At 45.1% G+C, this 576,716-nt stretch overlaps 1 protein-coding gene across 1 annotated transcript; it reads right to left on the bottom strand.

The window, feature by feature from the left end:
- Nucleotides 1-39,411: 39,411 nt before the first annotated feature.
- PRKAR2B (protein kinase cAMP-dependent type II regulatory subunit beta) lies at nucleotides 39,412-465,143 on the bottom strand. The gene is made up of 11 exons (XM_078657005.1): nucleotides 463,870-465,143; nucleotides 284,414-284,449; nucleotides 181,882-181,934; nucleotides 180,485-180,568; nucleotides 135,990-136,096; nucleotides 118,709-118,862; nucleotides 100,130-100,231; nucleotides 97,894-97,968; nucleotides 75,183-75,248; nucleotides 49,813-49,951; nucleotides 39,412-40,484 (listed from the first exon to the last, which is right to left on the bottom strand). Exons 1-11 carry the CDS (start codon nucleotides 464,132-464,134, stop codon nucleotides 40,351-40,353), a joined length of 1,215 nt encoding a protein of 404 aa, XP_078513131.1. The 5' UTR covers nucleotides 464,135-465,143; the 3' UTR covers nucleotides 39,412-40,350.
- Between the last annotated feature and the right edge of the window lie 111,573 nt (nucleotides 465,144-576,716).

The following is a 576,716-nucleotide window of genomic DNA, read 5'->3' on the forward strand; positions in this document are numbered from 1 at the left end:
GGTGGCTAAAAGGGACCTGGCCCGAGCGTGGAAGAATGTGAGCCCCCCCCCCCTGACTGCATGGAAGGCTGGTATGGACTTCTGTATGGGCCTGGAGAGACCTATATTTGAGGCGCGAGGATGCCCCCGCAAACACTTTAAGATTTGGAAGAGGTGGGCAGACTATAGAGATCTGACACTGGACCCTCCAGTGGAGCCAGAAGAGGACCTTTAGCCCCGTACTGGCTGGCAGGGCCCATGTCCACGCACATTACCCACGTCATAATCTTACATCGTTACGGTTAGTACACACATGCATGGGGTTCGGGTGGGTTCCAGGGTGGGATCGGGGAGTTGGGTAGGTAGGTAGCAGTATAAGGTGAAGGTGGGGTAACTGTTTTCTGATATCCTTAATTGCATCATCTTCTTGCTTGGACACTTGGTTAAGTGCTGTGATTGTATCATAATGTTTGGTGGTGTAGTCCTGATTGTGGGCTGCCACTATATTCCATATGCTCGTCTTCATCAATAAACTGGTTGTGAAAAAAAAAAAAGAGATCCCATTAGTGGCCTACTGATTTTGCTCGATTCCTTTTGTTTTTTTACACGATTTTTCGCTATCTGCAAAGACTAAACAGAGTATTGCGACTCTGTGCTTGTTTGTAAATAGAGAATGAACCAAAGAGAACAATCAATCAAATGGAGAGAGAAGCAGGCACGACGGATTACAAAGGGGCAAAGGGCTGCGTTAACTACCCTTCACTATCTGCAAAGAGAGAGTACTCCTAATAGAAATGAGGGGTGGGGGGCAGCATTCAAAGCAGATCAGTGTGCATAAACACGAAAATGTTTTTACTTACCACGTACTTGACATTCGACAGCTTATGATATTTGCTATTAAAAAACCATTGAAATTCACTGAAAAAAACATAGGTTATAGACCATATATAGTTAGGAATTAGCATTTACAAAACCTTGAAAATTCACTGAAAAAACCATAGGTTATACACCATATATAGTTAGGAATTAGCATTTAAAAAACCTTATTTTACTCACACAAAACCATTGAAATTCCATATATAGTTAGTTGCACTAACTATATATCGCGCACCCGCAATCCACTGCTGATCATGTCACATATTACATCATTCATGACATGGTCAGTGACATCACTGATGACATCTCAAATGACATCACTGATGAGATCACTGATGACATCTCATTTGACATCAATGACCACATCACTGATGATATCATTCATGTGACAATACAATGCATCTCCTCACGTTTTAATATAACCTCTGTTTCACCCAGTGTTAAATACAGAGTATAATTTTTGAAACCATTGACACACCAATACTAGTTACTACATACGTACTCACTGATTCCTACGTCTACACACACATTCACTCATTCACCCATACAATCATTCATACATACAATCACTCATCTTTACAACACTATCATATGCACTCATACACCTATACAGACACTTACACTCTGCCACTCATCCATGGAGTTACTCACACACCTAGTCAGTCCTGTAAAGAATCAATCACACTTCCATTTTCTTGTCTATACAGTTAAACATAGAGCACCTTACATTTTCAAACATATACTAACACATACTTACTTTCTTATACAATCATTGATACAAGTACACATTGATCTGCACAGAGTCACACACCTCCCAGCCAGCCACACACACACTCAGTCTCCTATACAAATACTTGGAGAATCAATCAATAACCCATATAGTTAATCATATAGCTACTGATCAACACATGCAGCAGTTTACAGAACAACAGACATAATGATGCACAAATTAAGACAGTTTAGTCACTAACCCATGCACTCAGTGAGACACATTTAATCACTCACTCATACATTCAGTCATGCACCTACTAAATCCTTCGTCCAGACACTTATACATCTACTCATTCTTCAATATGTAAAACATATTTAAACTTTACAGAAACACACAGTCACTGGATGATGTCATCAGTGATCTCATCAGTGATGTCATTTGAGATGTCATCAGTGATGTCACTGACCATGTCATGAATGATGTAATATGTGACATGATCAGCAGTGGATTGCGGGTGCGCGATATATAGTTAGTGCAACTAACTATATATGGAATTTCAATGGTTTTGTGTGAGTAAAATAAGGTTTTTTAAATGCTAATTCCTAACTATATATGGTGTATAACCTATGGTTTTTTCAGTGAATTTTCAAGGTTTTGTAAATGCTAATTCCTAACTATATATGGTCTATAACCTATGGTTTTTTCAGTGAATATATATATATATATATATATATATACATATACATATACATATATATATATATATATATATATATTTTGAAGCAAAAAACCGTGCGCCGCACTCAGGAGCTGTAATTAATCCGGTTATTTAGCAAACTCCACAGCAAATCAGTCTGTCACACCGACGCGTTTCGGGCACACGCCCTTTGCTTGTGCCCAGGTAGCTATTGACCAACATATATTTCAGGGATCTTGACTTTCTATATGTGACCATAGGGGTTTTGCTGACTTTAGTACCTATTACTGGATCACATTTAACAATGTGGCAGTGTTTTTTCAAGGTATCTTGAACCCTGTCGGACTCAACGTTGTATTCTGTTATCATCCTTATTTCTTTTCCTCCACTCTTAGGCCCTGGTATTTTCACCAAGAGGGATGCCCTGTCCCGTGTTTCTGCTCTCTTGCTGGCTCGCTGGCTGCACTTAGAATTTTGTCAGGGTAGCCTCTCTTCCTGAATCTATGAATCATGGTCTATCTCTCTCTCTCATAACTAGGGGTGGTATTACAATATTGTTTCGCTCTTATTAGCACTCCATAAGGGATGCTCCATTTCAGTTTGGGGAGATGGTGACTGTTGGCATGCAGGAGACTATTACCTGCAGTTCCTTTCCTGTGTAGAGAGGTAGATAATCTCCCTTCCTCCAACCGCACACACACATCCAGAAAATCCATCTCTCTTTTGTCACTCTTGTGCGTAAAGCATAGATTCACATCATTAGCACCCAGTCCCGTCAGGAACTGATCCAATTCCAGTTTGTTGCTTCCCCAAAGTGGAGGGCTTTCAACGCAAGCAGTAAGGCTTGGGAAAAAGGGTCTATTAAATCAACCCCCGGCATAACAATATTAAAAACAATACTAAAACTGTAATTTTAAGCGGCTTGGAAAACGTGAACGGGGTGAATAGGCTGAATAGACTGACAGGGGAGCAGCTAAACACCAGAGTTAACGCATTGAGGGTGCCTCTGCAAGTCGTTTTTTCGGAGAAGATACACTTTATATCTGGAACTTTACTATCACCCAATCTATTAAATACTGTGTAACAGGCGCCAGGGCTACACTGTAACACTTTAGTCTTGTTTGGGAAGGTCAGCGTTGGTATTTACAGGGCCGGGCTGAGCTCCGCTCGTTTTACGGGCCGGGCATTGCTCCGCCTCTCCCCTCGGCCGGGCTTGGCTCCGCCGAGCCCCCTCCCTACCTGTCTACATTCCCCGGCAGCCCTACCAGCGGCGAGGACGCTGACATCACCATCTGTGCGTGGTGTGGCGCCAGGAGGCGCTTATAGGTCAGGTCGGAACCTCGTCCCGCGGGACGGCGCCGGGAGAAGCCCGCGACAAGGGCGGGCCACCTGTGGCCGTCAGGGGCTGAAGGAGGCTGGGCTGGGCCAGCCCCCTAACGCCCTGGCATTGACATCTTCTTCCTTACTATCGGTATTGTGTTGTTTGTGTTAGGTTGGTGTATGGTAAACTATGTCACTATATTGCTATGTTTTGAACCCATGCTAGATTGGTATATCCTACACTGTTATTGTTGTGTTGATTGTGTATTACATACCGGGACCCCCCAAGATGTCCTCAGGTGCTCTTAATCCTCTGCCCTCTTCTGTGGGGGTTACAATACTTGGCCCTCTGGATAAATATTTTGCCAGGGCAAGGAATGACATTGATAAAGATCTGTTGTTGGCTGAAAAACGTGCGGAGCGCCGTTATTTGATTGACCTGTTAAAAAAGAAACCCCTAGTTTCCCCCCCGAAGGTACCCCCTTTACAACAACTAAACAAAAGTCTTCTGGATACTGATGCTGAGTTATTCAGTACTGACAATATTCCACTAATTTTCCAATATCGTACTTCATCTCCCACTTCTTTTGATATTGTTAATAGCTGTATCCCCAATGAGTTGTCGGAGACTACCAACTGTCTAATAGACTTAAACTCCCCTGTTGTTTTGGATTCATACACGCTTCCCCAAATCATGAATACATCATCGATGTATCAGGTCCAAAACACAATGTTTCTAGTTAGGCGTTCATTCATATCACACCAGACCACCTGCTCCTCCCACCATCCCATTAGCATACAGGCATAGCTCTGCGCAAAGCAACTTCCCATTGTGGTACCCACAACTTGTTTGTACCACTTGTCCTTAAAAAGGAAAAAGTTATTGTTAAGGCATATGGTCAACATTTCAATGAGCATGTTCGTTTGTTCATACACAAAAACAGACCTGTCTCTAAAGAAGTGTTTAAAAGCAATGATGCCATCCTCATGTTTTATACATGTGTACAGTGACACCACATCTACTATCACAAGCCAAAAACTCTCCTGCCATGTAATTCCCTCTATTTTGTTAATAAAGTCCGTGCTGTCTCTGCAGTACGAGGGGAGGCTCAGGACATATGGAACAAGCATTTGCAATGCAATAGGTCTTGCATTGCAAAAGTTTGAACTATTGGCATTGTAAATGACAAACCTTTTATCTATGTGTTGGTTTTGAAAACAGATAAATAAATGGCATTGTCATTTACAATGCCAATAGCTTAAACTCTCACATTGTAAATGACAATGACTTTTTAAAATTTTTACTAAAAAAACATAAATAAAATGCAGTCATTTATGATACCAATAGCTGAAACTCGTGTAAATGCGAGACCTATTGCATTGCAAATGCGTTTTATTTTTACTTTGCTTATGTGATGGCAATAAATATCCAGCATAGTGAAAAACTAACTTAAACGTTGACCCTTCTTCCAAAGACCAGTTCCTGCAGAGTCTCCCAAATAATTAGTGGCTCTTATTTGCATTGGATATTTCTCGTTCACTTTACACCCTTTTGTGGGAAACTCGGAGTCAGAGGCGCAACTAGAGACAAATTTGGGCTGGGAGGGCTCCAAATTTTAATACCTCTTTATTTTTTGCTTGGACTTTTGTTAACCAACAAAAACCAGCTTGCGCCTCACCAGTGGGCCGCGACTCACAGTTTGGGAAACAATGGCATAAATGGTACACAACTGCACAAATACAGCACCTGCACTTGTGTGTACAAGTCATGAAGATGTTAGGGTTGTTACTATTACTTTTAAGATGAGGCTGGCACAACAGTTCTTTTAGGCATCAAACACCACCAACAGAACACATTAAACAGAACACTGAATACATATCAAACTCAGATGCAATATACCATATAGCCAGGTATCACTGTCCATGGCGCCTCCTTCTCTCCCTCTCAGCTGCTTAACATCATTTAACTTTGGCCTGGGTAAAATGGGCCCCGGCACATGCAAACTGGTCCACTTGCCGCAAGTATTTCCAGAACTACTGGCAAAATGTTTAGTTTGCCACTTGGGCGCTCACTCTTCCAAAGACGCAGGGCAATTTTTAAACTTCTTCATTGCAGTTTGGCGCTCTGCATTTGCTCTTTGAAGTGGTACCCTGAGGCAGCTGGACACTGATGGGGGTAGCAGCGCTGCTGAAACACGATCCGATATTACAGCCTCCCTCAGATCCGAAAAAACTCAGACACCCAAGAACAAGGAGCAAGCAGGATGTCCCTCATGTACATATTAACCACCTTCTTTGATAGACACAGGCAAATCCCTCTCACATTACAAAGAGCAGGCAGAGCACCCCAACAGTATTACATACAGCGAATAAGCCCCATGTTCTCACACATACAGTACCACTTTTCCACAATTGAGAGCAGTTATAACCGAGCAGACACCATTAAGTTATTTATTTATTTTATTTATTTATTTATTTAGAAGTTTTCTATAGCGCTAACAAGACCCGAAGGTATCAGAGCGCTTCACAGTAGTGGGCATGAAAAAGAGAACAACATGAAACAAACCCAATAAAAGCAATCGGCGACAGACAATTTGGAAAGAAGAAAAGTTCGGACAGCAGGGCTTCTCAGTACTGGATTCAACAATACCGCATGGATTCTGAGACGTTTGCAGCTCCAAGTTATCCATAACCAAGGGAGCGGATCAGGCACAAGGATTTAAGTTGGCTCTTGAATTCTGCATAGGACGGTAGAGTTCTGATGTGCGGGGGGATGGCGTTCCATATTTTGGGGGCATTTCCTGAGAAAGAGCAGTCCGCAGTTCTCTTCCTTCTGGTTTTTGGTAGGATGAGCAGCAGGGAATTAGAGCTTCTCAAATTTCTGGCTTGGCCTGCTTTTTTGAGCTTGTTAGCCAGGTATTCCGGTTTGCCGGTGTGGAGGGCCTTGTGGGTTAGGCAGGCCGTTCTGAAGGTACTTCGCATTTCCACAGGGAGCCATTCGAGTTCTTTGAGAGCCGGGGAGATGTGATCATATTTTTTGCAGCCTGTGATCATTCTTGCTGCCGCGTGAAGTGTTGTTTTTAGTGGAGCCAGGTGGGATTTGGGGATGCCTGTTAGGATTGAGTTCCCATAGTCCAGTCTTGATAGAACTAGAGATTGCGTGGCTAGTTTGAGGTCCTTGTTGGGAATGTAAGGTTTAATTTTGTTCAAAAGTCTGAGGTTGAAGAATGCGCTTTTCGCCGAGTTCTTAATGTGATTTGTCAGGGTTAGTTTAGGGTCTAAGGTGAAGCCCAGGGATTTAACGGAGTCGGCTAGCGTGAGGTTACCCTTGAGAGCATCGATCGACTTTAGCCACTCGGTGATTTGAGGGTTATCTTCTTTGTTTGAGATGAGGAGTGTTTCTGTCTTATCGGGGTTGAGTTTCAGGTGATTCTTTGTCAGCCAGTCTTGAACTTCATTTAGGACATCGTTGAGTCTCTGGATGTCTTTAAGAGAGGAGATTTCCAGGTAAATCTGCGTGTCGTCCGCGTAGAGGTGGAAGTTGATGTTGGCGTTCCTGAGTAACTTAGCGAGTGGTTCCATGTAGATGTTGAAGAACTGGGGGGAGAGCACCGATCCTTGAGGGACACCCTTGTTGACTTGCTGGGTATCGGAGGTGAAGTTCTTGATTTTTATTAGTTGCGAACGGTTGTGTAAAAAGGAGGAAAACCACTTGAGAACTACCTCGCCAAGGCCGGCTCTTTCTTAAAGAGTCATGATGAGGAGCTTGTGGTCCACCGTGTCGAACGCTGCTGAGAGATCAAGGAGTATAAGTAGGCAGCACTTGTCAGCGTCAAGAGATCCATGGATGTCGTCTATGATGTTCAACATCGGGGTTTCAGTGCTGCGGCCTTGTCTGAAGCCAGATTGGAGGGGGTCCAGGAGATTGATGTTGTCCAGGTGTTGCGTCAGTTGCAGGAGTACACAGCGTTCAAGTGTTTTCGAGAGTAAAGGGAGGTTAGATATTGGTCTGAAATTGTTCAAGTCAGTTGAGTCGAGACCGGGTTTTTTCAGGAGGGGAGTGACTTGTCCCATTTTTAGACAATCGGGGACCACACCGCTTTGTAAGGAGCTGTTTATGATTCTTCCCCAGATGGGCGCTAAGGTAAGCTTCATTTGTTTGATTAAAGATGGGGGGATGGGGTCTGAGATGTGTGCTGAAGGTTTGGAGGTCGATGACACGCCTCCACTGCCCCCACCAAAGTTAGAGAGAAAGACAACAAATAAACAGTTTGCTGCGACACCCAATCAGCTTGACCCTCCACCACAACATACAAAGGCCCAAGGGTGTTTGTGAGTCCTGCTCCACAGCCCCTGGCAAGAGTGGTTTGTAGGCAGCGATAAGTTTGGAAAAAATATTATTTTCGGACACACTCCAATATGGGAAAGCCAAGTAAAGGGGGCGGTGAGGGGGGGAGGAGAGAGCAAGGACCTGGGCAGAGCAGGGGAACGGGGTACTGGGAGTAGGGAATGGACAGTAGGCACGAGAGGGCATCGAAAAGGAAGGTGGGGGGGGAAGCTGATTTTGGCTTTTGCTGCCGGTGTTAGGGCAAACACAAATCAGTAAAATGGAAAGCTACTGTTAATTTGAAAGCCTAAAGGTATGGGCTAGAATGGAATAAATCCCTCAATGAAACAATATAAAAAAAGACAGGCAGCTTTAAAGACAACGTCCTTTCCAGACCCACCCAGAAAACAAATTAACATCATGATTTATTTCGATTTTTTGAGACTTTGGGTATTTTGTGGAATTATTTAGAATTTTTCAAAATTGCCCTTTTCATAGCCCAGAGTACTATGGCGCGTAATGCAACATAACTCAGCATATAAAAGAACATAACCCTATACAAACTAACATAATATCACGCATTGACTCTGGAACCATGACAGCTATGGTGGATTACCTAAACTATATACAATTGTCTGTTTAGCAGTTTTGTATAGCGCTAACTTGAGGGTTTGGGGCGCTTTACATGAGCACCAGTTACATTACACAAGGACTCATTCATACACATTCTGGAAATCATTACATTCACTTGGAAATGTTAAAAATTATTTCGTCCCCAATATTTTCCAAGCAGTCATACACTTGTGCGGCTGACGGAAGTTACTTACCGGACCCAGGACATTGTTGTCACTCCTTAAGTCTCGGAGGCCGCATCTGCGGTTCTTGCCCTTTCACCGAGGGACTGAACCGCTTTAAGCCGCAGCTGGTATGTTCCTCTACCGTTTCCAACTGGGACTAACTGGGACCTCTTGAGCCGTGAAGCGCGCACACCGTTAAGTGATGTGAAGGCACATACATTGAAATGTTAGTGTGGTGAGATCAAACGCTATGCAAACACAGTCTACAGAATCAAAATGTTACAGGAATGTAACATTTTAAAAAGAAAAATGCAGCTTTCTTTCACTCTTGAACATTGTGTAAATCGATTGGTATCTCCCTTGTTCCCTGAACTGTCAGGTTAAAGGATGCACAGAGTGTTCCTTTCAGTCTCGTCAACAGCTTTTATGGCTGGTCAGACAGTACAAGGTGAAAGCTGCACGGAAAGCTTGGGAGACATTTCTGTGTGGGCACAAAGGAGCTGGACACTCTCACACTTGAGGTTTCACCTGAGTCTCGACCCCTGAATGCTAGGGCTCTTATGCTGAAAACAGTGCTTTAAATGGGCAGATACTGTCCGATGCGGAGTACCTGCACTTCAAGGTGTGAAAGAGAGTACCTGCACTTGTCAACAAAGCTGCAATATATTTAATGGGAGAGTACCAGCACTTTCTATTTTCATTTAAAGCACTCCCAGGCAGCGCACAGTAAGAGTGCAGTGAAAGGAGCTCTGGGGCCTTAAGAATACTTCTAAACTGACGCACCAAAGCGCTTCGTTAGCAGACAGACTCTGTCCCATATATCGTGACTCACTGTACACCTATGGGGGTGTTGTGAATTGGATATATTTGGTGTGTAGCGGAATTGCAGGCTCCTCCAGCGATGCAGTTACACGACCAGCAGCGGTGCGTCCATTGGGGTGTAGGGGCGTAGCCCCACAAGCCCCATGGACGCGCTGCTGCAATAATAAACTGGTGTCACACAGCCTGTCACTGTTTCTTTAAAAAGTTTGACCGAGCGCCGCCGGGAATCACCCGAGTTAATCAGGAGTGGGGAGTGCAGGGGGGCTGCTCTGGACTGCTGCGCAGCTTGAGTGACAGTCCACGACCACGTGACGCACTCAGCTGCAGCAGCAGACAGCCAGCCAAGGTATATAGCGCGCAAGTGACTTGCAGGGCAGAAACTTGCCTGCGCAGGCGCATCAGTGTTTCCCCATAAGAGGGTGTTTGTTTTAGCTGGTCGCAGCCCCCGGCTTCTCAAAGGCGACACAGGGCGAGCATACATGAGCCCCCCTAGGCGCCAGGATTGGCCGGTCACCGCAGGGCAATCCATTATTGGATGCCGCGTGTGACGTCAGATCCTGATCCAGCCTCTCTAGTCTCTACCCGCCATTAACGAATGCGAGTATCCTGGCTGAAGGAATTGGGACTGGCCGAGGGTGGACGGAGCCGAGATGTCGGGGACGGCGGGCGGACTGGGGCAGCTCCTGGGAGCGCTCAGCGTTTGTCTGCTGGTGCTCGGGAGCTTCTGCTCTGCGGCGGCCCCCGGGGCCAGGGGCGGGCTTGGCGAGGGGCAGCAGCAGCAGGACGGCCTCTCCTTTGAGTATCACCGGTACCCAGAGCTGCGAGAGGCGCTGGTGGCCGTCTGGCTGCAGTGCTTGTCCATCAGCAGAATATACACGGTGGGGCGCAGCTCCGAGGGCCGGGAGCTGCTGGTCATCGAGATCTCCGACAACCCCGGCGAGCACGAGCCAGGTAAAGTGCAACATGTACACCAGCGTTCATGGACAATGTATGACCAGTAGTTTCCATTCCAAATGTCGCAGATCTATAACGACCGAGGTGCATGCCACCGAGCAACTTGAACCCGCAAACAGAATTCTAGAGTCGGGTTCATCCGCAGAGTGCCCAGAAATATGAAACCTTACCCAAACGCTGAGCACCGCCCTCGTGTATATTCAGCGTTCCAAAATTCACAATCAGCCACTCCGATCTATCATAATCCATGCACGTCACCCGGGTCCCCGGCGCTGTCAGTGCATGGCAGTACCCGTTGGCACCTGCCCGTTCATATTATGTTTTATTATTGTCTGCTAGACCCACCATTAGCCCCGCATGCCTCCCCAGAACCATTATTACCCATTAGCGACAGACCCTTCATTACTCACCTGCGCCTACCCAGACGTATAATTTCCCATTCATTACCAGCAGACCAGCCTCTGCTGATTGACGTGTGCGTCTCTAGACCCATTCATTCACGGTGGATAGCAGCCTAGCCCAGCCCTCAGCCATACATGGCATCTTTACACCTCTACAGGCCCGGCCGTGTCACGGCTCTTCATCGAATCTCTGCTTTTGCTTTGGCACCACTTATCCGACGTGACAAGCTAGTAGACTACCTTACACTGTATTTCAGAACATCACCAGACCAGCACAGTATGAACAAGCAGTTCAGTTGTGCCTTGAAAGATGGCACCGTCAGTGTTCTGGTCAGTGCGATAGTCCAGCCAAGAGGCAACCTTGGAGCTTAAGAAAGAACCTCGTACATATCAAATCCATCACGTGACCCCCCCGGAAAATAGTACCCCTGCTTAGTTTCTGAATATGGAATAAACCTGGCATACTTCAGCACCCATTGAGTTGCCACTACAGCAAAAAAAAAAAGCAGTACTGATGATGGATGTGTTGTAAGTACTCTTCAAAGACGGAAAACCATGGGGTGTATAACGGAGCTTGGGGAGGGAGAGGAGAGGTGAGTGTATTCTCTATATTTCAATATTTATCGCCATTAAACGAATGCGAGTATCATTTGCCCCCCTCTAGCAACATTTGCCCGTCCCTCTCTGCGTGTGCCAAATTTTGCTATTTCTCGGAACAAAGGGCTAACTCCTGTAATGAACTATCAAGAAAACATATTTAGCCAGGGTATTATAAAGGCATGAGGTGGATTTAGAACAGGCAGCCTCGGTATGTGCCCCTGCCAACATTTAATTGCACCAGCCACCGGCTTCAGAAGCGAGATTCAAGCACCGGCACTCTTTCGTTCACAGACCAAGCACTGAATAGTGCGTGGAACCGCCCTAAGCTGCCAAAAAGTGCCTTTTGACTGGGCAGAGCAGGGCAATGCCAGGCGTCCACTGCGTGCCGGAAGAAGAGCCCCAGGCCTGGAGAGAGCTCTCACTGCCACCCTGTGCTGCAAACAAGGTCTGTCTTTGTTCAGATCTCTCGTACATGAGAGTCACCTTTGAATTCTGTCTGCCGCAAGCACTTATGCTCTATTTATTCCCCTATACTGTGCCCAGCAAAGAACTTTCTGGCTAACACCGAGCCTTTCAGACCGCCGGCAGCTAGCTGTGTGGGTCACAGTGATCCAGCGAAGGCCGCGGGTGAATCATTTCTTCCACGTGGCCCCTGCACTTCTGTGCTTCAGACAGCACCGGGTTCGATTGCCAAGAATGGTGACGAGGCCTTACACGAAGCTAGTCAAGTCACTTCACGTATCTTGTAGCCAGCAAACATTTACAATTTCACCATGAATTATACCCTCCAGCTTTTTCTTTTGGATAGCCTAGGTTAACACTGTTGAATACTTCTACTCTAAGTGGTAAATAAACTTTAAACATCACCACTTGACACAGAGACCTCTCCTAGCCTCCCCCTCATCCTTTTACCAAATGGCTCCAACCCACCCATTAGGCACATGTAAAAGTAATAAGGTAGATACTCTCAGCATTCCTAATGCTGAAAAACCGCTTGGGATAATGTCATTATCCGGATAAAAGTGTTTGCAAACAGCTATGTCATATTTTAATACCGGCTCTAAGGCTATTACAACAAAATGGCCTATTTATACAATTATATCTGAATTCATTATGCAAATAATGTATGTAAAATGCAACAGTTTAGTTCCGTGAACATTCCAGTTTGCTCCTCTTTTATCATGAATAAAACCTTAGAAGTTTAAAGACTCTTTCAGCACTTAAACTCTATCAGTTGCTGATAAGTAGCGCAAATGAAAAGCAGACGGGCATTTTTCCAAAGAACCGTCGCTCCTAAAGCTGCCTTTGATTTTCTGACGCAGCTCGTTAAGCCGAATTATATTTTCAGTTTAGTTTCAAAGAAAAATGATATTCTATGGTGTTCCTCCGTAAAATAATCCCCACAGACCAGCAAACGGTTATATGTAATGAAAGACAGTACGCAACCTTTCCTGTGTAGCTTGGCAAAGTTCCATTTTCGGTATCAAGCAAAAGTCACTCTTTTTGCAGTTATACTTTGTCGTGGTGGCGTTGCAGAATGCATGCACCGTGATCGGCTAATCTCAGAGATGCGATTAAAAGTATTGATGTTTTTAAAGAAATATGCGTTGACAGTAGTAAGTAAACCGTGCTAGCGCACCAATTTCCTTGTATTTATTTTTACCCAGGAATTCACAAAAACCCCCCTGTCTTTTTAGCTACCATGTGCAAATTAACAGCCCTAACATCCATGTAGTTTTTACTAGAGCTAACCCATTCCATATAAAAAGTTTACAACTTTATATAGCAAATGTTTTAAAAGAATCTGTAGGAAAAAGATGCATTACTTAATTTTTTACTGTACACATTTCACTTTTGAAAGCACGTACTTTTGCCACTTGATGACCGTGTTCCAAAGGTAATACTCTTCCATGAACTTAATAAACCTTTTTATTCCCCATGTCCAATTGGCGATGTAATATGGTTATTAATAGGATCGGATCGGCTGCATAAAGTAAATTCAGGTGTTTGAATAGAAACCGGTAAAATTAAATTAGCCTCCCCTATAGTATATATGGTTTTCATGGTGGCTGGGTTTAAAAGTTATGGTTCACATAACTGGTAAATTTCATGTGTGCGCAGTTTTTTCATGATCTTTACAGCACGGTGTCTGTTTCTGAATGCAATTTCAGATTTTTTTTAAAGCAAATTTAAATTTACTTCTGCTGTTCCTTTCTGTTTATATATAGATAAATATAACCTAGTGGGTTTTCTATTGCAGTGCAGCTGTTTCATTGCATTATACTATATTGTAGCAGACGATGTCCAGCTAATCTATGTACATGCATGCAAGGATTTGTGTGCAAATCAAAACTAATTAGTTCGTTCAATCTGTCTGGGCGTAATGGTACCTCACTTGCGCCACTTTTGTGAAGATTATGTTCAGTGTATTTTATTGTGACCAAAATCCAAGAACAGAAGTGAAATATTAACATCTTTTGGTGACATTTGTAATATAGCTTGAAACATTGAGAGAACATATTTGAACCAGTTGTTGTTGAATGGTTGCACAGATTGATGCTGTGGTGGTACTTGAGTCTTGGTTACCTGGTAGCGTCTTAATTTGCAGCTCTGCAGCATTACCCAGACCAGGAGTAAACGCCCCAGCAACCAAGCCAGGAGTAAACGCCCCAGCTCATCTGCTGCATTTTTGGCAGACTTGTCAGACCGCATTCAATTTATGTGTAAATAATTAAGGGAGAGGTGCTTTGGGGGAGCCCCTTCACTCGTTTTTTGGTCCAGTCTACAATTACAATACATAAATACAGATTTCTAAGTATGCTTTCACCAAATTAGCTTGTTGTTTTCACAAGGTTTAAAACACATGAGCCCTGTAAATGGTTTGAAATAAAGGAGATGAAAGAAGTCAATTTGTTTGTTGTTTTTTGCTCGGCCCATCACTAAATATGTTTTCCATGCGCTCTGCTCCCTTAATTATCACACTGAATGAGTTGCTATTTTTATCATGTGGCTGAACCTGTAATCTGTGCAAAGGGGTGCTATGCTGTTGGAAACCTTGCTGAAGCTGATAAGCTGGAGGGTACTTTTAATGCCAATATCGGAGTCTGTAATAGGACGGAATGTATGAAGCTCTGTGGTTATACCGAATAAGCAGCTACCTATGTTATGCCATCTATTAATGTAATAACTGCACTTTCACAATTGCTTTATTAACCTTCCTGCTTTCTCAAATGTGCTTGAAAATGTACGATTTTTCTTCTTTTTTTCCAAAATTTTCTTGGGGGGTAATCCCCCCAAACCGCCCTTTTGGGGTTCGGGCTCGCTCGCTACGCTCGCTCGCTACGGTGCTGTACGCAAATCACTTTGCGCCCCACCACTTTATAATGTCAACCACCGCACCTGCGCAAAAGGTCTGCACACTAACCCCCGGGACACGTTTGATGTTCACCCAGGCAGGAGGTGCTGCAGAATGCAGTGTATGCCGCCCTCAACTATTCCCTTCGTGACAAATGATTTTAGTCTATTTTATGCAATAATGCTTTGCCATGTTAAGGGATTTTTTTAATGAATACTTTTAAAAAAAAAACTTTTGGGACTATTATGCTCGAGTAGGTGGAAATTTCCGATACGTGGCTTGAAGAAATTGAGATAGGAACAAACAGTACAATAGGATAAGATCTTTAGTCGACTTACCTAGCACTTCACCCCTCGTGCTTTTGAAATAAAAAAAAGTGCACAAATCCCAGAATCCCTGCTCATCAGGTGACAAGCAAGCCGGGTCCACGTGACTGGCACCTCATTATGTGCAATTTTACTGGATCTCTCATAGTTACCTGAGAGAGTGAGTTGTCTCATTGCCTCCTTTCTTCTACAGTTTAAAATCCCACAGGACCACATTCCCACACTTGCCTGATGGCTTGATAATGAGGTTGGGGTCACTGTGAAGTGTTCCTAGCGCTACTCTTTGATCAGGTGTTAAGTTATGTGCATGTTTGTTAGAGGTTTTATACCAGATTCTCATGAGGTCTTTTGTGACTACCTCATGTAAAGTATCTAGATTGTCGTGTGGTAAGTTAGGGTTAAAGGTGGACCTAGGCCTGAAGTTGGTATGTACCGTTCCCCTAGTCCAGACGTCTTCAAACTGTGGGGCGCGCCCCCCTGGGGGGGCGTGGATGTGTTGCCAGGGGAGCGCAAATAGGTCTGCAATTAAATGTAAATGAAGATAGCCTGGAAGCACGAAAGGCGCCTTTCAAGGCTGTCTTCATTTACATGCAGCAGTTAAATGCCACAAAAAAGAGAAACAACTGTACTACTAAGTGGCACTGGGGAGGCTAGCGAGTGTGAAGTTGGGGTCAAAGAGCAGGCTAAAGAGAAGAAAAAGATTGCATTCCATTGTTTTCTGTTCACCTTGGAATAACTGCATATAAAAAAAAACGCACACCATTCCAGGACAAATCATCAATTAACTCTCCATTAGGCGTAGAGGTCAGCAGGCAACAACGTAAATCTGACAGGGAATGGAAAGTCTGCAATGAAACTAAAACTCAATCCTGTTTAAACTGTGGAAGTGTTTAGCAACTCGGTAAAGGTGAGGTGGGTTATATAAACAGTGAGTTTCCATCCAAACTACCAGTGGTCATTGAAAGACTGTTTTCTTTATGGTGAATAACAAGACCTTACCGTTCATGTCTGTCACAATGTCAGAAGTGTATTGGGATGAAGATGGCTTCTTATACATGACCCATGCATCACAGGAGATGTTTGGCTGCAATCTGACCAATAAGTAGCAGAAACAGGCAGACTGCTACGCACTAATACAGACTGCTTAACATTAAAGCAGGTTTTATCCAGAGAAAATGCTTTTTTTAGCCATTGTACACCTTTGAGAATTGTGAACAGTTGCTACCAAACTAAAATGCATGTATGCTTTTGAAGCTGTTACTGCGAAGGACTTTCAATAAAGTCTTTAAGAACGACTTGTTGGGAGGCTAAACAAACAAGGATTTTTATTTTTTGTGAAAAATAAACTTTGCACGAGTACAACCTCACAGGACATACTGCTGCATTTTTGTATTTTGGAGCTGGTGAGGATAAAGTGCGTTCAATGTTTCATATTTTGTTTTCAAGTGGGGAGATTGCAGGCAGGAGAAGGGTAAATGGATGGCATTTGTCATCTAGCATGCCTGTTGGGGCACTGACAGACATGATGGTCACTTGTCCTGCACACAATTACTGCACCACAGTGACCATTCTAAAAGGACTTTGAGATTATACAGTTAGAGACATCTGGTTTGTCATAGAAACTACGACTTACTATCTGCGAGACGAAGTTACATTTTTGTAAAATGCAATATCTCATTTATGTTCTATTTTTGAAGATGTAATTATATTTCTAATAAAGACACACTCACACCTCAGATGAAAAATGAATGCAAATTATACTAACCAAAAGGAAATATACTCTTTTACCTTATGAAACCTCAGTTAGCGAATGTGATCATAGCAGATGTCTTTGTGTGTGACGACTGAGTCACAAAATTAAATCCTGATCGGTGCAATGAGGAATAGTGGCTTGTTTATAGTGTTACAAGATCCCAGTCTGTGACAGAAAGCATTTTGACTGTCATTGTTTTTAAAACTGTATTACACTGTATAAAACAGACTGCAGCAAAATACTGTTTAAGATAAAAACAAGTGCTTTACAAATATAAATTTTAGTGATAAGAATCCAGACTATATCTAATGTAAATATTTTATATATGCCCATTAAAAGGGCGCACTCCTTTTAATGGACACATATATTTCCCCTCAGAAAGAATAAGTATTTGTCTTTATTAATTAAAGCCTACATTAGCTCCAACCATTCCACACATTTGCATTTCTTTCAGGTAGTGGGTACCTTGGTGAGAAGGCATGTTCCTTTAGTTCTCTATCTGTTTTGCAGCACGTGAGCCTTCCCCCTCCACACACACTGTGAGTGGGGACTAGCTCTCAGTTATGGCAGTCTTTCTGTGAAAAAGAACATGGGATGGATTTTCCTTGCTAGCATTAGGGCCCAGGACACCATTGTTATGCAAGGAACAGGGCTCAAGCAGCGGATGGAAGGGGGGCTAAATTTGCGATCTGTGTGGTTATTTTTTGCAGAAAGCCTGCTTTGGGCATCTGACCTATAAGTAATTGCCCAGCTGAGTGGGCAGAGTAGACAGCCTGCTTTGCAGAGCTGTAGGCATCTTTGATGTTGCAGCTGCTTAAGAGGTCTGGGGCACACTTCCTGTGCCACTGTTTCTTTGAGCCTTGGAGCAATGATCCAAGGGAGGGGGGAAATTAAACAGAGGCAACACCTTGATTTAGGCATCAGAGAGACGAGAGGATGAGGAGGGATGGGAGGGAGAGGGTTGGTGTGGGATGGGATCCCATGTTGTTAAAGGGCAGAGGCAACAGCAAGGCAGCAGCTAATATTAATGAAGCAAGTACAGTGAAACTTTTGTCAAGGGGCCTACTGCATCACAATTATGAATGTTTTACAATAGAATTTGGGCATGAGGGCTCAATTTCCTTGCTAGCATTAGGGCAGATGGTGCCATTGGTGCAAAACAACTGGGGAAGCATGCAGTAGCTGATTTTCGTTAAGACAGACTGGACCTGTTTTGAGATTGAAGTGATGGTCAGACATGGAACAGAAGAAATTAAAGAAGAGGAAATAGCTTGTTTCTCAGGGCTACATCCATCAGTAGTGCAGCAGGTGGAGTGCATTGGGGCCCACAGCACCCCAATTATGGGCAGTAGTGTTTGTGGTCAATTGTGTTCTTGTTTGATGCTACATTTAGTGTGGATTACAGGCTACGGAAAATCACCCCTGAAATAGTGTCATGATCCCTGACCCCTGTGATCATCCCTCCCAACTCCCCAAATCCTTGCCCTAGAGGTTTGGCGGGGGCCCAGCTTCCCAAAATTTTGCTAAAGGGGGGCTCAGACCAAAATAGTTTGAAGACCTCTGCCCTAGTCTCTAGGCCCATCTGTTATATGATGTCACGTTCATCTTCCCACTCCCTTATTTCACCTCCCAGTTCTGCCAGACATGCCAGGGCTTCAACATCTCTAAGGCATATGTGCTCAGATAGTGTAACATCTCTACCATCTCTAGCAGCTGCTACACCTGTGTTCCGCTTCTCTTTGTTTAAAAACATTTTCATCAATTTGAGTTTACGTACATATAAAAACATGTCAATTCTGGTCTTACTATAGTCAAAGTTTGCTGTCAGACAGAAGGTAAGGCCCAGTTCAAGTAATGTTTTTCCTTGACCATCCGGTGCCTCCTCTAGGTCCGAATATATTTCTGATCCGGATTCTTATGTGGCTGCTTCCTGTTGCCTCTTGGCGCCCATTTGCTTAAACTTCTTGATTGCTCCATCATATCTTCTCTCAAAAGTCAGGATCTGCCCACTGACATAATCCTATTTGTCTCGCAGAAATGTACTTTTCTTCTTCTGTTTAATTTCCGCCTCATATTTGTCCAATCTGAGTTCTATCTGTAGTATGGCCGCTTTGATTTCCTCTTGTCCTGGATGTTTATCAAGTTCTTCCTTGAATTTGTCGATTTCTTTTATTATTGTCTCCAATTCTATGGCAGCATATTTTGACAGTAGACCCAGCATACTGCATACTGCATACTGCTACACGTTCCTGCCATCAAGCTAGACCAGTCTTCAAGTAATTTGGGTTCTGGTAAGTAGGTGTAATCAGAATCCTGAGCCCCCTCGGGACCCTCCCTACTTCGATATAGTTGTTAAGGGAGGAAACCTCCCACCACCTGTTTATTTCCCTTTATGCAGTTTTTAGGTCTCGCCTACGACGAACGCGCTGAAAGCGTGTTCTCGCAAGCGAGAACTATAGTCGTCGTCTCAGCAGTCTGAGACCGACGAAGTGAGACAAGACCTGGCCGCGCGCAACGTTTCTCCATAGGATAACGTTGTGCGCGCGGCCAGGTCTTGTCTCCACGGCATGCGAATGCAGACCGGATCGCGTCGCGCGCCTCTCTGGAATGCAGGGGGAGTCTGCAGAGAGGCGCGCGGCGCTGATAAACAGGCAAGAGGCGCGTGTGGAATCCGAGTCTGCCAGGCTTCACGCGCTTTGCTGCCCGGCATTTACTTTCGCTGTTCTTGTTTCCTGAGTAGTTGCTTGTTTTACTTTCTGCAACCTCTCGTCGTGTTTTCATTTGAATATTTAATTCTTGCATAATTAACTGTGGTAAATGCCATCCACGGCCCTGCACTCCAGATTTCAGCACTCATTACTTTACTTTCATTTCCTCAGCAAAATGCCATGTTCCATTTCCATGCACCTTTGATCAGCACGGTAGCAGTGAGCACGGCACAGATTAATCGGTTTGTCAGTGGAAATACACGTACAGCGCTCCGATACCTTTGAGTTGATTTGGCACTAAAAGAAACATTTCTGTGTTGGGTAAATCACAGCTTGTGATGCTAGGCAATTCTTGATCGCGCTCATGCCAGGAGTCTTCCACAACACTCTTGCACATGACTTTGAGCCGAGGCTGCGGCATAGATTTACCAACGGAATAGTTTAAATTGACTAACAGGGCCAAAGTATTTTCACCACGCAGAAGTCAGCGACTGATATGCAAATTACCTTGTAACATGAGGCACGTAGGTTGTAGACGATGTATATGACCATTTGTCATGTACCAAGTGCTCTATGAAAGTGCTATAAGACTTGCCATTTAATAATAATAATGCCATTTATTTATCAGTTTTCAAAACCAACACCTAAATAAAAAAATTGTCATTTACAATGCCAATAGCTCTAACTTTTGCTAAGGCGAGACCGTTGCATTGTAAATGCTTGTTCATATTGGAATAGCATTTGTTTCAGAGTTTTGTTTCCCCCTTCAGTTGATGTGCTTCTTTCATGTCTGCCCTCGACCACTTCTTCTTCTGTCTCACAGAAGAGGGAACAAGCTTCATCCGCTCTCCCCTCTCTTTTGTTCCTCACATCCGTGTTTTCAGCTGGAGGTGCCATCACAGCACCCGCCTGCCTCCCTCTATTCATATCCTTGTGTCGTAAATAGTTACAGTTCCCAAAAACCTGTGCCGCGACCTTTTACTCAGTTTTCCAACAAAGGCGCGAAACCCCTGCCAGGACACGTTCTTGCCACTTTAGAAACCGGGGGTTACTGCCTAACACCACAGGGCACCGCGATAAGCATGCCTGCATCCTCCGACACACGCACACTCAGCTCGTACTCACCCGTGGTGTTCAGCAGATTTACACACCTCCGTCCTTGGTGTAGTTCAAACGTCCGACGGCGGGAGCCAGTTCAAAGAAGAATGCGGAAGGAAAGGTCTCCGACACGAGACCGGCTCCGCGCCCTCTCGGGGTCGGTGCGAGTACCGGGTGCCGGATCCCAGCGGTATATGAAAGAAATTATCCATCACCGGTTGCTCCTAACTACCTACTGGCTATATATATATATATACATATGTATGTATATGTATGTATATATATATATATATATATATATATATATAAGAAATTATCCATCTCCGGTTGTTCCTTGACGAAAAGAAGACTCGCACTCCACGATGTCTGTAAATGCAGATTTAATTCACTGGCGGACGCGTTTTGAGCAAAAGCTCTTCTTCACAAGCCAACGTTTCACCAACGATGCTCACCATTATACAGTGTATTTACCAAACAGAGCACGGACCATTCCACAATGCAAGTAATAGAAACAATACTTTCGTCACTTTGGCTGAAGAAAGACTCACTGTCTTCTAATCCAGTACATTTGACAGGGTGTAGGCAGCTACTTAAATGCAACAAATTAAAATCAATTTAAACTTTCATATATTTGCAATGTGCACATACCAAACAAAGTGAAAAGGGAAATTAATCGTGGCCATGTGGCCAAAAATTAAACCCCAAGTAATAATTGCCTTTATAAAAGGAGGGATGGTCCAATTTTATGTACAATAAAAAAGAAAATAAAAGGAACACTCCCTGTTAAACCAAAAGGACTTGTAAGTGTCCAAAAATGTATACCATTGTCCCAAAAACTGAGCGTGCTCTCACATACCAATGAGGGTATCCCAGTGGGGTGTGGGGCAGGGAAGGGAGGGGAAGGGAGTGATGACAGCATGTGCCCGTCGTGTGGGGTGGGTGGAGGTGAAAAGACAGATTACGAAGAAGAAAAATGAAAAAGAGGGGGATCTAAAAATACGCAAGCTAAGCGGAGTTTAGTGTTATATATATATACATTACCTACTGGTGGTTGCCAGTAGGTAGTTATAGTTAGGACCTATTTTTTATAGGAAATCTGCAACATTCTATTTGGAATAACTTTGGCGCCGGTTGGCGAATCTTCGCGAAATCCTATCCTAAAAGTCTCGGGGTGATTCTTTAAGCGGGGGCCGAGAAAAAAGGGGGGTTCCAAAATGTGTTTTCCCCATGCAATTTCCCATAGGAACCTTTAGTCGCAGCTACAGCCCGAACTGCTGAATGGAATTGCACCAAATTTGGCAAAGAGGTAGACCTTGGTTCGGAGTCGTGCCTTTTGCTTAAATTGTGTAAATCCGTTCAGTAGTTCCTGAGAAAATCAAAATTAAAATCGCATATATTTCTATGGCCGCGCAGGATCCGCGCACCCTGCCGAGCGAGAGCTGTATGCCAATGGCTGTCAACATTCTGAACCAGGAAGTGTTGGCAGCCATCTTGTGCCTCGGTAGAACCAAGGTACAAGAAACCTAAGAATTTTTTTTTTAAAACACGAAAAGGGGGCAGGGTAGAAACACCCTGACCCCCTAGGCCTGCTCAGGGGGTCCCACAAGGACTCCCAGGCCCCCCCCCAATTTATTTTTTTTAAATCGGCAAAATCCACGCAGGGTGCGCAGATCTTCGATTCTAATTAGCCCCCGGGGGGCCAAAACCCGTGGGCATGTTAAAAATAAAGTGTGGGGGGAGCCCAATCCCCCCCACAATGCCCCGGGGACCGCCACCCCCTGGGGCACAAGCATGTATAATTGCGGGGGGCACAAGGCCCCCCGCAGCCCCGGGAACCGCCACCCCCTGGGGCTTCTGTTTTCATTAAAAAACCCTGTGTGGGGGGGCTTAAACCCCGCACACGCCCCGGGGACCGCCACCTCCCCGGGGCTCTAAATATTAAAATGTGGGGGTCCATGACGGACCCCCAAGCCCTGGGGACCACCACCTCCCCGTGGCTTTGAAGATATTGGGAGGGGGCCGCGCTCCTGGAGCCCCCCAGGGCCGGCTCCTGCAGTGTCCCGGGGTGCCCACCCCCAGGACACTGCTCTATGCAATGACAGAGCGGGAGCAGGACAGGGTGGGAGCCTCGCGGCTCCCACCCTGTCATTGCAAACTGTTTGCTTCATTGAAGCTAGAGAAGGGAAACCTGGTCTCGCTTCAGTGAAGCAAAGCATATTGCTTTTCCACATGGGGAGCAGCATGTTAGCTGCTCCCCATGTGGAAAAGCAATTCCGGCTCCAGCAGGAGGCGGGGAGCCAGCTGGGACCGTGGGGGGATTGAGGACCCCCCCACGGTCCCCAACGAAGAGGGCCAGCCCCAGGGGATGGGCTCCCCGGGGCTACAAGTGGGCCGGGAGGGGAGGCCACGCGGCCCCCCTCCCAAATAACATTATAAAAAAGAGGCAGGCCGGCCCCGGGGGATGGGGTCCCCGGTGCCATAATAGGCCTAAGTAGGGGGCTAAGTGGCACCCCTCCAAAAATAAAACAATAAAAAACAATGGCCAGGTCCTGGGGGATGGGGTCGCCGAGGCCAGAAGTGGCCCGGGAGGGGGGACACGCCCCCCCTCCCAAATTATAAATAATTTTTACTTTTTTTTAAAAGAGAAAGGCCGGCCCGGGGGATGGGTCCCTGGGCCATAAATGGCCAAAGGAGGGGGGCCACGCAGCCCCCCTCCAAAATGTTTTCAAAAAGTGCCCATGCCCCGGGCGATTATGGCCTCGGGAGGGGGGCCACGTGGCCCCCTTCCAGAATTTCAGATTTAAACAAATTAATTATGGGGCAGGCCCTGGGGGATGGGGTCTCCAGGGCCAAAAAATGAGAAAAATAAGAGGGGCTACATAGCCCTCCTTCTTAAAAAAAAAAGAAAAGACCGGCATCGCACCAGGATTAATTCTCCTTGAATACTGGGGGTCCCAGGGGGAAAACTAGCCCACCAGGAACATCCAGGATGCGCCAGGGGGCTGCGTTGCAGAGAGGTACTCTGAGGCCACATCTCTTTTTACACCTCTCTGCAACGCAGCTCTGTGGCGCTTACTGGAGGTAGCTGGTGGGCTAGTTGCGGCCCAGGGACCCTCCGTATTCAACGGGAGTTAATCCCCCAACCTAAAACGCGCCACGGGGCGCGTTTGCACAGTGGTGAAGGGAGCGGGCGGGGCCTGAGTTCACATGTGTGCAAACACACCCTGTGGCGCGGTTTAAGTTGGGAAATTAATTCCTTGTCAATCCTGAGGGTCCCTGGGGGCCAACTAGCCCACCAGGAACCTCCAGTAGGTGCCATGGTGCTGCGTTGCAGAGTGTTGTAAAAAGGGGCGTGGCCTCTGAAAACCTCTGTAACACAGCCCCCTGGCACATACTGGAGGTACCTGGTGGGCTAGTTGGCCCCCAGGGACCCACAGGATTGAGGAGGAAGTAATTCTCTAACTTAAAACGCGCCACAGGGCGTGTTTGCAGACATGTCACCTCAGGCCACGCCCCCTTCCTTCACCACTGTGCAAACACGCCCTGTGGCACATTTTAAGTTGGGGAATTAATTCTCTTTTAATACTGAGGGTCCCTGAGGGCCAAATTGCCCAACAGGTATCTTCAGTATGCGCCAGGGAGCTGCGTTGCAGACAGGTGATCAGAGGCCACGCCCCTTTTTACACCTCTCTGCAACGCAGCCCTGTGGTGCTTATTAGAGGTACCTAGTGGGCTAGTTTGACGCAAAAATCAGCCGAACTACGAATTCCGATTTACTCACCTGTTACCAGGAGAGACCTCAGTGCTGCATCTTTGATCACAGTACTGATCCCGAAAAGTAATTCTAACCATACTTACCAGTAACTTGAATTTCCTTCCGTAGGCTAACATTGACTGGTTTCACTTGGAAATTCTTCTAAGTGTGGAGTTTTGGAACTTACAAGTATTCCTCTAAAATCAGCCGAACTACGAATTCCGATTTACTCACCTGTTATCAGGGGAGAACCCAGTGCTGCATCTTTTAGCCCAGCACTGACCCTGAAAAGTAATTCTAACCGTACTTACCAGTAACTTGTATTTCCTTCCATAGGAATCCATTGTCTAGTTTTCACCAGAAAAGTTTCTAAGTGTCGATTTTCACAAACTACAAATATTCCTTAAAAATCACCTGTATGTCTTAAACGCATTCTTTCAACTGTTTACAGGAGATACACCAGTGCTGGATCCAGGATCCACCACTGAGTAAGAAAAAGTAACGATAACACTACTTACCTGCTAAGTGAAGTTCCTCCCGTAGGATAACATTGGTGATTCTATGTGAAAAAGTTTGTGTCAACTTTTAAAATACAATAATATTCCTTAAAAATCACTACTGTAACCAAAACGCTTTTACTCAACTGTTTACAGGCGATGTTCCAGGACTGAATCTAGGATCCAGTCCTGTGGTTAGAAAAGTAATCCATAAAGTAACTAATTGCATTTAACTAGAAATTCCCATTAAGCTCAATGTTGCATTGTTTTGCCCATTGCAACAACAGTAACTACTGTACTTAAAAGTCTATTGCCTATTTGCAAAGTATTTAAACTAAAGTAATTCATTCTGAGAAAGTATATTTTGTAATGTAATGTATAATGTAATTATAATGTAATTTTAAAAATAAAATATCTAAAAATAAATAGTTAAAAAAATGAAGTAAATCAGTATCAAAAAAATAAATATAACAATTAATACATCTAAAAATTGTCATTTACAAAACCTTTGAAATTCACTGAAAAAAACATAGGTTTCAGACATGTTATAGTTAGGAATTAGCATTTAATAAACCTTTGAAATTCATTGGAAAAAAAAATAGATTTCAGACATGTTATAGTTAGGAATTAGCATTTAAAAACCCTCAGAAATTCACTGAAAAAACCATAGGTTTTAGGGGTGTTATAGTTAGCTGGACATTTCACTAGTACAAAACTATTGAAATTTCTCCATTATAGTTAGTTGTACTAACTATAACTGGCGCGCCCGCAGTCCACTGCTGATGATGTCACATATTACATCATTCATGACATAGTCAGTGACATCACTGATGACATCTCAAATGACATCACTGATGACATCATCCACGTGACAATCTGATACATCTCATCATACACTATTATAACCTTTCAAAACTCATTATAAAATATGGAGTACCATATTTCAAACCACTGACACACCAATACAAGTTTCTAAAAACCCACTCCGTGATTCCTACATCTACACACACATCTAAACACTTACCTAAAGATTCACTCATACATGCTAACGAAGATCAATAGAACACTATTAAATATACTTATACACCTACATCGACATTACACACCAGCACACATCCTATTCACTTATGCAGTTGTCCTACTCACTTATGCAAACAATTGATCATACTTACATTTACTATGCTACACACTTATACAAACACCACTTTATTTATTCATACTTAGTGTGTTATAAAATCACTATTACAAGTATACAGTTTTCGATACAGTCAGTCATACAATCACTAAGTCTTATGTATACTTATTTATATACGACAACTGTCACATACACTGCCTTTTATAATTCTACTTTGTTGGATATGTATCATTGAGAAATATATTTACTCATCACCACACCCATAAAGAGATTCACTCACCCAAGAAACTGTTTCCACATATAGTCTTAACATCATATACCTACTAAATCAACTATTTACACATCTTTGGACAGTCAAACACCTCCCACCCAACCACACACACATCCACTATCCCATACAAATACTCACTTAACTAATTAATAACTAATATAGACTTTCACAAAGCTAGTAACCAACTTATGTAGTAGTTTACACAACAAGAGATAGAGTGATACAGATATTCACACAGTTTAATCACTATCCCATATATTTAGTGAGACACTTTAAATTAGTCACTTAGACAGTCAATGACAGTGCTACTACATCCTCCATCCAGACACTTATACATCCACTCAGTCTTCAATGCAGATTGCTATATATATATAATACTTATTTAAATATCGAACCAAACCACATTCACTGGATGATGTTCTCTGTACTGCATTAAGATTAGGGATCCCGGGTTTATGGTATTTATTATTTGGCCATTTCCATCTGTATTTATCCATATTTATTTTTGGGCCATTTTATCTGTATTTATCCACAATTATTTTGTGTTTTGCGTATAAATTAAGTTGTAAAACTGTACATTTCCACATCTATTTAATTGATAGACGGGCACTCATACTTTGATGTCTGTCGTGTTTTAGCTATTTAAGCTGCCAAATATTACATACCAATACATTCACTGGTAAAAACTAGCACTATACCATGAATGTATGTTGATGCATGCCTTTATTTAACACATTAAGTGCTGCCGTCGGCCGTTGAACGTTCGGAGCACTACCTGGCTGTTGCTGCGCACGTTCGCGAAAAAAGGCCGCGGTTAACGGGTTAAAGAAATTCCATCCTGTTTTTTAATTTCCAATGCTGTCCATCTGCTAAACTGCTGGCCTATAATTCATGAAAGATAGCACGTAGAGTCACTTAAAAGAAGCAACATTTTCTGTATTTATCCACTTTAAAAAATAAATGCAGACAGAAAACACATTGTCTGTATTTATCTGTAAAAATCCGTAAAAACTGAAAACAGGGAGCCTTAATTAAGATTACTAGTGAGGTTAGCCTACGGATGACGTATTTATTTATTTATTTTATTTATTTTGAAAGTTTTATAGAGCGCGAACAAGATCCTTACGGATATCAGAGCGCTTTACAGACAGAGTGTGACTAAACATGCAGATGACAAATGGTTACAATATAAATAAAAACAATGTATGGAGGATAAAGATGCAGGGGGTCAATAAACATACAAAATACAATATAAAATAGTCTCATGAAGGAACTATTGAGTTACCAGATTACATGCAAAAATACAATCAAAATATGATGCTCTTAAGCTTTCAGCATCATGTTCGCAAATACAATGTTTTGCCTTTTGGATGCACTTTAGTCTATGGTTTTAATGAGCATCATAATTTCAATATGCACTTATGATGCCAGGGTTAAGATAAAATTGAATTGTAGTCTGGTTAGTTTTAATGAGTATAATTACTGTTTAAGAAAATACTTTACATTTGTATTTCTTAGTTGTGTACATATTGTAAAGATTTTAATTAATCAGGCAATAAACAAACTTTAAACTTCTCCTAAACATTCTTCACTCCACAAACCCTGCACCCCTTGAGGAAGTACTTCAAAAACCTTTAAACCACACCCCTTTTGTGGGGTCAAAGTCCCTGGGCATTAACCTCTATATCGCACAACACTATTATCCTGTGTCTTCTGCAGGTCCTTGGACCGCCGTACTCGTAATAAGGCCCTTAGTATTCTTAACTGTGTCCCTTTGTGAAGATTTTTGAGATGCTGACTCTATGATAGCAACATTGTGACTCTGTCATCCACCTTCGATCCAACAGTCTCCTGCTAACTCGCAGCATCAGATGAGGTGTCCATCTCTTCCTGCAGGGATTTACAACATTCCCTAGCACACGTAGGATTTATAACAAAATGAATATAACAACAGTAGCAAAGTAAGTCAATCAGAATATATAGTCACGACGGTTTTTAATTGTCACAGCGAACTGGGGATATCCCACATTGCAGATGTGATTAAAATGCAGCCCATGTTACTTTGGCACAGAGTCTGGACGTCGCCACATTTGGCATTAAATAGAGAAAATTTAACAGACTCCTTGGGATTAGAACAGTCTGGAAAAATTCCCTGGTTGAATTATATAAGAAAGCTGTCTAATGATCTAGGGAGATCAGATTTTTATACTAATCCGGTTATAATGTGCACAATATCCAGAAAAGAGCCTAAGGGTTTTTGCTTAAACCACTTTGAGTCTCTAAGAATTGGGCTGGAAATTAATAAAAGCACAGTGCTCAGACATCAATTGACTATGGCCTGTGACTCTATACAACCGTACTTAGTATTGTGCCTAGGTGGTTATGATAGATATGTCCTGACCAGGTTCAGGTTTGACAGTTTTCATCGTCTAGTATCTTTCACATCCACAAACGACTGGTCTAGGCAGCTTTGCCCATGTCCGTGTGATAATCTATCTTCTAAAACTACAATGCATGTGACTCTTTTTTGTAAATTTTATGCTAACACGACAGTGCAAGATGGATTATCCCTTTTTTAAAGCAAGGAGCATGGAGGCAATGTGGTCCGGCCTTTTACTCTTACAAATACTGGAAAATTTGTATGTTATTGGAATCATGACCGTTTTTTTTAAATGTATATTAAGAAAAAGGAGAAGCATACATTTTTTAATATTCTAATAATCGTAATAATCTGTGATGAGGGCAGTTGTTTTTTGTAATTTATTTTAAAAAAATGATAAAATGTATATATGAATTGTCTATGGTATTTGTTGCTTTTATGGTTTTATATATTATTTAAAATCGAATAAAGCATTTTCTGATTCTGATAGTCACGACGCAAAACAAATAATTGGAATCATCAGTTTTTATTCTTTTCTTGATCCTTCTTTAATGTGAGTTACTGTGACTGGTCGAAAGCCCAAAGCCACCACGTGTTTCATCGGCTCTGTTTAATGTACATGCGACTTTTTCAAGGTCAATTGGCTTTTCTTAGTACTTATTAACGTCCGGTGATGTTTCCGACCCACACCATCCTGCGGCGTGGGTAATTGTCTCTATTGGGGTATTCAATATCGACGCTCCTTATCCAATATCTTGCAGCCAAACGTCTAGTTTGATAGTTCTCTCATCTGCAGTTCCCTCACGCCGGCGTCCTAGAGTACATGTTGGCTTTGGGCTTTCGACCAGTTACAGTAACTCACAGTAAAGAAGGATCAAGAAAATAAAAGACTGAAGATTCCAATTATTTGTTTTGTGTCGTGACTATATATTCTGATTGACTTACTTTACTATTGTGGTTACATTAATTTTGTTATAAATCCTACGTGTGCAAGGGTAAATATTTACGTTGCAGCTTAGGCCACAGAAATTAGGAGAGATGGGTGGTTCTCTCCTCCTTGTAGCATTGTCAAATTACTATAAAAAAAAGACTAATTAGTGAATATTTCCAGTGGCGCCTTCCCTATGTTGAATACCACCATCTTCTTGTGTTTATCTTCCTGCAGGGTTTGCAGCTTCTTTGTAGATTTTTTGCTGTTTCTCCACCGCTATTACTCTGTTGGTCAGACCCTTCACCTTACTTTCTGCAGCCTTTACAGCTTTGTCAATGTTTATTGTCTTTTTCAAGATTTTAGTGTGTATGATGTTAATGGTGTGCAGTAGTGTTATCATTCCTTGAGTTCTGGCTTCCCACTGGACTCCACAGTTGAAATGTTTTTGCCTCTGCCTCGCTTGAAAACAATATTCAGCGAGCATTTGTTTGTCTGACATATTAATTTGGTAGCATGCAGGCGGGACTCACCTCCAACATATGACACCTAGCTTGATGCATTCCAATACCTAGGATCAGCAACTCACCAAAGTTTCTTCTGAAGGCCTTACAAGACACGTCAGTGTCACAGGGTCTATGTTATCCACCTTTAGCTGCTCCTGGGGAATAATGGCCAAGATCCCATTGGACACTTTGGGGTTCACTATGTATCTCACCTGGCAAGGAAGGCCTTTCCTCCGCCCTCCTCCTGGGTTTGTCTGCCTAATGCCACAGTCCTAGTTAAGCCATGGTCCTCAGGCAAACTCCTTGGGCCCCACTCGCACTCTCACACAGAGACAAACCTTTCCGGGCTATTGCCGGCAGCCATCATGCCCCGTCTTTGCTGGCAGCCCCCCTTTCCTGCAGCCAGGCCATGAGTGCACAATGAGGAGAGATCATCTATTGCTGATGATATCAGTAGTCGTTTTTCTCCATCCATATGGAGCTCCTGCACCCACGCCCCTGTTGTGTGTGCTTCAACATTAAAGGCCCCTGGAGAGAATAAGCACAGGCAGAGCCAGGCCCTGCAGATAAGCTCTGTCTGCACACCGCCATCCTGACCCCTCATTCAGTGGCAGAAAGTAAAATGACAAGGCCACAAGCCGAATGTGAAGAGAGCTCCCTGAGTTTCCCATATCTCATGCAAATTGATTGGTCCCCTGTGAAGTGTTCGGGGGTTGCTGAGGTGTTCGGCCCCCCTGCGTCCCGCAGGGTTTGCAAATACCTGCGTTACGCCCCTGCCCTCATCAGCCCCGCCCGTAAGTAAACATTTTAACAAGGAAATGGATAGTAAGTGATGAAAAATCCACATGAGGAATGCAAATGCCATATTCAGGTTAAGACTAGATTAGAAAATTCTGTGAGTAAGAAACAGACTCAGTTCTATTGGAAAAGTAATGTTTATTATAAGTAAAATGAAATAGAACCAACAATACTGAAAATATTGTGACCGGTTTTCGCTGTGTTAATTCGAATTAATAAAATCATACCCATTTTTATTTGCAGATGCCGGAAGATTCGATGTTTAACTAGTGCAATCAAATAAAGTTCTTTTAATTACTAAGCAAGATCGGCTGTTGGATGTTCATCACATCTCTTGTGTGTAACAGTCAATGCAAGCACCTGGTACAAAATCATAGCAATGCAAACATATGGCAGCCATCTTAGATGTATTTGATAGCAGAATCACGGCTGCAAGTTAGGACTCTGAGGAAAATATGAGTCTATCAGTTTACATCAGGCCGTGACCTTTGACAGTGTACTTCTTTAATTTAAATTCATCCGCACACTAAAACATATAGCTTAGAATTCAAGAGAAGTGGCATGAGAATTTAAAATTCACAGGTATTCTAAAAATGCACAGAGTAGAAGTTATGAAAACTGAACCACCAGAAGCAGTAAATCTGCAAAAAGTGTGTAACTTTGTTTTCTGTTCTTTCAAATCTTGCTTCTCTGTTGCTGAGTGTTAGTGTGCGAGTTGTGGAAAACCAGCCTGGGGACCTGGGGAGACACAGGATAAAGTGGTAGGGTGGTGGGATGAATGTCGGACGTAATTATTGAAGGGGGGGGTTACACAGGGGAGAGAGTTTAATCAATGACAATTAGCAACATTGAAATTTACTGAAACTACAAAAATCATTGTCTTGCTTTGAATATTTTGAAATTTCAATGCTGATCATTTCAAGGTTTTTACATAGAATTGTTATATACATATTACCGATCTATTGAACAGGACTTGGTCTTCAAAACATTCAATCCCATTCATTACCCTGAACTTGGTCGCTGAGCCATGTTTGTTTACATATAATATTCTAGGACCATATAGTGAACACTGAACGTTTCATTGTTTCAAAAGTACCATGTTTGTTTGTATTATTTATAATGTGTTGTGACTGTGCAAACTGCCCCGAATTAACATTTTTAACACAGGTACATAATGAAATCAATATATACAAATACACTGTATTTGAAAATTAATTTCTAAATAACATCACAGTGGCGTTTGCCCATTCTGTATTATGTAGGTAACGCCAAAGTTTCGAAATAGTTCCCATTTGGTTCAATATATGATATGTACCAGTCATCACTACATACAGCTGTTTTAACATTTTGAATACACTAATCTTGACAAAATGGACACTAAAATTGTTTACATTGCAATGCAAGCTAATTGGTGAATTCAATTCATATGAATCGGATAGTTGTTATTAAATTCTTGACTGATATCCTGAACCTAAAAGTGTCATCCTGGTTATCGACTTTTCCAAGGTAGGTGCAGTTTGTCCCCGCACTTCCATTTTGGCATTCCTTGAATATATTTCAAGGCCAGTCATTTTTCTTCCAAAGTCTGCTTGTGAAACAGTATAAAATATGAGATATCGGTTCATTATCTTTGTTTTGTAGTGTAGAGGCCTCCACTTGCTGCAGTTCTGGTTGCAATCTTGTCCAGCGTGCCCATATCATTGTGTCTCCAAATACGTTGTTGGTTGCGGGTAACGTTCAGAATATAAATCTGGTATGTGAAACCGATCCGTGTTCTCTGTCAACAGAGAGCCATAATTCACATTGTCTCAAATATGTTAAATAAAACAGACCTGAAAAAACACAGCTCTAAGGGTAGTTAACAAGATCATAACATAAAATGAATACAATAGTTGTGCACTTGAAAAAATAAACAGAATGCAGAGACAAAAAATTACGGACCCGATTCACAAAAGTAATCCGAGACAAAATCCTAACTTTACAACTTTCGGTATTCACAAAATGCATTTAGGAGTACTTAAGTTAGGATTCCTAATTTTAGTATTCCAAAATGCATTTTGTGAATACCGCAAGTCGTAAAGTTAGGATTTTGTCTCAGATTACTTTTATGAATCCAGCCCAAGATTCTTTAAGGTAAAGTGTGGAGGACTGTGTTTTGGTGAAAAAAAATCATGGACAAAGTAATGAAGCTCCTTTTTTCGGGTGAATTCAGCGTGAGGATATAGAACACCAACATTGATCAATGTGAAGAAAAAAGAGGGCGGAAGTGCCGTTTCAGTATCATAGATCAATACAATATGATTTCTTCATAAAGCAAGAGCACAGAAAGCCTGACCCCATGCTCTCAGGGTGTACAGTAGGTTTCCCAGAAGAATGGGAGCGAAAAGAACATCTTCACCTTGAAAGAGAGATGCCCTAGAGAGGAAGGAAACAAAACAAGTTGGGTAATGAAAAGGTTGTGGGTGAGAGATAAGAATATGTTGCTTCCCAAGGAGGAGAGAAAGATTCTGACATTGTAGAATCATATAGTGTTAGAAAAGCAAATGGACACTGATGCCTCGCTAAGGTTTACTTATACAGACATATAGTCTGAGACTGTTCATTCTGGTTCTCTGTGAGTATTGTGAAATGCATGTGTATGCCCTCATATATATATTTTTTGGTGTACAGTACTTCTGGGTGTTAAGAGTTTGCCCAATTGGAACATTCCATGACTAGGCAATTGTAATGATCTGGTCTGTTGTCAATAATAGATCCCCTTTGACCTTTAATATATGATTATCCCCGCAGGGGTGACCTTCCGGTGAAAGAATGTTGTCCAGGGGCCCCCTGAGATTCATGGTCTGCAGCAGAGGGGGAGTATTTGCGTGTACATATCATTGAGTGGTGACTGGTACTGAGGATCTCAGTACCTCGCCTCAGGTATTCTTAGGCCCAATTTGCACGAGAGCATCTATGACTAAACAGGTCAGAAGTAAGATGAAGAAATCCTCATTGAATTGCGGATGGCGAGGATGTTTAGTGATTCTGAGGAAGTCAATCTGGATAACTTAAAAAGAACATGAGTGCCTGTTCCTATGGGAAATGACAAACCAGCGGTCATCGTTAATATCACTTGCTGGGTGGCGGAAGAATATATACCTTGCTCCTAGCACCACAGAAGGAATTTGGCGTTGTCATCATTTCTACAAATAGGTTGGAACACAATAAGCTGTGCCTCAGTGGCCTATTTAAATATTTTCCTATAATACCTCTCTGTAACTCCCTCCTGTTAGCATATGCCCTCCGCCTTCTATGCTTCCTCTCAACTGAACCTTGAGAACCAGCTTCTATTGCTCTACTCTGCTCTTGTTTGCACCAGTCTCCTCCATACACTTTTAGAGTTCTTCACATCAACCCATCTTATAACGGCTAATCCACGCTAGGTGTTCACTGTTGAAAGTTTACTAAATGCATTAGAATCCCGAAACATACTTAACAGGAATTAGCTACATTTTTAACCAGTATCTTTGTGTAGAAGTCACATGGTGATGGACCAAAGATTAGTGCTGTAGGAAGACATTGCATGGCAGTGAGCCTGTCCAGTATGGCAAAAGGCTCCAAATGTATTCACAAATCTGAATTGGTCAGGAATCTGTGTTGCCGACATAGGAATGACATGAAGATTTTAGAGATGATCCTAGGCAAATACGGGTTTGGCTGGTTGTTGGCTTTTAACAGATCACAGTATGATCTGATTATAATACCACCCTTTGATGGAATATTTAGCACAATCAAGTAAGGTAGTGTATGTGTACTGGCCGGATGGAGGAATGTAAACTGTGACTGTATGATTGGCTCTCAAGCTTCTCATGTGAGCCAATGATAACTAATGGGTTTGGGGAAATGAAGCCACTATTATTAAAGGTTTCTGAGCATTGGATTTTTCACTTTATTTCCAGTAGGGAAGGAGATAATGAGAAATCACTTCACTGTTAAAGGCTTTTTTTTAAAAAAAGGCTCCAGATGAAGCAGAGGTGCACTTCAAGTGACGAGGCTAAATGAGAAGGCATTAAGAAGCCAGAACTAGTACTAAGCTTCTTCTCTCCTGCAAGGCCTGTGGTATGGAAAAGATGGCTACCTCAACAAGACAATGCAGTGTGAGCAGCAAGAGGGTAGAGATTGCAGGATCTCAACAAGCACTATAAGTTCTTCTTAGTATTGAAAAGTTATTGAAGCAGGAGAGCAATGTCAGACATACTAGAGATGCAATGACTGTCTACAGAAGGCACTTTATAGTGAATGACCCCCCGGGGTGTTAGGATGGAACCAGCAGTTGAAAGCAGTGGAAAAGGCAATTCTTTTGAAGGTGGGCATGCAAAGTAAAAAGACCTTGCCAGAAATCAGTATCACATTTACGCTTGGAAAACAAACAAAGGCCTTGGCATTACACTCTTGGTCCATATTGATTCCACGGGACAGATTTTGGAAGAGGACATTGGGGGTCCTACATGGACTATGATGCAGAATTATCAGAGGACAGCATGGTCAGCAGTCCACAATCCGATTTAGTTTAGATTTGTTCTTTGATGATTTATTTTCTGGAATTAAATGAAGCTCTCAAATAACAGTCTGAATATCATGTAGCAGAGGTTCACCCTTCAGGTGGCATTAGTGGCAGCACTAGAAGTGAGGCCTAAGCTTGGTTGCTGTTCTGCGTTCCACCAAAAGTTAATACATCTGCCCCCTCATCTGTGTTGTGTGTATCAAACGGTTCTTCAGTAACCAAATTCTAGTTCGTTACTGTAAAAGAATGCATGCTCTTACTATCTGAGCTGACTCTGCAGAGGTCAGATTTGTTAGGAATATTGTAGGTAGGTTGATTTACATAAAATGTCTGTAACCTGGGGCTAATACAAGCAATTTTACTGCACTGTGAATCAGGCCAGTTTTGATGGATTCTGAAATGTGGTCACAGAGTGGATAGTTTCTCTTACCTATTGTCACGAATATATTTATGTCACAAACCAGTTGGTTTTTCAATGTGTTTTTGATACAACTTGATTTTTTTCTATTTGGGTTCATCGTCTTTGACTCACCTGTATTGGAGTTATATAGTAAATGCAACGCAGCCAAATGTAACGGTATCAGGATACACTACGTAAAAGCACGTAGACAATTGACTGCAATAACCAGAATTCACTTCCCTGCCTTAGCAAGCAGGTACACGTTTCCTGCCAAGAGGTGTTCTTACACAGCTTGGTAATTGGGATGTCTTTTGCGTTTGCTGAGAGTGCTGGAAAATGGTTGGGAAGCCTTGAATTGTGGTGCCCATTGTAAAACACTTCAGCCGTTACTAATTGAGAGTTGAGAGTGATACTTCCGGTTGTTGTGAACTACTGGCTGCATACAATCTCCAGGAAGCAGTGCGGAGTTGCCTCCTATTGTACAACAATTGACAACGTAAAGGCAAAATCGAATAACACTGTGAAGAGCCTTTGTGAAAGTAATGAATAATGTAGAATTGAAACAACTACCATGGATGCAAAATGGTGAATCTCAGTAGAAAGGAGTGGGTGCCTGTATATACCATATGCAATTTCCTCTCTTTGCACACATTGTATTAGGCAAGTATGTAAGCAGACAAATATTTTGCTTGTGATATGGGTACAGTGTAGGAGAGAAGAGCATCCATTTTGCAAAAGGTTTATGGTGATAGAACCTGTCTGCTGGGATTGTTTGCCAGTAATGGTTACTGCCTGGTTTAATACGATGTAGAGTGATTTCACTATTGTATTACGGGGGTTGCTGAGGCGCCTCTTCACAACCCCTGCTGTTTGACAGGGATGGCCAAGGGAACTTCAATTGAGTGACTTCCCCTTGACAAGTGATGATACTCATTTCAATAAAGTATCCGCTATGAGTAGCTGTTACGAGGTCAAGTTTGCAGCAATCGGCCATAATTGCAACTATTGGGGCTAACGTTCAATAGAGTAAATCTATGGCACAAATAGGCTGCATGGCTTATTCAAGGCCTCTATAATTAATGCCCAGCTCATTCAATATGGACATGTACATCATACATAAAAGGTATACTGCAACATGTTTCTACTTTACATTTAATGCAGTACACTGTCCAATTAGCTCAGCCTTACATTAGGCATTATTTTAATTTAATTTAATTATTTAGAATTGATAGGGCATGCTCAAGGCTCCCGGTAGAAACTTGGAATGCCCGCCTGGAGGACACTCAGCCTGAGAAGGGCTGTGATCCGGTGACTGCAGATGCTATAGTGAGGAACTGGCTGACCAATGCACTGGACCATGTGCTTCCCCTCAAGAAGATGCTTATTAGGGACAAGAGAATGGGGTCTGCCCCTTGGTATACCCCAGAGCTCAGAACCCTGAGACAGAACTGCAAACGCGCGGAGAGATTATGGAGAAGGTGCCCGGAGATAGATAGCAGGGAAAAATATCGCATGGAACTTAGAACATACAAACGTGCTATACGTACTGCTAAGGCCTCCTTCTATGGGGAGAGAGTAAATCACGCTGCGTCCTCATCCAGGGAAGCCTTCCTAGTGATGAAGGAGATTCTTAAACCACCTGAGCCTACTCCTGTCTATGATAGACCACAGGAAAAATGTCTGGAATTAGCCACCTACTTCAAAAACAAAATTGACATTATTATTAGTTCTCTCCCCTCGGTCTTGGGAACATCGCCCCCTTCTGAGGACTTCAGCATGTCGGAGAATCAACTGACGGCATTTGGCCCTGTATCTACAGGTGAAGTACTGAAGGTCCTCGGGAGCATGAAAAGCGGCTCACCTCGGGACCCAGTCCCGATGCGGTACCTAAAGCAGGCCGCCCTGGCGATAGGAGAGCCCTTGACCGATCTGTTCAATCTCTTGTTCACTCAGGGGACAGTGCCACCTGACTGGAAAGGTGCGGTCGTCAAAGCGCTTCTGAAGAAGCCGGGCTTGGACCCGCAGAACTTGGCCAATTTCAGGCCCATCTCCTTATTACCAGGAGTTAGTAAGATGGCCGAGAGGCTGGCGAACCAGCGGTTATCAAACTTTCTTGAGGAGAATGGCCGGTTGAGGGACTCCCAGACGGGATTTCGACCAGGCCATGGAACGGACACGGCTCTGCTAGCAGTGGTAGAGGAGGCCAGAAGCACTTTGGATGCAGGGGGATCAGTGGCAGTGATCCTCCTGGACCTCAGTGCGGCCTTCGATACCGTCAACCATGGGGTCCTGATACAACGTCTAGCGGAGTCGGGTGTCACAGGAGTGGCCCTGGAATGGTTGGCCTCCTTTTTGGAGGGGCGTACCTTCGAGGTTTGGGAAGGAAATGCTAAATCCCCTCCCCTCCCACTCCACTGCGGGGTGCCATAGGGCTCATCCCTTAGCCCCACGTTATTTAACGTGTATATGGCACCCCTGGAGGGTGTGGTGTCTCCCTTTGGCTTTAAGACCATAAGCTATGCGGATGACACCCAGCTAGTGGTGAGTCTTACACAGCTGGAGAAACAGCCTGAGACACTCCATGCATGCTTGAGAGATGTGTTTGATTGGATGTCCAGGTCATCGCTCAAACTGAACGGGTCAAAAACTGAGCTGATGATCTTGGGCCAGTCAAGTTTTGCCCTCTCGCCAAGCAGCTGGCCCAACTGCATGGGGACCCCGCCCGACCCAAAAAAGGAGATTAAGAGCCTGGGGGTCTGGCTGGAGCCGGACTTGTCCTTTAGGACACACGCCAAGAAGATCGCGGGCGTTTGTTATGGAATGCTCCGGTCGGCCCGTAAGGTTCTCCCCCTGTTACCAGAACTCTCCCGGAAGCTGTTAGTCCAAGGCTTAATCATCTCACGCCTGGACTACAGTAACGCGCTCTTTCTTGGAGCGCCAGAGTCAACGTTTAAGATCCTGCAACAAGTGCAGAACGCAGCAGCAAGGCTGCTGCGGAATGTTCCGGCCAGGCAGTCAGCCAGGCCGGCTTTAAAAGCACTCCATTGGCTCCCTGTCAAAGAGAGAGTTACCTTCAAGGCCCTGTGCATCGCCCACAAGAGCATACAGGGGAAAGGACCAGCTATTCTGAAGGACATGATTTGCCCCTATAAGCCCACAAGAGCCTTACGCTCTGACAATAAACATTTCCTTCAGACTAAGAGAATCAGGAGAGCCCGCTCAGGGGGCAGGAGTTTTTCTATCCATACAGCGCTCGCCTGGAACTCCCTCCCATTCTCGCTGCGGTCCGAACCAAACCTTCTCAGATTCCGGAAACATCTGAAAACGTATCTTTTCCCAGAATAACTGCAGCTCCTCTGTTTCCTATTAGTAAGCCTGCTCTTGGTTTCTTTAAGCGCTGGGATGCCCTAGGGTAACCGTGCGCGGTACAAAATTCAATAATAATAATAATAATAATAATAATAATTTTTGAAACAACAAACTATTTCAGAAATTCAGAAATCAAAATGGTTTGGGTGAATGAAGAAATGGAGTGTCTTATTGAACAAGTACCAGGATTCCATCTTAGGTATTTTGCTTACCACATTATACATTAGAGTAGATGTACTGTGTTAAAGATGGCATCTAAATCAAAGTGAATACTTAGAATCACAAATAGCAGAACTGATCCACACTTGTAAGACCAAGGGAAATGTCAAGGCATAGAGCCATTTTAGCATTCTAATCTCTACTAATACTCAAAGGTAGCAAGGCAGTTGAGGATTCCTTCAGGTACTCTTTCTGAAATTGCATACATTGATTGTCTCTTCCTCATTTGTCAAGGAGACTGACCTCTGTTGCTAACATGAGCACAGTTATAACCAGAGGCAGGGACTGCCAGAGTGTCTTTAATGGCAGTGTATGATGAAAGTAATACACAATGTAATGGCTGAAGCCATAAGACCTAGAACGATGGGCACCGAGGACACAACCTCAAAGGTTTCTCTGTATGAAGGCTTGACATATCGATACCGTGACAAACCGATGCAGATGTGAGCAAGCTGAACTCAACGTAGACTATTTTTGGGGAAAACAAGTTGGGAGCTGTTTGTATATATAACATTATTGGGGACCATATTTCATTAACTCGGCCAGCAAACCTGAAACCATTTCTTAGTGCGGAATGAATTCTATATCTTCATGGGCAATGGCTTCCTAAAATGACACATAAGAAAAGTTGTAGCTCAAGGTTTCCTCTATTAAATCACTATTTAGCTAGCGGATACATTTCGTTATAATATGTAAAAAAGGTGGTAAACTAAATCACAGAAAATGCTTGGCATCTACACAAAGATAGACACATTCCCAGTGGACTAACCACTACTGTGCTATTTCCTTGCAACAGGCCTTGTTGCGCTGTCTATTTGTCAATCATGCACTGGAATCAGCAATGTCCATGTTTGTTCCAAATAGGGCAACTAGCTGTTCTTCATAGTTTGCGATATTCCTTTTCATGATTTCCATACATGGTCCCAAAAGTCTTTCAAATGCTTGGACATCCATAACTAGATTAAAAAAGAAAGTGAAAAGCATAAACGTTAAACGTAGCTCTTGCAGGTTTACTTTCACGTATATTTGAATGCAGGCAAAACCACAGACCCCCCCAAATCTTAAAATCAAAATTATAGACTACCAAAATATAAACTCTGCATAAATATCGCCCTACGAAATTTAGAATTATTTTTAATTCTCAAATTCACTAGTCACAAACTAGGGCATGCTCATTTAATATGTTTGCTCAAGCTCCTAAATAGTTGAGCAAGAGTTTGTTAGTGGGTTTAGATGCAGGTCATATTTTTAAAAGGGAGATATTTGTGTATGGTACGTACTTTGGTAATCTCTATTTTTCAATGTGTTAACTTGTTAACGTATCTATTAGACTGAATCTATGTTGGGCATATGAGTCATAGTGTAAGAAGCAGAATTAAGATAATGTAGATAGTTGGTAAAATTTTTGCTTAGAGTTTTCTTAAAATGCGTCAAAATAAATAAACCTGCACAACACAATAAATAGCAATCCAAATTTTAATGAGCCCTGAGCAAATGTCTTTTTTCTTAAAAATTGCCAATGTGGCAATTTTCCTATCGAATTTGGTCAAAAGCATTGAGTGTCATTTTCAGTCGTTATCCATTAAGTTTATGAAGTGTTTGGAGCGCACTTTTTTTTAACTAATATTGATCATTCCATTGTTCTTCAAATTATAACCTATCAAAGGGTTCTGGACTGCTTATGAATTTGTGCCGCTAGAACTCTTGATATTTAATTTGGGTCTAACGCATATTTGAGCAGTAAACAGCAGGTGGCATGGGATAAAGTGACATGATAGAGCTTGCATCAGCAATGAACATTAAGCTCCTCCCAGCCCCTACCCCATTAGAAGATAACTCCTTTCTCATTGTACAAAATCCCGAATTGTTTGATTTCCTTTGCAATGTACATCGCTCAGTTATTTAATAGTGAGGTTTGTGCCATCTAAATTCCAATAAACGCACACAGGGTCTGTTTATAAATGAATCGAAATGATGCAACACATAGGGCTCTGATTACGAGTCTGGCGGTCCGAGGACTGCCTGACTCATGGTGGCCCGGAGGTGGCATTCTTGCGACTGCCTCATTACGACACTAGTGGTCGTGCTACCCTGGGACTGCGACTACACCAGGGAACTGCCATTACCCTGGTGGTGGCACAGTGGTCCAGAGGCATCTATATGCTTGGCGGGACCGCCACAGTCCTGCCAAGCATATTACGACTTTCATCACCACCACTGATTTCATGGAGGTCGTTCCTCCATGAAAGTAGTGGTGTGCGGAAAGAAAGGCGACCCTGCTGGGCCCCTTGTACCTCACGCCTTGTGGATGCACACAGGGGGGGCACAACATGTGCCCCTCCTGTGTGCATGCACAGAAGTTCCAAGAAGGCATGGAGTTTTCAGTCCCTGCCATGCTGAAACGTCCTTTGAAGTTCCCATTGTGGTGCTTATTTTATAGGCACTGCAGTGGGAACGGTAAAGAAAATGTCCTTCAATGACAAAAAAAAGTCATTATAGAGCAGGCGGTCCTCACATGGGTTTGGTGGTGCGGTGGCGGGCTGGTCCCACGCTGCACAGTCAAACTCGTAATCGGGCCCATAGTATTGAACAGTTAGGCCCCTATATGACTTTATGACTTCTGAGCCGAAGGTCGATGCTGCCCGCCCGCCAGATTACGACTTTTAAGTAGTCTGGCAGGCTTTTTAAGGGCTGTGGTGTTTTAAGGGCTGTGGTGCCTTTCAAAAAGGCACCACAATGGGGCCGCACTGCAAGGTTCCTGCACAGCATGGACTCAAAATTCATGCCATGCAGGAACCTTTGTGCATACAAACAGGGGGGCAGATGTTATGACCCCCTGTGTGCATCCATGTGCAGTTGAGGCATAGGGGGGCCCTGTAGGGCCACCTTTGTTTAAACTCCTCAAGGTTTACGTGGAGGAAGAACCTCCATGTAAACCTTGGAGTAGAGATAACTAGTAATACACTTGGCGGGACTGTGAGGGTCCCGCCAAGCATACTGCGGCCTTTGACAGTCGCTCCAGCGTTTACCAGGCGGAGTTCGTGATCCCAGGGCGGTCCAACCGCCCCACTCATAATGGGGCGGTTCGGAATGCCGGTGTGGTGGTGGCTGGATCTGCCACCACCGCGCCACCATAAGTCTGGCGGTCCTCGGACCTCCAGACTCATAATCGAGCCCTAAATGTTTCACTGCAGAATGTGAAACATTAATTGATACTATCTGCTCATGCTGGTGGGCCACCCAAGGAACTCAATGGCAGAGACCATGAATTTGTATTACAAGGAAGATGGTCAGAAGCTATTTCTTTGCTTTTTACTTCGTAAACGTAACCAGCATTTTTCTATTTAGAGTTAGTTACTTCAATTTCTTTTTTAAAGTTTAGATTGAAGATACAGTCTACACTTGCATGTGTTAGGTTTCAAATATGACACAAGTTTGAGGTTTCCCAGATGTATAGTGAGAGCTTATTAAGGGATAATCTCTTGCTCTCAATAGACATATATGATGAATTACCAGAAATATGGAAATAATATGGCATTCTCTATGTTGATCAACAATCCAATGTGATCACTTGGCATTCTTTGAAAAGGCTCCACATTACTTTTACCTCCAAGACAATCAGGTGTTTGAATTCCTCAAGATGATCACATGCCCTAGGGGCACTTTTAAGGTAACAGACTTGGGAGCCTAAACCACATAACCAGGCAAGAACAGAAAAAAATATGCTATTTCAAAGAGGTATGCGACAATACACATAATGACTTATTACATTGTCAACGAAATGAAATGGAAATGCTGAGGTAGGTTGTATGAGTTTCAGCTCTAAGTTTCAGTGTCTAGATGCTTATATATGTGTCGCGGGTAGCCTAGTCTATTGACTATGTGGAAGGGTAATAGGATGTGCAGCATATTCTAGAGGATTGCGTGAAAGGTACCCTCATTTCACACAAAAGCATGAGTAATGAGCATAAAGACGTCAGGAAATAAAGTATTGTAGTGTATAGGTGTTTAGAGTATATTGAGGTAGTATTCTGGGTTGGAATTTCTGTGATCAAAGGTAGGAAGAAGCGCATGTGGTTGGGAGATGAACCTAGAGGGGAGAGCTGTGCACAGACTGAACACTGAGCAGATGGCTATGCAGAGAATGGGGTTCTGTTTATTTATTTATTTATTTATTTTGAACGTTTTATATAGCGCGGACAAGATCCTGGCGGATATCAGAGCGCTGTACAGTCCGTAGAAGTTACTTATACAACACATCAGTGTAAAACAAGGCACATATACAAAACATTTTGTAGAGAGCAAAAATAGTTCGGTACAACACCAAATCTATCTCGTACGGTGCGACAGGAGACAGATAACATGTAGGTGGAGAAGCGTGGCTCAGTGGTTAGAGGCGGCAGACCCGGAAGCTGAGATCAGCCGTGGACCAGGGTTCGATTCCCCGCCTCGGCGGGTCTCGGGCTCAAAGATTCCACGGACTCGACAATTCTCGCTCCGGTGCCTACTCGACTCATGGGGTCACACTCTGCGACTCTGGGCAATAGCTTGCTTAATCTCCACTACGGCCCCTCGCAGCGGGATGCCTGGCTTTCACCTTGTGAATACCCTGCCGGGGTATCTCACAGGGGAATACCAGGACGGGTTCCCTAAGCAAGCGCCTTGAGACCCCTGGGTGATTCGTGCGCTATATAAATCGAAATACATTTACATTTACATTTACATAGGTTATTTAGATGGTTCTTTATCATAATCATGTGTGCGGTTGGTCTCGAAATTTCAATAGACCTTCTTTCTGGTGAATTTGGCCATGAATATAGATTTTACTTCTTTTTTGAAAGAATCAGTGGAGGGGTTAAGTCTGGTTTCTGGAGGTAAGGCATTTTATATCCTGGGTGCCATCCCAGAGAAGGTTCGGTTATATGTTTTCTTCTTGTTGAATTTTTGTGGTTTCAGAAGTAGGTTATCTGCGCTTCTTGAGGATCTGATCCCACCAGAAATTGTGAGTTTCTGTGCCAGATAGCTAGGTGCATTATGATGCATGGCTTTGTGTGTCATACATGCCATTTTCAGATGAATTCTGGCTTCCAGAGGTAGCCAATTCAAGGATTGTAGGTCCGTGGAGATGTGTGCGCTTTTTTTAGAACCAGTGATGAGTCTCGCTGCTGCATTGATTGATTCTCTCAACGGTGCCGTTGATGCTTTGGGTAGGCCGCAAAGAGCGACACACCCGTATCCCACTCTCGGTATAACTAGAGCTTGTACTGCCTGCTTGAAGTCATTCTGTGGTAGGAAGGGTTTCATTTTCCTCAATGTGTTTATCTGGTTTGCTCCCTTTGTGGCATTGCTGATGTGTTTTTGCATACTGAGGTTACTGTCCAGAGTTATTGCTAGTGATTTTGCTGAGTCCACGATGGTGGGTTGAGCGTTGAATGCTGTAAAATGTTCTTGCATTTTGGGGACTTGGGCGGATGGAGCTATTAGCAGGAATTCGATTTTTAGGGCATTCGGTTTGTGATGATTTTCTGCCAGCCAGGTTTGGGTATTCCTAAGCGTTGCATTAAGCAGTTTGATGTCGTCTAAGGTGTGAATCTAAAGGTATAGTTGTGAATCGTCGGGGTACATGTGATATTGCACGTTAGATGCGTGTAGAATTTCAGTGAGTGGTTCCATGAACAGATTAAACAATGTCGGGGATAGTGAGGACCCTTGCGGGACTCCCAAGGTTACTGGGACGGGCTTGGACAAGGAGTTGTTGACTTTGAATTGTTGTGTCCGATTTTGAAGAAATGAGGTAAACCAGTTTAGTACAGCCCCTGATAATCCCATTCTGTGTTCCAAGAGGTCTATCAAGTTTTCATGTTTGACCGTATCAAAAGCTGATGAGAGGTCTAGCAGGATGCGTAAGCAGGATCTATTTTGATCCAGTATTTGCAGCGCGTCGTCAATTATGTGGGTCATGGCTGATTCAGTGCTATGACCAGCACGGAAGCCTGATTGATGTTTGTTAAGAAGGTCAAAGTGGTCAATATGCTTCGTTAGTTGAAGGTGAACACTTTTTTCCAAAAGCTTGGCCAATGTCGGAATATTGGAAATAGGTCGATAGTTGTTTAGGTCTGTGGAGTCGGCTGTGGGCTTCTTTAGAATGGGTGTTACCTGACCAACTTTGAGGGTGTCTGGGATGCAACCTTGTTGCAGTGAACAATTTATGATCTTGGACCAGAGGGGTAGAAGGAGTGGAGTTAGGTTTTTGACAGCATTTGCGGGGAGAGGATCGGTGAAGTGATTAGAAGGGTTCAGGGCACTGAGTATTTTACCTATGGTTTCTTCAGAGTAGGTGGTGAAGGAAGACCAGGCTGCGTCATTTGTAAGGTTAGGCTTAGATGGTGCAATTGGGGAGGGTGCAATTAGAGATGCGGTGGTGGACTTTGTGTGTGGTCTCGAATGTAAGGTAAGATCATTTAAGAGGTCCTTCTTGATGGTGTCAGTCTTCAGATTGAAGAAGGCGGAAAATTCTTCACAGTTTGGTTGTGGGCAAGATCTGTCTTGTGGACGTTGAGGTGCCTCCTTAGATTGGGTTTTGATAAGTTCAAAACGTTTTTTGGGGCGGTTTCTTGCTTGGTCTAGTTGTAAGCTGAAGAAGTCGGCGTGTGCTGTAATCCTTAATGAGACACTGCAAGTATCACTTGTGAAATTGTTGCAATTCAAATGGGTCAACCTGCAGTAATTTAGCCCTAAAGTATTTACATAAAATATGTCCTGCTAATATATTGAAAGATGTGGCTACCCAGAGTTAATTTTCGTACATCTCATTTCATCTTCCATCTTGCACAGATGCAGGTCAAGAAAATATTTTTGCAGCTATTGTTCACAATTTGGATAAGCAAACACCAGCTAGTCCAATTGTTTGCCATTCCAGAATAACAAATATGATACACGAGAGTCTCCGAAGATTTGTTGGGCCAGTTGTAAGGGAAGATTCGTTAAAGCTTGGCTTAAGTATCCACTATCGACCAGGCCTGCCTCAGTAGTCCAGCTTTTAATAATATAACCGTGGGCACTTCTTGTGGAACTGAAGAGATATTAATTCGACTCCTCAGATTGGCATGAGAAACCGGAAAGCATGCACACTAGGTCTATTTGAATTGTTAAGGCCCCAAAAAACGGAACTAATTACATTGTACTTAATGTGACTGAAATTTGATATTTATAAGTAGCTACTACAAGAAAACATGTTCAAACGAACTGCTAGGGCTCACATCTGTCTTCTGGATTAATTAATTCTTTAAAATGAACTCCATATCTTTTCTTACAAAACGCACAAGTGTGAACTTTATGTTTCTAACAAAATGAAAGAGTAACATCTTTTTTAACAGATGAAAGAAAATACACCTAACTTGGGCGAAATGCTTGCATTGCGTTAAAACAAAAAAATTGACATGAAGATACTGTATCTGTATCGAGCTACAAACGTACTCATCTTCCCTGCCCCTCCCAGCGAATATATCAATTGGCCTCGTCTCCATTTCGTCATGGACTGTTCTCCCATATCATAGTATTGGATTTTGATATAATTAATAGGAAAATGTTTTATTTTTATGCACTTCACTAACGAAGCTGGAGGCATAAATCTAGCTGTTGAATAGTCACATTGTAGTTTCTTGTGTGTCCAGTCGTGATGGTTTTAGCCAAGGTTTGATTCTTTAATCTCTGGAAGTATATATTTCTAGTCTAAGTTTGGGTTTGTTGAGTGTTGCTCAATAACTCAAACAAAGGTAATCTGGTACTTACCTCATTCTAATAAGTGCCCAGCTCTTATTACAGCTGAATGCACACATCTCAGTACACACCAGTCAGGCATGATTTCAAACTCAACGTAGACACCATTGCACCATGGTGCAAGAGCCTGCTTTGCATGCAGGACTGTTTTTATGCATGAAGGGGAATCTTCCCGCTCAAAAACAATCCTGAGAGGCTTTCTATGCACTCATAGAAAGAGGAAGTAACAATGAGAAATCAAGATATTTCGCCTTGTAACGCCTCTCGCGGGAAGGCGTATTTTTGTGACGCATTCCAAGGTTTACCAGTCCTGGCAAATCTGGGAATGCTTCAGAAACCATGGGAGCACCCACGCAATGCCTTCCCAGGGCAGAGTAAGGCAGTGCAGCGATTTGAGCAGTGTTGCCTTACTCCAGATTTGTGGAGCCACTCCGGGCCATTCAAAGTGGTCTTGCATGGCTTCATAAATCACATGCACGGTTTGCGTCGCTCTTGCATCACTTGCATGGCGCAAGAGTGATGCAAACCGACTCATAAAAAGGCCCCTGAATAGTTAAAGCTGAATAGAAGATTGAATTACTATAGCGCGACACCCAGGACATATTGTTTGGGATCAAGGGAAACAGGTTTTCATGTGTATTTTGTCCTCGGTACAAGTAGGCCCAACACCCTACAGCACAAAACCTTTGGCTGCGAGTTTATACCACAATATGGATCAGGGAAGGGCTTTGTCTGCAGTTAGGGTAATATTTCTGACCATGCGTTAATGTTGTTCAAATTTGTGTTTATGGTTCATTAATTGAAAGCCTTTATTATTAGGGTGAGTGCTCTAAGTAAAAGTTGTAAGTTCTGACTGCACCACTGACAGTGGCTCCAGTATAAAAATATGTATATGCGTTTTCAAAGTTTGGCAATATGAGGCTATGTATCATGTTCTCAGAATGCTCTCCAATTAGATGCAAAAATTTGCAGAAGCTTGATGATTCTTTGCTTTCAAAATAAAATGTTCACAGAAAATGAAAGTAGGAAAAAAAACATTTAGCTTAACTACTGTAACATTTTAGGTACCATTTCCTTGCAGCATCATTTAGTAAAATATGTTGATGTATGGTAGTATTTCCCAAAAATATTCATAATAGAAAATCAGTGTAATCCGTTTCAATAAGATTATGGAAAACCTAAAAATAAATAAGCATTGGCAAAGCCAGTAGGTCTGAAATTGGTGGTCAGCTTTTTAGTTTTGGCAATGCTTTTTGTGAAACCTTATTGGTCTGGGAACTGCTGGGCCCTCACCATTATAACAAACATTGGCAAAAGCAAAACTTGTTTTTGATCTAAAAAAAGCACACATTGACACAGTAGTTCCTGGCACAGAACAAAACTACTTTGTGTGCCGATATGCTCCTTGTGACAAAAGCAGAATGTCGTCACTCACAGTGAAGCCAGCAGATAGACAGAGAGAGAGAGAGAGACAGAGACAGACAGAATTTTGAAATAAACACAAAAGGTCATGGGTAACGCCAGACCTAATTAGGGGCCCAATTTTTAAAGAAAGTCTCCAAAAAGCACCCTCTGTATATGCCCTTGCATTAAGTACAGATATACAGCTTTCATGAAATCAGAGGAATTTATAGAAGTTCGGGCAAGAAATAGTACTTCCAGAAAATATTTCCTAACTGAATTTTAGCCTGAGAAAATATGCATGTGTAGAGTTGCTCATGCGACAATCTGAGTGTTTGCAAATTATTTCCCCCAACCACTTTTTTTCCCAACTCTGGAAGAAGTTTTATGTCTGCTATTGTTAGGAGTAAATCTCCAACATTTCTCAGTATGGGAAAAGATTTGAGAAGAGTTAATTAAAACATGCAAGTTAGTAGTTTGCACAGACTCAAATGGGCATTCCGAGCCTGGAACTATTGCTTACTAGTACCTTCAGACCCAGTAAGTAGATCTGTGGAAATGTGGCAACATAAGGAAATTGCTAGTATTCAAACACTACTATGGTATGAACCCTGGCATAATCAGAGAGGCTATATCGGAGATATTATATAATGAGATTGCTGCCATAATTTGTCTCTGCACTACATGGCATGAAAGGGGCAAGCGGATTTTGTTACAGGACAAGTAGATTTATGAAGCAACCTGCCCCATGGAAAATTAGATATTTCATTAAATTCCACACCCCTGCATACTTTAAGAAATATCTAGTAGACGTTCAGATCGAGGACAGACCTCACCAAGTAAGACCCACAGACAGAAAAGCAAAACAGGGAAAATGGTATTAACTTCCTCCTAATGTCACATGCCATCCTGACATCACAGCAATTGTATAGGACACTTCACCCGTTACATGACAAACAATAAACAGTAATGATAAGATCTTCCAAGTAATGTTAGACCATGCTTTTTAATGGTATTCTACTATGCGGACGACAGAACTAAACAACGCCACCTAATGTGCAAACAGAATTCATTTGGCATTAAAAAGCGAAACACATTAAGTACCTAAACACTTGACATTCCCAACAGCATATGCAGAAGCTGCCCGAGGTTTGTTTGTTACCAAGGCAAGCTCTCCAAAATATTGTCCTCTGGAATATCGAGCAATTTCCACTGCTCCATTGTCCTCCATATCCGATTTACTCTGATGAGGAAAAGATGGAAAAAGTTACTTTATTAAAGGTTAGGTAGTTAATTTAAAAATAACACATTTTATATATCTTCTTTCTACTTGAATTGGTTATTAGCTTCACTAAACATCACATATGGTATTAATGACTGCAAAAGACTGGTTACATTGATAGATTTTATATGTGCATGTTGGGCATCTATTCTTTATCCCTCAACCTTTCCAACAGTGTACAGCACACATCCAAGCCCGGACTTACTAAGATTTCACCCAATACAATTTGCTGTGCCATATTCTGTGAAAGGGAGAAAGCAGAATTGCGCCATATTTACAGAGATATGGCACAGTTATGCTCTCTCCTAGAGCTGGTGCATTTGTGACAGCCTAGTGCTGAAGCAGGCACCCTTGCTTCATGTTGCAAGGGAGCCAGTGTTGTGGTCAGGATAGTTTTTATGCAGGCAGTGGAAGGTTCCTGCACAACGACTACCTTTCGAGGCTATTTCCTCTTTGTTTGTGTGCTGCAAAATGTAGCAAACATGCAAAGAAGTAAAACGAGGAGAAATAAAGATATTCCTCCCTTTTATACCAGCTTTGGGTAAGCGTAAGCGCAACATTTTTGTGCAAACCCATGTTTACAAGTCTCTGTAAATAAGGGTTTGCAGCAAAATACATGGATCGAACCCTGAAACGCCGGTGCTCTACTCATGTAACACTACCTGATGCAAAGTACTTCCAGGTAGTAAGAACTATGCGCTGCATTGCATTCCTTTTGCTATACAAACCACGCGAACTGTGCTTTGAATGGCTTTGTAAATCCCAAAATAGCTTTTGCATCGGGTAGGCTCAAATAAAGTGTCACAAACCCAAAACAAAATCTCAGTAAATCTGGCCCCTAATGTGTGAAATATTTTTAAGTTGTCGAGGAATATGATTTGTGCTGGAAGGATACCCTCCCATCACAAAACCTATGTTAGACACAGTGCCAGATCCTCCGCTTAGGCAGAAGATCGTCGCCCCACTGAGGAATTAGAAACAGAAAAATAAAATGATAATAACGTTAATATAATTTTATTTAAGCGTACTGGCTTAGTTGGGTGGCGGCGGTGCTGAGCTGTTTAGAGGCTGGGGGAGAAGTGGTAGGCGCTTCCTAAGTGCGCATGACATTTTGGCCGGCTGTCTCGGGTCAGCCAAAATGTCATGTACACTTTCCATGTTCTCCACCCAGGCTGCATTACAGCCTGGGTGGAGAACATGCCCAGTCTCCCAGCCCCTGTCTGAGCATCGTAGTTCGGTGTTCAGACCAATTAAAACACTGCTGTAAGGCAGTGTTGTGATTGGTCAGGGGAGTCTGGGAGGCTGCGTGCCTCCTGCTGCCCCAGAAGAAGAGAAGAGGATGGAGGAAGTGCGACTGCCGCATCCAGGTAAGTGTTTTTTTATAAATTCCCTCTGCTCCCCCTCACCACGACCGTCTCGTAGCAGTCGCTACTGATTAGACATCATGCATATATCTTTGCACTATGGTGCAAAAGTGTATGTGGGGTTAGGCAGCCTGTGTGTGCACCAGCACAGGGGAAGACAGCAGCAGTGGGCCCAGATGTAATATTTTTTCATGCATCTCTGTGTAGCAACCTAATTTGTTGTGCTATGCTGCGTTGCACAAGGGGTAAAGCACAGGGCAGAGCTATTAAGATTGGTTTGCTGCTGCTGTCTTCCCCTGTACAAGCTTTCTTAGCACAGCCTCGTAGAGGCCAGGGTGAGCTGTCTTGCTTAAGATATATACTGGAAGCATACTCTTCCAGTACAAACTCCTATGTCTAGACATACATAGAAGAAGCTCACACGCTGGATGTGTGTTGTGCACATCCACTCGTATGCAATGTGTGGGTTTTTTGAGAAATGATGGATTAAACCCAGATCAGTTGACTGGGGGTGAGTGTTTGTATTGTCAATGCTCCGTCCATCACCACCTTTGGTTTTTCTTTGTTCGCCCTAAGTTGGCAGGGTATGCTCCGACGTGAGTCCCTTGCTCACTTTGCCACTGGAGTCAAGCAAGCCCGGCTGAAGACGGCTGTAATGCCAGAAACCGGTCCTGGGAATCTTGATTCCGGTCCAGGGAAGACATGGCTTGGCAGTTCGGGCTGGACTGTTCCCATGAGGCACAGGGTCAGACTGATTTGCATATGGCCATGTCTGAGCTGGGGTGGCGGAGTGAGCTAAAGAACGGTGAGGGATTAAACCCGGATCAGTTGACTGGAGGTGAGTGTTTGTATTGTCAATGCTCCGTCCATCACCACCTTTGGTTTTTCTTTGTTCGCCCTAAGCTGGCAGGGTATGCTCCGACGTGAGTCCCTTGCTCACTTTGCCACTGGAGTCAAGCAAGCCCGGCTGAAGACGGCTGTAATGCCAGAAACCGGACCTGGGAAGCTTGATTCCGGTCCAGGGAAGACATGGCTTGGCAGTTCGGGCTGGACTGTTCCCATGAGGCACAGGGTCAGACTGATTTGCATATGGCCATGTCTGAGCTGGGGTGGCGGAGTGAACTAAAGAACGGTGAGGGATTAAACCCAGATCAGTTGACTGGGGGTGAGTGTTTGTATTGTCAATGCTCCGTCCATCACCACCTTTGGCTTTTCTTTGTTCGCCCTAAGCTGGCAGGGTATGCTCCGACGTGAGTCCCTTGCTCACTTTGCCACTGGAGTCAAGCAAGCCCGGCTGAAGACGGCTGTAATGCCAGAAACCGGTCCTGGGAAGCTTGATTCCGGTCCAGGGAATGTCAATGCTCCGTCCATCACCACCTTTGGTTTTTCTTTGCATATGTCTCCTAGTTAATGTCTGCTTTAAGGAGGTATTCATTTTTGACACAAACCCAGTGTGGCTGTGTTAGTAGATTGGGCTTTGTGTCAAACCCTATGGGTGTTTGTGCTGATCCGCACAAGTAACACCCCATAAAACCCTGTTGATGCAAAGCAGCGCAAAGTGGTTTCTGCACTGAAAAAAAGGGCTCTTCGCGCTGGAAAGTAATTTTAATATGCATCACTATGCATCGCTTTGCACTGGTGCAGGGCCTTCGAAAATGTGGGCCATAGTATCTAAATAGGAATAGGAACTGGCAAACACAGGTCTGTGTGTCTTATAAGCACCCATTAGTAGAAGTTGTTGCCTTAGCTAGCCGCAACAATCGTAACCACAGAAGCATGTATCATCCACATAGAATAGATGAGGATCAGAGAAAAGAAATGATAGGCATTTCTCCCTTAACTCCCTAAGTCTTGGGTATGTTAATATGAATATTAATGTTAATATTCTGAGAACTTTAGAAGATCCCAAACGCTGGCAAATTAATGTAATGTATTGTTGACCACGCAAACCTTCAAATTCGGTGAGAAAATACTGAAATTATAGAGGCTTATATTTTTAAGTTAGCCGGACATGGCTAAGAACATTGCATGCCCTTTGAGAGAGCACAGTACACTGATGCGCTCGCTCCCATGTTTGTATTATTAATAGTACATCATTATTATTTGAATACTGTTGTAAGAATGAGGGGGTGCTGCAACTGTAATATGGCGTTAACTAAAATGGTTAGAAGGGGAAATCTACTAGCAAATACCATGTGCTACATACGACTGTTTCTAAAATCTGCAAATAATGGTTAATGTATTAAAATGAAGCTACAGCCACTGACCGAAACACCAATCACACGCCTGTGTTATCTTTGAGCTTAACACTTCACTACCCAAACTAAGAAAATTCACAAGCCAATTACCTTTAAACTGAGAACCTGAAAGGCACACTAAAGAAGCAAACACAATGCACCCACTGCCAATAATAAACACTTTCTTCTCAATAACTGGCATCCTGGTGGCTGTAAAATGGTGGGCTCTAGGCCCACATACTTAGTAATAACTGAGACGGACACAGTTGTGATACTTACTTACCAGGCCACGAGCATGTGCCCTCTGGCCTTTTATTAACAGGCCCACGTCACTCGTGACGCCTGTGGTGGATTGGGGTGGGGTGGATGCATGGACAGCCCTCTAAGGAGTGGCAGATGCACAAGTACCTACTGAGACACTAGAACCTGTCCAGCAGGACACTACAATGGCAAAAACCAACCAGAACCCTCTGGAGCGCTGTCTTCCTCCCTTCCCATGCCTGCCCACATACACCCCCCCCCCCCGCAACGCTTAGCTATAAAGCAATATAGTCCACTCTAGGGTCAGAGTAAACCGGGCAATGCTCCAGAAACTATGGGTGTTCTTTGAAACCATCAACTACCTCACCGAGCACAGAGTAGAGAAAGATCACTCAGTGGGTCAAATGTTGTTTCAGTCTCCATTTACGATGACCTTTGAAACAGGTTGGCATAGAAAGCTTAACAGTACCCCTGCTACCCCTGCACCTGCTCCGTTTAGAAGCTTTCAAGACCATGAATCACCATGCCCTAATAAACTGCCTGGACCACCAGAGAATCTAAAATTCAGCCCCTGACTGAACACTTCCTTTCCTCTCAGAGAATAGCATACGGATTCCCTAGCCACCTTTGGCTCTGAAGTGCTTCTGCTTGCCTGCAAAGAGGCTCAGGGCTCTATACTGACTCGTCTCCTGTTCAATATCTGTCACAGTCTATTGGCAACCCTCATCCGGTCCTGTGGACACACGTGTCACAACACTGCTGGTGACACACAAACAATCCTCAAAATCAAGAGAAACACAGTCCTTGACACCGCTTGTAAGAACAGATGTCTGCTAAAACTGGTGCATCCAAAGGCCTGTAACCAACCCAAGCACAGCCCAGGCAAGAAAAGGATGCTTCTCTACAGCAACATAAAAAGGGTGGTGCCTGTACTATCTTGATCCCCTCTCTTTGCTCCACATGAGTCTTTTAAAACATATACCTTAATGACATTCTGCTGTCAAAGCATCCTTCCTGCATCACTAAATTGTGTGGTGAATAATGATATTCTTGTCCTCCCTCTCAATAATTGTAACCATAAAAGCCCATCTATACTATGTGAACAGCCTTTAATTAGCCACCCAACATACCTCGAGCAGACTGCAACATGTCAGGAACTCAGAGGCCAGGATCCTTCTCACATTCGAAGGAAAGACAACATTAACCCTGGCTTATATGCCTGACGTGAGTAACATGTAACATGACACATAAGGTCCAAGACACATTGTATCACACAGCAGCACAGAGCAGGACTACACAAGTTTAACAGACCCACCTGCCCACTTTACCAGGAACCTAGTTCTTCAGACATAAAACGCTCCTCAGACATATTCACAGCACCTCCATACTCCTGACTTTTCATAAAGTACTCTATATCTGAATGTTCTCCATGCATCATTCTGAATGTTTTCTATACAAAGCCAAACAATATATCTTCCTTGCATATGGATAGACAATCAATGTGTTCATGAAAACAACAACTGCAGACAGAACTACGGATTAAATGACATTCTAACACACAAAATCAAACAGCTAGCACTCTCATTCTCCAGAGCAATGAATTCCGAGCTACTCTACTGTGGAATCAATTAATAACAGTTTATGAAGTCTTCCACAAGGAACTACATGTAGTATAACAAACAGAGCAATACATCAGATACTCTGTACTTGTAAAAGTTAGTAGCCAAATGCGCACACCCTAATGCTTCCTACATCAACAACTGCAAGAACATAAGAAACCACAGCTGTAATGGCGGCAGGCAACATAGCTATCACCAGTGCATGGACCACAGTGGTAACCACAACAGGCGCCACAACATCAACCAGAGCTGCTACCACAGCAGCAACAAGAGCAACAACAAGCAGCAGCAACAAGAGTTATCATAGCCACCGCTGAAGTTAGCAACAGCAGCTGATAAAATAGTTGCAAGCACAGCAGGGCCTACATGTGTGACAGCAGTTTCCACCACAGCACAAGACCAAAGCTGCCAACTGAGAAAGACAAAGAGTAGCAACAACAGCTCTCAACTCTGCAGGGATTATGAATGAATGAATGAATGAATTTGCGATTTGTAAGAGCGCAACTTAACCCGGAGACATCAAGGCGCAGAAGGTGGAAAAAACAGCTGAGTGGTCGGAGGCATCAGAAGGCAGCAGCACTTACGGATATGATTCAGTAAATAGCCAGGTTTTGAGATTTTTCCGGAAAAGGGCAAGTGATAGCTGAGTTTTAAGGTTGGTTGGAAGCGTGTTCCATAGTTTGGGGGCGAGGAAGAAAAAAGCCCTCCCGCCCCATCTGGCCTTAGTGATCCGGGGGGTCGGCAGAAGATTTTTGTGAGCAGATCTCAGGGCTCTGCCCAGGGTATAGAAGGACACGAGGGACCCAATATCCTCTGCACCCAAGCTATAAAGGGCCTGATAGGTAAAAACCAGGACCTTGAAGTTGATCCTTGCCTGGACAGGAAGCCAGTGGAGGTTTTCCTGATTTCTGTAACAGAAACACGTCTTGGGGCATTCACTACAAACCTGGCTGCAGCGTTCTGGATAGTCTGTAGGCGATGGATGAGTTTTTTGCAGATACCAAGATAGAGGGCATTGCAATAGTCCAGGCGGGGTGAGATAAGAGCAGTAACCACCTGTTTCCGGGCATCGGGGGAGAGATAGTGCACTAGCTTCCTGAGGATCCTCAGGACCCCACAACAAGTTGACACAGTTTTGCTAACTTGTTTATCAAATGCCAGTGTGGTGTCAAAGGTGACCCCCAGGTTTCTGGCAACTAAGGACGGCAGAGGGCAGGTTCCGAGGGAGGGTGGCCACCAGTCCATGGACCAGAGATCTTGTTTGCCACCAAAGATGAGGATCTCGGTTTTTTCACCGTTTAGCTTAAGGAAGTTCGTGGACATCCAACCTGCCACGGCTTCCATGCAGTTCTTAAAGTTGAGGGCCGTGGACTCCACAGAATGGGATAGGGAGACCATTATCTGGGTGTCGCCCGCATACGATAAGACTTCCAGTCCGAAAGATCTAACAAGCTTTGCAAGAGGAGCCACGTATTATAGCGAACAATGACTGCCAGGACAGCAGGGGTCACAGCTATGAGAACAACTTCAACAATTGCATGGACCACAGCAACCGTCATAGCTATAATAGCACCAATAGCTGCAATTGCATTTGCTACAGTATAAAACCAATTGCAGCAACAACAGCTGGCACAACCTCAATAAGCACATCTGCTGCAACAGCAGCGACTATTGCAGCGATCACAGCACTTCCACCATGGCAGGGACATGAACAGCGATAACTGCTAGCACAGCAGGGACTACCGCACTGACCTCAACTGTAACCACAGGGACAGCAGCAACAACAACACCTGCCACAATAGCAGAAACCACAGCAGTGATAATAGCTGCTACCACAGCAAGGGCAACAACCACAACAATAGCTACCAGCAAAGTGGTCACCACAGCTGTACCAACTGGGAATAACTAAAACATTGAGCAGTACAATATCTTCCATTGATCATTATTCTAGGTTGCATTGCAGTCCATCTACAGACAAGGAAGTCCATCTACAGACAAGGACACAGCATACACAAATCCTCCTTGGTGCTCTTCAAGTCCAGACTGCATGCCAAGTGCAAAGCCAGTAGGTCTATCTTTAATGGGCCAGCAGATGTAAACACAGGCATGGAGAAATGTGCAAGACTAATAATGCTCATCTTGATGCAACCTGCCTCTTTCCGTGCCTTTGATGCATGTGCCCATATTTTATTCCCCAAGCTTGTGGTGGCATGAGTCAGTTTGCACAGTGACATGGTACATATAGCATTTGCACATTTGAGAATGTCTGTATTTGCATGTGTTAGTACATTAATACTAAACCAACAAGCTTTGCTAATGCTTGTTAGGAGTGTTGCATCTAGGTGTGTCGTTGAATGGGTAAAGAGGGAATAAATTACTGAAAGGTGACAGTGTAAATAGACCAACATGTCCTGCACTGAGCTGAGAATACACCACGTACTAACACTACACTCTCAAATGCTTATAACTTTCACCAACATGAAGAATCTGTGAGAAGGAACAAAGAGTAAATAATGGATAACACTGGCTGAGAAAACAATGGAGACTCATTGCATTGAGGACCTTTAATGGCAGGACATAACATTTGCGACTCATCAAAATAACAACTAGTGACACACACTTCCTCAGATTTACACCCCTGTGTCTAGTATAAAAGACCCAACATGTGTGTGATACACTTGGAGATATTAACCTGCAGCCTTACATGCATGTGTCCATGTTGAACAGTAAAGGTGAATCCCCAGATAAGTTCCTGTTTTGCACAAGGAGGAACCTCACGCAAACATGGCTTCTCCGGTAACAGCTAGAAACTGCAGCGAAATGTCAAGTTCAGCAAAAGTCAGACCGTTAAATTATCTTATGTGAAGCAATACACTTGTCTGACATGACATATTGTTCTTGATGAGGCCAATCACAGATCACTCTCACTGAACGCCATAGCTGTCTCTGTCATGTGCTAAGCGCTGAGGTTACTTAGTCCTTTGGAGGTTATGAAGGGCTCATTTTTGGCCCACCAGGCATCCCGATGACAATAATTCTTATCTCATTATTTATTATCTACATCCTTAAGTAATCATTGTGGAATTGTAACCTCAGTGAAATAATTCCCATCAACAAAATGTGCTCAGCTTTGCGCATGCCTAAAATTTGGTGTCCTCCATGGATATTGATGAGGTCATGTGCATGTGGCAGACCATATGCTAACTGTTGCACCGGAACCACACTTGCTGCTGTTGTTATCTTCCAAAGTTATTGATCGCTGACCATAGGCAGCAAAGAAGTCCTCTGCCAGCCAACAGATGCTAAACTGAACTTGAAGCCTCTGCCAACTAAGGAACCCTGGAACCCCTGATATAGAAAGGTTTCTTAAAGTAACTTTGTACAAATACATGCTATGTAGAACATACCTCCTTCCTTTAAAAAACCCAAAAACAAACAACACTTGAAATATATAGGGAAGTCCCACTCTGAAAACTAAAGAAAGAAAGACAACAAGACTGCAGTAATACTATCAATGTAACAGTAACAACAATAAAAATCCATGACTAAGGAAAGAAATTCTCAAAATGTCTAAATCTTTAACTGGTCCTCACCAAAGGGCATGATTACGATGTTGGTTGGACCGCCCGACCGACCGCGGATTGATTCCGACCACTGAGGCAGGGAAAGCTCTGGCCACTGTATTACGATGCAACCGCTGCTACCATGGAGGTTCCCCACTGCTTTCCGGGATCCATTATTGATTTCGCACCAATTTCTACCACTAACTATAGGGAGGTTGAAAGCACAAAAAATAGAACAAATAGGCAATGTCCCAGTAAAATGCCAAAACTGTGTAGAAAATGTTGGTTTTCCTACAAACGTCTGCCTGTTCCTGAAAGCTGGGAAGATGGTGCTTTTAGCACCACAAACCATTCATCTATACCATTTGCAGGGGGGAAAAAAGACGCTTTCTTCTGCAGCACTTTGTTCCCATTTTTCCCCCCAAAAAACAAATATAGCTGTATTTTGCTTTCTCTGACCCCTCCAGGGCTCCACAAATCCTGGGTACTTTATGAATCATCAGGATGTTGGAAGAAAAGGATGCACATTTGGCGAGGATACCTTATATGGACAAAAAGGTATGTGGTCCTAAGAGCAAACTACCCCAAATAGCCAAAAAAGGGTGTGGCACGGGGGAAAAGGCCTGGCAGGGAAGGGGTTAACTCTGAATCTTTCTTCTAAATCTGTAATTGTTTTCTTAGATTTGTTTGAACACAAATCAAATAATAAAGTTACTTACATATTGTCCCTCTCCTTTTTTAGGTCTCGTGACCTATCAATGCGCATGCGCATTGAGAGAAGCGAGACTATAGGGCTTTAAACAAAGTTTACCTAACTGTGGCGATTTGGTGCTGTGCCCGTGGCTTTTAGGTCAATGCGCAAGCGCATTGACCTAAAATGCGCGTGCACATCACCAAATCGCCGTCTGTTCCCTCAGCCGCACTCCTCCCACACCTTTGAAGTGAAGCTTAGCTTCACTTCAAAGGCCCCGGCTGCTTCACACCCTCATGCCGCTCTCCCCGCTCCACCCCCTCCCCTGCCCGCCGTGTGCATTTCTCCTCCCCCCCCCTCCCCACAGCAATGCCCTCCGTCTTGTTTCCTTTCTTGTTTTTCTTTCAGGTGAGATATCTTTTCCATCATTTGCGATAATACAGTTCTCATATGCATTTTTTAATTATTAGCAGCATATACACAGGCGCCCCTTCGGCGCTTTTGCTCTCAACCCTACTATCCTGTCAGTCGCATCTCTATAAGTTACTCGAAGCATGGCCTGACATGTGCACAGCTTATTCCGGCACCACCATCCTGCCAGACGTTTCTGCTTTGTTCGCCCACCGCATGGCCCTATTTGTGCACATTTTACTTTCGTGCATACCCTTACCCGCAGCCTCTCCTTCCCCACTTCTGCCTTTTCGGGTCTCGCGCTCACCGCAGACCCCTTCACATGGCTCACACCCACCTTTTTTTCAGGTTACCATGCCATTCCCCACCTATCCCCCAGTCATTTCCGGGTAGGACGCGTGCACCCAGTGGACTCTCGGCCTTGGCCCGCTTATTCTGCCAGCCGCTTCTGCTTTGGTCGCCCACCGCATGGCCCCATTTGTGCACATTCACTTTCGTGCACACCCTTACCCGCAGCCTCTCCTTCCCGACTTCTGCCTTTTCGGGTCTCACACTCACCGCAGACCCCTTCACATGGCTCACACCCACATTTTTTTCAGGTTACCATGCCAGGTTACCTCACTCACCCTCAACCCCTCACCCTCACTCACCCTCAACCCCTCACCCTCACCCTCACTCACCCTCAACCCCTCACCCTCAACCCCTCACCCTCACTCACCCTCACCCTCACTCACCCTCAACCCCTCACCCTCACTCACCCTCAACCCCTCACCCTCACTCACCCTCACTCACCCTCACTCACCCTCAACCCCTCACCCTCACTCACCCTCACCCTCACTCACCCTCACCCACCCTCACTCACCCTCACTCACCCTCACCCTCACTCACCCTCACCCTCACTCACCCTCACCCTCACCCTCACTCACCCTCACTCACCCTCACCCTCACTCACCCTCACTCACCCTCACTCACCCTCACTCACCCTCAACCCCTCACCCTCACTCACCCTCAACCCCTCACCCCTCACCCACCCTCAACCCCTCACCCTCAACCCCTCACTCACCCTCACTCTCACTCACTCACCCTCACCCTCACTCACCCTCAACCCCTCACCCTCACCCTCCTCAACCCCTCACCCTCACTCACCCTCACTCACCCTCACCCTCACCCTCACTCACCCTCACCCTCACCCTCACTCACCCTCACCCTCACTCACCCTCACCCTCCCTCACTCACCCTCACCCTCACTCACCCTCACCCTCACCCTCACCCTCACTCACCCTCACCCCCTCACCCTCACTCACCCTCAACCCCTCACCCTCACTCACCCTCAACCCCTCACTCACCCTCAACCCCTCACCCTCACCCTCACTCACCCTCACCCTCACTCACCCTCAACCCCTCACCCTCACTCACCCTCACCCTCACTCAACCTCAACCCCTCACCCTCACTCACCCTCAACCCCTCACCCTCACTCACCCTCAACCCCTCACCCTCACTCACCCTCAACCCCTCACCCTCAACCCCTCACCCTCACTCACCCTCACCCTCACTCACCCTCACTCACCCTCACTCACCCTCACCCACCCTCACCCTCACTCACCCTTGCCCTCACTCACCCTCACCCTCACTCACCCTCGCCCTCACTCACCCTCACCCACCCTCACCCTCACCCTCACTCACCCTCAACCCCTCACCCTCACTCACCCTCAACCCCTCACTCACCCTCACCCACCCTCACCCTCACTCACCCTCAACCCCTCACCCTCACTCACCCTCAACCCCTCACCCTCACTCAACCCCTCACCCTCAACCCCTCACTCACCCTCACTCTCACTCACCCTCACTCACCCTCACTCACCCTCAACCCTCACCCTCACTCACCCTCACCCTCACCCTCACTCACCCTCAACCCCTCACCCTCACTCACCCTCAACCCCTCACCCTCAACCCCTCACCCTCAACCCCTCACCCTCACTCACCCTCAACCCCTCACCCTCACTCACCCTCACCCTCACTCACCCTCAACCCCTCACCCTCACTCACCCTCACTCACCCTCACCCTCACTCACCCTCACTCACCCTCACCCTCACTCACCCTCACCCTCACTCACCCTCACTCACCCCCACTCACCCTCACCCTCACTCACCCTCACTCACCCTCACTCACCCTCACTCACCCTCACCCTCACTCACCCTCACTCACCCTCAACCCCTCACCCTCACTCACCCTCACTCACCCTCACTCACCCTCACCCTCACTCACCCCCTCACCCTCACTCACCCTCAACCCCTCACCCTCACCCTCACTCACCCTCAACCCCTCACCCTCAACCCCTCACTCACCCTCACTCTCACTCACCCTCAACCCCTCACCCTCACCCTCACTCACCCTCACCCTCACTCACCCTCAACCCCTCACCCTCACTCACCCTCACCCTCACTCACCCTCAACCCCTCACCCTCACTCACCCTCAACCCCTCACCCTCCCTCACCCTCACCCTCCCTCACCCTCACTCACCCTCACTCACCCTCACTCACCCTCACCCTCACTCACCCTCACTCACCCTCAACCCCTCACCCTCACTCACCCTCACCCACCCTCACCCTCACTCGCCCTCAACCCCTCACCCTCACTCACCCTCAACCCCTCACCCTCACTCACCCTTAACCCCTCACCCTCAACCCCTCACTCACCCTCACTCTCACTCACCCTCACTCACCCTCAACCCCTCACCCTCACTCACCCTCACTCACCCTCAACCCCTCACCCTCACTCACCCTCACCCTCACCCTCACTCACCCTCAACCCCTCACCCTCACTCACCCTCACCCTCACTCACCCTCAACCCCTCACCCTCACCCTCACTCACCCTCACCCTCACTCACCCTCAACCCCTCACCCTCAACCCCTCACTCACCCTCACCCTCACCCCACTCACCCCACTCACCCTCACTCACCCTCAACCCCTCACCCTCACTCACCCTCACCCTCACTCACCCTCACCCTCACTCACCCTCAACCCCTCACTCACCCTCACTCACCCTCACTCACCCTCACTCACCCTCACCCCCTCACCCTCACTCACCCTCAACCCCTCACCCTCAACCCCTCACCCTCACCCTCACTCACCCTCAACCCCTCACCCTCAACCCCTCACTCACCCTCACTCTCACTCACCCTCACTCACCCTCAACCCCTCACCCTCACTCACCCTCAACCCCTCACCCTCGCTCACCCTCAACCCCTCACCCTCACCCTCACTCACCCTCAACCCCTCACCCTCACTCACCCTCACCCTCACTCACCCTCAACCCCTCACCCTCACTCACCCTCAACCCCTCACCCTCACCCTCACTCACCCTTACCCTCACTCACCCTCACCCTCACTCACCCTCAACCCCTCACCCTCAACCCCTCACCCTCACTCACCCTCACTCACCCTCACTCACCCTCACCCTCAACCCCTCACTCACCCTCACTCACCCTCACCCTCACCCACCCTCACCCACTCTCACCCTCACTCACCCTCACCCTCACTCACCCTCACTCACCCTCACCCTCACTCACCCTCAACCCCTCACCCTCACCCTCACTCACCCTCACTCACCCTCAACCCCTCACCCTCAACCCCTCACCCCTCCACCCTCACTCACCCTCAACCCCTCACCCTCAACCCCTCACCCTCAACCCCTCACTCACCCTCACTCTCACTCACCCTCAACCCCTCACCCTCACTCACCCACACCCTCACTCACCCTCACCCTCACTCACCCTCAACCCCTCACCCTCAACCCCTCACCCTCACTCACCCTCACCCTCACTCACCCTCACCCTCACTCACCCTCACTCACCCTCACCCTCACCCTCACTCACCCTCAACCCCTCACCCTCACTCACCCTCACCCTCAACCCCTCACCCTCACTCACCCTCAACCCCTCACCCTCACCCTCACTCACCCTCACCCTCACTCACCCTCAACCCCTCACCCTCAACCCCTCACCCTCACTCACCCTCACTCACCCTCAACCCCTCACCCTCACTCACCCTCAACCTCTCACCCTCATCCTCACTCACCCTCACAACACATATTGTGTTACAATAGGTGTCACATTTGCGAAAGATAAAACTATTGGCATTGTAAATAACAAAGCTATTAATTTCGCTATTTTCAAAACAAGCACATACATAAATAATGTGTCCTTTACAATACCAATAGCTCAAACTTTCCTAATGCGAGACCTATTGCATTAAATACTTTTAAAAAACACCTGCCTCATGTTGATAAAAGCTAGGTGGTTCGCAAAAGTTTGTCATTTTAAACATTGGGTTGGGGTTCTAAAAAGTTTCAGAAGCACGGCTCTATGCCGTAGAAGGCTTTGGTGTTATAGGACATGCCAACATTTCTGATGTTGCATTTAAATTTTTTTAACAGTAGGTGGCAGTGAGATCTTTAGCATTCTCATTGATATCACTGAATTAGTCATAAGGCATTCTGGCATTAAGCCTGGGATTTTGTGGCAGGCTTGACATTCTGTTGTTTAAATGAGATATCAAAGCAAACGTATCCTTTGCTTGGTTGGAAACCACCACCTTTTTCTGACTCCATTTAGTACGATGGATTGAATGTAATATATTGGCATGGTACGCGATAGACAGAAATCCATCATGATGGATAAGGGTCGTGGACGAAAAACAGCAATTACATCTGCTAGCATCAAAGGAAACATTTACTTTGCGTAATAGTGAAAGAACATTACAAAAAAAAATAAACTGATGGAAGGAATAAAAAATAATGACAAGGTAAAAACAACCCTACTCTCCATCGCCCATCAACCTTGTCTGAAAGGTGGAAAAAGAAGATTAAAAATATGGTGAGCGGCTCAGGTTTTTTATGGCCTCTGATGCTACAGTGATATTTGGGTCTCAAGGAAAATGATGGAGGCAAGCTAAAAAACATTTGTTTTAAAACCGCATGCCTAAGAATTTTCCATAAATCAAATGTATCTATCAAAATATATTTAAAAATAGGGAGAGTCCAGATTCCTAAGTCTCTCCTGGGACTTGTGGGCTTATCTAGAGTAGGGAAGATGTAAGACATCTTCCAAAAAGTGGCAGATGTCCTGTGCACCGTATTAAGAAGGCATTGATATAGATGGCACTATAAATATGACTGACAGGCCATCTTTCACTTTTTGGCAGATACCTCCTCCACCAAACTCCAAATAAAACCCAGTATGTGTAGTTCAAAATCTGAAATAGCCAACAGTGGCGTCACGAGGGGGGTGCGGGAGGTGCGGGCCGCACCAGGTGTCACCAGCAGAGGGGTGACACCAAAATGAACTCGCTATTTATTTACTGTTCATGTAACACCGTCCGTACTTATTAAACAAGCCAAGACGTTGTGCACTGCGGAACATTATAGGAACAGTAAATAAATAGCGAGTTCATTTTGGTGTCACCCCTCTGATGGTGTCACCTGGAAATGGAATAGGTCCATGGTAATGGCGTAATGTGGCGATTATAAGTGGGGCCATCGGATTATCTCATGCATGAACCGGGTGATGCAAAACCAGAAATCAAAAACCTTCTTTTCTATCTTTTTCCCAAACGTTGCGAAAATACTTTCCTGAAAGTAAAAGAAAGGTGACCTTCCGTGAAAAATGATCTGTCACAAATTAATGGACAAAGCCCTTTTTTGCTGAAAAAGAAAACTGCTAATCTGTGCGTTTTTTTTTTTTTTACAAACAGGCGTGTTATTATTTACAGGACTTTAAATCAATGTAAATTGTGTTTTCAGGTATCTGCTTTCTACACTTTGTAGTTCACATACTGGTCGTGAGAAGTAATTCCCGAGACAAAAGATAGTGATATCTTTTTTTTTTTTTTTTTTTTTTTTTGTAAAATTTTTTTATTTTGCAAAACACAGAGATAAAACAGTAAACAAAAGTTACCGCATCGGGTGCATAGATGGTCCCACACAGTGGGAAAGCAATAAAGCAAGACGAGGCAATAATGCAGTGCAAGAGAAGCGAGTAGAAGCTAGGCTCCAGCATCCGCAGAAAAGATGAAGTCTCGAATGTAACCCCAGGCGGGGAATACTTCTAGTCCAGCCGGTAGAAGTTCAGAGTCACAAAGCCATTAAACTAAGCCTCGTCCCAGCGGCACATATGCCCCAATAGCGGAACTCAAACTTAACTTCCCCCATCCCAACCCCCCCCCCTCCCGTGACGGCGCCTCAACCATTCCACACTCATCCATCACACACACTTAGAACTGGAACAGATGTAGGGTCCTCAGCGATGCCGGGCAAACTGCCGAGGGTAAACCAGTAGAGAGAAAGGACACCAGGGGACCCCATGTGTGCTTAAAGTTTTTGTAGTTGCCTAGGAAGATGTCCGCCATTCTCTCAAGACTCAGAAGCCTCCACAGCCTAGCGTGCCAAAGTGAGATCGCCGGTGCCTCCTTCCGTTTCCATGCGGCCGCCAGCGTGAGCTTGGCAGCGCCGAGGCAGAGCCATAGGATCTTCTTGTCCGCGCGCGTCTGGTGCTCAAGGCCAGGATCCCGCAGGCCCAGGACCACGGATGCCAAAGAGTTATCAATGGGATACTGCAAAATATCTTTAATATGGGATAGGATTTCGTCCCAGAAGGGTTTGATGACCGGGCAATCCCACCAGATGTGGCGGAAGTCCCCCAGTAGGCCACAGCCCCTCCAACATCTATCCGAAACAACCGGGTAAATACGGTGAAGTCGGGCGGGGACCATGTACCATTGTGTGAGAGTCTTCAAGTGAGCCTCCCTCAATAGAATTGAGTGGTTAAATTGCGTCATGTCCCTCCACAACGCCGACCATTCTCCATCGGCGATGTCCCTCCCCACCATCTCCTCCCATTGTTCCATGTAGCGCGGTCTAGGAGAAAGGGCAGAACGAAGCAACAATTGGTATAGAAAGGAGATGGCCCCCTTCATGGCAGATGTTTTCAGCAGAAAGGCCTCAAATTCGGAGAGAGGCCTCGTGGCAGCCTCCCGAACTCCTGGTGACGTGGCCCAGTGGAGCAGTTGCATATGCCTGTATTTTTCAGTTGGCTGCACTTGGTAATCCCGCATGCAATTCTCAAAAGTCAGGGGATCAGAGCCATGGAACAGATGGAGCAATGCGCGGCATCCTCCCTCCCTCCAAGTATCAAAGGGACCCTCGGCGAGTGCCGGCCGGAACGCCGGATTGAAATGCAATGGAGTGAATGGAGACGGGAAGGTCGTCCATCGCTCATCCCCCGCCAGGGTGTCCCACACTTTCAGTGTAGTCCCTGTGGGAGTACTAATGTACGCGTTCAGCGGTCGATCACGCTTGGGCTTCCAGGCCAAATCCCAGATGGACCGGCCAGTCACACTCCGGTCCATATGCAACCAGTGTTTGTCGGAAAATTGCTGTGACCATTCCACCATGACTCGTAGTTGGGCAGCTTTATAATAGAGGTGTAGGTCCGGAAGGCCGACCCCTCCGTCAGCCCGCAACCGTCGCAAGAGTGCAAACGAAAGCCGAGCCCGACCTCCCTGCCAGACAAATTTTAAGATCAATGTTCTGAGCTGTCCAAAAAATGAAGTGCTCAGTGGAATCGGTAGGGCCTGAAAGAGATACAAGTATTTAGGGAGAAGGACCATTTTAATGGCATGCACCCTGCCTAACCATGACAGGAATTTGGGTTTCCACTTCTCCAGTTCGGCCCGCGTCTTCGCCACCAAGGGTGGGAAGTTGGCTGCAAATAAGCCACCCACCGTGGGAGTGAGGTGGACTCCTAAGTAAAGTATCGAGCCCGAAGCCCAGGGTAGCGGCGTAGAAGTGCTTACCTGAGCAACGTCGGCTTGTGATAAGGTTAAATTCAGGACATAAGACTTGCCGTAGTTTACCTTGAAGCCAGCCACTCCTTCGAATTCCAGCAAAATATCCCGCACGCATGGGAGAGAGTTAGCGGGGTCAGCCACTGATAGCAGAACATCATCCGCAAAGAGAGAGATTTTGTGCTGCTCCCCTGTGAATGGAACGCCCTTCACCCCCTCATGCTCCCGGACCGCCATCGCCAAGGGTTCAATGCTAAGCGCAAACAATAAGGGAGAGAGGGGGCATCCTTGTCTGGTACCTCGCGAGTGCTGGAAGAAGGCCGATAGGTGGCCGTTCACCGCCACCCTCGAGCGCGGGCTACAGAAATTAGCCCTCACCATGGTGATGAACCTGTCGGAGAACCCAAACGCCTGCAACGTGTGAAATAGAAAGCTCCAGTCCACGCGGTCGAAGGCCTTCTCCGCATCGAGGCCCACCAATACCGCCGGAATGTGGAACCTGTTCGCCTTCTCAATGAGATGAATCACCCTGCGCGTATTGTCGTGCGTCTGGCGGCCTTTGATAAAGCCGGATTGATCCGGATGAACAATCGCCGGTAACAAGTCCTGGAGGCGGCTCGCTAGTATCGCCGAATACAGCTTCGCGTCAATATTAAGCAAGGCTATGGGGCGGAAGGAGGGACAGAGCTCAGGATCCTTCCCTGGCTTCGGCAGGACCGTAATCACCGCTTCCGCCAGAGTCCCGGTATTCACTCCGGACGTAGCCATGTCATTAAAGAGGGCAACTAGAAAATCGCACACCTCAGTTGCGTAGGTTTTATAGAAGACAGCAGTGTACCCATCCGGGCCGGGGGCTTTATGTAATTTCAAGTTTTTAATGGCGGAGAGGACTTCCTCCCTCGAGATCGGAGCCTCTAACAGATCGTTCCACGCCTTGGAGACCTGTGGGAGCGGCAAGCGCCGCAGGAACTCCCGCTGCGCTGTCGCGTCCAACTCCTCGCCCGTATACAAATCGGCATAAAAGCGGCCAAATATGTCCGCCTTCGCCCCGTCCCGATGATGGAGAACTCCTGCGGGGTCTCTGATCCCCCCTATGTATTCTCGTTCCCTCTTGTCCCGCAATTGCCGGGCCAAGTGTCTGCCAATCTTATTGCCACTAGAGTATGAATGTCGCCCCAATCGCAAGAGAGTAAGCTCGGCTCTATTTGCATAGTGTGCCTTCAATTTGCCCCTAACCGCCGTAAGCGGACGCAGGGTCACCCTCGAGGGATTGAGCTTATGAGCCCTCTCGAGTTCAAGCACCTCGGCTTCCAGTGCGTCCCGCTCCTTTCTACGCAGGGTGTTAAGTTGCGAGTTGAGGCCCAAGCACGTCCCTCTGATCGTCGCCTTAAAGGCGTCCCACGTAGTCGTCAGAGAAGTATCCGACGGTGGATTGCAATCGAAAAATTCACGGATGGCCAGGCGTAAGGCTTGATTGGAAACCTCATCTCTGACCACTGATGCCGGGAAGTACCACTTCCGGCTCGCGGTGTCGGGTGGCGTCCAACGGAGAGTGAGCACCAAGAGACTGTGGTCCGATACCGAAATCGGAAGAATGGCGGCATCTAAAATGTTCCCCCTGAGGGACTGGCTAAGAAAAATGTGATCCAGGCGAGAGTAGGAGTGGTGCACATGTGAAAAGAATGTGTAGTCTTTCATGGCAGGGTGAAAAAATCGCCATCCGTCTACTAGACCCAACTCCCCCACCCCTTGCTGCGCGGAATCCGAAAAGACCCCTGTCTCCGCCCTACGCCCCCCCGAGCTATCCAAGTCCCTGTCCCACACCAAGTTAAAATCTCCCAACAGGAACAAGAGCCCCTCCGCAAAGTCCCCAATCTTCTCCAGCAATTCTTGCAAATACTTGTTCTGACCTGCATTGGGCAGATATACCACCACAAACGTACACAACTTGCCGTGAATATGCCCCTTAACCATCAGCCATCGACCCTCCCTGTCATGTCGGACCTCCACCGGTTGAAAATGCAACGTAGCCCTGAACAGAAGCGCCACCCCCCGATGCTTCGTAACAGCAGAGGACCTGTAAACAACGGGGTATGCCCTATGGCGGAGCCTCGCCTCATCCATCCGTGCCAAGTGGGTTTCTTGCAATCCAACTACATCAAGTTGATGATCCATCACATACTTCAGTACTCTCTGCCGTTTCTGTGGCGAATTCAAGCCCTTAACATTCCACGTCCCTACACTAAGCGGCATAGCGGAAAGAAAACCCAGAAATCGCTCTCAGCATGCCAAGTGCCACCCACCCCGCATTCAGCCCCGCCCTCAGGCAGCAGACAACCAGTAGCTTCCAAAACGTGCGTGGCACGAAGGTGCCAACAGTAGAGTACGTACTCAGCAGCAGACACACAACAAACATCCCCTTCGGCCTTCCGTCACGGGTCCCTCCCCACCGTCCCCAACAACCCCCATCCCAACCCCACCCCAGCAGAGAAGTAATCCAAGCATAGCACAAGTCATGGAGCCCCCCCAGCCCCGAACCCCCAAACTCCCCAACACCCAACCCTACCCGTAGAGAAGGGAACAACAAACAAAAGAAGTGGAAATCATAAAGGATAAAGAGAATACTCATCAAGTCCAGTAGTCCAAAGTTCGTGAGGGGCCTTCCTAACCGGAAGTGGAGCAGGGGTGCCAGTTGGTCAACCCCCGTGGCCATGGTCTGGGGTGTCTTCCCAAAAAGTACATCCATACCCAGACCGAGGCAACGAAGCCCCTCCAGCGCCGATCCTGGTCAAATCAAATCCGTGGTGGTCATGCCGCTCCAGAGCTTTCTTGCGTATCCGCCAGAGTGGCTGAGGCCACCGAAGCCACTGCGTCGGCCCTTTCCTGCAAACCAGAGGCACGATCCGGCCGCCGCCGGTCTGGGGAAGCCCCAACCCTATGCCAGGAGGACGAGCGGTGACGTCTCCTAGCCGGCGAAGCATTCGCCTCCTGTGAAGAAGGGACATCCTGTAGACCCAAGAGGTCCTTTGCTGCTTGGAGTGAATTAATCTGTGCCAGCCGATTCTGCCATCGGAAGATGATCCTGAAGGGGTGGCCCCATGAGTAGGAGATGTTACGTTCTCTCAAGAAGGTAGTCACCGGGCGAAACTCCCTCCTCTTCCGTAGCGTGGAGGCTGCCAAGTCCTGGTACAGCTGAGGGGCATGGCCCCTGAATTGCAGTGACGTGATGGCCCTGGCCTTGCGGAGAATGCGTTCTTTGAGTTGGAAATCATGAACACAGACGAGGATGTCAGGAGGGGGACCCCCTCCTCGCCTAGGCAGACCCACTCTGTGTACCCTATCCATCTCGATGTCCCTCACCTCCTCCTCGTCCAAGATCTGTAAAAACAAATCCCGGACGTAACCACGCAGGTCTCCCGCCTCGCCATCCCACGGCACCGCCCGAATGCGGACGTTGTTCCTCCTGGAACGATTTTCCAGGTCCTCCGTGTGCAACTGTAGGTCCAGATTCTGTTCGGTGAGGCGGATAATATCTTGTTGCAGCAAGTGCACATCGTTAGCCATGCTCAAATCATGGTCTTCCAGGGTCGCCACCCTCTCTCCAATGCCGTCCATGTCTCTGCGCACTTCCCTCAGGTCAGAGGCCAATTGAGTCCTGAGCTCAGAAATATCCTCCTTAATGGATGCAAATAGTTCAGACATGAAGGCCTTAGTAGCAGGCGCCTCGTCGTCCGACACCTTCTGCGAGCCACTGGCCCCCGGGGACGCCGGCTGCTGAGAGGACTTGGAAGCTCCATCCTTACCCTGTCGACCCCCCTTGCGTGACACGTTGGACATCTTGGCTGGTGACACGCAGACCGGGGGAACAGACCCCCCCAGTCAGACAGGTAACAGGCGCTATGGGAGCTCGTGGAGCCCGAGGATCGCAACGCTTCTTTCCAGGCAGCTCAAATGGAACCCCCTCACTATCCAGGGATCACCGGAAGGCAGATCCGAAGCAGGCGAGCCATATGCTGGGGGCCAGGGGACCCTACCACCAACTATGTGCGATCAGGAGGCAGGGCTCGTCAGGGCAAGGTAGTCACAGTCCACTCCATGGGCAGCGCTATCCACGCCGTGGCCTCCGGGAAGTAGCTAAACTGGAACTGCGTCAGACTCAGATGAGATGCGGACCCAGGGGCAAGGGTGCAGCAGTCCGGCCCCAGCAATCCGGTCCCCAACGGGTTCTGTGATCCAAACGGTTCTGCACTGCTCACTCGAGGCCGCGGATCACGACGCAGGTCGCCCTGGCACCACGTGGCAACTGCAATCGTCCAGCCAGCACCCGCCTATAGGCCAAAGCAGTGTTGCAGCAGTTGTAGAGAGCTCCAGGACCCGCTGCCCCAGGTATCACGGCTGCTCACGCCCCCTCCTGGGGAGGCACTCACCCTGCCGACAGTCCTCGCCTGGATCGGCACCGCAGCCGGGCCCTTACTGCGACCCTGCACCGCCTGTCCCACTATCAGCACCGGGCCCCGCGTGATCCCACTCTCCTCCAGCGGCCCTGGTCTGCGCAGCCCGCCGGTAATCTGCCGGTTTTAGACGCTCCGTGGCGTGCTTACCGCACCTCCTCTGTCCGGCCGCCGGAGTACCTTCACTTTCCGGCTGTCCCCGCCGTCCTCCGCAACAGGGCTCTGAAGTCCAGGCTCGTTTCCCTGCCGGCAGGACCTCTGCCTCCACCTCCGGCAGGCATGCAAAACCAGAAATCAAAAACCTTCTTTTCTATCTTTTTCCCAAACGTTGCGAAAATACTTTCCTGAAAGTAAAAGAAAGGTGACCTTCCGTGAAAAATGATCTGTCACAAATTAATGGACAAAGCCCTTTTTTGCTGAAAAAGAAAACTGCTAATCTGTGCGTTTTTTTTTTTTTACAAACAGGCGTGTTATTATTTACAGGACTTTAAATCAATGTAAATTGTGTTTTCAGGTATCTGCTTTCTACACTTTGTAGTTCACATACTGGTCGTGAGAAGTAATTCCCGAGACAAAAGATAGTGATATCTTTTGAGATGTGAATGAGAAGTGCCTGGCTGACATGTTGAAGGAGGAGGCCATCCAGTCCTTTCAGGATTTACAGGACAAATTTGGTCCGATCCTGGTCGTTTGCTGATGGGCCACCCTGAGGCACAAGTCTGTATCAGGGGAGGCACCCTCCCATGAGAGCCTGGGTGAAGCTCCGACTCTCCCCGGTGCCTGGCATGTCGGCGGATGGTCCTGGCTGTCAGTCAGTCAGTCCTCGGGCCACAGAGTGAGTTGCTGCTGCTATTTTAAAGGGGAGTGGAGAAGTAAGTGCAAGGTTGTGCTGCTGGGATCTTGGGGAATGGGACCCAGTGGCGTCACTAGGGGGTTGCGGGCCGCACCGGATGACACCAAACTTTTCCACTCAATTTCAAAGCGCATTTCATGAGTTTATTTCAGTCACTTTGAGAAGAGCCAAAAACTGTGGGAGAAACCATGGGGGGGGGGGGGGGGGGGGGGGAAAGGCGACGAGGAAAGGGCTAAAAGAGCAGCAGGCGGGGGAGGGGGGATGGTGCAGGCAGAGAGGGAGATAGTGCAGGGAGGGAGATGGTGCAGGCAGAGAGGGAGATGGTGCAGGCTGAGAGGGAGATAGTGCAGGGGGTGAGACGGTGCAGGCGGAGGGGAAACGGTGCAGGCGGAGGGGAGATGTTGCAGGCGGAGGGGAGATGTTGCAGGCGGAGGGGAGATGTTGCAGTCGGAGGGGAGATGGTGCAGTTGTAGGGGAGATGGTGCAGGCAGAGGGAGAGATGGTGCAGGTAGAGGGAGAGATGGTGCAGGCAGAGGGTGAGATGGTGCAGGAAGGGGGGGAGATAGTACAGGCAGGGGGGATGGTGCAGGCGGAGGGGAGATGGTGCAGGCAGGGGGGGAGATGGTGCAGGCAGGGGGGTATTTTGGTGCAGGCAGAGGGAGAGATGGTGCAGGCAGAGGGAGAGATGGTGCAGGCAAGGGGGAGATGGTGCAGGCAGGGGGGAGATGGTGCAGACAGAGGGAGAGATGGTGCAGGCGGAGGGAAAATGGTGCAGGTGGAGGGGAAATGGTCCAGGCAGAGGTAGAGATGGTGCAGGCAGAGGGAGAGACGGTGCAGGCGGAGGGGAGATGGTGCAGGCGGAGGGGAGATGGTGTGGACAGAGGGAGAGATGGTGCAGACAGAGGGAGAGATGGTGCGGGCAGAGGGGAAATAGTGCAGGCAGAGGGGAAATGGTGCAGGCAGAGGGAGAGATGGTGCAGGCGGAGGGGAAGAGGGGAAATGGTGCAGGCGGAGGGGAAATGGTGCAGGCGGAGGGGAGATGGTGCGGACAGAGGGAGATATGGTGCAGGCAGAGGGGAAATGGTGCAGGCAGAGGGGAAATTGTGCAGGCAGAGGGAGAGATGGTGCAAGCAGAGGGAGAGCTGGTGCAAGCAGAGGGAGAGCTGGTGCAGGCGGAGGGAGAGCTGGTGCAGGTGGAGGGAGAGCTGGTGCAGGCGGAGGGAGAGCTGGTGCAGGCGGAGGGAGAGCTGGTGCAGGCGGAGGGAGAGCTGGTGCAGGCAGAGGGAGATATGGTGCAGGCAGAGGGAGAGATGGTGCGGACAGAGGGAGAGATGGTGCGGACAGAGGGAGAGATGGTGCGGACAGAGGGAGAGATGGTGCAGCAGATGGTGAGATGGTCCATGCGGTAAGTCGTGAGGGGGTGACACCATGAGTTACCCGCACCGGGTGACACCAACCCTAGTGACGCCACTGATAGCCAATAATTTAAAGTAAAATCATTGAGCTCGCTTTACTCTAATTCTATGTTTAGAATCCCTGCCTTAAAAAACAGACTGCAGTTTCTTTAGTCACAGTTTGAGGAGACACTTTTGGTAACATATCAAGTCAAATGTCAGAAAGAACCCTTAAAAGGGCTTTTACTTTTCATACGTTCAATGAAAATTGGGCACATTGATATATGCTGATAAAGCTTTTTACAGTGTTCCATCCAATATTATCATTTTAAGAATGGCAATGCTCCAAGAACATATGTGGTGGATACTCTGCTGTCAACCTGCCAATCTACACAAAGGTTATAATCTGACTAGAGAGATGTTTTGTGGTTTGACAAATTAAGGCACCTTTTAAAATAGCCATCATTCTCCAAAATTCTTAAAGTAATTAGTTATTTTTTACCTTCCTTGTCATGACTATTCTCACTTCTCCAGATTCTACAATAAAAAAACTTTCAGCCTCATCACCCTGTAAAGAAAAAAAACAGCCAAGTCAGTGTAATATTACGTCTTTTATTTGCCCTTTTTGCAAGCACTGTCCAAGAGTCCCATGTGTTAATGTGCACAAGTTGAATTGCTCCACCATTTCTCCAAGAGCCCAGCATATGCCCTGATGCGCAAAACCTATTCCACTCCCAGATTATGCTTCGTTGGGCAAAATATGTAGCAGATTCAGAGTCAAGATCAGAATCTTTGGATTTCTATGGACACAGGGCATTACAACTGACACAGATCCACCAGCTGGGGAATTTCACACATTGTATGTACAAGAAAGACATAGGGAATGTTTTTCCCCCAGGGGGTGGGTTAGGTGTGGGAGGGAGATACTCATTTGGAATGTTGGCACAAGTCAGAACTTTGTGGATATTCACATTCATGGTATTTGCTACATTACATTCACAAATGGGAGCCAGGATCTTGTAGGAATGCCCATGAGGTCAATAAACATTCCACGTGCTGTTCCATATTCCTCCCAACCGTAAAGAGGTGGAATGTCGACCGCATGAACAACATTACAGGAAACAAGACTATGCAGTGAAATCTAAAAACATGAGAAAATCTACAAAAACCATAATGAAAAGCCTTACGAATTATAAGTGCATTCATGTTTTGTAAATCAGCTCTAAGAAACCACTTGCTAGGGCCTATAATGCTTACAACATAATTCTATGCCAACTTAATTTTCACTGTTAGCTATGACGTTGTCAAATCATAGCCAATCTTCATGAAGTGCCCTATGACAGACTGTGTGAGTGCATATGTCAAGTCAAGAGACTGCCAGCCCAAGTTAGATAACAATGAAGATCACCAAACATGTACTACCTTTCATATAAATCATTTTGTTGCAAGTATTTCCCAGTAAGCACAAGTGCTATGATGTAGGACCGGACCCAGATTTACTAATTGTCACACAAGGTGCAGCAAGGCAGCACAAGCCCTTAATTCAGATTTATTAAACCACGCAAAGCCACCTTGCATTGCCCGGCAAGGCTTAGTAAACCTAGAGTAACGAAAGGCAGTGCAAGTCACAGTGGTGTAACAAAACTTGCGGGGCCCCCCTGCAAAGTACATGTTGGGGCCGCCCATTCTCCACGCCAGTAAAGAGCTCTGAGGCCAGCATCCTGCCATACTGCAGGAGCTCACCCAGCCATAAAAAAAGGATTCTGGTTCCTCCATTGGTTACATCCGCCCTCTCATCGGGCAATTTACATACATCAGTAAATACTGCTGCTGCGCCCTCCAGCAAAGTTACATAACACTTCCTCCAGCCAGCCCACCAAACACCTCCTTCTACTTGATGACCCACCTCCAAGTGAAGCCCACTCAGTTAACCACCTCCAAACACAGACACTGCTACTAACACATCCATTACACTCTACTCTCACCCCTACAAAACCCGCAGTTATGCTTTTCCGCCCGCCGTTGAAACTACCCCTCAGATGTCACTGCGAACCAGTGAATGCAGCCTACTGCTCCTCTGACCACCACCGACAGAAAGACTGATGGCCGGTCCCTATCTGACCACTGCCAACCTGTAAAGACAGAGCCTTTTTAGCTGCTGCCCTCCCCAATGCCACTGTGGTAGTTTAAAACATGTTAAACAATCTCTTCAACTGACCACCCCAAAACAGTTCTTCCTGCTAGCCTCTACAGCAAAGCCGTTACTGCTACTTTTCATCCTCTGCATGATGCACACAATAATATTAAATGTACAAAGGGTCTGATTGTTGTTTCCTCACGCCAACATTAATTTATACTATGTACCCCACTAAACCATACCTCCTGTCAAAGGCAAACCTGATCCCATATGTAGCACCAGTCAGCAAGTACCACAAGGACAAACACCATAGAGAATGCCCGATTCATGTAATTAAACCAACAGTGACAACGTAGCATTTGCCCACCCACTGTCAGCCCAGTGAAGTCTGCAACCGCACAGTAGCCATCAATACCAGCAACGTCTAAAGCGCATTTCCACTTCCTTTCATTGGCAGCTCCTGATACATATACCTATGCCTTCTGGGCGGCATCTACCACAGACCACAGCATTGTGTGTCTCCCTAAGACTAACCGAATGCTGTCGGTGAACGCTTCTCTTCCCCTTTCCCCACTAATAACTAATGGAGGATAACGAAAAAAATATATAGCATTTTCTTATGCAAATAGCGTATCAAGCACTTGCTGCCAGCAGTCCTCACCAGATCCACACATATCGATAGTCTGCTATCGCACCATCCTGTCAACCCTATTATTATCTGGAGATGTTTTTTATCCCTTCCATGAACTGGGGAAAGCAATACCTTGCACGAAAACAACCCTTTAAAACCTTTGCTACTTATACAGGCTGGCAAAGCACTTAGGTGTTTTAATAACTGTTGTTGTAAAGCAAACAGGTAACTCGTTCTAGGATTGGAATTACTGCTTAGAAGTGTGGAAGTTAATACTGAAACGTACGATGATTTTTTGCATGTCTGCAAGACACTCGTTCTTCCCTGCATGCGCACACAATGAAACAATACAATTTAGCTCAACAAATTGTTCAGAAATGTACCGGAATGTAAAGAAACAGCCCATATTATTTTTACAAAGAAAATAATCAACCGTCAACTTTATACCCCATGACATAAAACCTTAGCATGCACAGCTTTTTCAAACTCACGCACCTAATTCTACCACACACAGCACATTTTCACATCTCATAATTCCATGCCACACAATTCAACTATAAATAATGTAACCCTACAACATTCCATACCACATCAATAGAATCCTAAAAATTTGAAGACACATATTTCTGCTTCACTCCATACCACATAATTCCACATCACATAATAACATTCCACACAACTTAATACCACTCCAAACCACATAATTACACTCCACAAAATTCAACTACATATAATTCCACTTCAACCTATATAATTATACTTCACACAACATATTTACACTCAACTCCAATCAACATAATTACCCTCCACAAAATACAACATGCTGCATAATTCCACTCTGTACAATTATACACTCCACCATGCCACATAATTCCACACATCACACAATTCCACAGTTCATTCCCACACAATTCATCACACAACATAATTACACTCCACATAATACCACTCAACACCACATAATTAACCTCCACAGAATTATGCTCTACTCCATATAGCATAAATATACTCCACATAAATCCAGTCTATGCCACGTAGCAACATTCCACATAACTACACTTCACACCATGCCTCATAATACCACTCAACATAATGTTCACTCAACAGCACACACTTCCACATCACACAATTGAACTCTACAAATTTCCATTCAACACCACATAATTAAACAACAAACTACATAATTCAAACCAACAACACAATTACACAACACACCACATATATTCAATCTACACCACAAAATTCCACATCATTTACAATATTTAACAGCACACCACATAAGTAAACTCCACTTAATGCCACTCCACAGCACAAAATACCATTCCAGATAATCTCACTCCAAGACACACAATCCCACTTCATGACACACAATCCCACTCCACATTATTCCAGTACACTCAATACGACATAATTACTATCCACATAATTACACTGCACACCATGCCACATTATTTCACAGCACACATCCGATTCTGTTGGTCTGTGTGTGGGGAGAGAGTCCTGGTTCACAAGTCAGAGTCCCCCTATTGATACCTCAGACTGCTTAGTGCCCAGCGACTTGTCAGCTGTGTGGCCCGGATCCAGGGACTTTACTGGCAGTCTGGAATCTTGACAGCAAATATCTGGAACTAGGAACAGTTTATACCCACAGGCTGAAGTGTACCTTAGAATCCCAGGTATAGAACAAGCTGTTGATTGAAGTCACTCATTTCGACCATACACTCCTGTTTGGCCCTCTGTAGGTCTAGTTAGGTCTCCCTTTGTGGCGATACACTGCAGGTATTCTGCGATTGTGGGTTTAGTGCTGTCTATAGAAATATGTTTTCGCCATAGGTCATCCTAACCTTTCATCCTTTTGCTGCCGATAAGAGGGCTGCTATTGAGTTGAGTAATGATCTCTCGTCTTATTTAAAAACCCCAAGGCGCTTGTTCTGAGTACCACAGGAATCAAATTGCTGTGACGTATTCCTCATGTCATGCACCTTACTGAGGCATGGCTATCAGTAGGACAGCAGGTGCAGTGGCGCCGGGACCCAAAGCCGGGGAGAGGGGCCTGAATTATGATTCTCGCTGTAATTTACTATCCAACCCGTGATCAGTGGTTTTCTTTTCCTCACATGCATTAGGCTAGGTCCTAGGGCATATAGCACACTTGCTGTGCCACTGCTGTCCTATATGGCCGCTTCTTGATACGACGTCATGGACTCACAATACGCGGAAAGGGCGCATTCTGAAACAAGCCCCATCTTGCGGGGTGGAGCTCCCTTTCTTTGCCAAGTACGGTTTGCATCTGCTTCTGTAATTTTCAACACTAATTATTTATAGGTTCCGGAGTAGCGTGCTACTCGCCAAAAAAGCACTTCAACACCTAATCAGGGGTAACACGTGCTATATAAATGCAAACCTTTTTCCCTCTTCTATCCCTCCCCTTCCCATCTCAATCCAAATAACTGACTAACATATCCACCACTCAAATGACTTTCATATTTCACTATACTAATTCAACACTAATCCTTTGTGGGTTCCGCAGTAGCATGCTATTCGCCAAAAAAGTGCTTCAACACCCCATCTGGGGTAACAAGCGCTGTATGAATACAAACCTTTTTTCCCTCTTCTTTCCTTCCGCTATCCTTCTCAATCCAAATAACTGACTAACCTATCCACCACTCAAATTACTTCCATATTTCACTATACTAATTCAACACTAATCCCTATGGGTTCCGGGGTAGCGTGCTACTCGCAGAAAAAGCGCTTCGACTTCTCGTCAGGGGTAGGTAGCGCTATGTAAATGCAATTACAATACAATACAATCCACACAACACAATTATACAACTAAGAATTCCAATCCAAACCACATATGACCACTTGACACCACACACATTCACTCCACTCCAAACAAAAAACGCATAGGTAAAATATATTGTCCTTTACAACGTCAATAGCTCTAACTCTCACAAATGAGAGACCAATTGCATTGCAAATGCTTGTTTACCTTCCAATGCGTCATAGCAGATCATGTCCCTGGAGCTGGAAACATTCTGCTGTCCGAGTCAGAATTGTGCTTCCTTGTCCCTTCTCAGAGGAGCAGTGCCCTGTGGAGAATGCTCTCTCTGAGGCGCCTCCAACTCCATCCTTTTTCAGGGCCTGGCTCTGACTGAAGAGAAACAATGTAACTTGTTACTTTGTTTCGCTTCAATCCTGGCTCAACCAGAGGAGCTCAGAGCAGGCTGCACACTGCAGCTGCTTTAGAGCAAGATACACACAGCTCTCTACAAATGAGCTGAGGGGGCCCCCTTAAGGTACTGAAGACTGGGGCCCCCGCACCGCGGGGGCTGCGGGGGTGTTTGTTATGCCCCTGATTCTTTAGTATTAAAAGCAGTCATGTTTACACGGAACCAGGTCTGTCTTTCATGAAACATGCATTATTATTGTATGAAAACCCTGCCACACACAACAATGAGGATTCCCCAGAGTAAGGGCCTGATTTAGATCTTGGCGGAAGCGTTACTCCGTCACAACGGTGATGGATATCCCATCTGCCGAAATAAGAATCCCATTGACTGAATAACCCTACCACCAAGATCTAAACCAGGCCAGGCCCTATGTGTCCTCCACACACTCTAAAGATGTATTTGTGACTGTTCATTGCAACTGTGCCTAGTGATAGGCACACCCTTGTGTGAAGTTGAAAGTGTGCACCACCATCACAAGGTAGAGACTCATGATAGAAGGACATGGGTAGGCTTGGACTGATTTTCCAGCTACTGACTCAAATGCTCTGTGAAATTGGTCTCCACAGACCTAATGTAGAGATTGACATTGGAGACCACTCGCATGAGGATTCCCTTAGTCCAAGACACTTCTGGACCTAAGCAACCATCACACTGTAGTACTTAAGAAAGTGCTCCAGCATTTGGCTGGTTGGCATTAGCCTTTTAGGAGAAAGAAAGCTTTATCCAGGCTTGTGTTCAGAACTGAATTTTACAAGAAAAGGAACATGTCAAAGTCCATCCTCAATTTGTCTTTCCAAAATTCAAAGAATAATACTGTTCATTCCTTAATAATTAAGGAATGAACAGTATTATTCTTGAAATTTTGGAAAGACAAATCAAGGATGGACTTTGACATGCTCCTTTTCTTCTAAAATTGGATTTTGCATGAACGTGATCCTGGGGCAGTGTGACCACTTAAAGTTGAGTGTGAGAGTTTGCTAATAGAATTGTCCTGATATTACACCAGTGCGCCCTTGTTCTTAGCCCACACTGCCAGTTGCAGAATTTTGGATTGAGTTCAGAATTGCCCTTTTGGGATCTGCGCAGGAGGATTTAGAGTAGTTCCCAGAAACCAAACATTAAACTGGTTTCTGAGGTTTAGGACTAGATTAGAATCTGCTGGCTACTTCGTCGCTGATGGGGTAGCAATCCTTCTACAGCATCAAAAAAGCAGCAAATAGTCATCCAATACTACAGAACGCGTTTCACTGTTGCGACAGTGCATCTTTTTACTTACTTGATTCTACAATTCATTACCAACCTTTGTGTTCGCCTAAATTACTGTGAAATTATAAATACTTCATTACTTCCTTTATTGTAGTTAAGATCTCCCTATATTCTTCAAGTTAACTATGGCCCTGGTTAATTATGTTCCATGGCCTATATTGCTGGGTCATCTCCCTCTCATCGTGCACTCTATTACCTTTAATGTCTCACTATGTTCTATGACCTCTCTAATAAATAGGGATTTGTTCATTCCTATTCATACACTGATGAACAAGTTGGACTAGAGATGGATTTTGCTGAATAAACCATCTTTGGATCCCGCTCTCCCTGAAAATCTGAGACCGACTCTCTGCTCCCCTATGTAGCAAAAATTGCAGAGAAACATCTTAATGGACAACTGCCTATGTTTCTGGAAGAAATGGGTTCTTCACGATACCCAGTCTGGCTTTAGGCGAATCCATAGCACAAAGTCGGCCCTTCTCATGGCAGCAGAATTGCTGCAGATGAAGGAAGGACCATTGCTATGATCCTTCTGGACCTGAGTGCTGCATACGACACGGTGTCCCACAGCCTCCTGCTTGAGAGTCTGTGGGAGGCCGGGGTCGATGGCGGCACATGGGAATGGATGAAAAACTTCTTGCAGAACAGATCCTTCCAGGTTCTGAAACATCCATTCAATTCCAGAGTCTGTCCTCTGTCGCAGGGGGTGCCGCAGGGTTCGGCTCTTAGCCCCACCCTGTTTAATATGTATATGCGCCCTCTGGCAGATATTGTATTGAGGCATGGGATAAAGCTGGTGTCATATGCTGATGACACTCAGCTGGTTGTGACCCTGGAGAAAAAGGAGTCTGGAATGGCATCTGATTTTAAGGTCTTCTTGGGGGAGCTTGCGTACGGGATGAGATACAGCTGCCTCCAGCTGAATGCAGGGAAGACAGAGGTGATGGTTGTTGGAAAACAGCCCTCTCTCTGGTCACAGCATTGGTGGCCTGAGGAACTAGGGCCTACTCTGGCACCAAAAGCAAAGGTGAAGAATCTGGGAGTATGGTTCAATGAAAATCTGTCCTTGTCTGAGCAAATAAACGCTGTGGCCGGAGCCTGCTTTGGCATTCTTAAAATGCTACGCAAAATCTTTGACCTCCCCCCCTTGACGTTAAAAGAACTATTGTACAGGCTCTTGTTACATCTCACCTTGATTACTGTAACATATATTACCTAGGGGTGACTGCTAAATTGGAACATCTTGGAGAAGGTCCAAAATGCTGCAGCTCGCCTGATCTTGAACATCCCTAGGCGGGTCTCGTTGGGGGAAGCTTTGAAGAAACTTCATTGGCTCCCAATTCAGGCCAGAGTTACTTTTAAGGCCTTATGCTTTGGTCATAGGATCCTTAGTCAGAAGGGGTCACGATTCCAGGTCCCCCTTCTTACAGCTTATCGGCCAGCACAGGATCTGAGATCGCTTGGCTCTGCTAGGGTGATTGTGCCCAGAGTGAGGAAGGTTCAAGCTGGAGGGAGATCTTTTGGCTTCCTGGCAGCTAAGGCATGAAATGACCTGCCTGCGGATGTTAGGACCTGCGTGTCGGAGTCTCTGTCCCTGAAAATTTTAAAAACTTGCCTCTTCCGAAACCCGTCTGGTGGATGGAAGTAATATTCCTGCCTTCTATTGTTTTGTCAGTCCTATGCGCAGGAAGGTCGCTAGGTCATAACTGTTGCTGGGTTTTCATTTGATGTTCAAGCGCGGGGACACTCCATTGGAGTAACAGGACCTTTACAAGCTAGCTAATAATAATAATAATAATAATAATAATAATAATAATAAGGGTCATATCATGGAATGTTGCCGCCTTAAATGCCAAATTAGGTTGCACAGATTGGGGCCTTTTCCTTGTTCAGTTCGATGTCTGTCTCTTTCAAGAAAGCTGGCTAACTACAAAAGCGCAGTAAACAGGTTATGTTTCGCTTAGTACAGAGGCATCAACCAAGTGCTGGGGCAGACCATCTGGAGACCTAATGACATGGGTTAGAACTCACCTTGGTTGCACTGTGGAATAGGTTGAGGCAATATCAAGTGGCATTTTGTGTGTGCCCCTTTTATTCCCACCTGACTTAACAGTCTGTATTTACAACACTTACTCCAGACCTATGAGCAACAGAGAGGAATCACAGACAGTTGATCTACTTGCATCCCACCTGGCAAGCCTACCAGTGGGAATACATAAATAGTGGTGACCTGAAAGCTAGTTTGAACCTTTGGTTGTAAGCAGTAGTGAGTTTATGCAGGAGGAGGACAGAGTCTGGTCCATTCCGGAACTAACTCTGTGCCACATAAACAAATGGTCACCGCTGGCTCTCCAATTAAATGCCCTGACTTAGAATCATTGTGTACGTGCATGCAATGGGAGATTTCGATCTCACAAGCAAGGGAGGCACACCTTTAACAGACTACAAAGCACTAGCTTAAAAGATTACATATTGGTTGATGTCAGATTATGGTCATTCATTACTGATATGACAGTCACAACAAGGCATGACAGCAACCACAACGTGCTAGTGATATGTTCCTCCCACTCAGTAGGGTCACAGCCACACGATTGGAACACCTCGATGGTAGGCTTCATCTAGCTACAAACAGGCGTAGGATTAATTGGAGTGCATTGGTACGTTCACAGGACTCAGTGAAGTCTATTTATAAGCTGGTGACGAAGAGTCTACGAGATTTTTGTAATATAGACTCTTATATGGACTAGGTAAACTCCATAGCAAAGTATGGAGAAGTCCATAGCCAATTACGTGAAGCCCCCAAAAACACTTTTATATAGAAGTAAGACATGTGAGGCTTAAGAGGAACCCAGCTTTGTGGTTTATCATTGTAGATCTTCTAAGCTCGCACTAATTACCTCGATCATGTCCCAGGACAGAGAAGTGAGACTCAAGCCAAGAGAACGGCCTATAAAAAAGCTGTTAACAATGCCAAGAGGGAATGCGAGCTGGGGAGATGGGAGGCATTACTCGCTGCTACTAAAGACAAAGACCAAACTACATTTTGGAACCTAGTAGCCACTGGGAACTCTGAGGGCATTGTCGCCATTGAAAGCAATATTGCTGCAGATGTTTGGAACAAACACTTTACAAACCTCTACTCACCAATCCTGGGAGCTAATGCTTCACTAGTGCTGGCAAAGAGCCCCCTCTCCCCCCCCAAAATCAATAGAGGGAGTTTCCACTAGCAATAAGAACCCCATTATCACATGTAAGGAAATAGCCCTGGCCATATTGCTCCCCGCAAAGCACCCGGTATTGACAAACTCCTGATTCTCTCAACCCAAAGGGTAGGGTGGGTGGGCCCCAGTAAAAAGGAAATAAGTGGGGACTGTGTAATCATAAACTACAAAACCACCGAATGGGCCAGAGATTCCATCTTGACCGCGCCAATCCCATCAGATAATGATTACAACACCACCCTGTTCCCACTAGACTACTTTTACAGAAATCAGGCGGGATCTAAAATTCCCGTGCTGAATTTCAAACACCCTAGGGCAATAAATATGCCTCATCCACCTGTACAGCAGGCACCAGCGCAATCAATCAGGCACCCTTTGATTCCTTATGACCCATATAACCAACATACACCACAGCAACCATTGAACTTATTCAGAACATCAAATCCCAACTACTTCAATAACCTTAATTTCCCTGGGCCGGAAACGAGCATCTATGGTCAATATGCAGTCCCAACATCCAATAGATTCCAGATATTTAATTCCTTAGATGAAAATGATTGACTCGGGGATACTCTTGCTGACGAGTCATCTATAACTGAGGAACTTAGGTTGATGGCCGCTAAAACAGTTGAGGAATCACCAACAGACACCATTGTAGCAAAATCTAACGATCCAACTTTGATAGATGCTACCATATGCACTGGTGAAAATCACCCGGAGAACCAGATAACATCACCAGCCACAACAGTTATCGATCCACCCCAAGTAGCTGTAGAAGAGAACCTGAGGGCTATTACGTGGAATATAGCTGGGATAGCCTCTAAGGTAAACACCCCCATATGGGCCGATTTTATTAAACAGGGTTATGACATAATCTGCCTGCAAGAAACTTGGGACAGGGAAGAAGTACATGTTGAGGGTTATACTTCTTTTAGTGTACAGGCTGTGGCATCCCAGGCTGGTAGAGCCAAGGGCGGACTTGTGACCCTGATATCCACCGCACTGACTGAGTTTCGTGTTAGTGATCATGTTGTCCTAGGAGAACACGCCTCCGTTCTGCGCATGGCCCACAGCAGAAATAGAGATTTAATAGTAGTGAACTTTTATAACAACATTGCGGGGCACAAACGGGGAATGTTTATTTCTGACATAGAGCGGGCCATTGATGTGATCTTATCAAGTACATCCAAACCAGCTGTTATCCTATGGGTAGGAGACTTCAACATCAAAACATGTATTTATGCCCTCAAGGGGGCATGTGGCCACAGGGAGGAGTACTCAGGAAGGGAAACAAGTGTATATAATCATTTCCCGCACAATAACTATGGCAGTGCTTTAAATAACCTACTTGCTAAATATGACCTGGACCTCCTAGAATGCAACAAGAATTCGAACAATGTCAAGTGTCCGACATTTCATGGGAGAAACTGTCAATCATTCATTGATCACATTATGATATCTTGCTCCGTAGCTTATATCAACGTCTGGGTGATTGAACAATCGGTCAGTGATCATAACAGTGTAACCGTTGAACTACTGGGCTGGGGAACCAAAAAGAACATCTATGGTCAACCAATCCAGGACATTGCAGCAGAAAGACCAAATGGGATGAGGGTGAAATGGATTAAAGTTGACCCCACTCAATTTGTTGCCAACGTGATCACAAACTGTTGTAGAGAAGTTGAGTATTGCCTGACCTCGAAACCATGCCCACGAACCTTGTTATTCAACTTCCTAACTATAACAAAAACTATTGAGAAATCCCTGACGCATAAAGCCCGGAAATCAAGGAAGGTTATGGCGGTGTGGTTTGATGACTATTGTGCCCAGTCATTAAAAAGGCTGAAAACATCACTTGATGCCACTCCAAGAGACGCGAGTAAGATCAGGGAAGAGCGCCATAACTACAAAACTGCCCTCTCCACAAGGAAGAAGGAATTGCAGGATGAGGATTGGGCGAAATTAGATCTGGCCGCAGATACTAAAGATCATAAACTTTTCTGGGACACTGTAAATAGCCCGTTCTTGAAGAACGACAATATTCCTGAATTAACTTCGCATGTCAGTTGTCAGGCTTGGATAGCACACTTCACAGGGATTTTTAACTCTGATTTTATCTCTGGTTTTATTTCTGTTTCTAATTCAAATGTTTTAACTGCCACACCAACCTGTTTTAAATGGGAGAAATTACTGTTTTCTGTGACATTAAGCGAGGTGATTGACGCAATCGAGAAGAGTAAGGGGGGGAAAGCCCCGGGACCGGATGGGGTCCCTGTGGACTTTTATAAATTCGAGATTACCCTATGGGCCCCCATTTTGACCCGTTACTTTAATGCTGCTATTGAAGATAAGTTACCAACTTCATGAGGTCAATCTATCATAGTGCCGCTTTTTAAAAAGGGCTCTAGGGCAGAAGCACGAAATTATCGCCCAATTTCACTTTTGGACTCATCATTAAAGATCTTAAGTCGTGTACTCCTGGTGAGACTAGAGTCCTGGGCAGAAGATAACAATATTCTTTCGCCCATCCAGTACGGGTTCTGTAGGGTTTTAGGAACTATGGAGCAGTGCGTGAACCTGGAACTTATTATCGGCAAGTACACAAAAGCTAAGGAAGGGAACCTGTTCATGTGCTTTGCCGATCTAAGTTCGGCATTTGATTTGGTGGAACACGCACTACTCTGGCCAACACTACTTGCCATGGGTGCACCACCTGAAATCATTCACCTCCTGGCCAGAATGTACAGTAGTCTTTCTAGTAAGGTTAGATTTGGAACAGACGGTGAATGTACCCCCTTTTTTAAAATCGGCAGAGGGATCCGACAAGGGTGCGTGCTTGCCCCCCTTTTATTCTCCCTTTTTATAAATCAGGTTGACCAATTTTTACAAGAATCTTATGCTGATGCCCCCATCATCAATGGAAAGCAAATACCCGTCCTTTATACGCGGACGACGCGGTCCTGATTTCCAGGACCGCGAATGGGCTGCAAAAGTTAATTAATAAGTTCCATACTTTTATCCAGGGTAGAAAGCTCAAAATCAACAAGGGCAAGACAATGACTATGACCTGTGGAAAGAAAACGAAGAAAAACAAGTCATTCTTTCTAGATGGGGATAAACTCGAGGCTGTCCAACATTTCTGCTACTTAGGCATTATTTTTTCAGGAGATGGGAGATGGGTAAACAAGCAATCCTGTGTTGGTCTGAAGATGACCAGAAATGTAAATTGCATCTTCAGATTTGCCTCTAAATTGGGGGGCCGTAGAATCCGAGAGATGATCTCCATCTACAATTCAAGATGTATGTCCTCTGCCCTGTATGGAGCAGGGATATGGGGATATAATCCTCAGATTGCCCTGTCCATCCAGCGGGAGGAAAACAAGTATTTGAAACGACTACTATGCCTCCCTGTTTCTGCCTCAAATGAGATTACTCACAGAGAGTTAGGCATAAATCATGTTACAGATTTGATTGCATTGCGTCCCCTGTCCCTATGGCGGTCCATATGGGCCAAAGAAGAAACCAGGTTTACCCAGGAAGTAATTATGGACTGTATTAAACTCGACCAACACTCGAAAATCCCCTGGCTAAAACACATTCATTCCTGGTATAAGACCCTCTTTGGTCAGGACATTTTTAAAGATATATTAACTGAATCAGTTTTAACAAAGCGTGATCTCAAATCTTTTTACTTGGACCATGCAAAAGGGACCAGAATGAAGGAGTATGCAATGCAAAGTACGTTTAAATTATATATGGAGTACAATCTTAGCACAGGTCTCCCCTCCTATCTTACATTTGTTAGCATTAATTCCCATCGCTTTTTCCTAGCTCGCCTGAGGCTGGGAATAGTCCACCATTTGGTGGCCTTCCCTACTGTAAAAAAACCCGGGACATGTCTGTGTCCATGTGATGGGAAATCTAAGCAGAGCATCTGCCACTTTTTACTTTTTTGTAATTTTTATATCGGTTTTAGAAAGTTTTATCTGAAGCAATTATTTTTAGAACATAATATGTGCAATACAAGAGCTGCAATGCAATTGTTGTTTGATCTGGCTTCCCCGGATGTGTGTTATCGTGTGGCCACCTATATCCTAAAATGTATCTGGCATAGGAAATCAATCATTATATGACTTTTCCCTCCCCCGTTTACCCTTGTTTATCCCCTGGCTGCTACATTTTATGTTACGAATGTGTCTTATTTTATCCATGACTTATCATTTGAGTTACACTGTTTGTATGTGTATTTATTCATATGCACATTTATATTTATTCTGCATATTTACATCTACCGAAAGCACCTATGGTAATGATTGCCTTTCGGTTTTGCATTTTCGCACTGGCGTTTTGCACAAACCTTTATTGCAAACAAATTGCTGCTAAAATGTTAAAGTGACCTAACAGACGTTGCACTTTACCTCTAATTTTGCATATTTGCACATGCCAATAGCACTTTATGCATATAATAGGTCTTTTAGATTTTGCACTTTACATTGGCGACCTGACTTTTGTACTCAAGTGAAACATCTTATTGACTTAAATAAGATTGGCATGGATATTGATGTAATTTTAATTGTTTCATTTTCAAACTTACATAAATATGATTTGAAACTGTACTTATGTATGTTGCTATATGGTTGTACCTGTACAAACCGAATAAAGCATTTTGAAATGAAATGAATGACAAACTCCTGGGTGATCTGTTTTGGCTGAGACCAATGTTTGGGGTCTCTATTTTACATTTTTATTAAGGACATTATGGGAGGGTTACCAATTCTTCCATCTCTATTTATAACAAGCATTTGCAATGCAAACGGTCTCGCCTTTGGGACCATATAAGTATTTATCCATGCAGCACATTATGCTGGGTGCTGCAACCACTAGCTCAAATTAAACACTGCAGTAAGTGATATGAAATCATTGTTATATCTGACTAGAGTGGCCTGTGACACACCATATACACCTTCTGAGGCCTTAACTGCACATCCTGGTCTTCATAACTGAAAATCATAGCATTGCTTATGGCTCGTCCTCAGAGTTTAGAGTTTGTTACTTCACGAGTACCACTCGACGGACATAAATAAGTGATTAAAATATTGCTAGGTAAAAATCAGTATTTAAGTAAATTCAACAAAATTCTAATCACTACAACGCAGCCCAAATTCATTTTGATTTCCTGGGCTACTCAATATAGATTGATTTTCAAAAACTCATCCTTTTGTCAACTATTAACTACTAGGTTTGATTGTTGTCACATTTCTCAAAAATAGCACACTCTTGAAGATATAGCAGGTCTGCCAGCTGTGTTCCATGGCTAGTACTTATTTTCTAGACTTGCTACATCTGCAGAGTTATGAGTAGGGTAACCTACATATCGGTGCATTATGGGGGTTGTAGTCTTGGTTCATTTTATTTGAGCCAATTGTATGACAACATCTAATAACAAAGGTATGTAAAAGAAAAGACCAGGAATGGAAAAAGTGCTGGCCAGTGGGTACATGGAGCCATCTGGTCACCTTAGTCATAAAGGAGCTACATGTGCTCTGCAAGCCCTGTTTACTTCCAGTAGTTTCCACCTTGTTCCCTGCCCTACGCCCTTCAGTGCCAACAACAACGCTACTGAGAGGCTAAGGACGGAGCTCAGCCCTGAGATATCATCGGGCTTGAAATGCTGCACAATGTCACTTCTACTGTCTCTAGCAATGTGAAGCAGCTGCCTGTTTAATTGTGGAACTAAATTGATTTTTTCCAATCGAGCCGTGTGCATAGATATACTTTACTCTGCATTATATCACTTTAATGTTATGTGACGGAAAAGGAACAACAGCCTCATAAAAAATTGCATGCAGCCCTAAAGTGATCACAAAGCAGTCTCAGAAAATAGAAACAGCCCCTTGTTGATAAACTAAATTCAGAGCAGTCAGCAGCTACAGAGAGGAAGAAGGCAGACTGAAAGACCAAGTTCATATTGAATATACCAGGGATTTGTGAAACGACATCTGCACAGCATTTCTCCATAATGACTTTCACGATTTGTGTTCGGGAGTTTTCGCCAATGCCTGCCCTTTCTCTTAAAATAAAACTATATACAAGAACACAAGTAGCTGACTCCATATCTCATCAAACCAAGTGGAGTCTGGGGAGATTGTATTACTTTAGCCTGCTCTTCCTCCACGGCGACAATGAAGTCCGTATAATAAACATGGGTCATAAAAAGGCGATGTTATTTACAGTTTTCCGTCTTAAAATAAGCTTTTGACTCTTCAGCGTTCTATCTAGTGCAGGTCACCTTCACTCACCTATCAGTTACACGAGTGTGAGCTATTGGCATTATAAATGACAATGCCTTTTATTTATGTTTTGGTTTTTAAAACATAAATAAAAGGCATTGTCATTTACATTGCTAATTAGGACACTGACCCGATGGTCCTAACCCCAGTCCATTTTGATTCCAAGCATCCAATTACCACCTGCCATCAAAGATTTTGTAATATAATTATGAACACATTAGTATGCTTGGTAATATTTATATTGCGAACGATGTTTGTTCAGAGAAAAGAAGAGGCCCATTCTCTGTGGTAGAGTCCACCCAGATGTCCCCCTGCCAATAACATGCTTGTGGTTTGTGTTGAATGCGGCAGGTCCAATAAAGGCATCAGCAGGCAGCTTGTGCACAATGAGTCCTAGTCGTTTATTACCACTTGTCAGCAGGACATTGATCAGGTGCGCAGCTCCAATAGTTTTGACTGATTCTATTGGTGAAAGCTATTGTCAAAAGGGTTCTGATGTGCACTGCAGTCCATGGGTTATAAGAAAGGCTAGTTAAAAGAATAAGGGCCATATGTATCAAGCTAATTAGCATTCGCAAAGGCCGCAATTCTGCGAATTTCGGCCTTTGCGAATGCTAATTTGATAAATGGTATGTATCAAACATGTTTGATGCAAAATAAGGAATAGCAAAATTTGCTATTCCTTATTTTGCGATTGCACTTAAGGAATCTCAAATTTTGCGATTTTGCGATTCCTTAAATGCAATGTATCAAACAAAAAATATTCAAAAAATGCCATTAAGGGCCATATGTATCATAGTTCCGTTTTGCGAATTCCAAATAGCGAATTTTAAGGAATCGCTATTTGGAATTCGCAAAACGGTATGTATGTACAAAATCGCTTTTTAATAGCGATTCCTTACCATCCCTAATTTGCGATTATCAAATTGCTAATCGCAAATTACCCATTCATTTCTATGGGTTAGGAGGCCCATAGGAATGAAGGGGCAATTTGCGATTAGCAATTTGCTAATCGCAAATTAGGAATTGTTTCAAGGGTGCAGGGGTGTCTCAAGAACACCCTGCTGCATCCATGAAAAAGACATTTGGGGGCATATGGCATGTATGGGCGTCATATGGCACCTTTGGTTTTTTGGAAAAAAGCTTTTTGAAAAGAATTCGCAAGTTACCACCAACTAGAAGTTGGTGGTAATTTGCGAATCCTTAATGGCATTTTTTGAATATTTTTTGTTTGATACATTGCATTTAAGGAATCGCAAAATTTCCGATTCCTTAAGTGCAATCGCAAAATAAGGAATAGCAAATTTTGCTATTCCTTATTTTGCATCAAACATGTTTGATACGTACCATTTAGCTAATCGCAAATTGCCCCTTCATTCCTATGGGCCTCCTGGCCCATAGAAATGAATGGGTAATTTGCGATTAGCAAATTGCTAATCGCAAATTAGGAATGGTAAGGAATCGCTATTAAAAACCGATTTTGTACATACATACCGTTTTGCGAATTCCAAATAGCGATTCCTTAAAATTCGCTATTTGGAATTCGCAAAACGGAAGTATGATACATATGGCCCTAAGTTATAAAAAAAATGAAACTTCCAAAAAAAAGCTATTGAGGGCTGTCTAATTCTTTTCAAAGTGTCACACATAACAATATCGCACAATCTGCATGGTGGGGCTGAGATCATCTTCTGAGCAGCTGCTGTGCTTGCCTGCCCTCTTTTGCTGAGCACTGCAGCCAAGCAGTCTATCTCTCGTTAGTGTCTATCCATTTCTGGTGCTTTGCAGTTTTAAGATATCCTTAGAGTTTTTTTGTTGCTCAGAGGGGAGTAATTCTTAATATGTGTATGCTTTGCTCGTCTTCATTGTTTGATTTTGCTCGTGTGAAAGTGTCATAATTACACTGGAACTATGAAAATGTCACACATAGCAATCTGAAACATTGGCAGCTATGGAGTTCAGCTCCTGGCGTGCTGGAAATGGAGGGCAAACCGGAGCCATAAAGCAGGACATGCGGTTTCTGCTGCTGGGCGAAGGTAACAGGACGTGCTCTAAGGCAGGATCACCTCTCCAAAATCTTACGATTTCCGCCTGTAAGAGGCAACTGGTTGCGCCTCATTACCTGTGTCAGAAAACCACAGTGTCAGTTGGTTCATAGTGCATTGTAGTACGCTGCTTCCATAGCAGGGCATTAGAAGTTAAATAGCACAGCGCTCATATATTGCGAATAACACATTTAGTCCATCTGTTGTGGCCAGCGTACTGGAAACCGTTGCTTGGCAGCAATGTATATGTGCTCCATCAACCCCCCATCTTATCCATTGCCCACTCTTCCTATACAGTTTTTTATACTTCATTTTTTTTCCTTTTACTATCAAAAGGGCTCAGGAGTTGCAACTTGTTGCTAATCCTCTATCTATAAATGGGCTTTTGCACACTGTCCCCAATAAAAAAAAAATGAACGGCTCCATCATTACTACTCCATGTCATTTTCCTCCTTTCTCTAGCATCCTTTCTGTTTACATATCCTTTCCTCTTTCATTCCTTTAGTAGGTTAAACACTGTCATTTACAACACCAATACCTTTAAATCTCACAAATGCGAGACCAATTTGCATTGCAAATGCTTATTTTTCTTACAGTTGGAAGTATTTATGTGGCCTCTGACCTCATAACCCGTGCAATGGAACGCTATACAGAGACCTTCACTTTTACCACACATGCTTCATATTTTTAATAAAAACTCATAATTAAATATCAACCCCTCAAGCTGTGCTAGAATTCGGAATCACTTCCACGGAAACCTGCGGAACACGTTTTCCGAGCACAACACACATGGTGTGTATCCAAGAGAGGCAGGGCTGCCAACATGTGAGCAAATTAAACGGTAATAAAGATATACTTGGGAGAGTCTTATTAATGCATAGGAAATGTTGATTGCCAAATGAGGGTAGGTTAACTTGCACAGGAAGAGCACGTGAAGTAAGAGTGTGTATGTGCTTGCTGATTTCTTTCTCATTCTTCGTGGAGCACCCACGTGTGTCTTCTTTTCCTCGTGGAACGTGACTGGAAGGGCTGCGAAACTCAGCCCAGTAGAGGCTGCAGCTCTCCGTTCAGTGCATCCCTCCCCTTGCACAAGCTCTGGTTTCCGAACACGCTCGCCATTGTTTTACTTAATTTCCCCCCCACCCACATATAGGTGCATTTTATATTTCGAAGGCACAGAGATCTGCCACCAACACTCAGTTGAGTTGTGCCTCGAGGTGAACAAAGCTGTGTAGCCGCTGCACACGCACCTCTGTTGCTTGTGCACGAACACTTCCATTGCTTGTTTACGTTTACTTTGGAAGGTCTCTGACCTCACAATCCGTGCAATGGAGCGCTATACAGAGACCTTGAACAGTAAAATGCAGCTCTATGCGTAGTAAATAAAATTAGAATAAAACAGTGCTGAAGCTCCCCCTTTGTGTAAAGAAGTACTCCCACTCTATCCCCTGAAGAGTGCGCTCATCATCATGAGAAAACAGGTACTGGTACTCCTATAAACATAAGTGTCCGGCCCAGTTACCCTTTAGAAGTGCTGGCCTGGGAGTAATGAGACAAGGGGAACATTTATGTAAACAGTGGTAAACACCACGAGTGAGCCCCGTCAGAGTCACTAGAGGTATGCATGAGGTGGTATGGGTGCAACGCGAGGCAGTGGATCGGGGTACTCCCCACCCTCTACTAAGCATGGGCGTAAAATCCGTTCCGCTCGCGCGGATTTGCGAATTTTCGCCAAATTCGCGAGAGTTCGCGGATTGCGAATTTGCCGAAAATTCGCAAATCCGCGCGAAGCGGATTTTTTGCTTGGTCGCACTTGCCAAATAGAATACTATACAATTTTGCGGCACGCAGCGTTCACTTACCGTCATTCAGTGTTTGAAGAGTTGTTTTTCTCCATGTTTGCGTGTACTGCGCCATTTTGGATCTTGCTGCGGGATCCCGCGGGAGTTTGTCGACCGCTATTACGTCATCGCGGCTTGCCACCTTGCACAGCGAGAGTTTGGCAACGCGAGTACGTTATAAAGGCCCGTGATCACGCATCGCGGGAGTAAACACTTGCGAACAAGTAGATGCGGCGGGCAGTGACAATCTCGCAATTGCGAAATTGCAAAATTTGCACTTTCGCACAAGAAATCCACCAGCAGTCAGCATAAACCTTCTGAAAATGATTTTTTATCAGAATAACTCCTCAGGTTGACATTTGCCTGCACTTTTTTTTTGCAAGGAGTCCATTTTGGGGGGGTGGGAGGAAGGAAGTGCCCCACTGTCTCCAACTTCCTGTTCCTGTCCAGCAGACTCCTCCCAGTGCTTTGTTCATGTCCTGGTCACTTTGATTTGGATCTTGACCTGGAAGGATTACTTTTTGTGGATGCTGCTGGATATTTGGATTTCAGGCCGCCTTTTTGACTTTCTTTGGATCACTTTTGGATTAGAAATTTCACAAGTAAGTTTGTTTGAGGCATTACAGTTGCTGCAACTACAATTTTGGAACTTTTTCAGAACATTAAATAAAATATATTGTGCAGAAAAACGATTTTTGCAAAACTGAAAGCACTCAGCAGGTGCAAAAGTTCAATCTTATCATTAGTAACCATTCCCTGTAGTGCTTCCTGAGGGGCCCCTCCAGAGTTCAGTTGCCTACTTGCAACTATTCTATGACCCTGCTCTGACCCTCACAGCAGGCTAAGAGAATAGCTACAAGTATGCCACAAAGGTCCTGTTAAAAAAAATTACACTGCAACAGAAAGCAATTGCAGATAAGGAAGCAGGTGCCAGACTGGAAGTTCAAATTCAGTGACACATTAATCAGCCCCAAATTAATTCATGTCAGTTGAGGCAGGGCAGGTGTGCTTTTCCACCAATAATCTACAGTGATGAACCAGAGGGTGGCATGGGTGAGCCAGAGGGTGGCATGGGTGAGCCAGAGGGTGGCAGTGGTGAAACAGAGGGTGGCAGTGGTGAAACAGAGGGTGCTGTGATGAACCAGACGTAGAAACAACATGGTCGCGACCATTGCTACCCAACAAGTAAGTTCGCGTTTGCGAACTGGTAAAAAACCCTTGCAAAATGGCAGAAACACTTGCGAACACAAAAAAAAAAGAATCCGCAAAATTGGCGAGAGTTCACGGATTTTACGGATTGCGAATCCGTAAATACGCAATTTCGCAGATTGCCAATTCGCAAAATCCGCTCATGCTTACCCTCTACCACCTGTCCACTCCCTGTTATAACGGCCCCCACTCGCCTCACAAACATACAGCACAGCACACCTGTGCGGGCTGGAAAATCCCTGCATTAACCACCCCTGCTCACAGCACGTTCTGAGTCACACAAAACTTGAAGGCGGCGAATATGCGCCAGCACCCTGCGTCACAATACAGCGCCTCCTTAATTGTAGTTCTTTATTTTTCTTAATGCCACGAGGACTGCCCAGAAACGTACCGCCCTATAATTCCGCCGGTCATAGCCTTTCGCAGAGTTGTTGCAGACACAGAACAGTTTTCTTCCGCTTCTGACTGTTTCCGGCAGAAGAGTGCTCCTTTCCGGTTCCGGGCCACTGCTTGGCGTTCTTGAGGTGTGCACACTGCTCCTGTTACGATGGGAGAAGTGGAAAAGGTTGTCCCAGAGGGTCCGCTTTTGTCGCTGGAACCGGGGCGCCAGAAGGAGTTCCGGTGTGCGAAGCAGCGGAGCGAGGTGAGAACACGGAGCATATGATGCAGCTCTGAAGAACGGGGGGCTGCAGAGATCTGGAATCGTGAGCTCTCGGAGCAGGGTATATATACGTCGAGGGCAGTAGGGAAAGCGTGGATGTCCTGCGTTCGAGAAAGAGTTGAGAGTAGCCCTGGAAACAAGCCGAAAAGCATTTTGAAGAACTGACCATAGAGACCGCTTCTGAAGTACAAGCAAGATACAAGCTCAGTGCGAAAGGGTGTTGGTAGAGAATATATATATAGCTGCGGTGTGTGTGTGTGTGTGTATGTGTGTGCGCGCGTGTGAGGGGGGCGGCGGCGGCGTGTGTGTCTGTGTGCGCGCGACTGACAGAGGCATGGCTGACTTCCTGGCAATCTGGAGATGTGCACGCCTCCGGGAGGCTGGGCATGCGCGTCCACAATGTGAAATCGACGCGCGTGCCCAGGTCTGTCTCCCTTGAGAGCCGACTCCACAGCAATAGGTCTCGAGCGAGACCTAAAAAGGAGTCCCCCTTCGTGCCATCAATTACAAACACTTTACATTTCCAACATGTACAGGATCCAAACAAAGAGTAATTAAAGGTACAGAAATGCAAAAGACATTTTCTAAATTGTGGTACATTTGTGGGTTTAACTAAGTTGTCAAAATGCTTTCCATGTTATTTCTAAATAAATCAATAATAAATGTCATCCAACATCACCTGAGCAATAATTTGTTCTCCATCCGTAAACGATCTAGATCCTATTACATCCACCACTTTCATACGTTCCGACAACTAATGAAAAAACAGCACAAACAGTTATATTTTATTATTTTAACAGTGATCACAGAATAATAGCAAAGTGGAGATTCATTTGTTCATAGTAAAACCTAATTGAAAAAATGGTAAAACAAAATACTTAAGGGCAAAGCGATCGCTCACATAAACTTCTAGTAAAATATTTTTTAATTAGACAGTTTTTTGTGTGAAAATGAGACAAACAGGTTAGGACAGGGAGACCCCAACACTGCTAAGTTGAAACATGTGTACTTAAGTAGGAAAAAGAGACATGATGATACAGAGACATGGACAATGGGATAGAGTGACAGAGACTTAAGGAGAGAAAGACACAAAATTAATCATTGACAGAGTCACGCACAAAGCGCCTCATTTCGATAGCGAGTAGTCGGATCGCTGCCCGCTATCATGTCGTCCAGGAGACCGACCGGCCAGCAGGTGACCTTCCGACAGCCCAATTACGATGCAACTGCCTGGGTGGCGGTCAGGAAGTGCTCAATTACACTGCGGCTTGTGCTGTGGCCCAGGAAATAAGGCGCAGCACAAGCTGTATTGTAAATGACCCCTTTTTGCACCTCCATGCACTGTGTGCAATGCACCATGTGGTGCATGACATGTAACCAATATCTCAGAATCCAGCCACATGCAAATACAGTTGTGAACTAAAGATAGTATGTGAGTAAAAATATAGAGGGGATCAGACACAAGATAATGGGGTAAAGTGGGGGAGGGGAAGAAATCAGTCTAGGATTATTAAATGACTGTGAAGATGAGGGATTTGAGATATGTCTTGAATTACACCTGAGACAGAGCAAGACTCTGGTACAAATAGAGCTTGTTCTCCAGTCTTAGGACCTTATATCGAGTTTGGCAGTACGTGGACCACTGCCTGGCGGTATCGGCCTGACGGCAGTGAGCCGTCTGCTGTATTATGAGTTGAGCAGATTGGCTTGGGTAGACCACGGCTGGACTGCCGGCAAAGCCAGCACACTGCTGTCTGCCTGGGTTGCGGTCATGGGAATGCAGCCTCCATTGGGCGGGAAGAGGCGCACCCCCGCCGTCTGTATTACAGTTGACTTCCCGACGAGCCGACCCCGGCATCAGGCCGCCACCTAAAGTTCGTCGGAAACTAAGGACTTGAGAAGCATACCCCTTTTCTGTTCTTCCCAGCATTTTACCCCACAACACAGGCACATCTTCACTGCGAGGAATACAACCCCGTCTTTGGCGAAATACAGGTAAGCGCTTTGGTACCACGTACGCATTATACAAGGACTGCTCACATATGGGTTGGACTCCAGCAATGGGTAGGTGGTATTTTTCTACTTATATCATGCATATGTGTGCATTCGACACATATGCAGTCGGAATGAACACACATGCATCAATATATATGGAAATACATTATTCACCGCCGCAAGACCGCTGCAACCACACCGTCGGCCCCTTGGGAAACTCTTAATTCATCGGCCGGAAGACCACAGGCGTAGTGGTCTCCTAGCAGTTGTGGACATGGTCCTTTTGCGGTCGGACTGCCAAACTCGTAATAAGGCCCTTAATCTCAGATGCATGTGTTCTTTGTCAGTATTTTGGATTTCCACCCTGGCCAGGGAGGTTCTACTGTTAGTGTGCCTCTGAACCTAATGAGGCTTATTAAACAAACTACATTTAGTAGTTAGTAAAGTAGTACTATAGGAATACAATTCACACACTACGAAATGCTGTTAACTAAAGTATAGCCAATTATTTCTACCTCGACTATATTTTCTCTGCAGAGATTGCTGCCACGGTGGTGGAGATTTCCACACACATAGGTATACATTTTAGCAATAAATGTGGGAGGGACAAGGGGAGTGGCAACATCCTGCCATCTGGAGTTAAGAATATTGGAAAAAGAAACAAGAAAAAGTAAAGTGACTGTATAATAGAGTAACTGTTCTTAAACAACATTTAGATTTTTACAGTTACAGAAAGTACTAGAGACAATGTCCTCATACAATTCAATAATTTCAGGTGCCCAATCAATAATTTTGTTCAGCATCTTTCGTCAACACTTTCCAAAATCAATTCAAGTGTCAATTTTAATGTACACCTGGCATATCTATAAGGAATACTACTCCAGCAGCATCAGCTAGTAAATATAACAAAGAAAACTTACCTCTAATGATTTAAGGAACGGCAATGATTCTATAAATGTTTCATACATTCTTCTTTTTTTGGCATTGTTCTTTACAATAATTCTCCGAAAGGTTACCCTATCCTGTTGAGCAAAATTAAAATAAGACACATTTTCAGTGCACAGCAGCTTATGTTTTGGGCTATAGAGATAGTTTAGTTAGCACACACCTACTACCAAACTTCCCATATGACATAAGGAAAACAAGCCTTTGACGATACTTCATAAATTACATACTTGTTAATTCTGGACCCTTTTTGAAAGGGTACAGCTAAACAGCAGATACATATACGTTATTTTCACCTCCAGATAATCAGTAGCTGCATGAATCTTAAAATATTTTGACTTTTTACAGCTAGCCTCTTACCAGCCCTAGACAGGCTAACATTTCCAACGTTGGGTCAAAGAGCAGTAATTCATTTCTGACCTTCACTTAAAGTGTAGTCTGGCAACTATGTAATTAACGTGGGCAGGTTTAGCCTTGCCAAGATGCCCCTACAGAAAGCACAGCTTAAACAAATTCTACCTATTTACTATGGGTGGCTGGGAGGAGCTCAAGCACGCCATGGTCTGTGTAGTTCTTAAAGTGCCCACAGAAGCGGGTAGGGAGGATCTCAAATTGGGGGGGGGGGAGGGGGGCAGTTTCCAATGTTGATTCCCATAGAGATTTTAGACATGACTACAGCCTGAACTGCTGTACATTGAATCACACCAAATTTGGCAAAAAGCAAGCTCTTGGTCCATAAGCCGTTGCACCCAGTCACAGACCGACTCAGACACTCACACACCCACTCACAGACTCACTTAGACCGTTACACATCCACTCACAGACCCATCCAGATACTCATGCACCCACTCACAGACCCACTGACACACTCTCATACCCACTTACAGACCCACTGAGATACAGATGCACCGTCACAGACCCACTCAGATACTCACACACCTACTGAGACATTTTCATAACCACTCAAAGACACACTGACACAGATGCACCCAGTCACAGACTCACTCAGAGACTCACACATCCACTCACAGACCCACTCAGACACTGATGCACCCACTCTCAAGTCCACTCAGACACTCTCACACCCACTGACAGACCCACACAGACACTCTCATACCCACTCACAGTCCTACTCAGACACTCACAAACCCACTCACATTTACTCAGACACGAATGGATCTACTCAGAGACCCACTCAGACACTCTCACACCCACTAACAGACCCACTAATGCACTCATTCACAGACCCACTCAGACACTCTTACATCTACTCACAGACATACTCAGACACTCACACACCCAGTCACAGATCCATACAGTCACTCACACACCCAAATATGGACCATACAGCCACTCACACACCCACAAAACCACTCACGCACCCATACAGCCACTCATACACCTACTCGCCTACCTATATAGCCACTCACATACCCACTCTCAAGCTTACAGGTTACTGTTACAAAATAAAATTGAAAAAACTTTTGAAATTCACTGAACAAACCAGAGGTTACAGGGATGTTATAGTTAGGAAATAGAATTTAAAAAAAACCTTAGAAATTCATTGAAAAAAACAAAGTTTACAGGGACGTTATAGTTAGGAAACAGAATTAAAAAGTCATTGGAAATTCACTGGAAAAAAACAAAGGTTACAGGGACGTTGTAGCTAGGCTCAGATTGTACATGCACAAAACCATAGAAATTCAGCAGTTATTGTTACTTGAGCTAACTATCAGTAACCCTCCTGCAATGCACTGCTTATGGCCTCACATATTACATCACTCATGTCATGGCCAGTGACATCACTGATGATGTTTCAAATGACATCACTGATGACATCATCTACAGAGCCACTCATATTTTCACACAACCACTCATACAATCACTCAAACCCCCACTCACTCATGCATAGAGCCACTCATTAAAAAAAATAAATCTGTTTATTGATTTTCAAACACAAACAACGAACTCAGTAGTCAATTACATTCAAACAGGCTCTTCAATATTATCGCACCAGATGATAAAAGCGGATGGCGTATAATAGTATAGTCAGCGGAAAGGGCAGGATAAATATTAAACAACTGTCAATTAGCATTTACATAACCGCCACCCCCTGAAAATAATAGCAAGAAATCCATCTGTTACACAGGTATACATGTGCTGTAGAGCTATATAGTATGAAATCAACTACTTACCCTCCCGTTCCCTCCCACACTGGCGTGTCGCTTATCACAGCGTAACTAATCTATACAACAAATTGGAGCAATATAACTGTACACGGTACCATATACCTAGCACTATATATGAGCATGATCACGTTGGGAAAGGGGGGCGCATTCATCCATTCCATCTCCCATAGTGGCGCAACCATCCGCTAAGTCCCACCTCCCGATTGCACACTCAGGTCTGCTCCAGAGTCTGCATCATAGCCTTCAATTCAATAACTAGGGTCTCCCACGCCCGGGCTGCATCTAGTGCCTTCTCATTACGGGACCGTTGGGCTTGTTGCAGGCGAATTACACTTTCACTCCCTGCCCATGTAAGCAACGCCGCTTTCCATCTAGCAAAGGTCGGCCCTCCTGCATCTTTCCAGTGAAGTGTGATTTCCCTTTTAGCTAATACCAGTCCCAGTTCTAAAAATGTACTCGTTATTTTAGTCTTGCTAGTGTGGGGGAACCAATGTAATAAACAGGTACCCTTATCCAGAGCAAGCTGCCGTTCTGTAATATCACATAATAACGCCATTACGTCAGCCCAATAAGCCCCCAATTGCGGGCAGTCCCATAACATATGTAAAAGGCCCACGTCCACAAGTCTGCAGCGGGGGCACTGCGCTGTGTCTAAATGAAAATATTGCTTGATCTTCGCTGGGGTGAGGTAAGCCCTATGCAGAATAAAAAATTGGATCAGTTGAAATCTGGCATTTCTGGTGCTCTTCCACGCTCTTTTGACTATTTGCGACCAGGCCAAGTCCGGTATGTCCCTATCAATGTCTAATGTTCATTGGTCATGTAATTTCTGCAGTGGCAGTGAGCCCTCCCCAAGCATACATTTGTATAAGCAGGTGACAGCTTTGTAAGTGCCTGCCGCCATTACTATATATTGGCATACTGAGCTCACCGTCGGTTCCGACAGTCCCCTGCCCCAGTACTTTTGTATGGCAGGTATCAAGGTAGTATGAATTAAATATTGCCCACGCGGAAGCCCAAATCTCTCCTGCAACTCCCCATATGGTAGCAAAGTTCCATCTTCATATAGGTCACCCACTACCTGCAATCCAAGAGACTCCCATTCTGCGAGAGCCAGCCAGTCCCCGTAATGCGGTAGTGCGGTGCACATACCTAAAGGTATCTCCGGGGCATAAGGGCACTGCATTCTAATTCTATTATGATAACGTTTCCAGCAAAGTCTTAAGGTGCGTTCCTCAATGGACAGCGAGTTCATATACAATTTCTGTTGAAGTATGATAAATGCCAGTACATGTCTAGGTATATCTGGTTCACAGTCTCTTTCAGGGCCCCTAAATTCCAGTGCTACTGCCTGAGTAAGCCCCTGAAATTGTGTGGCTAGATAATATAGCTCGAAATCAGGGACCGCCAGGCCTCCCACCGCCCTCGAACGTATTAACGTATCAAGTGCCACTCTCCGTCTCTCGTTTCCCCAGATAAAACCACCTACCATAGACCGGAGCTGGCGGAATAAGGAAGCAGGTATCCACACCGGCAGCGTTCGGAAAAAATATAGTAGTCGGGAAGTGCCACCATCTTCAATAGTGCTACACGCCCCGCCACAGATAAGGGTAATGTCCCCCAAAACTGCATGCTAGCTTTAAGGCTTCGCAGCGCCCGGCCAATGTTACCGTCTAGTAGGTCCTCCTGAGTATGATAAATATGTGTCCCCAGATAGGGGAGGCAGTGGGGTTCCCATGTGATGTCTCGCGCAGTCGTCGGCGGAGTGCACGTCTGGCCAACTGGGAAAACACAGGTCTTCGCCCAAGTCCGGAGATCTCCCCAAATCTGCGGAGTAGTGCCCGGGCTCCCTCCAATCCATCTCCGCATCTTTTAGGAACAACAAGAGATCATCCGCATACAGCGAAATATAATGCGTGCGACTTCGAAGCTGTAAACCTTGGAAGTCCCTCCCTAGTCTAGCTCTGATAGCTAATGGCTCTCTATGGGCAGAGCAAACAGCAGCGGGGATAACGGACACCCCTGCCGCATGCCACGTCTCACTGGGTAGGGGGAGGAGATGACCGTTCCTACCTTCACTCTGGCGCACGCCGATGCATATAGTATTTCAGTCCAACGGACGTAGCCGTCCCCCAGTCCGAAGGCTCTCATAACAGAAAACAAGTAGGGCCATTCTAGACTATCGAATGCTTTCGCAATATCCACAGAGAGGATTGCTGCCATTGGATCCCCAGCCTGGTCCCCACCTAGCATGTGCACCAAACGGCGTATGCTGCCCACAGTGTGCGGGTAGGAATAAAGCCGGCTTGGTCCGGGTGAACCAAGTGTACCATGTGCGGGAGGAGTCGAGTGGCTAAAACCTGACTCAAAATCTTATAATCAGAAGTGAACATAGATAGGGGACGATATGCAGAGGGGTCAGTGGGGTCCTTGCCAGGTTTAAGTAGAGGGATGATGACAGCTTCTCTAGCAGCAGTCGGTAATAGACCTAGTTCCTTGGCTTCCTTAAAGACTAGTAATAATCTAGGGGCTAGAGCATCTATGTAAGTCGCATAAAACTCTATGGGTAGGCCATCAATCCCTGGAGTTTTGTTTCGCGCCATGTGCTTGATAGCGCTTCTAATCTCAGACAATGTAATGTCCTGTCCAAGGGGGTCCGCCTGCTCTGCATCTAGGACAGGAAGTTCCAAGTCTTCCAGTAAAGCTCGGATGTCAGCCTCGTCGGCATGTAGTTGGCTATCATATAAATCTGTATAATAAGCGCGGAAAAGGGCATTGATCTGTTGTTGAGAGTATTCAGTCTGTCCCGCTGGGGAAGTCAGAGCTAGAACAGGAGCACTCCGGGGGAGTGGGTCAGCCAACCATGCCAGTAGTGTGCCCACCTTATCCCTCTCAGCATGCGCCTGAGCCAAATAAGCCCTATGGTCAAAGCTCCTCAAGCGGTCCACGACCACCGCCACAGCCTCCCTTGATCTCAACACCAGGTCCCGCGCGTCAGGGTCAGTCTGATGTTTACGCTCAGTCTCCCTAAGCGTATTTTCTGTGGAATCAATTTCCCGTAATAGCGTCTTCTGTACCCCTACCCACTTAGTAATACACAAGCCCCGGGTCACCACCTTAAAGGCGTCCCATTCCAGGGCTGTTGTCGTAGCTGTACCCTTGTTTTCAATAAAGTACCACTCTATTCCCGTTTCCAGCTCAGCACGGAAAACTGAGTCCTCCAGCATCTCGGGACGCAACCGCCAGGACGGCACAGCCGGGCGCTCCAGGACCCAGCAGAAACCCACCAACAGCGGGTTGTGATCAGAGATAGTGCGCGACAAGTATTCGCTATTAACCACCTAGCAGCCAGAGCAGTGCTACACAAAACTGTGTCAAGCCGCACATGCAGCTCGGGCATGGCCGAGAAGTAGGAGTAATCGCGCTCATCGGGGTGCTGTATCCGCCATACATCAACAAGCCCCCAGTTTTCCTGCCATTGCGATCTGATCTTTGACAATTTATGAATTGGGGCATCAGGTAACGGGGGGTGGGACCTATCCATGTCTACATCGACTATGGAGTTAAAATCTCCTCCCATCATTACAGGATTCGTGAAGTAGGCAGCCAGTGATTCAGACATGCGAGCAAAGAAAGTCGCTTGCTCTATGTTAGGGGCGTGAACACTGCAGAGGGTCACATCCCGCCCATTAAGGCGTCCCACAACCACCACATACCGGCCCTCAGGATCTATCACCTGTTCAGTCATCTGGAAAGGGACCCCGGCCCTGATCCAAATCAGCCCTCCTCTCGCAAAGGCTGAATAAGTAGTATAATAAAGCTGCCCTCGCCATCTACGCTGCAGTGCTAATCCTTCGGTTTTAGTCAGGTGTGTCTCTTGTAGGAATACTATCTGCGCACCTTTGCGTACTAAATAGGAGTGGATTTTGTGCCGTCGCTGCATATAGTGTAACCCCCGCACATTCCAAGTCACACATTTCACATCAGGTAACGGTCCCATAAACAATATGACAAAGCACAATAAGTTGCTGCTCTCTCCAAGACACGACTGTGAGTACTAACCCAAAACTGAATCTCCCCCCTACCCCAACTACTCCAGATCCCTCCCAAGTACTTCCCTCCCTCCTCAGAACAGGCACTAAACTAGTGAATCCAAACTGAACCCAACAAACGCACTCACAAGACGTCAAGGCGTACTAACTGTAAACCATCCGGCGGGGGTGGGTTAGAGCCTAGCAAACAACAACAGTCAGCCAATGTCCCCGGCACCAACCCCTCAGCAATATCCAAGCCCCCAGTGGTGAAGGCGGCAGCGCTCCCTCATCAATAGCTCAAAGATCCACTGGTGACCCGGCACCCCCCCAGCCCTCCAGAGCCCCAAGCACCCCAGGCCCCAGCCGCCCGCCACCCAGGGGTTCAGGAAGTAGTCATCGGCAGCAGCCACAATAGAGATCCCCCAGTCCTCCTTGGCGTTACGGAGCATCCACCATGTCATCTGCTGTGTCCGGCGTCACCTCGGGAAGAAACTGTCTGCCAGCCTCCGATAGTTCAGTCTCAGTGTCATCAGCTTCCTTTTCAGATCCCATGGTCGGCACTGGAGTAGATGCCTCCGTCCCAACGATAATCGCCACGGCTTGCAATGCCGCTAATCGCTCCGCCTCGGTCTGGGACTGTGACGGCCCCCCAGGCACTGAGTGCCGTCTTCGGACACGGCGGGTTTGGCGAAGTCATTGTTCCAGTGCCGGACGTCGCAACGGTAGTCCAGCATCCCCCTGCCAGCTTTATATTCCTCCAGCCATGTCCAGACTTCCTCAGGACTGTTGCAGAAGTGTGTTTTGCCATCTATGGCAATCCGCAGCCGAGCTGGAAACATCAAAGAGTATTGCAAGCTTTCATCGCGTAGCGCCCGCTTGACTGCTAAAAAGGAGGCCCTGGCCCGCTGCACCTCGAGTGTGAAGACCGGAAATAGCGTGACTTTGCTATTGTCCACGGTGTAGGGGCCGGTTGTCCTGGCCTGATGGAGGAGTAGATCTCTGTCTCTGTAATGGAGGAGACGTGCCACCACTGGCCGAGGCGGGCGACCAGGATCCGGCAGGCGCGCTGGCACCCTGTGAGCCCTCTCCAGTGTGTAGAACTACGACATGGCTTCCGGTGCGACCACCTCCCGGAACCAGCGCTCTAAGTAGGTCACTATATCAGTCCCCTCAATCCGTTTCGGTAAACCCACCACGCGGATATTATTCCTCCTATTACGGCCTTCTGCATCGTCAGCTCTCTTTTCCAAGGTCTGCAGTCGGGCCATAACATCCACCATCTGGGCGTCCAGCTTATGCTGCGCCGGCCCCACGTCTTCCAGCGTAAGCTTCGTCTGTCGCACCCTGTCGGACAAATTAGCATGGTCAGCCTTCAGGAGTCCCAAACCCGTCACCACCTTCGCGATATCTTGCTGAAGGGCCGTTCTAGTGTCCGTTATAGCCTGTAGGATCTGATCTACTTGGTGTTGTGGAAGTGAACCAGGAGGGATAGGGTCCGGGTCTCGCGGTCCCCGCTCCACATCTGGCTCCGCATTGTTCCGCGGGGTTTCCCCATGTTCAAAGTCCGCAGGTTCAGCCCAATTCAGGAGACAGGTTCCCTCCTCATGCCCTGAATTAGTTGTCCAATGGTGCTGCCCCTACGGGGGACAGAGATCTGCTAAAGTCAGCAGGTATGAATTAGAGCCCTGCAGTAGTGAGTCCCAAGGTCAGGCAGGGCCAGGCCCGGCAATGCCACAGCGGCGAGTCGAGGCCCTCGCTAGGAAGTCCAGGAGCTGCAGGCTTAGCAAGGGGGTCCGGCAGGTGGGGCGTAACTATCTGCGGCAGCTCTTCGAGGATCCCTCTCTCGCTTGGCCCTCGTTATAAGCAATCCACGTCGCCTCTGTATGGCATTAGCCAATCATGCATTGCGTGCTTCTCACCAACCCCAAGCACAGGAAAACAAGGGGCGTCCGGCTGGTGAGGCAATTATCATTACAAGATAGGGAAGAGAAATATGCCCTCCGGCGCAGGTTCCCTCTCAAGGAGTGTGCCCCACGTCGTCGCAGGTCGGGCACCAGGCACTCACAGCAGCCGGGTTTGCCAGTAGTCCCAACCCCGCAACGCTGTAGTCATCACCAACGTACCCTCACAGGGAATGTGCACCAGTGTCGAGGGGGGGGGGGAAGGAAAGGAGGGGCTCCCCGTAGCGTAGGGGGTCCCAATCACCCACACTCTTCAGCCGCAGCTCATTCCAGGGAAATCAACCAGGCTCCCAGCTAAAGTTCCATGTAGGGCAGGGGTTTGCTCCGCACCAGTCTCCACAGTAAAGTTTCACCAAAGGGGGCAGCAGGGCAGATCCTCCACTGTCTGTCCCCAGCGCGTGATTGTCCCCAGGTGAGCCGCTCACAACTCGGTCAGGCCGCACCACTTCCTGTAGCGTCTGGCAGGCTCGCCAGTGGGGGGGAAGAGGACAGGAGCCAAAGGGAGGGGCGCACACAACACATCGCGTCCCTCTCACACAGCCCCCTCCTGCTGCTCACCGCCAGTAATCCAGCCATCACCGTTACCCAGCTAGGGTAAGTCTCATGGGGCGGCGCCAGGTCCCACTCGTGCCTCCTGACCAGAAATGCTGCCGGCCGGCCGCAGGCCGATTCCACCCTCCGGAGCGCCCGTCACATAGGCAGTCCCGGGCCCCCACCGCTCTGCAGATCACGCAGGTCGGTTCGCCGGGGTGCCGCCTCCACATCCCCCCCTCCCGAGCCTCCGCAGCAGGTAGAACGCACCGCCGGCTCGGCAGGCCACACGGGCAAGCCCTCATGGAGCTCCGGCGCCTCCTTCAAGTCACGGGCGCCGCCATCTTGCGCAACGGCCTCGCACCAAGCAGAGAAGCGCAGCAGTGTCCCCAGAGCGCCCAGAGGGTCACGCAGTCCGCCAACTCACTGGGGGAGTTACCGCTGCCTTCCCCCAGCACCAGGGGCCAATTTAGGGGGGCACAGCAGCTCCCAAGTCAGGATAAACGGTGGGGCTAGCGCAGAGCTGCAGGCTCACGCTCCCTCCGCCATCGGCTTCCAAGCCACGCCGCCATAGAGCCACTCATACCAACTCACTCACCTATATAGTCACTCACTCAACCATACGGCTAATCAAACACCCACTTATTCACCCATACAGCTACAAAACACACCTACTCACTCACCCATACAGCTTCTCAACAGAGCCACTCACTCACCCATATAGTCACTCACACAGCCACTCACTCACCTATAAAGCTAATCAAACAACCACTTATTCACCCAGACAGCCACTCACACACCTACTCACTCACCCATACAGCTTCTCAACAGAGCCACTCACTCACCCATACCATCACTCACACTCACTCACACACCCACACAACCACTTAAATACCCATTCACACATCCATAAAAGGACTCCCACGTCCACTCACTCACCCATACAGACACTCACACAGACACTCACTCTCCAGTACAGCCACTCACACACCTGTTCAGTTAACCAAACACCCACTCACTCACCCAAACAGCCTCTTACACACTCAGTCACTTACCCATACATCTCCTCACACAGCCACTCAGTCACCCATACAGCCACTCACACCCACTAATAAAGCCACTCACTCACCCATGCAGCCACACACACACAGCGAGTCAATCACCCATACAGCTACTCACACACCTACCAACACACCAATACACAGCCGCACAGCCACTCACATAATATTATAGATATTAGAAATAGTATCACTCATTAGTAATATTCAAAGTAAACTGATTTAAATTTTGTGTTACCTTAGTATATATGTTTAACACTTATAAACTTTTAGAAAACTCTCACAATCACTATATGATGTCATCACTGATGTCACTGACCATGTCATGAGTGACATAATATTGGAGCTCATAAGCAGTGCATTGATGGGGCATGAGTTATAGTTGGCTCATGTAACTATAACAGCTGTATTTCTATGGTTTTGTGTGAGTACAATCTGATCCTAGCTATAACATCCCTTTAACCTTTGTTCTTTTACACACACATACACACACACACACACATATATACACTTTAAAATAATTAGACAATTTTAAAATATATTACTAATAAATTAAAATAAACATTAACTAACAAATATATAAGCAGATCATTTATAACCTAATTTATAAATACAAAACATATTCAAATACATTAAAATATTAACAATATCCCACTCCAACGTAAGTAACAGTCGGAAAGTATTGAACTTTGGTGGGGTTAAATTTACTATTCACCTCCAATGTAACAAGCAGTAAAGAAAATACTGGGTGTTGGAGAGGTTAGATTTACAATTCCCACTGTAATATATGCAAAAGCTGTGAAAGTGTTGGACTTTGGAGTAAGATATACTATTCCCGCTCCAATGTAAGTAAAAAGCAGGGAAAGTGTTGGACTTCATAGGGGCTAGATTTACTATATCCCACTCCAATGTAAGCAACAATATGAAAGTTCTGGACTTTGTAGAGGTTAAATGTATTTGTCCTACTCCAATCTAAAAACAGCAGGGAAAGTGTTGGACATAGGAGGGGTCATATTTACTATTTCCACTCCAGCTTAAGCAAAACATGGGAAGTGTTGTACTTAGGAAGGTTTATATATAGCATTCCAAATCCTAATCATTTTTACACAAGCATGTAATACCTAAACCCGTAACATTCTTAAAACATATTCAAAACAACAAGTAGATAGTATGTAAATAAATACAATTAAATAAAAAAATATTAGTAGAACCAAATATATATTTTTTAAATAATGCACTTCCCTCCCAACTACCCAAGAAAAACCACAATACCCCAAAACAAATTATAATTACTTATAAATAAAACAGTATTAACAATAAAATATTAATTAAATAAAACAAATAAAATTCAAAACAATTATATGATATACACTTGGCAAGTTATATTATTAAATACACTAATTAAACAATAAATAATTAATTTGAAAATACATGTCAAATAGTTAAATAAAACCATAACATAATGAATTAACAAATTAAGTATTGAATTAAAATACATTCATTAAACAATTATAAATCAAATAACTTCTCATCCTATTCACCTAAAAACCAACAATCTGCTACTAAAATGTAAATTACTAATGTAAGTATAAAGAAATAAAATATATGTTAAAAATCCCAAAATAACTTACAACATTAAAATAATAATCACAATTATTATAATCTATCAACAATTAAATATTATTTAAGATCAATAAAACATATAAAAACAATAGTTTATCATTTTAATAAGTATCCACCCTAGTCCCTACAAACCCAACAACCTGCCACTAAATTATAAATTACTAAGCCAATGTAAAAAGTGCGAATACACCCAAAATTATAAATTATACTTACAAAAATGTAATATTAGTACATTAATACTATAAACAACTAAAGTTAATATAATAAGTAATATATTAAATTAATTCAAAACAACATTTAATACACTATATTAAAGTACACAATAATATATACAATATTGTTAAAAACAATATTGTATACATAAAAACACTATTTTTACTGCCTATACTCAATGTTTTTGTAGGAACAATATTTTTGACAGCCTATTCATGTCACGTGATATTTTTTGATACAATGTTTGTCATTTGCTATCCCCACTAGTCTTTGTGCCTAAGATAGTGGCTGCTGAGTACAGATCGATATGTTGCTTGTTGTGGCTTGAGGTACAGTCAGTAAGCAACTTTATTTCAGACAAGAATGGCTCTCTGTATATTGCGACTGTAGATGATGCAATCAAGCGGTTAGGGAAGTGTGTCTGTGTCGCTAAGTTGGCCAAGTGTGGCAGAAAGTAGAGTTCCAGTCTTCTGGTGCAATATAGTGCTTTTTAGCTGTTGCTTTTACAGTTTGGAGGTACAATTTTTGTAGACAACGTTTTATCTATGAGATTACCCAGATTGTGTGTGCATAGTAAAAAACACTTAGGCCCTGATAATGATGTCGGGCGGACCACTCGACATTGTTGCAGTCTGGAAACCGCCCAATCTTAGATCAGCAGTTCCAACCTCAGTATTACAATGCAACTGCACATAGGGCGGTGGAATACATGCATTTTTCAATGGAAGCTTGTGTGGAGGGCAGAAAATTCCCACATTACAAGCTTCCATTGTAAAATGCATGTTTGGAAACATCCCTGCACCGTGTGGCTGGCACCATGAGGTGCCTGCCACACGATGCAGGGATGTTTAGGGCCCCCCTAGCCCATTGTGGAGTGCAAGGGGGGAGAGGGGACCGATGGGGGCCCCCAAAAACACTTTCCAACAGCCTTTCAATGTCGTAAAGGCCAACATGAAAGGGCTGTCAGAAACTGTCATCATAATCCAGACAACAGAGCCGAGCCTGGCTCCGCCGTCATTAAGGGATTATGGTGTGTTCTGACGTACCAATAGGCTCTTTAAGCACATCGGAGGGGCTGTGGACAGTCCCTCCGCCCGATGCCTCCGCCCACCACATCATAATGCGGCGGGTAGACCGAAATGTCAGATGTCGGGTGGACCGCAACCGATGGTCGGTTGGTTGGTTGTGGTCCGCCTGACACCGTAATTGGGCCCTAAGCACCTTTTTTTCAAAGGGCTTTGCAGTAGAAACTGGCAATAGTCAGGGACACATTATTTGGATAATCTTTTTATTTGAAGTGTAGAAGGAGATGACTGAGTTGGCGCTCGATTAATTAAAAATTTGAATGAATAATTTCCTAGGCCCTTTGGTCCCTGAAAAGACATACAGTCCAAAGACAGTGTTGACCTTTTTGGGAATGAAGCTGGACACTTTAAGATATATGACACATTAACAATCAAAATAGCAGAAGAGATTCTGATGCTTTTGGTAGAGTTAGTAGAAAATCGAGCTCAGGAATGTTCAGATTCTGCTGGGGCATTTATTTGGTTGTATAGTAGTCGGAGCAGAGAGAATGTTTTGCAGGTGGTTGGGGGTTTGTGATGTCCAGATATTTACTCCCTCATCACAGGGTAAGCTGTTTAGCTGGTTTGAATGCAGACCTCACAGTTTGAAAGTCGAAAGTTCTTTTTGACCAATTCTAATGGAATGATGTGAGCATTAGATCATGAACTAATGTTGTAGGTGCACATACATTCTGACGCAGCAGGAGACTCTGCGGTATTCCTGGACAGAATGTCATTTGCAGAAAGTTGGTCAAAAACTTTGGATAAGTGAAGGAAGAGGTATTGCCTTTGTGGAATTCTGTGCTTTGTTGATAGCTCTGCGTTTGTTGGGTACGTACTTGGCTGATCCGAAGGTGATGTTTAATGTGGGCACTCAGATTGTAGTTGATTTGCTTAATGGGCAGAAGGCAAGAGCTTTTAGAGCATTAAGATTGATGAAGGTTTTCAAGTTGGGCTGTTTGCACTTCTATCTTATACTTAGAGCCAGACAAAGACAGATGCTTTGTTTTGTTTAGTGTCCGAGATGCCGTGGCCTGGTGCCGGGAGCAGATGCAGAGAAAACATGAATGTCATGGGAAATATAGTATTTAAGGAAGTGAGGGTGCTGAGCTGGTGGAAAAGTCTTTAGCAGCATTCATAAAGAGGAATGACATTGGATATCTGATGGTAGGTTTTGGCTCGTGGCGTGTGGCAGCGAGCAAATTTGACAGAATTGGCATAAAGGAGGGATGGAGTGCATCTTATTCTAAGGTTGATAGAGTTACATTTTTCAGTCAGGTAAATTGGCAGGTGTTGCTTTTCTTGGGTAGGAGGATGATGGTGAGTTTGGCAAAGGAAAGACGTTTGGTTAGGGATCTGAAGTGACCAATTACAGGTGAAATACGCACAAATGTTTTAGGGGTTGTAGATGAGTGCTGCCACTCAAATTCTGAGGTTTCTTTATTTCGTTTTGTGTATGGCTAGGTTGCTTTTGAGGCATTTTGGGTCACATATGACAGAATTCTCGATAAAAGAGGCAAAGTGGAATTATGCTTTATATATTTGATGCAGTCTAAAACAGACTAGTAGCGCAAGGGTTATTTGTGAAGGTTTACAAGAATTGTAGATGAACGTTTATGCCCATTGAAAGATTGGCATGATATCTTAAGGGTTAACGTTTTTCCCAAGAGTTCATTTTTATGGCAAGAGGATAGGAGTGGACTATTCGCATTTCAGCTTTTCAATGTGTTCAGGAAGTTGGCTTTGCCAGCTCTGGACTTTGCAACACATTCTTTCGGAACAGGGGCTGCAACTGAGGTGGACAGGCTAGGCTTTTTTTTTTTTTAAAAAAGGACATAAAGGTCAGCAATAAATACGGCCTGAATCTATGTATTAGCTGGCATGATAAATATGTTTCTTTCCTGTTATGCTAATGTGGTTGCACGTTGTGTTCCTGGTATTTTACTCCACCTAAAAAAACAGCATGGATCGTTGGACATTTGTTGCTCAGAGGCTCTGCCAAGCAAGCAGCCACCATAATTATTGGTTGATTGCTGGGACTGGACGGCAGCCTCATATCTGTGCAGTGGTAGGACAGGAGAGGAATGAGGTGGATGAGTGTGGGCTCCCCTTGAGGGAGCAGAATGAGAATCTGCTCCCGCAGGGTCGGAGCATATTTGTTGACAGATTCCGCCAGCACCGAGAATGGGTGCTGGCCGGAGACTTGGCAGGGGCTATGGGAGCCATGCCCACCCCCCAGTGGCCCTCACCTTATTTTCAAAATGTGGGTGCTCTGGGTGGCCTGCTCCTGCCAGCAGCCGGCTTGGGAGCTGACCAGGGAGATGGCAGGGCCAAAGGCCATGCACAGGGAGGGGTTGGGTGCTTGCATGCCGCCAGCACTGTGAAACACTGGGCAGCTTCGAAGCAACTGCTGTGTATTTCACTTAATGCACTTAATGTGGGCAACACACTCCCTGTTTGCGTCGGCACACCTACTTTAAAGGCTGCGGTACGAACAAGGACAGTGCGACCCTTACATAATATGGCCTCTAAACTCTTGAATTTTAACTTATCTGCTTGTCTTACTCTATACATTTTTAATAGATAACTAGAGTCAAAAACTAATGGTGTTTAGAAAAGAAGCACAAAATAAACACAAAAGTAATAGTGATCAATTCGGCATTTAACTGCTGAAACACCACTTTTTCATACAAATGGTTAAAGGAATATGTTTTCTGGACTGTCTTGTGGCAGGAATGAGAAACAAAGCCAACTGATGCAAGTCATAGACTCTGACTAGGCCCAGGATGCCTATTTAGTGAGGTCTTACTTTCTTAAGAGCTGCTGTCTATCTGCCTCCTTATTCTCTTTAAAGAACAAATAGGGAGTTCCACAATTCTGTCTGTTACCACATCTACATGGAACAACAAGCCTTTGTTACCTCCTTCACATTCACTCAGCACAGGGCTAGGTCCTCATTGTTCTATTACATTTTCTAATGTGCATCTCTATGTAGCTTCTGCTACTTCCGCTCCCCTTTATGAGGTTAAGGCTACTGAGCAGGGTCTTGTTTCCTGTAGCCAATAGGGATGGGCCCAGATTGGGCTATACTACAGCGATAAACTGGAACTGGCTAGCCATCCTAACTATGGTTGAAGGAAACAGAAGCTATAATGAGCAATTTCTCCTATGTCAACATGTTTCTAAGCCCTCTCCTGCCTTCTTCATCAGGACAAAAGGTTCTCTTCTACACTCAACTCGAAGAATAAGTAAATAGAAAAAAGTGTATATACATGTAGATACTACTAAGTGGTAGACATGTCATAAATAAACATGCACTGTACACAGTACCTCAATAAGTATGCTACATAATGTATAATTGGTCTTAAGAAGAATGCTGCCCATGAGCCTCAGAAACGGGGTGGGAAAGAGTGTCTATAGTCAAACAAATGTCGAAATCACTGCCTCACCAGTATACTACCACCCCACGGCTCCGTGTAAATACACTTTTTTCTATTTACTTATTTTTCGAGTTGAGTGTAGAAGAGATCCTTTGGTCCTGATGAAGAAGTCAGGGGAGGGCTTTCAAAACATGTCGACATAGGAGAAATAGCTCATTATAGCTTCTGTTTCTCCACCTCTTTCCCCACTTTTACCAATACCAGCTCAACGGAATATTAAAGTCTTTTTTCCATAGAGCTAGGTATTGTTTAATATATTCACTCCTCCACTCACTCCTGACCCTTCCACTCACATACCTACACTACACATAGTCTTGTTTAACAACTAGTGCTCCAGCGTAGTCGTAGGTTGTAGCACACCCCATCCAACAGCGGGCGGGAAGACCCCTATGATGAAGCATGACACCAAGGGCCCTTTTGGTGTGTGAGGGGTATTTAAACAAAGCTGTGTGCTTTCCACCATAGTGGAGGACACACCTAGTCTGGGAGAACACGGTTACATATCCTTCCCTTTTGTTTCTCAGACATTGACCAGAGGAGGAATTATCCACCTCTTTTGTTTTCCAAGCATAACCTCTTCACTCCCTATTTTGATTAATTACAGGTCTTCCCTGAGCTACAAAACAAGTAACCCAAAAGCAGTTTTGCCCTGACTGGATCATCATCAGTAAGATGTAGCTTGGTTCTAGTGGCTCAGTCAGGACTACACTAAACCCACACATAGGCATATCCTTTGCACTTAGGGTATCACACTGCAGTATGACCCATGTCTGAATTAGATAAACTACCTAATCTTGTACAAAGAGGCTTTGTTTTGAGTTTCTCTTTGATTGTATTTGAACTTTTGCAGTACAACTTACACTTTTAAAACATATTATGACTGATCACATTATCTTACAGGAACACTGTAGGTAATGAGGTGAATAAGTCACATTAAGCAATTGTCTTGAGTATAGAGAGGGATCATGGTCAATTTGTAGTAGACTCGTACGAAATGTATTTACAAATAATAATCCTGTGTTCAGTCTAGGGAATCTTCGGCCAGCATTCGGGCAACTTATAACCATGTCAACAATCTCCCAATGAAGATAGCACATCCTTCGCATGCATGGATGTGCAAAAAAGCCTTGGAGGATTATAGGGTAATCTCAGAAAAAAACTGATGCGGAGCAGATAATTGTTTCCAAGGCAGTTCAAATGATGGAAAACTACATTGGGTAACAATAGAGAGCCAGGAAATAACGTGACAGCATTGACATTTAGAAGACAACATTGAGATGCAACATTGGGTAGCAAGTCTTGGCCAGCACTGACTATCTAAAATAACGGTCCACACCCTGGTTGTCTCCAGGGTTGATTTCAGGAAGATAATCTTTTTCCAAAACAATTGTATTGAGTTTTAAATCTATAACACATATATATCTAAAAATGCACAATCATTATAAGGTTATTTGCCCATCAAGAAAGCAATATGTAACCTGGAAGTATTCAGTGAATCAGGAAAGTAATGCTTAAGAAACACAATAGGTTGCCTCACCTTGGACACATCTGCAAAAATTAAGGTTGTAACAAGAATTGGGAGGGCATCCACATTCATCAATCAGATGTATCAATCAACAAGGTCAAAGTATCTAACCAACTGACTCTAAACCTTGTGAAATTGCTATAGGAAGCTACGACTTGCATATGCTGAACTCTCTGTTGCAATTCAACAACCCATGTTTGAGCACCAGGATTCAACCCCACGTACTTGAACCACCCCAATCAACTGCCAAGGTCTCTACACACTACTATAACCCCAATATTACAGACAAGTCTGTGGTGTATGTGGGGGGACTGTTCATCCCTTAGATGATACATTAACATGAGTTTACCTCTATACTCCAAAGTGATCCCCAAGATCAGGGTGAACCGAACCATAAACTTTTACAGAACCATTGAACCATCGGGAAGCTCCACAATATATGGATTAATATTTCTTTCTGGCCACTTTCTTTCATCAATTGCCCTAGCTAGCGAATGTAAATGTTTGTATGCATGAGGAAGAGATACGTGAAGGCAGTTTTTAACTGGACCAGACTCAACTCTGAGTATATGGTCACCTCCCTGGGGTAGGGCCAATGTTCCTCCCACTCCATATCACTCAAGGGGGCCCCAGTTCAACCTTCCATTTCAATTCAAAGTGGTGTAACTTATTTAGGGTGTGCTACTCTACTCAAACATGTCTTGGTCTTACCTGATTCAAACTTTGTTACAAGAAAGTAATCGCTGACTTTTCTGTACGTATCACAATCAGAATATGTAATACAGGCATGAAAATTCTGTTCATTATCTCAGAGTAGTCTCAGTCAAAAAATGTTTTTTTATTATAATATACATTAATACAGTGTTTTTGAAAGAATGTGAAACAAATTATGCTTAGGAAAGGAATTCATACTTACCAACCCCCATATTGAACCTACAGATGTTGCAATAATTGTAGCTGCTCTAGGTGTATTGTACATTAACGCCAATTCGCCAAAGCTTCCTTTGTTGTCGTAATTGCCAACGCACCTCCCAACACCATCAGATTTTACACATATATCATAAGTTCCCCTGTTGAAAAAAATTTGATTAATTATTTTTAAAGCCAAAGATAATGCAAACTAAAATATGAAATGAACATGCTGTCCACCACAATAAACAAAATACACCATGATGCACACTCCTTCAAAGAGGTTTACCGTTCCTAGACAATCTTGAAACTATCGAGCAGTTCGACAGTGCTGAATGACAATCAGCTGCTTTGTAGTGCAGAACTTTTTCGGGTGCTAAGAAAGGCTTAGGGATAGAGAGTAAATCTGCAAAAGAGAAAGCTATTTACCTGTAACTTTGGCTACCTAAGAGTTGTGGCACATGCATTTATCACTTGTTGACTCTTTTACTCCACTTGAGGGTCGACTCCCCACATCAAGCAAGTTACATTTGTTTTGTCTACCTTTTTATAACGATATAGCCAAGTATCACTCCTCTTATAAGCAACACTCCATAGACCACATCATGTTTTGGGCAGGAGTACCACTCATCATCTCTGGCTAGGTGTGTGGTGTCTTCCATGGGGAATGGAATCCCACCGGGGGAGCACACCACTGCAGTCCCATTGCTGTGGATGCTCATTTATATGAGGGTATGGCATGTTCAATTGAAGCTTGCCCCGCTGGCTATGTTAGCAAAGTAGTCTCGCTCAGGACTGCAGAACCAGGCTTAGTAGGGCTCACAATGTCACAAGCAGAATTAGCTTTTAAAGCAGTGTAGGAGGAAGAAAGCAGTTCTTTTGGACACAAGTGGTGTTTAGGGGGCGCATGGGTGGCCCGTCTCAGCTAACCACCTCTTCCCTATCACTCAAACAACGACCCCCACCTTGCCCCATCACCCACAGGAAAGACGCTACACTGCCTCTGCTCCACTGAATCCCACCGCGTCTTCAGTTGACTACTGACAACAATCACACCTCCTTTTACAAAATGGGCCACCGGGAGAAAGTGATTTCTTTTTGTGAATCCTGTCTTCCTGAGATTCACATCCAGGTAGGGAAATAATCTTGTGTGATGAGGGTGAAGATATTTCTTCCTCAGTTTTCATCCTCCATAACCATTAGTAGAAGCTTTTTTTCAGCTAAGAGATGGAAAATTGATAACTGCAATGAAAGAAAGCTTCGTGAATTAACTGTCACAGATAAGTAATTTGTTCATTCCCTTCACCAAGTAGTGAATTTATATGCATACGCTGTGTATCAGTTCTTATGCAAAGTGAAACCCGTGAGGAGGTAACTTGGGAATGTTAGGCAGGAATTGATTGGATTCTAAAATACCACAGCTAGACGTTCTCCATGGAGTTATGGGGGTCTCTCTCAATTGAATTGTACATAAATGGACCCAAAAAAAAGAATTTAATAATAACTTTTTTCCAAATATACTTGCCACAAAGCCGTAGAGCTTCAATGGTGAAACTATTAACTATGTAAGGCAGAATTACACATTTAAATAGCCTGACTTTCTGAGAGTAAAAGAGCTTTTAAAATTGGGAACGTTTAGAGAGTGCAGAGCAGAAAGGATCTCCTACCAAAACTGGTGGGGGTATGAAAAAAAGGGTCTCTCCACAGGGGATATGATTTTTCTTGAAGAACTAAAAATACACAAGACTTAGCAGGTGCATTTGCGCTTGCTTCAAGTTTTTCAAATGTGAGAATGTATGTGTGTGTATTTTCAGCTGCAAAGGGAATTCACAAAAAGGTTCTCTGATTATTCTTGGGAAGCTGTGAGTTAAGCACGTTTCCAGGTATAACCTGGAAGAATGTTGCCAATTCCTGAAATGAGTAAAACGGTGAAAAATCTCATGGTGTGAATTTACTCATTTTAGAAGAAGGCCCACAGTGTTTATATGCAGCTCTGAAGACCAACTCACTGAACTCTCCAATACTTCGAGGTCGGAAGCGATGGTTACAGACATTGATTTTCAGTATCTGCTCCTAAATAAACAGCTCCTTTCAGCTACCTTGGATTGGAAGTGTTGAGGATCCAACAGTCCATCAGCCATAAGGCAGCCAGCCAGCCCACTGTCCATCGGCACACTGGAATTTTCCTCTTCTCCTGTCCTGATTCTGAATATGGGGATTTACAAGCCTCTCTTCCATACTGTAAGGGGGAAGTCTATGAATTCGAAAACTACTGCTTGTTGAATGATAAATCATTCTATAGAGGATGAATGAGTTTGATATTTCGCAGATATTTTGTTTCTATTCTGAAGGCAAATCACTAAAAAACATTTTGTGTTTCTGGCAAACTATAGCCATGATAAAATAAGAACAGCATGTGTTAAGACTTGTATAATAACGAAGAACACATTGGGGTTTGATTACTATTATTACTAGAACATCTTATAGAGCGCCCTGCATACTGTAAAGGACGCTGGAGCCAGATAATCTGATTCTCCTCGAACTCTTAATTCACTCTGCATAAAGCAAGGTCTGTAAAGATACACGGGAAGGCTGTAACTCATCTATCTTTCTCAAGGCAACTGATAGCAAGTTGCAAATGAGGGCAGCCTTTAACGAAAAGGACCTGCCACCTAACTTTACATAGTGGCACCTCTGTACTAGGACCAGAGAAGCGTCAGAAGAATGCAATTGTCTAGAAGAAGGAATATAGAAGCAGACTGTGTTTTGAGGATAGCGAGGGACTCTTCCATGAACAAACAACTCTATAAGTTCAGCAAAGAGATTTAAAATGAACTCTTCAAAATTGGTAGCCAATAGAGATTGTTTAATGCAGTTGAGGCCGAAGACATCCCATGACAGACACTGCAGGTGCAATCTTCCTCATACATTTTGTTTCCTCTGTAGATGCTTACTCAATCCAGCAGGAGGGATCAGGAAGAGAGAGTTACAATTGTCCTGTCGACTACGAATTAGTGTGTGGAGTCCTGCATTTTGTTTCCTCTGTAGATGCTTACTCAATCTAGCAGGAGGAATCAAGAAGAGAGAGGGGACTAAGAATTACTGCGTGAACCTCCAAAAGTCGAATATTAGCTAGCAGAAGATGAGTAATTTTATACAGAAAGTGGATTAAGGTAAAACAAAATGTAGATAGATGATTTACCCGTGTCCACCAAAGATAACATATTGTCTAAATGAATACCCAGATTATGCGCTGACATTGGTAGACATGGAGCTGATCCTGAGGATGTAAGCCAAATATTGGAGAAAAAGTCACCAGTGACTCCACACGCCAGGAAAAACAGAACTTCTGTTTTGTCAGCATTGAATTTTAATGAGTCATCTGATAGACAAGTTGGCAGAGCATTCATAGAGTTCTGATCTCAAACTGAACACTCAAATCTGAACCGCACCTAGGCTTGTTGAATGTAATTAATAGTTGAACATCGTCGGCATAGTTCACAAATTGAACCCAAGGGAGCAAATCAACTGGACCATCAACTGCAAAGAGATATTAAAAAGTGTAGAACTGAGCAAGGAGCCCCGAGGGATTCCCTGTGATAGAGTATGGAGGCATATGGTTTCGCTGTGCTCTAGATTCGAGGTAAGATTGTATCCACTGTAGAGTCCCGTTTTAAATGCACACCTCTGAAAGTCTAAGTGGTAGCCTCTCATTGGCGACTGTGTAGCATGCTGATAGAAAACTACAAATGTAAGTTTGGCAACCTGGGGTAGACTGACATAATTTCCAAAATTCAGGGCTTAACTCTCAAACTAATGCCGTTTTTTTGGAATATATATGTACGCAATAGTTACCAGGCCCAACATTAAGCAAACACCCTATATGTCTCTAGTAACTTGGTAAAAGAGGACCAGTTAGTTAACTGCTCTCCCATAGCCTTATAAGCCTAGTTGACAGTGAGGCAAATTTGATTGCATTGGTTACTATAGACAGCTGCATAATCGGCAAGAAGAAACATCACAACCATATACTTTTATGTATTTTATGTTGATGAATGACACTGTCAGAAAACGATGCTGTGTGCATTGTGCTTTTAATACTTCTCTGAGGCCCTCAAAACGATGGATTACATAAGACTCTTGGGCAAAATAGAGAACTTAAACATGGAGGCACAACTGTGGTTTTTCACTGAACAGTTGCATTCCAACTCCGCAGCCCAAGTAAAAGACAACCAAGGCAAAGGGAGCGGCCCATTCCATACCAATGGGGCCTCAAAACAGGCCTCTTTATTTGTCCCCATTCTCTTTGTTATATACACCAATTAGTCTTGTCAGTTATTGACTCATGTAATGCCAAAATAAATTCAGTCAGTGACTGTAAATTACATAACCATACTACTCACAACAGACAGGGGAAATTCTAGAGAAAGAAGTCAGTGCAGGGATTCCAATATTCTTAAACGCCTACAACTATCTTCATAGCGCAGATATCCCACACAAGGCACACACACACTAAGCACATGCATGCAAAGGAAAAGTCTACAAATGAATAACTGAGACCACTCCTGTTTTGTTTGGAGAAAGATATGCTGCAGGTTTATTTGATAAAGTAATGGATTAAATTACGGATGATCTAAGGGCAGCGAGTGACGATATGACCTAAGCTGGAGGCCAGCCTGATTAGCCAATAAAGACCAGGAATATGCAACTTCTGGTGCTGTATTATTGGAGGTTCACCCTACATCTGGAGCCCATAGTCCAGGAAAAGAACTCACACACAGAGGTGCAGCAATACCAGGCAAGCTCCCAGTTGCTCAGGTTTACCACTGCCCGTGGGAATAACGGGCACCATCGTTTTCATCCCGGGCCATACCAAAAGGTCTCCCGGGGTAATGGCATAAAGCCCCTACGGGATCATTCTTATTGTTACTTTTCGCACCAAAGTCCTTTGGACTGCCCAGTCACTCCGCCTACAAAGCAGAAAAGGGCAGTCAGTCACGATATGACCTATGCTGGTTGTCTGCCTGACAATGAGGACAGGAATACACAACATCTGGTGATGTACTTTCGGTGGTTGACCCCACCTCTGGATCCCATAGTTCAGCACACAAACTCACCCACAGAGGGAGAGTGATTCCAGGCAAGCCCTAGTTGGTCAGGCTTACAACTGCCTGTGGTAATAATGGGGTGCCGTTACTTTCATCCTGGGGCCCTGCCATAAAGACTCCCAGGGTATTGGCATGAAGCCATTATGGACTCTCTCTTGTGGTTGCTTTTCCCACCAAAGCCCTATGAGTCTCCCAGTAACTCCGCCAAGCCTGATGGGAGGAAACTGCTTAGGCAATGAGGAGCTTATTGAATTCCTGCAAATCAACTCAACGCATGTGTATAGTTGAAATGTCTCACATGACAGAGAAGCTATATATGTTAAACTATTACGATGTTGCCCTTTCACGCCCTTAACTTAGGTTGTAGAGGCTACCTGCGTTCACAAATTACCCTTTTTAAGGTATTGCCCCTACATGTCCCGAACTTCTAAAGAAATCATAACGCAATCATCTCTAAATGTTTTAGTTGTCAGTTGAATTGACCCCAGACACAGTCGGTCGAATTGACACCAGATATAATCGTGGGTCACAAGTGTACCTGCTGTACACCACAACCATCATTCATACTTAAATGTATATTTCTTGATGTCGCTAGGAAGGTGTCTCTACAATAAACAGGTCTGCCTTCACACATCAGGTATGTACATTTATTATACACCCAACAGGTGAAAATGTCTTAAGGTTTCATCCAATACCGCTGTGGACATCATCGTGCAAATTGTATCGGAGGAACTGACGGTTCTCAATGACAGAGGAACCACAAATGAATTCCCGCATTGGTACCTGATGCCGAAATGAATTTCGCCAGTGGAAATGATGTATAAAACTTGAAATATTAAATTGAAGAGCCTGATAATATGAATCTTTACCTGCCCGTGATGATGATATTCGCCAAAGTAACCTCACAGTAGTTTTATAAAACTGAGGACAACAGCGGAACTTAATATATTTCTTTTTGGATGACTTTATTGATACAAATCAACAATTTAAGTCCACACTTGGACTTACTAGAATCCTCTTTTTTAGTGTATGCCCTGGTTCATATGAAAGAGGAGTGTATATCTGTTTAGGTCCTGAGGAAGGTGGCAACAACCCACCGAACCGCACGTCGACCTGGCGTGGAACCCTACAAAATACTCTGTGGTTCTTATCTAGGCAGATTTTCTCTCTGCTGTATAGTATACCGTGTCATATACAGATATGATTGGAAGTGATTGGTGTGAAAGTGTATGATTTTGTGAGAGAGCAGTATGTTTGTGTGATTAGTGATGTGAAACCAGGACATTAATCTTTTTTCCTTTCTTTGGTTGTTTCAAAAAAGATAATACCATTTGTATTATATAAAGAGTGGTGTACTGTATGAAATGGTGATAATTTATGTATTTAAATAATGTATTTTTTTATATGTGACATTTGCTAAAAAATTATTAAAAGAATAAGAATGAGTTTAAAAAGTGAAAGATGAAAAGTACTTACAAAAAAGAAATAAATAATTAAAATAAAAAGAAAGAAATTGTTTTCGCTATGTTTTGAAGGTCTTAGATAATGAAATGAACTATGTTTCAATTTATAAAGTATGTAGGCCATGAGGGAATTTATTAGTGTTGTGTTTAAACTTTCCCCTCCTTTCCCTGGCTTCACGTATCTTGGGAGGCGGTCCCCTTGTTCAAGTTATTTCATCCAATACCATTATCTTTACTCTCTTATTACCCGTTTATGCAATTTCTAAAAGGTCCCCCTTAGGGGCCGGTGTGGAACTACTGTTCCCAGAGTGCTGTGTGACATACTCTATCAAGCACTGTGTACCAATTCATTGTTCTATATGTAGGGTCTGGCTATGCTACCTCAGTGTGCCCCTCATAGACAAAGACAACATTTCTGGGTTGAACCTGCTAACCATGTCAACACCAGCAGTTAAATAGGAACACACTGGATCGGGTCAATGGGAGCGAACAGTGGGCAGCAGCTGTAAAGCAGCCCAACACGCATATCAAAGCAGGCACTTGAGTGGCAGGTAAGTTGCATTAAGTGATACAAGAGTACTACACTACACGAAACCAGGCTGGGATTGGTGGGGCTCAAGATTAAATATACATCACAGGGTACTAAGTTGAAAACTCCCATCGCACCGTAGTGGGGGCGCCACTGACCGTTCTGTAGTCATGCCACATGAGACCCAGTGCTGAGAGTGATGCTTCCCTTGCCAGATGACAAATAATCTTTAGTGCTAGATAGTATCAGTGCACTGCTCTAGTAGGGATAAGAGGCATCAGCCTCTCAAAACGTAGGCAATTTAAATGCAGGCCTGATATCCAATTAAAGCTGCGTAATGTTTCGCCGTGGCTAACTGTGGGGCCTCTACTCACCCGAACCTAGTCCTGGGTGGAGCTAAAAAAGGAGCCTTGCCCAGGGTCCCCATAAAGGTACCTCTAGTATTCTGCTTCATTTCCTGTCCATATCAACTGTAAACCCATCACTCAGCCTAAAACCATGAACTATTGAGGTTGTGTTGCAGTGATGATGCCCTACACTCAATCATGTGTAGCCAGGTACAACATTCCAATCTGGGTACTGCCAAAATGTAGACAACTGGGGAAGCTTTATGAAAGTTGGAACCTGGAATAAAGTGTGTGTCGCAAATGTTCATATGAGTTCTAACATTTCTGGATATGCAGAATGTTTCCTAATAAGTTGCATCAGAATTTGTCCTCTGAGCAATAAGTGCTACCGAAGCAGTACCTCCCTGACCCTAAAGGTGTATCTGGCCAATTGCTGGAATTCAGGTGTTTACCAGGAGCAAGATGGGAACCATTGCCACAGCACGTGTACCCTATTTTTCATGAAGGTGAGGTATGGCACCCCAATTAATAAAAGAAGATTGTGGCATCTGACATGAATCTTAAGCCAGTGGATATGAGAAAATAGTTTGCCATTGTGCGACCTGTACCTCCCTAACCACGCCATATTCCACCTGCTGCTTGTGCCAAGAATTCCTTTTCATTATTTCTTTAAAATCATACTACTGATTTCCTCCTATTGACATATCCTTTGTTCAGTACTGAAGAGTGACTTGAATATTAACAGCACTACCTGAAACATGATTAATGGGCTGTTGTTAAGTGTGTCATTGTGTTCTGGATTTCCAAACCCTAACTTCACAACCTGGTTAACACTTGTTTAGAATTCAATGTTGAAAGTGCTCCTGGTTAGGAATTTTGGGTGGTGTTATGCCTTATGGGTTTCTATTGAAACCACCTCCCCAATTGCCGTTAAGGATTGAGTGGTGAATCCCTGTTCCAAGTGTACACAACTCTTTTCTATCCGATTACCATGTTCCAGTCCGATGGTGTGGCACAAGGAGCTTCCCTTATGCACTACCTTGCCTTGAGGCCACCATCCCATTCAAACTGGCATGCTGTAAAGAAGTGCTTGGGTATAAGCTGGGCCCATGAACTAATGCAGCAGGAGAAGACCAAATTATATGGCAGGGTTGACTAAATTATGTGGCCAGAATCATCAAATTATGCGCCGAAATGCAGTACATATTTTTTAAGTATTATGTACTTATTTTGGAATTTGTATCCATGATAACACTGTCTTTGCAAAGGTTTCACCACAATAGGAGGGTTTTAACACTCAATTAAAAGCAATGCACTCCCGAATGGTGATCAGTCAACCTTACGAAAGGACCTTCCAATGAGCGGCAATGCGTCGCCCTATTTTTCATAACTTTGATCAGTTTGATGTAGAAACCTTTTTTTTTTTTTTCTTTTTTTATATTAAATCTGCAAATAATGCAGCACATAATTGGCAGTGTGGTTAATGCAGCAAGACCATAATTATGCGAAAAATGCAGCTGCATTGCATCATGCCAGTGGTCCTGATTACAAGAGTAGATAGTCATGCTGTGATCCGGCTGCATAGGTGGACAGTGCTGGACGTTAACATCTGGGTAGTAATTATTTAAGCATATATGTAATATGTAAACAATGAAATGACAAAAGGAACATCGGATGTGTTGTCATGCATGCCCTCATCTCTTCAATGATTGCAGCTGCATATGACATTTGTACCCTGATAGTTCCTCTGCTGTGTGTGGATTGCGGCTTTATATGTGATTGCTTATATCCAGGGTCACTGGAATGATGTAGCAGGGGAGAGCCACATTTTGCTGCAAGGCTGACTGACCTGCCGCAGGAAAAGCAAAATATGCAGCACATTTTGTGATAGTATTACTTCATTATTTTCTCCTTTTCACACTTGTTGACACTGGGCATAGGGTGTACTTCAACAGAACCAGTTTACTACACATATATAGCAATAACCAACATAAGTTGGCCAGTCAACCTTTCCAAAGGGCCTTTCATTGCACTGGAACCCTTCCTGTTGCTGGGTTTTTGCATCTTTTGAACCGTTTGAGCTAGAAACTTTTTTTTTACATCTGCAGATTATGCAGCATATGGTGGATTATGTGGCAAAGGTGACAAATCCATAGCTATTTGACCCCCCGCCCCCACCCACTCACCCAAAAAACGTTATACCTTATACGTTAAACCTTATAGATTAACAATAACTTATGTCTGTCCAACCAAAGGTGCAGACTAATAAGTCACCTGGTGCAAAGGTGGAGAGCCTGTCAGCTGAAATGGCTGCTTATCGCGCTACAGCAAGTGCTCCATTTGTTTAGTTAAAGATACACCGTGAAAATATTTTCTGCCTTTCAATAAATAACGAAGAATGCTTGGTGTTGCTAAAAAGCAGGGGCCATCCATCATGCCTAGGCCTCTAACCTTTGGCAAGTGGAGAGAACTCTAATGGAGGAAATTCGCTGTGGCGATTTGCCCAAAGAGGACGACAACTTGTGTTGTGCGGTATATAAAGCGGGTCCGCCACAAGGAGGTGACTTCACTGAAGGGGTTTGACGAAAGAGAAGCGCGATGATGGAAAGCAGTTTTGCCAGATTGGACTATTTCCCGCACAATTGGGCGACATTTTTCCCAATTGTGCGGGAAAAACCCATACCGGGCGGGTGGCTACGTTTTGGGCTGAATTAAGGCCTGTGTGCGCAAAATACTGGCTTGGGCGGTGCCGACCGTGGCGTGCGCCTATCACATTGGCACGTCTATGCTGGTGGTCCATGGCTGGCGAATGAGTGTGCAGCTCACGCTAAAATGATTGGAGGAGGACCCCCTGACTGGCCTGTGCGCTCTGACAAGACCCTCACCCTACCCGTGAGGAATGAGCAACAACGACACACACACGAGTTGTCCCGCCCCCCCCAAACACACGCTGCACAACACGTAATTGTCATCAGCACCACCTAGCTTGGTGGTAGAGTGTGAGTCCCCAGGGCTGTCAATATTGTAGCGCGCGAAAGCGCTACCACTGATCGACAGTCCTGCACGGCACTGACTGATCCTGAATGGAGAAGGCAGGTTAAAGCGGAGAGCTTCAAGGGGCATCGGGTGTTAGATCTAAGGAATGAAACTTGAGGGGTCTCTAAAAGGTAATTACTTACATTCAAAGTGTCATCGTTCGAATACCACTTATGGATTTTCACTCCTTTCTGGGGACAAACAGACGCCCAGCTTGTCAATGTCTCGTCATCATGGGAAAGACTGAGACAAAGTGAGAAACTAAGTGTGCCCACCAACGCTGCAATGGACTTCAAGAGTCCCACTCCAGACCGGGGCCAGCCTGTGACTTCACTCCGAGTCCTCATTGCTGCCATACGCGGCCTGTCATGAATTGCCATGCTCGCCAGCTTTGAATTCCGGGACTCACCACGCAACCGTGATTCTCACAGTGAGAGCAGGTGGCACAGGTTGAGGCTGCAGTGCAGCACGGCTGGCTGTCTGACTCTCTTAAGAAGAGACAGGCTTTCCGTAACCTTACCCACAGCCTGTCCCATAACTCAGCAGACCATGAGAGACCTATATCCGCTTCCCATGCTTCCTCCACTTTAGACTTTATACGTGGTGATGCTGGTGCGTGTAGCAGAGAGTAAATCTTGGATGCTCTAGTCCCTTTAATAAGTAAAGTGCGCAATTGAGATATGATATGGGACTCCTGAGGTGACGTGGAAAGCGGCGTGACGTGCAATTCATATGCTGATTGAAGTGCTTGTGCTAATTTGAGATACTTAGCACGAAAAGAGGAAGGGAGATGAAAAGATGCCGCAGCATCTGAAAAGGAAATAATACGAGAATGATGGTAAAATTGATGTACCCATATGAGACCACGACTTCTCCAAGACTTCCAAAAAAATGGTTTATTGTTTATTAAAATCGATGAGTTATGCCAAATAGGTTGTTCAAAAAAAGATGAAATTAAAGGAGATGGCAGAAGTTTAGAAGTGTATTTGAGAATCGGAGTGAAAATGGACTGTGGTAGACGAGAAAAAGAGAGGTATTCCAGAAAAGAATAGGGTGAAATATATGCCAATTCTAGAGACGTCCATAATGGAAGGAATGTGGAAGAATCTACAAACCATTTAGATGCTTGGTTTAATAGAAAGGATTTGTTTTTCATTTATAATCGACTTTTACTTTTCCCCCTTACTCTTAGTAAAAGACACCCTGACCTGTCACATACTTGTTGGACGTGCTCTACCCCTCATGCTGATTTGTTACACTTGCTTTTTAAACATACTCCGGTTCACACGTTTTGGGTTAAGGTGTGGTCTCAAATTAACAATATCTTTTCCACTACACACCCTTTTCATATTACTCATATTTTTCTAGGTAGTATATCCCCCATTTGGGATCACTGCACTTTCAGTATAAAAATAATTGATCTGCTTATTGCAGTAGCTTTTCAACAGATTACTAAGGCTTGGAAGGATCTCACTAAACTCTCGTATCAAGCTTGGTGGTACGCTGTCTGTTACAATCATAGGCTAGACACAAAGTTTGTTTATCCACTCGCTTTGGCCCCAAAACGAAAACAGTTATGGAATCCAGTCACCTCATTTTTTGATACATGTGCTCTTCGTTCTCTGCCTAAATCCCCCTTTCAACAGGAAGTTGCTAAACCTCCATGAGTTCCCTTCGTTGCTTTATCTACTTTCTACTAACAAGCATTCTACCATCCTTTAGTTTATCATAAATCAAAAAGTGCTGATTATTTCATTCTTGCTGGTTATATCTGCAGTTTATTTCCTTTGGAATGTTTCTTTTATTTATTTTACTGTATATTTTTTCTTTGCATTGAAATCTTTACTTTGTATAAATGAATTATATGAATGTTAATAAACCATATCTGAACTTAAAGAAGAGACAGGCTAACGATCTAAAGTGTGACACGCAGGCAGCTCCTCTCAGTGAGTGGATCATTCTGACTATCAAGAGACCACACCAGGGAAGTCACATATTAATTTAATAATTAGCTGATGAAACTCAAAATGTTTACTAAGAGAATGGGGAGGTGGCCTCCAGCACAGCAATGCACTTTGTAAATGGGTACACTGAAGTTGTCAGTTTGTGCTGTAAATGCAGGCCATCTCAGGGTTTTGACTGCACTATTAAATCATCAAAACTGCTAGTTTAGTTAAAGGGTTTAAAATCCTTACTTGACAGTTGTACTACAAGCAGCAGCCTTTATTTTCCCAGCACTGTGAGACTTGCTTAGTCAGAGTTAAGGCAGATGATTAATATCCCCGCTAGAGAGCAGTCAGAGTTTTGTCTCATGGCTGTTTTCACTAACTATTAAGAAGAGCAGCGAGTTTATATGCATACTGCAAAGAAAGTCTAACAGCATATTGTATTATAATGAACTGTATTATATGTAGATAGCTCGGTGGGTTGCTGCTTTTGTCACAGAGAACCCTTTGATTGTTGTGGTTCAGCCACACCTGAAGTTGAGATTGGGGTGGAGGGTGCTGATTATTTAAAAAAAAAATTGCTTTAAAAGCACCTGCTACTGAGTTCGACTTTCTTATTGCTGAAATCAGTGTGATTTCTGAAATGTGTCTGTTTTCATGGAGTTCACTGCAAGAGTTCGCCACAATAAGTGTAGCTCTAGCTGTCATGCATTTACTTGTTAAATGTATTTTGTAAATCCACCCAATCTATGAAAATGTCACACATAAGTAATCTGAAACATTAGCAGCTATGCTCAAATACATTTAATTTCTGTCATTTATATGATTCCCTCGTCTTTTACTGCTTGATTTTGCTAGCGAGAAAGTGTCACTCATAGTAGTTGAAATATCACTCATAATTACACTGAAATTATGAAAATGTCACTCATGGCAATCTGAAACCGTGGCAGCTATGCATTGTGTCACTTTTCTCTCGGGTCTCCGACTGTCTGACCGGCCTGGTGGTGCAGCCCTGTGCTGCTGTGGCCGTCGACTTGTGTGGCCTGGCCGCAGCATGTAGAAGCAAGCACAAATTGAAATAAGTTCATTTGTAGTAAGAGTAGGAATGAGTGCTATATGATAAGTAAAGCACTCTGAATTAGATGTTCTGTATAGACTTGTTATCTTTCATGTGAACATTTGCTGTTGTAAAGTGTTCTGATAACTTTGGATCTAGCTATTGCTATATAATGATCTCAAATAAATAAGTGAAGGTTGCTGTGCTACTGTCTGTGTGTTACCTGTTCTGTGTGAGGGAAGCACACACTGCTGCTGCCTCCAACACATGGCTGTGGCCGTAACGCCACATCCTCTCCCATAGTTGGTACGATTATTCAATTTAGGCAGATGACTGCACATTTTGGAAGCTAAAAAGTGTACTATTTTACGTAATTACCTCTTAAAGTAGCCCCCAAACAAAATTGAATCTCCCTCTTATTTGTTTCCAAATGTTGACAAATATGCTGTGAATGAAATAGAAGTGGAGGTTGTCAGACTCCATTCTGGAAGGAAGGAGGGGGCTTGAGGGCTATGGGGTAAACGGGGGCTACTAGGCATTACCTTTGGGAGTTGCTTAAAATACAAATTAGAGGGAGCAGTAATTAGCACATAATACAATTATTTCTGCCTTTCTCAATCTCTGTGTTTTATACTATTGTAGCTTTAGCAGTGCCTGTTACAAGTTGCAATGTCACAGTGGTGACGGTTCATGAAAATGAGTAGCATTAACACAGGTGCCCAGTTCACCCCCTTCCACTATCTGTATATTGAAAAGAATTTAGATTCATCCTTTAAGTGGTTTCTGATGACTATTTCTGCATAATTTGAGAGTTGCGCGTTTGGGCTGGTTTTTGGGCTGAAACTGGTCTGATTGGGCTTATCTTGGGCTTATATTTGAGCAGCTTTGGGCTTGGGACGGGTCTAAAAATCTGGAAACACTGGTGGAAAGGTGTACAGCCCGGCAGGGGGATGCTGCGCTAAGCTGTTGCCTACCAAATTGTCCCCTGCGTGCGACTCAGGAAGCCACGGAGCGTGTACTCTAAAAATGCCATACAAACCAAGGTACATAAATAAGACTAACTGAGCTAAAATGAATCATAAACAGGCAAACAACAAATACCACAAACTATCCCAGCGTAAAAAAACAAACAAACATAGAATGAGAGATGAGACTCTGGCACGATGCGAATAATTTTGCAATTTCTACATAATAATGACAGACAATTGCAATGATATCCCACACAGATATTCAATCATGAAGTGCTATGCCCTTGGTTCTCCAGCAACCTGTTAGAAAGTTATCATAAAAATTAAAGCACTGTCTTGTCTGGCCAGCTCCCACAGTAAAAACCCTCTTAAAATCACTCTCCCGTCCCTTCTCTTCTCTTTTTCCCTTTTTTGCCAGTCTTTTCTTCTTTTTTTTTATAGTAAACTTAGGTTAGTCTCATGTTACCCATATAGGCGTAATAACCTCACTTTATGATTGTATATTTACAACTTTGCCTTAGATATCTTATGGTAACCCTGTTACAGGCTTTTTGCCTGCTCTTGTGAAAATCAATAAAGAATTTTGTGCTAATGGAAACTGTCTGACAACAATCCTAATATAATGGTGGTGAAAAGGCCCATCCACCCTAGACAAGGCAGGCCTATGTCAAAATTCAAAAGTAAAACGAAGATCGCTCTCACTAACAGGGGCATAGCGCGGGCTGCCAGCACCCGGGGCAAGGCAAGGATTGCACCCTCACCCCGTGGACCCTCAGCACTTCCTGGTGCAAAACTTTAAAAGAAAAAACATTGTAGTACAATTTTCTTTTAAACTTTTGCGCCCCCCCCTAAGAATTTTGTGCCCGGGGCAACCGCCCCTGTTGCCCCGCCCACACTATGCCACTGCTCACTAAACAGCAATTCGTTCCTATTTCTGCAGACACCTAGATGACAGGAAAATGCCACTCTCGGACAGGTTTTTAACATCACTGATCCGTAGCGGATTGTTAAATATTTTTCAATCGTCTCTGCGCCATTCCCGTTCAACCATGAGACCATTGGAAAAGCACACATGCTATTTTGAAGCACTTAGCATGAGGCAGATGGCGGATATTACTGGCGGCAACATGTAGCTTGCTTATCCAACCTTAATCCAGTAGGCTGGTCGGAGCAAAACCTGTAACCAAAGCAATCAATACCATTTCTTTACAGGGGATTGGGCTGAAGGCTTCCGCACTATTTGATGATTTTTAATAAAAGAAATATTTAAAAACACAAAGTATAATCTGGGTTTGGCCACTTCTCTGTAGCACAGCAGACCTCTGTGGATTAATATGTACTATATCCTCAAATCATAAGCGGCCTAGCTATCCCTCACCCAGCTCCAACAAGTATTTTTTCATTTAAAAGGCAGTAGAACTGTCAAGCACGAATCTACAATTCCTTTCTCAGTCGAAGCAGATGTGGTTTGAACAGGACAACTTTGACGGTGACGCCAGTTCCATGCCGCAAGACAAGGCTGCTTGGCCTCAATGGAGCATTTATAAATGCCAGTGTTTTACCTTTAACAAATAGTGGTTGTGGAGTGAGATATGCTGCACATGAAAGTGAAGGACTTAAAGAGACATTACTCAGCAGCGTGGCTCTCAGTGCTGTCATATCCTGGACGCAATGTCCTTCTTCTGTGCCTTCCAGAGAGACCTGACTGAGCTTGTCTCAAGCAAGCGCTGTCTCTTCCCTGATGAGCGGTGTCTGACTGTCTTGGAGCTCAATGACAATGCGCACATCCCCATTGAAAGACGCACGCTCAGTAGAGCATGGCGCCCCTAGGGCACTGAGGCCTTTCTGGTACCAAGGGGTGCTGGTGGAAGATGGGGAAAGTACTGCATAGGCAGTGTCCTTGGATACGAAGCTTCTGTGGCCCACAGACTAAGTGCACCGGTGTCACTTTTAGGTGAATGCATCCCCTTCGTGGCTCTCACGTCAGTTCCACTGACGATGAAGCAGAAAGGGAGATAAGTGCTTCCTATTTGAAAACGAAGAACTATCAATTCACATAAAAGTGGTCACTGCACCATGCTTACACTAAAGTACACGCCTGCATGATGCACACAACAGAAACACTCCTTTGCAAACAACAAGAAGTGAGGCAAGGGTAAGAGATGCAGTTCATCACTTCCTTCACCTGCAGTCAATGTTGTGAAATACTAGTGCAATACATTATTAGGCCGAGTGGCAGGAAGGGCCTCTACAACATCACTGAAAAGCACAGTTTACTCCTGAATGAAGTGTTAAGTATGCAGGGGGAACTAAGGAGCACGCAACCAGGCAGTCTACCAATGTCTTTTGCATGAAGGCTACATAAACGTATGAATGATTCATGTTAACATATGTGGGGTTCTAGCTTTTCTTACCTACAGACTAAATATTACATGGACTTACTCATTGTCATTCCCTAGCCAAGCTTTGATAAGTTGTTCTTTTTATGTATGAGTGCATGTGTCTGTAATCCTTAATGAGAGAGAGAGCGAGAGAGAGAGAGAGAGTGTGTGTGTGTGTGTGTGTGTGTGTAGGCCTGTGCTCTTGCTGAATGTCTGAGCAACTATTGACTGCACTCTTGACGTGAAGCATCATGTAATCTTGTAAACAATGCTACCTGTTTCCACCTTCAATTGCAGTATTTATTGAATCCCACTTCAACATTTCGTATTTGCATTTTTTTCTATAAAAAACCTGTCAAAAGGATTTATGAGAAGAAATGTTAGTCTTATGCTTATTTTACCAAAATAGCATTTTATATTTGTGAACTGTAGAATGATTGCTAGATTGCTTACCAGTCAATTACATAAAAGTTGTCCCCATCATCACCCTGGTCGATGACATGTTCTCCACATTTGACCGCTTTTTCAAACATGGCATCTAGTACCTGAGACATCTGTTCCTGAAAGAGAACAAAACACTGTTACATACGTATGTGCTCGAAAGGGTTCTATCCTTTTTAACCTATGGAGCCTTCACACCCTAGGTAGAGCATACCAGTGTCCGGATAAAATGTATTTACAAGACATGCAAGTTGTCACTAAACTGATTTGATTAAAATTTATAACGCGCAGAACAATAACCCGCAGGTATCAAGGTGCCTAAAAATACAGTCAGAAAGTTGATCAAAGGATCAAACTGATCCTTGAGCTTTGGGAAGGAAAGCCTCAGCCTGGTATTATGCTGAAAATATAGGTCAAGATAATCCTATGGTCTCTATACCTCTTGGCATCTCTCTTATGGCATCTCTCTTATGGCATAATACTAAAAGTGAAGCATGGGATGACTCTGGAGTGGCTGGAATTGGAGCCCAATCTGTTGTAAAAAACAATGTTGTTACGCTCTGCGTGTATGGAACTCTATATGGAGCACGCCATAGACGAGTCATCAAAATCAGTGATTCCTTGTTAAACCGCTCTAGTACAGAGCTCTATACGCACAGGGCATAACAAAATAGGTTTTTTAACCACAGATTGGGCTCCAATCCCAGCCACTCCAGAGTCATCCCATGTGCCAGTGTCACTCTGAAACAACCCATGCATCATTAGCGCTCAGACAAGAACTCTGCATTCATCCTATACATTGGGCAGGTCAGTGGCCCTCCCATGAGCACCATGCTTAAATGTAAAACTGTGTTCTTGTAAAAAGTCCCACTGACACAGGTCTTTTCCTCCTTAGGTGTTTCTCAAACCTGCATCCTGATGATGATCCTGTCTACATTGTATGTTTAGGGGCTAAACACTGACTTGACATAATTAAAGTGTACTGTTTCTATTAGGATTCTGGAGCATTTCACACTTTGTCAGAGTGTGTAACAACTATTTCTGCATCCTGGACCAGCCACTATTTTATGTACATAGCTTCTATAGCACCAACACACTTTACATTCAATTAATTTCACTTGTACTGCATCGTTGTGCCGCTTGGGATCACCTCTTTACTTAAGAATTGACTGAAGTATAAAACTGCAATGATTTTTTCGATTTGTTAAAAATTAAAATGACACTGTCCAAACTGAGAAATAGAACCAATCTCTTGATGGTCTAAATTACTCTCTCCAAGGAAGTAGAGGTTCACACCTCTTTTTAAAATTAGGAACTGTGCAACATGCTGGGTGATCCCATGAAAAATCCAAGGTTACATGGCCAGTCTGTTTAAGAATCTCTGTGAGAACCAAACTGGATATGCCAAGAATACTCACTTACCAGGGATTTTGGATAAAAAGGCAGAACAAGTTAACTACCTCTTGACCTCAGAAAGGAGCAAAACAGGCTCCAACGAGGTCCGTGGCGGTTTCGTGACTGGTTTATGCCGTCTCCACAAAACATTAGTGCGAACAAATGCATGAAACAGAACAGGAGCTTTGCAAGAGAATGTTATACAGAGGCTCATCCTGCCGAGTGAAAACACCTGTCCCCTTGACGCACAGCAGGCAGCAACAGCGAGAATTACTTGTGAAAATTCACTTTCTTGAAAAACCACAGACACCTTGTTTTGAACTTGTTTACTTTAATTCAATTTTAGAACCAAGCAAAACATTACACAGATGTCCAAGGCAGTAGAATGTTGTTACACTGTTCTATACTGAAACCAGGGCTTTAAGTGGGATGAAAAAACTAGGGGGTCTCTCAAAGAGGCGTGGTCAGTGTAATTAGGGGCGTGGCTTTAACAAACTTACGCAAAAAATCTGTGTTTAGCATAGTGTGCCGCCCGACTTGTATTTTGCTGTTTCTGTCATTGCATCCAGATATGCGAGACAACAAGTAACATCATACCTACAACAAGTTAGGACTATTGGCTTTGTCAATGGTTATTAGTTGCATAAGATAAATAAGCAGCAACTATGCCTTGTTATATATAATATTGAAAAAGCGGCCAATTAAAGCCCTTGTGACCCTACCGCAATGTTGCTGCTCTTGCATTTCAGAAAGACAAGGGAAATCCAGAAATAAAATAACTTTTTAAAGGATTTCCCTTCGCCCACAACGCACACCTGGCATGACGTCATGCTGTAACTTCTCCACTTGTTAGAAGTCAGCAGTGTGAGCAGCGCACATCTATGTGCCTGATGTCTCAAAATGGGTCTCCATCGGGCTGTTTTGCGCCCTGGCACTTTTATCCAGACTGCAGTGACAGCAAACTGCAGTCACTGCAGTCCGGAAAAAAACGGACCGCCTGTGCCTGGGCTCAAAACAGAGCCCGATAGAGACCCGTTTCGAGGCCCCCTTTAAAAAACTGCCGGTGCTCAGACCCCTTGAGACCCGGCCCACTTAAAGCCCTGACTGAAACGTTCCCCAAAGGTCCTCATTACGCCTGGCCAGTAAATCCCAAAGTGGTAACAACTCCAGTCACCAGCTGCATCGGGAATTACTAGTGTCGAGGTCTTCAGCTGGATATTTCAGCAGTTTGAAGCAGGACAAATGTATAGCTGAAAAAATCCAAGCAAATTAGGGATAACAAGTGTAGAAACTGATCTCAGTATGTTGTTCCCCATGTCCATGTGGCTATTCTTTAAGGGCCTGATAAACCCACAATGCAGTTGTACTGATACCAGCATCATCAGAGCTTCACAGGCCCTCATTACGAGTTGGGTAATTTCACCCAGAGCCTTAACTTCTGGTAGGTTACTGCAATTCACAATTTAAAATGGCTCTGGGTTTGGTTTTATTGGGTCCACAAACTCTGGACATGATGATTCTGGGCCTGGAGACACCAGAGCCTTTCATATGCTGCAGGGCTATGGACAGCCCTATCACCAGGCCCCAATCAGACCATGCGGCAGTCCAAGGTGAGCAGACAATGCTCTTCTGCATCCCGTGAACAGGCCCAAACCTGTCCTACACCCCTGCTCCCCACCACCTCCCACCCCTCACCAAACCACCCACTTACATTTCCCAACCTGCTCAGAGTGGGTGGAAAAAGTTAGCGATTTCCCCCGTAACAGTCAGAAAACATAGGCTAAAAGACCAAATTCTCCTGTGCTGTCGGAAAATCGCAGATTCTCATCCCCCGGTATCCCAGCACCAAATCTGTTGAGCTCATAATAAGACAAGCATTTACAATGCAATAGGTCTCGGGTTAATTAAGTTTGAGCTATTGGCATTGCTTAATATTGCAACACCAATTGCACCAAAAGTCTATAAATTGTAGGCCAAAAAAATGTGTATTTATTTTTGTAGCAGTGGTGGCATGCTGCGCTTTAGATGAATATGTTTCAAAGTAAAGTGCGCCATACTGCGATTGTTACAATAGTTATTTGTGGATGCGTTAACAGTTGATGTGTGCACTGATGGCTGGTGGTGTGTGTGCCTGTAGAAATTGTGCACTGATGGCTGGTGGTGTGTGTGCCTGGTGGAAGTGTGCACTACCGGCTGGTGGTGTGTGTGCCTGGTAGAAGCGTGTACTGACGGTTGGTGGTGTGTGTACCTGGTTAAAGTGTGCACTGACGGCTGGTGGTGTGTGTCTGATGAAAGCGTGCACTGACAGCTGGTGGTGTTTGGGCCCGGTAAAAGCGTGCACCGACGGCTGGTGGTGTTTGTGCCCAGTGAAAGCGTGCACTGATGACTGATGGTGCCTGGGCCTGGTGAAAGTGTGCACTGACAGTGTGGTTGTGTGTGTGGTTGTGTGTGTGTGTGTGTGGTGGTGTGTGTGTGGTGGTGTGTGTGTGGTGGTGTGTGTGTGGTTGTCTGTGTGTGTGGTGGTGTGTGTGGTGGTGTGTGTGTGTGGTTGTCTGTGTGTGTGGTTGTCTGTGTGCTTGTGTTGATAAGAGAGTGAGGAGGCCAGAAAACAAACTCACAGGGCCAGGGTTACCGCTAGAGGCCCCAGGTGTGTCAGTCTTTGTTGGTGCTCCAAAATTACCTCCTTCTCTGTGGGCTCTCTTATTACAACCCCCTATGGTGGCCCTCATCCCTTCAAATCCCCCTTTCATATATTTGTATGGCATTGACCATCTCAGTTTAGGGTGTTAGATTGCTTTACATCACAGACACAAATTATATTGAGACAAAACATGTATCGGAAATGAGAGCTACTAGGTGTAGGAGTCACATATCACTATACAGTCAGGCAGTGAATGTTATATGTGCTTGGTCTGGAGAAGCACAGAGACAGAATTTAACAAGGAACAAATGCACCCTCAACCCTGACTCACCTAATAACCCCGACGGACAAAGCGGCACAACGACCCCCGGCGAAAGAGGACAACGCGCCCAGCACCTACTTCCGGTTTGGCCGGCAATGCTTCCGGGTCGCCGCAGGCAGCGCGGCGGCCCACCCTGCACGGGGAAGGGAGGCAGCTTTCAGAGGAGGACAGCACCTGGCCGCGAGCGCGTTCTCGTGCGCGTGACCTTACCAAATCGCCGCGCGCGGCCAGTGCTGTCCTCCTGGAACGCTGACACGCTCGCTATAGGTCTTTGGCGAGAGCGAGCTTCGCTCGCTTCACCGAGACCTAAAAATGGATTTAACCCATGTCTGTCTTTTGCTTTCTCGACCTATGTGTGCCGGGTATGCCCATATTTGGGCCCTGGACTCACTGTGCCACTGGAATCAAGCTAGCCTGGCTGATGAGGGGTGATGCCCCGAAACCGGTCCCAGGCAGCATGCAGTCCAGGGAGGAACTGATCTGGCAGTTCGGTCTTGACTGTCCCCATGAGGCACAGGGTCAAGGCTGTTTTGCATATAGCTGGGTCTGAACTGAGGTTGTGAAGTGAGCTAAAAAATGATGGATTTAACCCAGATCTCTTGACTGGGGGTGAATATTGGATTGGCTCTGCATTCCGTGTATCATTAGTGTGTCTTTTCCATTTAAGAACAGGGCACCATTTGTAGATGGTGTGCAGGGAGGAAGGACCACTTCAGCTGAAGGATGAGCTTCTTCGCACTCACAATGCAAATCCGCCTACTATCAAGCCCTTACACGCACCCTCCTCTGCCAGAGAAAGCACAAAACGGCACTGAGGCCACTGTGAGAAACTTCACGCCTGAGCATTATCTTGAAATTCACGAACTTAATTTCGCGTTCCAAAGACTCAACTCCTGCATGATGTTGAAAAGCCACAACCACTCCTGATAGTTACTGAAGTTTAACACTGGCAAATGAATTGCACAACTGCTTGATTATTTCAATAATACCACTGCAAGGAGTTTGGCCTCTGATCTTACAGCTGTATCTAGATTATCAAACACCAACATTGCCTCCAAAACTTCGGCCTTAGAGGCTCAATTTTTACTTGCGGCCGTCTACACTGCGCCCACAGTCCACACATGCCGCATGCAGCAACTCCGACCTCTACTCCACTTCACCTGAGGGGGGAATACACCAAAAAATGACGGCTGTGAGAAACGACGTCCTCTTAGCTGCTGTTATCCCCGGAGACAAACGGTACATAGGTAACACTGTAATTAGCAACACAACATACTACAAAAAAGCCTAAGGCATTTCTATAGGTGCTTTCTCCCTCAAAGGTATCCTGTGCGTGAAGGCCAACTTGCTGTATGGACACACCTTCTTCATTCCCGCCCCCTCAAGGGCTCACAGGGAAGGACTAATATTGGTGTTATTACCCAGCACGTGCCTCTTGTTGCCCAGAATTAAGAGCTCGTCTACAAAAGCAACAGGTGCCTCCGTTCCCTCCACTACTGCCAACAAAGCCCTTTCCTGACAAACTCTCACCCAACCACCCCGAATATAGGGTATTTCCTTGAACCGTAGGAGGCTAGAAACGGGCTGAATGTACGTGTCCATGTAGTGGTATTTTTAAATTGCGAACCAACCTAGATAGGAAGATACGTGGCTTGAATCAAGCCGACGCTATACAGATCTCCACAACATAAGATAACAAAACATTACATAACCTAGCATAACTTTAGATACATTTAAATAACGTTGTCACAAGGCAACTGTGAAATCCATTAAATAGACCTATCAACTGAACATTGGCTGAATAGAAAAGCGACTGCGAACGGATGGTGTGCGGAAGTACCACATCTGCATACCAACATCTGGAAACAAGCCACGCCCTCTAGAAAACTCCCTAAGGCAAAGCAATGCAAATTAAACAGATGCTCGAGTGTAAATTTGGCAGATTCTACATATTTTCCTTACATTCATGTGGCCGTATACCGCAGTTTAGTTTTCTACTGTGCTACAGGGGAACAAGAGATAAAGCAAGTCCCTGTCCTGTTTGTGTCGCCAACACCAGTGAAAGAAACTGTTAGCCATGGTTGAACTTCACGTGCAGAGGGACAAAAACCACTGTTGCGCCCAGTAGAAACAAACAGACTTTACGTAATCAAAAGCGCGCTGCAGTGCCACGTGTGTGGGAAGCAGATTACTCTGGAAAATGTGTTCTTTATGCATTGGAAATATCTAAGCCTGGACTAGAACGTAAATCATAAACAACTTTTCCTAAAGCACTTTTCAGAGCAGATGCTTACGTCAAGATTCGCACTGCGGGTGGGCGTTTAAGGAAGGCTGGCTTGTATTTCCGGACTGCTTTCCGCAGGCTTTTTGCAGGCAGATTAAGATCTCGTATTCTTCAGTACTCGTGGACTGATCAAGAAGCAACGTCAGCACAGTAGAAACTTAAACTAGTTATAAGCGACTGCGAGGGGCCGCTAACAGAGCGGAAGATATTAAAAAGCACGGCGCATGCGTAAAGCCGAAACCTTCCATGGGGCACGGCGCATGCGCAAGCAGCGGGAGGTATTGCTAGCGTCTCAGCTTCCGAGGAGGACAGCGCGTTCACGCGTGCGTGGCCGGCGCAAATCGCCTTGCGCGCGGCCAGGACTGTCCTCCTGGGAAGCTGAGCCGTTAACAATAAGGTCTCTGGCGAGAGCGAGCTTTGCTCGCTTCTAGCCGAGACCTAAAAAACACACAAGATGATGGACGTAATGTTGCACAATGGCAAAACATTCACCCCGGTCACAGATCTGGGTTTAACCATCGTTATTTTGCTCACCAAGCCACCCCAGTTCAGACATGGCCATATGCAAATCAGTCTTGACCCTGTGCCTGAGCTCATAATAAGGGCACCACTTACAATGGGGGTCTTAGATGGTCTCTTGTTCAGGGTTCATGTGTCATTAACATTAAAACAGTGCAGAACATTTTAATGTGCGAAAAATACTGAGAAAATATAGGTATCAATTTGTTCTGTTTTATTCTGGTTTTAAGTGAACATGGCAAAAAAGCACTGTGCAAGGGGACATGAGCCTGCTGAAGACCTGCCTCCCTAATAACAAGTAGTGCAAGAATACATGAGAGCCACACATTGAGTGCAGGCATCCAGGAGTAATGGAAAGGTGGTGTGAGGTGGGACGCTAGGTTGCACCAGGCGGATCTCTGTGAGCACATGCTCCTGGCCTGCGAGCCAGCGCACCTGTCCGCAAGATAATTGAACCACGAGCCAAGAAGGTGTCTGAGGTACAAGCAGTGAGCATGCACCCCGGCCCCACTCAAATGCCCCACAAGTGGAAGAACAGTATAGCTGGTCACAGCAAAATACAAGATATTTTCAAAAAATGTGTATACGACCCAACCAGGTGGTGAAGGCCCTGCCTTTGGCCCTATGTAGGAACATAAATATATCAGCAGAAGCTACACAATGCAGGTCAGATTCGATATGATGGTCAATATAACAAACTCTCACTTTAAGCAGCACCATCCAGCGGGATGACATAGAACATCAGAGGCTGAAAAACGGATCCAAGATGCAGAGGATCAATTAGAAATGCATCCTTCGGGTGTCAAAGAACACCAAGAAAAGTACCATTACATCAGAGCTCACTTCCCTGCAAGATAGATTGCTCTGCAGTAATGTTCACCTTATGGGTCTATGAGAGGGCTCCTAATTGGACCTGATGAAAGTCTACATTAGGGGATATTAGAATACATTAACCCTGTCTGTGCAATGAGCATGGGTTTAATACCAGTAGTCAACAACTTAAAGATAGTCATTTTGCCTAGTAAAATGTTTGTTACAGCCTTATATCATTTGTTCATGCAAGTAATAACTTTTGATCCGTTTAAGCCAGAAGCAATTTCTTGGTTGAAATATGAACATTATGCAAAAGAGGGTGGAATATGTGGCAAGTGTGTCAAATCCATAATTAAGTGGGAAACACTGTGGTTACACAATCAAGTTTTTATTCGTCAATCTCATACACAAATTATTCCTAAGACTGACATATTGGTATATGTGTTTGTGAACACTGGGCATATAACACTGTGGAAGGTCTGGAAACAAAAATCAGCCCTAGCAAATATGTTTGAACCAGCCCGTGCCGCAGGAGGCTGTGACTAGAATGGGGTCATAGAGGCATAGTTGGATGATGGCAAACCATCCAGCTATTGAAGCTGCCCCCAAGTCTGTAGCCCACTCGAAAATGCCAGAATGTTAAAATGGCAAGTAGTGTTGCACCGATGGCAGAGGCCCCCAAGTCCCAGGAGAGAGGCATGGGCAATAATGAGACACATGATGTGTTTTTCTAATACGATTAGACTACTGACTGTGGCAGGAAACAACGAAGATGTTTGACACAAGAGCAATAGTACACTTAGTTAAAAAGGATTATGAATAAGTCAAAGATAAGCTATGTGCCAAGGGTATGATGGCCACTTGTCGACTGTGCAAACTGAAGGGTGGTTTTAAAACCTGCCACGGTGTAAATATTCGGGGACTCTCTGCACTTTAAGAAATATGGCCCTGTACTTCATTGTTAATGTACATCGGTCATCCAGGGTGTGAGACTGGGATACCGCAGTAAGAACCCTCTTATATTATGAAGAATGCTTATGTTTGGGCTAACACACTGCATCAATCATGTCACTTGATATAAGTGGCAGGTGATGACTGGTATTATACATCAGAGACAGGCTGGCTGATAGGTCTATGAGAGGTTGTGAATGGCATTGCATTGGCTAGTAGCCAGTTACATTTACTATGGCTATGTTGATCACTCAGGTGTGTTAATCTATGGGAGCTTGGTATTTATTACTGAGCTGAGCCAAGGAACCGGGGAGGGTAAATGGAAGGATATGCCATGCAGAGATCATATTGCAACTCAGAAAAAAACTACCTGGGGCTCTGGAAGAGTCTTCTTTGGATATTCAGGGAAGATGGCCTTTCGCACTTTTGTCGCCAACTTAATATCAAATCATGGCTGTTATAAATTCTGTTACAAGACAGTCCATAGTTAAATATTAAGAGAATACTGATACAAATACACTTTCAGCAAGAAACACAGCTCTCTATGAGTGAACACCTTAACCTGCATATGAGGAGGAGTGGCCCAGGATACTTATCCTCTTGCTCACCAAAAGCCAGAGCCATAGATATCCTCAAAGGGAAAACAGACCTGTGAAATTGTTACATTAATATTCAAAGGTAGATGGTGCTAGACTGCATCATTGGCACCCATCCCGCTGTTGCCCCTACAGCACCCAACCAACTGAAGATAAACTTACACCGGTGTAATTGGCCCTCAACCAAATTTTGTTCTAGGAAGCCAGGTTTAATTGCCCCATTGACACTATGGCAGATTGTTCCTCCACTAAAACAAGATGCAATTCTAAGCGAACCGATTAACTTATGGACCTGTGCCTACTTTCAGATATTGGAGTTTGGCAACACATTCTGGGTCAATTTCAGAAACTACTCGCACAACTAACATATAGACCTACTTTTCAACAGTAATGCCGACTTAGATGTATTTTATCTGCTCTGTCTGGTATCTCTCCATTCCATAACATTGGGGTTTTCAACCAGTGCTTTAGTTGACTCTAGGTTCACACACTGCAAGCAAATGTAGGTTCCGTAGATTGGTTGTTCCCTATGAAGGAGGCCTTTAAACGGTATCGCATCGAGGTGAGTACCTTGAATGAAACTAGCCTCATGAAGCCTCTTATCGGAATTCTCAAACAGCTGCATGTGAATATAAAGGTATTAAAACACAGGTAGCTCGTTAATATTGATATTCGTATTGCTAGTGATTTGGAAGAGAAAGCATACACTACCCTAGAGACACACTAAGAAATACTATGATAAAGAGTGCGAGTCTAGAATCTATTTTGATGGGGAAAAGCTGGGCATACAAGGGCATGGCTTGCAAACAGACAGGGGAGCCTTTGCCGCACACGCGATTGTAAGTAAATGGGAAGGGTGGTGTTAGACCTGGCATCCTTGGTGTGGTTCCCCCTAACGTTTTGTCTTCAGACTTCCTGTTTTCCCGGACTTTGTTTTTGGTGGCCTTAGGACTCTGCACACTTTGCTTGTGCTCTTTCGCTAAAAACATGGTAACATACCCAAATGGCATATTCAATTTACTTATTAGTCTCTAGTTAAGTGTACTCCATGTGCCCAGTGCCTGTAAATTAAATGCTACTAGTTGACCTGCAGCACTGACTGTGCCACTCACTTAAGTAGCTCTCTAAACATGTCTCAGGCCTGCCATTGCAGAGCCTGTTTGTACAGTTTATCCTACCATGTCATTGTGGTAAAATAACCCTTTTGCCAGGCACAGACCTTCTTTTTTCATACATGTAAGTCACACCCAAAGTAGCCACCAGACAGCCCCAAGGGCAATGTGAGGTATATTTAAAAAGTTGGACATGTACTTTTAAGTTTGACATGTCCTGGTAGTGAAAAACTTCTAAACTCGTTTTTCACTACTGCAAGGCTTAACTCTCTCATAGGACAACATTGGTCTTACCATATTACAATGTATAGGAATAATTTCCAAATGGGAAGAGACAACTCCTTAAAGTCTAGTGTCTCTGCAATCACAATTTAAAATCCTAATTTATGGTGAAGTTGGATTTTAAATTGCAATACTGAAAATGACAAATGTAGAAAGTTGTGAAGATAAGGTGTGGAAAAATCTGTGCCTGTCACTCAGCGCACTATTGTGAAGTTACCAAGTTGTATGACGGTATAGGCAATGAAAAAGTTGTTTTCATTTGAACAGAAACAAAGTAATTTAATTATGCAATTCATTTAGTGAATTATACAAAAAAAAAAATTTCTTTATGTTAATATCTACATGCAAAATCAAACTGAATGCAGTACATGTGTAAATCATATACAATGCATATACTCAATGTCAATTATTCAAAATTATAACATGATTTAGTAAAAGCCCAATGCATTTCGAGTGCAACCCTTCGTCAGGGGCTTAACTTTACAGCAATTGTTTATAATCCTTGTAGCCACCGTCTGGAACACAAAAAAAGGGGAAAGGGATGTAAATGAAATGCAACTCAATATTTGTGCTTGCTACCACTATCATACGTGCAGAATGAAAGACCTTGAAGCCCAGACGAACTCTAAGTGCGAATGAGAAATTTAAAAGTGAAAAACATGCAGCATTATAAAATCCGTGGAACCCAGAGTGTTTAAAAGTGCAAGACGAAGAGAAAAGGGTAAAGGACGTGCTCGTAGTGGGGGCATCCTGCCCCCCTCTTCACGGTTTCTAAAATCAAGTGCTGAATCTCGAGTGGAAGTGTGGAGAAAAATGTCTATCAATTGACCAAACAGCAGTTATTTCAGGGTTGGTGCGCCGCGTGACCATTATTCAATAACATGTGTTTACCCCATACCATGGGGTGCTAAAACGAAGTGTCTTAGCGTGACCGTATTTTGAATCCTACCTCTTGCTATTGTGCTGGAATAACACAAAGAAACCATGTTCCCCTCAGGGCGTTTTTAGACCTATCTGAATACAGACAGTAACAGCTCTTGTAAGAATCTAGTCAAGACTCATGCTAAAAAGATTAACCAGTCTGAGGAGGTGAACAAAAATTACCTGTACCCCTGTTGCTGTTGTGATTCTAGCTGAAGACGACTGAGATAACAAACGTGATCTGTAACAGGAAATACCAGCAGTCAAAGAACGAAACATAATAAAGAGTGAAAGAAACCTTAGTCTGCGACGTGGTTCGAAGCTCTCGCTTACCAAAGATGAAAGAGATTCTGGCGTCGAGTGTGTCTCAAGCGTACTTGACTGTCGCGCTTAATCTAAAAGTGAGAGACATAAAGTACGCGACCCGTAACTGAAGATAACCAACATCTGCAACTTAAACTGTGTCTCTCGCTTACCAGTATCGAATAAAACTCCAATCCTAGGCAGTGGTCTCCCGTATGTCCGTGCTCCTCAACCACAAAAACGCCGATATTTGAGTGCACGCGTTCTGTCTTCACACGTCTCATGTTTATGATCCATACCCAATTAGCTTGAGGACACCCCCGTCAAAGTTGCTTGGTTTGAAAAACTTTATTAGCAACCGTTCACTATGCGCTCGTGATAGTCCTCAGGTCTGTGTACTCACACTCTTCACTGGTGTGGCCGTCAGCCTAGTTGAAGTTAAATTATTTAGTTTCTCACACATGCTTACTAATCACATGCTAATAAAAGATGACAAAAGGTCTAAAACTCTTATTCACAGGTGCAATTATCAATGCAGTGGTGCATCTCGATGCGAGATTTAAAGGGAAACGGGCAGGAAAACAAAAAGTAACCAGGTGTGTAGAGCAAGAGAAAGATGATAGTGAGGGCAAGTACAAATTTACAAAGTGAATACCAACGTAACACGCTGAGATACCAAAAAGATGACAGCATTAATAGTACAAATTGGGAATACCAATGTAATCATCATTGTTTTGCAAAATGCAGAGCATCTCATAATGATCATTTAAATCTTTAGAAATAATGGTGTCCAGAAATTTTATCCAAAAAGCTTCTCTTTGAGCTAATCTAGTGTTTGTGTCAATGCTACCTTTATGTGTGTTATTCTCCAAGATAGTGAATCTTAGTTGTGGTATGGTATGTCTCATGTCTATCCAATGTGCTGCCAGGCATGAGTGTCTGTTTTGATTGTGTATCATACTTTTGTGCTCAATGATATGAGTTTTAAATTTCCACAAAGTTCTCCCCACATAGATAAGTCCACATGGACAGCGTATGGCGTATATGACTTCTTCCATGTTACAGTCTGAAGTGTGTTTTAGTTTGATGAATTTCCCCGTATGTGGATGTTGGAAGATGTTTACAAGAATAACATTGCCACACTGTCCGCAGTTGAAACATTTTCTCATGCCCTTGAATACTGAAGTCAACTGTGTTGGTTTAGGTTTCAGGAGCTCTCTGAAACTTTTGGAGCGAGGGTGTATGAAAAGGGGTTTATCCTTGAATACGTCTTGGAAATCTGCTTCTTGTTCCACAATTTCCTATCTCTTTCAGATGATTTTCATGAGTTTGATGGCTTCCACAGAATGTTTCAACACGAATACTTCACGTATGTTTCCGGCTTTTGATGTGTTAATGAGAAGATCTTAATTTTTTTTTCTTTGTACAATAGACTTGACTTTTCCCAAAATTTCAGATGGATACCCCAGTTGGCGATATCTATCTGCTTGATCTTCAATTAATGCATCATATTCATCAGCATTGAAGGAAATTCTTTTAATTCTGATAAACTGAGAAACCGAAAGGTGTCTCTTCAAGGAAATAGGATGGAAACTGGAAAAATGTAGAGCATTGTTTTTGTCTGTGGGTTTCCGATATACCGAAGTTTCCAGGCCTGTCGCTGTATTCCTGATTTCAATATCTAGAAATTGGATCTTGTGCGCATGAATATTATGTGTAAATTGTATGTGTGGATTGCATTGATTGAGTTGTAGTATATTGTTTTCCAGTGATGCTCGATTCCCTTGACAAATAATCAAAATGTCGTGAATGTATCTCATATACATAACTAGGTGTTTCTTCCATTGCTCGTTATTCAAAATATGTTTATTTTCAAAGGATGCCATATAGGTGTTTGCGTATGATGGGGCCCTGGGAAAGCCCATTGAAGTGCCAGTTTGTTTTAAGAAAAATGTGTCATTCCAGGAAAAATAACTATGAAATACTGAAAATTCCAGTAGTTCTAACAGAATAATGCCGTTGGCTTGATCCAGCTAGCTGTTAAGTATTCACCATTCCACTGCTTCTATTCCCTCTCCGTGAGGGATTGAGGTGTACAGTGACACCACATCGATTGTACAAAGCAATGTGTCCTCATTGAATTTGTGTTTTATGCTCTGCAATTTGACCAAACAATCCGTGGTGTCTTTTACATAAGAACACCATGTTTGGACCTATGGTTGTAAATGGAAGTCAATGTATTGGCCAATGGATTCATGTATTGAACGACATCCCGCAACAATGGGGCGGAATGGAGGGTTAGCTGCATTTTTAGGCATCTTAGGCAGCATGTACAAATGGGGTATTTGTGGATTTGAAGGTAGTAAAAATCGCTTGGTGGTATCAGTAATCCAACCCATCTCTTGTGCGTGATTAAGAATGTGTTCTAAGATCATCCCAAATTCCTTCGTCGGATCAGATGGTAACTGAATGTAAGTGACGGTGTTAAGTACATGATCATTGACTTTCAAGTCATAGAATTCCTTGTCCATTACAACTACGGCTCCTCCCTTGTCTGCCGGTTGGAACATGAGACTGGTATCTGAGCTCAACAATCTTAATATTTTCTGTTCCTGCGGTGTTAAATTCTTGTGTTTGAGCTGTTTATAGTGTCTGCTCTGGATTTCTTTTTTGACAAGAAATTCAAAGGTGTCTAAAATTTTATGCGAAATAGGCGCCATAACATTGCTTTTCTGCCGAAATATGTCCTGTACCTGGATTGATGTTTGTATGGTAGAACATGAGTGAAAGAACCACCTTAATTGTAGTTTCCGCATAAACTTAAATAACGCGATCTCGGTTTCCAAAGCATTTGAAGTGTATGAAAGAATGAAGGACATGCCTTTACTCAATACCACTATTTCTTCTTGTTTCAAATCTCTGTGTGAAATATTCATCACTAGGTTACCTTCTTATTCAGGTTGTGCTTACACCTGCATAGGCTGTGTCCTGTCTTGACACAAATGGCTGCATACCTCCCGTAGGTAGTCTGGAGCCATGGGTGAGAAAGCAGGGCATCTGTGCACTTCAAAGGCATGCCCTCTAGAAGCTTCTCACCACTTAAAAGGTGCAACTGTGCATAAAAGATGGACCTAAGACACCACCACTTCAGTACACTTTTGGACCTGTGGATACTCTGCCAGGAAAAAGGACTGCTGTGCTGCTGAAGGACTGCCACTCAGCTGGACAGCACTCTGCTTGACTCCTGCTTTGCTGTCCTGACTACTGTCTGCTGCCCTACTGCCATGGTAAGAAGGACTGGACCTGCATCTATTGAACCCAGAAGTCAGAGTGGCTCCAAGGGCTAGAAGGCTGGCCTCCTGATCTGAAGCCTCAGGGACAAACAGGTTTCCAACAACCATGCATCGGCACCTGGACTCTGCAATCTGCGAGTCTACCCTGCCAAGTGGTAACACCCTAGTTCTGGATCCTTGGAAGTGGGGCTACGTTGCTTGACAGCAGAACCAACACATTATCTCTGCAGAGTGGCGCACCCTCGAGTAGAACCAACCCATCACCGCTGCTGCTTGGATTGGACCTGGTGCAAAGACCAGCCTCTGCCCAATAGTCTTTGGCTCGGCGCATCACCCGACGGCGCAGCGCACATTCACAGGCCAGGTCCTCGCATCTCTTGCGGACAGCAGCCTTCACTATGACACCGTACTCTGCATCACAGCCTCGCAGCTCTTTGGAACCAACGCATTGCCAGCTGCGCACTGAATACCTGACATCGGACTTCGCATCGCAAGCCCAGGCAACGGATCCTCAACTACAACGCAACACGAACTCGCATCGCCACTGGCTTCATCTCAAAACCGATGCATTGGTTTGGCTGTGTGGTGCATCTTCAATGTGGATCCACGCAAAGCTCCACAACCATGATTTAAGGCACTTAGTTCTGCGGGCCTAACTGAGTCCCTGTAGCTGGCCCGGGCACCATCGTGGTAGGCCTGAACATAAGTCTTTGTACCGATCTGGCATGACCAGATACCCACAGTTGACACTTAGTGCTTCCTGGCGCTATTTTAAAGTCAAACTTTAAAACTGAATATCGCTGTTCTACTAATTGGATTTTTGGTATTTTGATCTTGTTTTATTTATTTAATTATGCCCTACAGAGTTCATCTGGTGTGGGATCTTTTTTATGTTGTGTTTACACTGTTTTACTGTTTGAAGTGATACACAAATACTTTACACATTGACTCTAAGTTAAGCCTGACTGCTATGTGTCAAGCTACCAGGGGGTTGAGCACAGGTAAATTTGGGGTTTGCTTGGCCCTTACCCTGACTAGGAATATTATTGGGTAGGGAGTTTCCAGATTTCATCAAACACTGTTTGAAAAGAATGCTTAAGAGAAGGAACCCTTGTTGTGTGTGTTACTAGGATAATTTAGCATGATTCATAGTACTAAATGAACCAGTGGTGAAAACTGCAAACAACGCTATGACATGTGGTAAGGTCCCCTAATACCAGACGTTCGCCTGATGACTAGTTACAAATCAAGCAACTTTGGTTATTGAAGCTATGGAGATGGCTTCACCCTGAAATGATGATGCGAAAAAATCTGGTTAAGGTAGGACCGATGCCAGTTCTTCTCTTAAAAAACACAGTCATTGCTAAAAGGTGACAAACACACATCTTGGCTAAAGTAATAATTAATAGGTTTGGAACTGATACTTTGTTAATACATAGAGATCGGACTGGGCTTGTGGTTAGAAGCAACACCGCAGTCAACCTCGGGTTGCTACACTTGGTGATGGACAGGATCGAAAGGCTTAGGGCGATAGTGCTATTTCACAACACATACTGTGAAAGTGTTTGACTCACCGAGTTGGGTTTGGCTATATACATTTACGGAGAATATGGTTTAGGGACAAAGTCAGATTAAGTGGGTGCATGTGTTATATAACAACATGGTGATTGTAGTCTGCGCAAATAGAACATCTGGGTACTTCAACTGGAGGTAGGGGACCAGAAAGAGCTGTGCTCTATCCTCTAGATTGCTTGCTGTGGGTAACAAGACTTGCTGTTATGGTGAGGCATACATGTTGGCACATAAATAGGAAATAAGCATAGTATTTTTTGTTGTTGTCTATCTTTGTTATGTCATACAGACTGTGACAGACCTGATACCCTCAATCCAGTAAATTTGATGCATTAACAAACTATTTTGGATTACAGCTAGATTACTGATTATTCATTCATTACTGATTTCCAAAATCAATATATGAAGGAGTACCTTTCAACCCACTGCTCATCCAGTCATACCATTGCATGTTGATTAGAACAAGAGAACCAGGGGAGCCTTAAAACTTAGGGCATCATTAGGATGGCGGGCGGACTTTGTCCGCAAGCCATCCTCACGGTAAAAGGAACCGCCCGCCAAAAGGGTGGGGGTCCCGTGGGGGCAATTAGGATGCTCCCGGCACAGTGGCGGGCGCATCCTGCATTCCTGGCATTGTGGCGGGTGGTGCACTCCGCACCGCCCGCCACAATGCCAGAAAGGCATGTTGTGCACTTCCATGCACAACATGGCAGGCACCATGCGGTGCCTGTCATGTTGTGCATGGACCTGCTGGGTGGTACCATAGGTACCACCATGTGCACCCCCCACCCCCCAGAGTACCAGGGGGCCCGCCTCGGGCCCCGTGGTCAATTCCCGCATGCCTTTCCTTGGCGGCAATGCTGCCATGCGGGCGGTGGCGATCCGCCCGTGATCCTAATGGGCCCCTCAGTGTTTAACCCATTTTCTTAAAAACATCTTTCTCTTAATTTAACACAATTGCATCTTTTCATCAAATTTCTTAGCACGCTAATCCTAAAGGTATTTTGCAACAGCATTCTCAACAGATGCTGATATAATAATTAGAAAAATATTATTTTCCATTGAAAATGATTACTCCACCTCACTTTCCCGGTAACACAAAAGCTGTCAGATCCGCTTGCAGCAGGACTTTCTCCAGGCATTTCTACAGAGAGTAACAATAAATCCAATCAATCAAGCCCTAAATATATATGCCCTCACCCTTCCAGCAAACAACATATTTTGATCAAACAACTCGATCATTGTGACCTAATGCCTTATTTACAGTTTGGCAGATGTAGGGTATCCGCTAAAAAAGGGCATATTTTCCGTCCACCCTATATAAAGTGTACTGGGCGTCTGTGCACTCTAAATAGTGTAGGTGCGACATAGGCCATTTTTGGCCAGATGCCCTCCATCCGCCAAACTCTAAATAAGGTCCTTAGTAACCACACTTACTCTTATGCAGAGTAAAAGAGAACTATCAGAATAGGCAATTAAATAATTGAAAAAGACCAGACTTAGACGTGGACTTCCTCACCAGCAGCCGGACTAGGTCCTGAAACACCTGCTATCTGAAATGGGGCGATAAAACCCAGCAATATTTGAATCTTTTTGTGATCAATACATTTGTTCCAGAGGTATCGTTACAACGCATTGCTCAAACTGCTCCTTAAGAGAGTCCACCAGCACGTTTCAGCAGACTGCTGCAGGTAAAGATAACAATAAAGTTGACATATCACATCACACGTCTTGCTATCATCACCTTATACAGAGACATTAGGGTGTTTTACATTAGGTGTAGGCTTTTATATTTGATCTGGATTTTGTTTTTTTTAAAACATTTTTTGTTTTTTAACAAGGTAGAACTGCATGAAGATTCTGAGTTTCTTACCCAGAGAAGCGGTTAATTGAATTTTAAGCAAGAAGGGAGTCATTATTTTCTACTCTTTTGCCATTTAAATAAAAAAAATTGCTGAGCAGCAGCTGAAAGAAATGGCTTAGGAATTAAACCCTCTAATTGAGAGACTTAATGACAAAGGAAAGCAACATTTTGTGGGAAGTTTATTCCTGTAACATGGTTTTATTTTTCTGCAGCATTTGTTTCGTAGTAGAATCCAAATGTGCCACACTACATATTATTTAAATTAATTCAATTCGTTTCTTAATTCATTACATTTTAGGAGTGAATATTCTGTTTGTAGAGTATTTGCAAACGGCAATAAAATTGGGCGAAAATGGCCAATTGTTTTATACAAGGAACTGCTCCGCCCTTTAAGTGAAGGGTTAGTTTCAGGATACTGGTGCCTGGCTGCACTATAAAAATGTAAATCAAATCAGATTTAAATCTTGCCTGTCTTCTTGCCACCATCTGGTTAACATCTTAATAAAGCTGTCGTCATATTACCCTGGGACTGAGATTGACACTGGTGTGTTTACAATTTGATAGTCACAGTCGAATAGTTCAGCTTGGTATTAAGTCATATCATGTGAGGAAGCACCGGCTAGTGCAGAAACCAGTCTGACCTGGAATGATAGTTGAGTTTTGTTTAGTGACATCTTTCTCCTCAAGTATCAAACACAGAAATGCATGGTCCACTACTCTTCAACTTGTATACATGCCCACTGGACCACTAATTTTAAACACACCTCTTGCATTCCTATTTCTATGCTCATGGTAACTAGATCCACCACCACCCCAAAAATTAAGCTGGTAACCTAGCAAATACTACAGAAATAAGGAAAATTGTTTATTCGTTGGTGAGTTAAGGTTTTTGTGCCTCTACAAACCACTATCAAAAACATACTTCTCTATGTAACAAACAGGAAATGTTATCCTCGTGGCATCTAGCACCAGGAATATGCCCAACCCCAGCTTAAAACATCTAGCACCTAATAGAAGTTTCATCAAGGTCCTAGCTCTCTTTCAAACAACATACTTATTATAGCTTACCAGATAATTGGTCATCGCTTAGTTTGAATATCTGAATGGAATGGAATGGGCCTACATACGAAGCTCACTGTCAGGTTACAATGCATACAAGATCAAACAGCAAGGTTGGCGTACAAAAGTAAGTAATAGGCCACATGAAACCAAACCTAAATTAATTTCCCTACATCCTGGTGGATGCCAGAATCAAGTTTGAAGTTCTTTTGGTGTACCTGGACATGGAAGTACCCATACATCAAGAATTAGCACTCCCTGGAAACAAAAAAAAAACATCCCTTTCCCTGTTTGCCACTCAGAAATGTGAATAGCAGAGGAAATCCTTGGCTTGCATCCGTACTGATCCCCACATATTCTGCATCATTTCTGAGTCTACTTTCTCTGGCACATTTTGCCTTTTTTTAGCTGGCAAAATACCATGAAAAAACCCAGTTATTTCTATTTTTGAATGTTCAAAGGGCTGAAGTAAGATGACCATTTAAGTGTGAAGGACTTTAAACTGTGAGACACCCTACCTCGACTCCAAATATCTATTTTTGATAATACTACAGTATTTTAGGCTTTCTGTTATTATATTTGCTTCATTTCCTGACTTCCCAAGCGTTCATTTGACTCTAAGACACACAGAAAGACCAATGAGTAACATCAGAGAGGTGGACTTGAACTGTGTTTAGTTGTTAGTTGACACAAGTAGGGCCCGCATACTAGCAGAAGTTTCTCCTCTATCTTTACTAAAACCGACCTTCTATTCAAAACTTTGGCACAGCCCAAATTGGCAAGTATGCTGAGGGTCTAATGCAAACAAGTAGCTGATCCCAAAAATATATTTATCATTGTGTCTTTCTCACTCATCTATGTGCTGCCCAAAATGGCATTGTAGAAAAAAAACAATATTCATAAACATGTTATGAGCGAAGAGGAAATATCATCCAATTATTATTAATATTATTTTTAATACATCAAGTGCCTTTTTGCTGACATGTCAATGACTATTATTTACTAATACACCAAATAATGATTTAATAATGTTAATATTTATTTAGCTACTTTGTAAACAGTAGTGAAAATATTATGGGAACTGAATGTACATCAAACTATCTGTGAACTCTATATTTGGCTGATAGGTCATATACAAGTCCTACAAGTCTCATCCACTTTTTTTTAGAAATTGCTAAATCTGTCAAATGTAGAGTATGAGCAAGTCAGAATTTGATGTGGCTCCTTTCCCCAAGGTCTTTCAAAAAATGCTTGTACACAGCAGCGTCACTAGGGGGGTGCGGACCGCACCCGGTGACACTATCACATGGGGTGACACCAATCTGGTTACACTGTGTAACACAGCTCTGCAGCCTCGCCTCTGCTCTGCTGTGCAACCGACCGGCCCTGGTGCTCGGCGTGCCTTTGTCATTGGCCCTGAGCTGTCTGCAAGGGTGCCTGGGGGGAGTGAGCACTTGGTTAGAGGAGAGAGCTGGGAGAAAGAGGGGTGTCCACAGCTGGGAAGGGTGTTGGAGGGAGCACAGTTACGGAGCGTAGCTGGGAAGGTGCTTGTCTTGTCTGTAGTAAAGAATAGACGATTATCACGAACGCCAATAGTTTATGTAATTAATTATGAGGAATAAAGAAGCATCGTTCATTTCAGGAGAGTTGGTATGTCCGAGATGCTTGGTTGCCTCTCACAGGGAGAGTTTTACTAGCAGGTATAACTTTGCAGTAGGTGCATTAACCGACAGAGCTATCCCACAACGGTAGAATGTTCTCGCATTGGGCACATCTGGGAGCCCAGCATCCCAGCCAGACAGTTAGCAGCAATCTCAAACAGGTTCTTTAACCCACTGAACTATCCTACCGCAATATAGTTTACTCACCTCTCCTGCCCCAGGATCTCTAGAGAACTCTGCAGCCGGTGCACTAACCCCTGAGCTATCATTCATCATTGGAATGTCTTAATCATTGGGTAACCATGGGTGCGGAACTTCCATGTCCCCAGAACCACTGCAGTTTACTTGCACTTGGCAGCAGCTGCACTTACCAACTGAACTGTGCTCGTCAGTGGCCAGTATACAGACCCGGTACCCCAGGCATCAATGCATTCCACAGGCATTTGCTGTATGTACATTAACCCACTAATCTATCAACGCCAAGGATAACTCCTAGACCTAGCTTTCACACCAAGCATTAAGTTTCGCAAGCCCCCGTGTTGTTCAGCAGCTCTCTGAGCATCATGCCCCTGCCATACTGCAGTACTGAGCAGTAGGTGCACGAACCCCGTGAGCTGCCATGTTCCCTGGCCATGAGTTACCCGCACCAGGTGACACCAACCCTAGTGACGCCACTGCTTGTACACTTTCTGTATTGTTTGTTATCTTCTTAATTTTCTCTCTAATTTCAAATATTAGGGAGCATCAGGATTTAGGTTATGATCTTCACTTGTTCAGACTGTGCTTTTACACTAAGGGGTATATTTACAAGTACGTGTGCTAAACATCTCCAAAAAATGTTAACACAACTTTACACATCGCAGCCTATCGTGGGAAAATAACCCTGTGTCAACGTGGAATTAACAACACGGCGGTACTATGCAATAGTCCGCCGAAAATGCGGCCAATGTCCGCGATACAACCACCATGACGGAGATAAAAACACAAACCCCAAAGCCTAAAAAGACGCAATGTGCCCAAACGCGATAAGAAAACAGTGACAACCAGCAAAAGGAAAACAATTCCCACGCGTAATGCGGGAAAAAGCACAAGAACAGCATAAGGAAAATGCCACTAAAAAACAACATCAACTGCGGAGTACCACGGATGCACCCTGACCGACTGCAGAGGACAACATGAACCGCACAATCCCCACAAAGGAACATGTAGGAATACCGTGCCCATGGAAGGCCAATGAGAAGAGGATGAGGAAGACGGGATACAGTAGCCAGGAAAACCCGATTATCACCACGGATGAGCCAGAACACCACCACCAACTGTACGTCACCTCCAACGTGTCATTGGCAACAAAGAGGCAAAGATGGCACACCACCTCAGACCATGTGAATGCCGTCGCATGGCAGAGGAGGACAATGGAAGAGCACAAGAGGCCCTGGACTGATGGGAACGGCAAAACCAAGCAGAAACTCACTGCCAACATGAAAGCAGCAACACACCCCGGAGGAGGGGAGCCAGCAGAACTCCAGGAGCTGAATGACATGGAGAAGATGGTGACAGGAGTCGGGGATCCGGACACTGTCCAACATGACCCGACACCACATCAACAGGGTGCGCACCGGCCAGGGAGTGGGTGGACGGGGGGGAGATGGGCACAATGGCACACATGCACAATTAAGCAGAGCACACTGCACATCCATAATGACTCAGGATCATGTCCCTGATCCCACGGGAACACTTCAGCACACACACAAAGAACCAAGTAGTCCCACATACCCCATGTGTCCAAAGGGGCATCCACACAACACGTCAACAAGACTACAACCAACACATGCACACCTGTGAAACACAGTAAACATGCATATACGTCAGCCACACTGACAATGCAAGAGACACCACATGACGATTAGCATGGCTGCAGTACAATCACCATGACAATGTACAACACTGTGGTGGCTGAGTGCGGACCACAACCGGAAAGGAGCAGGTCACACTCGGACACAACCACCTGCACAAATAACCCCTGACATCAACGACACATCTGTGGACGAACCATGCCCAAGAGTCACAACTCCACAAAGAGCACAAGTTACCCAAGACTGCAACGTCTCAGCACAGTGGAAGCATGGAACTGAAAGGCACACCGCATGAAAGGGATCAATGGCAGACAAATCAGAGCCGCAGGAGCGAATCACCCACCATGCAGAATACGCACATAAGTATAAGTGCACCTCAACAGTGACAACATCCCGGTACAAACAGCAACACCTCCACAACAGGACACAGAACATAACTAGTGCGGCAAATGTGCCCAACATGGCAAATCAAATCTGGCACAGCAGAAAACTGTGACATGACAATGTACAAGTACAACCTGTAACCTGCAAATATGTTTTATTCACACATGCTGTGCTTTTGGGACATTTTGTACTGTCCCATAATTGCCAGAGATGGCCACAAAGTCACGTGCTCATGAGAAGTAATTGTCAATGATGGTGTTCCTGTAGGCCATTCCTGCTGCAGATGCAGTGGGATGTGGGTCACCTGCCCCATCGTCCCCATTATTGTCTGCTACTTCTGGAACTGGAAACCATGGGGCACTGGTGCATACACAGGTGTTGTGCAACACACAACATGCGATGATCATCTTGCACACGATGTCCGGGCTGTACAGGAGCTTTCCACCTGTGCCTGCCAGGCACCTGAAACGTGACTTCAACACGCCAAATGTGCGTTCAACAATGCCCCTGGTGTGTATTTGGGCTGCATTGTACTGCCTCTGGGCAGGTGTGTTCGGGTCTTGGAGGGGTGTCATCATTCAAGGGCAGAGTGCATATCCTTGATCACCTGTGACAGTGCAAGAGTCAATACTTGGTTTGGCAGGATGTGATGGCAGGCCCACTAATTCAGTGACGCCTGTGCTGGCTGTGTGTGGGCTGAGTGTAAGCCAGCCTTCAGGGAGTAGCTGGTGCTGGCAACAACTCCAACAGTCATCAGACACTCAGAAATGCAAGGTCAGAACAACAAGGGGGGATGACTTGAGTCACACAGAGTTAGTGGCCCTGGGTGCGCAGGGTCTGACACGGGCCTACCGCCATGGGACTCTGACCTGCGGGAGACTGGGGTAGGGTCATGAGGGCAGAGCAGGGTATCATAGGTGCCTTCTGTGGAGTGTCTCTGGGGAGAATGGGAGGTCTACCGCCAGGACATGATGCAGAGGGCACATGCCAGCTTTGTCTGGCAACAAGGCAGACATGAATGTCACAGACTCATGCCAGACACCAAGTCCGTAACTGCCCGTTGCTGATGACAACCCCCAGGCTCAGACACCAACGATGTTCCGCCGGAGGCTGACAGTCACTCACGGCGCACAGGGATAGCGGCACCACGTGTCTCAGGCTTGCAATGAACAGGGTTAGTGGCACCACGTGTCGTAGGCTTGCGTTGAACAGGGTTAGTGGCACCACGTGTCGCAGGCTTGCATTGAACAAGGTTAGTGGCACCACGTGTCACAGGCCCACGACATGGAATTATGCCTCACTGATTGAAGGGAGTTTGGTGCTGTAGCCGCTGCCACGGACTTGGGGTCACTGCCATTCAGGACTCCGGATACAGTTCCACATGTGGGATCTACTGGGATGAAGAGGACCCCGGTGGAGTATGTCAATGAGAAAGGAGTAATGTGGACCAGCATCATGGGGGCAAGCAGAGGTTTGCTGAGGCTGCAGAGGTCGCGAGACTGTGGCTGGGAGCTTGCACCGGCACGTGGTGGGACCTCTATGACACACGAGGGTGTCGGCAGGTGAGCAGTGCGGCTTTGGGACGCTGGGTCTGGGTATCAGCATCCTGGGGTGCAGCAGGCGCACAGGGTCGCAGGCCCCACTGCTCACGGCGTTGGCCTCGTGGCGGACTGTGAAGCACCGCCCTGTCAGTGACATTGGCCTTACTGGGAGAGAACCACACTCTGCGCCACAGGGTTTTTGTCCACAACCCTGCGCAGCCCTGGCATACTGAGGGCCAACCCACTACGCTCAAGCACACAGGGGGGATGCAGCGAGCAACATTACTGCTATCTGAGCCACGCTACCTGAGCCACGCTACCTGTGGGGTGACATGGTTGCGTCCACTGTTCACTACTCTCCAGTCACCAGCAGTTGTGGCCTGCATAGACAAATTTGTGGTTTGCATACCCATGTCTGTCCTGCACATCCACGCCTCACTTGTCGTTGTGCACATTCCCATTCATGGGTCACTTGCATCCTTCGCACATGGCTGCATTCCGCATCTACACATGTTCAGCTGTTGTGTGGCTGTGGTGCCATGATATAGCTGTATTGTGTGCAGGGGTAGCCCAGGATCACCATAGAGTAGTGTTGTCGTGTCTGGTAGGTGGGCATGTTGATTGACATGTATGTGGTTTGGTCACGTGTGCATTCCCACAGTTGTGCGTTGTGTGATGGTGGCTTTGAGGTGTGTGGTGTGTTGATTTGGCACTTAACAACGAGCAGTCCAGTTCCATATGTGCCATCCTGGAAGCACTGGTTGATAATGGACTCTCGGAAGATGTAGGAATCGTGCACACTGCCGGGGTAGTTTTCGACGACATTGGTGAACATTCCCCGGTGGTCCACTATTGCCTGGACATTGATGGAATGCATGTGCTTTCTGTTGCAGTAGTGGTGTGCAGTATCTGCAGGGGGCACAAGTGGGACATGCGTGCAGTCTATTGCCCTCAACACGGACAGGAATCCAGCTATGGCGTAGAAGCCTTGCTTGGTCTCCTGCTGTTCCTGCGCAGTGTGGGGGAAGTGGAGGTACTGGGGTATGAAGCTGAGGATGGCATCCAGGACAGGTTTGATGAACTTTGATAGGGCTGGCTGTGAGACCCCCTCCTACTCTGGCAGTTGTTGGTTGGAAGGTACCAGAGGCCAATAGATGCAGCACAGCCAGCAGCTTTGTTTGCGGAGGGATGTTGGTTCTCCGCTGTGTTGGGACCGTCAACCTGTGGGCAATGTGGGTCATGATGCGGATGATGGTTGTCCTTTTGAGCCTGTAGTGGCCAATGACTTCCTATGGCGTTAGGTCTGTGAGACTGGTGCGTTTTCGGTAGGTCAACTGGCTTACTCTGCGCTGCCTCTGTGGTGGTCCGGGTCCTGGGGGTGGTGGAGGTGGGTGTTGTGGCCCTGTTTGGGCTCGGAGCGGCATGATGAGTAGCTCCATGGTGTTGTTTGTTCTTCGGGTGTGGCTGTGTGCAGGGCAACGTTGCCTACTGCAGGTAGTCGTATGGCTTTACACCTGCAGGAGGCAGGTGTTAAATACCTGCTGCTACCGCGGCTTATTGAGTGGTTTTGACTCGCATCGCGGATCTGGTAGTTCATTGTGAAAGTCGTGTTGTGGTTTTTTTCATGTGTTATTTGCATGGGAATGCCTACTCTGCATCTCATTAGGGTTAGTTGGTGGTGTCCACCATGGAGATAAATTTTGGGGCAGTTATCGCGGGAATACTGGCAATGTCTGCAGTTTGCGCTAGCTTGCGAATGGGGTGTTAAATCTATCTCCACCTTTGATGCGTTAAGGTGGGGATAAATCGGAGATAAGTCCTTGTGAATATCCCCATAAGTGTTCTGCTGACTATTTCAGTATTTAACCGGCTGCATCAAGTCTCTTCATTGACAAAAATAAATGTATATCATTTGAACTGTGGATTCTCCTTTTATTGTGTTTCTAAAATGTAAACGGTGAAAGGTTGCTATTAGTGTGTGAATCTTTCCACCAAGCTATTTACCACTTACGTAACATGATGAGGTGTGAAATGTCTGCCTCAGGCAATGATGTCAAGAGTCGCCTTTAGGTGAGTCCCGCCAGCTGCTGCCACTGTTCAGAACTGTTGGTATATTTTAATTTTTTAAAAACAAGTCTTTAATTTTTTACTGTCTCTTGACCCAGTTTATTTATTTTGTAATTTGCATTTATTTGTTTAAATACCCTGCCCAATTTCTTCTAGAAAATTTCTTAATCAAAGGTTTTTACAATGCAATTCAGTTTTCAATGTCATGAAAAGGCAGACGATGTTATGTAGAAATTAATTGGTTTCAAAAGAAACAGATGGACCCATATTTTCATGTAAATAATTTCATCATAAAACTATATAAAATAAAGGCGTTAACAAAACAGGTGTGCTAACGGTAATTAAAATAGCAAAGGCAAGGTCACGCAGCGTGAAGGGATTAAAAATTTGCTGCAATAAAAAACAAGCATTGGCATAGCCAATAGGTCTCGCCTTTGGAACCTTATAAGTGTTTAGCCATGCAACAGTTGATGTTGTTGCACCAAGGATATGGTGCTGGATAACTAAACACGTATAAGGTCCCAAAGGCAAGACCTATTGGCTATGCCAATGCTTGTTTATACAGTGACAGCACAATGGCTATAGGTATATATGCTAACGTGTCCACTACGGTACCTTATAAAATTATTATATGTCACTGAGGAACTTCATTACCACGATCCAGCTGCAGATGACTTGTGTGCGAGAGAGGATGTGAGGCCAAGGGATGGTGTGAGTCAGACGGTGTGAGACAGTGTATATTAAGGCGTGTTTGAGAGTGGTAAAGTGTGTGATTACACATCCTATCAGTCCAACAACCTGGCCGGGACGCATGCAAATAACAGGATTCCATTGGTATGAAGAGGTTGGCATAGAAGAACCATTATTAACCTTTCGCCAAAACAAGCACAAGACAGTGCAAAGTATATGGGCATAACAATAAGCAAAGCTCCTCATCTTTAGTGGGCATCCATGAGGACGCTGAGTGACTAGTATATAAACTCCTAGTGATGCAAGAGGGGAAAAAAGGCAACTATTATTTGTAGAGAGGGGGTAATCTTAATCTGAAATATAGTCTCATCCTCGCTAAAATATGTGAAAATTACAGATACAGCGGCCACAAAACAATTTCCCCTAATCAGTGTCAATGACATGGCAAGGAACCCCTCCCCTCTTCTCACTGGCATCAATCCAATCCAATCCAATCTATGCGGTTATCATCTTCAAGGCATGTGCGGCTCTCTCTAAACAAAGCTGGGGAAGTAATCCTGCATGGGACAACATCACTGACTGCTTCTGGCTTTGAAACAGGAGTCACAGGCTTGCTTGAAAAACAACAAATTCATCCGAGACTCTACCTTGGGAAGTGCGATTTTTATTTCTAAATGATGGCCTTTTAAGCAAACCGACCGAATCGCAGGCCTCTGTCTTCTCTACCAAACTCTGCTATTTAATAGGGCAATGACCCTGAAATACGCTGCCTGCAATTTTCGCACCTGCTTTGCTTTGCTACATGTTGTTCAGCCCAAAGACGGAGTTCTCCAGGCTTGTTTGTTAAGTGCTTGAATTCTGCTTCTGTGAGTCAACCGTGGCAGAAGGAGGGAGACTGGAAATACTGAAGCCGCAAGATTAAAGTAACTGGAAAGCGCATTTAAACCAGAAGGAAAAAGGGAATTAGTAACCAAGCCCAGGACTAGAGAAACACCAACTTCAAAAGATAATTTAAAAAAACTTGTTAACTGTACAGTAGTAACCGTGTGATCGCTTATAACTTCACTCCAAGACACCAATCCATCTCCATATGGCCTGCAATAAAATATGAGAAGTTAACAAACGTTAACACAAAAGTTTTAACAACCTGGCTGATTCTGAAAACGTTTAAAAAGAATGCGTGTGTGAAAACGCGCTGAAAGTTAAAAAACAAGGAATGCGCGTGAGAGAGAGGGGGAGCGGGAGGTGAGCCCGGGAGTGGTGCGTGCGTGTGCGCGCAGTCTACTGTGGGTCCTGAAGTGACCAGGACTGCACCTCCGACCTGGGTGCCACTCACACAAAACGAGAAGAGGGAATGCTTCATTTTCATGAGGGTGAAAAACACAAACCTGCACAAGACTTGCTTCAGTTCTTAATGATAAAACGCCAAATTGGAAGGTTAAAAGTATACTTTATCGGAAAGTGCACGATATTTTAAAAAGAACATGTCAGGGGAGTCCAATAGGAGGTTTAGAACAATATCAACACAACCATCTGTCAGTTAAAAAAATCAACGTGCTCAAACTGTCTCCTAACGGAAATGCCCAAAAATAAGGTACTGAAATGGCGAAATTGTAAAAGCAAGAAACCCTCCCACTTCTCGCCCGCACTACTACCTGCTCCATTGCATCTGAGGACATTTCTGTTCCTCTGTAATATCAAAATACTGAAAACACTTTTGGTTTATAACATCTCCTTCACTAACAACAAAATGCTAATTATTATAAAAGAAAAAGAGCTTAAACTTTTAGCTGACTGGATCCATTCTCTCTGCACTCAAAATATTCGTAAAAAATGCAATTATTTGAATTGCTAAGTGTTCTTTTAAAACTGAATGAATTGTGCAATCATATAACGTTGTGAAACACTAGGAGGCGCTAAGACATAGCAATTATGCAAAAACAAAAGCTGAAGAGGATAACTACCGGAATATTTTTAAGGGCGACCTATCGTGGAAGACTAATAGGTATCCGGCGATCACCCAGTGATTTCATCTAGGTTTCTGTAGTTACGTTGCAGTTTAATAATAAAAATGTTTTTAAAACACGGTGGAAGGTATGAACAACTCTCTTGAAAACCTGATTGTCTAAGCAGATTTTTAACGGCAAATAGGAAGCAGTTAAAAAATTAACCAGACTAACTTCATGCTAAGCAGCTTAGAACATATTTTCATGTATACATTAATTTAAGGATACTTAAAATTCGGAGAAGAGCGAACGACGTTAAATTTTAGGCACGTGGATCCCTTATCTATTAGTAAATATTTCAACTAGACAATCTATTTGAAATTATTCACATTTACGGCAACTAATTCGTAAAATAGTTTACAAATAACAAATTAATACAAGTCAATACCACACTTAGTAGTAAGACGCAGACTGGCCGTTTAATTATTCACTCTGCTGGTCCTGGTGAGGCATAGGCTCATTGAAATCACCGCCAAAGAGAAGTGAGACGGTATGTTCATCTCCGGCTCTCAGACTCCATCTGACAGGGCTGTTTTTGGATACCAAGGCTTGAGCCTCATTACCCAATACTCACTTTGAATTTTTTTAAGTTATCATTTTGTCTTCTTGGTGATCTCTGACACATTGTCACAGGTGTAGTGGTTCACAGGGTCAGTGCTGTGAATACCAGTGGATAGCAGTCAAAAGGGTTTGCAGAAAAGTCAAGAAGTAAATTGAGCAGTGGGTTTTTCTTTTGATCAAGTGCTTTGTAGAACTTCTCGCGGAGTTTGTGGAGGTGGTCATCCAGCACCTCAACGCCTAAATCTCTGTGGAGGTTTGCTGTTCTTGTGAAGCGAGGACAACTGTTGCTATCAGAAGGGCCTTGTTCTGTAGTTCTTGCAGAGATTTCTGGTACTTTTCCTGGCAATCGCTCCAAACCGATGAAGCAAATGTACTCTTGGGACAAATAATTGCATTGACTGTGTGCACCTTGCTATGGATAGTCATTGACTTAGTCCCCTGAAGCGGATACAATGCAGCCAGTTTGTTGATGTTTTCTAGTAAGTTTTCCTAATGTGATGTCTCCAGCTGAGTTTGTATTCTAGTGTCACCTCCAGGTAGGAGCTGCTGTTTTCCCCCTTTATTTCTTTTCCAATGAGCTGGATCTGTGGATGCTCTTCGATCCTCTTTCTGGGGCATAATGTTGCTGTTCTTTTACTCATGTTGAGGATCATCTGCCAGTCCATATACCTTCCAAAGATCCTACTAAGGGATGTTTCAAAGTTCTTTGACATTTCCTTTTTTCTAAAAGACTGGGAGATGGCAGCAACATCATCAGTGTAAAGCACAAGGTATGTTTTCTTTAAGTTTGTGGGAACATCCTTTGTAAATAGACTGAAGAGAAATGGACCAAGAATTGATCCCTGAAGTACTCCAGCAAGAATAGGGTGTACTGCTGAACACTCTTCTCATACTGTAAAATGGAAGGTGCATTCTGCCAGGTAGCGAGTCAGCAGGTTTACTATGAACCTTAGAAACCTCAAGCTTGCAGATCAGTTCTGTGTGCCATACTCGGTCAAATGCTTGGCTACTTCCATTAAGACTACTCCTGTTAGATTAGATTTAAAAAATCTGTTTATTTAGACCTTAGTCTATAAACGTTACCATAAATACATCCATAATTACATCCTAAAATCAATAATAATATAAGGGTACTTAAAAGGCACATCACATCTCAATGTACATACAGAATTTAAAAGGTGCCCAGTTAATAATGAATCTCATAACACCCCCATAGCCTCTTGCCGTTTATCCAGCAGCTCTTTTAAGGACTCCCATATAACATTGGAGAGGAGTTGACCTAACGGCTAGGGCGGTCAACCTCGAATCTGGGGAACCGGGTTCAAGTCTCAGCAATGACGCTGAACATCCTGTGATTCTGGGCAAATCACTTAATCTCCCCGTGCTTAACAAAAATGAACGTGTGCTCATGTAACGCAACTGGTGCTATGTAAAGCACTCTGATACCCGATACCTTCGGTTCAAGTTCGCGCTATATAGAACTCCGTAAAAAAAATGAAAAAAAATTAAAATCACCCTATTGCACATTCACATTAAGAAATCTCATATTTATCAACAGACTGAGTGATTGGTCTCGATTATTTTTATTTATTTATTTAAAACCATTACACATTCATTCTTTAAGTTTCAAAAACATGAACAAGTACTTTACTTTCTATCTAAAACATTGTCCTCGATTGGTCTCGATTAATAATCTTATACGTGATAAAAACAGGTTTAGGAAACTTTTCCCACTCCTCTAAAAAAACACAGGCAATCCAATAAAATATGTAGCCCACTACATTTTACTTTTAGTCCACAAGTACACAAACCTTGCACATCTCTCATTGCTGTTTTTATCTTCATATCTTAATGACATGGATTTAACCTGACCGTAAATTTTAGCACAGCATTCTTAATCTTAGGGCTTGGCAGGGCCCCAATATGAGGGAACCTATCATCATTGCTCCAGCTTTTAACCAAAAACTGGGTAGACTACAGTTGATTTACTGATGTTAAATCCATGGCTTATTATGTCCATTGCTCTGAAAAGTTGATCATTTGTTGAATATTCTTTCTATAACCCAAACTGTTCTTTTGAGAGATTGTTTTTGCTAGATGCAAAGTCAACGAGACATACAAGAATACCTTTTCAAAGAGCTTTGATATGCCATCTATCAGACTTATAGGAATGTAGTTTGTTGGAGCTCCTAGTGATTTGCCAAACTTTGCAAATACAATTTAATGCTTCTTTCCAGGCTTTAGAGAAGCACTGGTACTGGATTCTTGCATTGAAAATCTCAGCAAGACGATCCATTGCTGTATTTAGGATCATCTAGTTAGTCTACCTCTTCCTTATGACTAGCCGTTTTTCAGTTTTTTTTACAAAACTGAGCAGTTCATCCCTTGAGCATTCCTCATGTTTGCAGCTTCTTTTTCCGGTAAGTGTTCCAAGTGATGCTAGGTGACTTCTTCTACTTCTGTTGTCAATTTGCTGTCCTGGTTAGGTTTGTAGTATTCCACTAGTGTGTCAGCAAGGACCTCAGTCTTTTCTCTGTTGCTGAATGCCAGGTGAATCTTGCATTGTATTGGTGGGTTTGGTTCCTTTTGTTTCAGTTAAACAACGGGACATTCTCCAGAGAGAGTTGTCAGAATCTTTCAGCTTAGCTGTAGCAGCTTAACATTTTTCACCTCTGTACTGCCTTATTGGTGTTTTCAGCAGTTTTGTGAGCATGTTGAATTTCTTCAACAGGTCAGGGATGTGATACATCTGCCACTGCCACTGTCTTTGTTATTTGTTTTTTCAGCTATTTGCTGCTGGAGGCCTGTAGGAGGTTGTGGATGGAACGTCATTGAGGTTTCTGTTGAGGAACATTGCATTCAATAGCATAGCCTTATGGGCTGTGAAGTGGTTTACAATTAGTTCAATGTCTAAGATGGACCAAGAACCAGTGTTTCACCCAGGTTTCTCTTGTAGAGACTCCAATCGGCATTCTTGAAATTGTACCTGAGACCCTGTTGGTGATTTCGTATTTCATCTCCAATAGTGATCAATACAGGCTTGTCTCCAGCTCCGTAGAATGGCAAAGGTTTTTCATCATGAGGATGTCCAAGACATCTGGTTTCGGACTTGCTGTGCCGTGACAGTGTGTTGGATGAGCAGGACCACCCACCACAAAGACCATCTTTCTTGAATGCACGAGAATAGCATGTCCTTTACTGGTTGCAGTCTGAGAGTTTCAGCACTGGTGATGGGTATTAAGGTCACCTCCAAATATGGTTGGAATGCTAGCGTCCAGGCGAGCATCTATGTCACTTGCACATAGCTTTGTTGGGGAGAGTAGGCAGCAATCAAACAAAGTGCGTCTGCAAATGTCTGGACCTGTATACCAGCTGCTTTAATGCTGCCCTGTTACTGGTAGTGCAATCTGAAACTGCTTTACTTTTTGTGTTGATGATCACAGCTGTTCCTTTGCTCTCGGATACAGCTGAGCCATCTGTGCACCACACTTTGCAAGGTCCAGCATCTGGGCCTAATGGGAGATGGGTCTCAGATATAAGCACTGCACTCACATTCTTAGTTTCCATCAGACACCTGAACTTATTAGTTTTCTTTTGAATGCTGTTGACATTCCACATCAGGAAGACAGAGTTCCACTTAGTCTTGGCTGCCATGAAAGTTAACTTCCTCACCATGAAAAAGCCTGGCGACGAGGCTCGCCACTGTTGTCACTACTGAGTGGATATTCATCTCCTCAACTACCATTGAGATCTTTACAATGAGTTAGCACTGCTCATTTCACAATATGCGACTGGGGTGCTTGATGACGGAGGATTGCCTTGCTTGGGTCTTGCAAAATCTGCATAAATCCTTCTTTCCATGCATGAATTACTATGGCCGCTTGTTGGGCAATGACTAGAGATATGACTTGGATCCTGTGTACTGTGCAAAAATTCTGGTTGTCTATCTTCCACTGTCCATGGTTGGTTCCTCAATAGCTTGCAGGGTGATTTCCTGCGCAGTTTGCACATGTCGCTGACTCTGTATCTCTGTTTCTGGTGCATTGATTGGAAGTGGTTCCTTTCCACAGCATACACAAAGTGGTTTCTGGTGGCATTCAAGAGGTTGGGTAGGTGCTGCAGTTTGTGCCTTTCGACATAACCATCATGACAGAGTGCACGCTCTTGTTTGACTCATGGGGATATATTTTTATATCCCATGGATTGGACCACCTTCAGGGTCCCACTGGTGGCACCACTTCATTTGATGAGGCCATCTCTAATACGCATACACTGTATCTTACCTTTTCTTTGGAACTCAAGAAGCGCTAGGTGTAGAGAGATTCAATGTCAATCGTTACCAGCTATTGAGTGGTAGGATCATACTCAATAGTCTCCAGGATGTTTAGAATGTCAGTGGTATCCTGTACTTAGGAAGGTGCCCAACATTCATCTTAAGAGACTGCCACCCATTTCTACCGCTGGCGCTTGCCCCTTCCACTGGTGGTGCCCGCTGATCACATGGAACCTTCCCACAGCCAGATTGCAGTGACCCAACAAAGTGAGTGAGTATGCTTTCCTCAATGGGGCTTTTTTGTGGGTTCTCCAACCCCAACACCATTTGGGGAAAATTAGGTATTATGATTCACAGGAGATCTGAACTAGCCTTCTTAAAGGTCAAGAAATACTACACCAGAAGGAAAGAACTAGCAGATGTCTTTCTATCTTTATGTACAAGTTACTCCAGAAAACAAAAACTCAGTAAGCAACCTAAACAATACTGTTTTATACTTTAGCATCTTTCTGACACACACACACACTCGGCCCAATGCAGAAATGTTGAATAGATAAATATATTAGTTCTCTTACATTATTCACACAGCGGCGTAGCTTTCAAGAGCCCTAATGCAAGCACAGAATATGGGCTGCTGCCCACTCCAGGTCAGCATTAAAACACAGGCATAATTGGGGTGCAGTGGTCCCCTCACACCAGTGGAGCACAGTGTCGCCGCACTTGCTGCAGTAATGATTCCTGCACCCCTGCTTACAGGTCTCCAAGTTCCTCATTCTATATGTTTTTTCTCCTCTCATCTCCTCTCTTTTCTATCTCCATTCCTCTCTCCTCTCATCTTCCTACCTTTCACTCTTCCTCTGGCCCATTCCTTTGCCCCGCTCGTCTCTCTTTTCTTGCATACATTAATATGTGTGCATATGTTTTATCTTTCCCTTTCCCTAATCATTATCACATGCTCCCATTCTGTTATTTTTCCTCTTCTCCCTGTCCTTCGCCTGTTTGTTTTCTTTTAGCACTCCCACCCATCTTCTCAATTTCTCCCTTTTTCTCTACTTCATCTTCCCTGAAAAGTAAACAGAGAGCTAGTCCACAGAAAAGCTCTGTGCTTACAAATTTGGCAGCAGCGGCACCTATAATACCTGCAGCCAGTGTACGGAAGGCTGAGGCCCCCTCTGAACTCTGGGCCCCGGTGCCCTGGCACCAGCTGCACCGTTGACAGCTATTTATTTATTTATTTAGTGTCTCTTCTATAGCGCACAGCTACCCCAACGGGGTGTCCCGGCGCTCTAGCGGGTGAAGTAATTCTAGCTCCAGAGGAATTTAGCAAAAAAGGTGGGTTTTCAAAGCCCTACGAAAGGGGGGTTCCTCCTGAATTGAGCGAATCGACTGTGGGAGTTTATTCCAATGAGATGCAGCGCTAAGCTCCTGAATTCACAGCCTGTGACACAGATCTATGCACTTCACTTCAAACAAAATTTATTTTCTTCAAGTTCAGAAGCCTCTTCTAGCCTAATAAGTGTGCCCTGTGTTTCAGGTCTTCTTGTAACAAATACAGAAACAGAGAAACAGTTTACATATCTTGATTAAGCCCGCAATGGCGGCAAAAAGTCTTAAATGCTCCATATTTATATCCCTTGTCTGTGGCCGGTAAACAAACAAGAAACATGTGCATCAAACCAATCAATCAAGAATATGACCTCCAGCTGAATACAGAGTGGTCAATTACAGAACCAGTCATAATGAAACCACTTTCTGCACTGTACCTACTTGGGGCACCACGTGGCCGACACTAACCATGTTCCATAACAGATCACACCTTGCGCAAACCTGCGGGATTGGACCACAACAAGGATAATACAACCCCCCCCCACACACACACACACACTCCCCCAGGACCAGTCCAGCACCCAGCTCAGACACTTATGAAAAAGGCTGAAAAATCAAGGTCATAGAAATATTTATTTTTGCCATGATTAATGCTAAGCACATGACTGTTAAAACAGAGGTGTTTTGGGTGGGTGGGTATTTGCTTCACAGGTACGGTCCGCCGACGTTCAGAGGAAGACTGCAAAGACAGCTACCCAGGTGCAACATGGGTTTTTAACCTATAACCCTTTCCTCCAAGTGCCAGGACTTTGGGCCAAAAGTGACCACACATGGAGCATCTAGCAAACACAGAAATGCAGTTGGTGGTCCTCCATGGCCGAAGCGCAATAATGGCACCCCTCCAGGACTTGCAGGGGGCACCTGCCATTGTTCATTACAACTATGGCAGAAAGACTGTGCTGCTATATAATGCTTACAATCTATTTGGACATATTCTGATATTACAAACTTCTGGGATTGGGGAACATGCTCTGCAGCCATGTAAAAGCAGAAGAAGTCAGGGACTGGTGGGATCACAGGTAGCCTAAATGACCAAGGATGACACACACAGACCAGTGTATTACAAAGAGATCTGAATTCAAAAATTATTGATGAAACCAAGGTCAGGTGACCCGAATTTGAAAATAAATTATGAGAACTGCCGGTAGGATAGGAAGTAATGAAACAATGTTATCCATCCTAAGATTAGACAATATTTTAAACATCACTGCCAAGTTTCTTCTCCCGTCCCTTCTGCATTCACACTGCCCCCTCTGCTCCCTGTAATGTTTGGTCGCTAGTATTTCCTTGTGGAACTTTGAAAGTTGGAGGAGACGTTCACTGGCCCGGATTTCCAGTGAGTGAAGTGAGGAAGCCAAACTTCACTGAGTTTTTCCCCTCTATGTCCCGAGAAAATTGTGAAAAAATTGATGTAAATCGTGAATTTAAAGCACAATTTGTACTGCATTTCCTAAATGCTTTAGGTTCTGAAATGCCACTCATGATATATTCTGTTAACTTCATGATGTGCCTAGTAAGCCCAACACTCCCAACTGGCAGACCCTATACCTTTCAAAATGTCATCCCATAAGTCAGAAATTAATCTCCACTACACATGGGCAAGATTTTTGTCATTGGTGTCCCCCCGTATGTCAAAAATTCTTTCCAGCATGGGGAGGAGGAGCTTCGCGTGCAACCAAGATGGCCGCGTAAGCTTAGGGCTCCCGAGACCCTCGCAACCTCCCGCATCTATCCTGTCTTATATCCTGTTCTCCATCGACGTTCTCGTGAAGACGAACCACGTGTGAGGCGAAATCTGCATTCTGATATTTAATCGGACCCCGGGAGCCAGAGTTACGGTGCCTTGAAAATTGTGGCCTATGCCTCCGTGATGCCCGGCTGTGTGGTGGCCCTGCTGCCCGAACTGTAGTTGAACAACAGCGACCTAATTGGATTGGTACGACCGGTATTGGTTTCACTTTCGGTCTTGACTCAAAGTGCACTGTGACTGGGAATGAGCCTACCCCCGTGCCCAAAGACGACTACCTGGTCACCCGCGAAGGTGATTCTGACTGTTTTGGCCAGATTTGGGGAACTTTCGACTTGTGCCCTCTGGCCGGGGCTGTTTTCGCCCGTGGAGGCCGGAGGTCGCCATTTTCCTGTCTGGCTTCATCGAATCACGCTGGCCCATCTCCCCTAATGGCGGGGAAATCGGAGGGTGACAGGCTGAAACCTAAGAACACTCGGCGAGGTTGCTCTACTCAATCCAACAGTATGGATCGCTATACCCAGCCTAAGTGTTCTCCCGGTGGAGCTGGTACGAGGGAGCCACCTACTTCAGTGATCGAGCCGACTTTGCAAGATGTCATGGCCGCAATTGATGGAATCAAATCCTCATTAGGACACCAAATTGAGGCTCTTGCACATAAACTTGACACTGTGGCGATTGATGTTAATCTGATCCGTGCAGATCTGGGCAAAACTAATGAGAAAGTTACATCTTTGGACATTAAGACATCCAGTCTGACGGGTGATGTCACTGATCTACAAACAGATGTCCGTCGCTTGAAGACCAACAGCGATCTCATTATACGTCGTCTTGAGGATTATGAAGGGAGGGCTCGCCGGAATGTCCGTATCATAGGGGTCCCGGAAAAAGCAGAGGATCAGGCAGCAGACCTCTTTGTTGAGGACTTAATTGTTCTCCATCTTGCACCTAAGGGACTGAGTAAGTTCTTTACGATCGAACATGCTCACAGAGTTCCGGGTGGTCAACCGAAGTTGGGAGCCCCGCCGCGGCCTATAATAGCCAGGATCCTCAATTTTCGAGACAGGGACGCTATCCTGCAGGCCTCACGGACGAGTGGCCCTACAAAGTTTGAAAACACCACTGTCAGCTTCTACCCGGACTTCACCCAATCGGTCCAGAGGCAAAGACTTGGCTTCATGGGTGTGAAGAGAAGATTGCGAGACATGGGCCTCAAATATGCCATGCTTTTTCCGGCCAAGTTACAAATTGAACATGCAGAGCGGACTTATTTTTTCGATCGTCCGGAGGTGGTGGCTGACTGGCTTGACACTCTATCGAATCAGCCTCCTTCGGAGAAACAGTCTGGTGGAGCGGAGGGAGGACCGACAGAACAGGAATAGGTGCCGGCAGATGGTATCCTGGGGTCTCTTGCTGGCCTCGAACAGTGGTTCGATAATCCTGACAATTGACTTGAAATACATTTTGGGGGTTGCGGGGTCAGTAGCGGGTCTTTTTCCTCCTCTGTGTTTCTTCTTGTAGCTTAGTTAGATGGGGGGGCGACAGGCACACTGCAAGTTTGGGTGGTTTTCTAATATCACGCAGGGGTGCAGGGTGGGGGGTGTTGTAACGGGATGTTGCTGGGGGATTGGGGGTTTTTGTTGGGGAATGTGTGTGTTTCTTTGCAAGGCAATGTATCCATGTCTAATTTGAACGAGGTGCTGTATTCTTCCCGGGGTTGAATCCTCTTTCTTTTTCGGGATGGGGGGTAGAGGGCTGTAATTGATGAGTTGGAATGTAAATGGTCTGGGGGATCGGATAAAACGTAGTGTCGTGCTGCAACTGTTGAAGCGTCTTTCCCCGGATGTGGTCCTCCTTCAGGAGACGCACTTGATTGGTAATACTTGTCGTGCTATGAATAGGAAGGGGTACCAATTGGCTGCTCATGCAGGGTTCTCCTCTGGCTCCAGAGGGGTGGGTATCCTGATCAAGTCTTCTCTCCCACTTGAAATTGACTCCACTGTCCTCGACGATAGAGGGCGCTATGTTGCTCTTACGGGTAGGTGGGAGGGCCGGACTATTTCCCTGGTTTCTGTATATGTTCCCCCTGGCTTGCAGTCGACTACTTTTGCTGACTTGGGGCAGGTTCTCCTAGATCTCCCCGAGGGTTCACTACTAATGGGTGGTGACTTTAATGCGGTGGTTTCCGGTATGATGGATCGGCACCCGCCCAGGGACCTGAGAAGCGCCCAAAACTGGCTATCTGAGTTCCTTGAGAACCTGGGTCTGGTTGATTGTTGGAGAATGTTGCACCCGGTACAGCAGCAATATACTTTCCATTCTGGTGCGCACGGTAGCCTTTCCAGAATCGACTATGTATTGGTACCGGCGGCGCAGACCCTCTCCGTCACCGAGGTTAAACATCTGGCCCGAGGTATTTCCGACCACTCTCCTTTGTGGTTGTGGATGGAGCCGGGCTCTGAGACTGTGGGCCGGATGGCCCCGATCAACCCTTGGTACCTCCGAAACCTCAAAACTCGGACGGCCTTGGTAAAATCCCTTGACCAGTATTTCTCGGAAAACGAGGGCTCGGTTTCCTCGGCCGTATCTCTTTGGGAGGCTTTCAAGACCATCCTTAGGGGTCAGGCCCTGTCATTGATAGCAAGTGTTAAGAAGCAGAAGGAAGCGGAAGAGGTCGGGATTGAAGCGGAGATAGCGGACTTGGAGCTAGATCTGGAAAGGGGGGGTGACCCGCGCTGCGATGCATGTGTTACGACTGAAACAACTTGAATACAGGGCTTTGGTCACCGACGCAGCTAAGGCCATGAGCAGAGAGCAGCAGGGACGCCTTTATGATGTGGGGGATAAGGCTGGTAAATTAATTGCGTGGTTGGATAAGAAGGATAGAGCTAGTCGGGTAGTGCCTGTGATTAAGACGGCTAGTGGTGATCGGGTTTCTGATCCTAAAGAGATCGTTCAGCAGTTCGGGGATCACTTCCGGACGATATACTCCTCTGTCTCGGACAGACAGGAAGAGGACTCACATCTCTTGTTACGGGATATATCCTTGCCGCGACTCTCTAATAATGATAGGGAACAAATGGACGCTGCAATAACAGCAGATGAAGTGGCCTTAGCGATTCGCTCCTTGCGTTCTGGTAAAGCGATGGGTCCTAACGGCCTACCTATTGAACTTTGCAAACGGAAACCTTGTAAAATTGCTCCCTATCTGCGAGACATGTTTTTGGAGTCTCGGGACTGTGGCTCTCTCCCCCGTGATCAGCGGTTGGCGACCATTGTCGTGATTCACAAGGAGGGGAAGCCCAGAGACAGGTGTGCGTCGTATCGTCCCATTTCCCTATTAAACGCTGAACCTAAGATTCTGGCAAAGGTCCTGGCTAATAGATTGATCACTATCATTGGTGAGCTGATACTCCCGGATCAATCTGGTTTCATCTCGCATAGGAACACCGCCCTGAATCTCTGGCGCCTACATGGTGTTCTCGCGAGAGCATCGACGTTGAGTGAGCCGGCCATCTTGGCGTCATTGGATGCCACGATGGCGTTTGATACTGTGGAATGGACATACTTATGGGCCGCGTTGGCTAAGTTTGGGTTCCGACCAGGTTTTATTGGTTGGGTTAGGTTGCTCTACGAGGACCCCCTCGCGCAAATTGTTGTTAATGGCCGTGTCTCTGCTCCGTTTGGTCTCGAGAGGGGAACTCGTCAGGGTTGTCCTTTGTCTCCGCTCCTGTTCGCCCTGGCCCTCGAGCCTCTTGCCGTGTGGATCCGGTGGGAGCCCTCGATGAAGGGTATTCGGTGGTCCTCTGAATTTGAAGATCGTATTTCGCTTAATGCGGATGATATTTTACTGTATCTGACTATGCCACGAAAATCCTTGATAGTATTGTGCGATGTCTTGACCTCATTTGGTAGAAACTCGGGCCTCATCATTAATTGGATGAAATCCTATTTATACGTCCTTTCAGGTGACGTCCCTCTTCTTCCGCGCAACTGTCCCATCCGGATTGCGCAAACGGGGTTTAAATACCTCGATATTTATATTTCATTGGACCCCACAGTTCGGTACGAACGTAATCTCCTTCCGCCCTTGTCTAGATTGAAGCAAGATGTTGCGGGTTGTCGTAGGCTTCCACTTTCTCCACTTGGTCGGGCTGCCCTTTTCAAAATGATGTCTCTACCTCGGTTTCGCTACGCTCTTCAGAATACTTTCGATATTGTTCCCACCAGTTACTTTCGGGCGATTGAGGATCTTCAAAGGAAATTGATATGGGATGGTAGACCTCGTATTTCGTTCACTAAGCTGACGCTCCCGTGGTACGATGGGGTATTGCTCTCCCGGATATAAAGCGATACTATTGGGCGTCCCAATTGGGAGCGAATAATCACGGCATGTATGGTCCTGACTTGAACCCCGCCTTCGCCATGGATAGGTGGCTTCTGCCTGGTGGCAACTATTATAGGGCACTATACTCTAAATCGGTGGTCAAGGCTTTGTCGGGACCTACAAGGATAGCAGTACGCCTGTGGCAGGACGCAACTAGCGCGACAGGATGGACGGATCGTTTGACTTCGGCAACCCCGCTATTTGGTTCTGATAAACTTGGCAAACTGTGGAATACCAAGGGGTTCGATAAATGGGACCTCATTGGTATTAGTAAGGTGGGGGACCTCTGGGTCAAGGGTCAGGTGAAATCGTTTGAGTCATTGCAGGAGGAGCTTGACTTAAGTAACTCGGAATACTTCCGTTATGTCCAGGTTCGCCAGGCGTTGAGGTTGGTTTTTCCGGTCGGGGCGGTAATTCCGGAGTCGTCTCCGCTCGAAGATAGATTGTTGGATGGCTATGTGCCTGATAGCACCATCTCCCTAGTCTATAAAAAACTAATTAATGATAGATCAGACCTCCTATTGCATCTTCGAGACTTGTGGACACGTGACGGTCTTGAACTGGATGACGAGGACTGGTAATCTGTGATCTCCTCTCCAAAGGAGGTCGCAATCCCAGCTCGACTCTGGTTAGTTCAACTGAAGATTCTGCAAAGGATATATGTCACGGGCCCTCGTCTGGTCCACATGGGTTTTTCTGAGGATGGTCTGTGTAAGCGAGGATGTGGGCATGTGGGGACATTCCTCCATATTATCTGGGAATGTCGTGAGATCGCGACCTTCTGGAGCGAGGTACATGAAGTAATGAATGAGGTGACGGGGATTGCCCTCTTGCCAGAGGCTAGACGCTGTTTATTGAATGTTTGGGAGCCTACGGACTGCAATGTAGCGCAAACTCAGTGGGTGACCCTGGGGGCCATGATTGCTAAGAGAGATATTGCTCAGTTTTGGGGGTCCCCGAGGCCGCCTACTGTCGCGGCATGGAAGGAAAACATGGACTGGTGCATGTTTAGGGAAAAGACTGTGTACTTGGCCCGGGGTCGATCCCGGAAATGGTGTAGAATATGGGGACCCTGGAATGGCTATCGTGGAGATATATGTACGCCACCTGTTGTAGATGTCCCTGATGTCCTACTTTCCCCCTAACCCCGCATTCCACTCGCTGTTTTATATATGCTTTAACTTTGCCTTGCCCTCCCCCCCTTCCTATATTGATTGCTGATTTCTTTGTATTGCTTTTCCTTCCCTGTCTTGGAATTGGTACTGTATATAATGTGTTTTTCTGCCTTGCTGTCTATATAAAACTTTTTAATAAAAAGAAATATAAAAAAAAAATTCTTTCCAGCATATGACACAGCTTCCCCCATTATGTCAAGAATTAAATACAATATGCCAGCGCAAGTATTTTGCCTTAGATGCTTCCCATATACCATGAATGTTGATATATCTCATGGTCCAGTGCTCCTCTATTCACTGTGTGCTGGATTCTGCCACCCACTGTAAGGAAGCTGGTGAAAGGCTTACGCTGGGACAGAGGCTTGAGGTGCAACTTCCACCTGCCGGAGCAGAGAAGGAACGCACTCTTGATAAAGATATCACCTCTTGCCACCAACCTCAAAACGAGGGCCATTGTTTCTTAAACAGGGAAGAGGATATATTACTCGCAGCCACTCGTCCCTGACGTTGAGTGAGGCTGGCTTTTGTTAGCTATCTACTTGTCTGTACACACAAAACTTGAACCCTTCTCTATAGACGGGTTCCATATTCCACCCCAATGCAGTCACCCCCTGCTTCACAGGACCAAGATATCAAGAGAATCAGAAAACCCATGTTTTTCACCGTAAACACATTTCAAGGGAGTACAATTGAGAAATTGTGAATATTTTTCCATACAATAGGACCATATTATTTATTTCAGTGCACGTTGTAATAAAATATCACCATCTCTCAATGTGAAACATGCAGACGCACAAGATGTGGTTCAGTGAGCATTCTCCAAGCATGAGAAGTTAGGCACTATCTTACCGGATCAAGGCTCTTGAATAACAGGATGTCTTTGCACGCCTCTTGCAACCGGTTTCTCTGGTCATCTGTTTTTGGATAAATGATCTGCAGAACACCAAGAACAGACACACGTAAATATGTGCCTGCCTATGTTGGTTAACAGCATTACATTGCTATGGTGAAATCCTAAAGACCAAACAATCCGACAGATTTATGTAAGTGATTTGAATTTCCCCATATGACTTTGAAATCCACAAAGACCATCTGTAAGAATGCCAGACTCAGTTTTAACCTAGTGTCTAATTTTAGTGAAAGCCTGCTTCAGTGTACTGTATGACTCACAGGGATCGTTCAAACGTGAGATTTTTAGATCCGGCACTGACCAAAATCTTTTCATTTTACTAAACTTCTGTGCATAATATACTTACTAATAGGGATTTTCAGCTAGCCCTCTTCATTGGTCGGAAACTGTTGGTCTGTTATGTGTCATTTACACTTTTCTTGCACCCACTACAGCATACCGCATGGGGCAACGGGTCAGCCAACTCCAACCATTGGCTAACTTCACTGGCAGTGACAGCATTCTTCCCTTTACACAAGGAGCACATCCACATGCAAAGTAGGTTCTTTAACTTCCTGGGTCTACAATGATAATGTGGGCTTTGGTGCCCCCAGCTCCCCCCCCCCCCCCCCCCAAAGTGACTTCTAGAGATGCTACTGACCCTAGGGTTCAATATTTCTAGGTAAAGATCAAGGAATTGATCCATCTCGTACTGAACAAACATGAAAAGACGGACAATTTTCTAGCAATCTCGGGAACACTTTGTTAGCTGAAGGTCTCTGAGGAAACAACTGTGAAAAACAAATGTTGTAAGTAGTGTCTCATATGAAATCCTCACACGTGATTTCACTCATCCGTTGAGACGGGGTAGACCATTTGACACACTCCGCTGAGCTCTGAGATGGCTAGGAGGAACTTCTTTGTATCTTCCCCACATTACACACAATATGGATGAATGGAAATAGGCTGGGCGTGCTAAAATATGTGTTCCTTCCCTTGTAATGATGCCTTGTGAGATTGCCAATAAAAATATATCACAAAATCATAGGCTGACCTAGCAGAGACATTCTGTATTTTGGGGAAAACGTTGGGCGACTATTATACACAGAAGATGACTGCGTGTGAATAATTGGCACCCTTACTGTCTCCCTCTATTTTTGGAATACTTGGCACAGTGTAATCACCTTCTAAAGGCCTGTCATCTATGTTCGTATTACAAGTGCGGTATGGCACACGTGCTCAGCATCGGGCAATCAGGACTCCGATCTGACCCTTTCCCACCCTGGAAATGGTTGGAGAGTTTCTCCAGCCATTGGCTGCAAGTGAAGTAATGGAATGCGACCCGCATGGTACTGACCCTCGATTCCGTGTCATCCTCTTCTTCGTCGGGGTTGTAGGCTTCAGCGCACACTGCAAAGAATGAATGCACCAGTCAGGACGTGTGAAATATCAAATTAAACAGCATCACTACTCAGACTTCTTACATACACCCTTAGCTGTCAATATGAAAATATCTATGCGACTTCAAGAGCGAAATGTTTGTAAACACTTTAATGACTTTCATCTGCATTTAATCTATAATATCACAGTGCAGCTAATAAACACTTATTTGAATGCAGTGTTACCACGATCCGCATCTCTTAGTGATTCTCAAAATGAGACTCAAAAATACCCAAAGGGCTCACATCATATGCATGTAAATAAAATCTCTCCGGCCCTCGTGAGCACAACTCTACACCTCCTCGACTGAGATCGCCTTAATACCACTCAGTTGGCGCAGCAGGCCGAGTGCTGAGAGAGGAAAGAGGCTGACTTTCAACACCAAGCACCGGTAAAGCCAATAGGTCTGGGAATAATGTGCTAATGCAAGCACATTGAAACCAGATAATAAAATGAAAGATGGCCTGTATTGAAGGTTCTCTTGCCTTAGATAAGTGCTGTTTTTGTTTCTTTGTTTAATGCATATTTTCTAAGTCAAATACTGGTCAAACAGCAATGCGCCTTTATTTCAGTTCTTCTATAGATTCTATGACACAGAAAGAAAGGAAGGACTGTGTTGAAGGGTCTTGTGCTCTTGTGCACCCGACGTTCATATCACGTAGAATCAAAAGACAACTGTACTGAAAATAAGGAAGACTTCAATATAGAGAGTCCTACGTTAGGTCAAACCTAGAGCCAGCGTGCATGCGCTGCTCTGCGAGACTTGTTGTGGTGGAGTAGAGAATAGAAGCCCAACACACACTCTGACCATATTTGCCATTGTCTTGTGTCACTGTATGACCTAAATCCTGGCTTCTGATTCGTAAATAGGCTTGTTAGTCCCTCCTTAGTACCGCCTCCTCTTCATTAGTCACCTCCCATGGCGACTGGCCCCTTTACTTCGGTTGTTACACGGTAAGTGGTATTTTAGAGTGTGAGCATCATTTTTTTAAATGAGGTTCTCCTCCTCAGGCATGACATTCTTTATCCCACCCCGCCCTCCCAACTCTTGTCCGTGTCTTCTCCCCCACCCCTTCGTCCTCCCTCCTGTTGTCCGTGACTTCAAAATCCACCCGTCCTTTCTCCCTCCCATTGTCCGTGATGCCAACCATTTACAATGTAATAGGTCTCACGTAAATTCGAGATCTATTGCATTGTAAATGCTTGTTTTCAAGTCTGTCAGCAATGGGAAGCTGCCGGCAGGAACGAGTGAACTGGGAAAGAAGGAGGTCAATTTGGGGGGATGAGGAGCACACAGGGAAATATGAAAGAGTGGGGAGGGGAGGAGGTGGAACGAGAGGAGGAGTGAGGAAACGAGAAGTACACGGGAGAAAAGAAGAAAGGAGCAAGAGGGTTTGGTGGGTGGAGAAACAAGAAGCACAACGAAGAAAAAGGTACATTCAGGGAGAGGAACAATGAGCTGCACACAAGGGAAGGAGCCAGTAGAAGTGGCGAGAGAAGACAGTAGTTGTGAAGTAGTTCCTAATGCAGTTCAATAAAAACACTATAACACCCAATAACTTTTAATGAACACCACTAGCATCAGGTGAGAGACAATTACTCCTCTGGGCTGAGCCAAGATGTGATTGACAACATTTCAAGCAAATGGATGAATGAAGATGATTAGAAAAAGCCAAGGGTTGAAGGGGATGGACCCAAAGCCCACGTTAAGTATATGGTAAATAAAAGACCTGTAGAAGACTGAGAGATCCAAGTTTTATTTTGGAGCTCCCTACTGGTGTTGTTGGATTATTTTGCTCTTCCTCTATCTTTCTCCCGTTTACACTTCTTTCTCTCTTGCTTTTGGTCAAAGCCTGATGATGAAAAATAGTCCTGGTTCCCAAAAATGAGTGCGGGTGCCCACCTCCTGCAACCACCAGCAAACATAAAGGACTGCCTTTGTGTGCATCATAGGATTGTGACAAAGATCCACAGCCCCTTCGTGGAAGGTCCAATTCCACACAGTCCCAGCAGTTGTCATGAGAGTCCCTGCTTATAAGCTGGGTGGACCAGCACATGCAAGTTACAAAACGGCATGTTATAGCAGCCTGTGAAGGACCCATGAAGTAGAAAAACCTCTGGAAGAGTGTGGAACACAGGGAGGTCACTTTGGATTGCCGAAAAAAAGGTGAGATTTACATGGCAGTCAGTCGTCTTTCCCAGTAAACTAGGTACAGGGGTATAACATCTCGTCAATGCCTCAATAGCGATAAAACACCATTAACAAAAGACAAATTCAAGCACACACAGATAATTGTAGGGATGTAAGAAGAAGGGGCTGTCAACACCACAAACTGAAAGCTTTGAGATTGACATTTTATTAAAAGTGGCAGCTATTTAGCCGGCTGGCAGGTAAATAGTGTATTTTCTCTGCAATTTACCTGGTCGTTGGCTAAATCGGAGAGATTATTTACTGTTTGACCGGAGGCACCGCAGATGACAGAGAATCTTCATTATTTACCCAGCCATTGGCCAATTAATAGAGATTATGCATTGTTTTCTATCGGCCTGGCAAATAGCAAGCAAACTGAAGTATTTGTATGACTGCTGGCTACATAACAGAATATGTATTTTCTGGCTGGCAGCCATGCAAACAGCAAAGAAACGTTACTATGTACCTGGCCTGTGGCTAATTTACAGACATTATGTACTGTTTGGACGGGGGTCAAGAAAGCAGCAAAGGAACTTCGCTATTAACCCGGCCAAAGGCTACATAGCAGCGGTGGCTCCTCCGTTAGGGCAGAGAAGCTTCACCCCATTACTGAGAGCCAGCAGATGCAAACATGAAAAATAAAATGATAATCAAACAATTTCATTATAATTTTATTTTTCCTCACAAAGCCGAGTCATGGTGCGGGCCATCCTTATGACAGCAGCGAGGATGGAGTAGTGGTGGGCACGGCAAGTGCGCATGTCGATTTAGCCGGCTGTCTTAGGACAGCCAAACTGACATGCGCACTTAGATTTTTCCAACCATAGCTGTTTTGCACAGCTGGGTGGAGAACAGCAGACACAGGCTCCCAGCCCCAGTGGGAGGGCAAAACCAGCCCACAGAGGCCAATCCCGGATCTTCTCTCATGTTGGGTAATAGTATTACCAGCATGAGAGCTGCATCTGGATTGGTGCAGGAGAGTCTGGGAGCCTGTGCACAAGCAGTAAAGAAGCAGAAGAGCACGGAAGCGGTGAGGCGGCAGTTAAGTTACCTTTTATTTTTTTGTTACTATCCCCAGAGCAGCCTCACCACTTTTCACTGACTGCAGCCGCCACTGCTAAATAGCAAACATGCACTAATAATCCTCCTTATTTGCAAAGTAGCATGAAACTTCACTGTTTACCTGGCTATTGGCAAAATAGAACACATTATGTACAGTTTGTATAGTTGCCAAGCAAATAAGTAAATACACATCAATATTTACCAGGCTCCGGGTTAAATACTAGAAATGTGGTATTGTTCTGTGGGTGGCTGTGCAAATAGAAAATAAACTTCAAAATGTAACTGGACAATGTCCAAATAGCTGTCATTGTGTACTGTTTGCCCAGCAGTCTTGCAAATAGCAAAGAACCTTTCTTATTTACCCAGCCTCTGACTAAAAAAAATAATGATGTATTCTTTGACTTGTAGTCATGTAAATAGCAAAGAAGCTTCACTATTCACTCAGCTACTGCATCTGGGTCACTGTGACAAGTGTCAAAGCAGATGCTGTCCAATGAGAATCATACCTAGTAAAGTCAGCACCAGGGTAAGATGTAAAAGGTAGACCGTAAGGTTACAGTTGAACCCAAGAACAAACACTGCCACTGGCTTTGGAAAATCAGTAGAGAACTGGGCTGTGCGGCCAACTTCTGCAGGTGCCATGGCAGTGTCATAAGGATAGAGACAGAGTTTACCCACATTCTGATCTTGGTGACATAGTAGACAGTGGTACACTTCAAGTAAACAAGTAAAGTGCCACTCCCAGAGCCCTCAGTCAGTGACAGTAGGACCGCAGAAGAGATTGGGAGTGCCAGATTTTAAGGGCTATGAGCAGCTCGTACTGTCATTCGCCCAATCAGACTCATGGGTATGTTTCAGCCATTCTGTCTAGCTGGAGCTCCACCAACAGGGAACAAGAACCTTTGGCCCTCCCCAACCCTCTTTGAACTCCGCACTATATAAAGGAGAGAGATGACAGATTGGGAAACTACACACCAGAGATGACCTCTGCCTCTTCTTTCTTTTAGTGAGTAATCACTGTTGGAATAAAAATTAGTTACTAGGGGTGTTGGGGAAGAATATTCAGGCTACAAACCGAAGAAGACCACTACATCTTCTTTCATTCTGGACAGGGAAGAATTTCTTGAGGAAGGCTAAGGATGGAAGAATTTGGAGGTATCAACTAATCTCCACTATAAGGTCAATTCATGGATAGTGTTTAGCAAAGGAATGGGACTATAATTAATAGAAACGAATGTCATTGGAATACGAATTCTTTTCCAGATAAATCATAGAAAAGTGTATACGCATTGAAGATAAAGAACAAAAGAGACCGAGAGATATTTTACTCATTGATTTTATTACAAATATTGTGGAAAATAAGACACTGAATAAACAGAGACTTTTTGCTACCTCCATTCTTGTGTCCTTCGGACCGATCATTTTACAGTCCCATTTTTATGCTCATGTTCCAAACAGGAGATGTGGGCCAAGTGCCTAAGGTTGCAGAGCCGGTTTGGGGTGTTTTTCTTTCACATGTCATTTTTCTGGTTGTAGCTCACACACTTTATGCAAAGGTGAGGGCTCTCGCAGCAGGTAGCAACGATGCTGGCTTCCAGTATGAGTATCCAAAAAGCAGTTGAAGACCTGACTATTTGAATCCATGCTGGTCTTGCTTTGTTCTGGTATGCTAGCACTGGGAAGTCCTGTGGGGCAGCGATGCACTTTGTAAAGTGCTACAACATAGCATAACAAAACATAACAGTATGCTGCCACCACCATTTCATGTGATAAACCTAGTAGCTGTTCAGTTGTCCCACAGTGGATCCGAGGCATGCTTGGTGTGCCCCTCCAGGTCACAGAACAGGTTCTGCACCTTGCATTTATATGGCCAGGCTTAGGTCTCTGCACATACTCTACGTAGTGTGGTTGCAGGATCAATAAAAAGTCAGAGTACTGGTTTAATATGCATTCAGGCACACAGGGTCGGGATGCAGATCTGTATAGCTTGCAGGAGACAGTTCATCGCCAACATTGTCTAAATTCCTTTAGAAAACATCCAACTCAGTGGCTGTGCAAAGCCCAGTCCAGACACACTGCACCCCGTCAAACTACCCTCATTCACACCCATCCCATTTTCATAACTCTATCACAACCTCTTCAATGACTCCTTCAATGGATTCCCTTCCAAGCCACCTTTTTCTAGGGCCATCAGAATCTATATGCCAAACATTCTGATCCCCATGACACTGTCTGCTGGTGCTTCAATTTCTCCTTCTGGACTTCAGACCATTCTGTCAACTCTAGCTTGGGTCAGCCCTCTGAGCACCTCTGCCAATCTCAGAGTCCTCAGACAATTACCTTGTCACACTTTAGTCCCTTCCCACTACCACTAAGAGACTTTTACCTGCTGTGATGGCCATGAGTGCCCAAAACACCTGTCCTCTGGAGCTCACAAATCCTCTATCAACACTCAGTACTCAGTACCAGCACCATTTCTGTGACCACTTACTTAGAAGCTGTAGTTTAGTGCCACTGGGTCTTGGAATCCTCTAGCTGGTCCACAGCTCCATACATCTCAGAATCCCCTTACCAGTCCACACTAGCCCCCAGGATCCTCCATACCCTTCCCTTTGCCAGCTCATGCTACTAGAATTTACAGCCCTCTAATGGCCCACATAAATTGTCAGATTTTTCTGAAGTCCAGTCCAGCCGTTCTCATCGACATGAAACCATATGCTACACTGTTTTGGGTGGCCCTCAGACCTTCAGGCACCTTCTTTTTGTTAGCATCTATAGCAGTGCTCAGATCACCATTTCCATCGTTACATTTCAGTACCACCTCTTCTGGCCCGCTGAGTCCCTCAGCTGACTCTCTGAAACCATCTTCTTGGACCATCTGTACCTGGCCCTCATGGCCACTTGCCTAGCTCTTGATCCACTTTCCTCATCTTGGCATTCAGCCCTCCATCCAGCAACTTATCAGCCTTCACAACGCCTTTCTGGTACTCAAGTATTCACTTATACTAGCTTTCACTCCCAGCTGTCTGCCGTGACCCCAATCTTTTTGTACCACAAAAGTCTGTTCACCCCTTTCCCAGACTTCAAAGACTACTGAACCCATCTGCTGCCCCTCAGTGATCACAGAAACTGTATTATGGCTCTTATAGCCGCTCACTATTGTCATCAGAATACCTTGTTTGGCTTTTCAATTTTTCTATTTTTCCATAAACCGGACCACTACTGCCTGATCTTTGCTACCCAAACAACCATAACAACCCTTTATTCAGCCTAAAAGCTCCACCACTTTTACAATCAAATTCCTCTGATAGCAAGGAGTTGTGCAGACTAATCTACCAGTCTTGACAGAGCCTCTTTTTTTGACCTTCCAAATACTTCAGCTGCATACTCACCTCCATTACCCTTCTATTTGTCCTCAGACTTTTGTAGACCACTTCTCTCATGCTGAAGCTAAAACTACTGGCCTCAGTTCTTTGTGCTTACAACGCTAGCAACCAGAGCCCCTCTGTAGGCAATCTGAGCCAGTCTACCTGCAGCTTCCCTGACTCTATCTTAGACTTCATCATTTCACCCAGTGCCGAATGTTCATTTTCGGGGGTCCTTGTATACCGCCCCTCAGGCTATGTAAGAGAGTTTATCAACTCAATCCCCCTTGATCATAAAATCATTCATTACACAAACTTTACTATTTTGGGTGATTTTAATGCCCAACTTGACAATCCAAAGAACCCTATGGCGGGCAAACTAACTGAGGTAATGACTGATGCAGATCTCACAACCACCTACTCAGGACCCACACACAAAGCTGGCCATACCATTGATACCATCTTTACAAACTCCTCTTTTGTCCTAGTGAGTCCAAAAGAGGTCACATGGTCCGACCACTTTCTACTGGGTCCCGGCAAACCAGTCAGGGAGAATATGTCTAATCATGCCTGGAATAAGATCAATATTCCTCTTCGAAAGGAAACTCTTGTTGGCACCAGAACTACCCTAATAGGTGATACTACGGCTGACTTATGCAGGGTCAATAAATGGCTATCTGAGGCTTTCTCCATTGTTGCACCCTCAGCTACCAATAGGACACCAAATAGCTAATCCATCTACCCCATGGCCCTGGCTCACTAGGGAACTTGCAGTGGAGAGCAAATCCTCTAAGAAACTCAAACGTGCCTGGTGAAAAAAATATAGTGCCTCCAGTAAAGGACAGTACAAACTAGCCCTCAGCGCCTGCCACATGAATCTTAAAATGGCTTGTACCAACTTTTACACTAACAAAATTAATATAGCTAATAACAGTGTGAAATAATTTTTTTTAAATTGTATCTACCTTCAATGACCGCAAATGCACTGCTCCCCACATTGAACCCATGGCCACCCTATGTTCCAATCTAAGCACTTTTTTCTAAGCTAAAATACAGAAAATTCAGGACAAACTGCTAGTAGCACAAGCCAGTGAACTAGTTAGGGCCATTAACCCCCCCACATCGCATGTCCAGGCCAAACTTAAACAATTTGTTCCACCTTCAATTGAGGACACAGGAAAACGAATCACCAGTGGTGTAAATCTGGCTCGCCCTATGACCCAAATTCCCTCTCAAGTCGTGCGCTTCTTAGGAGACTAAGCAAAAATATTTTTTTTTCCCTCGAATTCACTCAATGTCTCAATCACGTTCATTCATCCACACCTCACTCTGTTGTCATTAGTGATGCCATACCAAAAAAGAGTACAATGGCTATCAACACAAACACCCCTAAATCATAGAAAACCTGAAAAGCCTATTAACACAACGGACGGACGAAAACGGACGCCACGCAGCACATATCTCGACCGGTTTTCAGGGTCCTACGTAATTGGGGACCAAAAACTTGATAAGGAGGAATCACTTTATGGAGTGGCTCTGACATTGTAAAGAATCGCGAAATAGAATTGCGAAAAGAACGTGTATTATCGGAGGGTGCATCTGGAAATTAAGTTCAGTTTTTATAGATTGAAGACTTGAATATCCTGACAGGAAGATAATAGACAGGAAGTCTTCAGTTTATGCCACGTACATCACATAAGCGCACCTGCAGAGGGCCAGTCTTTGATAGTTTTATACAGACGGTGGCTGTGGTGTAAGAAAATATTTGAAAACCTTTTTGCGTAATGACCAAACTTCGGCACCATTAAAGTTTTATGATCAATATAAATCAAAATATTGGTTGAGAAAGAGTCATAGAGCAATCGCAGTCTTGACAAAGGTGGTGCACATAGAGCAATACACCGAAACGCGTTGACGCCTTTTTTCCAGTTAAATTCAAGGAATGACTTGTCAGGACGGGTCTATGTGATTCTGACCTAGTTGTAAAGATTCCTATGAATTAACAATCCGATGTGTTGAGTCCAACATTACGGGCTTTCAGTCTCTCTCCCTTTTGTATACTGTGTATAGTTTTTAATAACATTATTATTGCAGATAATATGTGTTAATGTGTAAATTGGATTGATATGAAGAACTTTTAAATGTTGTTTTTATGTTTTTAATTGATATATGATCTAATAATAAATGTATACGTTGTGTTAATAGACTTTTCAGGTTTTCTATGATTTAGGGGTGTTTGTATTGATAACCATTGTACTCTTTTTTGGTATGGCATCACTAATGACAACAGAGTGAGGTGTGGATGAATGAACGTGATTGAGACATTGAGTGAATTCAAGGGAAAACATTTTTTGCTTAGCAATTGTTGGTACCCTGTCCCTTGGATAGTCGGGCCATTCCCCCCCCCCCCTTTTAGGTCTTGTGGCGTTAACCGCGCGAAGCGCGGTCTCGCCAGAGACCTATAGTGAGCGACTCAGCTTTCCAAGAGACAGTACCTGGCCGCGCGCATCTCCTCTCCAAGAAAGCGATTTGAACGGGCCACACGCATGAGAACGCGCGCTCCATTGAGCAGGCCACAATTCCCTTGCAATGCGGGCTTACAGACACAGTGAACTTTGAATGTCACTGCCTCAGCTTTCGAGGAGACAAAACCTGGCCACGCGCATCTGCCAGGATCGGATCGGAGCGGGTGGCGCGCACAACCACGCGCTCCGATTCCGGCAGGCTGGTCACAGACACACCCACACAGAGACACGCGCACACACACACAGGCACACACGCAGAGGCATACACGTACGCACACACACACTAGCGCACACATACAGAGCCCCCCCGCCGCACACACACAAGAGCGCGTGCGCACACACACACACCAGCGCACACACACACACCAGCGCACCACACCAGAAGCCCCGCAGCACACTGTCGCCGTCCTCAGTGCGCAGATGCCTCAGCACATGCACCTCTGACCCAGCTTGCAGATTTCAGGGTTGGCCACAATGGTATTAATGCCCACTCCCGACCCCGTGCCCGAGCACTGCCGTTCGGCTCTCACCAGCTGAATGTGCGCCTTCCTTCAGATCTTCCCGCGACGGGTCCGCTAACTCCGGGGCGACGCTGACCCTTTGTGTTGCAGCAGAACTACAGCTCCCAGCATGCACTCGGCGCTTCCGCGTGTCCTGCCTGCTCATTGGCGAGCTCAGCTGGCAGGAGCCAGAGGGAATGATTTGGAGAGTGGCGAAGAAACTCCACCTCCCCCCTGACGCCCTCCCGCCCCCTCATGCTCTTGCCAGCACAGGCATCCCTGCCCACCCCGGGCCTGCAGACTACAAACCGGTCTCCCAGGACAACAGCACTCTGTCCTCCGTGAATGCGATCCCCGGGAGGGCTGGGGGTCCGACCAGCAGGGTGCGGGGCAGGGGGGGAGCCGGGGGTCAGTGGCAGCGGGAGGCCTGAGAGAGGCCAGTGACAGCAAGAAGGACAGGGACGGCAGACTAGACTGGAGGGCAGTGCCAGTACACAGGACAGGGAGGGGTGCCAGTGACAGCCTGCAGGACAGTGGTAGTGACATCAGACAAGACTGTAACAAAAGGCAGGGCTAGGAGGGGCGCAGATAGGACAGGACGGGACAGTGACGGCCTGCAGGACAGTGGTAGTGACATCAGACAAGACTGTAACAAAAGGCAGGGCTGGGAGGGGCGCAGATAGGACAGGACGGGAATACAGACAGGAGGGAGGACGGGGGCCAGTGACAGTGGGCATGACTGAGGGGGCAGCGACAGGACCAAAGGCGCCAAGTCGGCGCTTTAAAACCCCCAACAATTACCCACTCATTCATTTATGCCCCGAAGCCGGATGTCTGTCCACCCCTCTGCATTTCTCCTCCATCCGACAGGGCCATCACTCAGCCTGGGTTACAGACCCATGGGACACCCACTCTCCCCCTCCCCCGTTAATGGTCACACATGTTATTGCTTCCAAGAGCGCCCCCCCTCACCGCCCCCATGTCTTCACTTCTGCACTACTTGCCGGAGTTGTGGGTATACCCACTTCTGCCACAGGAGCTGGCAGGGCAGTAACCACTCTCCACATACTCTCCACATACACAGAATATCACCGACATGTACATTTGCCTGGCGTGCACACGGGCATGATGGCTTGCTCGAGCACCCCCGCCCTCCTCGGCGCTGCAGGCATGAGTGTTCTCTGCCTGTTGTGTGTACTGCACAGAAAGATGGGGTGCGGGTAGCGTTGGCAACGGACTACTCTCACAGTATATTTGGGGGCTCCATCCCCGTTCTCCCTCTCCTGCTTGTAGCGAGACCCCCTTAATTTAAGCCTTCCCGGTCTGTTCGATGTTCTAAATATTTTGTCTACTTGGCTACCATCAAACACACAATCGTCATGCTAATCAGGACTAAATTGTTACTCAGGATTATTATTGTTAAATTGTATGTCTCGCCCCATCTACCCCAAACCTTTTGGTATTTATATGCCTAACCCATTATTTTATATCGTTTTGTGTTCCACCCCGATATTTTTATATTTTTTATTGCCTGCTAGGGGTTTCAGTATGGGATCATAGTGGGCAGCCCCATTCCTAGAAGGAGATGGTGAATGGTCTTTTCTTTTTGCACGTTATTTATGGTCTGGTGGACGTGGTACAGGTAGTGTTTTTTTTAATTTATTTATTAGTTTTCACTTTAATATGGCGCAAACTTTACCCACAGGTATCAGAGTGCTTTAAATCAGCATGCTTATAACAAGCAAGACTAGCACTCTATAATACTGCCAACTTTGCTTAGCATAAGCAACAGCTAACCATTCACAAACAATGTTTATATACCAATTGCAAATTAAAATAAGAAATTTATGCAACGCATTGTCATTTACAATACCAGTAACTCAAACTTTAATGCTGCGAGACCTATTGCATTGCAAATGCTTGTTTTTATCTTCTTAGGAGACTGCCTGGGGTCTACATTCCATGAACTATTTAACACCTCCCTACACTCTGGAACAGAGCCCTCAGCTTGGAAAATAGCAAACGCGATCTCACTATTAAAAAAACATAATGCACACCCTGACAATCTAACTAACTTCCGACCCATCTCTCTGCTCCCCTGGGCTGCCAAAGCCATTGAAAAAGTGGTGAATTCCCAATTAACACATTTCCCTGACAGTAACTCTCTTCTACACCCATCTCAATCTGGCTTTAGAGCCCGTTATAGTACAGAGTCAGCTCTAATGGAAATCACCAATGCCAGCAAATTCACTCTGGACGATGGTCAAAATGCTGCGCTAATTCTATTAAACCTCTTGGCAGCATTTGACACGATTTCTCATGAGATCTTGATTCTTTATCTCTCTTAAACTGAAGTAGAGGAGAAGGTGTGGTATTGGTTGAGGTCCTTTCTGGAAGATAGTGGGCAGGCAGTTTGGTTTCAGCCCTATATTTCTGATGCCAAAAACTTAAATATGGAGTGCTTCAAGGCTCTGTCCTGAGCCCCATGTTTTTCAATGTCTATATTACACCATTGGCACATCTTATATATTCATTTGGTATTTGTGTCATCTCATATGTGGATGACACACAACTCCTACTGACCTACAATAATAATGAGCCTGGAAAAACCACTAACTTTGCTGCCTGCGTATCGGCTGTGATATGATGGCTGACGGCTAATGCCCTAAAGCGCAACCCTGACAAAACAGAGGTTCTACTATTTGGAACAATCCCCTGTTAGGCTGGTCCACTGCCTGGCCCGCCAACTGTACTTCCCTTCCCCGTCGTATTGAGATGGCCAGGAACCTGGGAGTTCTTATAGACACTAAACTATCCCTCAAGCCCTAGATCTCGGTGGTAATTAAACACTCTTGCTTGATTCTCGGGATGTTAAAGACATTTTTAAAATTTCTGCCCTGGGTTGCCCAGAAACTCGTGGTCCAAGATCTGAGTCTGTCGAGACTTGACTATGCTAATGAATTGTACTTTGGTCTACCGGATTACCTGTTACAAAATCTTCAAAAGGTACAGAACAGGGCCATACGCCTTTTGTTTAACCTGCCTAAATGTACCTCGTTATCTCACTACACAGCCAGCTATACTGGCTGCCAGTGAAGAAAAGGGTTATATTTAAATGACTGACAATAGCACATGCAGCTTTCTACAGGACTAGCCCTAAATATATTCAGGACAGACTGATCTCCTAATGTCCCAATAGATGTTTGAGATCTCAACCATTCCTTCTGCTGTGTATTCCTCCCACCAGATGGAAAAAATGGGGCGGTTCCGCCTGTACAGTACTAGCTGCCAGACATTGGACGGCTCTCCCTGTTTCCCTGTGAAGCATCCAGGATATTAAAAATGTTCACAAACATCTCAAAACCCACCTGTTCAAAGATTAAGTTGGTCCGCCTGCTTTTGGTTCTAGCGATGTGACACTCTAGCAGTAGCTGCGTGCTTTATAAGTCCCTAAATTCATTCATTCATTCATTCTATGTTCTTCTCGTCAGGGTCTTTTTCTGTACGAAGATCCCCTTTATTGACTGCCCCAGTCTTTTGACTCCCGTTTGTTAGCCACTGACCATTTTGCTGAAGTCATCCCTTTCAGTTTTTAAAACTCCTTCATGTACCACAACCCTTTTTTCACCTTTAGACCCACTGCCAAGTTTCTGTCCCTCTGGCCCCCTCATTCACCCGCAGACCACTGTGCTAGCATGTGACAACATCTGCCGTCACTCAGAGCTTTGCAGGCTGTGATGTTTGAGCCCTTACTTATCATTACCATTTTAAGTGGGCTGAAAAAAGTGAGGGTCTCTAGGTCTGGACAGCATAAGAAGCTTGACTAAGAACATTTTACAAGGGGGATATTCTAGTGTAAATGGTATTGATTTCCTAGACCTGGTGCTTCTCGTTCTAGTCCTTCCTAGCCCTGGTTTTCCCGGCCTGTTCCTTCCTACCACTTCCTTGTATTGGTCCTTCCTAGTCCTGATGATCTGCTTGGTTTTGCTCCATGGGGCCCTTCTTGTCCTGGTCCTTTTGGAACTGCCACTCTAGTTCTCGCTGTTTGCTCATCCTGATCCTCCTGCCCCTGGTCTCTATGTTCATGGTCCACCAGTTACTGATTTTACTGGTCCTGGGTCCTATTGTATTATTTTCTTGGGACTGGTCATCTTGGTTCTGGTCCAGTTCCTTTGACCCTCCTGGATATGGTTGACCTGGTCCCTCCTCATTCTCCTCACCTCTCCTTGATACCCCAAATCTTAGTTCTGCTGCTCCACTTGATACTCAGGCCCATGCCCCCTTAGTTCTCATTAACCAGCCCTCCAATCCCTGCCCCCCCCCACTTATCCTGATTCATCTACTCCAACGAATCCTCTTCCCTCTGAGCCCTGGTCCAAATGCCTCTAGTCTACCTGCTTTTGTTCTGCCTGGTCCTCCCCTTCTTCGTTCATCTGGTCATGACACTCACTGCCCTGGTCCTTCAAGTCCTCCTGCCCTCGTCATCCAGGTTCTTTGCTAACTCTTCCTCTTAGTCCTCATCCTCCATGTTCTGGTCATCCTGTTCCTTCTTGAGGCTATCCTGATCCTAGCCACCTGCCTTGGTCCTCCTCTCTATAGTCATCCTGATATTGGTGCCCTTATCCTGGTCCTCCCTTTCCTATTCACCCTGGTTCCTCTTGTTCTGGAATGCCAGGTCTTCAGGGTCTTAATCCTCCTGGGCCTCAGTGCCTTGATCTTTCTGGTCACCATGGTTGTGATCCTGCTAGTCCTCTTTGCACTGGTTCTCTGAGCTCCTGTCCTGTTAGTTCTGCTTGCCTGGACCTCTCCTCCTGATCCTCGAGGTCCTGTTCATCCAGTCTTCTTCGCTTTGGTTCTGGTCTTCCTAGTCTTGGTCCTCCAAATCCTGATCCTCACAAGCATTGTTCTACTCCTGATTTTGTGTCCACTGAACTTAATCTTCTTGCTCCTGGTCCTCCTCCTTCAGGTGTTAGTATAACTAGTTCTCTTGCTTGTGGCCCTCCTAGCCATCCTGTCCTTCCTGGCCCCATTACTGCCCTTTTGACCATGGTCTCCTTGCCCTCAAATTTCTGATCCTCCTCAACCTGTTCATACATTTCCTGGAACCCCATCTCCTGGCCCTGCTGGTCTCCTTCGCCCACCTGGGCTCTTGTGTACTGATTCTCTTAAGCCTGGCCCTCTTAGTAATTGTCCTGGTTCTGCTGGTCCTTTTCTTTGTCCTTACGCTACTTCAGATACTACCCCCAGTGGTCCTGGCCTTTTGGGTCCTCCTGAGCCTGGTCATTTTGGTTCCGGTCCTCCTCCAGGCCTTCCAAGTCGAGTCCCCATAGTCATTCTGGCTCTTGCTGTCCTGGTTCTGCTGATTGCTGATTCTCCTCAGACTGTTCCTGCTACCACAGGACCTGGTCTGTTTAAACCAAGCGGTATTCTGAGCCACCTATTGGTCCTCCTCTTTCCATCCCCAGGCCATCTCCACAATGACTTAAGTCGGGTACAGACTCCACGACTGTCACTCTTTTTATTTGGCTTCTAGATTTCTTGTGCTGAGACAAGCGTGTCACAAACATAAATGAGGGCCTAGTAGAGACAGGATCCATCCCACATAAAACACTATTGATTATGTGAAAACAAAACTACAATTCCTAAGATACACTGGGTGGGAAATGGCTGCTCATTACATGGGTCCACCAAGCATCTAAGCCTGAAACCAACTCTAGTAGGTGAATAGTGTGAAAAGCAGTGTTTCGGCAGCTGAGTGAATAGACACTGACCCTAGTGAAACTCCTTTCACTAGGGTCAGTGTCTATTCACTCTCTGCTCTGACAGTGGGGAATAAGAACAGACCTTTTGATGACTGATGTCAGTTGAAGGGGGCACCAGGTCTCCACGCAAACAAGGGGACCAACTTTGGATGAGGCTTACATGGCCACTCAAATGATGAACATTTCTGTGTGGCTCCCTTGTGGTGCAATTGTGAGGGTAGGGGGAAAAGATGCTATCTATGAAAACACTCCCTGGTGAAATATACTGCTGACCTCGAGGTCACAGGTGCAAATCACAGCAGGGCAAAATAAGTTCTTTATCCGTCCAAAGTCAAAACATTTAGCATTATTAGGTGCTATGCGATGGCAAATATTAGGTACCAAGAGCAATATTTGAGAAAGCACAAGCGCATATTAAAGTGAAAGAAGACACACTAAAAATGTCCAGCACGTGAAGCACAAGTGAGACCCCTTAAATGATCAGATAAATGGTGTGTACCTGAAGCCACATGAAATGTTTACCCTAAAACTGCTCCTGTTTTTATGTTTCAGTAGAAAATTGTAGCTAGAGGGCACAAAGATGAATCATCATTTTAACGGCCATGGTGACTCAGATTGTAAGCAGACATTAGATTTGACTTCCACCCTATCACAACAACATTATTATTAATAACATGATAAGCATATTATCTGTGGAGCACATACTGCACACTGTAGACTAGTACAAATATGACGTGATACTATCGTATTTCTATATTACTTAAAGACATTGTGCCCGCTTTTCTAAAATAAGTTATTATATATATATATATATATATATATATATATATATATATATATATATATATATATATATATATATATATATATATATATATATATATATATATATATATATATATATATTATACACACACACAAAGGTGAGGGTTTTATTGGTGCGATTAACGGTGAGCCACATTATTTTTCTGTAAGTAGTTTTTCTGCACTCTGCAGCTAGAATGAATACACGAGATTAATTTTGTAGAATAAAAGCTCAGCACAAACTTCAAATTTTATGAGGTTTCAACTGCATGACTTCCTTTTTCCCAAAACACACCAGAACATGTTCTCTTCCGAGGACAGTGTCTGCTTTCGATCACCGATGCAGTGAGCTTGGCTCTTTGACCTTCACAGTCTCCCAGGATTGGGGGGTCTGGGATGGAGAGATGTAATGGAACAGGTTTACTCATTTATATCCTGCATCACTTAATGCTTTGTTAAGCAAAATGCACCAACTCTGAGAGTCAGCTGCTCGAGTGAACTTTCAAAAATAGTATTTTATATATATAACTCGACCATGTCAAAAACACAAAGGTACATACTTGTTACAGGATTTAGATATTACACATATTCATTTAGGGATAAACTACAGAAACCCGGCACTGAAGCAAAACAGGTCAAATTATTTTGGACAAATGTCTACTGAGGTGTGAGTCTGACTTGGAAGGGGGCTAACAGTGTTTATTCCAGTTCCGGTTTCAAAAGATTTTTGCCAAAATGGATTGTCCAACCATTGGTGATTTATTACTTCAAAATAAATCATTTTATTGAATCATAAACATTTCAGGAAAGAACTGCTGATCTATAAACAATAATATAAAAAAATATTGTACGCCACTTTTGCTGCTCATGTAACAAAACGTCCTACAAACTCCTTCTGCATCAAATAGAGTTTCATCTTTCAAATTTAAGCAGCGGAGTAAAATTATTTTCAGATTTTTTTATTATACATGCAAAGCATACATAGTGTTGCATCAGTTTGTGTCATGCTGTCCCTGTTGCAGACAGTGTTTACTCTATTGCGTACTATACAAGAAGAACAAATTGTTCAATGCATTTCCTCTGTCTTTTTAGCTCCAGAGCAAAGTTTCTGCAGAAGAATAAATACAGGTAGAGGTGAAGCATCAAGCAATGGTCAGCTGGGATTCAAATGTCACCTACATAAAATCTAGCCTAGGTACAATAAAACCTGTAAACACAATCTATTTTCTCATAAGAGAGGTCATTTGTGATATTTGTGAAAAGTGTAACTGGCATACAAAAATATAACAAATGACCACGTCTAGGGCATGAAACCCAGGCTACTCTAAAGATCCAGCACAGCACTGGGAATTATAACGCAGAGATACCTGCACAAATTTACAGTGGTTGAAGGATTCGGTGGAGGAATAGACTCATCATGCTATGGTGTGTATTCAGTCCTGCCAAGTAGTACGCATCGGGCGTTAGATTAACGCATTTCAGTGTGGTGCTCCGCATCAGTGAACTGAAATGCATTGTCATGCAATATTGGCATAGCACTTCAGTTCTCAAGCTGTTAGCGCTGCCTTTAACTAAAGTTAAGGTGGCTGGCAGCACGCCGTGGCGTGCACGTGCTGCTCCCGCAGGCTTGGGGGTAGTCTGGCTGAGCTAGTAGCAACTGGCTGCTACAATGTACCAATATGTATCAATATTGAGGGAGATTGTGGCAGGCAGGGCTTTGACTAAAGTCACGTGGTGTGGTAGTGCCCAATGCCTACAACATCATCAGCCTTCTCAGTAGGTTCATGGTACAGAGTGAGAGACTTTAGGCGCCGCGCGGCACTGCTGCAATGTCAAGATCTGCTAGTACTGCGCGAGACAGCAGCTGTAGTTTGTGAGAGGTTGCAATAAATTTAAAATCCTGATCAAGATTTTCATCACCCCACTGAGATTCGGCGAATTGCAGAGTGAGTGACATTGCAGGCCAGCAATGGACTGGACTCTGAGGAGGCGGGCGGCCGGGCCGGCCAGCCCGTTACGCGGTAATTAACCAATTAACCCATCGCTGCGGCCTCGCAAGCTGAAGTATATCTAGTCAGAAAAACATTAAACTAGAGTTGTAATTTCTTCGAGGCTTCCAAAGGCTAGCTTATCAGAAAGCTAAGCCTTTGACACAAATTAATCATAATGCCGGAAGTAGGAATAACTAGTGGAGCATGAGAGAGCATGGTGCTCCTTACAGAACATACACAAAAAGACATTGAATCCAGTCTAAGTTCCACTAAAAGACGTTCTATAGCCTCCGTAACAACTTAATGAATAGTGCTTATGGTAATATTGCTCTATATTTTAGCCACATAATAAGAAAGGCCTTTGGTGCCTCGGTGGGCTTTGAAATGTCAGGCATAAGAAATATGAAAAATTAGCAGTATTGCCTCAGGTACATGCGCTCATGATTTCAAGTGCTTGTTGGCGAATGCAGCAGACTTTCTGATGGCCGCGCTTAGCTGATATCTTGGGGGTAATTTAAAACCGATGGGTCTCTTCTGACAGTCATACTAGCTGTCTGCTATGCCGTGAGATTACTGCACGGCTCCACACTCACCTTGAGGATAATGTAAAATGGTGCCTGTCCGTGTGTAACTGTTCATATTGGGGCTGCCTCGCATCCTGTTGGGCTGGGTCCAATAGTGACAGAGAGAGGCCCTGGAGTCCTGATGCCATCCTCTCCTGATTGATTGTATGAGGTGGTTCTACGTTGCCTGAGCTGCGCCCTGTTTATTGTGGTGCAGTTTCTATGCCCCGCAGGTGTGCGACTACAAAGGATGGCGGAGCTTGGAAATGGTCCGTTGTCCTATGTGGAAGGCAGGGACAAGCACAACAGATGACCATCCATACAATGAGAGGCCTTATTGTGCCATGACATGACTGAGTGCCCTTCCATTTCTGGTGCTCTGCAGCTTTGCACCCTTTCTGGTATTTTAAGATCTTAGAGTTTCTTGTTGCTCAAATGGGTGTTATTCCTAATATTTATATGTTTTGATCGTCTTTATTGCTTGATTTTGCTCGCAAGAAAGTGTCACTCATAGTCATTGAAATGTCACTCATAATTACACTGAAATTATGAAAATGTCACACATGGCAATCTGAAACCTTGGCAGCTACGTGTATTTTAGTGCCAGAGCCGTGTCCTAAATGCAGGGTTTTTGTATGCCCGCATTTATATCATGAATCATGATCAGCTTCACTTTTCGAGAACTAAAACTCAACACAAATTCTATGGATCCTTCTAGAACAGTGCTTCCCATACTCTGGGTCGAAACCCATCCGTTTTTAGGGTGAGTCGCCAAAGTCAAGGCAATTAATAAAGATGCCTTTACATTCTGTATTTACCATGTCTTCAAAAACAGAGGACAGAGGCCAAATGCCAGGCTGTGCTCTGCTGTTTATTTTTTAACACAAAGACTGGTGTTTCCAAACTCTCACTTTGGATTGAGAGAAAGAGAAATATAGTGAATTATGTAACAACCTTGCTGGGGTACATGAAGTGTGAAAGGAAAGCTAGAGGATGTCATGTTTTCCTAACACAACAAAATGTAAATACCTGTTAATGAACTGTGCACATTCAGCAGTTAGGAAAGCAAAATGAAGCCCTTTTTTTTTCGCAATTCTGAAGGGTAATGGATACAAAGTTTTTAATAGGATAAGAACAATTGAAAACACTTGGGGATGCAGAAATAAATATTCACTGTAACCCGATTTCCACACATTATCATTTGTGTGAATATATGTTTTATCTATAAAGCGGTATGCAAATATAGCGCCCATTTCAATGGAAAGTGTGCTGTCTGCAAATAACAATGCGCTACCGCACGAAGCATTATTGCATTAAAAAATTGCCTGCCTCGAGTCCATTAAAGCTAGGTGGGTCGCAAAAGATTATCATACTAAAAAGTGGGTTGTGGTTTTAAAAAGTATGGAAAGCACTATTCTAGAAAATAGTTGTGATGACAGTGTAAATCTGTCAATAGACTTTGACGCGTGACTCTCCTTTCTTCTCCTATACTCTGTGACAATTATTCTGTTTCCAACACTACCTCCTGATTTACTACCCCTTTGCTCATTTACTTTACCTAAATTGCCCTCTTTCCCATTAAAATTCAGTTTTTTTCTGCAGCACGTGATAATTCGCTCATCTTGTTAGGGCTGGCATAAGCCAAGACTTTTGGATTTTACTAAGTTATATGTATAACATACTTAGTTATAGGGGCTTTCATCAGCCCTCCTCATCCATTGGTTTATTATTGTGTCATTCATATTTTCCTTCCACCCACTACAGCATATAGCATGGTGCAATCGGCGAGCCCAGTTTAGCAATTGGCTGACTTCATTGTGAGCAACAGCATTCTGCCGTTTCACACGAAATACATTCACACACAAAATAATTCCTTTCAGTGCCACTGACTACTATAGCAATGTGTGCTCTTTCAGACAAAAAACAATTTTGACTTTAAATAAAAAAGATTTTTAGATTGATGTGAGTCTAGCAGCATTTCCAACAATAAAGTTTTGTAAAAACCATGACAAAACTTAATTTCTCAGCATTTACTCAATGTGATGTACTCAATGGGATGAAGTCAGAAATTGTGTTTTAAAAAACCTGATGGGGAAGCAGCCAAGGAGCGTGCTGTATGGCTGCACTTGCTTGGGCTCCAGAACTGACCTACCTTTTTGCCAGACTGGGGCCTTCTTTCTGGCTTGGAGGGACATGGAGATAGACAAAAGATCAAGATCAAAAGTGGTGAGGCAGCAGGCCTCGACTAAAGCTGCCACATATCCATGGAAAGTAAACAGCATTTTAATAAGGCCCTTCCCGTACCACAGCAAAACTCAAGATGGCGAGTGTGATGCCGAGGTGGCCTCTGGAGTCATGGCACTGCCTGTCAGAAAAGCAAACTGGGATGTACTAGTGGCCAATAGGGCAGTGCCAAATTCCTGCAGTTGAAGTGACTGCCTTGGAATAGTGCTGCTACATGAAAGCACCAAGGTAAGTGTCCTGTACTATGGCAGAGAAACAATCTAAATGAGACAAACATGGCGTTATACTCAACATCTGAGGGGGGAAGGGGAGAGAGATCAACAAGACCAGGGAAGTGTCCAGGAGTGAGCTCTTTAAGGGACAGAAAGAAATTATGGTAGCATTGGAACCCATCATGAAGAAGCTGCAGCAGGTTGAGCAATGTATATTGATAATGAAGTCTAGGATAGAAAGAGTGGAAGGCCAGATGTCAGGAAGAGAGAATTATGTGGTTTATCTGGAGAAGCATAACTCTCACTTGCTGTTCTGCTCTGTTTAGAGGGAGACCCCTGTTGCACTGTGAAAAACTATTTGTATTGCTGTGTACCTTCTTAAGGCAGCCTTTAGGTAGCATTTTAGAAAAATATTTCTAAAGTTCAATGCACTGGTGAACTTTCTGTAATCCTCCACCAGTCATAGCTCCTGGGCAGGAACAACCCAGTTGGCACTCAGAGCTGTGGTCTTTCAATATTCAGTTCTAGCTCAGGTCGCTAAACCTGATGGCTCTTAACCGCATGCGTGCGGGCGGAATTCCGCTCGTACGCGGAGATTTCCGAAACCGCATGTTACGTGACGAGCTGGGCTTGTCATCAGCGTAGCAGGAGGCTACCTCATGACGAGCCCAGCTCGTCATCAGCGTGGAAGGGGTTAATGCCCATCCACACTACCACCATGCTCCATTGTCACCATGCCAGCAAGTCAGTACACGATCACCACAGCTTCGGTACGCTTCGGTGCAGCTATGATCGAGATAGCCCATACCTTCCACAATCAGATACAAAACCTTTCCACCCTTCCAAGGCTACTCATTCCAGGATCCCACAGCAGACCCAAAAGCTATATTGGATTCCTGCATGTACTGTAGAAGAAAATTCTCCGCTGTCCAGGTTTTTGGGCTTAGCGAGTCACTTAGGAATTCACCTTCAGGGCAAAGCAAGTTCAAGAACTGCATGGCAATGCCAGTTGAAGAGAGGGATATTCTCTTCTGTTTCACAAGTCTCAGAATTTTAAGCTGAAAATTAGAGAAAACCTTGGCAATCTTGGACTCATGAGAGGTTACGTGGTTCCTGGTGAGATAGGAGAGTTGCGTTGTCTAGCAACTCCTGGCAACCAATTAGGCGATTGTAGAATACGAGTTATATGAGAATAAGCCTTCTAGCAAAGGATGCAACAGTCGAATAAGCACAGACATCTGCAGGGGAGTTGAAGAAAGAGAACAATCATGTTTTCCTCCACAGCCCCAGAATCCAGAGAATGCATTGCGACTTGTTTCTCAAGACTAAGCTTGTGACTTTAGCTCAGGATACGCTCACCTGATTCTCCTATCTGCTTTAGTATGTGGGAGATGGGAGATGGAGCAGGCTATAGGCAGTGGGAATAGAATAGGGTCAGTCCGATGGTAATAGGACCATCTGTAGAAGAATTTTATTTCCCACAGATTGAAATTCCATCTCCCTCGTAAGATATTTTTTGCAGTTAGTTCCAGTGAAAGAAGCGGGACAGGCTGTCAATACCGAACTTCCAGTTGAAGTGGCAGAGGCTGACTTACCTGGTATCTTGATCCATTGGTATCTTACTGATGGAAGGACAGGAGCAGCATTGGTGATGCAACTTGTTTTAGGAGCCTTGGGAATATGCTGTGTAAGTGTCTTTGTTTCTATTTGAGGACTTCAAGTACCTAAAACCCTCATTCCAAGTGGCCCAGTAATCCTCCAGATAATTTACCCCCATTCCACAGTTACTGATACCTGAGATCCAGGTAGCCCTGGGGGTGCAGTTATCAGGGGATTACAAATTGTGCCCTGATGGTCTCCTCAGAAATGAGGATTTACAGGAGGAAACAGTAATTCTGGGTCATATTCCCCAATATATTCTCATTTCCCCCCAGACTTTAAGCCAGAGATTTTGGCAGCTGGTCTCCTGGAGAAAGTAAACAGATCCACAGTGTTTCCAACAATCTTATTATTCTAGTGGTGAAGGTATCTGCTGTTACCAGACCAATCAGAATAAAGTGGCCATTTGGAATGAGGGACTAAATGTAGTCATAGTGGAGGATACTGACTTGCCTGTGCTTTTGGATGTAAAGAAGCGACATGTGCAGCTCCTTCTAGACATTCAGTTTGAGAGTATATTGGCTTCTATCCTGGTGTGAAATGCTCCAGTGGTGACTGAACTACTACAGAAGACAAGGGAGTGTGATAATTTTTTTAAAGGTTTTATATAGCCCTTGCTAGACCAGGGGGTATCAGAGCGCTTTACATGAGCATCAGATCAGTTACAGGTTACATCGTTACAAAGGATACACAGTTATTAGAACATGGCAACATAGTTACTTGTAAGGTCAAGATAAACAATAAGCACATATACGTAAGGGGAAAAGCAGGCAAGGGGAAAGATTCAGGGGAGGGGGGAAGGAGCTAATATTTTCACCATCGAAGAAAAAAAACCAATTACCCATCTTTTCTGTTTTTTAGCTAGAAATGCAGGCAAAGTGAAATGCTACAAATCAAGGAAGAGAGAAGAGAAGAGCTTCGTAGTCAGAATTACCTTTCTGGATGAGTGTTTAGAAACAACTAGACAACATATTGCTTTCTGAATTAGTTTTTGGGAACAACTAGACAACGTATTGAAAAGGCCTCTGATGCCTATAATTATGCTCTTCTCTTCTGGGAAAAGTCATGTCCCACCTTGTATACCTTTCCCTTGCTGGGGAAGTATGCTTAGCCTTCCTCTTGTTATCTTAATAAGCGGATTAGCCAAGGGCAGGACTTTCTGAACTGTGAATGGTCCAACATCCCCTCGTGGAGCTTCTTCTTGCCTTGCCACATGGGTGTTTTTTTGCAGAGTAAACTTGCCTTAATTTTTTTTCTGCAACTCACAGGTACCACATTTTGTCTCTTTGTTGCAAGGACGCTAAATTAGTGCCCCCCTGCCCTGCACTTATTAAAGCTTGGAACTCTGGCTACATATGCAGTCCAAGAGTGAAGGCTCTGTGATGCTTTGCTTGTAAGTATGCCAGGCCTTGTTGTGTCGGTAGTAGTCCAGCATCACTAAAATAATCACCAGTATAACTGTCTTTCAACAGGCAACATTTAGGAGTGGGCAGATTATAGTGAGTTGCCTCAAGTTATAAAAAACAGGAAGGTAAAGACTCTATGTGTGTCTTAAATGAGAGTGAATTGTCCACAATAAGTCTTTAGATTTTTAGCCATTCTGACCGGAGAGGGAGGTGTTCTAAGCTGTGTGGGCCACTAATTCATGGGCGACCTGTCACAGGATCCACCCAAAATGAGGATCTTTTTTTATGTGAATTTACCTTCAAAGCCTTGTCAGCCACCACTAGTTCTGAAATTCTCCTTTTTGGATACCCTTTGTTTCTTCTAGGAGACAAACTAACTGGGTGTCATCCGTATATGTCATAAAGGTGAAACCAAATGACCCGATGAGCTGAATCAGTGTAGATCTTAGGGAAGATCCCCGTACCACACCTTGTCTCACCAACCTGAACACAGTCTGTAAGGAGGGCATTTTGACTGCTTGATTTCTCTCATCTAGGTTGGATTCAATCCATGTCAGTTCATTGCCCCTGATACATGCTTCCATCAAAGTCCGGGTGTCATGTGAAATTGTATAGCGGGCTACAGAAATGTCTAAGAAAATCAGAGCCACTCTGCCGCAATTGGTATGCATCCAGTGAAAATCATCAATCATGGAAAAAAGCACAGTTTCTGTACTGTGCAGTTGTCTAACACCTAACTGAGCTAAGTCAAGAAGTTCAGATTTACTGATGAACGCTCACACAATCTGGTTAAAATGCTTTCAATGACTTCAAAAGTGGCCAGGGGCAACAATTACTCAAAACCTTACCGGCAGCTGAAGGTTTCTTTAATAAAGGAGTAATCAGTTTGCTTCCAAGCCATGGGAATGGGAGAGGTCCCTAAAGATCTACACAATCAAAAGGTCACAATGGATGGCCCTTCTGCTTGTCTTTCTGCTACTCCTTATTCATTTTGAAACATTCTACGTTATGATGAAAATACATGCCCATGGCGAGTCACCTTCACTGCAACCCACTGTCGATGCTAAACACTTATGCCTTACCCCCTCTATCAACATCCTTTATATAAATCATCACAAGACTCGTAGGTGAACTCCAGATGGGGCTCTTGATATTGGGAGGAGATTGGAATAATATGGTAGATGATGAGATAGATAGACTTCGGACCCACCGGGGAGCGGGTGGCAGCTGCTTCTTCTGCAGCTATTCTTGGAGGCATTGGGCCTCTCAGAGGCTTGGAGTCTGTTTCACCAACGAGAGAGAGGATACACCTTTTATTCTGGGGCACATAATATGTCATCTCGCCTCAACAGCTTATTTGTCCCAATTACAGAAATGCATAAAGAGTTCACACGCAAATTCCTCCTCGGAGCCTCTCAGATCACTTAACCGATGAATTGGTCCGCGCAGGGCCTCTCTCAGATTGCGACTGCGAGCTCACCTCAGGAGACACGATAGATCAATACTTCACACACAACTTCAGCACAGTGGAGTTCTTGGGTACACTGTGTTAAGCCTTATTGGCGACCCTCAGGGCAAGAAAACTAGTTACTTGACTGTAAAAAAGTGCAGTAAGAAGCCGGCAATATGTGAGTTGGAAACGCAAATTCAATTACTAAAACAACTGTATGTAGATGACCCTCACCAAAGGCTGCACTGCAACATTGATCTAGCCCAAGTGCAGCTGCACAGCACTCTACTTGATGAGGCCAAACTGGTCTGGGTAGGATCACAATCACGTATCTAGCAATGGGGAGGCAAGGCAGCAAACTGTTACACTATTTATGTTCTAATATCACACATCATGGCCCCATCCTGTATCTTAATACTACGACTGGTCATGAAATCACTGAAGACGCAGCCATTGCCCACCATTTCGCACAACACTATAAGGTAATATACGCATGGAGAGACATTTTAACCGCAACACTAACTCATAGCTTCCTAACCAATTTATCCTTTCAGACACCCTCGGACTCGGAAATGCAATCACTAGAAGATGACCTGAGAGGCAGAGATGTTGCTGGGACATTGAGCCAACTTCAATCCGGTAAAACGCCTAGTCGCAAAGGATTCCCAAGTGAATTTGTAAGTCATTCATACATAAATTGAATGAACCTTTGCCAGATGTCATAAATGACGTGACCAAACACAGCAAACTTTCCCCGAATGTCCGTAGTGATGAGATGGTGGTGATTCCCAAAGCAGGAATATGCTCCTCCTCCCACCCCTTAACAGAAGTTAAGATCATAGCTGAGGCACTGACAGATGCCTTGATCTTTTTGGTATACACCCGTTACAACGCATCTTTTACTCCGCACTACCATTACAACGCGACTTTTACTCCGCATACCATTACAACGCATTGCGCTGGGGGGCGCTCTAGGATAGGGAATAAGTATAATTTACTATCCAACACCTTCCCTAGGGTCCACGGGGACTGGAGTTAGAATAGTAAATTATACTTACCACTATCCAGCACCCCAAAGCGCTATGCGTTGTAATGGTATGCGTTGTAAAAGTCACGTTGTAACGGTATGCGGAGTAAAAGTATGCGGAGTAACATGGTACATCCGATCTTTTTATCAGACCCTGAGAATTCGGGACTCTGGGTACTCCAGATCTTCCAGATATTTGGAGTAACATCTGGGCTGCATACCAGCCTGAGCAAATCTACTACCTTCACGCTCTTTCCACACACAAAAGACTTACGATGGGCGTCCGGCATACCAATAGTTTCCCAAGGTTTTAAATACATAGGAGTATATAATCACACCTGACACCACTCTCCCCGGACAAAAAATATTCAGAACCCACATATCAGGGATGAAGGACAATATCCCATGGCACCAGTTCTACTAACCTGGCTCAAGAATAAGTCCTGCTATCCTTGTAAAAACCAGAGGGACAAAACTGATATCTAAATAATCATTCAATGCTTAGTATGTATCTTTCTTACATTTGTCAGCTTTGCATTATACAAGTGTTATATCACCATGCTAGTGCTCTTATCTGCACAGGACCGTATATCGCTCCTTATTTCCTAGTCAAGATCTACGTAAATTTGTCTGTGCTAAAGTCAGCATATGCACTGCCCAACCTCAATATAAGTTGCAATAAAATCCGTAAGAAAATCTATCAATTTTACACCATAGTTCAGGGCAACTATATTTTTTCCTGGAAATATATTCATTTACTAATTAGACCTGAATAATATGCTGGTAATCCTCTATGAGTATTCTGATGGCGAACTGTAGGTAACCATACGACCTTTAATTAATACTACTCGTAGGCGAGATTCTAATCGCAAATATGTATACATCTTGCCCTTTAAGAACCACCATCTTCCAGGTATTTTTGTATTCTACTGTGAACCCCTCATCTATTTCTACACCAGACGTTATAGACGAGGAAGAATGGCGACCCCCCTAACCAGGGGCAGAGTCAGCACTAGGAGCGAATGTTCTCCTGCACGTGGGTAAGAATGGCGTTTTCAATCCTTTAAACTGCCGTCTAGATTCCCCGTTCGTCTAGGCTTAATGGGGTGTTTACAGCAAATATAATGTTTGTTTTAATTATCCTAGCACGGACTACTTTAAAGGCGACTCTTAGCACCCTGACGTGGAAAAATTGACTTCAAACGAAGGTATTTACACCGCATATATGCTTACTGTTTGTTTTAGATAACTCTTTACTGCCTAGCATACATGCAGTTCAGGATGCACAGTGAAAATTCGTTAAGTAGACTACATGTATTCCTAACACTGTATATACTCGTTAACGTAGATATATTACTTTGACTGGCTTTTGCGCGATAATTGTAGGACACTGCACTCTGCGCATTTAGCGTTTGTTGATGTGATATAACGTGAACAACGGATGATTTGTATGGTCACAGATGAGCCACACTGGCATATGTAATATTGAAACTTACGCTAAAGATACACACAGCGAGCAATGCATGTTCTGTTAATTGATTATTGTCCCTTTGATTATAAGGCACTCTTTGTATTTTGCCCAATTGTGACTGACAGTGTACAGACTTAGACCTATTTACCCTTCTCTTCTAAGCTCCATTTTTGCTCCAGTGCTCACAGTGTTTAGCACGCCAAAAATAAGTGTTCGCGAATTACAATGATCGTTTGTTTTTTCGCGAATTACAAAGATTGTTTGTATGTGTGCTATATGCAATTGTAACTTTCCCATTGATAAGTATAATGTTGATTCTGTTCCCATAATGCAGGAACTTAAGTATGAGAGTCTCATACAATAATTGAAAACTACACAAGTTGTGTGAGTATCATCCCCTTCTTTTTTTGTATTGTCCTGACGATAGCTCCACAGACCCTGCTGGGCCCAGGAGAGCTGAAACATGTCGACCTACCTATAGAGACATATGGTAATCCAGTAACTCGATTATCCTATATACCGCAGCATCTTTTAACCACCAGTGCCCACCTCTTTAAAATAAATTTTGGTTTTGGTGTGACACTGTTTTTTAATAATCCTCTTGACTGCTCTACGCATCATTACTCTGTTGCTGTCCCTGTAATGTCTGGAAACTTCTACATTTACCAGAGGTTGCCTCGGGTGAGGCAGGCATTTAGCACGTCATTTGATTACCCGCTGACTATGCCATGACGCTAGATAAGGGGTGGACAATAAGATATACCGCATCGTCAAAATCACAGCGTCTATGAGGGTTTTCAAATATAACCAATGGTTATAGTAGACACTAGTGTCCATTCCCATTTTTGATTGCCATAGATTCTATTTAGGGGAACTGAATGGACTTCAACTCCTCTTCCCTCCTTCTTGATGAATGACTATAAGCAGCGTGCAGCTGCAGGAATAGAACACCCATGCTAAAAAATCTTGTTAGCATCAGGGTGTGTTTTTTTGGAACATTGAGCATTGAATGATGGAGAGTAATAATGGTCTGAGCTTCACTGGAAGTGACATTGACGAAATCCTAGCGGCACAGCCCCTACTACAAAATGCGGATTTAGCACAAGCTATCTCGCAGACCGATGAATGGGACACTCTAACCAACAAAAGAAGAGAACAGATCCGAACTGCTATTCATGGTATCATCATGACCGAATACCTGAGATCCAAAACGGCACCTAGAGGCCTTTGGGTATCGAATGCACCTAGAATTTTCCTTCACGATCTAGCGTTTCGCCGGGATTGGTCTTCTATATCTTGGAAGTGCACCTTAGACTATCTAGTCCTTATAGTAAAAACAGCCAAAAGACTATCAGAGGCTCTTTTAGTAGAGATACAAACCTGTGAAAATGAACTGAAAAAAAGCATTAACCCTCTGGTCTATAAAAAACGTCTAGAGGAGATTGTGAAAGAAATGGACGAAACACAGGAGTTCTTAATGCAAAACAAACTACAGAAATTGGCAAAAGACCTTAAAAAATTTAGCCAAGAACGGATGCACCCCTATTCGAAGGAGGATTACACAGGAACAGATAATGCCTCAGATGCCGAATCGACGGTGTGGTCCTCCGATGGCTCCGAAGGTAACTCAGAACAATCAATGCCGAGAAGGGGACGGAATAATTCCAGGTTTCGAGGCTCACGCAGAGGAAATAGAGGAAATAGATGGCAAAGACCACCCTTCTTTCCCGGGAACTCAATGCCCTTTTTTCAACCGTTTATGCCTCCTTTAGGTGGATGGATGAATCCCTACAATCCAGGCATAGAACAACAGCCACAAATGGGAAACCAACTGATGCCGATCCCTAACAACTCACACCAACCACAACAACCTTTTTTAGGAAGAGGCCAAAATCAATCCCGAGGCAGAAAGAAAAACTTAACATGGCAGGATCATCTACCCAATGTTCAAACACGCAGCATGTCATCAGCTCAGACGGACCTGAACAAGAAGAGTCACTAATTGTGAACCTTACAGATATTATCCTGACCAACGAACAAACGACCATCCTAAATAAAGGTCTCGGATTTGTACCTACCCCCCCCCCTCTAGATCCTTTTAAACTCAAATGTGAGCTGTCTGAATTTTGCAGAACCTTGAAGCTGAAAGCCTTTTGTGACGGATCTCCAATTCAACCCAATGAAGGAGATACAACATTGAGAAGAAAATCAAAATTCTCACCACCAAACAATGCTGTTCCGATAGAAATACTAACATTCGAACAGGCAATTCTAAAAGGGATTGACAATCTGGACAATAAGAAAAAAACTTAACAAAACCTCAACAACAAGTAACGACGAGCCCTTGAAGAACTAAGAGACAATGACAATATAGTCATAAAACCAGCAGACAAGGGGGGTGGGGTGGTTATTCTAACAAAAGAAGGATATAACCAACAATGCCTTGCGTTACTGTCTGATGAGAATTTTTACAAGAGACTAGACTCTGACCCTACAAAAAGACTTGTAAATACCATCGCAATAATGACACATGAGGCTGAGGTCAATGGATGGATTTCCAAGAAGGAAGCTGATTTTCTGACACCCAGAGGACCGAAAGTCCCGTTCTTTTACTCATTACCAAAAACTCATAAGAACAAGTCCCCTCCACCGGGACGCCCGATAGTTTCGGGGATTGGTTCGCTGCTGGAGCCCCTCTCCAAGTTTGCAGATGAGTATCTGAAACCCCTAGTTCAGAAAACCCCGACCTATTCAAAGGACACCCGTGACCTCCTGATACAGATAGCTGACAGAGATTTCGACACTAATACGATGAACCTAGTGGGATTAGATGTCGAGTCGCTGTATACGAGTCTGCCACAAGATGACACGATGCAAATGCTTGAAGACCTACTCTTTCTGGAAGATTGGCCACACCAGACCCCCCCGCCACTTCATTCTGGAATGCTGCCGTTTGGCCTTAAAAGAGAATTATTTTGAATACAACGGCCAACTCTTCTTACAGTGCCATGGAACCTCCATGGGCAGCGCCTTCACTCCGTCGGTAGCTGGACTGTACGTTCGTCAATTTGAGCAAAAATTTGTTTTAAATAATGATAACCCATACGTTTCCAGTATATTATACTGGAAACGGTATATCGACGATATTTTGCTTATTTGGGACATCAACAAAAATCTGACTACGTTCATGGAGTGGTTAAACGGCAGAGATCGCTGGCTAAAGTTCACTTTTACTGCAAGCAATCAAAGAATTGACTTTTTAGACTTAACAATCTTTTCTGAAAATGGGAAATTAGAGACCAAGACCTACACAAAACCAACAGCTAAGAACAGTCTCTTGTCGTATCTGAGTTATCACCCTCGACCTCTCAGAGACAATCTCCCCTACAGTCAGTTCCTACGACACAAACACAACTGCAGCAAAGAAAGTGACTACAAACAACAAGCAATAGTTCTAAGCCACAAACTACGAGCCAGAGACTACACACCGTTGGTAATCTCCAAATGTAAGAAACGAGCCAAAAATCAGCCTCCTGAATGCCTTCTACAGAGCAATCATAAGGAACCGATTAAAGATCTTGTAACCTGCGTTACCACCTTCTGTCCGGCAACCTATGATGTTTGAAAACTGATAAGGAAGAATTGGCAGATCATTACATCGGGCACTTTTAACTGGCCTAAGCCAAGATTCGCAAATAGGAGGACCAAGAATCTCAGAGATGTGTCAGTCCACACACACCCCAAAAAAAGACTTATGAAAACCACCATCAGAGATGTCAATATGGCCCCTGTAATTGCCCATTATCCTTGCGGAACGTGTGGAGTTTGTAAATTTACCAACACAACTAAAACATTACAACTCACCGAGGAGTTGGTCTGGACACAAAGACAACATACGAATTGCAATTCCACTCATGTGGTGTACTTAGTGACTTGCCCCTGCCAACAGCAATACGTAGGTATGACCTGTAGAAAGGTTAAAATACGTATAGGAGAACATAGGAGAAACGTTAGACTAAAGAAAAATACAACAAAGCTCTGCACTCATTTTGTGGAAGCAGGACATACATGCGATGATCTCAGACGGACCATTTTGGAAATGCTCCATGACAAAAATAACAACGCTGAACAGATATTGTTCGAAAAGGAACAAAGGTGGGTGAACCGTCTCAGAACCCACATATCAGGGATGAATGACAATATCCCATGGCACCAGTTCTACTAACCTGGCTCAAGAATAAGTCCTGCTATCCTTGTAAAAACCAGAGGGACAAAACTGACATCTAAATAATCATTCAATGCTTAGTATGTATCTTTCTTACATTTGTCAGCTTTGCATTATACAAGTGTTATATCACCATGCTAGTGCTCTTATCTGCACAGGACCGTATATCGCTCCTTATTTCCTAGTCAAGATCTACGTAAATTTGTCTGTGCTAAAGTCAGCATATGCACTGCCCAACCTCAATATAAGTTGCAATAAGATCCGTAAGAAAATCTATCGATTTTACACCATAGTTCAGGGCAACTATATTTTTTCCTGGAAATATATTCATTTACTTATTAGACCTGAATAATATGCTGGTAATCCTCTATGAGTATTCTGATGGCGAACTGTAGGTAACCATACGACCTTTAATTAATACTACTCGTAGGCGAGATTCTAATCGCAAATATGTATACATCTTGCCCTTTAAGAACCACCATCTTCCAGGTATTTTTGTATTCTACTGTGAACCCCTCATCTATTTCTACACCAGACGTTATAGACGAGGAAGAATGGCCACCCCCTAACCAGGGGCAGAGTCAGCACTAGGAGCGAATGTTCTCCTGCACGTGGGTAAGAATGGTGTTTTCAATCCTTTAAACTGCCGTCTAGATTCCCCGTTCGCCTAGGCTTAATGGGGTGTTTACAGCAAATATAATGTTTGTTTTAATTATCCTAGCACGGACTACTTTAAAGGCGACTCGTAGCACCCTGACGTGGAAAAATTGACTTCAAACGAAGGTATTTACACCGCATATATGCTTACTGTTTGTTTTAGATAACTCTTTACTGCCTAGCATACATGCAGTTCAGGATGCACGGCGAAAATTCGTTAAGTAGACTAAATGTATTCCTAACACTGTATATACTCGTTAACGTATATATATTACTTTGACTGGCTTTTGCGCGATAATTGTAGGACACTGCACTCTGCGCATTTAGCGTTTGTTGATGTGATATAACGTGAACAACGGATGATTTGTATAGTCACAGATGAGCCACACTGGCATATGTAATATTGAAACTTACGCTAAAGATACACACAGCGAGCAATGCATGTTCTGTTAATTGATTATTGTCCCTGTGATTATAAGGCACTCTTTGTATTTTGCCCAATTGTGACTGACAGTGTACAGACTTAGACCTATTTACCCTTCTCTTCTAAGCTCCATTTTTGCTCCAGTGCTCACAGTGTTTAGCACGCCAAAAATAAGTGTTCGCGAATTACAATGATCGTTTGTTTTTTTGCGAATTACAAAGATTGTTTGTATGTGTGCTATATGCAATTGTAACTTTCCCATTGATAAGTATAATGTTGATTCTGTTCCCATAATGCAGGAACTTAAGTATGAGAGTCTCATACAATAATTGAAAACTACACAAGTTGTGTGAGTATCATCCCCTTCTTTTTTAGGTCTCGGCAACGAGAACTATTGTCGCCGAGTAAGCTCGCAAGGGAGTACAGAGCGGTGCACGAGCCGACCAGGGTCTGTGGACGCGCACACACAAAGGCAGGCAGGCAGGCACACACCAGACACACACAGACAGACACACGCACACACACACACACACCCTCCCTCTCTGCCCACTCCCTCTCTGCCGCCCCCCCCCCTACCCCCACTCACCGGGCTCTTTCCCTCCGCAGCGGGTCAGTCATGGCAGCAGGCAGACTCGGTGTCTTCTCCGGCGATCTTCAGCTGATGTGCACGCTCACGCTGCGTCTCCTGCGCGCCCACCACGCTGTTTCGCGCCCGTTGATCCTCAGCTTGTGATTACTACTCCTTCTAACCCGGATTCTAAATGACTATTTCTTGGTTCTCTAACTCCACTCTGTTGATTCATAACAAACTGATATTCAGCACATTTCACAGTCTCGCTTTTGCTTCTCATAAATACAATAAGATTATTTTAAGCAATGTCTACCCTTCTTTTGGTTCTGTGCCTATTATGCTTCGGACTATAGAGTTTTAGAAAGTGTGGTGGAAGATTCCATGATATCAGTGGTGTGCACAGTGCAGAGTAGTGAGTGCAGAGTAGTGAGTGCAGAGTAGTGAGTGCGCAGAGTAGTGAGTGCGCAGAGTAGTGAGTGCGCAGAGTAGTGAGTGCGCAGAGTAGTGAGTGCGCAGAGTAGTGAGTGCGCAGAGTAGTGAGTGCAGAGTAGTGAGTGCAGAGTAGTGAGTAGTGAGTGCAGAGTAGTGAGTAGTGAGTGCAGAGTAGTGAGTGCAGAGTGCAGAGTAGTGAGTGCAGAGTAGTGAGTGCAGAGTAGTGAGTGCAGAGTAGTGAGTGCAGAGTAGTGAGTGCAGAGTGCAGTGCAGTGCAGGTGAGTGCAGTGCAGGTGAGTGCAGTGCAGTGCAGGTGAGTGCAGTGCAGGTGAGTGCAGTGCAGGTGAGTGCAGTCAGGTGAGTGCAGTGCAGGTGAGTGCAGTGGAGTGCAGGTGAGTGCAGTGGAGTGCATGCGAGTGCAGTGCAGGTGAGTGCAGTGCAGGTGAGTGCAGTGCAGTGCAGGTGAGTGCAGTGCAGGTGAGTGCAGTGCAGTGCAGGTGAGTGCAGTGCAGTGCAGGTGAGTGCAGTGCAGTGCAGGTGAGTGCAGTGCAGTGCAGGTGAGTGCAGTGCAGTGCAGGTGAGTGCAGTGCAGGTGAGTGCAGTGCAGGTGAGTGCAGTGCAGTGCAGGTGAGTGCAGTGCAGGTGAGTGCAGTGCAGTGCAGGTGAGTGCAGTGCAGTGCAGGTGAGTGCAGTGCAGTGCAGGTGAGTGCAGTGCAGTGCAGGTGAGTGCAGTGCAGGTGAGTGCAGTGCAGGTGAGTGCAGTGCAGGTGAGTGCAGGGCAGTGCAGTGCAGGGCAGTGCAGGTGAGTGCAGTGCAGGTGAGTGCAGTGCAGTGCAGGTGAGTGCAGTGCAGTGCAGGTGAGTGCAGTGCAGGTGAGTGCAGTGCAGGTGAGTGCAGTGCAGGTGTGTGCAGTGCAGGTGTGTGCAGTGCAGGTGAGTGCAGTGCAGGTGAGTGCAGTGCAGTGCAGGTGAGTGTAGTGCAGTGCAGGTGAGTGCAGTACAGGTGAGTACAGTGCAGTGCAGGTGAGTGCAGTGCAGGTGAGTGCAGTGCAGGTGAGTGCAGTGCGTGCAGTGCAGGTGAGTGCAGTGCAGGTGAGTGCAGTGCAGGTGAGTGCAGTGTGTGCAGTGCAGGTGAGTGCAGTGCAGTGCAGGTGAGTGCAGTGCAGTGCAGGTGAGTGCAGTGCAGGTGAGTGCAGTGCAGGTGAGTGCAGTGCAGTGCAGGTGAGTGCAGTGCAGGTGAGTGCAGTAAAGTGCAGGTGAGTGTAGTGCATTGCAGGTGAGTGCAGTGCAGTGCAGGTGAGTGCAGTGCAGTGCAGGTGAGTGCAGTGCAGTGCAGGTGAGTGCAGTGCAGGTGAGTGCAGTGCAGGTGAGTGCAGTGAGTGCAGTGCAGGTGAGTGCAGTGTGTGCAGTGCAGGTGAGTGCAGTGCAGTGCAGGTGAGTGCAGTGCAGGTGAGTGCAGTGCAGGTGAGTGCAGTGCAGGTGAGTGCAGTGCAGTGCAGGTGAGTGCAGTGCAGGCGAGTGCAGTGCAGGCGAGTGCAGGTGAGTGCAGTGCAGGTGAGTGCAGTGCAGGTGAGTGCAGTGCAGGTGAGTGCAGTGCAGTGCAGGTGAGTGCAGTGCAGGTGAGTGCAGTGCAGGTGAGTGCAGTGCAGTGCAGGTGAGTGCAGTGCAGTGCAGGTGAGTGCAGTGCAGGTGAGTGCAGTGCAGTGCAGGTGAGTGCAGTGCAGTGCAGGTGAGTGCAGTGCAGTGCAGGTGAGTGCAGTGCAGGTGAGTGCAGTGCAGGTGAGTGCAGGTGAGTGCAGTGCAGTGCAGGTGAGTGCAGTGCAGGTGAGTGCAGTGCAGTGCAGGTGAGTGCAATGCAGGTGAGTGCAGTGCAGGTGAGTGCAGTGCAGGTGAGTGCTGTGCAGTGCATGTGAGTGCAGTGCAGGTGAGTGCAGTGCAGGTGAGTGCAGTGCAGGTGAGTGCAGTGCAGGTGAGTGCAGTGCAGTGCAGGTGAGTGCAGTGCAGTGCAGGTGAGTGCAGTTGAGTGCAGTGCAGGTGAGTGCAGTTGAGTGCAGTGCAGGTGAGTGCAGGTGAGTGCAGTGCAGGTGAGTGCAGTGCAGGTGAGTGCAGTTGAGTGCAGTGCAGGTGAGTGCAGGTGAGTGCAGTGCAGTGCAGGTGAGTGCAGTTGAGTGCAGAGTGGTGTGTATTGAGAATGTAAATGACAATGCCATTTATTTATGATTTAAAGAAAAAAAATGTCATGAGCAATGCCAATAGCTCTACCTTTAATGATGCCGAGACCATTGCATTGTAAATGCTTGTTTGTATTGTCCTGACAAAAGCTCCACAGACCCTGCTGGGCCCAGGAGAGCTGAAACATGTCGACCTACCTATAGAGACATATGGTAATCCAGTAACTCGATTATCCTATATACCGCAGCATCTTTTAACCACCAGTGCCCACCTCTTTAAAATAAATTTTGGTTTTGGTGTGACACTGTTTTTTAATAATCCTCTTGACTGCTCTACGTATCATTCCTCTGTTGCTGTCCCTGTAATTTCTGGACACTTCTACATTTACCAGAGGTTGCCTCGGGTGAGGCAGGCATATAGCACGTCATTTGATTACCCGCTGACTATGCCATGACGCTAGATAAGGGGCGGACAATAAGATACACCGCATCGTCAAAATCACAGCGTCTATGAGGGTTTTCAAATATAACCAATGGTTATAGTAGACACCAGTGTCCATTCCCATTTTTGATTGCCATAAAAATATTCAACCTCTACTAGACAGACTAGCAGCAGATATTAAAGTCCACACTCCTGTCAGCTTTCATGGGGAGATCAGCCATTTTTCAAAATGGTGTCTCTCCCCCACTTTCTGTATCAGTTGCAGAACTATGCTCACACGCTGCCTAAATCCTTCTTTATGAAAGTTCACTCTGTGCCAGTAGCTTCTTCTGGAATCAGGGCACACCCCGCATAGCCCTCGTTAAATGTTTTAGGTCCACGTACCAGGGAGGCACAGCAGCTGCAGATGTAGAGACATACTACAGAGCCTCTCAGCTGGTATTTGTTAGCCAATAGTGGAACAAGGCACATAGATGCAGCACTTACTTTAAGGAGGGAAAGTTACACTGATGAGCCCGCCTGTAACAGTGACAGTTCTCCAAACCTGAAGAGCCTCTCAAAAAACAATGGGCTGGGATAAAAGACTCAAGGGCCAGAATCCACTGTGGGAGGGAACTGCACAACCTCAAGTGGCAACTTTAGACGGCTTTCATAAATGGGACATTATTGGGATCTCCGCTTTGGGGGACCTGATAGACGGCATAACACTCAAATCATATCAAACTTTACAAGATGAAAACGCACAACATCGCATCCACTTCTTCAGTTACTTGCAGTTGAGACATACCCTCACGCCATACATTGCAGAGTTAAAGGATCCCACCGAATTCAACTCCTTAGAGGCCAAGCTGTTCCTGGGGAAACTAAGCGACCATATGATATGCCAAATGTACTGCTCCCTGATATACAACACAACTGACAATTTTGCAGCACTGTGTGCTGCATAGGAACGAGACTAAAGCACCCTGGATTATGAAGATTGGTTAGAAGCTAGGGCTTCTGTGTGCCACAAAGCAATAGAAACATGGCTTCGTCTTATCAAGTTAACATACCCACATAGGACATACCTCACATGGCATCAGCTCAAACAGATGGGTGTGATCGAATCCCCCCACTCCCTCCGATATAAAATACAAGTGGGGGGCAGGGCCGGACTGGCCGATGCAGGCAACAGACATTTCCCCGGTAGGCCGCCAGGCTTGGAGGCGATTGTGTTACAGGGCCTTTTTGCAGCATAGCCGCTGTAACTAAATCGGCAAGAAACCAGCCGTGGCAAATCACCCCCCCCCCCCTTCCGGGGGGCTGGCTGAGCACTTTAACAGGGCGGAATTTGGTTTCCAGTCCGGACTTCCTGCAAACTAAATGGGGATGTACAAAACTGCGTCAATTCGGGGAGTGAGTTTTATCCTGCTTAGGCCATGCACTGGGTCAACCGACACTGTGCGACCTCAAACTGACCTTTCTCCATATAACCTGTGATCTTGACATGAATCGTTACAGACTAGCACTGCTCTGGATGGGCCTCACGGTGGTAAAACGAGGCATCGCACGTCACTGGAAGCGGAGGCCCCACCTTCTTTCACAGACTGGAAAAGCGGCATGGACTGGTGCATGATCAGACAAAAGCCAGGTCCACGAGGCCAGAGGGTGCCCTCAGAAACACACATAAATATTGGGTGCGTGGGCAGAATACAGAGGCATCAACATTGCAAATAGACTGCCTAACTTCACAGGCTTGAACGCTAAAATCCGGTCATACACGGGACTGGGTCAGCAATCTAGACAAGATGCATGTACCTGTACGTGATAAATAACAGGGGGAGGGGGAGTTGTGGAAGGGCAGAGGGTATAGTGCTTAAAATGTTTTGTTCACATGTTGTACACTTTCTATCTTATGTAAAACTCAATGAAATGTGTTATTAAAAAAAAAAAACATTCCACCCTAAGAAGGTGGAATTTTCTGATAGCATTATTGCCCTTCTCCTGAGGGTTATTTAAGTTGTTAAAGGCTCTCTTCCTTGTTTTCTTTTTTTAATCAATTTTTATTGACTTTGTTTCTTAACAAAACATAAAGTGCAGGCAAGGTGTGCGGAAAGTGTACATTTCAGAAGTACTGACTGTGTAGTAGCAATCAATTAAACATCTAGACTGTTTTCTGAGTGGCGGTAACCCTATAAGACCTAAACCCATGAGAGTGAGTATTTTATTTTGTTTCCTGTGACACACTCTCTTCCTATAAACTGCCTCTTTGAGGTGACTCCCATGATCCAGGTCCTGGGCTGTAACCTCGCTGCCTGACATTGATTATTCCATATAGCTTTGGATTGTTATTTTTGTTGTGTTGTTCATCTGTATGTTTATATATGTTATATGAATTTGTTATTCATATTTTATTATAGTATGTGCTATTTCTCTATGTGGTCTTTGGCAACGGTCTGTACTAATAAATACACATAGAAAGTCATACAAATGCAAAAGAAAAATCTGCACTTATGGGTCACCAGTAACATATGATACAAAAATATGATCCCGACTCTCTTAGCCATGTAGGTGTCATTATTTTCCACCAGGCATCAATGGCTTCAAATTTTCAGCTGGATCATCTAGCCAAATCTTCTGTTGTAGGTTCAATGGTACCCCATTCAGCTCTTTGCCCTCTTGTTCCTTCATATCCCTTTATCTTTTTCACAAAAAATGAGTCTTACGAAAATGTTTTAACCTAGTGAACTTTTAAAGTAAATCTTGAAATTAAATCCAGTGTTTGTAAAGCTTGAACAAGTACCAGAGAGTGTCAAGGTGCTGGGTGCCGTCGGGAACATTAAGCGAGCTATTGCCCAGAGTCACATGGTACTGGGCATACCTGCCGCCAGCACCGGGGATCGAACTGTGAGGCCCTGTGGTCCAGAGTCAGGTGCATTGGCCGATACGCCACACCTCTTTTTCCGATATTTACTGTTGCAGAAATAGGGACAACACAGTCACATTATCCTCTATTTCTGGAATCGGTGAACCCCACCCCCTCCCGGTCTGTAAACCTAGAAGGCCCTGTGCAATTATCCACATTAATTCTAAGGTTGTGTGGCTCTCCAAAGCAACCTTTTGTTCCTAAGATTCTGATTCGGACTGTACACAATTGTGATCTAGTTTGGAGACTTTCTATGAGATTTTTTTTAAAAAGAATTCAGCTCCTATTGGCAGCCTTCCTAAAAAGTAGTTTTACTATTAAACACCACCAACAGCTGCGGTGTATAACCTAATAAACATATGAGGGTGCGAAGATGTTAAGTTGGAACATTGCGGGGCTGAAAAATAAGTCGGACGATGTTAGCTGGAGGGATTTTTTAAGTGAGTCTGACATCATTGGGCTTCAGGAAACCTGGGATACTAACAATCTTTTTTGCTTGGACGGCTATACCACTTACTCGTTACCAGCGACAGCCTCTGCAATGGGGAGGGCAAAGGGTGGGTTATTGACCCTGATTTCTTGGAATTTCGCAGGCACCCACACTAAATTGGAAACAGGCTCACCTAATTGTTTGGCTGTACAGATTGTCCTCACTAATGCACGAACCCTCCTCATTGTTAATTTTTATATTTACTTTGATAGGGCTTTTACAAACGAACACCTGGTTAGTTTGTATCATTTTCTTGAATCATATAACGTGAAACAAATTACTTCTTATTCGGTTATTGTTTTAGGTGATTTTAATGTACATTGTTGTAATCAAAACTGTTATGTTTGGGATAGCCTTGGCCCAGCAGATAAAGCAGAGACACACTTTGAACACTCAACGCAGGAAGTTTTTTTGGAAGAACTGGTGGTAGACAATGGCCTAAGTTATCCCAATAAATTTAATGATGGCATAGTTGTTCCAACTTTTAGGGGTAAGGGTATGCACTCAATTATTGACTATATTTTTATTAGTGCAGCCCTGATTACTAGGGTTAGTGGCTACACCGCTATCTGGTTCACGTTTAGTGACCACAATCCGGCTATTTTGACTTTGGCGGATGGACTTAAGAAACCCAGCTAAACCAATAGAACTGGCGTTTTTTTAGATATACGGCCTACAGACCAGGCCCGTAGAATCTAATGGTGCTCGGTTGTGCCGCAGGATTTCCAGGTCAATTTATTGGTTGAGGTAGGATGTGAGATGCATACCTGTTTAAATGAAAGCTTAGGGGATGTTGATGTCCTTACGGCCTATACCAAAATTTGTACCCAGATAGCCTCTGATCCTATGCGGCCCTATAAGGAGCAGCCAACAAAAGGGGAGAGATGGTTTGATCGAAACTGTTCAGTAGCTCATTGTAAGCGGCTGGCAGCCCTGAAAGCAAATCCATCAGATAAATCCGCCATAGCAGCACTAAGGAAAATCTACAAAGTGGCTCTAACAAACCGGAAAAAGGAGATTAAAAATGAGGCTTGGAACGAGTTATTATCTATTGACGTTATCAAAAATAGTGCCACATTTTGGAAAGGTGTCAATAAACCCTTTTTTCAAGACTCCATTAATAACCCCCTTGATTGTAATATTCAGGAGCAGGCTTGGTACAATCATTTTAAATCTGTGTATGATGATGAGGAAACCCAAGGTCGCCCTGGCACCACATTCGAGATTGAGGCCTATACCCTGACCTTCACAGAGCCAGATGTAGTAGAGGCCATAAGCCAGATGACGAGCAATAAGGCCCCTGGACCGGATGGTGTCCCAGCTGATATTTTTAAATCCAACATAAAGACATGGTCCACATTACTGGTTAATGTTTTTAATAAGGCTTGTAAATCAGGTCCACCTAATTTGTGGTCTGAGTCAGTAATAGTGCCTATTTTCAAAAAGGGTAACAGAGGGGACCCCAGTTGTTACCGACCTATTTCGCTTATTGATTTCACCGTAAAGGTGCTTGGTAGGGTGGTACTCAGTAAACTCACAGGTTGGCTATCTGAAACTAAAACCCTATCAGATTTGCAATATGGATTCAGGAAAGGCAGAGGCACAACTGATCAATGCCTCAATTTACACCTTTCAATTGGGAAGTATACAGTTGCCAAGAAGGGTACACTCTATCTGGCATTTATGGACCTTTCCTCTGCCTTTGACCGAGTGAATAGGTCCAAACTATAAGTTATGCTCCTCAAACTAGGTGTAGACAGAAATATTGTGCATTTCCTCGCCGATCTGCATAGGAATTTAACTGCCACTGTGAGATATGATCAAAGGGGCAATTGCACCGGGGGAAGACGTATTGCCAATGGTGTTAGGCAGGGGTGCATCTTGGCCCCTTTACTCTTCACCCTCTATATTAATAACCTGGACCAAGTTTTAGGTGAAGTATGCAAAGATATTCCTCATGTAGGGGAACGCCTGATTCCGGCACTCCTCTATGCGGACGATGACGCCCTCCTAGCACGAACGGCGGTAGGGTTACAACTTCTTTTAAATTCCTTCACTGCTTTCATGAAATCCTTGGACCTAAGTGTCAATTTTTCTAAATCCCATATTATGATAACTGGTCGCAAACCGAAAAGGGTTAAAACTTTCCACTGCGAGGGCAATGTGCTTACCAGGGTCCCTACCTTTCCTTATCTATGAATTATTTTTGACGATCAAGGTACATGGACCCCGCAAATACATGCCAAAAGGAATGTTCTGGCCAGATCCACATCAGCTGTCCTGGGCTTTGCCCGTAGACTAGGTGCCAGACCAATGCAAGCCCTTTAAAAAATATATGTAGCGAAATGCATCTCCCTCGCGATGTATGGCGCAGATATCTGGTTCATTAGGAACGCAAAGGAAATTCAAGTTGTCGAGAACAAGTGTTTCAAAGCCTTTTATCTGTCTCACAATTCACGCCTGGCTACATTGTCCATCAGGAGTTTGGAGCTGTTTTTCTGGAGGATTTAATTGCTATTGCACCTCTCCTGAAGTCGATCTCTACTTGGTTAAACCCTGAACTAGAGTTGAACCGTGAAGTATTAAGACTGCCTGGCTCTTGAGCAAGCAAATCGTATCCCCTGGCTGAGTTATGTCCATAGGCTGACAGGGAAATTGGGACGACCAGAGATATTTAACTCGCCTGATAAGTTGGTGAAAGGGGATATGAAATGGGCGAAGGATTCATATTTGTTAATGGCTGCCATGGATAGAGAAGAAAGAGAGTTGGTTAAACCAACCGTAAGAGCTCACCAATTGTTAATAACATCTTGGGCAATTGAACCATACCTGAATACTGTTACAAACCCTACCACCATTTTCTTCTGGTTAAATTCAGGTTGAATCAACTTCATTTCCTCCTCATTGACCCTCCGGGATGGAAAAGGGTGGAGGATTTGGGGGTATGTTCCTGTGACGATTTTTCTATCCAGGACACAATGCACTTTATCTTTTTTTGTGAGCATTTGTTGCACATTAGGAAGCGTTTTATTCTCCCAATTTTAAAAGATTAAGGTTTCTTGCAAGTCAAGCCAGCACTTCTCTATTTGCAGCTGCTATCTAATGTGCGGGAGACTTTTAGTATAGCTAGCTTTCTTATTGCAGCAGTTAGATTGAGGAGGAAAATCAAGAAAAAGGTAACTGAATCTCATCTAGTTTGAATTAATTAAATGTAATCATGTTTTTAATTGGACCAGTGGTTTTTAAGGAAAAATCCAAAAAAGAATTAACTAACTGTTTGATATGCATCTAATGTCTGAATTTTTTTATTGTGATTCATTGTTTTATAACTTAATTTTATGTATTGTATAGTATGCTTTTATGGCTTTAAACTAACCGAATAAAGTACTTTTGACTGACTGACTATTAAGAGTCCTGACTCACAAACTGCACTGTGTAATACGTTTTGTAGTTCACGTTTTGTAGTACAGCAAACATACTACAAAGTGCTATTTATAAACTATGTGAGGAGTTTATACCTCTGCATTACCAATACTTATATGTGCGGAGTTCTCCACCAGATTCCAGATTCTGAGCACAAGTATTCGTTTTAGTAGTAAATGTGGGTTGGGACAGGGGAGTGGGTGGATAAAGGGGTAGACTTACTACAAAAGGGAAAAAAAAGGGTTTAGGGAGGGCCAGGGAGATGTTTAGAGAGAGATGTCACCCATCCCATGCAAAAGTAAGCCAACTGCTTAACACAGGCAGCTTACACGTTTGTAGTAAATTTACACGAAAATAGTACTGAAAATTTGCAAACTCACTCCAAAGTGTAAATTACTCAAAATGAAAGTACCTTTGTGAATTAGGCCCTATATCTACTTTTGTAGCCCACACATAGCATGCAGATATTCGAGCAGGAAGGATTCCCCCTGGGGTTCCCCAGCCAAGGTTTTCACTACCACCTCCTCTTCTATTACTTGCCAAGAGCACCTGCCTCTTGCTATCTCAGCAATGTATGGAGTCTCCTAGAGGAACAAAAATGATTATATTGTCTTCCTGTGAGACATGCTAAGGACTACGGTGCTGACTAATGAGGAAAACCATGATCCCCTCATTTAATAGCATTCGTAAAACTGACAGGCATAAGCTTGTCACTCCAAAGTCTGAAACGGCGTATTGTCCGAAGAGAGCAAATAAGACAGATGTATGATTAGTGCAAATGCACCATTTTCTTATCTTTGTTTTTCTACAAGGACCTTTCTCCAAGTGGAGAGATCGCTTTCCAATTTTCCTGTAAAAATAAGGGTCCTCCTTGCCCTTGTTCACCTGCAATGCATCACTTTGCGCCCATATACGTTTAGGGTGGGAAAACCATTGCATATGAAAATGAATACACAGAAAGTAAGAATTTGTGGGAGCTCCCAACATTGGCAATGGGTGCTTCCTCGTGGAAACGTCAATGTCACCTGGACTCACACCTACAAGATTGAAAGATTACACTCTTGTGGTGGACAGTCAGCAATTGTAAGTGTCATCTGCACTAGTAACGATGAGAGAGGATGTGGCAAAATTACATGAGGTGCCACCTTTGGAACCCGGAGAACCAAGTTTGAGTCTCGGCATCCTGTGATTCTTGGCAAATCACTTAATCTCCTTGTGACCTTGTGTAATGTTACTGGTCCTCATTTATAGGAGTCCAATACCTTCTGGTCGAGTTTGCACTACATAAAAACTGGAAAGAATTCCCATAAAATTGGAAAGAATAAGAATCTTAGATTTACAGGTTACTTTGATACCTGGTGTTGCTTAGGTGCCCACAAAGTGTTAGAAATCGGGTCCAGTGTGGGGATTTAGACCAAAAGCCTTAAAATAACTGCCCTTGCTTATTCCTCCCATTGCTATTCTCACCTCCTCCTGCTTACAGATCTAAGACTACCTCCCAATTTACATTCTAAAGCTCATCACAAGCTTGCTGCCTGACAGACAGCGGCGCCTCTTAGCTTGCTCACAGGGCCCCCAAGGCCAGTGAACCTAAGGAGGAAGTGCAGGCTGCAAATCTCCTGGCCTCGCTTTCATTTCCCCGGATCAGAATACTGGGGCTGCTTGGCGCACTGCTGATAGTAAGATTTGTTTTCTGCTGCCCAGCAGCGGCACAAAGGCACAGCCAGAGGTTAATTGCTCAAGTACCCGCTGCTAGCATTTAAAGGCATTTATAATTCAGAAGTCTGGCTCACCGTGAACCAAAATACCCTGCAAAAATTGCTATAGATTTTTCCGTGAGATCAGGTGAAGTACACAAGCAAAATGTCAATAATTATTATTCAAGGCGATATTTATGCCAGGAGCGTTTAGCGTTCAGGGATGTACTTTGCACAACATCCTGCAAAAAGAGCCAGCACTTGCTGATATCTTGGATGGGGCTCTGTCTGCAGTGCTAGCTGAAATATGTATTCTGCTGTTAGAAAGACCAAACAACACCCTAAAGTGTCAGAAATTGAAGACACATACACCGTGCAGAAATCTTCTGCGAGCTAAGAGAGTGCAGTAAAGCATCCCCTACATATTAAAAACCAGGGACCCGTGTTCCCTACCGTATTACTAGAGATACATTTAAGACCTTGTACTTTTTATAGGGGTTATAGAACACCCCTCGATAAAAGAGTGGGGCTAAAACCCATAGAAAAAAAAAAAGTGGCCGCAGAAGTGTGCCCAAGGAAGCGCATGAACAACTTAGACCCTGGTCATGGCGAGAGAGGAAACTGCTGATGAAGCATGCCACTTGCAGAGGGTGAGGATTATTGCCTTTTTTTCATCCAGTTTGGTTGAGGTTATAAACCAAAAATAGGCAGTTGTTTGCGCCGCTATGCCAAACCAGGTTGAACCTGGGTGGTATCTACCCCTTTTTTCTGGCCTTTGTGTGCTGTTAGAGTTGTGCATAAAGAATGAATACCATTCGTCCGACGGAATCCTTAGAGATGACATGCGCATGCAGGCCGTACTACATAAAGCAAGCATGTGATTGCACCCTTTAGAGAAGAGGCTTACTTTAAATCATGGCGGACGGCCTGTGGGTCCACCAGGGCAATGGAACAAATTACTCCGTTGCCCTGGTGGAAGGACTGCCTGCCAGATTAATAAATGACCACCAGGCAGGCGGTCATTTATAAAAGCATTGCCAGGCACTGCTGTGACGTCGGTTCCTTTCAATGCATTTTGCTCTAAGCTATGGGGCTGCATCAGGAGGACGTAGCCCTGTAGTACAGAGTATTTCATTTTTCTTTTCAAAAAGAAAATCCCGAAACAGGAGTCTAGGACTTGGCCTTTTTGGCTAAAGTTCCCTAAACGTGTTGCTTTCCCCCTAGACCGTTTTCCTGACATAGAATAGCCTATTTAGATGCTTTGGGTCAAAGTACAAGGGTTCCCGGTTTAAAATGTAATGGTGATTGGTTGTCAATGATTGGTATGTTTGCTTTACTAGTAAAGTTCCTAGTGATGTGCACTGTGTGTGCCAGGGCTAGTAATGCAAGGGGTGCAGAGAAGGGAACTCAGGCCTGCAGTGTAGGGCCTGCACGCAGAAGGCTAAATTAGCATGTAGTCCTGACAAGTGCAACCACTTGTCAGGCCTGACTTTCCCTTTTACATACATGTTGAGTACCCCTGTGGTAGATCCCAGGTATTCCCTGGGCAGCGTGCAGTGTAGGTAAAAGGCAGAACATATACTGAGCTGTGTGCTGTGTTCTGACAGTGCAAAACTCTCCATTTCATTTTTCCCTGCTAAAAGGCCACCCTGCCCATAGTTAGGGTGACCAGAATTTTAAAGTAAAAAACAGGGACATTTCACAAAAATAGAGGAAGGACCACAATTTTACTTCAAGCGATGAGAGCGCTCCTCTGCAGAGAATTACAGAACAGGCAATAAGAGCATACATAAAATGCCATTTTTAAGCCCAGTAGCTTGCCTGTTAATTAAATTGCTTTCTTGAAACAAAGTGCTAACTATCCCTGCTTTGTAAAACATAAAAAAACACCTCACACCGTTTTCAGTCGACCCTCTCCAAAAACGGGGACATGAGCTAAATTTCTTGAAATTTGCTGGGACAGCAGGTTAAAAACAAGGACCGTCATGGCAAAACGGGGACGCCTGGTCACCCTCCCATAGTACAGAATGGGGGAGGCTGGGTGTTGTGTTTGTTAGCCTAGTTTCCTGTCAGTTTATTAACGGAGAGGTGAAGTTTAGTATGTATGAACTCACAGCTTTATAACACATCTTTTTCTGTGAAGGTGGTTTTGTCACTGTGTGTTTATAAACTACTCTTTTAGAAAGTGGCTGAGTTTTGTGCCCTGAGCATTTCTGTGTGTCTCTGAAATGTGGATTGTCTGTCTGGAACTGAAAGGTGAGAGGAGCTAGGAGAGGTCTTGACCCAGGGAGAAGTAGGGATGGCACCAGGCTGCCCTGCATCTGGAGTGTAGGGGGAGGAGAAGCCAGGGAGGTGAAAGACTTTGGCTGGTGCTATAAACCAATTGACCCATCTCCTGTTGAGTAATTAAGGATCCAGACCCCCAGTATCTAAAGGGAGAGAGGTGACAATGGAGGGAGACACCCAGAACTGATTTAAGGAGGGGTCAGGGACCACTGAGCACATACGAACTTCAAAGACATTAAGGGGTATAACTAGGAGAGTTGAAACCCCTGAAAGGGGGAATGAAACAAATATGGATTGAGACTGGAAAGGTTTGGACCCATTCTGTGGTCAAGAGGAACCTCTGCTAAAGAAGGAGCAACTGAAGAGACTTGCGGGTGAAAGACCAATCCTTGATTTGTGATCTGTGGCTCGTCTGCAGTTTGCTGTTCTAACTAAGGGAGAGGCTGTTGGAACTGTGCTTGGAGGCGCTGGGTCCCGCTGCTTGAAGAAGACTGTGCTTTGTGCTGTGTCTTGTAACCCCCAAGGGCCCGAGGTGAGCTGGCACCCTGTTTGGAATTACAGGATCATAAAAGTTTCCGGAGAAGTCCCAAGCAACGCGGAGTGCGCGTGCTTTTGCAGCTTGAGACCCTCAGAAGTTGTGCCGTGTGATTGTGGGCACGCAGGAGTAAGCTAAATCTCGGACGCGCTGGGTGCGTGTTGTGGTGCAGCCCAGGTGTTGGTTAGGAGTGCCTGGGCCTCGTAGGCACCAACAAAATAAGTGAGTTTTGGACGCTCTGGGCGCGTGTCGTGGTGCAGCCATGGCATTGGTGAGGATTGCCTGGACATTGTGTGCACCGGGAGAAGAGGTAAGACTCGGGCTCGCAGAGTGTGTGTCGTGGTGCAGCCAGGGAGTTGGTGAAGAGCACCTGGACATTGTGTGCACCGGGAGAAAAGGAGAGACTCAAACGCGCAGGGTGCGTGTTGAGGTGCAAACGGAGCGTTGGTGAAGAGCGCTGGATCATCGTGAGCACCAGAGAAGAGGTGAGTCTCAGACACACGGTGTACGTGTCAAAGTGCAGCCTGAGGCGCTGGTGAGGAGTGCCTGAGTAGGGGTGCACCAAATTGGAAGTAAAGTCTTCACTGTGCTAAGGGCGGATCTCAGTGTGGACTGAGACCGCCAGAAGGAGGTCCAAGTCATTGGGCCCTCGGAGTCACTCACAGCGACCCGGACCGGCAGCCATGGAAGAGCTGAGATGCCGGCCCGAGCACGCTGCACCCCGTGACGGAGTGCTGGATCAAGGCCCAAGTCTCTGACGTCCAGGAGGAGAGTAGGGTCGCACCCCCCCAGGTAACGTGGATAAAACCTGGGGTGGGGTGCAGGCCCGAGGGACACTCTCTTGGCCTCCCGTTTCAGTCAGCTGCACGAGCCGTTGCTTTGGCTTGGACCCCAGCCCGTGTTGACCCAAGGAGGGGCAGTGCTGGGGCCGGAGTGGGAAGCAGTACTTTTGTGTCATCATTTGATCCATAACGGGGGCACTGTTAACGTAGCACGTGAAACTTTCTTTTTACACTTTGCATTATTGCTGCTAACGAACTATCAAACATCGTATGATGCCTGACCTCATTTGGGCCTGACGAACTACATGCTTGGTGCGCTACGCACTGCGTTATTTTTCCCTTGCATATCACCTGATTGTAATGTGCCACATTGCATTATTTCTTCAGTGCACAGTATCTGAGTATAACGTGGTGCAGTGTATTATTTCTTCATTGCACTGTACAGGATTGTAGTGTGACGCATTGCTTTGTTTCTTCCTGATACAGGGCATGCTGGTGGTGATATGCATTGCATTATTTCTTCAATTGCAAAGTACATGACTGTGGTGCTACGTATGGCATTGTTTCTCTGTTGTATAAGAGAATATTGTTACGCATTGCAGTATTTGTTTCCTTTTGCAACATGTGTGCTTCTAGCAATACGACTGGCCTAACCTTTTGGAAACAGTTAGAAGTGAGCTTAACTGTTGGTTAGGAGCGGTGGTGGGGATTAGAACCTACCAACCCACCGGAAAGAATGCTACCCATTCTTTTATGTTGATTTTGTATTGTGTGTCGTATCGTATAATTGCTTTTATCAAGATTATACTCATGTTATCAAAACTCGTGTGGAGTCTATTTGTGGTGAAATCATGGGGTTACTGTGAACGTGGTTGCACATATTGAACACTCGTGCCTTGGAGATAAGCCTGGCTGCTCGTGTAAAGGTACTAAGGGGGTGAGCAGGGGGATCTCAGGCAGTGTCCTTACTTAGCCTAACATTGAAGAGAGGGGTCTGGGACTCCCGCCTTCGGCATTTGGTGGCGGCGGGAATCGATAAGGACCCCCACTTCACAAGGAGTTTTACCTGATGGTAAAGAACAGTAAAAAATTACTACATCCAATCCAAATTGGGTGGGTGGACATATAGCAATTTCTCCGATGGCCCTTGCTTCCCAGGCCATTGGAAGGGATTAATCATGGCAGACAGAGTAGTCTCCGCTGTGATTAACCCTAAGGTCCACCTGCATGTATATGCAGTGCGCAGACCACTATATTGGAGAGAGAGAGCTCCGTCACTGTTGCGATGGAGTACCCTCTCAGCCAATATATACATTTGGCCCTTAGTCTCTGCCATACCTTTGGGCTGACTGGTGTTTTACGTAGCTGAAGAGTGGGAGTAGCACTATTTTATCAACTTATACCACTGGTAGATGGTTGCTTGCCACAGGAATTTTAAAGTAATGTGGAGCTTTTGGCTGGGAATGTAGCAGCACTTGTCGACATTTCTAAAGCAAACAACAGAACAAAACATAATAACATACACAAAACAACATAACACATTTAAAACATAACACAGCATATCACAAGAAAACAGTAAAACAGAACACAACACAACTACTGCAGTACAATACAACAAAAACTTATTGCAATAATGCAGCACAAAAACATACAAACATAAAAGAGAACATATCACCACCACAAGATACCACACAAACCTTCATGCCACACATTACAACCTGCAGATCCTATTTTCGTAATACGGCGCTAAAGGTGTTTGGAGCAAGCACTGCCTTAACTTACCACAAAGAATATGAACTAGCATTAGACGAAAATGTTTTATGAGTGGGCCACCAAAATTATGGAAACTTGAATTGTCTTCGTGAAAACACATACTCAGGCTTAGCCACGTAATACAAAATCGTCTAATTAACTGGAGCGCCAGCCCTTTTGCATCTTTGTGGCACTGGATTCAAGATCTTGAGTCCCACTGAAGACACTCAAAATTGCTGTTCATTTGGCTTATCTTCTTATAGCCCTCCCCCAAAAAGGAATTTGCGAGAATCCCTAAAAGTAGCTCAACTTGTGAGAATCCAGAACATATATTCTACCCTATTTGAAAACTTCCAGCCCATTTCAAACTTTCTTGAGGCTTGAGACAGTGGTTGTCTGGTTTCACCCTCTCTACTGGAGGTACTGGAACACATAAAAAGCTCATTGAACCAGGGAAGTAAGGTGCAGCTGATACAATATGATGCTGTGCTGCTCACTCTGCTTCTTTAACGCCTTCAGGCCATAGGTCTAGTGGGACTGATGTTGGATTGGATTAAATAATTTCTGGAGAACAGAGGTCAAGCAGTCTGGCTAGCCCCTTTTCCTTCAGGCTCTAAGATTTCTTCGGTGAGTGTGCCGCAGGAATCTGTGCTGAGACCCACTCTTTTCAATGAATATCTGGTACCTCTGGGGAAGCTGGTGGAGTTCTTTGGCGCTCAGGTAATTTCCTAAGTGGATATCAAGCAGCTTCTAGTCATCTTCAATAAGAGAGAATATATAGATTCTGGTCTTCTCAAGTCTTGTCTCTTGGCTGTTTTTGAATGGATGCTTCAGAATCACTTGATGTGAAATATGAACAAAACAGAGATCCCTCTATTCGGGCCATTTTCTCCTGACAAGCAAACTGACTGCTGGCCCGATAGAGCCCCTTCTCCCCCTTGCCAGTCGAAAGTGGTTAAAAATCTGGGGGTCAAATTTGAGAACCAGCTTTTTTTCAGCCAAAAGTGGTGGGAACTTGCATCGGTCTGCTTTGGGCAGTAAAGAAATTCCTGCACTTTTTTTTCTATCTGCTAGAAAGTCAGTTGTCAATGCTTTAATTACCTCTAGGCTGGTCTATGTCAATGTTCTTTATTTGGGCATCCTGGACTATTTGCTTAAGAGACTCCATATTATGCACAATGCGGTAGCCTGGCTTATTCTTAACCTCCCTTTTAGAACATCAATGTCTCCCTATTTGAGCTCTCTTCAATGGCTCCCAGCAAAGAAGCACATTATTTATAAATATCTAATCTTGATACACAGAGCTTTTTTCCACTCCGGTCTCAATATCTGGATACTGGAATTTATCTCTACGGTCCCGTTATGGATCTGCATTCATCTCATGAGGCTTTGGCTAAGGTTTTAAAGGTAAGGTTTTCAGAAGGGGTGGCTTCTCCTTTTCTTTGTAGGCAGCTTTAGCCTGGTTAAGCTTCCTTAAGAGCTTTGCGCTGTAGCCTTGAAACCATTGTTTAGGAAAAAGCTCAAAACTTGCCTCTTTGTCAGGCATAATTCTTTCCACCTACTCATTAGTCTTTAGTCCCTGGATAATCTTTGAAGCAGCTGTTGTACTTTATAAGACCTTGTTCATTCATTTAATAACATCTAGCCTGTCAGTGTGAGTTCATATCAGGTCACAGTATACAGCTAGACAAAATTAAGTAATGGGATGAAACTCTTGTCAATTTGTAATGAGTACATTTCAGCATTATGTTCTTGCTTAGACTCATGGTGGTCTATGGCACAGTGGATATTTTAATTCTCCTAGAACAAATTGAAACTCTAGCAGCGACTACTTGGATGGAGCTTGTTTAATTGTCTGGAGTCCTACCTTTATTCTGCTGGAGAACTTCACCCGTAGAGTGATCAAAAGGTTTCTTCCCACAGAACAGCAAGTCAAAAACATAACCCTAAGCCTCCTCCTTTATATCCAAAGACTTTGTCCAAAATCTTTTGTCTTACAGAGATGCCTTTATTCAATGACACTTCAGCACAGCAGTGTTACTAAGGTCTCAGGACGGCATCACTGTCCTTGCCACTCCTATTTTGGAGCCACAAATGAATTTACACACCTCATTGACTTGTCTAAGCAATACGGAGTCTTCTGGGGAAATGAAGAATCACATTTGAGCAGTTTGTGTAGCAAAAATGCTTTATGGAGCCAAAAACAAAATGGCACTTCACCACAGCCAATCAGGAAACTACATTTGGACAGCCTACAACAAGTTCACTAAAAAGCACTTACATTAAAAAACACTGCAGCACGTCCCTGGAAGTTCAGGGCACCCGATCTGGAATACCCCGACCTGTGACCACCAAATCACAATGAGCATTATCTGCTTACCAAGATGTAGCTTCCTGCCACGTTTGGTGTAATTCCGTTAAGCAGTTTTTGCTGTAGTCCTTCTTAAAGAAGTCTATAGAACATGCATAGGAATTTTGTGTTTAGGAACCCCCCTTTTTTCTCAGCCCCCACTTGACAGATCACTCTGAAACTTTCCATGCACAAACTAGTCAAAAAGTAGCACCTTCCTGGAAAGTTTTGTGTTGAGTCGGCAAAAGATGTCAAGGTTATTAACATCACAAAAAAGCTCTTACTAGAAAATAGTTGACCTAACCATAACCCAGGGGCGACTGCCACTGGGTATTATAAATGAATATGATATACATATATGTGTGTGTGTGTACACACACACATGTGATTGGAGACAGTGAGCAGTGCAGGGCAGGGGTTGGTTGCCTGCAGATGGATTGGGCACAGGGTCTGCGGAAGGGTTAGCTTCCAAAGGGGTTATGTACTGGGCCAAGCCAGAGGCCCAGTCCTGCTGCCAAAACCCCGCTGCCCACAGCCAAAGGGGGGGCTGACCACCTGCAGCAAAATGTACCACAGGGCCTGGCAGGACATATTCAAGGTAAGGAATTAAGAACAGAAAATCTATACTCAGCAATATTTACTTATCGTCTTGATATTTTGGTTGTTGATATTTTTAATATAGTAGCATGTTAGCACAATATTAAAAACTCAGTATTCAGACATGCAATCTTCTTACTTATATTTTATAAGGCATTCTGAAGTGCGCAAGCCCGGGTATGAAGGAAAGATTTTTTTAATTCAAAGCTGAATTGTAGCTAGTCTGGTACTTAACCACACCATCAAGACTGAGTTTTTGTCTTTTTCCTTGTAGCCTAGTTGCCCACTGATTAAAACTAGGTTATCTTCTTTCTCTTGTACTGCAGTATCTCCCTATGTTTCTTCTTCTGTGCAATATCAGGATTAACATAAGACTCTTCTATTACTTTTCACTTGCCCTACTAAAGAGATTTCAGACTTTCATTCAGCTGCCAATTTCTGGATTGCAGTTGAGTCCTTAGTCTCCAAGATTGATATGGTAACGTGAGACTGTTTGCTTTACCAGCTTTTCTGTCTCCCACTCTTAAGACCATTCTGCACACTACAGTCAACCAACTCTTCAAAATATGACTATATTAGCTCCAGGCTTTTGGTGCTGCATTGGTTGCCCTTGCCGCTTCATATTTATATTAAGCTGTGCTGCATTACCTTCATGTTACTTGCCATAGCTCAAAACAAACACCTAGCTGATAAGTTTAAGGTTTTTGGGGACTAAGGAGTCAGTGGTTTGAGAAGTGAAGAAATTATTGAACTAGAAATCCCAAAATGCCATAAAACCTAGGACCATATGTACTATCCATGTTTAGTCGCAAACACTCCAAATCTGAATTTGCATCTGCAAAAATAGATTTTCGAATGTACCAATCCCATTTTACCAGTCCGAAAATATGATTGTGATTGAATACTGCTTTGGTATTTGGAATGGGAGTGTTGTAGGTATACATTTCAAATCGAATAGGTATGCAATATTTTATTTTTGTAAAGCATGTTTATTGGCATTTAAGAGTATTACATTTATCACATCTTTCATTGCCGATGGTGTTGGCGCACCTGTGACTACGCACGGGGACATAATATTATGACATGGGAACATAAGGATTTTAAGGTAGCTGAGCCTTTTCGCTCAGTCCATTAATCGGCGATGACCCTCAGGGGTCTGTGTCCATCTGCAAGAGACCTTCCTGCATGTCATTCACCTCGCCGCGCTGGGGCTGTGATGTGCAGTGTCTCCCCGGACATGGGCTTGTAGGGGTTTTGTAATAGCAGTCACATTCTAACCTTGAACTAACTTGGGGTAGAAAAATGGGATGCACTGTGTCATGATTCCAAGTATGTAAACACCTGAGAGCTGCACTATTGTGGGACATCGTGATGCAGTTGTACCGAAGCGGATTGGAGGAGGGGGAGGGACAGCGCTAAGAGCTGTCTGCGTGGGGGGAGTAGTGATGGGTCGGTAGCAGCCATTAGGTCTGGCCCGTCGGGTGCCTGGGCACATTGCGCATCCTACCGAGCATCCTCAGGGTCTGGAAAAGCCATTGGGGAACCATCCCCCCGAGTTTCCACCTCTGTCGCCATTTCTTGTGTGAAGGAGTGAAGTAGCATGGCCCAAGGCATGGATATCAGATGTTTTCGGAGTCCCTGGACGTCCTCTCCGTGTAGTATTCCCTCTTCTGCTGCGCCCCATTTCTTGACCGCATCCACCCAGGCCACCAGAGGAGGGCCTTCTGGTGCCTTCCAGTGCATAGATATACACCGTTTGGCCAGGAGGAGCACAAGGGAAGCAAAGCGCATTTCTACTTTCATGTGCTTGTGACGCTTACAGATACCTAGGACGCTAGCCTCCCATGTGTTAAGGTCCCGAAGACCCGTGGTCGTTCTAAGGGTAGTATGGACAGTATGCCAGTAGCTTTGAATGGACGGACAGACCCATTGCATTTGGGAAAATTAGGCAGTGGGCATCTGACATCTAGGGCAGGTGAAGGAGCCATCGTGGAAATACTTCTGGAGTTTTTCAGGGGTGAGATATGCCCTATGCAGGATATGCAATTGTATGTTTTTGAAGCGGTAGTTGCGGGATACCTTCTTAGTGTATGCTAGTGCTTTGACCCTTTCCCCATCATGTAGAGGCCTGCGAAAGTCGGTTTCCCATTGTTCTCTGAGGGATGCTAGTGTGGGATGCTTAAGGGATCGTATGGCTTTATAGATCCAGGTAACTAGGTGTCGCCCGGGGCCCATCTGTAGGATTACGTGGAGGACTGCCTGTGTAGGGGGTTTCTTCGTCAATTGCGTGTCAATGTTGACGGCATTCATTTAAGATCTGCCTGTGCAGCAAGAACTGTCCCCTAGGGAGCTCAAAGTCACTCAGAAGTGCCTCAAATGTTTGCAATTGTCCGTCAAAATAAAACGCTCCAACATCCGTCAGAGCGTGTTCCGTCCATATGTGCAACATTCTCTCTGTGTAGTGTGTGCGACCTTTGGGAAGCCCTACTAGCGGCAGGAGAGGGGAGTATGGAGGTGCTGCACGATGCATTCTGTGGATGCGTGCGAGACAGGCCGCGCCGTCATCAGCTGGAGTGGCTTGGTCGGGTGCGGTGCAGCCCTTGGTAGTACCAAACGGTGGACGGCTGGAGTTTACAGTTGTCCATCCATGGTGATCAGTTCTCTTTGCGCCCTACCCCATTGTCCAACGGGACACCCACTGTAGTTGGACAGCCAGGAAGTAGGCCTCGAAGGATGGTGCAGCTAGTCCTCCTTGGTCGAGAGGCAGCTGCAATTTTGCCAGGGCGATACGCCTGCTGCCAGATCCCCAGATAAGAGTCCTAAGCAGGGTATCTAATTCACTGAAAAACGAGTGGGGGGAACCACTGGGAGGTTGGAGAAGAGATATTGGAGTCTTGGGACTAGGATCATGTTGGCAATCGCTATCTTACCCGTGACTGCTAGTGGGAGATCTTTCTAGAAGTGTATGGATGATCTGATACCCGCCATCAGCTTTCGATAGTTACCTTCATAGATGTCCTGCGGGGGATGATACATTTGCACTCTCAGGTACTGCACTGCCTGGGGGCTCCATGAGAGGTCAATGTTACCTAGCCTCATCTGGCACTGTGGCATTGCCTGTACTAAGGAGTAGACGGTGGATTTGGACCAGTTGACTCTGAGTCCAGCCACTTCCTCAAAGTCTTGCAAAATTCGCAGTATAGGAGTGAGGTCCGCTGAATTGTCCCGGACATATACGAGGACATCATCGCCTTATAGTGACACCGCATGGGTGGAATTGGCAATAGGGATTCCCCACTCCTCACCCGCGGCACGGAGGCAGACTGCCAAGGGCTCCATTGCCATGGCAAAAAGTAGGGGGGAGAGCGGGCAGCCCTGTCGAGTACCGCGGCGGACCGAAAAGGAGGCGGAGATGACCGGGCTATTCTCACTCTAGAGGTGGGCGTGGAGTATATGAGCTTGGTATATGCCTGGAGCGAGGTCCTATTCCCATATGTTGCAAGACCCGAAATAAGTATGCCCATGAGAGAGTATCAAAGGCTTTTTCCAGATCCAGGACCAGACACGCCGCACATGAGAAACGGTCTCGGATCTGGTCATGAAGGTGGAACAACCGCTGGATATTGTAGGAAGTGTTCCTGCCCGGCACAAACTCATTTTGATCCGTATGGATCAACTGCGGAAGGACAGTGGCGTATCTGTCCGCCAGTATTTTCCGGTAAATGTTATAGTCTGCAGGCAATAGGGCTATGGGCCGGTAAGAGTACAGTTGATGGGCATCCCTGTCTGAGAAGGGACACTATAACCAATTCGCACATAGATTGGGGTAAGGTGCCCTCATCAAGTGCCGCTCGGAATCGCCTCTCTAGTTGGGGGACTAATTGGGAGGCGAACGTGCGGTAAAATTCTAGTGGAAGACCGTCTAATCCGGGGGCCTTGTGAGTAGCTAACGCTTTCATGGCATGTCTGATTTCCATCACTCGGATGGGGTCATCAAGGTCTCGGCGGGTGTCGCGGTTTATCTGGGGCAGCTGATGGCGAGCCACGAATTGGGAGAGGGCCTCCTCAGACATCTGTGCAGGACTAGTGTACAAGGATGTGTAATGTTCTCAAAGGGCGTGCAGGATTGCGTCTTGGTAATGTAATAGGATACCTTGAGCATTGCGAATGGCCGTGATTGGCGGGAGGGTCAAGTCTGTCTTGCCCAGCCACGCTCGTAACGTGCCCGCTCTGTCACCTTCTTTGTGAATACGTGCTGCGTGTGCCGCAAAGTTATACCTACGTAAGCTGACTAAAGCTTCTTCGTACGCTGTTTTTGCAGTAGCAATTTGGGCAGGGGTGGCTTTGTCTTGGTCAGTCTCTTTTGTAATATCGGCCAGTGCTTGCTCTGTGCGTTTTATGTCACGCTCCAAGACGCGATGGAGTCCTGCGATGTGTCGGATGCATGCGCCCCGTATAACTACTTTGAAGGCGTCCCATTCTGTCGCACGTGTGGTGGCAGTGTCAGTGTTCTCTTGGAAGTACTGGCTAATATGGTCCGCCTGAGTTTGTTAAAAAAACGGGTCTTCGAGACATTCTCTGGGGAGACTCCATGTAGGGACATGGGGGTGCGGCGGGCGCCATTGCATCGTGAGTGTAGGTGTGTCATGGTCTGATATGGTTCTGCCCAGGTAGTCTTTACCTGAAATGAGAGGTATAATTGCAGAGGAGCAAAGGAAACTGTCCAAGCGCACTCTGAGGTCATGTGGCACTGAGTGGAACAAGTAAAGTCTAGTGGTGGGGTTCCTAGCGGCCAGGCATCCGTGAGGGACCAATGCTGCGTCCATGTCGCGAATCGTTTTGCCTGCGCCGCTATGACAGACGACGGGTGGGGGGGTGGGATCTGTCCAGTGTTATGTTTTGTAGTTTGCAGTTGTAGTCCCCTCCCAAAATCCAGGAGACTTGTGTGTATGTGCTCAGTGGGGTGGAAACTGCGTCCCAGAATTTACTTTGGTCAAAATTGGGCCCATATATACTCCCCAATAGTACTGCCTGGCTGTCCAGTAGTCCCTGTAAGAAAGCATATCGGCCTTCTGGATCAATGGTGTGGGACTGTTCCTGGAATGGAACACCGGGGCGTACCCATATAAGGGTGCCTCGAGCAAAGGCGAATACGTAGAAGCACATAAAATTAATCTCCAACGCTTACGCAGCTTTGTCACCTCCCCCGCCTTAAGGTGCGTTTCTTGCAGGACCACAATCTGCGTGTGATGTCGCTTAATGTAAGCGTAGACTGAATACTGTTTACGCACAGTGTGCCTTCCACGCACGTTCAGAGTAAGGATGGTGACGGTGACGGTTTGTGCCATCGGTGTATGTGTATGTTACTTAGGGTATTGGAGGTCCCTGGACACTCTTGAAGGTCTCGAAGTCTAATCTGTCCCTCCAGTGTCCGCTGTGCGATAGGGTCCATGCAGCTACTCATCGGAATAGTGGTGGGGACACAGTGCAGAGTAGGCGTGCTCACTGGGGGGGGGGAGAAACTTGGGTGGTGCAAAACGTAGGACCCATTGACAAAGGCGATACGTCCAAACTAGCTCTCAGTTGGCATGAGAGCATCAACACATTGCAGGGGTGGCGGCCTGTGTCTGTGAGGTATCTCAACTTGTGGGCTACGTGCGCAAGTTAATAGCTGCTCGCTGGTCTGCTGGAGCGGATAAAGGGCTAACCTGGCCTAAGGCGGCATGTGGGCGCGCGTGCAATGAGATCGCTCGTGCCGGTGTCTAGAAGGCATCTTCTCCATCCCGATATTTTCTGCAAGGGGCGGATATCCATTTATATCAAGTCATCAGCTGATCGCGCGGTGACCGAGGGCAAGGCCACTGGGTCCACTCCTGATTGTGTTGTTTCGCTATCTCCTTCTTCTTCTGACGTGAATATGTGGGGGGGCCCGTTCAATGTCCGTTGCAGGGGAGGAGGGTGGAGGCTCGCCACCGTCTCTCTTGGACTATTTGCTCCAGGTCTGGGGACCCCAGAAGTGGGATTGAGTTGGAGGTGCCCTGTCGGTTGTGACGCCGTGAACGTTGCCTTCTGGGTCCTGGTGTTCCAGTGGGTTGTTCTTGGGTACGCCCTGTACGAGTTCCTGTAGCATCGTGCTGGTCCATCCAATCATGTACCTCTTCCGGGGTCGCGAAAAAACTAGTGGTACCCTCATTTATGACTTTAAGGCGGGCGGGGAATAGCAGAGTGTATTGCATCTTCAACGCTCGTAGACGCCGCTTCACCTCCAGGAAAGACGATCTTTGACGCTGGACCGCTCGGGAATAGTCAGGAAAGATCATGATGGTTCTGTTCTCCACCCGAATCGGCCCAGCCTGCCAGGCCACCCTTAACACTGCATCTCGGTCCCTGAAGTGTAGGAATTTTGCCAGCATTGGGCACGGCGGGCCCCCGGCCGGGGGCGACACGCTGGAACACGATGGGCCCGCTCGATGGAAAAGAACGCTGACTGCTCTACGTGTGGTGTAAATGACTTGGTCCAGGACTCAATGTACTCCACTGCATCCGCCTTTTCAATTCCTTCTGGCAGGCCAAGAACGCGTATGTTGCAGCGTCTCGAGCGCCCTTCAAAGTCGTCGATTCGTTCCTCCATGGTGGACACCCGGCCTATCAGCATTTGTATTGAGTCCTAATGCGTCTGTACCATTGGCTGGATGGAAGTGACTGCTTTTTCGTTATCCGAGACCTTATCGGATAATTTACAGTGGTCATCATGGTGGAGGCTGATGTCCATTGTCGGGGTGCCCAGTTGTTGCTCCATAGAGAGCCTGGATTGTTCTATTGCCAATAGGACTCTGTCCAGCTTGGCCAAGAGGGAGACATCCGTTGTTGTGGCATCATCCTTGAGGGGCCCCTTGGAGTGATTGTGGGTAGTGTCTGAGGTAGCCCCTTGGGCAGTTGTCGTCACTCTCGGTTTGCCCATTCCTTCAGCTGTGACCACGCCTGAGCAAAACGTTGGCTTGACCAGTCGTGCGTCTCCCAACGCCCGGAGTGGGCTCTTGACAGGTGGCTGGGGTGGACCTCTGTGGTCAGCTGTAGCGTACGGTCGAGCTCAGCTCGACCAATTCTGTTTGGCGCCTGTTGAGGGTTTATCATCGCCCTGAGTGTGGAGAAACTCTCATGCGCCCCTTCGCCTGATCAGCAACTTGGTAGTTGTTCATTGGTTCAGATGCTCCGTCCATCACCACCCTCTTTTGTACCTCTTTGGTTGCCAGTCCATAAGCAGATAATGTATGCTCCAGTTTGCACTTAATATGTTTGAATGCCTTTAATGAGGGAATTTCTACTATGGCGCATTTAGAATAAGCACCTGTGAGTACTAGCAGTTGTCCATCTGGCAAGTGGCAAAAATCTGCATTCACCCTCAACAAGAGGGCGATACATACTTCCTATGTAGTGACTAGAGCAGGTCGAATCTCCATCTTTGATTGCCAGTGCCGACATCCTCTCAACATTTCATCCACCTGAGTGTCCACTAGAGAGAACCATTATTTCTCTCTGAAGCATACTTTAGTTTCACCACGCCTTCGTGGCCTTGAGCTGCACTAGCTGGTCTTGAAGTTTCCTTAGAGTAACGATTTTGTTAGTTCTCCTGATATATTGAATTCATTGCACACCATCCACAGTTCCATAAGCGCATGCACCACAGTGCCATCTTTGTTTCGATGTCTATTAAAGAATGTCCATCATGAGCTGGATTTCATGCAGCTATTTCCAATTGTAGGCAGGTGCCTTCTGCTGACTCTTCAGCAATTTCTGTTGGGGTCATGTCTTTTGGGCATGTGCTTCAGGTGACCAAGAGTACATGCTCTTCAGTGTCCACAAACCGTCCGTTGTCTCATTTGCTACAATCAACGGTCTGTATGTGACTGAGAAGTTATATTTCTCAATCAGGAGAGCCCACTTTTCAATTCTTGGAGGCAGATGTTGAGCAATTCCCTGAAAGGTGGAAGGAGACACTTGTGATCCATTAAATTCACAACTATACAAATATAAGTGAAAAGAAGAGCTGGCCCTCTTTACGGCCGGTGCTTCCCTCTCTCTCGTTGGATAATGGTTTTCTTCATTAGTAGTGCTCTGCTTACAAAAGCAACAGGATTCTCTTACAATGTTCTTGTAGCAGAACTACATCCAAACCCAATCTGGGGCTGCCTGTTTCAATCTTCGCAGTAATGGAGGCCACAACTGATTCCACTACAGCTGCCCTGGCATTGGATAGTTTCTGGGATATTCCCAGTGTGAGGATATCTTTCAAAGCCTTTCGAGTTCACAGAGGATAAGGTACCTAAGAAGCAACAATTTAGATCCTTGAATCAGTTGTGCATGGACTTCTTCGAACGCATCTTCATCTGTGCCGGGGCTTGCAAGTTTCGATAACCTGACATAGAATTATCAGTGGATTTACCATTTCACTGATGCACCTGGCAGCGGATTCATCTCTTGTAGCGCCAACTGTGTTGAGGATTAAAATCTGCCTTTAATGTGTCAACCACTGTATAATAGCCGGTTTCATTACCCGTGTTAGGTAAGTTCTGGAACAATTTGAAAATGTATGTGCCTGCCAAGTGGAGGACGATAAACCACTTAACACTTGGATTCATTTTTCTGGTGGCTATAAAGTGTTTATTCCGGTGAAGCAAAAGGTACGTTTTAAGGCCTTATGTACAGCTTTTAAGGTTCTTAACGGTACAGGCCCTGACCACCTGAAAAATAAGTTCAAGTGGTATGTTCCTGGTAGGACCCTTTGGTCTACTGGAGCAAAAAAGGTCCAAGCCCCCACTTTTAAAAAGACCAGCTGGGGAGGTAGAAGCTTTATTACATGTATATCTAAGGCTTGGAATGATCTGCCATTCCATCTGAGGAATGCCACGGATTTCCTTTTTTTTAAGGAAGGGACTGAAGACCTGGTTGTTTACTCAATGACCCTCTCTCCATTACGGTTAGGCAGTACATAGCACCAGGACACCCCAGGGTAACAGCTGCACTCAACAAATCGAATTAACATAATATAACATAACATATTGAGGCAGCCCATAGTCAATGCAGACAGTTCACTCAAAGTTGGCATGGGACATGTGATTGGTGGAGGATTTGCAACCACCTACATGGGGGCAGAGCAGCACCACCCTTTTCAAAACCATCCATCTTCTCTCTTGGTAGGTTCTGAGATTGGTCTAAGCTACTCTTCTCTTTTGTTGTGTGTTTTAGTAGTTCTTCAAATGACAGGCAGAAGAATGTCACTTTCTTCCTTACATTGAGATAGCATTTATGTTGTAATTCTTTATTAACATTTCTTTGGGGTTGAGAGAGAAAAAGTAGCGACAGTCACACATATGCAATAACCCAAGGAGAAAGATACAATGAGAACTAAAGTGGCATGTGCGTGTCGTGAACAGAAGGGAATATGCAAAGGGTTGGGAGTGGAGGGGGAATAATCCGGAAGTGTAGGCGAAACAGCAGGGGCCCTGAGGGCTATAGTAGCGATTGAGGAGTCTGGAGCTGAGGTGTCCCTCGAACATGGGGGGATGCATGTGTGAGATTTATACCAATGCCTACATATGGAGAGAGGGCGTGGCCGTAGGGGGAAGGTGTTTCAGGTCCCTGTGTGTCAGTCGATAGCACTGGGGGGTTATGCGAAATTCCGGAGTGGTGTGGGCTTCAGAGGAGGGAGGGCAGAGGTGCGGATGGGGGCAAGGGGAGGAGCACGGTGTTGTATGATATCTTCTATGGGCTCTCTTGCTGGTACTTAAGTGAGACTCAGGGTCGTCATCAAGAGGCCAATAGGACTGGGTGCCTGTCGGGCTGCGGTGTCAGAGGGGGGTGTGTGGGGGAGAGAGGGTGTTTGAGGGATGGGGAGAAGGAGGAGTAAGGGGGCCTGGAGGGGAGCGGAGGTTATAGGAGAGATTTCATCGCAGGGGAAGCGCAGGGGAAGGGGGCAGGAGAGTGGAGAGGGAATGGGGGAAGGGGAAAGGGGGGGATGCAAAGATAGTGGGGGAAGGAGGGGGCTAGAGCAATAGCAGTGCAGTAGAGGGGACAGAGTAGATGAAGGTGGGGAGCGGGTGGGGCTAGGTATGGTTTATGGCATAGTCTGTTCTGGATGCCCTTAGGAGAGGTAGGGGAGGCAGGAGTGTGGTGGCGTGTATCGTAATAAGCGCACTGGGGAAGGGTAGTAGCCCCAGTGCGTGGGGGTGACCTCAAGCGTCGTAGATTACATGTCGACGTCGGGACCGGATTCTCTATTGTGGTTATCCCTTCGTCACTGCTCTCAGTGCGCAGAAAGGGTGCTCATATCTGTAGGAACAGGTCTGATTGGTCCTGGAGATTGTAAATCACATGTTCATGGGAGGCAGTGTGAATTATAGCCACTAGCCAGGCCTCCTGTGATGAGGGGTGTCGGTGACCTCCATTCAGTGGCGTAACAAAAGTTTAAGAGGCCCCCCAGAAATTTATAGAGAGGGGCCCCTGCTCTAGATTTTATACAGAGCGCTCAGACCTGAGTACTGTGCTGATGGGGCCCCCTGCAGGGGTGGGCACCTGCACTGCGGGGTATGCGGGTGCCTGTGTGACGCCCCTTCCTCAATTGCTGCAGGACACCGTTTTTAGCTGTGGCCAGTGCTTTGTGAAAGATACAGCGTTGTGGCTTAGAGAGCTCTGGAAAGTGCTGCAGGTCATGCAAGAGCATGGCAGTGGGGGTGAGTGGTAGGTCTAGGGGCATAGTGGGGCTCAGGGCTCGGCCTATGTAGGACCAGAAGGGTTGTACCGATGGACATTCGCATAAAATATGGGTTGTGTCGCAACTTGTGGTTGTGCATATCCAGCACTTTGCGTGTGGTAGCAGGCCTGCTCTGTGTAGATTTAGTGATGTCCAGTGCCAATCGTGCAGGGTCTTAAAGAGACAAGATTTCAATCTTGCCTCCCTGGGCATCTATCCAGGGCTTCCAGGAGATTTGCCCATTCGTCTTCCTCATAAGAAATCGACAGTCGGGTTTGCCATCTAGTGCAGAGAGCTCGCGACATGGGTTGTGAGAAAAGATGGGATGTGAGCACCCTACAGAGTCCGATGTCACCCCTTTGTGTTTCTCCCATGTGTGAAGGTATGATATCACCTGTGAGGCCGTCAGGGACCAGGGGCATGGACCTAGGCATCCCCACAAGCAGTGTTGTATTTGGATGAAATCCCAAGACTGTGATGCAGGAAGGCCATATTTCTCCCAAGCTGCGCTAACGTTTTAAGGTCACCATCATGAATGAGCTGATCTAGGGTGTTTATGCCCGCTGCTTTCCAAATCCTTAAATGAGATAGCATTTGATACAGTGAATATATAATATCAGAGGAAAGGTGCAGGTACCGCACACTCACTCTCGAGTACTTAACCGTGAAAATAAACCCTACTTTCCATGGCATTATCCCTTTGCTTTTGTAGGAGTGTGTGGCGTTCCTGTGGGTTGTTGCTCCAGGAGTGCACAACTCTCTATAGGTTGTGCCTCATTGACAATATGTATGTCGTCATGGTGCATGTGTGTCTAGGCTAAACCAGCTGAGATGCTACAAAGACTAAAGTCAGTATCAGCGAAGAGAGAGATGAAATTAAGAGCTGGGGAGGAAATTGCAAACAAAATTAAAGAGTCACAGCTCTAAAAGTAAAACAGCGCAAGCCAGTAAGTAGAATGAGCGAGAGAGATAGGATGGAATAGGCCTGCGCATCCTTGCTAGCTATGAGTTGAGATTTCTCTGCTGGGTGACAGTAATTCAGCAACGCATTTACATTGCCACAGGACAATTACATACTGTGCCACTAACTTGAAGCATGTACCTACATGGCCATACGAAGATATAATGTTACGGAACGAATAGTATATATGAGAATCAAAATAATACACTGCGAATTAATGTGAAAATACAGCTAAAGACTAACCCCAGATTCATCAAGAACACATTTTGCTATTCCTTAATAGCGAAAAATACCGATTCGCTATTACGGAATAGCAAAATGCTATGCATCAAGAAATCACTAAAAAAATAGCGATTTCTAATAATTCCTTAATTGCGACTCACAAATTGCAAGTCACAATTAAGGAATATCTCCCCATTCATTCCTATGGGCCTGGAGGCCCATAGGAATGAATGAGAAGACAATCTCAATTTGCTAATCGCAATTATCGATTCGCAAATTGAGATTGCGATTTCAAGGGTGCAGGGGTGTCCAAAGGACACCCTGTTGCACCCCTGAAATTGATGTGTGCACATATGTTGCGCACACACATGGCCTTAGGGCATGTGTGTGCGCAACATGAAACTTCGAAAAATGCACTTTAGTGCATTTTTCAAAGTTTTTGCAAATTACCACGAAGTTGTACTTCATGGTAATTTGCGTGCCCTAATAGCGAATTCGCTATTTTTTTCACTTTCATGCATTGCATTTAAGGAATCTCAATTTGAGATTCCTTAAATGCAAAGAATCGCAATTTAGCGAATTCTTTATTTGCGAGCGGATTTAAGCTTGATCAATCTAGCTGTAAGAACATTAAAATTAAGGACACACAGGAAAGTAATTTCCTCAAGAAATATTTCATAAATCTCCACTGCGCTCTGAGATAACAAAAATCCTACCGACGAGCTGCGATGTCGTTTAAGAAGCTCTTTATTGGAGCCGTGTACAAAGCCCTCAGTTTGAATGTTCCCCTTACCCATCTGATGTCATTAAATGTGACCGCATGTAAAAAAAAATAATAAGCGGATAATTAGTAGCAGAAAAGTATATTGCTCAGCTGAGCCAGGATTATACAAAATAATAGGCTTGCGTGCGATCCCGGATTTGTGGTTCAGCGACACTGACGCACCAGAACGCCAATAGTACTTCGTGGCGGATTACGTGCTCATCCTTATGGCTGCGTCTGTTCACAGACTTCAGCACTGCCTGGTAAACTTCCACGCCAAGTTTAACAGAAAATTCACGAAAATATGCATAATTTCTGCATCCTTTGTGATCCGCACCCCCTGCCTTCACAGACACGCGGTACAATCGATAAATACGATCATAATTTAAAAATTAAGGTAAAGACATTTTATTAAGGTCGTACCATATTCTAATGTCAGTTTCCGCTTTTAGGGCAAATTGGAAATATCTGTAGCCATGATAGGCGCCAGGATTGCAGCTCATTATCCCTAGATTAATCCTGGGATTTGGAGTCCTTCTGAAAAGACAGCACAGTGCCCTGGGCTGCACTTCGACCCTTCCATGCCTAAATGACAACCGAAGCACAAACAGAGGTTTACATAACGAGTTTATGTTTGGCAACTACTCGGGTTTGTATTTCTCTCCGATTCAAGGGTGGGTTTAGGGGGTGAGGGGAGTATTCTGCTGTTATAAGTATATATTGTTTTCCCTACATTGAATTGGGCCATAGGTAAGTATTTAAGGGCGATATAGAACACTGGCTCCTGAAATCTGCCTTTAAATTATGCTGGCTCGGTCCACCAAGTAGTAAACCAACATGAATGGCCAACAAGTATGCACAACATCTTTTGTGAACTTCATTGCACTCAAGTTTGCTTCCTTGTGTGTATCTGGCAAACCTGAGTAGATTGTGTAGCATGTGATGGGCTGATGAGTCCAGCTGCACTCTGAATGGCAATTATAACATCTACATTTACGTTCTATTTTGTGAGCAATCAGAAGGAGGTTTTCCGAGAGTAGCATAGTACATGACCCAGCAATCAAGAAAAACTGATGTTACCTTTGGTTATGCTGAGGATCAATCCTCATTACTTGTAAATGGTTGCGCTGCTGCTGCCACCACTTATTATGGGAAGCATCCACACTCCCTTACATACTGTCTCGGCAAACTTAAATAATGATGAAAAATGATGCTCCAAAAATGTTGTAGTGCCTAAATAAAAATAAAAAAATAGTTCCTTCAGATTTTGTAAGAAGCTCTAAGGATTCCGTATTAGTTAATAATTGATTTAAATGTGCTACAATAAGGTCCTGCGACAGCTGAAGCAACTGATGCGGATATCTGCAGTGAGCCTTAATCAACATGGTTACATTATTTTCAAAGCAATGAGGAAGTACCTTGGTAAATTTTGGTTTACAACAAAAATGTTTTTGAAGAACCAGGTGTTCAAATATCGAAATAAGCGATCACTGAGTTCTGCTGCAATTAAGTACAACCCCAAACTACACATTTATTATCAATTATATCATTTTTTCCCCTTAATAAGTTAAAATCCTACTGCAATATTTTTCCTGCTCAATATTTTAAAATATGTGTCCTTGCTGTATTAAGCATTTTGTCCATGACTCCAATCAACCAACCAAGTAATTACTTGTATAGTCACATATTTAATGTGGCGTCTGGGCCAGAGCGGCCGTCTTTCGACTTTGGGAACCAGGTTTGAGTCTCAGTTCAAGATACTGTGATTCTGGGTAAATCACTTAGGGGCTCATTACGATGTTGGGCAAAAAACCTCTGCCTGACAGTCGGAATCTTCACAACCGCGTCGGAGCCCTTTTGATCGACTTGGTTGGTTTACAGTCCGATCGCCCGATTATGATGTTCGCGGTCGGAATGTAAACCGGCCAGTCATTCCGACTTGGTTCCAACCGACTCACAGAGTATTCCTGTCAGTCTGAACTGCACCATAACCCCCTATGGACGGCGTTGCCACAGTTGGGATTACGATGTGGCTTCCCAACAGCCTTTCCGCGTCGGCCTGTCCAACACGGAAAGGATGTTGGAAAGTGACTATTGGGAGCTCCTGCGGCCTACAGTTGGTAACTCCTTGTAAAACCCTGCACTGTGTGGCAGGCACCATGGGGTGCCTTCGACAGGGAGAGGGTTATACACATACACCCCATTTCCCCATAGGAGCCTGTGTTACGGCCAGTTCTCAGGCACAACACGAGCTCCCATAGGAAACAATGGGAATCCGACTGAACAGTGTTCGGTCGCATCGTAATCCGGCAGTCGCAAGTCGGTTGGTCCTGAATCCGAGACGTTCGCTCGACATCGTAATGAGCCCTAAATCTCCCAATAACTAAAACATGAATATTACCTTGAGTGTTGGAACTGGTGCAAATATATAGTGTTCCAGTACCCACAGGGTGAGATCGTGCCATGTAAGACGGCAAAAAAAAAATCCAAACTCATCTTAATATAGAAAGACTTGAGGTATTTGCAAGCAGCGTGTGTGTATGTTTATTAAGCAATTTACCTCACATGTCTTGTAATAGGACACGTCTGTCTTTGGAAAAATACAAAACTGCTTTGAAACAATACAACAAATTAAGCAGGCACAGAAGGTAAACACTAAACTATTATGACTGCTACTGCCCTATAATCCTTAGCGTGGCCACCTCTGCATGTTAGCCTTCGTGGATCGGTATAAAATCAACACATTTTGAGGCAAAAAAATATTATGTTGAAGTATACTAAAGTTACTTTGAGTCAGAAAGGAATATCCGAATTGCAGTTGGGAACGGGGAAGAAAGGAGCTTGAACCTCCCATTTACAATACAGAATGCAATGTATCAATGGTCGAAGACTGAATTTGTATTGGCAAACCATTTCTCAGTTCTGATGTCTGACTGAGGGGTGAGGACTGATGTGCAAAGCGATTTGGAGAGGGTAAGCTGTTCAAGTAAATCAGCTTCTCTTTTGGGAATTGTGATGGGCAACTTCAGAGTCAGCAGACAGTGCCATGCCCCCCACCGCCATGTTTCCCTTGATGTCAAAAAATTTTTTGAAGCTGCATATTTCCCTTTAAGGAATACAGGCTGCTTTAAAAAAAAAAAAGTTGACATCTAAGGAATGTATAACACAAGAATGGAGTTCTGTTGTCTCTTGCAGGCCTCAGCCCCTTCCTTCTCAGCCATTCCTAGGGAGTCGTAAAATTCCTCCAGCCTCATGAGGCTGGCGGGTTTGTGACCTCCTGTGATTTTGAGATGTGGCGGATTAATAAACCAGTTACATCAACCAATTGAGAGCAGATTGTAACCAGTATATGAGCAAAAAACCAATGGCTTTGCGACCTTCTCCATGGACATCAGGGTCCATGTTTGGAATCCGGAATTTTCTTTTCACAGGTTACTGATGTTGGGAAGTTAGAGACCCGGTTCGCTTCAAATGGCCCACTACAACTAACACCCATGGTCAAAATGATTTGTAACAGAACACCCTCAGACTGGAAACATAGCTTGCTGAAGCTATTTTTCCAAAGTAGGGTGATCTTTGGCTCAGAAAACATCTGAGTCTCATCACAAAGATTTAGAAAAGCAATAGCAATAGGCGAAGCTAGTTAGATGTGGGCATGGTGAACTGACTTACACTATTTGACATACCATCTCCAGAAGTTGCGGAAAATGGCAGTTGAGGACTTGCAGGTGGAGGGGATGGGAAGTGAGAGAGACCTCCGACATCGAGCAAACATTCACATCACTTCTAAATGTTTCAGGCATATAACTGTATAATATAACCTGGAATGCACGGGGTCTGGGAAATTCCATACAAGGTTATAGTGCACATACGACCTTTAAACGCTGGAATGCGCACACAGTATGTTTACAGGAAACCCACATAAATAAACCAGAACTAGATGAGCCAGGCAGGCGACGGAGGGGACAGATATTCAGTACCACTTATTCTGCTTTTTCTAGAAGCACACTTTATGGATAGCCCAAGGTGTGCCATTCGAAATCAAGAATAGATGTCTTGAGGAAGGGAGGAAGACATGCTATGTTGGATGGATTACTAGAAGGGGAAGAAGTGATAGTGGGTATTATATATGCTCCTAATGTGCATCAAATGCCCAACCTTGATCCTAATAGAATAACTTGCAGCTGTGGGTGGAGATTTCAATGCAGCCATGGACTGTGAAAGAGACATATCCATTCCCCTGCCACAGAGATATCAGTATAGTAAATTATCACACAGGTTCAAAGAATGGGTTACGAATTAGCAGCTGGATGATATATGGAGGATGCCTAATCCTGAAGCATTAAAGTACTCGTATTACTCGGCAGTATATCAACTCCACACTAGACTGACCATGTTCCTTGGAGCAGAGAAAATGTAAAGCAGGGTTGACTGGACTGCAAATCGGGCCTGTATGGAGTCTGATAATAATCCTCTTAGAATGGTGGTGGCAAAGGGGAAGAGCGGCAGTTGTGGTGTCGACATGGCGACTGAGAGAGGAGGCATTACATAATGGTACCTTTAGGACATTAATCAGAGACAGACTTGTTGGTCACTACTTTACTGAGAACGTTGAAAAAGTCAGCCGCTGGTTGTGGAGTGCATTTAAAATAGTGATGAGAGGGATATGCATAAAAACAGCATACTGAGTAAAGCTAACATTGAATAGAGAATTTGGGGAAATGAATAGAGAGATTGAAGAAGTGGAGCAAACAATAAAGAAACGTGAATCCCTAGTTGTTATTGTTATTGTTATTGTTAAGAGATTTCTTGAGCGCATGGCTGCCCGTGAGCATCCCCGTGCTGAATAAGTACAGATGTGATGCACGCTGAGCATGTGTGACCACTGACAGAGGCCAAAAAAGATACAGGTGGGAGGGAAAACACCAGGGGGTGAACTAGAAGTACTATGTTGCTGAACAGCATGAGGAGCGGGACCGAGCAGGGAGGTTGCTGGCATGGTTTGTGAAGGGGACCACCCCAGGTGACCCATTTGTGCCATTTGCCATGAAGGTAGGCCTCTTACTAACGTACACACTGAAATTAATAGTGCTTTCACTAAGTAGTAAACAACTCCCTATACCACTTTGGTGCTCCCTGAAACGGCTAATCCCCCCTACTTGGAGGGTATTCCAATGCCACAATTGGCGCCAGAAGAGATTAGTCACCCACACTGCCTTAATAAGGGCTGCTGCACTCACCTGGAGAAAGGAGGATGAGGTATTAGACAGATCTGAGATGCTACCTATGATCTTAACCTATGTTGATGCCCCAACAGTAGAGGACGTGAATAATGCTGTAGATAAATTGGAGACTTGTAAAATTCCAGTATTAGATTGACTACCACCTGAGTTTTACAACACCAATAAAAAGTGCTTTGTACACAGACTTTTATTGGTCTATGTAGATGCCCTGGGGCTGGAGGTGTGTGAGAGAAGCCCTGATGGCACTCATGCCAAGACCCCCACGTAATGTTAAGTCCGACAGGCAACTTTCTTTTTTAAAACAATGGATACAAACTACTGGTGAAAATCTTGAAGATAGACTGCTGTTGATGATTAAGAACTTGAGCTAACCTGATCAGAATGAATTTAGCCCTGGCTGACTGCAGCACACACAACTATTTGTGACACTTGTTCTCGGTATTGTTGGAGGCTCACCCAGCCCACCAACAAGCAGCAGCTGCCTCAATTGATATTGAGAAGGCGTTTGACACACTGCTTTGGCCATATATATCCGAAGTTTGAAAGAAATGGGCCATGAAACAGAGATCAGAACTGGAATGCTCTACTATACTCTCAACCACAGGCAAGGGTGTGAACAGGAAGGACAATCTCAACACAGGGGGACAAGAATGGGTGTCCGCTCTTGCCAATGCTCTTTGCCATGGTAATGGAGGCTCTGACGTGTGCTATGAGGATGCGTGGTGGGATCTGTGGTATACATTTACTGGACAGACTCCACGCTGTACCAATATATGAAGATGACATGCTTTTGTTTCTAAGGAACCCTGTCATTAGCTTTCCTATGGGTAGGACAGAACTGTCCGAGTCTGAAGATATTTCTGATCTCCAAGTAAAAAGACACAAATCAGGACATGCTTGAACAATTAAAATGGAAACCAGAAACCTTCAACTATTTGGGGGTACAAATATATCATACAGAGGAGAAATTGATGGTGGGAAACCTGGAAGCATGGCTATGGCAATTTGACAGTCAGTCCAGTTTATTGTCAGTTTACTCCTTGGATTTGGTTGCAATCACAAAAATATTGGTGGTGCCACAACTACTTTATTGTTTTCTGGCATTACCGCTTGTACTCAGAAGAATATTACTCAAGGAAGTCAACATGCTACTGTCAGAGTTGATTGGGCGTGGGGTGCATAGATGTGTTTTGATAGCGAATGGCATTAGACCCTTCAATGGGTGTTCCACACTGTGAAATATACTATGCTGCTGCTCATCTCAAGTGAACGATGAAGTAGCTGGGTGACTAGGACGGCTGCTAAGTGGCGCTCAATATATGTCAAGCTAAGTATTTGGACATAACATCTGAAATACAAATATTACAGTATAAAATATTGTGTCAAAAATATTGAGGAAAAAATATAGTGAAGGCAAGTTTACTATATATAACTCCACATATATGTACCTTGACGATATAAATATCTTCAAGGTAAGTAGATGTGGAGTTAAAAATAGTAAACCTATACTTACCTATTTGCACTTACCTTCTCGATATTTTGGTGTCCGATACTTTAGACAAGATATTCTGACCAAACGATATCTGTGTTTCCGATATTCTGTCAGTGATCCACTTTAAGCAGTTAGAGGCAAATATGGTTCATGCACTAGAGATCCCATGTGCTGCCTGCCCACATTTTGGGGAGTTGCATGTGCACACAATAGGCGACCATGGCAGGAGGCAGGCATGCTCAATGTTGGCAACCTGTATGAGAGTCGATAATTTTGTGCATATGAGATGCTAAGAGAAGAATATGGACGGGGGCCTGGGGAGTTTATCACCCACACTGCCTTAATAAGGGCTGCGGCACTCACCTGGGGAAAGGAGGATGCGGTATCAGACAGATCTAGGATGCTATCTATGATCTTAACCTATGTTGATGTCAAACATGCAGTCACCGTGTTATACAGGGGGTTAGCTCCTGTCTATCACCTGGATGTCAGTGCCATGAAACTGAAGTGGCATAGGAAAACTAGTAGCTGATTTTTAGGTTTCGACCAGGCGAGGGCACTGCTTGCAGTGCCCCGCCCAGGGCGAAATCCTTTGAGTTACAGAATGGATGTTCAGTCCCGCCTCTGTTTCCCATTGGCTAGCTCCATAAATGGACGCTAGCCATTGGCAAACAGAGGCGTCCGTCATCCTGCGAGGCGACACGTGGGCGTTCCTGGGATGTTTTTCTCATCCAGCCCCTTTGGACACGTCAGTGCGGCAGTGGGAGGGGTTTATTTTTTTTCTTTCCTTGTTGTTTTCGTCTTTTCAGGAGTGCCTTCAGCCGGATTGGTGTTGTTTATATTTGCGTTCAGGTAAGATGCATATTGTTTACATTTTTGTAATTGTTTGTTTCTCCACTTTGTGTGTCTCGTTGCTGCCCAGTGTTCTGAATGTTTCGCTTTGCACGGTATGCACCCCCTCTCATGTTGTCTCCGTGATTGTTTAACGTTTTTTCTGTGTCTCGTTGCTGCACCGTGAAGTACATCTTTCGCTTTGCTTGTTTAATATAGTGTGGGAATCATGTCACAGTAAAGTAACAGCAAAGTTGGGTACTTTGAAATTGATCATTGAGACGTCAGTACAAAAAAGAAGCTAGGAGTAGAAAGTGATGCTCAATAGCACGGTTCATGTCACTCCACTCCCTGTCCTCTCAAAACTTGAGACAATCACCACAGGCGAGGCAGGAGGCTGCTTGGGGCACTTGAACTATGCTCACCACAGGCGAGGCAGGAGGCTGCTTGGGGCACTTGAACTATGCTCACCACAGGCGAGACACAGGAGACTGCTTGGGGCACTTGCACTATGCTCACCACAGGCGAGGCAGGAGGCTGCTTGGGGCACTTGAACTATGCTCACCACAGGCGAGGCAGGAGACTGCTTGGGGCACTTGCACTATGCTCACCACAGGCGAGGCTGGAGGCTGCTTGGGGCACTTGAACTATGCTCACCACAGGCGAGGCAGGAGACTGCTTGGGGCACTTGCACTATGCTCACCACAGGCGAGGCAGGAGACTGCTTGGGGCACTTGCACTGTGCTCACCACAGGCGAGGCAGGAGACTGCTTGGGGCACTTGAACTATGCTCACCACAGGCGAGGCAGGAGGCTGCTTGGGGCACTTGCGCTATGCTCACCACAGGCGAGGCAGGAGACTACTTGGGGCACTTGCACTATGCTCACCACAGGCGAGGCAGGAGGCTGCTTGGGGCACTTGCCCTATGCTCACCACAGGCGAGGCAGGAGACTGCTTGGGGCACTTGAACTATGCTCACCACAGGTGAGGCAGGAGGTTGGGTGCGGGGTGCATGGGACTCTGAGTTGGTCATGCCTCTATGACACAAGGGCTCAGCAAGCTGCTCCTTTGCCAGAGCGAGTGCTCCAGAGTGTGGTGCTTCAGTGAGGCAGGTTAGAGACAGCAAGTTGCAAGGCCGCAGAGCCCGTGCCTTGCTACCTATCTTATTGCTCCTTTAGTGGGATTCATGTAGCAACACTTGTGGCGAAGCAGTGGAACTTGAGCTTCAAGCCGCAGGAATCTTTCCAGGCTTACCAAGGCACCATATGCCCTCCCTATTGGTAGATTCACAAGTGCGAAATGGATATCTGCTAGTTCAATATCTGGATCCAAAAACCTGACTGCTTGTACTTGAATGAAAATATGGATAAGAGCTATGAATACAGACCACAATGCCTGAAACAATATAGTTGTAGAACTGGAGGGTCTGAGAATATTGTCTAGTAGTTTATAACATATTTAATAATGTATGTGTTTTAAAATGTTTTTTCTGCAATGTGTCGTCATTTTTCAATTTTTGGATACATTTATTGCCAAGAACAATGGATACGTGAGCCTGAAATTAACGTAATAAGGCTGAGTATAATGGGTGGGCAGATGGGCTTTTAGAAGCTTTGAAAAAGTGGAGTGGGGCTCAGACTTCTTTAGAGAAACAGGTAGATTATTCTACAGAGCGGCACCAAGGTATGTAAGGAAGACCACCAACTTGAGTCGATATGATCACAGGAAGCAGTGACAGATGAAATCCTTCCTAACAGAGGGCACAGCCTGGGTTATACTTGATGAAGCTGTGTTGCAGAAATACAGGTTCCTGGGTCAAGATGGTTCATCGAACCACGTAAGTGATTACAACACAAGACACTAGCTGGAGTTCCCACTAAAGCAGAAAAGCAACATGATTCAGATGGTTAATAAAATAGGAGTAGCAGCCAATTTCACCCTTTGGTTTAGTCAGAGTATTTAGCTAATCTTAAAAGGATACAATAGGCAAAGCCAGTGGACATGAACAATGCATGAACTGCAGACACATATTGGTTCCAATACTTTAAAATCTGTCTCACTGATCAGATGGCATTCTTGGATTTATGAATAATAGTGAGAAAAACACACACATATATATATGTACAAGACTATGTCATGAGTGATGTAATATGTGATGTCATAAGCAGTGCATTGCGGGAGTAAAAGTTCTAGTTAGCTAAGGTAACTTTGACAGCTGAATTTCTATGGTTTTGTACGAGTGAAATCTGAGCCTAACTATAACGACCATGTAACCTCTGGTTTTTCAGTGAATTTCTAAGATTTTTAAATTCTATTTCCTAACTACAACATCCCTGTAACCTTTGTTTTTTCAGTGTATTTCAATGTTTTTTTTATGTTACTTCCTAACTATAATGTCCCTGTAAGTTTCGGTTTTTTTAATTGAATTTTTTTCTCTAATTGTTATGGTACATATATATATATATATATATATATATATATATATATATATATATATATATATATATATATATATATATATATATATATATATATATATATATATATATATATATATATATATATATATATATATATATATATATATATCAGTTATAGTTATCTCAAGTAACTATAACTCAAGCCCCCTTTGCCAGTTTTATCATCAATAATTTCATTGCAAATGTTGCAGTGATATGATCAATGATGCCTTAGAAAATGTTAAATTTAATTAGTGATGTAATATGTGAGGTAATTAGAAGTGCATGGAGAGGGCGTAAGATATAGTTACCTTAGGGCACAAGTTACAGTTACTTGAGATGATTATAACTTCTGAATTTGTATGGTTTTGTGTGTGTAAAATCTGAACCTAACTATAATGTCCCTGTAACCTTTGTCTTTCTTAGTGAATTTCTAAAGTTTTTTAAACTTTATTTCCTAACTATAACATCCCTGTAATCTTTGATTTGTAAGTGGATTTCTATGTTCTTAATGCTATTTCCTAACTGTAACATCCCTGTAACCTGGGTGTGTGAGGGTGTGTGTGAGTGAGTGTGTGAGTGGTTTTGTGGGTGTGTAAGTGGGTGTGAGGTGGGTGTGTGAGTGGCTATGTGGGTGAATGAGTTTTTCTGTGGGTCTATGATTGGGTGTATGAGTGGCTGTGTGTGGGTTTGTGTGGGGTCTAAGCAGGTGTGTGAGCAGGTGTGTGAAAGCTATATTAGTCTGAGTGTGGGTGTGTGAGTGGTTTTGAGGTTCTGTGAGTGGGCATGTGAGTGGCAGTATGGGTATGTGAGAGGCTGTGTGAGTGGTTATGTGGTTGGGTGAGTGTGAGAGTAGGTGTGTGGGTCTATGAGGGAGTGATGTTTTGATTTAATTGTGGTCTGGATCAACGGAAACACCCACACCCACCCAAATCTGTGAGAACATGTTCTATGACACAATTTATGACCTCAGCTATAATACCAACAGCGCTCTCTATAGTTATGGTTAGGCCTCACTGCTGTGCACAAAACCTTCCATTAAAAAGTTAATCTGAGCGAGGAGAAACAAAATGGAGGGGTGGTATAAAGAAAGTGACATTTTTAATTTTCATTTAAATAGGATTCTTTGCTCTCTGATAGAAAAACAGCAGAACAGAATTACACAGAAATTGGCATGAAAGTACAACTTTCCACAAGGAAGTGCCTTTACATAAAATCAGTTCAGTAGAAATGAGCAGCAGAAAAGTGTTTTTGTAGGCTTCAAATTCACAGATGGTTTGTAAACCGGTGTTCATAGTCTATCTGTAGACCAAACCTTTAAAAATACTCAAGCCCATGAGGACAAAGGAGCTATTTCTGTTGTTGTCCATTTCGGACCCACGATCCCAAAACGTGTCTGTGGACCTGAATTTCTCTGACGGCCTTGCTGCAACTTGATAAAGATGGTGAGGCCCTCATTAAAGGATCTTCATTCCCTCGAGAAAATAAATGAAAAAGCTATAAAGGGAGGCAGGTGTAGAATCCTGAACCCTGACTTAGTTGTGGGGGGAGGAGGGTGGGGTAAAGCCCTTCCCAGTTTTCAAGTAAACAAAATTTTTAAAAAATTGCCTTGTATTACTTGTCCCTGAGGACCCTCAGGCTGGTTCTTGGGTCCCCAGTGTGTCTCCTGAGCTCTGCAAATCCAGACCAAATGCCTGAAAACCACGGCAAGGACATTTGGACCCTTTTTGGACTTGCACAGGGATCGGTCATGCCCAGGACCTGCAGCCAACCCCCATTACACATGGTCGAAAAGTGATGCAGCAAAGGTTGGACACCCACAGCAGGTTGCAAGTTGTGTATAGCTAGGGGACATTTTTTGAGTTAATATACACGCTGTAGATGGGGAAAACATACAGACCCCTTTTGTGTTGTTGTAACGCAGAGAACGAGATAAAGATACAGCTCAAGGTATTGCTATCTCCATACAAAAGCTTTCCACAATCTAATTACCGATTTCGCTCTATAAAATGTTTTTCAATGTAATATAAAGGGAAACCAACTCCGTTCCAACAAACACTATCTAACTAACTAATGCACTATGTCAGCTATCTATGTTAGATTCCGAACAGGGCAGATATCCTTGAGGTATCATGAGTGGCCTTTGTTTTTGATTAAATCCAAAGTGCTCTGAGATTAAAAGAAGCTCGTTTGGGCTGACCCATATTTTCTGGATATCCTTTTCTTTTGAACCTCCTTTTATTTAAGTTTCCAAGGGATACTGTGGTCAGTTTGTGGTTCTGCATTTGGTGCCTCAATGTTGGAACTGATTGGGGGATTCCTAATTTGGTGAGTAATTAATTGTTAGCATCAAATACAGTTTTCGTTTTCCAAAGTCTGTTTTGTTGAACCTCTTCGGCGCGGCGCTGAAAAAAAAATGACGGGTGCGCGGTTCGGACGGCCCTCGGCCGTCCTCCATATACACCCACTGTGACGTCGGACGGCTGGGGCCCGTACGACGCATCGAAGAGGTTAAATTACCACATGTATAAACAGCACTATAAGAAAACATCAAAGCACACGTGTCATTTCTTCTAACAGATGCAGTTTACTGAATTTGTGAATTTATTAAAAGTCAACTAAACAAAAACCTACTTAGACACTACAGTTGCCCAACCCTTATGGACTCAAACTGTGGCTTGTGAAATCAGAGATGGACAGGAAAAGAAATCAATGTCAAACATAGTTAAAGAGAGTCAAAATAATATTTATAATATCTCCCTTTATCAAAACAACTTTTCCACACCATACTTCTGTATAGGTATAGTGAGGAATCACAATTGTATATTGAAATCAAGAATCTCAGTAAGCACACATAGATCAGTCTGCTTTCACTGCTCCGACTCCTCCTATCTGATGTCCATCCTCTTCATTGTTTCAACGCCTATCACACTGGGCCTTTCCCCTCCTAAAACGCTCAGCATCCTGCTGCCAAAGGCTCCATCTCCCAACACCCATCATTGTCCTCTTAGCACTCATCTGTCAGGCCTCAGACACGACCTGTTCTGCCCCCCTCAGAGGACCCGGTCTGTTCATTCAAGTATTGTAGCTGGGACTATAAATAGCCATGGTCCAAAATTTACAACTTAGCCACTCAGCGACGGCCCAATGCAACATCATCGACAGCATGTTCAATATATTAAATAGTGTATCCCGCAATGGCATAAATGTCTAAATCTGCTACTTTTATAACAGTCTGTCTTTAAAAGCTTGAAATAGGCAGACAGATGAAAGATACCAAATATATTATCTTCTCTGGTACCAAAATATACACAAGTACGACAAGAAGAATCAACTGCTGTAATTGTATTTATTTCATTACATTCCAAATGTTTGCTGGTATGCTGGTACAGGTGGACCAGAAGGTTATAACATCTATATTTAGTTCATGACTCAGCTTTTAGAGTATGGATTTCAACAGAGAAAACCAATAATGATGACTATTATTACCGGCCTTTTCCACAGCATAAGCAGAAATCTCACTCAAGGACTAACTTAAAAGAGCTCTTCATGGAAGGTCACCATTTCACGTCATCATACTCAGAAAATGAAAACAGGGCTTGTCTTGGATGTTACCAAAGCATATATTTTCAAGAGAAAATAAATAAATGAAAATCAATGAAAGTAGTATTTCATTAAATCACCAAATACTCTTTTGCTCCTGTTTTCAATGTGTGCTAAAATGTGACAGATTGTATATTGCAGTTCAACGTGTGTGCGCATAATATAATATATAGTGATGCCATTAACTGAATCCACACCGATTTATCCTGCAATATAGATGGAAGATGTCAGCTTGGTTTAACAAAACAAATGGAGAGTTAAAAGCTATGACCTCGTGCCCAGTAAAAAGTGCAAAGTAGCCTTGTGCTGAGGATCCGGGAGACTGCACCATCGTCTCCACAAAGGCAGAGGTTGCGTGAGCGAACAAGTAATCCTCATTTCCAAATATTTCTTAGATTTTGAGCTACAAAGCCTTGGATGGGCTCAGTGTGGCCCTGTCCCTCCACCACGCCCATGTGTGCTAGACTTTGGTAACTAGGGTGGCCCGGGGATGTCCTCTCTAATGTGGAGGTAAGGTGTTCACACACATATCTTGGCCATGTATAGCTGGAGGATGTAGAAGCTAGAAAAAGAGGAAAGGCGTCAGGCCTTTTCAGAAGAGGGATCTGGATCCACCTCAGCATTCCGTAGCAAAGCAAGGTACAGACAAGGGGGCTGGCATTGAGAGTGGTGCCAATTGTGGCTGTGGGAGAGGAGAGTTGAGTCATGGGTACATGTGTCAATAGCACTGACGGCCTGAAAGTGCTCAAAAGAATTATTGGTCTTTTGTCGAGTCTGTACCTCCCGACTATACCTGAACTTGTGTTTCTCCTGCTGTCGGACTTTGGCCTAAGGGTGACATCTGACTGAGTAAGGGTATCGATTGGCGAAAAACAACTAACACATGATAGCACTCTGAGACCCCTGACTGCGTCAGGAGCAAGGAATTATCAAATGGTGAGCTATATGAACATAGCATAACACAGTATAACCAAGCAACCAAATAGGCAAATGTTAAGCTCTGAGGAAGAGCACATATGGCCGAAACCTTTCTTTTGTTACAGCACAGTAGAATTCTGCAGTGCGACTAGCTAGGAGAAAGTTCCAGCTACCAGCTTAGTGAAGTCACAATATCTGAAAATAACTGTTTGTATAAAAATGTAGTATAGTGGTAGCTTCGTGGTGTCCTGGCATAACTGGGCAGGCTGGTAACAGGAAATGAAGAAAAAAGGTGCCTTTAAATACTGCTCATGTATACAAATGTTATGCACCCGATCTGGTTGCTTTCTCAGCCTCTGGTCCCAGCTGTCCCTTTGCAACACCAATGTCCTGCCTGACACTGCTAGTATTAGCCTCATATACTGGAGACACAGCTCACAGGACACCCTGAAAGAGCTGTGAATTGGCACTCTGCAGGTTAATGAGTGACTGAGATCACTTTTACCGAATCCATTCTTAGTACATCTGCCCCTTCTTTAGTTCGTTACTTATTAGCCACAAATATTTCAAAGAAATATGTTCTGCACCAACACAAAATTTGGGACACAGAATAATAAACTGAAGGGCCTCCTAACGTAGATAAACGAGCATTAATTGTGGTATATATCTCTAGTCCGTGATGTCCAAACTACCTCGACCCCATAGCAAATACTAAGAACAGATGAATCATGTATTGTAGACTTTGGGGAAAAAAAAGAATCCAGGCTCTTTTCAGTCCAAACTTTATACTGCTCTACACATGGATTCTCCGATGACTGCCCTTCAATTCCAGCTAGCTCTATGATGCCTTTAACATAATGGTCCATGTCAAAGCCTCACATAACCAGCAACCCTGTCTTAAAGCCAGATGGTTCTACGCTGATGTAAAGCTATACAAATGTGAAACTAAAATCCAGGAAAGACAGTGGAGAAAAGGAACCGTGAAAGCACACAATACAGATTATACAAATCAACCATCAATAAACCCAAGAAATCTCACTGCTCACAAACAGCGTCACTTAGGCAACATTCTGAATCAAAAACCATCGATGAATTTCATAATCTAAGACCAAATTCATAAAACCTTGGCATCTTCCCTAAATAAAACTGAAAATATTTCTCTTTAAACAACATTTTAACGGGCAGACCATTCTTCGTCAGGCAGGCATTATAAGGCTTTTCCATTTCCCTTTCACTCCTCAGCGTATAGCTGCTCCCACTTTGGGAACTCATGAACTCTTTCATTCTCACACGTGACAACTATGCTGACTATACAAAGATCATTTCAAAGGCGGAAAAACCCTCAGGTGTGGATACCTCAGCGCTTTATTAATGCATTCAAGCAGCATACCATTAGATCATATAGAATAGCTTGAGACCCAACTAGTCAGAAGTGGAAATCCTAACTTGTGATACAATACTCTACCACCACATTTCCTCAGGACATTGTGAGGACTCCAACCACCCAATAAAGTGAAGATTTTGAATATGATTTTGGATTTTAAACTTTCTCTTTAAACAAAGATAACCATAAAATAAAAAGTAATGTGCACCACCAAGATACTATTGCAACATTTAGTTCTGCATGTGGGATCCCCCCACAGAGTTTAGGCTTTGATACCATTAATGCTGAAATATCTTGACTTTGTGAATGAACTCTGGTAATCTAATCCTCAGACCACAGCAAATCCAGAAAACTGTGGTCAGACCAAATCTAAACCCATTCAGAAACCACAACATCACCGTCCATGCCTTTCACTGGTTATCATTTGCAAGACGTACCTCTTTCAGGGCACTTTGTATAGTGTGCCAGGATACTCATGGAACAGGGAAAGCCCACATTTAATCCAAATCCAAAATCTACCATCAAAAGAGGAATCTCAGATCTTTATAGGCCCACTCTGGGTCATGTTTCTGTGTTCACAGAGGCAAGTTCTGAACCACCTTCTCTGCACCAGCAAGAATACTTAGCAACCATCTAGATTAGAATTCTAAAAAGTAATAAAGACTTGGTTGTTCCATAAAACAAGATAAGTCAGGGACCGCGCAAAAGAAAGATGGTATCTATACACTTAACTGTGAACCTTTCCTTCGCTCTCGGCTTTAGGGTGGGCCTCCTTAGAGGCACTGAAAAGCACTTCTGCAAGCCTGTCTGCGCCCGTCAAAGCCCGTAAGAGGAGGGCTAGGCCACATCCCTTTATTTAGAAACAAACTTGAGCGAGAAACAAATAATATGAATGTGCAGGCATACAATAATTAGACTGAAGTGATAAACAATGTAACAACAAATAATTGAGAAAACTTCTAGTATTTTTATCACAAAATCATTTAACATTTTTAAATTGTTTTATATACAATATTTAAAATGTGGAATTGTAGACATCATAATACATACTTAACATACACAGAGTTCTAAACAGTGATCAATGAATTTTGGAAGGAGGGGCCCCTAAATTCAGAATATACTTGCTTAGCGTAGGGAAATTAGCACTGGGGGGGTGGGGGCAGGGGAAAAACTTAAGCAAATGTACACAATATGAATTGAATATCTGGGCAATACAACAATTACAGTATACAAAACAATGTGCACTAATTACAAATATTAATCACTTTGATTTTCGTCCGCCTCTGTCTTACTGGTCGATGGCCATCGACCGGTAAGACAGAGGCAGACGGAAATCAAAGGCGCCAATCCGGAACATTAACCAGGGCGAGAATTAAATAATACGATGGTTAACTGTTGCTAGTCCCATACTTAATATTGCTGATGACGAATTGCGCTGCACTGAATCATCACAGCCACTTGTGATTACCAATGTAATCGGTGTCCTACATCCAGAAAAACTTTACTTGGACTCTAAAGAATACGGCTCCCATAAGTGTTTTGATATCATTGCACAGCTATTGAATACGGTACGTTTTATGAAGACCATCGTAACACAAAATAAAGTAAGCTTTGAGAGAGTGTGAGAGTGGCCACACTCTTTGTAGCCACTTATGACACAGTGATAGTGAATGTTGTGCTAGTCCCCTGATGAAGGTACCTCAGCCGAAATGTGCATAGTGTGTTTCAACCTACCGCCAGCCTTCTCACTCTTTACGACTACATTGGATCTCGCCATTTGTTTATACTGTGTAATGTATAAGGTCGTAAGAACACCTATAAATGTTACATGAATTGGCTTTCATGGACACATAACTGTGATACAATGTTTCTTGTTGCATTAATGGTCTTAATAATATAAATTATTCATCACAATATAATAATTTTGATAAAAGCAATAAAAAAATTAAAAAAGTTTTCCTATCAAACAAATTACCATTGTCATGTTTGATATTTGTAATTAGTGCACACTATTTTGGATACTGTAATTATTGTATTGCCCGGATATATTTTTCATATTGTGTAAACTTGCTTAAGTTCTTTTCCCCCCTTAGTGCTAAACAGTGATCAATTCATGAGATAGATAATACATATATTTAATGGACTAGTTATTTGTATAAGCGGTCCATAGATTCCATTTAGTCTAAAAATAATGGATACATAGGACTGAAAACCAAAAGCATTGATTCATTGAAACATGATTAAATATTGATTTGGTTCATAATGTGAATGGCTTAGATTTTATATAACTGACGGTGGAATAACACAAAAAAGCAATAAAGGCTTGGCTGTTCCATGAAAACAAGATAAGTCAGGGACCGAGAAAAAGAAAGACTGGTATCTATACACAAAACTGTGAACCTTTCTTTTGCTCTCGGCTTTAGAGGGGTGGAGCCTGTCTGTGCCCGTCAAAATCCGGAAGAGGCTGTGCTAGGCCACATCTCTTTCATCCTGCATAAGACAGGTACTCTGACCCCTGCATTTTCTATTCTCGCTGTTTGTCCACCGGTTTTGGCCTAATGAGGAATCACAAGCTTCTGGAGGTTGTCCCAAATCCACCCATGCTGTCACCTTTGAGGGATTTTATCAGAGAGCCGTCAGTGTAATTGACAAAGATATTGAACTGGTGGAGCATTATCTGTCACTCCACTCACCCCTCCACCACTGTCTTCTCTGCTTTGTGCTTCGCCCTGCTTGCCTCTGGACTTAACTTCATTGCCCCCTATTGTTAATAATACTTCTGTGCCAGGTATCGTCTGAGCGTGACACTACTTTTTAACATAGGGCCGACAGGGGAGGCTGGTAGCCCCCAGCTACTGCTGTAGCCCAGCAGCAAGCCTAGTAGCGAGACAGCTAGGGGCCCCACAGTAAAAAGACAGAGGACTGAGCCTCCCACTAGGTTTAAGAAGCACAGTGCTGTAGACCCTCCCGAAGGCCCAGGGGGGGATCTTGGATGCTGGGCTTAGGGATTCACTTGTGGAGTCCATTAGGGATCTGTGCAATAGCCTTATTGAAGCTGTGGTGAGTAAGTTGGAGCCTATCTACAATCGCCTGGCGTCCATTCATTCAGAGTTGTGCAAGATCAACGCCCCACCCCCTATACAGAATCTTGAGTTGCCAAACTCGGCCTCTGGTCTAACACTTTTCTCCCCAAAGATTCTGCCAATGCCTTCAAGACCAGAGTTGGAGCCGGTCCCCTCTGCACTCACTACCAACATGGGCCCAGCTAATACTATTGACACTCGGGGCCAGCCTGTATTCCCACAGTTTGACTCTGACTGCAGCACTAGGATGAAGGGTTCCGCATATGGGGGCGGACCTCTGCATTTACATCTTCCCCCAGAATGCACACCCTTTTTCATCCTTCTGGAAGGTGTTCCCCCAGTAGATGCAGGTGTCTAAGAGGTTTGGGATAGTTTAAGGTTTAAGGTAGACCACTGTTGCAGGAAGAACTCAAATTGGTCAACCGACCTAGTGGACAGCATCATAATGGCCCGCAGAGTGGAATGACTAGGTCCTTCCCCCAAAACCACACAAGGAGACTACATTAAGGTCAACTTCAGAGACCCAGGTTTGGTGAGATCTCTTTTGCAGCGGATGTACCCAGTATTACATAACAGGAATAGGATACAGCACTCCCATTTGAGTTTTTCTAATGACCACAAAATCCTCTGGTGGCAAACTCATCTAGCCATGGGGTTGACCCTCTCTCTCCACTGCTTCTTCTAACCCCACTGTCCACTTGCAACTGTTCCCCCCCCCGCACCTCTCTGGCTTGGCGGGTAATGGCAGACTGTTTTCAGATGGTAATAAGCCAGGAAGCCTGGAGATACTAATGATTGAATGAGACTCCTAATTTTATTTGTACTGAAGTGATACCTACTGAGCAACTGACTGAAGGCCACACACCACATCAGATTCTCGATCAGAAGAAGGGTCTCTCCATGATCTCTTGGAACTTAGCTGGGATCACTCCCAAACGTATTGATTCTAAATGAACCTTCTTTACAGGGAAGCATGATGTATGAAATCTATGTGGGTGGTTGGGGCGCTGCTGGTTTTGGTAACAAATATTATTGCATGCTCACACACAGCATTGGCAATAGATTCTACAGACCTGTTGGAGTTTCTGCTTAAATTTCCCTTCATACTGGTTATGGCACTATTAAATGTTTATGTCAGTACCTGTTTGTAACAAACCGCCTGTTCTGGCTATGCTGGATGAATACATTAAAAGGTATCAATCATAAGCAAACATAGTAATTATGTGTGGTTTTAATGTATCCTTCGAGCCTTCGTCATCTATTAATGCGTTATTTGAGCAAGAAGACGAGCAAATGGAAATACCCAGCCTATCTGGTTAACCCCAACATCACTTTTCCAATGAATCCCCTCAACTTGCATCCATAATGGTGGAACGGGGACTTGAAGCATTAAATGGGCAAAGTCGCTCTGACAAGGAAAGATCATTCACATACAAAAGACGTTACTGCTTAAGTGTTATTGATTATGTTTTTCTTGATATGAGGCTTTGGTCATTGCTTAAAGATATGATGGTTGCAACTCGTCTTGACAGTGATCATAAAGCGTTCGTAACCTCTTTAACAAGGGACGCCCTCAAAAGATCCTCCTGGACTCGAGTGACGTCAAACCACAAGTTGCAAGCAGAGATCTACTAGTGATTTGTGTCTTTCCTGTCTGATTATGAGGTAACTTCTGTCTCCGCAGTCCCAATTTTAGACATTTTTGAACACCTCTTTAATAAACTGCAGTGCATTTTCTATAAAACAAAACATCCACACACAGACAAACCATATGAGGGACTCCAAATGGTTTAATGCAGAGTGCAAATCGATCAAAGCAACGCCGAAAGAAGCTGTCAAAGGACGCAGATAAGCAGATATTCGTGAAGCATGACTTAAGTATAAGACAACACTTGCTAAAGCCAAGCTTGCCTGGGAGGAAAGGAATTGGCAGGATCTGCTGCAGGCTATTAAAATAAACAACAGCAGATCCTGTTGGCACATAATCTCACATGGGGCCCTAGATAGCATTAATACCCATTGCTATCATATTGAGCCCGTCAAGTGGGTAGACCACTTTCCGCACTATTTGCCCATTAAAATCAAAATACCCAACCCCGCGCCGCTAGGAACCCGGAGGCCTTACTGAAGTTGCAATAAATCTAGCTCATTGGAAGGCTACTGAGCCATTATTCTTCAGTCTAGAATACCCCCTCTCTGCTATTAATAAGCTCATGTCAGCAAAAGCCCCTGGGCCAGACTGAATATCGGGGGTCTGGTACAAATCTGAACGACAGATATGGGCTAGTATATTAATTTTTTGTCTAATGTAATAGCTGCTGGGGAGAAATACCAGACACTTGGAGGGGGTAGAAATATTTCCAGTTTTTAAGGTGATGCTTGCAGACAGTTCAATTACAGGTCTATAAGCCTAATAGTCAACTTGCAGAAAGTTTTCTCAAGGCAGATCATTGATAAACTGCAACGCTGGATAGATAACGAACGGGTCCTATCCCGACTTCAAGCAGGCTTCCGAGCCAAAACAAGCACTTCTGATCAAGTGTTTAGATTTGTTCTTATACTGTGAAAATACTCATTACTTAGCAACCAAAGATTTGATTGTGGCCTTTATTGACTTTCGTGCTGCATTGGATCTTTTCCCCCTTCAGAGTCTCATGAGGGTGCTCGCAGAAATGGGCGGCCCTGATAGCTTGGTCAGTCTCATTGCTAGATTACATGATAAGAACTATGCCCAGGTCCGTTGGGGTAGCAGAGGCGAACTGACTACTCGCATTCCTGTTCTCCACAGGGTTGTTAAGGGGTGTGTTCACGCCCCTGCCCTGTTTACCCTATATGTCAATGATGTAGTTAAGGCACTGATGGCATGCAAAAATGATTCTCCAAGTTTTAAATGGAGACAAAAATATCATACTCCTTTGTGCAGATGATTCGCTTCTTACCTCAAAAACTCCAGAACCTAATTGATAAGTTTCTTGCATTCAGCATGGAAAGGAGTCTCAAATTAAATGCGTCAAAAATTAAATACATGGTTTTAGGTAAAGGCACAGCAGTAAATTAGTATTGTAAAGGTTGCAAACAAATCAGTTGAAAGGGTTTTCTGTTTTGGCTACTTAGGAGTCAAATTGTCTGATAAGCTCAAATGGGAACCCAAATTAATAAAAGCTCACTCCTAGCAGCCCATAGAGCTAGCGCCACACTTCGACCACACAAGAGGACTTATTCCTGCTCAATTTCACCAGCCCTTGAGGCATATCGTGTCAAAGCTCAAAGCGCCACTCTCTTTGGAGCCAAAGTCTGGGGTTACACCGACACCCAGAAGCTGGCTATTGCTGAGAATAACTTTGCAAGATCATTAATCCTGGTTCCGACCAGCACTCGTCTTATCCCACTTTTCCTTGATCTAGGTATAAAGCGCATTTCGGATGCAGCACAGCTGAAACCATTAACATACAGGATTTGCATCCGATCAGCCCCAGAGATATTAGAATTCAGCGACTCCTAAGGGAATTTGATGTAAATGGGCAGGGTTTTGAAGGTTCCCTGGCTGTGCCTTGTTTTTAGCTGGTTCAAGAAGCTAGGCCTACTCAAATTGTAGGAGGACTCGGGGAAAATCTGCAAGTCTGAGACTGCCCTTTTAAAATCAACATACTGGGCTTACGTGTATGACAGGCAAGCCACGAGGGGGACACATGTGCAGTTAACTAAACAGTTTCTGGATTTTAAAATAAGTCTGTATTTTTAAATATTCATGGACACCATTACACCACCCCTTGTCAAACGTTTATATCATGGGTACTCACAAACTTTCTCTCGGGGGCCAAATTTACAGTGTGGTTTTTGTCCGAGGGCCGCACCGGTGGGGGCGGGGTCAGTGGGGAAGGGGCGGGGCTAGAGCAACAAAAAAAACTGACCATGAGGTTGATCATAGGTCCCTGCAGCGGACGCCTTCGTCCACTGAGCCACCAGACCCAGCATAGACACACATCTCTCTCCCTCTCCCCCTCTCCCTCTCACTCCCTCCCTCCCTCCCTCTCTCCCTCTCCCTCTCTGACTCTCTGTCTACCTCTGGCTCTCTGTCTCCCTCTGACTCTCTGTCTCCCTCTGACTCTCTGTCTCCCTCTGACTCTCTGTCTCCCTCTGACTCTCTCACTCCCTCTGACTCCCTCTGTCTCCATCTCTCCCTCTGTCTCCATCTCTCCATCTCTCCCTCTGTCTCACTCACTCTTACTCTCTCACTCCCTCTCTTCCTGTCTCACTCACTCTGACTCTCTCCCTCTCTCCCTCCCTCCCTCTGTCTACCTCCCTCCCTCCCTCCCTCTGTCTCCCTCCCTCTGTCTCCCTCCCTCTCTCTGTCTCCCTCCCTCCCCCTCCGTCTCCCTCCCTTTCCTTCCCTCCCTTTCCCTCTCGCTCTCTTTCCCTCCCTCTGTCTCCCTCTCCCCCCCTTTCCTCCCTCTGTCTCCCTCCCTCTGTCTGCCTTCCTTTCCCTCCCTCCCTCGCTCTCCTTCCCTCCCTCGCTCTCCTTCCCTCCCTCCCTCGCTCTCCCTCCCTCCCTCGCTCTCCCTTCCTCCCTCCCTCGTAATGGAATTCATTTTTCATATGGTTTTGTCTGTGTTTAATCCTTAAAACACAAGCAATCACTGGCAGTGGCGCAAGGCTAATAGCTTGTTTTTAAACTTGTTGTAAGATGCGGAAGATGCGTTCCTTCTCTCACCCTCACCTCTCCCCCCAAAACACACAAGCTGCTCTCTGGGGACCCGATCTCCCATGTCAGTGCTTTAGTGGATGGAAAAGGTGGTGGTGTCTCCAAAAGGGGTATTTAGGTGTAACTAGGAAATCTTGGAAAAATTATGGGTTGGGCCCAAACGGGACCTAAACTCTGCATGCCACCTGACAAGTATTCAAGGCACCTTTATGTGTGACGTCGGGTAGTGCTTATAAAACCATCATACTTCAGGTAACACAAACACCTAAAACATGCCCGATCCATTACCTGTACCAATGCTTGTTAGCACAGATTTTTGTTCTATGTCACATGAAGGAGTAACTCACTTTCTTCCTGTCACATCACTTCCTGCTGCAGGCCCCCTCTCTCTGTCATTCACGTACAACCTGTGCTCCACTCATCTTTTTGAAGTCTCTCCATCCACATATTTCACGCCATCTGCACCACTGCCTTTCACTCTCTCCTACACATCCTTCCTTATAACTCCTCCCCCTCTACTTCGCCTCTCACACGCCCCACATTTTCTTTTCCATTGGCACTGTCCTTATTTTGACAGCTGCATACCACCATACACTTTCCCATAGAATCGCCGTTACAATTGGCACACATGTGGCCATCGTTCTGGGCGCCCAGCAGAGAGGCCAAGGATTGGATGAGCATTTAGTTAGAACACCTTTATGCGAGGCTCTGTCTCAAACCACATGTGGCCATCGTTCTGGGCGGCCAGCAGAGAGGCCAAGGATTGGATGAGCATTTAGTAAGAACACCGTTATGCGAGTCTCTGTCAGAAAGTCGAACTGCCTTCAGCCTCAGCTGCAGTTCTCAATCATGCCCAGTCATGAACAGTCACCCACACCCTGAACTCACACAGACACCTTGAGGTGACCGGGCTTGCAGTGCGGTTATACAAGATTCGTGCATTGCATGACAAACAACATTACTGAAACCCATCTGAGATATGAACATATTCTAAGGAAATAGAGGCGCACACATAGTTCACCATTAAATAAAGCGAACGAACTTTAACAGGGACTAAGTCGCTGACTTGGATCTCCTGAAAGGTTCTTGCACACACTGGCAGAAATTGGTGTTTTCCTTGTAAAGTTAATGGCATGAATGATGGGTGGGGGGCGGGGGGGATCGGGGAATGCCGTTTCATTTACTGGGAGTGCGGAGCACTGGCAGGACCCGCCCAACTTAAAGCCATGCCATGCTCTGCTTCTTCCTACTTATTTTCGGTTACCGGGCCCCTGGGTTGGTTCCAGCAACAGCAGGAGACAGGTGTGGGTGTGCCCTACGGCTCTCACTCAGAGAATGCAGCGGTGGGTACACTCTTTGCACCAACTGGGAGCATCTGGAAGGCTGAGGACTGCTACAGCTTCACGAAGCTAGCCACGTGGTCCCTAGGCTCTGAAGTGAGGCGGGTGTAAACTCGGGACCCCCCTCCAGCACCTGCTATCACCCCATACTCTCTCACCCTGGAGTTATCGTATCCTGGCATCTCTTGAGTGACTCTCCCATGCCAGTTTACACGTGCTTGTGTTGTTAGCGGAGGGCTCGCTGTACTGCACCGTGTCTCCTAGCAGAGCCAGCCTGGGCTTGGGGCATAATTAGTCGTGTGCTCTGCGCCAAACCCCAAAAGGGATATCTGTGCCAGTTTACAGTTGTCGCCTGTAGGGGATATGATAGAAGTTCATTAGTGGGAAGGCGCACCTGCTCGCTGGACTTGCCCACACCGCCATCTCGTGGTGACTTCTTTGCCCACTTTAGAATGAAGTACCCCAGGGCACGAGTGGCACGTATGACCTTTTAAAGTGCCCCATGGAGCACGCAGTGCATACGAAGAGTGGGAGCTGGTTCACTGCCCTGTTGAAATGACCGTTGGCACTGCCAACTTTGTACCAGGGCACACAAATGCAAGGGTATCTCCACACAGATTCGAGTGAGAACTGGGTAGGAAAGGTGGCCAGCAGGACTTCATTTCCTGATATACAAGCCCCTTGGCACTGCCAGGATCCCCCGGCACAAGAATCACAGACGTGCCAGCTGATCAGTTATTACTTTGAAGTGTCAGAAAGGCTGTAGGGAGGGGCTCCGTCCGTGATGCCCCTTGCCCATCACTATACGCCTCTGCCAGCTAGAGACGTGCCCCCCTTCATGGAGCTGGCGCCTGGGCTGCCGTGGTGACCCCACGCCCAGCCTCATGGTTCCCGAAGACTGTGGTCGCAGGCTTGTTCCAGCCACGGAGCTGGTGGGCACTTGTACAGGTCCTCCTCGGCGGGCTTGGCATCCGCTGGGCCCTGGTAGACGTCACCGCTACATTCTCAAGTGCCGCGAAGCAGCTCCCGGCTGCACGTGGCACTATACCGAAGGAATTATATAAACGGGCGCAGTAAGGAGAGGGCTGAAATGGTGATCTGGTGGGGCCAGAGATGCCCCGTGACATTGTGTCTGTGCGTGTGGCAGTGCCGAGGGCACCCTTTCCAGGAGGTGGGTATCAGCGGAGAGGGCAGAGGCATCTGCGCCAGGGTTACGGGGAGCTCGGGAGAAGGGAACCTGAACTCCCCACTGACATCTTCCGTTTTTACGACTTTTCTTACTTTTTGGCCTCGCTGTTTCTTTTTAGGGGCTCCGAGACCCCCGTGTGCCATGTAACGCTATGTACAATTAAATGTAGTTATTAACCTGTTGCTAATGCCTGTGCCTCATTCAGTACCTCCACCTTTTCTCTGACTGCCTCCTTCTCGTGACCCTGCCTGTGTGCCCCCCCACCCTGTGACAGCTTCCAGGCGTGCGCACACAGCCGCACCCAAGCATTTCACAGGTCTTTAAAAGACCATTAGCATGTTAATGAGGCTATTTTCACCTCTCAGCGCCCCTGCAGCCCCACTCTGACTACGGCGGAAATCGCCCGGCCCCCACAGGCAGCAGAGTCTATGAGTCGAGCTCTGGTTGCAGACAGCCTTTAATAAAAAAAAAAACTCGGGTACGATATCTGCAAGGTCCGCGGGCCGCCAGGGAAGGCTTGCCGGGCCGCCAGCGGCCCGCGGGCCGTACTATGAGTACCCCTGGTTTATATGATGCGAGGTTCCGCCTAGGCAGCTTACCCATGAAGGCATTCAGTAGAAAGTGCAAAAGAGACCAGGCCTCCGCTAGGTACCCATCCTGTAACTTGGCCTTTGAAACAGAGGAACATATTTTGTTCGTCTGCTCAGGATATCGCAGCTTGTGCAGAAGTTCAGTTGCTCAGCGAATTTTAAAAACTGACATTTCTGGTACAATTGTATTTTCGGTCACCCTCTTCCTATTAAATGTCTGGTTCAAATGAGCGGATTCCTGACCTAACCAGTTTTGTATCTGTGGTACTTAAATAACATGCTACCCTATCGGACCCTGGATCTCTTAGTGATAGTTGTTGACAGTAGCCAGCTTCATACCCACGTTGTTGTGTTGTTAGACCTCTTGACTCAGCCGAACCACTTAAAGACTCAGTATGTACTGGCTGTTGTGATCCCTTGAAATTAAGAAAAATCAAGTTTTAAACAAATTTATGCAGGTGCCTGTTTTTATCAATTTCAGTACCATGCAGTACATTGTCCATCTTGTTTGAACTCTTGGGTCATGCTGTTTCTTTGATACTTCTGCACTTCATGAATTTTGCAGTTTTTTGGACCTGCCACGTTATATTATTAAATAGTCGATCTAATCTGATCTTAAATTCTACAAGGATCACTCTATACATACGCAGTGGATGTAGTAGTTACTTTCTTGTTTTATGCTTCTCTGTGACTATGAGCTGTGAAGTTCCAGAAGATGATTAATGTAATGAGAATTGGAGTTTACGATTGTATGCTTTTATAGTAATTGATTTTCATATTTTATTGTGATATTTTACTGTACACGTTGATGGTTATGGCAACCGAATAAAGTTTTTTGATGATAAAACACTGGTGTCCATACACAAAACTCTGAACCTTTCCTTCAATCTCTTTCACTTTCACATATTCATGCATAATGGATCACGTAAACACAGGTAAATATAGACTAAAGGGGTATGGAGGCACCAAGCAAAGCAAGAAAAAGGTGACTTCTTGGTTACTTTGCACACAACACTGAAAGAATTGAGCAGCAGCTACACATCGGGCAACCTTCATGAAAATAAGAAAGTCCAGGGGTGCCAGTCTGCCAAGCTACGCCATCTAGTCCTAGGAAAGTCAGTCATTTTCATGAAGTCATGCTGATGGTTACGGGGATCTCATGAACCTTTACACATCGTTTTCCAAAATGTTTGCGTATATCCCCCGATTCAGTAAATTGTTTTCTCTTGTATTGTGTAGTGGTCCAATGGCATCAGCTATGGGAATTTATCTGTAGCTGATAAATACTTCAATTTTTCAGTTACGTAATTTCCTACCTTCATGAGCTGTAGTGACATAAGAGTTTTGACATGCTTCAGGAACTCTAGGTCTCCTAATAGGGCCTTCCAGCTTCAGAGATTTGCTCTAGCCCAGGATTTCTGACAGCGCTCATTCAACCTACCGCCAGAAAGCATGGATCACAATGGGCCTGAAGTAAGGCTGGGGATGCCTTCACTCTCTGCCCCACCTCAAACATTTGCCTTTCTCCACAAGGCCTCACCTGTGGGTGGCTCTTACCTTGTGCATACATTTATATTATATGACAGCTCGTGGAGGTCTTGTCCATCAAACAGGTCGCACACAGAGACAGCAGTGCTTACCCCAAAGAAGCTTTATTTTAGGTATGAACAATCACACAGTCCGGTAAAATTCCCAAGTGGCTGCTGCCTACGTGTTTCAAGATTCACTCTCTTCATCAGGGACAGTGCAGCCAAAAGCGCATGCTCCGTTCAACCTCCTTTTATATGCAAAATCGTTCGCCATATTAAGCGCTGTCAATCAATTAACGTAGCATTCTGGGGGTTGAAGTTTGCCATTCACCATGCGCTTCGTAATTACTTGCACCATTCAGCTCTGCATGAGCCCCAGGCTGTAGGGCTGTTCTCATCCTCTCGCTGTAACCCACATGAGGAGCATCATACTTGTGATGCCCCGTGGCCCCCTTCGCTTCGGGTGGTGCAGACCTAGCGGTAGGACGGCCGCTTTACATGCCAGCTCGTGGGAGTCTTGTCCATTAAACAGGTCGCACACAGAGACAGCGGTATTATATATATATGTTAGCAAAAGAGGTAGGCAGCAACATGAACTAAAATCAACCTGTTCGCCAGAGTAATGGGATGCCTGGCATGCAATGAGACACATGTGTAATCTAAACTGTTTTGTGGAAACAACGCATGAGCAATTGGTTACCATTTTGGACTCGTAAACATGCATTCCATGATCCCATTTTTAAAAGCTTCAAATAACTTAAGACGTTTCCCCGTAATTTTAAGGCAAATGTAGGATAACATAAGTTCTCCATCCCTCCACCTTGCGGAGATCTCACCAACCCAACTAACAAGGTTGGATAGGTTTCCTTACATCACAACAGTTTTCCAGATCATTTCTTACTGAGTGTCCCACTGTAGTTCCATTTCCATCTTGCTTTTCCATCAAACACATCAATACCTCTTAAAATGTTGTCCTGGATGAAGGCTTTCAGCCCACTTTAGTCATCTGACTCTCCACCACTAGGTTCATCCTAAAATCATACATCCTTTGCAAATACCTGGGATTATCTTTCTGCAGCTTAATCTCTAGGCAAGACAGTGACCACTATAGAATCTTCTACCTCTCTCTCACTTCTCTTACAAACCAACTGCAGTTGTGAATAGTCATTAACATCAGGTCATTGTATTCCAAAAGGGATCCAGTCTTAAACACTCCCTTTAAAAGTGCTAACAACGACTGGATGTAGTTGCGTTATGAACCCAGCAACCAGAAATAATTGGGTACACCTTAAACAATATTTCAGGGTGCAAGTATTGATAGAGACCATCTTGATTATCTCACAGAAGCACATCCAATGTCTAGCTGCTAATTTCTATAGCCTATTCTAAATGTCTCTTCTGTCTGCTACTATCCTCTTTGATGACACACATCTCCTGGCGTTTTATCCCATCTCTCTTGAAAATCAAATAATGCACCGTTGCGCGCCCATTCTTAAATGCAGATGCTGTTATGATAATTCAAGCAAGGTCTCTCTATGTGACTCAGAGTGCTTTTAATGGTAATGTGTGGAATGTTTGACATTCTAATTCTTCACTCTAAGTATCATAGAAGTTCTTACACCATAGAGCTACGCAATGTGGTTTGGCAGCCTATACACTGAACTACACACTGGGCTCCGCAAGGAGACCTCCATGAACTTTTACGGTCATTCCCTCCTAACACTTCTAATGGCAGTACATACTCAGCACATTGTGAACTTTGTCCAGATTCCAGAATGCATCAGCACTACTTAAATGAGGTATGTTCACAGAGTCTTTTACCAGCATATGAAGCAATGTCATAGTAAACAATGTGGCAAATAACAGTTAATAATAAATTAGTCGTATTCTCACATCTTATTTGTTGTTTGATTTTTCCTGCATTTTGTTCGGGAATTCCTTATCAGGTTAGAAATAACACAGCTGACCTGTTTTATCCCTTTATAAAATGGGACTTTTTCATCGTTAAGGTCTTGTACACAAATGAGTCCTTCTGGTGAGAACTCAGTAGATAGCCGTAACAGAAAACATGCAGTGATCCTCGTTCAAGACTTGAAGTTTAGGAACGCAACCCACCCTATTAAGGATCACACACATTTAATTTGACTGAGGAATCCATCTTGAAAGTTCCTTCTTGGTAATTTACTCTTGAAAGGTGGCTCCTTCTAAAGTAACATGCATCACCAGGGAGGTGACTCCATATTGCACTCAGCTAAGACTCACAGACAAGCCAAATAGTTTCGACTTTGAACATGCAACGTTAAAGCCAACTATGCATTTAATTGGCTGAATTGTGGTAGATAAAGATCTGGGGAGGTATCTAGCAACACATCACCAATAGATAGTGCTGTGAGACAGATTTAGTTCCATCGTTCCATTCCAAATTCTGTGTGTTGCTAACGGCTCCAGCACACCACATAAGGATAGTAAGTGTATATTTAATGTTCAATGCTTACCCAGCATACTAATTACACATTGGCAACTATACCAGGTACTCTGCAGCAGGCTGAAAATTAAAGAGACTGTAACACCATTGGGTATAGCTTTAAATAGATTGACATATAACAACTCAATAATACTTGTCAGGCCCAGTCTTAAATGTTTCAGTGTCATAATTCTACCAAGTCAATCACAGCTAAAAGTGTCAAAGGCTTTTTCAACGTGAATGTGCTAAATAGTTTATCACCTTGACACATCTTCCCATGAATTTGACAATTAACCCCTTCGGTGCTGATGACGGCTCCCGGTCGTCATCAGTTACGGTGGGCGTGTGCTGATGACGGCCGGGAGCCGTCATGACCACGCCCGCAATCGGAATGTGCCGTGCAGGCGCAGAATTCTGGCCGCAGCCAGGGAGTTAACAACATTTAAATGTCTTAGGTTTCACAATGTATTTCCACGTGGAACAAATGCAGCCTCATTCCGATATATGAATGTCAGAACAATCCTTTTCAATCTGATGCCAATTTCCTCTGCTAATATTTGGCTGCCAACGTTTATAGATGAAAGTTGATGATGTGCTCAGCAATTGGTAAAATGTTCACCTGGGCTGGGTAGGACACTTACCACTACCCTATACAAAGTATCTGTGAGAAAACCATTACCAATATCCTCATTCTCCACTGTGGCCAAATGTGGGGTTAGCATGCATAAAAACATCTGATAAAAAGCAACTTTTTTCCCATCAGTCACAAGGACCTTTGTCCTTACCAAATATATAAACCTTAATCTCCTGTTCGGATACAGATCTCCATGTTCCCAGGCAGCCATGCGATAAACTATTTTTAAATCATTCCCTGAAAACCTACAGATAAGACATCTTCACTCTCCTTGATGTATATCATACATTTTCTGATATTTTAAAAATTCTTTGCTCATCTCTGACTGTGACTTCAACATACTTCCCAATTAATTTATCCTTTCATGCATAGCTGTGAGTCCCCTGTTTTTGAAAGGTAACTAGTCTGGAGCACAACCTAATTTGTATTCTTTCAAATATATTCTAGTGTGTGTATGCAGTATTTCTATAGCACAAACCTACTAAAAATGGGAGCGGAGCACTGTACAGGGTAAAGAAAAAGTATAAAGTCTACAAGTAATAGAAGGAGCTGGGTTGGGGATGGTTAGTGCATTGTGAGGTACTGTTCTTTCATGAGATGAGTCTTCAACTCTTTCCTAAATTTAAACAACATTCGAGCAGTCCTGATGGATACAAGAATGTTGTTCCAGAGCCTGGGTGCATAGATGGAAATGGCCAGCTGCCTTGTTTTATAGTTTATGCACTTCTTAGACTGCAGTCTGATGGTGTCCTGGTGACACGTATGGCAAGAAGTAACAGAGATGGTGGGCTTGTCTGCAAGATAAGGGGTGCTGGTTGCAACAACTCTGTAAATGATGCAGCTGGTTTTGAAGGTAATGCAGGCTTGCAAGGGTAACCTTTTGAGTTGAATGAGACATGTTGAGGCGTGTAGGATGCTTTTAAGGGGTGCCAGTGTGGAGTCTTGGGGCCATGGAGAAGGGCATTACCACCATTCAGATGTGAGAGAATCATGGTTCGACAGAAGTTCTGAAGTCACTTTCTGGAAGAAACTGTTTCACTTTCTTTAGAAGAAAGAGTAAGCACCAGGCCATCATTGTTTTTTGGCAATGCGTTCCTTGAGGGTGAGTTTGGTGCCTAGGGGAATCTAAGTGACTTGGCATTTGGCAAAAATTGGGGTTCGACGTCATCAAGGTTCATGTCATTGAGACAGGATTGTACTGTTTCTTGTTTGTTGTTCTTACTAAATAACAAGAATTCTGACTTGGTCAGGTTGTTTCATCTTCATCTGTGATTAGGAGGGCATTGTCTATGAAGCGTATGATAGTGGTCTCTATGCTTCAATGTGATCTGAAAACTGAAGTCAGAATGATACTCGTGCAGGAGATGGTTAGCATTAATGTGATTTTGGAGTTAAACATAACTGCTGTTTCAATGAGCTTGCCAATGAATGGTAGGTGAGTGATGGACCACCAGTTGGCAAGGTCACAAGGACCTAGTGTAGCTGGGGATCTAGCCTGTCTTGAGGGCATCTGGGAAGATGCCTTGCATGAACGAGGTATTGTCAATGGTAAATAGGTGTGAAACAGCATCCCCTAGGAGAGCTTTGATGAAGGACAAGTGTAAGACATCATCTTTGTACTGGTTTTACAGTGCAAGGAGAGATATTTCTCTGGTGTACCTATGGGATCCAAGTATTGGTCTTGAGATCGGGTAATTACCCAGTCTCAACTTTGTTCAATTGTAAAAGTTACTTATTCTCCAGTAAAGCATTCTACTCATTGAACAAGTTATCGCAAACTCACTGGCCCTTCCAAATCCAAGACATACAAGGTCAAGGCCTCCAAGAATAAGATTTCTCACTTGACTATTTCCCTCTTTTTTCCCGTATGGCAACTGAACCCCGGTCATCCACTGTTAACAACTGTTGCCACTGCTCAGTGCATGATGATTTCTATGAATAATTAAGAAAAACTGTTTAAAAAACTGTTTCTCATAACATAACAGAAAATAAGGCACCACTCACAGAAGTACAATTTATCTTGTCACTTATTATACTGCAAAGAAAGCTGAGTACAATAATAGAATTGCCTGGGTTTTCAGTGGCGTCACGAGGGGGGTGCGGGAGGTGCGGGCCGCACCAGGTGTCACCAGCAGAGGGGTGACACCAAAATGAACTGGCTATTTATTTACTGTTCATGTAACACCGTCCGTACTTATTAAACAAGCCAAGATGTTGTGCACTGCGGAACATTATAGGAACAGTAAATAAATAGCGAGTTCATTTTGGTGTCACCCCTCTGATGGTGTCACCTGGAAATGGAATAGGTCCATGGTAATGGCGTAATGTGGCGATTATAAGTGGGGCCATCGGATTATCTCATGCATGAACCGGGTGATGCAAAACCAGAAATCAAAAACCTTCTTTTCTATCTTTTTCCCAAACGTTGCGAAAATACTTTCCTGAAAGTAAAAGAAAGGTGACCTTCCGTGAAAAATGATCTGTCACAAATTAATGGACAAAGCCCTTTTTTGCTGAAAAAGAAAACTGCTAATCTGTGCGTTTTTTTTTTTTTACAAACAGGCGTGTCATTATTTACAGGACTTTAAATCAATGTAAATTGTGTTTTCAGGTATCTGCTTTCTACACTTTGTAGTTCACATACTGGTCATGAGAAGTAATTCCCGAGACAAAAGATAGTGATATCTTTTGAGATGTGAATGAGAAGTGCCTGGCTGACATGTTGAAGGAGGAGGACATCCAGTCCTTTCAGGATTTCCAGGACAAATTTGGTCCGATCCTGGTCGTTTGCTGATAGGCCACCCTGAGGCACAAGTCTGTATCAGGGGAGGCACCCTCCCATGAGAGCCTGGGTGAAGCTCCGACTCTCCCCGGTGCCTGGCATGTCGGCGGATGGTCCTGGCTGTCAGTCAGTCAGTCCTCGGGCCACAGAGTGAGTTGCTGCTGCTATTTTAAAGGGGAGTGGAGAAGTAAGTGCAAGGTTGTGCTGCTGGGATCTTGGGGAATGGGACCCAGTGGCGTCCCTAGGGGGTTGCGGGCCGCACCGGATGACACCAAACTTTTCCACTCAATTTCAAAGCGCATTTCATGAGTTTATTTCAGTCACTTTGAGAAGAGCCAAAAACTGTGGGAGAAACCATGGGGGGGGGGGGGGGAAGGCGACGAGGAAAGGGTTAAAAGAGCAGCAGGCGGGGGAGGGGGGGATGGTGCAGGCAGAGAGGGAGATAGTGCAGGGAGGGAGATGGTGCAGGCAAGGAGGGAGATGGTGCAGGCTGAGAGGGAGATAGTGCAGGGGGTGAGACGGTGCAGGCGGAGGGGAAACGGTGCAGGCGGAGGGGAGATGTTGCAGGCGGAGGGGAGATGTTGCAGGCGGAGGGGAGATGTTGCAGTCGGAGGGGAGATGGTGCAGTTGTAGGGGAGATGGTGCAGGCAGAGGGAGAGATGGTGCAGGTAGAGGGAGAGATGGTGCAGGCAGAGGGTGAGATGGTGCAGGAAGGGGGGGAGATAGTGCAGGCAGGGGGGATGGTGCAGGCGGAGGGGAGATGGTGCAGGCAGGGGGGGAGATGGTGCAGGCAGGGGGGTATTTTGGTGCAGGCAGAGGGAGAGATGGTGCAGGCAGAGGGAGAGACGGTGCAGGCGGAGGGGAGATGGTGCAGGCGGAGGGGAGATGGTGTGGACAGAGGGAGAGATGGTGCAGACAGAGGGAGAGATGGTGCGGGCAGAGGGGAAATAGTGCAGGCAGAGGGGAAATGGTGCAGGCAGAGGGAGAGATGGTGCAGGCGGAGGGGAAGAGGGGAAATGGTGCAGGCGGAGGGGAAATGGTGCAGGCGGAGGGGAGATGGTGCGGACAGAGGGAGAGATGGTGCAGGCAGAGGGGAAATGGTGCAGGCAGAGGGGAAATTGTGCAGGCAGAGGGAGAGATGGTGCAAGCAGAGGGAGAGCTGGTGCAAGCAGAGGGAGAGCTGGTGCAGGCGGAGGGAGAGCTGGTGCAGGCGGAGGGAGAGCTGGTGCAGGCGGAGGGAGAGCTGGTGCAGGCGGAGGGAGAGCTGGTGCAGGCGGAGGGAGAGCTGGTGCAGGTGGAGGGAGAGCTGGTGCAGGCAGAGGGAGATATGGTGCGGACAGAGGGAGAGATGGTGCAGCAGATGGTGAGATGGTCCATGCGGTAAGTCGTGAGGGGGTGACACCATGAGTTACCCGCACCGGGTGACACCAACCCTAGTGACGCCACTGTGGGTTTTCATGAACACTGTGAGACAGTCCATTTACTACTTCTAGAAGGTTGTAAACAAATACAATACAAAGTGGACATTGAATTTGCTTACCTGATGCACGACGAGTAAACCTGTTTATTACTGGAGCTGTAACAAAAATAGAAAATGGTGTAAGTTAATACTTTTGTTTTATTCAATTGTTTACATTTCCACAAAGACTCACAGAGCAGATTTGCATGCTGAATTGATGTTATATACCAAATTATAGATCTTGGGAACATATTGATCATTTGTGACAACAAGCATCGTTTGATTGTGAATTTGTGGAAGAAAAAGAGGTGGGCTTTAAAATTATGGTGAAGGGAAAACAGTGGAAGCAAAATCAAAAGGTTTCCATCCTTATTACAGGGTTATCGGTGGGTCTAAATCTGAGTTGCTTCCAAATGTGTTCTAATACTAGGTACCTTAAGTGCCACTATCGCAATACTATAAATATTAGCATAAAACTGCCTGGCAAGCAAACCTTAGTTTCTAGTAGTGTCTCCATGTTGTAAATTAGTACCAGGCCCATAGTGGCTGTGGTATCCAAAGCCAAGAGCGCTGCGAATCGCAGCTGGCAACAGTGCCAAGATTACAAATGCCTACAAGTGGCAGTGGGACTTAGGTAGTAATTGAGGCAAATGTACTCGGCTTCCAGTAATTGCCTATGGGGACATAGTATAGAAGAGACCCAGAGCAGAACTGCCCCAGGGTCTTCAGAGCCCAACTAGCTAGGGCCAACATTCCTAATGTACATATGTTCGGTCCTTAGCTAACAATATTCTCAGAAACACTAGCCCCGAGTTTCTGGCTGTCCACTGCACACAAAGGTGTAGGCTAGTCAGTATCCAAAAGTGTCAGGTGACCAGTGAGTCACTAGTCCTCATTACAAGCAGACTTTCCAGGTCCAGAAATGTGCATAAGACTTACCAAAGAGGTGCAGAGTATTTGGATGAGGCCTACCTTTTTAAGTGTATGTGCTGTGTAATATGGATCAGTGTATTGCCGGATAGTTGATGGTGTGTTGGAGGTGTGGAGGTTTGCATGGTTTTCTCCGTGTACAAAATGTGCATTGTCATTATTATGAGTTAGAGTATGCGGTTTGGAAGTGATGATAAAGGGGTGAAACAGTATTATGGAGGGGCTGGAAAACATACCACTTCAATACTAGGTTAGATACTGACATTCTGCTCTCGATAGCTGCACTTTATGCCATGTATTGCTGTACTATGGGCAGATACCTCAACAAGAAGCCTGGTATTGCTATTATATGCCCAAATGCCCCAATAATACATGCCATAAATTGTCATCAAATTCCATACCCCGGCACCATATGCCTCTCGTCCCTAGTAATATCTCATATTGAAGGCATATTCCATTATACCCACACATCCGCTCTCAAACAATTGCTACTACAATACACTGTCGTCATGCGTGACAGGCATGTGCGGACACTGGTACACTGCTGTACCCGAAACATCTATGAAGAAAGAGTGGTGATAAATTGTTACTGTGAACCTTCCATCTCTCATGGGTAAAAATCTTTCAGCTCCCCCTGATGCACTTCACAAGCAGGTGGAGTGACTCATAAAGAGGCAGGTAAATATATACAGGCGCACTCAGTTGCTGAGTCCCATAACCATACACTGAAACATAAATACATGTACACTGGAACACATACATCAAATATACATTCATGTCGATATAAATAAACACACACGCACACAAGCTCACAGTTTTGATGACTGTAAACAGGTGGTGACATTGACTGATGATAAACTTGAAATTTTTCTGGCATACACTATGCCTGGTTAGGGTTCATTATGTAGGGGATAATATGTCTTTCTGTGTGAAGGGTATACATATACTACATTATCAGATTTCAACAAACAAAAAAAGCCAGAATGCAATTGGCCAATGGCAATGCAATCAATGCATGCTTGTGAGCAGCAGAATCCTTTGTGTGTGTCTGTAGATGTATTTGATATTAAAAATATATAATGCTCTCTATTGCTTGACCTGTAAAAGACAAGGCAGCAATAGTCTAGGTATGAGAGAGCAGCAACCTTAATGACCCTCCCTTACTTTGACTTCACAAAGAAAAACATTGTATAAACCCATTTTCGGTGCGGGTGATTTATGGTGTGGGCGTGGTTCGGACGGCCCCCGGCCGTCCTCCGCACACGCCCACCGTGACGTTGGACGGCCGGCGGCCGGCCGACGCACGCAAGGGGTTAAACCATACAAAACAAGTTTGTGATGCTTAATGGATCGGGGAAAAAAATATTTCAAATGTTTTCGCCTCTACAAGAAAGTGGAGAAAGTTTTAATACCTTCTATTCAGCATTAAAAATAACTATTTTGTTGATCTTCACAATTTACATACATCTAATATAAAAATACAACAGAGGCACCTATTAACCGTGTAGCCACTGGTTTGGAGAAAAGGTAGTCTGTTTTCATGACCATAGCTGTATCTATACGTCATCATATCCCATAGAGGGAGACCGGACCTGACACCTTCCAGAGCTACCTTACTCTGGGCATATCCAAAATGTATGCAAAAGACCCCCACCCTGAGCGCATCCCATAAGACGAATAGGTACAGGTTTGCCCCACCAAATCAGAACAACTGGGTCCCAATACCCTGTGCTCCAACATGTAGCCCATCTGGATCTGTGGCCTGTGTGGAATGTAGGCAGTCAAACCATGCCTCAACTGTAAACACCTATAGGCGGGCAAGCTCATATTCCGCCAATAGATGATTGTATGTTTTTAGTCCTGCTTGATGCCATACATCACCTAAGGTTGATATCCCTATAATGTGACACTGTGTAAAATCCACCTGGCATTTACATCTCCCAGTAACCTGATTTGGCCAGAAATGTCCCTGGCAGATGTCAATATGATAAAATCTTAGCAGCAATAGGAAATGCAGCAGAAATTCTCATTTAAAAAATATGAAAATGCTCTTCGTCTTGTACTATAGGTATTAACGTCTCACTGTAGCGTTCCTCGTCGTCACCACATTCAGTGAACTAAATTAGATAAAGTTTCCATCGAAGTTCAATTAATTTTGATCTGAACATTTGTAATCCGAGATTACATCAAAAAAGAGCTTCTGCCATTTCCTTTGTGTTCAAGAGAAGGAGAGGTGACAATAAATATTTAATTGCCTCAAGGTAGTAATTTTCACATTGGCAATTGAAGCTCCAATAGTAGTTACCTGCTGTGGCAGCAAATAGTAGAATTACCGGTGTAAATTTGACATTGACAGCATCCACACCAGTGTGGGAGGATAATTCGAAATATGATGTAAAATGTAAAAAATGTCTTTACATCTCGGACAACGCTGTGGTTTCCTTCATATCTGGTTACCTCAGATGGAACAGTAATCCGCAGTGCTTAATTTGAGCCAGTGGTTTACCTCTGATGACGTATGGGTGAGGGTGGGCGATGGGAACAGGTGGCATACAAATGCTCCACAGGACCTCACAATCAAGGTACTATTCCCACCTGCAGAACTCATGTGCATGAAGCATGCTTGATGCACATAAGGATCATTCTCTCCCACCCTCTTTGATGTGATCCTTCTTAGGACTAGAGAGACATCAGGTGCAGGACTAACACCAGTCATGATAGGACTATCTAGGCGGTAAATGTTGGAGGAACCGCTGGAATTCGTCAAGACCCAAGGAAGCCTTGTGCCTAATGTGGTGGCGTGTTGGCCGCTTTCTGCTACCATTAAGGGAATGAGTGATCCAGAGGGCAGAGAGATACAGAGGCGAAGGTAAGGCTATTTTGTACTTTGATCCCAGAGAATAACAGAACCTCTCACTCAGTAATCAAGGACTGGGTTCATCAATAGTTGGCCAGCCTTCGCTGTATCCCAAAGTGGAGTCTGCAGGCTGAATAAAAAAAAAAAAGAATGAGAATAAACAAAACTTACCTTGCCGCCATCGCTGATGGGTCCCGCATCTTCTTTCCTGCTCTCCTGCCTCGACCCCAGGTCGGAACAGGAAGCAGGCAGCCAGGCTCCCAGCCCAAAGCCAATCACAACGCTCCAATGGAGCATTGCGATTGAATTGTATTGAATTGAATGGGTTACTTGTAAAGCACAACTGTCGCTCTGGAAAGAGCCTCTGGGCGATGAACGGATAGAGGCAAGCCCAGACTCTGAATGCGAGGCCTAGGAACCTAGATAAGGGAGTGACAAAGTTCATCTGAGGCTCCAAAGATCCAGGTTTTTAGGGCCTTCCTAAACTGCATTTCTGTCTCTAGGAATCTCAATTTGCTTGGCATGAGATTCCAAGCTCTTGCTCCTAACACTGCTGCGGATTTCCCTCCCCGCATTTTAAGTCGGAAACCAGGCAATTTGAGGGGTTTGCTGATGAGGATCTATGTGTCCTTGTTGTAGAACATGGTGTAAATCTTGCGGATATACTGGACCCAGTCGGCGAGCTGCTCTAAGGTGGTGACAAGAAGCTTAAATAAAATTCTCTTATGTAGCGGAAGCCACTGAAGAGATTTCAAAGCAGCGGAGGCGAAGGCCCTACGAGGAAGTTTCAGTACCAGGCAGGCTGCTACGTGCTGAACTACCTGTAGCCTCTTCAGGGTAGATTTGTTAGCACCCACCAGTAGGCTATTACATTAGTCCAGATGTGAGAGTATCAATGCCACAGTAACTGTTTTCCTGGCCGAAAGGGGGATAAGATCGAAGAATTTTTTTAGAGCTTTAATTAAACCAAAGCAGGTCCCAGCTGCTTTGAGTACATGCGGCTTAAAAGAAAGGGCGGTATCAAATAAAACTCCCATATTTTTGCCACTTCCACAGTGGAGGGGCGGAGGCTGCTGCCTCCTCTGGCCACCAGGCCTTTGGTTGGAAGGGATTGTCTTTTCCTATCAGCAGGATCTCTGTCTTATCTGTGTTGCAACGTAGGTGGTTGTTTTTCATCCATAGGATGACCTCGTTAAAATAAAATCGTTACTACTCAATGTTAGATTACTTTTATTATTGGCAATAGAGAGGTACAGACATTCAGTTGTACTGTTGGGCTTTCCAGCTGAAAAATAACAGGAAGCTTCTTCTTCGCCCGGATGAGTCACTGTTGGGAGGCACGTATAGCACGTGCTGTTAGCTGACTTATCCGAGGTATTTTACACATAAAACAAGGGTAAACCCAAGGAGACAGAGTGACCAAGGGTACATGTTATTTTAAAGGAACTACGGTCCCTACAGAGAACAATCAGTATTAGATTAAATCAATAAGTTATATTATGACTCATTGTCTTAATATGAAATTAAAAACAGATTTATTAACAATCAGAAGTAGTGGGTAACCTCAAATGAAGAAAATAATAGAATACTCAGGCAATCCTATTTAAATATAAGGATCATCATCAGGTTATTTAAAAGCAGATGAGTGAGAATCAACTGAGAAAATCAGTTAACAAAGGTAATTAAAAATAAAAGACAAAGGAAGGAAGAAAAAAAAGAAGGTTAGTTGCCATCAAATGAGAGCAGAAACCAATACTGCATTAGGGTGCAATACATTCCAATGAGTTGAGGTAATACCTCTCAAATGCATTAAGAGCTATGCATCCAGACACAAAAGTCAGGGACATGAGGCTTCAACAATAAAAGCATTTATTTTAGGCAAGAATATTATATCCGCTAAACGTCTGAAGCCAACAACTTAGTAGGATCTAAGGATTTGGATTTTGGCCCTAAGGGACCCCTTTCCCGGGAACCGGCTGGATTTTGAAGGGGGAGGGTGGCACATGAGTGCCCTCCCCTCGCCGATTTCAGCCTTGGGGGATCGAATCCCCCAAGGCCTGGCTGCATTTTAAAGGGGGAGGTGGGTCATGTGGCCCCCCTTCCCCAGGCCTGGAATTTTTTTTAAAGAAGAAGTGGGGCAAACGGCGCCCCTCCCTGGGCCGATTTCAGCCTGGGGCCCGGCACTATATTCAGTGGGGAGGTCGGCACACAGATCCCCTCCCTGGACCGATTTTGGCTCTGGGAATCCATCCCTTGGGGCTGGGCACTATAGTAGAGGGGGAGGGGGCACATGGCCCTGGGGACCCCATTCCCTAGGGCCTGGCACAATATTCAGAGGTGGGAGGGGGCACTTGGACCCACTCCCTGGGTCAATTTTCGCCCTTGAGACCCCATCCCCCCGTCCCAGCCCTATAGGAAATGGGCAGGGGAGCATATGTGGAGCATGCGGCCTCCCTCCCTGGGCTGATTTCAGCCCGGGCCCCCAACCCCTGAGGCCCAGCTCAACAGGGTACGTGCCCTGGTGTCCACACAGGGCACCCACCATATCCTGGTTGGGGGCTTCGGAGAGAGCCCCAAGGCCCCCGAAGCCCCTGCCGGCTCCCAGCATCCAGCAGGATCCGGCATTGCTCCCACCTGCAGGGAGCAGATAATAATGCTAATAGTATTTAGATCTGTTTTCGTGCCCACATCACTACGGGAAGGGAATATTGCAATAAAATATTATTTTACACATAAAAAACTTACAAAGTCACTAAAAATAACAAAAGTTAAAGTAACGTTATAGTTAGCTGTCATAAAAAGATGTTTTTGTTTTTTAAAAACAAGAAATACACTGAAAAAAACAAAGGTTAAAGTGACGTTAAAGTTAGGCAAACTGTTAATTAACAATGTACCGTTTTAAAGTAAAAAACATAGAAGTTGAACCTTTACATATATATATATATATATATATATATAGTACTGAATAGAAATGATATCACAGTACTCCTGAGCGTTTAGAATTGCACAATATCAATGAGGCTAGAGTACACTGATTGTGTCTCACAGACCAGGATTTACTATTTTTCCCTATGATCATCAATAAGACCTTCCATAGCAATAGCAGAAATCTTACAACTTCACATTAACTGAGGAAGCTGCAGAGTTAACAGTAGAGAACTCGGTTTGTCAGTCTGGACTTGTTCTACGACAGAGGACAGTTCTTCATATAGACACCGCGAAGATCCTGGTCTCACCGTGTGGGAGAGGTGTGGCGCCGCGGCCAGGGCGACTGACGCTGGAATCTGGGGACCACGGTTCGATCCCCGGCTCCGGCAGCAGATTAGCCCAGCACCATGTGACTCTGGGCAATAGCTCGCTTAATCTTCCCGACGGCCCCCCCAGCGCCTAGAGACCCTTACGGGTGATTGTGCGCTTTACAAATGTGGGCTTTACCGTCAGATGAATGGCCCTGCTGCCTGAATCTTCTGAAAAGTTCATCTAAGTTCCCAGCTTGTGCTTTGCTCAATGCATTAGATAAGAGGCTTGCTTCACATATGAATATTTAGCCAGCAATTAGTGACGTTATTAGCATTATTTTTTTTGCAACACGAGGTGTAAAGGTTTCAAAATGGCAAGAAGTAAGGGTGAATTTTGAATCATCATATTCTGCAGCAGTACAAAGACTTGCAAAACTGAAATTGGCCAACACTCTAGAGTTACTCACTGTGTAATAGAATCAGAGGACGTTGTTTGCCAGCCAAACAACCTACATGCTTATTTTTTCTTTGTTTATTTTCCTCTTTAGTCCCCGCTATGGCCATCTGGTTAGTAGCCTTTTCATGTCTCAACTAATCCTGCCCATTTATGCTTCTGAATCTGCAGATGTCGTCGTTTAAGGGAAAGTGAATTGATCCAAAAATGTCTGCCAGAGCGCAAGCCATCTGGGATTCGGCACGCTCCTCTCCAGCAAAGTGAATAAAGACTATTCTCTGCCAATAGCAGTCTCAGTCCACCGTGCCACTAGCATGCCACTACAATACGCATCCGACATTTTGAAGTATTGTTGAGAAGGCAAAAGCGATCGATGAATTCATCTACAAAAGCTAATAACACACTTGCTTCCACAATAATAAGAGAGAAAAATGGAAGCCATGATTCAGAAAATTCTAAATGCGGCAAAACAAGATGGGCACAAACCTGCGCATAAGTGTGCTTATTGGATTGCATGACGGAACAACGCAGGGAAATACTCTGCATGCCATTACCACGCATTTTGTACCCCACGTGTTTTACCCCGCATTTTTTTAGATCACATAGCTTTTACAACGTATGCCTTTACCACGCATTGTTTATATATATGTTTATGTATATAAACATTGTATTTGTGGGGGGGAGGCCTCCCACGGCCCCGAACTTACCTTAAATGTGCAGTACAGGCATACATTGTAAAAGCATATGCGTTTTAAAAACATTGTGGTATAACATGCGTGGTAAAGGTACAACGTGGTAAAAACCTCGTTGTAAAGGATGTTTCCCGCTTATTGTACAGTAAGATTAAAATATGTACAAAGAGCAAAAATGCACTCACATTCGTTATTGTGTGAACAAAAGGCACATTTTATCATTTGTTAAATACATTATGAGTGGGGTAAGCACCTGTGACTTTTTCATAACAATGTAAATCACCATAATACACAGGTGAAATGCATTAAGTAAAAAAATTACATTACAGCATTTTTCATTATTATTATCAAACTGTGCCATTGTAACTGTTGATAATTTATTTGACTATAATTATTTTTTTTCTATTCTTTTTCTCAATTTGATTTGTAATAACCACTGTACATTTTCGATGCATCAGCAGACAAAAGCATGAATAGTAGCAGAAAACCGAAAGGAAATGAATACAGAACCATAAGAAATATGATAAAGGGATAACTGTAATAAAGCTCGTTCTAGTCATTTTTCAATGCTGCTTAACCTTTGTTCCTCTTTTCTTCGTTCAACCTTCCTCCTTTCTTTCAATATATTACTGCTTGTACCATGACCTCCATCACAGTTCTAACAGCTATTTTTTTGTACAGTGGGATTTTCATGGGCCTATAAAGTATAGTATAGTAGTATAGTATAGTATCAGCAACGGTATAAAAAATGAGACAGATAAGCAGGGATTTTTCATACAGAAATGTAATCCTCTCAATTGTGGCCTCTATTGTTGGTTCATTTACTACTGGTACATTAGCTTGAAAAGATGACTTCAGCAGTAGCGTGGCAATCTACTGAGAGCAGCTAGCACAAACCTCAGGGTTACTTGAAATCTCAAGTACAAAACGGGCATTGCAGCTTGCAGTCCTTACTATTGTGTGTATAAATGAAAGCAATAGGACAACATATTTTGTGTTAAATAGTGGCCAGGTAGAACGTTGTAAAAATGTATTTTAAATGAGCTCCAACTAAACTTTAATTTTTCAAATATTATTTTCAGTTGTTAATTAATTTGAGATCGCCATCATTTTGTATTAATTCTATGCGATATTATATAGATGGAATAGCTGGTATTGTATTTTTCATTTTATGGAGCATTCCTTGCACTTTTGGAAGCCTCTATTCCTGGAGGCAAATATTGCTTAATCAACTTCTAAACTTCTAAAACGAAAAGTCCCCCCTACTGGAGATACAAGATCTTCACATTTAAAATATTTATTAAGCGCAACGTTCACCATGCGGTTTCTTGGCGCTGTGGAGGCAAATATAGCAGTAAGACAGAAGACTAATAGGAAAAAAGGAAAAAAAAAGGGCAAATTACATTGGGAAGGCTTGAGTAAAAAGAAGGGTCTTAAGATCTTTACGAAAAGAGGAGTAGTGTGTGGCCAAACGCAAGTGATCGGGGAGGGAGTTCCAAAAGGAGGGTGCCAAGACAGAAAAATTGGCTCCGCCCCATTTCTTGCGTCTATACCGAGGAACCTGGAGGAGTGATTGAGTAGATGACCGCAGCTCACGGGCAGGGATATACTCTTTTAATAGGGAAGAGATGACGGCAGGGGCAGTCCCTTGGCGTGCCTGGAAGACCATACATCCAGTCTTAAAGAGAGATCGCTCCTTGACAGGTAGCCAATGTAGTGCTTTCAGTAAGGGGGTAGAGTGGTGAGAGCGGGGGAGGCCATAAATCAGTCTAGCCGCCTGGTTTTGGACCAGCTGGAGCTTCCGCAGACTATACGCCGGGATGCCGTTGTAGAGGGCATTAGCGTAGTCCAGCCGGGAGACAACCAGAGCGGACATGATTAACTTAAGTGCAGAAGGAGAAAAGAAACGAGAAACAGAGCGGATAGTTCGGAGTACAAAAAAACAGGAAGAGACCACAGAACTAATTTGTGAATGGAGGTTGAGATGATTGTTAAGTTTAATGCCCAGAGTTTTAACTGAGGAAGAAGGTGTGGGAGGGGATCCCAAGGAAGAAGGCCAAAAAAGAGAGGTCCAGGGACTGGAGGAACCACCTGTAAGGACCAGTTCTGTTTTATCAGGGTTCAACTTCAGATGGTTGTGGTTCATCCAGTCCCTGATGAAGATCATGATAGACTGGAAATTAGACATAGAATGAGGGGAGGAGGACAGGTTAAAAATAAGCTTCCCCCCCCCCCCCCGGCGCACTGACTGGCGCTTACGCTTTCCCTCTCTTTTTCTAATGCTATCCTTCCACTGTTCTGGTTCGTATATTTGTTCACCCACTGGTCACGTTCCCAGACCAGGCCTTCTATTGCTATAGACAAGGACATTACACACGCTGTAATTGCACCTCTAGATACTACGACCCTGCTGACACTACACAATACCGCTGTAGTGACATGACGCGACCCCCAACACACACGATCTGCGGGACAAGACTAAGACAGGTACCCTTTCGGAACTAGACGACCGAACCGGGGCGAAGTAGCTTGCCATTAACACCTATACCTACACTGCCATCACTGGAGGGCTCCATACACGGCAGATCGCCAGACACATTGACCTTGAAGACGGCGGTCTCTGCTCGACGCCGCCGGCCTCATGTGACTACTCTCTTACCATAGTGAGCTATACCATTATATGCCTGTAACCATCATAATGACGTCTCAGATGAACAATTTACAGTCCCCCTAACACCGGTCCACGCAGTAACTGACAGAGGTAGCTATTAACTGGCTCATACGATGGACATGGACTACTACCCATATAGCGCAGATACCGGAGACGCACTGAAACACCTACAGCGACACAAACAGATAAAAAGAATAAAATCCACAGGCCTGCTTACTAGACGTACTGTGTATTACAAGATGTCTGCATGCACATATTATATTACGCCGTCGGACCCCAGGGTTGCCGGCCGGAAGGCTGTGTAATCTCACTGGCATTTCAACTGCTCACCACTCTATGCTGCCGGCCCTCGAGGGTTGTAGGCTACAAAAGCTGTGTAACTGAAGTCTTGTGCAATAAAGGTCTTTAAATATAAAAAAAAAAAAAGAATCAAGCTAAGTGGAGAAGGAGTGAGGGCTCAGTACACTAACGCATCAATTGTACGGATCTGTGTGTAACCTCATGATCTTCCCAAAAGATTAACCCAGCCTACCGTCTTTCAGAAGTTGAAAACTTTCGTACAATTAGGCCGAGGATCAATACTCTTAAGAATCTTTTTGAGGAAATGCACCCTCTACAAATGAGCTGGTTACAAATTAATAGGTTTGCTTAATTTTCAACTTGATAGGCCATGCCATTGGGGTGTATTCAGTCAGATGTATGAGGGTACATGGGATATAACTGACTCTCCCTAACTCTAGCACCCTTTTTGATGCAAGACTGATATATCACTGATTCTGCCCCTTCAGAGCTGGCCTTTCAGTGGTGATCCTGACACGTGTCTTCCAGTGCCCTGCTCTGTTATTCTTTCAGTGACATGTGACTATATCAAAGCTATCCCTACCAGCCTTTTAGAAGCATGTCTATCACGTGACTGCCCCTTATCCATGCCACCTGGCCTTCTACAGGTTATCCGGCGTGCACCGGCTGTTCATCAGACCTCTCAGCCTGCCAAAGGTAATGCTGACATATTCCAAATCTGCTGAACTTTCAGCGATTACCCTAAAAGGACTGGGTTCCTATGTCACGTGTGAAGAACCTCAGCCAATATTCTGTATTGTAGCTAAGAACAGGATATCTTGCATCGGGGCTGTCTTAATGAAGTGACCTTAACCTACGAAAACACGTTCCTTAGTAGACACCATATCATGGGGGCCACAAGTAGATATGAGTAATCGCTGAACTTTAACAATGTGCCTCATCCATGGAGAACACTGGATGGGTCTCAACGGTCTTTTCTTACATGGTTCTAAAAATGTCAACCATCTTAGACAACATGTACACAATGCACCAGTACTAGGGGCTATGCTGGTGGGCAAAACGGCCTGAAAATGCTTCACTATTCTCTGCACGGCTGAATGTTTGTATGAAAGTAGTCTTTTTGCTTCTGTGCAATCTAGAAAAGGAAGGTATTACAAAAAGTGCTATCTAGCCAAAGTGTTTTTGTCTGTAGATCTGTTCTAATCTGTGCAGCCCACCAGCGTTAAGACTGTCTTTCAAAACAGCTGAAGGAGGGGCGGGGCTTGCTGGACTCTATGTTGCCAGCTTCTGTGTGGAGCTCTGGCACTACCTAGCCCCCCAGGTCACAATGTGCAGCACGTCCAGAAACTGGGCTCAGATGGGTCCAGCTGCGAGAAGGTATGGGGCAACTATTGGCCGCATGTGTGGGGACTGCAGTTGCCGTTCTGTGCCAGAAGAAGACGAACAAGTGAGCCCCTCCTCGTGACATGCAAGACAAGTCCTTCAAAAGGGCACCGACCATGCCCTAGTGACTCTCGGGGAAATGGAGTTTGGTGAGCGGGCCTCTGTTAATTCCGAGGATGATCGTGTGGTGTCACCAATGTACTAGAGTTGGCGACCTGCAGGGTGACTGATCTGCTGCTATGGTGCGTCACAGAAAATAACTGTGTGGGATGCAGGCAGGATGAGGGCTGCCATCCAGTGCTTAATTTGAGCAGGTAGGTTCAGGTGCTTGGTACCGGCACTTCATTGACAACACCAGCACTTATGACAATCTGCACGTGGTGGCGCTAGTTGTCTAATTTAGAAATGAACACAACAATACTAGTGTATTAATTCAGCATACATTAACAATGACTAATGCCTGCTCACCAAGCCATTCTTATAGCGGCGGGGGCAAGGAATAGCTTGAACTGTCAAACTTGTAGGTGAGTGACGACTAGCTTTTGTGTTGGTACTGTCCTTGGCAGAGCTGGCAGGGGCAATGCAAGCTGCAGTGGCCTCCTGACGAGGGCTATGGCACTTATTTTACAAATTAAGCACTGCTGCAATCTGCTGACTGCTGGCAAACCCTCTCCTCTTTTACTCTTACAGTGCAGTGATCACAGGCACGCCGAGACACATACACCTGGGGACAGCATAGCCAAGGCAGCACCCAGTGCGCCCCAGGTGGGTAAACTATGTATAAAGTTTAAGAGCTGTGCTCTGAGTAGTAGGAGTTACCAATGCCTCAAAAGAACATCAGTCCATGTCAAGAAGGGAAAAAGGGACTTTTTCCTGCCCGATCCCTTGATTCAGGTAAAGAGCCAGGGGCTGACAGAGGCCTTTTTTTGCACACGTTTGGCTAGCCTTAGCCAAGGAAAGTCTGTTTTCTTTGATATACTACAGCCACAGGACCTTTAACAAACAACTCAAGACTATGTGGGGAAAGTCTGCACTGCAGGGGAAACAAGGGTTCAGATGTATGCCTTAGCTTGAATAATGTGCATGAGGTGTGTGAACGGAATGCGATCCCTACCTCGAGTGACCCGTCGCTTCCCTCGAGGTCCCGAGCCTCGCGGACCGATCCGATGGCGTCCCTGGCAACAGGGACTCCATTTTTTTCTCCCTCATTGCAGGACCCGACCCGGAAGGACGAGAAACCGGAAGGACTCCCGCGTGACCCCGGAAGTCCCACCCCCTACCCGACAACGGAAGAAGAAAAAGCAGGAAACGAAGACGGCGGATTGTGCGGAGAGCCAGGCTCGTGGCAGAAGACGGACGGCAGCACCCCTGGAAAGCAGAACGGAGAAGAGGGAGAAGACGACAAAGTCTTGACGGAGGACTGGTGGAGTCCGGTGGAGGACGCTGGAGAGCGGCCGTAACTCAAGGGAGAGTTACGGCGGGGCATGTGAGTACCCTGTCTCCTGGCTCCCAGGCGGACCTGTATATTTTTGTAAATAGAGTACCCCCTCACCGTTTAGCACCCCTAAGAGCATTGTATATACATAAACCACGGCCCGAGTCACGTAGAGCAAGGAACCCCACACCGGAACCCTCACTTAGTCCACCTTCTTCCTTCCCGCTCGGATACCCTCCCATCTTCCTCCCTACCGCCCCCTTCCTCACTCTCGCTTTGACCACCACACAACCCTGGTGCTTGGTGACAGTACTCTGATAGTCCTGTGCTTGAGGACTAACCCCCCTGTTCTCTCTCCCCTTCACTCCGAGGACCACCGGACCGGCAAGGAGAAGAAGGACCAACCCTAACCCCAGAGGCGTCGCGCAAGACCCTTCCAGAACCATCCCTCACCCGAAGACGACAACCCGGAACACCACCTTCATCCCAACCCTCTGCATCTTTACCTTCCACGACCATAACTTTGTGTACTGTAATAAAGACTGCTAAGTCATAGCACACTATATACGGCCTCTACGCCTGTTATTCCGGCCCGCACACACCCCACGACTACAGTTGGTGTCAGAAGTGGGATTGCCCGGAAGCATGGAGGCCGCGGTAAAGAAACTCGCCGAGACCCAGGAACAGCTCGGGAAGATGATGGAGCAGTTCCTCAAAACCGCCGAGGACGACCGAGGCCAGTTGCATGACGTGTTGAAGGGGCAGGGGGCGGCCCAGGACCAAGCTATGGGAAAACTCACAGACGTACTAGGCCACCAAAGACCGGTCACCTCCCTCCCCTCAGTGGTTCTCCAAAAGTACGTCCCGGGAGAAGACCCGGACTTCTTTTTTACTAATTTCGAACGGCTGGCACAAGCCGCGGCCTGGCCCCCTGAACGCTGGGGACACTATCTAGGTCCGCTACTTACCGGCGAATTACAAGCTGCGTAACAACAGGCCAATGTACAGGGCCAAACACCTTACGCTGATATCAAATCCTGCATCCTAGAACGTCTAGGCATAGACAATGAAACCTACAGGGTGAAGCTGCGTCAAGCAAAAGAAGGACCCCAAGAAACACCAAGAGCACTGTCCTTCCGCATCCGGGATCTGGCCGATCGCTGGTTGCGATCTGCCTCCACCACGAAAGAAGATATCCTCTCCAAAATATATTTGGAACAGTTCCTGGCTTCCCTACATCCTTCTACCCAAAAATGGGTTCGCCAACACGCCCGTCTCACCTTGGAGAGTGCGGTAGAGATCGCCAGCGCCTACAGCCGCGCCCAAGACTTTCAGAGGCCAAAGGAGGAACATTCACACCGTCCCCAAACTCATAACCTGACCCGAACACCGAGACCTCCCCTACCCAAGAAACCGGAGCCACTCCCTTTGTTCCCGTACCCTGTTATGCCGCGGGCACCCCTACCCGGTCCTCAGTGCTATCACTGTGGGGGATACGGGCACATCGCCCGAGTGTGTTCCCAGAAAGACGAACCAATGGAGGTGGGCCTCGCCCGGAACTTTGTATGCATTGCTGCAGAAACGAACCCTCCTAGATTCCACTGTCCGGTACGGATCGACGGACACCCTGTTCTAGCCCTTGCGGATACAGGCTGCAGCCAAAGTGTACTCCGTCCACAGGAGCTGCCAAACCCTGTGGGACCTGTGACCGGTACGGTAGCCATCCAGTGTGTTCACGGCGACACGAAACTATACCCCACCGCCCGGGTTCGGGTTCAACACCCCACGGATCAGGGTACCACCCTAACCGTTGGCCTTATTCCAAACCTCCCGGAGCAGATAATACTGGGCAGCGACTACTCTGGCCTACCCCGTCTTCTACATGAGACCACCGACTCCCTAGAAAAGTGGTGGTTAGAAGCCCCGTTTCCACATGACCAACCCGGTCAAGAAGCCGCAGACAAACCCTACAAATCGAAAACCCAAAAGAAGAAAGAGAAGAGGAACCATGCCACTGTCTTTCCTGTCCGAGCGGAAGAACACCCCTGGGAAACCGACAGGGAATTCCGCGCTGCCCAACAGGAGGATCCCGTCCTCCAAGATGCCTGGGGATGGGCCCTGGACAATGAAGACCCCTTACAAGTAGGTCCCTATTTCTTTAAAAAGAATGGCCTTTTATACAGGAAGGGAGGGGCACAACAAACACCACAGCTGATAATCCCGAGACCCTTCGGAGACAAGGTGTTGTTTCTCGCCCATAGTCACCTGCTGGAAGGCCACTTTAGCGACGAGAAGACAGGACAGGCCATCTTGGACAAATTCTATTGGCCAGGTGTATACCAACAAATAAAACTGTACTGCCGTGCATGTCCGGTCTGCCAAAAGAATAGCAGGTACCGACCCCCCAGAGTACCCCTACCCCTCATCGATATACCCTTCAGTAGAGTAGGGATGGACATTATAGGCCCCCTATTGCCCTCCAGAAGCGGTTGTCGATACGCTCTAGTACTGGTCGATTACGCCACCCGCTTTCCAGAAGCCGTACCCCTAAGACAACCCACAACCCAGAACATAGCCAAAGCCTTGATCTTGATTTTCTCTAGGGTAGGCTTCCCTAGGGAAATCCTAAAAGACCAGGGGACTCCCTTCGTGTCCACCCTTATGAGACAGGTGTGTTCCAGACTAGGTATTAAACAGATAAGGACCTCAGCTTACCACCCCCAGATGGATGGGCTGGTTGAGCGTTACAACGCCACCTAAAGACTACACTGAAAAAGCTGTTGGCCTTGGAGAGCAGGAGGTGGGAGGAGATGCTACCCCTAGCACTGTTTGCAATCCGCTGCAAGGTTCAGAGCAGCACAGGATACTCGCCCTATGAGCTCTTATATGGGCGACCCCCACGGACCTTGTTGGATATGGCCAAAGAGGCCTGGGAGGCCGAACCAGACCGAACCCGGTCTCTCCCCGAGTATGTAGAAAACCTAAAGACACATTTAGGGCAAATACGAGACATTGTAAGGCAGAACATGGTAACCGCACAAGCCAATCAAAAGCACCAGTACGATAAGGGCACCAAACCACGGTCTTTTGCCCCAGGGGACCTGGTTCTTCTCCTGATCCCATCCTCGGATCATAAATTACTAGGACAATGGCAGGGCCCATTTCCTATCCTTCGACAAGTAACGCCAGTCACCTATGAGGTGGAAACAGACCCTAACAGACATATCTCCCAGATCTACCACATAAACCTACTGAAACCCTGGGTCGGCCCTCTACCCGTACTGGTTGGTACAGAACCCGAATCGGTTGTGTCCTATGAGGTGTGCATGGATCCGGATCTGTCCGAAAACCAAAGACAATATCTGCGAACGTCCTTGAGTTCACTACAAAATATCTTCTCCTCCTACCCGGGTCGCACCTCTGTAATCGAACATGCCATCACAACCGAGCCCGGAAAAACGGTGCGCCAACGACCCTATCGGGTCCCTGAAGCCCGTAGAGCCGTCATTCAAGAAGAGATAGTACAGATGATGCGCCTGGGGGTCATAGAGCCGTCCGTCAGTAGTTGGAATTCACCCATTGTACTAGTCCCCAAGCCGGACGGTTCTATCAGGTTTTGCATTGACTTCCGAGAGGTGAATAAAATCTCCTCCTTTGATACGTACCCCCTCCCTCGTGTTGACGAGATGATCGAACGGATAGGGAAGGCGAAATACATCAGCACGCTGGACCTCTGTAAAGGGTACTGGCAGATCCCATTGAGAGAGGAGGATAAGAAGAAGACAGCCTTTTCTACCCCGATGGACTATATCAGTTTACCATGATGCCCTTTGGCCTTCACGGTGCTCCCGCTACTTTCCAAAGAGCCATGAACCACGTCCTACAACCGCATTCCCAGTATGCAGGAGCCTATTTGGATGATATAATCATCTACAGCGATGACTGGGGGCAACACCTACATCACCTACATGATGTCATCTCCTCCCTGGGTTCTTATGGGTTCAGCATTAACCCCGCAAAAACCACCCTTGCTGCCCAAACGGTTAAGTACCTGGGTTATCTGTTAGGTGAGGGAGTAATCCGTCCCCAGAACAATAAAATCACAGCCATCCAGTCAATCCCCTTTCCTCAAACACGAAAAGAACTACGTGCATTTCTTGGTCTCTTGGGTTATTACAGGAGGTTTATCCCTGGCTTCTCACAGACTGCGGCCCCATTGACTGATCTCTTGAAAAAGGCAACGAAGACCGAAGACGTACTGAAGCGCCCGGACTCTCGTATGTTACAAGCTTTCCATCTGTTCAAACAGCCCTTGTTGTCCGGTCCTGTGCTTATCAGCCCGGACTATACGCTACCCTTTATCCTTCAAACCGATGCTTCTGATCAGGGTCTGGGGGCTGTTCTGTCCCAAAGGGACCACAACGGCGACGAACAGCCCATCCTTTTTCTAAGCCGAAAGTTGTTTCCAAGGGAGATGAACTACGCGGTGGTAGTGAAAGAGGCGCTGGCCATCAAATGGGCAGTAGAAAGCCTCCGCTACTATCTGGATGGCCGTGAATTCGTCCTGTATACAGATCACGCTCCGTTGGAATGGATGGCCCGCAACAAAGGACATAACAACCGTGTGTTACGGTGGTTCTTGTCCCTCCAACCCTATAGGTTCAAGACTTTGCACCGAAAAGGCGTTGAACAGGGTAACGCCGACTACCTGTCCCGATACCCTCCCCCTGCACCCCGTACAAGAAGGACAGCTAGGGGAAGGGGATGTGAACGGAATGCGATCCCTACCTCGAGTGACCCGTCGCTTCCCTCGAGGTCCCGAGCCTCGCGGACCGATCCGACGGCGTCCCTGGCAACCCGGACTCCATTTTTTTCTCCCTCATTGTAGGACCTGACCCGGAAGGACGAGAAACCGGAAGGACTCCCGCGTGACCCCGGAAGTCCCACCCCCTACCCGACAACGGAAGAAGAAAAAGCAGGAAACGAAGACGGCGGATTGTGCGGAGAGCCCGGCTCGTGGCAGAAGACGGACGGCAGCACCCCTGGAAAGCAGAACGGAGAAGAGGGAGAAGACGACGAAGTCTGGACGGAGGACTGGTGGAGTCCGGTGGAGGACGCTGGAGAGCGGCCGTAACTCAAGGGAGAGTTACGGCGGGGCATGTGAGTACCCTGTCTCCTGGCTCCCAGGCGGACCTTTATATTTTTGTAAATAGAGTACCCCCTCACCGTTTAGCACCCCTAAGAGCACTGTATATACATAAACCACGGCCCGAGTCACGTAGAGCAAGGAACCCCACACCGGAACCCTCACTTAGTCCACCTTCTTCCTTCCCGCTCGGATACCCTCCCATCTTCCTCCCTACCGCCCCCTTCCTCACTCTCGCTTTGACCTCCACACAACTCTGGTGCTTGGTGACAGTACTCTGATAGTCCTGTGCTTGAGGACTAACCGCCCTGTTCTCTCTCCCCTTCACTCCGAGGACCACCGGACCGGCAAGGAGAAGAAGGACCAACCCTAACCCCAGAGGCGTCGCGCAAGACCCTTCCAGAACCATCCCTCACCCGAAGACGACAACCCGGAACACCACCTTCATCCCAACCCTCTGCATCTTTACCTTCCATGACCATAACTTTGTGTACTGTAATAAAGACTGCTAAGTCATAGCACACTATATACGGCCTCCACGCCTGTTATTCCGGCCCGCACACACCCCACGACTACAAGGTGTAAAGAGCATGCTGCTCTAATGCAAGATCCTAAGCTCCAAAACAAAACAGCATTCTGCGACTGCGCTGTTCTAAGGAAGGATGGAGAGAAGGGTGGAGGAGCTAGAGAATGCCATGAGAGCAGCTATAGTGTAGGGTTCTAGGGCATTTCCCCAATCAAAAAGCATCAAGGCACTGCTACGGGTTCTCAAGCACAAGGACATTCAGGAGAGCTTCTCCCTTATCAAGGGAGCAGATTCCCACCCAAGGTATAAGCGGGATTTGGAGGAATGGTTACCATGCTGCTACATCCACTGCAGGAGACTTTAGAAAGGTCATAGTACTGAGCTCATGGTCCTGTTAGTGCCGGAAGACTTATACCTCAAAACTGACATGGGCGAATCGTTGGCATTAGTTCTGCTGACCTGTCGTCCACCTTTAGTACTATGGACCATAATATTCTCCTTACTCAACTAGACGCCATTGGATGTCGGTTCCTGCCATGGTTTTGCTCTTTTCTGACTGATCAGGTCCAGGCAGTAGTAGCCATTTTACCTTTCATCTCTAATCCCAAGGGCTTGGTTTCTGGGGTCCTGCAGGGGGTTTGTTTAATCCCAGCTTCCACATCAACTACATGGCCCCTCTAGCTGACCTATGGGAGAACAACATGTATGTAGAGATACTCAGCTAATCTTCAATCTATCTGAGCCAACAGGGACAACATAAGCATCTCATCCATGCCTCATTCAGACTGCCTTCATTATTCAACACTGGATGGCTCAAAACATTCTATAAAGGAGCCCTCCTAACTTAGAAGTTATGATACTGGGTAAAGCTCTGGCGAGTCCACTTCTCGAATCAAGGCTGCCCATTATGCAGTCAGCCCGACTCCAGATGACAATGCTAAACATATAGTATCCTACAGAAAAGGGGGTGAGGGGGTCCGAATAACCCAGTGTGAACTTGGACATCAATCTCATTATCTCGAGAGGGGCTTCATACAGGGATTTATCAGCAGTGGCTGTTTGGACTCAGCAATAGAAATTGATTCACCACTGGAGTGCGCACATTATTTCTATACATCATGCAAAAGCAACTCAATTTAATTAGTTGTAAGGTTGGCACACTATTAACATGATAGTCAACATTAAACAAAAAAATACAAGCAACAGATACAAAAATCAAATCATCACATGAGTTATTCAAGTCCTCATATATACCACTTCATACCGAACCAACTCACAGGAGGACGCTAGTTGTGCACTACCAACACCAGAAGGCCAAGGGGTTGGCCACGCCCACTGGGGCAGGACTTTGGGATAAATGTGTGCAGGAAATGTGGTTTGGCTTGAAGGGAATCTATGTCATTGAAGAAGGGAACGTTGTTCCCGAAACGCGTCTGGCCGATAATTTTACTGCTGGAACCGTCAGTTGTCTTTGCCTGCAATTTGCTGCCAGCAATAAATATCGATTATTTTACACACCTGTTGGCGTCTCTCACTGGGGCTAACCTTGTTTGACTGGATATGAGCGGTTAAGCCCAGCCGCAAAAGAGAGAGGCCCACCGCGAGGGACGCGGGCCCGTGATGGAGCCAGCACGGTTTAATTTCTACAACAGGAGGTGCGCTCGAGCAGGCGCTGGTATAGAAGACAGCCAAGTTGAAGTTGAAGTTAGTGGAATTTATAGAGCACTCGTTCACCAAAAAGGTTTCATGGCGCTAGCATGGTGTTTGTCATTGACCCACTGGGGTTATTATTCTGTTACAGACTTCATACCGAACCATCTTGAGGTACTGGGTTTTTCAGAACCGGTACCGAACCGGTAACCCAGCGGTGTCAGGGTACACCCAAAGACCTCGGGTACCTTCCTGATTCAGACCACAGAAACTCAGAGTCTTCTAGGTGAAGTCAAAGATCGATTTTATTGGCTGCAACCAAGTAACAGGTCCTAGAAGTACAACACACGGGATGTATATTCTCAGGAGACTGCTCAAATTTACAAAGTCAGGCTTCTCTTTTTATACGAAATATTGTGCTTTAGGCAAACATTCTTTGAATTTTAGTATACCATAGACATATTTTCACCACAAAGAAAAAGCAGAGTCATGATGACAGCCCACATTTCTGTTTGTCCAGCCCATAACAAATTACCCGGCAAGGCCCAGCATTTCCATCAGATACCGGTGGACCCCCAATAAAAACGGGCACCTCCCCATCATAAAACAAGTGAGAGAGAAAAGAGCAGGGACAGGTGTGAGCAAGATTCGGCAGGGTGTGTGCGCGATGCAAGGGGTTTATGGCCTGTTGAGCCTTGATGCTATCTCATTCGGCCACTGGGGGAGGAACTGACCAAACAGGTTCGGCCTGGAGCAATGGTTTCAGCTTGCCCAGCTTGCCCAGGTCAGAGAAAAGTCAATTAAGGTGTACGTGTCCTTTGGAATCGAATTTAGCTGTATTATAAGCCTATGTAAAGGGCAAGTCACAAAGTGGCTGCCGTATACAAAATGGAAGCCAAGGGTTCAGAATGAAAATGACGATTTCGAGGTGAAATCGTCACTCGAATATGACGAAAATGCTTGTACATAGTGTACTAGCCATTCTCGGTCTTTTGATATAAAAATCGTCATGCTATGATGAAGTTTAATTCTCGAGTCCAGGATTTTCAGAAGCACAAACACTCCTTTTGCCCTTACATAGGCAATTTAACCTAATCTCATGCTAATCTGAGTCCAGGTCTATATTCCTAAAGTCATTGAGATGTTGCTGTAACATCATCCTAGTACTTAGCTCGTCCCTTGATACAGGTTTCCTTACACATGATGTAGCACAGAGGCCACATATTGCAGGAGCACACTGCACGCACAGACAGAACAGGAAAAGAATGGCTAAGACCATCCCAATGACCATCAGAATTTTCCATCCCCAGGCGGATATCAGTTCCCAGAACCATACCATTAATGACCAATCTCCTTTATCCACATGAATAGATTCGGAAATCTTATGCAGTTTAGAGATGGCCTGGTACACTGTTGGAGCGTTATCAGGAATGAAAACACAGCAACTCGATTGGATCAATCTACATACCCCACCTCGGTCTGCGAGTATGACATCTAATGCGACCCTGTTCTGAAGGGTCATAAGACAATCCGACTGGAGCTCAGCAGTCAAGTTACTAAGGGCACCAGCAGTTTCAACCACGGTGGATTCAACTACCCTTGTCAATTGCCTTATGTTCCTGCTGTTAGCCATTGGTCCCCAGAACGGCAGAAAACCCTTTACGAAGTCCCCAAATTCTTGTCCTGCAGTGTCTTCTTCGCTGAAGACACCTCTCACTATCCTTGTCTTGTGGTAATCTGCCGCCGCTGTGTAGGTGGGTGGCAGCAGGAACGAAACAAAACATGTGCCCGAAAAGTCAGGGGGCAACCATGTATAGGCTCTATCATGGCAGATGAAATAGGTACCCTTAGCTGCTAAAAACGAAGGGGAAGTCTGGGCTGCAAAAACGTATGTTTTAGTGCAGATACTCTTCCCTAACTGAGCTCTGGGATTCTTGCCATTACCTTGCAAACACAGGTGACCCTGATGGGGTACAATCCAAATCGGGGAAGATCTCTTAGCTTGCTGTTTCTCACTCAGAGTAGCTCCATATCCGGTTACGTTCCATCCTATGTATACTAGTGTCTCATCTCTCGGGATAGTCTCATAAGAAATGTCTTCCTTTATCATATCTACTATACCCTTAACTAGAGCACTATTCTTAGGATTGTCTGTTACAGAACGTAGGGGGTAGACTTCATGTGCATATATGAACATGGTTCTGTATGCCCACACAGAACCATTGTGGCTGAAAGGCAGGACCAGATAAGGGATACCTTTATCCGTTGTGTGAGGCATAAGACCACACACCCAACAGTTAGTTGTGTTCATTACTAGTTGGTGTTGGTGCAAAAGCTGGACAAAGGAGTTATTAATAAACTCTAATCTCCTAGCGGATTCGTGTTCAGGAAGGGGTTGAAAAGAGTGTGGGGAAACAGTAGAAGGAGGAGGTATAGGCGATGTAGTGGGTGCAAATGTTACTCGGAAAGAGAACAAAACATAACTTATTAAAAATATCATCACACTGAATAACATAAAAATGCACAATATCAAAAAGCTTTTCTTTGTCATTATTTTACAGATCCTGGTTTTAAAGTTCACTCTTTTGGCAGGTCTCTCCATCTCGGAAAACTCCATCCTCTCTAAAGTGCTGCCCGCGATGGGAGGTTGATTCTGCTAAGGAATGCTTCTGTCAGTCCAGGGCAACTCCCTTAGACCCACCAGAACTGCCGACCTAACGTCGTCAGCTGCACCCCAAAGACTTTGGGCAATCGCGGCCCTAGCAGCGGAACCCGGATGGCGGTTCGAAAAAACAAAAATAAGCAAGTTTCTCAGATGGGAGAGCTGCACTTTTCAAAAATAGTACTTGGAGGGAAAAAAAACTTTTATTAGTTCGTATTTCTCGGCCTCAGATTATACCGTTGCTTCCCTGGTATTGTATTATCCTGGAAAAGGAGTTCAGGTTCTGTAGTGTCCAATGGAATTGATGGTGATACAGCTGGTTGCAAAAGTTTATCGCTCTCTTGTTCAGTAAGTGTTCCTTTTACTCGTGCATCACTGAAGGGCAGAAAACGTGGCACAGTTTCAGTTTCCGAGTCGGCGACACCCTTCTGGACCCACTGGTCATACGGCAGAGGGATCCGTTTGCAATGGATCCCGTGGATCCAGTTTGTCTTCCCCTCCACTCGAACAGCTGATCTTGTGGAGAGAAGGACGAGGTGCGGTCCGGTCCACCTGGGCTGGTCGTTCTTGGTTCGCTGGAAGTTCTTGACCAGCACCCAGGATCCAGGGTCGATCTGATGTCCTGGAGTTTCAGAGACCGGAGGCAGGGTGTCATGAACCTGTTGATGCAAAACACGCAATTTAGCCGTCAATTCGTACAGGTAATCAAGCAAAACAGGGTGTTCGATCTCACTGACCTTGGTGGGTCTTGGCACTCCCCATATGTTGGCCGGGCGGCCAAAAACAATCTCATAGGGACTAAGTTTCACTCGTGAATGCACAGTCATTCTTGTTGATAGGAGTGCTATGGGTAGAGCGTCAGGCCATTTAAGACCTGTGCTCGCTTGAATTTTGGCCAGTTTTAACTTAAGCGTGCCATTATAACATTCTACTAATCCAGCTGATTGGGGGTGATTTGCAGCGTGGTATTTTTGCTGAATGCCTAGCCCTTCACACACTCTCTTCATCACTCGACCCACAAATTCACTCCCATTATCACTCCAGACCATTCTAGGCATTCCAAACCTGGGGAAGAACTCTTTCACAAGGGCTTTAGCTGTGGATAAGGCAGTGTTGTCTTTTAGGGGATAGGCTTCCACCCATCTTGAGAAGGCACAAACAACAACGAGTACGTATTTTAAATTGTTGCACCTCTCCATGTGAATGAAATCTAGCTGCAAAACCTCGAACGGATACGTAGGAGGTGCAAAATGACCAGCTGGAGTTGGGGTTCCCCTACCAGGATTGTGTTTCAGACACACCATGCAATTCTTGACGACATTCTCTGCACACTTGGGAATCCCTGAATTCTGCCATACTGGAGCCAACAACTTGCAAATCCCTTTCACGCTGATATGGGCCATTCCATGAGCCATTGTAACCACTGCAAGCACATATGCATCGGGTAACAACCATCTCTGATGCTCTGACAATTCAACCCAACAACCATTTGCATCCATTCTACCCGTACTTTCTCTCCACATGCTCAATTCTTTCTCTGTAGCCTCAGCTTGAATAGATTTCACACTCTCTATCGTGTCTTCACACATTCCAACATCACCAACCCATCTTGCAGGGCCTGCAACATACATTCGGCTCATCACATTCCTTGCAGTATCTTTCGCGATTTCGTCAGCAAATGCATTTCCACGACCAACATCATCAGTCACCTTCTTGTGAGCACTACATTTCACAATCGCCATTTGCAGAGGCAAGGTCAGTGACTCAAGAAGCTCATTCACCAACTGACCATGCTGAATCTTAGTTCCATGCGAAGTCAGGAACCCACGTTCTTTCCACAATCGTCCAAAACTGTGAGCCACACCAAATGCATACTGACTGTCGGTATAGACAGTCACTTTCATTCCTTTTGACAACACACATGCTCTTGTAAGTGCAATCAATTCTGCTGCTTGAGCTGAATTATGTGGAATACGTGCAGCTTCAACAATTGTATGCAAAGTTGTGACAGCATATGCTGCAGTCGTGTCACCATTCGGGAGATTGAAGCATGAACCATCCACCCACAGTGTACCATCACATTCAGCAAGAGGAGTGTCCCTAAGATCTATTCTCCCTTTCGTTTCTTCTTCTGTTCTAAGAAAACAATCATGCTGTTCTGAATCATCTAACTCCTCTACAATTGGTAACAACGTAGCTGGGTTTAGTGTGCTACATCTTTTTATGTGCACATGACTCGCTAACAATGTCAATTCGTAACCTGACAATCGAGCACTAGTTAAGTGCTGTGTCCTGGTTCTGTTTAACAACAAGTCTACTGCATATGGGACCATTACGACTAGCATGTTATTCATCACTAGACCAGCAGACTATCGAATAGAAACAGCTGCTGCTGCTGTAGCTCTTAAACAACTTGGTAATGCTTTAGCTACCGGATCCAAAGTCGACGAAAAATATGCACATGGACGCTGCTTGCCTCCAAACAACTAAGTCAACACTGACAATGCACAGCCTTGTTTCTCATGGACATACAATGTGAAGGGTTTACTGTAGTTGGGGGTACCTAACACAGGAGCCGAACATAATGCTGTGCGCAATTCAGAAAAACTTTTCTGACTCTCTTCAGACCAAGGAACGGGATTGGGTGTATCTTTACACGTTAATGCCACCAAAGGTTTGGCTAATAACGAAAAATTTGGAATCCACTGTCTACAGTACGATGTAATGCCCAAGAAAGCACGCACTTCTCTCTGTGTTCTTGGCACACTCAATTTCGCTACTGCCTGAATTCTTTCTGGGGTCAGTTTCCTTCCCTCCTTCGATAAGAGATGACCTAAGTAGGTCACTTCTTGTCGACAATATTGCAATTTGGAAAGTGACACCTTGTGATGCAAATCACACAGATGGCGCAACAAGGACAACGTGGCTTTCTTACATATTTCCTCAGTATCTGCAGCAACGAGCAAATCATCAACGTACTGTACAAGAGTAGCACCTTCAGGTAAAACAATCGTATCAAGCTGTGTTTTTAGAGCTTGACTATATATTGATGGACTTTCACAGTAGCCCTGGGGGGCGCGTTTAAAGCGGAAGCTACGTCCTCCTAAACTGAAGGCAAAAATATCCCTGCTCTCCTCAGCAATCGGGATGCTGAAGAAAGCATTCTTCAAGTCGATCACAGAAAACCAGGTGGCAGAAGCTGGAATCATAGTCAGTAGTGTAGTAATGTCGGGGACAACTGGAAATTGTGGCACAACTATTTTATTCACCTCTCTGAGATCAATCACAAATCTGTACAGAGGTGGCTGAGAGGGATCAATTTGTTTTAAAACAGGCAGAACAGGACTATTGCAAACGTTGCCTCTTGTCTCTTCAATCACATCTTTTTCAATTAGATCGTAAACGATCGCTAGCAAAGCTTTTTCACCTTCACTGGAGATTTTGTATTGGGGAATTCGTGGCATTTTAACGTTGGCTTTCAATGTTACAACATATGGTGGTATTTCTAAAAGACCCACATCATTAGGACCAGTAGCCCAAAGAATATGTGGAAGAAACAACAATTCTGTTGGAAGTTTATCCCTTGACAAATACATTGGAGAAACCACTTTCTTACCTAAAGTAAGTTGTACTCCTGAAGGAGAACAGTACAAAGTCGCATACAATCTTTTTAACAAATCTAATCCTAGCAAGTTTTCACCACAACCTGTTGTCAGAATAAGGGGTGCTTCGAATTCACAAGGACCAACAGAAAGAGACAAAGGGTCAGAAATCTGGTTCCTAACCGGGGCGCCAGAAAAACCTACAGAAACATTCATTTCGCCAGACAAAGGTGCGCCAGGGAGCTTGGAGTGCATAATAGAACTCTTTGTAGCACCAGTATCCAACAGAAAAGGTTCTGACACACCTGATGTAATCACCTCAACGTATGGTCCATTCTGATCTACTGGAACTGAAACAACTCCCTCTCTTTGTCTATGGCTGTCCTAGCAATCATTACCTTCCCAATGCTCATCTTCTGTATAGTAATCATCCGCATAATACTGAGCTGTCCTACCAGATGCGTTATTCTGCTGATCGAACCTATTCATAGAATTTTGAGGTGGAAGGGGACGTGCGTTCTGGGGGACGTTTCCACGTCCTCTACCTCTAGGCGCTTGCTGAACACCACGACCTCTTACACCAGAAGCACCATTTGCACGCTGTAACAAAATAGGACAACTATACTTGAAATGACCCTCTTCCTTGCAATACGAACACTGATTGGGGCCTACAGGGACACGTGGCTGAGTATACTCGACTTTTTGCGAGTTCCTCTGATACTGTTGAGGCTGCTGATAATTACTCTGATAGTTATTCTGACCACCATTATTCTGACCACCACCACCACGTGGCGGATATGCTTGCTGTAACAAAACATTCGTTTTCAGCTCCTTAGTTTTCTTTTCTGCTCTATCTTTCTCGTCTTTGTCTCTATTTTCGTAATATTGTGCAGTAGCCAATATCTGTGCTGAAGAGGAAACTGCCCAAGAACTTTCTGAATCTTTTAACTTCTTACACAACTCTGGAAGCAGATTGTGTACAAATTTATCGACGAATAGTCGCTGACCACCTTCTGTGCTCATATCTTGACCACTGTGGTCGACAAACGTTTCTTCAAACCTGGTGAAGAAATCTGACACCGTCTCATCTTTCTTCTGCTTACACGCAGACAATTTATCCCAATTTACTCGCATGGCAGGCATTATAGTTTTCATGTAATTAATAATCCTGAGAGGGAGGTCTGCTACTAAAGGCTCAGGTTTAGCACCACCAATTTGTAGGGCATCTGCAGCAGCAATATTAGCCCATGAGTCACCTAACTCCTGATCATGATCTGTAAGACGAATCTTTCCCCATAAAGGCTGTGGAACAACATTCCCAAACAACATATCGATATCGGCTAAATTCATGATACATGACCCAGCAGTCTGTGACAACTCTTTGTAATACCCCGCGGGATTTTTATGGGGATCAGGCAATGTCTGTTTAAGGGCCAAAACTTCAGCTCGCTTCCATGGCACATGTACCCACACACGCTGAAAGTGTGGCAGAATAGGTGGGTTAGCATTTGCGTCACCCTCTCTCCATTGTGGGGGAACTTCTCTCATGGGGTATTGTCGTGCCTTTTTCCTACCGGATGCGTCACGCTCAAATAGCGATCGAGACGTGCCCCCTTTACTCCGATACGACAACAATGTCTCAACCGCTCTTTCAACATCGGGACCTACGATCATGCCCTCTGCGAACTCGAACCGCACACGACACAACTTGGGCGGGTTGTATTCCAGATCATTATCTTCCAAATCTTCACAGAGAAAAACACACATTTGTTCAAAAACATATCTCTGCTTCGGTGCTTCCCATTGACGGAAGACTTCCATGACAGACTCTACATCATACCTTACAGCGTCGATAACCCATTTATGTGCTAAACGATTCAGTAAATCTCTCTCTCGATAGTCAGGCAGTTGACTCCGCAACTGTCTTCGTTCCGTGTTAGGGGTCGTAGTAGGCGACCGGAGGAAGGGTGAGAGAAGGTTAGTAACAGTGTTGGCCATTCTCTGTCGAACGGAAGGAGAAACTGACGGAAGAACGGGCAGAAAAACAGGGTGAGATAAGGCAGAAGCAGAGGCAATAGCAGAGGGAGCATCAGGAGAAGTAGAAGGTGCACTAGGCAAAATCATAGAGGGAGCATCAGGAGAAGTAGAAGGTGCACTAGGCAAAATCGTAGAAAGCACAGGTGAAGCAGATGTGATCGGTGGGCCTTGAGGAGGCTGCACCGAAGGAACAGGAGCCAGCTGAAGAATAGCTGGTGGGTGCTGTGGAGGAGCAGGAGGCAATGCAATCACAGGTTGCGCAACTAAAGGTTGAGGAGGTGCCGTGGCATTTTGCGCATAGGAGGGTGGCGAACTTAATAAATGCGTCATTAACGGATCTTTTCCAAGGTCTTTTGCTGCATCTTGCTGAAGAGGCGGCAAAACTGGATAGCATTTATCTATTACCATTTTACGTTGCCTGTGCAACTGCTCACTCATCTGTTCCTCTTCATTGTCTTTAAACTGCATAGCAGCTTGAATTACCGAAATACCCCTTTCTCTCTTATTTTTCTTCTCTAATTTAATTTCCTTCTGTTTGGCCTCCTTACGCCATAGGCGGAAAGAGTCAAACATCGCCGGCCGGGCTTTCTTTTTGAAAAGTTTAACTTCGAGGTTATCTAAGATTTCGGTATCAAAGCTACTATATTGGGGCCATTTTAAAACACCATCTTTTCTGGTGTATTTGATCCACACTTCATTATATGTGATGGGGCCTACGCCATGTTTTACATATAATTCATAAGTTGGAGTTCCAATCGGAGGAACCGGACACGAGTCCTCCAATCGGGAGTCCCTATTATTACAACCAAGACAAAACAAATTTCCAAGTCTAAGACCAGGCATCTTCGCTCTCTAGTCTAGCTCCAAAGTTCAAAGGATTATCGATTACGATATTGCTCGTGAATACACGAGTCCTTTGGCTTTGGCACTTGCAAGTTCCAAATTAAAACCAACTAAGGACTGGGAGACGCTCCACTTATACTTAACTGAAATATCGATGACGTCACCAGAAGACTCGTCTTATCGTTTCGCTCTACCAAACTTCAAGGGTCCAAATCAGGGCGATAGCCAGGGCAGCAGTCCTTTGTAGCCGTCGGGAAGCGGGGAACCTCGCAGCAAAGACTTTCGGACCACGTTGACATGCAGGGGTCGATGAAGTGGCAGGCCTTCCTCCAGAATTTTCACACGAAGCTCCTCACGAACCTCTGGCTGGACCAGTACCGCTGGTATCGCCCCGCGTTGGGCGCCAACTGAGGTACTGGGTTTTTCAGAACCGGTACCGAACCGGTAACCCAGCGGTGTCAGGGTACACCCAAAGACCTCGGGTACCTTCCTGATTCAGACCACAGAAACTCAGAGTCTTCTAGGTGAAGTCAAAGATCGATTTTATTGGCTGCAACCAAGTAACAGGTCCTAGAAGTACAACACACGGGATGTATATTCTCAGGAGACTGCTCAAATTTACAAAGTCAGGCTTCTCTTTTTATACGAAATATTGTGCTTTAGGCAAACATTCTTTGAATTTTAGTATACCATAGACATATTTTCACCACAAAGAAAAAGCAGAGTCATGATGACAGCCCACATTTCTGTTTGCCCAGCCCATAACAAATTACCCGGCAAGGCCCAGCATTTCCATCAGATACCGGTGGACCCCCAATAAAAACGGGCACCTCCCCATCATAAAACAAGTGAGAGAGAAAAGAGCAGGGACAGGTGTGAGCAAGATTCGGCAGGGTGTGTGCGCGATGCAAGGGGTTTATGGCCTGTTGAGCCTTGATGCTATCTCATTCGGCCACTGGGGGAGGAACTGACCAAACAGGTTCGGCCTGGGGCAATGGTTTCAGCTTGCCCAGCTTGCCCAGGTCAGAGAAAAGTCAATTAAGGTGTATGTGTCCTATGGAATCGAATTTAGCTGTATTATAAGCCTATGTAAAGGGCAACTCACAAAATGGCTGCCGTATACAAAATGGAAGCCAAGGGTTCAGAATGAAAATGACGATTTCGAGGTGAAATCGTCACTCGAATATGACGAAAATGCTTGTACATAGTGTACTAGCCATTCTCGGTCTTTTGATATAAAAATCGTCATGCTATGATGAAGTTTAATTCTCGAGTCCAGGATTTTCAGAACCACAATCTCACAGGAGGACACTTGCTGTGCACTACCAAGACCAGAAGGCCAAGGGGTTGGCCACGCCCACTGGGGCAGGACTTTGGGATAAATGTGTCAGGAAATGTGGTTTGGCTTGAAGGGAATCTATGTCATTGAAGAAGGGAACGCTGTTCCTGAAACGCGTCTGGCCGATACTTTTACTGATGGAACCGCCAGTTGTCTTTGCCTGCAATTTGCTGCCAGCAATAAATATGGATTATTTTACGCACCTGTTGGCGTCTCTCACTGGGGCTAACCTTGTTTGACTGGATATAAAATAATATATATACACGTGTGGGGTTTTGGACAGCCTACTTGGTCCATTTAAAAATCATTTAAAAAATAAATTCTGCCAATCGTAGAATGGAGCTGTCCATTACAGCCGTCGGGTAAGTCTTCACAGTGAGTGATGGCCATTTGTTTTTTGCACATGCCTAAAAAGAAGTCTTTTTGAATTACATTTTTAATGTTCCATTCTTTACCTTTTCTTTTTTAAACATATGCATGCCACCTCAACACTGAGGAATTTTGTTTTTTATTAACTTTAAAATTATAATGCCTATCACTTTATTTTTAAAAAAAATGTGCATATGTCTGCTGGCTTCACAAGGCAAGACTCATTGGCTTCGGTCGTGCTTGTTTTTAATATGACTCTTCCAAATAAACTAGATTTAAAATTAAAATAGATGTATGTAGCCTTTTTCAGATTTGTAGCGGTATGATTCGTTTACGATTAGCACATATTTGAATAGTGTTTTTAACAGTAACTGTGTATGTTTCAGTATCGTACAAAGAGAAAGAATGGTCTGTCTTTTTCTTTGCTTACAAACTAGGAAAATTATTTTGGTTTCTACAGAAGATCGATTTTAATTGCTCAATGCAAAATCTGTTTGGTCTGTAACACAACCATGCAGCAAAAAGTACCCGGTTTGATCAAGTATTACTTATTGTCAAATAAGGTCATATAACTTTGAATGTCGTCATTATTGAAGCATACATACACACATTTCTGGATAGACAGTGCATGTATGTTTAATCTCGCAATATCAATTTACGTATATATTTCCCACAATATATATATATGTTTTTAAAGCAAAGGTACTTTCATGACCGAAGTTGCATAAAAGTAAAGAAATGGAAAGTGAACAGTAAAATGCTAAAAGAAATTGAAGTACCTCTAAGATCAAAGTAAATTGCACAATCAGTCCAAATCCATCAATTTGGGAACAGGTCTTGTAATCTCATGCTCTGGAGCTATCTGCAAAAAGCTTCCCGCTCCTCTAAAAATTATACTTCAATGAATTACACTGAAAGGATGACAAGCTACGTTTTAAAAATAAGTATCTTGTCAGATATTCAAATCTGGGAAGTACGAAGCAACAGAGAAAGGATTATTTTAGCTAACTGACGTGAAAGGGTGTGTAAAATAAAGGTAGGGACCTTTTCTATTCGCTATTTTTAGCCATTTAAAAACCATATAATATCATAAATGCGGGACTAAAACAAAAACATGTGCTCCTTCTCACATATTCCAAGTAGCAGGTTTCACGTTCCTTAATAAAAAACACTCTAATTAAATCTAGTATTTTGATAATTTCTTGCAAGCTGCTTTATAAGTAAAACTATAAATTGCACAGATCCACTTACAGTAACATGACATCCAGAGGAAACTCAATTCTGTTGATTCTAGTTCTCCATTAGAAACTTGTGTGAAGATACAGAAGAACACTTTGAAATCAAATGACAAAAAAGCTTTTGTGGCAAGTATGTTGTCCATTATCCATATTATTTACATTTTGCCTAAAATCTGTTATCGCGTTTTGTACCTCTTTGTTTATACAGACCCTTGAAATTGATATCCTCTCAAATGAAATTCAACAGACACTTTGGGCCTGATTACGAGTACGGCGCTCTTGGGACTGCCGTACCGTCCTTAGGGGTGCGACAGCCGCCTCCTCGGAGGTCCCACTGCCCCATGCGATCAGTGCAATTAGACCGCTGCACTGTTGCAATGCATCATGTCATGCATGGCATACAGTGCGCGCACGATAATGCAAAGATAGAGGGGCACAATATGTGCTCCCAGCCACAATCCCTAAGGGCTTAGTCGCCATGGGACCCTGTTTGTGGCCCTTTACCTGCCTTTCTGCCGACCTTTCATGGTGGTGTTCCCACCAACGAAAGCTCGGCAGAGAAAGGCAGGTAATAATCACAGCGGCATTGCCCGCCACTTTCCCTGCCGCTGTCGCCATTGGACCCTTGAGCCTGTCGTTGGCAGCAGTCTTGCGGCAGTCTGACAGCAGTCTCACTGCCTGCATCGTGATCTGGCGGTTGGGCCATGAGGTATGCGAGTGGTCAGACTGCCAGAATGCGACGGCGGTCCAGGACTGCCAAAGTGGTAATGAGGCCCTTTATTTTGTTCCATGAAACGAAACAGTGGTGCATGGTTACTAATACAAAGTAGAATTGTTATCCTTCATATTACTGCCGTGAAAAGATACACCTTTTAAAATTATTGAGCAATATCATATTACCTTAGGGAGACAACACTCCCAGGTAGATACTGACCAGGGTATACTAGGTGTCTCTGCTTCAATTCAGACTGTCAGGCTATACGCTGGTTAAAAATACACAGAGTGCCTATATAATTTGAATTGTTAATTAATTTCTCAGCTCAGGATGATCCATCGAGCAGTTTTCCATCACAGAACATTGCAGACACAATAGGTACAGGAAATTAAACAGCCAAAACATTAAAGAAAGACCAATAGGCCAGATGTACTATTTACTAGGTGCAAAATATTGGTCGTAATTTGCGACCATAAACAATTTCAAGAACCAAGCTTTGTAAAAATAAGTTGGTTCTTAGAATTCTGAATTGTAGTGGCTCAGAATCCAACCTACTTCCAGAACATTTAGGAGGTAGGTCAGAAACTGCGAATGACTACCATTGTTGGCCATTACAGGGATGGTGGCCTGCTGGAGTAAGCAAAAGACCACATCTGTGATTGCTTATTGAAGCAAACTTTTTTTGAGGTTTCGCCCTGCATGGGCTGCGCACATGCGCAGTCTCGCTGGCGAGATTTTATGTTTTTTAGGAACTTTTAGTAACAGGCTTTGAGCCCCGCCCCTCTTTCCCATTGGCTGGCATCACCGTTTATGGTAAACGGTGGCCAGCCATTGGGAAAGAGGTTTGTCTGACGTAGACTTTTCTCTTCGTCAGACAGTCCACTTGGATGGGATTGCTTGCATTACGGCTGTCGTAAGTGATTTCTTATCTTTATGGGGCCATGTTTTTCAAACACATGGCCCCATAAAAACAAGAAATCGGCGGACTGTGCTTGTTTTTCTTTACTTTTGGTATAATCGCGGCACCAGCGCTTTACTTTTAATGTTATAAGTAAGGCGCAGGTGCCGCAATTATACCAAAAGTAAAGAAATAGAAAAAAACATCTATTTCTTTAGTTTTGCTATAATTGCGGCACCCGCGCTTTACTTTTAACATTAAAAGTAAAGCGCGGGTGCCGCGATTACAGCAAAAGTAAAGAAAAAGATGTTTTTTTCTATTTCTTTACACCCACGCTTTACTTTTAATGTTATAAGTAAAGCGCGGGTGCCACGATTATACCAAAAGTAAAGAAATAGAAATAAACATCTATTTCTCTACTTTTGCTATAATCGTGGCATCTACACTTTAATTTTAACATTAAATGTAAAGCGCGGGTGCCGCTATTATAGCAAAAGTAAAGAAATAGATGTTTTTGTCTATTTCTTTACTTTTGGTATAATCGCGGCACCCGTGCTTTATTTTTAATGTTAGAAGTAAACGGGTGCCGCGATTATACCAAAAGTAAAGAAATAGAGTTGTGGTTCATTTTTCACAATACAAAAACTATGCATCAATAACTTTCCTTGAGACTGTGCTAAATTGTCCTACTAGCGTGGCTCATTACCGCTTCATACATACGCTACACGCCTTGCCTTCAACTCCCAGAATGCTTTCTCTTGTCAATCACAGTCTCAATCGCGCACAATTAGTTCCAGGAGGAGCCTTCTGATACGCGGGCCTCGGGATTGACTGCGGTGAGTAATGGGTATTTCCTGAGTTTGAGCCCACATATGGATCGAGTAAGTCAGTGGCACTGGGACTACTGTTTCCCTTCACCACGACTTCTATATTTTTTTTCTCAGTCTAAGCCATTTCATGTTATTGCTGGCAGTTGTGTAAAAATTCCGAACAGACTTTTTGGCTCAGTGTGCTGATCTTTGGTGCCAAAGCAATTCTCTGAAACATCGCCCGTCAACATTCTATTCCTTACGTAATTACCATTGATGGAAATGCATTTCTGTACTTGCAGCCCTCTTCTTGATCTCTGAACACGGATCCTACTCCCTGGTATGTTTGCCATGCATGCTCGTTAGAAAGGGTTTTGTGGACGTGTAGCATGTGCTTGGTGTTGACCTCTCGTACTACGTCCATCCTGCCAAGTGCCGCGCATCTTGGGTCAGACTTATGAATTTAAATTCACCAAAGTGCCATGGGTAGCGGAAATTAGACCACACACCCTTTGACTTTCAATTTCATTCACACACGTGCTTACACATTTACGCTCACACACACTTTCTATCACATAAACACACACTCACCTGCAAAAACACATACAACATATATTTAAAGGCATTTCATTTTACTTACCTCAGCTCAGGGGTGGCTGCCACAAACAAAGGGTGGTGAGGCGGCTGGATGCAACACGGGAGGGGGATGCGGGAGAGGGTGGTCATGTGGAATGGGTGTTAGTAATATATATATATATATAAAACAAGCATTAAAAATGCAATAGGTCTCGCTTTTCATTAAGTTAAAGCCATTTGCTTTGCTATACAATACCATTAGCAAAGCAAATGGCTTTAACTTAATCAAAGGCGAGACCTATTGCATTTTCAATATTTGGTTTTAAAGCAGAGTTTTCCATGCAGAAAACTACACTGTGCTTAAAAAGAAAAGTTACTTTTTTTTAAGAGTTGGCAGTGGACCCCTTCAACTTTACATAAACAAAAGATATGGGGTCTCAATGGAACCCCTCCTCTTTTGTATATGCATTACTACCTCCTTTTGAATGTTCTTAAAATAGCAATGTTTTGTAATCTGATTTCATTTGCAAAACATAGGATCTCATGTACTAAGAACTGATTTGCAAAAAGTGGTTCCCAATTAGGCACTGACTTTTTGCGAACCAATTCTGCTATTGCAAACTGACCTATGTATAAATAGGTCAATTCACAAAATACCCAATTTCAGGGGGTCGCAGAATGACCTTCCTAATGCACATTTATTAGGCAGATCGCAATCTACAATCCCCTTCAATTGGCCAGTCATAAGGATGGTGGCTTGCAAGGGTCAACAGATCATCGTGTCTGTGACTTTTTTTTAATGCAGCCAGTTTTTCTTAAAGAAAAGGGGAATGTGTTTAAAAAAATATTTTTTTTAAACAGTTTTTCTGATGGGGCCAATTCACCGCGGTAAATATACACATGTAGCTTAACACAAGTACATTTTATCTTACACTTTTGACTAACTTTTTACTTTTGGCTCTTCACTATTTATGAGTGAAAAGTTACTCAAACGTGTTGAGTTGCATATCCACACCCCTGAAATAGGGGATGGCATCAGTAAAAACGTCAAGTATGTCTGAAAGGTTATTAGTAGTGACTTTATGACCATATTTAATGTTCCACACACTTCGTGGAGAACTTTCAATTGAGGTGGAGATCTCCCTAAGGAAAAGTATGAGCAAAGGTTTAAAGGTTTACAAAAATATTAGAAAATCAAAAAAAATATTTACATTAAATATTTATGCTAATTAATTTCAAATATGTCGTTTAAATTCAGAACAATATTTTTAAAATGACAACATTAATTTCATTTATATTAAACATTTTAATTATTTTGGACATATTAAAATAAAAAATATTTTTCCGATGTATAAATATAAATACAATTTTAAAAATCACACCTAAAATAAATAATATATATTTTATTTATTATTGATATAAATATACGTGATGTATGAAATTAATTAAAAGTGGTTTATATCAAATAAATGTATATTTTTGAGTAGTTTTATTTATTTTATTATTAGTTCCTCAAGGATTTTATTTTAACCCCTTTAGAGCTTGTAAACAAACCTCCCCAGTGCTGCGCTGTCCATTATCCAGTGCTGAACTGGACGTCCAACGGTCGTGCGCAGCACTGGGGAGGTAGTGGCCGTGACGACCGTTGGCCGACGGCAGCAATTAAGGGGTTAAGTCACTATTGTCAATATTTCCTATGGAGTGTGCTGCAGTACCAATGGTTGGCCGCATGCGGTGCTGGTGGTGGAGGACATTTACGTCTACTTTGGGTCCTTTTTGGCAGTAGTTACTATAGAAGGGCAGTTTGTGACTAGTAATATTGTGGGTGGATGCATGTCTCTCCCCAAACACCGTCATAGCCTTCCCTTACTCCTACCTCAACCCCCCAGTTAGTAGTAAGTTTTCCCCATTTTTCGGCCTCTCACCCTGTCCCTTCCACATTGACTACAAAAATGTATACTTACATATGTGGAGAAGATAGGAGAGGCAGAAGTCTTCATATGTAGGTATGTGAATAGTATTTTGTAGTAAGTTAGTAGTACTTTTGCAGTACTACTAACGTACTACAAAAGGCAGCTGGTGACTCCGATACAACCCCCCTTGAGGGATTGATATCTGATCAGTAGTTTGCAACAGCCACTGCAGTCAGAAACACTGATACATTCCTTTGTGTTCTAGTAAATAGGAGTGGCACGCCTTTATCACTCCCCCTCTTATTTGCTATTCGGACAGCGTTGCAAAAGCTGTTTTACAACTCATAAAGGGTATTTGTACATAAAGAAAAGCCTTTTTACGGTTGCAAAACCTTGTGATTTTGCGAATTGGATTGTGTGGGATCACAAAAGGGCTTTTGTATATGAGGCCATGAGGCCTACTGATAAATAAGATTCAATATTTGGAAGGGGCGCATACAACACACTCCTTCCAGATACCGAGTCGGAAACATGTTTCTGACTCCTAAAATGGGAATAGTGTATCACTCAATTCACTCAACATGCTGAACTAAAGCATCTGAGACTGTTAAAATGTTTAATACACCTGGCCCATAGTGTAGGCCTAAAAATATACCCACGGAAATAAACAAAACAGCGATATGTGGAATGCTTGCTTTAAATCTTAGTCAGTTGTCATTACTCGAGGCCACATCCCAGGCCATTATTATTTTGCTCCTCATGCCACCTCAGATTAGATCCCACTATAAGCAAATAAACCTTGGTCGTGCCTAGTAATAGTTGTCAGGCCCTCACTGAACGGAAACACAAGCAACCCAAGACCAGTTTCTCCATGATTGAGGCTACTCAATCTAGTGCAGTTTGGTTCTAGAGCTACAGTGAGTTACACCTGACCCAAACATGTTTTTGTATGGCTGAAGTGGGCCTGACCCTCGGGCTATGATGTATGACGTAGCGGGCGGAGGACCTAAAAAAAGGCGCTTGGCTCTGTTCTGAGCCAGCACAGCTTGTCACAATATGGCCCCTGAAGAGCAAAACTGCATGAGGCTCGAAAGCAATATCACCGATTAAATGCAGTCATTTAAATTATATTGTAAATTTAGAAGAATACAAAGTAACGGTAGCTTCTATAATCCATAATTCTAAACAAATCCTAACTGCTATGCTAAAATGTCCTGCAGTTTACACCACATCCTGAAATATTTTACAAAGTCTCCTTTTACTATCTTACAAAAGCAGCGCTGAATACAATCCAACACTTTAAGTAGCAAAAAATAAAACAACATTTCAAGATTCCCTGGCTTACTTTCTTTTGGAGCATCGCCTGTGTGAGAATCAAACACTGTCAGCGTCTGGCTCCGCTCCAGTAAACAGTGAGCCCAGCACCCGGAAGGAGTGTGTATATGCTCTCGACATTATGTTCACATCTTGAAACTCAGAGTGTTATGTGTTTATGTGTGACCTTTTATACAAAAGATAGAATAACATCCCCGCTCACAGGTTACGCCAGGACCTCTAAATGTTGAGCATGATGGGAACTGGATGTCTTCTGCACATGTTTTGATTCATGTATGTATCCGGATTTTGTAAAGCCCCACAGACCAGTCTACGGCAGCGTCATATCACAGTTATACAACGAAAGAGGCGGTGCTGTTAAAAGGCAGTGCATAATGTGATTTGGAAGAACGGGAGTGTATATTCATGAGCAACAGGACACCGGTTTCTGAGTCTATCGAACATCTCTGAAAAGACCATCAAAGGATGGGCATCTGGGCCGAAGTCCAATGGAAAAACACGAAGTCGAAATGCAAACTGGATTATTCTGGCAGGTTAAAAGCCAGAAAACAAGCATTAGATGTATATGGACAGTTCCGCTGCGGCCCACTGGCGTAAATGTGTCACAAACATAAACACATAAGATTTTGTGGCTCGCCAAATATAAACTGGCGTTTCAACGAGCGTCTGCAAGCATGCTGTAGCCAGCAAGAGCAAAACCCGAGTTCTTGTTCACACACTCGCAAACCCAAGAGGGGAAATCCTGCAGTGGATTGCAAAAGCATACGCGATTTGTATGCTTCATATGAGTCTTCCTCGTCTCCCGAATTCCTCCATTCTGAACTACCTCTAAGTACCAAAAGCGGAGGAGGTACGAAGGGGTACCTTACAAAAAACAAAATGCACCCACTGTCTTCCACCATATGTCCCACCTACTTTGTGCCCTTGTAAAATACTACTGCAAAAGAAACAATTGATGGATGGAATGCTGGACAATGCACACATTCACCACCAGTCACAAGGATCTGGGTTTAATCCATTATTCTTTTGCTCACCACACCACCCCAGTTTGGACCCAGCCATATGCAAATCAGTCTTGACCCTGTGCCCCATGAGAACAGTCCAGCCCGAACTGCCAAGCCAGGTCCTCCCTGGACCGGAAACAAGCATCCTGTTGTTTTGCATTAGTCATATATGTCGGCAAACCTGATAATGTGACTGCCACACATACATTGCCAAAGATAGTATCTGATAGAAACCTATCCTGCATCTCCATAGTGCCTACTACCTGTGCAGTTGTCTGCATTCTGTACACTATCATACAATCCCTGAAAGTATTTAACTAGGGCCTGAAGGTATATGCAATGTAAGACACATATTTAGAGGTTTCTGCCAGTCTCTATGCCTTCCTTCAGGTGAGCTGCTGCCATAACCTATGCATAAATATTTATACAGAAAAGCACACTGTAAAACACAACATCATTCTTGAGCTCTGAGTGCAATAAAATGCCAAAAATGGCGAGAAAGACAGAATGAGAAAAACAAGGTACTTGTGGTCCAGTGTGGTCCAGAGAGAGATACTTTTGAAAGGCTGTCTGGAAAAGAAGCATTTTAACACTATGAAGTGATGGCTGGCTCTTAAATGGCAATTACTTCAACTACCCAGAGGATTCAGCATCATTCCAGGATGAAAAGTAATCACTGAAGCCCTATTAGCAAGAGCAAACTGCTTATGAATCTAAACGTTTACCTACAGAAAGAAGAAACTCGTTTTCAGGAGTTGGAACTGACCTGCTGCCAATTTATGAGCACCGATCCAAAAGACTCACGCATCATTGTAAAACCTTTCGGCACGGATCTCACCAATACTGGCCCTCAAGGGCCATTTATGGAGAGCAGTAAACAGAGCAAAGTATATTTAAAGTGCTGGTGTAATAGTGCGGATATGCCCTAGTCGGTACCTGAGGAGGGAGGAAACAAACGGAGGAGAGATGCATGCAAATCAAAGGCTACTTTAAGGGTATGTTGGGGCTGAGTCGATCAGTGGCCAAGATGGAAGCAATTATTTGAGGCTCTGAGATCAGACCCTAATGTCTCATGGTTCAAAACGTTTTCAGCAGCGGCCATTAACTGCTAAAGGAGCAGAAGAGAAGCTAGAAACAGAGAAGACTCAAGAGAACAGAGGACTAGCTTCTCCAGCGGCCATAACAGTGAGGCATTGTGGCAACCTGGTCCTGTCCTGAAAAGGGTGAGGCTCCCACCAGTAACAAAAAATATCCTCAAGAACCCGACTCGCGGGCTGGGAGATCGAGCAGCCTCAGAACACTGATAGAAGCTGAGGTACTGGGAGTGGAGAATATGTGGAATTCTACACTCTGAGCAGTGGTAAAGCTGGGTGGTGGGGGTGGTGTTGAGGAGCATTTGGGATGAGGAAAAGAGAGGAATCAGAGGGCCTAATCGAGATCCTGGGACTGAAAATTCCCATTGGCCTGAGGTAAAGGTATGAGGTGCCCCCCAGATTGTGCCCGGATGAGAACAAATGCGGGGAGTTGGTGACCCCCTGGCTGCGTATGAGGAGACAGCAGCAGAGTTATACTCCCACAACGGCCTGTTCCCCTCCAGGACTACATCTATCTGTGAGAATGTTGGATAAAAGAGGCAACACAGCTGACTTTTTTCAACTTAATGGGAGATTCAGGCAATCTCCAGTGGAGACAGATGCAAAAGTGAAGCTTTCTCCATGTGAGAGAACACTTCAAAAAACACTCATTTCAATGCGTTTTGAAATGGCGGAGAAAACTAAAATGTAGAAAAAGCAGTGAAGGTGGTAAAGGATAAAATGGAGGAACTTACCAATGGACTCAAGGGAGTAGAGAGAGCAAGACTTAATGGTGAAGAACATGTAGTCCACAGAAAGACAGATAGGTCACAGAAAACCACAGCAGTACGAGATCTCGTAGGCTTCACGCTGTGTGTTATTGAAGATATGTCACTCCTTGAGGCATGATTTTCGCACCTAAATAACTTACGACAGGGTCCCCAGATGAGAGTGCTTGGAGTCTATGTGCAGACTCAAGAGGTAAACTAGATCTCTGAAATGTGTAAGATATTGTCTTAACTACTTGTGATAAACTACAAAACTCTGCAAGCAAAAGGTAAGGAGTTTACAGACTGCTTAAGAAGCCTGGAGGCCGTAACAAATAGATAGGGGGTATGGTGATGATCACTTTGATAGATGTGGAGATGCGAGTCACAGTGATAAGCGCTGCAATTAAATAAGACAGAGTGATGCTGGGTGCTGACGGCTTCTTTAGTCCCATGACCTCCGCCTTGAGATGCTCACACGAAAGAAAGCCCTTCTAGAATTGAGGAATGAGCTGATGATGAGCAGCGTTACAGCCTCAGTTGGTTAACCAACTAAACTGAGAGTGGACTTTGGGGGGCGGGGTATACGTTTATGCAGGTACACTTGGCTAAGGACTTTTAAAGAAAATTGCCAGCACAGGAAACTGACAGATGAGATCTTCAGGCGGAAAGTGGACTAAGTGTCTGCCGCCTGGCTTTGACAGGGACGTCGGGAAGTGGCTCTGGACTTTTCCTGAGATGGGAGGCTTCGTTTTTATCTTCTCCTCACTTGTAAATTTAAAGCAGTGTAATGCTCCATAGTTTGCTCCCTTCGCCCAAGACACCCTCTTATAGAATGCATTCAACTTTTCACTTGGAAAGAAGGTCCATTGTTTAAATGTAAATTGATACAATAGAGTTGCCATGGGGGATGTCCTTTGCGGAATGACTTGTGTTTTGAATGATGTTCATTGGTTAAATTTTCTTCAGCCTTAATAATGAAAAGATAGAGACCTAAAAGGGTAATTTTTAGGAGAGCTTTTCCTTTTTTTTTTGCTCTTCTCATATTTATTATCTGTCCGTAGATAGTGACTGTCATAGCTTATGCCCAAGATGGCCCAAGATGACTAGACCGCTGATTTCCCTTCAGGCTAGTTCAACTTTTGATTCAGAGGTATACTGCTTCATAAAAAACAGTAAAATTCTGTTGGTAAAATAGGTTAGAACCACTCCATTGAGATTTCCTTGTGCAATCGATTGATACATTTGTGGCAAGGCTCAATCAAAGCTTCACATGCAGCCCAATTCAGGTTTTCTGGTTATTCAACATAATGGTGTACTTTTGAATTCAATGATTCTACTTCTAAGTACATCTCTCTCATGGTATCTACTTTGGATTTCATAAACACATGACCTGCTTGTGACCCTCACAGACCTGAGACAGATAACTCCGACAAGTGTAGGGGCATAGTCAGGGCAAGGTGGGACCGTGAATCAACAAATTTACCAGGTTATTAAAATACAGATAATTTAACATCACTAATGTAACCATTTCTCTCTTGTACCAATCCTTGGATATTTCAAGTGTGTCCATAAAGGAACAAACAAGAAGCAGCCACAGAAAAGTAAGGAGAGAGTTTCAGTACAGGAGAAAGAAAAAGAGATAAGGCAATACCAATCCTGACGAATTCATGACGGTTGACGTCAAGTATAGAAGCAAACTACAAGTCCGTTGCTTAATCAACACTTTTATCAACAAGAAGATATCAGTTGAACTAACAGTAAAACAGACCCAGCAGACACTAAGATCAAAAGAATCTAATGTACTGCACAGATTTCAGAATGCCCTCTGGAGAGAAGTTTCTCTAACAGTCTGTGAAGACACTGCTTAAGGGCTGTAGAAAAGACAAAATAAATTCAAAATACAGCCCAGGACCCCTTTTAAAGAAGCTGCATGGCCAGCAACGCTCAAATCAAATTGCCTCTTATTCCAAAAATAGCAGGAAGTGGAAAGGGTGTGGAAGTGGAAACAGCTATTTATTTACTTGGTACTATAGTTAAACAACATAAAATCAGCTCTGGCCTGCATAAGGTTTTCTTCTCCCTCTGTTCTGTCATTTCAAGTTGTTTCCACTGCCTGGGATGTGGTATGTAGCATGGTCATTTAACTTTATCTAACCGTCAAGCTATAAAGGGCAAGAGGTCACCTAACTGAGTAGCCTATATCAGCATGTTAATTTCATCTACTGCTCAGTGCTCTGAAAGATATCTATCTATCTATCTATCTATCTATCTGTCTGTCTGTCTGTCTGTCTGTCTGTATGTATGTATATATATATAGATATATATATTAATTACCCTATGGGAGTGGGCCAGACTTTCCGAGGGAAGAGTGTTTTTTTGCTAATAACTGTGGCGACGTTTGACGAATCTGTACAAACCTTTCTATAAAAAAAAGAATCATCCGCCTCAGATCCTACCATGAAAGTTTTGGAATGATCCATCAAGAAGGGCCTGTGAAAAATGGGGGGTCCCAAAATTGATTTTCCCCATGCAATTTTCCATAGGACCATTACACACAGCTACAGCCCAAACGGTTTTACAGAATTAAAATTAATTTGGCAGAAAATAAGGCAAGGAATGTATAGATATATGGACGGTTGGGTATGCAGAACTCCCTTGTGTGTCCCATAGGCATGCAACTTCAAACAATGGTCCAGAAGGACTTTTTTTCGCATTGGCCGTTTGTATCTGTGGGAGAAAGAGAATCCCACAAGACCAGTAGGAGCTCATGCTCTGATTGGCTCGCAACAACATGACGAGAAATGTTGCAGTCGCCATTACATACAACACACAGGGAGAGACACCACCAGGCAGCCATTGTCACACCGACAACAAAAAACCGAAAGAACAACAACCATTGGCAGAGCTACAGCCACTGATGCTGGAACCATTTTCCGCCTGGTGGTGCTGCCATCAACATGACACGACTCGAGACATAGGGATCGTACAAAATCCAAGCATCGCAGGAAGACCACAGCCCCTGCACCCCAGCAAGACTGGCACATGTTTCACTTTACAAACTCCTCTGGACTGGCAGTCAGAGAAAGAAAGTAAACACCAAGCTCCATGTTAAAGGATTGAGCAGCAATTTGTCAGAAAACAGAGCCTGACATTTGACCTCTGTGACAATATTAAATCAAAATGTAAAGGCATTAGTATTGCTCTTTCACCTTCTGACCTCCAGTTCGGGTATTTTGGGGGTGCTGCAGCACCCCCACCCCTACTTCCAGTTACTATGGCCAAACCTAAATATGGACTGGCTAAGGGTACAAAAGTCACACAGTAAAAACAGAAAGCAAAAGAGAACCACACTGCCTTGTCATAATAAAAAATAGGGACAAAGAAACAGCAGAACATCAACAGACCCACACTGAAACATAAAGCAAATGACTTCAAGGCACATTGGACAAAATTATGGTGATACATCTTCAGAATGACAGAACAAAGAAGACATGCCAGACTGTGACAGAAGAACAATCAACGATTGAGGTCTGCATCGAAAAGTCGACAAGAGCATGAATTATTAAGAGAGACATCAAGAGTTCAATAGTACAACACCCAAAGATGGAGCGCGGCATCATAACATCAAACCCCTCATATTGCTAAATCCAGAAGAGGTGGTCATTCCTTTGCCTACCTGAAAGCTAGACTGTGGAATGCCTTACCCCCTAGAAGTTGTCCATCTGAAACGGTTTTCAGGAAAAAGCTTAAAACACCTCTATTTGACTCTGCATTAATCTTTTCCTAAGCCAGTTTCTGCCTTTGAACTAAGTGGATACTCTTTTCGCTAGCGCCGGAACACCTTCTTAGGTAGCTGTGCGCTTTACAAATGTATTGTATTATACAAATGTGTTGTACTACAGGATACAGGGACTCAGTATCCGTGGCCTGAAAATGAAAAGAAATGAAAGTTTAAGGGGACAGGGTAGGGGTACTCTGACCTCCTGGACCTTGTGGGGGTCCCAGCCCCACCACCCTGGGGCCAAGTGGACTTCAATCCGGTCGGACTCTTGCGGTAGCCAGCACAACCTCGCTTACTCCTGCGAGACTCCAGGAGGGGTACAGGGGCCTGTGCTGGCTCCCACGACAATGCCACAGGATCAGAAAACCATTTTGAAAAAAAGAGAGAGGTATGAGTGTCTGTGGTGGGTTGGACACATACGAATGGTTGGCTCTTCGGCTAACCCATGCCGCGCATGGTCAAAAGCCATGCGGTGGCATGGGGGGGGGTGACTGCAGAGGATCTGGCCCACCGCCTGGCCTGTACGGTAAGGGGTTGGATGCAGGTACTGCGGCCAACCCCATTCCATGCATGGCTGAAGGCTTTGCACTGCTTGGGACTGGCTGCATGCCAGGGTGGACACCCGCAGGGAGCATGCACGGCCTATGGCATGGGCTGGTATAATTATGTATGGTGATAAAATATTACTTAGTGTGAAAAAAAAATACTGAAAAAAGAGGGTTTTTTTTACATTTAACTGACATTACAGTTAGGTGAAAATGGCAGTATTAAAGGGACAGTTTTAACTAAAAAACAGAAATTCTCCTGTTACATCTAACTTAAGTAACTATAACTTGTGCCCTCACCATGCAATGCTTATGACCTCACATATTACATGACGTATTCTATGACAGAATTGAAAATATTAATATGACATCTGGTATTACATAATTGACGACAACTCAGTGTATGGCAAGAGAACAAGTTATAGTTACTTCAGTTAACTATAATTAGTGAATTTCTGTTTTTTTAACGTTAAAATGTTACGCTAAAACCAACATTTTTATCTAACGATAACTTCTTTCCAGTGACTATATATGTGTATATAAATATATATATATTTACACACACACACACATATATATATTATATATGTATATATATATCCAAACGAACATCCTACTCCAGCAAAGAAGAGGCACGTACTCAAGGTGAGCAAGGATAAGACTTATTTATTTTTCAGGTCTCCCTCGACCCCGCAGTAGGAGAGATACACGTTTCTGCATAGGTTTCAGTGGTGTTATAGTTAGCTGGACATTTGACTCGTACAAAACCATAGAAATTCCTCCGCTATAGTTAGTTCTGCTAACTATAACTTGCGCGCCGGCAATGCACTGCTGATGATGTCACATATTAAATCATTCATGACATGGTCAGTGACATCACTGATGACACCACTGATGACATCTCAAAAGACATCACTAATGATATCATCCAGTGAATGTGGTTTAGTTTGAAATTTAATTATGTATTATATATATACCAATCTGTATCGAGGATTGAGTAGATATATAATGGTCTGGATGGAGGAATTAGTAGCTGTCTGACTGTCTGTTTAAGTGCGTAATTGAAAGCGGCTCACTTAATGCATGGATTAGTAACTAAACTATGTGAATGTATGCATCACTGTCCCCGTTGTTGTATAACATGCTGCATCAGTTGGTCACTAACTACATGAGTGTGTATATTAGTTATTGATTAGTTGGGTGAGTATGTGTATGGGACAATGAGTTTGTGTGTGGTTGGATGGGGTGTGGGTAACTATGCATAGATGTGTGAATGGTTGCTTGACTATGTGTATAGGTTTAAGAGTTCATGTGGTAACAGTTGTTTGGGTGACTGAGTGTATTTTTTTGTGTGTTGGTGAGCGAATATATGTTTTAGTTGCACATCTTCAACGAGGTAAAAAAATAAAATGCATTGTATGTGAGAGTTGGTGTATATAAATAAGTATATGTAAGAGTCAGTGATTGTGAGAGTAACTATATGAATGAGTGTATAATTTTAACGGTGATTTTTTAACATATTAACTATGAGTTACTATGTGTTTGAATAAATGAGGTGTTGTGTTTATAATTGTGTAAGTGAGTAAGTTCAAAAAGTACTTTATTCGGTTAAAAGACAATAACCATAAAAGCAACAACATGAAATTTACAATTTTACATAGGGAAATTTAAAAAGTATCAAGTCTATTACATTTCATTTCATTTAAACATCACCAATTGTTTTCCGTAATTTAAAAACAAGTCGTAAGTGAGTAAATATAAGTGTGATTTTTTTTTTTCATGAGTGAGTAGGATGACTGCATAACTGACTAAGATGACTGCTGATGTGGCAATGTCTATATATGTGTATACGTGCATTTGATAGTGTTCTTTTAATTAGTGACTACATGTATAAGTGATTCTGTTGTTAAATGGGTAGTTGTGTGTTTAGACGTAGGAATCAGTGAGTGAGTATGTAGTAACTGGTATTGGTGTGTCAATGGTTTCATAAATGGTACTCTGTATTTTACAGTGAGTGATGAAAGGTTATACTAGTGTATGATGAGGTGTATCAGATTGCCACGTGGATGATGTCATCTGTGATGTCATTTGAGATGTCATCAGTGATGTCACTGACCATGTCATGAATGATGTAATATGTGACATCATCAGCAGTGCATTCCGGGCGCGTGAGTTATAGTTAGCAGAACTAACTATAAAGGAGGAATTTCTGTGGTTTTGTACAAGTGAAGTGTCCAGCTAACTATAACAACCCTGAAACTTATGTTTTTTTCTGTGAATTTCTAAGGTTTTTTAAATGCTGATTTCTAACTATAACGTCTCTGAAACCTATGGTTTTTTCAGTGAATTTAAAAGCTTTTTTAAATTCTAATTTCTAACTATAACGTCTCTGAAACCTATGGTTTTTCCGTGAATTTCAAAGGTTTTTTAAATGCAAATTTTTAAGTGTAATAGTAGTTATACCTATTTTTTGGGACTGATTTTCTACAGTTTTTTAACTGTTTATTTATAAATATTTTATTCATTAAATAACATTATATATTTTTCTGAAAATTGCAACAACAAAAAAATTTAAAAAATCAAACTGAAACATTGTTTATTTTTTTTCTTTGAATATATTAATATTTTATGCTTTTAAAATTTTATTTTTCCAATTTTTTTTCTGAGTCGCGCACCCAAAGCGAACACATCAAGGTGGGTGCGCGGATTCTAGCTGCCATTTTAGAAAAGTCGTGAAGGATCTGTGTACGGTGTGCGACGGCTGCATGTTTTTTAATTACATCATATACATTTAATATTACGTGATGTGCGCGATTGGTATGCGACCAGTCCGCGACTCCTGCTCCCGCACATTCACGACACATGCACATTACGGTACGCGACGCTTGACTCCAGCGGCATGGAGAGCACGGGACCCACGTCTGGGAGACTTATTTGTTATGAAGTTTCCTCATTTCTTCATTTACTACAGTCTCCTCAGTAGGAAATACTTTCAGTTTTTTTACTTTGGTTCCATAAAGAAGGCATTCAGATGTGTCACACATTTGCCATGACTTCTGAATGTTAGCGCTCTAGTTGCTCATTAGATCACTGTAGTAATGCTACTGCTCACCAGGGAAGTCTGCTGTGGGTATTCAAAGTGCATGTTTCAGTCTGCATGTCAGAATTGTTTTTAATGAAATAGAAGAGGATTTGAGAAGTCACTCAAAATGTGCCCTAATTTTTCTTTCTGCAGCACTAATCAAAATTTCTATGGCAAAATGAACCCCCTCATTTTGTTCCTTAGCAAATTAAATGTTTTAAGTGTTACCACCTTATTCCAATCAAGATGGCTTCAGGTGTGCCATACCTTTGTTATAAGTAAGACTGTTAGCGCTCTAGTTGTTCTTTAGAACACTCTGGGACATTCTGTCATTGGGCTATACTTGGGCTACATCTGGGTGATATTTGTGTTACATTTGGGTTCTTTTGTCTCTGGTGGCCCTCTTGGGAGAATTATTTGTTCTGAAGTTTCCGAATTTCCTCATTTACTGCAGTCTCATCAGAAGGATATACTTTCAGTTTTTTACTTTGATTCCATCAAGAAAGCATTTAAATGTGTCACACATTTGCCATAAATTCAGAATGTTAGCACTCTAGTAGCTCATTAGATCACTGTAGTAAAGCTACTGCTCACTAGGGAAGTCTGCTGCGGGTATTCAAAGTGCAGGGTTCAGTCTGCATGTCAGAATTCTTTTTAATGAAATAGAAGAGGATTTGAGAAGTCACTCAAAATGTGCCCTAATTTTTCTTTCTGCAGCACTAATCATAATTTCTATGGCAAACTGAACCCCCTCATTTTGTTCCTCAGCAAATTAAATGTTTTAAGTGTTACCACTTTATTCCAATAAAGATGGCTTCAGGTGTGCCATACTTTAGTCATAAATAAGACTGTTAGCGCTCTAGTTGTTCTTTAGAACTCTCTGGGACATTCTGTCATTGGGCTATACTTGGGCTACATCTGGGTGATATTTGTGCTACATTTGGGCTCTTTTGTCTCTGGTGGCCATCTTGGGAGACTTATTTGTTATGAAGTTTCCTAATTTCCTCATTTACTACAGTCTTCTCAGTAGGAAATACTTTTAGTTTTTTACTTTGGTTCCATCAAGAAGGCATTCAGATGTGTCACACATTTGCCATAAATTCAGAATATTAGCACTCTAGTTGCTCATTAGATCACGGTAGTAAAGCTACTGCTCACCAGGGATGTCTGCTGCTGGTATTCAAAGTGCATGTTTCAGTCTGCATGTTAGAATTTTGTTAATGAAATAGAAGAGGATTTGAGAAGTCAAAATGTGCCCTATTTTTTCTTTCTGCAGCACTAATCATAATTTCTATGGCAAAATGAAGCCCCTCATTTTGTTCCATTGTAAATTACATGGTTTAAGTGTTACCACTTTATTCCAATCAAGATGGCTTCAGGTGTTCCATGCTTTTGTCATAAGTAAGAATGTTAGCCCTCAAGTTGTTCTTTAGAACACTTTGGGACATTCTGTCATTGGGATATACTTGGGCTACATCTGGGTGATATTTGTGCTACACTTGGGCACTTTTGTCTCTAGTGGCCATATTGGGAGACTTATTTGTTATGAAGTTTCCTAATTTCCTCATTTACGACAGTCTTCTCAGTAGGAAATACTTTCAGTTTTTTTTACTTTGATTCCACCAAGAAGGCATTCAGATGTGTCACACATTTGCCATAAATCCAGAATGTTACCACTCTAGTTGCTCATTAGATCACTGTAGTAAAGCTACTGCTCACCAGGGAAGCCTGGTGCTGGTATTCAAAGTGCAGGGTTCAGTCTGCATGTCAGAATTCTTTTTAATGAAATAGAAGAGGATTTGAGAAGTCACTCAAAATGTGCCCTAATTTTTCTTTCTGCAGCACTAATCAAAATTTCTATGGCAAAATGAACCCCCTCATTTTGTTCCTTAGCAAATTATATGTTTTAAGTGTTACCACTTTATTCCAATAAAGATGGCTTCAGGTGTGCCATACTTTTGTCATAAATAAGACTGTTAGCGCTCTAGTTGTTCTTTAGAACCCTCTGGGACATTCAGTCATTGGGCTATACTTGGGCTACATCTGGGTGATATTTGTGTGCTACATTTGGGCTCTTTTGTCTCTGGTGGCCATCTTGGGAGACTTATTTGTTATGAAGTTTCCTAATTTCCTCATTTACTACAGTCTCCTCAGTAGGAAATACTTTTAGTTTTTTACTTTGGTTCCATCAAGAAGGCATTCAGATGTGTCACACATTTGCCATAAATTCAGAATATTAGCACTCTAGTTGCTCATTAGATCACGGTAGTAAAGCTACTGCTCACCAGGGATGTCTGCTGCTGGTATTCAAAGTGCATGTTAGAATTTTTTTAATGAAATAGAAGAGGATTTGAGAAGTCAAAATGTGCCCTAATTTTTCTTTCTGCAGCACTAATCATTATTTCTATGGCAAAATGAAGCCCCTCATTTTGTTCCATTGCAAATTAAATGTTTTAAGTGTTACCACTTTATTCCAATCAAGATGGCTTCAGGTGTTCCATACTTTTGTCATAAGTAAGAATGTTAGCCCTCAAGTTGTTCTTTAGAACACTTTGGGACATTCTGTCATTGGGATATACTTGGGCTACATCTGGGTGATATTTGTGCTACACTTGGGCACTTTTGTCTCTAGTGGCCATATTGGGAGACTTATTTGTTATGAAGTTTCCTAATTTCCTCATTTATGACAGTCTTCTCAGTAGGAAATACTTTCAGTTTTTTTACTTTGATTCCATCAAGAAGGCATTCAGATGTGTCACACATTTGCCATAAATCCAGAATGTTACCACTCTAGTTGCTCATTAGATCACTGTAGTAAAGCTACTGATCACGAGGGAAGTCTGCTGCTGGTATTGAAAGTACATGTTCCAGTCTGCATGTTAGCATCGTGTTTAATGAAATAGAAGAGGATTTGAGAAGTCACTCAAAATGTGCCATAATTTTTCTTTCTGCAGCACTAATCAGACTTTCTATGGCACCATAAACCCCCTCATTTTGTTCCTTTTTAAATTAAATGTTTTAAGAGTTACCACTTAATTCCAATCAAAATGGCTTCAGGTGTTTTATACTTTTGTCATAAGTAAGGCTGTTAGCACTCTAGTTGTTCTTTAGAACACTCTGGGAAGCTGCAGTAGAACACAAATGAAGCAACTGACAGTCTCTGCCCTTGTTGGATGTACATGTCAGACTTCATTCTCACATGACTGAGAAAGATAACATGAATTTACAGAAAATATGCTCTCAGTTTAGCTTATAGATCACTTTCCAAACCTCTGTGGGAAAAGCATGAGAAAATAGTTTTCTCTCAAATATGATTCATGATATCCCAGCAGAACGCTTTTTCACATGGTAAAATCACCTTGGAACACACCACAATTCCTAAAATGAGTATGGTACCTTCAACAAATGATTTATAATGTAACTAAAGTCTTAAAACCTTCTATTAACTGCAATGCTTTTTAATGTGGTGCTATCATGTATATTGGTCCATAGATGGCTGCCAACACTTCTTGGATGAAGTGCTGACAGCCAATCAGATCTCACGATGAGATGTGTCGTTAGGCTCCGCCCAGATATATATATATATATTTTTTTTCTTTAATATTTAAAAAACTACAGAACAGATTTACACTATTTAACAAAAAGGCACGAGTCTGAACTAAGGACTACCTCTTTGCCAAATTTGGTGTAATTCCGTTCAGCAGTTCGGGCTGTAGCTGCGACTAAAGGTTCCTATGGGAAATTGCATGGGGAAAACAAGTTTTGGGCCACCCCTTTTTTCTCGGCCCCCGCTTGACGAATCACCCCCATACTTGCAGGATAGGAGCGGACCGGAGCGCCCCACGAGTTTTGAAAATTTCCGAAGATTCGTCAACCGGCGCCAACATTATTGTAAATAGAACGTTGCGGATTTCCTATGGAAAATAGGTCCCAACTATAACTACCTACCGGCGACCGCCAGTAGGTAATATATATATATATAATTATAGATGGGTAACAGTGAATTACAGGGTTGTTTTTCCAGAAGGGGTTCTGCATGACATGAAATAGATGAACGTGTAGCTCGAGTTGTCTTTCATGCCACACAAAATTCCGAAGTGAAAAACATACCCGAAATTTGCTTTTTACCCATTGATTATTTTACGTTATGTATGGCCCCCAAAATCATCTGCTCTTGCTTTCCGCTGCTATGCAGTGGCAAGGGAGTAATGGGGAAGCCATGCATAATATGGCCCTTATTCTGTACTCCTGTCCCAAATGTAAAAAAAAAATCCTTACCTGCCATTCTTGACCAGCCTCCATCACCTTCCCTGCCTTCCTTCCTTCTCCTGCAGCTGTGCTTTCTGCTTTCCATCAATGCAAACAAGCAGTGCTGCTCTGACAAGCTCTGAGAGAGGCCTGTCAGGCATTTATTTATGACTTCACAACAGTGGGTAATCAGTTTTGGTATCAACTATTGCTATTTCATAGCAGTGAGTTACGAGATTCAAAAAACTGAAATAAACAACAGAGGCTCCCTATAAGAGCTATACATAACATATATATTTACACACACATATACATTCATATATATAAACAGACACACACACACAAACACACTGCTGCTTCACTTTCCTTTGCACCTAACAACACAGTTGAATTACATTTAAACTCTTCAGAATAAACTGTTGTAAAACATAATAAAATCAATCCCAAAACACGCAGCAGCGAAACCAGTGACCACTAAGGCATACCCCACTTCCCTTCCTACTTACGTAATGATTTATAGTGCTGACTTCCCATTTGATTTTCAGGACACATTCGGAAACATGTGTCTGAATGCTGTGTTCTACAGATGTCTGCACATCTGGTTGCTTCCTCCTCTTTCAAAATAAACACAAGATTAGGGTTGGAAAATTCAATTAGAAAAAAATTTAACTTGAGGATCCTAAATCCTCATTTGAGGCATCAGAAGCTAAAGCTTCAGACAAGATTCATTAACTTTTTTCTCAATCACAGGAGGGAGGTGAGCGTGCTCTCCTAGCCCAAGAAATCCGTCTAACACAGTGCCATGAAGAATGCCAATGAAAAAGCACTGAAATCCTCCTGCTACATAACAGCGACATTGGCAAACAAGGCATACTTGGATGTGTTGTGTTATGTTAAGAAGATTTGTAGAGCACACTATCACAAGGGAGGCTATCCTGGCACTGAGCAGGTGTGAGTCTAGCCACACCCAGAGCTTGGTGAGACTACTCAAAAAGCCAGATCATCATCTTCTTGCCAGCCGCGGCCCATGCAGGTAAGTGCAGTGGGCAGGTGGGGCCGGGTTGGGGGGGGGGAAGAGTCAACAGATGGCCATGAGGGTAAATCAAATAAATAATTTATTTTACCTCATCGTCGTCTGTCGAACCCCCTCCCCCCAACCCGGCCCCACCACCCCACTGATCTCACCTGCACGGGCATCGGCTGCTTCTTGCGGAGCTCAAGACGTGAGGAGGAGGCTTTTATGTGTAGCGGCAGTTCATTCTATGGTTTAGGATGTGCAAACTCCACCTGTAAATGAAAGGTGCAAATTTGGGGTGCATTTGTATGTGTACAAAGTACATTGCGTACATGATGGTGTGCAGCAGAACGCAAGAGTGCACATTTGCTCAAAAAAAGGCTGCCCAAAGGGTGTGGTCATTCCATGTGGCAATCAAAGAGAGGACTAGCCTATTTGTGAATAATACAGGACTCAGGACTGTATGGGGAAGGGGGAAACTATTAGGTTTCTTTACGAAGCCCTCAACCACCAACCTAGTTGGTGGCATGCTTCATCATTGGGCCCACCCAGTGACATCGAATCTGTCCCGGGTGTGCTTCTACGCCTGTATTACAGCGGAGCTGGTGTGTTGCTGAGTGTGCAGTGTGGGTGACGTGAAAGTGATATTTTAAAAGCTATACAGTGGTCCCAGTTCCTGAGGGGGTAATGTTAATGTCTGGGCCTCTGTTACCATTAAAAACAAGGCAAGTGAATGTTGGTGGAGTGATTATTAGGAACTCCTACATCCAGGGTGTGGTCTACATGTTTCAGCCAGGCCTTTTCTGTAAAACTGGCTTTCCTCAGGACCGTTGAATATGTGATTCCAGGGTCAACACCTCTGCCGGTTTTCTCCATAGGGCATTTGCAGCAAAACGCTAGCGTTAGGATACCCCTTGAGTGTATCCACTTTCAACTTGTGTGTGTGCTTACGACACTTAGCCCACCACACGTACCAGCGTATATTTCGGTAACTCACCATAACCGCACCACCAGTACTGTTACACCTTTTGCCGCATTTTTTTCTGTTTATAATGCACAATACTACCGGCAAATATGTATCTTTGTGATTCATGCTACCATGCTAAAAACTCCTCTCTGTATGTTTGTTTGTCATACATGTTGTATGTCCAGTAATGCTTGGAGAGGGAATCCCCCTCCCACATGTATAGCACCTTAGCGTGTGCTCCACATTTTCTGATCAGATACTCACTTAAAGTATAGATCGCGCTTTCACATATTCAACGGTCCTGAGGAAAGCCAGCTTTACAGAAAAGGCCTTGCTGAAACATGTAGACCACACCTTGGATGTAGAAGTTCCTAATAATCACTCCACCAACATCCACTTGCCTTGTTTTTAACGCTGACAGAGGCCCCGGCATTAAAATTACCCCCTCTGGAACTGGGACCACTATATAGCTTTTAAAATATCACTTTCACGTCACCCACACTGCACACTCAGCAACACACCAGCTCCACTGTAACACAGGAGTAGAAGCACACCCAGGACATATTCGGTGTCACTGGGTGGGCCCGATGATGAAGCATGCCACCAACTACGTTGGTGGGTGAGGGCTTCATAAAGAAACCTAATAGTTTCCCCCCTTCCCCATACAGTCCTGAGTCCCGTATTATTCACAAATAGGCTAGTCCTCTCTTTGATTACACATATAAAACCTGGGGATACGGACTAGCTACCTAGTCCTCTCTCTCTCCTTGATAATTGAATGCATTCCATATGGCAGATATCTCTTATTCTCAAAGGGCATTGCTACCACCTGCTAAGCTTTCCCTCCATTGAACCTGGTCAGACCTGTTCAGGGAAATGTGCAAAGCACGTAATTTGTGTTTCCTGTCTGCAGTTCACTGTCCCTAACACCAAAACCCAAGTTGCATCAGAGTTGGTATTATTTTTTTCAATTCTGTCAGGATAGGCGTGAAAATCTAAGAATTTCATAAGTCATGAGATGGGCCCTTTAAGGTTGCTCCCCTGCAATAAAAGTTCCCTCCTGTTGGAAGAATTAGGAATTTTCTGACATCAGCTGAACTGACTGCCACTCATTTGGATGTGGGAAACCGATGCACAGCCCGCGCAAGCATCCCGCACAGGTTGTTGGTATGTCTCAATGCTCCTGCAAAGCATGAGTTCTGAATAAGTTCCTGCACATCTCCGAAGCATGGTTTGGCACAGAAAGTGCACACCAACACCGTTGAAATTCAGAACATGAGAGCAACATAAAGTTATAAATCAACCTTATGAAGCTTGTGAAAGGCAGCATTGTAAATGATCACATTCTCAAAGTAACAGTTTTAAATCTGCCGAAGAAGCTGTGATTACCCAAATAGATTTTTAGGTCTCACCTAGCGAATGCAGCGTATGCGCTGCTTCGCCTTGGCAAGACTATTGTTGTTGGTTTTGCTAGCGAAAGGAGACAAACCATGTGCGCGCACAGACAGGCGATGTACACGCGTACGGGTCATGTGTATGCATGCACATCTCCTGTACCGATGTAGCTTTCAGGCACGGAGTCCTACCACGGTGCGCTGCTGCGTCGCTTTCACAGCCATGCCCCGTGCAACTTCCGAAATCGTCAGGCATCAAGCAGTTAATGAGGTTGAGAAATGGCGGAGTTGCCTTCTCCGTTTCCCTTGTTTAACAAGATATGCCAGCGAGATTGTTGGGAATCTGAAGCTTACCCCCCACTCCCCCATTGTATTGATCTGAATATACTTTGCAAGTGTCTTTAACACAGCGACTAGTCAAAGCACTATGGTAGGACACAGACGACAGGGTGACCCTTGTCTATAACAAACTGGCCCACGGGTGCCTTTCACAAAGTACAATTGCAGCTTTATACTCCCCACGTCCACGTCTGACTTTGGTTTTCAATCCTTGGCAATGCTGCGGTGCTACCTCAGTGTAGCGCCACCCCACCCTCCTCCCCACTTCAACTGGAAGTTTCTCAAGTCCAGGCTCTAGGGCAACATTCTGGTTTCTACCAGCTAGAGGTAGGAAACTCCCCGGGCCCCGAGGCTCTGCTTTGGACCCTGGGCTCCGGGTGGGGGGGGCTTGCCGGAAGGAATTTTGACATCTACCCCTTTTCCTAATCTTTTCCTCAGACTAGAACACAAGCTTACAGCCACTTACCTCATCTAAAATGATGGCGGGATGGGGAAAGAGGCCACATACTGTCCACAGACTCTGCAGTTGCGGGTTTTCTGTTTCGTTCTTTGTGTAGCACCTAGTACTCCTGAATTGGCCTCTTAGCACTGTGTGTTCTCTTGAGTGTATTTGGTGAGCAGTCCAGGGCTGTCAGTGAGGTCTGGGTGCTCTGAGATGCAAACGGAGTATGCTGAGCTGAGTAATCGCACAGGCTGGTGAGGACTATTGCATGGTGGGTTTGCAGGCACTGAATGTGCAATTGTGTCTGTATTTGAAGAGCAGATGTGGTGTGAATTTATTGTGAAAGTCAGTTAACGTGACACTGTTGTGTGTAAGAGTGCATGCGATTTGACTGTCTGTGTGTAAGAATGTGAGAGGCGTGAGTTTATTGTGAGCAAAGGTGTGAGTAAGGGGAATGTTTTGTGTATGTGTGTGTATGTGAAGCAAGAATGTGTTGTGTGTGAAAGTGTGTGTGTGTATTTCCATGTGACATAAAAGTGTGCCGACAGGTCTAAGTTGTATGCAAGATTGTGTCTGTGTGATATGAATGTATCAGGTGCAACTGTGAGTGGATTGACTGTGTTCAATGTAAGAGTGCATGGGATGAGAATGTGTTGTGTGTAAGAGAATTTGTCATGAAGGTTTTGGGTGCAAGAGTGCAGGGTGGACTTTGACAAACTATTAGGCCTGGCCGGCATAGTAAAAGAGGCCCTCATTATTAATCTAAATAGGTAAAAAGTAGTCCACATTTGCAAATCAGGCCACTCACCACTACCATTCCCCTCCCTATTTTTCCTGTTCTGCGCGCAACCTGTATTCAATGAACTATCACCTCAAACAAATAAATGTTTTTGTGAATAATTATGGTTTTTCTGGCGCTCTTTACGTTTGTGGTCTCTCAATACATGCATTTGCAATTGTAATTTGAGTACATGGAAGAAAATATGCTGAGGTATTGATTATCAGTATTGTAGTAGTCTACACAATACAGACGAAAAAATGTTTTGAATTGAACTCATTACAAATTGGTCACGGACCACGTATATATTCCTGTAAACAAAATATATATATATTTTTTCAGGGCATGAAGGTTTTAGAACAACCTGGCAAATCACCGCTTAACAATACAGTCCCAAGAGTGAGTACTGCAGACTGTTGTACACTCTGCTGAGAATATATAAACGAATACGCACATTATCCTTGCTAAGAGATGATCTTTCGTCTTCATCCAGTAACTTTACGCGCTAGATTAGAGAGCCACTTAATTTCTGGCTTTAATTATTCAGATGGCTTTGTGAGCAGTCTTGTGTACTGTTCAGTTATTTAATTGCCTCACTACTTCTTTATTGTTGCCTGCTGAGTTCTGAAGACCATCCCCATCACTATTACACAGCTAACTGCTCTCAAAAGCCAGTTTTATAATAGAGATACACGCACTGAGGGCTTCCTGCTAGCAGATATGTGACTCACCAGTAAGTCAACTAACGTTTGCCTCGACCGCCCTGTCCTGGCACTGACGTTCCATCCCTGTTTGTACAGGGCCGGTGAATTACACTGACTGTAGAATCAGTGTCTTTGCAAATAGAAATATATGTGTGTTGAGTTACAGAGGACAGACTCATAAAAAGCCTGTGTACTAATATCCTCATATAAATATGATATGTGTTGGCTTGTACAGGAAACAAAAAGTATGAGCCCACCCCTTAACACAGAAGAAATATTTAAAATGTGCATGTATCCTTTTCTACATTAGTAAAGAATTACTAGCATATTTATGCACCCAGTTTTGTCAAAAGAAGATATTTAAGAATATAGACTTGCAATTCTTTCTGCTAGTGTGCTTTGCCGTGTCTCGGGCTCTTGCGGCCACTATGAAGTTGAAAAAACGTTTGTTTAGTGTTGTTAAAATTTGCTGGCTGTTTTCTTTATAATAGTGTATTTTGATGTATTTTTACTTGTTTTAGTCCTGGAGTTTCCTGCGTCCTGTCCACTGCCGTTTGGTTAGGTTAAATGCTACACAAAACACACATAAATACATATTCTTTCCACACTTTCATACAACTCCATGATCTATTTATTTATTTATAAATTTATAGCGCGCCTGAATCAGCCCCGAAGGGGTATCTCCGCGCGTTGCTTCTGGTGGTGTCAATCTATGGATTGACATTCATGATATATGCATTTATGGGTGGGTTAAGCTTCCGTTTGCTATCATTCAACTAAAGAAGCTTGTAGCAGGTTCTGTGGTACTTTTTTTGTACTTTATAATCTATACATTGATATTCATGATCTAAGAATCGAGATTTGAGCTGTGTTTGGAATTGCAATTGGTCAATGAAAAAGTGTTTACTGCTTTTTACATCATGGGATTTTAGACGTACACGTGTTTATGATTTTGGTTGTCATAACATTAATGGTGATGATAATCGTGACATAAATACATTTACTGAAATAAAGCTAAGCAAATGGAAGTTTTTTTGACTAATAATAAAACATAAGCAAGCAAAGAATACAGCAGACACCCACATTAAAAAAGTATATCTTATCTCTTGCAGGGCTGGTAACACTGATTATGCAGTGTTCGTAAATATATGCACTTAATTGGTAAAGTAAAAAACATTTTTACATACCTCTTCCTATGAACTAAATTCCCAAGTTCTTTTCAACATTGTATATTCTATTTAATAAAGGCACTCGTGTTGTCTAGCCATGTGTCTCCTTGTGAAGGTTTGCACAGCACTGCTTTGCACACGTGGAGATGACACTCTCGTCATCAGGAAGGATAGTACGTCAGGATAATTTCCTGCTTAATAAAATAGTCTTTTATATTACACAGCATTCTATGAAGAATATAATTAGAATGCAGCTTTTTATCTAAAGTCTAAACTGTTTCATCTTTTATTGTTCACTAATGTAGCTGGCCTTCATGTAATTTACCCCGAGAGAATACATGCACCAACCAGTGTATGCGTACCTCCTAGCTGGAAGAAAAAAATATATCTTTACACGTGTACATACACTGATACAGAACCAACCAAGCATAGTTTTTTCTATTCTTATTTTCTTCATCCCAGGTGTAATACATGTGTGCTTCTTAGACCTCAAAATTGAACCAAAACGTACAAACCTACTGATCCTCCAAATGTCTTCGGGGCCCCACTGGCAATTCCTTAACAATGAATCCTACATGCAATGCTCATTGGCTATATGTTGAGGGCACAGATATGGAAACAAGAGGAAGTATTGCAATGGGACAAGGGTGTGTGTAGCAGAATCACACACAGGATGGATTTTCAGCACAATGAAAGTGTTTCCTTTAATTTTTTCAACACAAGCAGGTGTACCTGTGGCACTGCCTTTGTTATCCCTGGGTCCAGGGTCTTTGAAGACAACAACAAGACTTGAAAGTAAGTAGAAGTAGACGAACCCTGTTTACTTTTTTGTTTCAACTTCTTGCCCCTCATCTAGACCACCCTCAGCAGCAAATAATAGGCTGTTGATGGCTTAAGAGGGGGATGGGCAGTGCTTAATTTAAGCCGGTGGTTTCCGGTGCTTGGCACCGCACTTAATTGTCAACACCGGTACTTGTGAGCGTATGCCACAAGGTGGCGTTGCCTGGCTCATTCAGAGGTGACCACAACAAAAGTTAATTATTAATTCAATATACATAAAAAATTATTATTACCTGCAGCCCAAGCCATTCTAATAGCTTTATTGGCCTGCAATAGTCCGAATTGTCAAACTTATAAGAGTGGGATAGTTAGAACTTATGTTGTTACTATCATTCAGCCGTGATCCGTGCAGGTAACAGCAGTGGCCCTGGGTGTGGGGCGCTAAGGATTTTGAGGGACAATGCAGAGGGAAAATTAAATAAATAATTAATTTTCCTTCGCCATCGGCCCTCGAAATCCACCCCCCCCCCCATGCGGCCCTACCTCCCCACCGCTGTTACCTGCACGGACCGTGGCTGAATGATAGCGACAACATAACTTCTAACCAAGCTATTTAGAGGAGGTGTCTCCATTAGTAAATTAGAACTTACAGCAGGCAAATGGAACGCAAATTTAAGCAGTAGCTTGATACCTGGCTGTGTTTCTAGATCACTCATTAGCACATAGCAGATAACATCCACAAACATTTAGATGCAGAATTTGTTCACAATATGTTAGCTCGTGCATACCCACTTAATACTGCATTGGCAGTGAAGGAGCTTTTTAGTGTAATTTTGAAGCAGTTACGAGATTGCTGACTCAATTCACATCTTGGCCACCTAATTTGATAATCTCAGACATATATCAATTGACCTTAGCACTATCCTTCCTCTTCCATTTATGCCAACTAGAATTTTTAACTTTCTATCTGACTCCCTCACAATTAACAAAACTCTACCAGCACAACACTGGATGCAGCCTCAACTATCCTGAGAGGAACAATGATGGAAGACTTGTTTTTAGCGTTCCATATTATAACATTCATAAAATGTAGCAGGGAAATCAAAAGCAACACAAGTATACTATCTTAGCTCTCAAAGAGATAGCTTTAATATCCAGAAAAACAAGAATTTAAAACTATTTGTCATGTATTTCAAAATAAAGTAGGAAAACGTACAGGTTCGCTATGATGTCCAAATCTCCAGTTTCTTCTTACCTCCACCTACCATTCAGAAGAATTACTTATGGTTTATTTATTTATTTTAGTGTTTTATAGAGCACAAACTTGATCCGTGAGGGTATCTGAGCGCTTCACACAGTTTACAGAGGTGAACAAACAAATTGGCTTAGAGTACAGAAATATACAAAGTGGTTGGAGAGGGGCAGGGGTGCTGGGACCGTAGGGGATAAAGAGGGACACAAGTGTATCGTTCCAATTACAGTTAGAATCAGTAAAAACAAAAACCCCACATTTTCTCTGTGGAGTAAATTGCTGATCTGAGGAGAAGGTGATAGTCTTAGTTTAGTCAGGCCCACTGTGGTGGTTGAAGGCAGGACTTAGACAAGGAATTTATCAATGAGGAAAGTTTTGGCCTCCTTTTTGAAGCGTGCTAGAGAAGGGATTCTTCTGATGGCAGGTGAGAAAGAGTTCCGAATTCATGGTGCTGCCCCAGAGAAAGCCCGATTGTAGTTTTTTTTTTTTTTGTTCGAATATGGGCAGGTTGGAGCAAGAGGTTTCTGGCGGACCAGGAGTTCCTGCTTCCTCCAGATACGACTAGTTTCTGTGCCAGATAATCAGGGGAGTTTGCTTATAGAGCCTTGTGTGCCAGTTTCAGTTGTATTCTGGCCTCTACAGGGAGCCAGTTCAATGCTTTCAGATGAGGAGAGATGTTGTTGAATTTTCTAGTGCCAGTAAGTAGTCTGGCGGCCACATTGAGGCAGGCTTTTAAAGGTGCCAAGGAGATCTTGGGTAATCCCGAGAGGGTGAACCAGCCATATTCCAGTCTGGAGATTACTAGTGCTTAGACTGCCATTTTTAAGTCAGGAGCATCGATGCAAGGTTTCTGCTTCCAAAGGTAGCTCAGGTGGAACCTGGCTGATTTAGCCATCGAGTTAATGTGGTCTCGCATGTTCAGGTTACAGTCGAGGATTATGCCCAGAGATTTGGCGGAGTCCACGATGGTCGGCGGGCAGTTTAAGGCTGTGATGGCCCTGATCCACATCTGAGTCTCCGGGTTGGCTTTTGTAAGGGAGATTAGGAGAAATTCAGTTTTCTTTGCGTTAAGTTTGAGTTGGTTAGAGGCGAGCCATTGGACGTCAGTTTCAGGGCCTCGTTCAGGAAGAGGATCTCCTCCAGCGATGAAATATTAATGTATATTTGGGTGTCATCTGCGTGCATATGATAGGAGATGTTAGCGGTACGAAGAACTTCGGTGAGCGGCTCTAAGTAAAGCAGTAGCTTTAATCATAAATATGTCTATAAAAAGGCAGTCAAATATTTTCTCCAGATCTGTTCAAAGAAGTCACCCTGGCCAGTCATCTTATTGTGGCATGCTTCATTGTAGAAAGATTTTGGTGAACAATTCTGGTGCCAACATTTTTATCCTCTCAGCTCTTTTTTGATACAGTGAAACGGGTCTCTTTAAAAATCTTGAACAGCAAGTTTCAGGGACAGATCTTCAAGCCATCATCAGGATCATCAGGAACAAAATGTATACTCTTAATATCTTTCTCCCCCCAGACCATCAGAGGTGAACAACGTGTGTGTGCTGGGTTATTTATAACAGCTCCAGCAAATACCAATCACTAGTTCAACTGTAATCTATCAATAAGTAATCTGTAGAAGATGAATTTTCTCTATAGCATTAATCAGCTTAAATGGAATGCCTCCCTGCTTCTGAAATGGTGGCCTTATTACAAGACTGTTAAAAAAACCTAAGATACGCCAGTGTAATTGCTCACAAGGTGGTTGCATCGTTTCTTCCAACCTCCATTCGCACCCTTGTGGTTATGTTGTCATTTCTCCCGCAATTACTTCCTCTCTTTTTTCACAATTGTATTCTTTTTTCCCCGATGGTGTTCGTGATTTCGAGTTCATGTGTCTCCTTAAATAAATCAAAGAAATTAATAGGGAATACTTGTAGAAAAGGAAACAAATGAGATCCTAGATGCAATGATATGTTCAGAGGGTTTTTCTTAAGCCCACTGTCACTCACAAAATTACCAAGAATTATGCACGTTTTGCTCAGGTGCCGTGGATGGGGTTAGAACTCGTGCTTTGGATGCCTAGTCTAGACTACATCTTCCTTCAGAAAGTTTACATTATGCTGGAATGACAGATTCATCCATCTAATTTTGGATCAGTCATATAAAATCATGATATCAAACATAGTTTTAGAAATTTGATCTTGGGGTGATGTGTTCCTTTGCCGGCAGTCACACTCATCTCAAGGGGAAGGAGGTTGGATCATCTTATCCTTTGTTAAGAAGCAGAGTACATGCACTTTAAGATAGCAAGCCTCACGCATGAAGTATATTACTAGAGCATAGGAAATGTAGCTGTGTCACAACCCATATGCGGGGCCACATGGCACAAAGAGGTTACGGGGCCCCATCCTTGGTGGTTGAGGTTTTTAGCCACTGGTGTCCTGGGGTCCATCCTACTATGGCTCCGCAAACAGGACCAAGTACAACTCCTTCCGCACTTCACATCCGGAGGAACAAGGGCAAGCAATCACAGGCTTCTCAGGGAGGTAGTGTGGGGGGCAAAATCTCAGCGCTCAACAATCAACCAACAGACACAATAACTCAATATGCAGCCCATTGCTTGTTTTTGAGAAAAAGCAAGTACTTTAGTCACACAACTGAACTAAATATCACACAATTCAATTCTTCAGAAGGTGCTACATCCTCCCTCTTCAGTATCTTCTACCCAACCAGGTCTTGGAGCTACTGTTCTAATTACTTGGAGGCAAATACACGAATTTGGCGCATATACAGAATAAATAACTGTTAGCTCAGTGGGGCTTAAAAGCAGAACTCACTCACTTATTCTTACCCCTGGTTTGCTTTAGGCAGAAAGACTCATGTATTTGCACTTGACTTCCTTGGAAAATGAGGTCGGTCCTTTTGCTTCAGCCACAGGTGAAGCCTCACAATGCCTGTGCACCAGTTCTCGCAGGTCACGTATTGGTGAGGTGGGAGCAGCTCATGTTAGCCATCATTGCGGTAGCCTGCCGTTGGTGCTGTTGGGTGAAAGCAGCAAGGCAGGTGTGGTGTCTTTCCAGCAGTGGCTGCCTCCATGGCCAATAACATTCACAGTGCTGATGTGCAGGTCTGACCATTAAAGTTGGTTCAGCTCATAGCAGTGACATACAGTTATAGCCACCCAGGTCAATCTGGTTCACAGAAGCAATGTGCAGTTGCGATCTCCCAGGACGATGAGGTTGAGAAGGGTGATGTGCCTTTTTATTTTTTTTGCTGTAGAAAGCCCTATTTCACAGCTGTAGTAGACTTGGCCAGGCTATAGTATGTTTTATCAATATCTTTTACTGTGTTTGTTCAGTCATAATAATCTACTACTAAATCTATACCCATTAATAAAAACTACCCTACATTTTTACATTTGTTCCATAACTTGGTTCGCAAAAAAGAATACAGCCAATGCTCAATGGGCTTAACGATTTATGTACTTAGAAGAAATTTTAACCAGTCAATGTCAAGTGAGGAAATAAGTCTGAGTGCATAAGTGTTATTTAGTAACTTTAAAGGATTTTGTCTTTTCAAGACATAATCCCCTTCAAAGGTAGGGAACAAGTCCGAAAAAATAATAAAGGGTTTAGACAAACGGACAACAGTACGATTCGGACACATAGCTCTTTAAATAACTGAATCCATGTTCCTTTGGCAAAAAAGTAATTGCGGATAGATTCAGAACAAGATTTTTATTTGGAAAAGCTCGACTACAAGAGGAGATCTGATCACACAATGTTGGCAAATTATCCCTGTCGCAATGATAAGTGACAAGCAGAAATGCCTGTTAGAGGGGATACTCCTGACTCACCAGATTCTACTGAGTGAGTGTTGGAGGATCAACCTGCGTATTTACACTGATTTCAACTTCTTGTACATATTTTTGAAATTTGAACTTCTTTGCTGGTTTATTTTTATCCTTTGCAGTTTTGTGTGTCTTTTTTATTATAGCTATTAGGCTTTATTTTACCTTCAAGGGACATGAGCTCCTCAGTTTACTTCCATTAGTATCAGACAAGACAGAAATTTGATCTGAGATTTCAATCATATTAAAACTATCCCTAAATCTTAAAGCAGACACTAAGTCTTATGATCAATTCAAAACAATGAGAAAAACCGACAGATTCTTTACTCTCCCAGCTGTTTTAGAGCAAACCTGGTCAGATTGAACATGTTGATAATTTTTGTCACCAAAAATTACTCCTGAGATAGTACTGACTTTAATCGGGTTCTCTTTATGAGCTTTATGGGTTCCCACATCCAAAGTAAGAGCCTTCAACACAAGGGAGATAGCTGACAAAAGATTGTTCCTGGAATAATAGTTGTTCATTAGTTAACTTTAAAATTGAATATAAAACAATCAATCAATCAATCAGAGGTTCTTAAGCGCGCTACTCACCAGTGAGGGTCTCAAGACGCTGAGGGGAGAGGGAGTGGGGTGTTCGCAGGTCCAAACAGAGTGCATTGAGCACATTATGGCAGAAATTGGAACTTTAGGCATATGGAGTTGCGAAATTCTTTTACCTACCCATGACTTATGTGCAAAAGAAGCCCAATGTTCCATTTTAGAGGCGTACTTGAATAGTAAGTGATCCGTATATGCTGAGTCGTCCTGTACGAAAACGTCAGGCTCCTTAATTAAGCAGCTAGCCATTAAGCGGCTAGCCACTTTTGTTTAAGTTTAAGATTGTTTGCTATTCACAGAGGTATTTTACTAGTAGTATCTTTACGACTGCAGAGTCTCGGTACATAAAAAGATAGGACTGCCCTATATTTTTACCTCTTTGAATAGCAAACAATTGTAAACTTACACAAAAGTGTAAGTTAACTTTGTGAATCAGGCCCACAATCATCTAAAGAATGATTGACATTTAAAAGAGGCAAAGAGCCTTTTAAAGGTGTAGAATGCCTAACTGCACTTTCCAAAAGGACTACCATGTTTGCAATCTTTCTTTCTGGAGAGGAAGAGCTTAGGCAGTTAACATTAACAAGATCAAGACCCATATCCTGAACTGAAGTTTGTACTGAGGAGAAGGAACCACTCAGACACAAAGGGATTTTACCCTATTCAGAACAGTAAAATAATCCCAGATGCACCCGTCCTTTCTTGTTGAAAGAATCTACTTGTTTGCCTACTCTAGACTACACACAGAAACACTTGGGTTGTCCATAACCACAGGGGTCTCATAAGGAATTTATCCATTCTGGAGCTCCTTTGTTAAAAAATTCATTGTGATTTCACGTAAGCACTCCAACAGTGGTAAAGCGATTTTCTAAAGCCAAAAGGATTTTCTAAAGTCAAAAACAGTAATGACTAACTACTGCCGGCGCCACCTTCTTGGAGGGGTGTTTTCACAGGGGAATGTTTTCTCCAACCACACAGCGAAGAAGCACTTGACACAAGTTAATTCCCCCCAACCCCTACAGTCAGGCTTTGGGTGAGATTTCTGGGCCAGTGAATACAAAAGTCCAGTTCAGGCAATGGATGTGTTCCTGGCAACTTACTACACTTTTATTAGTTTGTCACACTGCATTTGGGATCCCTCACTGTTTATTTGTACCCTTCTCAGTTCCCCACCTTTGCTTGTCCTCTGAACCCCTTTGTCTTTATCCTCTCTTTTCCATTTTCACTTTTGTGCCTGCTACATTCTTTTGCTCTTTTACCTCTGTATGCTCCATCTTCAGAAGTGTGTGCTGTTCTACAGTTCGGCTGAACCTCGGTGGCATTTGTATCGGCTCCTGCAGTAACCTCTGCAACCATCCTGCTGAACTGGTGTGCTGTCTTGCTGCCTTCCGCCAGTCCTGGATCCTCTGCCTAGTCATCCATCCCCAGGTCTGATTTCCACTAGAACTAGGGCTAGTCTCAGAATGTCCTGCCGAGTGAGAGGTAAGCCATGATTATCACTGGTTTGTTATATTCAGTGTTTGTTGGTTTATAAAGTCTGGTCCTCTCTCTCTCTCTCTCTCTCTCTCTCTCTCTCACTCTCCCAAGATATCAGAGCAGTGGTTTCTGGGACAATCCTAGGCTGCTGTTGGTGGTGTTCGGAGCAAGTGTTTCTAGTGTTTTTTCCTCACTAGTTTTCCCTGGTCTAATAAGCAGTGTGTGATTTTGAGCCCTGGTTGGAACAAGCGGACAACTTGGGATGATGGTTATATTCCTTTTGAGGGATTTACACTATCCTCCTTAAATCATGATGATAAGCATATTATGTGCAGCTTTCTATTATAAAAATACATTTTTTATCTGTGAAGAGTGTGTGTGTGTCTGTGTGTACATTGTATGTAGTGATATGTTATTTAAAGTATTAAATGAAACGAGCATTAGCAAAGCAAATAAGTCTGGTGTTGGAGGCCAGTCTCTTGGATTTGGCAATTTTTCATTTGTTATGTCGAGGTTTTTGAAACTGGATTCATCAATCTGAAAAGAAGCTTTGGCCAAAGGCAAAAATATTTTTTTAACCGAATGGTTGAAGTGGACTGACCCATTGTCTCATGATGCTAGCTGGAGTGGGTGAAGGAAAAATGTGAATGACAACACACTAATGGATTAAGTCTGGCTGAAAACTCCTATAAGTAACTATGTTATACACATAATTTTAGTAATATCTAAAGGTCTTGGGTATCACCAGACCTAAAAAGCCAATCAGTGCAGTGCTAGGTGCAGCCTCTTGCATTTGCTAATATTTATTTTGAGGAATTACACCATTCTCCTTAAATCCTGATGATATGTACATTATTTGCAACTATTCTGCGATAAAATACATGAATGTTTATTCTTTTTTCCATAAAACTCCATTCGTTCTATATTTGAAGAGTGTGCATGTGTGTGTGTGTACATTGTATGTAGTCATATGTTATTTAAACTATAAACTTAAACAAGCATTAGCAAAGTCAGTAGGTGTGGCGCTGGCTGCCAGTCTTTGGCAATTCTTGTTTTGTTCTGTCAAGGCTTCTGCAAATTGACTTATCAATCTGGAAAAAAACACTGGCCAAAAGGAAAAATATTTTTTTAGCCAATGGTTGAAGTGGACTGGCCCACATGATGCAGGTTGCAGTGGGTGGGGGGAAATGTGAATGACACAACAACAGACTAACGGATTGACCAAAAGACCTAAAAAAGCCAATCAGCCTGGTGTTGGCTGCTGCCTCTTGCATTTGCTATATTTTTTTTAAAAGATAGATAAATAGGGAGGCTTGCAGAGACAGACACTTTCTGAAACAGAGATGACTTCAGATGATTGCATTCATAGAGAAGGTTGAATAGATAGAGAGGGTTGCCTAGCCATATAGAGTTGCAATAGCAGACAGGCAGGCAGGCAGGCAGGCAGGCAGGCAGGCAGGCAGGCAGACAGACAGACAGACAGACAGACAGACAGACAGACAGACAGACAGACAGACAGACAGACAGACAGACAGACAGATAGATAGATAGATAGATAGATAGATAGATAGATAGATAGATAGATAGATAGATAGATAGATAGATATGAGGGTCTGTAGTTGCCAGTGATATGCACTCTGTCCACATAGGGACCCTTCCTTCTAGCCAGGGCAAGGGAGTTACACACCCAAGATAACCCCTGCTCATCCCCTTAGTAGCTTGGCATGAGCAGTCAGGCTTATCTCAGAGGCAATGTGTAAAGCATTTGTACAAGTAACACAGTAAATACAGTAACACAGTGAAAACACTACAAAGCATAGGGAAAGCTGCACCTTCTTTTCAAAGCGCGCATTAGTGCTAGCGTGTGTTTAGGCGCGCAGCGCTGTAACTTTTTTTAAAAAATCATCGTTTTTACAAATTGTGTAAAATTTAAAATTACAATCTCTGTTTTTAATTCCCATCAGTCCGCCCACATACTTGCACTTAAACTGTGCCCCCACCGCTTCTAGAGCGGATCACTGTGATTAATTAGTGTTGCTCGAGGCGCCCGGCCGCCATCTTGGGACTGCTTGGATTAGTGTGCCACTTGTCAGAGCGCTCTAGTGCTCTGCGTGACATCAGGTGAGCCTGTATTTAAGGCGAGCACTTAGTGTGGCTCGACCTTAGGGAAAGCTGCACCTTCTTTTCAAAGCGCGCATTAGTGCTAGCGTGTGTTTAGGCGCGCAGCGCTGTAACTTTTTTAAAAAAATCATCGTTTTTACAAATTGTGTAAAATTTAAAATTACAATCTCTGTTTTTAATTCCCATCAGTCCGCCCACATACTTGCACTTAAACTGTGCCCCCACCGCTTCTAGAGCGGATCACTGTGATTAATTAGTGTTGCTCGAGGCGCCCGGCCGCCATCTTGGGACTGCTTGGATTAGTGTGCCACTTGTCAGAGCGCTCTAGTGCTCTGCGTGACATCAGGTGAGCCTGTATTTAAGGCGAGCACTTAGTGTGGCTCGACCTTAGGGAAAGCTGCACCTTCTTTTCAAAGCGCGCATTAGTGCTAGCGTGTGTTTAGGCGCGCAGCGCTGTAACTTTTTTAAAAAAATCGTCGTTTTTACAAATTGTGTAAAATTTAAAATTACAATCTCTGTTTTTAATTCCCATCAGTCCGCCCACATACTTGCACTTAAACTGTGCCCCCACCGCTTCTAGAGCGGATCACTGTGATTAATTAGTGTTGCTCGAGGCGCCCGGCCGCCATCTTGGGACTGCTTGGATTAGTGTGCCACTTGTCAGAGCGCTCTAGTGCTCTGCGTGACATCAGGTGAGCCTGTATTTAAAGCTCACACCCTCCCGCGCAGCGGTGACGCGCAGCGGAATCGCCTGAGTCAAGCCAGAGTCTGCCCGTCTGCGCCCGTCAGCGCTAAGGAGGCGCAAGAGGCGGGAGACTCTGAGCCTCCTTCGGTCGGTTCATTACGCAAATGTCAGATTCAGGTATGTCACGGGATTATCTATTATCGTTTCAACATCCTCAGGCCCTCTGTCATGGCTCTATAGTCCCGTCAGACTGGTATGGTCCAGCCAGCTGTGCCCATTGCCATCAGACCTTAAGTCCTTCGCTACCAACTCAGACATCTACAGACGCTATGTTACTCCGGGGCGGGCTAATCAATGCACGCTCCTTAGTGAAAAACGCCCAGAACGTCTACGACTTAATTACTGAATCTCAGTTGGATTGCCTCTTTGTTACAGAGACATGGCTGAAGCCATGGTGTAATCCTGCTTTAGCCATAGCCCTCCCCCCAGACTATCTTATCCAGCGGCTGGATAGACATGAACAACGGGGAGGGGGTCTGGCAATTATCTACCGGAACACCTTTAGATGCTCTATAGAACAACTGACGGAAATAAAGGAAGCAGAGGCATTGGCTTTTTCCATGACTATCCATAACTCCCTTGTGTTTTCCGGTGCTCTCATTTATCGCCCCCCAGGCTCTTCCACTAAATTCTTGGACTCCGTTGGGGGTGTGTTGAGTGATCTGACCCTTAGGTTTTCTAACTTTTCGGTGTTGGGTGATCTCAACCTGCATCTTGAGTCCCCAAATGACCCTGGAGTCAGCTGTTTCCTGGACACAATGGAAGTGTTGGGTCTCACCCTTGTGAATCAGGAACCCACTCACCAAGCAGGGCATCTACTTGATTGTATCTGCTCCAACTTTTCTAGTCTGACAATCAAATCCCCTCGACCCCAGCTATGGACAGATCATTTTTTTATTCCTTTTTATATAGTTGGGGCTCGGAAACCCACTATAAACTTTTTAAAATGTAATGATAAATCTTACACCAAACATATCCCAGATTGGAAGGCATTAGCCAGCAGATCTGATATTGCTGATGAACTTAGGAATAGGCTACCAGCCTTTGTTGATTGTACTTCGTCGGACTATCAGATCTTTTGTGACTGGATTACTGGAGTGGGCACGTTACTCAAACCATCCAGAAACGAGAACTTTAAACCCAGGATGACAAAGAAAAATGCCCTTTGGTTTTCACCAATGCTTAAGCTTGAATTGGGCAAGGTGAAAACATTAGAACGAAGATGGCGTCGTAACTACGACACCGCTGCTCGTGCTACTTATCTAGCAGCGAGACGGAAGTATCACGCAGAGATAAAATTAGCAAAAAAAACATACTATTTACAGGCTATTTCTTCTGCTGGCCAGGAACAAAAAGCAATCTTTAAGATTGTCAAAGACTTTATGCATCCTTCAGCTCTGTCGCAAGAGATCCCTCCATCGCAAGATCTCTGTGATGCGATATCTGACTACTTTGACAATAAAATCCTGACCATCACAAAGACTTTCCCGCCTGTAACTACTACGACAATAGTTGCTGACGAGACTGTGAAGACGACTTCCCCTCTTCACTTTGATGAGTTTGTCCCAGTATCCCTGGAAGAATCTGCTAAAGCCATTCTGGCCAGCAAATCAGGTTCTCCGTTTGATCCCTGTCCCCCTCCGGTGTTGCATCTCTTAATAGAGACGGTTAATCCTATGATTAACAATATCATTAACTCCTCTCTAGCAACTGCAAGCATCCCTAATGATTGGAAATTGGCAGCTGTGAAGCCACTTCAAAAGAAGGCCATCGCTGATCCTACTACCCTCGCCAACCTACACCCGATTTCCTTGTTACCCATTCTTTCTAAGCTGACTGAAAAGTTTGTCAATAGCCAACTGACTAACTTTCTGGAGAAGAATAACGTTCTCCACCCCAACCAGTCAGGATTTCGGTCAGAACACTCTACCGAATCAGCCCTATTATTCACCGCTGAAACCTTAAGGGCAGCAATGGATCAAGGAAAGCAGGCCGTCCTCATTCTACTTGACCTGTCGGCAGCCTTTGATACCGTGTCCCATAACATCTTAATGGACCGGTTGGCTGCCGCAGGAGTAGGAGGACAGGTGTTGGCTTGGTGTAGAAACTTCCTTACCGACAGGCGCCAAATAACTGTGTTAGGCCCATACCAATCTGAGGCTAAAAACGTCAGCTCAGGAGTGCCACAGGGCTCCAGTTTGAGCCCTGTTCTCTTCAATCTTTATATGGCACCTCTGATGAGTTTGATCGCATCATTCAAGATCAGCTCGATCTCTTACGCTGACGATACCCAGTTGATTTTGGTGTTCGATAGGGAACGACCAGGTGCCGAAGAAGATCTTAGGGATTGTCTTGCAGCAATATTCAAATGGATGAACAACAACCATTTGAAGTGCAACGCCGGAAAAACGGAAATTTTACCAATGGGTAATCTCAACCTTTTCTCCCCTACAGCATGCTGGCCATCAGATGCTGAAGTGCCACCCAACACAATTGCATCCGCCCGCAATTTGGGCGTTAAATTTGATGACCATCTATCTTTTAAACCCCAGGCTATAGCAGTAGCAGGCATGTGCTTTCAAATTATTAAAGCACTCAGAAAGTTTTTGGACTTTCTGCCTTTATCGGCAAGAAAAACTGTCGCTGTAGCCTTAATCAATTCTAGGCTGGACTACTGTAATGGACTCTATGTCGGGGCAAATAAAATCATCCTTCATAAACTACAGATGGTCCAAAATGCGGCAGCACGTCTCGTACTACGCCTGCCTCGTAAATCGTCAGCCTCAGCAGCCTTGAACACCTTACATTGGCTGCCAATAGGGAAAAGAGTCTTATTCAAACTTCTTTTAATCACTTTTAGGGCTTTCTACAAACGTGGCCCATCCTATCTTCAAAATGGGTTTAAAAGATACCATCCAGCGCGCTGTCTGAGATCTGCAAATCAGAACCTACTCACTTTACCCCACTTCAAACTCGTCACTAAGGGTGGCAAATCCATCTTTGTACTGGGAACCAAAGCCTGGAATAAACTTCCCCTCTCCTTGCGATCTATTCCACAAGAAGCCCTTTTCAGGAAAGCACTGAAAACTTGGATTTTTTCTCTGCCTGACGCCTTTTGCAAGACCTTAGTGTAATGTGTGTGTAGAAACTAGGACATTCTTTTCCGTTTCCAACCGGTCCATCTAAGTTGGTGAGCGCCAAGATACTCCTTGGAGTGGAAGCTGCGCGGTACAAATGTCATTTACATTACATTACATTACAAATGGACAGCAAACATGTTTAGAAATATAAACACTCTTTAGCTAAACCAAAACAACAAAAAACAAACATACAGAACTCAAGACATCACTTTTTAACGTTTTAAGCAATTCTGTCCATAGCTTTCTATGGATGCGATGATTTTAGCACAAAGTATATTTGATGCCTCAAAATCCAAGACAAAAGCAGCCACAAAGGGGAGATGCATCAGAAAACACAGCGATGCATTGTTTTTTGAGTCCCTGGGAAATGGAAGAGTCAGTTCTGCTGCGCACAGCAAAAGTGTTGCACGATTCCTTACTGAGAGGAGAAGCGATGCGTCGCAATCCAAACATGGGTCTTTTCGGTGGGTTGATGCACTGGAAACTTGGCACACCGGTCAGATGCATTGGAAATCAGGACACGCTGGGGTCACTGCTCCCAGCCGTGAACAGGCACTGCGTCGATCCTTTGGCCGCAGTGTGGCGATGCGATGGATTTTCAGCCACTGGGTTGGGTCGGGCGTGTGTTGGAGGGGGGGTCTCAGACATCAGAGATACAGCTTGGGGCTCGGGCAAACTTGGAGCAATGCAAACTAGCGCTGCTTCGATTCTCCTAGCCGCTGACAAGTACTGGGTCAACCCTTCGGCCACAGCGATGCGTTGGTTTTTCAACTGCAAGGTCAGATTGCAGTGGGAAAAACAAGCGCAGAAGGCCGCACTGTGGATTTTCTTCTTTCTGCAGCAAAGTCGCCCCCAAGGGCCTAGAACTGGAATTGGCACCACTTAGCAGGTCAGAACCACCAGCAGAGGCGTACAGGGGCTGTAGTTGAAGTCTTTGTTGGCTCTGAGACTGCTTAAAAGGAGGCAAGCACACACAAGCCCTTGGAGAATCTTCTCAAGCAGGATGTGAAGCAAAGTCCAGTACTTTTCCTCTCCAAGACAGAAGCAGCAACTGCAGGCCAACCCAGCAAAGCAACACAGCAAACGGGCAGTATTCCTCCTGACAGCTCTCCAGCTCTTCCTCGTGGCAGAGTCTCTTCTTGATCCAGAGGTTTTCTAATATTGTGGGGTTAAAGGTACAATACTTATACCCTCTGACTTTTGAAGTAGGCGTACTTCAAAGGATAGTCGTTATAGTGAACAGATCCTGAGTAGCCCTTTCCTGGCTCCAGACACATTACAGGGGGGTGGAGACAGCATTGTGAGAGGATAAGCACATCCCTATTCAGGTGTCAGTGACAGCTTCTCCCACAACTCTAGGTCAGGAAGACCCATCAGCCAGGGATTGGGCAATCAGGATATGCAGGGCACACCTCAGCTCCCTTTGTGTGACAGTCTAAAATGAATGCACAAACAGCCCAACTGTCAGTCTAAAGCAGACTTGTATTCCACAAGCAGGTAGAGGCACTTTCTAAAAGTGGCATTTCCAAACCATGTTCACAGAAAGATGTGTTTTTAAATCCTGAGTTCAGGGTATCCAAACTCCAAATCTCTATCTCTTCCCAATTGAAAGTTACACTAGTAAGATGTTACAAGGAAGCTCCAATGATGACCCATGGGAGAGACAGTCCTTGCAATAGTGAAAAACGAAATTAGTAGTATTTCACTATCAGGACATGTAAAACACACCAGTACATGTCTTACCGTTCACCTACACTGCACCCTGCCCATGGGGCTGCCTTGGGCCTGCCTTAGGGGTGCCTTCATGTAGTAAAAGGGAAGGGTTGGGCCTGGCAAGTGGGGTCACTTGCCAGGTCGACATGGCAGTTTAAAACTGCACCTGCAGACACTGCAGTGGCAGGCTTGAGGCATGTATGTAGTGCTACTAATGTGGGTGGCACAATCAGTGCAGCAGGTCCACCAGTAGCATTTGATTTACAGTCCCTGGGCCCACACAGTGCACTTTACTATGGACTTGCTAGTAAATCAAACATGCCAATCATGGATAGTCAAAAATAATCACAATTTACACAGGGAGAACTTGTACTTTAACACTGATCAGCAGTGGTTAAATATCCATAGTTTAAAAACCAGCAAAAACGGAATTCAGCATCCAATCAGAAATACAGGAGGTTAAAGTAATAAGACGGGAAACCATGTCAAGGATGCCAGGTCTAACAGATAGATAGATAGATGGATAGATAGATAGATAGATAGATAGATAGATAGATAGATAGATAGATAGATAGATAGATAGATATAGATAGATAGACAGATAGATAGAACAAATAGTAGTATAATAGTTAAATGTCTATATAGCAAAACATATAAAAGCACTAAAAGCTAAGTAGACATCCACACAAGCAGAACAAACAGTTTAAACTGGATTATAACTATAACTGTATTCCCCAATTAAAACGTAAAACAGCATGACATACAGAAGTGCAGTTAAAAAAGCACTTCATTGTGCTACTAAAAAGACGATAACTTTATATAGAGCTGTTTCAAGATAACTGTGAAATAGCAGCAGCCACTCCAAAGGGAATTTGAAACAGTGGTAGCAGGAGAGAAGAACTGGTAAAGCTGGAATGAGCCCTGAGCTTAGATCAAAAACAGGAACAGCTGGTACAAAGCATCCTACTATCATATCAGGCTCTAAACACAAAGTCAACACTAATAGGGAACACACAAAAGCACTAGCCCTGAAAAACTACTTTGTGTGCAGATGTGCTCCTTGCAAAAGAGCAAAATGCAGTCACTCAAAGTGAAGGTAGCTAGTGGCTGAAGTAGGCAGGGTAGACGGCGTTTACCACGCATGGGAGACAATACATGCCATTACAACATGGTCATTACAACGACCGTGTTGTTACATTGCATACCATTACAACGCAAGAAGGTACAACGACTTGCGTTGTAGGGGGCCGAAGGTGTTGGATTTAAATTCCAACACTTTCCCTACTGTTGCACAGACTGGAGTTGGAATAGTAAATTATACTATTCAAACATCCAGCGCCCCCTACAGCAAGTCGTTGTTCCGACTTAAGTTGTAAAGGTATGCAATGTAACAACGCGGTCATTGTAATGACCATGTTGTAATGGCATGCGTTGTAAACGCATGCGGACTAACGTGCCATATTCCATAGGCAGAGCCATTGTTCTATGCAGTATGTTGAGTGGGCGGAAGAAAAATGTGAATAATGGATTAACGGATGAAGAAAGCTGACTGAAAGCCCCTTGAAGTAAGTATATTATACATATCAATTTAGTAAAATCTAACACCAGACCTAAAAAAGACTAGATATGATTGTGTTGACTGGTGATAGTTAGCAAAAATAGGTGCATTCATAATGCTGTGCTGATGTAACATATATGGGTAGCTCACACGATACTTATAGTGCTAATATTTATTAAGCGAACAAGACAGATATTACTAGGTTATTTACAGTATTATGTTTTGCTGCATTGATTTGTATGTGGCATAGCACATCTGCGGAATGGCATGCCACTGAAAATTCCTGTTGTGGAAGGCCTCTAAAGTAAAATGGTTCCAAGCATTACTGGACAGTACGTTGTCTTAAAAGAAATTGCCTAGAATCGGTTGAAAGTTTTCAGAGTTGGAGATTTTTATGTCTAAACAGAGTCAACTGTCTTTCTAATTAGAGTACATAAACTGATGGTCCCATTCTCTAGCCTCCTAAAAGATAAAGGCACCACTGTTGGGTGAAGTGATATGCCTTTTGGAACTTCAAATAAAATGTCATATATGAGGAGTGCTAGACTGTATTATTTTGCTTTGGCCTGAAATATTATGTCTTGTTGACCATATTCCTTTACAGGCAGGTGAGTTTTTTGCAACAGTTAACAGTCCAAGCTTTGATGAGGCCTTTGTGAAATTTAAGTTATGACTACGTAATTCGCGTAATTTTGGGAATTATAAATGTATGCTTGTCACACACAATTCCAGAAATTACGCCATTAGCCCACATCCTGTAATTCCATGTCATTCACAGTAAAAATGTACCACGATTGGGCAACTCGCTGTAAACATTTACGCAAATGCATAGGAACAACAGAGCGTGAGCAGCTGCTGTTGGTGGTGCTTTTTTAGGACTTTTTTTTAGCACAAGATGCGTCCTTGCACCACAACTAAAATATAGCACAAAATAACAGATCTGCATTTTGCGCAATTGCACGCAATTTCGCTTTATTTTGTTGAAAGTTTGCGTAACTATGCGAATTTCGAACATCCCTAGTTTTGATACCTTGTATTAGACTTAGGGCCTGACTTAGATCTTTAGCGGACGTGTTACTCCATCACAGTGGTGATGGATACCGCATATGCTGAAATATAAATCCCATAATGGAATTTATATTTCGGGGGATGGGATATCCATCACCGTTGTGAGGGAGTAACCCGTCCATCAAGATCTATATCAGGCCCTTAGTCAAGATAAAATGTCAAATTGGTACATTTCATTTTAGTGATTGCACATCTCTCTGCTTTAAAAATAGCTTATACGGATTCAGGAACGTGAAGTATAGACTGCATTTTTCACACGTAGAAAAACACACACTTGCGTTCACGCCATAAGTGTGGATGCACGAATTAACTTGCGTACCGGGCATTCATTCTTCAGAAAGGCATGCATGTCTAAAAAAACAGCTAAATCCTACTCACAGCCCTATCAGTAACACAGTGTTCAGAGACAGTTCACTAACACTGAAAAGGAGGGCACTGGGATTCCATGGTAAATTAATCCCAAAATGATTTTGCATTCATAAGTGGAGACTGATTGTGCCTCATTAACAGATGCCAGGAGACAGTATATTTTAATGGCTACATGAGAAGACTGTTTCAGTAGCACAAATATGTGGGTTATTAAAACCTGCATAGTGCAATAGTGAGGAAGATTTAGAAACAGATGCCTGCAGAGTAAATGCTGCAAGCACTAGCAAAACCAATAGGTCTGGCGCCAGCTGCCAACCTTTTGACTTCGGCAATTCTTCTTTTGTCCTGTCGTGGCTTTTGCAAAAAGTTATTGTTGGGGACGCTGCTTGGCCCTAATCAATCTTTAAAAAAAAGCACACTTCACCATAGTAGTCCCTGGTGCTGAAGGGGACTACTTTGTGTCTGGATGTGCTCCTTGTGGAAGGGCAGTATGCCCTAACTTACAGTGAAGTCAGCAAAAGGTGGAAGTGGACTGACGCATTGTCCCACAATGTGAGCTGCAGTTTGTGGAAGAAAAAAGTGAATTACACAATAATAAACTAATGGATGAAGTCTGGCTGAAAGACTCTGAAAGCAATTGCTATACACGTAGGTATAGTAAAATCAAAAGGTCTTGGCTAACACCAGACCTAAACAAGCATTTGCAAAGCAAAGAGGTCTGGGGTTGGCCTTCAGCCTTCTGGCAAGGTCGAGTTTGGCCTCAAAAGAGTTGTAATTTAAAACCCTCTTTAAGGGTAAAGTTGGATTTTTTAAATCACAATTCTGAAAATGCCACTTTTAGAAAGAGATATTCCCAACAAAATTAGCCAGTACTGAAAGAATTCTTAAAACCACACTTTGTTCTCTGAGCACCCTATTTTATATCAGTGTTCAGTCATTTATCATTTTAGTCTTTTTTCGGATATTATTTGAAAAACAGTCACATACAGAGACATAATGAGGAGAAACATCAATTTACATTTTTATACACCACTCACTACATCTGGTACCTCTTCAACATCCATATGCACACACTCAATACAAGGAACATAATGTATTATCTTCTTTCACCCAGTTGTACAGTTTCCTTATGAATGAGGTACCCAAGCTTGTAAAGGTGATAATCCTAGTGGACAAGTGACTTATTTCCCCAATATTTTTATATTTTAACCCCGCCCAACACGATCTATTTTGATGCTTGCACGGTTGTGTTGTGATCGTCGATGCGTTTTGAACCCGTGTTATATTTCTTGGGTTCTCTTCAGGACTCAAAACTGATATGTACTCTCCAATCCAGCCATTATAAACCTGAAAGTTGGCATTTTCTTGTCATAATCAACAAGTGTCTGCAGCCTGTATCCTGGGTCACATGATTAGGTCTAGCTGGCAGTTGGTCTTTGTCTATTACTCCCAGACAGTGTAACAGAAGGGGAATAGTTGTTGGCATGATGGGTTATCTCTGACTTGATAAGGGTGAAGCTGCCACCTCCGACACTTGCACATCACAAAGACTCTGCCTCAGCAACCTCACTAAGGGTTTAACACTAGTCTTTTGTGTCCCCGGTCAGGTTAGGGCTAGGGCAGGGAGGAAGGAAATTCCAGACACCTCTGTAAGGGGAGGACTCCATAAGCTGTTCCTTCTTCGAAGTGGGCACCAGGTATAAATATTGGACCCTCAGACCCACCTCTTCAGTACCAATCTGGACCTGTGGACACAACCAGATAACCACAGTTGACGCATTATGCTTTTAAGCACCATTTTTTGCTAAATCTTTAATACAGCATATTTCCGGTTCTACAACTTGGATTTTTGTTGTTTTGGTGTTATTAAATATTACTCTATTTTCTAAATTGGTGTGGGATTTTTCTTGTGTTGCGTTTCACATTATTATTATGTTTGTACTGCATAAATAACATACATATTGCCTCTTATTAGATTTTTCCCATTTTAGTCTTTATTTACTACATTTTGCTCTATTGTTCTAAATTGGAGTGGGATTTTTCTTGTGTTGTGTTTCACTTTATTACTGTTTGAAGTGCAGCTTAAATACTTGACACATTGCCTCTAAGTTAAGCCTGAGTGCTCTGTGCCAAGGTACCAGAGGGTTAAACACAGGTAAATTTGGGGTTTGCTTGAGTTTCATACTGACACGAATTGTGGTTGCTGCTTGAGTATGGTTTCACTCCCCTCAACCAGTAACCCCATTTCCTACAATGATCATAAAGATAAGCAGAATATTGATGATGAATTGAGGCAAAGTACATGTTAAAGACTCATTCGAATTGGTAGCTTCCTAGAGATTGAAGATCAATAAGTAATTAGTCAATGTACTGGCCCTGATGAAGCGACCGCATTGTCTCGCAGTACGTGTTGACCACCTTCGCTTCTGTTATTGATATAATCAACTCATATTAAGATATGTCCTGGAATAAATGGGATTGAGAATCATTAAACAGCAAACAGTCCTGTGTCATGTTCATTACTGAAAACTACTTTCAACAGATATCACCATCTCATTCACAGACCTAGGGCATAGTCTGTCTTCAGTTTTGCATTCTCATCTGACATGCCGTGAAATAGCAGCAGTCAGAAAAGCAAAACACTCCAAAAGGAATTTACAACAGCATTGCAGAAGATGGAATCTGAAAAAGATGGAATGTGCATCGGAAGCATCCTGTTATAACATCAGGCTCGAAACACAAAGGCAACACTAAAGTAATTATAAAGTAAAAACACTGACACTGTAGCAAACTTGATTGTGTGTGGATGTGCACTGTGTAGAAGAACGATATGCAGTCACTCAAAGTGAAGTTAACCAGTAGCTTAAGTAGGCTGGCCCACCTCACATGTTATAGGCTGTAGTGGGCGGAAGCAGAATGTGAAGATCTAACAGTCCATCATATGAAGAGAGGTGGCTGAAAGCTCCTATATTTAAGTATATTATACATAGGTTAGTAAAATCAAAAGGGCATGGCTAACACCAGACCTAAAATAACAGATAAATGTTTCTGATTTAAAATATGTTTGCAGTGTTCCCCAATGATTTTTTCTGCATGCTATAGTGGTTGCATAAAAGGCAAAAAATAACATGGGAAATAATAAGCTAAACCCCTTTCCACGTTTAGTTTTTACAGTAGGCTTCTGTATTTATTTGTTTTTTGACAGCATTCCCTTAGCTACTAAGGAAGCAGAGTGCTTCACAGAAAACAAAGTAGTCTATTACTATACAAATAATAGGCTGTAGTAGGGAATCGATTCTAAAGAAAGGGATCATTAACCAGGAAGGTAAACTCATAAGAAGTGTGTTTTCAGATCCTTCCGGAATGCAAGAAGATTTGGATTTAGCCTAATTTAGTCTGCTATACAGCTCCAGAATCTAGGTGTTAGACAAGAGGAGGCCTCCTAAGATTGTTTGACTTTTCTGGTTGTAAGAATTTCGGTTATTGCCCCTGGTATTTCATTGTTCGCCTGTGAATTGGAGTTTGTTCTGTAATATAGAATGCATATTATCTTTAATTCATTTTTTTCCTGAAGTGGGAGCCAATGAAAAAGTCTTCATTCTGGAGAGAGGTCATCAGAGTTCTTTGCTCCTATTTCATGTCAGATAGCTCAGAGGTACCGTACATTTCGACAGGCCTGGCAGTATAATATGACGTCCACCAAGATGAGCGAGAACAAGTGCATGTACTGCAGTTCTAAAGTCTGTGTGAGGGATGGAGGGTTACAACCACCTGAGCAAATGGAGTTGGTAGGATACAGATTTTATAAGCTTGTCATTATAGTCAGTTGAGGTGATGTTTTGGTCAATGATGGAGCTGAGCGACCTCACACGTGGGACTAGAGAGATGCTTAGAGGTTGTACAGCAGCTAGACAACTCTGTCTTCATAGGGTTCAGAGTCAGAGAGGGTGTGATATTCAGTTGGCTCGACTATCTAGGAAGGACTTGAGATGTTCTACACTGGACAGATCAGACACTCTGAACTAAAGCTGACCGTCAAAAGCATGTTAATGCATGGAGTTGGAATTATCATGGAGAACTTTGACCAGGGGTTTCCATATATAAATTAATTTTGAGGAGAAGAATAATTTAAACCAGCTCAGGTGTAATCCCTCTTTACCAATGCTCGAGTTTAAGATCTGAAGAAGTATTAACTGAAAGAATTGTAAGTGTGAATAGTAAGTGGCAATTCGCCAGTATTTTTTTTTATATATTTTTTTTTATTTTAACAGTAAGACAAGAGTAGGCATTACAGATATCAGGTGTCAAACAGTAAAATGCAGATCAGGGACAGGCGGGGGAACTACACATACAAATAACCATCGTAAGGAACACATGGGCTATCGCGGTTACGCATATAAGAGAAAGAGAAATAAACAGTCTATTAGGCGATCAAAAACAATCCCACCCGCGCGACCCCGTCCTCAATGATACAGGATAATTAGAGCCAGTGTAGACACCCGGACAATAAAGGATCTGTGAAGAAGAAACAGCCCACCTCTCGTGAAAAGGAAAAAGGAAAGACAAAAGGGGCCATAGAACAAAACAAAGACAAAATTAAAAAAACCTCCCCGAACCCCCCACCCTGCACCCCTGCAATGGCTACGGCCTAACCCCACTAGCAGCGTGCCTGTCGCCCAAGAACTACCCTAAAAGAAGGGAAAAAGAGAGAAAGTGGAGGAGGAAAAAGCAAACACACTCCCAGTCTCCCATACCCCCCGCCAGTAGCGACCACCCGAGACGTAGTAAAATCAATATCCAGCAAAATATACAAACCAGTCGGGGGAGTATAGTCAATAACCACCCGACTCCCATCACATTATAGGCACAACCCCGGCATTGTATAAAGTTATTGTATCAGATCCAAGCGATCAAGCTCAGCCCTGGCCAGTACGGTCTTTCATAAGAGTCTTTTTCACTCGAGCCGCCATCTTGATGGAAAAGGCAGAGCGTTCATAAAAGTTCACGTCAGTGCAGAAGGATCGAAAACAGGATGAAGGTTCACGAAGTCCACCAATCGAACGAGGAAAGGTGTCCAGGAACAACGAATATCTCCAACAGTCACGGAGGAACTTGTTACCACACAGAAAACCGTCTATAGATGTATTAGGCGGCAGCAGATTCGCGCAGGAGACGCTGGCGATAAGCACGGGCTGGCTTGTTGTTAATTGGGGACCGCCAAGGCTCATTAAATCTGGGATCTGCACGGGGACCTCGATCTCAGATGTGCAGTGCGACGCTGGTACCACAGCTAGCTGGAAAGTTAACGGAGAGTCGTCCTCCGGTCCCAGGATACCGTCCACTTTTACAGTCAGTGTCCGGAACACAGCGATGGTGTGCAAATGGAGCTCCCCAATGGCGGCCATGACGGCCTGCAGCGATGGCGTGCCTTCTGTCCGCTCCATCCCCTCTCAATAGGCGATAGAGCAGGACTTGAACCCCGGAGGCCGGCTACTCCGGGGTAACCGGCCACGCAAATCCGATGTCAAACAGTGGGCGCTCCTCGTCTGGCAGAACACACCGTCGCCGCTAGCGAGGGCCCCAGCCCGTCGACCCAGAGAGAGTAGCAAGGTCTCCGGGCACCAGACCCCCACCACGGCAGCCGGTGTGGCACGCTGGTGTGTCCTCGGTGCAGACTGTTCACAGGATCGTCACCAAAAATCAACAATTCACGGCACACTTAGGGAGACCGGGCTCAGTCCAGGTCTCACGGCCGATGTTGATCAATTCCGATCCGGATAGGCTAGAAATCGAGGCCCCGGCTTCCACACGTTGTTAGGCCGAGAATAGAAACACGGCGTATCTTCGTCTGCGGTTGAGGTAGAAAACTCGGGATTGCACCTTTAGAAGCAGAAAAACTTCACGAACACGGAAATCTGGTGTGAGTCCAGGATTAAAGGCAGGATATTCGAGCTGCTGGCGGAGGTCGGCGGAGCAGGGAGCTTACGCAGCCATCTTGGTTGCTAGCGTAGCTCCTCCTCTCGCCAGTATTTTTAATCATGTCCAGGCTTTGTAACTTGTCGTAGGAGCAATGAACTGAATCCAGTTTAACTTAAGCACTATGAAACACCCCCTGGCTACTAGGGTGTTTTTTAAGAACTGTAGCTGTGCAGAAAACTAGGAATCATGAACCCAAACAACTAGATATACAGAGTCACTATAGCACACACAGGGGGGGTATTACCAGCAGAGTAGCTGGTGCATGGTCAACAACCACAGAGACTTAACAACACAGAAGGGCCCCTCTTCTAAAGTAAATAGAGGGTCCCCCTCACACTGAGATGGACTATTAGGACAAAAGTGACAGGTGGGTTATGCCCCCCCCACCTCCAGAACCAAGACCAAGTCTCTCCTGCATCGCATGAGCTGTGGGAGTGCTGTGTTACACCCCAGGGTCACCACAATGTATTTCTGGTCTACACCATGTTGCATTACTTGGTACATAGTTGGTAGACTACATGAGCTAATAACCCCTCCTCAGACTTCACAGATGGTGATGGCATGCACGGCCATCTCTTCCTGCCCCTCATAGCCTTTAACTATGCAGTATATAATGCCACAATGAACAGCTGCCTCTATCTGTTGGTACCTGCTAAAGTCACGATTCTCAGTGCACTCACAATGCAAAACGGTCCACTGTGCCCTTAAAGGGTAGCCATTTCTATGCTGGAAGCCCTGGTAGTAAAATGATCTATATACAACACTATAACGCTCTAAAGTCCTGTCCTTGCCATCTTTTAAGTGACACGTCAGTAATGAACTGATTGATTTCACTGTTACAGGGCTGTGAATGTGAACTTTAAATGTGAAGTTGACAAATATACAATTATAAGAATAAAGGAATAGTCCTGCCTGGTCTGTCTCTAAAAATTGACCAACAATGTGTACAAAGTTGTAAAGGGATCTACAGTTTGTTTAGGTGGCTTTAAAATGCGGCCCCCGGGGGAAGCGAAGGTCGCAGACCAGTCTTCCCCCGGGGTTTTCGCGCAATTACGGAAGGACAAGGTGGAGGGCGGGACCATAAGGGTTAAAGGAAGGGGTGGGATGGGGGAGGGCATATAAGGTGTCAGGAGAGGAAGATCCGGCCTCTTCCTGACACCTGAACACCACCGGGGAGGGTTTTAATGTTGTGGAGCTGTAGGGTAGTTCGGGAGGGGGGCCGATTTTGGTGATCGGCTGCCCGGAAAGCGTTGACATTCTGTTGTGCTGCTCCGTAGAGATGGCCTGGGAGTCCTTCGGCGTGGCTGGGGGTATTTCACCCCGAGGAGAGAGCGGAGCTCGCACTGGCCGAGTGGAGGGGCTGCGGCAGGCGTGTCCATCGGGCACGGCCCCTGGCCTGGAGGAGGGTTTTCCCCGAGTAGTAAGTGGTGCGCGTGGGGTATCGGCCGGGCGCTTCGGCGGGGCTTTGGTCGGCGAAGTAGCTGCTACTGTGTCCGTAGGTGGGGACTGATAGAGAGGGGTTTCCCTGTCTGGGAGCGGGCGGGGGCCCTGCGCCGCGCGCATCTGGTTTCCCTTTTCCCCTGAGACTTTCCCGGGCTTCATGGTGCGCTGCCTTTGCCTGCGTGGGGTGGGGGGGCACGTGTCCGGTGCGAGGCTGATGGGGGCCCCACAGCGGGGTTGGGTGGGGGGCGTACTTGCCCGCCCGCGGTCTCGGGGGGGGGGGCTTGCTGCTGGGTGCCTGGGGGGAGAGGGTGGGCGTGAACGGCCCCAGTTGTGTCATGTGGTGGGTTTTTCTGGACGTAGCTGCTCATTGCCTCCTGGGGGCATTCCTCCATTACCACAGGCAGGCGGGCTTTAGTTGTAGCGGGCATTTACCAACAGGGGTGTTGCCCCGGGGGGGTGGGGGGTGGGCTCGTCCCTACAGGGAGCCCTCGCTATCTGGGTTGGTTCCCGGGGCAATGGTGATAGCTGGGGGGGGGGGTTAGGGCCCCTGCGGAGTTGGCTGGCGGCACTGCGCAGGGCATCAGGGACACATGCAGGGGACGGCCTAGACGGCACGAGGCCCGGTGGTGTTTGGGCCCACCTGGTTCTGGCGACCCGGATGGGGAGGCGAACTGAGGATGGCGGTCCAGCTCGGCAGCGAGTGTGACACCAGTGGGGCGCATTACGGCCTCCTAACGCTGGTCCGAAGCAGCAGGGGGGTCCGCGGCGGCCTGCCCTCCGTCGGGTGATTCGCGCAGCGTCCTTTACAACATCTTATTCAGACAATGTTCCATATGTGCGGTGTGACCTGTTCAGTTTGTGCGGTATGGGAGTCGGCATGATTGTTGAAGTGCTGGGGGTCGGTGGCTGTGATGGTGAAGGGTGTTGTGGGCTGTGGGTGTTGTGTGGTGGAGATGTTGGATTGACTGGAAGTTGGGGCGAGCAGGGCTGGTTATTTCGGAAGGGTAAATGGTGGTTGGACGGTTTTTATGGTGGCGGGGGTCGAGGGTGGCCGAGGTAGGTTCTGCGGGCACGGCCGTGATGGGCATGGCGCCCAGGAACAAAGGGGAGTTGTGCTGGAGCGAATTTAGGTACACGTTTACAGCTGGGGCCGGGATCATGGTGCTTCCGAGGTGATGCCCTGCAGAGGTGGGGGTGTCTTGGGTTATACCGGTGCTGCTGCGGCAGGTGTAATGATGGACCCCAGTGTGGGTGGCGAGTTTCACGGAGGTTGACGGGATGGCCGGTCGGCTCCCATGTGGTCATTTGGCGTGGCATTGGTGTTCAGGTTGATGGGGCGCTGGGGTTGGATGTTTATACCGGGGGGAGTGTTCCCGCGAGGCACGATGCTGCCCTCACCATGACGGGCGGGCCGGCGGGCAGCGTCACGTGGGCGCAAGGTGGGGGTGGAGGAGCTGGAGGCGGGGGCTAGATGCTCCTGGGGTGGAGGCCTGTTTTTGGTGTACCAGGTAGGCGGAGGACTGCTTCACATCGTGACTTAGCGGATGCGCAGGTTATGCCGGAGGTTCAGAGGTTTTAGTTTTCAGGGTTTGGTGGCATGTCAGTTAAGGGGTTTGGGGGGGTCTCCCGAACGGAGTGCAGGAGGAATGCGCAGCTATGTCAGCGTATACAGGTTGAAGGGCGGCTGCGCGGGGGTTCTCGGTGGGTGACCGTCATAGGGTGGTGAGCGTCTGACGCATCCGATAAGGCGGGGGTGCTGTTGGCGGGGAGGTTTGGGAGTGGCGTGTTTTGTCGGTAGCAAGGAGTTTCCTGGAGGTGGGGGCGGGGAGCTGTACCATGGTGGAGAGGTATCGGGCCGCTGTGTGCTGAGGTCTATGTGAGTTTGTTTTCCTTTTGACCTGGGGTTTGGTGCTGCCCGCCAGGGGCGTGGAGTGTGTGGTTCATGGGTAGCTGCAGGTTGGAAGGTACTGTAGGGAGCTTAGGTTCGGATTGCGACGGGGCAGTTGGTAGTGCCGAATTGGGGGCTTAGGCTTTTGGGGAGCAGCGGGGGGCGGTGTGGTTGTGACGGCAGTGTGCCCGGACAGGAGGGCAGTGGGGGCTGGGCGTAGCGGCGTATAATAATAAAGACATTTATAGAGCGCATTGATGATAGTACGCCATCTCGGCGTGTCCCCGCGCTAAAAAAAGACAGGAGAGAGGAAAAAACTCATTAAGGGGGGGAAAGAACAGTGCGAGGCAAGAGGGCAAAAGTAAGCTATAGGGAGAACAGATAAGTTTTAAGTTTATGTCGAAAGGTAGTTTCTGAAGGCTCCAGGCAGAGATGGATGGGAAGTTTATTCCATGCTGTGGCAGCTGTCACTCTGAAGGACCGGCCTCCCATTTTTTCTCTCCTGTAGCGGTGGGTCACAAGCGTGCCCGTACCGCTAGATCTTAGTGATCTGCGTGGTTCGTACCTGGTAACCAGACCTGTCAGATATCCGGGGGCTTTATGTCAGATGATCTGATGACATATGAGGAGTGCTTTGCATTTTATTCTTTTTTTCACTGGGAGCCAGTGGAGGGCATCCAGGGAGGCTTTAGAGTTGGCTCTTCGTGGGAGTCTCAGCACTAGGCGGGCTGCAGCATTTTGCAATATCTGGAGTCGTCCTATGCTTTTACTAGAAGCTCCCAGGAACAGGACATTACCATAATCGAGGCGAGATGTAATTAGTGCCTGGGTCATAGTGCGCCTGGCCTCTAAAGGAAGGAGATCTAGGGTTTTGTTGAGAGTTTTAAGGACTCCAAAGCACTTGCCTGCTAGACGGTTGATGTGTGTCTCATAGGATAGTGTAGGATCCATCCATATCCCTAAGTTTTTGGCTTCAGTACATGGTGTTGGCATGTCGCCTAAACAGTTTGGCCACCAGTCACATGTCCAATGTCGTTGATCGCCACCAACCACCAAGACTTCCGTCTTGGATCCGTTCAATTTAAGGCAGTGCGTATCCATCCAAGTGGCCAATGCTTGCATACAGGCTCTGAAATTATTTGCCTCAGCAACCGGTGTTTGGGTGAGGGTGAGTAAGAGCTGTGTATCGTCGGCGTAGGATACAATCTCTACGCCGAACAATTGAACTAGCTCAGCCAGGGGCGCCATATATAAGTTAAAAAGGGTAGGACTTAGAGCAGAGCCCTGTGGCACTCCCTGTTCCAGTACCCACTCTTCAGACTGAAATGATCCCCGTTGAACCTGAAAGCTTCTGCCTGTTAGAAACGATTTAAGCCAACCGAGTGCTCTATCAGTCACACCTCCTCTGTTCAGACACTGTAGCAAGGTGATATGTGCTACAGTGTCGAACGCTGCGCTCAGATCTAGCATGACCAGTGCCATGGTTAGTCCAGCGTCAGCTCCTTGACGGAGAGTTTCGGTGGCTCTTAATAAGGCCGTTTCAGTAGAGAAGCCTTTTCGGAAACCCGATATTGGTGTCGGTCTGTTCGGGGGCAAGGGCGTGTGTGGAACGGGCGCAAGGGACTGTGAATGGAGGAGGTTGGGAGTGCAGTAGAGGTTTTTTCAGCAACGGGGGAGACATTTGGCCTGGTCTTTAGCCTGGTGCGTAACCGGGTTGTTCTTTGGCGGGCCTGCCTGGCGGAGGAGTGTGGTTTCTCGGATGTTCGGGGGGCCGCGACGGCGGTGGTCATTGGGTGGGTCCTGGGAGGGGGGTGCCGACGGGGCATCGGGTGTGCAGGGAGGTGTCTGTGGTGCCGTGGGTACTGGGGTGTGGGCTTTTGCTTGGCAAAGGTTTAGGCTGGCTGCCTGTAGTGTTGCATATCTTTTGAATATAGAAGTTAGAAGGTACGGAATTGTACGAATGTCTTACACATGATTTTAAGGGAGTTGGCGGACCTGATCTCTACTGCACGCTGGCAGCACTTTCCATACCTGCTTCCTTACTTTCCTTGACTGAGCCTTAAGGGGGGCCGGGGGAACGCCATGCGTTTCTGGCAGGACTAGTTCTTTTTTTTTCTACCATGGGGTCTGGGAGTGGAGCAGGAGCCAGGGCTGTCGCCTGGGGGGGGGTTTCCCCCGGCAGGTGGTCAACACAGGAGGTGCGCTAGCGGGGGTGTGGACGGGCCTGGGTAGGATCCCCGATGATTGAGTGGTGAACGGTATGAGACGGGGCGAAGGACATTGTATGAGGGGGTTGGTGCCATGACGATTGCCATAAGGCGCAGGGACGGTAGGGTTGCCCTGCTTGAGGACGCATGAAGGGGAGAAGTTGGGGGTTATGTCAAGCTAGCAGTATCCTGAGGTGCTTGGCTGGGGATGTGTTTCCAAGGAACTGAACATGGGGCGTCCTGGTCGGGCGCAGGGTTTTTGTGCTTGGGGGGAGACCGGTTCGGTGTGAGATTGATGGTGGGGGCCTTTGTTCAGAGGGAACCGCCTGTCGCGGTCCTAGCATGGTGGGGGACTGTTGCTCACGTACATTGGAGTAGTGGTACAGGCAGTGGATGGTCGTCCACGGGGGGGTGCCTGGCATGGTCATAAAATTTGGCCCGAGACCGTTTTGGGTACGGAATGCAGGCATGGCTTGGTGAATGGTCGTTCACTGAGTGTGGTGGGGGCCACAGTACATTATACACCGCATGGGGATATAGGAGATGAGGTGGATGACCGTGCAGGTCGGGGGCAAAGGATGGATGTGCAAGGGGTGGATGGTCGTTCACCTCTGAAACGGTGGAGGGGACACCTTGGGTGACTAATGAGTGGCCCGGGCCGGTTGTTGGTCTTGTGAGCCAAAGTACAGGTGGTGGACGGTCGTTCGCCGCGCGGGGGCGCCTGGTGGAGACTGTGTTTGGCCTGCGAATTTTCTCTGTTGCTCTGGCGGCAAGCAGGGGGTGGACGTTTGGCCTGTGGATTTTCTCTGTTGCACTGGCGGCAAGCAGGGGGTTGGATGTTTGGCCTGTGAATTCTTTCTCTGTTGCACTGGCGGCACGCCGGGGATGGATGTTTTGGCCTGTGGATTTTTCTTTGTTGCACTGGCGGCAAGCAGGGGATGGATGTTTTGGCCTGTGAATTTTTTCTCTGTTGCGCTGGCGGCAAGCAGGGGTGGATGTTTGGCCTGCAAATTTTTTCTCTGTTGCACTGGCGGCAAGCAGGGGGTGGATTTTTTGGCCTGTGAATTTGTTCTCTGCTGCACTGGCGGCAAGCAGGGGGTGGATGTTTGGCCTGTGGATTTTTCTTTATTGCCTGGCGGCAAGCAGGGGGTGGATGTTGGCCTGTGAATTGTTCTCTGTTGCACTGGCGGCGAGCAGAGGGTGGATGGCCGTTTTCTCCTGGAGGGGTACTTTCGTCGCGCTCAATGTTGGACAGAATTCCTATTGACTTCCTTGAGGCGCAGGTATGGTGGTGGATGGTCAGTCACCATGGGGGGGCACCTTTAGCATCGAATGGCCCGGAAAATGTGCTTTGTAGCAGGACGCAGTAATGATTGGTGGATGGTCGTTCACCTAAAAATAAAACGGCAGGCAGCTTCTTGACAACTGATTGGGAATGTGATTGGTGAATCTGGGGCACAGATACAGGTGGTGGATGGTCGTTCACCGGCAAAGAGGGACTCGTGTCACCGACAGGGTTTGGCCCGATGAAGGTCGGATTACACGGATTGCAGACACGAGTGGGCTTGGTTTTTTACCACGGAAGGGGGGCGTCTTTCCTGGTTGGGGATTGCCTCGCATAGGTTATTTGTGTGCCCAAGACGCGCGGTAAGGTGGTGGCTGGTCAGCCATCGGACGCCACAGGGTGGCGGATGCATTCGATGCACACGGGGGGTGGGGCAGGGAACCTCTCTCCGGGGGTTCCCTGGTTGGCGGTACTTTGGAGGGGTGGGGAGTCACATACGGGCGGATCCACCCCTCGGGTGGGGGGAAAACGGTACACAGGTGACTGATAGTGGGGCATGGGAGGCAATGAGCAATAAAGGCAAAGTCAACAGAGGATGCTTGGAGGGCAAGTGAAGGTGAGAATGGGGAAAGGAAGGAGGTTATCGAGTGAATGGGTGAAGAGTCAAACAGGTGAGATGGTTTTGGAAAGGCAGAATGGACAATGCGTGGGTATGGGATGGAAATGTATATTTCATGCATTGATGTACTGTTAATAAGTCTAAAATGATTATGGAAAAGTATATTTCATGCATTGATGTACTGTTAATAAGTCTAAATGATTGCAACCTTGTCCTAATAAATGGCCTTTTACGCTTCAAGTAACAGCATGGAGTGTAGTTATTGCGCGATGCGGCCCCCGGGGGAAGCGAAGGTCGCAGACCAGTCTTCCCCCGGGGTTTTCGCGCAATTACGGAAGGACACGGTGGAGGGCGGGACCATAAGGGTTAAAGGAAGGGGTGGGATGGGGGAGGGCATATAAGGTGTCAGGAGAGGAAGATCCGGCCTCTTCCTGACACCTGAACACCACCGGGAAGGGTTTTAATGTTGTCCACCAGCCCACCCTACAGGTTTCAGGGAAGGACCAGGGGTGGTTGAGGGCTGGGGTGCCAGTTTAGGGCAGGTTGCAGAGCAGAGGCGTTACGGTACTTTGGAGGGGTGGGGAGTCACATACGGGCGGATCCACCCCTCGGGTGGGGGGAAAACGGTACACAGGTGACTGATAGTGGGGCATGGGAGGCAATGAGCAATAAAGGCAAAGTCAACAGAGGATGCTTGGAGGGCAAGTGAAGGTGAGAATGGGGAAAGGAAGGAGGTTATCGAGTGAATGGGTGAAGAGTCAAACAGGTGAGATGGTTTTGGAAAGGCAGAATGGAGAATGCGTGGGTATGGGATGGAAATGTATATTTCATGCATTGATGTACTGTTAATAAGTCTAAAATGATTATGGAAAAGTATATTTCATGCATTGATGTACTGTTAATAAGTCTAAATGATTGCAACCTTGTCCTAATAAATGGCCTTTTACGCTTCAAGTAACAGCGTGGAGTGTAGTTATTGCGCGAAGTTCTTGTATGAAGATTTCTCGTCAGTTGCTTAAAACAGTGAGGTGCGGGCATGTGCTGATAGAAAGGGAAAAAAACATTCTGAATGAGTTATTTAAGAACAATCTTAGGGGACAGAATCATCTGAGTAAAACGGAACCTTTCACGCAGCAGTTACATTTTGACATTATTTGCACATTTAGGCTACCAACTAGCAGTACCAAATTAAACGGCAATTTAGAACGATGATCACAGGAAAAGGAGGCAATGGTGGCTGCAGAACAACAAGAAAACTGGGAGAATTATGTTTCTCCTTCACGACATAAGGAATGTAGAAAAATCTTTCACAAAGTAGATCATGTCCCGAAGATGTTGTTGCATCAATCTATATTGAGCACACCAAATTTATGAAACAATTCTTTATTTCTAGTGGTAGGACGTGGGAATAGAACAATGAAACCACAAATAATATTAGTTTTGTGACCAAGCATAAATTAAGAAATAACTGCATTTTATTTTGCTATATATGAAATATTAAAATTTTAGAAAAGAAGACTTGGAACCAATAGCCAACCAACAGCCAACCGAGTGAACTCGTAGCTTTGAAATGGTGCAATGGAGTATGCTCGCGGAGCGCATAATATGGATGCTAGGAGAAACCCCCCGTATTGACTTAAGCATTAAAAGATGATAAGGACAAAGGCAGGCCTGAGGTAGCCTGTACGGCCACTAAATGATAGAAACTAGGAAACTGCTCTTTTTTTTTTTTTTTTTTTTTTTTTATTGTAAGACATGAGTTCTGCAATAAAAAGGCAAAAGATTTACACTGCGTCACGCCAACAACCCGGAGGCAGGCCGCTATCAGGTGCATATGCTCAAGAAACAGCGAAATAGGCCAGGATTCAGGACCTGTCCGGGTTTAGTATTTTCATAAATACACACAATATAGTAAAAGCATGAAATTTAGCAGTGTAACATCCGCACGTAAGTGGTCTTACTTTTCTCACAGTGATGTAGACATGCAGGTGAATTAGAAAGCAACTAAGCCGCCTCAGTACGATCAGCGGTCAGCAACCCGCTGCTGCGGCAGGTGGAAAGAATACATCTAACAGCACTGTTTACTACCAATGTAATCCACTAACAAGCAGAAAACGAAAACAACAAACTTCGGTGCAGTATATAAAGACAACTACTCAACATACCATCCATTCATGGGGCTGCGCAGATCTATGCTGGAACACCATGAGCACAAGGCAAGCCATATTTAGAGTGGGGGTGCGGAGACCTCCACACTGTCACGCGTAGGCGGAGGGGGTGGGAGAAGGGGAATGGGGGGGAGAGGAGGGGGAGGATGCTGAGTGGGACTGTCCACCAAGTGTAGAGGCCAAAGTAGGGACAGCGGGGGCAGGGCCAGTGTCCCATGCGGGATCAGAGGGGCAGCAGGGTCAAATCGTGTGTAAGTGCGGGGCAGGTCCACACCAGCGCAGGTTCTCTGAGCAGTGATCATTCCATCACACAAGGAACACAGTCAGCCCATATCATCCGAAACACCCGCATCAGGTGACACTCCCGAGGTGTCTGAGCCCTCCCGCTTTCTAGCCCATTGTATGAACGGGTCCCAGATATCAGTGGGTCTGGAAGCGGTGGGCATTGTCTCCCAGTAGTGTGTCAGTTGAGCATGACCGTATGTCACATCCCTGATCCACCCCATGAACGAGGGAAGAGCCCTCCTGCCCCAATGCAGTGCGACCTGCCTCTTGGCATAGAGAAGTAGTAGCGCATGCAGTTTTCTGTCGCAGGGTTCAGTTTCCTTAACATAGCCCAACAAGCCCAGGAGCGGTGTCGGTGTATCATTTCTATGTATGATTTGGTTAATGGCTGTAAAGACCTCCGACCAGTATGTGTCCAGTTTGGGGCAGCTCCAAGCTACGTGGAGAAAGGACGCATCTTCCCCTCCACATTTCCAGCAGGAGGCATCCGCACGGATGCCCATGCGGTGTAACAGTGTCGGCGTGCGATAATATCTGTGTAGAAACTTGAAGTGGATGAGCCGCAGTCGATAGTTCGGAGACAGTGCCGTGAGTTGCCTACAGCAGTATTCCCACACGTCATCCGTGAAAGGGTCCGCCAGGTCTGCAGCCCAAGCCTGCTTGGCCGTGGCCACTGTTAGCGGGGTCTGCTCCTGCATGCAGTTATACAGTCTCGATACCAGCTTTTTGGGGGAGGGCCGTGACAACAAATTTTGAAGAGCGTTCAGAGTGCATGGCTCCTCCGGGAAGTGGGGCCCCATCTTTTTGCAGGATTCCCGAAGGGAATGGTATAACAACGCGTCTGCAAAAGAGTCAGGCTGGGCACCATCGCTCGCGCTCATCTCGACAAACGTACCGCCAGGGTATATATCAGCAAAGGTGTGCAGTCTTTCCCCTCCGATCAGAAGCACATCACCCCTGGCGGTCAAGCAAGGCAGCATCGGGTTTCCCCGCAGGGGGACGGCCGGTGCGTAGAGCAAGGGGAGTCCCGCAGTTTTCTGAAGTTCACGCCAGGCCCAGCGAACCATCTCTACGGTATCAATCTCCTTCGACGGGCATGAAACCTTCCCGTATAGCGCCACACGCAGCGGTAATGGGGCCGCCACAGCCAGTTCCACTGCAACGTGCGGTTGGTAAGGAGTAGGGAAGGCCCAGAAGTGCAGAAACTGCGCTTGTGCACAGAGGGAGTAAAGCTTCATATCTGGAGCCCCGAGGCCCCCTTGGCGGAGCGGTAGTGTGAGCAGGTCCCAGGACACTCTCGCCTGTCCACCAGCCCACACCAACTTCAACAACAGCGAGCGGACCCGAGCGTGAAAGTGTGCTGTCATCGGCAGCGGGACGTTCACGAACAGATACAAGAATTTGGGGAGAACCACCATTTTCGCTAGAGCTATCCTTGCGACCAGAGATAGCGGCAGCTTGTTCCAAACCTCGACTTTCCCTTCCAGCCAGTCCACCGCTCTTCCGAAATTGAGCGACCACAGCTCCTGCACATCTCGACTGACCCAAACACCCAAATATTTAACAGCGTCCGTCTCCCACTTCAGCGGGTAGTCCGGTGCCGGGCGACAGGTCTCCTCCGTCAATGGGAAGGCAACAGATTTAGACCAGTTTATCGATACTCCCGCCAGGCCCTCAAACCTCACAAATTCTCGGAGCAGCGGGTTCATGTTATCCTTGGGATTGGTGACATATAAGGTGACATCGTCCGCATACAACGAGATCAGTAAGCTCCGCGAGCTGAATCCGATGCCCCGTTCAGTGTGATGTTGCCGTATTCGAGCCGCAAGCGGCTCCATCGCAATGGCGAAGAGGAGAGGGGACAGAGGACACCCCTGTCTAGTCCCTCTGGAAATACCAAATGGCTTGGATACAAGTCCATTGACACTCACCCTAGCTCTAGGTGTCGTGTATAGCAGTTTGATCAGGGTCATGAAATTCTGACTGAATCCCATCCTCTCCAAAATCCTGAACAGGTAAGGCCACTCTAAGGAGTCGAAAGCCTTGGTGGCGTCTAGAAACACCACCGCCGCCTGCACAGACGGGTGTAAGTAGTGAAGGACAGAGAAAATGGTTCTGAGGTTATGTGACGTCGCGCGGCCAGGGATAAACCCCGATTGGTCAGGGAGTGCAATCATCGGTAACATTGGTTGCAATCTATCAGCGATGATCTTTGCATAAATTTTAGCATCCACATTGATCAGAGAGAGGGGTCTATAGGAATCCAGGCGCAGCTCGTCTTTGTCAGGTTTTAAGAGCGTAATTATTAAGGCTTCACGCATGGAGTCTGGTAGGGAGTTCAATTCAAGGGCTTCGACAAACACAGAGTGTAGTCTCGGCGCTAGTTCATCTACATAAGTTTTATAGAAGGATGTTGTCAGGCCGTCAGGGCCAGGGGCTTTGTTGGCCGGCATGCTCTTAATCACCTGAGTGATATCTTGGACAGTTACAGGAAGGTCCATATACTGTCTGTGGTTGTTATTAAACCAGACGAGGGCAATGGAGTCGAGAAAGCCCTGTAAGGAGGCCGGGGCAGCGGGTTGTTTGGAGGTGTAGAGGGATGCGTAGAAGTCAGCGAAAGCGCCCAACACCGCCTCCTGGCCAACCGCAAGGGTCCCCTCCTTGTCATAAATGGTGTGAATGTAGTTAGACTGCGTTCGAGGAGCTATCAACCTAGCAAGGGTTCTACTCGGCCTATCTCCCTCCCCATATCTGCGCGCCTCAGCCTGCTTTCCCAGGAATCGGACCTCCCGCTCTGCCTCCTCAGTAAAGGCTAACAGCTTGGTTTTTAGAGTCCCAGCAGTTTCTAAGGACGGGTCAGTGCTAAAGGCAGTATCTAGGTCTCTCAGCTCTCCCTCTAGTTTAGCCAACGTGCCCCTGATGGCGCGCAATACGCCCGCCTGTCGTGCAATGCACTGGCCTCTGATCACAGCCTTAAAGGCGTCCCATTCAATGGCCTTAGTGGAGACTGACCCAGCATTATCAGCAAAATATTGAATGATATCCTCCCTGATCTCCTCAACAAATACTGGGTCCGTGAGCGCATGTGGTGGAAGGCGCCATGTGAACGCCCTGTGAATAGTGTCTGGTGGGTGCAGCTCCAACATACACGGGGCATGGTCCGACAGTGACCTAGCTAGGATATCAACACTCGACACCCACGTTGCAACCTCAGGAGACACTAGCCAGAAGTCTAGCCTAGACCAAGCAGCTTTGTGGCAAGTATAGCAGGTCCCCACTTTGACATCTGGATGTCTAGCTCTCCACACATCCGAAAGTCTTCCCTCACTCATCACATCCAACACAGCTTGACGGGCTTTAGCATGCAGTGGTCTGCTCACACCCCTGCGATCCATGTCATCATTCAGCACAACATTGAAATCACCACCCAACACAACAGATTGGCAGTCTAGTAACGCAATCTCCGCCCAAACACCTCGGAAAAATTCGGGATCGTCTACATTCGGACCATAAATCGCAGCCAGCACAATAGGCCGCCCTTGCAACGAACCATGCAGTATAACATATCTACCCTCCACATCCTGCACGCGAGCGTGTTCCCGCCAATCCAATCCTCTGCGTATAAGTACAGCCACACCCCTCGCATAGTTAGAATAAATGGCAGAGTATACATGCGCCCATCGGGAGTTTTTCAATCTTGGTGATGGGGTCGTATTAAGATGAGTTTCCTGCAAGAAACAAATATCCACCTTGTGCCTTGACAATATACCATGCATCAGGCGGGCTTTCTTGTAGTCACCAAGGCCTCTAATGTTCCAAGTCCAGAGCTTAATCCCCCCCATCTAGTAGACGATGTATAGTCCGATATATCTCCCAATGTCTCCATCTCCCAGAGACACAAGGCCGCCCACTCACCATGACCAGCAATCCAATGTGCAAACAGACAGTACTAGGTAAAAATACAGTGCACCTTATTAGAACTAGAACTCGCAACTTCATAAACACCCCCCTCCACCCTCCACCCTCAGCAACCCCCCAATCAGGTCGTGACATACCCCAAAAATCGGCACGCAGTGCATGCAAAAACCCCAACATCAGAAACAATGGGAGGCACCCCATGAGGCGTGGCGCGCCCAGCGTACACCCCCGTGTGATCGGGGTGGCTACACTCAAATTGGAATTCTCCTGGGTCCTGGCAGTGCCCCCACTCCAGGGTCTGCAAAACCCATATGCAACTACAATCTCAAAGAGCACATGCAGTCAGCAGCCTCAGCAAGGCATCCGTGGCGACTACAGAGACTCATCCCCACTTACTAATTCAGATGTAACAACTATGGACACAAGGAGTATCCAAACGTCCACAGGGGGCACGAATGGGGGTTGAGGTGCAGTCACACAAAGTCACAGCGGCAGCCCCCTCAGTCATTGTCACTAAGGTGGTCCGAAGCCTCCTCAAGTCGTGGCGATTTCCTTCTGGCCCCCGCACAGATATGCTTGGCAAACTTGAGCGCAGATTTGGCGTCCGTAAAGAAATGTGAAGTGTTGTCATGCTGTACCTTCAATTTCGCCGGATAGAGCAGAGAGTAGGGCACTCCAGCCTGTAGCAGCATCTTTTTCGCCGGCTGGAACTCCTTGCGTGCCGCTTGTACCAGGGGGGTAAAGTCCGGGTAGAAGGAGATATTGTTCCCTTGATGTGTGATCCTGCCCTTCTCTCTCGCCAAGCGCAGGATGAGATCTCTATCCTGGTAATTGAGCAATTTAGCCAGGATGGGGCGAGGTGGGGCACCCGGCTGAGGTCTCTTTCCAAGCGACCTGTGCGCCCTCTCAACCGTGAAGACTGAGGACAAGTGTGGGTCGAATAGTTCATGTAGGAGGTCCGTCACATACGTTTCCATTTTGCTAATGTTGGTCGTCTCCGGAATACCCGTAATGCGGACGTTGGACCTCCTGGAGCGTGCTTCCAAGTCATCAGCCTTGGCGCGAAGGTTACCTATTTCCTGTTCCAGGGAAGTAATGTGTTGCTTGGCCTGCTGTTGGAATTCGCAGCATTCGGTTTGCCTGTTTTCTAGGCAGTCCAGTCTGGTTTCGTGGGCGTCCACTTTAGTTTTCACAGATTCTAGCTGTGATGACATGGTATCCAGCTTTGCGTCGATACTCTTTAAGCTGGACCGCACCTCTACGATAAGCGCCCCAAAGTCTATGTCCGAAGGTGCGCCATGCGATGACGACTCGCCGCCATCCATCTCAGCCGCATGGGTTTTCGGAGGTCGTTTGCTGTCAAAGTTGATTTTGGGTTGCCTGGCTTCGTTTTTTCCCATCTCCGAAGCTTGGAATATGCCTTTAGCGCCACGTAGGAGTAGCGCCGCTGTGCGCCCCACCGCCGACCCGTCGTGCAGTAGCTCGTAGCACGACAAAGCGAGGCGAGCTAATCCGAGGGAAAGTTATGCATCGGCCAATTAGTAAGTATGAATGGCGAGGCTGACCAGCGGCTCTTAGGATCTGCAGCGCGCAAATCAGGGCAGCACCAAGTCACAAAATGGCGGGCGTCGGAATCTCACTAGCAAAACCTCATGTCATCATCGGTATCAGAGGTTTGATCCAACCCCCAGGAATCCAGCTGGTCAAGGTAAGAAAGGTGCAAGTGGTTTTCTGTGTTCAGTCACCGACAGCTGTCGACCTGGTGCAGCACAGAGGCGCAGCGGGGAGATACCAGATCAGTTCCCGCCTCGCCGCAGGGTCGCCCCGCTCTGTCCCCCAATCCGCCAAGAAGCAGAGCGTCCGCAGACACCACCTCGCAGCCGAGACCCGGGGGGCTCCCCACAGTTCACCGCCACCCCAGGCTAACGGTCGGGCGATATGCGGCGCCCCGACAGGTTTCCCAGACAGGGTGAAAGCGCCGACTCCCCTCCGCAAGGTGCAGCGCTGTAACAGCTATATCCTTCTTAAGGACTACCGGGGCTCACCGGTATCAGAGTCGGCGGTGTCCTCGCTGCAGGTGGTGGCGCACGGCACCTCTCGCCGGCTCTCCGGGGGCCTCCGAAGCCACGGTCTGTAGTGCCGCGCAATGCCCAGAGTCAGGCACTTCCGGCGAGGATCAGAGCGGGCGCACAGGTCGGCAAATGTCCAGGCGGCTGCCGCTCCTCAGGATCGTCAGCTATGTGCCCCAAACTGCAGTCGAAGGATCCCCAGGGTGTCCGACAGCGACCCTCGGAGTAGTTCGGGTCCGCAGGTACCAGGAGAAGGATAAATTCAGGATTAATTATCGTAGCCGGCGGAGCTCACTCACAGAGCGGCCATTTCGCTGCTTGGCTAGCCACGCCCCCCAGGAAACTGCTCTTTGAGTGAATGTGTAACCTGGATTGAAAATAAATGCGGTTTTAACGTGAACATTTATTGTTTGTACTAGACTAGAGATACCCAAAATAAAAGAATGGTGACGAGGATGAAAAGGAAACTTCAGCGCACAACATTTTTCAACCGCCGGTTTATTGAAAGAAAACATGTAGGCTTGGGTGTCAGACTCAGGACACAACCAGAGAGCTAAGAGTTAAGAGATTTCACGGGTGCTCTATCTCCAAGTCAAGAGAGATCACATCTCTCTCTTCTCAGTGAGAGCTGGACATTGAAGGACATCTGATTTATTAACATGCACAGCTCCTGCCTCCCTCCTTTTAATTTCTGTCTGTTAGTAGGAGTTCTTCATGATCACGGAAAAGGGAACATTGGCCGGGCAGTGATTTCTCTCAAGCCCACATTTGGGCATTTTTTTCCTTTATAAACCCAGGATTGTTAATGTCCATCCATCACCTACTTTCATCCTCCTATCTCATCATGCAGAAACCCTTGGCCCCACCACGGACCTTTTTTGCACAAAATGTAGCTATTTCAAAGCTCTGGTTACAAGGAAACTTCAAACAAATATTTCGTTTCTTATAGAACATATACACACAAATGATTAACAACGCCAAACGTCCAGATTCCAGTACCAATCATGGTTTACATAATAATTACATAAAGCCTAAGATAATAACAGTGGGGTAGCAAGGTCAGGTGGTACCCGATGCGGATAATTTCTTGTCACCCCCGGCTTGACAAAATGGCAAAAATATGTGTTTAAAACACATATTTTTGCCATTTTGTCACCCCCCTCAGTGATGACTCTTGTCACCCCCGACTTGACAAAATGGCAAAAATATGTGTTTAAAACACATATTTTTGCCATTTTGTCACGCCCCTTAGTGATGACACCCAGGGCTGCCCGCACCCACCGCATCCCCTTCCTACGCCATTGGATAATAACAATGCTCTCTGACCACAACTATATTTGTCAACTTTATCAAAAACATAGGATACACAGTACTTCTGGCTTTTTATGGATGAATCATATTTTTTTATGTTTCTGTAGATTGCCTTAAACAGAAAAACACACTTTATGAAGACAGCAAAAATTAAAAACACAATGTGGATGCGTTGTGCAGAATTTAAAAAGAGTTCAAATACAGAATATTGGCTTGATGACAATATTAATTACCACTAATAATTTTATATGTTGTCCATCTGGGTTAATCACACATTATCTTCACACACAGTGGACAATCCAATGAATCAAAACAGTAATACCTGTTGCAATGTCAGAGACAGTACTAGAGACATTATTAAAGGAGGGTGTAAATATAGAAACAAATATTACAAACTATTTCATTGCAGGAAATGTTTGCCTCTCATTGTCCCACTTTATCATGCGAAAAAGCAACATTTGTTTTTTCTTTCATACATTTGATAGAAATATGTTGAACAATGTGTACATTATTCTTAATGTTATTTCTTGTGTTGTGAAACACATTCCCATCCATTAAGTAACGCCGGAGACAGGAAAGGGAAAACAAGAGTAATGGAAAGGCACAAGGGAAGGATGGAAAAGCTAGAGCAGAAAATATATCAGAACAGTATTAAAAGGAAAAGTCAGAATAAGAAATCATCAATTAATATTCACACCAATGCCCTTATGCTATTTATTCCGCAAAACTTTCCCACCTTGGCCAGGCTCGTCACCTTTAAAGATCCAACACTCATTGTGTTATAGAGGAAAAATTGTAGACAAACTTTTTTTAGCATTAGAAAAACATAACCTTGGATTCTGTTCCAATTTAGTGTACTGTAACACAAATGTAAACCATTCACATTTAACCATTGTATGTTTTCTGGCCACCTAAAAATGTAGATCCTTCGTAGTACCAAAACAGCTATCTTGCACGTTATCTACGTTGCCCTCAACATGTTAGATAAAGGAGAATCCTACCTCCTTGATCACTCTGCTGCGCTAGACTGAGTCAATCATCTTGCTCTGTTGCAAGTCCTGGAAATCCGAACGGGAATCAAAGGGACTGTGCTCAAATGGTTTACCTTCTATCTAGACAACAACTCTCAATGCATAAAAGGGCTCTATTCTGCCTCTATGAACACACCTTTTCCACAAGGAGTACCCCAAGTCTCTATCTTCTCTATCACCCTTTCAACCTCTACCTGGAACCTCTGGGTGCTCTCCTTAAAAACGTCAACATCTCATACCACTTCTATGTAGATGACACACAGATGTAAATGAAAGTCACCTCACCTTTGGACATAGTTACTCACCCTGACACTAGTGAAAATAGAATCATGGCTGCCCCAACATCACCTAAAACTGAATCTAGAAAAGACAGAATTCTTACTGATCTCAACCCTTCAAAGGCCAAGCTTGGCAAGAAATCAGCAACTTCCTCAAATGCCAGCCACCTGTTGTAGGCTGCACAAAATCACTTGGTTTCTACCTGGACAAAAACCTTTACCTCCGGTTTTGGAGGAACATGGCGGTAGCAGGCTAGCTGCCGCGGTACTCCGCTCTGACCCCTAGCAGAGCGCTACACCTTTCAGCAACCACGAGAGTGATAACGGAGTTTCTGGCACACCTGATGTAACTCCGCTGCTCCGTTCACTTCGTTAGGCTCCGTTTACTGTTTTCGGGAGCTTTTTTGGGAGCTTTTTCAGAAAACTACCTAAATTTGTCTAACACGGCTGGACCGGACTGCGTCCTGCGGTCTTTCCTCTCTGTTCATGTGCCTGGAGAGGGGCATGCTCCAGCTTGCTCTGGAGGTTATCCCGGCAACCCAGCTGCTCCGTCCGACATCGCTGCTGCCGTGGCCGGTGTTGAGGCCGTGGCATCAGGCCGCCCTGGAGCTCCGCTGAGGGAGACGCTTGCGGTGTCTTCATAAGGATCTTCGACCTCGTGTGCTCACGAGGCAGAAGGGATCTCCAGCAGAGGACATTACAGCGGCAGCCTCTACAGCAGCCACAGCAGCAGCCACAGCACCCTCTGCGGCATCTTCACAGGCCTACCATATATGGCGAAGATTGCGGAAAAAAATGCGAATCTCCAGCTGATGAAATACGTGGACGACACCTCTCTGCTCCACGATTCTCAGTTTGGTTTCCGCCCCCGTCACTCGACGGAGTCAGCCCTCCTTATGGCGGTGGAGACCTTGCGCCAGGGCGTGGATGAAGGCCAGACCATGGCCTTGATCCTGCTGGACCTCAGCGCTGCATTCGACACTGTAGCACACTCCATCTTGCTACAGTGTCTGAATGAGGGTGGAGTATCAGGAGCAGCGCTGGGGTGGATAAGATCATTTCTAACTGACAGACGCTTCCAGGTCCGGCTGGGTGATTGCTATTCGAGAGAGATTGGGTTGGGCCAGGGAGTGCCTCAGGGCTCGTCCCAGAGCCCTACCCTGTTCAATCTCTATGTCTCCCCACTGGCAGGAATTGTTGAGAAATACGGTCTGCGCCTAGTGTCCTATGCCGACGACACGCAGCTGGCCATTTCCCTCTCACGTACCCCAGATCTTGCGGCGGACAATTTCAGGAACTGCATGAAAGACCTAGCAACCTGGATGTCCGCCAACTGTTTAAAGCTTAACGGTAGCAAGACCGAGGTATTGATTGTGGGTGGGACGCCGGCTGCTTGGTCGTCGGCCTGGTGGCCTCCCTGCCTGGGTGAGACGCCAGTCCCTTGTCGGGAGGCAAAAAATCTTGGGGTCTGGTTGGACACTGGCCTGACCTTTGACACACAGGCCGGTCGTGTGGCGGGGGTATGCTTCGGCGTTCTGAAGACTCTAAAAAAGGTGTTAGATCTGCTTCCGCTTGCAGCTCGCAGAACGTTGGTGCATGCCCTGGTGACATCCCGCCTCGACTATGGCAATCTGCTTTATTTGGGTGCCACGAGGAAAGTCACCACACGCCTCCAGGTGCTGCAGAACGCGGCAGCCCGCTTAGTTCTAAGGCTCCCCAGGAGGTCTCCCTCTAAACCAGCGCTCCATGCGCTCCACTGGCTCCCTGTTGCCAGCAGGGTGGAATTTAAATCCCTTTCCACTTGCCACCGCATTCTGAATGGCAAGGCTCCTGCTTTGCTCAGAAGTCTGGTGACTGGGAATGAGCCCTCACGCAACCTTCGCTCCTCTTGCACAGGTCTTCTGACGGTGCCTAGAGTAAGGAAGGCACGCATGGGAGGTAGATCTTTCAGATACTTGGCGGCCAAGCAGTGGAATGCTCTGCCCTTATGTCTGCGCTTAGAACAGTCTGAATCTATTTTTAGGAAAAAACTTAAAACTCTGTTATTTAGCAGGTAGATGACTCGGAGGGTGGGCGGATTGTTAGCTCTCACTTACCACAGCGCGGGGACACGCCGGTGGGCGTACTTCCAGGCGCTTTACAAATGCCCAAAATGAAAATGAAATGAAGGTGAACGGGAAGCTAGGAGGGGGGGTCCAGCTAGCAGTAAGCTGTTCCAGTCTCCTGGAGAAGGGCTGCTTGACTTGGTATTGGGTTCTGGCACGGAACAGGCGAGGTACAGCATATCAACCACCCCACCAGTAATCTCCCTCAGTAACTCAAGTCTATATTCATCTGAAACCCCCTCCAACTTACAGTCGCCGATAGCAAGCAGGGGTCGTAGGGGGCGTGGAGGCAATAGAGTCAACCCAAGTCCAAGTCCAAAGCAAGGGGGGTAAACTCACTAAGAGGAAGGAGGATAGGAGTGGGCCTCTCGTTTTGGGGGTACAGACTCCACCAAGGCTGGAATCTGGGATAACGACCCAGGGCAGTGCTGAAGGGGGGAATGAGCTGACTAAACTTACTAAAACCTCCTCTAAAATATCTTCTAAGTCACCTTCTAAAACCTCTTCATATCTTTCTACGGAGGTAAAAGCTAAATAAGCAAAAAAAAACAAAAAAATCAGCTAAGTCAGTCCTTGATTCCAGCTCTAGGATAACGCCATCTCTGCGCTCCTATTTCAAGGCTATTCCTCAGGTGTTAGACTTGGCTCAGAACTATCCTCCTCTAGTGCTTACCCCTCCAGGTCTATCCACGAGTACGTCTCAGTCAGACTGTTTGGTTGATTCTACATCTGTTAACATGGAGAAGGCTTGCAATGAGCCTTAACCTGGGGTGGGGGGTACACCCTCTGGCCTTTCGCAAACTGTTAATTCTACCTTGAATATTATTCCACCTATCAAACCCTCGGCAGAATCAAATATCAGTGTAAGTGGTTCCGCGGGGGATCCCCCTTGGAGCTCAGTACTGCACCAGGGCAAGACATAGCAAATTCTGGTACTCCAAGTAGTTCAGTTGAAGATGATGAGCACAGCGATGATGTATGCCACGGAGTAGTCACGGACCGTGAGCCAGACCAGGGTCCCCCAAACTTAGAGGGGCACTCAAATCTAAATACCCAGCAGCTGACTGTTTCCAACTCATCTTCCACCTACAATACCTCTCCCACCCCTTCTATCTCCACCGCCAGTATGCCTCCGGATCTCTCTGTGTCTTCATTAATGCTTATGTTCTCCAACCTCTCAGCTGACATCAAACGGGGGTTTGAAGAGTCGACGATAATTCAGAGAGAAATCCGATCCTATTGCGAATCTTTAGATAGCAAGATAGATGATCTTTTTTCCAGAACGGGAGTGCTGGAAGAGACAGTTGCGGGCATGTCTCTTGAATTGGATAATGCTAAGGAGGAAATTGTCAAATTAAAAAAGGAGGACACAGCTCTGGCGGACAGGATGGAGATTTTGGAAAACAATGCGAGGCGTAGCAATATTCGCATTTTGAACATTCCAGAAGGCAGTGAAGGATCAGATATCAAGGCCTACATTATCCAGCTCCTAAAGAAGTCTCTCAACTTAGATCACTCGGAAGAGGAGCTAGCTACTGACATCCAGCGGATACATAGGGATCCCTTCAGGAGGAGCCCTCAGAGGACAAAGCCACGAAAGATCCTAGTGAACTTTCACACCTATTCACTAAAGGATTACATCTTGAACCTAGCTCTCAAGCAAAAATCCCTGACAGGGGTTGGTTTCACTTTCCAAATTAGATCAGATCTATCAAGGGCTACCTTGGATAGGCAATGGGAGCTGGGCAGGAGGATGGAGGTTTTTAGGGAACTAGGTGCAACAGTGCAAAACTTTGTATTGTCACTTATTTCTTGTGTGCTAGCTTTTAAAATCACTACTCACCACGCTGCAGGGCAATCGAGCAGCTTAGTCAGCACTAGTAGCGGATTCTAACGCTGCCGGCTGGCCTCTAGCTGAACAATTCCTTCAGACGCTACCAGCGCGAGGACTCAGGCCACGCCCCTTTTTTAGGCCACGCCCCCTTGCGACGACTACAAAACGCTGAATACAAGCGCCAGATAGTCCATTGACCTTACTCCTGAGGCGGAAGCCGGGAGGGCATTTAGCGATTTTTAAAAAACTTTGTATTGTCACTTATTTCTTGTGTGCTAGCTTTTAAAATCACTACTCACCACGCTGCAGGGCAATTGAGCAGCTTAGTCAGCACTAGTAGCGGATTCTAACGCTGCCGGCTGGCCTCTAGCTGAACAATTCCTTCAGACGCTACCAGCGCGAGGACTCAGGCCACGCCCCTTTTTTAGGCCACGCCCCCTGACCTCCCCCTCAGCAACCGCTATATAATGTGCCTCGGCCCGAAGCGCAGCGGACGAGCGCAGCGGGAGCGCCTAAGGCAAGCCCGTCTGCGCCCTTCCACGCCAGACCGAGCCCAGAGCCCCCAATCCCTGCCTCATCTACCCAAGTACTCATCAAATACTCCCAAGAAACTCTGCTTCACCTCAGAGACCTTCCACATACCAGGTGTAACGGCACCATTACCCCGGAGGATGTACACTCACGATGCCCTCATTGTTCCTATAGGTTTACCCCTTTCCCCCCCTCAGAACCCACTTGCCTCGGAATGGCCCTGCTTAATTGCAGATCCCTTCCGAAGCATCAGACGGAAATTAACTTACTTCTGACAGACTCTGACATCGATGTCCTCTTCCTAACCGAAACCTGGCTCTCCGCAGGTTCGGAGCCAGATATTATTCAAACTTTACCACCTGGCTACCTCATAAAATTCCACAACAGACCTACGGGCACGGTCTTTCCTGGTTGGGGATTGCCTCCCATAGGTTATTTGTGTGCCCAAGACGCGCGGTAAGGTGGTGGCTGGTCAGCCATCGGACGCCACAGGGTGGCGGATGCATTCGATGCACACGGGGGGTGGGGCAGGGAACCTCTCTCCGGGGGTTCCCTGGTTGGCGGTACTTTGGAGGGGTGGGGAGTCACATACGGGCGGATCCACCCCTCGGGTGGGGGGAAAACGGTACACAGGTGACTGATAGTGGGGCATGGGAGGCAATGAGCAATAAAGGCAAAGTCAACAGAGGATGCTTGGAGGGCAAGTGAAGGTGAGAATGGGGAAAGGAAGGAGGTTATCGAGTGAATGGGTGAAGAGTCAAACAGGTGAGATGGTTTTGGAAAGGCAGAATGGACAATGCGTGGGTATGGGATGGAAATGTATATTTCATGCATTGATGTACTGTTAATAAGTCTAAAATGATTATGGAAAAGTATATTTCATGCATTGATGTACTGTTAATAAGTCTAAATGATTGCAACCTTGTCCTAATAAATGGCCTTTTACGCTTCAAGTAACAGCATGGAGTGTAGTTATTGCGCGATGCGGCCCCCGGGGGAAGCGAAGGTCGCAGACCAGTCTTCCCCCGGGGTTTTCGCGCAATTACGGAAGGACACGGTGGAGGGCGGGACCATAAGGGTTAAAGGAAGGGGTGGGATGGGGGAGGGCATATAAGGTGTCAGGAGAGGAAGATCCGGCCTCTTCCTGACACCTGAACACCACCGGGAAGGGTTTTAATGTTGTCCACCCGCCCACCCTACAGGTTTCAGGGAAGGACCAGGGGTGGTTGAGGGCTGGGGTGCCAGTTTAGGGCAGGTTGCAGAGCAGAGGCGTTACGGTACTTTGGAGGGGTGGGGAGTCACATACGGGCGGATCCACCCCTCGGGTGGGGGGAAAACGGTACACAGGTGACTGATAGTGGGGCATGGGAGGCAATGAGCAATAAAGGCAAAGTCAACAGAGGATGCTTGGAGGGCAAGTGAAGGTGAGAATGGGGAAAGGAAGGAAGTTATCGAGTGAATGGGTGAAGAGTCAAACAGGTGAGATGGTTTTGGAAAGGCAGAATGGAGAATGCGTGGGTATGGGATGGAAATGTATATTTCATGCATTGATGTACTGTTAATAAGTCTAAAATGATTATGGAAAAGTATATTTCATGCATTGATGTACTGTTAATAAGTCTAAATGATTGCAACCTTGTCCTAATAAATGGCCTTTTACGCTTCAAGTAACAGCGTGGAGTGTAGTTATTGCGCGAAGTTCTTGTATGAAGATTTCTCGTCAGTTGCTTAAAACAGTGAGGTGCGGGCATGTGCTGATAGAAAGGGAAAAAAACATTCTGAATGAGTTATTTAAGAACAATCTTAGGGGACAGAATCATCTGAGTAAAACGGAACCTTTCACGCAGCAGTTACATTTTGACATTATTTGCACATTTAGGCTACCAACTAGCAGTACCAAATTAAACGGCAATTTAGAACGATGATCACAGGAAAAGGAGGCAATGGTGGCTGCAGAACAACAAGAAAACTGGGAGAATTATGTTTCTCCTTCACGACATAAGGAATGTAGAAAAATCTTTCACAAAGTAGATCATGTCCCGAAGATGTTGTTGCATCAATCTATATTGAGCACACCAAATTTATGAAACAATTCTTTATTTCTAGTGGTAGGACGTGGGAATAGAACAATGAAACCACAAATAATATTAGTTTTGTGACCAAGCATAAATTAAGAAATAACTGCATTTTATTTTGCTATATATGAAATATTAAAATTTTAGAAAAGAAGACTTGGAACCAATAGCCAACCAACAGCCAACCGAGTGAACTCGTAGCTTTGAAATGGTGCAATGGAGTATGCTCGCGGAGCGCATAATATGGATGCTAGGAGAAACCCCCGTATTGACTTAAGCATTAAAAGATGATAAGGACAAAGGCAGGCCTGAGGTAGCCTGTACGGCCACTAAATGATAGAAACTAGGAAACTGCTCTTTGAGTGAATGTGTAACCTGGATTGAAAATAAATGCGGTTTTAACGTGAACATTTATTGTTTGTACTAGACTAGAGATACCCAAAATAAAAGAATGGTGACGAGGATGAAAAGGAAACTTCAGCGCACAACATTTTTCAACCGCCGGTTTATTGAAAGAAAACATGTAGGCTTGGATGTCAGACTCAGGACACAACCAGAGAGCTAAGAGTTAAGAGATTTCACGGGTGCTCTATCTCCAAGTCAAGAGAGATCACATCTCTCTCTTCTCAGTGAGAGCTGGACATTGAAGGACATCTGATTTATTAACATGCACAGCTCCTGCCTCCCTCCTTTTAATTTCTGTCTGTTAGTAGGAGTTCTTCATGATCACGGAAAAGGGAACATTGGCCGGGCAGTGATTTCTCTCAAGCCCACATTTGGGCATTTTTTTCCTTTATAAACCCAGGATTGTTAATGTCCATCCATCACCTACTTTCATCCTCCTATCTCATCATGCAGAAACCCTTGGCCCCACCACGGACCTTTTTTGCACAAAATGTAGCTATTTCAAAGCTCTGGTTACAAGGAAACTTCAAACAAATATTTCGTTTCTTATAGAACATATACACACAAATGATTAACAACGCCAAACGTCCAGATTCCAGTACCAATCATGGTTTACATAATAATTACATAAAGCCTAAGATAATAACAGTGGGGTAGCAAGGTCAGGTGGTACCCGATGCGGATAATTTCTTGTCACCCCCGGCTTGAAAAAATGGCAAAAATATGTGTTTAAAACACATATTTTTGCCATTTTGTCACCCCCCTCAGTGATGACTCTTGTCACCCCCGACTTGACAAAATGGCAAAAATATGTGTTTAAAACACATATTTTTGCCATTTTGTCACGCCCCTTAGTGATGACACCCAGGGCTGCCCGCACCCACCGCATCCCCTTCCTACGCCATTGGATAATAACAATGCTCTCTGACCACAACTATATTTGTCAACTTTATCAAAAACATAGGATACACAGTACTTCTGGCTTTTTATGGATGAATCATATTTTTTTATGTTTCTGTAGATTGCCTTAAACAGAAAAACACACTTTATGAAGACAGCAAAAATTAAAAACACAATGTGGATGCGTTGTGCAGAATTTAAAAAGAGTTCAAATACAGAATATTGGCTTGATGACAATATTAATTACCACTAATAATTTTATATGTTGTCCATCTGGGTTAATCACACATTATCTTCACACACAGTGGACAATCCAATGAATCAAAACAGTAATACCTGTTGCAATGTCAGAGACAGTACTAGAGACATTATTAAAGGAGGGTGTAAATATAGAAACAAATATTACAAACTATTTCATTGCAGGAAATGTTTGCCTCTCATTGTCCCACTTTATCATGCGAAAAAGCAACATTTGTTTTTTCTTTCATACATTTGATAGAAATATGTTGAACAATGTGTACATTATTCTTAATGTTATTTCTTGTGTTGTGAAACACATTCCCATCCATTAAGTAACGCCGGAGACAGGAAAGGGAAAACAAGAGTAATGGAAAGGCACAAGGGAAGGATGGAAAAGCTAGAGCAGAAAATATATCAGAACAGTATTAAAAGGAAAAGTCAAAATAAGAAATCATCAATTAATATTCACACCAATGCCCTTATGCTATTTATTCCGCAAAACTTTCCCACCTTGGCCAGGCTCGTCACCTTTAAAGATCCAACACTCATTGTGTTATAGAGGAAAAATTGTAGACAAACTTTTTTTAGCATTAGAAAAACATAACCTTGGATTCTGTTCCAATTTAGTGTACTGTAACACAAATGTAAACCATTCACATTTAACCATTGTATGTTTTCTGGCCACCTAAAAATGTAGATCCTTCGTAGTACCAAAACAGCTATCTTGCACGTTATCTACGTTGCCCTCAACATGTTAGATAAAGGAGAATCCTACCTCCTTGATCACTCTGCTGCGCTAGACTGAGTCAATCATCTTGCTCTGTTGCAAGTCCTGGAAATCCGAACGGGAATCAAAGGGACTGTGCTCAAATGGTTTACCTTCTATCTAGACAACAACTCTCAATGCATAAAAGGGCTCTATTCTGCCTCTATGAACACACCTTTTCCACAAGGAGTACCCCAAGTCTCTATCTTCTCTATCACCCTTTCAACCTCTACCTGGAACCTCTGGGTGCTCTCCTTAAAAACGTCAACATCTCATACCACTTCTATGTAGATGACACACAGATGTAAATGAAAGTCACCTCACCTTTGGACATAGTTACTCACCCTGACACTAGTGAAAATAGAATCATGGCTGCCCCAACATCACCTAAAACTGAATCTAGAAAAGACAGAATTCTTACTGATCTCAACCCTTCAAAGGCCAAGCTTGGCAAGAAATCAGCAACTTCCTCAAATGCCAGCCACCTGTTGTAGGCTGCACAAAATCACTTGGTTTCTACCTGGACAAAAACCTTTACCTCCGGTTTTGGAGGAACATGGCGGTAGCAGGCTAGCTGCCGCGGTACTCCGCTCTGACCCCTAGCAGAGCGCTACACCTTTCAGCAACCACGAGAGTGATAACGGAGTTTCTGGCACACCTGATGTAACTCCGCTGCTCCGTTCACTTCGTTAGGCTCCGTTTACTGTTTTCGGGAGCTTTTTTGGGAGCTTTTTCAGAAAACTACCTAAATTTGTCTAACACGGCTGGACCGGACTGCGTCCTGCGGTCTTTCCTCTCTGTTCATGTGCCTGGAGAGGGGCATGCTCCAGCTTGCTCTGGAGGTTATCCCGGCAACCCAGCTGCTCCGTCCGACATCGCTGCTGCCGTGGCCGGTGTTGAGGCCGTGGCATCAGGCCGCCCTGGAGCTCCGCTGAGGGAGACGCTTGCGGTGTCTTCATAAGGATCTTCGACCTCGTGTGCTCACGAGGCAGAAGGGATCTCCAGCAGAGGACATTACAGCGGCAGCCTCTGCAGCAGCCACAGCAGCAGCCACAGCACCCTCTGCGGCATCTTCAAAGGCCTACCATATATGGCGAAGATTGCGGAAAAAATTGCGAATCTCCAGCTGATGAAATACGTGGACGACACCTCTCTGCTCCACGATTCTCAGTTTGGTTTCCGCCCCCGTCACTCGACGGAGTCAGCCCTCCTTATGGCGGTGGAGACCTTGCGCCAGGGCGTGGATGAAGGCCAGACCATGGCCTTGATCCTGCTGGACCTCAGCGCTGCATTCGACACTGTAGCACACTCCATCTTGCTACAGTGTCTGAATGAGGGTGGAGTATCAGGAGCAGCGCTGGGGTGGATAAGATCATTTCTAACTGACAGACGCTTCCAGGTCCGGCTGGGTGATTGCTATTCGAGAGAGATTGGGTTGGGCCAGGGAGTGCCTCAGGGCTCGTCCCAGAGCCCTACCCTGTTCAATCTCTATGTCTCCCCACTGGCAGGAATTGTTGAGAAATACGGTCTGCGCCTAGTGTCCTATGCCGACGACACGCAGCTGGCCATTTCCCTCTCACGTACCCCAGATCTTGCGGCGGACAATTTCAGGAACTGCATGAAAGACCTAGCAACCTGGATGTCCGCCAACTGTTTAAAGCTTAACGGTAGCAAGACCGAGGTATTGATTGTGGGTGGGACGCCGGCTGCTTGGTCGTCGGCCTGGTGGCCTCCCTGCCTGGGTGAGACGCCAGTCCCTTGTCGGGAGGCAAAAAATCTTGGGGTCTGGTTGGACACTGGCCTGACCTTTGACACACAGGCCGGTCGTGTGGCGGGGGTATGCTTCGGCGTTCTGAAGACTCTAAAAAAGGTGTTAGATCTGCTTCCGCTTGCAGCTCGCAGAACGTTGGTGCATGCCCTGGTGACATCCCGCCTCGACTATGGCAATCTGCTTTATTTGGGTGCCACGAGGAAAGTCACCACACGCCTCCAGGTGCTGCAGAACGCGGCAGCCCGCTTAGTTCTAAGGCTCCCCAGGAGGTCTCCCTCTAAACCAGCGCTCCATGCGCTCCACTGGCTCCCTGTTGCCAGCAGGGTGGAATTTAAATCCCTTTCCACTTGCCACCGCATTCTGAATGGCAAGGCTCCTGCTTTGCTCAGAAGTCTGGTGACTGGGAATGAGCCCTCACGCAACCTTCGCTCCTCTTGCACAGGTCTTCTGACGGTGCCTAGAGTAAGGAAGGCACGCATGGGAGGTAGATCTTTCAGATACTTGGCGGCCAAGCAGTGGAATGCTCTGCCCTTATGTCTGCGCTTAGAACAGTCTGAATCTATTTTTAGGAAAAAACTTAAAACTCTGTTATTTAGCAGGTAGATGACTCGGAGGGTGGGCGGATTGTTAGCTCTCACTTACCACAGCGCGGGGACACGCCGGTGGGCGTACTTCCAGGCGCTTTACAAATGCCCAAAATGAAAATGAAATGAAGGTGAACGGGAAGCTAGGAGGGGGGGTCCAGCTAGCAGTAAGCTGTTCCAGTCTCCTGGAGAAGGGCTGCTTGACTTGGTATTGGGTTCTGGCACGGAACAGGCGAGGTACAGCATATCAACCACCCCACCAGTAATCTCCCTCAGTAACTCAAGTCTATATTCATCTGAAACCCCCTCCAACTTACAGTCGCCGATAGCAAGCAGGGGTCGTAGGGGGCGTGGAGGCAATAGAGTCAACCAAGTCCAAGTCCAAAGCAAGGGGGGTAAACTCACTAAGAGGAAGGAGGATAGGAGTGGGCCTCTCGTTTTGGGGGTACAGACTCCACCAAGGCTGGAATCTGGGATAACGACCCAGGGCAGTGCTGAAGGGGGGAATGAGCTGACTAAACTTACTAAAACCTCCTCTAAAATATCTTCTAAGTCACCTTCTAAAACCTCTTCATATCTTTCTACGGAGGTAAAAGCTAAATAAGCAAAAAAAAACAAAAAAATCAGCTAAGTCAGTCCTTGATTCCAGCTCTAGGATAACGCCATCTCTGCGCTCCTATTTCAAGGCTATTCCTCAGGTGTTAGACTTGGCTCAGAACTATCCTCCTCTAGTGCTTACCCCTCCAGGTCTATCCACGAGTACGTCTCAGTCAGACTGTTTGGTTGATTCTACATCTGTTAACATGGAGAAGGCTTGCAATGAGCCTTAACCTGGGGTGGGGGGTACACCCTCTGGCCTTTCGCAAACTGTTAATTCTACCTTGAATATTATTCCACCTATCAAACCCTCGGCAGAATCAAATATCAGTGTAAGTGGTTCCGCGGGGGATCCCCCTTGGAGCTCAGTACTGCACCAGGGCAAGACATAGCAAATTCTGGTACTCCAAGTAGTTCAGTTGAAGATGATGAGCACAGCGATGATGTATGCCACGGAGTAGTCACGGACCGTGAGCCAGACCAGGGTCCCCCAAACTTAGAGGGGCACTCAAATCTAAATACCCAGCAGCTGACTGTTTCCAACTCATCTTCCACCTACAATACCTCTCCCACCCCTTCTATCTCCACCGCCAGTATGCCTCCGGATCTCTCTGTGTCTTCATTAATGCTTATGTTCTCCAACCTCTCAGCTGACATCAAACGGGGGTTTGAAGAGTCGACGATAATTCAGAGAGAAATCCGATCCTATTGCGAATCTTTAGATAGCAAGATAGATGATCTTTTTTCCAGAACGGGAGTGCTGGAAGAGACAGTTGCGGGCATGTCTCTTGAATTGGATAATGCTAAGGAGGAAATTGTCAAATTAAAAAAGGAGGACACAGCTCTGGCGGACAGGATGGAGATTTTGGAAAACAATGCGAGGCGTAGCAATATTCGCATTTTGAACATTCCAGAAGGCAGTGAAGGATCAGATATCAAGGCCTACATTATCCAGCTCCTAAAGAAGTCTCTCAACTTAGATCACTCGGAAGAGGAGCTAGCTACTGACATCCAGCGGATACATAGGGATCCCTTCAGGAGGAGCCCTCAGAGGACAAAGCCACGAAAGATCCTAGTGAACTTTCACACCTATTCACTAAAGGATTACATCTTGAACCTAGCTCTCAAGCAAAAATCCCTGACAGGGGTTGGTTTCACTTTCCAAATTAGATCAGATCTATCAAGGGCTACCTTGGATAGGCAATGGGAGCTGGGCAGGAGGATGGAGGTTTTTAGGGAACTAGGTGCAACAGTGCAAAACTTTGTATTGTCACTTATTTCTTGTGTGCTAGCTTTTAAAATCACTACTCACCACGCTGCAGGGCAATCGAGCAGCTTAGTCAGCACTAGTAGCGGATTCTAACGCTGCCGGCTGGCCTCTAGCTGAACAATTCCTTCAGACGCTACCAGCGCGAGGACTCAGGCCACGCCCCTTTTTTAGGCCACGCCCCCTTGCGACGACTACAAAACGCTGAATACAAGCGCCAGATAGTCCATTGACCTTACTCCTGAGGCGGAAGCCGGGAGGGCATTTAGCGATTTTTAAAAAACTTTGTATTGTCACTTATTTCTTGTGTGCTAGCTTTTAAAATCACTACTCACCACGCTGCAGGGCAATTGAGCAGCTTAGTCAGCACTAGTAGCGGATTCTAACGCTGCCGGCTGGCCTCTAGCTGAACAATTCCTTCAGACGCTACCAGCGCGAGGACTCAGGCCACGCCCCTTTTTTAGGCCACGCCCCCTGACCTCCCCCTCAGCAACCGCTATATAATGTGCCTCGGCCCGAAGCGCAGCGGACGAGCGCAGCGGGAGCGCCTAAGGCAAGCCCGTCTGCGCCCTTCCACGCCAGACCGAGCCCAGAGCCCCCAATCCCTGCCTCATCTACCCAAGTACTCATCAAATACTCCCAAGAAACTCTGCTTCACCTCAGAGACCTTCCACATACCAGGTGTAACGGCACCATTACCCCGGAGGATGTACACTCACGATGCCCTCATTGTTCCTATAGGTTTACCCCTTTCCCCCCCTCAGAACCCACTTGCCTCGGAATGGCCCTGCTTAATTGCAGATCCCTTCCGAAGCATCAGACGGAAATTAACTTACTTCTGACAGACTCTGACATCGATGTCCTCTTCCTAACCGAAACCTGGCTCTCCGCAGGTTCGGAGCCAGATATTATTCAAACTTTACCACCTGGCTACCTCATAAAATTCCACAACAGACCTACGGGCACTGGAGGGGGTTTAGCGATCATATATCGCGACTACCTGTCTTGTCAGTTTAAAGACAGCCCCATCTTATACTGCGAAAATGTCCATTATTCCATACACCGGCCCCCGTCTACCACGCTATCCGGGATACTAATCTACCGTCCCCCGGGACCGGTAGGGCGCTTTACTAGCTCCCTAATCGACGCTATCTCCTCCCTCGCTTGCGTGGCCTCGAACTTTACAATCCTTGGAGATTTAAATCTCCACCTCGCCGTCCACGCTAACAAACTTGCTGCTGATCTTAAAGCAGACCTAAGCTCCGTAAACCTACAACTCCAAAACAATGTACCTACTCATTTGAAAGGACATCTGCTAGACCCCATTTTCTCCAACCTCACTAGATTGCTAGTACAACCCCCTATGCCCCTTCCCTGGTCAGACCATTTCTTAGTTCCTTTTAAACTTCAATTATCAGGGAATAAATTACAAATACCCCTTCCCCAGCTTCCCTCCCACCCATGGAAAAATTTGGACGTTAACTCCTGGGCACTAGCACTTTCCTCTACCTCGCCTGTACTGGACCCAGATCCTTCCAGAGCTGATGTCCAAGTGCATAAATGGATCAACGATTCTCTTAATTCAATCCTGCCACTCAAATCTCTTCCAACTATTAGGAAATCTGCCAAACTCCCGTGGTTTACTCAGGAATTACGCGACCTAAGGAAAAAATGCAAAAGGCTAGAGCGCCAATAGAGAAAAAACTGGACTACGGAAGATAAAAGAGAGTATAGAGCCCATATTAGACTCTATAAAAACTCTATAAAAACAATGCAGGCCACCTTCTTCGAGAAAAAAATTGCTTCTGCGGCCAACTCCGCAAAAGAGACCTACCGTATTGTACATCTCCTCACCAAAATTCAGGACCCACAAACTACGCCAGACCTGGAGGGCGTAAGATGTAACCAGATGGCCGAGTTTTTTTCGGCAAAAAAATCAAAAAAATTCTGACCTCCCTACCGGCCCCCTCCCCTACACAAGCCTGTACAAACCCGTCCCCTTTCCGAGAGGCCCCTTGCCTACGCACCTTCCCCCAAATCTCCACAGAGATGTTTCTATCCATTTTTCAGACGGTTAAAAGTGGCGCCCCGTCAGATCCAGCCCCGATCAGTAAGCTCAAACTGGTTGCCTCTACGGTAGCTCCCCCTCTTACCAACCTTATTAATGCCTCTTTCAAATCAGGCTCCGTCCCGGCCAATTGGAAAAAAGCTACGGTCAAGGCTATGCTAAAAAAACAACAGCTAGACCCCATGGAGCCATCTAACTTCAGACCCATTTCGCTGCTGCCTGCCATCAGCAAAATTGCCGAACGCGTAGCCAACCAGCAACTCTCCACATTCCTGGAAGTCAACCATCTGCTTCGCCACTCACAGACAGGGTTCAGACCAGGACAGGGTACTGACACCACACTGTTAGCCGTGGTCGAAGAAGCCAGGAGCATCATGGACGCAGGAGGGTCAGTGGCAGTGATCCTCCTCGACCTGAGTGCCGCCTTCGACACGGTGGACCATGCAACCCTGGTCCACCGGCTTGGGCTGATAGGAGTAGCAGACTCCGTCCTAGCCTGGATTAAATCTTTCCTGGAAGATAGATCCTTCCAAGTGTCAGACGGGTATGCCACTTCCAATGCCCAGCCACTCCAGTGTGGGGTCCCACCGGGATCTTCCCTGAGCCCCACGCTTTTTTTTTATTTATTTTTTTATAAAGACCTTTATTGAGCAGATCACATCAAACCTTCCTCGCCTACAACCCATCGGGCCGGCCAACAGTGAAGACCCAATCAGTGTACATAAAATTGAAAAACACAGCCCAGACCGTCAACCCGGGGGTACGGCGGCGTTGCAGAGCACACAACCGTGGGATCTCAAAGGATAATGAGGGATGAGGAAGGTCACATTTTCAAGTTTAACACATATATAATAAGGTCGATGTGTGGAGGTATCCCCGAAAAGGGAAACAAACAGAAAACACCCCCCCATTAACTTGGTCGATACGTTATATGACTATCAGGGTCAGAGCATTTCAGGTGCATATACGATACCTCAACGAGAACGAGTGCTAGGAGTCTGGCTGCAATGGGCTGCCCTACATTTCCAGTGAGCTAGACTGTGTGGTCAGCGGGGGCTCACAGATGTTTCCCCTGTAGTCGTTCCACCTGGACCATATTTCCACCCATTTGCGAGGACAGCCTCGTGAGACATACACCGTCTTCTCCTGCAGCATGCACCAGTCCATGTCACATTTCCAGTCTCTCAGTTTCGGCGGGTTGGGATCACCCCACAGCCTAGCAATGTTGCGTTTAGCCACCATCAGCCCAAGCGTGACCCAAAGCCTCCCTTTATGTGACAGGTCCGTTGGTCCCCAAATGTTGAGCAGACATCTTTTGGCCTCCGGCAGTATTTCTACCTCCCACACCTCTTGCATGCAGCGTACCACTCTCCCCCAGTACTGTTGCACTTTTTGACACCCCCAAAGGATATGAAAGAAAGTACTCTCCGCCCCACAACTCCTTCTGCAGAGTCCGTCCCCGTCACCTCCCATTCTCTGCAACCTTGCACCTGAAATATAAATTCTGTGAAGTATCTTCAGTTGAATTAGGCGCAATCGGGCTGATATTGCCACCTCACGGGGAGATGCCAGAGCATAGGTCCACTCCTCCTCATCAATATCTAGTCCATCTGCCGCCCACTTCTCTTTTAAGGGAAGGAGTAGGTCGGGGGAGTTATTAAGTAATTTTTTGTATGTGAGGGATATAGCATGTTCTGGAATAAGGCCATCTAACAGCCTGTCTTCAAGAGGTGAGCATATAGGCAGTGTAGTGTCTGGCGGAATGTTTGCCTGAAGTGAGTGTCGCAACTGTAAGTATCTAAAGTATTCGGTGTGCGCCAGTTCGTACGTTGCCTGCATGTGATCAAATGTGTGGACACCTTTAGGGCCCCAGACGTCTTTAATTTGGGAGATCCCGATCAAGTCCCAATTCCGGAACCCTTTAGAACGACCCAGGTTGCCTAACGTGCCAGAGGCCCAGAGCGGCGTGGCCATGGTGAGGACCCCGGACCAGCCAAGTTTTTTCTGGGCTATGTGCCATATCTGTACCGAATGCTGTGTAGGGCCAGTGAATTGATGTTTACCCAATTTGGAGTAGAGTGCGATTTCATAGTTCCCCCCCGGGAGCTGCCATCTGTCCATCCCATAGGCTGGATCATTGCCATCCCCGTAGGTCCGCTGATTAATCGCTGAGAGATGGGCCGCCCAGTAGTACTTACGGATGTCGGGTAGGGCTATGCCTCCGTCGTACCACCCCAGTGTGAGTTTTTGCAAGGCAATATGGGGGGCGCCCGCCCAGAGGAGGGTTCGCTGAGCGGCTTCTATCGCTGTGAAGTAGGCATTGGGCACCAGGTCAGGGTAGTTTTGGAGGGCGTATAGGAACCTAGGCAGCGCCATCATTTTGAATAAGGCAGCCCGGCCTAGCAGCGACAATGGCAGACCTTGCCAGGACTTGGCCTCTCGTTGGAGACGCCGAGGGGGAGGCAAGAGGTTGTGCTCGTAGGATAAGGCTTGAGCCCCACGCTTTTTAATGTTTACATGGCCCCTCTCGAGGACGTTGTAACACCTTTTGGCATCAAAACAATAATGTATGCCGATGATACCCAGCTGGTTGTTTCCCTCAACCAATCAAGTAATTCCCTCTCCAATCTATCCGGCTGTCTAGAGAAGGTGTACCAGTGGATGTGTGACTCCCGGCTAAAACTAAACGGAGATAAATCGGAAATACTTCTCCTGGGAAATCCAAACAAAATCCCCACATCCCTTCCCTGGCCACCATGCGTGGGAACGCCACCAACCCGCAAGTCCGAAGTTTAAAGTCTGGGTATCTGGTTAGACCAGGATCTCAGCTTCAAGACCCAGGCCAGAAAAACCGCAGGAACTTGTTTTGGCCTCATCAAGATGTCACGAAAGATCCTCCACCTGATTCCCCTCCAATCCAGAAAACTCCTAATGCAGGGGCTAGTGAACTCCAGACTTGATTACGGCAACGTGCTGTATCTGGGGGCTCCAGCCTCTGTAGTCCACAGACTGCAGTGCGCACAGAATGCGGCTGCCAAAATCCTGACTGGAACCAAGGCGAGGTGTTCGGCCAAACCAGCTCTCAGAAGCTTGCACTGGCTGCCAGTGAAAGAACGGGTCACGTTCAAAACCTTGTGTATTTCCCATAGAATAATGCACGACGAAGGCCCCCCATTCTGAGGTCACTAATGAAACCGCACCAGTCCAGCAGACAACTAAGATCCAACTCCCTCTCTCTCGCCAGTGTCCCAAGGATTAGGAAGAGCAGAACCGGCGGTCGCCTATTCTCTTACAACGCCCCCAGATTGTGGAACTCCCTCCCTCTTTCCTTGAGGCAAGAACACAATCACTTCAGTTTTCGGAAACAACTAAAAACCTGGCTCTTCCCTTGATCTCCGCTCCCTCTGCTTCCCCCCCTCGTTGTTTTTTTGGATCTATGGTCACTAGCGCTGGGATGCCCTAGGGTAGCTATGCGCTCTACAAATCCCAACTCAACTCAACTCAACTCAACTCAGCTGAGTTTTCCTGCGGCTTTGAAGATTATACTCAACAATAAAATGCACAACATCCGCTCAGTTCAGGCTGCTGATGAACTACTGATGAGTCTTGGTGGGGCTAAGGGGTTCCGGCTGAGACTATGATTGCTCTAAGATTGTCTAAGGGTATGAGGTTAGGGTTTTATAACTTCTGACTTTCCCCGACTCTCCCGACTCTCCCAGCTGCTCCGTCTCCTTCCTCCTTTTTGGGCTTTCTCCTTTCCTTTTTACATATGGTGATATGGTTAAATGTAACAAATGTGCACAAAAAAAACCAATGAAAATCAAGAGATGAATAACACAACAAGAATTAGAAAAAAAACAAAAAGCACAAAGGGGAGGGTGAATATGCAGGGTAAAAATATAAAAACGGAAAAAAAAAATAATAGAGGTGAAAATCATAAAAGTAGCTACCTTGAACCTTGAGAGATTTGGTTATTTCTCTTATTTTTTTTCTTTTTTTGCCAATCATGTGGGGTTACATCAGGTTAACTATATTGGATTTACTATCTAGTTCTCAACCTTTCAGTGTAGGGGCTCAGTATGGGTTAGGGGTACCACAAACCGGACATGCTCCGGTTAGAAACTACAAGGGTTCCTCAAGGGTGGGGGGGGTGGGGCTCACTGGGGTGTGGGGGGGTGGGCAAAAAAGCATAAAATATTCCTCAATTCCGTTTTGGTTGTTGACAATTCTATTTCTATTTTTAAAGTATGGACAAGGATTGCATTTTTGATAGTGGCTAAGGGCTGCATGCCCTTTGTATCCAGCTGTACCAGTCTGTCGAGTCATGAGTAACCTCAGGATTCTCTCCTGGAATATTAATGGCCTGCGCACCAAACCTAGAGCAAATAGGATTCTACAATATTTACGGGATTCTGATGCGCAGGTCATTATACTTCAGGAGACACACTTAGTTGAGGCTGAGCTGCTTGATCTGGTTAAAAAAAACTGATGGATAGATCTGTCTGTCACTACCTCCCAAACAGTTAATACTAGAGGAGTGACTATCCTTTTTAAAAAAGTACTTACCACAAGATTAATTATGCAGAAGGTAGACCCCGGAGGCAGGTGGGCAATCGCCACAGGGGTTATAGGTGGCTCACGTTTTACTATAGCTGGATACTATGGGCCTAATAGAGATGATCCTTCAGCCTTAGAATCTCTATTTTCCAACTTTTGCACTTCCCAGAACCAGTCATAATAGCAGGGGATTTTAACATCATCCTTGACCCCTCGCTAGATAAGACTAGTCGACAACAAACGTTGTCTAAATCCAGAGCTTTCTTACTCAAATGTATGTGTCAATATGGCTATTTGGATATCTGGAGAGTAAGGGCGGGTCAGAAAACGGGTTTTTCTTTCCGGAATTTTAAGTACCACCATCGTTCAAGGATTTATTTTTTTCTAATAAGTAGAGCTTTGCTTGACTCGGTAAAAAATGTCAGTTATTTACCATCGCACCTGTCGGATCACTCCTCAGTCTCTTTAGATCTTGTTGGCTTGATCCAATCCCCGGCTAGGTCATGGTCTTTTGATCGTTCCCTTCTTTCATCGTCGGATGACATCATACATATTAGATCAGAAGCACAAGAATATTTGCGAATCAATATCGGCTCAGCGGGCTCTAGTATTTTGTGGGACGCATTTAAGTGTTCCCTGCGGGGGGTTATTAAGAATAAAACTGTATTCCGTAGGAGGCAGTACACTCAAGAAGCTGCATCTATAGAGACCAACTTGGCACTAATGCAAAACGAACTAGATGCCTGTAGCAATGTTCTCAATCCTACTACATTGACTAAGCAGGAGAAGTTACTGGAACTTAAGGGGCAACTGGCTTCTGTGCTTAACCAGCGCATCCTCCAGAGATGGGAAGCTAGTAAACTCGCCCATTTTGAATTTGTAGAAGGGACAGGCAAACTGCTGGCCTGGAAAGCTAGAACTGATAGGACACACAATAACATCGATGCTATAATAACCAGTGCTGGGACCATATCTTCAGATCTAGAAATAAGATTGGCCTTTAAAGATTTTTTCCAGAACATCTATCAGGAGGACAAGAACATCTCTCTCGAGAATATAAAAGAGTGGCTTAATGGTATCTCATTACCATCGCTATCTCCCGATCAAAGTGCATCTTTAGATAAGGTGATTACGGAAGAAGAGGTGGTGATGGCGATACAAAGTAGCAGGGGGGTAAGGCGGCGGGGCCTGACGGCTTGCCGGACGATATATATAAGCACCTCGCGGGGGAAATTGCGCCCTTCCTCGCTGGGTTATTCAATCAAATTCTGCAGGAAGGAGCACTACCTCCAACCTCCTGGAATAACGCATCCATCACTCTTATTTTAAAACCAGGTACGGTTGCCACCGACTGCGGTTCTTACCGCCCTATTTCAATTCTTAACGCCGACTATAAGATCTTTGCGTCACTCCTTGCTAAGGGGTTGGGTCAGGTTGCTCCTGTAGTCCTGCATTCCAATCAGAAGGGCTTTGTTAAGGGTCGCCAGCTCTTTGAGCTGACGCATGACCTTATAGGAGCTATAGACATGGCGACAAGTTCCTCTTAACCCTTGGCTATCCTCACGCTGGATGCCATCAAGGCCTTTGATAGGGTCAATTGGTTGTACCTGTCGGGGGCCTTGGAAAAATTTGGCGTGGGTGGGGCTTTCCGCAGAGCGGTGGAGCTCCTATATCATAATCCATCCGCATCTGTCCTGGTTAACGGAGGTTTGTCCGAACCATTCACTATCACAAGGGGAACGTGCAGGGTTGCCCTTTATCCCCTCTGCTTTTCGATCTTTATATAGAGGCGTTTGCTCAAAAAATCCGGGAGGACAACAATATCAAGCCTTTCATATACAGAGATTGGGAAAAAAGGGTGTCCCTGTATGCAGACGACATCTTGATCATGACGTCAGAGATTAGCACCGCGTTCCCGGCAGCAATAAACCTAGCCCTGGAATTTGGGAAAATCTCAGGATATGAGGTAAACGCCTCTAAAACACAAATTATGGCATGGAATAGTGATGTAACAGGTTTTAACGAGCAACTAAGTAAGAACTTGAGATATCTTGGATTACGAATTATTAAAGATATTAATCTGATTGCCTCCACCAATTTTGCCATAGTTGCTAAAGACTGCCGGAAGGTAATGGGGCCTTGGGGTCATCTCCCTCTAACGGTTCTGGGTCGTGCAAACTTAGTGAAAATGTCCATTTTACCTAAGTTAACTTTTATTTTTAACACCATACCACTCTATTTTGACACTTATAGCAAAGTTGCAGAGTGACATCTCTTCATTTATATGGAAAAACAAAAGCGTAAGAATAGCATGGAAAAAAAAAAGGCGTCGTAGGGAGAAAGGCGGTTTGGCTGGTCCAGATCTTCAGTTATATGCGTGGGCCTTTCAGATGACACACGCACGAATGTTGCTGAAAATCCCATCAGACCAAGGCATAGGGACGATGTTTTCGGCTCTACTACAGGGAGAAGGAGTTGGGCAGTCGGGTTTTCTTTTCAAGTTTGGTGACCCTAAATTCTTTAAAAATGTTAAATTGAAGGTGCTGCAGGGTCTAGCAAGAACTTGGTCCAATCTCAGGGCTGCAACCAAGCTAGGATATTACTCGAACAGATCTCCTATATGGGATCTCCCCGCTGCCCCGGGTTGGGTGAACGATATCTTGGAAGAGATTGATGGGGAATTTCATCTTCCAGACTTACTGTGGGGTTCTTTGATGCCAACCCTGGACTTGAACGATTTATGGCAATTCTCCTGTAATGTCTTGTGGAATCTAGTCAAACCAGCCTGGCTTAGTAGAAACCACCTTTTTACCATCCTAGGGCCTACTATTCTCCGCAGAGGTTGTCTAAATTTTCAACAGGGCACCCGGTGGCATGCGCGTGGTGTGGTCTAGTGGCGGCTTCTGACGCACACATGTTCTACGATTGCCCTTACTTGTCATATTTTTGGGATGCAATTAGCACTACACTTACGTCTTCTATTGGCTTCACAGTGGTTATGGACCTTCGGCTGGTAATCTTCGGTCTAGTGGATCAGAAGCGAAGTCCAGCCAATAATCTCTTGTTCTACTCTATTTTGGTAGCCCGTAGAGAAATCTGCAAGCGATGGAAAGAGGCTTCTCCTCCCTCTCTACATGACTGCCGTACCTCAATGCTACAAATATCAAAATTAGATCTCGCCAGGACTGGGAAACCAGATAAAAGAGCTTTTTGGCATTTATTTGACTGGTCTCACTAGCCTTACTGGGGTTTTTTTTTTCCCCCAGGTCCGATGATTACGAAGCCATGTTCTTTTCTCCCTGCTAAACCACTTGCCTTTTTTTTTCTTTCGGCGCACCGGTGAATATAAGCAATGGTGGATGTTGGCTTATGGTTAGTATCTGTCTTATAAATTACAAGGTGCTAAGATCGTCATGGTGACGGACATAGCTGTAGGGTTAAGGCAGCTCCATTCTCCACTTGTACCCTTACCAGTCTTTGACTGAGACAGCATGCCAGTACCACGATATGCTTTTCTTCCTTGTTCATACGTTTGGCAGATCTCAACCATGGTGGAGATGAGGACAAAAAAAAAACCCTTTACCTCCGTGCACACCTAAACAACATAGCCAAAGCAGTACAACTTCAAATCCGATTACTTCAAGGAGTAAAGCATTTCTTTCATCCTGAGAACTTCAGAAGAGTGGTTAAATCACTTGTTCTATCAAGATTAAACTATGGAAATGCTCTTCTAACTGGGCTATCTAAACTCCATATTGCCCCCGTAAACGCTGCCCTTCACTCCACCGTTAGACTTGCATCAAATGTAAGAAAATTTGATCAAATCACACCCAACCTAATTTCACCAAGATGGTTACTGACTGAACCTAGAGGTATCCTGAAACTGACCTGCATTATTCACAAAGCCATTCACAGAAAAACCCTAATCTACCTTACTGAAATACTGGCCATTTCAGAAGGCCAACGCTTTTTCAAAAGTGCCCGAGCACACTACGGAGGCCAGTCTTCCTAGTGCAGGGGTCCTCACTGTAATGCTATTTGACTTTCTTAGTGTTACCAACACTATGAAGACTGGCCAGGTCTCCAAAGTGAGTTACAAGTGCTCACACACACAGAAACCTCCTACATACACATGCTACAATCCATCCATAGATGGCACTGGCATATTTTCCACCACTCATCACCTCATCACATTTCCGCAGGTTGTTGGGAAGTCCCAAGACTGGAGCACCTAAGGAGACATTTCTAGAACGAACCCCAATCTGTAGATCATAATCAGGGATCGGAGAGCCTGAGAGGGCCTTGAATACACGATATCTAAAATAACTCAGATGTAACTAGCAAGGGCACAGAAGTAAACAGCCCACCCACCTATTCAAGTGTCATGTAGCGAGAAGGACACAGAAGTAAAAGTGGATAAAACAACCCACTTATTCAGAGTTCACTTTCACTAGAAGAGTCCTATTAGAAGGACAGGCAGGCAGGGGGTGTGGTCGAAACTTGATAGACTGCTCCTACCATGCTAGTACCTTCTAGAGACACCCAACAGTGGCAACAGGCTGTGGAAACTGTGTAATGCACTATATAAGAATAATGCCACATAGAATAACATAGGACTGTAAACATGAGACAGCATGGACTTCTCTTGGCGGAGTGGTCTGTATTTAGATTCTCTCCGCCAGGAATGGAAACTATTACCCTTTGGCACTTTCAAAAGGACCATCTCAATAAGGCCATAATCGGCAGAGATGCCGCTGAGTCACAGACAAGCAATGGAAGAATAATCAATGATAGTGCACTGAAGCGGCCTGCTTGGAAGCGATCACCTGTTTTGTGCCCACTCACAAGAGGACTCTAACAAGAGAGTAGGTAGAGGCAGAGAAAAAGTAAGTGCATGTTAAGCGGGACGCTAAGACAAACACTGATTAGAAACAATTAAAAACAAGCATCTGTAATGCAATAGGTCTCGCATTTGCGAGAGTTTGAGCTGTTGGCATTGTAAATGACAATGCCTTTTATTTACGTGTTGGTTTTTAAAACATTAATTAAAGGATTTGCCATTTTCAATGCCAATAGCTTAAACTCTCACATATGCGAGACCTATTGCATTGCAAATGCTTGTACTACAAAGTAAGCACTGGGGCAGCATATACTCTTGCAGAGAAACAGGTAAATACAGGAGAGATGTGCTACTGTTTCACAGATGAGCTACTGCTTATTGTAAGTCTCACTGTTGTGGGCACAGTACCCTATGTTTAAAATTATTGGTGGCACTTTGGGATAACACCCAATCCAGTAAATTCTGGGTTTCTGCTGCGGAAGAATAAAAACATAGCAGAATTTCTACAGTGGGATTACAGAAGGCTTATCAACTAGTGGGAAAAATGCATTGTGAGCCAGAAAAGCAAAACGGGCATTGATAAATCCAGCCTGTCTTGCTTTCCCATTGCATGTTGTTTTCTGCAATTGGCTTTGCAAATACTTGGTAAATTGAGCTAATTGTGGCAAAGTGAGTACCAGTGTCAGTCCACCTAATAAGTGTGTTTTCAATACTTAGAAAAGGGCTGACACATTGTGAGTATACATAATGTGGCAGCCATCTTGAAAGTGTAGAAAATGACATTCAGCCATTTTCGAATGTCTACCAAGATAATCACCATGTTGCATCAGACCATGTTGCGTCCCGCAATGTGATCATACTTCTAAGATGGCAGCCGCATTATGCCTGTTGCATAACGGAGCACGATGGCTACTATGGAAGTATAAAAAACCTTCTGTAATGGCAAACTGCCAGTGCTGACATTTCCAATGCTGGCAGTTTTAAAATCATTTGGCACTGACAAAGCCAATTGCGACAAGATGTGGCAAAGAGGTGGTAGGGTAGTTAGTGGAAGCTCATGGTGGGGAGAAAGAGGTATGGATGGGAAAGCTAGCACAACACTCTACCACCGCATTGCTCATCGTTTGAGGGACAGGGAAAAATGGTGAGTTAGTAGTTGGAAGGAAAAAAAAGGCATGTGTTTATATAGCGCTAAGTTGTAACCCAAAACAAACGCATTCGAGGGACTGGGACCAAAAAGGTAAGGGGGTGGTTCTTTTACAGGACTGTCTATCTATTTAAAGTGATCCCTAGGCCGCACATTCGTTTTAAAACCATAAATAAAAGGCATTGGCATTTACAATGCCAATAGCTTAAACTTGCGTAACTGCGAGACCTATTGCATTGCAAATGCTTGTCTGTCAAGGGAACCATGATTGTAGCTTAAGGCAACTGCATAAAAGCAAATTATGTGATTTTCACAAACCTCTACACTTGCATCACTCATCCTGTACATGCACTACTCACCCTGTACTGGCACACTACTCACACTACTCGCGCATCCGCCACCCTGCACTCAGGACTCTTAAAGTACACTCACACACTACTCACATAAACCATCTAACTCACCACTCACAGACTGCTCACTCCTGCACCTTTCCTCCTGTACTCACACCTCTCACCTTGCGCCTTCGTGTACCACTCCCTCTTAACTCACCACTACCCACCCTGCACTCACACACTGCCCGCACAACTCTCACCATCCACTCACTCACACAACTCATCTTCAACTCACAAGCCACTGACTTTGCACTACAACACTCACCCAGCACTGCTGCACCACTCACCCTTCACTGGCGCACCCTCACCTTGAAAGAATACACCACTCACTCTATACTGACACTGCATGCTCACCCTCTACTTACACAACCCATATCCTGCTGAGTCACTGTTCGCCCTGAACCCAGTAAGCCGATAACAGCCTGCAGGAGACATCTGGGGGAAGAGGAGTGAGTTGCTGCAGCAGAATCCAGGAATTTGAACCAAGCAGGTTAGGACACCGGAAACCTCAATGGTCACTGCTACAGGTCTTGCATACCAGCCAATTCAAGGTCAGACCTGCAACGCATCGCCCCCTACCTGTCACCCGCCGGAGACCATCTGACCAGACAGGACGGTCAGCCGACTGACTCTGAAGTGTACCACCTCAAACACCGCTCCTGCGCATGCCTCAGAGCGCGGCTGCCCCAAACCATGCTGCGATCACTTGCGCTTAATATGACACTTTCACTCAGAGACGAATCCCAGAATATGACCAGTAATGTGATTGGTTGTTAGGCGTTTTAGAAGTACAGAATTTACAGGCAAGTGTCCTGGGTAACTAGCGTTGCCTTGATTATCAGGTTTATATAGATGTTACGTACATATGGTTTCTATGAACTCGACATTTTCGTGGAATATGAATATGCATACATAAAAGAAAGAGTAAGAAGCACCGCAGAAATACACTGGGTTTGATGTGCAACGTAGGAAAGTTTGTGGGGACCAAGTGGCAAAAACAATAAACATTAGTTCTAAAGCGCACACAAACTTTGATGCGCAAATACATTATGGTAATGAAATGGCGAGGCCATACACCCCAAAAAATGGTACTGAAGAAACAAACCTAAAAGAACTAAAGACTGCTCGCAGCCTGGAGAACTGCCATTAGGAACATAACATGAGTTAAGGCAATTAATAGGACCAACAACAAAAAAAAGCATTGCGGCACCCGTGCTCCACATCAGGGCCGGGGAGGAGATGGGGATGGGGGTGCGAAGGCTGCTCGCACATGCGCTGTCCCTGGATCTGCGGCTCGTGCCTAGTGGTGGCGCGGCAGACTTTAAATGCCGCCGTAGTTTAGGGAATGCTGCGCGACTCATGTGGCCTAGGGAGAGGGTCGCCAAAGCACCCAAGGAAAAAATAAAGCAGAATTCCAGCGGGGCGCCTTCTTGAATGCCGCACGGCCAAAGCAGGATTTTCAGGCGGGGCTCCTGTGATCAAAACGGAGCCCCGCGTGGTGCTGCAGTATGGCGATGAAGACTGGTAAGTGGGGTATGCTGTACATTTAAAGCATTTAAAACAAGACTTACATGTTGAACGCTGTGTTGTTTACATGTGCACTAAAAGCCTGGGGTAAGTGCAATGTCGACACAAAAGTAAAACGGCATGCTTTTGCCTGGGAAAGCGGGACAGGAGATGTGCGCGTGCCTATACGTGTGCGTCCACAGACCCAAATCTGCTCATTCACCGGTCTGTACCACTTGGGCACCAAGTCAGTAACAATAGATCTCGCTGGCGACAGCGCTTTCGCGCTGCATCGCCAGGAAAGACCTAAAGAGAGTGAATGCATGCAGGTTAATAGTCCTCACCTATAGTGCATCAGAGTTGCATAATTATCCCATATAAGAGCAAGGCTCAAGATTTCATGACCATGGTTTCTGTCCAGTTGCCATCTTTTGTCCCTTAAATTCAGTCATTTTTACACTAGTTAAACGGCTGTACAGGGAGATGGGTTCCATGTTCAGCATGAGCAATGAGCCACTCCCTTTACAAGTTACAATTCATGATCAAACTCAACGCAGTGAAGATTCTGCAGGGAGAGTGAAAATCTACTCAAAACAAACCATTTAAGAAGCTAACAGGCTATCTACAGCAAACCACAGCTGGAACGAGCCCTGTCTGATCCTCCTGTGTTAGAACCACTGAGAAAGGCTGCAGAATGATTTGACAATAAATGCTGATTGGACATCTTGCACAGTTTTCATCCTCTCAAGCTGTGAAAGAAGGGCAGGGCTCTACCCCCGGAATGTCCAAGATGTAGGGACACAAGAGCCCATCCCACCTTGAAGAGCTTGAGTTGTTCTCATTGCACTGTCTTGGTTTCTTTACAAAGCCCATATCGGGTTTGGACACCTTCACAAGCACTTGCAGGCTGCCTGAAAAGTGACATCAACCGTTTCAAAATGATGATTACATGTAAATCTTGAGGGAAGGATTCAGCCATGGTTAGTGCTACCTCGGCAGACACAATTACCCATCTCCTAAACACTTGTTTGGTGAAAATGTTTTTTTTCTTTTTAACAGCGTAGAAAAACGTGACTCCCATTCCACTACACTCAGGGCGGTGGAGAATGAATGAATGCAACAGGGTTCAAAGTTAGTAAGTAACCCTGTGCTACCTGCAGTGCAGTTTTCCAAACTATCTTGTAAATCTAATTACAAATGGGAAATTAACTAAGACGGCCTCACGCTTCTATTACAACAGAGGCTGTTAAGCTGCAAAAAGCTCATTTGCTGGGTTTATTCCAAGGGTTTCTGGGATTAGACGCCTGCATTAGCACTGGACACCTGTCACACAACAAGAGAAGATATATGAATGATGGGGTTGCAAAGCCTCAAAAATGTAGTTTTTTTGTGTGTGAATGGTTTGCTAATTAACCGGGCTAAACTGTAACGAGGCGGTCCAAGAGGGTTCCAAGTAAAAAACACACATGCGCAATACAGGCTGTTGGAGTCAAAGTGCCGAAAAGGCCTCACTAATACATGTTACCTTTACCCTAGAGAAGATGTCTAGAGGAAGTGAAGAGGCTAATAAATTGGTTACCTGCCCGTCAAACCCTTGGCTCATCCTCTGAGGCTTCCAACAAAGCTATTTAGTGTTGTCAAATCTCCTGGTCTTAGGACTGTGCACACCAACTCTCTCACTGCACACATGTTCACGTGTTTGACATATGCAGATTTCGTACAGGGATAAACGTGTGAGGCCTACAGGCCCGGGCAGCATCTCAACCTAGGCTCAGAAGGCGCACCTTTCAATCCACTTCCCCCGTGTCACAAGTTTTAGACCTCATTTTCCGAAACATTAAATATGATGTTTTTTCGTAGGTGTGTGCGTGGTGGCAAGCCCTGGCTGCAGCAGCGCACACTGTCTGCCGCCATCTGGATTCTCCGGCAGGAGGCCGGAACCACACTGACAGGAGGGGTGGGGAGCAGAGGAGGGAGACCGCAGCCAATGACGTCTGTATTTACAGAGAGCTCGTGACACTTATAGAGAGATTTACACATAATAATGTACCACCTCCAAGAGCCTGCGTGTGCGTCTGTCTGAATGAATGCGATGTAACATTCATATGTTTTTGTTAAACAAGCCATATTGAGTAATTACGGTAATAAACAAATTAGAGACACCTGATAAGCAGGGCCACTGGTTATTAGATTGTGCGACCGTGGCGTTTTGTTCCTAATTATGCATTTATTGCACTCCCCACATAATCCATGATCTGTTGCACAATTTGCATACTTGAACAAAAAAATGTTTCTAACACGAACAGGATCAAAAGTTACTTTAAGACAGGCTGCACGCTTAGCGTTGTGCAGTAACCACTTGGGGAAATGTCTGGTAGCCATTTAATTCCTGATTGGAGGCACTAATGAGGTGAAACGCGCCCAGACAGAATCAACGCCCGTTAAATTACAAAGTAGCGAAACTATACTGCTACAGACTATGCCTCGTTAGCCTGTGTAATTTGTCTTCGGGTAATAATGCCTCATAATGAACACGGACACGTGCGCATGTACACGTGCACGAACAGGCACACATAACCAACTCTGCTGTGGGGCAATCTCATTTCCCACTAAAAGAGCGATCAGCAATTGGTCTCAGGGAATACTAGTGTATGGGGATGGGCGACACCCCTAAAGTTGTGATTCCTGTGTACACTCTCATAAACATCAGCACCACATCTGGGGTATACTCGAGACCTTTGTATGGGCACGAGATTAAACAGACAGACGTTTGACGCTCAAAGCGCTGAGACAGAAAGCGCTATAGCGACCCACTGCTCACGCAAGCATAAAAGGCGGAATGTCCCCGACTTTTCAATGGAGTGACAGCAAAATCTACTGGAAATGATTACTTGTTTGACGCGCGGAGGGGAAGGCGCTGCAGTGCAACAACACACGTCTGAACGAGCAGCAGGCACCGGCTGCAGCGGATTCAAGGGCAGGACGGAGCCCCTTCCAAAGACACCGAGGGGCGCCAGGTATCCGCATACGGCCCGCCCAGGGGGCTCGGCACATCCTGCGCTCCCGGCAAGGATGCTCGTCGTAAACAAATCACTGCTCCCGACAAGACATCCTGCGAGAGCGCCGGATTAATAACAGTCTGACAAATCCACCCTTCACCTGACAACTGAAAGCAGAGCCAATGACTAAAGTCTGCCTCGCCTGGACCGTGCATCACACGCGCGTCATGTGTCCCCACGTGGAGGAGGCTGCTGGCACTCACCGCCTTTGCCGTGGACGGGTCTGCTGGCCCCGTAGGATCCGAAGCGGACAGACATGGCCGGGAGCAGGGGGCCAGCGCACAGGGCGAGGGCTCGCATCGCTGGAATGCCACTTTGCTGCTGCTGCTCGCCGCCGCCGTCGCCAGCGGTCACCTGCAGCCGGCAGCAGCCAATGGGAACCCACACATCTCATTAACGGCGCGACCCGGGGAGCAGGCGGCTCGCACAGCTGCTCGCAGCGCAATGTGGGTCACCCTGCTGCACCGCAGAGCCACCCAACCCTTACCCAGGCACCGGGAGGGGCTCACGGAGGGAGCCACCATCGCACGGGGCATCTGTGGGCATGCCAGCAAGATGCAACACATCTGCATCCGCACATCAGCTCGGAATAATGACTGGAGGTGAGCTAGCCAAGGGTCTGGCTCGGATCTTAGAGCCCGTGCACGAGCCGAGCCCTGAGAATGTGTTATGCAAATCACACAACAAACCACGTAAAGTCAAAGTTGAATAAATCAGTCTTTGATATGTGGAAGCTTCGACATTAATAGGACACATTGTAGCGTTGCACCGAGAAGTACTTATTTAAGTTTTGTAGAACTGGTAGTTGGGATTCATATTAAAAAGTGCTGTCTTATGCGATAATGAACAAAACAGTTTTGGTGAAATAAAGTATTTGCCCAAGATCAAACCCTTTAAGCAGGGAAACCGCAATATATCTAGCTTTTCTGGTTTCACTCTGTATAGATCAGCCAGTAAATGTGTAGCTATTAGTCTTTCGCTACGTAAAGGCTTCGCTTTTATCTCTAAATGAATTCCTCTGCAGGTTTTTAAATAAGGCACAGACACGATCCGAAGGTATTGCAGCACTTTACATGCACACCAGTTAAATTACCCACAGTCACATTTATTGTTTGTGGGCATAGGGAGATTAACAGCCCGATTACGAGTTCGACGGTCCATGGGACTGCATAACAGACGGGCGGTCCACTCGCCATATTACAAGCACAGCAGTTGAACTGCCACTGGACCACTGCTATTGCCAGGATCCTTGCTCCCCTGGCAAAGGCACAGCGGTCTGAGGAAGTAATATGCGGGTGTGCCACAGCAGCACAGCTGAGAATATTACAAGTATCCTTACTAACCTCCTTTTTTCATGGTGGTGAGCCCGCCATAAAAAGGGTGGTAGGAGGAAACTAAGGGGGCCCTACAGGGTTCCTGGTTGCCTCTGTGCACAGGGGTACATGCAGGGGGGCACATGTTGTGTCCCCCTGTATTTTTTAACCCCCTGTTCCTGCACGGACAGAAATGCCAACATTGTGCATTTCTGTCTGTGCAGGAATGGGCTGCGGCGCTCCTACAGCAGTGCTTTTCTAAGGCTCTTCTATGAGCCGTAGGAAGGCAAAGTGGGAGCGCCGCCGCAGGACCGGCTGCCAGCATTGCAAGTCGTAATCCGGTGGTCGGACTGATTACAGGTTTGCCAGTCTTTGAGCGGGGTGCTGGTGTGGTGTCCCGCTCCAAGACCGCCAAACCTGTAAACAGGCCCCAAGTGATTTACCCAGAATCGCTGGATGTTGAGCAGACGCTGAAACTCAAACCTGGTTCTCTGGTTCCAGAGTTCCACAGTTGGCAGCTATGGCCCTAACACCATATCCAGCTAGACCAGAGGTGTAGGAAAATAGGATCTGCTTTCATGGTTACCCCCACTTTTTGCTTGTGTCAGTATGTTTTTTTGACTAATCTGGCCGGGATCCTGAGGATCCCATCCACTGTGCTTCCTCCTTAGAATTGACATGGTAAGTACTTTGGTACCTCCACATTTGGCTACTGGTGTGCCCTTGTAAGACCCTAGTATATGGTACTAAGGTACCCAGGGCATAAGAACACTGGGGGTCCCCCAGGGGCTGCAGCATGTATTATGCCACCCATGAAAGGCAACTGAAACTGTGACTACAGGCCTGTCATTGCAGCCTGTGTAAGCTGGTGCTAACACCACTTGTGACAAAATATAAGTTTCCTTATATCTGAGGTCACAACACTTAAAACCTGTAAGTCACCCATAAGGCAGTCCTTCAAAACTGATGGCAGGGTGCAAGGTTATAAGCATGAGGGCACCCCTGTATAAGCAGGACACCCCTACAAAACCCCAGAGTCGATTCTCCAGGCTTTGTAAGTGCGGTCAGCCATTTTGATACATATAGTGGCTATGTGTCTTACACAATGGCTAGCTATATAGTGCCTGTGCTGAAGCTGGGCATGTTTGGTATCAAACATGTCAGAATCATACTAGCAGCCGATGAGAGCGGATGCAGCCTAGTGAGGCTCCCGACCCTCGGCCCGTTTATCCGTCTTACATCCGGAACCAGACGTGGGATCCCCGCGAATATCGGGTCGATCCCACGGTAATCATCTGTGCCTGCTCCGATCGCGTGGCTAGCTGGCAGACCACTCGCGACGAGCGCTACTGGCCGCGGAGTGCCCGAGATGCCGGAGCACAAAATGGCGGAGTAGAGGCGGCTGAAGACGGCGCACTGTCGTCGGCTCTGACCGGGAGCCTCACTGTACGGAGTCTGCGGACCGGTGAGTGAGGGATTGCACTCGTCTGCCACCCCGGCGGGGCCGGACCTTGAGGGCACTGGTGCGGGGCCCGGACGGCCTGGAGGAAATCCGGCCCAGTGCGACCCGAAAATTTACGCCCCGGCTTGAGGGCCTACAACCCCCTGGAGGAGGCGCGTCAGCGCTTGAAGGAGCGGCGAGCACAGCACCGCGAGCAGGCGGGAGGCGGACCGGAGAGCCCGCGACGTCTGAAGGACTTCGCCTTGGGCCTGCAGAGGTACAGGAATGGTAGCACCGGGCGGCTGCTGGGAGCTACGACCTTACGGCCCGTACCCCCGGAGGTGAGAGTGAAGCGGGGAAGGCGCGCGGAGCTTATCCGGGGAGCCGACTGACTCGCCTCTGAGGTGGCTGGTGGGGGACCCGGACATTCACAGCGGGGCAATATCCAACCGGGAGCGGGGCCGTATGCCCCGGATCTAGACCCGGCTGCCCGGCGGGTGCACGCCAATCCCGGGGGCCGCTGGAGCGGGAGTCGGGGCCCTGCCCTGCATCGGCCCGGAGGTGCGCTCTGCCCATCGCTGAGTGACTGTTGCGGGACATCGGGAGTGGAGAGCGCTGACAAGCGAGAGCCCCGCCGCTCTCGGGAACATTGCACCCGGACCCAGGCCTCGGAGCCTCCAAACAACGGGGAGGTGACATCCGACTAGCGCTCCCTCCACAGGCCTGTGTGGCGCCTTGGTGGCAGGCGGCAAAGAGGTGCAACTGCTCCGATCCCGGAGCGACAATTCGACGCCCTGGCTTAGGGGTCTGCTCCCCCTAGAGCGCGCGGGAGAGCGTTCGGAGGCCCAGTGTAGCAGCCGGCGAAGCAAACGACCGCGGAGTGCAGCCTACTGACGGAGAAGTGACCCAGGCGACTGCTTAAAGAGCCCGGCCCGAGCAGGGACAAGGGCCTGAACACAGCTGAGCATCATCACTGGGGAGAGCGGCCACGAACACCCCTACTGCTCCCCTGAGGGAGGAACACACCGCCGCAGCGACAAGGCCCCTGCAGCTCGACAATCACCACCAACAGGGGGGCCCCGGCCACGCGGAACGAGGGACGCCACAGCCTGGACGGCGCCCCCTCCTACCTAGGAATACGAATCGACCATCTGCTGAGTGAACTACCAACCTCAGGCTGCCCGGGCAGGGTAAGCTGGTACGTCGGAGGCGTGATGGGGAAACCGCGGGGACCAAAAGGAGATGGAGGCCCGACCACAGAGGCTTCAGAGGACGCACAGCAGCCCCAATCGGAGTTACAGCTGATGCAAGACAAGATCCTCGAAGCTATTGCAGCCACGAAGGATGCTCTACACCGGGACATTGCTCAGGTGTCGACGGGCCTGGGGCTCCTGAGGGCTGACCATGGGAAACTAGCCGATAGGGTCAAAGAGGCGGAGGTCACTCTGAAAGACATTGTGCCGGGACATAAAGCAATGGAAGGGAGGCTCACGGAAGCTTTGGACCGCATCCAAACACTAGAGAGGAGGGCGGAAGGCGCGGAAAATCGCAGCCGACGGAACAATGTACGCTTAGTGGGCCTTCCGGAGAAAAAAGAAGGGATGGACATGATGGGTTACTTAGACAATTGGCTGCGGACAGTGGTGGCCCCGGAGGGCCTATCCCCCTTCTTCACGTTAGAGCGGGCACACCGTGTACCAGCCAGGCCCCCGAAACCGGGTCTACCCCCACGACCGGTGGTGATCAAACTGCTCCACTACAGAGACAGAGACTGGCTTTTGCAACGAGCAAGGGAGGCGGGGCCCTTCCAGGTAGATAACAGTAAAGTCACGCTGTTCCCGGATTACACCTTTGAAACTCAAAAACTACGTGCCTCGTTCCTGTCCATTAAAAAAGAACTGCGCACGGAGGGACTGCAGTACTCGCTTTTATTCCCGGCAAGGCTCCGAATATTAGTAGATGGAAAAGCTTTATTCTTCACAACGTCGGCGGAGGCATGGTCCTGGTGGGACACTTACAAGGCTGGGACTGATGGGGCCCGCTTCGGAGCTGAGGAGGGGTTCCAGCAGAGCTCGGTGCGACGATCCAAGAGACTCCGGAAACGTGGACAGCACCAGAAAAAGCCGACGGAATCTCAGACAGAAGAGGAACGGAAAGCGGCGCTGCAAGCGGTGAAGGAGGTATCGATCTCGGAGGAATTGAGAACGGGATCGGAAACTGAACTATCAGAAGTGGACAGCACAAGGGGCCCGAAAGTCACACCACAAACTGCAGAAGAAATCTTCGGCAGCTGAAACTAGGACATGGGGGGGCTGCTGCGACAGTCTAACTAATATGTCGCGCGCGACCACTTGAGCAGGCGGCCGTGAGACTGGACTAACGTGAGTTTAGATGCATATTGAGGGGCGGGGGAACAGGGAAGGCAACTGACAGTAGCGGAAGCTAGTACACGCACCCAGAGGCCCGTAAGGCCGCCGCAGTACAGACTGCGGAGTAAGAAGTTTTGAGAGCACGTTGCTCACTTGTTTGGATGGGGGTAACTCTTTTGCAGTTAGGTCCTGTGCTGGGGGGGAGGGAGCCTAGAGAAGTTGGGGTAACTCAGGGCATGGCATGGGGGGAGGAGGGAGGGTCTGTGCTGGGGGGGAACGGAGCTCAGAGAGAGGTGGGAGCGAGGTTGTTAGGGACGGGTGGGGCTGGTGTCATACCTAGCGACTGGCAGCTGTTGGAAGTAGACCTAGACCGACTACACCGAGATAATGGATAGTGTGGGGTCGTTAAAGTGTGTGACCTGGAACGTGCGGGGTCTGAATTCCATGACAAAGAGACACAAGATACATTCCTACCTTGTCCGCAGGGGGGTTCACATTGCCTTTCTGCAGGAGACTCATTTAACTAAAACAGAAGGGGTTGCACTGCAAAAGAGGTGGAGGGGTCACCTGTTCTACACTACGTATTCAGCGTTTGCCAGGGGAGTGCTAATTTGGGTTCGTGCAGGGGTTCCCTTCCAGGTCGCTAGGCACATTGTAGACCCAGATGGGCGATTTGTAGCAGTCGAAGGCTTGCTCAGAGGTCGCCAGATAGCACTTTGCAGCATTTACGCGCCGAACGCTGAGCAAGCACCATATTTCACTAAACTATCCAGGCTGTTAGCTACCTATTTCACTGGACCGGTACTGATGGGGGGGGACTTCAACTCTATCGAGGACACCACCTTAGATAGATCACACCCACCACTGCATACATCTCCAGTACACAGATTGGCGAAACACAGATCAAACTGGCAGGAGAAGTGGGACCTGACAGACGTGTGGCGAATGCAACACCCAACAGAGAGGGACTATTCCTTCTACTCCAGCATGCACGACCTCCACGTCCGCATAGATGCATTCCTGTGCTCCCAGCCGGTATTACCGATGGTTGCCCGGACGGAATATCTAGCACGCACGATATCTGACCACAACCCCTTACTCCTCACGCTAGCTTGGATGAATGAGATCACGCCGGTCCCGACGTGGCGGCTCCGACCAGACACGCTGGATGACCCGCCGTTCAGCGCAGCATTAGAAGACAGAATCTCCCAATACTTTGCGGAGAATGAGGAGACTGCCTCCTCCAGGGCTACAGAATGGGATGCAATCAAGGTAGTGGTAAGTGGACACTGTATAGGGAAATTTGCGGGCGCACGGCGGACACTAGTGGACGATTTAGACAAGGCTGAGCGTAAATTGAGAGATGCGGAGAAAACACGGCCCAACCGCCCGAGCTCCAAGATAAGGTATGTGCAGCGCGAGAGGCGGTGGCGGTGGAGGTAGAGGGCCTACGTAGCTTTGATTACAAAACTTATTTGACTAAAGCTCTTGCTGAGGGGGATAGGACAGGGGCACTCCTAGCCTGGCTGGCCAACGCCAGTAGGGGCACTACCCCGATACTGTCCCTGAAAGGGTTGGGTGGAGAAGTGTACAACACCCAACCGGACATAGTGAATTGCTTTAGAGCATATTATGAAAGGCTGTACAGGAGGGGCTTGGGGAATCGAATCGAGGCGATAGAGGCCTTGTTAACCGAGATCCAGTTGCCTCAACTAGAGAGGGAACAAACTGAGGCCATCGGAGGCCCGATCGGCCTAACGGAAATTAGAGGGGCCATTAAGAGAATGGCGCGTAATAAAACACCAGGAATGGACGGACTGCCTATCGAGTTTTACGGGAAATATATAGATTTACTAGCCCCAAGACTACAAATAATATGTAATGAGGCCAAGGAGAAGGGCGAGTTACCCCAATCGATGCGCGAGGCGATCATGATTCCCCTGATAAAACCACGCAGAGATAGCGCAGATCCGGCTTCATACCGACCGTTATCAATGCTGACGACGGACTATAAAATCTTAAGCACAATCCTAGCCACTAGACTGGTAGCCCATATGCAGGGTCTGGTCCATAGAGACCAATCGGGTTTTATTCCTACTAGGAACACGTCACACAACATTCGTAGGCTGCTTAGGCTAATAGCGGATCCCCCGCCGACCGCAAGAGCCCCTATGGTGCTGTCGATCGACATAGAAAAGGCCTTCGATAGTCTAGAGTGGGACTACCTGTACAAGGTGATGCAAAGCTTTGGCCTAGGCGAAGGTTACATACAATGGACGAAGGTGCTCTATGCATCGGCGGGCGCGAGGGTGAGAGTGGGGGCTTTGATTTCGGATCGTTATGAGGTGAACAGGGGAACTAGACAAGGGTGTGCACTTTCTCCCCTATTATTTGCTCTTGCGATTGAGCCGTTAGCGACACTGGCTAGAAGAGGTGACCCTTACCGCGGCTTGAAGGTTGGAGGGACCCACCACTTTATATCATTGTACGCGGACGATCTTCTGCTCTTCCTAGATAATGCAGAAGAGGCGGTGGAGGGCGCGGAGGACCTGCTGGCGCGATTCGGGGGCATCTCTGGCTTAAACGTGAACTGGGCGAAAACTTGCCTCTTTCCCCTCCGGAAGGCGGAGAAGTGTCCATTGACCCGCCCCGACCTACGTTGGGAACCTAACTGTCTGCACTATCTCGGGTATATATCTACCACGAGCCCGCAGACCTATTGGACGGTAATATAGGCCGATGTATCCGAGCGTTGCAGGGCAACATGACCTTCTGGGCCTCCCTCCCTCTATCCATGTCGGGCCGGGTGTCCCTACTCAAAATGATCGCCCTCCCACGATTGTTGTATTTTTTTAGGACCCTTCCTATATGGATACCAGGAGAAATTTTTAAACGCCTAAAGTCTCGGATAGTGTCCTTCCTGTGGGGAACGGGCAGGCGGAGAATAGCATTGGCAACTCTGACTCGCCCAAAGACTGAGGGAGGATTGGCGGTCCCGGACTTCGAGCTCTATTACCTGGCAGCACAGCTGCAGTTCTTCACGCAGGAGGTGGCAAGGGTATATAGGGGTCCGGAACAAGAGAGGGACGTTGGCACCCCCCGCCATGTGCTGGCGTATATAACCCTACAACAGAAGCTAATACTCAGAGGCTATCCCATGAAGAACGGACGCTGCGGCTATGTTGGAACCGCATGCAAAAACGAGCCGGTCCTGGGCACCCGTATGCACCCGAGATTCCAATAGGTATGATAACAGTGCTACCTCATGGTGGAGACTGGTCGAACCTCCAAATTTGGGAGGAGGCTGGTCTACAGATGGTGGGAGACCTTTATACCGACGGAGTGCTGACACCGTACCAGATTCTGCAGGAGCAATACGATCTCCCAAGAGGAGACTATTTACTACACGCGGCCGTGGTGAGGGCTATACAGGCACACTGGGGGGAGGGACTAGTTGAACCCACAACGTCACCGGCGTGCCAATACACGATGATGGCAGCAGGGACTTTCAAGGCAGGTACGTGTCTTTACTCCAGAATGCACACGGAGAATATACAACCTCTTACACGCCTCAAAACTCAGTGGGAGGCTGATCTACAGAAAGAAATCCCAGATACAATGTGGTCCCAATTGGTTCAAAGAGCCAGGAAGAGCACCAGAAACGCCCGCTTCCAACTGATACATCTTTACATACTCCATAGGGCATACCTCACCCCGAATAAAATAGCGCAATACTTTGGCGCAGAGGATGCTGCATGCCCCAGATGTGCGCTACTAGGTGCAGACTTATTACACATGCTGAGGGGTTGTCCACAGTTGCAAGAATACTGGAGGGGTCTGGGGGACACCCTGAACGAGGTAACAGATAGAGAACTACAATATGACGGTGCGGTTGCACTCTTACACTGGTTTCCACACACACGCAAAACCAAACTATCAAGTAAATTTATAGACATGGGCCTACTTATAGCGAAAAGGGAGCTCACCAAGGGGTGGAAATCAAAGGCAGCGCCGACACACCGGAAATGGTTGAATGAATTTCTGAAATGGGCGGCAGCAGAGAGCACAATTAGGTACCAACTGGCCCGACGCAAGTCGGATGAGAAAGCCCAGGAAGCAGCTCTAGCGTGGGAAATCCTGGTCCAAGCTCTTAGGGACAGTGCAGTGGAGAGTGAAGAGGAGGGCGAGGCTGTAGACCCAGGGGTCCCCGGGGAGGCGGTTCCAGTCCCAGCGCTCACACCGGACACACACACCCATTAGTCGACTTAAGACTCCTGAGACCACCTACATAATTGAGTATACTAACGCCAGGCGCAGGCGCAGACACCAGGGGGGGGGGAGGGAGGGTGAAACGACCCAGTTATAACAGAGGGCTCAGCAAACGTCTACTGGATGATGGGGGGGGAGAATGTTGAGAAAAGTTAAAAGTGGAGAGCGGTGGACCGAAGGGACTAAATGCACCTAGAGATTAGAAGGGTGTTCTTCATGATAGAGACGCCGCCCGGCCTCCGGGATGCGGGTTGTAAGGCTGTGTACGCAATGACCGGAAAGAGCGAAGGAATTTAAGGTCCCGCGAAAACTCCTTGCAAATGTATTGTATTACTGGCATTGAACTCTGCAATAAAAATTGTTTTACAAAAAAAAAAGAACCAGTTCTGGGAGCCCTTGGCTCCCGCTCTGGCACCAAACTGTACATAGGACATGGGAGTATCCTCCCCTCTGTCCAGTCCCTTTCTTAGGGTGTAAAAGGGCTTACTTGCGTGTGTGGGTCCTCAGACTCGTCGTCGGACAGGACTCAAGCCTGAAACCACATCACTCTTCGACCGACTGGACAATTGGACTTCGCCTGGAACCGAGACTGCATCAAGGAAGATTCCTGCTGCTCCTGGTCTCGCTGTTCTGCAAATCTTCTTCGTCGCCTGTGCTTCTTCCAGGATCTTCAACAGACCTGTGGGCATCAAGGACACCCGAAGTAATCCCCTTGGAGTGAAGGAGTCAGCAACATAGGTGGTGGTTCTGCAACTCCCTTGAGACCTGACCTGTCTTCTTTGCAATTTTGAGGCCAGTATCCTTCTTCGGAACTGCTGGGACTGAACCCTTGTGCACCGCGTTGACTTGCCGTTGCCAAGGCTTATTTGCATTGCACTCCAGAGATCTTTGGGCTGCAAGAAGCTCCAGCCTCCAGCATCTCTTCCTGCCAAGATCTTCATCCTCACTTCATCCTCAGCACTGTGGGCCTTCTTCATCTTTGGTTAGCTGGATGAAGACCTCTTACGACTCCTTTACCTCCAGCCTGTGGACCCTCTCTAGGGCCTTTTCCTGCTCCAGTGAGCTCCCCTGCTTGCTCGGGGCCTGCTCTGACTCTCCTGCACTTAGTGAGTCCCTTGGAACTTGCTGGTCCCAACGTTGCTCCTTCATCGTTTTCCACATCTGCTGCTGCTGCCAAGGCTTGTTGGTGCTCCCGCTGGACACCGACCTAATGGTTCAAGACTTCCGACATGGGACAGCTCATGGTCTTTCTCAGCATGCCCTGGTCCTCACAGTTACAGTGACAAGGACACCATCATCACTCCTGCATCTTCCGTCATCGGTAGGCATTGCTCTGCCGTGCCTCCTGGTAACTTCCGAGTGGCATAGACTGTGTCCCCTCTACTTGCAGGTTCTTCTCTTCAAGAATCCACCCTTGGGGGGCGTGGCTTCAGCCCCGACGTAGGATGGTGGCTACTCCTTAAGCTCTGTTACGGGCGCAGAGCTTTATTGCTTATTCTGCCTCTTTCCCGCAGTTTTGCCTGACTCAGCATGCGGCTGTGACCTCCTAATTATCGGCGATGAGTTTATATGCCGTTTTTGCACCATGCAGGTGCATTCCTGGACCTGTGAGCCACAGCGGTGATTCTCCACAGATAGATGCGAGCAGCTGCCATTTTTGGTTGCGTCGCTCGTGTTACAGATTTTTGCCTTTCATATTCTTTTTTCTTTTTTTTTTGTTACTTTCATGCAATTTCTGCTGACTCCGGATGCGACCTTGCTTTCCCAACTATCAATAGTAATCTACAGGTTTTTTCTACACCATGAAGGTGCCTTCTTGGAACCTTGAGCTGCAGTGGTGTCTTTCCATATCTAGACGTGAGCGACCATCATTTTAGATCGCATTGCTCGCGCTAAACGTTTTTAACCTTTTTTTTCTATTTGTCTTCTGATAATACATGGGTTTTCTTTTTGCCATGACTGATATTTATATCATTGGATTACTGTAGTGGAATGTGCTTTTTAGATCTATTGGTGCATTGGTTTATGGTCTCCACTGGCTGGTTGTTATTTTCCACAATGTAAGTTCTTCTCCCTAACTTGGCTGCCTTTAAATGACGTTACCTATTTGCATCATGGGCCTACGTTTCTGATACCTCTATTTTTGGTTATTTAAAGAACGTCTTGCTGAGGTTATTTGGCTCTCTAACCTCCTTTTTTCTGACTGTTTGTTTTTCAAAGGTTATTTGAGCTGAATATTTCCTCCTTGTTGTATGGGCCGGCCTTGCCCTTCTCTATTACCTACACGGCATCCTACACATTATAGCATGATGGCTAGTGACTTACACACATCCTCCAAACCAACTTCTTCAGGTACAAAACCAAAAAGAGCGAAGAACGACCCACCTTCTCCTATTTTACCTTCCCAGAATCCTGTCTTAGACTCTAAATTGGATGAGGTCCGTGGTCTTCAACCATTTATGTGCGCAACCAATCAAAAACTACAACAAACTGAGGATCGCTGGATTGTTATGGAGGGAAAGATGTTGTAATTAGAACAACGTGTGGCAGACCTTCAAGATATATCTGCCAAAATGCCTATATTAAAGCAAGAAATACAAAAACATAAGCTCCACACCGAAGACCTTGAAAATCGAAATAGACAAAATAATCTTCACCTTTAAGGTTCTCCTGAGAATATTGAGGGCTCTGATATTCTGTCCTTCTTGAAGCAATTTCTTCCTGATCTCCTGGATCTTCAATCTTCACCGCCTCTCAACATTCAACTTGCTCATCGTTTGGGCCGTCATCAACTTAATTCATCTAAACCATGTGGTATCATAATGCTCTTGTTGGAATTCACTGACCTGATGCGTGTCCTGAAGGCTGTCAAAGTTAAATGTCACCTTATTTGGTCTGGCCACAATCTTTTCATTTCATAGGATGTCTCCAAAGCAACTAATGCCCATCAAAAAGAATTCTTAGCTCTTCGTCCTCAGATGAGACACTTGAACATTCAATATGGCATTCTTCATCCATGACTCTGCAAGATCACCCGTGAAGGCACCTCACGTATTTTCGATGATCCGGATAAGCTGAAACTTTTTCTGTGTAGTATTTCATCTCACAACATGAAGACTAATGCTAGAGTTCTTTTTCAGATTTCTGTTGTTTCTACTCTAATTACATACTGGTTTTTGTTTTTTACTAATCTTTTTCTTTTACTCTATAGTACTCTTCTCTTTTTTTTCTCTATGCTGGAAACTAATTATCTTTAATTATCTGTACACTTTGTTTTTCTTTACTCATCACTATCTTTCGCTCCCTTTATTAGGAGACTTTTTGTTGTTTAATTTCTTAGTTTCATCCTTGTTGCCGCCCTTGTTCTCGCCATTAACGTGCCCTTTGCTTACCTGCTAATCGTTTCAATTCATTTCTGGATCTTTATCTTTGATCTGTCTCTCATTTTTCTCCTTCTTATCTCCTCCCCCCTTCCTTCCTCTTTTTTGTATTGATCTTTTTTCTTTTTTATCTTCCTTAACCTGTATTCTTGCTCTCACATGAGTGTTTTCCTTATTTGTTCTTCCACCCATTTCATTGCTTTTTATTTATGTTATTTTATGGTTGTTGTTAAATGGCGTCTTTTTTCTCTTTTATTGGTCCTGCTGCCCATTGTACCTACTTCCATATACCTTTCCTCACCTGCAACATGTTTAATGTTGTCTTGTGGAATGTCCATGGTCTGAGTCACCCCGTAAAGCACCAAAAGGTACTTTCTCATTTATTTAAACTTAATTCCCATGTAGCTTTTTTTATTTTACAGGAAACGCATTGTAATGATATTGAATCCCTCAAACTTAAACGTCAATGGGTTAACCAGGTTATTTTTTATCCTGCTGCTAAGCGTAAAGGTGGTGTTGCCATTCTATTCCACAAGTCACTTAATGCTAAAATGTTATTAACTGAATGTGATACGAATGGACGATGGGTTTTGATTGATGCGATTATATTTCAAAAACAAGTAACTTTTTTCACTATCTATTGCCCAGTTAAATCTGACCATGAATTTTGGCATTGTATCAAACTGAAACTTTCTTTTATTCCCAATCCCAACATCATGATTGCTGGTGACTTCAAAGATTTGTTGGATCCCTTTACTGCTAGAAAATCTAAATGCAAATTTAAACCTGATAATTCCCACAAAGCTTTTCAATCTGCCATTTCCTCGCGTCCATTCTTTGATATATGGAAAACTTGTAACCCTGATATATGTGAATTCACATTATTTTCCAATGTACATCAAACTATGTCTCATATTGATTATGTTCTGGTTTCCAAATCCTTACTTCCCACTATTCAAGAATCAGAAATTGGTTCTATTTTTATTTCCAACCATGCTCCTGTTTTGTCTTACTTTGTCCTTCATCACCGCTAAACAGGGCCACGGCGCTTTAATAATACTTTATTATCAGACCAAACCTTTGTTTCAGAAGTGACCTCTTTTATTAATGAATTTTTTCAAATCAACCAATCCAAAGATACCTCTATACTTATAAACTGGGATGCTTTTAAAGCTTCCTTCAGGGCCTTTGCAATTGCCTACTCTGCCAGAAAGAAAAAAGCATTGAATGCTAAATACCTCTCAACCCTCCAACAAATAAAAACTCTTGAACACACCTACTTCACCGCCAAATCTTCCTTGAGTTTGCAGGATCTGATCAAAGCGAAATCTGTCTTGAATAAAATTGCTACGATTGACGCTTGTAATGTCCTTCTTAAAATTAAGTCTAAATATCATGGTGGCCAAAATAAGGCGGGTAAAATGTTAGGCAATTGTTAAAAAATTAAATCAGAGAGGAAAACTGTTGGCCCCATTCGATGTGAGCATAGTAATAAGAAGTTGTCCTCAGATTCTAACGTTACTAATGCCTTTCAGTCTTATTACGAATAGCTATATACTGAGGATACGGATCTCTCTGAATATGATATTAATTATTTTTTTTCAGGGACTCCCTAATCCTCCGTCCATTCCTGACATTCTTACATCCCTCAAAAAAAGATTTCCCTTCTGGAAATGTCTTAGGCTTTTAAGTCCCTAAAAAAAGCCAAAGCCCCTGGTCCTGATGGCTTCTCAGTGGAGCTTCTTTCATTTTTTGTTCCTAAATTACTTGAACTCTTCACGTCGTTATTGTCTAACTCTAAGGCCAGTGGTTCTTTCTTGGAAGACCTTTTTGGTATTATCCCAAAGCCTGATAAAAACCCTACCCTGTATAAAAATTACTAATCAATTACGATTGTAAGATTTTAGCGAAAAGTTTAATATCTTGTTTGGAGGATATCATCCCCCTTCTTATTAAACCTGACCAAGCAGGTTTCAATGAGGGCAGGTTTGCATCTGATAATTCCAGAATGTTCTCTAATATTCTTGCCCTTGGAAAAAAATATTCTTCTCCCCTAGCAGCCTTGTCACTTGTTGCCAAAAAAGCATTTGATCATATAAATTGGCATTTCCATATTTTCTACCCTTCACTGGTTTGGTTTTGGTCACAAGTTTATCTCTTTAATCAAACTGTTATATACTGAACCACGTGCCTTTGTGTTTGTTAATGGCCATTTCTCTCCATTTTTTAAACTACATAGAGGCACTAGACAAGTCTGTCCTCTTTCTCCGATACGTTTCCTCATATGTTTGGAGCTCTTTCTTGAACGGATCAGATGCAACCCTGATATAACTGGATTTAAAGTTAACTCTCAAGAAACCAATCTTTCTGCTTATGCAGATGATATTCTAATTTATATGTCTAATCCCTCCGCTTCCCTAGATCCTTTTTTACAAGCGATTACTTTATTTTCCAATGTCTCTGGTTACAAGTTAAATTTCTCTAAAACCGTGATCCTACCACTAAATTCCTCTTGTTATCATTATATGTTTCAAAAAACCAACTTTACATGGTGCCCCCAAAAGATTAAATACCTAGGAGTCTGGTTCTCTCCCACTATACCTGATATACTTGTTCATAATTTCACTACCCTAAAACTTAAACTCCAAAAGTTATTATCTTCCTGGTCTCCCCTATTTTAATCCTGGTGAGGTGGATTAGATACTATTAAAATGATGATTGTCCCTCATGTTCTTTTTATACTTTCTATGTTACCCTTCAAAATTCCTAATTATTATTTTTCCCAAATAAATTCCTTCTGTACTAAGTTTCTTCGGAATAACAAGTGTGTTCGTATTGCCTTATTGAAGCTAATTGTGTACACTTTCCTGACTTCAAATGATATCATACCGCATTTTTAATTTGTCAATTTTATGCTACATCTAAAGATTACCATGATTCTCCCATACCAAGGGTTCTGTGTAGGGTTTCTGAGTGTGCAGGAAGATTGGCTCCTGGGCTGGTAGCAGTGATTGATTGATGAAAAGTATTTACTATATGACGGTGCTCCAGGTCAGAGGAGACCCTAAAACCTCTGTAGGGAGTGACAGGGGCTCACCCAATGATTAGAACAAAAGTCCTGTGCACACGTAAAGTTTAAAATATGGTCATGATACTCATGGTAAACAAATAATTGCATTCAATGAAACAAGGTAGACAAATCTGAAGCGTTGTTTTTCAAAATGAAATATATTATTAGTCTTCCTGATAGGAAGGGTGACATCAAAGCAAACAACCAGCCGACACGTGTTTCGTCATGCGGGTGCTATACCTGTGACTCTTCAGGGCTTACAATGGTCAAATAATCATGGGTTCGATATGCCGGTGATAATTCCGACCCGGCAGGTACGGGTTATTTTAGGAAAGGGTATCCTGGTATAGAGCGGACTCTAAGTGAAGAAGAGTTTTTGAGACAGTCGGGTGCAGCCGTCTCTACGTACATCTATTAAGTAGTGCTTCAGCAGGGACCGGTGGTTCCTTGTGCTGTGTATCAGAGGATTCTCCCATACCAAATTGGGTTGTTTTTGAGCATTCTTTAATACATGAATTTTCTTTTTGAAATGTTGTTTCTATGTCCAATTGTACATTTATATCTAAAACCCTATTCTAGAGTACACCCATAATTTATTACACAAACTTTTTAACCAAGGATCTGATTCTCGTCAATCCTTCCTTGCATCATCTATTTGGTACATTAAATGTATTACATTTCACCACAAATCATTGGAAGGAAATTTTTATTTTTTATGTGTATCATTTGATCTCCCAAAATTCTATTTTATCCTTTCAACAATCACAAGAGAAGTATCACCTTCCTGATTCTTGCCCCCAACAATATAATCAATTAATTCCTGTGCTTCATTCTCACTTATTAATCAACAACTTTTTACCTGATGTTACACCATTTATCCCTGCGATACTGTTATACAATGTTCTTAATGACTCCACCTCCAAAGCTTCCTTTATATATAAATCTCTTTCTTCCCAGTCACTATGAGAAATAAATCCTCTATTGAACTTTTATGGGAGAAAGATTTATCCCAATCATTATCTATCCTGCAATGGGACCTATTGTGAAGTAAAATATTTAAAACTTCTAAAGCTGCCACTATCACACAATCTTTATTTTTTTATGTATAATAGAGTTGTAATTCCTCCTTTTTTTCTTCATAAAATTGACCCCCTATTTTTCCCTCCTGCTGGTCATGTCTTTCCTCTGACGGTACTTTGACTCACTTACTTTATTATTGTCCCAAAGTTATTACATTTTGTAAAACCATTTGGGCAAAATGTTTATTGATTTTCTCATGTAATATTCCACTTTCTATCCAAAATGTTTTTTTCAGTACTTAATCTGCTGATTTTGATAATCTTTCTTCAAAACCTGTTTAACTTGACCTGTTTAACAAAGTTATGTTATCTTATTGGAAGATAACTCTAAGTTATCTATTATGGTTTGGTGGAAAACTTGTGATGTACATTGAAAATCACATGTTTCATCTTCTCTATCTCCAAAAATTAACTTTATATTGCTTTGGCTTCCTTTTACCACTTTCTTATCTTCACACTCATCTCCTCCCTAATAACTCATTTTATTTCTTCCCTTTCGTTCTTTTGTTATTCTCTTTTTCTTCTCTCTTTTTCTTCCTCTATCCCTTTTGTTAAAATGTATAATATATAAATAACCTTTCCTGATTATTCTGTTTATCACTACACTTATATTCCATATTTCTATGTTTTTAAGGAATCCCTTGTTCAAACAAGTTTATTAACGTTATACTCCGTTAAATAAGGTATATTTTGCTTATCTTCTGTACTGCTGGCTATCCTTTATCTATAATAAAAAATACTTTACTGAAGTCCTACATTGTGGTCTACAGCGGTTTCCAACGTCACTTCGCACCTATGCACCCAGCTTCCCTGGTGTAGGTATCCTGTTCCTGGGATATACATGAATGGGGTGCTTTTCCAACATTCCGTCTTCCACAGGTTTTCTTCAGGGACCACTGGGAAGGGTCCTTCTTCTTCAAAACTGCAACCGGTACTTTCACGTTGACTTCTATTGAGTATGTGGCTGTGTTTCCACATCACAGCCTCTGTGGGGTTCCTGGATACTTACCTTGGGTGGCTCCTTGTGTCCCCAGCTGTCCTGAGTCTCCTGATCCAAGTCCCGACTTCAGTCTCAGTTCGCATTCTACTTTCTTAGTATATGGTTTGGTCTCCCCCTGGAGACCACTGTGTATTGTGCTTACTTACTTCTGCAATTGAAGTATTCTTGTGTATTTGTGATGATATCTCCGGGTAGAAGATATACCAATGTGTTAGTGAGTGTTGTGTAATAAATAGACATTATACCTACACTGTGTGGATCTTTTTTGTGTAACCTACTCTAGATGATTAGTAGGGCTGGGCGTAATTTGCGAAGTAGCGCTTTGTGAAGCTCCGCGAAGTGCACTTCGCGAGCTACACGTAGCACTATGCGAACTGCGTAGTAGCATGTTCGCACTATGCAAGATGCCATTTTCAATGATTGCACAGTGCGGAAAAGCATCCGGCACTGTGCAATCATTGAAAACGGCATCTTGCACAGTGCGAGCTGTAGTTTTCTGCCGCCCGAGGAGATTTTTACTCAAGCGGCAGCTTTCTCAACGCGGACTGGTAGTTTCTCATGGCGAGTGGTCGCGAGCATACGCAATGAGAAACCAGACCTCCCTGTGTTGAGAATCTCGCAGGGAGGTTTATTTTCCACGCTCGAGATCGGCAACTTGATCTTGCTGATCGCGAACGAGGAAATAGTCTCACCAGGATGTCATTTTGCTTGCTCGCGGTCGCCAACTTGACGTTGAGGACCGCGAGCAAGCAAAAAATGACCGCTGCACTACGCTACGCTATGCTACGTGCGTTCGTACTGTGCTACGTGCAGCGTAGCGTAGTGCTTCTCCCAGGCCTTGTATCAAAAGAGAAGGGACTCCAAATATTCTTCAGAACCCCCACCCCCATTTCCAATAATCGCACTGTGGATACTTTTACATGATAGTAAGGCCTGCCTGACCAGAATGGAGTGTATTTGATTGCATTTGTGAACGGGGTAACAGAACTTAACTGCCATGTTTTAATAAGTTTAGACATATTTAAACTATGCCAAATTTAATAAAATATATTTTTGAGAAAATCTGAGGTGGGCCCGAGGATTTTAATTTTTTTACGGGAGGGGGGGGGGGGGGAGGCACTGAAACGTTTGAAGACCACTGAGCTAGAGGGAGGGAAGCAGAAGCCACGTAAAAGGTCAGCTCTTTATATGGGCTCGAGGTTCCAACAGGACATTGAGTCGAGCCATAAAAAGGCTTCAGGCTTGAGCCTGGCTTGATTTTTCGGTGGCTTGCCTACACTCTTTTTATAATGGCATAAACATAAGCACAAATTCCAAGACCGTGGTATGCAAAATACCCAGGAGAAACTGGTATAACACATAAATCAATTCAAGGACGGAGTTGGGGCTTGTGTGTCTATCACTCCACCCCCTCCCTATCACCACAGATCACTGAGCCAAAAGAAAAAGAGGAGGGCAAAGACCAAAGGAAGAAGGACTCGCTGGGTGTTTTCCCCAATCCATCTGAGGAGGTCGAGGGTGTAGCTGCTGAGTTACCTGGAAATGGAGCAACACTTGCGGGACAGCTGGTGGATGGAGCACAAGGAGGTAACACACAAGCAAGTGCAGCATTGTGACTGACTGCAGCAAAGTATATTAGCAGAGGTGAGTGAGTGACCAGACAAGACACAGATTCCACTACTGTGTAATTCATTCAGTGTGCAAGTACATTCTGTCTTAGTGCATTCCATCGCAGACCCACATTCACTACAGAAAGTTTAAGAACAACTGAAACCAGACTGGCTAGGAGACGCTTCTTCTCCCCTCATTCTAAGGATACAAGCGACTGAGGAATACTTATTATTTTATCCACACATGAGGAAATTTGATGGCCCTAGGATTTGATCAGCAATTCCATTGTGCTTTCTACCCTGAATCAGTGGGAAAGGGGGAGAAAAATAATGGTACCCTCAAAAATAAAATAGCTAAGATATGTTGTGAGACATAACAGAAATGGCCCATGCCCCATTCTCTTAGCTTTGTGGTCCTCTATGAAACAGAAAACCAAGCTGATCCTATACGAAATAGTTATGAGGTGCCCTAAGATGTTGCCAACAAACCTTCCCAGTTCTTCTGCATAGTCATACTTACAACTGAATGATGATCCAGTATTACAATATTGCAGAATGCTTATAGTATCTTTACAGTTTCTGTTCTCAGGTTCAAGCTGCCTTTACCTGAGTGCCAAACTAAAGCCTGACATTCTCTTAAGCTTTGCAATTGGATTGTCATATGTGTGTATTAAAGCATTAGAGACAAGATCTCTCTGCAACCCAGTTGGCATAGCCCCTATCAGGTCCTGCTCATCATCATCATCAACACAGTAAAGTGTTGTGGTCTAGAGGTGAGAACAGGGGCGGCTCCTCCATTAGGGCGAAGGAGCGCAGCCCCACTGCTTTCTCGCAGTGCGAGAAGCAGAAACAGAAAATGGTAAAACTACCATTTTATGTCTCTGCTTCTCGCACTGCGAGAAAGCAGAAGGGTATGCCTTGTTGGAAGCGGGCGGGTCGGGGAGCGCTTGCCCAATGTTGCAGGCCCTGACTGCTTGGTCGGCCCCACCAGTCATGCTCACTCTCTCTTTTCTCCATGTAGGCTGCATGCAGCCTACATGGAGAAAATGGTCTCCCCATAGGCGCCCGGCTGGGTGCCGTCCCCACTAATCACAACACTGTCATTGCAGCATTGTGATTGTCTTAGAGGAGAGGAGGGAGGCTGCCTGCTTCCTGTTCAGCCGGAGAGCAAAAAAACGGCACCCAGCCAGAAGCTGCGACGTTGCGGGACCCGGAAGGTACGTTACTTTTTAAATATTATTTAACCCCCAGCGCTTAATACCCCCCTCCACCTGCCCCCACCCGCGAGTCATGCCGGCTGCGACTGGGCAAGTAGCCACTACTCACAGTGAAAGCATGCTGCACCTCTCCAAAATGACTGCCCGTTGTTGCTGCATCAAGCCCCAGACTGGGGCTCTCTGCTGGGCTGTTCCTGTTGCTGATTTGCCACTTATTGGTGGATCAGATCTCCAGTGTCCAACTTTCCGCAACTCTACAGTGTCAGGTCTCAAGACATGACTTGAACATAGAAGACTCGAAATTCGGAAGAGATGGCACCAAAGACAGCTTTCTCCTTTATCTAAGTTTCTGTTTTGTTACTCTCTTGTTAGTTTCTCTCCTTGCCTAGGCCTCTTCTCTCCCGGTGCAGCATGGGCGTGTCATCTTCGGCTCCTGAGCACGGTGTGCTCGTTACAGCTGCCAGAACCTTTGCTTGCACCGGGTAAGCACCACAATCTGTTGTTTGCTTTGTGTAAAATTCCTAACTCATTTTGTCAACCCTTTAGTGATTGTGTTCTCTCACCCATATGTGAAGACATTGATATTGACTTTTTTGAGACAGCGTGCCTCCAAAATCTATTCTGGGTTTTCCAAGCACCAGCTTGTGGGACTGTGTCTCCCTGTCTCTCTCTCAATCATTACCCCATGTTAACATCCATGTCCAGTACAAAGGGTTATTTTGACCTGTAGAGGAAGACAGAAGGATTGGTGTTGACATCCGCACTCTCCAATTGTGTTGTTCGTGACACATAGCTTCTCACGGCTGTGCTTATCACCCCTAATTTTTACCACCTCCGGATGAGGTAAAAGGGTGTCTCCTGGATCACTCTGTGGGCCTGGCCTAATATTGGTGCCTTCAGACTCTGGCTTTTGGTGTGATACATCAATGTAGTAGAATGGTGAGTTATCAGGAAACCTAACTGCACAAAACCCATCTTTGAGTGAGCCCCACTGTTTATGAAAGTAACTCCTGCTGGAAAAATACTGCCAACGGATTACTCTATCTTCCTAATGGATCTGCACTCATTACTGCACTCATTTGCCAGATAGCATGGGGGAAGTGTACCTTTGATGAAAGTGCCCCTTAGCAAAAAAGAAACTTTCCTTGCTCTGTTGTCCTATTATGGGCACTGACTGCCTGAATGTACCTGCATCACCCCAGTCTTTCCAAGGCCTTGAAACATATAGCAATCCCCTTGGTGGTTGCAGCACTGATGTCATTCACCTTGCCCTTTCAGAACGGGTGTTATGAGCACTGCAAAGCAGGAAACCAGAGTGGCTGTCTAGGAGGAATAAACAAAGCAAAACTGCCTACTACACCCAGTCATGTAACCCAGTGACAGGCTGAAGGCACTTAATGGCTAAAGCAGGAAAATGCCAACTTTCTAAAAGTGGCATTTTCAGAATTGTAATAAAAAATTCAACTTTACCTAAAGAGAGAATGTTTCATTACAATTCTTTAGACTCCAAACTTGCCTTGTCTACCTGTTCCCAATTGGGAATTACAGCGTATTAAATATAATAAGGTAAATTCGATGTTATCCTATGGGTGAGGTAGACTTTCCTGTAGGGAAAAACGAATGTAAGAGTTTTTCACCATCAGAACATGTAAAACTTAAAAGTACATGTCCAGCTTGTGGCTGTCTGTTAAGGAGTTGAGTGGGGTGCCGGGAGCTGTTGGTCATGGTGCCTCTGTCCTTGTTGCACTATTGAAATATTGACTCTAGTGCTAGCTAAATAACTGCACTTATGAATGTCTGATTAGGTTGTGAAATGTAGCAATCTTAGGTGTTTAGAGGAGTTTAGACAACTTTTGGGCCCGCTACCTCAGCACCTGCTGCACTATTCAAATCATGACCCTGGCATCTGCAAGGTAACTGCACTTGTGGCTGTCTGTTTAGTTGCAATGTTTTTTACAACATTTAGAATTTTATCATAATTACCAAAAAGATTACGTTGAAAAAATCAACCCGGTAATGCCTACAAAGTGCAAATAAAAGGTATTGAGGCATGAAAAGGAAATGCCACAAATGAATGTTCTAAGGCGAAAGCATCTGCTGTACATAACTAAGTAGTAAAAAAAGCAAGCATTCCAGCATACAGTTGGAAGCTGTCTGCCTTTCAGTGGGAAGAGATCTTATCTTGACAGTGAAGGGGCGTAAACAGTGTGAAAAGCTTTAGTAGAAGTATAGTAAATGTGTGCAGCCAGGTGAAGTTAACAAAAAAAAGTTATACACAAGAGCGAATCAACACAGTAATTCAATAAAGGTGAACTGATAAGAGCCCATTTTTAAGATATATTAAATACAAGAGATTTCACAAACACAGCGCAAGCACTGTACAGGTGACACCTAAAAATGTCAAAATAATGAAGTAACACTATTACAAATTGTTCCATAGAATGCTGCATAATTTGCCTTTCCTTGCTGCATAATTTAACCCTCCCTTGCCGCATCATTCCAGTGGCCCTAGCTATGACTACCTGCCACTGTCCCGCCGCCACACACACTAAGCTGCCAAAGGAGCCAGAGGATGTGAGAGCAGCAGCTAGAACACCTTCCAAACACTGGTTAATAGTGAGACTGTGTCCCCAACCTGGGGTTAATGTCCCCTGTAGAATAAGAATTCCTAACCATCTCCTCAGTGCTCTCCTAGGAAGCATTTGGCGAAAAGCCCTCTATCCTTGGGAGGAATCCATGTTGCTTGCAGCTAATTCTCCACTACCTAAAAGCCTGGGTGTGTGGGTAACCGTGCCATCCGTCCAGTGGTGCCTGTACTGCTTCCTGGTCCCGGTGTCACCATGGCACATCTAAAAAAGGGTAAGGCTACAAGTTGGCCCCAGCTAAATACCCCCTCCCTATTGCAACACCGTGGCAGAAAGGGACACGCTTATAACATCTGTAAACACAAAGTATATACCAGCGTCTAGAGGTAAGAGAAAGAAAGGTGATTCTTAACAAGATTAAAACATTTTTTTTAAACAAAATAACATAAAATTTATGTGTATGGATTCCCATCATTCATCAAGCCTGGTGATTAGCTTCATCATTTGGGTATCCTTTTGTATAGAATGACCTTCCTGCTCTATAGATATCAGAGCTCTCGGATGTCAGAAGGTATGATTACCAAGATGAGCAAGATAGAGTGTATGGGATAATATTTAAGTGCAGTGCAAATGTGAAGTGAAAAAATGTAAAATTGATGCGTGATCAGACTGTGAATTTTATTGATGTCTGTCACGATCAAAGGTTAAAAACAGAACTCAAGGACCAGTTTTAACAAATAGCTGTCCTAAACAGAAGTGGTCGACATGTTTCAGCACTCAACGGCAAAAGTTAAACCATGTGCTTTCATCAGGACCTCTAAAGATAATAAAGCTACTGCTATTACAAAATTTCAAAAAAAGGATATAGTGTGAGACTAACGTCTCACAATCCAGAATTCCTCGTAGACTCAACAATGTTCTGCGAAATAAAGTGACACAATACACAAATGAATCTTGAGAAAAAAATCACCCATTCGCTCTCTAATTATGCGTGGTAAAAAAATATTAAACCATCACACACACACCCAATCAATGGGGCAAACCTCCATCTTACCTTGTTACTATGGAGGACAAAACCTTACCCCACCTGGCAACAGCTCAGGATAAAGGAGGCACCGCTCTAAAAGGAAAAATACACCAAACTCAAATTTCTGTGGTGTAACATGCCTTAACGTTAAAAACAGAAATAATTGCCACGGGTGTGCGGCACAACAAACCCGGCAAATACAACTACACACTCACTCTCATCAATGGGCAATACTAGTTGTAGTTTGTATTGTCCAAATGCGTTACTTGCCACGAGGCAATAGAGCCCCAAGCATCGACAGTACTGGCCATCAACCTCCTAGAGATGTTTTTGCCCCGCAGCAGGGTCAGATATGATCATGATACATAATACGTCCCTCATGTGATGTTAGAGCTAGAGTGCACTGATATTCTTATGCAAACATGAGCGAGGACTACTGATAACATCTGAGCCCATATGATTGTAATACATGATTAGCCCCTGAATTTTTGGTAATGGGTAAAGTTAAGTAAAACGCCTTATGGTAGCCTGAGACTGGAAAACCACCATCACATGGTAACCACCAATATCTAAAAAGATCGTAATGCGGCAGCGCATAAGAGCGCACTCTCCTACCTATCCGTCGGTACCTCTGACGGTCTTCAGAGCCGTCGGGGAGGTACCGAACGGGAAGTGGAAGGAGGTTAAATACACCTCTTTCACCCGGGTATTAAAACGCGGTCTTCCGGGTTCTTAGGCGAAGTCTCGGTATTCGCGAGATCTCGCGAGACTACGCCAAAAACTACTGGGTGTCATGGGATGTGTAGTCAGCCGCCTTAATGCTGATAAGGAGGGTATAAACTCAACAATCATAGGCAATATACATAAAAACCTTTGGGTGGTAACATATTACATTTACCTAGACATGCTGGATTATAACTAAACATTTATTGTAATTTCACACAGGCAAGTTTACTTTATAAAGCCTATATGCAAGTCGGTAAACTCTCAATGTAGACGATGGTCCGGCAAGAGTCTCGCAAATTGTAAATGTAAATTACGAATATAATGTGCATCAGCTCCATGTTTATGAAAAAGCATATAATGATCAATTGACAACAAGAGTACTCTCAATACATTCTTGATGTTCTCAATGCTGATTAATAGATCGTCAATTATAACGGCACAAAGATGCTCATGCTCAAAGCCCAAATAGATTGCTGCCTATAACTTGGGGATATACCCATTGGTATATGAACTACTGTCGCCAGATCCTTTAGTCAAGCCACCAGGTATTTACGGACTATTTTAAATACATCGCATTTAAAACTATGCATGTAAGAAAGTCCAGTAAGGCTAAATATGGACTGCCTTGGTACCTTATGACAAAGAGGGCATATTAAAGAGAGGACCAAGGAATAGAGTCATTAAGTCCTTGTGTATCACTCTTGAGTGTAAAAACCCATCGCTGTTCTTTTAGAAGTAAAAATTTAGAAATGTCAGTGACATGTTGTGGAATGTAAGGTTGTTCTAAAACAGTCCAAAGCATGTCCTCTGGTTAATGATTCAGTTCCAGGAAATGGGCCGTCAATCTAGTGGCTTGTTTTTTGCACCTCACGGTGCTCATGTGTTCCATGATCCGTAACTTAACTTTGCGTGCCTTCATGCCCACATAATTAAGTTTACAGGGGCAAGAGATCAGGTAGACCACCCGCTCGACATTACAATTAGTCAGCCTCTTCTGTACCCATGGGCGATCTGTGCCTATGTCTACTGTTTTAGATTTCTTAGTCATAGGACACACTTTGCAAGTGCCGCAAGGAAAATGTCCTTGCAAGGCGGGTGTACCCCAGATAGTATCTTGGGTAGTTGCTTCAAAAGCATGTGGTATAGTATGTACTAGTTTGTCACGTAAGTTACTGTTTCTTTTAAAGGAAAAGAGGGGGGCAGGTACATTTTCTCCTCCAATATTGAGAATTTTCCAATTCTTCCGAATTCTTTTTACATCGTTAGACACTGTACTATATGTGTTAACAAATGTCAGTCTCGGGATCAGGGTCTGTTTGGTGTTGACTTCAAGTAGACTTTCTCGGTTGTTATTACTGGCACGCTTAACCGCTTGCCTAACCAATTTTTTGGGGTAGTTTCTATTAACCAAATTGGATGATAGGGTCTTTGCGTGCCTTAGGAAACTCTCCTTCGTTGAACAGTTCCTTCGTATACGAAGAAATTGCCCATATGGTAAGTTGTCCTTGAGAGCTACCATATGATGACTATTGTAGCTTAACAAGGAATTTCTAGCCATAGGTTTGGTATAGAGTTCAGTCTCAAGGCCATCAGGAGAGGCAGTGATCAGAAGATCCAGAAAAGGCAACTTGTGTTTGTCCATCTCTACTGCAAATTTCAAAAAACTGTTCCTGCTGTTAAGCCACACTAGGAACTCGTTCACGCTATTAGCATCCCCTCTCCAAATGACTAAAATATCATCGATATATCGCCTCCAAAGGCGGATGGAGTCGCGATGAGGGTTATTGGGATTGAGGACATGCTCTTGCTCAAAACCGTGAACGTAGAGATTAGCCATACTTGGAGCAAAAATGCTTCCCATACTCGTACCAGATGTCTGGAGGTAGATGGTATCCTCAAATTTAAAGACGTTTTCTTTCATGGTTATTTGGGCACACGCCATGATGAAATCAGGCGGTGTTATAGAGTCTAGATTCCGCTGTGACAGTAATGTGTTCACAGAATCAAGGGTCTCGTCCTGTGGAATCGATGTATAAAGGGACTCTACATCGAACAATACAAGCAGATCTGTTTCGTAATCGTATTCGATGTCAGGAATAAGCCTAAGGACGTCTTTAGTATCCTGAAGGAAGGTGGGCATTTCCTTCACCATTGGATTTAAAAAGAAATCAACAAAGGTGGAAAGGGGTTTTAGTAATGACCCGATCCCTGATATGATCGGGCGTCCCAAAGATGGTCTGTTTGGCTTATGCACTTTGGGGAGAACGTAGAAATACGGCATGACAGGTTTGTTGGTCTGGAGAAAAATGGCTTCATGTGCTGTTATCCAGCCCTCACTCTCAATAACTACAATAGTTATTATGTCCCTTTTAATTCTTTCAGTGGGATCTTGTTAAGGGGTCGGTAAGCATTTCTCATTCCCAACTGTCATAAACACTCATTGCGATATACCTCCGTGTCAAGGAGGACAATTGCACCGCCTTTGTCCTCCGGCTTAATGGTAACAGTGGTGTCTGACATAAGGCTGCGGAGTGCTAAATGTTCTTCCTTCGTTAAGTTGGAAAACTTCTTAAGTTCCTTCTGAAGAGTAAGGGTAAGGTCCCTGCTTACTGCTTTTTCGAAGGTGAGCACTTGGGGAGGTACAAGATTAGTAGGAGGACAGAATGTTGATGGCTGTCTCAACCCAGTATTTGAATCTGTAGGTTCCCTATCAGTTGTTTTATCTTTAAAGAAAAAGTGTAGTCTCACCTTGCGGAAAAAGTTAGCCATTTCCCAATATGCTTTAAAAGGATCGCCATGGGTGGTACTAACGAACCCCAAGCCTCTGTTGAGTACCTTTTCTTCATTTTCAGTAAGCACTTTAGAGCTCAGGTTGATAACTAGTCCGACTTGTTGCTCATTCCTGCTTGCCCCGGCTTGTTCTTCTTGGAACTCCGCAGAGTCCGAGGTGAAGGAGGTGGACTCCAATGGACCTGTGCTCTCTGGTTTCTGCGTCTGCCCCTCTGCTGTCCTCGGCCATACCCTAAAAAAGACTGATTAGGGAAATTGCCTTGGAAGTTCTGGTAAGGAATCATTGGACCCATGGATCCCATGGGACCAGGAGGAAAAGGTAGTTGCCAAGGATTAGGTTGCCACCACGGAGGAAATTGATGTGTAGAACCTCCCCGCCATTTTTGTTGGTAAGTTCTGCCTCTACCTCTCCCCCGCTGTTGTCCGCCTTGGGCAGAAGAGTCCGAATCGCTACAGTCAGTTTTGTCATCAGATGATGAACCATAGCTAGACCCAAGCTTACGTCCTTTGTTGTTATACTCGGGTGGAACATATCCATCACTTGTATATGGATATACTTTGTCAAATTTAAATTTGGCAAGGTCTTTTTTAAATTTTTAAATTTTTGAAAAAAGGATGTTATCTTTGAATTCCTTATTAGTCTTATTCGACTCATCCTGGTTTTTCTTGAAAGACGTGCTGATAGTGGTCTTGATCTGCGTTTCGAGCAACTGTATTTCAATAAGAATGGTATCTGCCACGCGTTTAGCAGTTTTGATAATTAAAATGAGCCAATCGCGTGCGCAGCGCCAGGCGATCATAGACCAATTTTTAAGGAATTCTTTGTCTTTAAGAAATAGTCTCGGTGCATTTGTCACTATTAGCCCAGAGGGGGCACAATTCACTCTAAGGTATTCTGCCATTGCCAGGCCATGGACTACGGTACGTGAGTGTGATTTTTTAAGGCCTAGGGCTTTGTACCATTCGTCCTCATTGATTGCCGCTGTAGCAGGGAGACTATCTAAAATACTAGGGTTGAGTGATAGAATGGACTCTAACTCGTTCTCATCATAAGCCAAGCCACAAATCTCTGCCATGATCAAGTCAAAAATAAACACAAATCTATGTGTGTTAATGAGAGTGTATGTGCATGTACGCAAGGGAAATTTAAACCGCAACCACAGACACTAGCGCTGTCAATAACGGAGCTAAGGATACACCATGTGTGTAACACAATGAACCATCCTGGTAAAATACAGGATTTGCAAATGACCCACAGCCGAAGCTGCACTAGAACAAGACACACAAAAAAGCTTAGATAGGGTCAGAGGCCAAGACTTAAAGACTAACTGGAATATGCAGCCCCAAACTGACATGTAAACACAAAGTATATACCAGCGTCTAGAGGTAAGAGAAAGAAAGGTGATTAGTAACAAGATTCACATTTTTTTTTAATAAAAATAACATAAAATGTATGTGTATGGATTCCCATCATTCACCAAGCCTGGTGATTAGCTTCATCATTTGGGTATCCTTTTGTATAGAATGACATTCCTGCTCTATAGATATCAGAGCTCTCGGATGTCAGAAGGTATGATTACCAATATGAGCAAGATAGAGTGTATGGGATCGATATTTAAGTGCAGTGCAAATGTGAAGTGAAAAAATGTAAAATTGATGCGTGATCAGACTGTGAATTTTATTGATGTCTGTCACGATCAAAGGTTAAAAACAGAACTCAAGGACCAGTTTTAACAAATAGCTGTCCTAAACAGAAGTGGTCGACATGTTTCAGCACTCAACGGCAAAAGTTAAACCATGTGCTTTCATCAGGACCTCTAAAGATAATAAAGCTACTGCTATTACAAAATTTTAAAAAAAGGATATAGTGTGAGACTAACGTCTCACAATCCAGAATTCCTCGTAGACTCAACAATGATCTGTGAAATAAAGTGACACAATACACAAATGAATCTTTAGGAAAAAAATCACCCATTCGCTCTCTAATTATGCGTGGTAAAAAAAATATTAAACCATCACACACACACCCAATCAATGGGGCAAACCTCCATCTTACCTTGTTAGTATGGAGGACAAAACCTCACCCCACCTGGCAACAGCTCAGGATAAAGGAGGCACCGCTCTAAAAGGAAAAATACACCAAACTCAAATTTCTGTGGTGTAACATGCCTTAGCGTTAAAAACAGAAATAAGTCGAATAAGACTAATAAGGATTTCAAAGATAAATCCTTTTTTCAAAAATTGAAAATTTTTAAAAAGGCCGTGCCAAATTTAAATTTGACAAAGTATATCCATATACAAGTGATGGATATGTTCCACCCGAGTATAACAACAAAGGACGTAAGCTTGGGTCTAGCTATGGTTCATCATCTGATGACAAAACTGACTCTAGCGATTCTGACTCGTCTGCCCAAGCGGGGGAGAGCTAGAGGCAGAACTTACCAACAAAAATGGCGGGGAGGTTCTACACATCAATTTCCTCCGTGGTGGCAACCTAATCCTTGGCAACCACCTTTTCCTCCTGGTCCCATGGGATCCATGGGTCCAATGATACCTTACCAGAACTTCCAAGGCAATTTCCCTAATCAGTCTTTTTTAGGGTATGGCCGAGGACAGCAGAGGGGCAGACGCAGAAACCAGAGAGCACAGGTCCATTGGAGTCCACCTCCTTCACCTCGGACTCTGCGGAGTTCCAAGAAGAACAAGTCGGGGCAAGCAGGAATGAGCAACGAGTCGGACTAGTTATCAACCTGAGCTCTAAAGTGCTTACTGAAAATGAAGAAAAGGTACTCAACAGAGGCTTGGGGTTCGTTAGTACCACCCAAGGCGATCCTTTTAAAGCAAATTGGGAAATGGCTAACTTTTTCCGCAAGGTGAGACTACACTTTTTCTTTAAAGATAAAAAAACTGATGGGGAACCTACAGATTCAAATACTGGGTTGAGACAGCCATCAACATTCTGTCCTGCTACTAATCTTGTACCTCCCCAAGTGCTCACCTTCGAAAAAGCAGTAAGCAGGGACCTTCAGCAGGAACGTAAGAAGTTTTCCAACTTAACGAAGGAAGAACATTTAGCACTCCGCAGCCTTATGTCAGACACCACTGTTACCATTAAGCCGGCGGACAAAGGCGGTGCGATTGTCCTCCTTGACACGGAGGTATATAGCAATGAGTGTTTACGACAGTTGGGAATGAGAAATGCTTACCGACCCCTTAAACAAGATCCCACTGAAAGATTTAAAAGGGACATAATAACTATTGTAGAAGAGGCTGATAGTGAGGGCTGGATAACAGCACATGAATCCAATTTTCTCCAGACCAACAAACCTGTCATGCCGTACTTCTACGTTCTCCCCAAAGTGCATAAGCCAAACAGACCACCTTTGGGCAGCCCGATCATATCAGGGATCGGGTCATTACTAGAACCCCTTTCCACCTTTGTTGATTTCTTTTTAAATCCAATGGTGAAGGAAATGCCCACCTTCCTTCAGGATACTAAAGACGTCCTTAGGCTTATTCCTGACATTGAATACGATTACGAAACAGATCTGCTTGTATCGTTCGATGTAGAGTCCCTTTATACATCGATTCCACAGGACGAGACCCTTGATTCTGTGAACACATTACTGTCACAGCGGAATCTAGACTCTATAACACCGCCTCATTTCATCATGGCGTGTGCCCAAATAGCCATGAAAGAAAACTTCTTTAAATTTGAGAATACCATCTACCTCCAGACATCTGGTACGAGTATGGGAAGCATTTTTGCTCCAAGTATGGCTAAACTCTACGTTCACGGTTTTGAGCAGGAGCATGTCCTCAATCCCCATAACCCTCATCGCGACTCCATCCGCCTTTGGAGGCGATATATCGATGAAATTTTAGTCATTTGAAGAGGGGATGCTAATAGCGTGAACGAGTTCCTAGTGTGGCTTAACAGCAGGAACAGTTTTTTGAAATTTACAGTAGAGATGGACAAACACAAGTTGCCTTTTCTGGATCTTCTGATCACTGCTTCTCCTGATGGCCTTGAGACTGAACTCTATACCAAACCTATGGCAGAAATTCCTTGTTAAGCTACAATAGTCATCATCCGGTAGCTCTCAAGGACAACTTACCATATGGGCAATTTCTTCGTATACGAAGGAACTGTTCAACGAAGGAGAGTTTCCTAAGGCATGCAAAGATCCTATCATCCAATTTGGTTATTAGAAACTACCCCAAAACAAGCATTTGCAATGCAATAGGTCTCGCATTTACGCGTCTTAGCTATTGGCATTGTAAATGACAATACCTTTTATTTATGTTTTGAATACCAAAACATAAAAGGCATTGTCATTTACAATGCTAATAGCTGAAACTTGCGTAAATGTGAGACCTATTGCATTGTACAACAAGCATTTCTACTTACCAATAGACGTGAAATCGTACTTCGAATGGGACTGATGGCAACGGAGATGCCTTCTTCCGGTTCCGACGGCTATGGGAGGTTGTTGAAAAAAAGGTGTGGGGCTGCCTTTGGCTGCTTCTCCAGGGGAAAGTAAGGTGTATGGCCACTATGATAAAAGCATGCCGTGCTTGCAAAATAAATAGGCACATAATACATTTTAAAAGGGGCAAGTTCAGAAGAAAATAAAGGTGCATGGCCGCTTGAAAACAGACCGTGCAGTAAACTAAATAAATAGCTATTAAAGGCGCGTGGCCGCTCGAAAGCGGACCGTGTCGTTAATCAAATAAATAAATAAGCGCGACTGCAATAGTTGAAGTGGACCCCACTGTAAACTAAATAAATCCATTAATAATATAAAAGCGGGCAGGTGCTGCAATGTCATGGGTGGAATATGGGAAGAGCATTAAAGAAGGATGTCAAGGGTGGAATAGGGGAAGAGCATTAAAGAAAATAGAGCTCACCAACTTATAAAGCAGACCATGTAACAGTACAAGGTCCAGTCGTTATGAACGGCAAATGCAGACAAGGCAAATGCAGACAAGGTAAATGCAGATAAGGAGGGACTAAGAAGCCTATTTACGAATCAGATGTCAGCATTTACAAAGGACAATGATACAACCCAATGACAAATATGGGCGGAGAGCGGGCAGGGCTTCCAGTGCATACAGCATGCCTCACAGAGCGGGCAGTGCATGTGCGCTGCCGCTAGGCTCGATCTAAAAAACTTTGACAAAGTCAATCGATCTCACATACAGAAGACGAATTGGCTTTGCCAATGCTTGCTTTATTTTTTTTTCACTTTGAGCACTGCTGTACACCCGAGCTAAATCAAAACTGACAAAGCCAATAGATCTTACATAAGTGAAACCTATTAGCATTGCCAATGCTTCTTCCTCAAGAGTCCATGATGGTGCACATAGTTAAGGATGAGCTGTTGCCTCAGTACAAGTGAAATTCCCTAAAAAAGAGCTTCAAATTCTTTTTAAGGTCTTGTGACAAACCATTTTAATACAGGGACTATCAGCCATCCCCCTTCACCCATGTTTCATAAGGAGCACATCCTCATAAAAAGAAGTTCCCCTCAGAGGCAGGGACTACCATGACAATAGCATAGCTGCAGTTTAAACACTTTTCGTACATAGGATTTGTTTTTCTACAATGAAAAGCGAGTAGCACCAAGGAGAGATTTAAATCAATGTATTTTGCACATGTATGGTTCATTGCAGGAAAGATAGTACCTCTGCAGACGTCACACACATTCTGAGATGCAGACATTTGACATAAAACTGATTCTATTAACGTTTTTGAAACACATTACTGATTTGGGTGTTTCATTTTGCACAACAGACTCAGATTTTATTCTTCATGTCCGCAACCACACTACAAGCTCACAACACAAGCCCACTCAGACGCCAGAGCATCCTTCCATGCAAGCTACCTGCAAATCAGGGACGGCAGCAGGAGGGGCGGCAGTCAGTGCTTCATTTGAGCTGGTGGTTCCTGATGCTTGACACCGGAACTTTATTGGCCACACCGGCGCTTGTGACAGTCTGCCACAAGGTGGCGCTATCTTGCTAATTTAGAGATGACCACAACAGCAGTTAATTATTAATTCATTATACATAAAAAATTACTATTACCTACAAACCAAGCCATTCTTATAGCTTTGGGGGTCTGAAATAGTCCGAATTGTCACACTTGTAGGAAAGTGAAGGTTAGTAGTTGTGTGATTACTATTGTTGGTAGCAAAGCAAAGGCAATGTGTGGTGAAAGCTGCAGTGGCCTCCTGACCGAGAGCACTGGCACTTATTCTTTTTACAAACTAAGCGCAGGCGGCAGTCCTTAGCAAGGGATATCTGTCGGAAAATATTATATCAAATAATTAAAGATTGAAATGCCAAAACGAGATGTAACTGCGTAAGATGCACTGAACTAAGAAAGCTACCTACCGGATTAATATCTAAGCCTTGATATAGAATGGCACCTGCCCTTATTCCCAATGGTGCTTATTTAATGCAGTCCCTCACTCCTGCCCCCTCCTTTCCTGTAATTTTGGCTGATCAAAAAAGCAAACACCTTGCAAAATGTATTAGAATGATGTGCTAAAAATATGTAATATTAGCAGAATTAGGGGAGGAAAATACCCAATTTTTCACCTGCAAACTTAGGATAGGACAACCAACCAGGGCATGGGTATTAAGTTGGTGTGTTAGTACTACACCCCACTCTCCCGAGTTTCACCGAATTCCTAAGCAGGTCCTAATAATTCAAGCGTCAAATAGGAAATGTATTCTGAACCCATCTCGAAAAAAGCATTTGCAATGCAATAGGTCTCGCATTTACAAAACTCTTACAACCAACAAACAAATGTTTTTTTTTATTATAAAAGTGCCCCAATGCCGCAATTTCACTTTAATTGCAGCTGCACCCCTTTCCTTAGATGAGGCTCATCAAAGAAAAGGGGCATGGCCGCCATTAAAGTGAAAGTGCGGCATGGGGTAGTTTGAAAACAAAAGTTAATAAAACAAAAAAAAAAAACATTTTTAAAAAGCAACATGCGGCCGCATTTGGTGCCGCAAATAAACCAAAGCAAAAGACACACAGATGATGCTGTGCTATAAAAAAAGAAAATTAAAGCAATGGGGCGTGCATGTCCTATTTAAAACCCATTTAAGTAAATAGTGCTCGGGCTGTAATTAAAGCCTACTGAGTAACAACACATTTAACAGGGGGTATCCTCATGAGAGGTTACAAAATGAGACAAGGCAGTACTTAGAAGGGACGACTAAGCCTATTGACCAATGAAAAGCCACAGTTTCCAAAGGACGACACAAGCCAATGAAAAATATGCCAGAGCGTGGGCGGAGTTTCAAGTCCATACCTGAATACAGCATGCCTCGCAGAGCAGCGCATGCGCTGCCCAGGCTCGCTCTAAAAGAATAATCACTAACGTACCAGGAATCCAGTATAATTTTAGAGAGATGTTCTATCCTAGCAATTGCCTATACTAGCTGGTGTCCTAAGCATCACAGACAGTAGCAGATATTAGCTGTGCTATGCAAATGGACAAGCATCAGTAATCCTCACACATTTCAAGCAGGCATGAGACAACCACTTAAGTCGGTCACTAAACTTTCCATTGCGTTTCTACTTTAATTGGTAACAAACACCATCTAATGCATTTGGACTAAAGAAACCACTCAGTCATATATAATTATATATAAGAATTACACTAGAACTCATCACAATGTAATGAATTGACAAAATAATAAACAGCAATTAAATGAAAAATTATCAGGTGGCAGATCTAAACACCACGTCAACTTATACCTTGAAAATTTTAAATGCATTAAAATGCATCCACATGGTAACTAGTTTAGGGGCATAAAATACACAAAACAAACAAGTCTACCTCCAACATAAATGAGCTTCCAAACGTTGTATCAATTGCGTGCACAACATTTTATCGGAAAAACACAGTTAAAAACCTTAAACCATCTCATCTATTTCTCTATTGTCTTATCTATTTCTTATCTACTTATCTATTTCTCTTATGTTATCCTGGCATATTCTTCAGTGACTTGCAGAGAAGTGGCATGGAAGCAAAGCTCCAAACAAAAGGTGTTCTAATGAAGTGCATTTTCATTTTAAGGACAGTGCAGAAGGTGAGAAGTACATGAGGGAGACAGCTGAAAACACATGCACTCTTGTGGCTTGCTAAACCTAAAAGAATAAAGTAGTGATTGAAAAGCAAGAAGCGGAGGCATATAAGCCAGCCAATCAAAAGAGATGGTTAAGAAGATAAGCTCCATGAGAGGGACCGACACAAGATTGACAAACTGTGACACGAATAAGGTACCGGCATACGAGAGTCTGGGAAGCCAAATAATGTTTAGCATTGAGCAGCCTCCAAGCACCTGTATATTCTTGGTAAGTCCGCTGCAATATGCCTTTTGAAACCTGACAGACAGCTGTATTTTCTGTAACGCTCGATCTAATAAAAATGAGTTATTCAGGACAGGCTAGCCTTTGACTAGACCACAGAACTGATGGTAGAGAGTAAGAAACATCAGACAGGGGGATCCGGCCGCACATGTGACTTGATTCCTGCTTCACAATTCTGGGTTTTCATTTTTAATTGTGCAGCGCACTGAAGGAAACCTTGAGGCAGCGCATAGCACTATGTATTGAACGTGAAACAGGGACTGTTGGGTTTGAGGGAGATCGTAAAACACCTGAGGCAGAAAAATGTGTCAACAGGACCATTTCGTGGTAGGAAAAGTGAGTAGCGCTTGCATAGTATTATCATGATTTTTAACAGAAATGACAGCACACGATGACAGAATACAAGCAAAAGTCTCTGGGGTTAGGAACACACCTTGTCCCTCGTTTTGATGTACTTGTGCAGCACCCCGCAAAGCTCAGTGTAGCCTCCATACCACTCGAAGGCGCGTGTACCCCGGCGACGGAAAAAACGCTCCCAGTATTGGGCCGAGGCGAACTCCGGCGAGCTCCGTGGCAGCAACTCCATAGCGGGAAACACAGAAACGGGCAAGGGAGGCCAGCGAGTACATTTAATCACAAGCTAGCAACAAACAAGCAAACAAATCCCCCCGGCCCTCACTTACCTACCTCCGGCCGCTGGAACACGCTGTGACGCACACCGCAAGTCGGCCTGGAGCGCGCCTCGGCAGAGACGCGGAAGGACAGGAGCGTGACGCGCGTGAATGTGCACATTGACGTTCCCGCGCGTTCACGGACCTGAGTCGGCTCGTTCACAGGTCTGGAGCTGCTCGTTCACAGCTCTCACTCCCTTGGCAGGGAGGATAGTGACTATAGAACTCGCTGGCGGGAGCGCTTCGCGCTCCAACGCCAGGCGAGCCCTAAAAATTGGTTAGGCAAGCGGTTAAGCGTGCCAGTAATAACAACCTAGAAAGTCTACTTGAAGTCAACACCAAACAGACCCTGATCCCGAGACTGATATTTGTTAACACATATATTACAGTGTCTAACGATGTAAAAAAATCAATTCGGAAGAATTGGAAAATTCTCAATATTGGAGGAATAAATTTACCTGCCCCCCTTTTTGCCTTTAAAAGAAACAGTAACTTACGTGACAAACTAGTACATACTAGACCACATGCTTTTGAAGCAACTACCCAAGATACTATCTGGGGTACACCCGCCTTGCAAGGACATTTTCCTTGCGGCACTTGCAAAGTGTGTCCTATGACTAAGAAATCTAAAACAGTAGACATAGGCACAGATCGCCCATGGGTACAGAAGAGGCTGACTAATTGTAATAGCGAGCGGGTGGTCTATCTGATCTCTTGCCCCTGTAAACTTAATTAAGTGGGCATGACGGCACGCAAAGTTAAGTTACGGATCATGGAACACATGAGCACCGTGAGGTGCAAAAAACAAGCCACTAGATTGACGGCCCATTTCCTGGAACTGAATCATAAACCAGAGGACATGCTTTGGACTGTTTTAGAACAACCTTACATTCCACAACATTTCACTGACGTTTCTAAATGTTTACTTCTTAGAGAACAGCGATGAGTTTTCAGACTCAAGAGTGATACACAAGGACTTAATGACTCTATTCCTTGGTCCTCTCTTTAATATGCCCTCTTTGTCATAAGGTACCAAGGCAGTCCATATTTAGCTTTACTGGACTTTCTTACATGCATAGTTTTATATGCGATGTATTTAAAATAGTCCGTAAATACCTGGTGGCTTGACTAAAGGATCTGGCGACAGGAGTCCATATACCAATGGGTATATCCCCAAGTTATAGGCAGCAATCTATTCGGGCATTGAGCATGAGCATCTTTGTGCCGTTATAATTGACGATCTATTAATCAACATTGAGAACATCAAGAATGTATTGAGAGTACTCTTGTTGTCAATTGATCATTATATGCTTTTTCATAAACATGGAGCTGATGCACATTATATTCGTAATTTACATTTACAATTTGCGAGACTCTTGCCGGACCATCGTCTACATTGAGAGTTTACCGACTTGCATATAGGCTTTATAAAGTAAACTTGCCTGTGTGAAATTACAATAAATGTTTAGTTATAATTCAGCATGTCTAGGTAAATGTAATATGTTACCACACAAAAGTTTTTATGTATATTGCCTATGATTGTTGAGTTTATACCCTCCTTATCAGCATTAAGGCGGCTGACTACACATCCCATGACACCCAGTAGTTGTTGGCGTAATCTCGCGAGATCTCGCGAATACCGAGACTTCGCCTAAGAACCCGGAAGACCGTGTTTGAAAGAGGGTCTTTGTGAAAGAGGTGTATTTAACCTCCTTCCACTTCCCGTTCGGCATCTCCCCGATGGCTCTGAAGACCGTCAGAGGTACCGACGGATAGGTAAGAGAGAGCGCTCTTATGCGCTGCCTCATTACGATGTTTTTAGATATTGGTGGTTACCATGTGATGGTGGTTTTCCAGTCTCAGGCTACCATAAGGCGTTTTTCTTAACTTTACCCATTACCAAAAATTCAGGGGCTAATCATGTATTACAATCATATGGGCTCAGATGTTATCAGTAGTCCTCACTCATGTTTGCATAAGAATGTCAGTGCACTCTAGCTCTAACATCACATGAGGGACGTATTATGTATCATGATCACATCTGACCCTGCTGCGGGGCAAAAACATCTCTAGGAGGTTGATGGCGACTACAGTCGATGCTTGGGGCTGTATTGCCTCGTGGCAAGTAACGCATTTGGACAATACAAACTACAACTAGTATTGCCCATTGATGACAGTGAGTGTGTAGTTGTATTTGCCGGGTTTGTTGTGCCGCACACCTGTGGCAATTATTTCTGTTTTTAACGTTAAGGCATGTTACACCACAGAAATTTGAGTTTGGTGTATTTTTCCTTTTAGAGCGGTGCCTCCTTTATCCTGAGCTGTTGCCAGGTGGGGTGAGGTTTTGTCCTCCGTACTAACAAGGTAAGATGGAGGTTTGCCCCATTGATTGGGTGTGTGTGTGATGGTTTAATATTTTTTTACCACGCATAATTAGAGAGCGAATGGGTGATTTGTTTCTCAAGATTCATTTGTGTATTGTGTCCCTTTATTTCACAGATCATTGTTGAGTCTACGAGGAATTCTGGATTGTGAGACGTTAGTCTCACACTATATCCTTTTTTTGAAATTTTGTAATAGCAGTAGCTTTATTATCTTTAGAGGTCCTGATGAAAGCACATGGTTTAACTTTTGCCGTTGAGTGCTGAAACATGTCGACCACTTCTGTTTAGGACAGCTATTTGTTAAAACTGATCCTTGAGTTCTGTGTTTAACCTTTGATCGTGACAGACATCAATAAAATTCACAGTCTGATCACGCATCAATTTTACATTTTTTCACTTCACATTTGCACTGCACTTAAATATCGATCCCATACACTCTATCTTGCTCATCTTGGTAATCATACCTTCTGACATCCGAGAGCTCTGATATCTATAGAGCAGGAAGGTCATTCTATACAAAGGATACCCAAATGATGATGCTAATCACCAGGCTTGGTGACTGATGGGAATCCATACACATAAATTGTATGTTATTTTGATACAAAAAATTTTTTGAATCTTGTTAAGAATCACCTTTCTTTCTCTTACCTCTAGACGCTGGTATATACTTTGTGTTCACATGTCAGTTTGGGGCTGCATATTCCAGTTAGTCTTTAAATCTTGGCCTCTGACCTTATCTAAGCCTTTTTGTGTGTCTTACGCTAATGACATTCCCAACTTTCTGTCTCCTGCCCTGTGACTCACAATACAAGGGACAGTAGGCTCTACCTGTCTCCTACGGCGCCTTCCCTGCCTCGGGACAGTGTGTCGCAAGAGCAGAGGTGCGGTGGGGCTCCACAGGGTGCCATTGGCACGAATGCCGCACACACATACGGGTGTGCTTTCTGTACAAAGTATTCCATCCAACTGAGTGCTGGAAAGTAGGGGTATGATGCCGGATCCCAGTTCCAGCAGTTATTTCAGGCCTGGATCTGGTAACTGGCCGACCCAGGGAAAAATGCTGAATTTGACCTGATGTCATTTTCCGACACTGAGACATAATTCAGCAGCACCCGCACATTATCTACGTTCCATTTAAAGTAGCAACCTTCAAGCACCAAGGGGGCTTTCTTATTATACCATTCAGCTAGGCCCAAAACAAAGACCTGATTTAAAGGGCCAATATGCCTCCTTTTGTTCAAGCATCATCCTGGCTGGGAGTTATCTAGAGCCTAACAACTAGACACCAGTGCAATGGAAGGAAACATTCACAACTACTTAAGGGAAACTAGGATTCAGAGGCAAGCTTTTAATTTTGTTCAACTTCCTATGTAAGAGATGTGCTTGCACTGTAAGAATGCAAGATTTATCAGGCGGTATGAGTGATTACACAAATAGTGATTTGAATGGCACCTACTATTTTTTTTATTTAATTCTGTTATTGCGCTATTCATTCCAGTGCAGGGTGTCTGAGGGCTTTACATCACACACAGGTGCACAATAAAATATTCAAGTGTGTAAATCAATGTACAGGAAACGATACATAAGACAGTGAGCATTATAAGGTGTAGGAAATTGCATATCATCTATACTTGTAGGCTTTATATGTTAAGAGTAAATGATCCAAAGAAACCAAAGTCAGGATATAAAACCTAAACAAGTGATTGTGGTTGTCTGTCCTAATAAGACGTATTACTTCTCAAAGGAACACTTCTTTGCCATCTTAGAATAACAACAGATTGAGAAAAATCAATAATGATCCAAACTCATGACTTACAGTTTCCATGCAGTTTCTCGATGTCTGTAAATAGACCACTGTGCTATAGTAGAAGGCTTGCAACTTATGAACTGGAAGTAACAAAATGATCTCAGTGTCAGAAGAAGTAACCCTCTTATCTATCTCTGATCTGCATCTTACACAATATGCTTTGCAGCAGGTACATAACCCTCTATGCTACTTTATGAGTCAAAACTGTGATTCAACAGAACACAGAACTCTCCCAGAACTGTGTTAACCACTAGAGTTATCTTACTGTTATCATAATCCCTTCAAATTTGCTGAGAACAGTGTTCTCTGCAGCAGGTGCCTTAACCCATTAAAATAATTTAAAATGCAGCCTCTTTGTGACCAATTAAGTAATCTAGAACAGATTTACTGCCACATGTCATTATTTCCAATTTCTTTGCAGCAGTTTTTTTTAAATAAATGCATTAGGTTAACTGCCAGACTGTGCTTTTCAGGCTCCGCCCCTCGTGATTTCAACCTCTTTTTTCTGCCACACTTTGACCCATAAATTACGGGTTCTCAACTTCCCAGAGCATTTTTTTCCATTTCCAGCACTGATCCCAACTGTGCATTCAAAGTAAGCAATCGGGCTTGCATTCAAAGTAGTCTTTCCCAAAGTAGCCTTTTCCTGCATCGCAGCAGTACGTTCAAAGTAGAGGATACCAGATGCGTATTCAAAGTAAATCACCATCTGTGTATTCAAAGCACACCACCCCAGCGGAGCATTCAAACTCACACTGTCTACTTAAAGTATATCATCCCATTTTTGCATTTAACGTATACTATTCCTGCTATACAATTGAAAGTAACCCATTTAAAGTATGTCCAACTACGAAACTCACAGTACGCTCTTGCAACCGTGCATTTATAGCAATATTACCAATTTAAAGTATAGGATCTCTGCTGTACAATTCACCATAAGCTATCCAAGATGTGCATATAAAGCACACTGTGTCCGCTTTGTCTTCAGGGTAAAAGGTCCCGGGTGTGAATTGAAAGTCTGCAGGCTACGCTCACATACACCATCACAGCTGTGCAAAGAACACCATCTCAGGCGTGTATTAGAAAAGCATCTCCCGAGCTGTGCATTCAAAGTACACCATCTCTGCTGTGCAATCCAATGCACAGCATTCAAACTGTGCGTTTAAAGTATATATCTCAAATGTGAAATTCAAAGCACGCTAATGCAGATACGCATTTAAAGTAACCATCCTAGCTATGCATTTCAGCGTATGGCATCCCAGCTGTACATTTAAAGTATATCATCCCTGATACGCAAATCAAAGTATCTCACTGCAGCTGTGCATGTAAAGTAACCATCCCAGCTGGGCATTTAATGTGTAAAGTCCATAGCTGCTCATTAAAGAGCTCCACGACAGCTGCCAATTCAAAATACGTCACTGCAGCTGTACATTTAAAGTACACTATCCTAGTCTTGCATCTGAATACCAGCTGTGCTTTCAACGTGCATCGTTCCTCTGTGCATTTAAAGAATACCCATCGCCCTCACAGTACATTTAAAGGCCCCTATTCTATATGTGCATCTAAACTACACTCTCCCGGTCATACATTCAAAGTAAACCATCCCAGCTATGCATACAGAGCAGCCCGCCCCGCAGTACATTTAAAATTAACCATCCTGATGTGCAATTTAACATGCACCACTGTGTCAAAGGATGCCACAGCAGCTGTGACCTTAAAGTACATCATCCTGGAAATGTATTAAAGGTACAAAGTACCACGAGTGCCTTCTGAGCATACCGTTCCAGCTCTGCATTCAAATACACGGCTCCAACTGTGCGTTAAAGGTACAAAGTAACAGGTGTGTTTTCAAAGTATCTATTCCCTGTTCTGCGTTCAAAGTCACCACCTCAACCGTGCAATAAAGTTACAAAGTATCAGGTGAGTTTTCAAAGTATTGAATCCCTGCCCTGCCTTTAAAGAACACCTGCCCAACTATGCATTTAATGTACACTACCCGATGTGAATTTCAAGTGTACTGCCCCTGATGTGTATTCGTGTGTTCCATCTTAGATGTGCATCTTTAGTACCACGTCCTATCTCGCCCCTCTCTGCATTCAAAGAGTTTCCTCTCTATATGTCATTTAGTGCACGAACCCAGCTGTGCATTCACAGCGCCCCACACCTGTACATGTAATCACCCGATCGCTGCCATGCATTCAAAACGCGCCCCACCCCCAGCTGCGTAGGACGGACCGTGCCTTCGGGTGCATGAGGCGCAGGCCTGAGGGGCTGCTGGGGGGGGGGGGGTTCTTCGTCAGTGGATGCTGCCTCCTCGGGACACCTCTCCCTGCCTCGGCCTCCGTGGAGGCGCCCAGGCCCCATTCATGCACACCGTCGGCGTCTATGCGGCCCAGTCAGTCCTGTAAGGTGGCCTTCAACACAGCGCCCTCAGCCACAAGGGCTGGCCGCAGCAGGCCCCACGGAGCACTGTTGCGTTGGTATTATAGCACATAAAGCCCGTTTGTATTATTTTATATTTATATAAAAATCAAACGTGACGGAGGCCTGGGTCTCGGCCTCTAACGTGGAAGCTGCGCACGTCATTCACCCGGAGCATACCATCTCCGCCTGAAGGTGCCAGACCAGGAGACCCAGGGACGAGGGGGGCTCACGAGTCAGCACAGGGCCCAAGGGTGCGCACTATGAATGTCAGGCCTCGGGCGTCTCTGTGCCCGCCCCGAGTCCCGCTGGCCCCAGATGAGTGCTTGTCGCTTCCCGGCCAGGCATCATCCGGCCTCATCTGACCTCTGGGGCAGTGGCTAGCATAAATTGATGGGCCATCCCTGCAGAATTGGAAGAGGGAGCCCCTACGTCCATATCTCACAGACATGCATTTGCCTTGGGCGGCGTGGGTCCCTATGAAGGGGTTGGGGCCCCTGATGGGTTGGGGGCTGATGGGGCCTGCTCTGGGAGATGCCCGACAGCAGGGTATTAACAGGAGGACCTTTGAGGTCGGTGCCGAGGTGAGTAGCGGGGTGCCCCGAGGGACAGGCAACATGAGATGGGTCCTTGGGACCAGTAGGGGCACTGCGAGGGAGGTACTGATAAACAGAGAGATAAAGCGGCAGAGAGTAAAGGCCTAGATAGGCAGTGGCATTCAGAGACACTACCAGAATGGGCTCAGTGGGGTTACGCAAAAAGATGTCCCCTCTCCCAGAACGTGGAAAGGGGCACTTGAGTCGCAAATGGCTCACAGATAATAACTGACCTTGGGCTGAATGGGGGATCCTTGAGGAGTTGGGGGCCCCTGATGGATTGGGGCCCTCCTGTGCGGCAGATGCTGCAGGAGTCTGCGTTAAGGCCCCGGATGTGATGGGGAGATAATCTCTGTGAAGGAGTGGGTGCTCCAGTGTAACTATTAGGGACTCTGTGGGACATTTAAGAGCACTTTACGGGTGACCAGCATTGGGAAGGCACGTGTTGCTATAAAGATAAAGAGACTGTGGGGCAAGGACAGTGCACCGTGAGTGACAAATATAGAGGGCAACTACGTGGGAGGCTAGGCTCAGTGTACGCTCCATGAAATGCCTGCACACTGCGGGCATACAACCTTAAAATAAGCTAGCAAGCCACATCGAAAACAGTAAGCATACCATATTATCGACAGCAGAAAGATGAAGGCGGAGAGCCGCCAGTCCTTACCGATGAACTCCTCGTCGTCGTCCTCGTCGTCGTCGTTCTCGGAGTCTGTCTGCATGGGCTCCTCGGGGGCGAAGTTGACCCCCCGGGGCTGGCCGCGGCGGTCATGGCCGAGGCCTCCCAGGGCGGGCTTGCCCCTCTCCCTCTCCCGCAGCTCGGTGAAGTACTGCAGGGCGAAGTCCAGCAGGTCCGCGGGCTGCGAGCGCAGCACCTCCACCGTGAAGCTCTGCAGAAGCTCGGTCAGCCCCGCCGGGATCTCTATATTCATCCCGGAGGCGGCGGCGGAGGCCTGCGGGCGCGGCACGAGGCACCGGGGGCCCGGGGATGGTTCCCGAGGGGCCCAGGCACCTCCAGGGAGCACCGAGGGGCAGTGGGCACTCGTGGACGCCGGTCAGTGGATGGGCAGGGCAGCCAGGGGCACCGGGAACCCCGGGGGGATGGTACCCAGGGGCAATGCAGTCACAGAGGCTGGAAATCAGCACCGCTAGGGATGCCAATCAACCGAGGAGACTAAACACCTGATGGCCCAGTGCACAAATGCCACAACACACTCACATCAGGGCCACATCCAGTGGCACAGCACAATCGGACCCACGGGCACTATACATTCATACCAGGGGGCACTATGCATTCATACCAAGGGGCACTTTACACTCAAGGGGCACTGCCAGCTCAGAGCAGGGGGCACCTCATACTCGAATTTAGGGCAAAGTACACTCAGACTACGGGGCACTGTACACAGGTACACACTGTACCAGAAGCAATTAAAACCTCAACACAGAGGCACTCAGACCCAGTGTCATTGCCTCCCCAAATACAGGTGCCCTGAATTCTCGTCCAGGAACGCTGCCCAGATCCAAATGCAGCGTGGACAAGATCCAAGCCCACTGCTCGCCCACATGTAGGGGCACGCCACTCAGATAATGGGACACTGCCCCCGAGGGGCACTGTATACTCAAGAACGCTGCACACTCAGTGGCACAGCCTGTTCAGGTCCTGGAGCACTTCACACTAGCACTGCACGCCCAGGTGCAGCGGCACTGCACAGTCACACTCGTGCACTTAAATTCCAGGGTGACAGCAGATCAAAGGCACTGCAGCGCCGGGTTCAAGGGCAGTGCACAATGATGGACACTGCACCCCCAGGGGCATGGGCCCGTGCACCCGAGCGTACAGCACATCCAGCGGCAGTGCTCACCGGGGAGCCCCTTATACATTCACAGCGCCCGCGCGGGCCGGGCGCAGCTCGGGTCCGGGGGTGTGCGCGTGCTGCTGCCCGCTCCCGCGGCCCCCTCGCCCCCCTCGCGCCAGGCACAGCGTCCGCTCCGGGTGCCGCCGTCACGCCGCGCTCCGCCGCCTCTCCTCCGTCACTCGGCGCTGCGCCCCAGCCACAGGAGCCTGCAGCACGCATGTGACCCCGCAACCATGGCAACCGCCCATCCAGGGGATTGCGTCGCAACCGGAGGACGAGCCGCGCGCGCTGGTGTCTGCAGCGGCAGCTGGAGCCAGGAGAGCACCGCCGCGCGCGCAGTCCTTCTTCGCTGTCCATGCCCGGGGATGCCCTGCGCATCCCTGAAGCCTGGGGCAGGGTGTCCCACCTTCTGCCAGCAATGCACAGTCACCAGGGCGGCGTCACCCCGCGAGAGAATCTTTACTGTGCAGAGTCACCCACACCAGGGTCCATGGGTGTGTCACTTTGAACCTTTGTAACCCACCAGCAATGCATCGCCCCAGAGTGCACCTGGAGCCTACTAATTATTGCACAGTCACCCAGACCTGGCCGCTCCAAGCTAGACCATCCAGGCAGCTCACCAGCAACGCACAGCTACAGTGACCAACACCAGCCTACCAAAGCATCTCTGTTGCCCATCGAGACTGCACAGCCAACAGCACCAGGGACCCCAACTTGCTCACCAGCCCACCGGCCCTGTAGAGTCCACTAACCACTTCTAGAGACAGTGAAGTTGTGAACTCCTCACTCTAGCAACAACATCTGGCTACAAAAAGTTAATAAAATGCTTTAAGGTGAGGTGCTGTTTAGTAAATGTTCAGTGAAGGAGACAAATGATAAAACAATAAGGAAAAATCACAGAGAGCATAAAAAAGCAAGTGGCAGAGAGAAATGTAAGAAAGAACAAGCATTGAAAATGCAATAGGTCTCGCAATAACGCGAGTCTGAACTATTAGCATTGTAAATGATTATGCCCTTTATTTTTGCGTTCTGGTTTTTGGAACATAAATAAAAGGCTTTGCCATTTACAAGGCCTATAGCTTAAATTTGCGTTAAAACGAGACCTATTGCATTGCAATGGTGGTGGTGCTGCTGAGTTTTCTCTGAATCTGCACCCACAATCTGCACCCGTGTGTGAGTGGCGTTGCGTGTGTGAGTGGCGTTGCGTGTGTGAGTGGCGTTGCGTGTGTGAGTGGCGTTGCGTGTGCGAGTGGCGTTGCGTGTGCGAGTGGCATTGCGTGTGCGAGTGGCGTTGCGTGTGCGAGTGGCGTTGCGTGTGCATGTGGTGTTGCGCGTGTGAGTGGCGTTGCGCGTGTGAGTGGCGTTGCGCGTGTGAGTGGTGTTGCGCGTGTGAGTGGCGTTGCGCGTGTCAGTGGCGTTGCGCGTGTCAGTGGCGTTGCGCGTGTCAGTGGCGTTGCACGTGTGAGTGGTGTTGCTTGGGTGAGTGGCGTTGCGTGGGTGAGTGTGGTGTTGCGTGGATGATAGTGGGCTTGCGTGGGTGTGAGTGGCGTTGCGTGTCTGTAAGTGTTGCTGTGTGGGTGAAAGTGGCACAGAGCCTTTGATGTGACATTTCACCCAGTGTTTCCTCCTGAAATGTGAAAGGAAAATATAGAAGGTGTCTGTATTTTGTTGCAGAACTCAGAATCCCGAATCCAAATCTGGATTAAATGTCAGTTGAAATTATAAAGAAACTAAACAAAAAAGACATCTATGAAAATAAAACAAGATAAAATGTGTATTAACCTCATATCTTAAGTAGTTATGCAAGGAATAACCAGGCTTGTCCTGTAAAATGTACCAGGCTTGTCCTTGAAGACAAGGAGGGAAGGGAGCTGAAACCGCCTGGGCAAGCCAACCCGTATTCAATTACCGGGAAGAACAGTAAAACGGCGAATAGCACAAGAACCGCGTATGTCTTAATATTTTATGTTTCCACCGGGTGTGCACAAATTATCAAAGCGACGGACCCGCCAGAGCATTAGTCAGTGCTTCTGCAATCATATTCTGGAGATTTACATTCTGTTCTCTCTCTGTGTGAGCCTCTTCATTGCTGCAGTCTGTCTAAGAAGGATGCTCTCGAGCCAATAATGTATGAGTGGCATCCCTAACACATCCGGTCCCCCGAGGCTACTGAGACCTTTGTGTGTGTCTGGCTTCCTTTAGGATACACTTCTTGCTGGAAGAGTATGGAGAAAGATAAGCGCAATACAGGTTTCAGCTCTTTCTTGAAGGATTACTGTCCAGAACAAATGCGCAATTCAGGGCATGAAAATGAATTTAATCTGTAAAATGTGTAACCATGGTATTACGGGCTGCTCCTGCTGACACTGCGGAACTTTTACACAAGGTTTATAAATCTGTCAAGTTTTGAAGACTGTGATTCAGCGTGCGGCATGGCGGGAAATAAACATGCACCTTACACGGAATGATGATTGATGCAAGACCTGAGTGTAAGATCACTTGGACTCGGCTTTGGGATTCACAGATATGCAGGGCAGTAGGGTGTGGGTGTATGTACGTCACCATTGCATCATAGGTTTTCCATCGTGGGATGTTACATTGCAAGTGAGTACATCAGGAGTTTTACTTCCAGGTTAGGATTTCAGTACTTCGCAGTCTTTTACCTCGCAGATAAGTTAAGTTTTAATGGCACAGAGCCTTTGATGTGGCCTGGCGCAGGAGAAATGCTGCTGCTGCTAATTAAATACAAGAGCGGCCGGGAAGCGGCCAGGAAACACAAGTACGGCCGGCCACATAATTAGGGGAGGAGAAGCCGCACAGCACACGCTGGGAGAAGCCCTTTGATGTGCTGTGCGGCCGCGATGCGCGCTCTGTGCTGGGGGAGGGGGGAGGGCCATTAGGAACAGGAACAGATGGCCATGAAAGTGTATGGGCCAAATGCGTGTGCCTGTACGTGCACTCGAAGAAAACGCCACGGAAAAAAGCGGTGGTTTGACAATCCGTTTGAGCACTTGAATTCTCCCCCATTTCCCATTGCTTCGCAATGGTAAAGGACGAGACCTAAAAATGTAGGTGACAAAAGAAAGAATGATGGCGTGAGATAGGAACTGGCAAGGAGGACGGGGAGGAAGAGGGTGGGAAGTATGGGTGAAAGGAAGGACTAGTGAACGGAATAAAGGAAACATTATGGACAGGAAGAATTGTTGAAAGAAAAGGCAAAAAGAACAAAGGAAGTAAGGGTGCCAGGTTGAATGGATATAAAGGTTAAATGATGGAAGGGAAAAAGAGTCACTTTTTGAAAGGATGGAGAGAAAAGTGAATAGATGAATGAATGGAAGGATGGATACGTGGATAAAAGGACGGATGGAAGAGTGAAAAGATGGATGGTGGATGGAGCAGTGGGTGAACAGAATGGTCACTGGATAGAATGTTGTAAACATGGATAACATGGAAGAAGGTGGAATTGGATAGATGAAGTGCTGAACGAATGGATGGAATGAAAGGATGGATTAAATGATAGAAGGATGATGGTAAGGGGACGCTGGAAGGTGTATGGGAGGTTATATGGATAGATAGGTAGATGTACGGGTCAAAGAAACTATTCTAAAAAGTCGGGTGTGCTCAACTTACTATCATTAAAGGTTTGGTTGAAAGTGGGGTCAAACCTACTTACTTTAAAATTGTAGAATTATTTGAATATATGATGAATGTAATAACATAATATTAAATGCTAATAACAATATTATAAAATATATATTAAAATATTTAATATTTTTCAAATATCACACATTTTCAATTGAATAAACATAAATACGTGAACAAGTAAAGGTAAATAAAACATTTAGATAACTGTTTATATTACTTATTCATTAATTGTATTATTATGGTTTAAAAAAGAAATGAACATTTTAATTATTAAGATTATTACAAAAGCATACAAAAAATGCTGTTAAAACCCCCAAAATAATATAGGAATATAATAATTACAAATATGAATAAAAAATTAATTGAAACAATGAATTCAAATATTCAAATTGCTATAAATATGTAGTTATTAAAATGCCCTCCCAATACCCCATTAAAACCATACAAGCAAACAAATATACATTTTAATTTCAAACAATTTATGAATATTATAGATTATTATCTATTCTTATCTTACTACTATTATAAAGAGAGTACTTGCACCTTTTGGCCAGGTAAACTCGGGAACCACAGCGCCAATCCACACACCCAATACATTGTTGGAATCCTCAGGGTGTGTAGATGGATATAGGCGACTTAAAATAAAAATAAAACGTAAATTAAAAAAATAAAATTTATAAACAAAGTAGTCCCCTAAAACTAGCGCCGGCCGCGACGTAGCGCTGACCTCGACCTACACCTGCGTGATGACGACAGGCGGGGAGGAGCAGTGACGAGTGGCGAGGAGTGGCGCAGTGGCTCCGAGCGGCGAGGAGGCTCAGGTAAGGCGAGGCGGGAGGCGGTCCGGGCAATGTCGGGGCGGGCGGGGGCCCGGGAATGGCGGTGAAGTCCTGTATGCGGCTGAGGTAAGGCAGAGGCGGGAGGCAGGCGGGAGGCAGGCGGGAGGCGGGTGGCAGGCGGGCGGGAGGCGGGGGGCAGGCGGGCAGGCGGGGGGCGGTATATGCAATGTCGGGCCGGGCAGGCGGGGGGCGGTATAGGCAAAGTCGGGGCGGGCGGGCTGGCGCGGGCCCGGTTGGAACTGCACAAAGCCCAAAATGCTGCCCCCAGCCCCCTTCTGCCCCGGGCAATGCCGGGGCGGGCTGCTAGTTCACAATATAACTTCAAAAACAAAATAAGGACATTTTATTAAAAATAATATTAAATACCATGAGATTTAAGAAACTCTGATATTAATGTAGAAAAAAAGAATAAACTTATTGATATTTCCATCTTAGAAATTTTTGTACTCACAATATTTTGAAGTCTCTATTTTGTACAGTCAACATTTTGGAGTCATTATTCTGGATCCTTACCCCAATGACAATTACAATGCACCCCTTTGCTCGTTTAATGCATTAACTTTATTCACATTTTAAAATGTGGACATTTCCTATATCCTGTCTGTAGTAGAGGGTTAGTTAGAAAGTAGGAAATTCGTTTTGAAGGACCCAAGTAACGAGTCCTAAAATCCGGTCATGTTAAACACACAATTTAGATAATTTTAACAACGGATCAACCCTGGTAGCTAAGGCAAGAAGTAGACATGCATAACTTAGGAAAAGTGTGTAAAGTATTTAAGGGTACCACAACAATTAAAATGTCAAAACAGAACAAAAAATATAAATCAGACACATACTAAAAATCCGAAAAAACTAAACCCAATTTAATAAGTTCCAAATCATTGGAAAAGGAGATATGCATTTTTAAACTTTTAGGTCAAAAAGTGCCATTAAGAGCTAAAGTGTCAATCAGAAGTCTCTGTTCCCAGTTGACCGTGACCTAAACACAATTTCAGACTGACCACAATGGAGAGGTGGTCAAATACCCCTAAGTGATTATCTTGGCTGAAGTTTTTACCTTATGACTGAGTCTTTATTATGAAAGTTGAAATCCTCAAGTGGGGCAAGGTTTAAGACTGTATCGGGTGAAGATCTCTTGAAGTAGGATAGCCATTGGATGAGGTCCTGCTGAAGTTGTTGGTTTTGATGGGAAAAGCTCTGAGTGAGAAAATTAAAATTTCATGGCCACCAAAGTCCTCTCGTCAACCAGAACATTTTCACACTTTCGCCCAGTCAAGATTTCTGCTTTGAGAATTAATCTCTTTTTGGGAGTTTAGAAAGCCTGGAAGCTGATTTTGTGCAACTGCCCCCAAAGATGGATACTTTAGCTGTGAGGGTCAGCTAACGTTTTCTTTTGGGCATTAAAAAGCTCAGAGCAAGGCTACATCTATTTTCCTGCCTACCAAGGCCACCCCAACTTTTTAGAGTAGCTTCTCTTGATCACCCTAAGGCTACTAGGATCTCAGGGAAAACATTTTGGGGGTCAGGACTCCCTCTAGCAGAGGCCATTAGCAGAGTCCAGTCCAAGCCCAGACCAGGGGCGGCTCCTCTAGTAGGGCGGAGGAGCATCACGCCACTGCTTTCTCATAATGCGAGAAGCATAAATATTAAAATGGTAATAACTACCATTTTATGTTTCTGCTTCTCGCACTGCGAGAAAGCAGAAGGGTTTGGTTGCTGGTGGGCGGCGGGTTGTCGGGGCAGCTCAGAAAGCAGGACTGGGCAGGGGAGGAGTGGTGTGCCCACTCCTGAGTGAGCATGACTGGTTTGGTCGGCACTCTGGGGCCGCTCAAACCTGTCATGTGCACTCTGCCTTTTCTCCATGCAGGCTGCAATGCAGCCTACATAGAGAAAATGGCCTCCCAGTAAGTCCCTGGCTGGGTGACGTCCCCAACAATCACAACTCTGTCATTGCAGTGTTGTGATTGGCTTAGGGGAGTGAGGCTACCTGCTCCTGTTCCTGCTGGAGGCAGGAGAGCAGGAGCAGGAACAGAGAAAACGCGAATTCCAGCCTGCTGATATGTAAGCTTTTCATTTATTTTTTATTACATTTACCCCACCCTCTCCCCACGCGACCCTCTCAGTGCGATCCCCGCCCCCACCTGAAATTAATGCCTGCCGCGACTGGCCCAGACTATGGACACTATTTAAAGAGAAATGGATGGGCGAAGAACATACCCATAGACCGTCAAATGAAGTAATTGTGAATCCTGTCTAGGGGACCGAGGAAATAAATATATCAAAATTACAGTGGTGCACTTAAGGCAGTTTCATCCCATCGATACTCTCACAATAAGAATTGAAAATCAATCAACCCACTTGCTCCACACCTGCTGATGTCACAAAGGGAGTGTAGTAGCAGTCTGATGATGAAGCATACAATGATTGGTGGGTGAGCTTTTTTTTTATCAAAGAAAGGGGTTTTCTTAGATAGTGAATTAGTTTGTTTTTCATCACCCTTATGTGTGTGGGATCAATTAAAAATGGTCAGCTGGTCACTCAAGGAAAATACCTCTTGCAGCTTGTGTTCCTGTACCCACGCAGAACTGTCAACTGACTCTTGGAGTACACTTCTCAGCCCTGGATACAACTAAAAGCGGTTCCAGCACCCCAGGTATCAACACGGGTCACAGACTGAGGTCCAGAGCCTTCTGTTCATGCACAGGCCCAGATGTGTTCTGAAGAGCTGGGTTGAAGATGGCACTATTCTACTATTTACTAGAAATGTTTCCAAGGGCATACTTTCCCCCCTTTTCAGCACCTCCTGTTTGCTTCACTGTACACTAGCCATAGTGCTTTATTGTTAGTGAAATCTGACATGGCAGAACCCTTGTCCCCATAGTTGATGCTTATTAGTTTACCTGAGATTCAGAGAGGAAAAGTCTAATTTCTTAAAGTAACCCTTTCTGTATATTTATAAAAAATTCCACTTTACCACTGAATTGGTTTTTTAATGAATATTAAAAACATTGATTGAACAGTTGTGCAGCTTATTCTAAACCATAGCTACCAACATTACATTTTAATTGTTTCTTTTATAGAAACAACTATGGCCCTATACAGAGAAAATAGCTTTTGGGGACTGGTCACTGTAGGAACATGCCAACTTCAAATTCTTACATGTCCCCTTTTAAATATCAGACAACATACCTTGTGGGCAACAAGACCTACTTAGGGGTAACTTACTTAATATTTTAAATGAGGGTTTCCTTGTATCAGTTAAGATGTGTCAGCAGCATCTCAAGACTCAGGGACTCAGTCTCCTGTCTTTGAAAAAAGGCCAAACAACATATTTGGACAGGGTAGGATTACCCTGCCCCCTTAGGCCTGGTGGGGGTGGTTGGTCCAAGAGAGGCCGCTCCTCGGGACAAAAGATATATTTTTTAAAAAGAATTGCTTAAAATTGAGGAGTTTCCAGGGCAAATGCTTAAAAAAAGTAAAGCATAAGCTCCAGCGCATTTAAAAAAAATTGTGGGCCACAGCCTAGTGGGTCCCGGAGATTATGTAATAAGGGAGGGGGCATGCTGCTCCCCTGCCCGAACCTATTCAGGCCCCGTGATCCAATTCCCCGGGGTGAATCACTTATTGAGGGGAATGGGGTGTGTGGCTCTCCTCCTTGTGCCTTGTTCAGGCCCCGGGGACCCTATCCCTGAGAGCTGAATGTGAAATAAAGAGGAGAGAGTACTGGACCATTTGGGAGTAGTCAGGGGTCACAGCTGGGACCTCTAGCTTGCTTCTTGCTACTCCTGGCAATTCCCTTGTGACTCCTGGTCTCAGAGGGATCGAAATCTTTGCCTCCTCTGAGGCCAGGGGTCACAAAGGAAGAGCCCGGAGTAGCAGGGAGCAAGCTAGAGGACCTCTGATTAGTCCCAAATAAAGTTCATCGAGGGAACTTGCGGCTCCCTTCCGGAGCTATTATTGGGGACTCCATCCCCCGGGGCAGAACGTAAAATGAAGATGAGAAGTTCATGCGGCCACCCTCCCCGAGGTACTCTAGGGCCACTGGAACCCAATCCTCCAGGTCGTATCTATAATCAAGGGGAGGGGGCATGCAGACCCCTTCCCGTGCCTCAGAGAGTTCGCTGGGACACCAACCCCTGTGGCTGAATCTGAAAGAAAGGGAAGGGCACAAGTGGCCCCCCTCCTGAGACACTGTTGGGTCCGGGGGCCCCATCCCTGCCGTTTGATTGTTGGAGAGGAAGGCATCAGGCCCCTCTTCCCCATGCTGCAGATTGACCCCGGGGACTACCGCTCTTAGGGTACTTTCCTGGGCAGAAAATACATCTTTGCTCCTTCTCAGGCCACCCACTTGGAAAAACGAAAAAAAAATCCTGGTTCCTGCCGACACTGGTATGGGTGCTGGTGGGGAGCCAGCAAGGGACAGGGGGCTATGGGGCTTCCACTGTGGCCCCCAACATTGGAAAAAATAAGAAGGAATAATGAATGATTGGCAGGAGCCGCTAATTCATTATTTAGTGCTCTAAAGAAGGACCATCCCTATAAGGCCCTGCAAGGGATTTTTACTTGTATATTTTCAGAGCCTGGTGGTGCTCAAAAAAGGAGTAGGGGCATCATCAATCATTTTTGAAGCAGGCAGGGTGTGCATATTATTTTAAAGCACTCTAAGCTGTCGCTTTATGTTCTTTAGCTCTAGTGCTGGGACCTATTGTGGTTGCTTTTATGGTTGCATTTTATAACATGGAAGATTTTAAAGAAAGACTGAAAGATGTTGATTTTTTTAAAATAAACATCAGTGATATTTTTTCTGACAAACACATTTCTATATATTAGTTGACGAAATATACATATGATTATAATTATTGGTGATTTTGTTGACTAAGGCAATAGGCCTCCTTTATATATGTTGATATGCTGACCCCTTGATAAATCTAATAGGCCCACTTTTTATATTCTGGGGTTCTGACCCTTTGGCAAAGTCAATAGGTTTGTCTTACTTAAAATGACATTCTTAATATAGTAACATCACATCAGCCGCGGGCCCTACACCACACACAGCTGAAGACTGTGTGCAGAGTGGGTTAGGGCACTAGTGGGCCTGCACTCAACCTCATGCCATGCATAACGAGGGATTGGGTTCCTGCAAGGGATTGGGTGCTTGCCCTAAAGTAAATATAACTCGTCATCACTGTGATGACGAGTTATATTTAGTTTACGGTATGAATTATAGTTACTCGAAATAACTAAAACTAAAACTAAACTAAAACTCTATGAAATTCAGTGTTTTTTTTAGTATAAAATGGTGTAACCTGACTATAACGTCCCTTTAACTTTGTTTTTTTTTGAGTGTATATACACACACACGCACCCCCTCCCACACACACACACAGAAACACAATTGAAACAGCACAAAAAGACTCCACACAGGTTTAGAAAAATAGATCATATTTATCTGAGCAAAATAAAAGCAAAACAACAAAAATCCAGTGGAAGTAGAGAAATTATTTTTTAAATATTAAATGCAAAAACAGTGCTTAGAAGTTACTATGGGGCAAAAGGTTACTTGGGGTCGTGAGGGACGATGCAAATCCAAAGCTCATGGCAACTAAAATTGGCGACAGGCCTGCTACAGGTCCCGGACAGGTCCCGCTGAATAAATACCTTGGATGAAGCTTTTGTTGACGTCGAGAGTCTACTGCGTCATCATTGAAATGCGCAAAAGGGTTCCTGTGCCAGCATCTAGCTCCATTGTAGTAAATGCAATGTGTCGTTGTGAAGCCATGCAGAGCATCGCCATTGAACTGTGCAGGCTGTGGAACTGCTTTCGTTGGGCCGCCTCTGTCGGCGTCATAGCCTGATGCGGCAGAATTTCTCACGCACTTGATGCAATGGGCTGCGTTTTAATGAAAACAGCTGCAGAGCCCACTTCTGAGGTCCAGAGCTTGGATGGGACACCATAGGTAAGGGTAGGACTCACAGAAAGCAGAGTCCAGTGGCAGCAGCAGAATTGTAGAATAATCCGTGCTACAGCGCACTAGAAGCATTTGAAGTACAGGCCCGGAGTATGTATATACCACTTTACAAGGGGCCTACCAGTAAAACAAATATGCCAATCAGGTAAACACCAATGTCATCCTGTTTAGCGGAGCACGTGCACTTTAGCACTGGTTAGCAGTGATAAAATGCTGAGAATCCTAAGGCCAACAAAAACAAGCAGCAAAAATGGGAGATAAAAGGCAACAAGTTGGGGGAAAGACCAGCTTAAGGATGACAGGTCTAACACCTATCATCCCCAGAAGAGTCATATATTGTGCAGGAAAGAGGGAAAGTACCCAAAGGGAGATAGAAAACCAAGTAGGTCTTTAATGTGAAGTTATTGCAAAACTACAAAAAACAGGGTCCAGAGGGGCAGAGAATAGCATCAGTCACACATCTGTACTGGGAGGGGCATCTGTGGTGGCAGGGTCTGCACAGGGGCCTGGGGTGCAGGTTCTTAGGAGGCAATTAAATAACAATGGCACAACTTTATGGCACCAAACAATTACAATCCCAGCTTGGAAAGGATAAAAACGAGTAATTTGAACAATTTAGCATACCCCTCCCATTGCAACCCCGAATGTCTTGGTCTAGACAAACCTGCCACCTTATTCTGAAGGGAAGACTGAAAGTTGGAATGATTTAAAATATACATCTTTAAACTAGTTAGGCTAGAAAGTGGGACTTACAAATGAAATGGCACTTGACATCATATATGCAGGTAGGGTGAATTGGGTGGGACGAGGGGTTAAGCCTTCTCAAGTGGAGTGTTTGATATCAATTTGAGAACCCCAAATCTGGTTGAGAGGATTTTGTTGCGACTTAGACCTCTTCACAAAGAAAATGTCCAGATTTTACCTTTTTTATTGGTTATTTTTTTAGACCCCCACATTTTTGTGTCCATAACCTCTCAAAAAGGTCTACTGAAATATTGCCTCGTCAGCCAATCTCCAACAGCATTAACCCTACTAACTATGCCCTTTCTATTGCCATTGGCTTTAGTTGCCTCAACAACTTTGTGAATACTGATTTACTCAGGCACTCTCAGGTGATCAGTAATTATGCTAATGGAGAGGAGTAGTTGATGACAGAGTAAAGTCTGCATAAGTTCTTGGTCTCTTTTCATTTTTTAACGTGGCAGGCCTGAGGAATATATTGGGTAAAATCAACAGTTAAGTTAAAAAAATATATATATTGTGACATTACACTTACCTGCAGTGCACTACAATTTGGGGATGCCTTGGTTGTGGACTGAAGATTTATATTTCTACCCTAATAGAAGGATGTGTTTATAAATATCAGATTTGAGAGTCCCTTAATCAGAACTATTGGAAATTAAGCTTCAAGGGGAGTGCGGATAGTATGTGTAAACGTTGTCTTGTAGCTGCGCAGAGAAGTGGTGTGGTTGAAAGTCTGGACAGAGTTCCAAGTGCACTTAATGGGAGAGGACACACATGACTCTTACAAAATGGGACGGGAACTCTAATACTCATTTATGTAATTTCTCTCTTAGAGGGTATATGGTTTTATTGATGCTAAGGTCAATTATCAAATGTACTGTAAGCAAGTGGGTTATGGTAGTATGATCAACCATGTTTTTGTTAAACACATCTTGCAGTGTGCGAATGAATTGAGCATCCAGCTGCCCTTTTCGCAGACACATTTACAGCTGGAGGGAAGAGTGATTGATTTTACTTTAGTATCAAACAATCAGAGTCGTCGTATCCAGAATTTTGAAATTTATGTCAATTATTTTAGTGATCACTGCCCTCAAAGCTTTTAAATTGACAGTCACTTATGGGATGTTCACTCTAATCTATGTAAAAAGGTGAGAGGCTTTGAGGTTTCAGAGAACAAGGCCCCTCAAAGTGGGACAGAATGACCCATGTAGTGTTTTTTGGCCAATTTAATAAAGCAGACAAATCTATGGTAGACATCTGTTTGGATAAGAATGCCGATGATATAAAAATTAAAGAGGCTTTCATTAAAATGTCGCTTGACATTAGAAGAAAGCTCTCCAGACCCCCATAGTGGCAAGACAAAAAACCCAAACGCCGGGGTCAATTTTGAATGTACTACAGCACATAAAGAATTAAAGGGCACGTTGCGTAAAGCAGATCTATCCATAATGGAGCTCATAGCGTACAGTAGCTTATGGAAACATGCACTCATAAATAGTATGAGAATCATAATTGAAGATGCCTGGGCTACTCTGGTGGGTGCTATCAAAGTAAGATATACTCAGGTTTTCTACAATGTGATTAATATGCCTTTTTTGAGAGAGAGATATAGTGGTGCTGCATCCTTAGATGTAGTGATACCGACAAATATATGGAAAGGCTACTTTAGTATCATAAATGCAGGTGAGGAAAGGAGGCCTCCCTCTGAAGACAGGGCAAGCGCTACTTTCAATATTTTCTCCCCTATCGGCGGGACCTTTGAGCCCACTTTAGAAGAAAGTTCATCCAATAAATAAATGTGCTAACTCCAAAGCTTTAGTCCCAGATGGGGTACTCTCAGATGTGTTTAAGACTTACGGGGTCCCCTATTGACCAACCTTCTAAAAGCAATTTACCGAACAGGGTGCTGTACACATATTCCCAGTCATTAATTATCCCCATCTTTAAGAAAGGGGATTAACCCATGATGAAACAGTTAAATCTCCCTCTTGGATGCACAGGTCAAGGTGTTGGGGACAGTCATGTTAGCCAGGTTAGAAGTGTGGGCAGAAGAGCAAAATACCACGATGCGCATCCAATACAAATTTCGGAGGGGCATAGGCACTGTGAAACAATGCCTAAATCTGTCCCTATGAATTTCAAAATACACAGCAGCAAAAAGGGAAACTATCTGTCTAGGTTTTATGGATCTATAAAGTGCTTTTGAATGTGTCTCACACAGCAACATGTGCTGTTTAATGGAGGAGATGGGGGTGGATGTGCAGATTATTCATATAATTCGATACATCTATACAGGGACATCTGCCAGAGTAAGATTTGGTATAAAAGGGGAGTGCACTGATGATCTTTCTATAGCTAGGGGATAAGACAGGTGAGTTATTGCACCCTTCCTCTTTAACTTGAAGAAGGTGATGGCAGAGGTAGGAAGGAACATGCTCCAGGTTGGCCATTCTTCGATTCCAGCGCTCCTTTATGCAGATGACGTGGTCCTCTTGAACCGCATCCAATAGCACTTCAGTGTTTGATGGGTAAATCTACAGCCTAAATGGAAACCCAGATTTAAAGGGTAGCTTTAAGAAATGACTTGTGGGGAACTTAAGTCCCTGAAAAAATGTTTTAATCTAGCATAGCACGGTTTTAACATATAACAAATGCATGGTTTCTTATCTGGGTGTTATTTTTAACTCTGTTGGGGACATAGAAGCAACAGGTTGAAACAAGATGTGAAAAATTTGCAAAGGCAACTACTGCACGTTTCTCCTCCTAGTCAATACTGAGATTAAAACCCTTGAATGGAATCATGCACTATTTATCATGCAAAGTGTATTTCTGCAGCTGTGCATTTGGGGAAATGCAAATGTGAAGAAACTAGTTATATATGAGAATTCCTGACAGTAACGACTTCAGTTTTTTCCAAGAATCTGTCTACCTTAGGAAACACACAGAAGATGATGGGAGGAATGCTTGCAATTTGTCTAATCATTATTTTGCTCACTATGCCACCTCAGTTTGGACCCAGCCATCTGCAAATCAGTTTTTACCCTGCTCCTAATGGGAACAGTCTTGCCAAACTGTCAGGCCAGGTCCTCCATGAACCATATAACAAGCTTCCCAGGACTGGTTTCACCCTAGCTATGGGCTTATCAGCCAGATACAGCTTGGTTTTGGTAATACAGTGAGCGCAGCTTTTGTGTGTTTGATGTAACGCACTACGTGGCTTAGGGTAGGCTGACATGGGTCCCTTCCTCACTCTGCCACTTGAACCAAGCTACACCTGGCTGAAGAGCCCCAATCACAGCGAAACTGGTTGCTTGTTTTTCTGTTTGGAGAGGACTTGACTTGGCAGTTCAGGCTGGACTGTTACTTCTGGAGCGAGGTCCAGGCTGATATGCATATAGATAGGTCTAATCTAAGGTGCATGGGGGTCAAAAATCAGATAGGTTAGAATGCCACCCTGTGCGATTGCCACTGGTTAGACTTATTGCTAGCATCCTCCCATCACCTTTTGTGTGTTTGTATGTCTACCACATGCCACAGGAAATTAAGACTCCTGCAAAGAGATGACTTTATTAGAGTAATGCCCCCACTCCTATGGCATGGTATATGAACTATGCAAGAGGTTGTTTTAAACAGGAGAGTAATGGTGGGCTGTATTTCACATGACTGAGCACTGGAAACACCCTGGATAAAAAACATACACACTGTGCTGTGGGATGAATAGAACAAAGTTCTTTGATGACCCAGAATCTCTGTTGGATGCCAGCAAGGCAGAGCTAAAAAAAATGAGTCTCATCAGCTTTTTGCTCACAAAAGATAATCAATCATTGGTAGTAAAGTGAGTTTCAAAGCATTTAATAATTTAACAACTGAGGGTGCTTCAACCCTTCTTACATGGTGTATCTCATTGTTAGCTTTAAGTGCAGAAATGTCTGATCAAAAACGCTAGCAAAATGTCCATGCAAGAATCCCTCATCTCAAGGGATGTTACATTTTTACATTGGTTTGTGAATTTGAAGTCCCAGGATACTATATTTAAGACTTTTCTTTAAACAACGCAATTTACGATCTTGTAGAATGGCTCTAATTTTTTTTTATAACAAATGCAATCCCTTCAAGTTTGTGCCTGTGTTTCACCTTGTGTATGGCATGCCGTACACACTCCTTATAACTCAGAAATTCTATGGGGGATCCATGATCTGAATATGTGCACAAGAAAATGTTGTCTCATTGCTTGTATAGTCTTGTGGTTCTTTTTAGAAAAAAATGTCAGTGTTTATTTTACTGACTGACTCCCCCATAATCCCATTTGAGTTTTGGGATTTTGAGTTTAGAGATAGGCTGTTAGATCCTCTTCAAAGAGTGAAATCTGTTGTTTATTATATACATTATTCGCCAAGGTCAAAAACATTTGCCACATCTGCCAAATTTATATTGGTCTTATTCTTATATAATTTAACATGAGCAAGTGAAATGCAATTACACATTATGTTCAAAGTGCTAAAATCTCTTGCTACCCTGAGAGATTAGAGCTAGTACCCCCTATGCAGCATGACCCGAGGGGTTTAGAAGTTGCTCTCCTTTCTTCCGGTTAATACAGGAGCCTCCTTGTGTAACCAAGTCTCCTGTAAACAAATGAGTTAATGAGCCTACAAGACCTTTTTAAAAAACATTTGTCTCTAAAATTATTTTTAACTCATGGATATTCCACGAGAACTTTAAAGGGTGTTCAAGATTCCTTTGCCCTAATCTACTTTATTCTTCACTGATGTATCCTTCCGTGATTCTTCAATCAATCAGTTAATCAATCAGTGTTGTTGCAAGGCACGACTACTCACCTGTAAGGTTCTCAAGGCACTGAGCGGGGGGAGGGGGAATCTGCTGTTCATTCGAAGAGACAGGTCTTGAGGCCCTTCCTGAATTGAGGCAGAGATGGAGATTGCCTGAGATGCCGTGGTAGAGAGTTCCAGGTCTTTGCAGTGAGGTAGAAGGATCTTCCTCCAGTAGTGGTCCTGTGAATCCGTGGGAGGCCAGGGCCTGATAAGCGGAGCTGAGATGTCTGGTGGGAATGTGGAAGGAGAGGTGGTGGTTTAGGTATGTGGTTCCGGCATTGCGAAAGCCACAGTTGGCCGGTGATGTGGCTGCTATGGGGATGTTCAGGATGAGTCTGGTGGAGGCGTTTTGGAATTTTTCCGTGGTGCCTGCATAGAGTGCATTGCCGTAGTAGAGTGCTGCTGATGAATGCGTGGGTGACGGTTTTCCTGGACTCTGTGGGTATCCACTTGAAAATTTTACAGAGCAGGCGGAGCGTGTGGAAGCAGGACGGCGAGATGGTGTTGGTCTGGTGGTTCATTGAGAGTGAGGAGTCCGGGATAATGCTGATATTGCATTAGTGGCGTGTGGGTGTGGCAGAGTTCTGAGCACCGTGGGCCACCAGGCGTCATCCCAGCCAGAGGGGGTGTGGCCCAGGATGAGGACTTCAGTTTTATTGGAATTGAGCTTGAGGCAGCTGACTTTTAACCAGGTGGCTACTGTCTTGGTTCCACTGTGGAAGTTGTCCTTGGCGGCTTGTGTTTGCTGAGGGAGAGAATCAGCTGTGTGCTGTCGGCATAGAGGATGATGTTGAGTCCGTGGCTTCTGTTATGTTTGCAAGTGGGCCATGCAGATGTAGAAGAGGGTGGAGCCCTGTGGCACTCTGCTGCTGATTTCTGTGGGTTCTGAGAGAAAAGGTAGACGTCTGGCTTTCTGTGTTCAGCTGGTTAGGAATAAGTGGTCCAATCAAGGGCTCTGTCATTGATGCCGGCGTCATGAAGTGTAGCGCAGAGGTTGTCGTGGAAGACAGTGTCAAATGAGTTCTTGCCTTCGTTGAGGAGGAAGCGGATGTCCTCTGTGGCGAGGAGGAGAGCGGTCTCGGTGCTGTGGTTGCTTCTGAATCTAGATTGGGAGCGGTCCAGGATATTGTTTGTTTTGATGAACTCAGAGAGTAGGGCATTAATGGCCTTCTCGATGAGTGGCTGTGAAGGGGAGCAGGGAGATGGGTCTGTAGTTCTTGAGGTCCGTCGGGTCGGCAGAGGGTTTCTTCAGCAGGGGGTTGATCTCTGTGTGGGTCCAGTCTTTTTTTTTTTTTAAAGTGTTTTTTTATTATTGAGTAAACAAGCGACATATCAGCAATTTACCATCTTATACAAAAAGAAAAGAAAACACCTTGGATACAATGTGGTGGTGGTAGTCAAGCAACCCGGATTAAACAATACTCAATATTCTTATTCCCCCCCCCCCTAACTCCCCTACCTCCTCCCCCACTACCCCCACCCCCCGTCAGTGTGCCCTCAAATCACCTTGTACAATGGAGCATCTACAAATCTGGCTCCACAAAGGTCAATCTATATCAATGTAAAATAACATCACCATGAATCCCAAGAAAAGGTAAATTCCATCCGTTCGCTCACATGTGCCCCGACTCTCCTTTCTGAACTATCAATCTGGTAGGATGTGTCGTGTAGTGCGTGGCTCCTCCCTATACATGCTTAAGTTTCCCCATCTAGGACATTCCCCTCAACGTTCCCGGTGGCCTCCACACTAGTGCTCTCTCCCTGATCTGCCCCAACCTGTACCACGTCCTCGCCTTCCGGCTCCTCCGGTAACTGGAGCTCCGTCACCAATGCTCCCCAAGTCCTCGCAACTTCCAGTGCCTTATCATTAGAGGAGCGCCTAGCCAGCTGGAGTCGAAGTGTCGCCTCACTCCCAACCCACCGCTGGAAACTCGCCTTCCATCTCCCAAAACTAGGACCTGCCCTCGCCTTCCAATGCATGGTGAGCTCCCTCTTTGCCATAATTAAGCCCAAGTCATAAAATTTGCTTGTCACTTTAGTGGAAGGGGTGTGTGGAAACCACAACAGGAGGCAGGTTCCCATCTCAGCCTCCAACTCTCTCTCCGTCACACGATTCAAGCATGCCCTCACATCCGCCCAATAAGAACCTAGCCCCACACAGGACCAAAACATGTGAACAAAATCAGCGTCTTCTGCCTGGCACCGAGGGCACAGCGACTGGCCCCCCCCCGAAATACTGCTGAATCTTGACCGGGGTTAAGTAGGCCCTGTGGAGAGTGTAAAATTGGACCAATTGGAACCTAGCGTTGCGCGTGCCCTTCCAGGCCCGTCTCAGCAACTGTGGCCACGTCGTCTCTGGGATGGGCCTGCCAAGGTCCCCCTCCCATTTGCCTCTCAGGCGATCCAGAGGGGGAAGGTGTTCCGTGGACAGTCGCCGATATAAGCAGGAGATGGCCTTAACTGTACCCGCCGCCATAGTGACGTATTGGCACCCCGACGACGTCGGGGGTTCCGACAATCCCATCTTCCAGTATTTCTGAATTCCCGCCACGAGGGCAGCATGCAGTAAATAGTCCCCTCTTGGAAGGTCAAAGGCTTCCCGCAAGGCCGGGAAAGGCAGCAAGACACGTCCCTATATAAATCGCCCATCATGTGGGGCCCGCGCTCCTCCCATCCAGCCAATGCCGACCAATCTCCACCATGAGGGAGTGCCGTGCACATACCTAAAGGGATTTCCGGGGCATAGGAGTTCACGTACCCCGCGCGCTTCTGACTTCGCAGCCAGCATGACCGGAGGGTGCTCTCCTCGAGAGTGAGCTGGTCCAGCCGGAGTTGCTGTCGGAGGATAATGAATGATAGGACACGCCTGGGAATGACCCTGCCCTGCGGACCGTCCGGCCCCCTGAACTCCCATGCCACTGCCTGTGTAAGCCATTGCAGCTGCTCAGCCAGATAGTACCACTCAAAGTCTGGGGCCGCCAGCCCCCCCTCCTCTTTCGGCCGCATCAGGGTGGTTAACGCAACAGTACGTCTGCCGGATCCCCAGATAAATTCCGTCACCAACGCCCGTTGGATCCAGATCCAGATCGGGAGGGTATGAAAGAAGTAGAGCAGGTGCGGGAGTGCCACCATCTTCAGAAGGGCCACGCGCCCCGCTACCGATAGGGGGAGAGTACGCCAGAACGCTATGCTGCCTCTGAGCCCTCCCAGCGCGCCACCCATAATCCCGTCAAAGAGGTCGGCAGGGGCATGAAATATGCAGACCCCCAGATACGATAAGCAGTCGGGTTCCCACCGCAAGCCATCAAGTGTCAGGGGCGGCCCATCCCCATGGGACAATGGGAACAAACAGGTCTTGTTCCAGTTCACCTGGAGGCCGGACAGGCGGCCGAATTCTCCGAGCAGTTGCCTAGCGCCCCGCAGGGCGCACCCTGTGTCGGCCAAATATAAAAGAAGATTGTCCGCATACAACGATATATAATGAAGCTCCTCGCGCAGCAAGAACCCCTCGTACAAATGTCCCAGGCGAGCAGGTGCCGCCAGCGGTTCGATAGCCAGCGCAAACAGGAGAGGGGACAGAGAGCAGCCTTGTCGAGTACCTCTCTCCACTCGGCAGGCCACTGAGATGGTACGTCCCGTACGAACCCGCGCTGTGGCAGAGCTGTATAACAGCCTGGTCCAACGGATGAAATGATCTCCCAGACCAAACCCCTTCAGTACTCGGAACAGATACGGCCACTCCAAGCTATCGAACGCTTTTTCGATATCCACCGACAGCATCGCCGTCCCCGCCGAGCCGTTTCCTCCATCCCCCATGATACGAAGCAACCGCCGTATGCACGTCGTAGTATTTCTAGCAGGGATAAACCCCGATTGGTCAGGGTGTACCAGAGTGCCCATATGATCTAAAAGGCGCGTGGCCAGGATCTTACTGAGGATCTTATAGTCCACTGTGAGCATGGAGAGCGGTCTGTACGCAGCCCTGGACTCAGGTTCCCCACCTTTCTTCAACAGCGGCACTATGATCGCTTCTCTCATGGTGGGTGGCAATCTGCCCAATTCCCATGCCTCTTGGTAAACCGACTGCAAGTGTGGCACCAGGAGGTCCAAATAAGCTGCATAGAACTCCACGGGAAGGCCGTCGGCTCCCGGCGTCTTTTTCCGAGCCATGTGTTTGAGCGCTGCCCTAATGTCTCCCAGCGAAATAGGTGCGCCCAATTTGGCGCTCTGGTCTGGACCCAACTGCGGCAGTCCCGCGGCCTCTAGATAATCATCCAGACCTTCGGGGGGTTCTCTCATCCTGCTCTGATACAGCAGCGTGTAATATTCCCAAAATTGGGTATTCACTTCCGTCTGGGAGAAGACCAGGTCCCCTGCGGGTGTAGTCAGAGACATTATAGAGGAGCCCCGGACCGCCGGGTTAGCCAGCCAAGCCAACATCGTCCCTACCTTGTCCCGTTCAGCATGAGCATGGGCCATATATTCTCTATAATCATAGCAGCGGAGCCGCTCCACCTGCGTCACCACTTCCTCGCGCGCCGCCGCCACTGCAGCCGAGCCGCTCCTATCCGTGTGGTTATCTATTTCCGCCTGGCGCAGGGTGGCCTCCACCCGGTCTATATCTTGTACCAATACCCTGGTCGCCCCAGCGACGGACGAAATGCATGTCCCTCTCACCACTGTTTTAAAAGCGTCCCATTTGTGCGCCCTGCTTGATGCCGTCCCGGCGTTGCCCGGGAAGTAGCGCTCTATGCCCTCCCCGAGCTCCGCCGCGAACACGGGGTCCTCCAGCGTCACGGGGTTCAATCGCCACGTCGGGAATCACCTGCCGATGCCGCGACCAGAGCACAGTTATCAGGCAGGGGTTGTGGTCCGAGATCGTCCTCGCTAAGTACTCGCTACTGCATGTGAGTTCCAACGCCCCCGGAGTGCACAAGACGCCATCAAGCCGCACATGTAAGTCATGTGGCACCGAATAAAAGGAATAGTCCCTGCCCGAGGGATGCTGCGCGCGCCATGCATCTACTAGCCCTCACGCTTTCTGCCAGTCCCTGCGTACCTTGGCCACCCGTCGTACAACTGACTGAGCCAGCGGTGGGTGGGAGCGATCAAGCTCCACGTCGGTGACTGAGTTGAAGTCCCGCCCCATAAATACTGTGCCAACTAGAAACGATGCCAACTTCCCAGACAGCCGCGCAAAAAATGCGGCGTGGTCGGAGTTCGGGGCATAGACGCTGCTGAAGGTCACATCTCTACCATCCAGGCGGCCCAACACCAGCACATACCTCCCCTCCGGGTCTATGATAGTGGTCGTAGGTTGGAAGGGGTCCCTTGATCGCACCCATATTAATGTCCCCCTGGCAAAGGCAGAGTAAGTGGTATAAAACAACTGTCCCCGCCACCTCCTTTGCAACGCCCGTCCCTCTGTCTGATAAATGTGCGTCTCTTGCAGAAAGGCCACCTGGATCCCTCTGCGAACGAAATATGCATGCACTTTATAGCGTTTCCTCATGGAGTTCAGCCCTTGCACATTCCACGTTACACATTTCAATTCAAGTCGGGTCGCCATAGGAAAGAACGTCATTGAACACAACCCAATGCAGCTTAAGGGGCACACTGACAACCCCTTCCTGAACACATCTTCCCCAACAACCCCCCACCCCAACTTTCCCCAGACAGGCTCTAAACCATAGGTACCCATCCAAACACTAACCCACTAAGGGAAACACCCTGGTAGCTACCAGAGTCTCACAGTAAGTGTGAGGTAGAGGGGGTGGTTCAACACCAGCACAAGCCAGACTGCGGCCTCCCACGTCTAAACTAGTGGTCAGGCCTCGCATCTGAAGTTCCCTCCCCTCCCGGCAATGCCCCTCCCCAGGGGAACCCCCCTAGCCGAATTCCCCCCCCCAAGGCAAAGCCCCCCGTTCAGGTCAAGGATCCATCCCCCCGCCCTCGTTCACTAAGTCAAGTCCACCCCACCCAGTGGTGCGGCCTCCCTCCCTGAATTTGTCCCCTCACTGTACACAGGGAGGAATCAGGAATCAACAGTCATCCAGCAGGCCATCAGCAGTCCGTGGAGTAACCTCAGGCAGATGGTCATTATCCTCTTCAGAACCCCGGGACCCCACCTCTTCCGACCCCTGGAGGGATGTAGTGTCTGCCAAGGATGTCGCCTTCGCTGATCCGGAGATGAGAGCTACCGCCTGTAGCGCTGCTTGCCTTTCCAGACCAGTCTGAGAATTAGTAGGTGATTGCCCATTCACCCCACGTTTCCTGTTGCGTCGGCCCCGTCGGGGTCTTGGCTGCATCTCGGTTTCTGAGCCCCGTTGTCCCGGGCCATCCTTGCCCGCGCGATATTGCTCGAGCCAATGCCAGGCTTCGTTGGGATCGTCAAAAAAGGAGGCAGTCCCATCCACCATCACCTTCAGACGCGCCAGGAATAACAAAGCATACTGTATGCCCTCGTTGCGGAGCTCCCTCTTGACAGTCATGAAAAAAACCCGGCTACGTTGGACCTCCTGCGAATAATCAGGGTAGAGGAAAACGAAGGCATTGTCCACTCTGTAGGGGCCAGATGTCCGGGCCTTCCGCAGTGGGAGATCACGATCCTTGAAGTGGAGCAGGCGCGCAACCACCGGTCTGGGGGGACGGCCCTGAGCCGGGGGCCAGGCCGGCACGCGATGAGCCCTCTCCATATAGAACTGGGACAAGCCTTCGGGGGCGACCACCTCTCGCAGCCATTTCTCCAGGAAGGCCACCATATCGTCCCCCTCGCATTTTTCAGGAAGGCCCACCACCCTGATGTTGTTGCGTCTGTTGCGCCCTTCCGCGTCTTTGGCCCTTTGTTCCAGCAATTGCACTCTGCGCGAGAGGTCGCTCAGCGACGCGTCCGTCGCCTTCTGCGCCGGCTCCAGCGTTGCAAGTGCGATTTCTGTGCTCTTGACACGATCCGCTAATTTGCCGTGATCAGCCCGCAACAGTCCAAGGCTGGTTGAAACCTGCGTTATGTCCAGGTGCAGTGATTCCTTAGTGTCCACAATGGCCTTAAGAATCTGGTCCATTTGCTGTTGTTGTAACCCCACAGCCGGGCTTCCAACCGGGGCCTGGGCTTGAGGGTCAAGCGAGTCATCCACGGGGTCTGTCTGTACTGCCTCCGGGGTGCGCCGCGGCTTCCCCATGGCCCAGCTGCAAGGGCAGCCGCCCCACCCAAGAGTTCGGGGTCAGGTGTTCCCAATCTCACACCACTAGAAGCGCTACGGGTGCACCGGTGGGCCTCCCCAATGGCCGCGTGTCCTTTCGCCCGTCCTCACCACAAAAGCAGGCCCTTAGGGATCCAGCCTTGGCCACCACTTGTCAGGGATAGGGCTCCACCCGGCCACCGCGCCGGGATCCTCATAAAATGGACGCTCCCTGCCCCCGCTGGCACCACTCCCTCCGGGTCAGCCTCCTGCACCACCGGGAAGCACCTTTCGCTGCTGTAACCCCCGCGGTTCAAACCGCCACTCCAGGCGCGTCGCAATCCACCAGTCAGGGTATGCACCCCCCGCAAGAGAACAGCGCCCGTGGAGTCGAGGCAATCCGACCAGAGGGCCGAGCAGGTGCCCTACTATGGCGTCCTCACCGTCATCCCAAACGGGCACAGGCAGGCCACAGTTCCGCAGGGCAGGGGGCCAGCGCAAACGTCCGGGCTAGCTCCCACCCAACGATGAGGCCAGCTCCCCTCCAGGCTGAGGCGTGGGGGAGCAATCGCCGAGAGGGCGGGGAGACCGCACAGCGTCAGGCCTCCGAGGTCCCCGTTGCCACAGGAAGTCCCCGCAGCGCCACTACGGCAGCACCGCCATCCAATTGGCTCTTCTGGGCCCCAAGCAGGAGATTAGGGTGCTCAGTCGCTCACCGCCTCCGCTGATGCCGCACCAGCAGTGTTCCGGCCGGCGCTGCACATGAGGCGCTACACTCCCATCCGGTGCGGGGGCCCCCGCACCCAGCCACAGCGTCTCCGCCGGGCCGCCGACCGCAGCGGCGGGTGCAGGATCACTCGAGGCCAGGGACGCCGGACCTCGCGTAGGCCGCAATGAAGATGGCCGGCCCGTCTGTAAAGCCGGCAGCCGCAATAGTTGCAGCGGCGATCCCCGCCGCCGAGATCTGGGCTCAACTTGGACACAGGGCCCTCACAATTTCCTGAGGGCCCCCACTGAGGGCGCCGACACCGCCGGGGGAGTCACAGGTCAGGATAAATGCCGAGGCCGACACGGAGCTCGGGACTCACACAACCATGCTCGGTGGTGCCTAATCCACGCCCCGTGGGTCCAGTCTTTAGGGAATGGGGCGGATTCGATGGAGCAGTTGATTGTGTGGCAGAGTTCAGGTAAGATGGAGTGTCTGGCTCTGTTGAAGATGTGGTGGGGCAGGGATCCAAGGGGGCTCTGTAGTGGATGCTCTTCACGAGGTTGAGGGTCTCATCAGTGGTGAGGGAAGACTAGTTGAGCATGGTCTGCTGGGGTCAGGGGCAATTGAGTGTGGTCGTTGTGTGTGTAATCGGTGGGCCTTGGTTTGTGACACTGTCGTAGATGGCCTTGAAAATGCGGTGGAAGAAGGTAGCAAGGTTGTTGCAGAGGTCTTGGGAGGGTGGGATGTCTGCTGTCTCCATGCCAGGTTTGGTGAATTCTTTGACCACAGTGAAGAGTTGTTTTCTGTTGTGTGCATTGGCATTGATACGTTACTGTATGGCAGTTTTCTTAGTTGTTTTGATGAGGTGGTGGCAGTCGGTGACTACGGTTTTGAAGGCAGTGTGGTCTGCTGAGGCCTTGCTGCTTCTCCATCTTTTATCGATTTTATTTTTTTTCCAAAACACTTTTTTTTTTTTTAAACTCTTTATTCGTGACTGTTACAGGGTGTTATACATTACTGTATGTCCTCACATCATTGTACACAACAGTCTTTTCCGTTTTCGTTATCAGTAACATTACATATCGTTTCTGTATCAACATGAGTCATTTGTCTCACCCATTCTCAGAGTTGTCGCAGTGGTGATCCTGAAACATCAAAATCGTGACATATCTAAATTTCCAAACCCCAACTATCCCCCAATACCCTCCCACCCTCTTCCCGTCTCCTGGTTGTCCTCTCTTGTACACTCTACATTTCGGTCCAAAGTGTCTCAATCTATCCGGAAATAGGTAAAGGTTCTCAACCCGGTCCGACCCCAGTGAGTGGGACTGCTGTTTGTGGATCCCAGCCTCCCTCCGTCATATGTATGCGGTCACCCCACCAGGTCTCCCATACTATCTAGGTCTACCTCTTCCAAATCAATTAACATTGAGTCCCAGTCCAGTGCTATGGGGTATTTGCGAATGCCCTTGTTCTCCTCTTCTCGCAGCGCCGCGGCTTCGGCTTTGCCCCCCTTCAACAAGTCAGTGCGCCACGTGACTACCTGCGGGGCCCTGGGTGACTTCCATCTCATAGTGATCCCCCTGATTGCCAACACTAGTGCCAGATCCGTAAATTTCAGTTGTGCTTTGCGTGTTTTGGGTCGTTTCCTATTCCCTATCAGGCAGGGTAGTGCCCCCTCAGGGATCCGGAGCGCAGTTATGGAATGTAGGGTGTGTTTGATCATCGCCCAGTAAGTGTGTAACTTCGGGCATGTCCAAAGCATGTGAAGGATATGTGCCTCATCTTGTTGACATCTCGGGCAGCAGTGTGCGGCGGTAGGGAACATCCTATGAAGTCTCTGGGGTGTGTGGTATGCTCTATGGAGAGAACAACAAATAACTGTGGGTCTAGTGATAAGCTCAAGACATGCTATGCGTTGCTGGCTATGTGTCTGCTACTACTATTTAAATAGAAGACAGACTGGACAGTTAACCACTGTGAAAAATGTCCATCAGTTACTCGTTCTTAGGCACCCAGTACATCATCTGGTCTACTCCACAGTAGTTTGACCACCACTCTATCCCCATAGATATATATTGGAGATACGTAGTGTAGGATAGATGTCTGGTAGGTGTTGTTTGTTTGTAACTGAGAGCAGTGCATAAAAAATAAGTGAAAGAAAAAATATGTGTAAGATTGGATAGTGCATACAATAATAACTTTATTCTAGGGTCATGCACCTCCAATATTAAAAACAACAATAGTGCAAAAAAGTCAGGTGGTTCAAACAAATACCTTCTGACTGGGCTATCTGGTCGACATGTTTCTGCGGGTAATGGTCAATTACTATACCAACCGCTTCCTCAGGACCCATAAACTTAATTGCTACTGCTTACGTGATAATATGTGAAAAACAGGACATTTGTGAACAGAAAAAAGTGTCACCTGTACACTTCCATTTTCCTCCTGTGAAAGTCCAGTTGTGATTAAGCCAGCATATCCACATGTAATGAAATATAAACAATAATAACACCTTCGTTAGTAAGGGCTACACAAGCAACGTTGCTAGAATCATACCAGTACTGCATCTGGGTCAAATGACCCTAGTATGTATAACATTGTATGCGTAATCAATGCCTCACCTTAATTTGTAAGGGGAATTGCCTCACCTCACCTGGCAAACAGCTCAGGAAAATGAAGCACCGCTCTAGAGTGCAGAAAATATATAAAGAAAGTCAGTATTAAAAAACCTGTGTCGGGTCAGTGCAGAGTCACAGCCTGTGGGATGCTAAACAGCAAACCAGCAGGGGTCAAATATCTTATCATTTTCCAAAATGAGGCAAATTTATTTCAATGGCGTCAGGCATGCAATATATAGATGGTCTTTTCAATAGCCATTCAGTATCTATGGCTATCATGACATGATATCTGCACATTGCCTTCAAGACAGAATCATCAGCTTAGGGGTTAAAAATAGCGCATCCAGGCATTAATTGTTTGTGGCTACGATCGATAGTATTCAGCCAAAGACAAATATGCACTGTCTGTCTCAATGTGCGCCCATGCGCTGAATCTTAAAGCGCATTCACTCGATTTACACACAGAGCGTCTATCTAGTACATCGTGTCAGTAAGGAGTTAATCAAAGCCCCTCCCGCACCCTTACCTCTCCGTCGGTACTTCAAGCAGCCGGCCGGGCTGTTTGGGGAGGTACCGCGGGGGGAGACGAGCACTTCCTTATTGTTACAGGGCGAGCGCGATAGGTCACACGAGCGGCTCCTGAAACTACCCATGCTTCTGGGAAATGTGGTCCCACGCGCGCATTGCATGATTCCTCTGTCGCGCGTCAATGGGAACTACACTCGCCTCTGGGAAATGTAGTCTATGAAGCGCCCAACAGTCGCATGACGTTTAGACTACCACTGATCATGGGAGTTGTAGTTCAAAACGCGGCAAGTACATAGATTAGTATATTAATGATGCATTATCAGCACTTATGAGCTCGTGTGACCTATCGTGTGACCTATCGCGCTCGCCCTGTAACAATAAGGAAGTGCTCGTCTCCCCCCGCGGTACCTCCCCAAACAGCCCGGCCGGCTGCTTGAAGTACCGACGGAGAGGTAAGGGTGCGGGAGGGGCTTTGATTAACTCCTTACTGACACGATGTACTAGATAGACGCTCTGTGTGTAAATCGAGTGAATGCGCTTTAAGATTCAGCGCATGGGCGCACATTGAGACAGACAGTGCATATTTGTCTTTGGCTGAATACTATCGATCGTAGCCACAAACAATTAATGCCTGGATGCGCTATTTTTAACCCCTAAGCTGATGATTCTGTCTTGAAGGCAATGTGCAGATATCATGTCATGATAGCCATAGATACTGAATGGCTATTGAAAAGACCATCTATATATTGCATGCCTGACGCCATTGAAATAAATTTGCCTAATTTTGGAAAATGATAAGACATTTGACCCCTGCTGGTTTGCTGTTTAGCATCCCACAGGCTGTGACTCTGCACTGACCCGACACAGGTTTTTTAATACTGACTTTCTTTATATATTTTCTGCACTCTAGAGCGGTGCTTCATTTTCCTGAGCTGTTTGCCAGGTGAGGTGAGGCAATTCCCCTTACAAATTAAGGTGAGGCATTGATTACGCATACAATGTTATACATACTAGGGTCATTTGACCCAGATGCAGTACTGGTATGATTCTAGCAACGTTGCTTGTGTAGCCCTTACTAACGAAGGTGTTATTATTGTTTATATTTCATTACATGTGGATATGCTGGCTTAATCACAACTGGACTTTCACAGGAGGAAAATGGAAGTGTACAGGTGACACTTTTTTCTGTTCACAAATGTCCTGTTTTTCACATATTATCACGTAAGCAGTAGCAATTAAGTTTATGGGTCCTGAGGAAGCGGTTGGTATAGTAATTGACCATTACCCGCAGAAACATGTCGACCAGATAGCCCAGTCAGAAGGTATTTGTTTGAACCACCTGACTTTTTTGCACTATTGTTGTTTTTAATATTGGAGGTGCATGACCCTAGAATAAAGTTATTATTGTATGCACTATCCAATCTTACACATATTTTTTCTTTCACTTATTTTTTATGCACTGCTCTCAGTTACAAACAAACAACACCTACCAGACATCTATCCTACACTACGTATCTCCAATATATATCTATGGGGATAGAGTGGTGGTCAAACTACTGTGGAGTAGACCAGATGATGTACTGGGTGCCTAAGAACGAGTAACTGATGGACATTTTTCACAGTGGTTAACTGTCCAGTCTGTCTTCTATTTAAATAGTAGTAGCAGACACATAGCCAGCAACGCATAGCATGTCTTTAGCTTATAACTAGACCCACAGTTATTTGTTGTTCTCTATATCTTGTGTGGGGGGTTATAACTGTGCCCAGGTCTTTAAATACTTCCCTTGAACCCTCGAATAATTGTTTGTTGATTGTATGCTCTATGGAGAACCATGGCCTGTATGAACTGAAACTTAACATTCCTGGATACTCTTCTATGGTGTCCCAAAATTATTTTCCACTCTCCGTCCGTTATAACTTCCCCGGAGTCCTCAGTCCAAATCTCCCTAAGGGCGGTGATCGGCGACGCCACATGTTCCCTGATACCAGTATACAGCCATTTCACCAGGTGTCCCCCCGTGCCCATGTAATGTAGAAGGTGTACCAATTCGTGTTGGTCCGGTTTCGTACGGTGCAGAGCCCAAGCTCGCCGCACGAAGTGAGTCACTGAGGCGTGTAACATGTATAAGCGCGGAGGCGCCCCCGTGGTCTGCACAAATGAAATATGATCCAGCATGGTATCATCTCCAAACAGGTCTCCCACCCTATCCACCCCGGCCTCCGTCCAGGGGCGTAGTCTGCGTAATGTTAGGGTCCCTTGCGGTGTCGGGAGTCCCAGTAGAGGTATGTTGTCAGCATATGGAGAGGTCCCAGCCGTGTATGCCAGCGCTTTCTTCCAGCAGGTTAGAGCCACATGCAGGAGGGGGTGGCAGTCTCTAGGGATCCTAGCCTTGGGCAATAGAAGGGAGTGTAATTCCCCCCTTGCCAATTTGTCCGTCGTGAAAGCAATCTCATGGAGATCTCTGCCCGCCACCCATCGGGTCAACCATTGGAGCTGGCTGGCATAGTAATAACTCCGCAGGTCAGGCACGCCTACCCCTCCCTGTCTGGTGTGTAGTTGCAGTTTTTTAAGGCTGATTCGCCTCCTCCCCGATCCCCATACAAGGGTGATCAGTAATGTGTTTAGTGCGGTGAAAATTTGTTGCGGGAGCAGGACCGGCAGGTTTACAAAAAAATACAGTATGCGAGGGAGCAGGACCATCTTCGAGACCGCCACTCGTCCCATTACTGACAAGGGTAGGGTCGTCCAGAAGCCCACACTACCTCGTAGGCCAGTGATGGCCCTCCGGATATTACCGTCAATTTGGGCCTCCGGGTCTCTGTATACGTTTATTCCGAGATATTTAAACGTGGTCGGTGCCACTTGGATTGCATGTGCGCCGAACTGTATGTGGGGGGGGCTGCTGTCCATCCCGGAAAAAGAACCCCACCGACTTCCCCGGATTTATAGCCAAGCTAGATATGGTCTCAAATCGTCTGAAGATAGACGCCAGGTGTGAGTGGTCTCCTTCCAGGTTTCGGAGGAATACTAAGATATCATCAGCATAGATAGAGACCATGTGATTCGCACCTTCCACTGGTATGCCCTCCTCGCCAGCCCTGGTGCGGAGCGCAATAGCCAGAGGCTCCAGCGTCAGAACAAACAGTAGTGGTGACAGTGGGCAGCCCTGTCGGGTGCCCCGATGGACTTCGTAGCTGTCAGACGTGTGTCTGCCCGTACGTGATCTAGCGGTCGGGCCTGTGTACAGTAGGTGGATCCATTTTATGAGGGCCTCCGGAAAGCCAAAACGATGTAGGACTTCAAACATGAAGTTCCATGTCAGGGAGTCAAACGCTTGGCGGAGATCCAGGGCTATACAGCCAGCATGTGGTAATGTATGAGGGGTAGTCGTCATAAGTGCGTGGAGGCGTCTCGAATTTTGGGAGGTGCTTCTCCCTGGGAGGAAGCCACATTGATCAGCATGGATCAGGCCAGGGAGGTGGTGCTGGATCCGCATGGCAATAGCCTTACTAAGGATCTTATATTCCGCGGAGAGCATGGAGAGGGGCCTGTAGTTGCCCACCTCCAGGGCGTCCCTACCGGGTTTTGGGATAGAGATCACCAAGGCCTACATGGTGGTAGCTGGGAGATGGCCAGTCTCGTAAGCAGTGTTATATATTTTCTCCAGGACGGGGACCAACACGTCAGCATATGTTTGATAGAACTCCCCTGGCAGGCCGTCCATGCCCGGGGTCTTGCCTCGTTTGAGTGCGTGAATTGCTATCCTTATTTCGTGCTGGGTGATAGGCCCAGCTAGGGCCGCTTGGATTTCCGGGGTCAACCTTGGGAGCGTGAGCTCTTCCAGGAAGTCTGTCATGACCTCTCCAGCCTCCACGGGGGGTGAAGCGTAGAGGTTCTCCAGGTGAACTTTAAACACATTATTAATTCCTAGTTGTGTATGCACTAGTTCGCCTGCTGCGTTTCGGATAGCCGTTATTGTAGGGCTCTCTGGGGCATCCCTGACCAGCCGTGCAAGTAAAGCACCAGATCTGTCCGCCTCCGCCTGTTGGCGTTTCAGGTATGTCCCATAGTCCATCACCCTCAGGGTTTCCAGCAATTCAGCATGCTCAATGTTGCACAATTGCAGATCAGTTTTCCTGTCGGGGTCCTGCCCTGCCACAGTCTCACGGTCTCGCAAGCGCTTTTCTGTGTCGCATAATTTATCATGGATTTCCTGTCTAGCTCCTACTAGTCGGCCTATAGCAGCCCCCCGAATTACAGCTTTCATTGCATCCCATACAATTAGGTTCGAGGACGCCGAGTCCCAGTTTGTGACAAAGTAGTCAGTTAAGGTGTCAGCTATATGTGATTTAAACGGGCCATCCTCGAGTAACGCGGGATTAAGTCTCCAGGTAGGGACCGGCGAGGGTATCTTTCCCCAGTGTAGATCAAGTGTTAGCGGGCGGTGATCTGAAAACGTTTTAGCTAGGTAGTCTGACGTGGCGCATCTGGTCGTGATGGAGTTGGAGCACACAAATCTGTCTAATCGAGTATGTAGGTTGTGTACGGGGGAGTAGCATGAGTATTCTTTATGTGTTGGGTGTAGTGCGCGCCAGGTATCAGCCAACCGCCAGCCCCGGAGCCATGTCCCGAAAGATTCTGATAGTTTATGTACTCCCGCCGCCTGGAGGGGGGGGTGTGACCTATCGAGGGTCACATCTAAGATCATATTCCAATCTCCTCCCAATATCCAGGGGACATCTACCCAGTCCACCAATGCCCGGCCCAGTACAGCAAGGAATCTATCCTGGTCCAAATTCGGGGCATAGATACTGCCCAAGACCACCACCTCGCCGTCCAAGGTTCCTCTCACCAATACATAGCGCCCTTGATCGTCTGTGCGTCTCTCTAGTTCTACAAATGGAGTGCCGTGGCGTACCCATATCGTGGCTCCCCTGGAAAAGGCAGAATATGTCGTGGAGAATACAGTACCCCTCCATTTTTTCCGTAGTAGGAGTGTCTCGGAGTGTGTCATGTGTGACTCCTGAAGGAACACTATGTGTGCCTGTTGTCTAAGTAAGAAAGCATGCACTCTGTGTCTCTTCTGTACAGCCCCCAGTCCCCTCACATTCCAGGTGACCAACTTGTACTTTCCTCTAACGTCAGCCATAGCCGTCTGTAGGGGTCGCGAAGAGTGTTACCAAATGTTCAAACAGATGAATCAGCGTCGTCAACCAGGAGACAGTTCCCTCCCTATCCCAAACCCCAACTGTGGAGGCGCAGCCACCAAACCCTGCTGTGCCAAACCATAAACTTTTAAACATAGGTAAACAGGTAACGTTGCATACGCTAGTGGGGGGGCGACCAAGCAAATGCCATGTCCATAGAGCCATACCCGGTCAAGCCGTCGGCTCAACGGCGCCGCCGGGAGAGTTCTGTCGTAATTGCTCAGTATACGTATCCACGTCTCATGGAGGGGGGGGGGAAAGCAGAGGAACAGGGGAGGGGAGGAGGGAAGTAGACTGGCCCCCTGCAGATACTGACAGCATGGCATAATTAGGTGTCTCAGGGGCACAGGAGGCGCCCGGGTCACATCTCCCAAGCCTCGGACATTTGTCCTGCCCTCCCCCCGAATCCAGGCCATCTAGTGCAGTTCAGCAAGGGAAGGGCCCCAAATAAATTCAAAACAAACATAGCGTCCCTCCACTCCCGCCTCCGCCACCCCCCAGGTCATACAAAAAAGGATATCATGATGCATTCAGGCCACAGGCAGAGCCGCAGGAAGTTTCATTCTTGGGCATTATCCATAAGTTCGTCTGCAGCTCTGGGTGTCACTGTCGGGAACAGGACCAGACTGCTGTCCGAGTCCGAGTGGATGGTACTATCCTCAGTGTCCGTGTGGATCGTCTTCCGATCCTCTCTGAAGGAGCCCACCGTTGCCACTGCATCATTTTGTCCCAGCTTCTGCTGTTGGGCGGTAGGTTTGCGCTGTTTCGGGTGATTGCGTCGGGCGCCCTTCCCAGACTTATCCTGATTCGAGCTTTCGTTGGATCCATTATCCGTAGAGGTCTGCGTCGGGTCTATATGGTCCTCGATCTCCATCGTTTCCATCCATTCTTCCACGTCGGCCGGGCTTTAAAAAAAATGGGATTTTTGTCATGGATCACCTTCAGGCGCGCAGGGAATAATAAAGCATATCTCAGTTTCGCCCGTTGGAGTCTCTGTTTTACTTCATAGTAGGAGGATTGCTGTTTCTGCACTTGAGTGGTGTAGTCTGGGTACAGTGATATTCGTTTGTTTTCCCACTGTAGTATGACCGACTTTAATCTGGCCTGATTCAGCAGCATGTCCCTGTCCCGATAATTTAGGATCTTGACAATAAGCGGCCGTGGTGTCCGTCCTGGTTGCGGTTGGCCAGTTGGGATCCTATGGGCTCTCTCCACACAGAAGAAAGGTGACAGACCCTCAGAGGCGACGTTATCCCGGAACCATTGTTCCATGAACTCCGCTGCGCGAGATCCCTCGCTTCTCTCCGGCAGGCCAATAACGCGGATATTATTGCGTCTATTACGCCCTTCTGCATCCTCCACACGTTCCATCAGGGTTTTAACTTGGCGTTGGTTCAAGTGTATGGAGTCCGAGTGTTCCGCCACCGTCGGTGTAAGTTCAGCCATCGTCAGGCCCTGCTCTTTAACCTTATCCGCCAACTTCGCATGATCTGCTTTTAGCAAGGAAAGGTTGGTGGTGAGGGTGCCCATCTGCGTCTCCATTACTGTCCTAGAGTCTCTGATCTCCTTAAGAATGAGGTCTAACTTGTCGCCTTGTTGAGTCTCTGAGGCGATGGAAGTCGACAGCAGCGACGTCGCGCCTCCCGGGTCCGCATCCAAAGAGGGTCCTGTGCCTGCTCCTTCCCTGCCCTCCACGGCCTTCACGCCTTTCCGCACCATGGTGGACTGCGGGCGTTCTGTTGGCGGCAGGGGTGCGTCTCGGGGCGTCGTTCGGCCGTACGGCGCTCGCTGCACCTCCCGGAATTGTTCCTCTCGGCCTCTCTCACCACTTCCCTCCGGGGGTCCCAGCAAATCCGTAAAAAAAAAGGGGGGGGGGGCGCCGTCTCCCTCCTGGTCTGGGTAAAAGAGGCCCTCAGTCCGGTTCTAGCGCCAACTCCCGGTTGGCAAAGTGGCCCTCCCCCCCACCTATGGGGGTCCGGCAGAACCAGGTCGGCAGCAGCATCAGGTGGGCACCGCCTCGGGCCGGCTCCCAGCCATGGAGGGCAAGGGTGGCCGATCGACAGTGTGTGGGTGTCGCTCCAGGTCTCGCTGTCTTTCCAATCTCCGACCCACCTGAAGGCAGGGTTCGGCGCACCTCGGCACTGCCCCCCGTCAGTCAGTCCTCCGGGGCTCCGCAACAGGGCCCAGTCGTGGGCTCACGGGTCCCCGCCCGCCTCCGTTGCCTCCGCCGGTAATCAGTGGCCCTGTGCGCTCCGTGCGGTGTCAGGCCCCCAGGGGCCCTCAGGGGCTCCCTCCACTCGCTTCCCGACTCCTCACCTCCAGTCTCCGCAGAGTGGTAGTGGGCCAGGTAGGGAGATCCCCAATGGTCAGGCACCGGCGCAGGCAGTCAGTCTTCAGTGTTCATGCCTCAGAGCCCCAGGCCACAGCGCCAGGCCGTGCTCCTTCGCCTCCAGCTCCGTCAGTACCCGGGCTCGCAGGGTTCCGTCCTCAGCTAGCAGCAGTCGTGGGGGCCGGCTCTCCGTCTCCGGGGTCTCTGGAGTCCCTGCCCGGGTTGTGGAGGTTCCGCCGCACCGCCGCCTTCCCGTCCTCGTTTTCCGGGCACCTCGGCCACTCGAGCCCCCGGTCTGCAGCGAGGCACCAGGCCCCAGTCTTGACCACGGTGCCGCTCCTACCCGCCTGCCGTCAGCCCTCCAGGATTTACAGCGGAGTATGCAGGGGGTCTTATCGTCCGGATACGGCCGTTTCCAGGCGGAATCAGCCCCTCGTCGTGGACTTCAGGATATTCTCTCCCCCGGCGGCTCCGGAGCTCTAACAAACTCCGTCCGCCATGGTGGCCTGCTAGCCACGCCCCAGCTTTTTTCCAAAACACTTAAGTGCACATAAGGTTGAGGGGAAGAATGTATTCTCTGGCAAGTTATCCTTAATGAACCCGTCACTGCAGTTATCATATTTTGTACTGTTATATTGTAGGTTTATATATTAGGAAAAAAGGAACTCTGGTCCATTTTTGAGTCTACTTAATGGCAGAGGCAATGGGCTATTTTCGGTCTCAATGCTTTCCAGCTCCTGGAAGCTCATAATTTGTATCACTTGTGATTGGAGCTCCTTTTCTTCAACAAAGGCAACCACTCTATTTGATCTTAATGGAACAGAACCATAGTCTCTCATTATTATTATATTTTACAAACCAAACACATTTTACGTAGTTTGATAACATTTATTTCTAAAGTGGCAACTTGAAATAACTTGCAAAATCTGGTATCACTTTAGAGGTCGAATTTCTTACCTCCTTTTCCACTTCTTATTGTATCAAGGTAGTTCCACTTAGTTTTGATATAAATCATACCTTTATACACTTCTAATCTTCTTTATTTAATACTCCTATTTACTTATGTAATTCTTTAAAATATTTGGGTCCTTGCAGATTTTAGCATATTTGTATTTTGATTATATTGTATCTTTATGCTTGGAAACAGGAGGATTTATGATGCCCGGTGTACTTACATTTTGAATCCTTGCATTAATTACACCTTCTAGGTCACACCATCATTATTCTAATACGGTTTATGATCCACTTTATGTACCGCTTGCTCTTGACCTTCCCTAGCCTTTTTATGCCCCATAACATATCTTCTCCTGGAGGAACGCCAGAGTCCCCCTCCTCTTAATGAATACAGGCCATTTAGACACAAAGTTGGAAATTGCTGTTTTTATGGCAGAAGACAGTAAACCTGCATCCTCTTTAGCTTCCCCTATTTACCCTAATGGTAGACGTCTTAGAAGAGGAGGCAAACAGGAATTAGCCTCTTTATTTTTCAGAGGCACTTTTACTTAAATGGCACAAGTGAGTTTATAATATGTCCTTATTAAACACCAAGGCTTCCAGTATTCCATGCAGCGTTTCCTACCCTGATATCAAAACATTGAGTATTGAGGAAGTGAATGTCTCAGAACTGATAGCGACCTTTGAGTCTCCAGACTGGGGTGCTCCATATTCTCCAGGCATATCAAGTTCATCAATTCCCTCCTTACTGAGTTCCCTAAAACATATCCATGAGGAAACATTGATACCATTTGTTTCAAGCCTCCCAAAGAGTCTCCATCTAAGGGATTACTAATATCCCTCATACTGGGAGACAATGATATAAATGGCTCCAGATAAATGAGCTCGGAATATGAAACAGGAATTGAATATACAGAGGGCAGTTTGAATACCAGGTCCTCCATTGTGCCTTTCTCAGTTATCTTTAAATTATGAAGTGAGTTCTCCTTTCTTGTTGCTTTAAAATGCTTATCCACAAAGTCTCTAATCTATTGTACAAATGCAAGGAAAACAGTCAATCTTAATTAGGGCTCCCTGTTTTATGGTATTTATTATTTTACCATTTCTGTTGGTATTTATCCATATTTATTTTAGCGTTTTAAAAATAGATGGAGTCCTAAAATGGTATATATCCATTTATTTAATTGATAAACATGCACTCATACTATACTACCTGTCGCCAATTTAGCAAATTAACCCCTTACATGTGTAGGATGACGGGAAGCCATCTCATGCCACAGTGGGCGTGTGCATCGGACGACTCCCGGCTGTCCTAGGACTCACCCACGGGGAGCTCTGGCGCTCCCCCCCTTGGGCCTCCCTTTGAGTTGCCCCCACCAGGTAGCGGAAGCCCTTCTGCTGCCCCTGCCCCCACCTCATCATCTAATGACAACAGCGCGCACCGTGCGCCGATGTCAGTAGATGAAGTCGGATGCGCTGGAAGCCATTTGCTTCTAGCGCACCCAGAGGATGGAGGTGAGATTCTCCTTGGTGAGGGTTATTTTAAAAACAAAGAGGCATCGGTGGAAAGGAAAGGGTTTTCCTCTCCTCTGATGTCTCTTTGAAGCATTCTTGCTACACAATTGCACTTGGGGCGCGATCTTGATGCAGGAATGCCCACTAAACACCAGGGAATTTTTGTGATTGCAGGGAGCAGCCCCTGCTAATATTTTAGCCATTTCTGCCCCCACTGGGGGCAGATCAGCAGGTTTTTAAAAAAATTTTTGGGTGCCCCACTAGGCCACCGGGGATTTTTTTTAATGTTGGGGAGCGGCACCTTTGGCAAGGGTTGCTCTCCTTTATGGGGGTCATTATTTTGGCCATTTCTGCCCCCGTGTGGGCAGATTGGCCTTATGTTTTTAGGCCCATCTGCTCCAAGGGGGGCAGAAACCATTAGACACCAGGAATTTCTTTGGCAATGTCAGGGAGCTGCTCCTTGGGCAAGGGTTGCCCCCCTTTATTGAGGTAATTTTTGGGGCCATTTCCGCCAATCTTCCCCCCAAAGGGATCAGTAGTCAAATCAAATCAAATCAAAGATAGCTTTATTCGGTATTTGTTAAAAGACCATAAAAGCACATAAAAAATTCATGTCGCATAGAATAATACAATTAAGTATAAAAAAGAGACATTAAAAGTACTAAAACATTTAAAAAACCTTATAAGGAGGAGGAGCCTAGCCTGCAACCATGATGGCCGCCTAATCCTTCGGCTCCGCCGACCCTTTCGCTTTCCTCCCGTCCCGGGATCAATCCTGGCATCAATCCTGCTCCTGAGTTATATTTTCGGGTTCGGGAGGTGACCCCGACTCCAATGGTGTGTTTTCTTGAGCGCTCCCTGCGGTGGAAGCGGTGGGACGTTCTCGCCTTCTCCCGGACGCTGCCCGGCGCTGACGGGTCTTTGTTCTTCGACTCTGGCTGCCTTCGCCCACGATAACAGTGGCCGCGGTGGACGGAGTCGAGCCGGCCGACGGCTCGCAGCGGCTGAATTGGGTGTTTACATTCTGTCCGCTCTACTCATCTCTACGCGGAGGGCATATCGGCTGAGAGTGCAACAATGTGTCACCGCCCAGGCTTGTGTATGCCTTTGTTTGCTTCTTGTCTCGCTCCGTGATGAAGCGGGCGCCATTTTAAAGGCCGAGCAACTGGACCTTGTTTTTCACGATCCCGGGCTGCAACTAGTGACATGGCCACTGCGGTCGCTACGTTTACTCCTGCATGGTGCAGCATGGTCTGTGTTCCCTTTGTGCCCCCGGACGGGTGGTGCTCTACAGTTCACCGGCGTGGTGCTCAGCTTTGTGATGGCGACGTGGATGACCAGTCTTGTGGGCTGCAAAGAATTTCCGAGCCCCGTGTGCAGGGATCTGCTACATCCTCCCCTCCTAAGGCACCGGTGCGGATTGCGGACATTCTGAGAGCCCTGGATCTTTTTCGATTTGCTTTATGTGGCGACGCCTGTGACCTGGGGCACCGTCTGGATGCTGTTCTCGCTGCTGTGCCCTTGCTTGACCGAGCACATTCACGATTGCGGGACGCTGAGCCACATCTTGTGTCCGACTTCTGTGGACTGCCTGCCTGGGGGTGCCCGGAGGTGCTGGAGGTATGTGCTCCCGATGTTCCCGAGGTGCTGTCTGCGTTGGAGATGCAGCGGTCTGATGTCTGCGTGCTTGTTCATTATATGGGGTCTCGTCCTCGGACGCCATGTTTGGATACTCCTTTGTGGATTATCGGAGACGCTTCCTACGTTGTTCTGCAGCTGCTGCTACTGCCCTGGCCGGGTGGACTGTTACAGTGCGATGTCCATCTTTATGTCGCTGTCGCACACATGAAATTGGAATGGACAGACTTTGTTGGACGGTGCTGTGCTCTGCTGGGGTCACTTTGCTTGTTTGTCCCATTCGAGATGGCTACTGTGCAGCTGAACCACGTCGATGTTCCCGATCGCAAGGGCCAGGGCTGAGCTCCCCCTATCAATGACTGTGGTAGCGTATACTGTCGGGGCTGCAGGGGGTGGACGCTACTATGAAGTTGGACTTTGTCGCTACGCCGGGCCGCGGGGGGGGGGGTTGAGGGTGTCTCCTCTCATGTCAGGATTGTTGTTGCTCGTAATGCTGGGATGCTGATGGTGAGCCGGGGATACTGTACGTTCATTTGTATCGGTGGCGGGGTCTAGGGATGGGTGGCCCGAATATTCCATGCCGGGTGCGGGTCTGTTTCTCTCCTCCTCCACTCTTTATATCTTTCTATCTTTATATTTTCCCTACTATGGGGCAGTTCCGGGGCGACAGGCACGCTGTTAGTGGGTTTGGCCGTAGCCATTACAGGAGTGCGGGGTGGTGGGTGTGGGGGGGGGTTTGTTATTTTAGTTTGTTTTGTTCTATGGTCCCTATCGCTCTTTTCCGGCTTTGGGAGGGTTCTTTCCTCTTTGTAGGGTTGGCTGTTTCTGGGTCTTGCGCCTTTTCTCTTTCTGTGTTTCACTACATCTTTGTTTCCTGTTCTTGGGGGTGGGCTTTCTGGGATTACGCGTGGAACTGTTGTTTTCTTGTAATGCTGCTTATTATCCGGTCTCATTGTTGCGGTTGCTTAGCCTGTATAGTTGCTGTACTTATAGCCTAATTTCGATTGTGAATGGGGTACGCCCCTCTTGCTGCGTTTCTTTTGTGTCCCTTTATGTAAGGTGTGTAGTCCTTCCTGTTGCAGCCCCCTCGCTTCATCTAATTTGAAACGAAAACCTCCTCTCCTGTGTTGCGCACCCCGTAGTCACTTCTGACGTACTTCGTAATGTCCTGATTGTGTATTGACGTACTTTTCTCCTGTTTTTTTTCCCGCCTATCTTTGCGGCCGGCCGTGATGGTTGTGGGCTTGCGCATGTATCTCCTATTTTTGTCTCAATAAAGGTTTTCAAAAAAATAAAAAAATAAAAAAATAAAAAAAACCTTATAAGAAAGGCAGTCAGAGGAAATCTAATTAATTAAGTATGCTATTAGCTACAGTTAATACAGTCCAGTACTAGCATTAAGTCATAGTGCCTCTGGTTCCAACCACATATTTCAGGTATTTAGCAGCTACATCCACAGTGAGTTCATCTTGTAGTGATCAGTAGTCACTAGACACCAGGGATTTCCTTATAGAGCAATTTCTGCAATTTTGGGGGGCATCCCCTTGGGCAGGGTTAATTATTTTGGAAGTTTTTGCCCCAAATGCAAAAACGTCCAAAATAATCAACCCTGCCCAAGGGGATGCCCCCCAAAAGTTTTTGCCCCCATTGGGGCGGATCATCCTTCTGTTTTTAGGCCCTTTTTCCTGGGGGGGGGGGGGGTAAGATGCCACTAGACACCAGGGATGGCTGAATGTTGTTGTTGAGGTGAGGCCCCTTGGGCAAGGGTCATTCCTCTTTCAGGAGGCGATTATTTTGGCTGTTTCTGCCCCCCTTGTGTGCAGATCAGCCATATGCTTTCAGGTCCACTTGTCCCAAGGGGGGCAGAATTCACTAGACACCGGGGACGTTGGTTTCACTAAGTTGTTTATGAGGAGAGACCCCTTTTAGGAGTGCATGCTTTTTTTTTTTAGGCCCATCTGCCCCCCTGCATGGCTGGTAGATTGTGTGTGGACTAGTACATTATTTGCATATGTGATTGTAATGTTTTTTTTCTCCTTTTTTTTTTGATTCCTTTTTGCGGTTTCGGCCGTGGTTGATATGCAGTTTGAGTAGTTGAAGGTGTTTGGTAAGAAAAACAGTTTTGTTGTGTTTACTCCAAGTGAGTATTATTGTCATGCATTAATGAATTTTTTTTAAGTGGTGTCATAATTGCAACATATTTAACGTAAGTTCTGAGGGTGAAATTGTTTTTCGATTTGCACACAATGTGTATTGCGTTATCTCATGTGTAATTTTCTTTTTCTTTTTTAGTGGGATATTGTTTATCCTTGCTGCGTCTGTCCAGAGTAGGTGGTGGCGAGTCTAGGTTTTTCTGGCAAGTGAGTGGTATCGTTTTGGAGTATGTAGGTCTTTGTGATAAAGCCATATTTTGTTTATTACTTATTTTACAAAGTGTTTGATGTTGTTGACTTGTTTGTTAGGTTACCTTTATTCGTAAGGATTATGGCTAGCCTCAGGATTACTGCTCAGCAGGTGGATGGTATGCTTTTTGAATCTTCCTCCGACCATGATTATGATACTGACAGTGCATCTGAGGCAGAGGAGGAAGTGCAAGATTCTGGCAGTGAGTTTTCTGTCCATCAGAAATCATCTGATAATGAAGCTACTCTCAGTGCGGATGAAGTGCCTGTTTAGAAGAGGACACTGATGCTTAGATGGTGTAGCAAGAGGCATCTGGATTGCAGGCTGAGGCTGAAAGGCTTCCCATTGGCACTAAAAAAATGTGGGCTATTCGGTGGTGTGCATCTCATGGATCATTCAAACCTAAAAATGTGACTATAGTCCCACATTTTCCTTGCATTACTGTGTCATAATCTTCTGGTATCAGAAACACTCCAAAATTTCTACCACCCAGCATTCCCCTAGGAGTCCTGATAAAAATGGTACTTCACTCATGTGGATGGGCCAAGTACCTGTGACAGGCAAGGGCCCAAAATGTGTTGTGGAGACATCAAAATTACCTATCACAAAACGACCTGGTGTTGCAAGGGGGTCACCTGGGGTTTTGGCCTTGGGCTTGGCAGCCATCTAGGGAAACCTACTAAACCGACACATTTCTGAAAACTAGACACCCAGGGGAGTCTGGGAGGTAAGGCTTGTGTGTACCCCAACAAAGTTTTCCTACCCAGAATACCCTGCAAACCTCAAATTTAGCTGAAAAAAATGTAATTTTTCACAAATGTCTGTGTGGGAAAGTTGTGGGATCACCGGGAAGACACAAATGTCCTCTAACACAGCATTACCCCAGGTCTCATGATAAAAATGGTACCTCCCTTGTGTGGGGCGGCCAAATATCCGCAACAGGCAAGGGCCCAAAACGTATTGTGGAGACAACAAAATTACCAATCACAAAACAACCTGGTTTTGCAAGGGGGGCACCTGCGTTTTTGGTCCGGGCTCGGTGGCCATCTAGGGAAACCTATCAAACCCACACATTTCTAAAAACTAGACACCCGGGGGAGTTAAGGTATACATGACTTGCTTGGATACTCCCTACCGGGAATTCCCTGCAAACCTCAAATTTAACCGAAAGAAACTCACACTTCTGTGTGGGATCACTGTGCCGGCACAAACTTCCTACCAATGTGTTGGTTTGCTAGGTTTCCCTATGTGCCGGCTGAGCTAGGGTACAAAATCAACAGCTAGGCACATTGCAAAAAAAGGGTCAGTTTTCACTGTAAAAGTGTGGTGTGCCCATGTTGCGTTTTGGGCCGTTTCCTGTCACGGGCACCTGGCCTACCCACACAAGTGAGGTACCATTGTTATGTGAAGATTTTTGGAATGCAGGGTTGGTGGAATTTTGTGGATCCACACAGATTCCAGAACTTTCCATCACAGATATGTGAGGAAAATGTCTTTTTTTGACAAAGTTTGAGGTTTGCAAGGGATTCTGGGTAACAGAACCTGGTGAGAGCCACACAAGTCACCCCATCCTGGATTCCCCTGGGTGTCTAGTTTTCAAAAATGTATATGTTTGGTAGATTTTCCTAAGTGCCTGCTGAGCTAGGGTTCAAAATCCACATCTAGGCACTTTGCAAAAAAAGAGTCAGTTTTCACTGTAAAAATGTGGTGAGTCCACACTGTGTTTTGGGTCGTTTTCTTCTGGGGACACTAGGCCTTCCAAGACAAGTGAGGTACCATTTTTATCGGGAGACTATGGGAATGCTGGGTTCATGGAAGTTTGTGGATCCAAGCAGATTTCAGAACTTTCCATCACAGGAAAATGTATTATTTTTGACAAAGTTTGAGGTTTACAAGGGATTCTGGTTAACAGAACCTGATGAGAGCCAAAAAGTCACCCCATCCTGGATTCCCTTGGGTGTCTAGTTTTCAACAATGTATTGGTTTGCTAGGTTTCCCTTGATGCCTGCTGAGCTGGGGTTCAAAATGTACAGCTAGGCACATTGCACAAAAAGGGTCAATTTTCACTGGAAAAATATGATGTCTCTACGTTGGGTTTTGGGCCGTTTCCTTGTCGCGGGCACTATGCCTACCCACACAAGTAAGGTAGTATTTTTATTGGGAGACTTAGGGTAACACAGAATAGTAGAACAAGTGTTATTACCAATTGGCTTTCTTTGCATTTTTGCCTTCCAAATTGTAAGACAATTTGTAAAGAAAAGTCATTTTGGAAAATGGCCTCTAATTCACATGTTTGTATAGGTACACACAAATCTGGAGATTTGCAAATAACTGCTGCTTGTAAACTCTAATTTCTGTTCCCAGGTTAGAAATATATAGGTTACCTTGGTGCCTATTTTTGACCCTTTATTGTTTTCCAAATGAATTGCCATATACCCGGTACTGTCAGGGTTTTGCAAATCGCATCTACCTATGTTCCTAAAACTGGGAATGGTGCGAGGACAATAGTGAAGCCTTGTCGGGTTAATGTTTGGTACCCGTGTATTGCTAAATAGGTTCCTTTTAGTACAATGTAAATAGGTTCAGGTAATAGTGAGTGTTCTGTCCCTCCCAAGATGGCCGCCGCTGTGGCCATAGAAGCAACTTAGAAGCTTGTACGTGAGGGCTAGTTGATATGTGCCTCGCGCTGCTTTCAAACTGCGCACTTCAACTGTTCGGGTTTCTGAGGTAGTCGCTAGTGTTTGAAGCTTCGTGTCTACATTCACGACAGGAGTTATCAGTGTTAGTTTAATAATCTCTTTGAGTCCGCTCGATGTGGCTACTTGCTGAGAGAGTGGAATATCCTTGAAAGTCACATTTAAATTAGTAGACAATAGTTGTTATCAGTCCCTGAAGGAAGGATCTTCCGTCGGCTGCAGTGACTGAGTCTACGGTCCTCTTCATCCGCTGTCGTTGTGGGAGCCAGTTTCCTTCTGCTGAAGTTCGACAGGATATCTCAGCTGAAGGTACTACGGACTCCATTGACTTCGCACGGAGAGTTATGAGAGGAACAGTAAGCCAGCGGCTTTTCCCTTCCCCTCTTGCCAGCAAACAAGATACTGAGTAACTATTCCCTTCTTGCGCTTTTCCTGCTTTCTCATTCCCCCTTTCTCCTCCCTTGAACCTTTTTGCGCGCAGAAGACAACTCAGCAGTGCGAATGCTTCTAGCCACATGTTTGCATCAAGACTCTAACAGAACCCAAGTTGGGGCAAATACAGAGAGCTTACAGGTAATTGGAGGGAGTATTAGTTAAGTAGGTCGTAAACTATTGGAAAGGTCCCACAGTAACGTTAGTTTCTATCTCACAGGCATGAAGCTCCCTGAATATTACTACACACCCTCATGAAGAGTAGCAATACCTTTGGGAACCACTGGTAGGATAAGATTTAATTATTTCATAGAGTGAGAATATTGGTAGGTGGTTGTTGTTGTTTATTCTTTCCCTTATTCTGTGTATTAGGCACCCACAGTGACCGCAGCTAAGGTCAAGACTGAACTACCATATCGGTGAAGGTGCCGGAAGTTCTCAAGGTGTCTCTTCTCTGTCCACTTCCCCTTTTCCCTTCTGCTAGTGGATTTGCCCTTGAGGCGAAGACACTGGTGGGAGAGTGATTGGGTCAAGCATCGTACTGCCTCTGCGAAGTTATTGGAGCCTCATGACAGATTGAAGTGCCCAAGTATTTACTTCGCCCAGGCAGTATGGCTGAGGGTTTAAACCTAAAGGATCTGGGAGACATTTTAGTGGGGATCCAGAGAGAGATAGGAGCTGTAAGGGAGGAAAATAAAAGTCTAAAATTAGAACTAGAGGCTTCTCGACAAGAAAATAGAGTTTTGGCTCAGAAGATGGATGGATTAGTTATGGGAAATCCAGTTCAGGTTCCTTCCACGTCTAACACCAGTACCGCAAGTTCAGATCCTAAGTCAATTGCTCAGGTTATCCACTCAGTCTCTCCTTTAATTCCTCTAGCAGCTCCCGAGCGGTTTTCTGGGGATCCACAAAAGGCACAACTTTTCTTAACTCAATGTTCTCTACACTTTATGTGCCGCCCAACCCTTTTTCCCGATGCTCAGTCTAGAGTAGCATTTATTTTATCCTATCTCAGTGGGGATGCTGCCAACTGGGCGATGCCCTTGGTGAGCGAAGATGACCCAATCCTTTGTGATTTCGCTAAATTTAAATCTGAGTTCCTCAGAATTTTTGACAGGAGAAGGATTTCTCAGGCCACTGATAATGAGTTGCTAGAATTGCGGCAGGGCTCTAAAGATTTGATCTCATACCTGACGCAATTTAACAAGTTAATAGTAGAAACAAACTGGCCAGAGGAGAAACGGGCAGCTTTATTTTATCGAGGCCTAAGAGATGAGATCAAGGACACATTGGCACAAGTTCCGAATCGGCCTACTGAGTTGCCAGCGTTGGTGGATTTAGTTCTGGAATTGGATTTTCGCAATTCTGAGCGAAAGGGAGAGAAGAGGAAAGATTGGAGAGTAAACTTTCCCCGGTTTGATCGGGCTCGGACCGAGAAAGGTTCCGGAGGGAGTAACGAGACAGAACCCATGCAAATTGGAGCAGTTCGAGGTCCATTGAGTAAAGAGGAGAAGGAACAGAGGCGTTTGAAGAAATTGTGTCTATACTGTGGAGCCTCTGGCCACTTTGTAAAGGAATGCCTAAAGCGCCCAAAATTACCTTTTAAGGGAAACGAGGTGAGCCATCAGTAGGCGGAGTCGCTCTGGTGGTGGAGGAGAAAAAGACGACTCCGAAATCCCATCTAATCCCTAATACCCTACAGTCGTGTATTCCGCATGTAATCTTTCACATGACATTAAAATTCCGTGAAAATCTGATTTCTGGAGTGGCTATTATGTTGGACTCTGGGGCCACAGGAAATTTTTGTGACATTAAGTATGCCCGAAACATGGGAATTCAAGCTATTAGGAAGGAAAGACCAGAACCTGTGAGAGCCGTAGATGGAACAAATTTGTCGTCTGGGCCAATTATCAGTCATACCGAAAAATTGGAGCTGATTCAAGCGGATGGGCATAGAGAAGTGTTGCAATTCAATTTAATAGACGCCCCCCAGTTCCAATTGATCTTGGGGTTACCTTGGCTGGCTACACACAATCCGACAATTGACTGGGAGAATCAAACAGTCAGGATGCAGTCAAGCTTCTGTCTGGAACATTGTTATGGGCACCAAGAAAATTCTGCGGAGCCATCTCCCGCTTCTTTACTATCTTTTGGAAGTCAGTAAATTTGTGTAATTGATTCTGGAGAAATTCCCCCTGAATATCAGGATTTGAAAATGGTTTTCAGTGAACAGGAAGCAGAGGTGTTACCACCACATCGTTCTTACGACTGTACTATTGATCTGGTTCCAGGAGCTGTACTTCCTTGCAGTCGGATATATGCCCTAACCGAAGCTGAGAACAACCATCTCAAGGAGTATCTTGACCGTTATCTGGCCAATGGGTTCATTAGACCTTCGCAGTCTCCGGTATCCTCGCCGCTCTTTTTCATCCCAAAGAAGCAAGAGGGAAGTCTGAGAACTTGTATCGATTATCGTGCTCTGAACTTAGTCACTATCAAGAATCGATACCCCCTGCCTTTAATTTCCGTTCTTCTGGATCAAATTAAAGAAGCTCAGATTTTCACCAAGCTTGATTTACGTGGGGCGTACCATTTGGTGCGGATGAAAGAGGGGCACGAGTGGAAGACCGCATTTCGTACCAAATTTGGCCTCTTCGAATACTGTGTGATGCCCTTTGGGTTGTGTAACGCACCTGCTGTGTTTCAACACTTCATTAATGACATTTTGAGTGATTTGATAGACAAAGTGGCAATTGTCTATTTGGATGATATCTTGATTAAGGGTGGGCGGCCAGCTACGCTCCGTGCACGGAGTGCACGTAGTGCCGTCTCCTACGCATTTTGCGTAGCGGGCGTAGCCAGGCGGCACTACGCGCGCTCCGCAGACGGTGCGTAGCCGGCCGCCACCCGCCTCCCTCCCGCCCTCCCTAAATACTTAAATAAAAGGATAGAAAGCCTTTAAACACACTTACCTTGTCCGCCGCGTCCCCCGGGGCTCCCTCTCGCCGTCCCTGGATTCGCGCCGCCATGTAGGATACTAATGCGCATGCGCGGGCGGACGCGCATGCGCATTTCTCATGAGGAATGCGCATGCGCGGGCGCCCGCGCATGCGCATTAGTATCCTACATGGCGGCGCGAATCCAGGGACGGCGAGAGGGAGCCCCGGGGGACGCGGCGGACAAGGTAAGTGTTTTTAAAGGCTTTCTATCCTTTTATTTAAGTATTTAGGGAGGGCGGGAGGGAGGCGGGCGGCGCGGAGTGGGGCTACGCGGAGTGCGCGGGTGGGCGTAGTTTTGTGCCCACTTCGCGTAGCTCCGCGGAGCCCCACTCTGCACACTACGCCCAGGGTTAATCTTGATCTACTCTCAGAATACACAGGATCATCCCAAGCATGTCAGAATGGTGTTGGAACGTTTAAGAACACATCATTTATATGTAAAATTGGAAAAGTGTGTTTTTCATGCAACTACAGTGGAGTTTTTAGGATTCGTCCTCTCGCCACATGGAATCACTATGGATCAAGGAAAAGTGCAAGCAGTAAAGAATTGGCCTGAACCGCATAATGTCAAGGAGATACAGCGATTTCTGGGATTCGCTAATTTCTATCGGCGCTTCATTCAGAGTTTTTCACAATTGATCGCCCTATTACTCGATTATTAAAGAAAGGGGTAAGGTTCGAGTGGACCAGAGAGGCAGCTCAGGCATTTTTTCATCTCAAAGAGAGATTTGTGTCCGCACCAATTCTTTTGCATGCCAATCCAGAAGAACCTTTCTTTGTAGAAGCAGATGCGTCGGATCAGGCAATTGGAGGTGTTCTCTCCCAACGACATTTGAAAACTGGTCAGCTGCATCAGGTGGCGTATCGATCCAGAAAATTAAATCCAGCTGAACTGAACTACACGATCGCAGAAAAAGAATTGTTGGCGGTAAAAGATGCCTTTGAGGATTGGAGGCATTATCTGCTGGGGGCTAAGCATACTGTGACCGTGTTTACTGATCATAAGCATCTCCAATTCTTGAAATCTGCGAAGACCCTAACTCCTCGACAGCTGCGTTGGTCTCTGTACTTTGCAGATTTTGATTTTGTGCTCACGTTTCGCCCTGGAACAAAGAATGGAAAGGCGGATGCACTTTCCCATTTGAATACGGAAGATTGTGAACATCCTGTTGAACCTCAACCTATCATTCCCGAAACTAAAATCATTTGTGCTCTTTCTTTGAGCAGCTTTCAAGAAGAAGTTTTGAAAAGTTTATCGAAAGAAGAAATCCAGAAGTGGGTTCAATCGGGGAAGGAGAGAGTGTTAAACCAGCAATTACCTTACTTTAAAGGGGCCTTGTATCTTCCTACAACCGCACTTCAACAAAGGGCCTTGCAAAGTTGCCATGATCATCCTTTGGCAGGCCATAAAGGAGTTTCTAAGACCATGGATTTAGTTCAGCGCTATTTTTGGTGGCCTGGGTTGTCCTCTCATGTCAAACAATATGTACAGTCCTGTGAACTGTGCGCCAGGAGTAAACCTAGTCGGCAGGCCCCACAGGGGTTTTTACAACCACTCCCTACTCCGACCCATCCGTGGCATACAGTATCCATGGATCTGATTGTAGATTTACCAGTTAGTAAGGGGTTCGATACTATTTTGGTGATTGTGGATACTTTCACCAAAATGAGTCATTTTATTGCTATGTCTGGTACCCCTACTGCTCCAAAGCTAGCACAAGCATTTAGCGAGAATATTGTAAAACTACATGGGGTCCCCAAGATAGTGGTCTCAGATCGAGGTCCTCAGTTTATTTCCCATTTCTGGCAAGCCTATCTCAAGGGTTTGGGGATTGAGAGTAGATTGTCTACCAGCTATCACCCTGAGACTGACAGACGGAGAGAATTAACCAGGAATTGGAACAGTATCTCCGTTTGTTTCTCCTTGAGCGGGGTGGTGAGTGGTCGGATCAATTGTGGATGGCAGAATTTGCTAGTAATAATGCTAAGAGTGTTTCTACGGGTTACTCGCAATTTTATTTGAATTCTGGTCGACATCCCAATCCATTCTCTACTCAGGAAGATTTAGAAGTCCCAGCAGTTAAGACCTTGTTGACCGATATGGCTGCATTACATAAATCTGCAGAGGAAAATTTGATAAAGGCCAAGCAATCTTACAAGAAGAGTTCAGACAGACATAGAAAGCCCGCTCCGCAATATCAAGTAGGAGATCAGGTGTGGCTCTCTACAAAAAACCTCCATTTAAAAGGGAATAGGAAATTCTAACCAAGATTTGTGGGTCCCTATTCAGTTGAGCAGGTCTTGGGTCCAGTGACAGTGAGATTAAAGTTACCAGCTAAGTTAAGGATCCATCCAGTCTTTCATGTCTCTTTATTAAAAAAGATTAAATCACACATGAGGTTGGGTAAACCACCATAACCCTTAGTTATTTCTGGCCACCCTGAGTACGAGGTTCATGACATTCTGGACTCTAAAATCAAAAGAGGAAGACTATTCTATCTGGTGGATTGGAAGGGGTACGGTCCTGAGGAAAGGTCGTGGGAGCCAGTATCCCAAATTCAAGCTCCACAACTCATTAAGAGATTCCATGCACGGAAACCTCTCAAACCTGGACCGATGAATCGGTCTTTGAGAGGGGGTACTGTCAGGATTTTGCAAATCGCATCTACCTATGTTCCTAAAACTGGGAATGGTGCGAGGACAATAGTGAAGCCTTGTCGGGTTAATGTTTGGTACCCGTGTATTGCTAAATAGGTTCTTTTTAGTACAATGTAAATAGGTTCAGGTAATAGTGAGTGTTCTGTCCCTCCCAAGATGGCCGCCGCTGTGGCCATAGAAGCAACTTAGAAGCTTGTACGTGAGGGCTAGTTGATATGTGCCTCGCGCTGCTTTCAAACTGCGCACTTCAACTGTTCGGGTTTCTGAGGTAGTCGCTAGTGTTTGAAGCTCCGTGTCTACATTCACGACAGGAGTTATCAGTGTTAGTTTAATAATCTCTTTGAGTCCGCTCGATGTGGCTACTTGCCGAGAGAGTGGAATATCCTTGAAAGTCACATTTAAATTAGTAGACAATAGTTGTTATCAGTCCCTGAAGGAAGGATCTTCCGTCGGCTGCAGTGACTGAGTCTACGGTCCTCTTCATCCGCTGTCGTCGTGGGAGCCAGTTTCCTTCCGCTGAAGTTCGACAGGATATCTCAGCTGAAGGTACTACGGACTCCATTGACTTCGCACGGAGAGTTATGAGAGGAACAGTAAGCCAGCGGCTTTTCCCTTCCCCTCTTGCCAGCAAACAAGATACTGAGTAACTATTCCCTTCTTGCGCTTTTACTGCTTTCTCATTCCCCCTTGAACCTTTTTGCGCTCAGAAGACAACTCAGCAGTGCGAATCCTTCTAGCCACATGTTTGCATCAAGACTCTAGCAAATACAGAGAGCTTACAGGTAATTGGAGGGAGTATTAGTTAAGTAGGTCGTAAACTATTGGAAAGGTCCCACAGTAACGTTAGTTTCTATCTCACAGGCATGAAGCTCCCTGAATATTACTACACACCCTCATGAAGAGTAGCAATACTTTGGGAACCACTGGTAGGATAAGATTTAATTATTTCATAGAGTGAGAATATTGGTAGGTGATTGTTGTTGTTTATTCTTTCCCTTATTCTGTGTATTAGGCACCCACAGTGACCGCAGCTAAGGTCAAGACTGAACTACCATATCGGTGAAGGTGCCGGAAGTTCTCAAGGTGTCTCTTCTCTGTCCACTTCCCCTTTTCCCTTCTGCTAGGGGATTTGCCCTTGAGGCGAAGACACTGGTGGGAGGATGATTGGGTCAAGCATCGTACTGCCTCTGCGAAGTTATTGGAGCCTCATGACAGGTACACAATGAAAAATGACAAGGTGCAGTTCAGTTATTGCCTCTGGGTTCCTCGGGTTCTTGGTGAACTTACAGGTCCTATATATCCCCACAACCAGAAGGTACCAGCGCATGTAATGGTATTTTACTGTAAAAACATTGTCATACTTCGAAGACGCTACAGGTGAAAATGTTGCTACAAATGGCAGTTTTTTCAACTCAATTTCAATATTTTCTTTTTCCAACTGTTTCTTTCTATAAAAAAAACTTCAAGGATCTACACGAATGACCCCTTGCTGAATTCAGAATGTTGTCTACTTTTGAGAAATGTATAGCTTTCTGGGATCCATTATTGCTTTCACATTCATTTCTACCACTATATGGAAGGAGGTTGAAAGGACAGAAAAATAGGAAAAATAGGCTATGTCCCAGTAAAATGCCAAAACTATGTATAAAAGTTTGGATTTCTGACTAAAGTCTGCCTGTCCCTGAAAGCTGAGAAGATGGTAATTTCAACACCACAAACCCTTTGTTGATACCATTTGCAAGGGAAATAAACTGATGCTTTCTTCTGCAGCACTTTTTTCCCATTTTTTTAATTAAGTGTGTTTTGGCTAATTTCTGGGTCCCCTCCAGGGGAATCCACAAACACTGGGTACCTTTAGAATCCTCCGGCTGTTGGAAAAAGGGGCACAAATTTGACGTGGATACCTTATCTGGAAGAAAAGTTATAGGGGCCTAAGCATGAAGTACCCCAAATAATAAAAAAAAGGCTTATGGGGGGGTGGGGTGTTGGGGGGTTGGTGGAGGCCTAGCAGCGAAGGAATTAAGCAGCCAAAAATAGCAAAACATTACACCCACAGGTAAATATTGGCATTATACTAAAAGTATATGTTAAAATATCCTGTATTTAGGGAAATCTGAACCCGTTTTTAATTTCCCATGCTGTCTATCTGCTCAGCTGTTGTCCTGGAAATCACGAAAGACAGCATGGAGTAGTGTCACCCATGAGAAGCCCAATTTTCTGCATTTTTCAACTTTTAAAAATAAATGCAGACAGGAAACATGTTGTTTTCTCTCTTTATCTGTAAAAATAGAAAGCTGGAAGCTTTAAGCTTAATAAACATTTAGGGGCTACAGAATAAGCTCAAACACAACGCTGCACACTAGATTTAACTGCTGCCTTTTCAAAAATGTTCTACCAATCTTCTATCTGGGTTCCTCTGCCAACTTTATATCCTTTTTCCTTTTAGGCCAAATTTGGATTTGAGCTTGGCCTTAGTCTGAGCCTACTGTTCAGCACTTTTAACTTGTCTTGACCTAACCCGTCTTCCCTTTCTCTTAGGGGTGCCTCATAATCTGCATTATTGATGGGCTTATTGAACTCCTTGGCAGGCCTGGTTACAAACTCAAGGCAGGTCAAACTACTCTAATGGGCACTTAAACTGGGGAGGCTCTATCAGGGTTTATCAAACTTGTGCCAAAGTAATCAAATATTGCAGCAATGCTAGGCACCAAAACAATGTAAATAAATCAATATTATCTTACCTCCTCCCTTAATACTCTGCTCACGCTGCCACCGGCACCCAAACACTGGATTCCACCCAATTTTATTGCTATCTTCACTTTGTGGAGGTCCTTTATAGCTTTGTCCTCTCTGCCATTGCAGACGGATGTATGACATTACAACGCATGCTTTTACATCGCATGCCTTTACAACGCTGTTTTTACAATGCATGCCTTTACGACGCATAGTGCTTTGGGGCGCTGGATAGTGAATAGTTTAATTTACTATTCCAACTCCAGTCCCCGTGGATAGTAGGGAAGGTGTTGGATAGTAAATTAAACCTATTCCCTATCCTAGAGCGCCCCCAGCGCAATGCGTTGTAATGGTTTGCGTTGTAAAAGTTGCGTCGTAAAGGCACACTGCGTGGTAAAAGTTGCGTTGTAAAGGATGTTTCCCATTGCAGACTCAACTAATACCAGTGCCGACCACAATCCACTCACCAACACTGATGCACCCAGCTCTCGCACGACCGCTCTGGGAGGGAGGGCACAGAGCAAAGAAAGGGTCTCATTCGAGCTAGTAGGTTACAGATAACCCACAGACAGAGAATTTAAGTGCAGTACTGCAAAATTAGCAGGCCAATTTACACTGGCCATCGGAGCAATACACTCTGGAGTTCTCCTATCACAGGGCAAGCGACGTTAGGTACTGCTGTTGCTGCTGCCTTTGTGAATCCATGGTACTTGTTACCCAGCTGTTGTAGGTGGGCACGAGTGCAGCACATTGTAGCGTAGGAGCGTATGCAATAGAAGAATCTATGTACCTGCACTCAGTCTCTCACAATACCTGTATTAGTACTACATTGAATATTTTAGCCTTTAAAAAAAGGGTTTTGAATTCTTCAACTGTGTGCTGTACACATTATTGTGTAGATCGATTAACATACCACAGTAAAATAGAGCAAATAGATCTGAATTTTACTTGCTGCCAATTGTACATTGTATTTCATTAAATGATTGTTATCTTTCCTTACAAAGGACAAGAATAGTCAATAAGGTAAGATTGAAGTAATAGAACGGTACCTAATAACATACATTTTTTTTTATTGTTTATCCAAACATTTGTTTGGATACAATACACTCATGTCTTCAGTCATTTAAACACAGGCTTTACATCCCCCTTGTACCCCCCCTCCTCCCCCATAAACAATGGAACAAAAGATTGCTGGTATCTCGAATCGGCCATCGTTTTCTTCCTAGTCTACCTCTCTGCTTCTCGCTTGAAACTGAGGAAACGGAGGAGTCCTCATTGTGTCCCCTGCACACTTCCAACCCACCCCAAACTTTCGTCCATTCCCCTGTGCGGCCCCAACTCTGATAGATAACCTTCTCCGCCTGTCTGCACCAATTTACATCTTGTGCCCATGCCTCTAACCTTGGTGGGTGAGTCGTGCCCCATTCCCTAGCCACATTCCGTTTGGCCACTGCTGCCACCGTCAGAAGACATAGTCTCTGATATTTGGGCCACGGTTCCTCTCCCGATACACATAATATCAACCATCTTGGTTCTAGCGGCACTACACTATCTACTACTTCCGACATAACTTTGGTGACTTCCGTCCAATAATTCTGAACATTTTGGCATTCCCATAGAATGTGGAAGAACTATCCGACCTCCCCACATTCCCTTCTACACTTGTCCGTTTCACCTCGTCCCAGCCTACATAACAGTGAACTGGAGAGATAAGAACTGTGCAAGAGTCTTAGCTGCACTAACCTGAAGCGTGCTCTTATGGCCACCTCCATCAGTCCCTGCAATACCTCTACCCAATCTTCATCTTCTAGGATTCCTACCTCCGTTTCCCATGCCTCTCCCAGTTGGACTAGTGGGTCTGGTGAATTATTGATTATTTTCTTATATGTCAGCGAGACTGCTTTGGACACCATGGGTCCAGTAGGAGGCTATCCTCAATCGGCATGTATTCTGATATGCTATCCCCCTTGCCTGTGTGCGTCTGTAGCGCATGTTCCAATTACAGATAATGGAATCTTCCTGAGTTCGCCATACTATATTCATCTTACATTTCTTGGAATGTAATCAGTGCTCAGCCCCTCCACACATCCCCAAGTGCTATCCCTAATATCCTCCATTCATGAAAACCTTCGAGTCTACCCACTTCATTTGAAATGTAGCTGTCCCATAGGGGCATTTTTTTGGTCAGAGTATTTATGCATTTCAAATACTTGTTTACCTCGTACCACACCTGGATAACTGTTTGAGTGTGTAGTGGGAGTTGTTTTGCACCCTTTTTTGGTATAGTACCACCAGATATCCTTTATCTCCCATCGTCAGTCTCCCTGTCAGCATACACACACGCATTCACTTTGCCTAACTGTGCTGCCCAGTAATACTTCTTAATATCAGGGACTGTCAGCCCACCTTCATAAACACCCCTCTGCAGCTTTGAAAGGGCTATTCTGGAGCTGCCTCTGGTCCAGAGAAGGCCCGCAACTCCCCAGCTATCTTCCGAAAGTGGTCTGGAGGGTCCCAGCATGGGCTTTTTGTAGAATATAGAGAAAGCGGGGCAGGGCCATCATTTTGAAGAGGGCTGCCCACCCATTAAGGATAGTTGGAGGCCCCTCCAGTGTGCCACATCCATCCGGAACCTCTCAATCAATGGAGAAAGATCATCTCTTAGGAAGACACTTAGAAAATTGGTAATATGCATCCCTAGATACTTAAAACTTGTTTGTACTAACAGGGGCGCATCTCTGGCCAGTCTTGGAGGGAGTAATGGGGATTTATCCCATTTGATCTGATAGCCGGAGTAACTAACAAAAAGCCAAAAAGCCACTGTACTGTATGGTCTTGTGGCGAAGAGTAGGATATCAGCCGCATATAGCAAGATTCGCTATTCCCACTTCACGTAGCCTCCAATACATCTCACCATGTGATCCACCGTTACCCATGCTGCCAGCGGTTCCAACACCAGCGCAAAGAACATCGGGGATAGTGGGCACCTTTGTAGTGTCCCAATTCCCAGTGTGAACGGTCTGGATACCATCCCGTTTACCCGTCCTCTTGCTTTTGGTTCTCTATACAATAGCCTGACTCACCCGATAAAGCCATGCCCAAATCCCAATTTCTCAAGCACAGCAAAGAGATATGGCCAATGCTCCGGGGGTTTCCCTTGTTTAGGAACAGTTTTTATTAGATAAGTATGCTGATCATCTGGCAAGCATCCTTTATCTTTCACTGCCTAAAACGTGCAGAGCATATATTATGCCACTATAATGGCCAATCCTTTATAGAGCTCAATTGGCAGGCCCTTCGGGCCCGGGGCTTCACCCGATTGCAGATCCTGGATAGCCTTAACTATCTCCTCCTCTGATAAGTTCTGCTCCAACATCTGTTTGTCCTTCTCAGATAGTTCTGGGAGCGATATATCCTGCAGGAGCTCTACACCGTCCTCTGCGGTACGTTTCAAGACCGGGGCGTATAGCTGTTCGTAGTAAGTTGCAAAGGCTTCTGGAATTTCTCTCCCCATCCTATAGTGTATCCCATCAAGCACTTTATTTCCTGTACCCAGTTGCTACCCGAATCCTGCATTCAAGCCATGCCAACGTCTTACTGGCCTTGTCCCCTACATCATAGAGTTTCCTCTGTATGGTAAGTGCTAGGGCCCTCGCACTATTCTCTGCTAGATCTCTCGGCTCTTTCTGCTCAACCAGAACCCGGTGGGTGGTTACAGCCCCTTTCTCACCCTCAGCCAGTACCTAAGTTTCTAGTTCTGCAATTTCGTTCCCGAGTTCTACATACTGTAGCTGACTTTCTTTTAGTTTCCCTCCTATCAATCCCTGCACCTGTCCTCGTATGACTGTCTTGTATGCCTCCCACTGTATGTCTGCCGATGGAACTGATCCTTTGTATTCCTTAAAGTGTAGCTCCGACTGCTCCCGTACCTTCTGCCTAAAGTCTTTGTCTTTGAACTCCCATGTGTCTAGTCTCGGAGGAAGCGTGTCGTCCCGTTTGGGTTCCCTTAACTGTACCTCCACCGGCGAGTGATCTGAGATCCCTCTTGCACGGTGGATCTCCGAACAAAAGAAACCCATGTGAGTTTGCGGCGTAAATATGTAATCCAACCTAGCATAGCTACCGTGGGAGGCAGAATAATATGTACACTATTGCTGTGTGGGGTTATTGTCACGCCATATATCCATCGGTCCCATTGCTTCTATAAACCGTGCAGAGGTTCCCTTTCCAGCCACACCCTGTTACACGTCATTCTATCCTTTGCTGGGTCCAAGGCAGCATTAAAATCTCCTCCCAGTACTTGTACTCCCCTTGGCAGTTCCAGCATTAGAGTGCCCAGTGCCGGTAGTGTCTCCCCATGTAGTTGAGGGGGGACACACACCGAGCAGAAGTTCACCGTTACTCCCTCCCATATTCTCGAAATTGAAGCGTATCTACCCATTCGGTCATACCATGTCTGCCCTAATACCAACAGGGTGGAGACCTACACTAAAACACCCACCCCCCTCGAGTCTGATGTATAACCTGCATGTACTCGCCTAGCATATTCATAATGATCCAATGCTTTACAGTAGTTCCCTCTCAGGTGCGTTTCCTGTAGGAGGACCAAATCTGGGGCTTATGTTTGATGCTTTGTAACACTATTGTATGCTTTATCTCACTTGCCAACCCATTCACATTCCAGGACATGACTCTCAATCCCCCTCCCCCATAAATACTTGGCCAATGTCGGGCTCGCCTATCCCCAGTTTCCTGCATCCCCTCAAAATCCTTATACTGATGGTTCACCTGTTCACCGTATCTGGCTGATCGCTGGGTATGTAGACCCATCTTCCCTCTTCTTGCTTGTTCCACCCTTTTATTCCTGTGCTGTATCCGTGTTGTCTTTAAAGCAGCCCCTTCAGAAACAGATAAAATAACCTGTAAAACCCTTACCCCCCTCCCTTAGGTCCCCCCACCCTGCTACACTGCCTAGTGGGTGTAAAACTACCCCTCCAACTTGCAGAGTACCTGTCACCCACAAACTAACGTCAACTTATTTCAGGGTGGGCTAGGTCTGACCTGTGTGTCCTTGTGCAGCTCATTTTGCCTATGACTGCAGTAAAGTAATTTTAGTCCTGGCCTGGGAATTTCTGCTTGAGCTTTTCCCCTTTAATCCCTCCAATCCCTCCCCTCCCAAAACAAACACCAGATAAAAGGATATCTCTTGTGTCTCAACTCAGTGTTCTGCAAACTGTTTGCCTTCAGTGCTCCTTTTCTTCTTTTCTGGCGGGTGCTGCCTCTTGTGGTACACATCCACTGTCTCATTGCTACTCTCCTGTAGTGTAGTTCCTATTATCCCAATAGGCTCTGCGCATTGGAATAATACCTTCAATAGTAAAGGCCTAGACCAGACGTTAACTAGGTCTACTACTGACGATATTAGACTTAAAGTTTTGGGTTTGCCAGCTAGCTCAGAGTTCACTAGAAACTTTCTTGAATGTTCAGGAAGGAATTAACTTCCCTGATTAGACAAGAAGGGATTTAGTTTCTGACAACCATAGAACATGACAACTTTGCTCTCCCCTAATCAAGAGTGTATCTCGAGAGTCGTGTGAACAAAAGGCAATTTATTTTACTCAGTCAGTACGTGCATTCTTAGTCTCATCAGAATGTAGAGAAAAGGAAGAGACGGGCGTGTTCAATAAAAAGGTGTTATTTATTGATCAGTCTCTTTTCTCATACAAGAGAAATGGATCGATATTATTGCAATACGTATAGTTAAGTAAAGTGCATACATTAAAAGCAGAAGTATAAAATAATACTGTAAAAACATTGATATGGTTTCTAAGCCATAAGATGTTTTAAAATGAATAAAATATATTATATACACATATACATTTGACTAAACGTACTCAACTGGTGTTTCTAAATACGCCTACCCCGTGTACCTGACCTAAGCCTAATACGTGGGCGGGAATAGAAAGTTACAGTTTAAGTTAAGTTTGTTTTTGCCAAGTGAATAACTAAAGAATTCTCTGCGAGGGGTTATTCAGTTCTGTACCTGGAATTAAGGATGAATGAGGGATGGTATCTCTCTCTCTGGTCTCGATATTCCAGGCTGCCTGCGAGGGCTACCCGGAAGCGCCGGTGCTGGATTTCTCGGCAGGAGAAAGCAGCGCGTCTCGTTCTCAGCGCGTCAGGAAGGCGGGGCTGCGCCAGCGGGGTCTGCTCTGCTCTGGGCTTCGGCAAGTATGGCTGCTCCGTCTCGTCACCACCGCGTGTGTTTGCATAGGGCAATATCGGTAATATTTATACCTTTAAGGTGCCGAGATTGACGTAAGGATGGACATAGATACGTCAATAAGGATGTCATACGACTTGCTCGTTAGCACATTCTTTTGCTGAAGTTCTCGGTGAAATCAAAACAATGGCCGCAGGGTTTTGCCCAGGTTGTCATGGGTTTGATTTGTTATGAGAACTCCGTATGCCTTATCAGGGGCTGGAGGAATATCGCTTGTCTAATTAGATCGCAAGCGTTATGACCTAATCAGATAACACGTTCCTGTGCCGTAGTGTGACTGCGTCAGATAACGGTATCTGCATCATGGGGGTTTTCTGCCTCATGTGCTGACTGCTAGTTAACTTGTTGGTTTGTTTAACCAGAATAGGGTCAGGAATAGGGGGATCGATTCAGAACCTATAGGAATACATCACACCCACTCCACGCTAACTATGGACATATTTACTAATCTATGCATAGTAAAACATACTATAGAGTATAGTGTTTACCTTACCACCCCAAAATACATAAATGCATTTTGAAATTTTTCAAATATACGGAAGAATTGCAATCATATGTATTGTATGCACTCAAGCTGTAGAATAATGCCAAAGTAATCACGCATTTGTATACATTATTGCTATTTGGTATATGAGAATTTACACATGAAATGGCTCTTAATACAGAAAAAAAGTTCGAGACCATTCCATCACAGAATAAAATATTTATGAACATATCAGCGGGCAGCTAATGTCTATAAGCTATCTAAAATTTAGAAACCTTAGTTCTCTAAGAATAGTTCTTACTTTAAGCAGAAGATAGTGTCCCGAAAAATATGCAAAAATATTTTGGGGCTGCTGAAAAAATTGCTGTCCGTGAACTGGAGGTAAAATTGTTCATGTGACTTTATTTTTAAAGTTGAAGGCCGAATTCAGGGAACGCCGTGTGCGAGCTTGCTCAAAAGTCTCTATTTCTGCTCTGGTGAGAACATCATATCATTTAGGCTTTCGAAAAAACTGTCAACAGCTTCCTGGGAAAGTTCCACTAACTCGGAAAAAGGGGTAACCATGCATTCGTGCGCATGATTGTCTCCATTGACATTCTGATTCGCATTGCTGACAGAAGGTCGTACCTGTTCGATGCTGCTTTCATCTTGAACTTCACTACCCCTTAATCGTAGTGGTGAAGCTTCCACGAATGCCGTCATCAGGATTGGTAGCCTTTGAGGGCAGCACAAAGCGTGAACCTTGATCGGGCTCAACAATGTTTCTGCATCCATTGGCGCATCCGATTGTAGCGTTAGACAGGTGTCTAACACGCATTCTTCTCCGCATAGCAGACACCTTAATACAGGTAAAACACATCTTTGCCACATTGGTCGAAATGATAGAAACCAAGTCATGTTCAGGTCTCTAAGCCGGGAGAGTCCCAGGATTTTTGATATCCGGTCCTGGTATCCAATGGCTAGGATTGTTTCTTCCCTTGTCGCAAGAGTTTTGTCTGTGACATGGGTTGCCATAACGAAAAATAAGGACTAAGAATAGGATTCCTGCAATTAGTCCCAAGATCAGGGGAAGTCCGCCAAAAATCGAATGGACGAAATCTGGAAAAATACCCAGTATGGCTTTGAATGGTGTTAATGCCATCGAAAATACTGTCTTAAATACCTTTGAGACCCCATTGGTATCAGAAATATTTAAGATTTCATTCAGGATTTCTGCGAAATGTATGGGGGAATTAGTTGATAACAATGAATGTATCTCTGCAGTCGTCCTTGCGACTTGTAGATCATACGTTTCTTTTGATGACGTGAGCCTTGTAGGCGTCTGAAGAAGCACTGTTTTCATTCTGCTTAAAGTATGTATTCGAATAGAAGTAATTTTCAAATTGGGCCATGCCCTTGCCTCCCTGTCTGGAAAGGAGCTGGGGAACAATGAGCGTCCACAGCACTTGACCTTCGCAGTCGTAGTTACGAGATAAGGTGTCCCGGGCATAAGACTACAACATCTGCGATCTACAATTAGAATGTAACTCCCATTATAGAGTCTTTGAAAGAATGGTTCTATCTCTGTTGCAGGTGCGCCTTGCTGGTGACATGAAAGGTTGTATGAATTCCCTTCACAGGCTCCATGCAAACTAATTCCGTTACACAGAAGCGTGCCGCTTAGTGACATCGCACAATTATTGCCACTAAGAAACACTTTCTGTCCTTTATTACTGACACATGCATGTGAATAGGGCAGGTTCCATGATGTTTTGATGTACCCCTTTCCCAATTTCTCGTACATGCCAGCCTGTATATATTTTTGGCAGTATTGAAACCTGAAGGTTGAGATTGGAATATTTATTATCCCATGTATTATCCATTCACTGACAGGTCGTTCTGACATTGTCACTGGTAATCTTTCGAGTTTTTCAATGCTCAAGATTGTATAATCAGCACCCTTTTGTGCCATACTGATTTGTCTATCAGTAAGGTTAAAGATTTGGAATAGTGACGTTGTGTTGATTAAACGCCAAGGCACATAGCCTGAACGTAGATTTTGTAACGTCCAGCCAAGCTGTACAATAGAACGCAATTGAGACTGACCGTGTTGTAATAACAGTAAGTCTTGCGATAATATGTCGATTGCTGAAGACACAATGCTGTCCAAAGAAAAAATTCTGGAGGACAGAGTCATTAACCCATTGTCCACTACAGAAAGTGATTTTTCCAAATTAATACGGTCAATTTCCCGTATTCTCTCTGCTGTTTCAATTTGAGTAACCTTCCAGGCCTCATTGTATGCTGCATATACAGAGGCTGCTATGAATCGCTTGTGACGCTGTTTGCGTGGTCCCATAGTGAAATCACGCAAGTCAGCACCATCAGTAAGTAAAGTTAGGTGTTGCTTAATTTCTGTCAGTGTGGAAGTTTGTAGCCATTGAAGGCATAATTTGCCCACACTGTAGGTGGTTATTATCCCTGGGTGATGTCTTTGAGGATATCTAGGGTCTGGCCTGGTCATTTTGAACCCCTGTGTTTTGTTCAGGAATCTGTCTTGACAGTTATTAGTATCTGTGGGCCAGATCAACCACTGTTTCCAATCTGGATGTGTTCTGTTTTGGTTTAATACATAATTTACGTCTATCTCTTCATCTATAGAGCTATTGCTGTACATTGTTGGTTTTGGAATAGACGGTTTATTTAAGTCTTTAATTTTGGCTAGGCCAAGACAGGTAGTTTGTTGAACAGTGTCATTTAAAAATATCATTTGTTCTGGGATCATGCAGGCTCTAAACAAAGATTCTATACCCTGTACTTGCCATTCTTTTGTGCCCCAAACACTTTTCAATTCAACATTTTTGTCCCAATAATCAAAACCAAAAGTATTCATTTGTTCAAAGAATGAGTCCGAATATATCAATTTTGTGTTTGTTATCATGGTCTTTGTCCCTGTCTTATTTGACAATTTGAAATAAAATGTTTCAGCATTACTTATGTTAAAACCTGAAAAGTATGAATATTTGTCGTAAACGGTTCTTGAGCTCCCTTTTGGAGGTGTTGCACAATGTTCCCATTGATTATAATTTAAAACATTTCTAGGTTGTGCAGATCTATGTAAAAAATGGTTACCATAGTGGTTATAACAGTACATACTATCATAATTTGTAGAACCCTGCAAATAATCATGTTTGCTAAATTTAGCAGACATTACTAAGTCAGACATCATATTATTAATGCTTTCGAAGTCCCAATCATCAGCAAATGAGCTTGGTTTTGCAAAGTCACTCAATGAGATCTTAATTTGGTGTGGATATTTCAGGATTTTGACCGGACCATAAATTTCATAGTCTGTGTTGTCCCATGCTACCCCACCCGGTATAGGATTGGCTGTGAAGTTGACTGAAGAAAGTTCTCTTTTCTCGACGTGTGACGATGTGTGTGGTTTGAGGATCAAGTTGATTTTCTGACTTGCTGTGTTCATTTTAGCATATTTTCCCTCAATGAAGCGTCCCAAAGTAAGTACCATGATGAGCCAAAGTATGAGGATAAATGCACCAAAACCCACCCAAAATTCGATCCATGGAGAAATCAGATATGTTTCTTTCAGTTGTTTCAAAAGTTCTCTAGCTTTATCTTTAAAGGTTTTTGATGATGTCTGTGTCTTTGATTCACTGAGGCCTTCAGAGGAATCATCGAAGTTTATGAAGTAGCCGGATGCAGTTCTGTCAATTGTTCCAATTGGTTCAGGGTCACTGTTTCTTGCATTTGCACTTGGTACTTCATTGTAGATTGGTGTGTCTCTGCTAAAAGTTTTTATTTGGGTTTTCAGAGGTCTGAGTTCTATTGCATTGTTGCATAGTCCTTGTTGATCTTCTTTAGGCGTTTCAAATGTGATGAGCCTCTTCGTTAGGACCTCTGTACTGGTAGCAAACCTTGGTGTTCGGCTACTTATTGGGAGTCCACTTGGCCTACTGTTTGTTATCGGCCACATGATTGTGGTTTTACCAGGTCGATGGATACAACTCGGTTCTCCTATTTACCAGCAAGTGGCGGTAGTACAACTGATCTTGTCTCGTTGATAGACAAGACAGGAACTGCTTTTCTGTAAGAAGGCCCAAATTCCTTCTTTACCGCGATCTTTTCCCTGACTAGATCCCCGACTTTTGGAATCCAGACAGGTCTTGCTGGGACAGGTGGTGGTTCTTCAGTGGTTGTTGGCTGTTGTTTCAACTTTATGTTGCTCAGGTCTTTTCTTGTTTTGTTTAAGTCCTGCAAAATAGCCAAACGGTCTTTGATATCAAAGCTTTTTTCTTTCACCACTGAAGTCTGACTATCAATGTCAGAGATCAACATCCTAGTTCCAAATAATAATTCGTACGCACTGAATCCCTTCAGAGAATTTCTTGGCAAGTTATTTAGACTACGTTGGACACTTATTAGATGTTTGACCCACCCAGCTCCCGAACCTAATATCCTTTCCGTTATAGATTGCTTTATGCCTTGGTTTTTTCTTTACACCATCCCGTATCCCTCAGGAAGGAAGTGAGAAGATTCCCGCTGTGCTATGCTCATTTGGCCATGTTTCCCATCAGGCTGGAGGGCTAGAGTGAAAACAATGGTCAAACGTAGCATGCTCTTAGCGTATATGCCATTTAGACTCGCAAATCTTTGTATAACAGTCCAGACGTCAGCCGAGTGCTGGTGATCTACATTATAAGTGGAACTAGCCTGTATATGTTAATCGCAAGCCTTCCTTTTTACTCTTGATTTTTTCTGGAGTAAAACGACGTGGTATTAAACTGTTTCTCTCCCCACTGCGATCTCTGTTGCAGTTTGGGCAGATTTTTACAAACATGGTGTGACGCAGGCTCATGCCTGGCCACCAGTACCGTGATTGTAATTCTTCCAGAGAATCTTTTAGTTTGAGGTGTCTGAGACCCTCGCCCATATGTGCGTCTGCGATTAACAAGTTTCTCCTGTCCATGTTTGGAATCACTCTATCCCCCACTCCAGGGATTCGAGCAAAAGGGACGGAGTTTGCATCGATTATGTATGTATAATTGAGTAGATAGTTGATCGGTAGCGCTGAGCAGTCGCCTTTAGATGACGTTTTCACCGCCAGCACTGTTTCACCGTCAATGTATTTTATTGTGCGCTTTTTTCGAACTACGGGAGCCGATTTAGTGGCTGCCGCTGCGGCTGTGTCAGCCAATGAATTCCCTGCAACGTGAACGCCATCACGCTGATGACTCAGTGAGTGTGTCACGTGAGTCTTTGGTAGCTCTTTTTGTAAAAGAGCTATTTGTTCCCAGAGCAGTTTCTGCTTTATTGGTGCATCTGTGTCATCTTTGTAACCGTTCTGAATCCATGTCTGCAAATCCTTATTATATGATTTGACGCAGTAATATGAATCTGACACTATAAGTGTCGGGAATTCGCGATCCGCATTATCTAGCGCCATTTTCAATGCTAGTATTTCAGTTTGTTGTTCTGAATTAGTTTCTACTGAGTGTGTTTTTGTTAATAGAGGTTTTAGTTTACCTCCGCGCCACACTTCTTTTGTAATCCCACATGTGGGGTTGTATGCCTGTTCTCCCCAAACGGGGGGTTGAGCATGTCCGTCTGTATAAATTACACAGGCGTAATGTCGTAAAGGCAGAATGTCGATTGGCAGAGGGTATGTTTTTTCATATTCTAGATTTTTTAATTCTTCTAGTTCTGGATCAAAGTAGTAGTATACTTTGTCCGTTGTAATTGAATTCACCCATTGTATCCATTCCGGATTCAGTGTTGTTGTTGGTAAATTACACGGTGTTGTTAGTGCCTCAAAGGCTGATTCTGCTGTTCTGAGTGTGACATGTCTACCGTCAGCTTGATCTTTTTCTCTAGCTATTGCGGTTTGAACAGCATGAACAATTTTTTCTTTAATGCTGAACTTCTTTTCAGCTTCTGTGTACAAGTGTGATTTGAATGCAATTGGTACCTTTTCTCCCTCATTAGAGGTCAGGTATGTGAATCCGCATCTCCCTGGGATGACTCGAATCACAAGATTGCGTGTGTTATCACGTGTTTCTAATTTTGTTTTAATTAGCATGTCTGTTTGTAAGGATCTCAGAATTTCTGTGTGTATTTGAGTCCAATTGGATCTTTTAAAATCTGGTTTTATCAGATCATAAAGGGGTTTGACCCTTTCTGCGTAATTTGCAATGTATGTTCTTCCGAAATTTAGGAAGCCTAAAATCGACTGTAGGTTTTTTAGTGTTCTAGGTGCTTGGATTACGGCACATTTCTCTAGGAAATTGTCAGCCAGGCTTTTGCCTTCACTTCATAATTCATATCCTAAGAACAGGACTGTCAGATGGGCAATTCTGGATTTTTTAAAGTTGAATTTGTAACCCTCTGCTGCGAACCCAAGTATTATGGTGTTCACTCTCTTCAAGTGAGTCTCCAAGTCATCATCTGTTAAGTAAATGTCGTCGACATAAGATAATGCTTCATCATCATATATTTGTAGTAATTCTGTTACTCTCGCTGAGAATACTCCCGGGCTGTTCTTGTACCCCTGGGCTAACCGACAGAATTGTTTTTGAGTGCCATTTATTGAGAACGCAGACAAATATCTGCTCTCTGGTGCTATATTTTGACAAAAGAATCCATTAGAGATGTCTAATGTTGTTTTGTATTTTTTGCGCACTATGTTATTCATTAGTGCAGCACTATGCGAATTTTGCACTGCAAAAGTTTTGCAACATGTGTTAAGGTGTCGGTAATCCAAAACTAGACGATATGAATTGTCTGGTTTGGAGACCGGAAACAAAGGGTTGTTCATTTGTGAGGTGCAAGTTTCAATCACCCCCTGGTATTCTAGCTGATCTAGTATTTCTTTTACCTGTTTTTTAGCTTCTTGCTTAATTGGGTACTGCCTTTGTGCAGTAGGTTGTGATTTTAACTGGATTTTGTGAGGAGGAGAGTCCTCATCCCATCCCACGTGATTTTTATATAAAGCAGGAGCTAGAGCCACTGCCCACTTTCTAGCAAGTGTGTATTTTTTATGAATTGGGATATGATTTGAGAAGGCAGGCATAATTACTTCTTCGCCATGAGGGCAATCCCTGACAAACTCTGGTGGCCAGTCTTTTTCAGCTAGAAGGATATCATAGCCCTTGGAGAGATTATCCCAAAATAGTCCCCTTATTTTTCTAGTCTTATCCCCCTCTATACGTAATGCTATTTCGTATATTTTGTGAGGTTTGCTAACTCTGGTGTCTGCAGTTTCCACTTGAAGATATTCATTCGTGTCCACTGTCTCCAGATGATTCATAAGGACTTTGCGAGCTATGCTCACTTCTGCTGCGCTGTCTAGCATTGTCTGAGCCCATTCCCCGTTTTTCAGTTGTGTCCTCAGAATTCTCGGCATTGTTAACTATTTTAATGCTGGCTACCTTCTTCTTTGGAAATTGTAATTTCTTTTTTAGCTGAGCAGGTTCCTTGTCTTTGGACTTGGCGTGCTCTTCTCTTTGTTCTGATCGTCCTCTTCTTTCCGATTTCTGCGAGGAAGTCTGAAAAGATTGAGAGGGAAGTGCATCAATATCTTGATATCTATCAGGCTTTTTTATATTATCCCTATTTCTAAGGTTATATCTTTTCCCAGAGGGGTCACTCTGGGGTGACCTGTGTCTTTGGTTCGGAGATTTCTCTCTTCGCCTAGGAGACCTTCCTCTGGACTGGAATTTCTTTTCTTTGGGATTGGATTGTTTGTTTCCATCCCAGCTCTTTTTCTGTGATGTTGAATTATTATTAAAAAATATTTTTTCAGGACTTTCAATTAGTTGTGGTTTTACTGGTATTCCACCTAAACTATCTCTACCTAGTTCTTCATAGGATTTTTCTATGATTCTGGCAATTTCAGCTGGTTGGTCTGCTATATCTGTTTCCTTTAACCTCTGGCGGATCGCCACGTTTGCTGCTTCTCCCTTTATGTTGGCTAATAATATAGCCGAGACCTGCTTGAAGTCTTTTAGTAATTTCATACCAAGAGTTAAAGCGGGTTCTGGACCGTATTCATCTTGAATTTGTTTTAGCACATCTGGTATTACCGAAATGGATGGAACACCGTGCGTTTTTGTGTAGATGGAAGCAAAGACTGTACCCCAAGTGTCACAGTCCTCAATGTGTGGTGTGATTCCCATTGGAAGACAGATAGTCAGAATCCTGTGCTTTTCTAGCGGGGTGGTGTCTGGAAACACCGCCTCTATTTGGGTGATTTTCTGCGCTAGCCAGAATGGTATTTGTTCCCGTTTAGCCGGTACTTTACCTAGGCAGGACTGGATGTTCTGTGGTGTAATTTTATTTGTGTTCCCCTGGTGAGGGGTCAGCTGTGGGAGTTTAATCGCTGGCTGAATTCTTGAAGTCCGCATCACATACTGGACTAGTTGTCTATGTATTTTTATTAATTGTTTAAGCTGTGTTAATAGGTTAGCTGCAGACATCTCGTCGATGTCTGGATGTGGTGTGTATCCGGCTAGGACCGGCCACGTTGCTCCTGGTCTACCTAAAGGACCGAGCCTGGTGATGTGATTATTATGTTTTAGGGCGCCATCAAATAAGAGCAAATGCTCTTGAAATTTGAGTGGTACTTCCACCTCCTCGAAAGGAGTGTACGTTTCAGGAGGTTCCTCTATTTTGTAATAGTGGAAGTACTTTGTTACAGGATTTGCTGCTGGAAAATTTATCCATGAATAGTATACCTCTGTCTGCCGATATTCGTGTACCTCAATTACGAATATGACTGTACCACCTCTAGGGGTCAGTCCATTTTCTATAAGTTTTATGGTTATAGATTTCCTTTTAATGACCGGGATGAGTATTATATCCTGGTCTGCTTCCTGCATGGTAGCATCAGCTGCTGCGAGTTCAGTTGCTAATCTAACTGCCTCTCTTTCTTCATCACTGTCTACCATTTTACCGACAGGATGGTTATTTTGTTTGTTTGCAGATCAGGTTTCTTATGGAAACAAAGATTAGATGCACAATATTTTGGAACAGTGTATCCTTCAACGTTGACTATACCAAGAACCATTCATAGGAGTTCCCTCCTGCGAGGTCTGGCGGATATAACCTTTTACCCACTCCAGACGTCTTTGGAGTATTATGGGAGAAAAGGGGTCTGAGTGAGAAAGCACGACTGAGTTACTTTAAATGTCTTACGTTAGTTTTATCGCCCTTTCCAAACGCGTTGGGCGCCATGTAGTGTAGTTCCTATTATCCCAATAGGCTCTGCGCATTGGAATAATACCTTCAATAGTAAAGGCCTAGACCAGACGTTAACTAGGTCTACTACTGACGATATTAGACTTAAAGTTTTGGGTTTGCCAGCTAGCTCAGAGTTCACTAGAAACTTTCTCGAATGTTCAGGAAGGAATTAACTTCCCTGATTAGACAAGAAGGGATTTAGTTTCTGACAACCATAGAACATGACAACTTTGCTCTCCCCTAATCAAGAGTGTATCTCGAGAGTCGTGTGAACAAAAGGCAATTTATTTTACTCAGTCAGTACGTGCATTCTTAGTCTCATCAGAATGTAGAGAAAAGGAAGAGACGGGCGTGTTCAATAAAAAGGTGTTATTTATTGATCAGTCTCTTTTCTCATACAAGAGAAATGGATCGATATTATTGCAATACTTATAGTTAAGTAAAGTGCATACATTAAAAGCAGAAGTATAAAATAATACTGTAAAAACATTGATATGGTTTCTAAGCCATAAGATGTTTTAAAATGAATAAAATATATTATATACACATATACATTTGACTAAACGTACTCAACTGGTGTTTCTAAATACGCCTACCCCGTGTACCTGACCTAAGCCTAATACGTGGGCGGGAATAGAAAGTTACAGTTTAAGTTAAGTTTGTTTTTGCCAAGTGAATAACTAAAGAATTCTCTGCGAGGGGTTATTCAGTTCTGTACCTGGAATTAAGGATGAATGAGGGATGGTATCTCTCTCTCTGGTCTCGATATTCCAGGCTGCCTGCGAGGGCTACCCGGAAGCGCCGGTGCTGGATTTCTCGGCAGGAGAAAGCAGCGCGTCTCGTTCTCAGCGCGTCAGGAAGGCGGGGCTGCGCCAGCGGGGTCTGCTCTGCTCTGGGCTTCGGCAAGTATGGCTGCTCCGTCTCGTCACCACCGCGTGTGTTTGCATAGGGCAATATCGGTAATATTTATACCTTTAAGGTGCCGAGATTGACGTAAGGATGGACATAGATACGTCAATAAGGATGTCATACGACTTGCTCGTTAGCACATTCTTTTGCTGAAGTTCTCGGTGAAATCAAAACAATGGCCGCAGGGTTTTGCCCAGGTTGTCATGGGTTTGATTTGTTATGAGAACTCCGTATGCCTTATCAGGGGCTGGAGGAATATCGCTTGTCTAATTAGATCGCAAGCGTTATGACCTAATCAGATAACACGTTCCTGTGCCGTAGTGTGACTGCGTCAGATAACGGTATCTGCATCATGGGGGTTTTCTGCCTCATGGGCTGACTGCTAGTTAACTTGTTGGTTTGTTTAACCAGAATAGGGTCAGGAATAGGGGGATCGATTCAGAACCTATAGGAATACATCACACTCCTCTGATCAACTTGGCGTGTCATGGCCCCCAGGTGTCTTGCCATTTTTTGTCTCTCTGGGCGAACATCGCCGCGCTGTTCGCTAACTCTCCAGCTATTGCCACTTTCTTTCTGGTGTGTTGAATCGCCGTGTTTTCCCCTCTGCTATAATTCGGAGCCTGGCAGGGAACAACATCATGTATTTAAGGTCTGTGGTTCGGAGCTCCCTCTTTACTGCCTCAAACAAACCCACGTTGGCGTCAAACTTGTAGTGTGAAGTCTCCATTTGAGCGCGCAACTTGCAGGATAGTGTCCCTATTCCTGTAGTTAAGTATCCAGGCCATGATTGTGCATGGGGGTGCTCCTGGTCTTGGTCTAGGGATCGGCGCCCTATGGGCCCTCTCAACTGCGAAGACATTAGACAGGCGTTTGGGTCTCAAATGTTTCAGGACTAGATCCTCCAGGAAAAGGTCGACACTTGGCCCCCTCTGGCACCCCTACCACTCGGATATTGTTCCTGCGGGACCTCCCCTCCTGAACCTCCAGCTTCGCTGCCATAGCCGCCTGTTGTTTAGTTAGGTGGTTTACTCGTTCTTCCAAGCTCTTTGTTGATGATTGTAGTCATGCTGTTGAGATCTTATCTGAGATCTTGTGAAAGTCCGCCCTGAGGAGACTGACATCTGTTGTTACAGCATCTAATTTAGGCTCCAACATACCATTCAAATCAGCTATTTCCACCATTATGTCTACAAGCGTGGGTTCCCCCTGTCCTTCGTTATTAGTTTAAGCCGGAACTTGTTTGGGTTTGCCCATGTCTACCTCTGGGTTCCAGCTGCATTTGCTCACCACTAAGCTCTCTTATCGTGAACCCCTACTGTTCTCAGCCACTTTCTTGTCTCTCTCCAAGGGGACACCCACCTATGCTTCACTTGGCAGTTTGTACACTGCTCTAGCCACGTCTGGTCCCCTGGCTCTCGCTTGCTCTTTCTTCCAGGGTTTTCGGACCATCACCATCTCCCATGTGGCTCTTTTGTCTGGGATTTACTGGGTTTAGCAGGCCAGACCTACCAGGGCTCTAGGTTTTCTCCTCCCGCCTCTGCAGCTATCCTCATTCACAAGTATGCTTACTGCCCAGTCTGACCCGGTGCCGCTTGTTTCTCTTCACAGACTGGAGTGCAACTCTATCACTGGTGTTCATTGTATTGTATTGTATTGTATTTATTATTTGTAACGCGCAACTGTCACCCTACGGGTATCCTGGCGCCCAAACAGGAAGTAGTCAGATGGTGCGACAATACACTAGCTGTTATAGCTTATATAAAACAGCCGCCGGAACTATTAGATAGAATCACGGGGGTTAGACTTTGGCGAACAGCCATGTTTTCAGGCTCTTTCTGAATCCCAGTAGGGTGTCAATTTGCCTGATGTTCTGAGGAAGCTCGTTCCACAGCCTAGATGCAGAGGTGCAAAAGGCTCTGCCTCCCATCCTCGATCTCTTGATCCTGGTAGTTACTGCCAGACCCTGACTAGAGGAACGCAGGGACCTGATGGGCTTATACCATGAAAGCCTTTCCTGTAAAGGAATGGGTCCCGTATTGTGCAGGGCTCTATATACAATACATAGGGACTTAAAAGCGACTCTACTCCCAATTGGCAGCCAATGTAGGTCTCTGAGCGCCAGCGTAGTGGAGGAACTACGTGGTCTTTTTAGTGCCAGCTTGGCCGCTATAGACTGGACCCTCTGGAGCCCCTGCAAGATGTATAAGGGGGCCCCAAGATAAAGAGAGTTACAGTAGTCCAGTCTGGCCAGGATCACGCTCCTCACCACTAACGATCTAGACTCATCAGGCAGAAGGGGCAGGATCTGTCTAAGTGCTTTCAGCAGTCCAAAGCAAACACTGATGGTTTTATTCGTCTGAGAGGTCATTTGGAGATCTGCGTCAAACAGTACCCCTAGATTGCGCACGGTCTTAACTGGGATGCAGGGATCAGCTCCCGGCACAAGCCTGATCTCATAGGGAGGTTGTTGACTCAGTTTGGCTGACGAGCAGTAAACCACCTCCGTCTTCCCCCCGTTAAATTGAAGGGAGTTTATCTTCAGCCACCTGGAGACCCTATTCATGCAGTTCTGAAAGGTCTCCATGGTCACTGCCTGTCTTCCTTCTAGGGAGAACACCAGTTGGGTGTCGTCGGCGTAATTTATCACATCTATTCCATAGGATTTAATCATGGGAATCAGGGGCTGCAGATAAAGATTAAAAAGAATAGGGCTAATCGAGGAGCCCTGAGGAACTCCATGACTAACCAGGGACTTGGGAGATGAAAAGGGAGCTAGGGTCACCACCTGTTGTCTATGTGTCAGGTAGGATTGTATCCACATCAGGGCCTTGCCCTTAACGCCCAGTTTTTTCAGCCTACTTAGCAGAACTGCATGGCTGACCGTGTCGAATGCGGCCGACATGTCCAGCAGCACTAAGACTGAGGAGTTGCCATTGTCGGCTCGCATTCGTAGGGTGTCCAGCATGGTTGCCAATGCAGTTTCTGTTCCGTGGCCTGGGCGGAAGCCAAATTGGTCCTTGTCCAATAGGCCGTTGTCTTCCAGATAACCTGACAGAGACCTACTGACCACCTTTTCCACGATTTTTATCGGGTAGGGCAGGAGGGAAATAGGCCTGAAGTGCGCCGGGATAGTAGGGTCCAGCGATGGCTTTTTAAGCAGGGGGGTAACCACTGCCTGCTTCCATGCTTCCGGCACTATACCTTCTTCAAGAGATTGACGACAGATCTGATGCATCCAAGGAAACAGCTCTGCCCCATATTCCTTCCAGATCCTGTGCGGAAGGGGATCTAAGGGTGACCCCGATGATATATTGTGGGCCAGACTGAAAAAGAGCTCCTCTGTAAGAGGGGTAAAGTTCTCCAGTGATGACAGTATTGGTAGAGGTTTCTCTTCTTCTATCTGTGCCACTGCATCTTTGCAGGTAGCCCTTTCCTCCTTCAGCCCTCCCACAATTTTAGCAATCTTTTCCTCAAAATAGATCGCAATCTCATCACATAACCCTTGAGTAGCAATCACCTTGTTACTCGTACAGGTGGGGTGTGAGAGATCCCTTATGATATTAAAAAGGGTTTTAGTACTGTTAGGGGACTGAAGAATAGTAGTGGCATAGAAGAGTGCCTTAGCTTTGGCAATGGCCCCTTTATATTTTGTCTGTTCCATTTTCAGCAGTTTTTTATCCGAATCTAAATAGCCTCTACGCCATTTCTTTTCTGCCTGTCGGCGTGCATTGCGTAGGGATTTCAGCTCCTCATCAAACCAGGGGGCAGATGGTTTCCTCTTATTCTTTATGTTTTTCAGAGGGGCAAATCTGTCCAGGGTGTTTATGATGTTATTACAATACTTTTGATAGTTCAAATCTACCGATTCCTCTGGGTCATAGGAGACATTGCTTATGAAGATAGGTTTTGTTTTATCCTTTGGTAGTTTAGACCAATTTCGTCCCTTCCTGTAAGTCACCGGACACTCACTTCCGTTCCCCTCAATGAGTATAGAGATCTGGAAGTGGATTAGGGAGTGGTCAGTCCAGCACTGAGGTAAGATATCAATCATCTTAGTCTCAGTCTGGTTGGCAAAGACCATATCTAAGATATGTCCCCCCGAGTGGGTTGGTTTCTGTACCAGCTGATCAAGACCCCAATTTCCACAGTTGTCCTTCAGATCCCTCAGGTGGCTCCCCAGGGACCCATTGTCCTATAAATTAAAATCCCCCAGGATCAGCATTCTGGAGTGGGACAGGGCAAGGGCGGCAATGGTGTCAAACAACGCCTGGTATTGTGTATCCGCACCAGGTGGTCTATAACATATCAATCCAGTCAGGATCCTGCCTTTTGGTTCTTGCAAGGCGAACCCCAGTAACTCCATCCCCGCCACCCCATCTGCCTTCCTTCGCGTCTTGCCTGCTATTATGTATGCCCCCCTGTCTGGAACCTGGGCCCTGCCATCCAGTTAGGCCGTGTCCCCCAGGCTGCAGCTTTCTCTATTCTGGCCTCACTGTTGTCGCCGGTGAGGCGCTCCCGCCTCAGTTCTCCGCTGGGGGGAAATGCTCCAGCGTTTACGCGGTCACTGTCGTTGCTTCTGGGCTTCGTACCTGCAGTTTTCAGCTCTTCAGGGGAGGACACTTTGCAGCCTCTGTCTCTCGCCTGCTGTTCTCCAGCTTACGGGGGATGGTAGCAGTTCACGAGTGTCCTATTGCACGGCCCCTCTCCTTCAGCCTTGATGTCCTCGGTTTCCCTTCTGCCCGCTTTTCACTTTACCGTTGGGTAGGGCATCTGCTCAGATGTGCTACGCTGTGCAGCTCCTCACCTTTGACCTCAATGCCCTCCTTGATGACTCCGGTCCGCCAGGTCCCCCGGGATCTGCAGCCGGGTGCGATACTCCCGATGCCTCGCCTTACTCCCAGTAGTACGTTGACTCGCCAGTTCCATAAGAGGCCTCACATCAGATATTTTGTCTCAGGCCTCCGCTGTATGCAGCCGCGGCTCGGCGGTCTCAGCTATCCGGTGCAGATTGGGAGCAGGGGTAGCCTTCATACTCTTTCTCCGCTATTACTGCGGCTCGCCCACTCCATCCCTCAACGGTTCCAGGCCAGTATGGATCTTTGGATCGGATTTCTAGGGCCAAAACTTTGGTCTTGGCAGGGAGCTCCGCTAGTGTGCGGCCATTACGGTGGGCACCGTAGCCACGCCTGGTACCTGATAACGTCATGTTATGAAGTCAAACCAAGCTACATACAGCTAAATACATCATTAATATTTCTTACACTCAAGAGAATACTAAGATGTGAAGGACACATTTTTGCAAGGTTTATAAAAAATTAAGAAAGGAGTTGAATAAATAAACTTTATTTATTAACCATATTACAGAAAGGAAAATATCTTTGAAACATTTGTGAGAAAACAGTATTCAAATAAGTGAAAGATCATCTTTTTTGTGCCACACCTGCTAGATAACAGTGCTGAGGTTTTAAATGTATGCATTACTTTATTAACTGTCCTGTAAAAAAGATTCTGTTATAAAAGTGGTCATAAAAAATAACAAGTAGGGTGAAATGTAACAGTATTGGTCACAGATACTGTGCTGAGGTCCTTTGTTGTTATCTTAAACTTCAGATAATTCAAGTCATCTTTTTTTTCAAAAGATTTTATTAGAAGAAGTATGGTATATACAGACAGGTGAAGGCATAACAGGGTTACAGTTGTTATATAATGTTCCATATGCTGCACAGTTCCGTTCAGTTATTCAATTAATACTGGTTGTTGAGGAGCCTTCAAAAGGGGGAAGGAAGAAAAAGAAAGGAGAAGGAAAAAAGGAGGGGGGGAACTGACAACGTTAGGGCTAAGTTTTGGGGCCAACTTGCCAGGGGGCACTTGTGTTACTTAATTCAGGTCATCTTTAAAGTTCTGGTACACGGAACACAGCAGTGGTGGTAGTATGGACTTTGAAATTTTCAAAACTCTTCAAACATGAAATATTTTGTTTCTGCAAAACAAAAGTGATGAAACAATTGAGCTAATAGAAATTCGTATTTTTAAATGCCCAGGCAAGAATATTTAACTGGTAGTATAACCTGAAGACTCATAGCCTTTATATGTCGAAAACATGCCAAGGTGACAATGATGAAGAAAATCGAATTGCTTACCTGCAACAACACCGGCCCGATTGTTTTTGTTATCATCTTTATTTATTTTTTTGGAAGACAAAACATAACCACAGTCAATTTCTACAACATTTTTGATCAATCTCTGATACCGTTATTTTTACATTATTTCAATATTCTAGCTTGTATGAGATTTGCTTTCACACACATTTCACTTCTATATTTCTTAGAAGTCAAATTGACAGGAATCCCCTCAAGGTAACCCCTTTATTCTTATTTATTTATGCGTTTTTATATAGCGCGGACTTTACCCGAAGGTGTCAGAGCGCTTCACAATAGGAACTGAACTGATACATGAGAACATTACAAGTGAGCAAAATACAAAAGCAAACGTTACATTAAATGAAGCAAAAATGACAATCGTGGGCCAACAAAATACAAGAGGTAGCAAACGGTGCATTACAAAAGTGACAATCGTGAGCCAACAAAATACAAGAGGTAGCAAACGGTGCATTACAGGAGGAAAAAGTGACGTGTGCAGGTTACAAAAGCGTACAAAATAAACATAGAGGTATAATACTGTAATATATGGAGGACACTCAAGCACAAGAACAAACGTTACGTAGGCACTGGTGGCACTTGTGCAGGTATCGAAAACAAACAAATTTAAGAGGTAGAAAACTGTGTTACAAGAGAAAGCGACAGGTGCATGTTACACACGAGTCCCAAACACAGGTAGAAGGATAATACTGCAATAAATGGCAGACTCTCAAACCACAAGAACACACTGGGAAGACACTTCCATAGTCATGCAAAGTAGATTTTTCAATAATTGAAGGGCTTCCTTCAGATAATAGAGAGGGCATGGATTACATTTGGAAGTGTCTTTGAAGGAGGAGAACTTTGAGGTCAGTTTTGAATGCCTGGGAGGAGGTGGTGGTCCGGAGCTGAGGCGGAAGCGAGGTCAAGATTCTCACTGCGCTGCCTGAAAAGGATTGGGCCATCGATCTTTCCTTCTTGAAAATGGGAGGTTCCAGCAGTAGATATTCCGCATTTCGTGATGGTCTAGAGCCTCCAGAGAGTTTCAGTTTATTCGCCAAGTAGCGCGGAGAGGAGGAGTGCAAGGCTTTGTGGGTGATGCAGGCAGTCTTGTAGATAGCTCTAGCCTCGATGGTAAGCCAGCGGAGGGTGGATAACATGGGAGTGATGTGGTCGCTTCTTTTGGCCCCATAAATGAAACGAGCTGCTGAATGGAGAACAGACTTAAGGGGGGATACGTGGGATTTGGGGAGGTCAGTCAGAAGAGAATTGCAGTAGTCCAGTCTGGAGAGGACCAGCGATTGGACCAGGGTTTTAAGGTCATGCTCCGGGAAGAAGCGACGAATCCCCCAAAGAAGGCGCAGTTGCTATCGGGCAGACTTTGCAATTGAATTAATGTGGGAGAGTAGATTGAGTTTTGTGTCGAGTGTGACACTGAGGGATTTTGCGCTGTCGACAATGATGGGTTTATTGTTCAGCAGATTCATCTGGTCCATCCATGATTGAACAGGGGGAGGAGAAAGAGAGGAGGAGAGGAGGAGGAATTCAGTTTTGGAGGATTCAGAAACAGTTGATGTGTTGACATTCAGTTTTGAATGGAGTCGAGGGTAGAGCTTAGGACGGAGAGATCGTGAGTGGAGGCAACCTTGAGGTAGATTTGAGTGTCGTCTGCGTAGAGATGATAGTTGACCCCAGATTTACTTAGGAGATTTCCCAGAGGTTCCAAATAGAGATTGTACAAAGTGGGTGCAAGAATAGAGCCTTGGGGAACACCTTGACCCACCGCCAAAGGAGATGAAAGACTGTCCGCTATTTTGATCATTTGGGATGTATCAGAAAGGAAAGAAGCAAACCATTTAAGCACAGTGTCCTCCATGCCCATTCTCTGTTGAAGAGTGTTGAGGAGGGTGTAGTGTCAAAGGCTGCCGAAAGGTCAAGGAGAATTAGAAGACAAGACCCCCCCGAGTCTAGTATTCGCAGCGCGTCATCGATCACTTGCAGCAGGGCAGTTTCAGTGCTGCAGTTTTGGATGATATATGAGAAAAGGGTCCCAGTGAACCGTTTAGACATTAGTCATATTTATTTACAACATCAACAATAGAAACAATGAAGCAAAACACTGTAAATTAATCACAATAGGCAAGATCTACAATACATGAAATACAATAACAGTGCCCCAAGAAAGGAGGGAAAGAGTGAAATTAGCGTGATGCTGTGAGAGAGAAATAAATAAATAAGAAATGATAATAGTTGTGACAAGCAATTATTTCAAAATCACTAAACATTTACAAACTAAATTGGCTTCAGATCCCTGAGCCAAAACATGGAATCACAGATTTCCAAATATTCGTCAAGAATCATGTATTTGACGCTGGCATATTATATCCAAAAATTGGGGGCGGCGTCAATTAAGATGAAAAGAAAAGTAGCCGTCCACGTTTCGACCCCACGCAACAACTGTAGGCGTACTTAAGGCCTTACATCGGGGTCTTCTTCAGGACAAGAAACGTAAAACCAAGGGTACACTATGATTTCTATAGGGATATAAATAAAACTATATTAGTACAGTGTTCTCCATCAAATTAGGAGAAATTGAGATGACATCATCCAAACCGCAAAAGAATTAAAATGTTACCATGGTGCGTGGAGAAATTAATTTCACACGGTGGTAAATTGAAGTATTTTCTCTTTTCAAAATCGTCAATATCTGAAACAATAAAAATAAAATTCCAGATCGGCTGTATTATGCCACTTAATCGTCATCCTTAAAATTGAGTGAATGAAATACTACTAGACTTTTGCCAATTAATTACAAAAAGCCGCTTGTGTATACCTTGAAGACTCATAAAAAAGCACCTTCAGAAAGGACCAATGCAAACCAAACCTCTATCAAAACAAGTGAACTGTATTGATAGACATATGTCACTCCTGACATAATAGTAGATCAGAAATTCCACTCAAGGTTAAACTTAGTGTTAAGAGCCAACTTCTGAAATCTCATACATACTATGACATGTAACTATCACGTGTAACCAATATAGTGTATCTTCTTGTAGATAACTCCATAATACACTGTATCAGAGGTGGAAAGGATCTATAGTGTATTCAAACCCTAAATTCGATCATATTGTGACAAGATCCCTACTTGGAAAGGGTAGAACGTAAGTGCGTCGAATCTTTTGGTAGTTATGGAAATGCGATCTATCACGAACAAAAGACCTAAGAAACAGACATGCGGAGAGTTACTAATCTCTACGGAGACCAATTACAAGAGAATACCAATCACCACCACCGCTCCACACCCAGTGTTAGAGAAACACATACCTAATCAGGGCGGGTTGCCGCGTCGTGTTCGGTCACATTCAAAACGGTGGTTTCCTACATCGGAGAGAACATTATTAACCCAGTGTACTATAGCCTCCCCTGGTCCATAAACCATACGCAAACGTATCATACCTGGTAGAGGTATTCCATCTAAATCGAGATCCGCTTTCTGTCGCGGGAGAAAGCACTCTGTAGTCGCGCTGTGGGGAAAACCACTAACGATATAAACAAAGGACTACTACTAAAGAAGTTCCAGGTCGTCTCTAGGGGCAACTCTATTGACGGTCCTCGAGTAGTAGAAAACGGACTAGCGCGGGTCTCAAAGCATATTAAAGGTACAGTGAATAGTCACTCCATGCAATTGGAATCATTCATACTGACTAGTCGAATATGTGGGTATTGATCCCGCGAATATTATAAACATAGGCAAGCGACCAAGATGGACTTGTGACATATCAATAATTAAATTTGGCCAGCACGACATCTTTGCTATTATTGGTACCGCATCATAAACCAGAAACATAAGGCACATATTTCCAGATGGACCCATATTATGACGAAAAAGAGCCACGCACCTCTCGCACAGGAGGGTGAAGTGGCATGCATCCACACAGTCGATAGATCAATAGATAACTCCCTAGATGAATGTAAATACATAGAATCCCTTAGAACATATGTTGAATAATTATTAGAGTTATCATCAGTTAACAAATCAGTGTTATATCTCGCCTGATTCACCAATATAGACATATCCAGTAGTTGAGCAATTCATATATGGTACTGGAAGAGATTGTAAATACAACAGTACTAATTATCCATAATCCAAAAGTATACCTATTCACATAATGAAATGGCATTACTTATATTTGTATCCTCAGATGTAGCAGATTGATGCTGAACGAAAACATGTAAGCAAACCAATGCGATATCTCAATATAGCATACAGATAAAATAAGACGCACCTCTCATACATGAGGGTGAAGGTCTTGTATTACGGATTTACCGACCAAACCTAGCCAACTGTGCATAGCTGCTCTCGGCTTCATTCAATCCATTTCGGATAGTGTCTAGAATGGTCATCCTTTTGGATTCTCTGAGAGTGAGAATGTGTGTGACGTCGCCACCTCTAGGCCCTAGGATAATCTTCTCTAGGACTAGCCATTGTAGAGTATCTGCAGTATGGCCATGTCTAGTGCAGTGGTCTACCAAGGGGGTCCCCTGTACATTACATCTAATTCTACTGCTATGCTGTAGGATACGAGCCTTCACCTTCTGTTGGGTCTGGCCCACATATGCTAAATCACATGGGCACCTGATCATGTAGATTACGTTAGACGTATTACAGTTCATGTGAGATCGTAGTGTGAAAGACCTGCCTCTATACGTCAATTCCTTTGTCTGGATCGCTGTGTCACATGCTGCACGGGTACCACATCTAGTGTGACCCACAATTGGTGGGAGATTCCACAAAGATTGGATTGTTGGATTCCGTGGTATGGGTAGGAAAGATTGTACCACCTCATCTTTAATATTGCGTGCCCTCTTAAAGGAGTGTAGGGGGAGGGCCTTCTGTCCAATGTCGTCCGCCACTAGACTCCAGTGGTGGTTGATGATTTTTTTTACATCATTACTCCGAGTTGAGAATGTAGTCACACAAATAATGCTTTCCAGGGCTGTGTTTTGTTTTGGTTCAGATGTTAGCAGACTTTCGCGAGGACTATACCATGCCCTCTGACGTGCACGTTTCACTAAACGTGCCGGATAGCCACGTGCAAGTAGGCGACTTGATAGTTCTTGTGACTCAGTCATATAATTCTCCTTGCTAGAACAATTTCGACGGATCCGAAAGAATTGGCCAACCGGTAAATTGTCACGTAGTCCCCTCGGGTGATGGCTACTATACTGTAAAAGAGAATTTTGTTCCGATGGTTTTCGGAAGAGTTTTGTTTGCAGGAGATTTTTCTCGGAATCGACATAAATCATGATGTCCAAAAATGGAATCTTTTCACTACTAGCTTCTAAAGTGAACTGAATGTCTGTGCTCTTACTATTCAGCCAAGTATGGAATGATATGAGGTCATCTTTTGTATCTTCCCAAATGCACAGCACATCGTCTATATATCGGACCCACAACGCCATGTGGTGTCCGAACGGGTTGGTAATATTAAAGATGAATTTATTCTCAAAATCATCCATGAACAGTACTGCCAGGTTTGGGGCAAATGTAGCCCCCATCGCTACACCTTTCGTCTGGAGAAAGAAGTCATTTTGAAACAAAAAAAAGTTTTTCATCATAGCGATTTGCAAAAGTTCCAAAATGAAGTTGGTCGGTACCGGGACTGGTGCGGTCCTAGTATCAAGGGCCTTCTCTATCACAGCAATGGCATCCATTTGTGGAATACTAGTATAAAGTGACACAATGTCACAAGTTACTAGTATTTGGGTACTTGGGTCAAAAGATCTTTGATCAATTAGATTAATTACTTGTGTGGTGTCACGGAGATACACGCTGGTATGTGTGGCAAGTGATTTCAGGAAGAAGTCTATGTACTGACAAAGTGGTTCCAGCATTGAACCACAACCGGACACAATCGGTCGTCCGGGTGGGTTATCCAGGCCTTTATGCACCTTGGGCAAGGTGTAGATGGTCGCAAGGCGAGGGTGACTTTGATTAAGAAATTTGAACTCCTGCTCAGAGAGGAAACCTTCATCCAGACCTCTCTGTATTGCTTGTAAAATTGCCAGAGCAAGTTCTTTTGAGGGGCCACTATTGATTTTTTTGTAGCTGATACCATCTCTTAACTGCCTATAGATTTCTTCTTTATAGGCGTTAGTATCCTGAATCACAATTGCCCCGCCTTTATCGGCGGGCTTGATGACTATATCCACGTTGTTCTTAAGACCCTTTAGCGCCATTTTTTCACTTTTACTCAAATTAAACCTGGTGTACTTTGGTCTAGAGACAGCATTCTCCACATCCTGGGTGACTACGTCTTCAAAGGCAAGGATTTTGTTGCTCATGGCGTAAGATGGTGGAAAAAAGGTTGAAGGTTCCTTTAATCCTGTTACGGACGATCTTTGTTGGGCGGTGGAGTGTCTGAAGAAATATCTAAGGCGAATCTTCCTGAAGAATCTATATAGTTCAGTTTTCAATTGAAATTTGTTAGGAGGAGTAGTTGGTACGTAGGAGAGGCCCTTACTCAACACCTTATGTTCTTCTTCTGATAGCTGATATTTAGAAATGTTCACTATCGGGTTTGAGACAGTCACTGTTGTTGCCATAGATGTAGCTGTTACAGGTGCAATGGTCACCACCGGTAAGTGTTCCTACTCGTGGAGATTTCTCCATGGGTTTCCAGGCGGAATGTTACTTGTTTCTGTGCTCTGCCCCTGCCTCCATTCTGGTTGCCTGCGTTGGATTGTTGTCCCCGTTGTTGACCACGGGACCAATTGCTGTGACCCCGAGGTGGTGTCCATTGAGTCTGGCCTTGGCCCAAAAAATGAGGTGGTGGTGGATACTGTGGATAGCCAAAATTGGTAATTGGATGATGGTCCTGGCGTGGTTTGTTCCGATTCGCTCCCCGAGCTATACGAAGAATCCGAAAAGGTGGTATATGTTCTTCTACCTCTAAAACCTCCTCTACCTCGGTTCGAAAAACGACCCTGATTGTCCTGTTTGTAGTAGTCCGGTTGGAGGTAGGGGTAGACGTTCTTCTTATCGAATGCTCGCAAGTCTTTAGCCAATTTCTCAAGTTTCTTAGTTTGGGTAGTAACATCAAAGTCTTTCAATGTGGCATCCAAGGTCTCTCGTGCAGATTTGGCATTAGTTAGAGTATTGTCTCCAAGTATTTCAGCTCTCAATGCAGCAATTTCTTTTGTGAGGGATTGAACTTGTTCAGCTGCCGTTTCCACCCCCAGCACCATCCAGTGCCGGGAGCAATTGTTTGCGACGTAGCTGAATCCCTCCTTAAACTTTGGCACATCAACGAATATGGCTGGTTCAATTTTAATTTGTAAACCCACTGGAATAATATTTTCTTGCAAATATTTCGTTAGTAGATATCCATGTAGGCGTGTCATGATAAGTTTGTTCTCAAGCCTCTCTAATCTAGTGACCTTATCATTCAGAGTGACATCAACGTGTAAAACTGTATTGGATAAGAATTGGTTAGATTGGTCCTGTATAAGTGTGTTAATATAGTCTTCGGTATAGGAAAGTAGTTCACTTTCCACCATGGTCTAAACAGATAGAATCTAAGAACAATTTAAGTTAAACAAAACCTCGCAGGTATGCACCTGCTCAGATTAGATAAATGAAGAGGGGGTTTTACCCAAATAAGTCACTGGGGACCTGGGTGCTATATGATATATGAGAAAAGAGTCCCAGTGAACCGTTTAGACATTAGTCATATTTATTTACAAGAACATTAATAGAAACATTGAAGCAAAACACTGTAAAATAATCACAATGGGCAAGATCTACAATACAGGAAATACAATAACAGTGCCCCAAGAAAGGAGGGAAAGGGGGAAATTAGCGTGATGCTGTGAGAGAGAAATAAATAAATAAATAAGAAATGATAATAGTTGTGACAAGCAATTATTTCAAAATCACTAACCATTTACAAACTAAATTGGCTTCAGATCCCTGAGCCAAAACATGGAATCACAGATTTCCAAATATTCGTCAAGAATCATGTATTTGACGCTGGCATATTATATCCCAAAATTGGGGGCGGCGTCAATTAAGATGAAAAGAAAAGTAGCCGTCGACGTTTCGACCCCACGCTACAACTGTAGGCGTACTTAAGGCCTTACATCGGGGTCTTCTTCAGGACAAGAAACGTAAAACCAAGGGTACACTATGATTTCTATAGGAATATAAATAAAACTATATTAGTACAGTGTTCTCCATCAAATTAGGAGAAATTGAGATGACATCATCCAAACCGCAAAAGAATTAAAATGATACCATGGTGCGTGGAGAAATTAATTTCACACGGTGGTAAATTGAAGTATTTTCTTTCTTTTCAAAATCGTCAATATCTGAAACAATAAAAATAAAATTCCAGATCGGCTGTATTATGCCACTTAATCGTCATCCTTAAAATTGAGTGAATGAAATACTACTAGACTTTTGCCAATTAATTACAAAAAACCGCTTGGGTATACCTTGAAGACTCATAAAAAAGCACCTTCAGAAAGGACCAATGCAAACCAAACCTCTATCAAAACAAGTGAACCGTATTGATAGACATATGTCACTCCTGACATAATAGTAGATCAGAAATTCCACTCAAGGTTAAACTTAGTGTTAAGAGCCAACTTCTGAAATCTCATACATACTATGACATGTAACTATCACGTGTAACCAATATAGTGTATCTTCTTGTAGATAACTCCATAATACACTGTATTAGAGGTGGAAACGATCTATAGTGTATTCAAACCTTAAATTCGATCATATTGTGACAAGATTCCTACTTGGAAAGGGTAGAACGTAAGTGCGTCGAATCTTTTGGTAGTTATGGAAATGCGATCTATCACGAACACAAGACCTAAGAAACAGACATGCGGAGAGTTACTAATCTCTACGGAGTCCAATTACAAGAGAATACCAATCACCACCACCGCTCCACACCCAGTGTCAGAGAAACACATACCTAATCAGGGCAGGTTGCCGCGTCGTGTTCGGTCACATTCAAAACGGGTGGTTTCCTACATCGGAGAGAACATTATTAACCAAGTGTACTATAGCCTCCCCTGGTCCATAAACCATACGCAAACGTATCATACCTGGTAGAGGTATTCCATCTAAATCGAGATCCGCTCTCAGTCGCGGGAGAAAGCACTCTGTAGTCGCGCTGTGGGGAACACCACTAACGATATAAACAAAGGACTACTACTAAAGAAGTTCCAGGTCATCTCTAGGGGCAACTCTATTGACGGTCCTCGAGTAGTAGAAAACGGACTAGCGCGGGCCTCAAAGCATATTAAAGGTACAGTGAATAGTCACTCCATGCAATTGGAATCATTCATACTGACTAGTCGAATATGTGGGTATTGATCCCGCGAATATTATAAACATAGGCAAGCGACCAAGATGGACTTGTGACATATCAATAATTAAATATGGCCAGTACGACATCTTTGCTATTATTGGTACCGCATCATAAACCAGAACGAGGAGGCAAGTCTCCCCACAGGGAGCCCTCTGAAAAAAGATATAACCTTAGAAATAGGGATCATTTGAGAAAACCTGATAGATATCAAGATATTGATACACGTCCCTCTCGATCTTTTCAGACTTCCTCACAGAAATCGGAAAGAAGAGGACGGTCAGAACACAAAGAAGAGCACGTCAAGTCCAAAGACAAGGAACCTGCTCATCAAAGTAAAAAATTACAATATCCAAAGAAGAAGGTAGCTAGTATTAAAATAAAAAATGCTGAGGATTCTGAGGACACAACTGAAAAACGGAGAATGGGCCCAGACAGTGCTAGACAGCGCAGCAGAAGTGACCATAGCTCGCAAGATTCTGATGAATCTTCTGGAGACAGTGGACACGAATGAATACATTCAGGTGGAAACTGCAGATATCAGAGTTAGCAAACCCCATAAATTATACGAAATAACATTACGTATAGAGGGGGACAAAACTAGGAAAATAAGGGGTCTCCTTTGGGATAACCTATAAAAAGGCTATGATATCCTTCTAGCAGAAAAAGACTGGCCACCAGAGTTTGTCAGGGAGTGCTCACATGGCGAAAAAATGATTATGCCTGCCTTCTCAAATCATATCTCAATTCATAAAAAATACACATTTGCAAGAAAATGGGCAGTAGCCCAAGCCCCTGCATTATATAAAAATCATGTAGGATGGGATGAGGATTCTCCTCACCACAAAATTCAGTTACAAAATCAACCTACTGCACAAAGGCAGTATCCCGTTAAGCAAGAAGCTAAAAAACAAGTCAGGGAGATCTTAGATCAACTTGAATATCAGGGGGTGATGAACAATCCTTTGTTTCCTGTCTCCAAACCAGACGATTCATATCGTCTAGTTTTGGAAAACAGACACTTAAACTCCTGTTGCAAAACATTTGCAGTACAAAACTCACACAGTGCAGCACTAATGAATAACATAGTGCGCAAAAAATATAAAACGACATTAGACATTTCGAACGGTTTCTTTTGTCGAAGCATAGCACCTGAAAGCAGGTATTTGCCGTCTCCCACAGGGATTCAAGAATAGCCCAGGATTATTCTCAGCAAGGGTAACAGAGTTACTACAAATATATGATGATGAGGCATTATCTTATGTCGACGACATCTATCTCACAGACGATGGCCTGGAGACTCACTTAAAAAGAGTGAACACCATAATACTTGGGTTCGCAGCTGAAGGGTACAAATTCAACTTTAAAAAGTCACAAATTGACCATCTAACTGTCCTGTTTTTAGGACATGAATTATCAAGTGAAGGCAAAAGCCTAGCAGACAACTTCTTAGAGAAGTGTGCAGTACTCCAAGCACCAAAAATACTGAAGAACTTACAATCAATACTAGGCTTCCTGAATTTCGGAAGAACATACATTCTAAATTATGCATTAAACCTCTATATGAATTAATAAAATCTGATTTCAAACCAATCAATTGGACTCAGAAACACACAGAAATTTTAAGATCATTACAAACAGACATGTTAACTAAAACAAAACTGCAAACACGCGAAAACGTATGCAACCTTGTAATCCGAGTCATCCCAGGAAGATGCGGATTCACGTACCTGACCTCTAATGAGGGAGAAATGGTACCAATAGCTTACAAATCACACTTGTACACACAAGCTGAAATGAAATTCAGTTCTACTGAAAAAATTCTAACTGCGGTTCAAACTGCTGTAGCAAAAGAAAGAGCCCTCGCACTAGGTAAACGAATAATAATCGTTACGCCATTACCTGCCCTAGAAGCAGTAACAAGAGCAAGCATTCCAAATGCTAAAGCTCTACATCCGAGATGGATACAATGGGTTAATTCTCTTGCTGCATCAGACGTAGTATACGAATTTGATCCTAATTTAAAAACACAAGAATTTCTCCAATATGAATATGAATGTCCTCTGCCGACCGAAATCCTGCCTCTAGAACATTACGGCTGTATAATATATACAGACGGTTCAGCACAACCCGCAGTTGGGGGTAAACAAGCATATAGTGCTGCGTGCACGATTGTTAAAGGTCGTTGGCACGAAGGAAAATTTAGACCACTGGTCACTAAAACTCAATCTCTAGGAGATTGTACAGCTCAGCGAGCTGAACTACTGGCTTTTAAGATGGTGCTTGAAAATACCGATCGCGAATTCCCCACACTAATAGTGTGCGATTCATATTACTGCGTTCAGTCTTACAATGAATACTTGTAGAACTGGGTTCAAAACGGCTTCAAAGATGCAAAAGGTGGCACAATTAAGCATAAAATGCTTTGGGAACAAGTATTTCTTTTATAAAAAGAACTACAAAAGACTCACGTGATACATACACTGAGTTATCAACGTGATGGCATTCACGTTGCAGGGAATTCATTGGCTGATGAGGCCGCGAAGGCAGCTGAGCAAACAGCTTCCGTAGCTGCCATCACACGGTCAAAAACAAAAATAGACAGAGATATAATGCAAGCTGTCAGTGCTTCAGTAAAAGATGATAGAAAAACACTCCCGAAAGGCTTTCCAGTAAAATACTCATACATAACTGATGCGAATAATGTTCCTTTTGCTCGAATCCCTGGAGTGGGGGATAGGGCAATTCCAAACATGGAACACAGGTTAGGACTAATTTTAGCGGCACATGAAGGGCTTGCTTCTGCACATGCTGGTATTTCCGCCACAGTATCGTTATTAAAACAGAGATATTGGTGGCCACGCATGAGAAAACAGACTAGAAACTATGTTCTAGAATGTGAAATATGCCAAAGAATGAAAGTATCAACAGTGAAACGACCAGCACAGACGCCCCTTCTGATCTCAGATAAACCATTAGCATGTGTTTACCTGGACCACTGTGGTCCCTTGCAAAGGGATGGCAAGTATAAATATATCATGGTCGCAGTGGATTCCTGCACGAGATTCATTTGGATGTGGCCCCAGCGCTCGGCTGACGCCAGAACTGTTATAAAAGATTTGCGAGTCTTTATCTGCACATACACAATTGGCATGCTGCATTCTGACCAGGGTCCTGCGTTTAGCTCTCGAGCTTACAAAGAGGCCATGACCAGCATGGGCATTGCATTGCGGTACTCTAGTCCATTCCATCCCGAGGGAAATGCGGTAGTGGAGAGAAAAAAACGTGACATAAAGCAATCTATAACGGCGAGGGTATTAGGTTCGGGTGATGGGTGGGTCAAACATCTAACAAGTGTTCAACGTAGTCTTAATAATCTGCCAAGAAATTCTCTAGGAGGTATCACTCCATACAAACTATTGTTCGGTACTAGAATGATAATCCAGGACCTAGATTGTCACACTTCAGTGGTGAAACAAAAAACCTTTGATATCAAAGATCGTTTGGCTGTTTTACAGGACCTAAATGAAACAAGAAGAAGTCTAAGTAACATAAAGCTAAAGCCAACGACCACTGAAGAAAAACCACCTGTCCCAGCAAGACCTGTCTGGATTCCAAAGATTGGGGATCTGGTCAGAGAAAAGATCGCGGTGAAGAAGAAATTTGGGCCTTCTTACAGAAAAGCAGTACCTGTCTTAGCTGTCAGCGGAACGAGATCAGTAGTACTACCGCCCCTTGCTGGTAAAAAGGAGAACAGAGTTATATCAATCGACCTGGTAAAGCCACAATCATGTGGCCAATAATAAGTAGTAGGCCCAGTGGACTCCCAAGAAATAGCAGAAGACCAAATCTTGCTACAATCCAAGAGGTTCAAACTGAGAGACTAGTCACATTTGATAAACCTGCAGTGAATAAAAAAGGACTATGCAACAAAGCCATGGAACTTGTGCCTCTTGAAACCCAAATTGCAACAGTTCGTCAAGAAACACCTGTCTACAATGATGTAGCCTCAGACTATACTAATGAAACAAAGAAAGATCCAAAGACAAAGGAAAATCCGGAAGCAATTCCAACAATTGACAGAACTGCATCTGGCTACTTCATCAATTTCGATGACTTTTCTGATGATCCAAGTGAACATGAAGAAACGCCAGCAACAAAAACTTTCAAAGGAAAAATGACTGAACTTTTTCATCAACTCAAAGAAACATATCTGATTTCACCATGGATTGAATTATGGATTGTGTTAGGTGTACTTTTCCTCCTACTTTGGCTCATCTTGGTTTTAAGTTTGGGAAAATTTATTGAAGGAAACTATAGTACAATGGAAACAGCAAGTCAGAACATCAACTTGGTCCTAAAGCCTCACAGATCTTCACACATCGAAAAAAGAGAACTATAATCAGTGAACATCACAGCCAATCCTATACCTGGGGGTGTAGCATGGGACAAAACTGATTACGAAATCTATGGCCCGATTGAGCTCTTGAAATATCCACATCAATTCAAGGTTTCATTAAGTGACTTTGTAACACCAAGTACTTTCTCTGATGATTGGGACTTTGAAAATATTAATAATATGATGTCAGATTTACAAATCTCAGCTAAATTCACAGAACATGATTATTTGCAGGGTTCATCAAATTATGACGAAATGTACTGTTATAATCATTATGGTCATCACTATTTGCATAAATCTGCTCAACCTAGAAATGTTTTTACTTATAACCAATGGGAAAATTGTCCAACACCGCCAAAAGGCAGGTCGAAAACATTTTATGAGAAATTCACATACTTCTCAGGGTTTAACAACAGTGATCCAGAAACTTTTTATTTTAAAATGTTAAATAAGACAGGAATGAAAACAATGTTGACAAATACTAAATTGATTTATTCTGAAAAATGTTATGAAAAAATGTCTACATTTGGTTTTGAATTTTGGAAAAACAACATTGAGACAAAAACTATCTGGGGTACAAAATACTGGCAGGTACAAGGTTTAGAATCACTATTTAGAGCCTGCATGATCCCAGAACAGATAATATTCCTGAATGACACCATTCAACAAACAACCTGTCTTGGCCAAGCCAAGATAAAAGACGTCTATTCCAAAGCCCATACCTGATAGTAATAGCACTACAGATGTGGAGATAGACGTATTGCATATTTTATACCAAAACAGAACAGATCCTGATTGGAAAAAATAGTTGATCTGGCCCACAGACACAAATAACTGTCAAGATAGGTTCCTGAACAAAACACAGGGGTTCAAACAAACCAGGCCAGACCCAAGATATTCACAGAGACAACATCCAGGGATAGTTACAACATATAGTGTAGGAAAACTATGCCTTGAGTGGCTACAGAAATCCACACTGCCTGAAATTAAGCAACACTTAACTTTACTTAAAGAAGGTGCTGACTTGCGAGATTTCATATTGGGACCTCACAAACAGCGTCAAAAACGTTTCATATATGCCGGTATATACGCTGCTTACAACGAAGCTTGGAAAGTGACACAAATTGAAACTGCAGAAAAAATACGAGAAATTGATCGTATTCATTTGGAAAAATCACTGTCTGTAGTGGACAATGGGTTAACGACTCTGTCTTCCAGAATGTATTCACTGGACAGCATTGTATCATCTGCTATTGATATAATAGAGCAGGACTTGCTAATGTTACAACATGGTCAGTCCCAATTGCGTTCTATTGTACAGCTATGCTGGACGTTGCAAAACCTGCGTTCAGGCTACGTGCCATGGCGTCTAATCAACATAACGTCATTATTTTCTATCTTTAACCTTACTGATAAACAAATCAGTTTGGCACAAAAAGTATCAGACTATACGATTCTGAGCATTGAAAAACTTGATTACCATTGACAATGTCAGAGAGACCTGTCATTGAATGGATAATACATGGTACAATTACAATTCCGATAACAACTTTTCAGTTTCAATATTGCCAAAAGTATATACCAGCAGCCCTGTATGAAAGGTTGGGTAAAGGATACATCAAGTCAACCTGGAATTTACCTTATACACATAAATGTTATAGTGAAGGGAAAAAAGACGTATTTTTTAGACAGTTCTCAACTGTAAAAATTCACTAAGCGGTACACTTCTGGGTCAAGGTATTAACTTGCATGGAGCCTGCGAAGGGTCATTAAATAACCTTTCATGTCACCTGCATGGCACCCCTGCAACACAGATAGAGCCTTTTTTTCAGACAGCTTTCCAACGGCAGCTATGTTAAAATAAGTGACCACAGCTGTTGTGGCATGGTGCCAGGAAAAGCCTATCTCGTAACCGTTACTTCCAGGGTCATTTGCTGTATGCAAGTATTGTATCCAAACAGCAAACCAGACAAGGAGGCAGCAATATGGCCTTCTCTGAATATCTCTTCTATTCGAATTGATACTTTAAGCAGAATGAAGTCTATTCTTTTACAGACAACTGTGCCTTTAACCTCGCCTAAAGAGATGTATGATCTGCAAGTTGCAAGGACAGCAGCAGAGATACATACCCTATTATCGACAAATTGCCCCGTGCATTTCGTAGAAATGTTAAGCTAAATCTTAAACATGTCAGATACCAGTGGCATCGCACATGTATTTAAGACAATTTTTTCTGGACTGTTAGCACCCTTTGAAACAGTTCTTGGCATCTTCCCGAATTTTGTACATTCTGTATTCGGCGGCCTGCCTCTTCTTTTGGGACTCGTAACAGGAATTTTATTTTTGTTCCTTCTGCTCCGATATGGCAAGCCAAGCCACAGACAAAACTCAGGCTACAATGGAAGAAACGATCCTGGCTATACGTTACCGAGAACGGATCACTAAAGTCCTCGGCTTTGCCCGGGTAAGAGATCTGAGTACTACCTGGTTTCTTTCATTCAGACCAATCTGGCAAGATTGCATCTTACCTGTGCTTCGATGTCTGCTATGCGGAGAAGAATGCGTGTTGGACGTCTATCTTACACTACCATCAGCAGTACCTATGGATATCGATACTTTGCTTGGTTCGGTAACGGCTCATGCAACGTGTTGTCCCCAGCGGCTACCTATTCTGATGACGGCATTCGTTGAGACTTCACCATTACGATTAGGTGGCGGTGAAGTACGATATGAAAGCAGCACCACACAGGTACAACCTTCTGTGAGCATTGCTGATCCAGACATCGATGATAGCAATGATTCTCACATATGCACTATTTCAGCTTTTTCGAACTTGGTCGAACTTTCACCTACTGTTGTAGACCAATTCTTCGCAAGCCTGTCTGATTTAATGTTCTCTCCTAACAACGAGAATAACTTTTAAAACAACGAGCACACAGCGTTCCCTGAACTCTGAATTCGGCCTTCAGTTTTTGATAAACAACACTACTAAAAACATTTGGAACAATTTTTTTCCCGTGAAAGTGAAATTATTTTTCCATTTCCAAAATATTTACCTTTTTTTGTTGGCACATGGTACTCTGCTTAAAGTAGAACTATTCTTAGAGAACAGAACTTCTATTTTAGAGACTCTAGAGACAATATTTTGACCTAGCCTCTAGCACATGTACAGTATTGTATAAATATGTGATGAAATGGTCTCGACCTTCTTTTCTGTATTGAGAGCCATTTCATAAATGTAATTTTCGCAATTCATTCAGCCGATATTTCTATATGCATTATCTGAATGATACCACTGCTTGAAAAACGTACAGTATAAATACTCATTTTCGTGTATATACCATATACCATTTCAAATGCAATTTATGTATTTTGGGGTGGGTTGGAAAACGCATGCATTGTTATATGTTTAGTATTGCTTAGTATTTAGTAATGATGGACATTATACGTGGAGTGGGTGTTGTAAACGTATCTAGGACCCTATTTAAATATTCCCGATTCATGCCCTTATGTGCTTATAACAAATAATATCCTTATAAAGGCATAGGAATCATATCCATATTTAGTCATAGCCAATGCAGTCCAAATACGGCAAGGCTACTCCCATAGACTCCTAGAAAGTACAACGCGTTCTTTAAACAAACCAAGCCTCCAGCAGCCCGGGAATTCCCCCTGCTTTTGTTTTGATTTGCACAAGAACTCCTGGAGTCCATAAAGAACTGTAAGTTTTTAGATTTTTTTTAAAGATTTTAAAGATTTATAGAGCGCATGGCTGCCTGTGAGAGTCCCAGCGCTAATTGATAGAAACAAGCGAAATTGGAAAGAGAAGGCTTAAGGGAACAGCCAGGTCTTTAAGTTTTTGCGGAATGAGGCAAGATTTGGTTGTGCTCGTATGTCCAGGGGGAGCGAATTCCTCAATTTGGAGGCGTTGTACGAGAACAAACGGCCTCCGGATCGCACCCTCTTGATCTTCGGTATCAAGGTCAGGTGTGCGTTCGTGGACCGAAGTGTTCTCTTAGTTGTGTAAGGGACAATGAGGTCTTTAAGGATGGGAGGAGCTTTACCGTGCAGAATTTGGTGAGTCATACAGAGAGCTTTGAACTGCACTCTTTCGCATATTGGCAGCCAGTGGAGTGCTCGAAGTAGTGACGTCTTATGTCCAACCTTACGTCAAACTCGGCACCTTCCAGGTATAAATATACCAGCATTTGCCTTAAGCAAACACACGGTGGTTTGGAGCAGAGCGGCTATCTACTTGCCCGACGCCCAGCTGATGCGAGTGCTGAAGGAAGCCGACCCTCCCATTTGACGCACTGAGAGAGGCGCTGTCTTTTCTCCTGCCGAGAAATCCAGCTCCAGTGTTTCCAGTCACCCTTGCGGGTTGCTGGGAGATCGAGTCCTGAGAGAGAGATACAAGACCTCCTTCATTCTATAAACAAGGTACGGATCTGATTAGATCCTTAGAGAATTCTTGATGCAGATTCTTGGCAAAACTATCTTAACTTACTTACTCCTTCCCACGTATTAGGCTTAGGTCAGGTACACCGGGGTAGGCGTATTTTTAGAAACACCAGTTGAGCACGTTTAGTCAATTTTTATAATTGTATGTATTTTATCCGTTTTAAGTATCATATGGCTCAGAAACCTTATCAATGCTTTTACAGTATTATTTCATAATACTCCTTTTACTGTACGCACTTTACTTTATGACAAGTATTGCAATTGTGGCAATTCACTTCTCTTGCATGAGAAAGAGGACTGCTCAATAAATAACAACTTTTATTGAAAACGCCGTCTCTCTATTTCTCTGCACTCTGGTGAAACTAAGCATGCACGATTGACTGAGTGAAATAGCTGTCTATTGTTTCCACACGACTCTGGAGATATACTCCTTATTCTGGGGGGAGCAAAGTTGTCATGTTTATGCGGTTGTCAGAAACGAATCCCTTCTTGTCTAATCAAGAAAGTTATCCCGTTCCTGTTCATTCGAGAAAGTTTCTAGTGACCTCTGAGCTAGCTGGCATACCTAATTAAGTCTAACATATTCAGTAGAGACCTAGATGACCTCAGTCCTACGTCTAAACTATCGTTTATGTTATTCCAATGCGCAGAGCCTATTGGGAATATAGGAACTACACTACACTCTAGGACAGCCACCACTACAGCTCTTAGAGCTAAGAGTAGCTTCTTCACCCACTTCAGTTCTCTAAAATAGTAACTTTCTGCTACGTTTGACATTTCAGGGGACCAGACTAGGGGGCCTATTAGGATGGCGCATGTACCTGAGTCCGCCCGCCATCCTCGCGGTGTTTCGACCAGCCACTAGACATGAGGTGGTCCCACTCCGCGAATTAGGACACGACCTACACTTGCATTCCGTATTTTAACATTGCGGTGGGTACTGGTTACAGCAGCACCCGCCGCAATGTCAAAATTGCATGCTTGGCATTTCCGTACATTACAGAGAAGGCACCAAGTTGAATTGCCTTTATCCCCATTTGCGTCAGGAAGTAAATGTGCTTTTATACACTGCATGTTCCCTCAGTTACTTCTGTTACATAGTGCTTTACATGGGAGCAATAGGTATTATCTAGTTTACCTGTTCTTCCTGTTACAAACCCGAGAGGAATAACGGCTTTCTTGGTGATTATGGGTGTCATACTTGTACCCTAGAGGTTCCCACAGAAATCAAGAGAGACCATGTAACCAACTTCTTCGCCACTTTGCATGGTTTTTTAAATCCCTCTGCACTTCTTTTTAGAAGTGATGTTGCGGAAATCAGCATGAGTTTAAAGTTTTCATAACACTTCTGCTGACTCTTTCTACACCTTCTGCCTTTAAATTCTCTCTCATTTACTCAAATTAGAGTGTTTGAAGAAAACCAACGGCTGTTTGATTTAGTGCCACTTGAACTACTTTTAAACTGCAATTTAGTCTTCCGCTTCTTTATTAGTTAAAAAGACCTGTAGAACAACCGGAAACACGCTCAAATTAATGAGACTAAACATAAACATAAAAGATGAACGTTTAGCATGCATTTCTTGCAACAATTAAAACAAGATCCAAAGCAGTGTAAAACTAAGTTGTCGGGGTGAGGAGACTGTAAAACAAAACAAGTGCTGGCAGGATTTTCGATCACACAAACAGAGCAGGTGTGGCTTTGGAGGGGAAATGTCTCGCCAGGCAGAAGTCTACAGTAAACAGTAGTGCCTGAGCGCCCGAAATATGACTGTATTGCGACTCAGTCAATGCGAGTCTTTCCCTTGTGGACATGCGCATGGTTTCCACGCACATCCCTCCTACTGAAAGAACTCCGTAGCTCTGTGTAAATAAATAGAAAAACAAGCATTTGCAATGCAATAGGTCTCGCATTTACGCGAGTTTGAGCTATTGGCATTGTAAATGGCCATGCCTTTTATTTATATTTTGGTTTTTAAAACATAAATAAAATGCATTGTCATTTACAATACCAATAGCTTAAACTTGTGTAAATGCGAGACCTATTGCATTGCAAATGCTTGTGTTATGCCCTCACCGGATTTTACACACTTTGGCTTGTGCCACTGTGGTTTCAGAAGAGAGGCCAGGACTTGAATGGAAATGGAGCATGAGATAGCTAGTTCACTTCAGGGCAGGACTGGGGAGACCCCGTGGTAGGGCAGTGCACGCTGCCGCAGCCCATGCTGTACCAATACGTGCACGGGCTGTCGTGTGTCAGCATTGCTAATCCCACTGATTGCATAAGAAGCGTTTGTGTATATTTTTTGTGATTTATAAGGACTCTCAATCAAAGATTAACTGGGGGAGAGAGAGGAGGGAAACAAACACTGCTTAGCTTTAAAAGGACCAAATTGCCTCTGCTATTCACAGGCCCAGTAGACGGCTTTCAAGCCTTTTGAATTAAATACAAAGTCATTTTAAGGACTTATTATCTGAGAAAAATTCAAGAAGAGAATTCGAGGGACCTTTGGGAGTCACAAGTATTCAGGGCGACAGCTCGATGCAGAATTTTCAGGAATACACCAAAGCCGCTCATATGGTGCAAAGACGCAGCCTTTTCATCATGCATTGCATCATAAAAGAAAAAACACATATTTCTTAGATCATATTTACAGTGCTTTTTCCACTTTGAAGCAACTTCAGTGCGCCCGCCTTCGAGAACGGCTGGGTTTGTACCGCTACGTCACAGCTTACTTGATTAATCAGAATAAATACATAAATCAATGCCTCAAATACTTTGGGTCATGTCAAAATGACCATAAATTTATTCCCAAACTTATTTTTAAGTTGAATGTTCTTTTGGATATTTTATACTGGAAAGAAAAGCAAAAGTATCATTCATTGGGTGAGGTTGTTTTGTTGAAGATCTAAACATTACTCTGGCATTTAAAAAATCCAAAACATTTTATGTTTGTATTCATCCACAGAATACATGTTTTAAAATATGGTTACATATGTTCTTTTGCTAGACAAGTGGACATAGTTTCGAACAACCGACGTCTGGTTGGAACGTGCTGTCTAAATTTACTCACACGCAACAATCTGGCATCCGACTGGGCCATGTACCCGTCCTCTGACAGGAAGGCGCGCAGGAAGGTATGGCGGGATGTTTACAGCAGAGCACGTGCTAATACCGTGACAGAATAAAAACATTAAAGCATCTTCTGTCGCTGCAATGCAACTGAGCATAGGAGGACGGTTGCAGTGCGCAGGAAAAACGGACTATTTGCCATGATGACATTAAATACGCACGCGTGCAGGTACACACGCTGAGCCAACCTGCTGCAAACACAAGACCAACAGGCAAATGAGAAAAGCAGATTTCCACAACTCAAGCGTCCCCTCGGTTGACGAGTCCAATCTGCATTTTACACTCCCTCTGGTTAACACAAGAGCCTAACATTTCTCATTCAGTACTGTGCATTTAAAGGTGATGGTAAAACAACATTTTAATACGTGCCAAATAAAACTCTGAACGTTTAAAAGACTTTGGCCCTATTCTCTCGGGGTTGTTTTGGGAAGAGTCCGAAAAAGAAGAAAGTACAGAACAAAACGTTAAGATGCGTCACTACTGCTCCTGCTAAGTATCTGCATTGGCAGTGCACATACATTGTCTTTATTTATTTATTTATGCGTTTTTATATAGCGCGGACTTTACCCGAAGGTGTCAGAGCGCTTCACAGTAGGAACATAACTGATACATGAGAACATTACAAGTGAGTAAAATACAAAAGCAAACGTTACATTAAATGAAGCAAAAATGACAAATCGTGAGCCAACAAAATACACGAGGTAGCAAACGGTGCATTACAGGAGGAAAAAGTGACGTGTGCCAGTTACAGAGGCGTACAAAATAAACATAGAGGTATAATACTGCAATATAAGGAGGACACTCAAGCACAAGAACAAACGTTACGTAGGCACTGGTGGCACTTGGAATAAAATGTGATATAAAAACGGCCGTGCTCGTTGGCAATGCCAAGAACTAAGCGAAACACCGGGACACAACAGAAGGACACTTCTGGAGCAGAGTGAGGTGCTCAGTTGTCCAGACACCAGTCAGAAAGGGTAGATGTATATCCCCTGCTGCAGGAGCAGTCCACAGATCTGCCCAGCGAGGGGACACTAGTCTGACTCCCAAACAAAGAGGCAGGTGGACCCTACAGACCCGGCAGCGCAGGGTGTTTCTCAAACAACAAGCACAGCGTCATACCACACTGAAAAAGAGGCCACTGGTGCGAATAAAGCGGGACTTACCTGTTTGAAAGAAGTTCCCCTCACATTCCACCTCCTAAACAAACCCTGCTCTTGCGGGCGGAGAAAGCCTTCTGCCGGGTTTAAATGTCCAGTCCTCGGAAGCACCAGGAGAGACTCCAAGCTCCGCTGCACAGCGCTGTCCACAGGAAGCGCAAGCAATACTTTGTGTCCCGGGCCCTAGCGCGCAAAACGAACCCCGTGACGTCACGGCCGGGGAACGCGCGGAATGTGCGGCGGCCGCTCGCTCGCTTTAGCCGCCTCCGGGACTTCGGTTTCAAAGAGGAAGAGGGAGCTGTAAGGAGCCTGGCCACCACGCACCTGGACTTTCAAACTCGGAGCTTGATCAGATGGGCAGTGTGCTTCAGTTTTATACCACTTTTTAACAAGCGCACGCCGCCGCATGCCTTCACAGCGCTTGTCGGCTGGCTCGTGCACAGGTCCTGTGCTAACGCGAGGGAAGCTGACGCTGCACCGTACGCGCTCACAGCGCTTGTCGGCGCGCGGCCAGCTCCTGACGCCTTTTTTACACCCCACCCCAACAGGAATCGCCAGCGCTAGCTCGACCGAAACCCGCTCCAGATTTCACCCCGGAGACTAGAGGGAGTCTAATCTGGATGCATGGGGCTACAAAAAACGAGAAGCTACACTCAGGGATTGCACTTTGGACTTCCATTGCAGTCCTGAATAGGTAAGATCTAACTATAGTCAAGTAAGTACGGGGGAGGGGTGTGTGTGCGTGTGTGTGTCTGTGTGTGCGTGTGTCTGTGTGTGTATGTGTGTTTGTGTGTGTGTGTGTTTGTGTGCTTCCGTGAGTGTGGCTGTGGGTGCGCGCGTGATTGTGAGAGGCTGCCGCTGTGAAGGTGGAGCAAGATATGTGCACGGCTGGGGGGGGGGGGAGCGCGTCCACGAGGTGCAATCGGCGCTCGTCCACGAGGTGCAATCGGCGCTCGTGCCCCGGTCTGTGGTCCCTTCAGAGCTGACTAGGCAGCAATAGGTCTTTCGCTGACGCGAGACCTAAAAACCCGGTGGCTGCACGCTTTTTTTCTATTTATTTACTTTTGTCACAATCCCGGCACCCGCCCTTTAGCTTTTAACTTCTTAAGCTAAAGCGCGGGTGCCGCACTTGCTAAATAAGTGCACTAACATGAAAAAAATGCAATTATTTTTCTGTTTACTTACTTTTGAAGCAATCGCGGCACCCACGCTTTAGCTTCAGATGTTCAAAGCAGGAGCACCGAGCCGCAATTGTAAAAATAAAACATAAATAAACACAATGAAAGGCATGCAGCCGGGTTCGGTCAACAAATGACAAAAATAAAATGTGGCCGCCATTATTCTTGCCAGGCGTACCGCATTAAATAGATTAAAAAATTAAATAATGCACCGCGGGACAGCGTGTCCTGCCCGCAACAGCAGGCACGACAACGCTGTTTTAGAAAATAGTGCTTGGAGGCTGTAGTTAAAACCTGCAGAGTAACAACATGTGGAACTCATGGGAGGTTACAAGAAGAGGCAAGGCCGTAAAAGGAGGGACTAATATGCCTGTTGGCAAATGAAAAGCCACCACTTACAAAGGACAGGGACAAGAGCCAATTAAAAAGATGAGCGGAAAGTGGACGGAGCTTCATGTCCTAACCTGACCACAACATGTCTCGAAGAGACAGAGCAAACACTGCCTTAGCGGGACCTAAAAAACTGTACTAAGCATGTTGTGGTAGCAAACACAATTAATTTTATTATTTTTTACTGTTCATGACCACCACGTGGCCATGAGCGCTGTTTGTACATTGTTCATCCCCATGATCACATCAAAAATCTTGATTACTCTTTAATCACTGCTTGCTAACCGATTTTGAAATCAAAATCTTCTGAAGAGACAATATGGTTGGTACGACTTGTAGTAAAAGAAAACAGGATCCTAATAACAACAGAATCGAGAGTCTTAGAGTTCAACAATCAGAACAGGCATTTTGACAGTCTGGGCAAATTTAAACCTGAATGGCAACTAGCAAGCTTTGTCTAAACAGTCTGAAAACAGAACTTCTTGTGGGGCTCTGTCGAACGAGAGACACATATGTGATTGTGTTGAATACCAACACAAAAGTGTTATAATAACTTGACTCTAACAAAAGTAAACGAGCATTGCAATGCAATAGGTCTCTCGTTTGTAAAAGTGAAAGCTACTGGCGTTATAAATGATAATTTTTTTTGTTATATTTTTTGGTTTATAGTGGAGTGGGTATTTAACAACAAAAAAACTTCCTTGTGCATCAAGTAGTTTTCAGGCAAAAACAAAAATTTTAAGATAACTCTAGCTCATCGTAAAGTAGCACGGAGGGTCAATGTGCCTGCTGCAAAGAACATGTACCATGCAGATCACCATGGCGGGTGGATGGTTGGCGGTCGGAAAGACCAACTGCCACGCATCTGACAGGCTCCTTGAGCCCGCCGATGCGCCAGAAGGAAATCCAAGCCCTACAATGGTAGCGGCGACTACCTGGCACTGCCATAGGGATTAGTATGTCCCTTTCTGCCCGCCTTTTCATGGCAGTTAACCGGCCATGAAAAGCAGCAGGAAAGTTACTTTGGGGGTCTCCTTTCCCAATGTCTCTAAGCTGTGGGGTTGTTTGGGGATACCTATGGTGCCCCCCTACATATCCCTGCACCATGTGGCTGGCACCACATGGTGCCTGTCACATAGTGCAGGGATATGTAAAGTGTCCCCTTTTTGCATTGCGGCATCTGCTGCATCCAGCAGCACCTGCTGCAATGCAAAAGATAGGCATTGCGACAGCAGTGGTGGCGTTCGCATCTTAATGCCTCTGGTAGGACTGTCGTCAGCCTGTCGAGCGGTCCCGTTTCGATAGGGTGGCGGTCGGACGAAAGCCAGACAGCCGTCCTAATCAGTCCGAGAGTGAGTGAAGTATGAGTAGCACTATTAAAAAATGAAATGTACGTCAGAGAGAGGCTATGGAGAGATGTGGTGCACTGTTGTAGAGTGGTAGTGAGGGAATTCGTGGAAAAGGAGGATATACGGGAGGAGAGCGCCAAAGAAGACTGTAGTGGCTGCCACCAGCTCTCAAGCTGGACCTGACTGGGAGTGTTAGTGCCCCCCCCCCCCTTTCCAAAGTACAGGTCTAGTTGTGCCACTGAACCCCATCCATGATCCAGGGCCTGGTGTGGTGCAGTAATGTGTAACATTAGAAAAAAATGACAGAATCAGAAAGTTATGTGATGGGGAGAAGGTAAGTTGCATGAGGGAAAAGAAGAAAAGAGAGATGTGATAGGAATAAAGTGGGGCTATAGTGGAAGAGGTGGGAGGGGGAGACAGACAGTGTGGTGTGAGGGGAAAGTGTTCGGATGATTGTTAAATGGGACTAAGGTAAAACTGCAGCAGGAGACAACACGAAAAGAAGGCAGAGAGGTGAGAGAATTGAAAGGGGCAGGAGACAGCAAAAACTGAAGGAGGAGAGGTGGCACAGAGAATGTTAAAGTGCAGGATGAGAGGCAAGAAGAAGGGAGAAGGGTGCACAGGTAATCAGGAAACAGAGACTGAGGAGTCATTAAGTGACCAGTCCAGACTGAAGTCTGAGGTGACAAGGCTGGAGGGAGAGGTGGGACAGAGGCATGGAGTAGCATGGGTTGTGTATCTGTACCTTATGTTACAGAAAGGTACTGAGAGATTTTTCTTTTTGGGTATTAAATTAGATACTACGAGGAAGGTCCGGGGGATTCACTGTGTTGAGCCGCCTGTGCATTATTAGAACTGTTAGAACTGTTAGAGGTACAGGCACTGTCTGATGACTGTATAATAACTTGGAAAGGAATGACAACACCAGGGCACCCCTTCGGTGGTGCCAAAAGTTTGGACTAGGGTTGAACTTGCAGTGCTTTCCATTTTACAGTCAATCAGCCATTCACACGTAAGTGGCTATTATCTAAAGAAGGTTGGGAGTGGCTAAAATATCGTTTTGCACATTATTAAACGCCTCAATTAATAAATGCATAAAAACGAGATGGGGTACTTCACTCCATCAGGCACACAAACTGCCATCTCCTTAATCGGCTGGTTACAATTATTTTTCGCTGTGTTGCAAAGGGAGGCTGTTTTTGTCTTTGTCCACTTGATGGTGTGACAACACCACAGCATATCTGAAAATATCGAGCCAGTATCTGGTTGTTGACTATCAATTGCTAACAACAGGGTTTAATATAATCATTGCAGTCACTGTTAAGTACACACATGTATATTGTTGGTGTGCATGAGGTGAGGAACAGTGAGCAAACCTGGATGGGCGTGACTAGTTTTAGCACCTTGAAGAATCAAGCATTAAATCTGAAATTTAACTGACAGCTTTATACACTTACAAAAAAGGTATACAATACAACTTTAACATTCACTATATGTTCTATGTTTCATGCACAAGTCACAGGTTTATCACCCAGATAAGGCACAGAATGAGGCATTGGCTTTGCTATGTATATGCTCCAATCCCAGTGTAATCACATAAAAACTTAACTTGAGTGACTGACAACATTAACCTCTCCACATCCTACTGCTCGCCATACACATTCCTCATTAACTACTACGAGAGCCTGTCGTCTTCAACTGATAACAGACTGTAAATTACACGTTCCTTACTCAAGCAAAGAGATATCGACTGTAACAAAGTTCTTGGTTCATATTATGTTTTAAAGAAGTCTACAGAACAGTTGCTTTACGAAAGTGGGCTGAGCAGCACAGCACCAAAGCATTATTTGTGATGTCGAATCCTGAAGTTGCTATTTCCTTTCCTTATTAACCTCTTACAAACTACAGCCAATCACTGAAGCGAGAAAAGTAGAATTTAGTTAGTAGGTGTGGTTTCGCGTCTGCTTTAAAGAAAAAAGTAAATCATAAGTCTGTGGTTCAGCAGTTTTGCTTTCTACCCCTGCTTCAGTAACTGCTGGCAGCTTGCAAGAGCAATTGGTAAGTGTCGGTATAGATTTATTGTTGTGTGCTACTTTAGTTTGCAATAGGTTGCTAATAACAAAATTATATTTCACTGACCGTGACGGGCGGAAAACAGAGCATCTGCAGCCGAAGTTGTGGCACGCCGGAAACAGGATAAAGAGTACTCCCAAAAAAAGAGATTAATAATGCAAGTGGAAGGTAACTGTAGTTGGCCAGTGTTCCTCTTCGAAAAACGGAAGTGAGGTATCGCTGCTTGAACCATTTAGGAAGCAGCAAGGAAGACCAACACTGCACTGAACCAATGGGAAGGTAGCAGGCAGAAGTTAAGTCCTTTTCAACTACATCAGGTCTTCCAGACAGCGCATGCACGCTGGTTAGGCTCAACCTAAAAATGCCATGGGCATTTCTCACTCACTGCAACTTTTCTACAGAGGCACAATCCCTCTCTTCTGATCTTCAAAACCTTCTACTTGAGCTAATCCATGTACAGACCTTCACAGTTTTAAAAACATGAGCAGGGTAAGATATTGTCCATGGGCCTCACAAACTCTCAGTTCTTGTCAAATAAAATGGTGATTGTTAGAGTTAATAAAAAGTTTCAGTTCCATCACAATATCACTGTGGTGATTGAGGGGGATGCTGCACAAATTATTTTGATACAAGCGAGTTTGCAGACTGCAGAAGATGCAAGCTTTTGGTCAAAATACCACTGTTGCCAAGGACATCTGACAAATCTGCTGAAAGGGGTCTAACAGATCAATATGGGAAAGCCTGCCTAGGTATCAAATGTTACAAAATTGTTCTGCAGCGATGCAATGAATGAAAACATTGCTTTGCTCACTGGTTTTTCAGGAACACTTGTTTAGGAAAGATGAGAAAGTACTTATCCAAGCGTTACCGATTTTGTTAGCAACAAATCAATCAACCACAATGAAAAGAACCAAACCAAGAAGCACTAAACAGACAGAGTAAATGCTAAACTTTTAAGCCTTAGGGTGGTATTCCTTCAAATGTTTTGGCTACTTTCCTCCAATTTTGCGGAATTCTTTTTGTTGGCCTTCGGACTCTGAGCACTTTACTACTGCCAACCGGTGCTAAAGCGCATGTGCTTCGCCCCTAAAGTATGGTTTAATTGACTTATCCACATTTGGCATATCTTATTTATCTATAGGTCACTAGTAGAGTGCACTACATGTGCTGAGGGCCTGTAAATTAAATGCTAGTCGTGGGTCTGCAGCACTGATTGTGCCAGCCCGCAAGTAGCACTTTAAGATGTCTCAATAATTATACTGCCATGTCAACACAGCATTTAAACGGCCTTGCCTAGCCTTATACTCTCCTTTAATCACATATAAGCCACCGCTAATGTAGGGCCTAGGTAGCCCATAGGGCAGGGTGCGGTATAATGAAAGGGCAGGACAGTACTTTTAATTTTTGTATGTCTTGGTAATGAATAATACCCAAACTTGTTTTTCACTACTGTGAGGCCTACCCCTCTCGACGTTAATATTGGGAATTAATTATTGCACTTATAAGTTGTAATTCCTGATTGGAAAGTAGTCATGTTTCATATCACTGGAATGGTTATGATAAATTCTCTTTACTGGTAAAGTTGAATGTATCATTACCCTTTTAAATATGCCACTTTTACAAACATTTATTGCATAACAATGGGGTAACTCCCAAAACCAAAAGGACCTGGGTGACTTATGATACAAAAACACAATGGTCCGATCAGGTAGACCAAAAAAGAGACGTTAGGCCAAACAAATTAACGTATCCTAATTCAGTTGATCTCCCACCTCTTTTAGCTAGCGGATGGAGGAAAATATTACTTCTAAGGATAGGAAAGAGTAAACAACAATATAATTTTCCATCACACAAAAATAAATACACTTAGATGTATGAATTTCAAATTGTATTGTTCATCAAGAGTATAAATACATTATTTACATATGTTGGTTGTTCCCAGAAATATGAGAAAGTGCTCAGAAAGAGTGCTCATGACTACAATTTGAAAACAGAGAAAAGGGAAAACACCCAGGCTGTGTTGATTTATTGTTTAACCCTTTTCACAATTGATTTCCTTATTTTTATTTGCCAGTAGCTTTATCCTCATAGGGGAGCCTATTAATGCATTGCAGGGTTGCTGAACTCTGGTTCCGATTTTCGTTGGCCAAACCACCACAAAGTGCGTCTGCGCAGCTCTGCTATGGTAGGTCTGAAACTGCCGCCTTCGCCTGTTTTTTCTTCCTTGCAAGCAAAATCAATGCTACCGTTTTGTAGGTGCCTGGCTCCACAACAACAGGTGCCATCTTGGAATGTGTAATTCCTGTATTGTATTTTTTTTTTTTACTGTTTAACCTTTCTCTTAATTTATGTGCTTATTTTGATTTACCAGTAATTTGGCCTCATAGGGGAGCCTATAAGTGCATTGCAGGGTTGCTGGACCCTGGTTCTGATTTTTGTTGCCCAATAGTTTCCCCAAGCCCTTTAAGCTGCCCAACTGTTTCCTCTAACACTCGCTGGAAAGTAATGGCCCAGAGGCACACCCCCCTGGTATGGAGGATTACTAAACCATTGCAAGCGCACCAAAGGCAAGCCTGTCTGCTCTTATCGGTGCAGAGGGTTGCACCCCTTCTGCTGGTTTGCCAACCCATCTGGTGCTGAGGACATACTGTTCAAGAAATCAGCTGCTCGCCCCCAACAACAAAGGTAAGGACTGTGTCTGCACGAATAACTGTGCCTTCCCTGTGCCAACCAGTACCATGGGGGGAAATACGGAGCTCAAATAATGGTCCTAAACATGCTGGTCAGTTTAGAGAGGATAAGCAAGCTTCCACCAACCTCCAATGTTCTATGAAATCAAAGCAACAAATTCCCAACGCACGCTGTCTGATGAAACACAAACTATAGTTGGCAGGTTTTGTTGACAACCACCAGATATACATAGTGTTCATCACCAAAACCTGAGACTAGATCTGGTCCTGGCATTACCTCCCAATTACTATATACACAAACTAGACAGACCTCTCAACTGTGGGGTGGGGATGGGTGGGTCGAGGGGTGCTGGAATAGCCATTATTTATTATAATAACCTTAAGGCCATCTCCAAGCCTACCTCCTCCCCAGATTATGATGCTCTCCTTTTTAATACAGAACTCTTAAATTCTCAATCCTTTAATGGACTGTTATTATATCACCCCCGCAGGTCCTAGAAAAAGGTTTGCAGCATCTATTAGCTCTCTACTGGAAGCAAGTCTCTAAGCTAATGATCTCACTGTTCAAGGAGACTTCAACTTCCAACTAGAAGATGCCTCCAATCGAGATATGGAAGCTCTAACATAGACAATAGACAGTTTTGGCCTATATCTAGACACCCTTAACCTTTTAAAGTGGCTAAAAGTAGCAACCTTGCTCTTGGTTCCAGAGAAAATCTCCCACCCCCACAGAAACAAGCCCACTGCCATGATTCTCAAACAACCTCAGAATTCAAAGACAATGCTGCAGAAGACGAGAAAAAAAAGTGGAGAAAGGAATACAGTCAAGTGGAAAAAGAAAAATATAAACATTGCCTAAATGATTACAAATCATGAACTGCCCTTGTGATGGTACATCATCTCAGTCTACAATTCATGTAACACTGTTCTGCAGATATTATGAGCTTCCTCGCAAGCGCTGGATCATTCCTTTACTCCGGAAATTGGGTCTGAGAACATGTCGGCCCGCTTATCTGGCCCTGCAGTTTCTGGACTCCCAATATATTGCTAAATGTGTAGCTTGTTTTTTAAAATCATGTCTAAAAACTCGCTGTAGCATCCTAATGAATTGTTTTTAAATTAACGGTTTTTAATGCTAAAAGTTTTTTTAAATGTAATATTCATCGAGACTTTCTATATGCATTGTAATATTTTATTCCTGTACTTTTTATGGTTTCGCTATGTGTAACCGAATAAAAGTTTATGAACTGATTACAAATCTCTCCTAATCAAAGAAAAGTCGCCATACTAAAATCAAAAAATCAACTTCGCCAAGAACTCTACTAAAGAAATTTTTCAAGTAGTATCTAAACTAATCTTTGCCCACTGCAAAAGACTAATGAACAGCAGTCAAGCTTTCGGCAACTCTCTTGCCAGCTTCTTCTTAGAGAAAGCAGAAGTCTTATATAACAAACATAATCTAACAAAAGCAACAGCCACTGTAGCTAACAATATGGATACCCCAGGCGTCACCCAGGCCACACTTAAAGAATTCTCTCCTACTAGCCAAGAAGAGATCATGAAACAAATTAATTCCGCTAAATCCTTGTTAAACCCCTGTCCCCCAGAAGTAATGAGAATAGCGATGAACACCATTGCCAATCATCTCTCAATCATATTCAAAATTATGTTTAAATCAGGATCCTTCCCCAAGCAGTGGAAGACAGCTTCGATACTCTCTCTCCCAAAAAAACCCCCATCTAAATCAGACCAACCAAAATAGCGATAGCTCTATCTCACACCTCCCTCTCCCGGCCAAAATAATAGAAAAAGCCATGAACCAGCAACTGGCTCTGTTCATACAGAACTGGCTCTGTTCATACAGAACAACAAGCTAGTGGATCTGACTCAGTTCGGCTTCAGAAGCGGACACAGCACGGAAACTGTGTTAATCAAAACCACAGAAGAGGTGAGGGCCACTCTAGACCAGGGAGAGCTGTAGCACTCTAGCTACTAGACTTATCTGCGGCCTTCGATACGGTTGACCACACATTGATGGTCAACTGCCTGCAATACATTGGAATAGAAGGACCTGCCCTTGCCCTGCTTAGAACCTTTCGCTCTGATCAACAGCAGCTGGTAGCTTTAGATCAGTTTGTTTCACAACCTTTCAGGCTACATTATGGGGTCTCGCAAAGCTCATCATTGAGTCAAACGTTGTTCAGCGTTTATCTTACACCGCTGACTGACCTCATCAGATCCTAACGCTTTGTACTAACTTGCCTTGCTGACAACACTCAAATAGTTGTCTCTTTCATGACTAATGACAATACTATAGCAGGAAGATTCCACAGTTGTATGGGAGCCATTAGAAACTGGATAAGAACTATCTGCCTGAAACTAAACTCTGAAAAAACAGAGGTGATCCTGTTTGGTAATCAGCCCTCGTTATGGTCACTGGCCTGCTGGCCTAACGAACTTGCAACCCTTTCCCTCCCCGGTAGAGAAGGCAAAATATCTAGGAGTGATCATTGACAACAAATTACCTTTGCCCAACTGGGTGCCCTCTGCCACCTGGAGTGGCAAAGGAGACTCAGCCACATTCTGTACCTGCTGAGATAGGTCCTTCTATCTGTATATTCATGTCCTGTAGTATTGCAGGGCTGAGGGCAAAAAAGGATGACGAGCAGTGGTTAGCGATAATAGAGTCTGCCCATATTGTTTCACTGCAAGAAACCTGGGATACATCAGATTCTTTTATTTTGGATGGCTTTGCATCTTTTTCTAAGGCCACATCTCCTTCTGCTACAGGACAAGCAAAGGGAGGTCTGCTTAGTTTAATATCGCTCAAACTGTCTTGTACTATTAGGAGCCTGTTTAGTTCATCCCCACATCTGCAAGCAGTTGAAGTAACTTTCCCCAAGAGTCCCACTGTGGTGGTCATTAATTTCTATAACTCCTTTTGCAGGAATGACGATAGTGAGCATATAGCTGCACTTGAAAACTCTCTAGAGCACGTTACTCAGTATAGTCGCACCCATTGTGAATTTATTATAATGGGGGATTTGAATGTACATTGTTCCTCTTCCAATTGTATACTGGGCTGGGGGGCGCTGGACAGTTTTGCTCCTTTGGTTCGATTTGAACATTCGCCCAAAGTATCTTTCTAGAGAGCTAACTGACATTGTTTAGAGCACACAAACTAATCAGAGCCAGTACTGGCCTTTTCTGGGAGGGGTGTTATTCAACTATAGATTATATTGTGGTATCCGCTCCTTTGCTTCTAAATATAATGAAAGTGAGCTCATCTTGGACCAGTTACAGTGACCATAACCCAATCATTGTTGAATCTAAGGGGTTGATGGTATTTCGTGGAGTTGAGTCAAAGAGCCTCGCAAATAGGGAATTCTATCCAATAGAACAGGCTCATAATATTAGGTGGGGGAAGATCATCCCAGATGATTTTTTAAAAAGATTGCATACGGAGGGCAAAGAAGACATTAAGCAGTGCCTTAATACTCACACTGAGCCCGATGCAGAAATAGAAGCATTTGATGAGCTGTCAAAGCAAATTGCAAAAAACCTCACTGGTCAAGGAAGATCAGGAGACATTGAAGGGGAAAAATGGTTTGATGCAGATTGCTCTAAAACCCATAAAGCCCTCATAGTTGCATTAAAAAAGAAACCAATGGATCAAGAAGTGATTAAAGTTTGTAGAAAAGCGTATAAATTGTCTTTAAAATTAAGGAATTATAACATACGGGTACAGGCATGGGAGGATCTAAATCAGGTCAATGTCCTGGCATACAGCTAAAAATTCTGGAACATTGTAAATAGACCCTTTTTCAAGAATAGTAAACTGTCGAGAATAGAGTATGTTATTCCCGCAGATAGATGAGCCAGCCATTTTGAGCAGCTTTACACTGAGGTGGTCTTAGAACAAACTACACCCTGGGAACCCAGTACTGATTCGCTCTCGCTAGGTTTTAGGGTGGGCAAAGTCCAGAAAGTGATTGTGGCCGCCGCAGCCTGAAAAGCCCCGGGGCCCAATGGGGTACCTGTGGATCTTTAAAAGTTGGTCCTTGGGACATGGGCAAAGACTCTAACAAGGGTTTTTAACGCTTCTACAGTGGTTGGCTCACCTCACTCTCGGTCCACGGTGGTGATTTTACCTATTTACAAAAAGGGTGCCAGGGACGATCCTGCATGCTATCGTCCGATCTCGCTATTAGACTCAGCACCAAAAATAATGGGACAGGTAATCTTAGATCACCGAAGCAATTGGTTAGAAGCAAGCAATGTGCTATCTGATTTGCAATTTGGTTTTAGGAAGGGCCTGGGAACAGTGGACCAATGCATGAACTTACTTATGATGACCAGCAAATATACTCTTGCCAAAAAAAGGTCGTATGTTTAAGGCTTTCATGGACTTTACGTCCACTTTTTATAGAGTGAATATGTCCAAACTATGGCCTTTAGTGTTTGAAATAGGCATGAATGCTAACTTGGTGTCCTTCCTGAATTGGTCTCACCTCAATTTAATTACCTCTGCTAGATATATTGGAAATGGCTCCCTTACAAAATCATGGAAGGTCAAGAGGGAATTGAGGCAGGGATGTTTCTTGGCTCAGGTTATATTTACACCACTTTATATTAATAACCTTGGGGGCGTGCTATCCAACGCCAGCAAGGATACTCTTAGAGTAGGCTCTAAATCCATCCCTGCCCTCTTATTTTCTGATGATGCAGTTTTACTTGCCAGGACACCAATAGGGCTGAAACGTATTGTAAATACTTTTATTGATTTTATGGTCGCACTCAACCTTTTCTATCAATTTCTCAATATCCCTTATAATGTCATCTAGTAATATAAAGCGTGAGAAGCGATCACTTACATGTAAAGGCGGAGATTTAATGTTGCAATCGTTCCATATTTGGGTGTTCTATTTGACAAAAAGGGGTCTTGGGTGGCCCAGCGAACACTTAAGAAAAATACCCTAGCTAGAGCAGCAGGAGCAACACTGGATTTTGCCAGGAAACTAGGGAGCAAACCCTTTTTTACCAGTATTGAAGGTTTATAATGAGAAATGGGTCCCTATGACAACTTATGGTAGTGAGGTCCGGGGATATAAGGAGGTTAATGATCTGCAAGGGGCCGAAAATAAATATCTATGGAAACTTCTAGCTGTCCCGCCGAGTACCCCCGCCTTGATAGTGCACGATGAATTAAGACAGGGTTACATCACAGATTGCATAGCAGTGGCCCCCATAATATGGTGGCTAAAAATATGGTCTAGACACATACCCTGCCACACAGATATGTAACTAATAAGGGGCATATGAAATTTGCCTGTGTTATGTACTCTCCTTTTACCATTATTTTCATGTTTCCTTTTTGTATGTAATATTTATTTATGTGATACTGTATATCAGAGCTGAAATGTATATTTCAGATGTGACATTATAATACATGGTCTTTGTCCGATACAGGTTTCTCTTTGATTTTATCTGTATTTTTCAACTTTTGCATTTTACCAATAAATCGATTTATATCTTTGTAACTTTGATAGTCAATGTAATTTTATGGGAGTCGTTTGGTACATTTTTCTCAAGTGTGATGGCACATGAATGGTGAGCCTTGATTAACCAGGTGCGAAAGATTTAGATGATTAGTCATGGACGAGTTGTTATAAAATCCAAAGGATACTTCATTATTTCTACTAGACACATACCCTGCTCAAATCAAATTATCTTAGAACATTAGATGAAGCTAGACAGGGCAGCAGACA

The sequence above is a fragment of the Lissotriton helveticus genome, chromosome 1_1, assembly GCF_964261635.1.
Source record: "Lissotriton helveticus chromosome 1_1, aLisHel1.1, whole genome shotgun sequence".
Classification (NCBI taxonomy): Eukaryota; Metazoa; Chordata; class Amphibia; order Caudata; family Salamandridae; genus Lissotriton; species Lissotriton helveticus.

Excerpts from the sequence above, each read along its gene's own strand:
- PRKAR2B (XM_078657005.1), bottom strand. The coding sequence starts at position 464,134 with ATGAATATAGAGATCCCGGCGGGGCTGACCGAGCTTCTGCAGAGCTTC. Across the intron at positions 180,569-181,881 it reads AGGATGACACGGAATCGAGG|ATCATTTATCCAAAAACAGA; the intron begins GTCAGTACCATG and ends GGTGTTCTGCAG. Across the intron at positions 136,097-180,484 it reads TATTCAAGAGCCTTGATCCG|GAACAGATGTCTCAGGTACT; the intron begins GTAAGATAGTGC and ends GTTCTCTTTCAG.